This window comes from Equus przewalskii, chromosome 21 (assembly GCF_037783145.1).
Source record: "Equus przewalskii isolate Varuska chromosome 21, EquPr2, whole genome shotgun sequence".
In the NCBI taxonomy this organism is placed as follows: domain Eukaryota; kingdom Metazoa; phylum Chordata; class Mammalia; order Perissodactyla; family Equidae; genus Equus; species Equus przewalskii.
In genome coordinates, this window is record NC_091851.1 from 25,811,752 (window position 1) to 26,341,521 (window position 529,770).

General features: G+C 43.7%; 19 protein-coding genes and 1 long non-coding RNA gene across 75 annotated transcripts; 7 read left to right on the forward strand and 13 right to left on the reverse strand.

The window, feature by feature from the left end:
- Positions 1 to 1,057: 1,057 nt before the first annotated feature.
- Positions 1,058 to 27,706, reverse strand: EDEM2 (ER degradation enhancing alpha-mannosidase like protein 2). Of its 2 annotated transcripts, none has more exons than XM_008525462.2 (11): positions 27,436 to 27,706; positions 27,092 to 27,202; positions 25,163 to 25,202; positions 21,915 to 22,020; positions 18,180 to 18,305; positions 15,600 to 15,811; positions 13,248 to 13,389; positions 11,851 to 11,975; positions 6,773 to 6,917; positions 3,958 to 4,079; positions 1,058 to 1,616 (listed from the first exon to the last, which is right to left on the reverse strand). In XM_008525462.2, the coding sequence occupies exons 1-11, from the start codon at positions 27,540 to 27,542 to the stop codon at positions 1,122 to 1,124; spliced, it is 1,731 nt and encodes a 576-aa protein (XP_008523684.1). In that variant the 5' UTR covers positions 27,543 to 27,706; the 3' UTR covers positions 1,058 to 1,121. The 2 variants fall into 2 exon arrangements, with proteins under 2 accessions (XP_008523684.1, XP_070444281.1); XM_070588180.1 differs by having other exon boundaries at positions 27,298 to 27,661.
- Positions 26,823 to 47,428, forward strand: PROCR (protein C receptor). 7 transcript variants are annotated; one of them, XM_070588182.1, is made up of 7 exons: positions 26,823 to 27,118; positions 28,089 to 28,243; positions 41,191 to 41,289; positions 41,720 to 41,870; positions 44,054 to 44,305; positions 44,735 to 45,013; positions 45,243 to 47,428. In XM_070588182.1, the coding sequence occupies exons 2-7, from the start codon at positions 28,151 to 28,153 to the stop codon at positions 45,356 to 45,358; spliced, it is 990 nt and encodes a 329-aa protein (XP_070444283.1). In that variant the 5' UTR covers positions 26,823 to 27,118; positions 28,089 to 28,150; the 3' UTR covers positions 45,359 to 47,428. The 7 variants fall into 7 exon arrangements, with proteins under 7 accessions (XP_070444283.1, XP_070444284.1, XP_008523687.2 ...); XM_070588181.1 differs by having other exon boundaries at positions 26,924 to 27,118; positions 28,055 to 28,243; XM_070588184.1 differs by having other exon boundaries at positions 26,985 to 27,118; positions 28,055 to 28,243; positions 41,191 to 41,309.
- A 37,900-nt stretch (positions 47,429 to 85,328) lies between these two features.
- MMP24 (matrix metallopeptidase 24) lies at positions 85,329 to 128,691 on the forward strand. Of its 2 annotated transcripts, XM_070588187.1 has the most exons (9): positions 85,329 to 85,681; positions 104,081 to 104,229; positions 108,248 to 108,364; positions 109,904 to 110,208; positions 117,546 to 117,707; positions 119,776 to 119,990; positions 122,088 to 122,226; positions 123,675 to 123,941; positions 125,961 to 128,691. In XM_070588187.1, exons 1-9 carry the CDS (start codon positions 85,451 to 85,453, stop codon positions 126,296 to 126,298), a joined length of 1,923 nt encoding a protein of 640 aa, XP_070444288.1. In that variant the 5' UTR covers positions 85,329 to 85,450; the 3' UTR covers positions 126,299 to 128,691. The 2 variants fall into 2 exon arrangements, with proteins under 2 accessions (XP_070444288.1, XP_070444289.1); XM_070588188.1 differs by lacking the exons at positions 85,329 to 85,681; positions 104,081 to 104,229 and adding an exon at positions 105,066 to 105,448.
- MMP24OS (MMP24 opposite strand) lies at positions 128,047 to 129,906 on the reverse strand. 2 transcript variants are annotated; one of them, XM_070588191.1, is made up of 2 exons: positions 129,698 to 129,906; positions 128,047 to 129,611 (listed from the first exon to the last, which is right to left on the reverse strand). In XM_070588191.1, exon 2 carries the CDS (start codon positions 129,603 to 129,605, stop codon positions 129,432 to 129,434), a length of 174 nt encoding a protein of 57 aa, XP_070444292.1. In that variant the 5' UTR covers positions 129,606 to 129,611; positions 129,698 to 129,906; the 3' UTR covers positions 128,047 to 129,431. The 2 variants fall into 2 exon arrangements, with proteins under 2 accessions (XP_070444292.1, XP_070444291.1); XM_070588190.1 differs by having other exon boundaries at positions 128,047 to 129,608; positions 129,698 to 129,828.
- Positions 129,907 to 130,430: 524 nt separating this feature from the next.
- On the reverse strand, positions 130,431 to 139,219 carry EIF6 (eukaryotic translation initiation factor 6). Of its 2 annotated transcripts, XM_008525467.2 has the most exons (7): positions 138,655 to 139,219; positions 138,329 to 138,447; positions 138,103 to 138,188; positions 133,991 to 134,166; positions 133,288 to 133,464; positions 132,911 to 133,092; positions 130,431 to 130,705 (listed from the first exon to the last, which is right to left on the reverse strand). In XM_008525467.2, the coding sequence occupies exons 1-7, from the start codon at positions 138,919 to 138,921 to the stop codon at positions 130,696 to 130,698; spliced, it is 1,017 nt and encodes a 338-aa protein (XP_008523689.2). In that variant the 5' UTR covers positions 138,922 to 139,219; the 3' UTR covers positions 130,431 to 130,695. The 2 variants fall into 2 exon arrangements, with proteins under 2 accessions (XP_008523689.2, XP_008523690.2); XM_008525468.2 differs by lacking the exon at positions 133,991 to 134,166 and having other exon boundaries at positions 138,103 to 138,447; positions 138,655 to 138,827.
- A 500-nt stretch (positions 139,220 to 139,719) lies between these two features.
- On the reverse strand, positions 139,720 to 147,796 carry FAM83C (family with sequence similarity 83 member C). 2 transcript variants are annotated; one of them, XM_070588186.1, is made up of 5 exons: positions 145,735 to 147,796; positions 143,332 to 143,499; positions 142,989 to 143,113; positions 142,172 to 142,488; positions 139,720 to 141,913 (listed from the first exon to the last, which is right to left on the reverse strand). In XM_070588186.1, the coding sequence occupies exons 1-5, from the start codon at positions 146,203 to 146,205 to the stop codon at positions 141,048 to 141,050; spliced, it is 1,947 nt and encodes a 648-aa protein (XP_070444287.1). In that variant the 5' UTR covers positions 146,206 to 147,796; the 3' UTR covers positions 139,720 to 141,047. The 2 variants fall into 2 exon arrangements, with proteins under 2 accessions (XP_070444287.1, XP_070444286.1); XM_070588185.1 differs by having other exon boundaries at positions 139,720 to 142,488.
- An 8,358-nt stretch (positions 147,797 to 156,154) lies between these two features.
- Positions 156,155 to 250,607, reverse strand: UQCC1 (ubiquinol-cytochrome c reductase complex assembly factor 1). Of its 2 annotated transcripts, XM_008525469.2 has the most exons (10): positions 250,264 to 250,607; positions 237,923 to 238,027; positions 222,631 to 222,726; positions 221,606 to 221,713; positions 214,569 to 214,641; positions 209,099 to 209,156; positions 195,658 to 195,766; positions 166,928 to 167,005; positions 160,584 to 160,697; positions 156,155 to 157,646 (listed from the first exon to the last, which is right to left on the reverse strand). In XM_008525469.2, the coding sequence occupies exons 1-10, from the start codon at positions 250,285 to 250,287 to the stop codon at positions 157,512 to 157,514; spliced, it is 900 nt and encodes a 299-aa protein (XP_008523691.1). In that variant the 5' UTR covers positions 250,288 to 250,607; the 3' UTR covers positions 156,155 to 157,511. The 2 variants fall into 2 exon arrangements, with proteins under 2 accessions (XP_008523691.1, XP_070444290.1); XM_070588189.1 differs by lacking the exon at positions 166,928 to 167,005 and having other exon boundaries at positions 250,264 to 250,524.
- A 17,766-nt stretch (positions 250,608 to 268,373) lies between these two features.
- On the reverse strand, positions 268,374 to 272,937 carry GDF5 (growth differentiation factor 5). Its single transcript, XM_008525470.2, has 2 exons — positions 271,992 to 272,937; positions 268,374 to 269,827 (listed from the first exon to the last, which is right to left on the reverse strand). Exons 1-2 carry the CDS (start codon positions 272,614 to 272,616, stop codon positions 268,953 to 268,955), a joined length of 1,500 nt encoding a protein of 499 aa, XP_008523692.2. The 5' UTR covers positions 272,617 to 272,937; the 3' UTR covers positions 268,374 to 268,952.
- Positions 272,938 to 283,645: 10,708 nt separating this feature from the next.
- Positions 283,646 to 326,800, forward strand: CEP250 (centrosomal protein 250). 15 transcript variants are annotated; one of them, XM_070589152.1, is made up of 33 exons: positions 283,646 to 283,824; positions 291,186 to 291,474; positions 291,928 to 291,984; positions 292,916 to 292,998; positions 293,224 to 293,389; positions 294,178 to 294,284; positions 294,536 to 294,787; positions 296,249 to 296,345; positions 298,028 to 298,129; positions 298,662 to 298,823; positions 299,374 to 299,552; positions 299,885 to 300,067; positions 301,478 to 301,622; positions 302,450 to 302,596; positions 303,294 to 303,524; positions 304,032 to 304,225; positions 304,448 to 304,575; positions 304,767 to 304,936; positions 308,375 to 308,542; positions 308,951 to 309,085; positions 310,752 to 310,895; positions 311,541 to 311,674; positions 313,090 to 313,228; positions 314,131 to 314,473; positions 315,004 to 315,125; positions 316,132 to 316,252; positions 317,305 to 317,426; positions 317,906 to 320,521; positions 323,088 to 323,201; positions 323,383 to 323,538; positions 324,052 to 324,209; positions 324,732 to 324,794; positions 326,158 to 326,800. In XM_070589152.1, exons 2-33 carry the CDS (start codon positions 291,289 to 291,291, stop codon positions 326,243 to 326,245), a joined length of 7,212 nt encoding a protein of 2,403 aa, XP_070445253.1. In that variant the 5' UTR covers positions 283,646 to 283,824; positions 291,186 to 291,288; the 3' UTR covers positions 326,246 to 326,800. The 15 variants fall into 15 exon arrangements, with proteins under 15 accessions (XP_070445253.1, XP_070445249.1, XP_070445252.1 ...); XM_070589148.1 differs by having other exon boundaries at positions 324,052 to 324,153; XM_070589151.1 differs by having other exon boundaries at positions 283,676 to 283,824; positions 298,028 to 298,135.
- A 6,647-nt stretch (positions 326,801 to 333,447) lies between these two features.
- On the reverse strand, positions 333,448 to 335,924 carry LOC103554450 (CMP-N-acetylneuraminate-beta-galactosamide-alpha-2,3-sialyltransferase 1-like). 4 transcript variants are annotated; one of them, XM_070588553.1, is made up of 7 exons: positions 335,769 to 335,924; positions 335,293 to 335,660; positions 334,958 to 335,133; positions 334,674 to 334,871; positions 334,475 to 334,523; positions 334,274 to 334,393; positions 333,448 to 333,762 (listed from the first exon to the last, which is right to left on the reverse strand). In XM_070588553.1, exons 2-7 carry the CDS (start codon positions 335,602 to 335,604, stop codon positions 333,607 to 333,609), a joined length of 1,011 nt encoding a protein of 336 aa, XP_070444654.1. In that variant the 5' UTR covers positions 335,605 to 335,660; positions 335,769 to 335,924; the 3' UTR covers positions 333,448 to 333,606. The 4 variants fall into 4 exon arrangements, with proteins under 4 accessions (XP_070444654.1, XP_008523722.2, XP_070444652.1 ...); XM_008525500.2 differs by having other exon boundaries at positions 335,293 to 335,654; positions 335,769 to 335,884; XM_070588551.1 differs by having other exon boundaries at positions 333,449 to 333,762; positions 334,958 to 335,193; positions 335,769 to 335,884.
- Positions 335,925 to 342,294: 6,370 nt separating this feature from the next.
- Positions 342,295 to 347,257, reverse strand: C21H20orf173 (chromosome 21 C20orf173 homolog). Of its 2 annotated transcripts, XM_008525472.2 has the most exons (6): positions 347,151 to 347,257; positions 346,657 to 347,019; positions 346,255 to 346,430; positions 346,009 to 346,174; positions 345,786 to 345,837; positions 343,859 to 345,114 (listed from the first exon to the last, which is right to left on the reverse strand). In XM_008525472.2, the coding sequence occupies exons 2-5, from the start codon at positions 346,966 to 346,968 to the stop codon at positions 345,811 to 345,813; spliced, it is 681 nt and encodes a 226-aa protein (XP_008523694.1). In that variant the 5' UTR covers positions 346,969 to 347,019; positions 347,151 to 347,257; the 3' UTR covers positions 343,859 to 345,114; positions 345,786 to 345,810. The 2 variants fall into 2 exon arrangements, with proteins under 2 accessions (XP_070444297.1, XP_008523694.1); XM_070588196.1 differs by lacking the exon at positions 345,786 to 345,837 and having other exon boundaries at positions 342,295 to 345,114; positions 347,151 to 347,254.
- Positions 347,258 to 355,605: 8,348 nt separating this feature from the next.
- On the forward strand, positions 355,606 to 369,454 carry ERGIC3 (ERGIC and golgi 3). 4 transcript variants are annotated; one of them, XM_070588194.1, is made up of 14 exons: positions 355,843 to 356,033; positions 356,170 to 356,240; positions 356,345 to 356,432; positions 356,655 to 356,774; positions 361,307 to 361,400; positions 362,288 to 362,453; positions 362,593 to 362,650; positions 366,230 to 366,244; positions 366,943 to 366,974; positions 367,835 to 367,931; positions 368,009 to 368,073; positions 368,765 to 368,901; positions 368,975 to 369,030; positions 369,227 to 369,454. In XM_070588194.1, the coding sequence occupies exons 1-14, from the start codon at positions 355,946 to 355,948 to the stop codon at positions 369,304 to 369,306; spliced, it is 1,167 nt and encodes a 388-aa protein (XP_070444295.1). In that variant the 5' UTR covers positions 355,843 to 355,945; the 3' UTR covers positions 369,307 to 369,454. The 4 variants fall into 4 exon arrangements, with proteins under 4 accessions (XP_070444296.1, XP_070444294.1, XP_070444295.1 ...); XM_070588192.1 differs by having other exon boundaries at positions 355,868 to 356,033; positions 361,277 to 361,400; XM_070588195.1 differs by lacking the exon at positions 366,230 to 366,244 and having other exon boundaries at positions 355,606 to 356,033.
- Positions 369,455 to 371,209: 1,755 nt separating this feature from the next.
- Positions 371,210 to 413,029, reverse strand: LOC103554441 (fer-1-like protein 4). The gene is made up of 44 exons (XM_070589632.1): positions 412,951 to 413,029; positions 412,182 to 412,314; positions 411,984 to 412,083; positions 410,734 to 410,825; positions 410,505 to 410,546; positions 410,056 to 410,220; positions 409,462 to 409,522; positions 409,217 to 409,348; positions 408,899 to 408,961; positions 408,735 to 408,819; positions 408,324 to 408,483; positions 408,025 to 408,208; positions 407,754 to 407,940; positions 406,775 to 407,133; positions 406,290 to 406,398; positions 405,933 to 406,104; positions 405,717 to 405,837; positions 405,192 to 405,292; positions 401,112 to 401,199; positions 400,920 to 401,036; positions 391,822 to 391,974; positions 390,287 to 390,440; positions 390,006 to 390,130; positions 389,439 to 389,573; positions 389,141 to 389,314; positions 388,576 to 388,692; positions 388,323 to 388,484; positions 385,873 to 386,068; positions 385,672 to 385,730; positions 385,452 to 385,583; positions 384,792 to 384,834; positions 384,599 to 384,699; positions 384,385 to 384,522; positions 384,164 to 384,280; positions 376,713 to 376,840; positions 376,344 to 376,514; positions 375,764 to 375,918; positions 375,017 to 375,177; positions 374,376 to 374,461; positions 373,058 to 373,156; positions 372,573 to 372,814; positions 371,818 to 372,098; positions 371,630 to 371,730; positions 371,210 to 371,528 (listed from the first exon to the last, which is right to left on the reverse strand). Exons 1-44 carry the CDS (start codon positions 413,027 to 413,029, stop codon positions 371,264 to 371,266), a joined length of 6,045 nt encoding a protein of 2,014 aa, XP_070445733.1. The 3' UTR covers positions 371,210 to 371,263.
- Positions 413,030 to 416,015: 2,986 nt separating this feature from the next.
- On the forward strand, positions 416,016 to 420,875 carry SPAG4 (sperm associated antigen 4). 4 transcript variants are annotated; one of them, XM_008525477.2, is made up of 12 exons: positions 416,016 to 416,646; positions 417,157 to 417,261; positions 417,585 to 417,651; positions 417,860 to 417,921; positions 418,154 to 418,197; positions 418,487 to 418,512; positions 418,636 to 418,744; positions 419,054 to 419,129; positions 419,297 to 419,412; positions 419,824 to 419,991; positions 420,505 to 420,594; positions 420,709 to 420,875. In XM_008525477.2, exons 1-12 carry the CDS (start codon positions 416,157 to 416,159, stop codon positions 420,856 to 420,858), a joined length of 1,503 nt encoding a protein of 500 aa, XP_008523699.2. In that variant the 5' UTR covers positions 416,016 to 416,156; the 3' UTR covers positions 420,859 to 420,875. The 4 variants fall into 4 exon arrangements, with proteins under 4 accessions (XP_008523699.2, XP_008523700.2, XP_070445266.1 ...); XM_008525478.2 differs by having other exon boundaries at positions 417,178 to 417,261; XM_070589165.1 differs by having other exon boundaries at positions 416,162 to 416,514.
- Positions 420,876 to 423,766: 2,891 nt separating this feature from the next.
- Positions 423,767 to 460,759, reverse strand: CPNE1 (copine 1). Of its 7 annotated transcripts, XM_070589162.1 has the most exons (18): positions 460,579 to 460,713; positions 455,042 to 455,126; positions 451,950 to 452,092; positions 430,673 to 430,801; positions 430,395 to 430,574; positions 430,172 to 430,246; positions 430,012 to 430,083; positions 429,788 to 429,868; positions 429,527 to 429,616; positions 429,316 to 429,402; positions 429,091 to 429,177; positions 428,939 to 428,998; positions 428,726 to 428,859; positions 428,566 to 428,620; positions 428,274 to 428,325; positions 424,698 to 424,831; positions 424,304 to 424,540; positions 423,767 to 424,099 (listed from the first exon to the last, which is right to left on the reverse strand). In XM_070589162.1, the coding sequence occupies exons 4-18, from the start codon at positions 430,799 to 430,801 to the stop codon at positions 423,959 to 423,961; spliced, it is 1,614 nt and encodes a 537-aa protein (XP_070445263.1). In that variant the 5' UTR covers positions 451,950 to 452,092; positions 455,042 to 455,126; positions 460,579 to 460,713; the 3' UTR covers positions 423,767 to 423,958. The 7 variants fall into 7 exon arrangements, with proteins under 7 accessions (XP_070445263.1, XP_070445265.1, XP_008523707.1 ...); XM_070589164.1 differs by lacking the exon at positions 451,950 to 452,092 and having other exon boundaries at positions 455,042 to 455,094; positions 460,697 to 460,757; XM_008525485.2 differs by lacking the exon at positions 451,950 to 452,092 and having other exon boundaries at positions 455,042 to 455,094.
- On the reverse strand, positions 447,013 to 452,070 carry RBM12 (RNA binding motif protein 12). Its single transcript, XM_070589161.1, has one exon. It carries the CDS (start codon positions 452,068 to 452,070, stop codon positions 449,284 to 449,286), a length of 2,787 nt encoding a protein of 928 aa, XP_070445262.1. The 3' UTR covers positions 447,013 to 449,283.
- Positions 460,760 to 462,284: 1,525 nt separating the features above from the next.
- NFS1 (NFS1 cysteine desulfurase) lies at positions 462,285 to 480,822 on the reverse strand. 3 transcript variants are annotated; one of them, XM_008525490.2, is made up of 13 exons: positions 480,660 to 480,822; positions 479,960 to 480,069; positions 479,130 to 479,246; positions 478,457 to 478,540; positions 474,945 to 475,097; positions 471,499 to 471,592; positions 470,685 to 470,819; positions 467,389 to 467,546; positions 466,858 to 466,963; positions 466,696 to 466,777; positions 465,960 to 466,043; positions 465,455 to 465,544; positions 462,285 to 463,030 (listed from the first exon to the last, which is right to left on the reverse strand). In XM_008525490.2, the coding sequence occupies exons 1-13, from the start codon at positions 480,754 to 480,756 to the stop codon at positions 462,967 to 462,969; spliced, it is 1,374 nt and encodes a 457-aa protein (XP_008523712.1). In that variant the 5' UTR covers positions 480,757 to 480,822; the 3' UTR covers positions 462,285 to 462,966. The 3 variants fall into 3 exon arrangements, with proteins under 3 accessions (XP_008523712.1, XP_070444305.1, XP_070444306.1); XM_070588204.1 differs by lacking the exon at positions 478,457 to 478,540 and having other exon boundaries at positions 480,660 to 480,795; XM_070588205.1 differs by lacking the exon at positions 474,945 to 475,097 and having other exon boundaries at positions 480,660 to 480,795.
- On the forward strand, positions 480,777 to 482,460 carry ROMO1 (reactive oxygen species modulator 1). Its single transcript, XM_008525491.2, has 3 exons — positions 480,777 to 480,918; positions 481,094 to 481,224; positions 482,265 to 482,460. Exons 2-3 carry the CDS (start codon positions 481,094 to 481,096, stop codon positions 482,371 to 482,373), a joined length of 240 nt encoding a protein of 79 aa, XP_008523713.1. The 5' UTR covers positions 480,777 to 480,918; the 3' UTR covers positions 482,374 to 482,460.
- Positions 482,461 to 484,175: 1,715 nt separating this feature from the next.
- RBM39 (RNA binding motif protein 39) lies at positions 484,176 to 513,739 on the reverse strand. 10 transcript variants are annotated; one of them, XM_070588201.1, is made up of 18 exons: positions 513,367 to 513,678; positions 512,701 to 512,764; positions 510,894 to 510,943; positions 507,536 to 507,607; positions 506,199 to 506,393; positions 503,611 to 503,676; positions 503,462 to 503,515; positions 501,013 to 501,130; positions 500,511 to 500,663; positions 498,544 to 498,681; positions 496,939 to 497,004; positions 494,351 to 494,555; positions 493,899 to 493,976; positions 490,407 to 490,457; positions 488,185 to 488,266; positions 485,787 to 485,892; positions 485,250 to 485,328; positions 484,176 to 485,159 (listed from the first exon to the last, which is right to left on the reverse strand). In XM_070588201.1, the coding sequence occupies exons 8-18, from the start codon at positions 501,073 to 501,075 to the stop codon at positions 485,059 to 485,061; spliced, it is 1,122 nt and encodes a 373-aa protein (XP_070444302.1). In that variant the 5' UTR covers positions 501,076 to 501,130; positions 503,462 to 503,515; positions 503,611 to 503,676; positions 506,199 to 506,393; positions 507,536 to 507,607; positions 510,894 to 510,943; positions 512,701 to 512,764; positions 513,367 to 513,678; the 3' UTR covers positions 484,176 to 485,058. The 10 variants fall into 10 exon arrangements, with proteins under 10 accessions (XP_070444302.1, XP_070444298.1, XP_008523714.1 ...); XM_070588197.1 differs by lacking the exon at positions 513,367 to 513,678 and adding an exon at positions 512,402 to 512,474 and having other exon boundaries at positions 506,199 to 506,390; positions 507,532 to 507,607; XM_008525492.2 differs by lacking the exon at positions 507,536 to 507,607 and having other exon boundaries at positions 513,367 to 513,739.
- A 136-nt stretch (positions 513,740 to 513,875) lies between these two features.
- Positions 513,876 to 515,585, forward strand: LOC139078066 (uncharacterized). 3 transcript variants are annotated; one of them, XR_011530797.1, is made up of 2 exons: positions 513,876 to 514,555; positions 515,270 to 515,585. It is a non-coding gene; the product is annotated as an uncharacterized lncRNA (long non-coding RNA). The 3 variants fall into 3 exon arrangements; XR_011530799.1 differs by having other exon boundaries at positions 513,876 to 514,331; XR_011530798.1 differs by having other exon boundaries at positions 513,928 to 514,170.
- Positions 515,586 to 529,770: the final 14,185 nt, after the last annotated feature.

Below are 529,770 nucleotides of genomic sequence, written 5' to 3' on the forward strand. Positions count from 1 at the left end.
TATATGTTGATTTTAATGGTGGTTACATGGGTGTCTGAGTTTGCCAAAACTCATGAGAAATGTATACTTAAAGTGGGTGCAGCTTATTGTATGTAAATTATATCTCAACAAAATTGATTTTGAAAAAAATAAGAGAATGTCTATTAGAAGACACTTCAGAGATATATCATCTAATTGCAAATATATGAAACCTTTTTGGATCCTGATTCAAACAAACTATATTTATAAAACAATAAAAAAAAGAACATTAATTGGATACTTGAAGATATTAAGGAATAATTGTTTATAGATGTGTTTTGGAGATGCATTCTGAAATACTTATGGATGAAATATGAGATTTGGGATTTCCTTCTAAATGATCTAACGTGAATATAAACGAAATAAGGTTGGCCGTGAGTTGACACATCTTTGAAGCTGGGTTTGTTGAAGCCGGGTGATGAGTACTATTAGGGATTATTATCCTGTTCTCTCTACTCTTGTTTATTGTAAATTTTCCATAATCAAAAGTTTAAAAACTCACTTCCTCAGAGGCCTTCCCTGACCACCCTATCAGGTGTAAATGACCTCTCCCCATTATTTTCTAGCACAACATCCTGTTTTCTTCATAGCACTTATCACAATGTTATTTTATATATCTACTAGTTTATTTCTCCTTGCTAGAATTTGGTTTCCACGAGAATAAAAACCCTTTGCCTTATTCACCACTGAACTGTAGGGCTGGGGCTGGCACATAAAGGTGTTTAATAAATCTCTGTTGCATGGAAGGATAGAAGAATAAATGGGCAGACCAAAGGGCAGAAGCCCAGGCTAGAGTAAGAACTAACAAATAAATACATTTACAACCACGCCCTCCCCAAAGATACCAGAAAAGGCAACCCTTGAAAGGAAGAGAGATTCAACTATGAACCCCCGGGTCTTTGGCGCCAGCTGGCTTTGGGTTTAGCTGTTTCTCCAACTGTATGAGAAAAATAAACTAGATTCACAATTGCTTTTAGCCATGAATGCTTTCTTTGAATGAAATTTCCTGAAACAACCCAATACACAAAATAGAAAAACATGATAGTCAAAAGCAGATTTATTGTCATAGTTTAGTTTCAAAAACAAACAAACTCATCCAGTGGTTATGAGGAATCTAGGAAAACCTGTCCCAGTAACGCCAGCTTAGCGGTAAAGGGCTGACTAGGGCAGCTGAGAAGAGGCATTTTCTGCTTGGCAGGCTTCTTCTCCCCTGTCCGGTCATGGTTTTCAGGTGAGGAGAATCTTCCTGTTGGGGGTTCCCAGGGCCCCGAGCTCACAGTTTTTCTCTGAAATCTTGACCTATTCCGTTTGAGAGAGTAGAATTCCCTCATCAAGGCTTCCACTTCCCACTGCTCTTCCTTCAGCCTCCGGCAACAGTGCAGGGCAGCAGGGTCGATGGGGTGCGCTTCCGTGTTGAAGATGTAACCCCCGGCCCCCAGGATGCACTCCCCATAGGGGGTTATCACCTCATCGAAGGTGGAGCCGTTGTTGTGAATGAAGTTGGTTGGGTCAAACAGAAGGTAGAGGTATTTCACGGTCTCGGCCAGGAAGAAAGACTCCATGCGGTTGTCAAGCTTGTGGTCTCGCAGATCTTTGATCTGCCACATGGGAGAGGGAAGAGTGTCAGAACAGTGTCACAGTGCAGCTGAAAGGGTCAGGGGACCCTGTCAGGAATTCCTGCTCTGCCACTAAGCAGCTGAGGGCCTTTGGACAAACCACTTAACTTTTCAGAGCTTTGCCCTTTTCCAAGCCCCCACAGACTCTCGCCTGGATTATCATAACTTCCAACTGGGCTTCCTGCTTCCATCCTTACTCTAAAGTATATTTATATCATAAGTCCTACCTGTCACTGCTCCACTGAAAGCCCTCTGATGACATGTCATTTCATGTAGAGTAAAAACCAAAGTCCTTATCATGACCCAACAGGTCCCCTGTGGTCTGGTCACTGCTTCCTCCCTGACCTCATCTCCTATCACTCTCTTTCTTGCTCCTGCAGGTCCAACCATATGGCTTCTCTGTTCTGTGAGCAAGCAAGCACATTGCCACCCCAGGTTCTTGGCATTTGGTGTCTTTTCAGCCTGAAGCACTCTCAGACAGCCCCATAGGTTGCTCCTTCTCTTCCTTCAGGTCTTTGCTCCAACGCTGCCTCATCAGAAGGGTCTTCCCTGACCTCCCTATATGACATGGCAATCTCCTGTCCCCTTTATCCTACCTTTTGGTGACTATAAACAGAGATCTAATCATCCTTTTTAATGACACTGTAAAAATGGAGCATCATTTACTCAGCTAATTCTCCCTTGATGGCCATTAAGGTGATTACCAAGTGCTTGCTATTGTGAACAACTAATTAGGAGGCTTTGAAGAAAAATTCATACTGAGTTTACAGCATAAGCCGAGTAAGTCTCCTGGCTATAAACATTTATTTTAGCTTCTCAGAATTAGCAATATATTTTCTTACACAAAACTAACTCTCAGTGGGTATATATTTCACACAAGAAATATGACTAAAACATGGACTTGATGAACCAAGAATTACTGTTCTCTTGCCTGTTTGTCAAAGGCCAAGGAATCATACGCCTATTCCCATCATTCGTCTTGGAAGATCTCCAAAGGGCTTCATTTTCATGGAAATAAGTCAAGCATTCCTAAGAAGGCCTCAATGGGCTTATCCACTTTGGCTTTCCACAAAATACATCATATTAGAAACTAAAACATATCATTGCTTTATTTTTCCCCTAGACATACAGGTCTTTTCTTTAACATGTTCTACTTGTAGAATATAATCACATTACAAAATTTTGAAAAAGAAGGCTTTCTGTTTGTTTGTTTGTTAATCCCATACCCTAAAAAACCTCTGTAGGCTTTTTGGCAAATTTTTTCTAGACTATTTTCTTAAACATCTGATTTTCACATGACTGTAATGATTGATTATTTACAGCTTGCGTGCTTGGGTCCTCTAAGGATGTGACATGGCTCTCACCCTTGACCCTTTCAATCCATTCTCCACAGGGAAGCCAGGGGGATGTTTCTAAAATACAAATTAGGGGCCGGCCCAGTGGCATAGTGGTTAAGTTCGCGTGCTCCACTTCAGCAGGCCAGGGTTCATGGGTTTAGATCCCAGGTGTGGACCTACACAGTGCTCATCAAGCCATGCTGTGGCAGCGTCCCACATACAAAATAGAGGAAGGCTGGCACAGATGTTAGCACAGGGCCAATCTTCCTCAGCCAAAAAAAAAAAGTAAAATACAAATTAGATCACGTCACTGCTCTGATGGAAATCCTACCAAGGCTTCTCATTTCAAGCAAAACAAAAATCTTAACTCTTCCCCATGGCTTATATAAAGCCCTATGTGACCTAGCCCCTGCCTCCTCTGGGACTTTCCTCCTTCCACTTTCCTCCTTTGCTCACTCCTCTCCAGCCATACTGGCTTTCTTTCTGTCTCCCAGATACATGTTCATTGTTTTTCCTACTAAGATGTCAGCTCCGGAATTTGGTCTTTCTTCATTGCTATAACCCTTGGCCTAGCATAGTGCCTGGCTCATGAAAGACATTCAATAAGGATCTGTGAGACTAGTAGGGCTGTTTCACTAAGGATCCTCACATTTGAATATAAGGCTATGGGACTCTGTATTTCCCCACTAGAATCCATTTTATAGGCCTTTTCACAAAACTCATGCTTGCAAAGTAGTCTATTTAGACAGCTAAAGGGAGAATGCCAAGGGCATGGAGACAAGACCCCTGGAACTAATCCTAGCTCCACCTCTACTAGCTATGTGACCTTTTAGCAAATCTGTTAGCTTCTCTGTTCTTCAGTCTCACCACCTATAAAATAAAGGCACTACATACATCTTAAGGTCCCGTCCAGTGCTAATATTCCAGAGGCTCTTTAGCAGCAGGGGGAGACATTTCCCAATTCTTGGGCCCGTGGAAACACTCACTGTTGCAAATCCGCACTCGACTTTGCTGATTTTTTCAATGGATTCCACAGCATCTCTTCCGAGTTCTAAGAGGGTAGGATCCCCCGTGGCACGGTAGAGGTACATTGCGCTCTCAATGAGTTCTGAAAAGTCCAAAGCAGACCCTGCTCACCCAGTGGCTGGGCAGGGAGGGCTCGGAGTCTGCTCAGGGCGGTGAGAGTCTCCTCCCCTCCATACCTTGCCCACAGGGCCCCAACAAGGAGGAATGTGGGACAACTCACTCAACAGTGAGTTTTCAGAACCAACATACCCAAAGCTTGGAGCTTAGTGGAGACCGGTATTAAAACAAACCATGGACTCTCATCCCAAGGGAGAGACAAGTAGCCAGGCTCTGGAATAGGGGAGGTGGCAGAGGCTGCTGTCTGTCTCCCAAGATCTGTTCCCTCTTCTTCCTTAGTAAGAGAATCCCTCACTTTAGCCAAGCACATGATTGCCTAGACTAACAACTATTCCCAGCAACCAGGTGTGGGACTAAGGTCCCAGACACCATAGAGAGCCAGATAAGGCCAGAACATGAGAGAGAAATAAATGTCTATCTTAATTAAGCTACCACTTTTTTTCTGTCACTCACAGTCTAATCTAATCCTAAAAATTAAGAGTTTTAGCCTGTCACTATAAGGCCCTTTCCGAGATGGGATGGACAAAAAGATGAAGGTTAAGATATTCAAGAGCCAGTCTTCAATCTAACAAAGATGTAGCCATGAGTTCACTGTGCCCAGAACAAGGCAACAGTCCTGCCCTGTTCTGCACCACAAGTGGAATCTGATATTCAGACATGGGCCCCATCTTAAGATTAATATTAGCCAACAGGAGTTGGTCCAGATAAGAATATTTATTCTGGAGAAAAGAAAACCCAGGAAAATGCGTTCATTGCTTTCAAATTTCTGAAGAGCTGTTGTGGAAAAGAAGGGTTTGACTTCGAGGGTGGCCCCAGTGGGCGGAAGCTGCAGCTCAACAGACTTTTCTGCTTCTTCACCTATCTTTTCTCAGAGGGAACTCCTCCTCCTCTCCCTGTGCCTCTCTCTCCTCCTGATCTTCTCCTTCCCTGTTTCCTCTTGGACCTTGATCAGCACTTTGCTCTCTTTTGATTTATTACTGCAAACTCTATTTCTTATTTTTGGAGAAAAGATCTCTGTCTGCCTCTGGACAATTGCTAATCTAATTGCTCATATTCTAAAACACAGATTGGGGCACATTTACTGGTAGGTGAACACACTGTGCGTGTTCAAAGACAGAGAAGTTGGTACTCTCCTGGGAAGTCTCTCCTTCTGCTTCTAGCGGCTGGCTGGATCAGTGCACCCAGAGCCAGCCACCTTGTTTTCTCTTCCTCACACATGGGCCTACACATGCTAATAACTACTTAAATTTCCTATATATCCGGCCAACTCCCTCAAAGAGGATGACAGCCCAAGTTTTAGATTTGGACTTAGGAGGAGGTACAGGCCCCCAGAGGCCTTTAGGCTAGGCTCTGTGCTTCAATACTGATGATCATACACACGTACCAGGGCATAGGGCACTGGCCAATCTAATTATAGAGGAATAGCTTATCTTCCATTTGCTATTGTTTGGGGATAGGAAGGGTGACTGGACTAAGGCAATACTGAATTCCTGGCTGTAGTGCCTTCTTTCCACTGATGCCTTCCTGCCAGCCTATCCTGCAAATGGAAGAGGTTGCCTCTGTAAGTAGTGAGCTCCCTGTCACCGACGGTAACTGAGCAAAGACCAGATTACTACTTGACAGGGCTCCTAGAGGGTGATTTCAATTAGAAGACCTCTCAGTTTCCCTCTAACCCTGAGATTGCACAAGCCTAACTCTAACATTTAGTCCCAAACTCTGATCTTCATCTTATCTATTGATAACACCGGATATGATACCTTCTGAGAGTGTTCTCTTAAAAAAAATGCCATGAGAAATACCAAAAACGGCAGCCTCTAAGGAGTCAAAAGTGACTAATTTGCTCTTTCCAGTTGCTGTTTTACTCCTTCTTCTGTTCCTCTTCCACAACTCCTACACAATCACTTGGGTTAGAGGAGGCAGGAAATGGGGTAGAGGAGGGCGGAACAGGCGGAAGCCCCTAGAAGGCCGGTCCCGAAGCTCAAAGGCATTCAGGTGGGAAGGTGTGAAGAGTCGAAGACAATGGTAAAGTAACCTATTTTGGGGTAGGGGTGACTGTGTGCTGACTAAGCTTCCTTCCTCTGTCCCCCATCCCTTCCCCTCCTCACAGTGTTTAATTTCCCTGCAGTGAATCAGAAGATCACAGCTAGAAAGGAACTTGACATTTATCTAGTGTGTAGTCCTTTCCTTCTTGGCGTCTTGATTTCTGAGCAGCAAATGGGGAGGTGGACGGGACCACATGATTCATTCCTAAATTCCATTCCAAAGTTCCAACATTCCATACTACAGAAGCATAATTTATCTGACCCATTGACTTATGAGGTTTGCCTACACTTCTGAAATCCTGATAGCAGGAACTCAAAAGGAGTCAACTGGCTTTTCCATCTCACTCACTTGCCCAAGTTTGAAGGAGAATTGGGTTCCAGTCCCAGCTCCTATACTTAACAGCCTTGGGCAAGCCATTTCAACCCACTAGGCCTCAGTTTCTTAATCTGAAAACATGGTGATAAATAATTCCTAGCAGGAAAACCACCCAGAGCCACTGGAAGAATCAGATGGAAAAAATGGACCTGCGAGTACTTGTGAGGCACAGACCCTTGTAGAGACATGAGAGTTTGGGGTTTAGAGAACCAGGGCCTGATGGCCAGAGATGCTGCTCACCCGGCCGAAGTGGGTAACCCTCTCGCTTCTCCACTGTGTATCCCTGAGGAATGTTGTAGAATTCTGGGAGCCCCCCAAACTGCTTCCAGACAGTGTAGTAGTTGAGGAAGGTCCTCATGGCGTTGTCAATGTCCCCAATGAGGCTCTGCAGGAGAGAAGTGGTTGTCAGCCAGGCAGCCACCAGGCTAAAACACAACCTCAGGGAAAAGAGAAAGCAAAGGCTTTGGAGCCAAAAAGCCCTGCCATCAAACACTGAGTCAGCCCTTTGCTCACTGTGTTGCCTTCAACCGATACTTAACTTCTCTGAGCCTCATCTGTAAGAGGGACAGAGGTTGTACACAAAGTCCCTGGTCCAGTATGTGCTCAGTCAATGCTGGCTGCTAACAGTTTTTAAATAGGGAAGTTAGCCGTCTGGTTCAAAATTCTAAGAATAGGAAAAAGGTTGATTTACTAAGTCTCATGCCCGCCCTATACCCTAGCAGATAACCATTTTGTACTAGTTTGTAAACATAAGCAAATATGTATGAGTATATATTATTTTCCCCACATTAAATATGGCTTATTAAATATACGGTTCTGCAGTTTCCTTTATTCATTTAACAATATATCTTGACTTTTCCATGTAAGCACATAAAGAGCTCCCTCCTCCTATTTATACAGCTGTATAGTACTCCATTGCTTAAATCATAATTTAATTAGTTTCCTAATAATGGCCAGTTGGCTTGGTTGCAATCTTTTGCTATTTGCTATATCAATGCTGCAATAAATAACCCTGTACCTATGTCACCTCAAACATATGCAAAGTGTACCTGTAAGATAAATTTCCAGAATTAGGATTGTTGGATCAGAGGATATATGCATTTGTAATTTTACTAGCTGTTGATAAGTAGCTATTAATATTATTATAACAACATGGAAACAGCTGACCTTCTTGACATCTCTAGTGGATGTCTCAGCAATAGAACAAACCTGACATTTCCCAAACAAAATTCTTGGTTCTCTCACTTCCCCACAAAGTTGCCTCCCTACTCTCCGCCTCTCTTCCTTCTTAGTAAATGGAACTACTATTCACCAAGTTACTCTGGCCAGAAACCTGGTGACTCATTCTTGACTCCTCCCTTTCCCCCTACCCCATATCTATTCCATCAGCAATTCCTGTCAATTCCATCTCTAAAACATCAAGCTTTTTCTTCCTTTATCTCCAGAGCCACCACCTGGTCTGGTCACCAGCATCTCATATTGAGATGACTTCAAAGGCTTCCTCGTTGGTCCCACCACTTGTCTTCTCCAGTCCACCTTCCCCAAGGCAGCCAGAGGTAACCATCTTACCACAGACACCAGACCTCAGGGCTTCCCACGGGCTCAGCATAAAGTCAAGACAACTCACCATGGCCCTCAAGGCCCTGCACAGTCTGGTCACTGCTAGCCTTCCATTAACTGACCTCTCCTTTCCCTGGACTGTGGCCATACTGCTTTTCTTTGTTTCTGATAAACACCCAACTCTTTCCTGCCTTAGGATCTTCACACATGATGTTTCCTCTGCCTAGAACATCATCTCACACCCCTACTTCTTCAAGTACCAGCTTTAATGTCACCACTTCTAAGAGGCCTTCTTGTCTAAAGTAGGTCCCGATCCAAAATTCTCTGTTTTAGTCTCCTACTTGTTTCCTTCATTGCAACTTAGTATTTTACATATTTGTCTAAGTTTTTCTTTGTGTCTCGTCCTCTATAAACTTCATGAGGACAGGGCTAGAACAGAGCAGGCATTCAAATATTTGTTGAGTAAATGAATGAACAAATTTAACATCTTGAAGTCTCTTTTCTTCATTTATGAAACAACAGTTACACCTCAGTGTGTTGTGGTGATTCTCTATAAAGTGCCTGGCACATAAATCGTTCTTTCTTAAATATTTAACATATCATCTCTATGTGCCAGACAGACTGCCAGGCACTGAAGAGATGCTCAATAAATGTTAGCTATTGGTTTGATCATAACTTCACAGAGAAATAACCCAGGACTCCTTCTCAAACCAGGAAAAGTGCCACACACAAAGCACACAAATCCTATACAAACCGAGGTGGCAAAGCGGTATAAACATACAAAGCAATACTATTCCTCCCTTAAAAAGGAAAGAAATTCTGACACTCTACAACATGCACAAACTTTGAGGACATTATGCTAAGTGAAATAAGCCAGGCACAAAAAGACAAACACTATGTGATTCCACCTATGTGAGGTATTTAGAGTAGTCAGAATCATAAAGACAAAAAGTAGAATGGTGGTTGCCAGGGACTGGGGGCGGGGGGAAAATGGAGAGTTCTGGTTTAATAGGCATAGAGTTTCAGTTTTACAAGATGAGAAGAGTTATGGGGGTGAATGGTGGTGACCGCTGCACGACAATGTGAATGTATTTAATACCACTGAACCGTATACTTAAAAATGGTGGAGATGGTAAACTTTATGTTATGTGTATTTTACCACAATAAAAAATACAATCATTTATTTGTTCCTCCATTATTGGGCATTTAGGTCATTTCTAGCTCTTCTTTGTCATGAACTTTGCTGCTAGGGATATCTCTATACAGGTTGCATCTTTCCCTCTTGAATTCCCTTCGTGGGGAATACACACAGAAATGGAATTATGCAAAGTCAAAAGGTGTGATCAGTTGTAGGACTGGGTTGTACAAGAAGGTTTTTCAAGAGGAATGTAGTCACAAACAATTTCAAGGAAATAGATTTCCAGATCCTCAACTTTCCTAAAATGGAACTGCCTGAAAAGATGCTTCTAACACCAAGGCAGGCTGTCCATTCTCACAGTCTCTTTCACAAACGCCCTTCTGCCATTTCAAAAGCAAGGTGTACCTACCAACAATCTTTAACCTTACTATGGACATTGTTCTGGGGTATAAAAACTTCCTGAGCACCAAACTAGGTCAAATTTTAAACATTAGTGTAGGTGTTGAGAAAAATGAGTGACTCTAACTACTGAGTAACAAATCCTTTTGTATATCAGATAGTTTCCAATTCTCTGCTTTCAAAAACTTGAAAGAGGAACAGGTCTAGTTGTTAGCAGAGAGCTCATTAAAAATAATCTTTACTTACAAATATGATACACAATCATGCACCAGGGCTTTGGGGAGGAAAAAGAAAATTTTTGATGACAGGTCCTTATGTGAATTTTTTTTACCATATACAGGCTGAACCATATAATATTGCCATATTTGTAGGTCAAAAACAGTTGCTAGGGCTGGCCCCATGGCTGAGTGGTTAAGTTCACACACTACACTGCAGGGGCCCGAGGTTTCACCGGTTCGAATCTTTGGCATGGACATGGCACCACTTCTCAGGCCATGCTGAGGAGCATCCCACGTGCCACAACTAGAGGGACCCACAACTAAGAATATACAACTATGTACCGGGGGATTTTGGGGAGAAAAAGGAAAAAATTAAATCTTAAAAAAAACAACAGTTGAATGCTGGCAATTTTATATGGTTCAGTCTATTAACTAAATGATTTCAAAGAACTAAATGATACTGCAATAATCACACTCCTCCTATCTCCATATACTAATTTATGTGTATAAGGCTCCTCAGCACTTACATCTAAAAAATGAAAAGCAGGAATAAAATTGATGCTTCCTGATACCCCATTTTAGCAATATGTATTATTCACACACAAATACACAAACTACTTAAAAATAAGAAAGCCCCAAAAATCTCACTAAGAAAGGCATTTCCAATAAAATTGCTTTTAGGTTTTACAATTATTTTTCAAAAATTGTAAGCTATTAATGTTGTTTTAATCGTTTACATATTAATGAGAAATAAATCCAGACGAAAACGAATACTCAGAGCATATGGTCACAGGAAATTTTAAAATATTTTTAAATTCTTTACAGTTCACAAGTTCTTTACAGTCACAAATGATAGGGTATCAGTAAATTTTTTTAAGCATAAAATATAGTAGGATAAAATTCTGTTGGGGGGAGTAGAATGGAAATATGAGTTTGAGGAGAAAAAGGAATGGTACGCAACTATTTAAACTCATAAGATTAAAAACATGCAGGTGGCTCTACAGTTTTTCAAAATTCTTTTAGGGGACACTCAAGTAATAAAATTTGAAGCTCTTAGAGGAGTTGGACCAATATTTAATATTACCAACAAGTTCTCTCTGAGCCTGTTTCCCATCTGTAAAATAAGAGGGCTGGCCAAAAGTATATAATGGGGAACTAGTTAAGTAAATTGCAATATATCTATTCAGTGGAATATATGCAGCTGTTTAAAAAAAAGTAAAACTGATCTATGTGTATCAATAAAAAATGATCTTTAAGACATAGTGAAAAAGAATATGTATATGTTCCTATCTACATAAAGAAAAAAGGAGGCTATAAATATAAAATATTTATGTACATGGATTTCTGGAAAGATACACAGAAAACTGATAATAGGCACTGGATTGGGGAGAGAGTCTGAGGGTAGGGGGCTTGAGAGTTACTTTTCATTACACTCCCTTGTGTACTTTTTAAATTTACCACCATTTACATGTTATTACCTTTTCTTAAAATGAAAAAAAAAGAGAACAAGTTTATGAACATATTTTGGTACATCTATGGGATAGATAAGATAGACTCTAAGATCCCTTCCAGCTGCAACTCCACCAGACTGTGTAATGGAAAAACATCATAACGGGAGGCAAAGCAGCCCCAGCTGCTTTCGTGCCCTTTCTCAGGCCCGCTGTCAAGAATGAGGAGATTTGACAGAAATGGCCACTGGAGAAATAGTTGTTGCCAACGGCTGTTACTACCCAGACTGGAAAGACACTGTCTATTTTAAGCGGTACAATACTCTGTAGCAAACTGGAAGCTCAGTTCCTGACACTTTAAAGCTCCCCTTGGAAAATTCAGTTTGGTAGAATCTTAAATCTGTCTAATTCACTCTAAGTCTCTCTTCTATCTCCAACCTGGGCCTCCAAAAAACGTACTCAAGCAATGAAAGTACCTTATTTGACTTATACATCAGAATGAGCTGGCTGTGCCAGTTCCATAGAAAAATGACCACTCTCTCTAATCGTTCCTACCTGAAGACCAGGCCAGTAGGCCTCCAAGGACTGGAATACTGGCATGGACACAGTCCCTTTGTACATCTGCACCCACAGGTACCAGTCATCGAAGCGGGTGTAATTCCGAATGGCTTTGTTATACTCTGCAGTGGAGATGGGATAATGAACATGTCAGTGATTAGGGAGACAAAAGGCAGTGTCGGCAACAGAAGCATGGACTTAAACTTTTGAAAGATGATATGATGGCCTGGCCTCAAAGCAGACTAGGCTGCAACGAGGCACAGAGGAAGGAGGGTTCTGGAATCAAATTTCTAGGCTCAAATTCTAGCTCTAGCTTTACCACTTGTTAGCTGTGACCTTGGGCAAGCTTTTCCCTCCTGAGCCTCAGTCTTAGTATCTATAAAGCGGGGTAAGTGATGTTATATACTTCATGGGATTGTTCAGTCACTGACCCACTCAACAATATTCACTGAGGACCTCCTAGGTGCCAGGAAGCTAGGGGGTGGTAAACAAGTCAAAATCCAGCCCTCAGGGAGCTTACATTCTGGTGGAACTTCAGCTTATATCCCCCCCACTCTGAACTGTAAAGCCATGAGGGCCAGGACTTTGTTTTGTTTCTTGCAGAAAGTGCCTAATAAATATGTACAATAAATAGTAGCTGAATGAATGAAGTACCAAATATACATGCAAATGAGACAATCTCAAATAGCGTTGTAAGGATTAAATGAAACAGTCTATGTTCAGTGCTTGGCACATCAATGGTACTCAGTAAATACCTGCTGAATAAATGAATGGTAGATATAGCAATTATTATTATTAGGTAGAAAACAATTCCTCAATATGATTTTTACTAGTGTCTAAGGTCCTGGAGAGTAAAATGTTTTTATTCAACAGGTTAATCTACCACCTACCTACCTCATGCAAAGCATTGTGGGAAATACAAAGCTGAATAAGGCATGGATGCTGCACTCAATGGGTAGAGCTGTAACTGTGGATGACAGCTGACTGCAAGAAAGATGTTGATGGCCCTAAATTCTGAGGAAGGATTAAGTTACTTCCTGGGCAAGGTAATATCTAAGCTGGGCCTTGAAGGGTGAATAGAACTTGGACACATAAAGATAGGTATTCATAAAAAAAGGTATTCTAGGAAGAGGAAACACCACATGCAATGGCCAAGAGATAAGAAATCTAGGGCCGTGTAAAGAATGCAGCATGGTTCAGTTGGCTCTTGCAAGAAGGCATGAAGAGGTGTAGTGGGTATCAAGTGGGTAGTGTAAGTCCATGGTGGCTTTGAATGCAGACTCAGGTATGCAGAACTGGGTCTGTTGGTACTTGGGAGCAACTGGATGTTTATAAATAACCACACGTCAGTAGGAAAAATCATGGGGAAAGCCCCCTTACTCTGCCCTTTTTACCTAGAAACATTGCCATGAGCTTCTTATCCTGAAGCAGGATGGCTCCTTTCACCAGGTACTCAAAGTAGGAGTCCACGCCAGCACCGATGCCTGCGTCCTGGGCCACCCACTTGCCAGTGAGCACATCAATGTGGTTGCCAACCTGGGAGAGAGACACGTAGTTCCAAAGAAGGGCCTAAGACCAAACAAGGATCTTCCCACACTCCAGAATGCCTAGTGAGAGGCAAGGCAGGCACCCCAGTACTTCCTGGGAGACATGCAGGCTATCGAGGTACAGAGTTGAGGGGGCAAGGCTGGATCATGGCCAACTCTCCTGCATATCTGCACAGTGGAGATGCATCTCATGCATATTTATGAGGACTTAATTATACACATTGGGTAAAAAATGAAAAAGAACAATGATTTGGAGTGTTTATGCCCTGCCTAGAGTGACTGTGATCTGGAAGATGAGAACTTGCTATTCCCAAAATCTGTTTCAGACTTCTTGGCACTCTGCATGTGATTCCAGTGTCTAAAGACACAAGACATGCTCGACATATTTCCATAAACCAAGTCAGGAAGGACATCCAGGAAACTGATAGAGTGGCTGCTTGTAAGGAGAGCAACTGGGTGGCTGGGGGACAGGGGTCAGAGGAGACTTCACAGACGTCACTGGGTACTTCTTGTATCCTTTGACTTATGAACCATGTGACCTGGAAAATCATTTAAATATAGATTTTCAAAGATTGAAATGAAGAGATACATTGTTTCTGTGACTCAGACTCTGATGGAAACTGATAGCTTCATCTGGTACTCGATCAAAGGAACAGCTAACTGTTTTGTGTCAGTTTGAGTTCCCCAAGGAGCAGATCCTCAGTAAGGAAGACTGCAAGTAGGTGATTTGGAAGGCAAGTCCTGGAAACACCCACAGAGGAGCGGAAAGTGAGGAGGAGGAAGGGAGGCAGCCCATAAAGGGTGTGCTGTCAGGCAAGTTACAACTGTAGGAACTGGAGCTCAACCCTGCCGGGCAGCTCTGGGAGTCAGTGGAGAGCATAAGCCTCGGCATTGTCCCATCCAAGGGATGGGGAACTGGGGTGATTGTCCACAAACTCCCATCAGTATCAGTCACTGATTGAGAACTGCTCCAGGGGAGCATTAAGTCCTGATACTTCCAGCTGAGGGCAAGCAGAGCAGGATCCAGGCACCAGAAAAGGCCCGCAGGCAAAGAGACACGGGGGATGGGGGTCAGAAGACAGGCCAGTGTGCATGGGAATGGTAGGGGCTGAGAGGATACAGGCTGGGCACCCACAGAGTCCACCATGGTTCCAGCGCTGGAGACTTACAAGGGGGTTACTACAGGTCTCCAGAGTGGAACCTTCTTAAGGGATTTTCAAGGATTCCTCACAAGGGTTTCACTTTTCAAGCTGACTTAGAACCACATTTGCATAAAATGTGCCTTCACCTGCATCACTTTCAGACAACACAGTCTTTCTAAGTGATAATGATTCAGCAAAGGACATATTAATACGTCAACATTACTGCTGAAGTAACTGAGGATCAGAGTTTGGGTGACTTGCCCAGGGTCACATAGTTTCATCATAGCCAGGCCAGGGCTCAAACCCAGGTCTGACTAATTTTAGTGCTATTTCCTGGACAGTTTTGGCTCAGTTATTGTTAGTTTCACTGGATTATCCAGTTTAGGAGCTGAAACCAAACTTAGAGATCATCTGGCCCAAAGTGCATCACATTTCTATGGGTTTATACGTATTGGAGAGGAAAGGGAAGCTCTGTGGTCACATAAGTTTGGGAAATGTTGAGTTAAACAAAGTTAAATAGGCTTATTTATCATAGGACTTCATAACCTTTAACCTGCTCATGTTCATTATGCCTGTCGAACAGAAGGATATTATACATAGTACTCTCCCAATTTAATTGACCAGGAATCATTTTTTCATGGAACAGCTACTCAACAATCTCTCAGAACTGGTCTTCCATAAATCACAGTTTTACAAACAAAAATAGTAAAAATGAGGGCCAGTTGGACTGATGATCTAAGGTCACTGAGTGAGTCAGGGGTATGAAGCATATGACCTACTCCCCAGAAATCAGAGAAGCTCAAGGAGTCAAAGCCTAACACAGCTCCTTTCCCCTGCCAGAGGAGGTGCTTTCATGCTCTCTTCCCTTCTGTGCCAAAACATGAATTGGAGGCTTGTTCTACTTTTGGTGTCATGAGCCTAAGTCCTGGACCCTTCCTGAGGTCACCCTCAGTTTCCTTTGGCTGAACTGCAACTTGTTGCTCAGAGCCCCTAGCCTCGTAAGCAGGCGCCAAGGTGGCTGACTTGACTCAGACAGGAAGGGCATCAGCAGACCTACCAGCCCAATATCTGACCGGCTCTCCCAGAGGCGCATCAAGGCCACTCTGGCCACATCTTCAAACACGGGGTCACCAGTGAGGCTGCTCAGGGTGGCAAATTCGACAATGAAGGTCCCGATCCCTGCTGTACAGGTGACAGGGGTCTCTCCTGGGTTCACGCCATGAAGCAGGTTCACTGTTCCATACGGCATGCCAGTAGGGGTCTGAAAGGCTGAACAATCGCAAAATTATGACCCTAGATAGGAGCACGGAGGTAAGAATGGTTCAATACAGGCCCAAAGCCTTAGGCCTTGGCTAGCACTTCCCTGTTTACCTCCTGGGTGATCCAGGAGAGAGCCAGAGAAGGATAAATGTCACAACTGGAGGGCCCTCAGTGGCCACCTAACCCAGATGCTGTCAGACACTGCTCCACATGAGCCTCCAGCTCTTACCCATGATGAGGAGGAGAGCAGTGGGCTGCGCTCCATGTTGTCACACTCCACATATGCTCGCTTTAGCTAGAGCCAATCTACTTTTATTTATTTTACACCATGCCTTCCGAGGCCAGGCAGGTAACTTAGCGTGAGGCAGGCGGGGTTTAAGCCATAGGGAGTGGCAGGGCATGCGGCACACTGAAGAGCATGCTCCATTAAGAGCCATTCATATATTTTTTAACTTTTTTCTTTCAATTTTATGGAGATATAATTGACATACAGCAATGTATAATTTTAAAGTGTACAGCATAATAACATGAATTAATATATTGTGAAATGATTACCACAATAAGTTTAGTTAACATCTATCATCTCATATAGATACAAAAACAAAAAAAGCTTTTTTTCTTGTGATGAGAACTTTTGGGATCTACTCTCTTAGCAACTTTCCAACATATCATACAGCAGTGTTAACTATAGTTATCACGTTGTACATTACATCTCCAGTACTTATTTATAACTAAAAGTTTGTACCTTTTGACCACCTTCATCCAATTCCCCTCATATACGTGTTTACACACCCCAAACAAATGAAACATATGTGTAGACCCTAAACAGTCCCAGAAGAGCTAGTTGGAGATTCCTGCTTTAAATAAAGAATTTGGGGGCTAAATTTTTTTTTTAAAAAAAAGGACATAAACCACTAATGTGGTCCAAGCTTCAATTTACAGGGAGGAAAAGTTACACTTGTAAAGAAGTGACTCAAAGGTCACACACAGAGGGCAAACAGAGCTGGGATGGGAAGGCCTGCCACGCACCCATTCCCTTTCCCCCCTCCCCACAAGCCCAATGATCTGCCTACCCCATGCCAGTGCCTTCCGATTCAAGGCAAGGAACTAGATAACCAGCTCGAGTCAGAGATTTCCTCTCCAGGCCAAAAGGTCAAACAACCCTGAGCAGCCTGTGCGTCACCAAACTGTGAAAAAAGTTGTCAAAACTTCCAAGAGCCATAAGGTCCAGCAAGTTTGCTGTAGAGGAGAAACTTCCTATGTGGCAGGCACAAGTGACAAGCAAGGAGAATGCAAGTCACAGCCAAGAAGGGCTCAAAGGAATATTTCAGAAAAGTCAGGCAGTGTTAAAAAGAGAGAGTGACAAAATGCTATTACTTGACCTGAATGGTAGATACACTGGTGCTGGATCCAATATGCAATTTTCAATATGTATATTTCTCAATACAAAATTTTTTAAATGACAGAAGCAAAGAAGGGAGAAACCAGGCAGAGTTTCCTCTATGGATGAGTCACACAGGACATGATGTCTGTAAGGAGACGCTCAGGCCATGAGCAATGAGACCTGAATCCAGCTTGCTCACTCTCCTCAGCTCTTCCCCAAGGATGAGAGGCAAGTACGGCGTGAAAGGGAGAAGCGAGATGGCCGAGGGGCTGGTGGAAAGCATAGTGTGACGTGTTTGGGTGTGAACAGCCCTCAGAGCCACCACCACACCCTGAAGAGAACACAGTGTCCAGTCGCTGCTTCCGAGCCCAGCTACTGCCCCACCAGACAAACACACTGAGGCTTGGCCTGTAGCCCTGGACACAGCTCAGCTACAAAATAAGTCCCTCTCATTTCAGTGGTGTTTGAGATTCTCTAAGCACTCTCTCCTCTCTGACCTCATTTTACACCTCCCAAAAACCCAGTGTGGCGGGGAGGCAGGAATTATGATTCTCACTTGATAGATGGGAAAACTGAATCAAGGAGGGGAAGAGTGGCTTGGTCAAGATATTGGCTGGCAGAGCCAAGTCTAGAACGTGGGGCTCCTCATACTCAGACCAAGGCTCTTGTCTGGAACCCTTTTATTCCAGCAGCGAGTGGGCCCCAGAGGGGGAGAAAGGGCTCATTCAAATAAGGGCAAGGGCCTTCTACCATCAGGCTAGCCTTCAGCCCTCCCCTGCAAACAGTCATGAGGTCAGCTCATCTACCATGGGCCAGGGCCCCAGCAAGCCCCCCAAATGCCCATGGCTCTCCTGATTTCCATGGTGGGCACCTGGAGGTAGAAATATTAAGTGCTTGGGAGAGGAAATAATTCAGCATTGCCACTCTTGTCTCCAGCAAGAAAAGTAGGACCTATCAGACTTCATCTCTCCCCCATCTCAGTGTGGGTCTTACCTGGGAGGAGTTTTCGGGCTGCCTCCTCAGCCATCCTCAGGAGAGGTCCAGAGCAGGGCCATCCAGCCTCCACTTCCACCCCAGCCTTCTTTGATAGCAGGTGGGCAGACAGAAGTCCTCCTACCACTACAGACAGTACAAAAAGCAACTGTCAGAGTTCCAAGGACCAGTCTTTCCCTTGGGCAAATTAAACCTAAACACTCTGTCAGGCAGTTCACTGGCAAGGGAATACAGCCATGTAGTGAAAGAAGAGTCCCTTAATCCCACATATTGGTATAGCATTGAGTTTACAAAGATTTTTCTCTTAGTAGGTCACAAAAACAACAGTTATCATATTTTTTTTAGTCCCTACTGCATACCAAACGCTAGGTAATACTGTCCCCTCTTCAGAGGAAGATACTGAAGTTCAGAGAGGTAAAGTAACTTGCCCTGGGTTACCCGTCTAGTAGGTGGTAGGGCCAGGTCTCTCTGACTCTGAAGCCCATGCTCATTCCACTCGGTCACTCTGTCTCCTAATCCCCCTAAGACTTGGGGGCATGGAGCAGGCAGAGTAGTTATTACCTTCATTTTATTAATTTATCTATTTCAATTTATTATGTAATATTTAGGACTTATAAAAAGACACAAAGGCTCTGTATCCGGAAATATGGCTAAATAGATACCCTGAATGGCCCTCTCACTGAAAACAACTGCTGACTTTGAGCTTCAGTCTTCCCTTCCTCCTGGCAGAGGGGAAATAGGAGACAACGGCGGGACCTACCCAAAGTGGGGAGTCTAATGAAAAGATCCCTACATAAAATTGGGATCTGAAAGAATTATATACTCTGTGTAAGGATGAATTAAAAATAAACCCTGCACATCTCCCCTAATGTACAATAAGGAAAACTGCATTACTCAAATCTTGATGTCAAGTAAAGGGAAGAAAAAAACTTCCCTGAGAATTAGTAACTACAAGCTGGTACTCACTAAATTTTACAGCCTGACTTCACACTAACTGGGTAGTCTAGAAAGCCTCAACTCTTTAGCATAAATTGGTTTTTGGTACGTAATGCCTCCAGCCACATGGCAGAAATAAAGACTATATCTGGAAGAACCCAGCTTCAGCCCAGGCCTCCAAGAATCCCATGGGTAAAGTCTAGGGAATGACGGTACATTAAACAATAAATAAATCACAAGACATACAAAGAAACAAAGCATTTTGAATAAAGGCAGATAAAAGAAAGGTCAGAATATATGAGTAAGCAGTAAGAAGTTACAAAAATGACCACATCTACATGGGTATGTTTAATAGCAGATAAGATATATCCGAAGAGAGAATTAGTAGACTTGAAGACAGATCCAAAAAAATTATCCAAAATGCAACATAAAGAGAAAATGATTTTTTTTTTAAATATAGAAGGAAAAAAAAAGTAAAAATACAGACGGGAGTTGGAGGATACAGTAAGAATGTGTAACATACATCTGATTGGAGTGCTAAAAAGAGAAGAGGGAGAAAATGGGGGAGAGGCAATATTTGAAGAGAAAATAGTTACAAACTTTCTAAAACTAACGAATGACAGCAATTTTCAGATCCAGGAATCCTAAGCAAAATAAGAAAAAGAAATCCACATTTACACAAATCCCAGTAAAACTGCAGAACACCAAAGGAAAAAAAAGATTTCAAAAGCAGTCAGAGTCCATGTAATAATGATTGTTAAAGCTGGGTGATAGGTAAATCTACTTCATTATACTATTTTCTCTACTTTTACGTAATTTTGAAAATTTCTATAATAAAAAGTTTTTAAAAGGAGGGGCAGCCAGTGTAAATAAAACAGATTATCTACAAAGAAATAACAATTAGATTGACAGATCACTTCTTAACAGTGACAATGAAATCAGAAGCAATGGGAAAATTTCATCAATGCACTAAGAGAAAATAACTATCAACCTAGAACCATGAGCCCAGAAAATATACTCCCCAAATGACAAACAAAAGCAGTGTGATAAAGACATTTTCATACAAACAAAAGCTGAGAAAGTTTGCCCAGAACACACCTGCACTAAAGATCATTCTAAAAAAAGCTCTTCAGATAGAAGGGAAGGGATCACAGACGTAAGGTCTGAGACACGAAAGAAAAGATGGTCAAAAAAGTGGTAAATATATGAGCCAATCTCACACTTCAACTGTATAGAACAACAATAATGTACGGAGGGCCCAAAGCAAAGAACTAAATACACAGCTGTGGCAGATAGGTCAGCACGTCCTCAGAGCCAGGTTTCATATTATTCATGAGCAGAATAAAGATCTTCATTAATTTTAGACTTTGATAAGTTACATTTGTTAAACGTTCTAGGAAAACTATTTAAAAAGCTAGATACTGTGCATACCTTCTGAATTAGCAAAAGAAAATGGGATGAGGAAAACAAATCAACCTTAAAGAAAACATGAAAAAGGAGAGAGAAAAAGAACATAGAGAAAATGGGACAAATAACACAAAATGATACAATAGAAATGGAGGCTAATATATCAGTAATTATAGAAAATGTAAATGGACCAAATACTTCAGTCAAAAGAAAGATTATCAGCATGAATAAACAAGTGAAATATAATATGTAATTTTAAAAAGATACATTTAATCATAAAAATACAGAAAGATTGAAAGCAAAAGGGTAGAAAAAGATATACTGGGCAAATGCCAAGCAAAAGAAAGCTGGTATAAGTATATTCATATCAGACACAAATGTATAAAGACAGCCTTAATTTAGAGATGACCAAGCAAGCTCAGAAGTTGTGTGACACAGCAATGAGGATGGCCTCAAACTGAGGTCTGATTCCTAAACCAAGATTTTATACCATGCTGTCTGTTTGTTCCTTAATCTTTCTAAAAATTTTACTTATCATATATCTGCAATACAAGTTTCATTGCAAAAAACATTCAAAATAAAGACGAGCAAAATAAGAGAGAAAAAACATAACTCTGCCATCTCGATGTGACAGATGTTAAGCCGCTAGCTGTCTAGAGGTTAGCTGCACATACAGGCTACGCCAGCTCCTTAAGAACCATTGGAAACCTGCTAAAAATGTTGATTCTAGGACCGAACTCAGAGACCCCAATTCATTAGGTTTAGAGTGGAGTCTAGACATTTGAACTTTTTAAAAGGTCCCAAGTGGTTCTGATGGGCAGCCAGGTTTGGAAACTAATAGCCTAGACTTGCACTGTGTAATAGAGTAATCATTAACCACATGTCACTATTCAAACTTATATTCATTAAAATTAAATGAAATTAAAAATGCAATTCCTCAGTTGCAGTAGACACATTTCAAATGTTCAATAGCCACATGTAACTAGTGGCTACTGTATCGGACAACACAGATATACAACACTTCCATCATCGCAGAAAGTTCTATTGGACAGTGCTTCCTAGACAATAAACTCCAAGAAGGCAGGGATTGCATCCTTCTTGTTCATGGCTGGATGCCTAGCACCAAATAGATGTTAAGTCCCTGAGTAATTCTGGCATGTTTCTTTCCAATCTTTTCTCTGTCCTCTGCTCACTTTCATGTCTGAAACTGATGAGGATGCTGAGACTTCCCCACCCCACCCTCCAGGGAAGAAGAACTCTGTCAGTCACTGGTTTAGCCAAGCGTCCTGGCAGGGTTGGCCCTTTAGATCCTATTTACCACCTCCTCGTTGACACAGAGGCAAAAATTCCACACTCTCTTTTCTTCCAAAGCCCCTGGAAGGCAGCCCTCACCTCGGATGTTGGTTTCAAACACAGAGGCATTCACATCAATATCAAAGTCCACGTTGTCCTGCAGCACCTCAACCACTCTTTGGAATTCTGAAACATTCCCCAAAATCTGGAAGGGAAGACAGACATGACAGTGAGGCTCTCACAGGCTTGAAGGTGCTGAAGATGCTGGATTCAAGAGTCTGGGATCCTATGCTGGCGTGGCCCTCACTTAGTCAACTTAAGACCTGCAGTTTCTTTCCTATGACTGATGACAGGAGAAGAAAACCCTGAGAGCTAGAAATCACCTAGAGACCCAATATCAAGAGACTGGTTGAGTAAATTCTTCGGTGCCAATTCAAGAGTCATTATGTACCCATTTAAACGGAAACATACAAAGACTGTAGACTGAGAAATCCTAGTTTGACATTTGCAGTGGATATCTGTCATTTTTAACTTCTCTTGTCACATTCATCCTTGTGGAAAACATTCCAGGCTAGTTGGCCCAACACTGATTTCCAATCTTTACCCTTGTAGCCTCCTACAATAGAGGGTGGAAATCCAGATGCTTGATTTCTCAGCCTTCTTTGCTGATGGAGGTGATTGTGTTACCCAGTTAATTCTGAGCCTTGAGAAGTCTACTGGGAGCACTTTTAGGAAAGCTTCTGTTTTCCTAATAAAAAGGGACAGACACAGATGGCATGGTTTTTACTCTTCCTCTTTCTGCTTTGAAAGCCGACTTGATTTCTGGAGCTATGGCGGCCGTATTAGACCATGAGGTACTAAGCATACAAATGAAAGCCAATACACGAATGATGGTAAAATAGACAGATACAAAGAGCGTGGGTCTCTGATGGCACAATTGAGCAGCTGACCCAACGCCAGAAATTACAGACTTTCTTTCACTTGAGAAAATGAAACCTTCTTTGTTTAAACCATCAACCAAATGCAGGCCTGATATCTTTTATTCTGATAATAATGCCCCAATTTCCTCTTGAGGTGTCACCCTTCTTCCACAGTCACTCCTGTATTTTGGGAGCGGCTGATCCCACTCCCTCAGCTGCAAGAATGGGCACTTGATCCATTCTTGGACCAGCCAGTGTACTGTATCCTTTGGCCAAGCAATGGCTTCAGGGACAGGTGTGTGACCCAAGCCAGATCAATGAGACTCAGTCCCTGGAATGAATGGAAAAGGGCTGATTCTTTCCACAAACAGGTTACTAAATGAGTGGGATGCAAGTGTGGAGCTACTGTTGGCTACCCTGCCAGCTTAAGGAGAGCCTGAGAACACAGTCAGCAAAGAAGGCAGAGATAAGGGATGGAGAGATTCCTGATGACATTGTTAGTATGCCTGGATCCAGCTGGGTCTGAGGCCAGTCTTTATCTGGACTTTTTAGTTATCTGATCAGTAAATTTCCTTCCTGCTTAAATCAGTTTGAACTGGGTCTCTGTCACTTGCAACCAAAACAATCCTGACTATCTCAGTATTCAAGGCCCTCTATGACTTGGAGCCAACCTGCCTTTCTGACCATGTCTCTCACTGTTCATCTAACCTATTCTCATTCACTTCAGTAAACTTTGACCCACTATTCCCCAATTTCCTGCCTTCAGACATGTTCTTCCCTCTGCCAGAAATCATTCCCTCCTGTGTCTCCCCATTTCCAAATCCAACCTATCTTCAATTGTCTAAATGTCGCCTTGTCCAGGAAGCCTTTGATTCCTCCAGCTGAAATTAACCTTTCCCTCCTTTAAAACACTCCAGCAACTTCATCCACACAACTCCTAGGGCACCTATTTCTTTCTACAATAAGAGAATTTTTGCCTGGGCAGGAGCCTCATTCATTCCCGCACTTCCCTAGAGTGCCGAGCACAGCCCATTAAGCAATTACTCAATAAATGTTTGTTGAATGATTACATGAATCTTTTCCACATCGCAGCTAGTGATCTTCTCAAAACAGAAATCTCATCATTTCCTGCCTCTACTTGAGAAATGCCAGTGGCTTTCCATTGCTCTCAAATTAAAGATAAAAATCCTTAACATAGTGAACAAGGGCTTGCATCATCTAGTCCCATTTATCCCTCCAGCTCCACTTCACTTCTTCCTTTTCGTTCTCCACATCCCAGACACACTGGCCTTCCTTTAATTCACTGCACTTGCCATGCTCTCTCCTGCCACAAGGCCTTTGCACAAGCTGTTCCCTCTGCTTAGAACACTCTTTCCTCCCCTACTTCCCTAGTCAACACTTGCATCTCCTTCAGATCCCAACTTAAGTGTCATTTCATTACCTTAGGGAAGTCCTCCTCAGTCTAGGCGGGGTTCCTTTGTTATACCCACTCATAGAACCATGTTCCTTTCCCACAGAGCACTCACCTCAATTTGTAATTATACATTCTTTGGGGTTATCCTTTGTCTCCCTCCCTCACTAAAATCATAAACTCCAGGAAAGCAGGGACTGTCTGTTTAAATCCACCATTATAACTCTAGAGTTTAGCACTGTGCTTGCTGCGCTTGGTGCACGGTTGGCTCTCAACAAACATGTGATGAATGGACAAGTATATATGAATTTACATTAAGCAAAACAAAACCAAAAAAAGCTAAATTATATCTACATAGTGATCACGATCATGTAAATACAATCAATAAATAAAAATGAGAAGGGGTGACAGACAAGTAGAAATAGTGAAATGGGGGAAAGTTGTTATATCCTCCCTTGTGGCCTTTTTCAAGATGATGGTTAAGGCTTGGAGTCATTCAGAGTTGAGTTCAAGTCCCAGTTCTGCCATTTCATGGATGCGTACCCTCGCCAAGTCATTTCACTAAGTATTAGATTTCTCAGCTGTAGGAAGGAGTAAAGGTACTTACCTCATGGAGGTGTGGGAAGGATTAAACAATACATGAAAAGTACACATAACACACTAACTAGTTACTGCTATTATTTTTATCACTGAACATGTCCATTAGAATGTAAGCCTCTGAAAACAAGGAGGGTATCAAAGTCTCTGATCCCCCACAGAGTCATACAGGCCTATCACAGTTCTGTGTTCCTAACAGGTCCTCTATAAACATCTGCTGAACAAATGAACCTGAATAAGTTTGGAGTTTGTTCTCCTCTATCTAGCAGGGCAACCAGAATCTAACGGTTCAGAAACATGAGACGAAAATAAAAGGCCAAGGTGAAGAATTCATTTTTTACCCACAGCCAAGCTGTCAAAAGAGGAAGGATGTTGTTTATGCAATGGTAGAGAGGAAAAGAAACAGATGAGACACTTACCAGCAAGGTATCCAGAGCATCAATTAGAGTCAGAGAAAAACTGTAAAAGGACAGAAATTCCAGCTTCTTAGTAAGAAAATCAAACACCAGATATTAAGGCTGCCCCAGATCAGATATCCCAAAAACTCGTAAGTGAGGCACAGTGATGCCTCCACCCATCCCACCTCCAGACACAACAAAGAAGCTACAGCGAAAATTGCCAGGAACCTCTGACCCATTTAAAGCACCTGGGATACGGGGCTGATGTCGCTCAACTGTAGTTAAACTCGTCACCCATATTCCCTGGCATTCTCCTCTGCCATAGGGAGGCAGTATAGGATTGTAGCTAAGAGCACAGGCTTTTCCACATCTAGGAATTCACCTAACCGTGCACAGAGCTATATGCTTGAGAATGTTCTTGGTGGTATTGTTTAGAACAGCAAAAAGCTAGAAATAACCCAAATGTACACCAGGTGAAGAGTGATTAACTGAACTGTAGTACACGCAAACAATGCCAAACTATGAAATTGTCAAAAAGAGTATCAAGAGTTCTCTGGGCTAATGTTAAGATATTCAAATAATACTGTTAAATGAAAAAGACAAGGAACAGAATAGCCAGTGTAGTATGTTTCTATTTGCATTTCCAAAAAGAGACATATAGACAGAAAGCAGATTAGCACTAGTTTGGGCCAGTGGTGGTGGAGGGATTAACTATTACAGGGCACAAGGGAACTTTTTAGGGTGACAGAAATGTCCTATATCTTGACTGTGATAGTGATTATCATGGACTTAAAATGCATGTATTTTATCATATGCAAGTTATGCCTTTAAAAAGTTAATTTAGGGGCTGGCCCAGTGGTGCAGGGGTTAAGTTCACACATTCTGCTTTAGCAGTCTGGGGTTCACTGGTTTGGATCCCAGGTGCAGACCTAGGCACTGCTTATCAAGCCATGCTGTGGCAGGTGTCCCACATATAAAGTAGAGGAAGATGGGCACAGATGTTAGCTCAGGGCCAGTCTTCCTCAGCAAAAAGAGGAGGATTGGCAGCAGATGTTAGCTCAGGGCTAATCTTCCTCACACACACAAAAAAGTTAATTTAAAAAGATACACATATATATACCTATATGATGGGATAAACAAAAATATTTCTAGAAGGATACACAAAAGAGTTAACAGTGCTTGGAGTTCTAGGGTATGGGAGATATTTATTGTGTATGATTTTGTACTACTTGAATTTGCCATTTGCTTGTATCACTTTTTTTCAATTAAAAAATGAAAACCAGCACAAATTTTTTTGAGTGTACTTAACTTCTCCAGTCCTTAGCATACTCATTTGTAAAATGGAGATAACAACACAACTCCTAGGGGTGTTAAGAGAATTAAATAAGATGACACAAGTAAAATGTTCAGCAGGGTGTTTAATCAATGTCCGCTTCAGCTAAATGCAATGATTCTTCACTAGCTCAGCATGGAACAGACAAAGACTTCCATCTCACAGATTTTCATTCTAGTGGAAGCCAAAAAGACAAACTAGCAGATAAATGGATAAGATAGTATCAGAGAGTGAGAAAGGTTATGGAAAAAAATAGAAGAGTGATTTGTGAGAGTGACCTGAAGGGGTGGGTAGTTAGGGTAGTTGATGCTGAAGTGACATTTTGAGCTGAGATCTCATGAAGGTGGTAAGTTGCTGGTAACTGTTGTGGCTGGAGCCCAGAAGTCCAGTCCACCAGGCTGACCCAGAGCTTTTTCCACTGCGGGATCCAAATTTCCAGGACGCCGGGTGGATCCTGGTGGTGCTGGCCTGAATTGGGGGGAATGCAGCCTCGCCCTGACCAGGAGCTTTTCCGGAACCAGTGAAGACACCATGAAGCCACCAGCCCCAGCAGACCCGCCCGCCTAGGACCGGACTGCCAGACCCCGGCCGCCCCCTTGCTCCTCCGCTCGCACTACCTGCCCCAGGTGTCGTGCCCGTCACAGGTGAGAGGTCGCAGCTCGTCGTAGGGAAAGGCATTCTCCAGATAGCTGTCGTAGGCGTGGTAGAACATGGCCTTGACTCGCTCCCTGGTGCGAGGTACGAGAAATAAGGCAAGGGGCCAGAAAACGAAACCAGGCAGGGGAAAAGACAAAAAAATGGGGCAGAAAATGGGAATCACTACCTGATTTCTGCCAGGAGCCCAGTGGTGGGGTCCAAGCAGGTCAGGGTGGGGGTCCTGGGATGGAGGGAAAGGGAAGGGACCTGGTCTGCGCTTCCCCTTCCCCAACTATGGAAGGGTGGGGAGCCTGACCCCCTTCACCTGTAGTGGGCGGGGTCGGGCGCGGTGCCGTCGGGGCCTGGCGCACCATGGTGCAGGGGCAGGAGCGCGCACAGCAGGCCGAGCGGGACGAGCAGCCGGAAAAGCATAGAGCTCGTGTCCTGTCAGCGCCGCCGCCACAGCAGCAGCCACCGCCACCCGCTCATCCTGGCAGCCTCGGCTGGTTCTTCCGGGAATCGGAGCCACTGCGCCTGCGCGCTGACGAATCAGTCACTCACTTCCGAACTACAAGCTGCAGAATGCAGTGGGCGGCGGAACCCAGTCAAAGAGCATCTTGGGATAAATACTCTTTGAAGCGGAGATGAACGTGTCTTAAAGACAGTGGCTCTTACAGCTACTATTATTAACGTTTAGTAAGGGCATTTTTTGAGCACCTGTGTACTAAGCCTGTATGGAGCACTTTACGTTGTCTTTTTTTTTTCTTAACCACCTTATTAGGCACGAAGGCAGGGACCAACAGGGACTCGATATTTGTTGAGTGGATGTGTATGTAAAGATGGATAAAGAATGTTCACCCTTTTCCATTATTAGGCATATTGAGTTTCCTAAACCAGTTCCCTGCTGATTGTGTAAGGTAAAACTTCCATTTATTTGTCCAAAGCTGCCACTCTCAAGATTTTCAGAAATCCCTTCAGTTCCAGGAAATCATGAATTTTTGATAATCCTCTCCTCCCATTTGGAGTGTGGTCACATCATCATGGTCTCTTCAGTCTCCATCTCAACGCAGAAGCGTACCCCTCTGGATTCCCTGGACTATCCCAGTGGCTTGCAGCCCCTTGTGGAATCCCAGGTGAGAAGAAAGACTCTGGAGCACTTATAGCTCTGAGTAGGTTTGGGTCCCATTTTTCCATTTTCCTTCTTGCAAGTTTCCAGAGTTTGATCAGCACTTTAGACCATAGCAACACCCATGACTTTGGGCAGTGTGACGTGCAGTAGAATCAAACATGGATTTGAAGTGAGACCCGGACTTGAATCTCAACTTTACCACTTAAAGCCTCTATATGAGACCCTGGGCAACCCCTCCCCTTCTCTGGATCTGTAAAATGAGGAGTTTGAACAAATGGATCTCTGAGACTGTTTTAACTTGCGCTTTCAATGATGTAGCATTGGCCATCCTCTTCCCTTTGCTGAAAAAGTCAGGTGGAAGTGGCAACTCAGTTCCTTGAGCTGGAATGAAGGCAAGTTTGGGCTCCTTTGGTCCAGCATCCTTGAAAATATCCCTCAGATAAATGTCCCGAAATGCCATCAGTTGATATGAGAATTAAAACACTAACTTTACCCAGTGAGCTTGAGGTAGCACAGTACAGAGGTCAAAAGTATGGGCTTTAGATGTGAGCAGACCTGAGTTGGAATACAAGTTCCATCACCTATTAGGAGTATGGCCTCACCAGTTTTTCTTCTGAGTCTCGTTATACTCATCTGTAAAGTAAGAATAATATTAGTACCTACCTAATAGGATTATGAGGATTCAGTGAGCTATTGCATGTAAAGTGCTTGTCATAGTGCCTGGCAGAGGAAACTCATAAAATATTACGCTGTTTTTGGAAACTCTTCTTGCATGTTTTGGAAACTCTTCTTGGAAGTGTCAGATGGAAGGGAAAGGAGATGACAGTAAACTGAGACATGGATGACAACCCAGGGATACTGTATTAGCTTCCTGTGACTACTGTAACAAATTACACGCATTTGGTGGCTTAAAGCAACAAAAATTTATTCTCTCACAGGCCTCGAGGCCAGAAGTCTGAAATCAGTTTCAGTGGACTGAAATCAGGATGTTGGCAGGGCCATCCTCCCTCTGGAGGCTCGAGTGGAGAACCAGCTCCTTGCCTCTCCAGCCTCTCCTGAAGAAGGAATGTTGCTAGCATTCCTTGGCCTGTATCCATATCGCTCCAATCTCTGCCTCCATCTTCACATGGCCCATCGCCTCTGTGGGTGTGTGTCACATCTCCCTCTGCCTGTCTCTTATAAGGACACTTGCGTTTGCATTCTGACTCCACCTGGATAACATAGGATAATCTCCCATGTCAAGACCCTTTTCCAAATAGGGTAACATTTACAGATCGCAGGCATTAGGACCTAATTCTCTTTAGGGGCCATTTTTCAGCCTAGCACAGTACTAAGCACTTTTCAGGTCTGGGCCTTTCCTTGCTATGAAGTTCACCCAGACCTAATCATCCTTCTCCGTATAAGTCCTGCAGCTTATCCTTTTGTCTCCCGTTCAAAACTCCAGTGTGGATAAAATGTTTGCAGGGAGAGTGGAGCCAAGTTGCCTGGAATGATATGTCTCTTTTTATGAGCAGGATTGAAATACTCATAATTTTTCTTTGTTTCCTTTTTCTAGCTTGATGACAAGGTGCATTTTCCACACTGTCACAGAACAAATACAACCATGACTTATATTTTCACAATTTATGTGATTGAGTTCATGGTTCTGTCATAGAAAGAAAACCATTTTTCTTTTCACCCTCTGGAAAGCATTAGGACTCTTTCTTCCTAGCCTTACATCTCACTCTATGATCATCATATTGGATTCTAGAAGGTTGTAGTCCACCAGAGAAGTGTCAGGCTTGAACATTTACTTGTAAAGAGACTCAGGGTAATTTGCCTACCATCTCTAAACCTTAATTTCCTGATTTGAAGTGTAGAAATTGACAATGCCATAAAGGAATTCTGGGGATTAAATGGGATAGTGGTGAAAATTCTCAGCGCAGTGACTGGCACATATTAATTTCTTAATAAATATTCTCTCCCTGCCCCCTTTTTTTTCTTTAAAAAAAAGGGAGGGTGTATTTATTAGCTTCATTTATTAAGCATCTTCCCCTAATAATCCAAGATGTTATAGGCAGTAATTCTGGGCCTCAAGAGTTTGAAGCACAGTGCTGGGCATACAATGACGATTCCAAAGTAATCAAGTCATAGTCCTTTCCCTTTAAGTGCTTGCAATTTTGATAGGAAAGAAAGATGTCTTTTGGAGCCTACTTGGAATCATAGAATGTTCTAGTCTTCCTGTGGGTGGATAGAGTTTGGAGGATGCTCAGATCCCATCAATACCCAAGGTCAATATTCTTAGATTCCGTGCTGAGTGGAACAAGCCTTGGATTAGTGGTCGAAGCCCTTGGTTCTATTATTGGTTTAGCCACTGTCTCTGTGTGATCTTAGGCAAGTCACTTTCCCCTTTGGGGATTCAGTTTACATATCTGGAAAATGAGAGAATGAGACTACGTCTCAGCACAAGGAAAATACTAACCGATTCATACAGAGTTATTGCAAGAAATAAGAAAACAGATTCAACATACATCGACTGCAGAAAATTTTCCCCCAGTAATAATCATGAGGCAGAATAAAACAGTAGGATAACATTCCAAATGAAATTTGACTATTTACCAACTGAATAATAATCATAATAATGCTAATAAGAAAATGGCTGAAATGTATGGAGAACAGCAAGCGTTTATGTAGCATCCACTATGTTCCAGGCACTGCTCTTAGTAGTTTACGTGCATCAACACCATTAATTCTTACCACAACCCTCTGAGACAGAATTATTATTATCACTATTTCACAGATTTAAAAAATTGAAGCAAAGATTTTAAAACCTGCAGAAAAGTTTATTAACAACCAATGTCTTACATGGAATGAGTAGTAGAGCCAAGATTTGGACCCAGAGAGTCTATACTCTACTGCACTTATGAAATTAATGACAATTGCATAAATAAAAGGGAAAGGCCAATACAGAATAAAAAAGTGAGAGCTGATTGCCATGTCTTCTAGCTTTAGCTTTATGGGATTCTAAGCTCAACATCCCCTTTCTTTTTGCTAGAAAGTCAGAGTAGACTGTTCAATTCCCTGAAGCCAGAAGCCAAGCCATTTTAGTTCTCCTTCAGCCCAGTACTCTTGACCACTTTTAGCACAGAAGTATCTCGGAATTCCTTTTCTACCATCTGGAGGCCATGTGGTTCAAGTGGATTCTTCCAGTTGCCAGAGCAGAGATTGCGTACTACATACTTTTGGACTGCCAAGAAATAACTTGTTTATTCCTGGGAAATTTCTCACCTGTTGCTTTGTAGAAATGCTTGAATTTCCTCTGTCCCCAGTATGTGTAAACATTTAGAGCAATGCCTCCTTGGTCAGAGCCCCAGAACAAGTTTTGTAACACTCATGTTCCAAGTGAACTCGGACCTGTGGCTAAATCTGCATAGAGAAACCTAGCCATCCTAGTTGTATTTAGGCAAAAAGTACAGAATCAAGAAGTGGCCACAGATGCCCTCCTAGTCTGGTCAGCCGCAGGCTCTGAGCCAGATTACAATCTTTGAGATCTCAAACCCTGAAAATGGTACCCATCCCACATGTGCAATTAAAAAAAAATAATGATCCTATATGATTAAAAAAAATGGAGGCAATAGCCAAAAGGTGGAAGCACGACAAGTTTCCATCACTGGATGAATGGATGAAAAAATGTAATGTAAATACAACAGAATATTATTCAGCCTTAAGAAGGAAGGAATTTCTGATGCGTTGCTACAACACGCATGAACCTTGAGGATATTAGGCTAAGTAAAATAAGAATAAATATTGTATCATACCACTTATATGAGGTACCCAGAGTAGTCAAATTCATAGAGACAGAAAGTAGAATGGTGGTTACCAGGGGCTGAAGGGAGACGAGAATGGAGAGTTATTGTTGAATGGGTACAGAGTTTCCATTTGGGAAGATGAAAAAGTTCTGGAGATGGATGGTGGTGATGGTTGCACAACAATGTGAATGTACTTAACACCACTGAACTTTACACTGAAAGTGGTTAAGATGGTAAATTTTACATAATATGGATTTTACCACAATTTTTAAAAATTAAAAAATGGGAAAAAATTAATGGATAGTGAGCCAACAAATTTCTGATTTTTTCCATGCTGTCTACTTCACTGCCTTTCTGGAAATAGCCAGTTCTTTCAGAGAAAATACGTTCTTATTGAGGGGGTGGGTGCCTGCTTTGCTGATGTCCAAAGTAGATACTTTCTCTCCCTATTTGCTGATACAGAATTAGCCTCATGCCACCCCAGGCTGAGGGAAGGAAGAGCACAGGTGTCCTACAGGGTTCCCCCCTCAGCCTACCAGCCCCGTAGCCCCCAAACTCTGCTGCTGGAGAGAAAGAAAACTCTACTAGAACGGACATCCTCTCAGCAAACATTTATTGAGAGTCTTACACTGTAATAGTGATACTAGTATCTATTAAATTAAACTTACTAGTCTTAAGAAAAGCTATCCAAAACATGTTACTTTTTGTGTGTTAAAGTTAAAGTAAAAAGATGATCGTGTGACCTTTTGATGTCATAATAAAGCATTGACTAGCAGGTCCACTTAAGGATCATCTCCCTCTGAAGAAAAATTGAACATTATTTACACAATTGACTAGGGCCCAGACATTTTACAATTCTGTAAAGTAATAAGGTATGATGATTTTCTTTTCTGTCTGGTAGAGAAGGTAACCCTAAAGGTTTTATTACCCTGTAGGACATCAATCCATTTTATAATAATTTAGCAATCTCATTTCAATATTTTCTTTTCTTTTCTTTTCTTTTGAGGAAGATTAGCCCTGAGCTAACATCTGCTGCCAATCCTCCTCTTTTTGCTGAGGAAGACTGGCCCTGAGCTAACATCCGTGCCCGTCTTTCTCTACTTTCTATATGGGACGCCTGCCACAGCATGGCTTGCCAAGCGGTGCCATGTCTGCACCTGGGATCCAAACCGGTGAACCCCGGGCCACCGAAGCAGAACGTGCACACTTAACCACTGCACCACCAGGCTGGCCCCTCATTTCAATATTTTCTTTTTCATTGACCATAAAAACTCCAGTTCAGGGGATGGCCCAGTGGCATAGTGGTTAAATTCAGAGTGCTCCACTTCTGCAGCCCGGGTTCATGGGTTCAGATCCTGGGTTGCGACCTACACACTGCCCATCAGCCATGTTGTGGTGGTGACCCACATTCAAACTAGAGGAAGACTGGCACAGATGTTAGCTCAGGGCTAATCTTCCTCAAGCAAAAAAAGAGGAAGACTGGCAACAGATGTTAGCTCAGGGCGAACCTTCCTCATCTTCCCAGTTTTTATATTCTGTTTTGGACTGGCTTTGTCATCCTGCTAGTCTCCTTATTAATGAGTTAAATGAAACTTTGACCCATGCTCACTGTCTATTTGTATGAGAATAATGTTTTTAACATACTGAGAATTATCCTTGGCACTAAGTGTCAGACCCTGGGTTAAGTAATTCACAAGCCCACAATGCCCCTTTGAGATAGTTTCTATTTTATCCCTATTTTCCAGATGAGAAAGCTGAGGCACAAAAAATACAAAACAATTTTTTCAGTTCCAATTGCGTGCCAGGCACTTTGCTAGTCACAATTTTCTCTCCTTCCCTGAACATCCTATTTATTTATTCATTCACCCATAAACACGTATTGAGCACTTACTGTGTGCCAGATACTCTGCTAGGCTGGTGATAGAGAAATGTTAAAACACATTCCCTGCCCTCACAGCTTTTGGTGTGGGAGGACAGATGCTTAAACGGACAATTATCATGGGAAGAAGTAAGGGCTATGAAGAGGGGAAGGAGAGGGCTGTAGTAGAAGAGGGAATATCTAACCCAGACTTGTGAGCATGAAGTCAGGGAGGTCTTCCTGGAGTAGGTGACGCCTATTTTAATAGGTGTTAGATGAGTCAAAGAAGGGGGTGAGAATCATCTCAAGATGAAGTCTCAGTTCCCAGCGCAGTATGGCAGACTCTTCATCAGACTCCTGCTTACGCCTTCACATCACTTCTCCCTCCTCACCGTCTGTTCTGTTTTTGCTATACTTAAGTACTACCAATTTCTCAGATATTTTATACTCTTTCTCCTCTCACATTCTTTTGCGCCTTCCTCTCCCTCTGTCTGAAATAACTTATCCCCTCGCCTTCTGCCCTACGCCCATTCCCACCCCTCACTTGTCCTGCAGGACCAGCTTAGGCATCACTACCTCTGAGAAGTCTTCTCTGACCCCAGGTTAAGTTAGAGGACTCTGCTCTCCCCAGGTGGCCCCCATGCTCCCCAACCCCAGTCCTCCACCTCTCTGGCCCTCTATCTTAATGCTTATCATACTGTATTATCACATGTCTCTCCCCTCCTTGATCATCTGCTTCCTAAGAAGGGATCTCATCTGCTTCAGGTCCCAGCAAATAGTAAGTGCTCAATAAATGCCCACTGAATAAAAGAATGAAGCAGCATATGAACAGCTCTAGAGGAAATAAAAACAGGAGAAAAGAGAGCTCTCAGAAACTATTAGAAATAACTTGTGAGCAGTCCACAGTAGCAGAAGCACAGAGTGTAGTGGCAATTGCTATGGACTAAGCTAATGAAAATGGTATGCCCAGAGCTGTACTAAGTGATTGACTTATATTATCTCATTTCATTCTCACAACAACTCCATAAGGCAGGTACTATTGTTCTTCCTGTTTTACTGATGGGCTCAAAGAGGCCACGTGGCACGCCCTAAATCCAATGGCTACCAAGTAGCAGAGCTGAGATGTGAACCCAGGTGGCTTTACCCCAGAGCCCGTGGCCTTGTCCTCTGTGTTACTATCTATATCACCTCCACTCTGGGTCCTAGGTGGAGGAAGTGGGCTAAGAAGAGAGCACAAAGATGCCCCTAGGAGTTTACAGTCCAGGAGAGAAGACAGGGGATAGAACACAGCAATATAACTACAGTGGAAGGCAAAGTTCTGTTGGTTTCGGGAGAAGAGTGTGAGGTCCCTTCTCGCTGGAGGCGTCTAGGAAGGCCTTTCCAAAGGAGGCGGTACCTGATGAAGAGTAGAATGTATGTAAAAAGGACAATGCCTCAGGGAGAAGTTGTTTATCTCAGCAATGCAAGGCTAGATTAACACCAGAAACAATGCATTTGCCACATTAACAAATTAAAGATGAAAAGTCACATGATCATCTCACTAGATAATGACAAAGAATTTGAAAAACTCAAAACATTCGTGATAAAAACTCAGCAAACTAGGAATAAAAAACTAGGAATAAATAATCCAATAAAGGGTATCTATTTTTTTAAAAAATACAGCAAACATCATATTTAATGGTAAAAACATTGAAAGCTTTCCTTTTTAAATCAGGAAAATGACATGAATACTCTCTTATATCTTCTATCATCATTTCTATTTAACATTGATACTAGCGGTCATAGCCAGAACAGTAAGTTGAGAAAAAGAAACTGTATAAAAGTTAGAAAAGAAGAAATAAAACTGTCACTATCTACTAGTGACATGATTATGCATATAGAAAATCCAAAAGAAACTATAAATAATTATTGGAATAAATAAAAGAGTTTATTAAGGTTTCTAGATACAAAATCAACCTGATGAAATGATTCTAAAATTTATGTATAGAAGTTCAGTATACGAAAACAGCCAAGACGCTCTTGAAGAACAAAGTGGGAAGACTTAATTTACAAGATATGAAGATGCATTAGAAAACTATACGGGCCGGCCCGGTGGTGTGGTAGCTTTGTTCGCATGTCCCGCTTCTCAGGGGCCCGGGGTTCGCCGGTTCAGATCCCCGGTGTGGACATGGCACTGCTTGGCAAGCCATGCTGTGGTAGGCGTCCCACATATAAAGTAGAGGAAGATGGGCACGGATGTTAGCTCAGGGCCAGTCTTCCTCAGCAAAAAGAGGAGGACTGGCAGTAGTTAGCTCAGGGCTAATCTTCCTCAAAAAAAAAAAGGAAAACTATACTAATTGAGATAATGTGGCGTTAGTGCAAGGAGGAAAAAAAAAAGCCATTGAGACCAAATGGACACATTTACTGTAAGTCAGAGATGTCACTGCAAATCAGTACTGAAGGGCAGACTTTCCATAAGTGGTGCTGGAACAATCAGATATCTACACAAAAGAAACAAATCTTGACCTCCACTTCCCACCATACACCTGACGGTAAAAGACAAAACTATAAAAATTTTGAAAATAAATAGGAGAGTATCTTCATGATGCCAGGGTAGGGAAGAATTTCTTAAACAAAGTACAAAAAGCATGAACTAATGGAAAAGATTGATAAAGTTGACCTGGAAATTAGAAACTTCTGTTTATCTAAGGACAAGATAAAGAAATTGAAAGGAACATTTGCGTGCTCTGTGTTCAGGAAACCAGGAGGAGCAGATTTGGTTGAGACTGGAATGCATGGAAAGATAGGGCTGGAAAGAGAGGCAGGAGCCAAGACAGGAATACCAGGCTCCCACCACTTACTGGGCAGGCCAGGGCTAGAAGCATCCTGACTTTATGGGACTTCTTGACATGTTCCCAAAATTGGGGTGTGTTAGTGTCTACAGCAGAAAATCTGGTTGACTCATATCTGTTCCTTTGCCTCCCCTTCAGGAAACCATACTTAACATCTACCCTCCATTCTTCCTGCTGCAGGGTCAGTTCTGTTTGCTGCCCCCAAAGCCAAGCTCCTTTTTTTTCCTCTCCCACCCACTGAATACGTACTGTGTTCTGGCACTTTGTCTGAGTCATCTCATTTATCCTCATAGGATGGTCTAATAGTTAAGAATGCATATTTTAGAGTCCAGCTCACCTGGGTTTGAGTCCCAGCTCTGTCTTTTGCTAGTTGCGTGTCTTCGAGCAGGTCCATTCACTGTTCTGTGCCTCTGTGTCCTCATCTGTAAAAAGGGAATAATGGCTGTTTCTTCATACTTTTCATAGGGCACTAATGAGAATAAAACATATGCACTGTGCTGGCTTAATACACTGCCTAGCACACTGTAATCTCTCAATACATGTTATTGTTCTTATTCCACATCCTAATGGGGGGGGGGGTGACCTCTTCAAGGCCCTCACTGCACTGTTAGCTGAATTGGGCCTGATTGGTAAAACCTCCTCTCTTCAGTAGCTCACAGGGGAGGGAGAGGGCTGGTCCTCTGAAGTCTAGCTGGGCACACTGCCAGCCCCTGGCTCAGCCCAGCTCCTGGCGGGGCCTCTCCTCACCCACTGGAGCTACACCAGCACTGGCCCCGCTCAGCTTCCTGTCTCCCTTATCTTCCCCCACCATGTACTCTCTGAGGTGGGAAATGCCACCACTTGCTTCCTTCACTTCCCTTTGCTCAGTGGGAACCTCATTCTTTAGGCCTCAGTCAAATACAGCTGCTGGCCCTGCACCCACTCTGCTCTGCGGTTTTCTGCCTCTCAGCCACCCAGGCCAGATGCAGCATAGGCTCTGGCTCCAACCACAGCATTTCCCTTCTCTTCCCCACCCCCAATTCTGGGTTTAGAAGGGGAAAAGGGGACACATCTGAAGCTGCCCCATTCACCAGCTTCCCTACTCCTCATACTCTTTTTGCGCTCCCTGTACCCAATCCCATATCCCCATCCTCTTTGAATTCAAATGCCTGCTCTTCACTTCCAAGCTGTGTGATCTTGGGCAAATTACTTAGCTCTTCTGGGCTTTAATCATCTCATCTGTACCATGGAGACAATGAGGCTAGTGCTATGGGCCCCAGAGGAAATGATAAATATAAAGCCCTAGCACAGAGTGTTAATTTTTGGCATGTTTTATATATAACGTAAATATTCAAGCATGTTGGAAGTATGTGTTCAAAAATGTATTGACAGAGAGTAATCCCCCAAAATATTTGAGATACTATGTGGTGGTTAAATTCACAAACTTTGGCATCAGAGAGACATGGGTTTAAATTATAGCTTTTGCTGTGTGACCTCAGGTCAGTCACTTACCCTCTCAGAGCCTCAGTCTCTTTATTAGTAAAATGATGTTAACAAAACCCACCTTGTAGGACTCACATACGGATAAAGCAAGATTATTTATTTAAAGAATTTAACACTGTTCCTAGCCACAACCAATGTTACCAATAATAATAATTGTTGTCTCTGCTATTTAAATTTCGGGGCACTGGTGTGTGAAGAGGGTGCTTGGGAAATAGCTGCTGCTGTTGCCACCTCTCCATGACAGATCTTAGCTAGTGGGAAAGACCCCTCTGCAATCAGCTCTGTGGATGGTGGTGGGGACCCACTTTAACCCCAGGGGCCCAGGCCCTACCTACTTTGATTGAAGACTGACAGCACTCAATTCCAAATTGATTCAATTATATACTTTGTTACCCTCCATCCCAAAGCACCCTTCAAACCCTCAAGCGAAAAAAAAAGGCAAAGCGAAAAGATGCACAAACTCACTAGGAATCAGATAAAGCAAAGCAAAACCAAAATGAAGTGCCATTTCACACGCAACCACCTGAGAATGCCAAGGGTTGGCAAGGATGTGGAGTGAGGGATCTCTCACGCGCCGCTGGGAATGTAGATTGGCCCAACCTCTTTGTAAAACAGTTTGGCAATATCTATTCCACTCCCAGGTTGGCACCTCCAAAAACTCTCCCACATATGCACAAGAAAACACGGACAAGAACATTCATATCAGCATTGTTTGTAATAGCGAAAAACTGGGGGAAAAACTTTACTGTCTAACAACAGGAAAATGGATAAATAAATTGCAGTATATTCATAAAATGGCATTTTATAAAGCAGTGGAAATTAACGGACCCACACATAGCAACATGGGTGAATCTTGTTAATATGTTAGGTGGAAAAAGCAAGTTTCAGAGGAATACATGCACTTAAATCCCATTTATATAAAGCTCAAAATGTGCAAAATACTGCTATATATTGCTTACGGATATATACATATGTAGTGTAAGTATATAGAAATGGAAGGAAAGGAAAATAGCAAATTCCAACTAGTGGTTACTTTGGGGGGCCGGGCCGGAGTGAGAGAGACATGGCTGAAGAGGACTGCACTGGGGGCTTCAATTATATTGATATTTTCTTTCTTATGCTGGGTGGCAGGGACATGTATGTTTCTAATAAACTTCTTCAAGCATGAAATAATTCTTTAAATATGAAATATTTCATAATAATCTTTTATAAAAGGCAAGACAATGTAATAGGCAGTGATTTAAGTCCTTCCACTTTTCCTGAGTCCCAGTCCAGGGAAACAAGGCCCCCATTCTTCTTCCAACTAGACCATTTTGGTGAGCTGGAAAAAGATTTTAATGCTATTTCTTAGCTAGTTTGCAACAGCTGAGAGCTGAGCATGGACATTCATCAGAGAATGGGAACCTCGTGGGTGTCCAGGGTTTGGCCCAACGCCATATGATATCAACTCTTCCTTCAAGGAACAGTATATAAAATAAAAACTTAAACCCCCCCCTCAGCCATTTACCTAATCCCATTCCCCAGGAGCAATCTCTATTGACAGTACCTTCCAGGTATTCTTCCTATGTATATACAAATACACAGATAAATAAAGGTTTTTTTAAATATGAGAATGGACTTATATATGGATTACTTGTATAGAAGTAAAATTTTTAAATTAAAAATCGATGGAATTATACTATATGTATTGTTCCACACTGTCTTTTTTCACTTGTCAATGTCTCATGTCAATATATAAGCTCACTCTCTTTTACCATAGTATTACTTAAACTTTTATGTTTAATCCAACCAGAAATATATGATCACACATAGATGTAAAAACTTCAAACAATACAGAGTGATAAAACCCTTCACGAAATAGACTGATAAAGCCTTTCACAAGATTGCCACCCCTAACACACACACACACACACATTTGTATACACTCTTAATCTCAGATCTTTCCCTGGAGATAAACCACTACTATATTTGATGTACATCCTTCCAGATTCATTTACTCCCATAAAGAAATATGTTGTTTAGTTGTTGTGTGTGTGGTTGACATATAAATGGTTCTAAATTATACATAATGTTCTGCAACTTACTCTTGGAGAGGTATGCACATCGTAACTCTCATTCAGTGACCCATTTAGCTGATATTTATTATTTATTTATTACCATATTTACTATGTGTACTATTCTAGACACAGTAGTGAACAAGACGGACAGTGTCTACTCTCACGGAGCTTACGTTGTGGTGGGGCATTCAGACGATAAACGTAAATGAATAGGTAATATAATTTCAGGTAGTAATAGGATGAAAAGAGAGTGGGGGTTGGGCAGTGGAGGGCTATTTTTTTAACTGCATAGTATTCTGCAGCATGGATTATCATAGTTTAGGGGATTCACTTTCAGATTTTTCTACTTGCTTCCTAGAATAAGAGTACCTCTTACACTGCTATCCAAAACCCATCATAGAAACACAAATGCACAAAACCGAAACACACACATATACAACTGAACAAATATTTTATGAAATAATCCTTACCCCTATTAAGGGTGATGAACTAAAAATTTTTGTTCTGCTCTATTTCATTAAAAAAAAAACCCTGCTAATCATGGCCTACTAAATTGTTTTCGCTGTCCACTAATAGATTGTGATCTCAGTTTGAAAAGTATTGCTTCACTGAGATTTAGATTGTTCATAATTCTCCCCTATTACAAACAATGCTGCAGTGAGCTGCTTTATGCTCATTCTGGGACTATTTCTGAGAACAAGATCCCTGATTGTGTAATTAGTATTTACTGAAAATTCTGATAAAAGCATGCTGGAAAACTGAATTCTAATCTCGGATCCGTTACCACCATGATGTATAAACTTTGCGCAAGTCTCTGCACCTCTCCTGGCCTCGGTTTGTTTTTTCGTTTTTTTTTTTTTTTTTTGAAAGATTGGCACCTGCACTAACATCTGTTGCCAATCTTCTTCTTTTTTTTTTCCTTCCTCTCCCCAAAGGCCCCCAGTACATCGTTGTATATTCTAGATGTGAGTGCCTCTGGTTGTGCTCTGTGGAACCCGCCTCAGCGTGGCCTGATGAACCCAGGATCCAAACCGGTGAAACCCCGAAGCAGAGCGTGAGAACTTAGCCACTCGGCCACGGGGCGGGCCCCTGGGCCTCAGTTTTCCCATCAGGAGTCTGCTGATACTACACCCTAGAGCCTGCTCTAAGTTTAAAGCCAATGCCCCACCCCCTGACTCAGCGAGGGCAGGACTTCTCTCCAAGCCCTTCTCCCCCTTTTCCGCTCCCTGTTCCTCGGAAGCGGCCCTGGGAAAAGGGAGAAGGCAGGTCTGGACAGAAGGGCGCGCTGCAGGGCGGGGCAGGAGGGCAGAGGGAGGCCAGCCCCCTAGTAGGAAATGAGACAGGGTAAGAACAACACTTTATAAGCCTGATGTCCTCTTCCTCCTCCGATCCCCTGGCCACCTTCCAGCCTCCTCCTTTTAGCCTCCTCCCCTCCCAGACAGTCCTCAGTTCTTTCTCCCCTAGGCTGCAGCTGGCCGCAGCCTCCAATCGGCCAGAGCCAGGAACCCAGGTGGGATCAAGAATCTCAGACCCAGGATGTTGACAACATTGTTGCCACTGCTGCCTCTACTGCTCCTGCCGGGCTGGGCCCTCTGCAGCCAGGAAGCCTCAGACGGTGAGTGGAGGGCAGCTCTCCTGCCTCGGGGCGGTTCTGGAGACTCTCAGCCTGTCTGCGTACATGGGCAAGACCAGAGGACCTTGTCCCACAGTGTCTGTCTGCGGCCGGCTGGATCTCTCTGTAGGGCAGGCAGGGTCCTGGGGACTGGATGTGTCCCAAAGCCAAGGCGAGGGAGTACAGCTCAGCCCACGGGAACGGGGGAGATGGAGGACGCTGGGGGGAAACAGGACTGGAAAAATAGGAAAGGGATGGGTAGAAAGGGTTAGGGAATTATCCTCGGGAGAGGGGAGAGATGGGGAGAAGTCTGGAAAGGGAGAGCTCTCTCCTTTCCAGGTGGATGGAGGGTGATGGTGGATGAAGGTGAGTCTAGGGAAGATGAGATGAGAGATGGAAGGAATGGGAAGAGACCGGAAGACTTGGGGAAAGACTGAGGCTGAGATATGTGAGGCAGGAAGGTGAAGGAAGGTGAGGTAGAGAAGGTGAAGACAGACTGGGGGCAGCTGGTGAGGTGAAATTCAGGAGAAAGAGAAGATGAGCTCAACGGGAGAACTCAGAGGGGTCAGGCTGCCTGAAGTGGCTCCATTTCAGCAGGGAAGGGGCATTATTGCCTGGCATTGTAATTGCTCAGGGGCCTTCTCTCCCCTCTCCCCTAATCTCTATAGCTTCAGTCAGAGAGGGAGCAAATAATAACGAATATACAGTCAGTACTCACTATGGCTAATACATGTATTGATTCACTTAATCCCACAGAATCTCTCCAAGGTGGATAATATTATCTCCATCTCTCAGAGGAGGAGAGTGGGGCACAGAGCAGTTAAGAACTTTGTCTAGGGTTAACCACATAGACATGCTTATTCACACCTGCAGACAGAGAGCACAACTTCTCCAATGCTAACGTGGACAAGACACACCCCCCCACACATTTACAACCCCAGACTCACTCCTTCCTCAAAGATTCTCTGGGTACCAACTCTGTGCCAGGCTCTTACTGGGTGTAGGAGGCAGAGATAACCAGATATGATTCTATAGCCCAGAGGAGCCCAGTGTAGCCTGTGTGTTTGGAGACAGTTATATAGAATCTGGGATCACTGAAACAGACCCACTGTGTCTGGGAGGGTAAAGAGGAGAGGCATCAGGAAAACTTCTCCAAGGAGAGGGCAGCTAAACTGGGTCTTGAAGCATGAAGAGAAGTTTGCCAGGAGGCAAAGCAACCCACACATGCTATTCACATGTCAGCCAAAAGGAAGCATGAGGAACTCCGAGTAGTTGGATATATTTAAGCACAGAAAAGAGGCTGAAAAAAGCAGGTGGGTCCTGGTCTCTGGCAGCCTTGAATGCCAGGCTAAAGACTTTGGACTTGATTCTGTGGACAGATACCCTATGGTGAGGCAGTACAGCTGAGTAGCTAAAAGTGCTGGACTGGGACTGGCCTGCCTTCAAACCTTGGCTCTCCCATACCATTTGAGCCTGTTTCCCATATGGACTGGTGTTAATAATAGTCGCCGCTGCATTAATCTAATGGGAGGAAGGTACAAATAAGATAAAGTATGTAAAGTACAGTGCCCAGCTCATAATAAGCACTTAATAGCTATTAGCTATTATTATTATTATTATGGATAGGGGAGTGTGTCACTGGAAGATTTTAAACAGGAGAAGGACATAATCTTATTTCTGGGTCAGGTAGAGGTCAGATTAGAAGGTGTGAAACTGAAAAATGAGGGCAGGGGGATGAGGAAGGAAGTTACTACCCCAGTCCAGATGAGAACCTATGAGGCCTGAAATAGGGACACGGCAGAGGAGACAGGGAACAGGAGATGCAATTGGAATTTTACTGTAGGTCAAGATTTGTTAACCAACCGGAAATGTGGGGGAAGGGGGGAGAGAGAGAAAGCAGATTAGGGCGGCTCTTCCACTGACTGTTTGGATTACCATGGAGCAAGTGGCTTCCACTCTTCTGGCCTCAGTTTCCTGATCTGTAAAAGGAAGATAATAATCCCTGTACTGCCATCCTGGCAGGGCTGCTGTGAGCATCAAACGGGAGGAAGCGTGGGAGGACACTTTGTAGTTAGGAAGGGCTGAGAAGGTGGGCAGCCGGCCTCTGGGTAGGGGGTTATTATCTCTGGCTACACGCCGACCCCTCCCACGCCGGCCAGGCCTAACGCACTGACTCCTGCCCCCAGGCCCTCGGAACCTCCACATGCTCCAGATCTCCTACTTTCTCAACCCCGATCAAGTGTGGCACCAGGGGAACGCATCGCTGGGGGGGCTGCAGACGCACATGCTGGAAGGCCCGGGCACCAACGTCACGATCCTCCAGCTGCAGCCCTTGCAGGACCCCGAGAGCTGGGCGCTCACAGAGAAGAGGCTGCAGCTCTACCTGAGCCACTTCTCCGGCTTCGTGCAGCTGGTGCACCGGGAGCGGCACGTGGCCTGTGAGTGGAGCGCACCCCGGGAGCCTGGCCTGGGCGGCGCTGGTCAGGGCAGGTGGCAGGCGTGGCCCGTGGGTGAGATATGACAGGGGCGGGCCTGTGGGGAAATGAGGTCAGGGAGGGGGTCTTGTGGATGGGCCTGGCACCGTGGGCCTGGTCTTGTGTGAGCGGGCTGCGGAGCCCAGCGGCGGCAGGGCGCCTACTTTTGCTGATTGCTGGGTGGGAGGTTGAGGCTGGAGAGGAGTGGGTGTCCTAGTTGACGGGCCCTCTGTCAGGCTCTCTTCCTGCTGGCGTGATCTCGGGGTAGATTGTTTTGGAAGGCCCTGTCCCTGATTCTCCCTGAACCCTGAAAGTTCACTTCCCCCTGGTGGATATCCCCGCACACCTAGCAGCCTCTCCACACACCCCCCTGACTCTGAACCCCATCCACAGTTCCTCTGACCATTCGCTGCTTCCTGGGCTGTGAACTGCCTCCTGAGAGCTCTCAAGCCCATGTCTTCTTCGAAGTGGCTGTGAATGGAAGCTCCTTTGTGAGTTTCCAACCAAAGACAGCCTCATGGGTGGCAGGGTCCCAGGCACCCTCCAAAGTGGTCACCTACACCCTGCAGAAGCTCAACACCTTCAATCAGACGAGCTATGAACTGCTGGAATTCCTGCAGGACACCTGTGTGCAGTATGTGCAGGAACACCTCGCCGTGAAGAACTTGAAAGGTATGACGGGATTGGAGAGGGGCCTGTGTTGGGTGGGTTCCAAGCAAATGGATGGATACCTTGAGCAATAGGAGGCCCAGGACTTGGGGTTTGGGTCAGAGTACACACAGCTGAAGTCAGTTGGTGAATTAGTCTCCTTCCTTTGGGGCTGAAATCCCTTGAGGTTTGACTCAAACCATGGACTTCTTGGGGGTATGTTCTTCAGGCTAACTCTTTGCATATTCTACAGGGAGCCAAACAGGCCGCTCCTACACTTCGCTGGTCCTAGGCGTCCTGGTGGGCAGTTTCATCATCGCTGGTGTGGCTGTAGGCATCTTCCTGTGCACAGGTGGACGGCGGTGTTAATTACTCTCCAGCCGCCTCTGAAAAAGGGCTGGACCGATGGGGGCTGGCAAAGGAAGATCGCAGCTCACTGCAAAACCAGACTCCCCATCTGGGACATTATATACCAGCACATTTGGAGTGGCAACTCCTTTCTTCTCCCAGATCTGTCCACCAAGAGTTTGGGGGAAGGGAGGTGAGGAAGCTAGGTAGACAGAGTACTTGGTTTGCTAAGAACCTAAGAACTTGCACGCTTTGCTGAATTGGTCTGAGAAGTGAATGCTTATCTCTTTGTGGAAAACAGATGATGGAGTTGGGGCAGGGGAATCTATGGCCTTCTGTCCAAAGACAGAATCACCTGAGGCATTCAAAACACATAACCAAATAAAACAAGTCATCCACAACCAAAATAAACAATTCAGTGCTTCCAGGTGTGTCCGACTTGGGAAGGGATACTGGTAAAAGAGAGGTAGAAAGAAATAACCAGAGAAATGATGGAAGTGTAAAATCCAAGTCATATGGGGGCCAGGAGTTATTAATCAATTAACAATAATAATAAATTCCTTACTTATGTATAAGGCATTGTTATTTCCTCTACTTTGTAAAACTTCTGGAAAAGTAGACTATACCCTTTATTTCTCATCTCCTCTTCACTCTTCAACCCACTGCAGTGTGACTTCTCTAGAAACTGCTCTAAGATCATCAATGACTGCTAATTGTGAAACCTTCATCTTCTATGATATCTGCAACATATCACTTTGTGGACTAGAACTCTCTTTTTACTCCAACTTCTGTGATGCTATACTTCTAATTTTTAGAAACTATTCTGGCCCCTCAGTCAATCCCTTTGCCTATGTCATCTTATTAAATTCACCTTGGAAATGTTGACTTCCTTAGAATTCCGTTTTTTGGCTTCTTTTGTTCCCCTTTAAACTGTACCCTTTCTGGGTGACCTACTAACTTCCATGGCTTCAAATGCCGTCTATCTTTGGTGATTTCCAAGGGGAAGCAATAGAATCTTGTTTTTAAAAGCATCAGACAGACTCAAGTTTTACTTCTTTGAGCCAGGCATTTAACTTCTTCAAGTCTCAGTTTCTTCATAAGCAAAAGGTATAATAAAATATATAAAAAGGGTATAATAAAAAGAACACCTACCTCATAGAGGCATTATGAGTATTAAATAAGATAATATATATAATATAATATATGCATACTCAATAAATATAGCACTTGCTGCTGACCTCCAGACTCCCCCATTTGCATTGATTCTTGAAAATCATCTCTATCTTAATGTTTTGCAGACATTTCAGAGTCAAGATGTTCAAAATTACATTCCTTATCTTTCTCCCCAAATCTGTCCTCTCTCTTGTGTTGTTTAGTATCAGTTAAACAGAATTACCATCAAATCATATCAATATAGAGACCTCAGTGTTAATGTTTATTTACTCCCTCTTCATCCCCACCTACAAAGTACGATATCTATAGAATCCATTCCCTCCTATCCACTCCATTGCTTTTGTTCAAGATATCATAATTAATCTATTTTTCTGTGCCACCCAGTTCTATCTTCAAAGAAAGACTTGCTGTTGAGCTACAGGGAGTACAGCCAACAGATAACCTCTAGCTGCTTCAGTTCCTTCAGTGTCCGCCTCACCTGCCAGGAACAGTCCTGAACAAGGTCACGCTCATCCTGGGGCTGTCTTCATCCAGTGACTGAGCAAAGCAGGAGTATAAACATTCACCATGCTGGCCCACTGCAGGGCAATTCTGATGAGCAATATTCACTCCAGAGCTCCTTGCCAGGTTGGCTAGGTCTTTGTCAGATCTACATTGCAGTTTGACTTCTCCCTCTACTCAATCCCTCTTTCCTCCCCCCAGTTAATATCTTGCACCTCAAACTCTGTCTCAGCATCTGCTTCCAGAAAACCCGACCTATGACTGACAATCTGTCTCTCTCTCCAAATTGAGAGCTTTTCTCAGTCTTTTGTCTGGACCATGGCAACGGCCTCCTCCTAATTGTTCTCCTAGCCTCTAATTTCTCTGAGTTCTAATTCATCCTCATCTAATACATGGCAATAAAAAAAATAGATCTGATCATGTCATTGTTCTGTTTTTTAAGTTTCCCATCTTACTGAGCTAAATTCAGAATCCTCAAAATGACAGAATACAACAGTAGTAACACAGAAGTTTACAAAGAGAAAAGTGAAAGACCCCTGCTTTCTCCTCCGCACTAAACCCTTACCCCAAAGGGTTGCCAAGATTCTTAGTTGCAAGCAATAGAAAGCAATTTTGCCAACATAAGGGGGAAATAAATATATGGGAAGGTTATCAAATAATCCTCAGAGGTGATGAGAAGCTCAGCTAATCATGCTCAGAAAATAGATCCGGGGATCACAGCCAAAGTCATAACACAGGAATGGTCTAGTTAAGGATACCACAGCTGGAACCACCATCTCCATCACCACTGCATGCCGCCATCTTAAATGAATTCTACCCTTTCCCGTGTCTTTACACTATTTGTTCAAGATTGAAAGTCCTGGTAGGGGCATCCAAAAGACCAAATCTAGCTCATTTGCCTTTGCCTTAGCTGCAAGGGGGGAGAAAGGAAACCTTTAGGTATCTTTGGCTTCTCTTGTGGGAGGTGGGACCCTGTCTCCCATTAAGATTCACACAGAGAAAGAGGTTTCAGATGTTGAGAAACCAAAACGAAAAACAAAACCCTAAAAATATTCACTATATCTCTTACTATCAATTTATTTACTCATTCAGTAAACATTTATCAGTAACTTCAATGTACAAGGTATTATTCCATGTACATTGGAAGTACAAAATGATTAAAACAGGTCCTTCTCGAGGAGCTCATTATTTACTGGGGAAAGTAAAACATATACAAATGAGAATAATACAAGACAGGATATCCTAAAAAGTGAAAGAAACATATAAATAAAAATGTTGTGTTGTGATTTACTGTCGTAGCTATCATTTACATATTGCTTTATCGTTCTTCGAATGCTTTAATTTGCATTTATCATTTAGTGCTCGCTGAGATCTTCTAACATAGGTGTTCTCCTCATTTCAGATTAGGAAACATGATTAGTGAAGATAGTAAACAAAACAAAGTAAGTGGCAGAGCCAGGATTCAAACCCATGCCTTTGTGTCCTAGAATTTATGCTTTTTCTCCTCTACTAAAACTAAGAGAATCAGAGGAATCTGAGGGGGAAATGGGATTTGTGGATGGGTAAGCTGTAACCATGCCCAGATAGGAAACATAGAAGAGCTTAAGTAATGGCACAGAGGTAGGAAAAAGCAGAGTAAATTTTAGGAAGGATAACTAGCCCCATGTGATTGGACAATAGAGGAATGGTGGGAAATGAGACTGGAAAGTAAGCTGGAGTTTCAGTACATTGGACCTCTAGAGCCCCGTGAAGGAGTGTGTTCTTTACATGGTAAAAAAAAAAAAAAACTAGGAAATTTTTGAAGGTTGGTGGACAGAAAGCTGCTGAACTCTTCTTTCCCCTTTCAGCTGCATTGTAAAAATGTAAAAATGGGGCTTCAAACAGGTTGAGACCTACCCTCTCTCAAGGAGAGGATGGAAAGAAGCCAGTCTGGAGAAGAGTGAAATCTTGGAGTGTGAGCCAGATGTACTCAGGCTCTGAGAATTATGCCCTTTCTTCTTTTTTTTTTTAAAGATTGGCACCTGAGCTAACAACTGTTACCAATCTTCTTTTCTTTTCTGCTTTTTTTTTTCTCCCCAAATCCCCCCCAGCACATAGTTGTGTAGCTTTTTTAGTTGTAGGTCCTTCTAGTTGTGGCACATGGGATGTCGCCTCAACGTGACCTGAGAAGTGGTGCCATGTCTGCGCCCAGGATCTGAACCAGCAAAACCCTGGGCCGCGGGAAGCAGAGCGCACGAAATTAACCACTCAGCCACAGGGCGGTCCCCACGCCCTTTCATCAGTGCTGCCACTGCGATAGTTCAGGCCCTCACCAGCTCTAACCTGACTACTAGAATCAGGTCTTACTCATTTTTAGTTGCCATCAGAATGCTGTTTCTAAAACATGCCAATCTTTTGCTCAGAAGGCATTAGTTCTTCCACTGTCCATAGGACAAAATCCAAACTGCTTACTGTGGAGTTCAAGACCCTCCACAATCCAGCGCCAGACTGTCTTTCCTCTAGCTTCATCTTCAACTCCTCTGTCTTAGTGCGTTCAGGCCGACATGACAAAAATAGCATAGACTGGGTGGCTTAAACAACAAACATTGATTTCTCACAGTTCTGGAGGCTGGGAATTCCAAGTTCAAGGTGCTGGCATATTTAGTGTCTGCTGAGAAGAGTCCTAATCCCATTTATGAGTGTTCTACTCTCATGACCTAATTGCCTCCCACAGGCTGCACCTCCAGATACTGTCACATAGGAGATTCGGCTTCAACATATGAATGGGGGAGGGGACAAACATTCAGTCTATAGTACCTCCTCCTCTCTTTTCTCTTTTTTTTTTTAAAGATTTTATTTTTTCCTTTTTCTCCCCAAAGCCGCCCAGTACATAGTTGTATATTCTTCGTTGTGAGTCCTTCTAGTTGTGGCATGTGGGACGCTGCTTCAGCGTGGTTTGATGAGCAGTGCCATGTCTGCGCCCAGGATTCGAACCAACGAAACACTGGGCCGCCTGCAGCGGAGCGCGTGAACTTAACCACTTGGCCACAGGGCCAGCCCCATCCTTTTTTTTTTTTTTTTTTTTTTTTGAGGATGATTAGCCCTGAGCTAACATCTGCCGCCAATCCTCCTCTTTTTGCTGAGGAAGCCTGGCTCTGAGCTCACATCCTTGCCCATCTTCCTCTACTTTATATGTGGGACGCCTACCATAGCATGGCTTGCCAAGTGGTGCCATGTCTGTACCTGGGATCTGAACTGGCAAACCCCGGGCCGCTGAAGCAAAACGTGCGCACTTAACCACTGCACCACCAGGCCAGCCCTGCCCTCCTCCTCTCTCAATCTACCTTTTAGCCCCTCCAAACCACTGCCGTTTTCTCAAAATACCCTGTCCTTTCTGGTCATGCCATTTCATGTCATATTCTTTTCTCTCCCTAGCAAACTCCTATTCATCTTTTGAAACCTAGCTCAAATGTCCTCTGTGAAGCTATCCATGATTCTCCTATACGTAGTTATTTATTCTCTCCTCTGTACTCCCAAAGCATGTTTTACAATCCTTATTAGAACACTGTCACCTTGTAGTGTAATAATTTCTGTCTTCTATTCTGGAATGTGAGCTCTTCGAAAGGTAAAAATTGTATCACCTAATCCAGGACCAGTACAAAGTAGCCGCTTGATATAATTGGAATGAATTAATATTGTGGGCATTGCCCAGGCATCCTCCTTCCTATGCTAAGTTCAGTAGTAGGTATTCAACAAATATGTTTGACAAAATGAATTAGTATTTGAAGGAATGAATGTGGCCTGAATTGTAGTTTTGACTCTGCTATTGTCTAGCTGTGTGATTTGTACAGTCACTTCACCTCACTGATTCTGTTTTCTCATCTATAAAATGAGAAAAGAAATCTATGGCCTGCTTATTTTATATTGCTGTTATAAGGATAACAAAAGACAATGGATATGAAAGCAATTTAACCACTGCAAAGCACTGTACATGTATAAGAGGTTATTGTTATTATTAAAAAGCAATAGCTAGGGCTGGCCTGGTGACGTAGTGGTTAGGTTTGCATGCTCTGCTTTGGCAGCACAGGGTTTGCGGGTTCAGATCCCAGGTGCAGACCTACACACTGCTCATCAAGCCATAATGTGGCAGCATTCCACGCACAAAACAGAGGAAGACTGGCACAGATGTTAGCTCAGGGACAGTCTTCCTCAAACAAAATGAGGAAGATTGGTATCAGATGTTAACTCAGGGTCAATCTTTCAAAAAAACAAAAAGAAGGGAAAACAATAAGACAGCTGGAGTGGCTAAACAAATATCAGACAAATTCGACTTTAAGACAAAAAGAGTTATGAGATAATGAAGGACATTTTATAATGAGGAAAGGGTCAATCCATCAGGAAACTGTAACAATTATAAACATATATGACCTAACAACGAAGCCTAAAAAATACATAAAGCGAAAGTGACACAATTGAAGAGAGAAATACGCAATTCAGCAATACTAGCTGGAGACTTCAATAGCCCATTTTTGATAATGGCAGAAAATCAATAATGACACAGAAGACTCAAACAACACTATCAACCAACTAGACCTAATACACATCTATGGAACACTCCATCCAACAACAGCAGAATGCATAAGCTTCCTAAGCACACCTGCACCTTTTTCAAGGACAGATCATATGTTAGGCCATGAAACAAGTCTCGGTAACTTAAAAGGAAATCATTTAAGGCATGTTCTCTGACCACAGTAGAATTAAATTAGAAATCAACAACGGAGGAAATTTGGAAAATTCACAAATATGTGTGTAAACAACACATTCCTAAATAAACAATAGGTCAAAGAAAAAAAATCACTAGGTAAATTAGAAAGTCCCTTGAGGTGAATGAAAACAAAAACACAACATATCAAAACTTATAGGATATAGCTAGATTAGTTAGAGATAGGGGAAAATATAGCTGTAACTGCCTATATTAAAAAAGAAGAAATATCTCAAACCAGTAACCTAACTTTCCACCTAAAGAAGCTAGAAAAAGAGGAGCAATCTAAATGCAAATCAAGCAGAAGGGAAGTGATAAGGATTACAGCAGGCAAATGAAATAGAGACTAGAAAAACAATAAAGAAAATCATCAAAACCAAAAGTTGGTTCTTCAAAAAGATCAACAAAATCGACAAAACTTTAGCTAGACTTATCAAGAAAAAAGAGAGAAGGTCAAATTACAAAAATTATTACAGAAATAAAAATGATTATAAGGAATACTATAAACAACTGTATGCCAACAAATTAGATAACTTGGATGAAATGGACAAATTCCTAGAAAGACACAAATCAGAAGAAATAGAAAATCTAAATAGACCTATAACAAGTAAAGAAATTGAATTAGTAATTTTAAAACTTCCCACAGACACATGTAAAAGAATGAAAATAGACCATTCTCTTACACTATTCACAAAAATAAACTCAAAATGGATCAAAGACTTAAAGGTAATACCTGAAACCATAAGACTTCTAGAAGAAAATATACGCAGTACACTCTTTGACATCAGTCTTAAAAGGATCTTTTCGGACACCATGTCTCCTTGGACAAGGGAAACAATAGAAAGAATAAACAAGTGGGATTTCATCAGACTAAAGAGCTTCTACAAGGTAAGAGAAAACAGGATTGAAATGAAAAGACAACCCACCAACTGGGAAAAAATATTTGCAAATCATATATCTGACAAAGGGTTAATCTCCATAATATATAAAGAACTCACACAACTCAACAACAAAAAATCAAACAACTTGATCAAAAAATGGGCAGGGGATATGAACAGACATTTCTCCAAAGAAGACATATGGATGGCCAATAGGCACATGAAAAGATGCTCACCATCACTGATCATCAGGGAAATGCAAATCAAAACTACACTAAGATATCACCTTACACCCGTTAGAATGGCTCTAATAACCAAGACAAAAAATAACAAATGTTGGAAAGGGTATGGAGAAAAAGGGACCCTCATACACTGCTGGTGGAAATGCAAACTGGTGCAGCCACTATGGAACACAGTATGGAGATTTCTCAAAAAATTAAAAATAGAAATACCATATGACCCAGCCATCCCACTACTGAGTATCTATCCAAAGAACTTGAAATCAGCAATTCAAAGAGACTCATGTACCCCTATGTTCACTGTAGCCTTATTCACAATAGCCAACACATGGAAGCAACCTAAGTGCCCATTGACTGATGACTGGATAAAGAAGATATGGTATATACATACAATGGAATACTAACTACTCAGCCATAAAAATGATAAAATCATCCCATTCACAACAACATGGATGGACCTCTAGGGTATTATGTTAAGCAAAATAAGCCAGTTAGAGAAAGACAAACTCTGTATGATTCCACTCATATGTGGAAGATAAACAAACACATGGACAAAGAGAACACATTAGTGGTTACCAGGGGAAGAGGAGTCGGGGATGCGCACAAAGGGTGAAGGGGTACACCTGTAAGAGACTGACAAATAATAAGGTACAACTGAAGTTTCACAATGTTGTAAACTATCATAACCTCAATAAAAAAAATAAATAATTTTTTTTTTTTAATTTTTAAGTGAAAAAAAATGCTTCCCACCAAGAAAAGCCTAGACCCAAATTACTTCACTGGTGAACTCCACTTCATTTAAAGAAGAATTAACATCAATTCTTGATAAACTCTTTCAAAAAAGGGAAGAGGAATGAATGCTTTCCAGGTCATTCTATGAAGTTAGTATTACCAGATAGCAACATCACAAGACAACTACAATGATCTCTTGTGAATATTGTTGGGGATTGGAATTGGCCACCCCAAAATGTGTCTCTCTGGCGTGAGGATTATTTTGGTCTGGTTACTTTTAAAAACTCCAGACATGAGAGAAACTCTGGAATGTAGAATTTGCTTACCCTTTGTAAGTGATATTTACATTTATAAGGGAAATCTCCATCTGTAAGAGTGTCTCCCTCTCTGTACCAGGAAGAAGGGGGGATGACCTTGTGTCTAAAAACTCTTATCAATGTGGAAGGCAAAGATTTAAATCTACATAATAACCTTACTCTTGTTTACTGTGCTTTTCTGGTAATCTCTCATAACTGACTCCCCCCACCCACCCTCAACATCCTCCTTTGCCTTTAGCTGAGGATAGTATTTAAGATAAGAAGCTCCACCATTTTGATGAGTTGCTTGGTTTTCCTGAGTCTCTCCCACGTATACATGTTATAAAGCTTTGTATAATTTTCTCCTGTTATTCTGTCTCATATGAATTTAATTCGTATCCCAGCCAGAAGGACCTAGAGTGGGTAGAGGAAATGTCTTCCTCCCCGACAATATAGACTCAAAATCCTCAACAAAATACTAGCAAATTGAATCCAGCAACATATAAAAAGGATTATACATCATGATCAAGTGAGATTTATCCCAGGGAGGCAAAGTTGGTTCAATATATGAAAATCAATCAATGTAATACAATATATCAATAAAATAAAGGACAAAATCCACATAATCATCTCAATAGATACAGAAAAAGCATTTGATAAAATCCAACACCCTGTCCTGATAAAAACACTCAACAGACTAGGAATAGAAGGAACTTGTTCAGCCTGATAAAGGTTATATACAAAAAAATAAAATCCCAGCTAATAATACACTTAATTATGAAAGACTGAAACTTTCTCCCTAAAATCAGAAACAAAACAAGGATTTCTGACCTTCCTACTTCTATTCAACATTATATTATAGATTCCAGCCTGAGCAATGAGGAAACAAAAAGGAATAAAAGGCATCTGGATTGGAAAGAAGGAAGTAGAAGTAAATCTATTCAGAAATGACATGATCTTATATATAGAAAATCCTAAGGAATCTACCAAAAAAACTGTTAGAGCTAATAAACAAGTTTAGCAAGGTTGCAGGATACAAGATCACTATATAAAAATCAGTTGTATTTCTATGCACTAGCAATAAACAGTCCAATAATGAAATTAAGAAGAGATCTCCATTTACAATAGCATGAAAAAAATAAATTTAACAAAAGAAGTGAAAGATGCTTACACTGAAAACTATAAATCCTTATTGAGAGAAATTAAAGAAGGGCTAAATAAGTGGAAAAAATCCTGTATTCATTGATCCAAGACTTAATACGTTAAGACAGCAAAGCTCCCCAAACTAATCTACAGATTCAATGCAATCCCCATGAACATCCCAGCTGCCCTTTTTGCAGAGATTGATAAGCTGATCCTAAAATTCATATGGAAGCACAAGGGACCCAGAATACCTCCCAAAAAACCTTTGGAAAAAAGTTGAGGGGCTGGCCCTGTGGCCGAGTGGTTAAGTTCCTCATGCTCTGCTTCAGTGGCCCAGGGTTTCACCGGTTTGGATCCTGGGCATGGACATGGCACCGCTCATCAAGCCATGCTGAGGTGGCATCCCACATGTCACAACTAGAGGGACCCATAACTGAAAATATGCAACTATGTACTGGGGGACTTTGGGGAGAAAAAGGAAAAATAAAATCTTAAAAAAAATTTGAGAACTCATACTTTTGGATTTTAAAACTTACTACAAAGCTATAGTGATCAATTCAGTGTTTTACTGACATAAGCACAGACATATAGATCAATGGAATAGGACTGAGACTCCAGAAATAAACTCTTACATTTGTGGTCAGTTTTCTACAGGATGCTAAGACAATTTAATGGGGAAGGAACAATCTTTTCAACAAATGGCGCTGGGACAACTGGATATCAACATACAAAAGCATGAAGGTGGAATCCCAAACTCACACTATACACACAAATTAACTCAAAATGTATCAAAGATCTAAATCTAAGATCTATAGCCATAAAACTCTTAGAAGAAAACATAGGTGTAAATATTGGCCTTAGATTAGGCAATGGTTTCTTAGATATAATACAAAAAAGCACATGCAACAAAAGAAAAAAAATAGATAAATTGGACTTCATTCATCAAAATAAAATACTTTTGTGCTTCACAGGACACTATCAATAAAGAGAAAAGATGCACAATTCTAAAAAATTTTTTAAAACATTGAATTGTGTACTTTAAATGGATGAATTTTATCATCTGTTAATTATATCTCAATAAAAATGTTACAAAATGGCTACAATAAAATAAACTTGAACATGAAAAAAGAAAGCAATAGCCACTTAAATCAGTGGGCAGCAATGAATGTTAACAATTGTTTAAAAAAAAGAGAGAGAGCACCTCTGAGTTAGGTGAGGGGAGGTTAATTCTCTCTTTGTGTTTCTCAATCCACAGTCTGATCAATCTTCCTCTAAATCCACAGGAGAATAAGGCGGTAGAATTATAAAATGTTAGAGCTTAATGCTCTTGTACTGATGATGAAACTGAAGCTGGGAGAGACTAAGCGGCTTGTCCGAGGTTCCACAGTTAGCTGGTATAAGAACCGGAACTAGAACTTGGGACTTCTGACTTCCGATCCTGAGCTATCGCTGCCACACCATGCTGTGAGAGGTGGCAGGAGTCATAGGTTGTAGAGGTCATGGGATTACTTGCAAGGATTTTCTGAAAGTTCATGTCCACATTCAAAAGCAGAAGAGGTAAAAAGTCAGGAAAACAGTGGCATGAGTAACTTTGACCTTCTAGGGAGAAGATATTATTCTCATTTCCAGGAGGTTCTATGCAGAGTGGAGAGTGAATAGAAGGTTCATCTGCCTGTGCTTACGCATGTGAATATTCGTTCATAGCTGTGTGACCTTGGATAAGTCAGTGCCCCTCTCTGAAAGGGAGTTTATAATTTCTAAGATACCTTCCAGCTATGATAACTAGGATTCTAAGTTCCTAAGTCCAGACAGCTGGCATTTGGGCAACTGTCAGAGTCCTGGAAGTCCCATTCTTCATCTCAGCACAATCTCAGAATGTTTGGCTTAGGCCTGTCCCCCGACAGCCAGACTATTGGAGGCCCATTTGGAGTTTACACAAAAAATAAACAAATCTGGAATAAATTTAAACAAGTGAGTCCCCAGCATATTCTGAAAGCCTCCTTCTGGGTGGCTTGGCTTATCGTATTCCCCTGCCTTTTAATTCAGTTCAACATGTATGTCTTGATTTTATGCCTCCTGCCAGGTGGTCTGAGGTTTAGGTTTCTGTACCCCATTCTTCCAATTCAGCCAACTGTTGCTGGGGCCTATTTGATGCAAAGCATTGTGCTAACTGCTCTCAGGGATGCAGAAATAAGTAAAATATGATCCCTGTCCAGGAGCTCATTGTTTAGAGGGAGAGGCACACAAAACAACTCATTTTAACACAGAAGGAATGAAACAGGTCCAAAGTAATTATAAGCTATGTACTCAGGGAAAGGGATCAGAGAAAGCTACACAGAGGCCATAGATATCATCTTTTCGATGTTCAACATCACTAATTATTAGGGAAATAGAAATCAAGACTATAATGAGATATCAACTCTCACCCATCAGAATGGCTGTAATTAACAAGACAAGAAATAACAAGTGTTGGAGAGGGTGTGGAGAAAAGGGAACGCTCATACACTGCTGGTGGGAGTGCAAACTGGTGCAGCCACCATGCAAAACAGTACGGAGATTCCTCAGAAAATTAAGAATAGTACTACCATATGATCCAGTTAATCCACCACTGGGTATTTATCCAAAGAATATGAAAGCATGAATGTGTCAAGACATATGGACCCCTATGTTCATCGCAGCATTATTCACAATAGCCAAGACTTGGAAGAAACCTAGGTACCATCAAGGGACAAACGTATAAAGAAGATGTAGTATATATACACAATGGAATACTACTTGGCCATAAACAAGGATGAAATCTTGCCATTTGTGACAATATGGATGAACCTTGAGGGTATTATGCTAAGCGAAATGAGGCAGAGTGAGAAAGTCAAATACTGTATGATCTCACTCATAAATAGAAGATAAAAACAACAACAACAAACAAACAAACACAGAGATTGGATTGATGGTTACTTGAGGGGAACCGAGGAGGGAGGAGGGCGAAGGGGGTGATTAGGCACATGTGTGTGGTGATGGATTAGGTTTTGGGTGGTGAACATGATGCAATCTACACAGAAATCGAAATATAATGAATGATGTACACCTGAAATTTATATAATGTTATAAACCAATGTTATCTCAGTTAAAAGAAAATAAACCCCTTTGGGACAAAAAAACAGATATCTTTTCATGAAGAAAGAGAATTTCACTAGATGAAGAGGGGAAAGATGTTTTTCCCTTCTCAGGCTAAGATCTTTGAGGGCAGAAATTAAATCTTATTTATCAACATTTTCCTGACACCCAGCATAATACCTAACACAAAGAAAGACCCTAACACATGTTTGTTCAGTGAATGACTAATGAGTAGAGTATGTACTGACATAGCAGCACAAAGGCAAAGAGGGTGAAAGTTCACCTTATGTTTGGGGAATGGCAAATAGTCTGATGTGGCTGGTGCAAACATAGCTTATGTAAGGAAATGTGATGGGAGATAAAATTGAGACATTTGGGTATCAGATTAAGAATGCCATGCTAGGAAGTAATACCTAATTCTATAAGCAGTAGTTAACTATTTCCTCCTCTAGGGAAATAATACCCTTGCTCATCTTTGTATCCTTAGTATCTAGGACAGTGCCAGGGAATTAGAAGACAGACAACAAGTGGCTGCCTGAATGAATGAATTGAAGATTTTTGATAAAGGAAGTTATTTCAGCCAATCTTCAGCTTACTTTATTAATAATAACCCCTCACTTTTATATACAAAACTTTATAGTTACAGAAACACTTTTATTCTATTATCTCATTAAAAATGTTGTTGATCCACCCAACAAATTAATTAGGAAAGAAGGGCAGATATTATTATTCTCATTTCCGGGAAGATGTTATTATTCTCATTTCCAGTGTGCAGAAATCAAAACTCTACTTCCTCCAACATCCCTTCTTATACCCGAAGGACTGGTGCATGAGTCTCTGCATGTGAGAGGCCTCTCCGGAGCAGCCTGAGCCTTGCTCCATGCTCACCATACTCCAGGCTTCTCCATAGCCCCCAGAGAGATCCAACTCTACAATGCAGGGATATTTTCCTGATTACTTAGTGGAGAGCCTGGTAAACAGTTCATCATACCCCTACACAGCAGAAACTTAATCAAATTCTTTACATATTTCTATTCTTTTGCCTAAGACTCCTCTCCCTAGCCATCAACTCATCTCTCTTCTTTCTCTTTCCTCTCACAGCCTCGCAGCCCCTTCCCGCCAAAACAAACAAAAGCAAAATCCTTTATTTTTTCAAGCCTGCAATTTTTCAGCATGTGTATTCCTTTCTGCAAAACAAAATTCCTGTCAGGGTTTTTTGTTTTTTGATTTCCTTAAGCATACCCCGTGGTGTCTCATTTCACCCAGTTACAGGTGGAAAGGGGATGAGATTTGGTCTGGAACTCTCGAGAAAAGATTAGTGAATAAGAAGTCACAGAAAAATAAGTGTTAGTTCAATATAACTGTCTAACAGAGCAATCCAATGATGGAGCTGGCTGCTTCACAAAGTAGTGAACTCCCCATTACTGGAGGTATTCAAGCAGGTCAGGGTCAAGTTCTTACCTCCAAAATCACATGTGATAGCCCTGCCTATTTTTGAAGACAGTGATCCTGTTCCCTCAAATCTTTCCACTAAGTTAAATATCTCAAGTTCCTTATGTAATGTCTTTTCAGCATCCCAGTATTGTTCTTCTGGACTTACCACAATTTGTTAACTTATCACGCATTTATTCAAAAAATATTTATTGAGTGTCTACTATGGTTCAGATACCATTTGGGGAGCTGTAAATATAGCAGTGAAAAACACAATGTCCCTGTACTCAGAGAACTTACTGTCTACTGCAAGAGACAGATAATAATCAAGTAAATTTTTTAAAATGTCAGTGATAATAAGTTCAAGGTAGAAAAATAAAGGAGGTGAGGGATAAAAATAAAGGGATAATGAGTGCAGGGGTTGGTGAGATGCTGTTTTATGCAGCACAGTCAGGGGAGGCCTCTAAATAAGATGACAGTGGAGCAGATTGCTGAAGGAAGTAAAAGGATGAGCTATGAGAGGCTATGGGCAGAACAGTCTAATCTAAGCAGACAGAACAGTGCAAAAGACCTGAGGAGTCAGCTTGGTTTATCTGATGAACAACAAGGAGGCCAGTTTATCTGGAGTGGTGTGGGCAAAGGGGAGAGAAGTAGCAGGAGGAAAGCCATGTAGGGCCTTGCAGGTCAATCATAACTACATTGATTTTTATTCTGAGTGAGAGGGGAAGCCATAGGAGACTTTTGAGAAGAGGAGTGACATGATCTGACTTTTGTTTGAAGAGTATCATTATGACTACAATGAGGGAAATAGAACTGAGGGGGCAAAGACACACTCAGGGAGCACCAAGGACACACACACTCCTGCTAGCAGGCTATTATAATAATGAGTGAAAAATGATGGTGGCATGGACCAGGGTGTTAGCAGGAGAGATGGTGAAAGTACTTTGATGTTGGACACATTATGAAGATAGAGCTGATAGAATTTGCTGACAGGTCAGATGGGGGTATGAGAGAAATAGAGGAATAAAAAATGACTCTGAGACATGCAACTTAAAGCCACGATATGATGCCACTACTTAGCCACCAGAATAGTTAAAAAGAAAATGACAGACTAGGAAAGGAGAGAGGGAAAGACAGTATTGGCGAGGATATAGAACTCTAATACACTACTGTGGGTAATGTGACTAATAGAACCACTTTGGAAAACTGATAATATCTACAAAAGCTGAATATATGCCCCTAGGTATATACCTAATGGAAATGCTTACATATATTCACTGAAAAACATATATATGTTTGGTCATAGCAGTATTATCTATAATAGTCCCAAACTGGAAACTACTCAAACACCCATCAAGAATAGAATGATTGAGGGGCCAGTCTGGTGGCATAGTGGTTAAGTTCACCAGCTCCACTTCGGTGGCCCGGAGTTTGTAGGTTCAGATCTCAGGCGCAGACCTAGCACCACTTGTCAAGCCATGCTGTGGTGGCATCCCACATAAAATAGAGGAAGATTGGCACAGATGTTAGCTCAGTGACAATCTTCCTCACACACACACACACACACACACACACACACACACAAAGAATAGAATGATTGAACAAATTATACTATATTTACATAATAGAATATACAGCAATGAGAATGGACAAACTTAAATTGCATTTTTAATATGAATTAATCTCACAAATTAATTAATGTTGAGCAAAGAAAGCAAGACACAAAAAAGTGTATACTATATGGTTCCGTTTACATAAATTTCAAAGATACACAGAACTAACCTATGGTGTTGTAGGAAGTCAGGATATTGGTTCTCCTTGGGGAGCTAGTGATTAGAAGGGAGACATGAGGGCTTCTGGGGTAATGGTCTGCTTCTTGATCCAAGTGTTGACCATATAAATGTGCTCACTTTGTGAAAATTCATTGAGTCATACACTTATAATTTGTGCACTGTTCTGTACCGGTATCATGTTTCAATAAAGTTTACATTAAAAAGGAATGACTCTGAGCTTTTTGGTCTGGACAACTGGCAGCTAAAGTTGTCAGTTATCGAAAGGGGGAAGCTACAGGGGAAGCAGGTTTGGGTGGGAAATAATATGTACATCAGTTTTGCACATATTAAGTTTGATACTTAAAAAGATACATATTAGTATCTTATTGATACTTATTAGTATTTCCATCCAAGTGGAAATGCTGATAGACAGTTGGTACACAAGTCTGAAGTACAGAGAAGTCTAGGCTGGAGACCTAAATCTGGGAGCTCACTCTATAGATGGTACACAAATCCAGGGAGCTGAATGGGATCACCTATAGTGTAGACAGAGAACACACCTGAGGACTAAACCCTGGGGTATTCCAACATCTACGGATTAGAGATTGAGGAGAAACCAGCAAAGAAAACCAAGAAGTTGCCAGTGAGCTATGAAGAGAACTGAGAGAGTGGCATCTCAGAAGCCAGGTGAAGAAAGTTTCCAAGAGGCAAGTGATCAGCTGCAACAGATGCTCATGGTAGGTGGAGTCAGGGAAGGAGTGAGAACTGATACTTGATGGACGTCACTGGGGACCTTGATAAGAGCAGCTTTGGTGCTGTAGTGGGGACAAAAGCCTAACTGGAGTGGGATTAAGAAAGAATGTGGAGAAACTAATTTGAGACAATGAGTATAAATAACTCTTTTGAGGAGTTTGGCTTGCCTTATAGGGGAGCAGAGAAGTAGGGTATAAAATAGAGTATTAATTAAGATATTAAGGGAAGTGTGAGATTAAATATCTAAAGGGGGTGATGGGGTTAAGAGGTTTTTTTTCTTTTAAGAAGGTAGATAATATGGCATGTTTGTACACTTAAAGGAATAATCAATAGGGAGGGAAAATTTGATGATGCAGGAAAAAAAGAGGACAGTTCCCAAAGTGATGTCCTTGAGGAGGCGAGAGAGGATGGAATCTAAGGCACAAGTGGAGAAGCTGACTTAGCTGGGAGCATGGACAGTCCATTCATAGTAGCTGCAAGGGAGACAGCATATGGGTAGAGATGCAAACAGGTGAGTAGATGTGGAAACTATCTTCTAATGGTTTCTGTTTTCTCAGAGAATTAGGAAGCATGATTTTCAGCTGAGAGGAAGAGGGACATGATGGTGATGGTTTGGAAAGAGAGGTGTGAAATAGTCATCTTGGAGATAGGGAGAGTGAAAGTGAGTCTCAGACCTGGACAATGGTTCTGTAGGTAGCAGTGGATAAGTGCGTCATATTTTCCCAATGAAACTATTACTTTCTGGGTTTTGTGTACAGTATTTTCTTTCCATCAGTACAGCTGAACATGTCATTAACCAAAATATCTGTTTTTTACTTCTGGTGCTGGCAAGATAGAGTAAACCCCAGCCAGCCCTGATGGCCTAGTGGTTAAAGTTCTGTGCACTCTGCTTCAGCGGCCTGAGTTCAATTCTGGGCATGGAACCATGCCACTCGCCTGTCAGTAGCCATGCTGTGGTGGCAGCTCACACAGAAGAATGAGAAGACAACTACACACAACATACACAACTATACACAACTATGTACTGGGGCTGTGGGGTGGGGGAAAAGGAAAAAAGAAGGAGGATGGCAACATCCTTGGTAACAGATGTTAGTTTAAGGCAAAACTTCCAAAAAAAAAAACACATTTAAAAAAAATGAATAGAGTAAACCCATTATAGCCTCTCTCTCTCACTGATTGCAACTAAAATGTCTGACCAAAATACAAAACAAAACAAAAACTACCTAAGACTCTGAAAAGTTAACAACAGCAGGCAGATTGGGAGGCATGTCAAAACTTGAAGAATACCCACTATGGCAGTGGTGAATTTCCTGGTGATGTTTTTTTCTCCTCTATCCCCTGCCTTTCACCCAAGGGTGTGCCAAATCTGGGAACTGTGCAATAGGTGCAGACAACAAACGCTAAGAAAACCCCATCTTTCTGTCCCGAGGATTGGAAAAAGAGGCCCTTGTGAGCTGGAGAGTGTGAGAGAATGCCTATTTTTTTTCTCTCCCTGTCCTGACCCAAGGCCACCCCCAATTGTGGAACTGCATTGCCGTCGGGGGTGGTGTTTCAGCACGGTTACCGAAAACTCTCTCTCTAAATAGAGGAACTGGAAAAGGGGGCCACAAGAGAGAACACTGAGGTCCATCACAGGACGAGAGGGGAAGGGAGGGGAGCCTTTACTGTGGTTTCTGAGGAAAGAGATAGGCCAGACAGTGTAAACAGGATTGACTAGTTTGAATAATTTCAGAGGCTCTGAGATGTGGGGGGCCTGAGGTGATTAGGGCAGTGGAATAGAGACCCAGATGTCATTGGGAGGTAGGGGCTCAGGACTTGTTAATTTGCACATGAAAGGGACAAAGGCAGGAGAGTCATTTCCTATCTCTAGGACTTGGCTGAGCCCGGAGGAGCAGTCCTCCCTGGTCAGCAAGGCCCCAAATGTCAAAGCACCAAATATAGAAACTAGAAAATGTGATTAATATAGTAGAGATTGTGAAGTGAAGCCCCCTTTTTTTCTCCCTTTCTCTTTTCTCTTGCCACTTCACTCCAGAGGTGGGCTAAGTCACATGGAACTGTGTGACAGCATGAAAGGCTAAATCTCTAAGAGAACCCTATCTTTCTAGACAGAGGGATCAGAAAAAGGGGCCTGTGGGAGACAAAGAATACGGGAGAAATCCCAGGGAGAAGAGAGCTGTGTGTAAACCAACAGAGATCCTGGGCCTGTCCCCAAGTTGCAGAACACACCCCTAGAAGTTCAGTACGAGCTTTGGGAACTGAACTATAACAGAAACCACCACCTGAGTCCCAGACTAACCCCTAAGTGGCACATGAGAGGGTCAAATCCAAACAGCAGAGAAAACTCTGAAAATGAACCGATATTGGAACCACGACCCACAGAAGGTGAGACAGAACTTGTAGTCCGAACCTGATTGAGTTGATTGCCTGCTGAGATAAAAATAGTCAACACCCAGAGGAACTTAACAGGACTCAGAGTCTCACAATATAATATTCAAGATGGCCAGGATACAATCCAAAACTACCTAACATACCAAGAACCAGAAAAATCTAATCATCTTCAAGGGAAAGGAAAAAAACCAGATGCTAATCCTAAAATGACCCAGATGCTGGAATTATCTGACAAAGACTTTAAAGCAGATATTATAACCATCTTCCATGAGGTAAAAGTAACCACCATTAAAATGAATGGAGAGGAGGAAGTTCTCAGCAGAGAAACAGAAATTATAAAAAAAGAACCAAATGGAAATTATATGAAGTAAAAACATTGACTGGAGGGGCTGTTAATAAAATGGAGATGACAGAGGAGTGAATCAGTGAACTTGAGAAAGACCAGTAACAATTATTCAGTATGAAGATCACAGAGGAAAAAAAGCTTTTAAAAATAAACAGAGTTTGAGGCAGCCTTGATGGCCCCGTGGTTAAAGTTCAGCGTGCTCTGCTTTGGCAGCCCGAGCCCAGTTTCCAGGCATGGAACCACACCACTCATCTGTCAGTAGCCATGCTGTGATGGCAGCTCACACAGAAGAACCAGAAGGACTTACAACTAAAACGTACAACTGTGTACTGGGGCTTTGGGGAGGAGAAAAAAAAAAAGGAGAGGAAGATTGGCAACAGATGTTAGTTCAGAGAGAATTTTTCCCAGCAAATAACATAAAATAAAATAAATAAACAGAGTTTCAGGACCTGTGGGACAATAGTAAAGAAAATTGAATTTCTAGTTTAAAACCTTCCAATGAAGAAAATTCCAGGCCCAGATGGTTTCACTGGCAAATTCTGCCAAACATTTAAACAGGAAATAATACCAATTCCACATAATCTCTTCCAGAAAATAGAAAAGGAGGGACAATTTGCAACTCATTTTATGAGGTCACCATTATCCTGATACCAAAATGAAGAAAAGACATTACAAGAAAACTACAGACCAATATTCCACATGAAAATAGACCCAAAAATCTTCAATAAACTATTAGCAAGTAGAATCCAGAAACATATGAAAAAGATAATACTTCACTACCAAGTGGGGATTATCCCAGGTAATTCAATGCTGGTGCAACATTTAAAAAAAAATCAATGAATGTAATTCACCATATTGACAGACTAAATAAGAAAAAACAGGCAATCTCAATTGACGAAGAAAATACATTATGGAATTTAACATCTGTTCATAATAAAATCTCTTAGCAAACTAGGAACAGAAGGAAACTTTCCTAACCTAAAAAAACGGCATCTACAAAAAGCACATTATACTTAATGAGGAAACACTAAATGTTTTCTCCCTAAACTGGGAACATAGCAAGGATGTTCACTCTTGCCACTCCTATTCAACATCATCCAGAAATTTCTAACCAATGTAATAAGGCAAGGAAAAAAAACTATATGGATTGGAAAGGAAGAAATGAAACTGCCTCTATTAGTAGCCGACATGATTGTCTATGTAAAAAAATTCTATAAAATCTACAAAAAAATTCCTAGAACTAATTAATGAATTTGGCAAAATCACAGGATACAAAGTCATAACATAAAAAGCAATTGCATTTCTTTTTATTTTTTTTTTCCTTTTTCTCCCCAAAGCCCCCCCCCCGAACATAGTTGTATATTCTTCGTTGTGGGTTCTTCTAGTTGGGGCATGTGGGACGCTGCCTCAGCGTGGTTTGATGAGCAGTGTCATGTCTGCGCCCAGGATTCGAACCAACGAAACACTGGGCTGCCTGCAGCGGAGCGCGTGAACTTAACCACTCGGCCACGGGGCCAGCCCTGCAATTGCATTTCTATATACTGGCAACAAGCTTGGAAAACAAAATTAAATAAACAATATTATTTACAATTGCACCAAAATAATGAAATACTTAGGGATAAATATAACAAAATGTATGATGGATCTTTATGCTGAAAACTATAACACTGGTGAAGGAAATGAAAGATGACCTAAACAAATGGAGCAATGTAACATGATCACTGATTGGAAGGCTCAATTCTGTTAAGATGTCAATTCCCACCAAATTGATGTATAGATTCAGTACAATCCCAATAAAAATCCTAGTGGTATTTTCTGTAGATATCAATATTTATATAGAAAGACAAAGGAACTAGAAAGCTAAAACAGAGCAGTGTTGGAGAACTCACCTTGTCTGATTTCAAGACTTACTATACCACTGCACTAATAAAGACTGTGGTATTGGCAAAAAGAGAGATGTGTGGATCAATAGAACAGAATGAGAGTCCAGAAATAGATTGACACAAATATGGCCAATTGATATTTTTACAAAAGTGCAAAGGCAATTCAATGGAGAAAGACTGTCTTTTCAACAAATGATGCTGGAAAAATTGGACATTCATATGCAAAATTTAAAACTTAATCTATACTTTACACTTTCCATTTAAAAAATTTAATTGAAATGGATCATAGATCTAAATGTATACCTATGAAACTTTTAGAAGAAAGCAAAGGAGAAAAACCTTTGTCACCTTGTCAGACAGAGTTCTTAAATGTAACAGTAAAGCAAAATTTATCAAGGGAAAACTTGATGCATTGGACTTCATCAAAATTAAAATTTTTTTTCTTTGAAAGACATTGTTTTGGGATGAAAACACAAGCAACAACCTAGGAGAAAATATTGGCAAATCATATGTCTAACAAAAGGACTTCAATCCAGAATTTATAAAGAACTCTGAAAACTCAGTAAATAAGGGAGGCCAGCCTGGTGGTGTAGTGGTTAAGTTTTCGAGCTCTGCTTTGGCTGCCCAGGGTTCGCAGGTTTGGATCCTAGGCGTGGACTTAGCACCACTGGTCAAGCCACACTGTGGCAGGATCCCACATAAAACAGAGAAAGATTGGCACAGATGTTAGCATAGCAACAATCTTCCTCAAGCAAAACGAGGAAGATTGGCAACAGATGTTAGCTCAGGGCTAATCTTCCTCACACACACACACACACACAAAAACCCCTCAGTAAATAAGAAAATGAACAATTCAAGAAAAGATGGGCAAAAGATCTGAATGGACACTTCATCAAAGAAGATATATGGCAAATAAGCATGTGAAAAGATACTCAGATAAGAACAACAACAATGACAAAATGGTAATATGTGAGGATAAGGATGTGTTAACTAACCTTATTAAGGTAAACACTTTGCAATATATATGTGTATCAAATCATCACATCATATACCTTAAACTTACACAATGCTATGTCAATTATATCTCAATAAAGCTGAAAAGAAAAGATACTCAACATCATTAGTCATTAGGGAAATGCAAATTAAAACCAAAATGAAATACAAGTATATAAAGTTAAGAAAAAACCTGACAATACCAATTGCTGGTCAGGATGAAGAGCAGCTGGAACTCTGATCCACTGCTGGTGGGAATGCAAAATGATACAGCCACTCTCTCAGTTTCTAATAAAGTTAAACATACACTTACCATATGACCCAACAATCTCTCCCAGAAATTTGCCGAAGTGAAATGAAAATTTATGTTCACACAAAAACTGTATCTGAATGTTTACTCAAATTGTCAAAGCTGGAAACAACCCAAATGATCCTCAACTGGGAAATGGATTAACAAACTGTGGTATATCCAACAATGGAATATTACTCAGTAATAAGAAAAGGAATGAACTGTTGATACACAGAACAATGTGGATGAATCTTAAATCCATTATGCCAAGTGAAAGAAATCAAATTCAAATGCCTACATACTGTATGATTCCATTTATGTGACATTCTGCCTATTCGGGCAAAACTATAAGGATAGAGAACAAAGTGTTGCCAGGGCTTAAGGGGAAAGTTTCGAGTACAAAGGGCTAACACACATGAATTTTTAGGGATTGATGAACCATTCTGTATTTTGATTGTGGTGGTTACCTGACACTGTATTTGTCAAAACACACAGAACTATACACCAAAAAATAAATTTTACTGATGTAAATTACAATTCAATTATATATATGTATATATAGAGAGAGATATATACATCATATGCATGTATATATATATATATATATATGAGTTTCTTAAAGTTTTTCTCCTCATATTACTATCAAGTTACATCTCACAGAGTCTGTATTTGTACAATTATTTTTCTTGAGCCCAAGATTAGGACTGCCTTAATCGCTGTTAACTTCCATTTCCTCTCATTTCACAGAACCCAAACCTTCATCATTTGGACTCATGAAAAATGGCACGAGTGGAGCCACATTAAAATAGAGCCAGAAGGGTAGCCCAGTGGCATAGTGGTTAAGTTCACATGCTCTGCTTTGGTGGCCCAGACTTGTAGGTTTGGATCCTGGTGGGGACATATGCATCACTCATCAAGCCATGCTGTGGCAGCATCCTACATATAAAATAGAGGAAGATGGGCATGGATGTTAGCTCAGGGCCAGTCTTCCTCTGCAAAAAAAAAGAGCCAGAGCAGCCATGTAAGAGGAATTGCCTTGCATGTCTTGTTTTCTTTATCTTCCAAACTGGACCAAACCACCAACATTCCAATAAGTCAGTAAGGACAAGAATATCCTGTCTCTAAGGACTAATGGAACAGGACTTTGCTGCTGACTGCATTGCTAACCAATCAATGAAATACCAGTGTAGCCTTTTGCCTGATGATCTAACCTCAAGCCAATCTGTGAAGTACAGACCTAGCCTTACTTCATCCAGCACCAATGAACTCTTCTTTAATACAACTCACCTTATCCTTGCTTTTCCCCATAAAAACCCTACATCCCTCTTCTGTAGTCAGGAGACTATTTGGGTTTCTACCTGAGTCTGTGCTGAATTGCAATCTACCTGAATTGCAATTCTTTGATCCCAAATAAATGCTTTGCCTCTTTAACTGGTTTCTGTTTTTGTAGGTTGACAGAATGTATACTTTTTGAGTAGGTTATCCTTTTTTCTCAAAAAGGCCCAACTCCTATTATCAGGAGTGGTAAAATAATACCCTCTCTGCCATTTTAGCACTTTAGCAGGGATGCATTTATCAGGTTACCTAGCTGTCGTTGTGGATGGCAGTGAGCAGGTCTCTGAGGGTCCAGGGCACAAACAGATGTGCTTTGACGGGAGGAAAGGGAAAGGCCTGCAGCAGAGCACAGCCATAGGGCACTAGAGGCTAGAGGCAGAGGTGGGAGGGCAGGGATCAGAGAGCAGAGACGAGAGCATGCCAAGGACACACTGCTAACTTCACAGCTTCGCTTCCAGTGGCTCTGGACTTAGGCCAGCCTTGAGCTTTCATTTCCTCTCTTCCGAATCTGTCAAGTCTCTACTCGCATTTGTTCTACAGTGTAACCAAATCTTCTTCCTCTATCCCCACTTATTTAACAAATATTTATCATAACTGGCTCTAGTAACACTCCTCTGTTTGTACAGCACTAAAGCTCTTTTATATCTGCTTATCTCTTTTGATCCAAGGGAAAGAGAATTAGCCCTGATTTCCAGAGAAGGAAATAGTCTCAGAAATGTTAAGTGATTTACCCAAGGTCACCCTTTTAATACTGAGTCCTGGATTCTTTCTATTATCTATACTCTGCTGCCCCCTACTGTGCAAATAGCATTAGATACTAAATTGCAGACAATACATAGTTGCTACAATCTTGAGTGTTTAAGTTTGTTAATTTAATAAATATTTATTGAGATCCTACTCTGTGCTAGGAAAAATACAGGCATGGTCCTTGTTATCATGAAGCTTATGATGTAGAGAGGGAGATAGAATTCACAAATAATTACTTAACTACAATTTGGATAAGTACTATGAAGTACAAGGTGCTACATGAGGGTACAGAATAGGAGTATGTAGTCTAATCTGGAGGCTTAGGGAAATCTTGCATGAAGTGGAATCCACAGGAATAGATTTTTTTTTTTGAGGGAGATTAGCCCTGAGCTAACATCTGCCACCGATCCTCCTCTTTTTGCTGAGGAAGACTGGCCCTGAGCTAACATCCATGCCCATCTTCCTCTACTTTATATGTGGGACGCCTGCCACAGCATGGCTTGACAAGCGGTGCATAGGTCCGCACCCAGGACCCGAACCAGCAAACCCTGGGTCTTCAAAGTAGAACATGGGAACTTAACTGCTGCATCACTGGGCTGGCCCCAGGAATAGATTATTTATTGAATATGGAAGAGGTTAAGGAGCTATCAAGGATGCCTCCCAGGTCTGTGGCAGTAACTGGGCAGATGGAGTATGGTTACTAAGTTGGGGAAGGCTTGAGGAGGACGAGATTTTGAATGGGAAGAACACGAGCCTGGCTTTGATCGTTCCCAGTTGGCGGTTTGGAAACCCTGTGAGGCATTCAGGTATAGATGTGGAATAAACAACTGGATTTAGGAATTCAGGAGCAAGGTCTGGGCTAAAGAGAGAAATTTGGGAGTTGCTCATATGCAGATGGTTGAAATGGCGGTAATGGATGAAATCTCTTCGTAAGAAAAGAACAGAAAGAGAAGAGGGCTTATAACTGCCCTGAGAAACTCCTGAATTTAAAAGGTCAGTTGGAAGAGATGGAACTAGAAAAGGAAAGTTGGAACGAGGGCCAGAGAGGTAGGGAGGAAAATCAGGAGAGGGTGACAGTGCCAAAGCCAAAGGAAGGTGTGTTACAAGAGGGAGACTGGTCAGCTGTGACGGAAGCTGTGAAGAAATCAAGTAAAAGCTGTTTACCTGGCCAGCCTGAGGTTCAGTTTCAGAAGCCTAGAGGTTGAGAGGACCAGGCCAGGACCCACTAGAAAACCCTCCAGAGACTACCAGTGTGTTGTCTTAGACCAATGGTCTTCATGCTTTTTCTCACATACCACCCAAAATAGTTTTGATAAATTATGTCACTCCATAATTAAAGGATATTTCCCTGAAGCTAATTTTTTAAAATTTTTATTGCAGTAATATTGGATTATAACATTATGTAACTTTCAGGTGTGCATCATAATATATTTAAAATTCTGTGTAGATTACATCCTGCTCACCCCCCCCCAAAGACTAATTACAATCCATTACCACACACATGTGTCTAATCACCCCCTTCGCCCTCTCCCCTCCCCCCTTCCCCTTTGGTAATCACTAATCCAATCTCTGTTGCTATGTGTTTGTTGTTGTTTTTATCTTCTACTCATGAGTGAGATCATACGGTATTTGACTTTCTCCCTCTAACTTATTTCACTTAGCATAATGCACTCAAGGCCCATCCAGGTTGTCACAAATGGCTGGATTTCATCATTTCTTATGGCTGAGCAGTATTCCATTGTATATATATACCACATCTTCTTTATCCATTCATCCCTCAATGGGCACCTACATTGCTTCCAAGTCTTAGCTAATGTGATGAACATAGGGATGCATGTATCTTTATGCATTTGTATTTTCAAGTTCTTTGGATAAATGCCCAGCAGTGGAATAGCTGGATCATATAGTAGATCTATTCTTAATTTTCTGAGGAAACTCCATACTGTTTTCCATAGTGGCTGCACCAGCTTGCGGTCCCGCCAGCAGTGTATGGGAGTTCCCTTCTCTCCATATCCTCTCCAACACTTATTATTTCCTGTCTTGTTAATTATAACCATTCTGACCCGAGTGAGGTGCTATCTCATTGTAGTTTTGATTTGAATTTCCCTGACAGTTCATAATGTTGAATATCTTTTCATGTGCCTATTGGCCATCTGTATATTTTCTTTGGAGAAATCTCTGTTCAGATCTTTTGCCCATTTTTTAATTGGGTTGTTGGTTTTTTTGTTGTTGAGACATATGAGTTCTTTGCATATTTTGGATATTAACCCCTTATCTGATATATAAGGTTTGAAAATATCTTCTCCCAATTGTTAGGTTATCTTTTCACTTTGTTGATGGTTTCCTTTGCTGTGCAGAAGCTTTTTAGTTCGATGTAGTCCCATTTGTTTATTTTTTCTATTGTTTCCCTTGCCTGGTTAGACATGGTATTTGAAAAAACACTGTTAAGACCGACGTCAAAGAGTGTACTGCATGTGTTTTCTTCCAGACGTTTTATGGTTTCAGGTCTTACATTCAGGTCTTTAATCCATTTTGAGTTGATTTTGGCGCATGGTGTAAGATGGCCTACTTTCATTCTTTTGTATGTGGCTGTCCAGTTTTCCCAACACCATTTATTGAAGAGACTCTCCTTTCTCCCATTGTATGCTCTTGGCTCCCTTGTCGGAAATTAGCTGTCCTATATATGTGGATTTATTTCTGGGCTCTTAATTCTGTTCCATTGATCTCTGTGTCTGTTTTTGTGTCAGTACCATGCTGTTTTGGTTACTATAGCATTGTAGTATATTTTAAAATCAGGGATTGTGATACCTCCAGCTTTGTTCTTTTTCCTCAGGATTCCTTTGGCTATTCGGGGTCTTTTGTTGTTCCATATAAATTTTAGGCTTCTTTGTCCCATTTCTGTGAAAAATGTTGTTGGAACTTTGATAGGGATTGCATTGAATCTATAGATTGCTCTAGGAAGTATGGACATTTTAACTATGTTAATTCTCCCAATCCAAGAGCACGGAATATCTTTCCATTTCTTTGTATCTTCTTCAATTTCTTTCAACGTTTCATAGTTTTCAGTGTAGAGATCCTACACCTCTTTGGTTAAGTTTATTCCTAGGTATTTCATTCTTTTTGTTGCAATTGTACATGGAACTGTATTCTTAATTTCTCTTTCTGCTACTTTGTTGTTAGTGCGTAGAAGTGCAACTCATTTTTGTATGTTGATTTTGTATCCTGCAACTTGACTGTATTCATTTATTATTTCTAAAAGTTTTTTAGTGGATTCTTTAGGGTTTTCTATGTATAAAATCATGTTGTCTGCAAATAGTGAGTTTCACTTGTTTTCCAATTTGGATCCCTTTTATTTCTTTTTCTTGCCTGATTGCTCTGGCTAGGACTTCCAATACTATGTTAAATAAGAGTGGTGAAAGTGGGCATCCGTGTCTGGTTCCTCTTTTTAGAGGGATAGCTTTCAGTTTTTCTCCATTGAGTATGATATTAGCTGTGGGTTTGTCATATATGGCCTTTATTGTGTTGACGTATTTTCCTTCTATACCCATTTTATTTAGAGTTTTTATCATAAAGTGATGCTGTATCTTGTCAAATGCTTTCTCTGCATCTATTGACATGATCTTGTGATTTTTATTCTTCCTTTTGTTAATGTGGTATATCACATTGATTGATTTGTGTATGTTGACCCATCCCTGTATCCCTAGAATAAATCCCACTTTATCATGGTGTATGATCTTTTTAATATATTGTTGTATTCAATTTGCTAGTATTTTGTTGACGACTTTTGCATCGATGTTCATCAGTGATATTGGTCTGTAATTTTCTTTCTTTGTGTTGCCTTTGTCTGGTTTCGGTATCAAGATAATGTTGGGAATAAAACCCCAGGACCAGATGGCTTCCCTGGGGAATTCTACCAAACTTTCAGAGAGGATTTAATACCTATCCTTTTCAAGCTATTCCAAAAACTTAGGGAGGATGGAACACTTCCTAACACATTCTAGGAGGCCAACATCATGCTGATACCAAAGCCAGACAAGGATGCCACGAAAAAAGAGAACTACAGGCCAATATCACTGATGAACATAGATGCAAAAATTCTAAACAAAATTTTGGCCACCAGAATTCAGCAATTCATCAAAAGGATGATACATCATGATCAAGTGGGATTCATACCAGGGACACAGGGATGGTTCAACATCCGCAAATCAATCAACGTGATACACCACATCAACAAACTGAGGAATAAAAACCACATTATCATCTCAATAGATGTAGAGAAAGCATTTGACAAGATCCAACAGCCATTTATGATAAAAACTCTGAACAAAATGGCCATAGAATGGAACTACCTCAACATAATAAAGGTCATATATGACAAGCCCACAGCCAACATCATACTCAATGGGCAAAAACTGAGTGTCAACCCCCTGAAAACAGGAATGAGACAAGGATGCCCTTTATCACCACTCTTATTTAACATAGTACTGGAGGTCCTGGCCAGAGCAATCAGGCAAGATAAAGGAATAAAAGGAATCCAAATAAGGAGGGAAGAAGTGAAACTCTCGCTGTTTGCAGACGACATGATCTTATATACAGAAAACCCCAAAGATAATGTTGGCTTCATAGAATGAGTTAGGAAGCTTCCCCTCCTCTTCAGTTTTTTGGAAGAGGTTGAGAAGGATAGCTATTAAGTCTTCTTTGAATGTTTGGTAGAATTCACCAGGGAAGTCATCTATCTGGTCCTGGACTTTTATTTTTTGGGAGGTTTTTGATTACTGTTTCGATCTCCTTACTGGTGATTGGTCTATTCAAATTCTCTACTTCTTGATTCAGAAACTGATAGTTTTAGTTGTTCCTTTGTCACCTCCAGGATTTTGCATTTCTCTTGTACCATATTAAGCTTCAGGGTGGGCCGGGGATATACCTTGCTTATGAAGACTAGCAGAACTACAATTATGAAGGAAAAGCCAGCTTGGAGTCTCAACTCCAGAAACTTTCTCAGGCAGAATACATATGAAAGTTGAGGATCTGGAAATAAATTCCCTTAAAAATATCAATGCACGAGTACCTCTTAGGAAGTCTTTGTGTATCATGGGGTATTGCATACCCCTATTTGAAAGACAGTGTTGCAAAGGATTAAACGCAGTCTCAAACTACAGGCAAGTTCCTGGAACCTGGCACTGACTGATGGGGCCAGCTGGCCCTGATGAAGTCAGACCCCTATTTTAAATGTCTGAAGGGTATAAGAAGATTCAGAGGCAGGTGTGGGTGGTTTGGGAGGCTTTCAGGTTTGAGCATCTCCCACCACTCCAGGGGACCATCTGAAACTGTATCATTGGCTCTTAGGAGCAAGAGTCAGCCATCAGGACCTGCAGGCCTCAGTGAAATCAGAGTCCAATCAGATTTAGCAACATGAAGGTGAGGTGTAACTGTGAAGCAAGATGCCTGATTATTTAGCACACTCATAAAATCTTATCCACTCCAACTCATTCATTCTCTCAACTCCCACGTGCTAGGCAACGTGTGAGGTGATAGGGTTACCAAGTAAAGCATAAGCCATCAGCCAAGGCCTTGAGAAGCTCAGGGGGAGAGACTTTTAAACAAATACTCATAGTACATTGTGATAAAGCGTTCATAAAGCTATGTGCAAGAGTGAGGGGCGCACTGAAGAATGAATGACTCGGGTGAGAAGGTTCAAGGAAAACTTCCCAAGGCAGGTCACATTTGAGTTATTTCTTGATAGGCATGTAGTACATCATAAGAAAAAGATATAGTGGTAGAAAGATGTTCCAGGCAGAGGGAGCAGCAGGCCACTTTCACATCCACTCAAGGTTACTCAAGGGACAGAGGTGGCTTTGTGGGGGTGCAACCTCTGCACTTGCACAAGGACTTAGAAGGGTCCCATACTTGCTTCCATGCTCTGCTGTCACCATCTTGGAATTCTTAATATTTTTTTTAAACAAAGGGCCCTGCATTTTCATTTTGCACCAGGCCCTACAGATTATGTAGCGGGTCCTGCAAGGGAGCAAAATGAAAGTAGGCAAACCTGTCGGCAAGCAATTTCTGCAGTCCGAGTAAGAGATAATGAGGGGGCTACATTAAGGTCTTGTCTTTACAGTAATACAGCTCCATGTGGTTCTCTTCAAGACCTACGTAGTGCTCCTCTGCTTAGATGTAGCAGGTTCCCCAACTGGAAAATATTTAGGTTTGTTTTGATCTTTTGTAATTACAAAGAATGCTGCAATGAATAATTTTGTACATTTATCTTTGTACATATGTAAAGATTATCTATCTAGATAAATTCTCAAAATTAATGGGTCAAAGGTATGTTCATTTTCAAGTTTGATAGGCGTTTCTAATTCGTGCTGCAAGAGAGTATACCAATTTATATCCTTCCAATGGTACTTTCATCATGCCCTCTTTAACACTCTGTGATATCTGACTTTTTGATATTTTCAGTCTCATAGGTGAGAAAGCAGTAGCTCATTGTTCTAATTTGCCTTTCTTTAATTACAAATGAGGTTGGTCATTAAAAAAAAGATTATGAGTCCACTCATATTTTTGTTTATGTGAAGTCCATTTTGTCCTTTGCCATTTTGGAGTTGTGTTATAGGTCTTTTTTTATTGGTTTCTAAGAGCTGTCTTACGTTAAGAAAACTAATAATAAATATTTTACCTAGTTTATTTATTTTTTTTAATTCATTTCTGGGTATTTTTGTTTTCGTTTTTGTTTTGCTATGCAGATGAATTTTTGAAACTGCCCCCCTAAGTGCAGGGTTTTGCTTATACTGTGTTACAATAGATGCCCTCTTCAGGGAATGGCCTGTAGAGGCTATTGTACTTACTTTGAAAAAAGTTCAACTTGTATTTATTTAGTTTTTGAATAGAAAACCTATCTACATAGTTAAAACGTCAAAGGACACAAAAAGATGTACAGTGAAAAATCTCCCTGTCACCCTGTCCTCAAGCCACATAGCTCCCCTCCAGGAAGGCAATCACTGTCATCAGTGCCCTGGGTATCCTCCCATATTTTACATGTAAACAACCAAGTGCATACACGCACACACACACACACGTTCTTTTTTCCCATTATTACACAAATAGTAACATCCTGTATCCAGTATTCTGCACCTTGCTTTTTTTCATTTAACATTACATTTTGGAAATAATCTCCTAACAGTTCATAAAGTACTTCCTCATTTTTAAAATATGACCATATAGTGTTCCACTGAGTGCATATCACTTTGAATATGTTCCTAAGGGAAAAATCTAAGAGGAAAATACCCCCAAGTCATTTGAGACTGGATCTTGAGACAGAGGCGGGGGATTGAACCGGGACCTCTCTACATCCTGAACGATGGGACCCTCTCCTTCTTCCATGCCTTTATCCCTTATTTTCTTTCAATTAAATCTTCACACAGTCTTCCAATGCTTATAACTTTTGCACACATGTGTAGTCATGTTCAGCGTATATGCCATATAAAACAACTAGTTTAAAAACCCTTACTTGTGTATATAGGCTCGTCTCAAATGCTACTTTCTTTTTGAAGGCTTCCTTGATCTCCCCGGTTTCCCCCAGCCAGAGTCACCACCCCCACCTGTGAAATCCTAAAGGACGTTGTAATGTATTACTGTTCTTTGTCACATCTGATATGTGCTCAAGTCTTAGCCCTTTCACCTGAAGACTGTCCCACTCGCCATGGAACCTTCCAGAGCAGCTGCCGAGTACTGTTTATAGAATTTTTGAGGTAATTAATGAATGAACAAAGGTACAAGGAGTTAAGGACATAAGCTTTAGTGTCAGACACTTGGGTTTTATTTCTGGTTTTGCTGTTTTCCAGGTGTGTCATTGGGTAAATGACTTCTCTCACCCTCTCCTTAGAATCCACCTCGTGAGATAGTTGTGAGGATTAAGTGATGGAACGTAGATAATTGCCTTGCACATAACAAGCCCTCAGTAAATATTAGCTGCTGCAATGGTAATTCAGAGGAAGGAGAGAAGGCAGGGAAACTTCCTCATCTGGATTGTGCTCTCCAGCTTCCCATCTATATTTCCTTTCAGATCCCAAATAAGAACTTCACTCTTCTCTATTCTTCTATTGCCTTTTTGTCTTTATCTTTTGCATAATCGTGTCTGGCTTCAGGCCTAGGGCCCTCCAGCACCAAGAGCTGCCCAGTGCTGCAGAGTCTTGTGACCACTCAACCGTTTCCTTCCATTATAAGAAGCAAGGATCTCTATCCTGTGGTTGAGCTAGCAAGTTAGTTTCTTCCTACGCAATGTTAAAGAAAAAAAATATTCAATGGCATTTGTTAAAGCCGGTAAAGAAGACTTTATTCACAGGAAGGGGACTATCAAGATAGGTATAGGGACCACTGTGATGGAGTTTTGCAGCGGGGGAGAGAAACGGGGCTCAGCTATGAATACAGCCTAGGCAAATGGGATTTCATGGTGATGGAGCAGCGTGAGGGTCAGTGGGTGGAAAATCACTAAGCAGAAACATCAGGAGTAAAGGGGATTCTGGCTAAATGCACCTAACAGAATTCTTGCTGAAGACAGGCCAGGGTAATCAGACATTACTTGGGTGATGGCAGAGGATGAGGGACCCACTCAGATATTGAGGGTGATCAGGTATTGAGGGTGGGAGGTTCCGGGTAAACTGACTTAGCAGGGTTTTTGCTAAAACTAGATTTTACAAGGAAGTGCACAGATGGGCCTAGGAGAAGGTTAAGGAGCTGACTAAAATTTGGTCAAGAGAAGAATCTTTGTCATCAAATTGAAGGCATTCTGATATCTGCAATGAGAAGCAAATGTGATCTAGGGAAAAAAAATTCCATGGGAGCATAAAGAGCACAGTGTCTTAGAACTTCCGAAGCTTTCGTTCAGTTCTCAACTTTACTTGCCTCATTGCAACAGCCTCATAACCCATCTCCCTCTTACATCAAGGACTGCTGTGAGGAAAGCATCTAGCACAGTGTGGACAAAAAGTAACCAATAGCTGCAAGTTCCCCCTCTAATCTCTTCTCCACAATGGCACCAAATTTGTACTCCTAAAAGTCCTCTTCCTTCCTCTTACCATGGATGGATTATCCAAGCACATAGCCAAGCTCTCCACCTGTACACTTGCGTATTCAAGGACACTGCTCCAGCAATTCTCTCCTGCAGCATCAATTTTTCCCTCTCTACTGGATCATTCTCAGTCAGCATGTAGACTTTATTTTTCCCATCTTGAAAACAAACAAAAACAAATACTGTAACCCTCTTTTGACTCCACTTTCTCCTCCAGCTGCCACATTTTCTCCTCCCCTTTTAGCAAAACTCTTTGAAAAAGGTATATATACTCAACATTTTCAATTCCTCTCCTATCCTCTCTTGAACTCACTCCAATCAGATTTTTGTCCCCTATACGCCACTAAAACGGCTCTTCTTAAGATCACCAGTACCTCCACATTAGTTAATCCAATTACCATTTCTTAGTTTTCGTATGATTTGATCTGTAAGCAGCATTTAACACAGTTGATTACTCTTTCATCCTTAAAATACTTTCTTCATTTGACTTCCAGGATTTCTCACTTTCCTGGTTTTCTTCTTTGTTCCTTTTTCTCAGTGTCTTTTGCTAATTCTTCTTCATTTTCCCAACCCCTAAATATTAGAGTTGCCCCAGGATCGAGTCATCGGAGCTGTTTCCTTTTCTACCTACACTCATTTCCTGAGAAATTTCTTCTTGTCCCTCAGGTTTTAAATACTATCTTTATTCTGAGAGCCTTCAAATTCATATTCCAGTCTAGACGTCTTTCCTGAACTCAGACCCACATATGAAACAGCTTACTTGCCGCATCCACTGGGTGTTTAATAGACATCTCCCAATTAATACATCCAAAACCAAGCTCTTGATAATTCTCTTCAAACCTGCCCCTCCTGCAGCCTTCTTTGTGTCAGTTAATGGCACCTCCATTCTTACAGTTACTCAGGTCAAAAGTCTAGTGTAATTTGACTCTTCTCTTTTTCTCATACCTCATATCCAATCCATTGCCACATTTTGTCAACTCTACTTTCAAAATCTATTGAGAATCCAACTATCTCTCATGATCCCCACTGGGACCCTGGTCCAAACACCATCATCTTGCACCTGGATTATAGCAAGAGCCTCCTATCTGGCCTTTCTATTTATAGCCTTTTGACCTGTTATCAACACAGCAACCAAAGTGATTCTGTTAAAGGTAAGTCAGAAGATATATTTTTGGGCTGGCCCCATGGCTGAGTGGTTGGGTTCACGTGCTCCGCTTCAGTGGCCCAGGGTTTCACAGGTTCCAGTCGTGGGCACAGACATGGCACCACTCATCAGGCCATGGTGGGGCAGCGTCCCACACAGCACAACCAGAAGGACCTACAACCAAACATACAACTATGTACCAGGGGGCTTTGGGGAGAAGAAGAAAGAAAAAAAGAAGATTAGCAACAGATGTTAGCTCAGGTGCCAATCCTGAAGAAGAAGAAGAAAAGAAGAGGAGGAGAAAGAGGAAGAGGAGGAGGAAGAGGAGGAATAAGAAGGAGAAGAGGAAGAGGAAGAGGAAGAGGAAGAAGAAGAAGAAGAAGAAGAAGAAGAAGAAGAAGAAGAAGAAGAGAAGAAGAAGAAGGTGAAGAAGAAATCTTTTCTAGTCTCAAAAACTTCCATCGGCTTTTTGTCTCAGGTAGAGCGCCCTCCCCTTCATAACTCTCATCTCCTAATTCTCTCCCTCTTCTTCCACTCCAACCACACTGGCTTCCATGTTGTTTCTCAAACTTGCCAGGCATGCTCTTGTCTCAAAATTTTTTCACTTGCTGTGTCCTCTGCCTGAATCGATTTCTCCCAGCTATCTGGATGGTCCACTCCCTTGTTCTTTCAGGTCTTTACTGAAAACTCTCCTTCTTACTGAGGCCTTCCCTGGCCACTCTATCCAAAATTTCACAGACACACACATATACACACACACCTTTCAGCTTTCATATCCTAGTTCCCTACTTTTCTCCACAGCTACTACTGTCTAATACACTATATATATTAATTATTTTGTTGCTGTCTATCACACCCAGTATAAGTCCCATGAGAGCAGAGAGTTTGCTTTGATTTGTTCACTGCTGTATCCTAGCACGTAGAATAGTGCCAGGCACATAGTAGGTGTTTTAAAAAATATTTGTTGAAATGTTATCATGTCACTCCTTTATTCAAAACCCTTCAGTGATGTCTTACTGCCTAGAATAGGGTTCTCAAAACTTTTGGTCTCAGGATCCCCTTCACGTTGTTAAAAATTATCGAGGACTCCCAAGAGCTTTCATTTGTGTGGATTATATCCATTGATAGTTATCACACTAGAAACTAAAGCTGAGAAATTTAAAAATATATACATATTGGTTCATTTAAAATAATAATAATAAACCTGTTAACATAAATTACATTTTTATGAAAAATAACTCTATTTTCCAAAACAAACAAACAAAAATTTGGTGAGAAGAGTAGCATTGTTTTACATGTATGAAAATCTGTTTAGGGGCTGGCCCCGTGGCCGAGTGGTTAAGTTCGCGCGCTCCGCTGCAGGCGGCCCAGTGTTTCGTTGGTTCGAATCCTGGGTGCGGACATGGCACTGCTCATCAAACCACGCTGAGGCAGCGTCCCACATGCCACAACTAGAAGGACCCACAACGAAGAATATACAACTATGTACTGGGGGGCTTTGGGGAGAAAAAGGAAAAAAATACAATTTAGTTGTATTCTCATACCTGCTTCTGCAGTCAATCTGTTGTGACATGTCCTGAAGCCTCTGGACAACCACACAGTACACACACGAGAGAATGAGAGTTAAAAAGAAAAATAATGTCTTAGTATTATTATGAAAATCATTTTGATCTCACAAACCCCTTGAAAGCAGACCACATTTTGAGAACCACTGGCCTAGAACATAAAGTCCAAACTCCTTAGCATGGCCTTCATATGTATCTGTGCCTTTGTATACACAGTTCGCTTCCCACTCCACATAGTAAATTCCTGCTGGTCATTCAAGGCCCATCTCACCTCCTGCTATCTCTAGACAGTTGTTCCCTCCTCTCTACTCCAATATTTTTCTTTTCTCTCTTATAGCACATATTGTGTTATCTTCTTGCTATCTATGTGTCTATCTCCCCAATTGACTATCTTTCTACAGGTAGCAACCATAAGTTAATCTTCTTTCTATCCCCAGCCCAGCTAGCATCAAAAAGATATTTAATAAATGTCTATTGGATGAAGAAATAAGAGAAGAGGTAAAGGGAAGAGAAGGCCCTACTTTCTCTGCAGCGAACTCTGGCACTGATATAATTCTTCTTGATAAAATTATCAATATCAAAGTTTTCCTAACGTCTGCTCAGTTAACTATACAGTTTACAAAGTGGATCCCAACCATTCATGTGGTCTTCCTCATGAAGTGGAGAAGGCACTTTATTTCACAAGTGAGGAAACCAAGACTCAAAGAGATGAAACAACTTGCTCAAAGGCGCACTCCAAATTAGCGACAGCCAATATTTGAATCCAGGTATCTGACTCTAAGTCCAGTGCTTTTTCCATGAACAAAAGGAAAAGAGAAGTCAGTGCCCTGGTAATTCCATCTTAGGGTGTTACTCTGAAGCCTTCTAAACCTCCTCTTTGGCTGGCTTACAATGGTCTCTGGACCTTCCCAACTAGGGACTTAACCTTAGGCATACGCTTTATAAGCATCCATTTGCTTATACCAGCATCTTTCTTCTTTATCATTCATCACCTGCTGTCACCCACATCCACCATACTTGGTAGTTGGCTCACAGACCACTTTAGCCCCATATCATCATTAGCAGTTCAATGAGCATTTGGCATTAGGAGTAAGGAGATGAATAAGACAGATCTTGTCCTTAAGAAGCTCAGTCCAGTCTGTTCCCTTTCACTCCTTGAATGTACTATTTCCTCCTTCTGGAATATACCCACTTCCAAATCTTCCAAATTTGGGAAGTTCGTTACTCTTTCCTCAATATTTCCATAACACTTTGTTCCCATCTCTGTCATAATTTATCACGTAACCACAATGACTTGCTTCAGTCTCCATCTCCCTACTAGACCATGGGCAGCTCAATTCAACAGTTTGTATGCAGTCTTCAATCTCTGTGATCTCCCTAACACTGTCAACTCTCGCCCTCTCCTTGAAACACTCCTCCCCTTTCCCATATACCCCACAACTCTGATTCCTCAGTCTTTTTGGCCACTCTTGAAAATGAATATGTATGTCTCAACATGGAGCCCTCAGTCTTTTGCTCTTTTCTTCTCCAGTATTCCAGTCTCAACTATCATACTGACCTGAAAGTTTCTAAAATATCCATTTTCCACCCTCTTCTGAACTTATTCCTATACCCATCTCAGGGATCTTGTGGTTACCTCAATCTCAGCAAGCCAAAAACCAAACTCCTACTCACCTCCCTCAAGCCACTTTCTCCCATGACAACTCCATTTCTATGAAAATACTACCATCCATCTTCCTGGACTTGCCATTACACCAAATTCCTTTCCTTCTTCTTCTTTGCCCAATGTCTCTTAAATCTGTCTCTTTGTCTCCCCATCCTAGAAGAAATGGGTTCTGAGGTCAGACTGCTCCAGGTCTTCCACTTATGAATCATATGAATTTGGCCAACTTATTCAGAGCTTCCACCTGCTTATCCTAAATTGGGTGTAATAATAGCATCTATTTCATAGGGTTTACTTATCAGGATTAAATGAACTATAATGAAATAAAGGGCTTAGCCCAATGCTTGATACATAGTAGACGTCCACTAAGTGTTAATTATTATTGTTATCATTAGTTCCTTGCAGTAGTCTCCCAACTTATCTCTCTGCCTCCTCTGGTCATTATCCTGTACACTGGGAGGGGAACTAATATTGAACATCTATTAAGTGCCAAGCACTTCATCCTCACGGCAACCTTATACAGTAAGACCAGCATCATTTCATAAGAATGGAACAGAGCCAAGACTTGACTTTAAAGCCTGTTCCCTTTCCACACCTCCAAATTACCAGGGAACCATAAAACACCATTTTCCATACACCAACCTGCTCCAAAAAACCTTCAATCACCACCATTTCACCACTTCAATCACCATTCCCATTTCCCTTCAGAACATAACCCAAATTCATTATCCTAGGTTTTAGGGTCCTGTACTATTTCCCTTACTTCCAGCACTTTCCTCTAGGAACCTTGTGCTCCAGAGAAACTGATCTACTGCCCCAACCACATCCTGGACACCCTCATCTTCCTACCTGACATGCCCTTTCCATTTCCCTTCCCTTGTTTAAATCTGGCCCTTCCTTCAAGGCCCAGCCAGAATCCCACCTCCTCCTCTGACCCCTGGAGCACCTGCCCCAATCGTTTTTGACACTTGCTGTTTGCTACTCTGTGTTTCTTTGCACTTATGTTTTCTCACCAAGCTGTAAACCTCTACACTTCAGGGAGTCAGCTTGCCTTTTTTTTTTGTATCCCAAGTTACCCAGAGCCCTACATATATATAGAAAGTGCTTAATAAATATGGGTTGTTTTGGATGAAAGATGATCTTGCCAGCTGAGTGATCTCTCTCCCTCTGGAGGTAAGGGAATGAGCTTCACCTTAATTTCACTTAATGTCTCCCAGGGCTGCCCCCCTGAAACACTCCTCAGGTCTATTCTTCAGTTTCTCACCTTTCCTGCCCTCTCTTCTCCAGTGCCACCCTCTCAGACACACTCCTCCAGGGCTGTTTCTTTAGCCCATCCCCTGCAACCCTGCCAGTAGCCCAGGGCAGCTCCTCAGTCCCCTCCCCCAGGCTGTCTCTCATTCCCACCTCCTCCAGAGCCACCCACTCAGACCCTCTGCCCAAGGCTAGTCCTTTGGCTTCGGACCCCAACCGCGGATATCCTCCCCCACAAGCATAGCTTGGCTCTTTCTTCGGGATTATTTGTTTAGCCTCTTTCCCCTCCCTCAGGGCTGCCCCCCACACTCCCCTCCTCCAGTTCCACCCCTTTGGACCCTGCTTCCAGAGCTGCTATTTTGGCCTCTGCGACCCCCTCCCAGCGCCCTCCTCGGCCAGTGCCCCGCGGCCGGCCAGGAGCCGCCGCCCCCGTGGTCTGGCCCGGGTGCTGCCCCCGCGCCCTGGGCCGCCCCCCGCTGGGGCGGGGCGCGCGGAGGCGGGGGCGCGCTGGCGGCCGAGGCGGCGGCGGCGGCGGCGGAGACAGGCGGGCCGGGCGCGTGTCCGCGGCGCCGTGACTCGGCGGCTCCGCAGCGGCTGCAGCGGGAGGACCCGGCCGGAGCCGCCGCCGCCGCCGCCATCGCAGCCGGGCGGCCGGGCCCCGCCGCGGGGATGCCGAGGAGCCGGGGCGGCCGCGCCGCGCGGGGGCCGCAGCCGCCTGGCCGGGCTCCGCGCTGGAGCCGCTGGCGGGCCCCCGGGCGGCTGCTGCTGCTGCTGCCCGCGCTCTGCTGCCTCCCGGGCCCCGCGCGGGCGGCGGCGGCGGCGGCGGCGGCGGGGGCCGGGGACCGGGCGGCGGTGGCGGCTGCGCGGGCGGCCGAGGCGGAGGCGCCCTTCGTCGGGCAGGTGGGGCTGGCGCGCTGGGCCGGGGCGCGGGCTCGGGGCCTCGGGGCAGGGCGGGGGGCGGCGCCGGGGCCGGGCCTGGACCCGGCCGCGCCTGCCGCTGGGGGCGCGGAGGTGGCGCAGCGGGGGTCCAGGCCAGGGGCCCGGGGGTGGTGCTGGGAAGGGCCAGGGCCGCGGAGGGCCAGGAGCCGCTTCAGCACCGCGGACAGGGGCAGCGGGCGAGGGCGGAGCAGGAGGGTCGGGATTGTTGTGCTGGCGGTGGGGTGTGTGGCCTGCATCACTATGTGTGAGGGAAGCCGTACAACGCCTCGGAGTAAATAGTAAGCGCAGCCAGTCTGTTGTGGGTTGAGAGAAGAAACCGAGGATGTTCAAGCTGGAGAGGAGAGGATGGCGGGGGGGAGGGCGGGGGAAGGACTCGATCACTGTCTTCATATCTGAAGGGCTGTCACGTGGAGGAAGGATGGACTTGCTCTGCGTGGCCCCACAGGGCAGAATTAGGGCCAACGTGGGTAGGAGGGGGGCGTTGCGAGTAGGCAAATTTTGGCTCAATATAGGAAGAAGTTTGTAACAATCAGAGCTGCTCAACCAGCCTAGGAGGCGGTGAGCTGCTCATCAGTGGCATGTGCAAGCAAAAGCTCCAGGAGGGGATTGGATGGATACATGCATAATATCTGCATGGATACATGCATAATAATAACAATAATGCCAGCTAGCATTTACTGAGCACTCGCTATGTGCCAGGCCTGGTGCTATCTTTTATATGAATTATCTCATTTAATCCTCATAACTACTCGATATGAGACAGCTGTAATTATTATCCCCATTTTGTAGATGAGGATACAAACTCAGAGAGCTTAAGTAACTTGCCCAAGGTCACACAGCTAGTGAATGATGGAGTTGGGATTCTAACCTAGGCAGGCTGACTCTAGTCTACACATATTTAACCATGACATTATTCTATATTGTGGGGGGAGGGTGAGTTGGACTAGGTAATTACCAACCTGGAGGTCTGCAATTCTGATAAGTGACGTTTGGATAGTGGTTTTTTGCTGTGGAAAATCAGAGTGATTGCCTCAGTTATCCTAAGAGATGGAGTGTGTTTGTTTGGAAGAATCTGCCGGAACAGGGATTCTTAACTGGACGTGGGACTCAGGGGGTCTGAAATTTTATGCAAAACTGTGTTTGTATGTGCAAATGTGTTTTTCTAGGAGAGAAGCTCTAGGTTTCTTCAGACTCTCAAAGGGATACATGATCCAAAATAATTACGGTGTGTAGAAAGTCTCTTCAGCCCAGTTGGTAGTTGTCTTCCAAACATCTTTTAATTGCTGATTGACTTATAGTGGAAACTTTCCCTAGCCTGTTTGTGCTTTCAGCTTTATTACCTGTCAAAGTAATGTGTTTCATGAGTTTATACCTATAAAGAATAGGATTCCCTCACTCTTTCTGAGTGCACATGGTGAGGTGGAAAGACCCTGGCCTGGGATTTAGGAAAAAGGCCTGGACTCTAAGCTGACCTTGGCCTCTGATGGCTTCTGTGACCTTGGGCCATTTCCTTGCCCTCTCTAGGCTTGAATTTTACCTTTTCTAATATAAAGAGATAGGGCTCGATGATCTCAACTCTGAACCCCTTTTATTCCTATGATATTTCAAGCATTGAGAGGAGGCTGTTCCCTGGAATACGTCGGTGTTTGGAGGAAAGGTTATGTGTACCCTTATCCTTATCCTTATCCACCTTATAAGCTTGGATGATTCCACCTCTCTTAGCCTTTGTCTTTTTCACACTTCAGTTTCCCCCTTATGACAGGCCACCCCTAGAATAGCCATATTCATCCTCTGGGTCACTGTAGTTGCTCTTTTCTAGATATCCTTGGGCCCTAATTTTCAATAGATGTAAACTTGACCATTGTCCCCAGATGTGGGACCCTATAATCTTGCATAAAGGAAGGATGATTTCCTCTTTGGTTTTCAGGTCCCTTCCTGCTTCTGCCTATCCGTTTATCAGCCTTCCTGACCCCAACACATTAGGCCACTGCCTTTAGGAATCAATCTGCAGTAGCACCCCCATTCTTTTCCTGGGTCAAAACTGATAGCCTGGAACACAATACCCTAGACGTGGATTATTTTTATCGGCGTGTTTTACCTTACATTTCCCCACATTGAGGTTTATCTGCCATTTTACATCTCACTCAGTACCTTCCTTCAGCGCTCTCTCTCTCTCCTTTGGCAGAGCATTTCCCTGCCTGAAAGGGCTTAATATGATCTGCAGTCCTGAAATTTTCACTTTGCTCTACTTCTTCTGGATCACTTATAAAAAATTTAAATCAGACAAGTCCCAGCATGGTCTCTTGGGGCCCCCTGCACTCTTAATCTCCTTTCATTTAGAGAAGTGACTGTTTATTTCCATCTATTGTTTCCTATCTCTAAGTGAGTTCTCAGGCCCTGATAAAAACATCACCCTTAATTCCGGGATGACTCCATTTTCAATGTCTAATATATTGTCCAAAACTTTCGAAAGATAGACGAATTATATCCACTGCTTCTCTCGGTAGTTTGCACCTAATTATGTCCTCACTGAACACTCATGGATCACATGATTGAAACCTTTTAGAAATATTGCTGCTTTTCAGCCAGCAGATAATGTTGCTTACTCTTCCTCCTGTCTTTCAAGGCCTCTGGAGTCTGACTCCGCCCTACCTCCTTACTAGAAGGCTGCCTTTCTCGCTGCTCATCGATACACCTTCTTACTCCAGACAAGCTTGTCTCTCCTTTATCCTAAGACAAGCTACCCAGGTTTCTCTGGACATCTACACATGCTGTTTACATCCGCACCTCCACTCATCCATCTGCCTCCTTTCCTTAGAGTTTCAGCCCAAGCCCCGCTTCTCCAGGAAACTTTTCCCTGACTTCTCTAGTCATTTGTTTCTTTCTTCTCAGGGGAGCACTCTGAGGCAGCCCCAGCCAATTTGTCGTTTAATGTTTTTAATACTTCAACAACATTTGGGGAAAAAAGTTGAGGCTCTTCAGCAGGGCTTTCCCCAATCAAAATGCTTTATGTTTTGAGATCTAACACAATTCCCAATTCTCAGTGCTCATTGTTAATTACTCAGTAAGCATTCAGTGATTCTAATCTTTATCCTTTACGCCAAAAAGCTACATGGATCTGAAATAGATGCTCATGGGCTTGTGGGTCTCAAGATCCCTTCTAGAACCCTTCTTAGGGATGGGACACATTGCCCACCTGTCCTGCCTTCAGTGGAAATAGAGTTTATTCCTTTTGGCAGTGGTTCTGCAGTTTCACCCCTGAGTTCGTTCCTAAGCCATTAGGTGAGTTGTCATCTAGTGGTAGTGACATACAATAGAGAGGAACTGAGAGGTTGCCATGACGTTAGAGATCACCAGGTAAGCACATAGCAGTGCTTAATAGATACTTCTTGGATTGCCGTAAGTGAGTTGCCCAAGGACACTGAGTCTGATACTAGGTTCATCAGAAGTGGAACTTTTCCCTGTTCTCCTGACTTCTCAGTTGGAAGTGTTTTCACTGTCTTTTGCTTTTGATTTTGTATCTCTGATCTTTCATTACCTAAAGACAAAACCAGAAAAAATTCATTCAGTCTGTTTTTTCCTTTGCTTTTTTGAGTCTTTCTTTTAGATTTTGCATGGGACCAGGGGGTCCCACTGATTCTCTAAGTGGCTTCCTCTGTTTGCTTTATTTAAAGCATCTTTCTCTTATTGTTAGCTGAGCAGAATGCCTCACAAATAGTTTTTTGGCCCTCCTAATTTCCAACTTGATTCTGGGGAAGGTTAACACAGTCAGAAAGAGACAAGCCAATCAGCACAGGCCACACGAGTGATAGAGTGTGACTCCTGGGCCCAGGGCATAACGGATTCCTGCCCTCTAGACTGGTTTTGAGGGATCTGCTCTAGGCAGATGGAGAATATTCTTTGGTTTGCATCTGTAATGAAGGAAAGTTATAGCCCTGAATGAGTCTAGGGGTGGAATAGGCCTATTAAGAAGCACTAACAGATTCCCAAGCCAAAAATTGCTTTAGTGTGATCATGGCCTCCAGTATATCTTCATTCATGGCTGAAAAAACCAATTATCACTGTTAGGAAGTTCTTCCTTTTATCTAACCTAAATCTAGTCTGCTGTATTTTTAATTCATTTTCTCTTTATTATTACTGTGGTTTTCCTGTTACTTTAATAGCTTCATACCTGTAAAGTGCTTTACAGATGCTTTCTTGTGCGTGGCCCCACTCGATCCTGGCAACAACACCGTGAGGTAGATAGGGAAGATATTGTCCTCATTTTATAGATGAGCAAATGGAGACTCAGAGGGATGATGGGACTTGCCCACACCTTATCCAGGGACCCACATGTAGCTAATAAACAGCAAAGCAAGGACCAGAAGCTGGATTTTCTACCCTAGGTCTGAGTGCTTTCCCCTCTACACTAAACTGTCCTCTTCTGGGTTATTGTAATAGCCTTTTAGCCAATCTTTTCCACTTTCAAGTATATTCCACTCCCGTCCTTGAAAGAGGTAGTTTTAGAGGTAATAAAAGTAAATTATAACTGTACAAAAGAGATTAATCTAAGGAAATGCCCAGCCTTATAATGTGGAATAGTTTGAAATCAAAATAAGATGACCCAGTTCTTAATGGACTGCAGCCAATGTGTCCTTGGTACCCAGCACAGTGCCTGGCACATTCTAGACATTTGATAAATATTTTTAAATTGATTTTATTGTCTGTGTTGGTTGGGGACCAACTTATTTCAGTCGTGCTTGGCACACAAAAGTCAGCCCCTTTTTTGAAGAATAATGAATGCATGCTAGAGGTATAAACCACGTCTGGGGAAGCTCCAAAGCAGGGGGAAATGAGGTTCCCAGTTGAGGTTGGGGAAGTCAGAGAATGTTTTAGGAAGAAGCTTGGTATCGAAGATGAACCTTTGAGGAAGGAGAACCGAGAATGGTGAGGGGGCAGTCCAGACAGAAGGAAAACCGCGAACCAGGGCGCCACAAAAGCGCATGGCATGTTTAGGAAACAGTCGATAATTTGATGTGCCTGCAGCATCGAGTTACTTGCTATTTCCAGTACGAGTGTATGAGAAGAGGCTGGAAAGGGAGGCTGAAAGCAGATTGTGAAAATGGCTCTTGTCCAAAGGCTGAGGGGAGTCATTAAAGGTTTCTGAGCAGAGAAAGGACCTGCTCAGAGCGTGTTGAGGAGGTGGAGGGTCTTGGGCCTGTTCCCGAGTTGTTCTGGGTGCTGGCTCCTGCCCTGGATGCTTTTTAGCTTTCTTAGCACAACTGAGGTCTGTGTACCTGTTTTAGTGTATGGATAAAAGTTGTGAATCTCAGCTCTAGCCCTCCCCTGCCGAAAGATTTTGGAATAAATCATTTGGTTTTTGTGGATCTCAGGATTCCGTTCAAGTCCTTCACTAGTTTTTCTTCATCATTACTCCATGCATTCATTTTAAAAGGCAGCTTTGAATTAGGCTTTAGCAATATATAGGATAACAGGAAAACCATACATATAAAAGTTAATACTTCCTCAAAGATCATACACGTTGTTATAACAAAAGAAGGCAGAGAAAAACAAAACATCATTATTAGCATCTTTTGTTAGCAATAATAATTTTAAAACTCAATTCTATACCACAAACACTCATATGCACAGTGTTCTCTGTGCCCCAAAAGCACTGGGCCAGAAAGATGGGCGTCATCCCTCATCTCTTCCTCTCCTCTCCTGCCTCAGTGGGATCAGTCGCCAAACCCCAGCAATTCCACCTCCTGAATACATCTTCCCTGTGTCCACTTCTCTCCACCTCTACTGCCTCCATCTTAGTCGAAGCTTCCATCCTGTCTCACCTGGACTTCAGAAACTTCCCACCCGACCAGCCTCTCCTGCCCACTGTTAATCCTTCTTCAAACGGCAGCCAGAGTGATCTTTCAAAAATAAATCCACACAAGGGTCAGTTATATCTGAAGCAAATATGGCACAAGCTAAGATTTAACAAAACTGGTTGGTGCTTATCCAAGGTTTTATTGTTTTTATGCCTTTCTGAATGCTTGAAATACTTAATTAAAAAATTTTAGAAATAAAAAATCTGATCATGTCACTCCCACCCTCACCTTGCTTAAAATGTCTTTTAGGATAAAGGCTAAACTATTACTATACGACTTCCACCTCTTCCTTTTAATTCTTATTATGGGAACATTTCAAATATACACAAAAGTAGAACGAATGTTGTGAACACCCTTGTACCCAGCACCCACGGGCTGCTCAGTCTGGCCTGTGAGGCCTGCATGATTAAGTCCTTCCCACTCTCCAGCTTCCTTTTATACCACCTTCTCAGTCCACTCCAGCCACGCTGGCCTTCCTTCTCTTTTTCTAATATGCAGGCTCTTTCACATCTCGGGAATTCAATAAGATATTCTCTTTCCTGGGATGTTCATTCTTCCACCTTCATCTAGCCCTCTTCTACTCTTGTGCAGGGCTCACTGAGGTGTCACATCCTCCCTGACATCACAGCCTGCATCTCCTGTCTCACGGCGCCATCTCCTCTTCCTTCATTCCACTTACCACAATTGTAACGAAACATTTAGTCTTTCCATGTCTCTCTCCCCCACCAGGCTGTAGGCTCTCTGAGGAAGAGTTCAGTTGGAGTGACAGGCATGTAAACCACTATTTATAATGTAATATGAAAGATGCCATAAGTGAGGGGTGCATATGATGCCATTAAGAGCACAGAGGAAGTCCATTTAACCCTGGATAGCCTTCCCAGGTGAAGTGGCATTCAGATAGCATTTTGAAGGACATCTAATAGTGCATCAGGGAAAGGTCTTTGAATACTTGTGGGAAAGGCATTCCAGGGAGAGGAAATGAAAAGAAGGCACAGATGAAGGAACTTTCAGGATATGTTCAGGCAACACAGGTAGGCCAGTAGCTAGAGTAGGACAGACTTGGGGTGGCAACAAAAGGGTAGGACATACAAGAGAGAAGATAAGGCTAGAAAGGTACATTGGCATCAGACTGTGAAGCTTATTGAGTGCCGTACTAAGAAGCCTGGACATCAAGATTGGCAGTGAGGAACCAAACTGTCTCCACACTCAAGACAATTAAGTTAAAATAATAGAACTTTATATAATTACTTAGAGATTATCTAGTTCAGCCACCTGTCTGTTACAGTTGAGAAACTAAGGCCTGACCATGGTCTTTGTCTTCCCTCTGCCCTTTTCTTAACTCATCAGTAAATCAAGTCCCTGTGGACAGAAAACTGTGGCACTGGAAAGGGAAAAGAAGACTAAGGCTCCTCGCTTCTCAGAGAGTGAATGAGGACGTGGCCACACTTCTGGCCTTGGGAGGAGGCCTCCCAAGAATTGGAAAAGTCGGACATCCCAGTGCTGATCCAAAACCCCAAATGCGCCACCTCCTTGGGCATGGTGATTGTGTGGCTTGTGGTGGCCTCCTGGGTGTGGGCCAAGGACATTGTGCAGAGTGCCAGGGAATTCCCACTAGTGCACTTACTACCCACTCAAGAGCTGGTGGCAGCCAAGAGGCAACGCTGCACCATTAAGGTATTTGTCAAGAAGCTAAGACGGGCATTGTGGGCGATCCTGAAGGCCCTTTTTAGACTGGCTGTAAGTGAGGAAAAAAAAAAAAAAGACACAGCATTTTGAGGCAAACCAAAGCCAGTGTAGAGGGTGCACATGACCGAGAGAACCCTCCATAGGAGGCAGGGATGCTAGGCTCCATGTCCAGCTCCTCTACCAACTTGCTCTGTGACTTTGGATAAGTCATTTTTCCCTCTCTGAGTTTTCTTTCTCTCTTCTGCAAAACAAGTGGTTAAATTAGATATAATCTCTGAGTATTGTTGACCAGTGCATTTTCTAGAAACCTGAATGGTTAAGCCTTCAAGTTTGAAGTTTTCAAAAATTAGTTATAACTCTGGACCTGCGCAGTGGCATAGTGGTTAAGTTTGCGCGCTCCGCTTTGGCGGCCTGGGGTTCACAGGTTCGGATCCTGAGTGCCGACCTAGCACCATTCATCAAGCCACGCTGTCGCGGCATCCCGCATAAAATAGAGGAAGACTGGCACAGATGTTACCTCAGTGACAATCTTCCTCAAGCAAAAGAAGGAAGATTGGCAACAGGAGTTAGTTCAGGGCCAATCTTCCTCACACACAAAATAATTAGTTATAACTCAGGTGGGCTCAAGGGCAGGGCTGGGACCTCAGTTGTATGGGTAAGGGAGGAAGCAGGGTTTTCGTGGGACAGGAGTTGGAGGGAACTGACACAGTGATAGGCTAATCTCTGAGGAGTCACCAAAGAGACACAGTGACTTGGTCTGACTGCAATGACCAAAGGTGGTGGTCAATCTACTGCTGGAGAGTGAGGGAGTAAGGGCACAGACAATTACATTGTGAGGATGTTTACCACGTGCCAGAATCTGCTCAATGCTTTTCATGCATGTATTATTTTCCTACTGCTGCTGAAACAAAGTACCACAAACTTAGTGGTTTACAACAACACAAATTTATTATCTTACAGTCCTGGAGGTCAAAAGTCTAAAATGGGATTTATGGGACTAAAATCAAGGTGTCAGCAGGGCTGCATTATTTCTGGAGGCTCTAGGGAGAATTCGTACCTTGCCTATATCAGCTTCTAGAGGCTACCTACCTTCCTTGGCCTGTGGCTCCCTTCCAGTAATGGCATCACCCTTATGTCTCCTTCTCTCATGACATCTCCTTCTCTGACTCTGACCCACTTAGCTCCCTCTCATAAAGACCCTTGTGAATACATTGAGCCCACCTGGATAACCCAGGATACTCTCACCACCTGAAGACCCTTAACTTAGTCATATCCGTAAAGTCCCCTTTGCCAGGTAAGTTGACATAGTCACAGATTTCAGGGATGAGAATGTGGACATCTTTGAAGGGCCATGATTTAACCTACTACAGGGCATCATCTCACTGAATCCTCCTAACAATACTTTTAAAAATCATCCTTTATTTAACAGATGAAGAAAATAGTGCTTAAAGAAGTTAGGTCATTTGCCCAAGGACAGTCAGCTGAAAAGAGCAAAGTTAGGTAATATCTGTCATGTGTTGGCATCTTGGCCCCAAGTGACCTGTCTTTTCAGAACCAGCTCCCAGGTATACAGAGACTAGAGTCTCACTCTCTAGAGGAGACTGAGAATCAGGCAGGGAATATGAGACCTTGAGAAACAGATTAGGGTCATATCAATCTCAGCTTTGGACCTGAGTGCCAGACAGGGAAACTGAGGCAAAAAGCCAGTAGTAAGGACTAAGTTAACATGGCAATGGAAAGGGAAGGACGATCTTAGGCCACTCTTGATGCCAACACCAAATGACACAATGGAATCTCAATGTTGAGGTTGAAGGCACTGATGGGCCGTTTGCTGAAGTTAGGACTGGCCAAGGAGATACACAGCTGAAGGACCCAGAGATGAGAGCAGAGCAGAGGCACGGAGGGCAGGGGCTGGCTATTGAGCCAATTTTAACAGAAGGCTTTTCTAAATGGGTAGCGTAACTCTTGTCTTAGTAAATTAGAGGTGATACTGAACATCACATGCCCATTTCTTCATGGCACAGGGTCATCACTCCCAACTGTCCTTACTGCAGCAGTTCTCACACTTCAGTAGGCAACTGAGTCTCCTTAGGTGCTCATTTTTAAAAGTGCAGAATCCCAGTTCCCAACCTCAGAGAGTCTGATTTAGTGGGTCTAGTTTGGGTTTGAGAATATGCACTTTTAACAAGCTCCTCGGATGATGAGATGCTGACAGCCCGTGATGCACAAGGACAACACACTGAGAAACACAGCCTTAGTGTTGGGACTATAGTGCAGTGAGGTGTTTAGAGTTGTTTGTCACCTATCAGGAAAAAAATAGTCATTATTATTGCTATCTCTTACTGAGTACTTAATACCACATATTATGTTATTTAATCTTGACAACCACTCCATGAGGCATATGCTAATGACATGATGCTGATGAAGGAAGTGAGCCATAGAGAGGTCGAATAATTTGCCTAAGGTCGTGTAACAAGTAAATGGAAGAATTAGGATTTGAACCCAGCATGGTTTGTCTCCAGAGCATACACTCTTAACCAAAACCCTCAACGTCCTCTCCAGCTGCCTCTCTTCTCACCGCTCAGCACACCCCACATGAAGCCCATTCACATCCACTTGCCCAGGTAAGGAAACTGGCCGTCTTTCTGAGCCTCATCCTAGGAGGCTATTGACCGAATGCCTAGTGCTTTCCCTAAAACATAGAATGCAGGGCTGAAAGGACTCTTAAAGAATATTCAAGGCAGCCCTATATGGGAATCCCTTTAGAGTAGTGGTTCTCAATATGGGACAATTTTGCCCACCCTCAGGGAAACTTTCAGTGATGTCTGGAGACATTTCTGGTTGTCACAACTGAGGGAGTGATGCTACTGGCATCTAGTTGTAGAAGCCAGGGACACTGCTAAACATCCTACAATGCACAGGACAGCCTCCCTAGAACAAAGAATTATAGGGCCCAAAATATCAATAGTGTTGAGGTTGAGAAACCCTGTTCCATAGCAAGTTCTGACCAGCAATCACTTGCCTTCTCCCTGAACACTCTAACTCATTTTCATTCCATAAATATGTATCTTTGCCAGGCCCTGTACTAGGTGCTGGAGTACTATGGTGAAGAGGACAGACTATGGGCCCTGCCCTCAGACACTGTAAAGTCAAGAAGGGGAGACAAGTAATTAATTCATCATGGGATTACAACACTGCATGATAAGAACTGTAATAGGGAGAAGAACGGGTGCTGACAAAGGATGTAGGAGGAACTCCTGAGATAAGGGGTCAAGGATCGAGATAGAAGGAGCAATGCATGTAAGGGTCTGGTAGAACTAGAACACACTGAAATGCAGAGCGTAAAAGCTACTGCAGAGGTGGTCAGGGGCCAAGTCACGCAGGCTCTTTGTTTTTTTAAAACCATTTTATTGAGGTATAATTGACATACAAAAAGCTGTAAAAATTTAATGTATATGACTCAATGAGTTTGGAGATAAGTATACACCTGTGAAACCATCACCACAATCTATGCCATAAACAAGTCCATCCCCTCCAAAAGTTTCCTCCTGTTCTCTTTACTTATTATTATTATTACTATTATTTTGCCCTAAAAACACTTATAAGAACTGCCCCCTTAGCACATTTTTTAAGTAGCTAATACAGTATTGTTAACAATAGGCACTATGCTGTACAGCAGAGCTCTAGGACTTATTAATCCTGCGTAACTGAAACTTTGTGCCCTTTGACTATACCTCCCATTTCCCCCTCCCTTGAAAGCTCTTGATAGAAAGCCCTTGAAGCTGCCTCAGGGTTCTGCCTGCACTTTCTGTTCCTCCTTCCTGGAACTTCCCTCTTCCTGGACTCCTTCACCTCCTTCAGGCCTCTTGCTCAAATGTCACTTCCACAGAGAGATCTTCCCTGACCATCCTCTGTAAAATAGTTGTCCCATCACTATCTCTTTAACCCATTTTATTTTTCATAGCATTTATTACCACATGGTTCTTCCACTGAACCGTGACTAGAAAGTAAAACACTAGAGTGTTTTTGTTTGCTGTTATATCCCAGAGCCTAGCACACAGTGCCTGGTGCATAGTGGAAGGCCCTCAATAAATACTTATTGCATGAATGAATAGACAGAAACAGATCTGATGTTTAGGAGGTAGAACCAGTAGTTCTTTGGTAAAAGACTGGATGTAATCCACGAAGGAGAGGGAGGAGACAGGGTCGAGATGAGACTTCTGGCTTGGGTAACTGGGCGGGTGGTGGTGCTCTGCCCTGACACAGAAATCACAATAGAAGGAGAGTGAGCTCACTCTGATCTGAGAAGAGACATAGCTCTTTAGAAGCGTGAGGCATAGGAAGTCCTGGGAGGGGAAAGGGATGTCTGTCCTGTGGTCTGACAGTGTGGAATGCCTGGTTTCAGATAGATCTGGGTTTGAATCCTGCCACTTATTAGCTTTGTGGCCCTGGATGATTACTTAACCTGCCTGAACCTCAGTTTCCTCATCTGCAAATTAGGAAACATAATTCCTACCTTGTGGGGTTGTTGCATTCCAGAGTGCCCAGCACAATGCCAGGTATATAATAGGTATTCTAATAATAGTAGCTATTATCATTGTTACTATAATTAGAACATCTCTGTTAAAAAGTTGTTTCTTATAATGAGTCAAGATATATGTTCTGTAATTTCCTGTGCTTGTCTTACTTTTGCCCTCTGTGCCTACCAGAATAAATGTCCTTCACCCATAACCATTTGAAGGCTGTCATGTCCCCTGCAGCCCTCCCTTCTCCAGCATAAACATCCCTCCTCTTTCTTCACAGGACATGGTTCCTCTGAGGGGTTCCCCCACTCTCCTGGCCACTCTCCCTTAGTCATGCTCTAGTTTGTCACTGTCCCTCTACATGTACAACTTCTGGAAGTGGACTTGGACCTTCCATGCATGTTGAGGTCAATGCCTCGTTCCTGTTACTTTGATCATCACCCTAGATTAAGACCTCGCTGCCCAAACTCTTTGAGCAGGGTCTTTTCTCCTTTCTTCCTCATTCTAGCCCATGCTTCCAAATTTGACATCATCCTGCCTGGTCCTCCTTTGTAGACTTCACCTCCAGCCTTTCTGATAATACCTTCTGGCCCACGGTATTGCTGACCAAACACCTGATCCTAATCATTTTCCCATTCCTTCTCCAAGCCTGTACAGTCCGGCTTGGGCTCACACCCAACCAGGTGTGCTGCTCCTGAATACACCCCAGGAGACACGCTGTTTTAACTGATCCATCTTTCTCTCCTCCCCCATGGCCACTTCTGTTTTCCAAGAGCATCCAGCAGCACCGCCAGTTGATCTGCTTCTTGCCGCCTCCATTGCCACTTCTAATCTCACCACCGCCTCTGCTGTCTGCCGCTCTTTTCCCTCTTCAGGCCACATTTTTTTCTCCTTGTCATTCCTTGCTCTCTCCGTTGCCTGCCACTACTGAACGTCTCAGCTTTGGCTTCTCAGGAACCAAAATCCCGCCTTCTGCCAGCAGACCAATCACACTGTATTGTCTGTGATCTCTGCATCTTTGGTTCAGCCCAGCTATTTTGGTCCCTGCTTGCACTCAACTTTTCTTCACTTTCCTCTGGGTTTACACCTCTTTCAGCACTTAAAGGGTGACAGACATCTTAGAGTTGGTTAACTGAGCTGTAAAAGTTAGACTTGTGATGAGGCTGGTGATTGATTAATGGATCCAGGTGTAAGAAGATGAAAGGTAGGTCATTCTGTTTAAAACTGAATGGGGCTTTTTCCTTTAGTGGATTTTATTGTTTTTCAGCCAGGACAATGGAGCCTTTGCCTCATCAAGCAAAGAAGTCACACTACAATAGATTGCATGTCAGCAAATGTTTTTTTCAACCTCTAGTAGATACCAAGAATTGTGCTTGATGCTTTTATGTGTATTACTCATTAAACTTTCCCAAGATGAAATCCCTTCCTTGGTATCCAAACAGTGCCTCCTAGACCATCATTCATTCATTCGCTCATTCATTCATTCAGTGATTATTTGTTGTGCTATGTACAAAATTAAATATGACAGTCTCTGCTCCTCAGGAACTCAATCTAGAGGAGAAAACAGACATATCAACCAAGAGGTGTGATACACTGTGGTAGTTGCGTTTAGAGTGGTGGAGAGGTAAAGCAGTGCAGCAGTAAAGAGGGGGCCCACTTGCTCTGCCAGGGAGAGTTAAGGAAGGATTGCCAAAGGGAGTGACATTTCAGCAGACTTTGAAGGATGAGTTTTCTAACATGCATAAGGAGAATGGGCTTTATTGGCAGCAAGGACAGGCTGGAAGTGTGGAAGGGCAGGGGATGTTTTAGAATTGGTGTGACTAGAGTGTGGAAGACTTGCTCCAACATCAGGGGCTTCTGCCTAGAGAAGTCAGAGGGTTGCCTGGGTCACAGAGCAAGTGAGTGGCAGAGACAGGGTTAAGCAGCAGAAGTTGGAAGTGTCTGGCCCCTAATCCATAGGCCTTAACCTCTACCCTCTTATACATACACAGGCCCTATCTGAATGCCCTCTTCCCTGGCTTGGAGCTGTCATTTGACCAGCACTTCCCTCTCCCATTTTGCCTCTTAGAGGTCTGCCCCTGAGCTCTGAGGATTGTCCCTAGTGAACCTGGGAGGGAAGCAGAGACCAGAGAGGGCTAATCCATTCCAGTGTTTGGTCCTGACCCAGACATTTGCCTAGGACCTGAATCATTAGATCCTAACTCTTGATGCTGCTGAGATAGACTCTTTGACCTTCATAATGGATCCTAATTGGCTCTGAGATGCTCCTTTCTTGAGTATCTTAGAAAAGGAGCTGGGTAAACCAGGTTGCCAGCCCTTTACTGAGGAGGAGCTACTTTTAATTCCTCAAAGCCTTAGAAGGCTGGAGTGAGTTTATGCTAAAAGTTCCCTATTCCTTCTCTCCTACCATATGTGGTAATGAGGGCAGGAGGGGAGAAGATTCTTAAATTCCATGCTGGCTCAGAGGTGGGTGCTCAAAAACTACTCAGTAGGCTGACAGGTTTGTCACCAGTATCTGTCCAAAGATCCCCAGCCATTTCCCAAATGCCCTAATTCATCTTAGCTGGATTTTTAGAGAACCAACGGAGTCCACAGATAGGGAGGAATTAGATTTATTTTAGATTTGGACCACAACTCTTTTTGGGAAGGCCTGAGGTAGCTCACGGACTGAAGCAATGTTTTTAAGTAAGACTTTTAATGATGAAACATATCTTGGTCATTGGAAAAAAGAAAAAAGTAATAGTTACTTCCAAGCATCACCATGCTCAACCCTTAAGCTATAAATTTGGCTGAAAGATTCCTGGCAGAAAAGCCAAAAGGGAAAACCACTGCGTTACCCAGTGTTCATATTCTGATGCCAGAAAGCATACAGAATCTCCTGTAGGGAAAATATTTTCTTTAAGCTAAAGCTTAATAAAAAGTGATTGGTTCTGGGACCGGCCCATAGAGTAGTGGTTAAGTTTGGCACGCTCCACTTTGGCGGCCCAGATTCACGGGTTCGGATCCGGAGTGTGGACCCACACCAGTCGTCAGCCATGCTGTGGCAGCAGCCACATATAAAATAGAGGAAGACTGGCACAGATGTTAGCTCAGGGCTAATCTTCCTCAAGAAAAAAAGAAAAATTGGCAACAGACGTTAGCTCAGGGCTTATCTTTCTCAGCAAAAAAATGAAAGAAAAAAGAAAGTGATTGGTCCTAAGAAAGTTGAACCACAGGGTGAAGATTACACAATTCAAGTCAGCTCATTTCTCCACATGCAGTGCTCCCAGTGCTGTGTGAGAGATGGTCATGTCCATAGGTCACCTAATAGCAAGTAGAATTGACTGTGACAGACATACTGCCCTCCACAGGACTCACAAGGACTGGCTCTTGGTATAAGCAGAATGTGGGAGGGTGGGATGACTGATTTCAAAAGGCAGAGAAGGAGTCAAAGACCATGTTTTCCACCTTGATTTTACAAAAGATAACAGAAACACCATCTGAAGGTATAACACACCTCTTCAGTGACTACTATGTGTCAGGTGCATTTGTTCATTTCATCTTAACAACAGTCCTGTAGAGGAGGAATTATTATTTACATTTTACAAATAAGGAAACTGAAGCTCAATTTGCCCAGAGTCACACAGCTAGCAAGTGGTGAGGTCAGGATTCAATCTCAGGACTGTGCCTCTTTCACATTATACCACCGGGTTTATTCAATCCAACGATTCCTAATTGAAATTTCCATAAAGAAAGAAAACCTAGTATGACAGTCTGGCTGTGAGGGACTGAGAGAATGTATTTCAGGGACTTAATGGTTTGATGACATAACCTGGGAATAGCAGTTGGAACACCTAGATGAATGGATGGGTGACTTGTCCTATCATGTTCATTTCCAGATATTTTACTTGAGCCTTTTGGCTGATCCTGGGCCACAGTCAAATCACAAGTGATTCTCTGTAATTTGTCCATTTTGTGAACAATTATGTATCATCTCTCTCTACTTCCTTCCTTTCCAGTCCCCTCCACTCATGATCACTCCCTCCCCCAAAGTTCTAGCCATTTTAAATACTGTTCAGATTGTGCCATGCTCCCCCACACCTCCAGGCAATTGCACCTGCTGTGTCCTTTAAGACACAGCCTCCCCTGGAAGCCTCCACTGAGTTCGCCTTTCATGCCCTGCCCCCATGTGGAAGATACTCCTCTTTTGTTCTCCCCTAGAGCCCTGAACACACCTGATTTTTAGTGCTATATTTTCACTGCGGGTTTACTTTTGGTCTGTGAGCTCCTTTGCATGCCAGAGTCTTGCACAGTGCCTCACATGTAGTAAGTGCCCCGTAATGTCTGTTGAACAGACATAATGGACAGCTACTGTGCATCAGGCATTTCTTGGGCACTGGATATAGAGAGATGAGTAAAACATGGACCCTTTCCTGTGGGAGCTCAGAGTCTGATATGTAAGGTAACGATTAGAGCCCAATATTTATGAGCTATATACTATCAATAATAGGGGATTTAGGGAGGACAGAAGAGGGAGAAAATAACTTAAGCTGTGGAATGAGGGAAGTTTTCCAGAGGTAGTAATTTATGGGTTGAACCTTAAAATAATGAAAGATTTTTGCCAAACTAAGAAGTATGCCAGGCAGAGGGAAAACATACAAAGGCATGAAAGAAATTCAATGTTTGGGGAAGTAGAAGAAGTGTTGAAATCCTGTGCTGTAATTTGGAATGAAAAATATGTTTTAGATATCAAATACGAAAGAGGTAAGGTTGTCACTCTGTGGTGGATGTTCTAAGACTTTATTATTCTATTTTGTTTTTAATCAGTCAGATGGATTTTATCACAAGGCAGTAAAGATGTTACAGTCACCTTGGGTGGAATAAATAATAACTTACTTATAGTCTATGGTCTGCCTCCTTCCAAAAATGGTTTGACTTGACTTGTAATAACAGATACCTCCACAATAAGACTGTTCATATAGAAACAAGAAACACAATCTATAGATAGGAAGGGATAATACCACTTCCTAAGTTCTTCTTCCTTCATTAGCTCACTTGGTGTTCGGGATAATCCTCTGAGGATGGGCAGCAGGGTCTCTCTGGCTTAGACACCAGCTTGTGGGCATGCTCCTGTAAATGCTTGTGGATTCATAGATACATGGATGTTGTCCTCATTTTCCAATTGATGCCACAGATATTTCCTGGTGCTCTGGTTTCTTCAGGTCTCCATCCCCTCAGGCTTGTCAGTGGGAATAATCTTTACTTTGCTATCCTTCAGTTTCACTGTTTGAGCTTCTTCACCCAAGCTACTACAGATTCTCTTGCCCTTTTAAAGTTTTTCTACTTTTTTCTTAAATGACTCCACGCATAAAACTTAGAAAACAGAAAAGTGCAGAAAAAGAAGTCCCCCATGATACTATAACAAAGGATATTCATGGTTAATTCTTTTTTTAAAAAAAATTTTTTTGACATCATTTCAGACTTTCAGAAAAGTTTTCAAGAATAGGATGAAGAATTCCTGCATACCCTTCACCCAGATTCCCCAACTCTTAACATTTTACTACATTTGTTTTCTCACTTTCCTCTCTCTCTCTTTTTCTGAATCTATTTAAGAAAAAGTTGCAGACATCATGCACCCTTATGTAAGCCAAAATACTTCAGTGTGTATTTCCCAAAAACAAGGAATTCTCTTACATAACCATACTATTATTTTTATGTGTGTCTTTCTAGGCTTTTTTCTATGTATATGTTTATGTATTTATATTTAAATTAAATAATACAGTTCCATTTTTATTTATATTTATTTATAATGGTTTACTTTTTTAGAGAGGTTAGCAATAAAGATTGTAGATAATCTCATGCCAATAAATATTCTACAACATGATTCTTCAGCAGACTCTGACTTTAGACACAGTAGGTTTCTGGGTGGCACAACATTTTAACAGGCCAACACTTCAGAGAATGAACTATTCTTGTGCTCTTGCAATGGCTAGTCATATGTCAGTGGAAACAACTGAATAAATGAGTAAAGAGGCAGGGCACTGGAAAGCCTTGAATGCAAATTTAATCTTTATTCTGTAGCCAGTAGAGATCCAATGAAAGGTTTATAGCAGGGGAGTAAACCAACAAGATCTGTGTTTTCTGGAGAATAATTTGACAGTGTCTGCAGGAGGGAGTGAAAGAGGAAGAAATCAGAGCAAGACTCCATAAGTCCCTTGGATAAAATGATCTCTAGTTTCAAGGGCAAATCTCTGCCCAGGTAGAACAGAGCCTTCTCCAGCATAATGCATCCTTTTCTTTCACGTGTCTTTCAGAACTGGTTAAAGTCATATGGCTATCTGCTTCCCTATGATTCACGGGCATCTGCGTTGCACTCAGGGAAGGCCTTACAGTCAGCAGTCTCCACTATGCAGCAGTTTTACGGGATCCCAGTCACCGGTGTGTTGGATCAGACAACAATCGAGTAAGATTTGCATAGGACATTGTGCTTTGAACCTTCCAGACTTACATTTGGGTTCACATTTGTCATGCCCTCATGTATATACCATGCCCATCCTACCTTCCTTTCTTTTACTCCTGCAGTGTCATCTGGGAGGGAATACCCCAAGGTACCCTTTCCTATGTGAGCTCTGCCATAAACAAAGCTCTGCTGTGTGACCTTGGACAAGTCTCTTAACCCTTCTGGGACTCAGTTTTCTTATCAGTGTAATGAGGGGTTTGGTTATAGATGATCTTAAATCTCCTCTGACTCTAACAACTAGCAGTTCTATGAGTCACCCCTCTGGCATTCTCCTAGATGTACACATATCCCTTGATACAGAGAACTCTTCAATGATAATGAGTTGGCAACTCTTGTTCCACTTTTCACATTTATCAAACTTTTGCTGAATGCCTACATGTGCCAGGCACTGTGCTTGATCCTATGATCTTTGCCCTCCAGAGGCTCACCATTTAGTGAAGAAAAGCACAATCATCTGGCTACACCAATTAGAACCCAGAAGGAAACACGGAGTTTCAGGGAGATACTTAGGAGACAATAACAAACAAGACAAACCCCAAGGATGGTAGAGATCACTCAGGAGAGTTTAAGAGGAAGAGAATAGTGCTGGGGATGGAACCCACAAAGCAGGCTGAGAAAGAGCAGCCAGAGAGGTGGAGGAAGCCAGAGGCAGTGAAGGGGGGAAAGGTCACCAGGGTCAGCTGCTGCAGAATGGTCAAATAGCAGACTGAGAAGTATCTGCGAGTTTGGTAACAGAGGCCATTGTGACCTCCGCAGAATGGTGGAGACAAAGTCAGACTACAGTGGGCAGAAGGAGAGGTGAGGAGCAGACACGGCAAGTGTAGGGAAAACTTTTAAGAAGCTTAACAGTGAAGGGAAGGAGAAATAGATAGTGGCTAGAGAGGGTTGAATTTTTGTTTGTTTGTTTTATGATGGGAGAGAGTTGAGCATGCTTAAATTTAAGAAATAGCCATGAAAGTTATTAAAGCTGTTTAAGCAAAGCCATTACCGCCATGAAGGCATGGTAAAGAGCTGGAGAGAGTTTCCTAAGGAGGTGGTGAGGGGTGGGATCTAGAGCTCAGGTGGAAGGAGAGAGCAGGGCTGGAAGAGGATGCGGGGAAGTTGGGGTGCAGAGAACCAGAAATCCAGCTGATTGTGGAGCCAGGATCAGTCCACCCCTTGGGTGAGTCACTCCTGGAGAGAATCATCTCTCTGGGCCTCAGCTTCTTCATTTACAAAGGGGAGTGTTGGATTAAACTCTCAAATTCTAGATTCCACTATTCTAAGCTTCTAAGCTTTTAAAATTTGGTGAATCTGGGGTTTTAAGATCCTAAAATTCTGTCTAAACATTTTCTATTCCTAGGATTCTCTGATTGTGAGATTGTGAAATTCTGAGGTAATACACTTGACTGTTCCTATGATGTTGTCCATACAGTGGACTCCATGGCCCTGTGGCCTCACAAGTGAGCTGGTTAAAGAGAGCCTGACTGCCTTTCAAAGCGGAGGTTATTTTGAGGGCTTTGTACAGGACTCGTGGCAGTGCATCCTGGGGCAGGAGCACTGGTGTCTCTGCTGAGGCACCACCTGGCCTTGGGTTTTACTCCCTTCCAGAAAGCCCCAGGCCTGTTGGACAGGGTTCAGAGAGTGGCAGGTGGAAGGCGAGAGGAGGAGGCAGAAGGAAGAGTATGAGGGAGGAGGATGGTATTTCCCACTCACAGTTCTGCCTCCACCTCTGTGTAGGAAGGCATGAGAACGCTGTTTTGGAGGCATGGGAGGGTAGAAGGTGCTCCCACTTAATTCCAGACCTGAGTAGGGAGGGTGTTGGGGGTAGAATTTAGAGACCTTAGTTTCAGCTTCAGCTGTGTGACCTTGGGCACTCAGCTGCCTTTCTCTGGGCCTGTTTCCTCCCTAGGGGCCCTTCTGGGTCTAGCTCAGCCTTGCTGTAGCAGAAGTGGCTCCTGGTTCTCTTCCCAGGGACTGTCAGTGAAACAGAGCTAGATTAGCAATTTAAAGTCCTATTTTTGAGTGCCTACCTTGGGAAATTTCACACATTATTCATTCACTCATTCATTCACTCATTCAACAAACCTAGTAACTCTAGCCCAACCTGTGCTAAGCATGGAAAGACAAAAGAAAAACAAAAGAAAAGAGAAAATCCCCAGGCTTTGTTTGTTAAGTTGCACGAATTATTAGTTCATTTATTTATTCAACTAAATTCCAGTACTGCCGCAATGCTATATTTTGCAAGTTACTTGATTTATCTGTGTATCTTTTCCCTCATCTATAAAATGGGGATAAATAATTTCTGGTTACCTCACAGAGTTGTTTTGAGAATCAGAATTTTTTTTAAGACAGAAAGTGAACACTGTGAAAATTATAAATGTTTATACCAATGCATGGTATTATTATTATGTCTTCTGTTACTGATTTCTGAGTGTGGGACACTCTAGGCAATGTGGAGCACACAAAGATGAATAGGACCTGGGTAAGTCCCTCAAGGGGCTTTGAATATTTGGTTAAAATAGTATCTGTTTCCTTTTCTCTATATTGCCCATGGCAACTGCTTTCAACAACTGTAAATGAGGTCAGATATTTCCCTTCCAGTGATGATCATCGTTTAGTGAGTTGGTTGTTAGGCCATCAGAGGGACATAAAATGCAAGGATGGCCTGGGCCCCTTAAATCTCTACCCTGGCTCCTTTTTTATATCCTCAATGATGTCCCCCAATGTAACAAACAGTTGCCAGGATTTACTTAGTTCCAGGAACTGGGCTCGCTTCTGGGGATACAATGATGAATATGACACAGTCCCTGTCCTCAAAGAATTTATCATTTACTAGAGACAACAGTCTATTAAATTTAAAATCACAATACAGTGTGATAAGTACTGTGGCGAATTATATTCCCAATCCTACAGTTTGAACACCTGTAGTGACAGGGAATTTGCTGCCTTCCAAGCTATGCCATTCTCCTGTTGGATAGTTCTGATTAGTTTATTCGCTCATTCATTCAACAAATCACTATCGAACACCTTCTGTGTCAGGCACTGTGCTGGCACTGGGGATACAGGCAAGGCTCCTCTCCTCAGGGAGCTTAGAATCTGGTGGGAGAGACAAAGAATAAACAAGAAAGCAAACATATAATTTCAGGGAATGATAAATGCTATGAAGAGAACTTCAGTAGGATTAAGAGACAGTGGTGGGATGGGAAGGAGGAGGCTATTTTAGATAAACTGGACAGGGAAGTCCTCTAGAAGGGCTGACACTTGAGCAGAGACCTTAATGAAGTAAGGGAACAAACCATGTGAAGAAGAAGAGCATTGCAAGCAGAGGGCACAGCAAATGCAAAGACGTTGAAGTGGGAATAACCTAGCATGTTCAAGGCACAGCAAGAAGGCCACTGAGGCTGGAGCAGAGCATAGGAAGGGAAGGAGGGGAAGACGTCATTGGACAGGTAGGCAGGGGCTAGATTATGCGGGACCCTGTGGGCCAAGGTGAGGAGTTTGGATTTTATTTTAGGTGTTTGGGGAAGTCATTGGAGGGTTTTAAACCAGGGAGTGATGTGATCTAATTCCATTTACTGAGCATTTTTACATACGCTCCCTCCTTTGAGGCTCACTACAACCTAAGCACAGTGAGAACTATAATTCTCACATTGCAGATGGGGAAACTGAGGTTCACATTGATTCACTCGCTTGCCTGGGCTCCTAAGATTAGTGGTGGAGCTGGAACTATTAAGCCCATGTCTACTGACTCCCAGTCTCTTATGCAGCAGTGTTTCTTCATATTCAATTGTGAGAGAATGAATTAATGGATCAATCAGTTGATCCTGTTCCTGTCGGGAACCCATCAGAGCCAGGGTCCCAGAGTCTAAGTTGAGGATGCACACTGCCATTCAGACTGGGACTGGGGACTCTGCCATGCCTTCCTAGAGTGTTCAGTGACCACAGTACATGTGTGTATGTGTATCTTCTCTTTGCTCAGGTGGATGAAGAAACCCCGATGTGGTGTCCCTGACCACCCCCACCTGAGCCGCAGGCGGAGAAACAAGCGTTATGCCCTGACTGGACAGAAGTGGAGGCAAAAACACATCACCTACAGGTGCTTTGACTCCCTCTCTTCCTCCTTGGCTTTGGCTCCACTCTCACTCAGTTTTTTCCTGGCCTGAGTTTCTGAGGCTGACACTGTAGGTGCGTCTGCGATCAGGGTGAGGACCAGGTATGTGGGCATCAGGGCCAGGCACTGTGAGCCTATGACTGTGTCCCCCTTGTGGCGTCCAGAGAATGCTATGTCTCCAATTTCACGTTTATTTGGTCTTTTAGGGGCTCAATAGTTGTTTTCTGTTTAGAGTCCTATAGTTTCTAGTTACAGAAAGTGGGGTATAGATTGTTCAGTAACTTTCTGCTGTGATAAAGAACCATGGCTGAACTCATTCTCCTATCACTCCTTGCCAAACCCCACTTCCTCTGATTTGGATCCCTTCCTCACTTAACATAATGGACTTCACCTGAGCTTCCCAACTCAGCATTCCAGTTGTTTCTTAAGGTGGGTAAAGAACTAGGAAGTGGATCACAACAGTGTCATTGCTTGACTGATGGGCAGAGCAGGATCAGTCTTCAAGTCAGACCAGCGACCAAGAGCGGGGATAATGGCGCCCATCACAGTAGACTCAGACATCAGAATTTGAAGTGGGGCTGGGGCAAGGGCCAGGCATAGGGCAGGCTCAGGTGGGCTCTGGTTGGCTCTGATTCCATCTCAAGTGGATCACCTGGGTTCTGGGGTAGGATCTAAGACAGACATCCTTGGACCTGAATCAAGGGCTCTCCTGCTGACAAGCTGTTGAGACTAGAACAGGATATTTTCAGAAATCTGACAAGAGAAGGAAACTTAAGAAGAATCTGGGTTAGAAACTGAACAGACTCTTAGGGTCTCCTGAAGAGGTAGAGTGGATCAAGAAAAAGAACTGACTTCTAACCCAACTCTGACCTTAACTTCTATCACCCAACCTCTCTGAGCCTCTTTCCTTATCTATAGAATGGGTGAGTAATCACTGCTCCAGGTGTTCATGGGGCAGAGCACCCAGAAGTAGTGATGTTCTGTTGTGGAGAACCATGCAATATGGATATAGCAACCTTAAATAACTAAATCTATAACCAATTAAATCAGACACCACCCTGTACCAGCTTTTAGGTAGACAAGCAGTAGTAGTTGGTGCCAAAGACTTTTTTTTAAAGGGACATTTCACTTAAACTCTCCACTGTTCAAATATTTTAGTAATTTTTATAAATGTGCGTATTTTATGTATTGGGAGAAAAATGTAAAATTAAGAAAATGCTATATCCACCAACTTAATTTTTTTCTACAAATTGGAGTAGAATCCTGTATTCAACACAAACTTTGTCAGAAATCAAATATAAAACACTGATTAAAGCAGAGCTACTTTGATTGAGGCAGGGGGTCAGGGGAACCCAGAGCCTTGCCTACTCAGCCTCTTCTTCAACCTCTGGGGCACCTCAGCAGAATTCTAGGGTTCCAAATTTGAAGATCACTGGGCCATATGGTCTCTGGTGTCCCTTTTAACTCTGCTAGTCTCTGTCTCTCTGTCTATTCCTCCCTAATGATCCTCCCCTCTGTCACCAGCATTCACAACTACACCCCGAAGGTGGGTGAGCTGGACACACGGAAAGCTATTCGCCAGGCTTTTGATGTGTGGCAGAAGGTGACCCCGCTGACCTTTGAAGAGGTGCCATACCATGAGATTAAAAGTGACCGGAAAGAGGCAGACATCATGATCTTCTTTGCTTCTGGCTTCCATGGAGACAGCTCCCCATTTGATGGGGAAGGGGGATTCCTGGCCCATGCCTACTTCCCTGGCCCAGGGATTGGAGGAGACACTCACTTTGACTCAGACGAGCCGTGGACGCTAGGAAATGCCAACCATGATGGTAAGGCCATGAGGGGCAGGGGGGCAGTCCTGGGTTTCTCAGTGGTCAGGGAAAGAAGCCCTGAGGAAGAGCTTGGAAGATGCCATAGATGAGTTTCCTGGTTTTCTAGAGCTTCTTGTCCAAGAACAAAGAACCTAACAGAGTGGGAACTGAGGTCTCTAATAATATTCAATACTTGACCCCTCAAGGCCAGGGCCAGGGAGATCACTTAATAAAAGGTCTAATTGGGCTGGGTCAGGAGGGAGGGTTAGGTCATGAATAAGAAGATAAAGTAAGGGACCAGAGGCTGGAGAAAAAGGTAAAAAAGTGCTTAAAGCTGAAAGTGGAGTCTGAAAGTGGTAGGCTCTGTCCTGACTGATGAAAGTTTCAAAGGCCATCATATGGGATGACATGACTGACTCACTCCCTATGTCAACCTCACAGGTGAATAACAGGACCCATAATTTCTCTAGCATCCTTGGATAACGTGGCTCTTCACCACTATGATTCAATGAACATATGTGGAACCAGAGTCAGTACTGTGCAATAATAGTAACAATATTCTTCAGGTTGCAAAAGAGTTCCTTATCAGTATTAACTTGCAAGGCACTTGCTTAGTAAGTAGGCAAGTGTACATCATTATGCCCATTTTTAAGATGAAGTGTTTGGGGTTGAAATGGCATAGGTGGTAGGTGGCTGCACCAGGGCTCAAACCATAGGTCAACCAGCACCTGGCTATGTGACAAGGGGTAAATGATTCATCCTATCTTCTCAGGTAAAATGAGGGATTGGATTAGGTGATCTCTAAGGTCACTTCCAACTCTAATGTAACATGATGTACAGCCCAGGGCAGGTCTGAACATTTAAAAAAAGATATGGTCTCGGCCCTCTGAAAGTCCAGAGTTGAGGAGAGACAGATGTGTACATAAGTAACCCTGTTACAAGGCAGACTGTATTGAAGGATGTAGCAGAAATACCAAGAAAATGCAGTGGGAGTCTGGAGAGGAAAGGAACAGAGGATTCTGGCTTTTAGATTATAATGGATAACAATTAGTATGTTAATATTCTAAGGCCCATGTCAAGTGCTTTCCACTTATTATGTAATATGTATATGTTAGCATTATCCCAATTTTACAGATAGGTAAACTGAGGTATATAGAAACATTAAGCAATCTGTGAAGGTCCCATAGTTGATGAATGGTGAAATAAGGCTTCAAACCTGGGCATTATGACAACAGAGCCCATAACTCTTAGCCACCATGCTAGGTTTCCATGGTTCTCAAACTGCAGGGCACATCAGAATCACCCAGAAACCTTTAAGTATGCATATTCTAAGCTCCAGGCCCCTAACCTCTTGCTATTCTGATTCTCTGGTTCTGGGGTCAGGCCTGGGAATCTGCACTTGGTCTAATAAATTCCTCAGGTGCTTCTGTTGCAGGTGTTCCGTCACCTTGAGAAACATTGTCTTAATCCCCAGAGTTTCCCTAACTTGCCTGATCATAAGAATCAACTGGGGTTCTTGTTATAAATGTGGATTCCCAGGGCCTTCCCCTGGAGATTCTGATTCGTAAGCTTCAGCAAGATTGGGAAGCACTGGGCATTCTTTTTCCTTAGCGATGCTTCAGGCTGCGAGCAGACTCTTTTCTTTTTTGAGGAAGATTAGCCCTGAGCTAACATCTGTGCCCATCTTCCTCTATTTTATATGTGGGACGCCTGCCACAGCATGGCTTGATAAGCGGTGCATAGGTCCACAGCTGGATCGGAACCAGCAAACCTGGGCCAAAGGAGCACGCGAACTTAACCACTATGCCACCGGGCTGGCCCCTGAGAGCAGACTCTTACAGACTCATTTCCACAGAGGTTTGGTGTCTGTAGATGGGTACGGCCACCTTTGAGAACATTTCATATCACTGTGTGGATCAGGGATGGAAACTCTTGGCTTATCTGTCAAAGGGTAGTTGAGGAGGGGATTTGGCCAAGGCTCAGCCTAGGCAAAGTTATGAAACAGTTCAATTTCTCTTTGTCCCCTGCTCTCTTCAAATTTTGGTCCCCTTTCCTATCCAGCTCCATTTCCTCTGCCCTGGTATCCCTTCCCTTACGTCCTGGATGTTTTTCCTGGCTTTCTGAACAACTATTCTTTATCTCATTCTTATTCTTGGATCAGTATCAATGAATGGTTGTCTGTGCTAACTGATAAAGTGTGAGGAGAAGAGAACTAACATTTTTGAACCCTGTTATGTGCCAGGCACTGTTAGCTGATAAGATTTTAGTTATAGCCCTGACAGAGGTAAAAGAATTCTTAAAAGAGGAGGCACTGAGAAGACACTCTACTCCTCTGCCCTCCCCTTCCCAGCTCTGAGGGTTTGCATTTCCCACAACCACTCCTTGCTGTTGGAGACCTTGGGCCCAGTCTCAAAATCCCAAGAACTTCTGGTGGTGTGTATGGGAAGGAGCTGGGACCTGTGGATGGGCACCATCCCAGCACCCTCTTGTCTTCTCTGACCCACCCCATCCTGATGAATGACTGCCAATTCTGATAGATATCCCAAGATGGCCAATGTCTTCTTTGGACAAGAGTTCGGACTTTTCTGTGCTCTGGAAAACCAAGCATGAACTGTCCAGATGCAGCTCATAACCACAGGAATAGCCCTGGCTGGCAAACTGGAATGCAGTGGATTGCCTAAGACGGCTTTTGGAAGGAGAGGAAAGGAACCAAGATTGATTGAGCACCATTTTATTATCTTGTTTAATTTCCACATAAACTCAGTGAGGGAGGGAGCAGAACCTCCTGGGAACTTCTTGTTTATTTGGCTTTCTTCTCTATTCTAAACTTCCATTATGGAAAATGTTCAAACTCACAAAAGTAAGGAGAATGATAATATGAACCCCTAGTCACCCATGACCCTGCTTCAGCAATTATCAACACTGTGTCATTCCTACTTCATCCAATCCCCCCTACTTATATTTTCTGGCTGATGTATTTTAAAGAAAATTCCAGGCACAATGTCATTTCACCTGTAAATACTTTAGTATATACCTCTAATAGATTGTTTTTAACACAACCACAAAATCATTATCAAACTCAACAAAATTTACACTTTCTTAAAATCTAATACCCAGTTTGTGTTCATTTTCCTAAATTATCTCAAAAATGTCTTTCACAGTTGTTTGCTTGCATCAAGCTCCAAACAACACCCGCACATCATACATAGTTGACATGTCTCTTAAGGCTCTTTTAATTTAAAAGTTACTTGCTTCCCTTTCCCCCTATTTTCATTGAAGAAACTGGGTCATTTGACCTGAGTACAGTCATTTGCCTTGACTAAATTCAGGTTCAGTTTTAACATGTCTCTCTTGCCCATATTTTGTGAACACTGGTAATCAGATCTACAGGCCTGACTAGATTCAGGTTCACTTTTTTGGCAAGAATACATCTAGGTGGTGCTGGTCCTGCCTGTTGCATCACATTGGGAAGCACAGATGATGCAGGCTGTCCCACTTTTAGTGATGTTAAGGTTGAGCAGTTGGTTCGGGAGTGTCAGCCTAATCCAACCATTACAAAATTCACCTAGGAAACTTGAAAAAATAAAATAAAGTTGCCTAAGCCCTAAACCAAAACTCCTGAATCAGAATCTCCTCCACCTGTGTGTTTAAGAGGCTCTCCTAGAGAACCACTGGCTTGCAAAGGTGATTCTGACTCTCTACCTCACTGGAGTCTGTGTCAGGGGCATTCTGGCCCACCACACCTTTAAGCTGGTTTCCAGGCACTTTCTGTCTACATCTCTTTGCAATGAGTCAAGCAGTAAAGTCAGCAGAATTCACTAAGCCCTGCTGGGGAGGGAGCCCAGCCCCAGGGAATGTGACAGGCCAGGAAGAGTCACTGAGACCAGCCTTCCACAAGCTACAGCCCTGCCGCAGTTATTGCAGTGATTCTTCCCCACCCAATGAGCCAGACCCGGCGGGGATTAGAATCTCCATTTTACAGAGGAGGAAAGTAAAATTCCAAGCGGTTAAGAAATTCACACAGTTGGTAAGAAGTGGCAGAGCCAGGTGTGAACCCAGGATTCTGCATTTTTAACAAGTGCCCCCGGTGGTTCTGTTGTAGGTGGTCCAAGGACCACACCTGGAAAAATACTGAATGTTTGGCACTGTTGGGTCCTGGCTGCTGTCACCTAGCCCTATCAAGCACAAAGCTTGCCCTCAAGGAGCTCACAGTCCTAGGGTGGATGAGTATATGTGCTGGTGGCTATATTGTAGGGTGGAAAGTGGTCAGTGCCCTAAAGATGGTTCACACAAACTGCTGAGAGTAGAGGAAGAAGCACTCACTTTCAGTGGGGGAAATCAAGGAAGGCTTCCTGGAAGATGTGACGTTGAGTTGAACTTTGAAGGAGGAAGACTATTCCAGGTGGAGGGGACAGTATTGGCAAAAGAATAGAGGCAAAGGAAAATGCTATAACCATTTTGGGGGGTTGGAGGAGTCAATAAGATGAGACTCACCAAATATGGTGGTCCTAAGAGAAGGCAGAGACAGGGTACACTTGAGTACCTGAGTAGACTGTTGGGTACTTGCAAGGAGGCCCAAGCACCTAAGCACCCACCCACAGGAACACTCCCTCTTGGAGATACTGGTCCTCACACACAGCTCACCGCGATCCTGCTAATTAACAATGATAGTTCTGTGCCAGGTGGCAGGATGAGCGCTTTACATACCTTGCCTCGTTAATCTTCACCCCTATTCTTATGAGGAAGGTACCATTGCTTCCTTCATTTTTACAGAGGAAGATATTTAAAATGTCACACTGCTAGGACATGACAGAGCTGGGATTCATGACAGTCTGGCTAGCAGGGACTGCAGTGCTGACCACTCTGCTTCCATACCTCTTACCCTCCTGGGGAGTGAAGACCCTAATGCCTGTTAAGCACTGGGGTCTTTTCCATCTCTCTGCTTTTTCCCCTCACAAGCTCCAAGGAGTTCTCCTACCCCTCTCCCCTCTCCTTCCATCTTCCCAGAGTGGCCCCCACTAAACAGGTCTCCTGGGTTCCTGTGCTAGAGAATGCCAGCTCCCCAGCTCTTCTCTGCCTTTTGGTCCCTGGAACAAATCCACAGGCCCCTTTCCTTCAAGGGCTTACTCCTGTTCTCTGCAGAGACCCAGGCACAGGGGCTAATAGAGTAATAGACCCAGGCTGAGGACACAGGTTTAGAGCCTTGCCAGGTGCTCAGAGCCCTGCTCCCTGGTTCCCAGCTGAGATCCTTGTGGATGCCCCCTGAGGAAGAGCCTGGTCAGGAGACCGAGCCCTGAACAGCTTGTCTCAGGTTGAAGAACAAGCTAGGAGCAGAGCCAGTACTGGACCCCAGGAAGCAGAGCTGCCTTCCGCTGGCTCTAGCAGCCGCCTTTGTTTGGGATGGAGCTCAGAGATGAGCTCACCCTTCCCCACTGCCAGAGGGACCAGGCCTGAGGAAGGAACTGGGGGCGGCCTGGCGTCCTCATGCCAACTTGCCTTTCCCCAGCAGAAGGCCTGCCCCAGGCTTTTGGCCAACCTTGCACTGATCTTGGCCATTCCCTTCTCCGCTGAAGACACCGGTGATGTCAGCAGAGTGGCAGGCAGGCATACACGCCTCTGGATCTGCTCCAGGGGGCCCTTCTCTCTTCCTAAGACTTTAGCCAGGAAGGCCAGAGACAATCCCCAATCCCATCTGACCCTCAGGGCCCTTGGCTTGGCCAAGGTAGGGCAACATTGCCAGTGACACTGGAGCCAGAGTGGGCACTAGGACTCCTGACCACCTCCTGGGCTCCTGGCAGCCTCCCCTGCACTTCGAGGTGGCAAGAATGGGCCGCAACATGCCTTAGGGCTGGGCAATAAGAGGCAGGGCTCAAGGGGGATTCAAATGCCAGAGGTCAAGACAAGCAGGGGTCTGTAACTGGACAGACAGGAGTCAGGACTGTTGATACAACAGCTTGGTCAACCCCTGGCCCCTTGCATTTCTTTGCCAAAGCTAGGGTTACTTAATCCCTCCAAAATCAGGCCTTGCCCTGGCCCAGACCTGGCCCAGAAGCTTACTTGGCTTTAAGAGGATCCGGCTGCTAGAACCCCACTGGCCTTGTGCTTCCCTTCTGGTCAATGGGCTTATTCCAGGCACCAAGCTTTTGTCCTGCGTATCATAACAACAGTAGCTACCATGCAGTACTGCTGCCTTTACACGCACTACTATCTTATTCAATCCTCACACAACCCCAGAGGGTAGGTATGATTTCCCCATTTTACAAATAGGAAATTGGGGCTCAAGAGGTAGACCTCAGGCCAAGTTCACAAAGCTGGTGGAGGCAGAGCCGGAAATGACTGGGGTCTGTCCCACTCAGGGGCCCATGCTCAGGACCACTATGCCATGTTGCCACCTCAGCTTTGTACTTGGGATCGCGAGTCCCACTTTCAGCACCTGGACCCTGTTGTTATCACTCATATTTGAATCCCTGCCTTGATCTTGGCCATAGTTCAGTTCTTTTGGGACTGAGGTCTTGCCGGACTGAGCTGCCACACAAGCAGAGCCCTGCCTGCCCCTGGGTCTCATGAAACTGACTGCCAGCCTGCCACCGCCAGGACACCCCTCTGCTTGTCCCACTAACTCCGCCTTGGCTCAGGCCCTTTTCATCTCTCACCTGGACCCTCGTCCCCGCTTCTGAATTGATCCCACTGATCCCTCTGCCTCTGGTCTCACTGCACTCTATCCTTCCTCCAACTGCAGCCAGAGTGATTTCATCATGTCACCACGCCCACTCTACCTACACCCCCCACTGGCTAAGAAGCCAATCCAAATTCCTTTGCATGGCATCACAGAGCCCTGCCTGCCAGCCTGGCTGACCTCATCTCTCTCTGGCCCTCTCCTTGTGTTTTGTTCCACAGCCAAGTGGAATGAAACCGCTTGTCCCTGGATCTTGTTTATAACATTCCCTCTGCCAGGAAGGCCACCCCCACCCCTCTTCCTCTCCTACCCCCTGAATACTTTCTCCTGACTAACTTCTCATCTTTCAAGACTCAACTTAAGCTTCACTTTTATGAAGCTTTCTCTGAACATCTTCAAGTTTAAATGACTCCTCTCTCCTCAGAACCCTCACTTGACCCTTACAAACATCTATTAAAGCACCTGGAACACTAGTTTCACTTATTTTCTCTCTCTCTCTCCATATCCCCCACCATATCCAGAGTTCTGGAAGGCAGGGATTTGTCTGATTTCTCTGTATGTCCAAGTATCCAGCACAGGGCCTGGCACAAAGCTTATGCTCAGTTTCTGCTAAAATAATGGATCGACTGACTGAACCTAAGTGAGTGCCCTGGGCACCTCCCCATCCGCCTCTCCACAGGGAATGACCTCTTCCTGGTGGCTGTGCATGAGCTGGGCCATGCGCTGGGACTGGAGCACTCCAACGACCCCAGCGCTATCATGGCACCCTTCTACCAGTACATGGAGACGCACAACTTCAAGCTGCCTCAGGATGATCTCCAGGGCATCCAGAAGATCTACGGTGTGTGGCAGGGGAGGGAGGGCCACTGCCGTGACTGTCTGCTGGGGGCGTCGGGGCGGGGGGATTGCCATCCTTCAGCATAGCTGCTATGTCTGACTGCTCTCTGACCTTTAGAGACTTCCGAGGTCTTTGCCGGTTAGAGGGGGCTCCCCCTACCACCACATACAGTTGGGAAACCTAGGGGAGGGTCTGAGCTGTGACTGGGAGGGACAGAAGTGAGTAGAGGCCCACCCACTCCCTTTCCTCTATCCCCTCCCTCTCGCCTCCTGTGGTTCATTGCACTCTCAAGGGGTCCCATCTATAGCCAAGAGATTCACACATCTGCCCAAGTAATGGTGATACAATGTGATGAGTATTTTAACCAGAGCTTTTTTCTTAAACAAGAAAAAATGAGAAGCTAGGCTGATATCTTGATAAGATATGAGGGGCCTGCTACCATGCCTCCCTCCTAGTTCTCTGTTCACACTAGTATGTGAAGTTCTTGTTGGTGTCAAGTCAGTTCAGATGGGAAAACCAATTTACTTGGGCAAATGAATGCCCACATAGCACAAGCCCCCACAGCCCCCAAGCTATGGAGCATAGCAGGAGGACTCCCTCTGGAGGCCCTCAGGACATCACAGAGGAGGCAGCCCCACCCAGAGCCCTGGAGCATGGAGAGGATCTCCATAGGTGAAGCAGTAAAGGACTGGACAGGGTCATTGGGGACCGGAAGGTATTTTGAAAGCAGAATGGACAGGATTTGCTGATAGATCAGATACAGTGGTAAGGGCCAAGAATGACATCAAAGTTTCTGGCTTTTGTAAATTGTGGGACAATAGGATTTACCAGCCTGTAGCTCAGAAATCTGGGCTGGGATATTGATTTGGAATCTTTGATGTCCTACTGACATTTAAATTTATATTAACCATAATTAAATAAAATTTCAGTTTATGTGTCATGCTAAGAATTAGTCCCTCATCAAATAAATTCCATACTAGTAACTAGTAGCTATTTATTCAAGTGCTCAATAGCCACATGTGGCTAGAGGCTATTGTATTGAACGGCGCAGATATACAACACTTCTGTTATCACAGAACATCCTACTGGCCAGCTGTAACATAGAGGGTCTTTAAAGCCATAAACCTGGATGAGATCACTTTGGAAAGTGATTCTCAACTTGGCAGTCCATTGGAATCACCTTGAGATTTCAGCAAAAAATACCAATACCAGCCTCACCCCCAGAAATTTGGTTTTAATTGGACTGGAGTGCCTTCTAAGCAGCAGGAGTTTTAAAGGCTCCCCAGGTGATCCTAATATACAGTCCAAATTGAGAAGCACAGACCTAGAGACAAAAAGTGAAAGAGAAAAGAGGACCCAGGGCACTCCAACCTTTAGAGTAGGGTGGATGAGGAAAGGCTGCCAGCAAAGGAGCCTGAGAAAGAACAGCCCATGAGGTAGGAGGAAAACCAAGAAAGTACAGGGTTGTGGAAGAGAGAGAAGAGTGTTTCGAGGAAAGTATTTTTATGATCCTGCTACTCAAAGTATGGGTCTGAGAGCAGTGATGTCTGTATCACCTGAAAGCTTGAAGAAAAGCAGAATGACAGGCCCCACCCGAGTCATAATCTGGATTTTATCAAGATCTCTGGATGATTCATATATACATCAAAATTTGAGTCAAGTAACCATTGGATTTGGCAACGTGGAGGTCATTGGTGATCTTGACAGAGGAGTATCAGTGGGTGACAGGGCAGAGGCCGTGGTGGAGTGAGATGAAGAATGAAGGGAGAGTGAGAAAGTGGGGCCAGCATGTGTGGAGGGGAGCAAAGAGGGTAGGGGACATTGAGCCTAAGAAGGGACATGTTCTCTTTTTATAATAGGGGAAAAGATACCAGATCTTGGCATAGAAAGATGAGAGTTCCCATTTAATGGCTATTTTGATAAAGATTAGAGGAGTAAAAAAATGGGGGAAGGGGATAGGAGGCTGGAGTGTGACAGATTTGTCTCAGAGCTGCCCGGGTGATGACGAGGCAATGGCAGTGGGAGGCAGGGAACAGCTGGCCCCTCTCTAAAATGCAGCCCCTCTCTCCAGGACCCCCAGCTGAGCCCCTGGAGCCCACAAGGCCCCTCCCCACGCTCCCTGTCCGCAGGATCCACTCACCGTCTGAGAGGAAGCATGAGCGCCAGCCCAGGCCCCCTCGGCCACCCCTTGGGGACAGGCCATCCACACCGGGCGCCAAACCCAACATCTGTGATGGCAACTTCAACACAGTGGCCCTCTTCCGGGGCGAGATGTTTGTGTTTAAGGTAGGGCCAGTCTACTGGCACCCCCCAGGTTGTTCCCTCCCAATCCTTCCCCAACCATGAAGCTAGAGAAGGCTGCTGTCTGGGATTAGGCCTGTTATGGGGCCTGGATGGGAGTTGGCCCAGTGGCCAGGACATGGGCTCTCTTCCTGGTGCTGCTGGGTAAGTCAACTTGCTTCCAAGGCGGGGGTGGGGGGAGACTGGTAACCCCGCACCCTCCCAGGAATTAACGCTGGGGAAAAATGCTGGAGACGGGCTTCTGGTCTGTGACTTTAAACAAGTCACCTCCCTCCTCTGGACCTCAGTTTCTCCCTCTGAAAACTAGGAGAATCATTCCTTTAATGAAGGGTATATGAAGAGCAAATGAGCACATGGTTATGAAGATGGCGACTTGGAGTAAGGACTGGTACAGTGGTGGCTGAGTGTCTCCAGTTCCTGCAAGGCTGAAAGGCTGGTACCAAGGGGTACCTGATAGAAACCTGGTCAGGCTACCTCTTGTCTTCTGTCCTGTTCCCGTCATGTTAGCCACGGGCTGTCTGGGTGGCAGCCTGCTTGGTGTGTTGCAGGTTTGGTTCTCAGGGAAGGGACTCTGATACCATGTTTGGAATGCAGGATTTTGATTAGGGAGTACCTTTGGGATCAACATCTGTGGGAAGAAAGCAAGACTAGGCAGAAGGAGAAGATAAGCAGCAACCAGGCCCATTGTGGACGTGGCCACCTGCCCAGGGAGCTCTGGAGCTAGAATGGCCCATCAGTTATCCCACATTGGGGTCCAAATGGCTGGAACTTTATACCCCCGGCCTCGTTCCATCACTGTATGAGGAAGGGTGTGACCTTGGGGGAGCTCTCTGAAGCTGAGGCCATCCCCAGAGAGGCTAATAGCTGAAAGCTGCGTGATGACCACTCTCTCAGCCACCAGGGCAACAAGCTCTCCACTGAAAAGATCTGGGAAACATGTCTCCACCACACTGAGTGGTTGAGGAGGGTTACCTTACCCCCCTCATGGAATTCACCCGAGCAAGCTTGAGCACTGAGCAAGAATCAGGCAACATGAGTCAGCCCCAGTCCTGCCTCTCATTGAGTGGCTCTAGGAAAGTCACTTGGCTTTTCTTAAGACTCTCTACATCTCAGATCTACTTCACAGAGTTGTGAAAGTCAAAATAAGGTTTAGAAAACTGGATGTGAAAGTGCTTTGTAAAACATCTTTTTTTTTTTTTAAAAAAAAAAAAAGCATTTTCTAACTTTTGTACCATCTTTTACAAATCACATTCATTCTTCTGCACTCTGATCCTCCCAACTGGATGGTTTCTAGGCAAGTCTGGGCTTTATCATGCCCATTTACACATAAGAAAACTGAGGTCTTGGGAGGTTACAGGCTTTGCCCAGACTACCTACCAGCCAAGGGCTACAGTGGGACAAGGCACCAGTTTGAAGAGGAAGTTTTTATCAGACTCTTGGCCTATAGAGCTGCCATTTATTCAACATCAACTATGTGCCTTGTACTGTTCTAGGCACTTCACCTATAATCTCTCACTTGATGGCCTGTTATTACCCCCATCTGGTGAGGCTCTTTAAGTACTGTGCCCAAGGTCATGAAACTATAAATGGAAGAATCTGAATTTATACCCAGGTCTTGAGGGAATTCCCATGCTTCTCTCCCATAGTCCTTGCCCAGCTAGATGGAGCCAGCCATGAAGATGGCACTCTGTCTAGGCTCAGTGACGACCTCAAGCTTCCCCCCAGCCTGAGGAGTGACCTGGCTGATGTCAGGGACTCTCCAGAGCCCTCATGTGGCCACTGCAGGCCCCAGCATCATCCCTTCAAGCTCCTCCACACCTCCCCACCACCAAGCCTGTGTGCTGTCTATCTCATGGCCCCTTGGGCAGCAAGAGCCATCAGGAAGCTTACATGAAGAGAGTTAATGAGCATCCTGTCTTCCTCACAAAACTGCTTTGAAAATTAGAAGCTGTAAATGGACAGAATTCATGGAGGGTTGCGAGGCTGGGCCCAGGGGAAGGTGTTGGGTTGTTGTGGCCTGAGTCCCAAGGCCGAGATCACTGGGTTCAGAGGCCATGCTCTTCTTCTCCCCTTAACCCCCAGGATCGCTGGTTCTGGCGTCTGCGCAATAACAGAGTGCAGGAGGGCTACCCTATGCAGATTGAGCAATTCTGGAAGGGCCTGCCTGCCCGCATAGATGCAGCCTATGAAAGGGCTGATGGAAGATTTGTCTTCTTCAAAGGTAATGTGACCTGTGCTGAATGAACTGGGACAGTTCCCTGCCCTTCTCAGGACCCTCTTTTTCCATCTATACACTGGAAGAGGTGGGGTGGGAGGCAGATGCCCTCCAAGGGTTCTTCTAGCCCTAACAGAGACACTGACATCTCACAGGACAGATCCCTGCAGGCAGGCGATGCACAACCTGGAAATCAAGTCAGGAAGTGATTATTGCCAAAACTGGTGGAGTAACAAGCCTCACCCACATGAAGTAGAGGGTGGTACAGGCAATTGAAGACCATCCAGTGCTCCATGGAAGGCCATCCTGTCAGTTCTGTAAGAGCCCAGAGGGAGGAGGTCACACAGGCTGGCGAGGTCAGGGAAGGGGCGAGGGGGAGCTAACATGTATGGCATGCCTAGTCTGTGCCACCCTGTGCTAGCTTGTTTCATTTTGATAGTCTTGACTTGGGCCAGCCCCCAGAGCGTAAGATACATATAGTGAGAAGCAAGGAAAGCATCAAAGGGGAAGGAACAGCAGGAAAGAAGTAGTGTGGGAATGTGCAAGTGCATTCAAAGGGCCTAGGAGACCTGCCAGACAGCCATGGAGCCCCATACTGGAGAGCTGTGAGAAGTGGCCTAGAAAGGTAGTTTGGGGACAAGTCCTGAGGAGCCTTGGTTGCCAGGTCAGAATGTGGTCTTGATCCATTAGGGAAATGCTTGAAGGTCACTGAATGTTTCTGAGCAGCAGAGAGCCACAGGGAAGGTAGCAATCCAATAGGGCAGAGACAGGGAGGCAATTTCTGAGACAGTTGCTGGAGTTAAGAAGAGTAACATCTATAAGGTCCATACTGGGAAGGAGTACTGAGACTAGAGACAGTTAAAAGATTAAAAATCCTCCTGAGAGGCTAAGTACTGAGAGGAGGAAAGAGAGGGTCAAAGGTGATGCCAGGACTTCTTGTTGGGGACCCTGGGAGGCAGAAAAGTGATGAGGGCAGGAGCCCCATGTGGCGAGATGAGGAGCTCCAGGAAGCTGACTTGAAAATGCCCAAAGGCCAGTGGGTGATCAAGGCACCTGAGTCTGGTGCCCAGGTCCAGTGGGAAAGGACCGTAGGCTAAAGCATCACAGGTGGGTGTCATTGGTAGAAGATGGGAGAAGGGGCTGAGCTCATCTGGAGAAGAGAGAGGAGCAAGTCACTTGAAAGGCAAATAGGATGGGGCACAGAGCCTGAGTAGCACAGGGAGAGTTGCCCAGGATCTGTGACTGGCTTCTGGCTTCTTGCCCAAGCTCTGCCTGGGCCAAGAGACCTCAGTCTCTCAGCAAGAGGATCAAGCAGGCCTAGGGCTCGGTTTCCCCCTGACTCCCTGGCTCTATTAATGACTTCAGTCCCAGTAGAAAATGGGAAAGTGGCATTAGCCACAACTTTGGCATTGAGTGACTGGGGAAGACTGATCCTCGGCTCCTCTTTGCCACAGGTGACAAATACTGGGTGTTTAAGGAGGTGACAGTGGAGCCTGGGTACCCCCACAGTCTGGGGGAGCTGGGCAGCTGTCTGCCCCGAGAAGGCATTGACACGGCTCTGCGATGGGAACCAGTGGGCAAGACCTACTTTTTCAAAGGCGAGCGGTACTGGCGCTACAGTGAGGAGCGGCGGGCCACGGACCCTGGCTACCCCAAGCCCATCACCGTGTGGAAGGGCATCCCACAGGCTCCCCAAGGGGCCTTCATCAGCAAGGAAGGATGTATGTAAGGGCCTGGAAGGGTGGGGGGTCTGATTTTATGTAGGTCTCAGCAGGGCCCATGGGCATACTCTCAGGGTATCCAAGTTTGAGAAACACCACCTAGTGGCAAAGACAACTGCCTCATATCCACCCATGTTCACACAGTAAATTAATTCTCTGTTACGAGCTACCAAGTCACACTTTCTCATCTGCAGGAATGATTCACAATTGAGAGATGTTTTCACACACTGACTTCATTCCTTCAGACAGCATTTCTCAAACAGAGGTCCTCAGGGGTCCTCTAGGGGTTCCTCAAGTTATCAAATCTGAAAAGCAAGATGGATATGGGTGGGTCAAAGGTGCTTTTTCACAGGGCTTGAGGGCAGGAAAATGGAAAGAGAAGCCTCTTTTATTTGTGACATTTCCTAAGCTCCTCCTGGAGCCCAGGCTGGCAACCAGCCACCATGGCTGCCATTAGGCACTCACAGCTCTCTCCCCACCAAACTAAGTGCTTCTCTAGAGGAAGGGCCAGGTATTGCCAGGTGCAGAGTGGGTATCCATGAATGTTTGTTAAATACATCTCCCTGATCTGACCAAAAGCACACACTCTGGAGCCAGACTGGCTGGTTTCACATCCCATCTCCACTTACTATGAGTTTAGGCAAATCACTCAAGTTTTCTCAGTTTCCTCAGCTATAAAATGAGAAGAATAATGATACCCACCCCATAGAGCTTTGTGAGGATTAAAGAAGATAAATTATGTAGAGCACTTAGACCAATGCCTAGTACCTGGCCCATGCCATATAAGTTTTAGCTTATGCCATCATGATTATCATCTCATTGGTGTGTTTTAGTTTATGCAGTGACACAAGTCATTCATTGACTCCACGATGATTACTGAGAGCCAGGTTGTGTGGGAGGGCTGGAGATGGAGCAGGGAACAAGACTTGCATTGCATCCCTGGCTCCCAGTCTAGAAGCAGACAACAAATAAAGTGCCAACAAATGCTATGAGGGAAAAAAAATGCTGTGAGAGAGCAACTAGGCAGAGAGGGCCATGTTAGAGAGGGTCACTGGGAAGGGCTCTCAGAGGAGACATCACTGGTAAGAAAGCCAATGGCCACAGGGGCAAAGCTGCTATTTGGTGGCTCTCCTATGTACCTGATGCTTTCCACACATGGTCTCACTTTCTGGGGAGCCTCAGAGACAGGTGACATCAAGGACTTTAGCCAATGAAAGTCCCAGCCAGGGGGAGCCAGCCAATAGGAGTGTCTGAACAAGTTGCTTTGCATCTGTAGACTGGTTGGGCCGCTGAGGCTGTTGCTGGGAGCTTTGGGGTGGCTGCCCAGTGCTGCTGCTGCTTTTCCTTCCAAGTCCTACCCCAACAGTGTCCCAGAGACCCTGCATCTGTGTCACGAAGTGATGTGTGCCAAGCCAAAAAGACCCATAATTGCAACAAGGTGGTGTCTGCTGTCAAGAGGAGGAGAAATCTTGCTCCCTGCCTCCCTTGCTTCAGGCAGGAGCTGGATGGAGGCCCTGGAGCTACAGAGACAGTGTTGTCTAAGCAATAGTTGGGAGCTTGAGCTGACCTATGTGGGGGCAGCTATGAGTACAGCGTGACAGAGCTGAGAAGGGTCCTGTCTGGGAGGCACTAATTGAACTTACCAATTCTACTTAAAGCCCCTCAGTGGCTTCCCAGCACCTTTGAGATGATAAGTGGGCTAGTCCAGGCCCCTTTCTGGAGCTGTGCAGGTCGCACTTCATGACCCAGCCACACTATTTTCAGGGTGTGCCAAGCACTGCACTCCCCCACCTCTAAGCATTCCAACACACTGCACAACCCCCACCTCCAAGCATTCCAACACGCTGCTTCCACCTTATCAGCCCATCCCTCCTTCAGAGCTCCTCTTGGGTTCTCCATGGTGAGCGAAGTGCCCCTCCTCCATGGTGCCACAGCACCCTGTGTGTGCCCTCTCACACTGGCCCAGAGCAGGTGCAGCGAAGTGTCTGGGAATGGTGATGCTAGGCCGTGTTTCTACAGATTACACCTACTTCTACAAGGGCCGGGACTACTGGAAGTTTGACAACCAGAAACTGAGCGTGGAGCCAGGCTACCCACGCAACATTCTGCGTGACTGGATGGGCTGCAACCAGAAGGAGGTGGAGCGGCGCAAGGAGCGGCGGCTGCCCCAGGACGACGTGGACATCATGGTCACTATCAACGATGTGCCAGGCTCTGTGAATGCCGTGGCTGTGGTCATCCCCTGCATTCTGTCCCTCTGCATCCTGGTGCTGGTCTACACCATCTTCCAGTTCAAGAACAAGGCAGGCCCTCAGCCTGTCACCTACTATAAGCGGCCAGTGCAGGAGTGGGTATGAACAGCCCAGAGCCCTCTCTGTTCACTCGGTCTGGCCAGCCAGGACCTTCCTCACCAGGGTCTGAGGGGCAGCTCTGGCCACTGCCCACTGGGGGAAGCAGGGCCCTAGGCCAGAGGTCGTGCAGCTGAAGTGGTAGGTGCATTGGCCTAGGCTGAGCATGGGGCAGGGAGTGATGGTGGCTGCCCCAGGGTGGGTGTCTGGCACCCAGCTGCCAGCCTTCTGTCCTGGGTAAACTGCTCCCTACTCCAGGGAATAGGCTAGGCCCCATGAGGAGGCAGGGACCATGCTAGGAGGAGGCTCTGTGGTCACTGCATCCTGTGGTGTCCATGAGGCACCACAGCTCTGTTCCTGGCTGGACCCAGCTCCTTCTGTGGGAAGCCAGCACTAGCGCTCTCAGCCCCATCTGGGAGATGCCACCAGTCCTGGTTCCCCCTTGCCAACACCTGCTGGTCAGATGTCCCCCCACCCCCACCCCATGGTCCTCCAAGGCTACAGGACCCCTGCTGCCAACACGGTGGGCAACAAGTCTGGGTTTCCCCTGCTGCCATACAGCAGATCCCTCAGGAAACCTGCTCCACACATCAGGGTCTCCTCTGAGACCCAGGATTTAGGGTCACATGCTGCAGGCAGGGCTGTGGCCCAGCTGGGTCTGACAAGGACCCAGTTGTCACATCGTGAATATTTAAATGTCCTGTCACTACTGTTTAAAGTCCCATTCTGCAAAGGCTGCTTGAGGCTTTAGGTGAATTAGAGGTGACTGTCTTGGTGATGAGGCCTGTGTGGCCGGCCCTCCTCCAGGGGATAAGGAAAAAGGTGCTGCTAAGGCCATTCTAGCACCCAGACACCACAGGAGCTGAGCCCTACTCATGAGGCTAAAGGACTGGGGCAGCACTTCCCATTTCTGGAAGCCAATCTGAGTTTGTGACCATCCTCCACTCACTTCCCATTATTCCTGTCCCTCTCCCCATTCCCCCAATCCCCAGCCCTGCTCCAGTCTATTGCTTGTGGCCTGGGTACTCAGCCTGACTAGTTAGGTGAGGTATAAATGGCTCCAGGCCAACATTCTCATAGCCTTGGGGTAAGGGACCCAGGGTAGCCTTCTGAAGTACTGAGAGCCCACACCTCTAGCTCTCCTGAGGCCTACTCAGTCTCTCAGCCTGGAAGCAGTGTTTATACCACGAGCTTGGTCCTTGCTACCCCAGCTCACTGGTCCCACCTTCCTGCATTGCTCTTTGGAAAAGGGCACCCCCAGCTGGTAGTGGCCCAAGCCGAAGGGTCTCTCTTTTTGACCCTTCTTGGGACCACCCTTCACTGTCTCTGGCAGGAATTCCTAGGGCTTAGCTTGCCTCACTCCAACCCAGTGGAGGTAGTCCTGCTGGTTACTGAGAAGCCCTAGGCAAGACCAGTGGGTTCAGTGATGCCCACTGGCTCTCTGCCAAAGCCAAGAGAAGGTATCAGTCTCTAGGGTGCTGGCAGGGCCTCAGATGCCACCCTGGCTCTCTGAGCCTGCATGGGCCTGGCCCCCAATGGCCTCTGGGCTTTGGGTCAGCTTAACTTATAGCAGACAGGGACTCCTGTTGTGAGCTGTCTCAAGCAAAATCTCTCTTGTCCCAGAGGCACCTATGTGGGTCCACTGTGTTCCCTGTCATCATCCTTCTGTTTTTTTCTCATTTTGACCAAGGGCGGGCTCCCTGGGGCGGGTGGGGAACAACTGCAGAGATATTAGTGATTCATAGGTTTGTACAGTGTTTTATACTTCGCAAAGCACTTTATTAGCTCACACCTGTCCACTCACATCAAACTCGTGTAGGCCCTGGGAGGCCGAGGGTAACTCTCACCGTGCTCTCAAATGAACCAGAGAGAGGTTGTTACTTGCCCAGGCCCTCCAGTAGGCTGACTGAGCCTTGGGTCCCCACCTGTGGACCCCTCTAGGGTCCAAGATGAGATCAGAAGTGTCTCTTTTATCCATCTTTTCCTGGCCTCCCTTATCCCCTTCCTGGTCCCTCTCCACTCCTCAGGTTGGTGCTCTCACTTCTTGAAAGCTCTAGGCCGCCCCCAGGCTCCCCATTGGCTCCTGATACTACTGAGGCCAGCTGAGAAAGAGCAGGAGATGGAGGCAGGCAGCCCAGGCTGCAGATGTGAGGGATACAGGGCCAGGCCCAGAGAACGCTCAGCCTGGAGGCTTCCACCCTCAGATTCTCCTGCCTGTGGTCATCTGTTTGTCCGTCACCCCAGGACCAGACAGACAGAGGGGCAAAGCACTGGGGGCCCCAGAGCCCAGCTTCCCCTTGGCCTGGGGAACATCATAGCATTTCAGTGTCAGTCACATTTTAAACTGATCAGCCTTTGTATAATGTTTTTTAAATCATTTCTAAATAAAACAAAAATACAGAGTGTGTCATTTCCCTGGGATGTGGGAACAAGGATTAAGTTCTGAGAGTGGCCTTAAAGAAGCTTCTGGGAGAAGACATTCCAGGGTGCTTTGGGGTGTCTGGGAGCTACCCCACGCATCTCACCTGCCAGCCCAACAATCAGATGTCTCCCCTTTCCAAAAGGCTGGCTGTGGAGGCCCAGTGTTACTGGGGTCCCAGGAATACAGACTGATAATGGCTCACTGGGATCCAGGATAGAGAAGCTACCTCCCCTAACAGTACGGGGAAGGTCACTGTGACAACGTCTTTTCTGAAGTCAAGGCACACGGTGCCATAACCAGGGACAAAAGCAAGAGCCCAGTTCTCAGCAATAAGGGGCAGACAAGGTGAGGTCAGGTCTGTAGCCTTGCGGCCTTACCAGGATCCCTGGCCTGGCTCTGGAAGCCAGTAACAAGGAGGGCTGACCCAGGACCCAGACGGCTGGAGAAGGGGTGGTAGTGAGCACGAAGGTCTGAGCCGGTTTGGGTGCAAACTGGGAAGCGAACAAATTCGGGGTGGTGGGAGTGGCCAGAGGCGAGACGCTGCCCCGTGGCAAGGCTGTGGAGGCGGCCCTGCCAGGACTTCCTTTCAGTCCTCCACGACCTCCTGATTCTCAGCGGGTCTCCGAGGCGCCGGGGTCGGGGGAGAGATGACAAGAGACGGTTCAGGCGAGGCGGACAGAACGACAGGAGACGGCGGGCGGAACTGCGAAGGGCAGCGAGTCAGTACCAGGAGGTGCAGACGATGAGGAAGCGCACGTCGTCCAGCGGCCCCCAAGGGCCAGGCTCGGGCGGGGGCCGCTGAGGGCCCTCGGGCGCTGCAGGCTGGGGCTGGGGCTGGGGCTGGGGCTGCGCTGGTTCCGGGACGCCCTGGCCGCCGCTCACCTGACCGCCCATGGTCTGCTAGGGGAGACGCCCGTCAGGTGTGGGGCCAGCCGCATGCCACACCCGCTCCGGCCCGGCCCCCAGCCCCCGCCCCCAGCCCTCACCTCACGCAGTCGCAACCGGAGCCGCAGGTCTCCAGGATCCCAGCGCCGGTGTCCGCTCCCTGCTCGCAAGCGCAGCGGCGCCGGGAGGAGCTGGCGCCGTGACGTCGACGCGCATCGACCCCGCCCCCTGGCTGTCGGAGCGGAAAGTTCCAGGCCCCGGGAGCGGGGCCCAACCAACCCGACCCCACCCACCAGCAGCCGGCCAATCCCGTCTCAACGTCACGGGACCCCGCCCCGCGCGCGGCCCAAAGACGGGTGGAGCCGGCCCAGCTACCAAGGCGCCTCCCGGCGGCTACCGCGCTCCGTGCTCACTCAAGCTCCTAAGGGAAGGGGTCTACCAACGTTGGTCTGCGGCTGTCCAGGGCACCTGCCAGCCAGGCCAGCACTCTCCATCCGTCTTGGGAGAAAAGGGACAACACCGCCCTGTAGCCAGGTGCCCCGGAGCCCTTATAGGGTCCTCACACCAGCCCAAGGGACAGCTGGAACACACTCTCATCCTTTGAAGCCCGGAAGTATAAAGCTGAAGTTGCCTGGAAAATGTGAGAACTACAGTGGAGTACTTCTTCCTCTTGCCCTGGAATGAAGCCACCCATCCCGATGATGGAGGAGGAGGGGTGGGAGATTGTGGAACCGAGGAGTATGTATGCATCCTACCCCGCCTTCCCCCTGGAACAATGGGGGGTGGGGGCCTGGGTGCAGGCTGAGGTCCCCAAACAACACATTCACAACAGAATGACCAGAAGCAGCTGCCCTTTAATGGGACAGTAGAACTTTCAGCTAGGGGTCACAGGGCCTGACCACCAGCATGATGTGGCAGATTTCTGCAGAAACCAGATTCAAGAGGTGGAAACAGGCAAAGAAGGGCTAGGCCTCCAGCCAACTCAGTCCCAGTAGGCTCTCTGCCACCTCCCTATCAGCATCCGGTACAGACTGGGTGGCGCATGGAGAGGGAGCCAAAGTCCATAGCCAGGAACCCACGGAACAGCATGGAAGGTGACTCAGGCAAGGCTAGAGAGAGAAAGAGAAAGAGAAAGGAGCATCATCAGCAGGTGCTTCACAGAGCACACCTCACCCTTCATTCTCAAGGTGCTTGCCTCCAGCCTTACCCCTAGACCTCAGTTCCAGCTCAGCCCCGAAGAGCAACACTCAGCCCCTTCCAGGTTTCACTGTTCCCAAGATTAACAATCCAGTATAGAAATCTCAATGCTTTAAAAACTAAAAGTAACTCCTTTCCCACTCAGGTGGGTCAACTCAATTAATTTATTCAAACTGTTATTGATCATAAATCAGAACCTCAGCGAGCCCAGACAAAGAAGGGATGTGCCCAGACCATAAATCTCCCAGAGGCAGGGATGGGGCCAGAACATTCTTCCTGGAGGTGATAATCATGTGCATGATCATAATACTGAAGTACATATTTCTAATCACCTACCTGATTCCTTCATCGTGAGGTCTCATGGGCACTTCAAACTCAATGGGTTCAAAAGCAAAGGAGGCTAATGAGTGTTGTCTCTTCGTTTTCAATACCCATTTCTTTCTTATCTAACTGCATAGGCTAGGACCACCAGAATAATGCTGACCAGTGCTGGTGACTGTAGGCAATTCTGCCTGACTTGGCAGTTTCTGAAGTTTCACCTTTAACGGCAACATTTGCTGCAGTTTTTTAGTAGGTACTAATTATCAGGTTACAGAAATTTATTTGTTCTTAGGTTGCTAAGAGGTTTTTTGTTTTTTTCTTTAAATGATTAACTGTGTAAGTACTGTCTTCTTTATGAGATTGTATATTTCAAAAGGGCAGGGAGGGTATATTTTATTAATCACATCATTACTGTCTGGCACATAATAGGTGCTAAAAAAAAAAATCTGTTGAATGGACAAAAGCATGGATACCACTTTCTTGTTCAGATCCTTTTAACTGCTCTCCAGTGCTGACAGCAGTTTGTCAGTGTGACCTCCAAACTGCCCCCATCAGAATCACCCAGGAAAGCTTATTTAAAAAACCACCATGGTTGGGTACCACTCCAGACCTAAGGAATCAGTATCTGAGAAGTGACACCAGGAATCTACATTAACAAGCATCCCAACATACAAAGCTCAAAACCACAGGTCTACAGTCAAAACTGTAGTATTCAGAGTCCTCAACACCCTAGGAATACCACCTTTCCCCTTCACACCCTCCACACTTTCCCATCTCTGTTTGTCTGAAGTGCTTCCCCATTCCATCTCTGCGTATTCAAGTACCTATTCATTCCCTGAAGCCCACACTAAATGATTTGTCCTCCACAAAACCTTCTTGGATCCCAGAAAGTGTCTCACTGGAGCTTTCCAAGCCACTTAAGGCACCTTTGCTTTCTCCTTTGAAGGTAGCTAAGTTATGTGTGGCCACTGCATCTTTTCTGTCCTGCCATACTGTGAGGCCCTAGAGGCAGGACATAGGACTAAGTTGCCTGACTATCCCACATGGAGCCTTGTCCACAGGGCTCAATGATCATCAGGTGAATGAATGAAGGAGGGAGAATGATAGGAAATTTTGCCCCTGGTGAGTAGGGGGTCTGTTACTTGGCACTTGCTCTACACTTTGGGGTTTCCATCCTCATAAAGACTGCTGTGCTAGTTGGGTGTGACATGTTTTGAGAAGGATCCTCAATGGGGGATGAGAGAGGGAGAGGCTGAATATCCAGCACCTGCTGCTCGTCCAAAAAAAAGGCATTATAGAGCCTCATACCCCAGAATCTCCTGAGTTAGGGCCCAAGTACCTTCTTTTTAAAAAAAGCCAGATGATCGTGATTGTGATGCAATCCCCTCCCAACAAGTCCCTTATGCATCTGGGTTCTCCTCAGTTCCTAAGAGCAGTCTCCCCTCCTCCTCTCAGTAAACAGCTCTTTTCTGATCTGGCTCTGGGCTATTGGCTGGGGACAGCGACACATAGGCAGATACAAACTGCAAAACAATGTGGTCAGTGATGAAATAAGATGCACCAGAGGGAAGCTTTGCCCAGAGGTAACATTGAGCTGAGTCTTCAAAGATGGGGATAAGCAGATGCTCATGCAACACCTGCTGGCTGTACCCTATGACTGCTCAGCAGTGCACAGGTGGGCCCTCAGATATAAGGAGAAGCTACCAGTACGAATACAGTGTGGTTCCCATTCTAGGTGGCATCTCCTTCCCCTACCCCCAAAAGGCAGAAGAGAGGAGAGGCCCAGGCCGAGATACCTGTCAATGAGAGAATCCCGCATGCTGGTAGCAATGGTGCTAGGCTGGGCTTCGTTCAGCTTGAAGACACTCTCCACCACTGACAGCTCTGTGCTGGTTGTGTCCAGACCACAGAAGGCACACCAGTCATTCACCACCATCCCAGCAGCGATCACCTCACTGCCTCGGTTCACAGTGCCCGCCTGCCAAAGAATGAGCTCAGTGTAGGTCACTGCACCAACAGCCAAAGTCTCTCCCCTCCCTGATGAGGACTCTACCCAAACTCTTCTCCCTGACCCACAGGCTCAGTCCCAAACTGTGGCAGGTAATAACACAGATTCCTGAACAGTGGGCAAAGAGATCTGCCTCAGCAGGAGAGAGAGGACAGGAATGCTTACCACAAGTGGGACCTGAAGAAGAGAAGACAGCTCATCCTGGTCTTCAATTGAAGTCTTGGGATGTACCAGCCCTCCCTGATTGCTGAAGACACAGTAGCTCCCTACTAGCACCTGGTCAGCCACTGTCTGTCTGAAGACTTCCACCTTGAGCACATCAGCCAGGATTTCCTCTGTCTCCTGTCAGCCAAAGATACCGTATTCAGGGCCCAGAACTTGCAGGCCAAAGAACCCGAGGCCCTCCACGCCCAGAGCCACCTGGGGCTTAGTTCCCTGAGCCCTCATTCCTCCTCTACATATGAAAGCTTCACCCAGAAACAGGAGAGTATATAGCTTAGAGCAGAGTCTAGAGCAGCTCTGGAGTCCCTGATATCTAATGCCCTGAACAGCCAGGGGCTGGTCTCCACGTCACGCTCTTCCCTCTAACCCACACTTAAAAGAGTTCAGTCAATCTCTCCTGGCTCTGGCTGCAGGACCAGATGGGTTAGTCTCCCTGATTCTGAAGGATTAATACCCTCCCCAGCTTCTTTCTGGCACTGACCACACCATGGAAGGCCTCTAATATTACTATTCCAGTGCGTGCCTGAAATGTGAGAGCCAAGTAGAAAAAGAAACCACAAGAGACTCCCCTAAATCCTGACTGATAGGCAAGAAAAGTGGTTAAGCACTGACTAGGCTGGTCCTGGATCAAACTGGGCTGCCTCACCCTGTCTAGGTCTGGGTGGACCAAGGCCACATAGTCGTTGCAGGTGGTGACATTGCCCAGGGCTGAGAGCCGCTCCTCCACTCGCCGAATCTGCACTGAGTCTGGGAGGCAGTTGCGAATGTGTTGTAGCTCCTGGTCAGTGGTGTTGTTGGGCACCAGGAGACCATGCCTGTTCCCTGGAGAGATCCAAATTAGGGGTGTGTTGGGGAGGTGGGGGCAATGGACCATGAATACAAAAGATGCCTGCAAAGCTCTGGGGCCAGAGGATACAATCCAGCCCAATCAGCTTCCCCAGGAAAGCTTTAGGCCCAGACCCCAGTCCTCCAACCCACTGATCCATACAACAAACAGAGGGACCAGGAGTCTCACTGGACAGGCCAGCGATGGCCCAGGAGTCTGTCCCAATATACCCTACCCACTTGCCATCATCAACCGGGGGCACCAGGACTAGCAGGAAAGGCTACTGGCATCAGTTATACATTTTGCTACTTCAAAACTGAGCTAACGCTACACACCTACCAGAATGGCTAAAATTTTTAAAAAGAATATCAATACCAAGTGTTGGCAAAGATATATGGAGCAACTGAAACTCTCATACACTCTAACAGGAATGTAAATCAGTCAACCACTTCAGCTAATTATCTGGCATCACCTAATACACTGAATATTCACATACCCTGTGACCCAGCCATTCCTCGCCTAAGTATTATACAGGCATATCTCATTTTATCATGTTTGCTTTATTGCACTTCACAAATATTGCATTTTTTACAAACTGAAGGTTTATGGCAAACCCACACCAAGCAAGGCTAATGGCACCATTTTTCCAACAGCATTTGCTCACTTCATGTCTCTATATCACATTTTGGCAATTCTCACAATATTTCAAGCTTTTTAATTATTATTATATGTTATGGTGATCTGTGACCAGTAATCTTTGATGTTACTATTGTAAATTGTTTTAGGGCACCACGAACCATGCCCATATAAGATGGCAAACTTAATAAGTGTTGTGTGTGTTCTGACTGTTCCACCAACCAGCTGTTCCCCTCTCTCCTTCCCCTCCAGCTTCCCTATTCCCTGAGACACAATAATATTGAAATTAAGCCAATTAACAACCCTATGATGGCTTAAGTGTTCAAGTGAAAAGAAGGACTCTCACTTTAAATCAAAAGCTGGAAATGATTAAGCTTAGTGAAGAAGGCATGTTGAAACTCAAGACAGGCCAAAAGCTAGGCCTGTTGTGCCAAAGAGTTAGCCAAGCTGTGAATGCAAAGAAGTTCTTGAAGGATATTAAAAGTGCTACTCCAGTGAACACACAAATGATAACAAAACAAAACAGCCTTACTGCTGATATGGAGAAAGTTTTAGCAGTCTGGAGAGATCAAACCAGCCACAAAATTCCCTTAAGCTAAAGCTTAATCTGAGCAAGGCCCTAACTCTCTTCAATTCTATGAGGGCTGAGAGAGTGAAGAAGCTGCAGAATAAAAGTGAGAAGCTAGCAGAGGTCAGTTCATGAGCCTTAAGGAAAGAAGCCATCTCCATAACATAAAAGTGCAAGGAGAAGCAGCAAGTGCTGATGCAGAAGCTGCAACAAATTATCTAGAAGACCTAGCTAAGATAATTAATGAAGATAGCTACACTAAACAACAGATTTTCAATGTAGACAAAATAGCCTGATACTGGAAAAAGATATTACCCAGGACTTTCATAGCTGGAGAGAAGTCAATGCCTGGTTTCAAAGCTTCAAAGGACAGGCTGACTCTTGTTAGGGGCTAATGAAGCTAGTGACTTTAAGTTGAAGCCAATGCTCATTTACCATTCTGAAAATTCTAGGGCCCCTAAGAATTATGATAAATCTACTCTGCTTGTGCCCTATGAATGGGACAACAAAGCCCGGATGACAGCACATCAGTTTACAATATGGTTCACTGAACATTCTAAGCCCACTGTTGAGACCTGCTCAGAAAAAAAAGATTCCTTCCAAAATATTACTGCTCATTGATAATGCACCTGGTCACCCAGGAGCTCTGATGGAGATGTACAATGAAATTAATGTTGTTTTCACACCTGCTAACACAACATCCATTCTGCAGCCTGCAGATCAAGGACTAATTTCGACTTTCAAGTCTTCTTGCTTAAGAAATACATTTCGTAACGCTATAGCTGCCATAGGTAGTGATTCCTCTGATGGATCTGGTCAAAGTAAACAAAAAACCTTCTAGAAAGGATTTACCATTCTAGATGCCATTAAGAACATTCGTGATTCATGGGAAGAGGTCAAAGTACCAACATCAACAGAGTTTGGGAGAAGATGAATCCGTCCCCCTCGCCTCATGGATGACTTTGAGGGGTTCAAGACTTCAGCGGAGAAAGTAATTGCAGATTTGATGGAAACAGCAAAAGAACTAGAATTAGAAGTGGAGCCTGAAGATGTGACTGAATTGCTACATTCTCATGATGAAACTTTAACAGATGAGGATAACTTTAACTTTTAAAGATGAGCAAAGAAAGTGGTTTCCTGAGGGGGAATGTACTTCTGGTGAAGATGCTGTGAAGACTGCTGAAATGACAACAAAGGACTTAGACTATTACATAAACTTAGTTGTTAAAGCAGTGGCAGGGTTTAAGAGGACTGACTCCAATTCTGAAACAAGTTCTACTGTAGGTAAAATGCTATCAAACAGCATCGTGTGCTACAAAGAAGTTGTTTGTGAAAGGAAGAGTCAATTGACACAGCAAACTTCACTGATGTCTTATTTTAAGAAACTGCCATAGCCACCCCGGCCTTCAGCAACCATCACTCTGATCAGTCAGCAGCCATCAACATCGAGGCAAGACCCTCCACCAGCAAAAAGATTACGACTCACTGAAAGCTCAGATGATGGTCAGCATTTTTTAACCAATAAACCACTTTTTAATTAAAGTATGTACATTGTTTTTTAGACATAATGCTATTGCACACTTAACAGACTACAGTATAGTGTAAACCTAACTTTTATATGCACTGGGAAACAAAAGAATGCCTGTGACTCACTTTATTGCAATATTCACTTTATCACAGTAGCCTGGAACCAAAACCACAGTATCTCTGAGGTATGCCTGTACATCCAATAAAAGACTTAGATGTGTTCACTAAAAAACATAGCAGCACTATTCATAATAGACTAAACCGAAAACTACCCAAATGCCCATGTCAATAGAATGGATGAATACACTGTGGTATACTTACACAAAATATAAAGCAAAAAGAATTAACAACTACAATTACACTGTGACAACAATGACTAAACCTCTGCCTACCTCTGCAAGGCCACAACTTTGAACTTCTGAACTCTGAGTTACTCCCATCATAAAAAAGACACCATCGGCCAGGCTAAATTCTCCTGTTATGTAAGAACTTACTTCAAGGCCTAAGGTCATGGTTAGGAAGCAGAGCAGAGTAGAGGGACAAACTCCTATATGACCCAATGAGCAGAACTAGAAATAAGGGGTGGCAGTAAAGGGAGACAGATCCAGCTCAAATAAAGGACCAATGGCCAGAGTAAACAGTGCTGAGAAGTAGTGGGGTAGGGTGGGATGCCACTCATAGACGTGGTAAAGGGAATTTAAGATTTAAAGGAATAACTAAGCAGGATGCCCCAGAATCTTAGCTTGTCATTTTTCAGAAGCAAAAATGGATGCACAGAAACAGGAAGCAACTTGCCCAGATTCGCTAGCAGGGGAGAGACGACATTCCAGTCCTCTCTCACGTTAGGTGTGGAACTGGGTATGTCACTTAGGTTCTCTGAGTCTTAGCTTCCTCCCTCAGTCAAATGAGGCCAGTAATTCCCCCCTCCCAGGATCTTCGTGAAGAAGGAATGAGAACAAGTGTAAGAGTGAAAGTACTCCACGATATTTGCTATTACTATGACCCAGAAGCCTTCGCCAGAGGTTGTCCCTGATCTGCTGACACTTAGACTGGGGCAGGCCCAGCCCTGAGAGATTCTAATCCCTGGAAATAATGGAAGAACACCTGGAAATCCCTGGGTCACTCCGGGTCCGCTCCAAGAGTATAATTAAAGGCGCTGGGAGGCTCCACTCCCTCCCTCGGCGTCTTCCACCTGGCTTACCCACACACATGCGCCCGATGATGCGGCAGCCAGCGATCGACGCGTGCACCACGGGGATGGTATCGGCGAGTTCGCCCTCGAACACACTGTAGGGACATGACATGGACTCGGTTGGCAAAGGACTGAGGGACCGGTGTCCTTACTCTGCCGGAGCCCCTGACTCCCAGCACCCCTGCCCTCCCCACCACCCACACACTGCCCGGCGGTCCCGGGGCTCCCGCCGCACCTGTAGAAGTTCTCGGACCCTCCAATGGCCACCAGGCAGTAGGTGTTGGTGAGTTTCGCAAAGCAGCCGATCTCACAGTTGTTCTCGAACGACGCTCGGACCGCCATGAGACCTGGGGGCTGCGGGACCGAGAGTTCAGGACCTGCGGACCCTCTCCTGACCCCCCGGGTCGGGATCCCCAGGTCCCATCCCCTTAGGTCCCTCAGGCCCCGGCGCGACCCCGCCCCTCTCGGCCCCTCACACCTCGGGTCTCGCCCACTGGGCCCTTCGAGACTCAACAGCCCCGAATCCTCCGCCCCTCACGACCCCGGGCGCCCAGAACTGACCCTTTCAGTCTCCTTCCACACGGACTCCTTCCACAGGGGCTCCTTCCACACGGGCTCACCAAATAACCGCAACCTCCTCACGCGGCAAGACCTCCCTCTCTGCCTGAGGTAGGTTTCCGTTTCCGCCTCCGCCTCCGCCTTGGGAGACTTCCGGAAGAGCATGGCGCACGCCGCCACGCATGCGGTCACTCTAGCTCCAGCCCCTGGGATGACTCTATGGTTGCAAACGGACTCGTCGCAACCCCGCCTGGCCCCGCCCCCCTTCATGCTTGCAGTGCATCATTTATCAGTCATTCATTCACTCGTTCAGGACGTTTTCAGGAGACCTGTGGCTGGCTGGATGTGAGGCATGAGAGAGGAGGAGCCACAGACGTCTCACAGAGGATGAGTCGATGGAGGTATTTACTGAAGCCTGAGGAGGAAGAGGTGTGGGCAAAGTGATCTGCGCGGGACAGACATCAAGGCCGGATCTGGAGCCCAAGGAGAGTGATGGGCATAGGAATAAGATTTGAGGCTGAAGCCTGGGGTGGATGAGGCTCCACCCTCACCCATGGAGAGGGTATCCAGTAGGGAGAAGTGAGAGGACAGAGGCTGGAGAAGGAGGTGTGGCCAGAGAAATAAAGGAAACAAGGCTGAAGAAGGTATTGGAGAGAGGGGAGGATGGATAAAGCAGGGTCTTAGGGAGAGGTTAGAGGGGGAGAGTCCAAAGTGGGCAAGGGTGTGGGAGCTGACTGGTTTTCACTATGTATGTGCCTCTTGCACATGCTTGATCACTCATTCAGCAGCCACTTTCTGTCTCCATGACTGATGGTGGCAGTCAAGGGATATACTCTTGTGGACGAGATGAACTTGGCCCACCTTTTGCAGAATCTACAAAAGCCCCCGGGTCTCTCAGAACATCACAGGGCACAGGGGGTTTGCAGCCCCTGGCCTCCCCCTAGTCCTCCTGAGGCCATCCACTCTCTCCCAGGGAGCCCTCTATAATTAGCATGAATGGTGCCCTTCCCCTGCCCCCAACGTGCAGTTCTATAACTCTGCCACCCTCAGAAAACACCAGGCTGCTGCTGGGTCATAGCATATCTGCCTTTATTGATTTGAATCATGTATATCTCCCAGGCAGGTGGTGAGCTCAGGAAAAGGACCCACAACCTGTCAGAGACTGTGCTTCTAGGGACATTCAGCAAAATGATGTGTGTGTGTCAGAGTGTCTGGGTATCCACATCTTCACTTGTCCTCCCCAGGTCATCTCATCCACTGCCTCAGTCCTCTTGCTGGCCTCTCTTCACCTGGTTCCCTCTACCAGGAATTCCTCTAACTCTCTCCTCCATCTGTCCAAATCCTCCCCATCCTTCAAGGCCTGGCTCAAAAACTGCACCTCTAAGGAACTTTACTCACTACTCCACTGTCACCACGACTCTCTGCCCTTTGTTCTCTACCACCCTCTTTCACTGGTCAGCCTTTAATTAGATACAGCTGTCTTGCTCACCAATGGTTTGTACATTTAATCCTCATCTCCCAGAGACTGAGCCTGATTTATTTGTCAGCCCTATGGCATGCCCAGTATAAGGCTTAGGTTCAAGAAGATACTGGTTGGTGCGTGTGTACCTCCATGTTTGTGTGTGTATGATTATATGCATACTTATGATCTGTGGATCCTGAGGGGTCTACAGTGTACACTGAATGTATATATTTTGTGCCATTCATTTAACCAAATGACATTGAGTACCTATAACTAGAACTCTGAGTGTTTTGGTCTATCACTTCGATCTATGTGTACATACTGTGTGTTTCTATGGGCATACAGTTTGTGGGTGTGAACCCTGTCAGTGTGCTGTGTATATTGTGCAGGCATTTGAGGCATCTCTGTGATGTGTGTATTTTGTGTGCATGGGGACATGTGAACTGTTGATATTGTGTGTCATGTCTGTGCAAAAACATAATCTTAAGAGTCAGAGACATAGGTTTGAGCCCCTATTCTGCCACTTACTTGGACCTGATTCCAAGCAAGTCATCAAACTCTCTGGGCCTCAGCTTCCACATTAACAAAATAAGTAAGATAGTATCTATGATCGTAGAATTGTATACCTACAAGAGATCTATCTTGTAGAACGTTGTGAGGATGAAGGATGAGAAGTAACTGGTGTGAAGTGCCCAGCACAGAGGCAAATGACAGGTGCCCAGTAACTGTGGGTTCCATTTCCCTGTGTGTGTGTGTGTGTGTGTGTGTGTGTATAAGCAAGAATCCTGAGCCCAGGGAGTGTCTCACCTGGGCTTCTAGATATCCTTTCCTCCCCATACAGCCCCTGCCCAAGCTCCCAACACAGTGTCTGGGACCTGAGCAAGTCTAGAGACTCAGTGGATGGAGCAGGGACATGTCTCTGCTGGGAGCAGGACTAGGACTCAAAGCGGCTTCGGAGCAGCTTGCACTTGGACTTGTTGTACTTGGTGATGAGGTCCAGTTTGCTGTGACCCAGGGTCAGTCGTTTCTCATCCTCAAGCAGGCCATTGCTACTGCCATTGCCATGGCCACCTGTGGGGCCCCCGGGAAGGCCAGGGTCAGGTCCCTGCCTGGTGCCCTGCAATTGATGATACTTTGTAATGAGGTCCAGCTTGCTGTGGCCCAGAGTCAGCCGCTTCTCATCCCCGGAGCCCACTCCAGCCTTGCGAGCAGGACTCGGTCCAGGGAGACCACTGGGCCCAGGCCCCTCGCCCCGGAATGGGCCAAACTTTGTGATGAGGTCCAGCTGGCTGTGGCCCAGGGTCTGCCGTCGCTCATCTGGACCCTGCTTGCCAGCCCTGGCTGAGGAGTTGGCTTCAGGAGGCACTCTGGAGCCCCCAGCCTTGGGGTACTGTACCAGGAGGTCCAATTGGCCGTGACCGTGGTTTGGGGATAGCTTCTTGTCCTCTGGAGTCTGATCGCCAGGTCTGGGGGAACCTGATTCAGGGGCACCCCTGCCATCCTGGGCCCGAGGCAGGATATCCATCTGGCTGTATCTCTGGCTTGGGAACAACCTCCTGTCCTCTGTGGCCTGTTCACCAGGCCAAAGGGAACCTGAGTTGGGAGTAACCCCAGAATCAGGGCCTCCTTCTTCTCGGGCTCTGGAGAAGGGGACAAGGAGATCCAGCTGGCCGTGGCTCTGACTGAGAGACACCTTCTTCTCCTCCACCGTCTCCAGGGCTGTGCCAGGTACCCAGCGACCTCGTGTGGGGCTGGGCTCCCGGCTTCCTGGGAGCCCATTCTCCGGTAGCTTGGACAGGGCTGAGACACCCCGAGGGAAGGGGAAGAGAAGGCGCGGGAGAGGGAGCAGAGGTGACCTCACTGTCAGGGTCAAGGGGCTGGCACTATTGTGGTTGAGGGCAGGGGAGGACTGGGACCATGGGAATGCCCCCAGCTTGCCTAGGTTGGCCCTGTAGGGCCCTGGGAGGAAGCCATGATTAGGGTCTGACATCTGGCGTTGCAGAGAGGGCTGGCCACTGGCCTCACCATGGGCAGGGCCCGGGGATGAGGACCCCATACCCATGTCACTGCAGCCACTGCCTCCTGGTAGAGCGAGGTAGGAGGAACGGCCCATGAGAGGTGAGTGCTTGATACTGCTGAGGCTGGTGCTGGAGGGCGATGAGGATGTGGCACTGGGGATGCGGGGCCTGGAGGCCAAGGCCACTGTGGGAGGGCACGGTGCCCGGGGAGACAGGGGATCATCACCACCACAGAAGCCCTCCACAGGCTGTGACTCCGCATACAGACAGCGGAACTCCCGGTCAAAGTCTTCCACAATGCGGCCCCTCAGCTGCAGCACCATGCTAGTGTGGGCCTGGCTGCAAAGCCAGGTGAAGCTAGGGACAGAGGGTTGAGGTCAGGACCCTGGGGCTAGGCAGGAGTCACAACAAGGGGAGCATACCAAGACACTGGGTCAACTCCACCACCACAAGAGCTCAAGTGAGGGGGCAGAGCTCTGACTCTAGAGTCTGCTAGTCCTAGCTCTGCTTAGTGGACTTGGGCACCTGGTTTCCTATCTCAGGGCTTCAACTTTCCCATCAGAAAAATGACCATAGGCAAGGTTCCCAAAAGTCCCTCCATTTTTGAGCTGCAGTAGTTATATTCTATGCCAAGGGCATTAAAGTAATCCTTCCATAGAGTGAGCTCCTCCAGGGCCCAGCCTGGGGCTGCCTTCCTCCCCGCACTATTCCCTGAGCCCTGCACAATGCCTGGCACACAGCAGCTGCTCAGTCCACGTTGGAAGAATGAAGGACATTCAAAGCTGCCAGATCCCAGGTGCCCTCGCCAGCCAGTGGCCCAGCCCCAAGCCCCTCTCCCCTCCCTTCCACTTGCTCACCTGTAGCTGCCTGCCACTACCTGCTCACAGTCGATGATGACGAACTTCTCCAGGGCTTGCCCTGTGAAGCGGCGGCCTGCCTTGCTGCAGTACATGTCCCCACACGTGCTCCGCACACGCATGTTCTGGGCCAAGGAGGGAGGGAGGGAGGTTGGGGGTGACCTTGAGAGAATGGGGCTCAAGCCATGTCTAAATCCCATGGGGCCTCTGACCTTAAGCAGCTAAGGAAACCCGGTCCCTCACTCCCATTGACCCCCACTGTTCACTGACCACCCAACTGACTCTTCTGCCCTCCCTGACGCCCCACCCCATCCCCTGGTTACTGCCCCTGTCCCTCACTGACCGGCAGGTGCCCCCCATTGAGGTCCATCTTGTAGCACATCTCCAGGAAGTGCCTCAGGTGCTCCTGAGCCAGGAGCAGGTAGACAGGGACACCACGCCGGCTCGAGGCCTCCATGAGGTCACACAGAAGCTCCATGTCGGTGAATACGTCCATCACCACAGCCACCACCTGAAGGAGGGAGGGGAAAGATCATTCCTGCCCGGGGCACTGCCCAGCCCAGGGGCAAGGGCTGGGATCCTAGCAAAAGCACATGACTGAAGAACAGGAGGCCAGAGCCCAAGAGAACACCTGAACTGGAAGGGCTTTTAGCGATGACCTAGCTCGGGGTTCTTAACTCAGACACAGGGAGGTGTCACTGTCTTGAACCCCCAGAAGTTGTTTGAAAGTTTTGGTGTGCATTTTTCTGAGGACAGAATGTTAACTATCAAAGATGTCTGTGGATCAACTGCACTGGTCTAAACCTCCACTCCGTATATGGGGAAACTGAGGCCCAGAGTGCGAGTTGTCAGAAGCATAACCTAGACCCCGGTTCCCAGTCTAGGTCCTCACACTCTCCCCACTAGCTCAAGCCCTAGCTCTGGCCCAGGGACTGTCTGTCTGAGGCTCTCTTCTCAAGAATCTTCTGCAAGCCAGTTACTGGGTTCTTCAGTGCCCTTTGCCTTACCTGCCTCAGTTTCCTAGTGAAGCTGCAGAGGTCTGGTGTGACATCTTACACCCACGGACTCCCTCACTTCCACCCATGCCAAGTAGGACCAAGTTTTCTGCTGAGTGGAAGGGCTGGGGCTTGTGGCCTCCCTCATATAATGGGCTGCCTCAGAGAAGCCTTGAAAGACTCCTTAGTACCGCCAAGCCCCCAACTTCCCCTTCCCATTGCATATCTGCTGTGAGAACCTCCTCTCCCAGTTCAGGCCAAGAGCAGGAGGTAAAGAGCAAAGCACTCCAGCTCTGGAGCCAGACAGAACTGGGTTCAAACCTAAACTCAGCTACTTCCGAGTAATATGGCCTTGGGCAAGTTGCTTCACCTCTGGGAGCCTCAACTTCCTCATCTGTTAAATGGAGATGATGGCTACATCTCAGAGTTATGGGGAATTAAATGTGAAAATACTCAACACACAACAGCAGCTCAATAAATGTTCCTTTCCTGCTGCCTCCTTAACAAAGGAGGACATTGGGCTACAGGAAAAGGAAGCACTTCCCAAGGCCACTCTGAGTCAGGGACAGCCCAGAGCGGAAGTCTGGCTTCTACCCAGAGGTGGGGGTCTAAATGGGGGGTGAGGAGGCAAAGCACTGGGGGATGGCTTAGTCCACGGCACAGGCCTGGCCAGGGGTAGGGAGAACAAGGACAGGCAGGAAAGATCAAAAGGCGCAGGGGTGATGACAGCAGCCACCTCAATAATAACCCCATTCCCGGTGCCAATCAGGCCTGGCCCTCCCCTGCCTGGGGGCAGGTGGGCTTGCCAGGGAGGCTCTGGACGTACAGTGGGATCCCAGCATCCTGGTTCCTGATCTCTGCAGCAGGAGCCCTACAGGCTGCTACCCTAGACTAGGGCATTGAGACTAACCTACCTCAAATCCTGCCTGGGGTCATCTGACCCATTCCCCTGCCTCCTGGGTCAGAGGTCAGGGCTCCAGGAGTGAAGCTGTGCTAGTCTGCAGCTGGAGCCTTCTGAGGCATGGACCACCCCAACCTGCTCCCACTTCTCTTTCTCCTGGGCCCCTGCTCCCCATCCCTGAGCCCAGCAGCCTTCACTCCTCTTTCCTTTTGGTGCAGAGCTAAAGGCCCAGCCCTCAAGGTCATGCTAAGGCCCAGGCACCTGTGCCCCCTCCCCTGCTTTAGGCCCAGCTGGAGATACAGTGCATGAGGGGTGAGGTGTGGCTGGGAACATGTGCCAGGAGTCAGGACCCCTTTCCTTCTCCCTGAGCTCTATTTCACCAACTGACTGGACCTCTGTGAGCCAGTCCCAGCCCTTCTCTGGCCTCAGTGTCCTCCTCTGTAAGTCAAGGGGGTAGCTCATAGGTTTTCTATGTTGGGGTTCTTAGTTTGAGGATGATAAACCTTTTTGAGAATCTGATGGAGGCCCTGGACCCTCTCCCAAGAACGATGCAGAAAGCACACCTCCCTGCAATATGCACAACTTTGCATGCATTTTCAGGGCTTTGTGGAGTCCCTGAGGCCCATCCCCTGGTCTACGCTTATCCATAATGTTCTGGAGTGCCAAGGGCTTACCAAGGTGAATAAAACACACGCCCACCCTCCAGGAGCTTGTGATCTGATAGATGCCAGAGGTTCTAGTCCCAACGCTGCCCCTAAGCTGCTGTGTGGCCTTGGGCTGGTCCCTTTCCCTCCCTGGGCCTCAGTTTCCACATCTGTGAAATGAATGTCTGAGGAGATGAGTTCCTTACCGTGCGGGCCTGGCTGAAGAGGAAACGCAGAAGGTCTTTGATGTTCTTAGCCTTGTCCCGCTGGAAGTGGACCACAGCCTGTGTGGGACTGAAGCCCGTGGCCTGTGGAACCTCGGGCCAGCCCAAGTCCAGGTCTGGGGGATCTGTATCGGAGGCCATGGGGAAATAAGTGCCTGAGGTGACTTCGGAGAGCAGGCTGAGGTGGTCGGGCCCTGAGGCCTCCAGTTCCTGGGCCTCACTGAGTTCAGGGCCCCCACACACGTGGCTGGTCATATAGTCCATGTCCAGGGCACTCAGAAAGGGCAGCTCCCGCTCCTCAGAGATGACCTGCAGGTAGGCGGCCTCACCCCGCTCCAGGAGGGCGTCAGCTGCCAGCCGGGCCGCCTCGCTGTGCTGTAGCACCAGTGGTGAGCTTTCCCGCCACCATGGCCGCTTCAGCTCCTCCACCCGGCCCCGAAGGGGTCCTGCCATGCTCTAGGCTTCCAGGCCTCCAGGCCTCCAGGACCTAGGCCTCCCACCTGCCTGCCCACCTGGCTGCCCTCACCCTCCAGCAGGCTCCATGGCCTACACCTCGGGCTGGCTGCAGCAGGAAGAAGATACCAGCACAACCACCTCCTGCCTGCCTGACCTGTGTGGCAGGGCCCCAAACCTGTTGCCAGCCTAAGTCAGAGCCATGCTCCACCCCATTGCCCCTGGCCTCTGGAACCTGTCAGGTCAGCCTCACCTGCCTGCCCGCTGTTGGGACTCGCCCGCCCAGGGAAACTGCAGCGCCAAGTCCTTAGCACACACTCCTGCGCCCTCCCTGCCCCACCCCAGCATCACCTGCCCCATTTCCACCAGGCTCCTAGCAAGTTCCCTCCAAATCCTGACCACAGACCCCCAGTGGAGGTTGGATTATGGTGCAGAGGGGCCTGGGCCTGCTCAGGGACACGCAAGCACACACACGCATGCACAGACACACCAGGGTGGATAAATGACTCAAGACACCAAGATAAAGAAGTGAACACACAAGCAGATGGGCTTACTGACATACTGACAGTTGACACACATAGATTACAGGCTGATATATGCAGACCACACACTTTTTATCAAACTCACGTAAACTGACCCAAACACTAATTCAGAGACTAGCCATAACCCCAAACATACCATGACGGATATCACGAGCCTTGGCACACCTGCACACAGGCCCCAAATAAGAGCTGAACAGTGTCACACAGAACTGCCAAGGACATCAACACCTATCTGTCCCCCTTCTGGGCCTCTCTTTGCTTCTATAATGGCCCTGATACTCTCCACTCCCATAACTGTGGCATTGACAGTACCCTGCTCCACCCCCACCCTGGCTCTGAGCCCATCTTCCAAGGGTCTAGAGCAGTGGCTGTCACCCTGGTCCCCAAGAAGTGTTAAAATGCAGATCTCCAGGCTCTATCCACCTGAGATTCTGATCCAGAAGGTCTAAGTAGGTTTCTCGATCCTGCTTTTTAACAAGTGGCCCTGTGCACCTGGGGCAATGGGCTGAGGCCCACACCCGAGAAATGCTGTTCCAGATGGCTATGTTTCCAACATCCTCAATTTTAGGGAAGCTCTTGGCCTGGTGAGGGGTAGACCTCTGCCTTCTTCCTCTCAGGGTCTGAGTATTAAACAGTTAGTGAGAAAGTTTGTTTCAGAGGATGGGGGACACACTGCAAAGCCAGGAGGCTAACAGGGCAGGCTGGTTTCTATTCTCTGCCCCCAACAGAGGCCATGGTCCTAGAGTCTTCTGTAGCATGGGTGAGAGGCTTTGCTCTGGAGAAGGCGAGTCAGCACATGGCAGCTAGTTAGGGAGGCAGGCCAAGCAGAAGTGGTCACAGTGGTGCAGTGACAGCTCAAGGCACCACCTTTCTATGGAGGTATCGGGTCCAATGAGGAGGGCCGGAAGAGCAGGAGACCTAATGCCATGTCTCACAACCCTAGTTTAGTACTGACTGCACTTGCTTTACTTGGTCTGTGATCACATCCACACCAGATACAGGTTCTTCTATGACCACAGAGCTTCACACATCAGGCCCAACACACACATAGCAGGGGGACAGGAAGATTTAGGGGCTCCCCACATGGAGCTGGGCCCTGGGACCAAAGATGAATGGGGCTGGGGCTTTGTCTTTGAGGACCCTAGAAGTGAGGGACCTAAGGAAGCAGGGGAGAGCCGGACACCAAGATCTTAAGTACTAGGCCATTCCATCCCATCCCAGGGGCAGGGGCAGGGGCAGAAATTGGAGCACCAGGCACTCTAAGGAGGCTCTTCCCTAGGGGTGGGGAGGCTGTGTGAGGGGAAGGGGGTTGAGTAAGCAGAGCCAGACTGTGGGAAGGTAATGAGCTGTGGGGTTAGCTGAGGTGGCAGAGCCTTCATTAGGGCCTTATCTCCAGATTTGTTTAGGGGAAGACCCGGGCCTTTATCTGGGTCAGAGAAGTGCTCCTGGGAGGGGAGGCAGGCATGTTTCTGTGTTGCTGAGTTCCTGTGTTTATGCCTTCAGTGGGCATAAGTCTTTCTAATGGTAGTTTGGGCTCTTTTTAAGAATTATTTTTAATTGTGGTAAAATATACATAACATAAAGTTTACCATCTTAACCATTTTTAAGTTCAGTGGCATTAAGTACATTCATATTGCTGTGCAACCATCACCACCATCCATCTCCCAAAACTTTTTCATCTTCTCCAACTCAAATCTTGTACCCATTAAACACTAACTCTCCATTCCCTTCTCTCTCCCAGCCCCTGCTAACCACAACTCTACTTTCTGACTCTATGAATTTGACTACTCTATGTATCTCAGGAAAGTGGAATCATACAGTATTTGATTTTTTGTGACTGGCATATTTCACTTAGCATAATGTCCTTGAGGTTCATCTATGTTGGAGCACATGTCAGAATTTCCTTCCTTTTAAGGCTGAAAAATCTTCCATTTGTATATATACCACATTATTTATCCATTCACCTATTGATGGACACTCGGGTTCTTTCCACCTTTTGGCTATTGTGAATGATGCCTACACATGGGTGTAAAAATTTGGCTCTGTATTTTTGAGTATTTCCCCTGATGCCCATGTTTGTATTAGATTCCATTTTTCAAAGTAAAAAACCACTGAATATTGGCAATTTCATATGGCTCAACTCAACATATATACATATACCTACGCATAACCGTATCTGTGCATGTATGCACTTGTACGTACTATTTGTGATGTTTGCGTGCCTGCTTGGCTGTTTTTAAGTATCTAGCCATGCATCAGTGTCTATTTACCCATGTGCACATCTGTGTATATGTGCTCACATGTGCATGTCTGGGAGCAGACCTACTTGTGTGTATGAGTGTCTGGGTGGTGGAGGTGGTCTTTGATCCTAACTCTGGACTGTGGTACTGGGTGCATGTACAAGGGAGCTCAACTGAGGGGCAGGGATGGGGAGACTGAGTTTAAGGGAAATGGGCTCTCAGGGATCCCTGACACCCTGATGACAAAAGCGTATAAATCAAATCAAATCTCCCATAGCTGCAGGACTGGCTGACCCTCTGGGCTGAGTGCGTAAAAGGCAATGGGAGGGTAGGCAGGGAGATCTTGGCCTTGGGGCTGGGCCTAGGGGTGGGGTCCCAGGGTGATGGGAGCCATACAGGCAAGTAAGCCCAAACCCTGGCTACAGTGTTGAGCACAGGCCCCTTAATAACTGTTATTAGGAGAAAGAAAAATATTTTCCTGTCCAGGAGGTGTGTCAGGCGCCTGCCTGGCATCATTCTGCCATCCTGGGGGCCATTTAGCCTTGTCTGTTGTCTCTAAAAGCCAAGTGGCGCCTGGGCAGGTGACTGTCATGTGGGGGTGGTGGGAGCAGAGACTGGGCTGCAGCCTGTTCAGCTGCAGGCTGCTCTGGTGCCAACACTGCTACACAACTTTAGTGTGGCATCGCTGGGTCAGGGGAGACAAGGTTCCTGGGGAGGACCAGCCAAGACAAATAGGGGAGCCCAGAATGTGCCCAAATCCCTTGAATCAAGGCAAAGAGACTTAAAAGCTAGAGATTCGGGGACAAGTAGTAAGGATTCCCAGAGGTTGGCTTGAGTAGGGTATTAAAGGATGAAAAAGATTTCAAGATGTGCAGAATGGCAAGCAGGGCATTCCAGGCTGGAGGACTAGAGGGTTAAGAGCATGCCTATTGAAGGAAGGAGGGGTGCCAGTGCAGGGAAAGGTCTGCCAGAAAGGCCACCTGGAGCCGCATTCTGAAGAGGACCTTGCTAAGAGGCTGGCTCTCATCGCAAAGATGACTGCACAGAGGTTTGCAAGATTCCTAGACTGACATTTTAGGAGAAGTTTGGAAGTAGTCCCCCAGGGAGAGAGTGGTCCAAAGCACAAAACTCCCAGAAACAACCCAGATGGACGTGGTTCACTGTCCCTGAGCATCACACAGGCCTTCAGGAGGTCACACTGGCTCTGGCACTTAATGCGCAAGTTAAACAATCACAACAAGTCACAGTGGCTTGATTTGTAAAATGGGACCAACATTACCCCCTTCATCAAGTTGTTCTGAGGAATAAATGGGCTACTCTACATAAAGTGCCTGACTGAGAGCAGTAGTAGCTCATTAAATGCTGAATTCCAGAGCTTTTCCAGCTGTGAAAGGGCAGGGGCTCAGTGAAGGCCTGAAGACAAATGAAGCAGTGACCAAAGGAGCTCCTCCTGGTCAGTCTCTGGACCCTTCTAGACCAAAGGCTGGCCCTGAAGGTGAAAATGGTCCCTGGGCCACATCTGTGGAGTATGGCTCTGAGATTTGGCCTCTTATTCCAGCTCACAGGAGGCAAGGTCCTCTCTCCACTCTGCATACACAGATGGGCATTCCGGCAAGCGGAACCACAAGTCATGAGAATTTTGGCATTCTATTTCAGAAAGGGTCTGAGACACTGTGATAATGGGGGTCTCACCTTTTCTGCCACATCCTTCCTTCCACCCCCTGTATCCATCCATCCACCTCATCCCATTCAATGGTGGGGGACTTGTCCCCACTCCTCATGTTTCTTAAAGAGAGGTAATTCCCACTCCACCTTCCAGGAGCGGGAGGGGAAGTGTGAGAGAACCACTCCCTCTTCTGCCTCCTCACTTGCTCCTTCCTCCCTAGGGGAGGAGGAATGGCTTATCTGATTGGTGGCTTAGGAAGAAGTTGGGCTCAAATAATCCTGGATTTTTCTTTTTTTTCATTCTGCTGTAGGCAAAAGGTAGCATATTTTCCATTGATCTACATGGTAAACTTCCAAAGGAGATTCTGCCCCTGCACAGGGAGAGGTCTGCCCTTTCGGGGGTAAGGGGGGCATGTTTAGTTTGGGGAGGATATTAGCAAGGCCATTTGGCCAGAGCAAAAGCTACCTTCTCCAATCAGCTTTGTCAGAAATACTGGTAAAGGGGCCAGCCCGGTGGCCGAGTGGTTAAGTTCACAAACTCTGCTGGGCGTGGACATGGCACCGCTCATCAGGCCCTGGTGAGGCGGCATCCCACATGCCACAACAAAAAGGACCCACAACTAAAATATACAACTATGACTGGGGGGATTTAGGGAGAAAAAGCAGAAAAAAAAAAGATTGGCAACAGTTGTTAACTCAGGTTCCAATCTTTAAAAAAATAGAAAGACTGGTAAAGCCACCATTTTGATGTCCATCTGTTTGTCTCTTGTATCTTCTCAATTTATTCTGAACTTGGGAGGGGAAGAGATATTACCTATTAACCTCTTAAGCCCACAACATTATTGATCCAGCCACCTCTCCCTCCCCATCCCATCCCATCCCATCCCCTCTCCGTCCATCCAATCCATTCAAACATGTATTTAATGCCTTCTTTAGGCCAGCACTGTAGTCCCAAGGATGAGTAAGACTTGGTCTCTGCCTTGGAGGAACTCACAGTTTAGTGGGGAAGGCAGACTCATAATTATAAGCCACAAATTAAGCTGAGGTATAAACCAGTGTTGGGGTTTAGAGCTCATGACCCATTCTGGAACCTTAGAGGAACCATGCCCCGACCCCACACCCTTACCCCCCAACTAGGAAACAGCCCTGTGGCAGGCTCTTTGCCAGATGGTAATTGGGAGGTGAAGGAGCTGTTTCTGGCCATAGGGAAAGAGAAAAAAAGGGAAGGAGCAAGCCAACAAAGGCCTGCGGGTTCTGGTTCCCAATATGAAACCTTACATGAGCTTCTCAGGGCCTCAGCCTCCCATCTGTAAAGTGAGACAGCTGGGCTGGAGGTCTCCAAGTCCCTTGTAGTGGTCACGTTGCATCCTGTCACTCTTTGGCATTACAGGTCAGTGATTAAACACTGTTTCCCTGGAAATTCTCCAGTTGGGATCTCCAGGACCCTTTCTCCCCTCAACTGAGGGGAGGAGGATCCTTGACTTGGTGAGGGTCTGGTTCTAGGCTCACCAGCATGGCTCAAGGGAAATCCCCTGGAAGCCACAAAAAACTTGTGATGAGTAGTTATTACTGGGGCAAGGGTGAGTGAGTAGAGGATCGCCACCAGAGGCCTGGGGTCTGGCCTACCCCTCCCTAAGGCCAAACTCAGTGGAGAGGGTGGGCAAGCCATGGTGGGAAGCAGTGGGGAGAAGGCTAGAAGTGGGCAGAAGCAGGCAACAAGTATAGGACTGCTCCTAAGGGAAGAGTTCAACCACTTTGGGACTGTCACATTCTCTGCCCACAAACCTGCTGGCTCCTGTTCTTCCCACTTCACTCCAATGGCTGATAAGCTCCAGATTCCCTGGGCATCAAGATCAGCATGAGCTCTCCCTTTCCTCTCAGCCCTCACCTCAACCTCAATCTGAGACCTGTCCTCCAATCTCTGGTCTCAGAAAAGGATTCCTTCCTCCCCTCCAAAGCCTAGCCCTTGTTCTCAAGACCAGGCTTCCACTTCCAAAGGGATCTAATAATAACAATTCCCAACATTTATGGGAAGTTTCCTACTCCACTAAGTGCTTTACATTTAATCAGACTCCTCCCCAACCTCCGAGCACATCTTCGGCTTTCTTCTGTGCTGAAGATGCCTTAGTTTTTAACCTGGTCTCCTAACTCCTGTCCAATTTTTCTCCATTCCTTCTCAGCCAGGCACCTCCCAAGATACCACAGCTGCTGCTATACCTTGCATTCTTAACCCTTTGCAATCTGTATTCTCTCAAAAATCTTGTTCCTGGACTAGTCTAAAGCCCTTAAGCCTCACTACCTTACTCCCTGGCCTCTACTCTCTGCAGCATGCAGCATTAAGAGCTGCCCCCTTCTGGAAGCTCTCTCCTCTTCCCTGGCTTCTACTCCCTATAGCGGTTCCTGCTCTCCCTACCTCTTGCTGTGAATGCTTTCCCCCAAGCCCACCCCAGTCCCTGGTCTATGTTCTACAACTCACCTCAGGGAGCTTGTCCAGTTTCATGATTTCAAGTGGCCCCTCTATACCCAAGACAAGACCAAAGTCCTTAGCCCCTCAGTCCTAATCATCCCCTGAGGTCCAGTCCTGCCCTATACCCTTGCCCTCCCTGGGGATCTCTACCATCTAAAGTCTCCCACCAGACTAGCTACCCATACAGACACAACCAATGTGTACCAAAAGCAATGGAGTAGGGCTCAGAAGACATGAGACTGTTCAGCTTTGCTTAGAGGGTCACCTTGCAACAGCAGGTGGTTTCTTCTCAATGGACCTGTTTCTCTGTTGCATGATGGGGCAATAATCCCTGCTCTATCTCATAGGATAATGTAATTAGCACTTCAAAACAACAACAACACAATACAAAGAGGATTCTTCTTTTCAAGTTTCCCTCTTCTGCCAGACATCACCATCTCCCAGTTCCCAGGAGAGCTCTGGACTTCTCCCTTTCTTCAGGCTCCATGTACAGTGAGGCAAGTCCTGTTGATGTTTTTCTCTGAAATGTCTCTGGGGTTTGAACTTCCCCTTGAATTCCTACAATAACCCCCTAAACCCTCAAGCCTAGATGGCTAGAATCCCTTCCTGAGCCAATCCACCCTGTGCATGGCTGTGCATCTTCACTCCATCAGGTCACAGTCCTTACCAAGAACGCAAGTGGCTCCCTGTTGCCTGTCAGATGCAGCATTACCCAGGCTACTGCCATCCATGGTCCCCCTTGGCTCTGTGCAACCTTTTCTTCCCTTAGCAATCAACTCAGCTGGTCCACTTGAGTCTGAAAAGCTTCCTGTTCTGTGCCTTGCCCTGGCAGCCCCTCGCTTCCTGTTTTTCTTTACACCAACCTAAACTGTGCCCATCCTTTATGTCCCAACTCCCTTCAAGGCTTTTCTGATTTCTAACCCTTTGTTCTGATTTTTCCTGTTTGTATGTGTATGTACTCACACAAGCCCATGTGGCTTTAGGTTTCCTTTTACTTTTTAATTGTAGCACAACTGACCCTTTCCCACCTAACACTCCTTTTCTAGAACTAAAAGCAGTGAACCAGGGAACTTCAGTTTCCCTCAGCTATAACATAAGCTTAATAACACTTGCTTCACAGAATTGTCACTGAAGATTAAATGAGATAAGTGAAAATACCAGTGTCTGGCACAGAACAGAAATGCAAAAAATATTGGCTGAATTGTGGCCTGGGCTTTAGTCTCAGCCTGATGTAAGAAATAGCAATTATTTATTATTTTTAAATTTTTAGGTGAAACAAATCTTACGGGTACTGTTTACTACATTGTTCAGTGTTTCTCATTAAAAATAACCCCATAATACATTCTTCTCTGAAGAGTAAGGAAAACATTTGTTTCTCCTAATGAATAAGTCTACTTCCTTTTCCGTGCCAATGGGAAGGAAACTACCTAACCTTTTGGTTTCTGCCTTTGGCTGCCAGGAAGCTCCGAGGGACGTTTTATACTGTTGCAGATTCCCTCGCTGGCCTGCGGGAGGCAGTGTGGGATGGGGGAGAACAAGCGCCCGGGGAGGGAAGATGTGGCTGAGGCACTCTTGGCCTCTTCTTACCCTGGAAAACTCTCCAGGCCTCTCTGAGCCTTAGTCCCCTCACCTGTGTAAAGGGGATAATAAGAAGGATGAGGATAATACTTATTTTACAGGACTGCTGTGAGAGAATGCACCTAAAATACTTTATAAATGACCCAAAAAGTCACATGAAAGTTGGTTATTAGCAGCCTAGGTTTTCTAACATGATTATTTTCCCTCTCTTCCCTCCCAATAGTTACAACTTATCTTTTAAACGCTGTTTTAATCATTTTGCAGTTTTATTGTAACTGTGTCTCTTAATTTGCCGCGATCTCTTCTGGAAGTATACCAAGTACAGATAAATGACAAAATTATCCCTAGAGAGCAGTCTCCCTGAGGGCAAGAAACCACATCCTTCCTTTGTTTTGTATAACAACAATTTACAATACAAAAGCATTCAGCCATAGAAAGCACATTTGGCTTTGATTCCTAAGGAAGGCCAAAGGAGGTACTTCATACTGAATTGTTAAAATAAGCTGAACTGTAGGCAAAGCTGAGAGACAGGTCCAGACAGGGACTTTTTTGTTGGGCTTGTAGTGATAGTGATTGATGACTTAGTCATTCATTCCTTCTTTCATTTATCAAAGCTTACACTGATGCCTGCCATGAGCCAGGGATTCTGCTGGGCAGTGGAAAAACAAAGGTGACGACCCAAACACAGTGCCCACTCTGAAGGAGCTCCCAGTGCAGGATGGAGGTAGGGATGTAAAACAGTTTCACAGAGGATACCACCTAGGGCGGAAGTATTTGAGGACACACAGGATTTCTTTAGTCAGAAGAAGAATGGAGAGGATAATAGGTAGAGGAAACACACAGGGTAGTCTCTTCAGGTAACCCCAGTGGTTCAGTGTGCTCAGAGAAGAAATGGGTTAGAGACTCACAGAAACAAGCAGGAGTCAAATTAAGAGAGCCTTGCAGCCTCTGAGAAGCCTGGATTTGATCTAGAAGGGAAGGGGGGTTGGGCAGTGAAAGACACAGACGGCCAGGAAGTGAGGGCTTTGGGACATCACAGACATGATACATCCGATTTGGCTTTTTGAAACGTGGCTCCGTATTCTAAGTTTCAGTGTTTTACAATTACTCATCTCATGGAGACAGGACTTGGCTCTGCAGGAAGAGACTATCTGCTGCTGGAGATGTTCATATAGGGCCTGTATGCACATAGGCCAACTGGAATGTTGAGAAACGGAGTCAAGTTCTGGACCAGGGCTGGACTAAATGACCTTTAAAGTTCCTTCCAAATCTTGAGACTTCATGATTCTAAAGCAAGCCCAGTAGCTGAACTGGTGCTGTGGGCTGGGATCTGTGGCTGGGGAGCTGCCCTGGGCAGCAAATGGGTTAAGGCTCAAATAACTTTTATATATGAATTAATGTGTAGAGTTGGGAGCCAAAATCTGTTCCATTAATTTTTCCATCCATTCCAGGAGCAGTTAGGTACACACAGTAAAGTTTATTTTGGTGCATGGTATACTTCACTCCATTAAAAATAAATTAATCAGCAAATTCCTCCCTGGCTCAGCTCTGGTTTATGTAAATAGTGCCCAGCTGTAATGAGTTACAAGGTGTTATTATCTCACACACACAGAGGAGGCTTCACTCTAGAGCTCCGCTCGCAACAAAAGCATCTTAAGTAAACTCAGAGAAGGCGGTTTGATTTGTAATGTTTTCACAGAAGTGGGCTATACCTCACCCATATAGAGTTTCTTTATATGACTCATTTTATAGCAAGTTAAATGAAGGAAGTTTGATGGGGGGAGGGAGGGGCATTTTGGTTCCCCACCTCCTTTCTCCAATTTAAAAGAAAATTCCCCAAGCGATGACCCATACTCATAGAGAGGAAGAGACTGGTCCTCAAGTGCTCAGACCGAGGTGGCTCTGCAGCACATGCTCCAGAAGTTGGGAAGGGGACAGAAAGCTGGGCATGGGACTGGGTCCTGGGATGGTACAACTAAACCAGGAAGAATGTTCTCTTCTTCTCCCCAGTATCTCATATAAGGAGGAGCCAAGAGAGGAAAAAGGGCATATTCCTCACTTGGTTCAATACGGGGTGACAAAGGGACGTTTGTTCTTGAGACCTCTTTCCAAATGACATCAGGAGCCTCCCGGGCCCCAGACGACAGAGCCTAGCAGGCTGTGCCTGTGTCAGATCAGTGACATGTCCATGAATTGGAGGCAAAAGCAGCAGTAGCGACCCTCCTGACACCCTCCTGCCCCCCCATCACTAGCTGAGCCAAGCGGTGCTCCTCAGCTTATGGCATCCACTACCTAAGTTTCTAAAAGACCCTGGAATAAAGAAGAGCCATGGCAGAGATAAACCCTCTGTTTCTTTTAATGGCCAACTCAAGCCCACAGCTCAGAGCCAGAGGACAGAGCATGGTTACTCATCTTGCTGGGGTCAGCAGCATTACTCCTAGGCCACAGTGGACCCTTGGTGGGGGTGCCCCTTTCTAACCTATTCCCATCCTTTCTGCGGCCTTTGGGAAAAGCTGTCAATCACATGGTTGATGGAGGGGACTTGGGGAATGGGTGCTGGGGAGCTCTTTCTCAGGGCTTCTCTTGAGGGAGAGGACACCCTATAAGAGTCAAGGGTTTTCCCAGCACTGTACCCCACCAGATCAAACTCCTGGGTACTAAGAGGAAAATCAACACAAATGGGGCCATATATTTGACAGATGCTGTTCAAAGGTCAGTTCAGGCCACTTTCTGCACAGTCCTGGGCCAAACAGGCACCTCTCTCCTGGCAGTTCCTCAAGTCCAGATGAGCAGCTGTTTGGAGGGACCAGCCCATCAAAGACCTTCGTCATTATAAATTGGGGCATGGGGCTTCAGGATGCTCTGAGGATTCTTCTCCACTAGAGGGCGCCAGCTCACCTCCCCTGTCAGAAGCAGATCCTCACCATTCATGGAGTCCAGGTACTGCATCTGCAAGACAGAGCAGGGAACAGAGGAAAGGGACAAGGGCAGGACTGACGTGAGATGGCATAAGGAACCAGCGTCCCAAAGGAGAGGAAGGGGAGGGGGCAAGGAGGACTTCTGACCATCCCAGCTCCCAGGCCAAGGGGGTCTCTGATCTCTCAGATTATTTCATTTAAGAAGGTTCAGAGAAACAAATCACTGGGAAAGCTCATTGGGAAGGCTTTAGGGAATTCCCCATCACACCTCTGAACGGATAGACACATAAGCCCTGACTTTCTGGACTGAAAGAACTTGCTAAGGAGGATGTAGAAGGGGTAAGGAAACATGTCCTTGAAGTGTGTGTCTGCACGCACACGCACCTGTTTATCTATTCAGGGTAGCAGTGTTACCCAAGGTGAACCAATTCCCTTCTCTGAGATTTAAGTTCCCTTGTCTGACAGAGAGGACAGTAACCTGTACTCCACAGGACTCATGAAAAGATTAAATGATATATGCACACTGCTAGTCATTGAACTTTTTTTTTTTTAATATGTATGCCTCTACTGTCCTTTAGTGAGCCCTGACCCCACAGTTAGTGGGCCCCAGCTTCACCACTCTAGGATGGCTGGGGCAGTTTATGCCCTTGAACAGCGCTATGAAGAGGGTACACCTGTGACAAAAAACAAGCAGCCGCAGGGGAGGTGTGGTCGAGCAATTCTGCAAGAGGCAGGTGAGCTAATGAATGGCTGAGTCTCAGGAGGTAAAGATGGTCTCTGGGAGGATTCCCCAGGCTGCTGCTAGTAAGGAGAGCAACAGAATGAGAAATGCTTTCAAGTGGACAGGCAAAATATAGGGTGAGAGCTGGATCAGAGCAGGAATCAGCATTGGATTCAGAAAGATGAGGCTCTATTTTGGAGTGAGAAGGCATTTGGGGGGAAAAGAAGGGGGCAGGAGTCCAGAGCCCTCATCTTAGGCCTTGGATTGTCTCCCTCTTTCAAGAATTCCTTCCCTCCTGTCTGTTCATCTTCAGGCTGCTGACCCTCAAACTCAATCCTAGTCCTAGTCTCTCACATATACCTCAGGTCTAGATTTCCACATGTCCTGCTATCTTCCAGTGCAAGATCAACCAATATCTTCCCTAAAATCCACCCCTCTTTCCAACTACTCCATTTCTGTCCCTAATGCCATCACTTTGCCCATCTCTTGAGTTGAAAATCACAAAATAACCTCTGACTGGGTCTTGGGCCACCTACCACCCCAATTAGTATCATGGCACAGGACTAGAGTCCGCTCAAGGCCCAGCTTCCTGGTCTTCCCTGGTCTACCCCCTTAGATTTAGTCTCTCCTTTCTTTGACTTTCCACAGCACTTTGTTCCTACCTCTATTATATCACAAACTGACTTCTTCCAGGGTTAGCCTTGTATCTGACTGGTTTCCTCGCCAAACCATAAGCTGATTTTTGGGGGCAGGACTGGGTCTTATTAATCTCTGCTTTCTCCACAGAGTACCTGACACAGTAGGTGTTCAAAAGGTTTGCTGACTGAACTGGGTCCCCATAAAGCTCCCTGCTTCCTTAAGAGCCCCGTCACTGTTTTCCTATTGCCTGCCTCTCACTGGGGCCATACGAGACTTCTTATAGGGGCACTAGGGTGGCTGGCCCCTTCCTTTAGGGCCCCCGGAGCCCCTGGCACAACCCCACCATGGCAGATGGAAAAGTTAAGCTGGTCTCTCAGAAAACATAGCATTTGCTTTGCCAATTGCTACTCCTGTCTGAGGGCGAGTCCAGTCAACAGTGTGAGTCTCAGAATTCTCTGTGGGTGGAGCCCTCTGGCCACAGTGCCTTCTCCCTGGCTCTAGCAGATTTGAAGAAGGGTCAAACAGAAATCCTGGCTTCTGGGGTTCTCTACCCACTGGGTCTGAAGAGCCTCAGTATGTGGCTTTTACATACTGGGCCAGCTCTGGGCCCTGGGTCCTGTTGGCCCTATCTTCTCCTCAAGAGTTGGGGCTTGGCCTTCCCTCTCCTAGCTTTTGGAGGCTTGAAGGCCATGGACACAGGTGAATAAAAGAATAACTGTGGGGTGAGGCCCCTTCGGCTCCAGGGTCCAGGCCCATGAAGCAAAGGTGTGACTCATGGGACAGCCTGAGCTGATGAGTTGTCTGGAGCAGCTGAGGCTTCTAGTGGCTACATGAATCACCCAGCTTGGGGTTCTAGGCCAGCTGTGCAGGCTGACTCATTGTGAGACCCTGGAAAAGCCTCTATGTTCTTCTTCCCTGCCATTCAACTCACTCATCTATAAAGTATGAGATTCCCATCAATACAAGATTGGTGGGCAGAGAGATCAAGGAGTGAATTCTTCATGGGCTCAAGGAAAACTATGTAGCTAAGCAGTCTTCACTCTGGAGCTTTCTCCTAGAAGCTTTGGCATCAGAGCCCTGAGGAGCCAGAGGGTAAGGAACAAACCAGGGGGACCCTGTTTGACTGTGGATAGCACTCAGCAGGAAGAGGCTTGAGAGATGTCTGGAATGCTACCTGGAGCCAAGTCCTGATAGAAATCAGGATGAGGAAACATGAATCCTGGGGCTCAAAGCGGGTACAGAAGGGGGGTTGCAGTGGGTAGCTGCACTGTTCCCCATGCCCATGTCTTATAGGATTGTGTGTGCCCTGGATCTAGCACAAATCAAATGTGTAGTGAATAAATGACTAGAAGTTTTTGAGAGCAGGAGACTACTCGTGCCTTTGCTTGTTCTTCCATTCCTATTCTCCAACCCCTGGCCAAGCTCATGGCTGGATACACAGAAGATGCCCTTCACTGGTGCCTGGTGTGACATGATTGGGTCAGAATTCCCTCAGACTGGCTTCTGGGAACTCAGCCTCTCATGATCCTGTGAAAGTCCAGCACCCACAGACCTCAGGAAGGACCTGCTTTCCATTAGACTCCGGAGAGGAGGGGAAGGGCTGCTCACCTGTTTCCTCACATACTCCACCAACAATTCAAGGTGTCGAGGGTCTTCACATTTCTGGTTGAAGAAGGTTCTCCAGAGGGCAGCAGCCAGCCCATGATCATCTGAAAGGAGCCCCTGGAACAGAAAGTATAACAATTGGTCTTCCAGAGAGTATCTCAGAGCCATGATACAAAAGCTGAGGATATCGTGAACATGCTAGCAACCACAGAATCAGCTCAGAAGGACCTCACAGATACTATGAGAGAGAAATGGGGCAGCGATACAGTAGAGCTGGAAGGGGTAATCAGAAAGCATCTAGCCCAAGCCCTTCATTTTATATAGAAGGATACGGGACTCAGAAAAGTCAACTGACTGGCTAAGGTTAATGCAGAGATGGAGCTCAGGTCTGGTTGAACCTCCCACACCACCACTCCCTGTACTCTACTGCAGTGCACCCAGCCCAGGCAATGCTTAAAAGGCTTAAGAAGAGAAACAGTAGCAGCAGTGGTTCCACTGCTGTCCATAAAGAATGAGCTTGGAGTATGGTAAGTGTATACTTTTTCCCAGGAATAGAGGTGGGAGTGAACTGCACTGCTCTGCTAGTCAAGAATACACATATGCAGGGCAGCTGGCTCCTTGGGGAAGGGAGCTGGGCACCTTGACCTCACTGTCACCCAACTCTGGGCTAGCTCTGGATGGCCCAGCCTCTCCTTTAGTAGAGAAACAGGCTGTTCCTGTGCCATGGGAATGCTGAGAGTCTGTGTGTATGTGTGTGTATGTGTCTAACACTGTCTCTCCTGGCACACAGGAGAGCTCTACTGGAAAGGCCAAACATCACAGACGCTAATCAGCGCTTAGGCCACGAACTAGGGCCATTTTCTAACTTAGACCTCTAAGGGATGGAGGGAGGAGGGTCTTGTTTCCTGGGGCAAGGGTGACTGAAGGCAAAGGCCCTGAGAAGTTGTTCTGTCCAGGTACCAAGGTGCCAAGGTAATGTGCTGACTAGGAGTCAGAAGGTCAGATCAAGTCCTAGCTCTGCCACTGTCAAGCTCTGTGATGGTGGGCAATTCACTAAACCTGAGTCTCAACCTTCTCACCTATTAAACAGAGATGAAAATACTTGCCCTTCTCATAGCATCCTTGAATTAAAAGCAAGGTAATGTAAAGGTGTTAAGTTTAATATGTCAGATACAAAGATTAGGAGCTTGCTTTGGCAGGCAGCCATGAATATAGTTGAAACAACAGTGGGACTTGGGGATCAGACCACCTGAGTTCAAATGGTAGCTCTGTCACTTGACGGCTATGTAGCCTTTGGAAAGCCATTAGACCTCCTGAGCCTCAGTTTCTTATGAGCTACACAAGCATAATACCTATCCCTGAGAGTTGTTGTGACAATTAAGAGATAATGGCCATAAAAGAGTCTGTAAGTGGTGAATCATTACACAAAGACCCAGGATCATTTATTCAACATTATGTTGTGGGCTGGGGTATCATGGTACATGAGGTCTGGCTTCGGGTCTGCTGCCAGGAAGGGCCATGTCCAGTATGGGGTGTTGACAGTTTGGTGGAAATACAGTCCACCTGTTCCAAATGCCCCTGCTAAATACCCCCCTAATTCTACAGCTTAAGTGACTGTCCTGGCACAATGGCTGAGTCAGGAAAACCAGCTTCTTCTGGCAGATGGGGACAGGAGCCAAGGACAAGCTCAGGCACATCACCATTCTTCAAGCTATTTGCTAACACAACAGCCTGCCTGTGTCTGAAGTGCCCCAGGAGCGTGCCAGGGTGCTGCTGGCAGCGACTCACATGTGCTATAAGAGAGGGGAGAGGAGTGCGAGTGGGCGTTATGAGGACTTGGAGAATGAGCACAGAGCACAGGACAGCAAAAGTCTGGGAGCCATGGCCTGCTGCAAATAGGCAGCCTTGGCGGTGGGTAAGATAGGGCTGAGAAGGGGCAAATCCTATAAACAGGAGTTCCTCAGCAGCTGGGGAAAAAAAGGATGATTCAAGACTCAGATTAACGGTGATAATAACCTGGCTGTTCCAGACTGTCAGAGTACCTTCATATACCTGGTTCCTAATGACTATGTATGCCAAGAAGAACAGATATTATTATCCCCATTTGAAAGATAAGTACACTGAGGCTTAGAGGTTATCTAGCTAACTGGTGGTAGAACTAGGACCAGAATGTACTGGTGAGGTCAAGGGATGGTGCCTGACTAGCTCTAGTTAGGATGCAGTACCTGGCATAGACTGAGAGTGCAATAAAAATGTTCAAATAAATCAACGAACCCAGCTTTAGCCTTCTTTCCACCATACTGCTAGTAAGTCAGTGAAAAAAAATGGGAGACTGGTCTGAGAGAGTGTAAATTTCAAACTAAGGAAGCAGGAAAAGAGGTGCCTGGAAGCCAAACATTAGGTTGAATAGCAATCTGTCCACAATCTACTAGGGTGCCTACTTGCAATCCTTCACGATACAAAAAAAGCATCCTTCAGGAAATTAAGACACTTAGGTCTAGCGTAACTGAGAGGAAGCCAAAGGGACTGTCCTGACCCTAGAGGGCTCTGGTCGGGATTTAGGGTGGCAGTTTGTCTCAGTGAAAACTGATTTGACACCACTATGTGCTTAGCATGATGTTGAGAAGATAGAATCACAGCAATATGGTCTCAGCTCACAGGCAGCCTGCAATCTGGTTGAAGGGACAAAGCTAGTGCACATCAAACAGCAGCACAGAATTGAATCCCGGAGAATGAACAAATGCTAATCTGCCCAGGGAGACTCTGAGGCATACTCTGTACATAGCTGGCTCCTCATTCTTCAGTCTTAGCTTCTATGACAACCCCTCAGAGACATTCCCAGTCCACACTAAGTATATTCACCCTGTTATTCTCTATCACTGCACTCTATTTGTAATTACTTATTTATTTACTTGTTTACTGCCTATCTCCCAATTAGAAGGTAAGCTCCCGTGGGAAAGGACCAGACCATGTTTGTTTTATTCCCCAATATATTCCAAGTGCATCGCACATGGCAGGCCCTTAATAAACACCTTTTAAATGGATGGGTGAATGGATGGATGTTGACATTCAGAGTAAAAAAACACAGATCCAGAGGTCAAGGAAAGCTCTGAGAAGGGGACCTTAAAGAATGGAGAATATTTGGAAAGCTATAGGACATTCTAAGCAAAAGAGAATATTATTATTTCACTAAACACTTAGAAAAAAAGGAGCTACAATGTGCCAGGCCCATTAACCAGGCCCTCAGGTCCAAAGCTGACAGATTCAGCTACTGCCCCCTACACCTAGTGTCCAGGAAAGCCTCAATCAGGCACAGCATGTCTGTCTGGCAGTGAAGCAAATGGCTTCACTCAAAGAGAAGGCTACACATTGGAGGGCAATGGGAGATAAGGGTGATAGGACATGTCACAATGGGGACAGTTCACAAAAGGCCTGAAGTTCCATGGAGGACTTTGGACCTAATATAGTAGAAAACAGGATGGTTCCAAAACTGTTCAGGGCGGGGACACAGTCTAAGCAAGATTCTAGGAAAGGGGTGCTGAAGAACAGCACTGTCCAATGAACTTTCTGTGACGATGATGTTTTACAGGTGCACTGTCCAAAACAGCAGCTACTAGCCACATATGGTTAATGAGAACCTGAAACGCAACTAGCCCAACTGAGGAACTGAATTTTCAATTTTATTTAATAAATTTAAACCAAAATAGCCATGTGGCTAGTATCAGACAGCACAGCTCTCGAACCTTGTGACTCCCAGTGTGGACTGCAGAACTGCTATACCCACATCACCTACAACTTGTTAGCAATGTGGAATCTCAGGCCTCACCCCAGACTTGCTGAGTCAGAATTCAGATTTTACCTAGGTCTCTAGGTGATTTACATACACAATAAAATTTAAGAAAAACTGCTCTAGAATTACACATTAAAATTACCTGGAGAACTTTTACCACTACAGATGCTCACTTATACCAGTTAAATCAGAACTTTTGGGGGGATATGGCCCAAGCACTGGTATTTCTAAAAATTTTTCTAGGTAATTAGTATATTTCCCAAACTTTCTCATTCTTAGAGTCACCTGGGTTGCGTGTTGAACTACCAGGCCCCACTCCTATTGAACTGGAATCTTCAGAGAGGCGCTCAGGAATCAGACTTAAAAAGCACCCCAGGTGATCTTGTGATTGGGCATGTTTAAGATGGCTCTGCCACGATGGAATGGGATGGGGGACAGAGAAGAGAGACAATTCAGAACATCTTTATTAACAGTGGTAAGAGGGATCAACTGAGCCACCTGTAATAAAGACCTCAAACAAATGCTAATAAAGGAGAATTATATTTCTTCAATTCTAAGCCTCATTCTTTTACACACTGTAAGGTTTCTGAAATCAGAATGTATCTAATTTAATAATTGATGTGTAGATTTAAGCAGATTTCTCAAATCCCATCCACTCTCACAAAGCTCATGCTAAATTAATGATGTACGGGGTATGCAATCTAAATTGCTTTCTTACAACAGATTGTCTGGTGGACTGGGAATCAGGAAACCTCAATTTTAGCTAGTCCTAGGACCCTAAGCAAGTCATTTAACTTAATTTTTTGTAAGCTTATCTCCTGGCTTTAATTACTATCTTCAGGCTGAGAACATTTCCGCCAACCTGAACTCTAGTTTCTTACTTTCATCCTTTTATGCATTTCTTCCCTTCCTCACTCTTCACCTGCCATGTGCCAACCACCATGCTAGGTAATAGAAATACAAACACAGCAGACACTGCCATTACCTGGAAGAAAATCCCCACCCAGCCAGGGTGACAGTTCACACTAATGCAGCAAGTGCTGTGGAGTTCAGGGAGGGAGTAATGAGCTGAGCCTGGGGAAGTTCTGGGACTGCTTCCCAGAAAGGGTGATGCTTGCATTAAATCACAAAATGAGCATAAAAGCACAAGATTTGTTTAAAAGATGAGGTGTGATGAATCCTGGTGGTGTGCATAGATGTTCATTACACCATTCTTTTAACTTTTCTATGTGTTTGAAATTTCCATAACATCTGGGGGTGAAAAAGATGAGACAGATACTACAACATGGATGAACCTTGAAGATAGCATGGTAAGTGAAATAAGCCTGTCACAAAAGGACAAAAACTGTATGATTCCACTTATATGAAGTACTTAGAGTAGTTAAAATCATAGAGACAGAAAGCAGAATAGTGGTTACCAGGGGCTAGGGGGAGGGGAGAATAGTATTTAATAGGTACAGAGTTTCAGTTTGGGAAGATGGAAAAAGTTCTGGAGATAGATGGTGGTGATTGTTGCCCAACAATGTGAATGTACTTAATGCCACTAAAATGTACACTTAAAAATGGTTAAATTGGTTAAGTGGTTAAAATGTTATGTGTATTTTACAATAAAAAAATGAGATAGATCTAAATGTTCTGATGTGGAAGGATGCCCAAGATACCTTGTTCACTTAAAAAAGCAAGTTGCAAAATAGTATGTATAGTGTAACTCCTATTTGCATAAAGAAAATAAATACATAGGTGCTCGTGTTATGCATAGATAACATCTGGAAGGACACTCAATAGACTATTAACAAAATTTTCTTCTGGGGCAGAGAATTGGGCAGGAAAGGAAAGGGGCCTTCTCTTTTCTACTTCAACAGTTTTATGAATTTTTAAAATAATAATAATAAAATACGTATGTATTAGGGCTGGCCCAGTGGTGCAGCGGTTAAGTTCATGCGCTCTGCTTCAGTGGCCCAGGGTTCGCCAGTTTGGATCCCAGGCACGGACCTAGGTACTTGTTATCAAGCCATGCTGTGGCAGGAGTCCCACATATAAAATAGAGGAAGATGGGCACAGATGTTAGCTCAGGGTCAATCTTCCTCGCAAAAAGAGGAGGATTGGCAGCAGATTAGTTAGCTCAGGGCTAATCCTCCTCAATAAATAAATAAATAAATAAATAAAAGTAAGTATGTATTGCTTTTATAATTAAAGTCAAAAAAGTGTGCGATTTGTCTGGCAGATGGTGCTAATGGTGTGTTATGCCTTCCCCTCTCTGGAGGCACCTGGGGCTGAGACAGTGACTGATTTGCCTTTGTCCCTCCATCCAGCACCCCACAGGACTCAATAAATGCTGACAAGTTGAATGACTTGCCCATATTGCACAGCACTCTCCTAAGCACAGGCAAACTGGGGCGCATTCATTCTAGTTACTGAGTCAATGAAGATGAGGAAATAAATACTAAGCCATAATGGCACGCAGTGATGGCCCCTGAAGCTTTCCTCAGAGACTCTCATCAAAACCCTTTGTTATGGAAGGCCACTGTTCGCCCTAAGGCTTAGCAAATGATCTTACCTCATCATATCCCAAGATTGCTGCATAGAAATTATTTGTCATAAGGATCATGTTCTTCTTCAGGATATAGGAATTAACCTACAGAAACAAAATGGCAAAAACAAAAATATGAAAGAGAGGAAGAAACTAAAATGTATCTTTGGCTTTTAGCTCTTAGCAGAACAGAATCTTAGTAGAAAATTCTTAGTAGAATAAAGACAGAGGGTCCCTACCAGGTCAACTGCCAGTCCATCCCCATTTCCCTGATCTGTCAGTATTCTCCCAGTTTGACCAGCTTCTTTTAGGTTCTGATGCCAAATTACACAAAGCAGTAACTCACTTTAATAAACTGAGCCCCAACTATGTGCCAGGCTTTGTGCTAGATCCCAAGAACACCAAGTGTAAGAAACGATTTCCTGACTGGAGGAGTACACAGTCTAGTATGAGAAAACAGACAGGTAAAAAGTAATTACACTGCAACGTGTTGCCTCAAATTCTACTCCAAAAGTGGTGAGCCATAAATGAATTTTAGTACAAATGATCTCTGCTTGCAGGGGGAGGAAAAGAGTTCTTTAGTTAAGTGGAACTTGGAGGAGGAGGAGTCTGACACAAGAGATGAGAAGGAGGAGAGAGGACATTCTAGACAGAGGGAAAAGGTGTGCAAAGGTAGAGAGGCAGGGAAAGAATGTTTGGGGAGTGCCAGGGAGGGTGAATACATTGACAAGGTATGTTGCGACCAGGTTAGGAAATGTCTTAAGGGCCACAAAAAGGAGCTGCTTGTGGTAAAAGGACAAAAGAACGAAGTTGTCAAAGGTGGGAAGAGGGAGAGAGGCAGGACTGTGAGTGAGATGCTGAGGAGAAAGGAGGGCCTCTGAGGCTGTGGACAGGAGGGGAGAATAAGATGGGCTCAAGGAGTAAGACTGTTAATTTTAAGAGACAGTTTTAGAAATGCAATTCCAGGGAGACTTTGAGACCCTGGTAGAATTCCTCTCAGAGAATCGCCAGGAGGGCCTTCACAGCCTAGAGTGCAGTTCACCGAATGTCATGAACAGGATAAAAGCTTTGACCTCCAGGAATATGCTTGAGCGCAGGGACCATGTTTCATTCCTCTCTGGGATGCCAGCAGAAAGCCTGGTGTAACGTGTAATACGTAGTAAGGACTCACTGAATATTTAAACTGACAGGTTTTAGAAATAACCAAAAGTCACTTGGAACTTTATATGGAAAATGAGATTTGTGCTTAACAACCCTGACCATGACCACGCCCACCGTCATCTCCTCCATTTACTGAGCACTTGTTATGGGCCAGGTGCTTTATGGACATCATCTCCTCTTATTGTCACCAGAACTCAGAGAGGTAGACATGCTCTAGTCACTTTATAGACACAGAAAATTGACACTCAAGACAGGTAAAGTGACTTGCCCTAGGTCCCACAGCAAATTAGTGATAAAGCTGAGGTTAGCATCCAGGTCAGTCTGAATCTAAAGTCCATGAGCCTTATGTTCCATCAGGTTCCTGCCTCCAGGAGGATAATTTTACTTTGGCTCATGAATCAAAGACTGAGTGATTTAATCCTGTGGTTTATAATTGGTCTCTGAAGAAGGGCAGAAAGGAGTAGTGAAAGGATCTGGATTTACTCAGAAAAACTGGGTTCAAGTCATAATTCTGCTATATAATAGGATGTGATCTTGGGCAAGTCAAGTAACCTAAGTCTATTTACTTGTCTTTTAAATGTCCTACACACAGGGCTAGTTTGAAAAGCAAATGAATTAGCATGTATTCATTCATTAATTCAACAATGCATGCTGAAAGCCTTGGTAAGCTGCAAAGTGCTCTGCAAATACAAGGAATTATGAGTAATACCTTCTGGTTTGTTTATGTAAAACTAAAACCAGTTCCAATACTTTATAGTCATGGATAATTTTCAAAAAGGAAGAGAACTGTGAAGCTCAAGACTGGAAAATGTGAGATTGGATGCAGCTGGTAAGTGCAATCCGTGACCTTTCCCATCCCACCTTCAACCCAGGCCAAACTAGCCATCCATCCTTTGTTTTCCCAGAGCTCTCTGACCACACTTCTCCCCCTAGGTGCACAACATGATTTAGAGTTGCTTATGTACCTGTCTCTCCCACTAGTCTGTGAGCTACTCAAAGGTCTTAAGGAACCCTGTGTGACTAATCTCAGCACCTCCAACACCTGGTCCAAACCCTGGCCCAGAGCAGGGTTTAATCCTGGCATGCTGATAATGACTGAATCCTTAAAAGGATCTAAGTGCTACACATAGTGTGTTCTATCCAATGACACTCATTTGTTTGTTTCCTTTTTTTGTTGCTGAGTACTTTTCATGTTTCTGAAATTTCAGAAACATAGACTGCCAAACTTCTACTGCACCATCTTCCAGAATGGGCTAAGGTGTAAAGAAGAGTGAAGAAACAAGCCAGAGCCTGAATTAATTCCTTCTGTAATGTGAGGTTGGGACTACAACCTAGACCTCTTGATACCTGTTAAGGGGCTCTCCCCACTCCCATACTAGCTTTTCTCCTAATTGTACAAGAAGAACCACAGCCATAAATGGACAACATCAGTGATGCCAAACACAAAGGCAGGAGCATCTCTCAGAGGTAAACATTCACCGAACTTACTCAGCAGAGCTAGTTTATGTGTTGCATCAAACCAGTAAGCTTTAGAGCTGGAAGGGCACCTAGCCCAATCCCTCTGAGGAAATGGTGAACCGAAACCCAAAAAGGAGAAGGGACTTCTCCAAGGTCACACATCAAGTTAGTGTCAGAGCCAGGATTAGAACCTGATTTCTGGATGAGTGCTTATTCTACTTTACCATCTGGAGGACGTTTCCAGATATCACCAACACATTAATCTGAAAACCTCAGTTCTTGCTTTCCAGCAAGGTCCATTTACATACAAACACACTTTCTCCTCCTGGGATGCACCTGCATTCTGGCTGGCTACTGCCCAGGAATAATGGAGAGCAGGAGTGGAATTCCTTATTAGCAAGGCGCCTCTACCTCTTGGTCCTATATTCTAACTCCAGTGACCTATAAGCTGCCTCTCCCCCTTAACTCTAGCTAAGAAATGGTAGGCTGCCACAGCTAGGAATGGTTTTTAGATATCATCACCAAGGCTAGATTAGATCATGAAAAGGGCCCTTCCTGGAAGAGGGTGGAAGCTCAATCAGTGCAGACACATGATCCGCAGGCAACAGGTGAGAGTGGCTTCCTGAACTACTGGACTCACCCGGCTGGGCCCTTCTAGCCAGCCCAGCAGCCAATATTCCTCTTGTGTTCCCCCTGGTGAGCCCCTGCTGGGATTTTATTCCCTCATCTAAGCTTTTGTTTGCTGGTGCCCTGCCAATGGATACACAAATGGACAAACCAATGAGAAACTCTTCCCAGATAGCGTTGGGCATTCTCTTATTAAACTCTTATCCTTTCCATAATGCTTTGCTTTTTATAAAAACCCATACATACAGCACCGCCACAAGGAAAAGGTTCCTTTTATATCATTTACTCATATTTTCCCATTTATTTAAGCTATTAAAATTCATGCAGATATTTTATAAGCCATCAGGATTTGGTGACTGGTATTACTGAATGTTTAATAATAAACTAAACAGAAGAAATCAGAGGGTTAAATGATGACTGCAATTCCTGTAATGACTTAATTAAATTTTTATTGAGTACATAAACTATGATGTCATTTCTAGCCAACCATGGGTCTGCTTTCTCAGCATGTCACAAGGTGGGAGCACTCAATAGGAGACTAGGCTAAATGAGCAGCAAGTCTCAGCTGAAATGGGGAGGGGAGCAAGGCTCATGTAACACACTCAATAAATTATCCGTTCATTTTTAAACAAAGTCCATGAGTTATAATATATTTGCCATGCACTTTTTATGACATAATAAAAATGTTACCTTAAGGATTACTTAACACATACTACAAATGTTATAGCAGAGGCAGGCACAAGGGGCAAAGAAAACAAACATGAGCAAGCCAGGGACGGGTCCTGGAGTTTACATCCCAGGGGGAACAGCATAGTATATTAAAAACGGAATGCAAAAAAAGGGGAGGGGCAAGAGTTCAGGGTTACTAATCAGCAGATTAATGAATGAGATAACCAACAGGGAACACAAGTAAAGTAATAATGAATCTTGCAAGGCACATGTTTAATTAATGTAGTATTCTCAAGGAGGAATATTAGCTTTAAAGAGATGCCAGTTCATTTGAGGCCAATTCGCTGCTCTCTTTCCCCTTTTCACCACTGCTGTTCTTAAAGACATTTATGTGACTGCTTAACAGAGGAACCACACTATGTGGTGGAGAGACTGATGGAAGATCAAGTTTAAACTCCTCCATGAGATCTACAAGGTTCTTCGTGATCTGTTCTTGGTCATCTTTCCTGCCTCACCTCACCTCCTCCTGCCTCCCCACTTCTATCTCACCCTTCAGTCAGAGTAAACTATTCCACAAATGTGTCGCGCTCTCTTATAGTTCTTCAATGTATTGCTGCCAGGAATCCTTCTCCCTTCTCTATCCACTGGGATGCTGACTTCTTATCTTCTAAAACTTAGCTTATGAATTATATCTTCTACAAATCCTCCTCTCTCTCCAGGTTACAGGTAAAGTTATTCAAGTCCAGAAACAGGTCCCATAATTCACAGTTTACCATGTGCCAAGAACTATTCTAAGAGTTTTATACAGATGAACTCACTTAATCCTTTCCAATGACTCTATGAGATGGGTACTGTTACGATTGCCACTTTAGAGAAAAGGAAACGGAGGTTTGGGAAGGTTAAAGTTAAACAGCGAGGAAACAGCGGGTCAAGATTAGAATACAGAACAGTCCAACTCGAATGCTCACTTGGAAAAAACTATAAATAATGTGGCTGCCCTGTCATGTGCCCTACACCTCAGGTTATCTGTAGATGCAGGACTAAGAAGTGCTAATGTGGTCTTGGGTAAACATGACTCAGAGATTCTCAATTCCAACAGTAGCTAGAGATGGGCCAGCAGATGGGTCATCAGTGGACAGTTACTAATATATCAGACATGAATGGTATAGCTAAACTCCATTCCTGGGAAAAGTGAAGGGAAAAAAGGGTATAAATATGGTGTAGGAGAGGATAATGGAAGAAGGTTGGTGTGGACAACACAAGAACTGATGAGCGTGAAGGTTAGAATAAGCTTTAAGGCTACTAGCTTGAGGCAAAGTTGCTAACAGAGGCTGATAAGAATTTGTTGGAATAATGAATGATAAAGGGTGGCTAGAGCTGCTGACTGAAGCAACCTTGAAAACGTTATGCTTAGTGAAATAAGTCATACACAGAAGGACAAATATTATATGAGGTATCTAGAATAAGCATTTATATGAGGTACCTAGGATAGGCAAATTCATAGAGACGGAAAGCAGAATAGAGGCTACCAGGGGCTGGGGAGAGTAGAAATTGGGGAGTTATTTAATGAGTACAGAATTTTTCTTGGGGATAACAAAAAAGTTTGGGGGTAAATAGTGGTGATGGTTACATAACATAGTGAATGTATTTAATGCCTTTGAATTGTATCCTTATGAACAGTTAAAATTATAATTATGTTATATGTATTTGACCACAATAAAAGAAAAGGTAATTCCAATTACAAATGATTCTTCTCACACAAGTGTTTCAATCTGTGATTTAACTATATATATATATATATTAAAGCCTCTCTTATGATACTTATCCCATTCTGAGTAGTAGCATGATGAAGCAATTTGTTTCTTGCTAAACCACAAGCTGTCTGGGTAGCAGAATTCTACACTGCCTTGTACATGTTCAATAAGCATACACTGAGTGCCTACCATAATCTAGGCATTGTGGTATGTGCTGGAGGTAAAAGATGAATGAAACACAGTGCCCATCCTCAAGAAGTTTGTAATCTCATGTGAAAGACACACACAAATGATTATAACATTTAGCATACTGTATGTAAAAAATGGCAATGGTGAATTTGGAGGCTGAAAGGCTTCAATGATGAGGAAATGTTTATTATATTGGGTATTAAAGGGTGAACAGGGATTAATACTTTTTAGACAGAATGGCATGTGCAAAGCCACAGGGAGGTGAACAAGTACAGCATTTTCAGAGGAAAATTTGTAACAAAGAGCTCAAGATAGGGGCCAGGCCTGTGGCATAGTGGTGAGGTTCGGTGTGCTCTGCTTCGGTGGCCTGGGTTCACAGGTTCAGATCCTGGGCATGGACCTACACCACTCATCAGCCATGCCGTGGTGGCAACCCACATACAAAATAGAGGAAGAGTGGCACAGATGTTAGCTCAGGGCTAATCTTCCTCAAACAAACAAAAAAAAAACAGAGAGGAAGATTGGCAACAGATGTTAGCTCAGGGTAAAACTTCCTCAGGGGAAAAAAAAAGGTAGTTGGAAGGGCAGTCTGTGTTCGATTGTTAATGGCCCTGAATGCCACATGAAGGAAAGACAAAGAGTTCTAAGTACAGAGAAGTTACATAGACAGATTTATTTTTCGAAAGTGACCATAAAGTTGGGGGAAGGACCAGAGGCAGGAATACCAGAGGAGGCTACTGCAATGGCCCAGATAAGAGTTGATAAGGAACTGAATTAATATGAGTGGCAATAGGAATAAAGAGGAACACTTTCAAGAGAAATGTCTACATCAAGATCAATAGGATTTGATTATCAAGTGGATGTGGAGGAAAAAAGGTGAGGCTATGACCTGCACATAATTAGACTTCACTGCATGCTAGCTAAAGGAAGAATCCAACAGTTATATGCCATCATAAGCTGATGACTTTCTGACCCTGGCAGCACTAAGTCCAGACAACCAGTCTTGTAGGGTTTTAGCAATCACCGTGCCCTCAATGTCTCCTATGTTGTAGTAATGGAAAATCTTACTTGGACAAGATGTAATATGAGCAAGATGTGTATTTAGCTTGAGCCCGTCAGGCGTCTCCAGTGGAGCAAGAGTATAACACACTAAGGCCTAGGAGTCTGAGCCCCTTTCTCAGTAATTTGTTCACTACATGTCAGTGGTTATCACTCCTCTGGGTCCTCTGCATTCTACCTGCAGCCATCAGATCTGATTACTGTCAGCAAGAAGATGCTGACACACCTTAGGTTTCCAGAGACACCTGCAGGCTCCCAATTGCACCCTGGACCTCATGACTACATTTATGAGTCCAGAAAAGCTACAGCCACAACTCTGCCTTTTTAATGATTTTCTATTAAATTTAGGCAGACTGGGGACAGTGGAAAATTACAAGATGTTTGTTCCCCATCAATATCAGTCATAAACAAATGCATAGACATACAAGCTAACCAGCTGAAAATGGATAATTAACAAGTTAGTGAGTTCTTTGTAAATGGAGCCTGGGCACTGTCACTTGTCCTGCGTGCTGAGGATCTAGGTTCTAGAGAACCTAGAGGCAACACTGAGCTCACTGAGCCCAGCCAGAGTCCTTTCCCACTCAGTGATTCCAAGATGGATATCATGTTGCCTGGACAGCAACATTTTCTCAGTGGATCCAAAATCTAGGCCCTCTCTGATCTTCAGACTCCTAGCCCTTACATCAACAACCCTGCTTTCTCTCTCTCTCTCTGCAGTAATCGGGAGCAAAAGAGATGGGCCACCCTAATGAACTGGTGTTATATGTTAACCACACATGTAAACTGGTGACTCGAGCTAGGCAGAAGAAGTCCGACCAAAGTCTACAGCCTCAAACAGTAAAGTGGACAATTTCATTGCGCTCCATGGGTCATAGAATGCTTGCCTTTCACTGCTGGTTCCTTACTGCTTACCCTTCAGAACCACACAATTTCTAAAATACTGACACTGTAGTAATCTGATAAACAGGCTATTCTCTGCTGTCGAGATGAGGAAACAAAGGCTCAGAAAGGTCAGGTGACTTGCCCAATTAATAATTAGCTCATAGATGATGGAGATATTCAGAGAAATGAGTCTTCCGGTTCCTAGTCCAAATTTGTTTTGTTTTAAGGCTGGAACAGAATTCCATTCAGTTGATAGCTTATAGAACCCTGTAGAAGTATTCTGGGAATGGCTGAGCCTGAATTCTGGGTAGGAGCAATAGGATCACTTCTGCTCAAGTAATGAGAAGGCCAAGGGTGAGGTAAGGAATGACATTCAGATAACCCCTGAAAATGGAGCAGATATGTGATCTTATGAAGAGTCGTCCCATCTATATAGGGCAATTCTTTTTGTTCTCTTTTTTAAGTAAAATGTTCTTAAAAGGGTAAGCATTTTATCTAAAGGAAAAATAAAACCTCAGTTAGAATGATATATCTGCTAAAGAAATGTTCTCTCTAGTGATCTGTATTCAAGTCCACTTGGACCTAAGCAACACTCTGAATCTAAGTAAATTCTGGGCCCAAGCAGCTTCATTTCCCCGCCTGGTGACTCTGGAAAGACAAATCTCTGAGTCTCAGTTTTTCCACCAAAACTATACAAAATTGCCTTTCCCTTTTCTTTTTACATTATTATGTGAGTTAAAAATGCTCAACAGTAAGTGATAAAATTAATAGCAGCAAACATCGATGTAGCCCTTAAGCACTATTTAAAGAATCTCAAACGTAATAACTCATTTAACCTCCACAATTCTGTAAGGTGAGGTAGGTACTACAGCTATCTATATTTTACAGAGGGGAAACTGAGGAACAGAGATTAAGGACCTTGTCTAAGGTCACATGGCTGGGGTGGGCTCTGAGCCCAAAGAGTTTGGCTTCAGTGCCCAAGCGCCCTCAACCACTGTGATACTGCCTTGGAAAGGAGGTTACAAACTCAACCCACTCTTCCAGCTGAGACGCGGACCTAACAGTCTCTGTCCCTCCCTTCAGCACCTGAGGGCTGCCTAGTCTTCTGTGCCATCCTGTCATCACTCTCAGTCCTGCTCTGGGCCAGCTTCTCTAGGAAGTCTGCAACAAAAGCAAAACAAAATAAAAAAAAACGAGGTGAAGTCATATCTTACTTGTTCATCTATTTAGTTTGGAACTTAACCTAGGCAAGATTCAACTCCATTTCTCTTCTTGGCATAAACTAGGTTGTAAGCCCTGTAAGATCACTTCTCTCTGGTGTACTCTCTACCAATAGCATTTAGGGATTAGCATGTGTTGAGGGATAAAAATGTTCCTTGAACAAATGAATGAATGATTGAAACAATCATTAATAGAGCCACACTAATTAACAGTGCTGCTGGACTTAGAGGAAAAAAATTCAATAATGCCTTCATCATTCAACAAACATATATTCAGTGCTAATCATGCACCAAGCATTATTCTAGGAGCTGAGAATACAGCAGTAAATAAGAGACATCCTGAACTGCTGGAGCTTATATTCTAGGAAGGAGAGGAGGGGACACAATAAACCAAATAAAATATATAGAATGTTAGATGATAATTCAGTGCTATCGCCCTAATCCTGTCATTCAAGGTCCCTAAGATGAGAGCTGCCCAGGGCTGTGTATGGTGTACACATGTGGGGATAGTTTGGGAACCTGCTGCTGCTAAAAGCTGGCAAATACTGATGTGAAAGTAGGAGAAACTGCTCAGGGACAGAACCAAGGATACTTGAGGGAAGCTTTACTATAAATTCCTGGAGGACAAGGCCATGTTTTGGTCCCATCTGTATCCCCAGCCCAGTGTCCTGCACATGGCAGGCACTGAGTGAACACTTCATGATTGTGCAGAGTATCTGGGGACTGTGAGGAAGATGGGGAGCCCCATGCCTCCATACACATCACTCTGCTCAGCCCTACCGTGCTGGATAAGAAAGGGTCAAGGGGATAGTTGAGGAAAATTAACCAAGAAAATAATATTCAAACTATGCTTTACCCATATACCTAGCACAAATGCCTCAATGCATGTCAGTTTTTGAAAGAACTATCTTTATTTCATTCTACTCTTCCCTTGGTGCCTCTTGCAATGCAAAAACAACTATTTGTTAAATCAAATCAGGAAGTATTTCCTGTGAACTTAAATGTGCCTTGCTCTGTGCTGGGCCCTGAGGAGGTTACTTTAGGATGTCCCATGGTCCTTGCACTTACGAAATTTACAATCATATGGGTAGAAAAAGACACAAATGTAAATCTGGAGTGCTTAGGGAAGATTTCAGGAGAGAATCAGTTTAATGTGGACAGGCAGGGCCTGGAAGAAAAGTTCTGTAGGCAGAAAACATAATAAAATGATAGTGAATCACAGAGACCCTTTAAGACAGGTTAAGGGGTATGGTACACACCAGGGAGCCATTGTGGGTGTCTGTGTAATGAGTACTTGACATTAGTAGTGTTTAGGAAGATGGCCCAGGCTACTGAACGATTTGCAGAATGGATCTGAGATAATGAGAGTCAAGAGGTAGGGGGACCAATGAAGCAGCCGACAGTGAGTATACGTGGAAAGTCAGGACTGGTTCTGTCTATCAGTAAGAGAACTGAAGTCCTTCTAGTGGTTGTTTTAAAGAAGAGCTCCTTGTAGTTCCCCCTGCTCCTTTGAGGACCAGACATGTCGCACTTATGGCAAGTATCACTGCCACTCAGAAAAGATCAGCTAAACAGATGGCAACCGACATGGAGAAAGAAAGTCCCTCCTTTCCAACTATGCCCCTTCAGTTCTAACCAACCCCACAGGGTCACATATCCAGCATTTTAGGGAAATAACAGGGAAGAGGAGTGTTACAGCTACCTACTAATGGATCCAGAAATACTCCCAGTGCATCCAGGGTAGGTGCGATTAATGTGTGGCTCTATTGTATCCTGGGTCTCACCCCTTAGCTTCCAAAACTTTTTCATGTAGCCATCGAGATCTTAGCAGAGACATTACCCTCTGGCAGTGCCCAGTCCAGGGCTAAACCCACAGGAGAAAAGAGCACACAGCTGCCTACTTTGTGGTAGGACACAGAGTGAGGGCACATCAACAATCTTGCGTCATCCCAAGAGCTCCACACAGTGCTATTGCAATCACTCCTTTTCCAGAATACACTATCTACAGAAAGCCCCCGTGAAAATGCAAATGTTATCTGAGACCATTAAATGATTATGCTATTATGCATTAAGAATTTAGCATTAATTAGTTTATCAGGTAAGGTAGCAATAGAGAACTGACTCTGAGAAAATGAGGTTAGGAACACACTGTGAGTTCACTCACTCACTCACTAACATTGGATGAAGGCCTATTATGTACTAAGCATTGTGCTAAACTCTGGAACTGACCTTAAGAGAAAGGGATCAGAAGTGGTCTATAAGATAGGAAGAAAAAATCGATGTGGTAGCTCTAGGGAATGTCAAAAGTGATAGCATGATGTAACTGAAAAAGCAATAGAATGAATCAGCAATGAGTTTTAGTCTCTGCTCTGCTACTAATACGTGACAATAAACAAGCCATTTTTCTTGCCAGGACTAAGTGTCCTCAATTGGAAAGGGCTGAATTAGACTCATCTTTGTGGATGTCAAGTCTCTAGGAGACTGCCAGCCACTGAAGTGGCACAAAATATAAATGCTGACTGCTTTGCCTTTCTGACCAGCTAGGGCCAGCTCTAACGGGGGTTTCCTGCCATCAGTCAGAGCAGTCTGGACTTCCTTTACATAATCTCTGCAGGTTGTCACCAAGTGGGATTCTTCTGACATCCATATCCACCCACTGCTTCAGACCAGACAACTCTAGCATGTTCTAAACCCCACACTTGTCCCCAAACCACTCTAGTCTCTCCTGGGCCTTTGAGTTGAGGATATTAGGGATGGAGCCAGTTCTTCAGGGCTACAGGGCAAGAGAAGCTTGGAGAACAAGTAGGAAGTCTGGCAAACTGTTGTTCACTCTTGTAAATTCTACCCTGGATTGGAAAATTCTTATCTCATACATTTTCTTTCCAGGCAAAAGGGCCCTTAAAAACAACCTGATCCAGGTTCTTCATCTGAGTCTGCTGGTTAATGGTGCGACTAAGTCTAATTCCCTACTCCTGTGGCTCCAAATCCAGTGAGTGGTTTTTATCTCTTCCATTCTTTCTTTCTCTAGAGGGAGGCTCTTCTTTAGCAGGTGACTCAGCTGGGAACCTAAAGCACAGCAGACGATAAACATCCTCTGTCTTTGAAAGAAAAGAGGTATAGCCACAAATATCTGTACCCAAAATAGCAAAGACAATAGAGTTCATTTGATAGCTGAAAAGTCTTAGAAAAAGGGCATGGGACAGGGATGAAAAAGAGTAATGTGTGAGACACTTAGAATGGGAATCATCTCCTATGTCCCTCATAACCAGGTACAAATCACATGCTTGCTGATTCTTAACCCTAGCAGCTGAACTACCCAAGGCCCAGAAAAGGGGCAACACATACAGTTTACACCTTTTATTATTCGGATAGAAATTTCTCTCCTGGGAGCAGAAAGAGGTCAAAAGTCCAAAACCAAAAATATATATCTTTATAAGTCAGAGCAAAGAAGTATTACAGCAGTTATTTAAAAAAAAGAAAAAGAAAAAAAACTTCAGTGAACAGAGCAGAGTAGGAGGTGTTAGAAAACTCACTCCAAGTAATTTATTTGCCGGGAACCACAAAGGGCTTTCCCAAGAACAGCAAAAACACCATTAATTTCCCCAGTACCTTCCTTTCAAAGGGCTCTAAATACTTCACACATATCGTTTTAAATTGTCCTCAAAGGCTCCAAAAATAAGGGGTTACTATTTCCCCAGGTTCAGATGGATAAACTAAAACATTCATGCCCGCCCTGCTCTGCCCAAGTCATCCTAACAGATTCAGCGAATATTGACAGAGTGCCTGCTACGCACACGATTCATGCCAGGCAGAACAGGAGGTACAAAGATGAAAGATATGATCTCCACCTTCCAGAAAGTCAGAATCCAGTGGGCCATGACAGAAGTGTACATAAATACTTTTGAAATAAGGCAGCCTATGCCAGGTGCTAAAGAAAAGGTCCAAATACAGTGCCCATTTTATCAAGTGCCTAAAATGTGCCAAGTAATGGGTCAAGTTTTTACTAGCATCATATTGTTTAAGTCACACACTATGTGTGGCTTATCTTATACAGGAAGGAATGAAAACGAGAGGTAAAGAGACTTGCCCTGGGTCTCAAGGCCACACTGGCAGAGCAGGAATTAGAACCCAGGTCTGTCTAACTCCAAAGCCCAGGTGATGGGAGATAGCTGCTTGGGAAATTGGGTGCTGGCCTTTGGATGTTTTAGCACAAAGTGCCCACAGCTTAGAGGTGGACAGCAGAAAGCAGGAGCCCTCACCAGATTTGGGAGGAATGGCCTGTTTCCCTGGCCCCAAATTGCATGTATATGTACTAATTTGGATTCTCCATCATAGGGACTGCTCCTATGGGTCAAGAAGCCAAAGGTAAGTGTCTTCCAAAAGGGAACAGAGCTCTCTCTGGGCAGAGAAGGGCTGAAAAGTCCTGAGCACTTCTTTTTCTGTTGGTGGGCAGTGAAAGTGGACCAGGGCCAGAGAGCCCTCTGTCTGGCTTTAAAAGAAGGTCATGGTATGGTGGTTGTGGTATACATGCCAGCAGAGCATTCTTTTCTCAGAGCTAGAGTAGAACTCCTAGAGGGGAAGGAGGGCCCTGCTGGAGATCCCTGGAGAAGGGCCTAGTTTGGTGACAGCTCTCCAGAGCTCACCTGGTGGGGGTAATGTCTGCCTCTTTTGCCAAGGCTCCATTTTAGAGGCCAAGGAAGAAAGTGCCAGACTTGGAGGAAGAAGAGCTTATGGGGCAGCAGGCCACTGTCCCCAGACCAGACAGGCCACAGACAGCATGGTCAGCCCTGGGGAATCCCTGGGTCTTAACCAGGGCCAGGTTAATAAACAGCTCTATTTTAAGCCCACAGGACACGAGGCAGAATGGGGAAGGAGAAGGGCCTCCAAACTCTGGGAGCAAAGTTGAGCCTGGAAGTAAGGAAGCCCAATCATCAGTCCAGCATTCTTCCCATTTAACAAATGGCATCTTTCTACAATTGTTTTCAAATCTTAATTTCAACCTAACAAAACAACAACAACAAAATCCTTCGATGGAGCCAGGTACTTCTGTGTATTACTATCTCATTTAACACAAGTGACTTTGCTCCTATCAATGGATAGATTTGTCTCTAGTTTTCTCATTCATTATTATTTATGTTCTATCTACTTCCAAAAAAGGTTCAAAGTGGCTTACAACAAAAGGCATGTGGTATGGCCAAAAGAGTACAAGTTTTAAAATCAGTCAGATCTGGGCTTCTGTCCTACTATGGTGGCCACAGCCAAGTCCTTTAACTTTTTTGCCCCACAGTTCTCCTCAGCTGCAAAAATGGGGACAATCGCACCTCTATCATCGGGCAATTCATAAGGATTAAATGAGATGGTGTCTGTAAAATGCCTAGCACAGAGTCTGGCCCACAGCATGCACCTCAACCAAAAGAAAGTAAAAGAAAAGAGTTAACATTGAGCACTGTGTGTGAGAAAGGAGATAATGAATAATTATATCAAAACATTTAAATAAAAGAAGTTCTATACTTTCTGGCAGCCATGGCAACAAGGAAGCAGCATTGTTATGCCATTCTCATTGTTAAATAAAGGGAAGCATGTAAGTTCATCAAGACAAAGTTCTCAATTCCAAATGCAGAGAGGGTCATACACACATGAGTGAATGTGAATGTGCACACATGCACGCGCTCTCCAACAGGAACGGGGGAAACAGCCGCCCGAACCCTGCTGCCCCTCTGACACCACACTACTGCTGCATGCAGTGAAGTACTTCAACAGTTAAAACACTTTTGTGCCAATATTTTAAGAGTGCAGAAGGTTCCAAATTACATGTAAAATAAACAATGCCAGACTGTGAAAACTCTTGGCTGCAACGTTCTCTGATGTTAACAAGAGTTTCTTTATTACTGTAACCTTTCAGAAGTGAATAAAAATTATTTCTCTGCCCTAGTTTTGCCCTCCAGTAAAAGGGAAGAGAACAGTGACCATGGAAAGAGCTGTACAATGACCTCTCACGGAGGCTGGGAAGGAGGCAGTTTAAAACACAAAGCCTTCCATATATGTTTCCAGTCAAAGATTAGAAATTTAGTTTGTGCTGTGCTGATCATACTGTAAAATTTTACATTCCTAATATTTTTATGTAACTAAAACCCTTAGGGGAACTAGAAGGCATTTGCAAGAGCCCAAACTAAGCTGGTGCTATGGAGAAAACCCATATCTTGACCAAGGCTCCTTAGCCATTCAGCGAACCTCCTTACTCAGAAACTGAGTCTGAAGACCCCTTAAGAAGCAGGAGAGAAGATCTACAGATGGCTAGGACTTAGAAAAAATATGTTACTTGGCAGACCTTTGAGTCGATGAGTCTGCAAATATTGGACACACAAAAGGATCTCAAAATGGAGTTAGTCTGGATAAAGACAGAATGCTTTCAGCATTGCAGGAAAAGAAGGAAAGAAGTCACCAAATGAAGGCAAATGAGCTCTGTCCTCTCACAGCACTCTACGTTTACCCACACTCTTCCTCTGCCCAGAATGCTTTTCTTGTCTAGCAAACACTTATCTGAAAAGATAGAGCCCAAATGTCATCTACCCCAAGCTTTTCTCCTCTGGGCCTTCTCAGCAATTTTTAAATATCATAATCTCTTAATATTGTTGTCACTTGTTTATATGTCTTCTCCTACTAGACTGGGGAGTCAGGGACAGTGTCTCCATCATCTTTGTATCTCCCAGTGCCTAGCAGAGTACCTGGCAGCGAGCAGGCCACAATAAAACCGGTGGATAGATGGGTAAAACCTTGTTTGTGTCTGGGAACAGAAATCAGACAGAGAATGACGAACTGCTGAAAGAACAGAACACAGGCCCTGGGATTTAACACAAGGCTAGCTTTTCAGACTTCCACAGAGCTGCAGCATGTTAAGTCTGGAAGGGAACTTAGAAATCATCTAGCTCTCCTCCCCAGAGAGGTGAGGTGACTTGACCTACTCAGGCTCACCCAGAGAGTGGCCAGGCTGGCCAGAATTCCTTCCATTATACCATACCATCTTTTCTCTTTACTGTTGAAATTGTAGGTGTAAATATTTATTTGACAGCAAGATGAGAAATATGATTAAGACTACATATTGTGAGAATGTTATTTCACTATAAACAAATGAACAATCAACGTCATTCTAGGAATTCAAATAACTTGATATAAGATAGAACATCTGAGTTGCCCAAAAAGCTAAACATAGTGTCACCTTATAACCCAGCAATTCCACTCCTAGATATATACCCAAGAGAATTGAAAACATATGTTCAAACAAGAACTTGTACATGAACGTTCACAGCAGCATTATTCATAAAAGCCAAAAAATGGAAACAACCCAAATGTTCATCAACTGATGAAGGGATAATAAAATGTGGTACTGTACATCCATACAATAGACTATCCATAAAAAGTAATGAAGTACTGACAGTCACTACGACATGGATGAACCTTGAAAACATTATGCTAAGTGAAAGGAGCCAGACATAAAAGGCCACATATTATACGATTCTATTTATATGAAATGCCCAGAATAGGTCAATCCACAGAGAAAGAAAGTAGAGTAGTGGTTGCCAGGGCCTGAGGGAAGGGGGTAAGTGGGAGTGACTGCTAATGGGTAGAGGGTTTCTTTTTGAGGTAACAAAAATGTTCTGGTATTAGATAGTGGTGATGGTTGCATAACATTGTGAATTTACCAAAAAGCACAGTTAAAATACAGAATTTTACGGTATATGAGTTATATCTCCATTTTTTAAAACGGAAAAAAAAAATGACACAATCTCTGTCCTCTAGTAGCTAACAATTTAACTGAGTCAGGACCAACATACAGAGATGCTTAAGGAATCAGGTTCAGTGTGATGTGACAAGCAATGTTAAGCAACTTAGAGGAAGAAGGAAACAACACTTTAGTTAAAAATCTTAATGCTAAGGGGCTGGCCCCATGGCCGAGTGGTTAAGTTCGCGCGCTCCGCTGCAGGCGGCCCGGTGTTTCGTTGGTTCGAATCCTGGGCGCGGACATGGCACTGCTCATCAGACCACGCTGAGGCAGCATCCCACATGCCACAACTAGAAGGACCCACAACGAAGAATACACAACTATGTACCGGGGGGCTTTGGGGAGAAAAAGGAAAAATAAAATCTTTAAAAAAAAAAAAAAATCTTAATGCTAATGCTAGAGCCATGGTTTTTAGTAATGACCCTTTCAGGCAGTACATAGTAGTGATTAAGAGCATGGGCTCTAAAGTCTGGCAGGTTTGGGTCCCAATTCAGGCTCCCATATTTACTGTGTAAGCCTGGTTAAGTTACCTAACTGGTAGGCTAAATAATGGTTTCCCAAAAACATCTACATTCTAATTCCTGGAACCTGTTAATGTTACCTTACATGGCAAAAGAGGACTTTATTGCTGTGACTAGATTAAGGATCTTCAGATGGAGAGATTATCCTGGATTATCCAGGCAGGCCCTAAATGTAATCAGTATCCTTCTAAGAGCGAGGCAGATGGTGTTAGACCCAGACAGAAGAGAAGGAAACGTGACCACAGAGGCAGAGATTGGAGAGACATGACCATAAGTCAAGGAATGCCAGCAGCCACCAGAAGGAGCACAGCTCTGCTAATAACACCTTGATTTGGGCCCAGTGAAACTGACTTCTGACCTCCAGAACTGTGAGAGAATAAATTTCTGTTGTTTTAAGCCACCAAGTTTGTGGTAAGTTGTTACAGCAGTTACAGGGAACTCATACGCTAACCTCTCTGAGCCTTAGTTTCTTCATCTGCAAAATGAGGGCAGAAATACTATCTACCTCACAGGTAAGATTGTTGTCAGACGTAAAACTCAAATGGTGCTTGTAAAGTGCACAGCAAAGAGAACGTGCCCAATAAATGTTAGCTATTACTATTGGTGAACTCTGTTTCTCTATTATGCTCAAATTCTTAACTTTCACATGTCACTAGCCCAGGCCCATACGCTGCTCCTCTTAGTACAGAGCAGTAAGAACTGGCAACCAGGAAACCTGAATTCGGCTCTTCAGTTGGTTTCTAACTCAAACTTATTCAGCTCTCTCAGAGCCAGTTTCTCCATCCAGTTACATGACAGGATCAGACGAGAGCACTGGCTTTCAAACTGGAAGGTTTGTTAAAACATAGATTGCTGGGCCTCATTTCCAGAGTTTCTGATTCAGCAGATTCAAGTGGGGCCCTAAACTTGCATTTTTAACAAGTTCCTACGGGTGTTGAGGCTGCTGGTCCGGGGACCACACGTTGAGAATCTCTGGACTAGATAATTTCAAGGTTCTTTTGCAGTTTTAACAGTCTAAGATTCCCCAGGAATATCCAAAAGATGTACTCAAGTAATAAACACTGCTGTATCAGGCTGAAACAGCCTTAAAACTAAGTTATTTTTCTAAGTAGGGTAGTGGGGGATGAGAGGGTGGCTATGAGGCACATGGTAAAGACTAGTTTTAACTTTTGAACTAAGCAGAATGAAAAATCTTAAGCAATAGTGGGAACAGGAAGAGGCTGTCCCCTTATCCAACATGCTGGCCCCATTTTAATTTATCTTAATCCCACCTTTCTGCCTTTTTGCCAGACCCCTCCCCCTCATGCCCTCCTCTAGAAACACATCTAGGTGTCTCCTGAATTCATTTACTGGCTTTGCCGTGCACAGTATAATACCGCCTTTGTTAGTCTCCCAGCCCAGCCTCTCCAAGCACGGTGTTCAGTCTCGGTGTTCCTCTACTCTTAAAAAAAACACAACCAAGGAGTCTCTGAAAAATAATTGTAAAATCAACTAAGGCAAATTCAGACGATGTGGAGACATTCAGACTCTAAATGCTGGAAAAAGAAACAAATCCAGAACATTGTTAGCATTCTGATCTGTCTTTTTTTCCCCCTTAATCTCTATTAGTCCCATTGAATAGGAAATCTCTGCCGTGTTGGATTAGAAATTCTGAATAAAAGGGGCCTCAGGCTTGAGACTGCTCTGAAGAAATGAAATGCCTCTAGATTCAAGAAAAGATGTCCTCTTGGTCTTTGGAAGTCCTTGGTAATAAGACAGGGGAGAAGGAACCTGTCATGAGTTGATTTGGGGGAGATATATCATGGTATAGTAAAGTGGACACTCGACTAGGAATCAGCATACCCTAGGTTTTTGGTCCTCATTCTGCTGTTTTCTAGCTGCAGGACCTCAAGCAAACCAATTAACTTCTCAGGGACTCGATTTCCTCACTACAGAAATGAGAGGGCAGGAACAGACTCAACTTGAGACGTGTATCAGAAATCTGGGGAGGGCTTTCAAAATATAGACCTGAGCCCCTTCAGATTGAGAACCACTGAATGAGAGAATATCTGAGGTACCCAGTCTAACATTCTAAGATTCATCTAATCCCTAAAGTGGATTAAAAGTATAAATGATGAAAGAGCCAGGAAACCCATAAGGCAGGGAAGGAAGAGAAAAAGGAACTTTTTGGGAGTTGGGGCGTGGTCAGAGAAATTGAATCCAGGTGTGACATAAGATCATTCATTAAGTCAGTATTTCGGAGATAGTGTTGGCCAGACAGTAATAATAGAACCAAGTACCTATGTTCACCCAACAAGTCTGTGAGGGGTGACTATGTCAGGCACTCTGTTTAAGACACCAGGGATCCCAAGATCCTTATCCCATCTAACGGATATGACCTACACAAACCCATAATTACAGTATAGCATGGTAAATCCAATCTCAGAAGTTTGGGCAAAGTGCTGCAGGGATACAGAGAAGGGAGTGGCCAAATATACTACCATTATTAGGGGTGCTTGGAAAAGCTTCTTGGAGGAGGTACTATCCAGCAGTGTCTTATACTAGTGCCATGAGCAGAGCAGACAGGGGTTAAGACCACTTCAGACAGAGAGAAAAGCATAAACAAAAGCGCAGAAGCATAAAAGGGCATGATACACTGTAGCAGCAGAGAAAATCTGGCATGAGTAGAACATGTGTTTGAGTGCATGTGTGCAGGCACTCACGCATGAACATTTGTGTGTGGGTAGTTTGATGGAAATTAGACTAGAAATCAGGCTGGAGCCAGAATGTGAAGATTCTTTTCTCCCCAGTTCATTTTAAGAATTTCAAATTTATATTAAAAAAAAGACGTAAGAGTAATACAAGAAAAATTTGTATGATCTTTAGATTCACAATTACTATTTTGTGACATTTGCTTTATCTGTCTATACATACACGCATGTCCTCTACTCTGTTAAACCATTTGAAGATAGTTGCAGATGTCAAAACATTTCACCCCTAAATTCTTTAGCATGTATCTGTAAGAACAAGCACATTCTCCTACATAACTACTAAGAGTTCTATAAGACATTGCTAAGAAGTTTGAATGTTGTCCTGTATGTGATGAGAGTCCTCAGATTTCCAAAGAAGGGACATGACCAGATGTGGGATTGAAAAAGAAAAGCTCTGGCAGTTATATGGTGGGTAGGTTCACCAGAGTGCAGAAAGTCCAGGAATTAGTTAAGAGGCTATGTGCAGTAAAGGAGAGATGATAAAGTCTGAGATGAAGCAATGGAACAGAGGAAAGAATAAAGTCTGGAGATATTTTGGGAGAAAATTGATAGGCAAAATGGACGCAGGAGCTGAGGAAAACTCTAAGAATTCTAGCTTGGGGGACTGGATTGATGGTGATGACATTGTAAGTGAGACAGGAATTACAGGAAGAACAGGCACATGAAGCTATTTATCCATTCTCCTGAATGAGATTTATTTAGGAGAAGTATTAGGACTTCCTGAAAGAGAGGTATGGAAAATGGCTTTGGCTATGCCTGATGCACACAGCTCTAGGCAGTATAACTATGGTATAAAAGATAATCAAATGGAACAGGGCATCCAGAAAGACTGGAGGCAAAAGAGATGTGATGGGTTGGAGAGGGAAACAGTTCTGAAATGATGAGCTGAATTGGGAGTACTTAAGGAGTACTAAACAGGGGTATTATAGAAAGACAGGACAGTAATCAGTACACTGAGGCTAGTCAGGGCTTTGAAACATGGAATTAAGTCATTGTCTTTCTCCTACAGAAATTCTGTGAGGTAAACTGAAGATAACAAAAGGGGATCAAAGGCACTTACTTATTGACTCATTCAGTGAAGAAACACTGAATGCCTATTATGTACAAAGCTCCATTTTAGGTACCGTAGGAATACAAAGACAAACAAATAGGAATTAGATCTCAGAAAACTCACAATCTATAATTGAAGGTAAAATGGCCATGAGAGAGATAAATGATCAGGTGCATAGACCGAAGTTTCATGCTTTATTTAACTTCAAATACAGAAAGGTTGGTAACTTCTCTTTCAGGAACACTCCCTGAAATAGAGCAAACCAGCATGGCACTCAGGACAGGCAGCCATCAGACTGGCATTCTGGCTGCAGGCACCCAGGCATCAGATCAGCTGGAAAACCGTTAAAGCACATAACGCGTGCACTTTTGCTACCTCTTTTTTTTTTTTTTAAAGATTTTATATTTCCTTTTTCTCCCAAAGCCCCCTGGTACATAGCTGTGTATTTTTAGTTGCAGGTCCTTCTAGTTGTGGCATGTGGGACGCCATCTCAGCATGGCCTGACGAGTGGTGCCATGTCTGTGCCCAGGATTCAAACCAGCAAAACCCTGGGCCGCTGAAGCAGAGCGCACGAACTTAACCACTCGGCCACAGGGCTGGCCCCTCTTGCTACTTCTTAAGGCCTGAGGGTATGAAACTTGCATAGAGAACAGAATGCAACTACTAGATGTACATCTTGAGTTGGACCCTGCTTGAATTCATAAGCCAATCCCAAAAGGGAATTGCTCTGCTTTCTAAGAATTTAGCCTTCTCTCTCCTAATAAACAAGTATCTACTCCAACAGTTTAGGACATTTAAAAAACTTTCAAAGGAATAACTGATATTTGAGAACAAACATGTATTCTTATTTTAAAGGCCTTGAGCCCAATGGATTGCTCTGTATTTCTACTTCACCATTCATACCATGAAAAAACTACACCCTTAAAGTGGTCCTTGCCTTTTAAAACAAACCTTTGGCAGCAACTTTTAATTCTGACCTAGAGATGCGAGCTGTCGACAAAAATAATCCATAACCAATCTATAAATGAAAATTTGGGTGAGTTTATTCTGAGCTGAAATCTGAGGACCATGGCCTGGGGCCTTTCTTCCCAAAGGAAGAAAGGGCATCAAAGAAGTGAGGTGTACAGAGTGGTTATATACCCCCAAGCAGGACGTTTCACATATGATTGAAATGTCCCTCCCACAATAGTCACAAGATTGCCCTGTCAGCACAGCGCTTGACGGACACAGCAGGTAGTGGGTCTGCTATCTCGGAGGGCATAGCAGGAGGCAAGTCTATTGTCTTGAGCTGGGCGGTCACAGGTGAGCGCAGCAATCAGTTTCTAGCCTAAGGAAAGATGCTTAATCCTTAAGGAGATGCCAATGTTGGGAGGGGGAGGGAAGTTGCACCTTTATCTCAAGGGCCTTTGTTCTTGCCATAGGGAATATCTAAAGCAGATATACAATGCATGCTCAACAGCCACGGTCAGGCCCTTTTGGAAAGACAAGGCCAGGCCGAATTAGGTTTATACCAAATGGCTTCCTCATATTCTCCAATATATCCTATTGCTTGCCATTTTTATTTGTCAAAAGTACAGGAAAATTTTTTACTTCATGGTAAAACAGAAGAGTTGGAAGACTTGAGGGGTGAGGGGATGGGAATGGACTCATAGAGGCCTAGAAGGAAATTTTCAGAAAAATAAAGTAGGTGTAATTCTTATTTTTACCACCCTTAATAGATTTAAAGCCTTTGTTAGTTTAGAAACATGAAATATCTTATGTATAAATTGGGATTTTTTTAATGGTTTTGTTTTTTGTTTTGTTTTTTGTAAGGAAGATTGGCCCTGAGCTAACATCTACTGCCAATCTTCCTTTATTTTTTCCCCTCCCCAACCCCCCCCAGTACACAGTGGCATATCCCAGTTGTAGGTTCTTCCAGTTCCTCTATGTGGGAGGCTGCCTCAGCATGGCTTGATGAGCAGTGCTAGGTCTGCGCCCAGATCTGAACCAGTGAACCCCAGGCCCCAAAGCGGAGCACGCAAACTTTACCACTCGGCCATGAGGCCAGCCCCTAAATTGGATTTTTTTTAAATCAAATAATTCTATTAGAAGATGCAAAAGCATGGAAAAAGAAAAAGAAAAATTGAGGGTAGAGGAAATAATTTCTCATTTCTTTTTCTTCCAATATTTAAGACTAACAGAGCAAACAAATATCCTCAGAATAAAAGAGGATACCTCCCACCCCACGTTTTCCAATATTTATAGTGGGCTTCCAGAACTGTCTTCTTTCATTAGATATTTACCAGGCATGCATTCAGCCATGGGGCAATGACAGTCACTTTGGAGAATGCAAACAGGAATGTGCATGATCCCAACCCCACAGAATTCACCTGGAAGGTAGTCAACATATATGAATGACAATAATACAAACAGAAACAGTAAGAGCCAGAGGAAGGGTACATATAAATTATTATGGTACTTCCAGCTAGGGGAAATTGGGATTCACTTCCAGTTTGGGGTGGAAGGATGTGAAGGAATTGGGGCTGGAGTGTTAGGACAATCTAGGTGTAAGTAGTGCATGAGGAAAGACATTAAGCTTGGCTAGATTGAAGGGTATGTGAAGTGTGATGTTCACTGAATGCTTACTATGTGCCAGGCATATGTGCTAGAAGGTTTCACATATTTAATGTTGAATAAGAGCTAGGGGAAATGAGTTTGGAAACGTAGTCTAGAGCATGATCACAAGGACCTTGCAAAGCAAAATGCTGGTTCTGAAAAGCACAAGTAGAATTTTACAAAGGAGCCTGGTTCAGTCCACAGTTCCTCTACCTCTTCGCAGGCCCTCGGCACCACCCCAACAAGCAGCTCTGCTACAGAGAGCAGGAAATAAAGAAGTGACAGGAGGGTCATCCTTATTCTGGAACGGTGTTAGCAAGAAATCATCTGAAGTCCTGCTGAGGCAACTGGCACGCCAGGGACCACTGATAAGGATAAACTTGCAATTTTTTAACTAAAGCCCACCCATGCCCCCCTTCCCACCTAGTCACCACGGCTTGGAAAGCTTAAACCTGCTCACTGTAAGCCACAAGGTGGAGATGTCTGGCAGGGCAGAACTGAGAGGAAGTCGTTTAGCCAACCTAAGGTTACCATTAACACTTTGAGCCACTGCCTTGAGCTAATTTTTATGTTTGTTTTTTAAGTTTGGTTGAAATGTCACAAATGGAAAAATTAAGTAAAGCGCCCCGGTTAGCCACAAGACTGGACACACCTGGCTGCAAACCCAGCAAAAGAAACTTACTTCATTAGTAGGAGAGGCAGAAAGTGAAATTTACATCTGAAATCTGCCTGCACCAGGAGAAAGTGCTGAGGCCAAAGGCGCTGTCTGTTTTTACAGCTGTGTCAAGTCTTAGTTCTCTACTCTTACCAACACTCAGGAGTGAGGCAAGGGCCCAAGGAAAAATGGTCTCCAAACTCTTCAGCTGCAACTCAGCTCACAAAGGTTTTTTAAGAACCCTTAATGAAATAAAATAAGACCAGATGAGGTGATATAATGAACTTTATTTCCACAGCTAATTTATATGTTTAAATCCCAAATAATGTCTTTTTTAAAAGTCAGAACACTCTAAATTATTGATGTGATTTTTGTAACCTCAAATTTAACACTTGCTTTTTATACCAGCTTCGCTTATGATATGTGAGTCTGCCTTATTTTTCACAATAGTTGGGCTCCTAAAAAGCTGGTAAAAGCTAATCTTTGTAAAATGAAAATTTTCCTACCAAATGAGACTGGAATTCTAATTTCAAAGAAGTTCTTGATTCAAATTTCTGATCCGTTATTAATTTGCAAGTGGTACTTAGTTCTCAATCTCCCCCACACCAATCCACTCAAGTAATGGCCTCCAAGAATTCCCTGGCACAAGAAAAATCACCACTACATTGATCAGTCTTATAAATTCTACTTTTTATGAGTTTTCTTAAAGATGTACACCTGGGATGCCAAATAACACAGAGATAGATTTGCAAATTACCACCTTCAAATCATAGGTTTTCAAAGCTGAAAAGAAACTTGAAAATCATGTAGCACCCCCATCACACTTTTTTTTTTTAAATGAAGAAACTAAAGCACAGAGCAGGAAAGACTTACCAGCCAGGATCAGAACCAGATGAGACTGGTTCCCTACTGCCTACTACTTTTCTCCAGCCACAAGTCCCTAACTTTCCCATTTCTCTAGGTAGGACATACACAGAAGACTGGAATCCCCTCTACACACACACAATCACACTCACAACTTAGAAGTGGTTAATATATAATTTTCTTGCCTGTATAAAGGATGTCGGTTTATGCTAAGGTCGGGGGGGGGGGGGTCAAGTCAATTATAGTAGGAAAGCACTAACAGTAATTCCCCAACTTTTCCACATCTTTATTATTTTTAAACTATCATCTTTTATTTATAGTCTTTGTAACTAAACTGAAGCTTGGCATTTCTCTTCATGAAGACAAATTTAAGAGTCTGTACTTGGGGAGCATTATGGATCATCTAAAACCTTGCTATTCAAACTGTGGTTGCTCCTTCCTCACCTTGTCCCACTAGTGTCATTGGCATCACTTCAAGCTTTTTAGAAATATAGACTCTCTGGCCCCACCCCAAACCTACTGAATGAGAATTTATATTTTAACAAGATCCCCAGGTAAACTATAGGCACATTAATGTTTGAGGAACACTGATCTAACACACTTCTCCATAGGGCAGTATCATATCTATAACAATTCAGACAGAAAAAATGGTTGGATAAAACGAGAGAAAAAAAAGGGAGGACTAATTCCTGCAGGACTACACTGATGTACACCTGGACCAGAGACTACTATAAATCAAGTATGATTTATCTGATAAATAAGTTGGATTTAAAACAGAATTTCAGAGGCTGAAGTTTAATTTATTCATCCAGTGTTTACTGTGTAAGCAAAAAACTGCGGATAAGACAGGTTTCCTGCCTTTATAAAGCATGCAATCAAGTAGAAGGGACATTAGAAAGTAACAGAGGAGAAGGGTCAAAGTTTTAAATATTGTGATGGAGATATATATGGAGGTCCAAAAGGAAATTCATTGGGCAGAGGGGCAACTAAAAAGTTCCTGGGGTCTAGAAGTCAGCAACCTATGGCTCACTAAGCTATTCAGGTTGGGGACAGCTGTAGCCCACATGGTTCTATGGTCCAACTTTCAGCAGAGTTTAAGCAACAGTGATACAAAACAGGGTAAATAATAGAAGAGCTACAACGTAACTGTGTGGCAGGGCTTTGGCTGGCCAGGGGGTATCACTTGTCATCACTAATGGGATGACTTGAGACTGCCAGCACCACCCTATGTCCACTGTGTCCACTCTGAGTCCAGAGTTGGGTAGTATTACAGGGCATGTGGAACACTCAGCTGGATAAATACCTTAAAGGGTGCTGATCCCACTCTGCGAGCTAAGACAGCAGAAAGGCATGACAGTGAGAAAAATGAAAAAGGAACCAAAGAGCACAATTACAAAGTCAGTTGAATACCGACTCCAAAACAAATGATGATGATGATAGCAGCTAAAATTTTGATACATGCTATCATCTTCTTAGAATGAACAGAAATGACAACAGTCTGTTGTCTATTATCCCAAAGAAACGTATGTAAATGTCAACAAATATATCTAAAGGCAAATCCATGCCCATTGTGCTTCCTATACATGCAGTTCCTCCAAAGACATGAAAATGTGAAAATATCCTCAATCCAGAATTTCAGTAGGCAACCATCACTTCCATGATCTGATCTCAAAGACTACAATTTTACACATAGAGTAAGCACATGATACCATTAGACAATAACATTGGAGCATGTGAAAATAATTACAATAAACAGAAGTAAAACATGGGTGAAGATTCCCACTTAACTCTAATGCAGCATGGAAAGATTTCCAAGACATATTATTGAGTGAATAAAAGAAAGCTGCACATAAGTACACAGAGGATGACGTCACATATAATAAAACATACACACAAAAAACAAATACTACGTATTTTCTACAGATAACATAGAAAAAAGTCTTAAAATATATATATACCAAAGTGGAAAACAGTGATTACTTCTTGAAAGAAAGTAACTGGCCAGGATTGAAACTGATGATTAAAGGGATTTCAGTCTTAATTAAAACATTTTGAGTTTTAAAAACAATTATAAAGTAAAAATATATCTAATATATATTTAGTAAAAAAAAAAAAAAAAGCCAAGATGCAAAACTGTGCATATAGTATAAGCCCATTTGTGTTATGTTAAAAGAATATATATTTATACACTTGTATTTATATAGAAAACAACTAGAAGGATACACATCAACTCTTAACAATGGTTACTTCTGGAGAGTCAGACTGGAAAAAAAGACACTTGTTATTTACATTAAACACTTTTACTCTCATTTTTTTTAAAGATTGGGACCTGAACTAACATCTGTTGCCAATTTTCTTTCTAATTTTTTTTTTTAAAGACTGGCACCTGAGCTAACATCTGTTGCCAATCGGTTTTTTTCCTTCTTCTTCTTCTCCTGAAAGCCCCCCAGTACATAGTTGTATAGTTGTATATTCTAGTTGTAGGTCCTTCTGGTTGTGCTATGTGGGACTCTGCCTCACCATGGCTTGAGGAGCAGTGCCACGTCCACACCCAGGACATGAACTGGTGAAACCCTGAGCCACAGAAGCAGAGCATGGGAACTTAACCACTTAGCCATCAGGGCCGGCCCCTACTCTTTGATTTTTATTCTATGAACATGTATGACTTTTATAATGCATCTATAAACTTTGTTTACTCCTCAGTCTACAGGGAGAACTTTGCTCTGAAATGAAAGAAATTAAATTAACTCATTTTGTGACCCCATCTGATGGTTCTGCTGCAGATGCTCCCAAGCTAGGAGGCAAAGAAACGGAAAAAAACAGGAACTATAATCTACTAAAACATGGTCTAGACACACAAAATACACAATATACACAAAGGAAGAAATTACTATTTATATAATCAACTGTATTCTAATGTTTTGGTTTCATTTTTATATTTTTATCACATTCTATGTTATATATACTATATATTCTCCTTTCTCAGGTTAATTATTTAATGTACTAATGTACATTTTTCAGTAAATACCTTGCTGAAGTATTCTAGGTTATCAGTGATCAAGGAGCTTGCTTTTCAGTTTCTGGGGACAGTGCAGGCCCATGCCAGGATCTTCCCATCAGAACTAAATTAGAGGAGGACCAGTTTGAACACTGAATCTGTGTCAAAAGCATAACGTCCTTAAACTGGATATTATTTTGTTTCCCCCACTGACCAAATCCATCCTTCCTAACATCATGATTTGGGCTTAATAATCCCATGTCCATACACAGGATGTCCTCACAGTGACAAACCACAATGTTTTGCAAACAGTGACAAACCACAGTGTTTGCAAACACATAAATAAAGTGTCTGTGACATGTCAGTCTCCACAGAGGCAGAAGTGACTCTAGCTGAATTACCATTTGACATTAGGCAGCATTTCACAGAAATCTAAAAGCAAGACTACTCTAGAACAGATAAAAACTTCAACTCACTCCCTCATTGGAGTTTTCCAGGACCAGAATCTGAAAGCACTCACTTACCCCCATCACTCTGCCACGCTGCTCAACATCCTCCCACATAAAATGAACTATGATACGACACATGTATTTCCCACTCCGGCCTTCCTGCTTCATTCGGACTAGACACATCCTGGGTGGGAAGAAGACATAAAGAGTTACCGGCTGTTTGCATTTTTCACATTATACATTTCCACTAAAGGTCAGCTCATCTGAGTGATTTCAGCAATGGGAACAAAATGAAAAAACTGGAAGTGATCTTATTTTTTTAAAAAATAAACTCCATTGATGTATGACATAAATACTGTAAAGTATATAAATCTTGAGTGTACAGCTTGATGATTTTTACATATTATATACACCTAAGTAGGCACCAGCAAGATCAAGATATAGATTACTTAGAGCACCTCAGAAAGCTCCCTCATACATGGAAGGGAACACATTTAGTTGTTAGAAGATAAGCAAGTCTGAATCCTTCATTTTACTGATGAAAACAGGAGTACTAAAGAAGGAATGTAATCTGCCCAACACCACAGAGTAGTCTGTAAAGGTGGGTATAGTACTGTCCCGTCTAATCAGAAGCCACTAGCCACATGTGGCTATTGAGTGTTTTAAATATGGCTTTTCAAACTGAGATGTGGTTTAAGATTAAACTTAAGAAGTTTAAGATTTCAAAAATTTAGTTCAAGAAAAAGATATAAATACCTCAAAGTTTTCATATAGCTTACATGTTGAAATATTACTTCAGCTATACTGAGTTAAATAAAACCTATTATTAAAATTAATTTCATTTTTTCTCTTGTTTAAACGGAGCTACCAGAAACTTTTAAATTAAATACATGGCTACTGTTATATTTCTGCTGGAAAGCACTTGTCCAGAACATGGATCATAGAAAGTATTACGATTTCATCTGTGTAATTACGAAATTGTTTCCCCCATTAGAACATAAGTTCCATTGAAGGCAAAGATCAAGTCTGGGGTTTTTTTTTTACCATTGTATCTCCAGGGCTTAAGTATAGCAGGCACTCAATATATATTTGTGAACAAATAAATGAACAAAACATCTCAGGGCAAAGTTTAGGGCTCTTTCCTGTATCCTCACATCACATTGCCTCTAATCAGCACAGAGGGCTCACTGCCTGAGACCTCATTTAAGAATAGAAAAATTATTTTATTAATTAATAAACATAATATTATACTTAATTATATATAAGAATATAAACAGGGTCATCAACTTTCCAAGCTAGTTCCTAATCTCATTCTCCTGACTATACTTATTTGTATGATCTCTCATTAAATAGTTATTAAGCAGCTACAACAGGACAACTCACCTAAAAGACCATTCCTGCTATAGTTATGGAATATTTGGTATAAATGGACAATTCTATCTCCATTCACAATTAATCCTGTCCATTAAAAACTATTAGCAATAGCATGGTACAGTGGAATGATTGCAGCCTGGCCTGCCTCAACATCTCTGGTAACGACTAAGATGGAGAAAAGAAAACATACTTATCAGATTTGCAGATGACAAGAAGCCGGGCAGGAAGACAAATATGCTGGATGACCTAACCATTGACCAAAAATATTTCAATAAGCTGTTTCAATGGGCTGAATCTAATAGGATGGATTTGAACAGGGATAAATCTAAGGTCCTACACTTGGGTCTAACAGAACAACTAAAGAGCTACAGGATAGGTGAGTCATGCCTACCTATGTGGGAAAAGGCTTAAGTTGACAGTATATGTTCAAGCAGAGTCAAGAGGATAATGAGATTGCCCACCAAAATAATGTGATTTTAGACACAGTAACAAATATAATATTTTCAATGTGCAAAGTGAGATTTTTGTTCTACTCACACAGATCAGACTCTACTTGGAATACTGTCCATAGTTTTGAATATTATATTTTAAGAGACAAGAGGAAGAGATGAAAGATCAGAAGGTATTTAACCTGGAGAAAAACAGGAGAGTTGCCCCAAATATTGTAGAAAAGCAATTAGACAGTCCGTGAGTTAGAATCAGAGCCAATAAGTGGGCGACAGAGGGAGAAAGAATTACTCAACGTTGAATATTGAAAGCAAAAACTTTCTAAGAGGGGAGTTTCTGAAGATTTGAATGATGGAATGGATGACCTCAAATGTAGAGAATTTGCCTGTTTCTGAAGGTTAATAAATGCTTGGTGGGAACTCAGATATCTGACAGAGGGTTGACTACATGATCTCTAACATCCCTTCCAACCTTGGGATTTGCTGATGCTGTAATTCTAAATTTGTAACCTTTGAACCCAGTTAGTGCCTAAGAAATAACACTCCGTGACAATGAAAACAGGTCATGGAAAAAGATTTGTCCACTTTACAGGATACAGGGCACATTCCAAGGCAGAAAAAAACCAGGGAAAGTTCAACAGTCCTTTTTCATGATTTTTCTTAAAGTTAATCAAATCACTCATGTCAGCCTCTCACCTGAAAAGACGCCGTATGTTTTGATGTGTAAGTGTTGTCAGAGGCCAATTCATCAAGAGCAATAGTGAGGTAATGGAATTCTCCATTTATTTGAAAATTCTGTAGTTTGTTAATACACCTGTCCTCTGAGGTTTAAAAGGCACAGATTTTCTCAGACCACAAACTTACTAGCTAGATCAACATGGGGTAAAGTGTTTTTTGTTTCATAGCAGTTTGTTCTGTAGCCCTTACAGATAACAGTCAGCTCAAATGGTTATCTGGGTAGGAAAGATAAAATAAACTGAAGACTGCTGACAGACACTGAATTCACTCAACGAACATAAATTGATTTCCTACTGTGTGAGGATGTATCTATGGTTGGATGCTGTGGGGATTAGAGTGATGGCTAAAAAGAGCCCAGCTTCCAAGGAGCAGTTAGTCTCCTAGGGGAGTTATACAAAAACAGCCCTAAAAGAGAATGTGGTCAATGTCCCAAGAGAAGCACAAAAGTACAATGGAGTTTGAGAGGATTACTTTTGGCTGAATGGGATAAGAGAAAGCCTCATGGAAAATGAAACATTCTACCCGGAGCTTGGAAAGATGAGCTTAAGTTGGACAGGTAGAGACAAAAGGTAAAGAGAATTTCCAGAAGATGGAACGTTATGAGCAAAGGCAGGGCAATGGAAGAGCTCAGCATATGTAAGGGAACAATGAATACCTAGATTTTGTGGGAGGGTAGGTATGGGAAACAGAAAAATATGCCAGAAGGGTCATGAAGGGCTTTGAAAGGAAATGCTAAGAAAGTCTAGACTTCACTTAGTAGACAATGGAGAGCCAGTGAATGTTTTTAGGAAGGGGTATAAGATTAGCACCTTGGCATTAAGAGCAGATGAGTGTCTGAGAAGTTAACCCTTTCTTCACAGCCTCAACCTTGTAATATAAATATTAATGTCACCAGGGCTGGAAAATGACAAATTTGATGAATATTTACTTTAGTAGAACAACGGTATTCAGAATTGTCTGATCCAGAAATACAAACTAAAGTGTGTGCCTGCCTTTTGAGAGAAATGCAACCAGCAAAGTTTGTTATAACATGCACCTAATTTTGTTGATATTAACAGTTGAGAAAATATGGATTCAAGCCTACTAAATGAAAAGAAGGTAAATTCTAATTACTCCTAAAACATTGTACCTAATTAGTTCAATAGACAATTGATGCAAAAACTTTCAGATATAAAACTCTACAGAAAATTTCATCACACATAGCTAAAGTTATCAAAACCAAGAATCAGTCTTCTCATCAACAGGAAGTATACTAAAGATTCCCATGAGTTCTATTGGAAAAATAAGATTCTGATCCACAGAGCTGTCCATTCACCAGCACCATATTCAGCTAACTAAAAGCTCAACTAATTTTTGCACTGAGTTTGTGAATCAAATTCTCCAGGTAATTAAGGACAGAAAAGCAGTCCTGTTGTGAAGAACTTTTGTGTTTGTCCTCTTCAAGAAAAAAGCACAGCAGAAGGCCAGGGCCCACATCTCAGACAGTCAGCTTCCTGGAATGTCCAGACCAAGCAGCTGAAGGTCAATTCTCAGGCCATCTGACCTTGAAGCCTACACATTCAGTCTACTCCTTTCTTTGTTTAATAACTGTTGTGAATAGGCAATACATGCACCCAGTAATAAAAATTAAGTCTCTTTCCTACTCATATCCCCCAGCCACCCAGGTCCTCTCTTTAAGGCAAACACAGTAGTTTCTTAGGAATCTTTCCACATATAATCCACAAACTAATACGGATATACATTCTTTTTACAGAAATGGTAGATTCTTTTTTCCCCCTTTTTCACAATGGTAGCATTCTACACACATTATTCCTAAGTTGAGAAAACACAGGATGTGCTACCAAAGGATGGATGTGAAGAACTCTCAATGCCAACCCTACGTTTCACCCAGACAGTCACCCATAGCTACCCCAGGGAAATCTTTGTTAGATATCAGAGATCGTAGATTTCCACTAATTTATTTAGCAGTTGTTAGGGTAATATGTAATCTAAGCTGAATTCAGCTTATCTGGTAATTTTTCCTATTCTAAAAAGACTAAGAAAGAGGAAAAAAGAAAAATATCCTTAAATAGCAAAAACAGATAAGTGCTATAATTAACAGCTAAAACAACTATGTGCCAGGTACTGTGCTAAGCAATTTAGATGCATTATTTCATTTAATCCTTACAAATCCATGAGGCTGGTATTCTTCCTGCCTCCATTTTACAGTTGAGGAAACTGAGTCTTAGAGAAGTAACTTGCCCAGAGTTATAAACCCAGTGTCAAAGCTGAGATCTAAACCCTGATAATCTGATCCCAGAGTCATACTAAGTTTTTCTGACTCCTTTGAGGACTAGAACAAACCTTCTACAATCCTTTTACTCTGAGTTTCATTTAATTCTCACAAGGGCAGTGACTTAAGCTTCAAAACTAGTATCACATTAGAAATATTATATCAGAAGGGAAAAGACCGGCTAACTTGAGGCAAGCATAACTACAACAACAAAAAGTAACTGCTGGCAGCATAACAGGAAAGGAAGAAACTAAACATTTATTTAAAATAGACACAAAAAATAGCACAGCAATTGAAGTTCAACAGGGAAGGTAAATCTACCCAGTGCAACTCAAAGAAGACAGCCTGGCAAAATACAGATAAGAGTCATCAGGACCTGCTGAATGATCCAGTAGAGGTTAAAGAATGTTGAAAGGTGAAAGGAAAATGAGTAAAACAAATTCAAAATGGTAAACAAAAACAAACAAGATGTGATGATCCTGGTACCCACTGCAAAACAAAGCCAACACTTGTCACAGGCTCAGACCATACAACAATCACGCTTGAGTCATTAATAAGTAAACTATTTTACAACAACTGAAAATACTAGGCTTAAACAAAAGAACAGAACACCTCTACTTCAATTCACATCATGGATGCATTCCTCATAAGAAATGCTTAAATTAAATGTTGACAGGCCAAATTACATTTTGCTACTGATTCAACTTCATAATTTCAGAGCTCTGTTCTTGGAGGAATGGTGAAGAGAGAAGGGGGGACGTCCACACTAAAGCAAAATAAAAGCTGCCCTTAAGAATGCAAAACAGGGGCTGGCCCCGTGGCCGAGTGGTTAGGTTCGCGCACTCTGCTGCAGGTGGCCCAGTGTTTCGTTGGTTCGAATCCTGGGCGCGGACATGGCACTGCTCATCAAACCATGCTGAGGCAGCGTCCCACATGCCACAACTAGAAGGACCCACAATGAAGAATATACAACTATGTACCGGGGGCCTTTGGGGAAAAAAAGGAAAAAAATAAAATCTTTAAAAAAAAAAGAATGCAAAACAAACTTTAAAAAGAGACAATCTTCTGCTCAAACATAAAACTGTTCTAAAAAATAAAGTCTATTTTTAAAACTCTTTTAAAAAAGAGACAATCAAGTAAGAAAAAAATTCTTGTATTAAATAATTTATTTAATCATTCATTTAACAAGTATTTATTAAGCACCCGCTCTGAGTACAGGCTTAATCTGTGCATAAACTACTCTCTGTTAGGAGCAATTCCAGTTGCCCCTCCCAAGCTTGATGATGTTCTTAAACCCACAATTTATTATTGAGGTTTTAAGCTTTACAGTACTATCCTTGTCTCTCAGTGATTCCAGGGGCTCATAAATAATACTGATCTCTTTTACATATAAGGAAAGCAAATAACCCAGCTAGCAAAGTAAAGAAAAAAAGGAGTGTTCAAGCCCTAGTCTGATGGCTTCCTAATATCTCTAAAAGGCAAGCATAGAGACAGGGGAAAAGAGAAGAAAGATTCATAGACTAGAAGCCTTAAAAAATAAAGGGCTAGATAAATTTTCCCTTATGGCAAATAATAATAATGATTACTACCATTTATTAAGTCCTCTAATATGAGACTTGTTACTGTAAGATGTATTTGCATTCATTATCACTTTCAGTCTACATAACCATCTGTCTAGTATAACTGGCCACATTTCATTGAAAACTGACACTCCGAAAAGTTCAAGTAACTTAAGGCTGCTCAGCGGAGAAGAGAAGAGTTAGAATGAAGCCTGAGCTCCCTCCTCCTTCCCCTAAGCCACAGTATCTCCCAGGGCAGTTTCAATACTGGCTGTTTCCTCCATTCTGTGACAGCACAGCTCCAAGAGCCTCTTCCTGCTAGATCAGACAAGGAGGAAGACAGCAACACTGCCTGCAGAGTTCAAAGGAACGAGTTTCCTAGCCACACTTTTCCTCCTCTCTGCCTAAATCTGGAAGAATTCTTGTTATTCTTGATGCTGACCTCCTGCCATGTATTGGCAGCTCTGAGCATCCTGTCTCACTTGCTCTTTGGGCCTTCTGACAATGCCAGTTGTGTTCTGGCCTTGTTTCTCCTTCATGGTAGTTTATAAGCTGCTCAGAATGGATCTGATTTTGAATTCAATGAAGACTAGAGGGCACTTGGGCAGGTCTGTCACTCTGGCTGCTATGAAGGAATCCCAAAGAGGACTCTCACGTAGCTTGTTTCCCTTACTCTGCCACCGGCTGCAGCCAAGAAAGCAAAGCCTACATGGCCACACTCAAGCCTCAGCAGTGTGCTAATGAATGAGTTTATTTATTTGTGAGCTGGCACGCTGACCCTTTCCTGGGGCTGTGTACAGGGCTATCTCCACTTCGTTTCCTAAACTCTCTCCCCACGAAGCCTAACCTTTATGTGGGAGCATGGGGGCCACAGGGTAGCCTGTGGGCAAACAGACAAGTGGGGTGAGGCACTTCCTGAAGCCATCTCACCTGACAGTGAGCTTCCTCCAAAAGCTACACCTGGCCTGTGGCCTGCCTGTCAGATCCACTATAAAGAATAAGCTCCTGGGTAGCAGGTACCAGTGCTCTTAGGTTATGCAATGTTGGTAAAATGATGCTCCAAAGACCTTTCGTTTGGGCAAAAAGCTGTATGTGTGGGTGTTCGAACAGAGCAATTCTGGCTGGGGGAGGGAGAGAGGATGTGCACATGGCCAGGGCTCACCATATATAGCAGGTCTGGAGCTGCTGGAATCCGGCATGAGCTTGAAAGCCCTATAGCAACAGCAAAACTGCTGTGGTGGTTTTAGAGAGCCCCCCTGCACTGGCCATGAGTGTCTGCCAGGACAGTTCTCTGGCCAGACTGAGACTGGAACCAGTCTGTTTTTCAACCCCTTCCCACCTCCATACTTTACTCCCTGTTCCCAAAGGCTTCTTCCCCTAGGCTTAAAAAAGTTCCAGCTTTTCTCCATCTTAAAATAAAAAACAAATATCAAAATGCTTCCCCTTCATCCTGTTTCTCCCTCTAGTGATCATCCTCTCATCTTTCTCTCCCATTTGGAACATCTTAAAAACCAGTTTACAATTACTTCTTCCCTTCCTAATAACTCCTCAAGACCCCATGTCCTCTTGTTCTATCCCTCAGAAACCCAATGCAACTGCTTTCCTTAACCATCCCCAGGCAACCCCCCTTCCCCTGTGCACCCACAAGATCTGTACATCTCCTAAACATAGCACTTACTATCCTGTACTATTTTCAGGTTTACTTGTTGTCTCTCCCAGGACACAGACAATGAGTGCCAAGAATACAGAGTTTCATATAGTTGGTGGTCAGTACTACACTGTTCACATTCAAAGGAAGAAACCTCCGTCCCCATGACCACCAAAAGGGGACACTTAGGCAAGAAGCAAAATGTTGCAGAAGAAGCAGTTTACATAGTTAGCTTTGAATTTGAGTCTCAGATTCTCCATTACTGATAAAGAGGCCTGTGATGAATCCCTTATAATTGCCAAAATCATCTCATTTGTAAAATGAGGGGATTAAACTAGATCTGTGGGTTTTTTTGTTTTTTGGGGCTTTTTGCTGAGGAAGATTAGCCCTGAGCTAACATCTGTTGCCGATCCTCTTTTTTTTTTGCTTGAGGAAGATTAGCCCTGTGCTAATATCTGTACCAATCTTCCTCCACTTTACATGTGGGTCACCACCACAGCATGGCTGACGAGTGGTGTAGGTGCACGCCCAGGATCTGGGCATGCAAACCCGGGCCACTGAAGTGGAGCATGGCGAACTTAACCGTTACGCCATGGGGCCAGCCCCCTAGAGCTGTGGTTTTTAAACTATGTTCTGAGTTTCCATGGAGCTATGCAAGGGTCCCTTACCATTGGGCACATCATAAAGACCTGAAGTGAGCACATCATTCCCACTTCCCCAACCCAAGCAGCAATCCTTTCATCTATTCATATATTGTGGCTGAGCATAAAATTTCACTTTTAAAAAGGGCTCTGCTGGGACCAGTCCAGTGGCATAGTAGTTAAGTTCACATACTCTTTTTCCGCAGCCCAAGCTTCATAGTTTCAAATCCTGGGCGCAGACTTAACACCACTCATCAAGCCATGCTGTGGTGGCATTCTACATAAAAGCAGAGGAAGACTGCACAGATGTTACAGTGACAATCTCTCTCAAGCAAAAAAAGATTGGCAACAGATGTTAGCTCAGGGCCAGTCTTCCTCACAAGAGAAAAAAAAGGGCTCAGCTGATAAAAAGTTTGAAAACCACTAGGTTTCTCTGCCTGAAACGGTTTTTCATCTACCCTTTGCCTTGCTAACTTCTATTCATCATTTAGGTATCAGTTTAAATGTTATCCCTTCGTTGAAGCCCTCCATGACTGAGCTACCCCTCAACTAAATTATGTACCCCTCTCTCCCACAGAGTCCTATCATTTCCTCTCATAGCCCCTATCCCAGCTATATTAATCAATGATTTGTTTGTCTCTCTCCCATACTCTAAGCCCTATGAGGGCAGGGAACAAATCTGCTGCATACAGTAAGTTCTGTTAGAGAATAAATGCTATAAATTTATAAATTTATGTTTAAGAATTAGCAGGTACTTAACTAAGTAATAAATAGTATTAATTAAAATTAAACATTAGTATTAATATTAAATATTACTATTAATAAATAATTATTTAATTAGTTACTTTAGTTGTTTTAATTACCAATGAGAAGACCCACTTAATACTCTGATTAGCCAGATCCAGACTTGAATTTCCTCTCCAACCTGTTACTAACTAGTTCTTTGGGCAAGTTCTCTGACTTCTCTAAACCTCTGATCTCTCATACAGAAAACAGGAATAAAGGAGTTGTAAGAATGTGTAAGACAATACATATAAATAAATAAAACATAATATATGTAAATGACCTAACAGTTATTATATTTATGATATACATGACTTTAAAATAATTTATAAAAATACAAACTGTATTTTACTCCCTCTCCACTCCATCTCCATCATAGGCATATTCTAATTTTATTTGAACCATCCCGTTTTCTAAAATTAATTTCTGCATCTAGAAGGTACTAATGTTTCATGAAAATTTTAGAAAGGAAGTCTCTACAAATCTATTAACACTATAACACCAACATAAATTCCAACTACATACATCTCACCACCCAGAAATCTAAGTAGGAGCAGAGCTTTGCTACTCTTACCTGACCAACAGTTAGTGGCCAGGACCCTTGCCACAGGAGTCAAATCATACCTGAGGCCATCAATTATCTAATGAACATTTACTGACACAAACTAAGAGTAAGACATGGCACTGAAGGGAAAAAATATCTCATTTTCATATCTTTCCAAAAAGATGATAAAAATAATTCTTGCTCTCAATAAATTCATCATCCACAAGGAAGATTGATAAAGATACAAAGTATAAAAACGTTATGTGATGATTGCCATAATAGGGGTGTCCAAAATACTAAGGGAATACAGAAAAGGAACTAACTCTGCCTTCAGAGGGAAAGCAAGGCTTCAAAGAGATGATATCTTTGTTGGATACTGAATAAAAAATAGGAGTTTGTCAGGTGGAGAGGAAGGAGAAGGGTCTTTGAGGCAGAAGAAAACTTGGTGCAGAAGACGTGACACTTCTATTACCTAGTTTTGATTTTTCTTGCAGAGGAGGGGGTTGTGGTGGGAGTGGTGCCTACAATGGCACCAGGTGAGACTAGTAACAGTGGAATATTTGATGGGATATGAATGTTATGCTAAGAAACACACTTTATCCTGAGAACAATGGAGAACACTAAGAAGGAGTATGTATGTGTGCACGTACTGATCCAATTTGCATCAAGAATACCAATGGCACAGGGAGAGGGAAGTGGAGGCCAAAGACCAGTTTTCAGGTACTGTTGCTTGTAACCCAGTGAAATCAATTTAGTGGGTGACATCTTGAATTTCTGTTCAAAATGAATTCAAATGGAATAGAAAATATCAGAGATTATCTGACATTCTAAGGTAAGTTTTACATAACTTTTGTATCAGATACATGTATGTCTTCTGAGTCACAAGGTAAAATGCATTTGTTACTATGGGTCATGGTCAAAAAAGTCTGTTGATGACTGGTGACTAACCAGATGAAGGGAGTGGGGGGAAAGTCAAGGAGGACTCCCAAGTTTCTGGGCACCTGAATGCATCACAATTGACACGGACCAAGACAGGGAAGAGAGGAGGAGGCCTGCTTTTATCAAGCCCACGTGGGGATGCTGAATAGCCCAGACAGCAACTTCTCTCAGCATATTTTCAGTGGCCACAGTCAATACTCCTCTTGTTCAGCAAAGACAAACGATACATAGTCATTGCAGCTGCAACCTCACATGAATACACAACTGATAAGGGCCCTCTAGGAACTGGGGAGATTCCAGTCCTAAATCCTAATATACAGAAAAACATGGGAACTAGAGAAAGCAGACAGGATAAGGGAACCATCAACACCTCCTCCAGGGAACTAACAGGATAGGGGAAATCCTGTTCCTATTCTAAGAGCCAACAGGGAGCCATCACTCTTGGGAAGTCAAGCAAGCTTTCTGGAAAGTCCACTGCCAGGGTATTCTATTATTATTGTATATGATCTTTGTTTTGTTCCTGATAGTCCTTCAACCTAAAATGCCCTCCATTTCTCTGAAAGAAATTCTACCCACCCTTCATGGTGCATTTCAAATGTCACCTCTACCAAGAGCCACTCTTTAGACACTCAACTTCTCCCCCACCAAATTTGGATTTGGTCACACCTCCATGTGCTTCCATAATATCTGCTTGGGCCTTGGGCACTGCACTTCTTTCATTGTTATCCATTACAGGCAATTGTACTTGAGACGTTTGCTTTCCATTGGACTAAGTTCCTTGAAGGTACAGACCATGTCATATCCTTCTCTCCAATGCCCCATAGTCCTTAATACACAGTAGGTCATCAATAAGAGTTTGCTGATTCGAACTGAAAAGCTACTGATTCCACCAAAGCCTGCAGATCATGGGAACTAAAGGAGGCAGGGTGAAGGGGAGACTAAGCACAGATCTGAAGCAGATAGCCTCTCTCCTCCTTCTTAACTGCTGGTGGTACTCCTCACTCCTCTGAGAAATTAAACCAACTTCAGCACAGAAGACTCAGCAGGAAAGTTTGGAAATGATGGCTAACTTGAAAGAACTACACGTAGTTTCAAGGTTCTCTCGGCTGCTATTAGTCAGGTGTTGACCTTGGGATGTGGTCACAGGGATTATATATTTTATTTTGCCATCCACTCCCTCTAACACTCTGATACCTCTAGCTATATGGGCAATAAAGAGTCTTTCATACAGGCTCTGAATATTATCTTTGAGCTCCTCTGGGAACAGCCTAGCCTCCTCTCAACCCTCCCACCTTTCCAGTGAGCAAATCTACAGCGCCACTTTTGCAGTCCTCCCCTCTTGAAAAAGTAGTTTTCCTCTCAGTATATCCAGCTTCCCTCCCTGCACCTTTTCCTAACCTTCCCCATTCAGACAGAAGGTAGTTTGCCTTCTCAGCTGCCTGACTAGAAGACAAGGCACATTTCAAAGAACAGGTAGAACTAGTAAAGGTTTTGATAGTTGCAGCTTCCTCTATGACCCCATAAGTGCTACTTACACTGATTTAGTATAGAACTTAGTCATGCCTACTTATAACTGACCATTTTACACATCTTATCTCCCTCACTAGACTAAGCTTCTTGAGAATTATCACTGGTTCCCAGGACATAGTGTGCACTCAATAAACTATCAGCTTAGGAAAAAATAACATAAAAAAACTGCCACCATAGGCCCCTTAGCCAATCTCAGTGACTATGTGAGTTCAGAAGAAGAAATATTTCAGAGGTGATCAAAACCAAAAAGTCTGTACATAGTAGTCAGTCCTGTGATGCAAAGCTCAGCTGAAGGCAGTCTCAAACAAGGGTCCTTTTGACAGGGCAACCATTCCCCACGTTCCTCAGATACTCACTATGGTCAAAGTAGTAAACTTAGTTCTCCAGAATTTACTTTCCCAAGATCTGGCAGTTCAATAAATACATTCCCCAGCCCCCACTTCAACGTCTTTCCTATATCCTTCTGACCTTTAATACTGTGTAACATTAGATGAAAAATTGATTTTTTTTGGCTACTTATTTTGCAGCTGAAGAAAAAATATACTGTTTAAGGTGTTAAATATTTTTACATGCAACAAACCTGGCATGAATCTAACCTGTATGCACATTTTAGAGGTACAGGCGTAAATGTCAGTGCTATAATTTGTTATAGGTTTCTGATGACCAGCAATGAAAATGACCACGGATTCTCACAATTCAAACCACTTTTACGTAAATGTGAACTTTCCTAAAACAGCCAAAGGAGAGAACTTTCCATCCAAGTTCATAGAGTCTCTTAGAGATACTGATAGCATTGTTCACTGGGTTAGATGTTCTTTGAGAAAATCCTACAAATATTAGTTTCTTTCTGGGACTATGCTTTGACCTTTAATAAAAATGTGCTTCAAGACACCAGTTATTAAAATGAAAGGAACAGTTTTTAATTCCTGAACAACTGCCATTTCATGTAATCAGCCCTGCTGAAGGCTATACCTTACAAATCAGCAGTGTTGGGAAAAAAAAAAAAATACATTTGGTGACTTCACTTAAATTGCTCACTTACCAGACATGAAGTAGAGTTATAAGAAACCATGAATTGAATGTATCAGGCATCTGACACCCTAGAAAATAACAATAAAATATAAACATGTGAAGGTTTAGAGGAGGAGTAGTGACTATATCTTAAATATTGCTAGGAATTTGTTCAATTAAAATATATGGCAGTTACAGTGCTCTCTGATCATGCTACCACAGAGCCAGCGCGCAGAACCACAGGGCAGGACCACGGGTTGAAAGAGCTCCGAATGCAGTCAACCAGCCTTCTAGTTCCAGCCCTGCTGCCATCTTGCTGTAATGGCCTTGGGCAAATCACTTCTTCTCTCTGGGCCTCAGTTTTCTCCCTTTGTACAATGTGGACTAGATGATTTCTATGGTTCCTTCCAACTTCCGTGTGATCCTATGTTATTTTCCCTTCCTGATCTCAAATTCTTCTGAAAAGCTCGGCAGACACCACCTTGCCTACCCCACTTAAGTATAGGCTTTTTTCACTTGAGCCCCACCGAGAAGTTTAAGTCTTTCTAGTCTCCTTTTCCTGTCTTCTTTTAGGTGACCCAATGTGCTACAAACGTGAGTGTGCTGCATGATTCACCCAAAGTAAATGACCAGGAGAAAGAAGTGAGGCTCTAGGGAACTGTAGCTGAATAAGAGAGCAGACCATACCTAATGAAAGGCCGTTTATCTCCCCCCAGGAATGACAAACCTGGGCAGGGCTTCTCCTTGGTTTAAGATACCAAAAATCACGTCAGTGCTTAGCCATCCAAGCCTCTCAATTCTAGGATCTCTAAGAAATGCCTCTGGCTGGATGAGGGACCCCACACTGAAAGTGCCCTCCTTATTACATGACAATGAGAAAAGCTAGAGCAAGAGGATAAAGAAAAAAGAGAAATCAGTGGGAAATTGGGGCCCTTAGGGTAGAATTTGTCCTTTGGAGCAATGACTCAAGAAAGAAGTGGTATCTTCTGCCTTTCATGAATCAATGAAGTAAACAATGTACTAAATGGTAACAAACAAGGGCCACTAGGAGAGAAAACACAGGGTACCCTGTGAGGTACTCTAACAACACTAATAATAATAAAGAGCTATAATTCATCACGGGCTTACTATGTACCAGACATTATAGGTGCTTAACATGCATTAGCTCAATGAATCCTCCCAACAATCCTATGAGGTGGGTACTGATATTTTTCCCATTTGACAGGTGGGAAAACTGACTCTTAGAGAGATCAAGACAATTGCCCAAGGTCACAGAGCTGTGAAATGAGACATATGGGATCAAATTCAGATCTGCTTGATTCCAGACACTGTGGTCTTAATTGCTAACTGCCTCTCTAATACTAATATCAGAAACTAACATTCACTAAGTGCCCATACTCTATGCCAGTCCACTGCTAGTAATGTCAATATATTATCTCATTTAATCCTCACCTTAACCTTGAAGGGAGGCATTTTAGAGATGAGGAAATGGACTCAAAAGACTAAGTAACTTGCGGGCAGCCACAGTATTAACAAGCGAGTGGCTGGGGTAGGGTTTAAGTCCAGGTCTGTCACAAAGTGACACCAAAATACTCTGGTGAGCTTACTGGGAGGTGCCCAGCAGCTGTCAAGTGAACTTCCTCTCGGAGCCCAGCAGGAGGGAGGTGAAGGCTGGCTTGGCCAGCCACACAGCTATTAAGATACATGCCATCTGAGAGTGGGCCAACCACCCTCCACCTAGAACAAGAATAGCCATGAGAAACTCTCAAGCCCGGATCTGAAATTGGGTCTTTTTTGGATGCTAGAACAAAACATTAAAAAGAAAAGTTTTCTTGGAAGTCTGTCTTTCAATCTGGAAAATGAAATTTGGCTGCTTCTAAAGGACAATCTGTTCAATTGCTACCTCTACATCAAAGCTTCTCAGCAGCCTCCAGGAGCCTTTCCAATTTTCTCAGAGAGGGAATCAGTTCTTGAGCTGGAAAGCACAGACAGACAGGCCAGCAGCTGGACTTGGGTCACAATTTTCCCTTCTGGGGGTCGGCTCAGGGCTGAGGATGGGAAAAGAGCCGGCATATGATTGACTCTTTGTATCCATTGGGGTCAGAACAGAAACTCATAGGGTAAAGCCCTAAAAAACAAGACCATTTGACTGTGAGCAACACAAAAATACAGCAGATTCTTTAGCTCAATGAAATGTGTTTAAACACTTCAAACACTTCAAAGTTAAAACCTGCTATGAGTCTTTTTGCCATTATCACTCTTGCTCCAATACACACTCAGTACATTATTTTCTGAGGCTAAGTACTTTCTTCCTCAACACCAAGTTGGATAAAATTAATTCATTACAGTTATGGGGCAGCAGTACTAACATAGTTTTTGTTTAATGCAGGTTCTAGAGTCACAGTGCCTGATTCAAAAGCTTGACTCTACCTCTTACTTGCTGTATGATTCTAGGTAAAGTTACTTAGCCTCTCAGTGCCTCAATTTTCTTCTCTATAAGTATGGGGAGAACAAGAGAACCCGCCTTATAGGATTTTTGTGAGGATTAAATGAGATAAGGCTATAAAATGTTTAGCAAAATGGTTAGCATTTAATAGGTAATTAATAAATATTCATTATTGCTGTTTTTCAGTTAATTATTTAAACACTAGTTAATTATTATAAACTAGGATTTATATTATCTTTGAAAAAACTCACGATTTAAGACTGTATCAATAAAATGATGAGACTTGATCACTGACTCAAAACCTATCCATTAAGGATCCTCCTCTCCAAGATATTAAGTCTCTTAAGGGATAAAGACAAAGCAGTCTGCAGACAACAGCGTGGGATTAAACACAAACTTTACTGATTGGCCACCTCTGCCAAAGTGCTCTTCATAATAGAACTGATCTCCAAAAGACCAGTTAGCAAACCACTGCACTGCATGCTCACAGAGGGTGAGCTTATTTATGCCACAAACAACATCATCAAAACATCCTGGAAACAACAGTGGGCTGCTAAGATATCTCACCAGTTAGAACCCTCAATATCTAGGTCTCTGGATGAGAGCCACCATGCTGGCTCGGAGATGAGAGAGTCTATACCTTTGGTATTTTATGGGGGCCTGTCCAAGAGGCTGATAGGTATATTATTTACTCAGAAGCATGTTGTGAGTAAAGAACTCACTCTTATATAATCTTCATGAAATAGCACTGGCCTCTTTTGTTGAAATGAGGATGACGCTGGCCAGCTACCTGAGGCTCTCAATCCTTTCAAAAATTTTTTGAACTTTCAGGACTCTAGAAGTCAAGCCATAAATCACCACAAGTCCAAGGAAGCAATGGCCACTTTAAAGGTGTAATCTTGGGAAGCAATATATATATTTTCTTCTTTTGCCTCACACCTGTCTAGCCTACTCTTTAGAATCCAAGATACAAGAAAGTCAGTCTCATTAATTTATAGATTTTCTCTATCTGTCTCCAAACGATGCTTTTCAGATTGGCTCCCTTTTTTATTCACTAGCCACAATTTGGAACCACTTTGGTTTGATCCTAACTGTAACCTACCCACAAATGACAAAGATGGAACACAATGAAGCATAATGCAAACGAACTTACTATTGGTCTTAACAGGCAATTCTCAAATTGAGCCTTAGAAAACTTGAAGTAAGAGTGATGTCACTGAAAAATATACTTCCTCCCTGGGTAACCATTTCAAAGGGCAAAGCTAGGACAAAGCTCACTGAGATCTAAGTGCTCTAATATGTATAAACACTGGTTTACAAAACTAACAGAATATTTCATAGAGGTATTTCTCATTTAAATATAATAAAATACAAAATTATTAAGACAGATTATAATTTCTAATTCGCAGTTACATTCATTCACAGGCAATATGTTATAGTGGAACAATTCCTGGATTTTAAGCCAGATGACATAAGATCAAGGCTTAACTACACAACTTTGGACAAGTCAATTAGTCTAAGTTTCAACTGTTTCTGAAAACAAAACAAAAATGAAAATAAGAATACAAGCCCTTTCTTTCACACAAGGTTTTGTAACTCCTAAATAAGACAAATGTAAAAGCAAACCATGTAAATGTGAATTATTAGTATATAATGGTAACAACTTTTATAAACGTTTATTTTTACAAGTAATTTATAACAGACTATAAATTGAAACATGATATATTAACTTAATAATAGTCTCATTATTTGATACTATAACATTAACTCAAGAATCTTCAATAATGAGGACTGGCTAAGATAAAGAAAGCTAGTAAACATCCTTTCAAAATAATTACAATAAATTTCTGAGTTATTCATGGAATCAAATATTAAATAGATGTCTAAGGATAGGATTTTTAAAAGATCTGATGAAAAATACTTCAGCACATGGATTCAAGAAACCACTTAAGAAAAATCCACCTTCTAATAGTAATAGTTTCTTCATCAGGTAGAGAAAGAATATTTTCTCCTTTCACACTAATTTGTCCTAAAGTGAGAAATTTTTAGAGACTCAAAAGCAGCAGGAAAGTTTTCTTTCCTCACTACAAATAAATAAGAAATAGAAGGTGGATACTAAATTAGGATTACAACTCAGTATGGTATTTTAAGTTTCTAAAATAATATCAATCTGCTGAAATAAACAAAAGTAAAACAAAACAACTTGCCTTTGGTTTTAAAAAACCAAAATAGTTATTAAATAATCAGAACTGCATCTAGCTTTCTTCATTGTTGTTAACATAATTACACATAAATGTTTGCTGTCCATGAAAAATATCAAGTATACACAGTTAAGTGTTCACTGCTTTGAGGAGAACGGCTATTACCATAGACGTGCATAGCACACATTTCCTTCCAAAATCTGTAGAACTGGAAACAGCTTGAACTTTCCCAATGACTTTAGTACCTGATTTAACTAACTTTGTTTATAACCACAGCAATTTACAGCATAAAAATGAATACTGTATTGTTACAATCAAGTACTAGTAGTGGTCTAAACCAGCAAAACCCTTTTGGAAAGCAATTTATCAATGGGATATAAATAATAAAATTATACATGTCTTTTGACCCAACAGTCCTTCAACAGAAGGAAACAAAATCATGAGGCATATACGAGGATTAACTAAAACAATTAAAAACTAGAAAGAAAAGAGGAATGACTGGCAAAAAGTTCATGTCAAAATGCTAAATAAACATCCAGAATGTAAAACAGGACAATTATATGACTACTCTTATATAAAAAGATGCACGTGTGGACAAAGGGGATGCTAATGTCAAAGCACTAGACAAATCTTCAATATTTTTTTCAAACTTGTTAAAATGTTTTATGTATAGGGTTCTTTCAGTCTTTGTTTACTCTATTAAAAGAGAAAAACAAGAAGCTTTTATTATACACTTCGTACAGGAAAAATTGTTTCACTAGAGACTAAAAAAAATCTATCCTACTACGACACAATCAGAAAAATGAAAAATAGATACATTTTCCTTTTCAGAACTATCAAAAACAGTAACTTACTTAGAAAGAATTCCTCGAAGTCAGTTTTCTCCACACAGCTAGTATACATGCGCAGGGCCGCAATCTTAATCTTCTAGACAAAGAGAATAAAACCAACTCAAGACATGACCAAGTGGATGTTCTAGTGCCATTAGACGTTGGTCACAGAATCTTGTATTTCTTCAACTAGAAGGAGGGATCCAAACCTGTCTGTAGGCAATTTAATAGCTAAACCAACATAAATATTTCTTTCTTAAAGCTAGCCATTCACAGAGACTTCACACAATTTTCACATTTTAGGATTTTAGCATGAAAATGTCAAAAAAGTTTCTCAATATTTAAATAGAATCTCTCCTTAAATTCAAGCCCATTTTACCACATTTGAGCCTCTAAATCACTGTTCAGCATCATCCACATTAGTTCTTTACAATCTCAAACTGAAACCGGAAGAGTTAGCCATTGATGATTAAGTAGCTAGGAACTAAAGTTTTTTCCCTTTTTGCAACTACTGATTATAGCTTTTAGTGTTTAACCCTCCCATTGTTAATTGTGCTGTTTCGGCAATAAGCTATCTAATTCCCACTAGGCTCCTATAGATAACATCTCCCTGGAGCCTGGGTCATCATGGTAATGGGTGTGTGAGCTGTTTTTCAGGAATTAGAACTCCTTGTCCACTTCAGACTGGTTGAGACGACCAACTCATCAACTGGGCCCGCGCAGAAGTCAGACAGGCGACCTTTTGATGTCAAGAGGCTAAAAACTCCACCTCAGATCATGCTAAGCTGCCATTTTGTGAACACGGGTCCTAGAAGAGGCACGGGGTCTGACTACGCTTGCACAGATCATCAATTACCTGACCTCTCCGCACCTCCAGTCACCTCTCTCCACACTTCAGACCACCTTGCCCCCATCCTATAAATATCCCTGAGTCCCTGTTTTTGGGGAAATGAATTTGAGGCTCATGCTCTCACTTCCTCAAGTGGCTGCCTTGTGAGTAAACCCTCTCTCTGCTGCATTCTCGTGGTCTCAGTGTTTGGTATTCTGGGCGGCAGGCAAAAATGAACCTGGTTCAGTAACAAAACCCTTTATATTAAAAAATTACCCATTCTTTGGCCAAAATCAAACAAACAAAAAAAACCTGCAATCTTTCCATCTTTCCTCAGAGGCACTACTCTCTATTCTGTAAATCATTTTTTTCCCTTGGGGAAGCAGTCATATTTTCCTGCTTTCCCTAGTTTTAGTCTGCTGATTAACAGAAGACTATGTTTATAAATAAGGATTTCCAGTGAATAGAAGATATAGTAGAAAGAACAACCTTTTACTATTCCCTAAAGCACTAAGAATTCTCTTAGAATCTTGATCTGAATGATGGTTTTAATTTATTCACTGAGCTGTATATTTAAGATTTACATCCTTTTCTGTATGTACATTATGCTTTAATAAAAATAAATCTGAAAATAAAAAATAACTTCTTTTTGGGGCTGGCCCCGTAGCGCAGCGGTTAAGTTCGCACGTTCTGCTTCTTGACAGCCCGGGGTTTGCCGGTTCGGATCCCAGGTGCAGACATGGCACCGCTTGGCAAAAGCCATGCTGTGGTAGGCGTCCCACGTATAAAGTAGAGGAAGATGGGCATGGATGTTAGCTCAGGGCCAGTCTTCCTCAGCAAAAAGAAGAGGATTGGCAGTAGTTAGCTCAGGGCTAATCTTCCTCAAAAAAATTAAATTAATTAATTAATTTTAAAAAAATAAGCTCTTTTTAAGAGTTGAACTGTAGGTCTGAAGACCAACTTAGTACCAAGGGAACAGGTATTTCTAAGGACTTTCAAAATAATTCCTTAAGGATACAACTAAATAAATTAGTACATCAAGAAAAGCCTTGTACAATCTTATTTTTACTTAAAATGACAGATTCAAAAATGCACAGACTAAAAAAAAGAAAAAATTCAAAAATTAACAGACAGAGAAGGACATAGCAAATGAATAAAAACCAATACAGAATTTTAGCAGAGCTACGCTTTTTAAGGTTCAAGGTCATCAAGGATATACCATATGCACTACTATATTTCTCTATACTCTCTGAGTCAAAACAACAGTGTCTCTGATGGGCAGCAATACTCATAATAAATTAAGGAAGGATTATGTCTCTGATTGTAACTAAGATTTTTTATTTGCTAATTTGAAGGCTATCATTTTTTTCCAAGGCATTTAGTCTAAAGCTCATAGAACAGAACAGAACATATAACAACTGGAAATCAGATATATCTACATGGGAAGTAAATTAGCATTAGAAGCCCACATTTTAAAAAACCCATGGTAAGACACTAAAAAAGAAGAGTGAATTAAACCTAAAAGCAAGCAGAAAGAATGATATAATAAAGATTAGAGTAGAAATCAATAAAGTTGAAAACAGAAAAATAACATAGAAAATCAAAGCTGGTTCTTTGAAACATCAACAAAATTGATAAACCTTTAGTTAGACTAGTAAAGAAAAAAACAGAGAAGATACAAATTAACAATATCAGGAACCAGAGAGAGGACATCACTACCTATCCTAAAGATATTAATAGAATAATAAAGGAATATAATAACTTTAGCCCAATAAGTTTGATTACTTAGATGAAATGGACAAAACTCTTGAAAGACACAAACTACCAAAGCTCACTAGAACAAATGAATAACCTGAAGAGTCCTGTATTTATTAAAGAAATTGGGGGCCAGTCTCAGTGGCCTAGTGGTTAAGTTTGGTGCGTTCCACTTCAGCAGCCCAGGTTTGTTCCTAGATGTGGACCTACACTGCTCTGTTAGCAGCCATGCTGTGCTGCCAGCCCACACACTAAAAAATAGAGGAAGACTGGCATGGATGTTAGCTCAGGGTGAATCTTCCTCAGCCAAAAAGAAAGAAAGAAAAAAAACTGGATCTGTGGTTAAAAATCTTCCCACCAAGAAAACTCCAGGCTCAATGACATCACTACATAATTCTACCAAACATCTAAGTAAGTGGTACCAAATCTACACAAACTTTGCCAGAAAACAGAGAAAAGAACACTTCCCAGCTCATTCTATGAGGCCAACATCACTCTTATGGCAAAACCAAAGTCATTAGAAGAAAACAAAACTATAGAACCACAGCCTATATGAACATAGATGCAAAAATCCTTAAAATATTAACAAATCAAAGTCCTCAATGTTTAAAAAGGATAATATATCATGATCAAGTGGGATTTATGCCAGAATGCAAAGTTGATTCAACATTCACAAATTAATCAATGTAATAATTCACCAAATCAGCAGGCTAAAAAAGAACCTGCAGTTCTTAGAGGTAATGGACACACAATACATTTTGGAAAGCACTGGTCTGTACCCTCACCAAAATAATGATATCCTAATGATCTCATGATCCTAATGCTTTGACCTTGATAGGCCTACTCCTAACCTTGAGACAGGGAGTTTAGGACATCTGTTAGCTCTTCACTTCATTTGACAAATAATTTACTGAGTACCTAACTCAGTGCCTGGCGTTGATCTGGTTGCTGGGAATACAGCAGTAAACAAAGCAGTCGAAACTCCTGGGGCCGGCCTGGTGGTGCAGCGGTTAAGTGCACATGTTCCGCTTCAGCGGCCTGGAGTTTGCTGGTTCAGATCCTGGGTGTGGGCATGGCACCGCTTGACATGCCATGCTGTGGCAGACGTCCCACATACAAAGTAGAGGAAGATGGGCATGGATGTTAGCTCAGGGCCAGTCTTCCTCAGCAAAAAGAGGAAGACTGGCAGCAGTTAGTGCAGGGCTAATCTTCCTCACAAAACAAAAAACAAACAGAAAACCTCCTGCTTTCATGGAGCTTATGGCCCACTTCGACTACAGACACATTTATAATTTTAAGTAAAATTCCTAATGGCCTATTTCTTGATTTTTTTTTTTAACTCTGCAGTTTCCTTCACAGTCTTATATACAGAGTCCTCTAGGTATACAATTAATGACCCTGAAGAAAGGCAGACTTGCCTCCAAGGCTCAAATCTTTCCTTGAGAAGGAGGTTTCCCCCTACAACATGTTCATGAAGAAAGTATTCATTACAAACAATGAAGACCTCACCAGATTGGCCGGTAGATTTATACAGTGTTCATACTGTGGCAATCAGGAGCATTTTATAGTGTCTCACTTTTCCTGCAGTGAAGCCAAGCCTTTATACTTGGGTGAGCCATTTTCCTGGACAAATCTCTAAAGCAAGTCCCTGTAGACCATCACACAGGGACTGGAAATAGCAACTTGAGGAAAGAACCTCTTCAAGATTCCTGTGTTAATATAAGTTAAGGAGGTAGGTGAACTAAATTCCCACCCAGTCAATACAAATTATTCTGGTCCTCAAATGACTTCATGTTTACCTCATCCTAACTTTGGAAGTTTTCATCAGTCTACTTGACTAAAATACAAGTACCAAAGACAGCTTTAAGAAGTAAAAACTCTCCCATCAGCAAATGCATTTTGCGCCATCCTACAAGACGAAAAACGAATCTAGTAAAAGGCTTGCACTAACAGCTGTCTGAGAGCTGGAAGGGGCTGTGAAGTCATTTGAACCTTCTATTCTGTACTGGAACTCCTTCTACAGCATTCTTGATTCAAGGTCAACCATCTGGGCTCCTGTTCAAAGAAGTCCAATGACCTTGTGAGGCTACCTATGCCATTGGAGGACAATTCTTGTTAGATTTTTGTTTTATTGCACTTAAATCGGCTTCATGTAACATTCATTAAACATCATCTGCCCACTGGAATACCTCAGATTAAGCCTCTTCATTTTTATTACATTTGCCCTTCAAATATCTGAGAAGACCATCATTTCTTCTTCTCCTTTCCAGGGTAAGAATCACTGTTTCCTTCAACCATTCTTCACTCAACATGGTTTCTGAAACCTCCACAAGGCTCACTACCACATTTGAATGCATTCCAGTTTGTCAGTGTCCTTCAGAACAGGAATAATTTTGAGTCCTAAGGCTAATCTGGAAACTGCCTAGTCTATGACATGTGGCTGAATCTAGTAAATGTTGTCCTTGTCTTATCTGATATTGCAACATAAAGATAGTAAAAAAGAACAGTTATTTCAGGATAGTCAAAAAGGTAAGGAAATTCCTAAAGATGAATCTAGAAGAAAAATGGAACTACGCATGAAAACGTTACAGAAAAATATGGAGGAAATATGAGTGATATTGCTGATGTAGACAGACAAGCAGGCATTTTACTCCCTAAACAAAGACATCTGAAAACACAAAACAAAGTATCTTCCCATTGCAATACAAGTGTCTAGCCATAGATTTCTGAGTCAACGTTTGCTGAAAAGGGCTCACCATCTTTCAAAATGGAAAGTTATACCTACATTTTCCTACCTAAATTATACTAGAATGTCATACTTTGATGTTTTGATATCACAAATTAAAAAATGAAAGTTATAAAAAGTAGACACTATCATATGACAAAAGATTTTAAAACACAAATACTAGGGACTCAGTTGAGGTCACAAGGGAACCAAGAAAAATCAGAGACTAACTTAAGCTAAAAAAGTGAAGAAATGTTCTTGATTTAGTAATCCTCCAAAAGGTAGCCAACTTTCCCTCTGGAATCATAAAAAAACAGACGAGACAAAGCATATGGTAGCAACCAAGTGGAACCCAACCACCAAGAAACGAATAAAACAGTAAATTTTCTTCTCTTTTCTTTCTTTCTTTCTGATCTCACTTCTGTTTTCTTTAAATTAATTTCTAATTTTCAAAAAGAACACATACTTTAAGCTTTTAAATCCAAATGCCATAATGACGACCATTTTTTTAATAGGAGAAAAGTTTCTGGTTAATAACATTACCAAATATACCAATGAGTATCAATAGCCAAAGAATTAAGATGTAAAAAAGATAACTTTAATGAACATAACTAATATTTCTTTGATGATTAAGAAAGCACTCCATAACCTTAGGGCTCAGGAACATCATTATTACCTAGTATGTGTATTATCTTCTACACTTTTCAAAGTCCCTTACAAACAAAATGCTTGTGAAATCAGTGTTCACTTTTTAGAATTTATGTAAAAGAGAGATTACATAGAGAAGTCTATATTTGCTGAAGAGAGAACTGTTAGGAATAGAACCAGACATGATAAGAAGAAACTAAAAGTAGAAGTCTATAATAAAACTGAAATTCTAATTTCAATCCAACTTGTTAAAATGATGTAATTGTGGCATTATTTGGTCATCTTGGGCAAAGCTATGATGTTTTCTAAAAAAGTCTTCCCTACTTCTTTGTGTTGGCTTGCTTTGATTAATAAATAACTTACGACTCATTAGGCTCATCCAACACTCTAGTAACTTTGAAAAGCATTAAAAGGCACTTCCGCCATAATGATAGAGAGAAATGGTAGTACTAGATAACTGGGCTGAGAAAAACTGAATAGCTAACATTTTATTACTTTACTTGGTTAGAGGCATTGTCATAAAAACCCAGGGCAGGATGCACATGACCCAGAAAGGACATTCACTCATTTATAGCGCTAGGCCAAGAGTTGACTAGAAATGATAAAGCTAGCAAATATCCCTCCGTAATAAGAATTACAATAAATTGCAGGGTTAATTAGTTAATTTAAAAGATGCTTATTAGCAAAATTTTAAAGAAAGTTAGTACAATGACCTAGTAAAAATCACTTATGAATATGGATTCATCAGAGAGTAACGTTTCCTTGAGAATGTTGCCCATCAGACTAGTCGGCCCATATAATTCCTTAGAACTCATCTATATGGCATATCACATTATAAGGGCCTGGAAAGCCCAGTCTTATTGGCTCCCCTGCTACTGAGATGCTTCTAAGGAATCCAGTTAAGGGAGCAGAGGGAGGATTTTCAGCCCCACACGTTGTACAGATGTGACTTGGAACAGGGGGTGGGGGACAACAACACATTTTAAAGCTCTCAAAATAATGTATGAAATTCACAAAAGCAAAGCAGAAGCTTTAAAAACTCTTTTTATGAGGAACAGAAAGCAATAAGCCCAAAAAGAAAAATGAGAACTTAAAAGACTTTACCCATTTACTGTATTTCAAAGGTCCTGTGAATCCCATGGCTTCTATTATCTTTGTGAAGGCACCAACCTTCTCCTCAACAGGCTGCAGGGAATCCTTGGTAGCAGAAAGCTATTTAACCAAAAAGAAGGGGACCAAAATTAGTTGCAAAAAAATTTTTTTTAAAGAATGCTTTTGTTCCTCATTAGGTCTAAGGGTACTTTTATTACTTACATTTTATTGTTTTCACCTAGAATTCTTAATTCTCATTTTTCTGGGCATCTTATCACTCAGTGCAAATACATCTGGAACTCTAATAGATGTCCTCCAAATTTCAGAGCAAGAAATACCCATCTCACTGACCACATGCCTATGAACCCATGTATAGGAAATGATAGATTCCGTGTATCAGAATAAAAGTTCTAGGGAAAAGAGTACTTTTAAAAGGAAATCTTGACCCCTATTTCCCAAAAAAACAATTCTGAGAAGAGGAATGTTCTGTTTATTGACATAACAGGAAAAGGAAAGAAAAATACTGTCTGAAAGCAGTCAAAAGTCATTCAAAACCATAATCAACCAAAGCAAGCACTGAATAAATAACTCTTGCATTTTTTAGTATAACAAATTTTATTAACAACTACAGAAGATATGAGTCTTGTAGTTCGCAAATAAACTCCAAGGAAAACCTGTTGTAATGCTAAGCCTCCCCAAATGAGGGCAGGCTATATAACCAACAAGAAATTCTGTAAAATTTAATACGACTTTATTTTTAGAATATAAAAAATTCATAAAGACTTTTTTCTCTAAAGCATTTCAAAGCAAGACAGTACAGTGGAAGAAATACAGGACGTAGGATCAGAAGTCTTAGGTTCAAATATTCAGTTGGTCTGTCACTTACCATCCTTATGACAAGTCACTTCACCTCCTGGAGCCTCACCTGTGTTTGATAAAATTCCTTGCCTCATCCAACTAACAATTTTGCTGAGATTCAAACAAGAACACCTGTGTGAAAGCACTCTATAAACATGGAAAACACCAATAATTCTCACCTTATTCGTGGTGTGAGACTTCCTACTCAGCTGTATGTCTATCCCAGGAATCTGTTCTGATCTACCACATGCTAGGAACTGGCTCATCTGGGGCCACTGGGGGATTTAAAAAAAAAAAAGATGTAAGCAACACTAAGCATTGACTTGAGGGTTAATCCGAGCAGAACTGCTCCAAAGTAAAGACTATAAATCTTTCCAACCTTGTTTAACCCAGTTCCTGGTGATCCGATCACAGAGAGGATCCAAGATCGTCACCTAGAATGGTGTCTGGTACATGGTATGTGCTCAATAAATATCTGTTGAATACTTGAATAAATAAAGGATTCAGCCCTGGAAACCTGGAACTAAATAAATCTGAGTCAACTCTAAGAACTAGAATTGCAATAAATGCCTACTTAAACATTGGCAGCAGTGCAGTATACAAAAAAAAGACTTCAACATCAGTCAATTTTAAGTTTAAAACCTGCTTCTGCCACTTACAAACTGGGTGGCCATGGGCAAGTTACTGAACCTCAGCTGTAGTGAGGATTAAATGAGATAAAATATGTACAGTGCCTTTCGCAAAACAGATAATAAATAGTAGAAGCTTCCATCAATATCATCAACATCATCATTGTTCAGAATTGCCTTCCTTTTATGTTCACACGTTGCATTTGAAAGCATTCTGGCAATATAACAATTATTTATAATTATTATGTGCCAGGTATTATGCTAAACGTCTTACATATATTACCTTATTGAATCCTCATCATAACTCTTTTAGATTGGTATTATTATAATTAAGGCCAGTAAACACAGTTTTGAAAATAAATTCCCAAGGCAAAAAACTACATGTAAAAGATCCTCATCACATCATTATTCACAAGAGTGAATATGGGGAAAAAGTCCAATAAGGAAGGAGATTGTTAGTTAAATTAAGGTACAGTCACTCAATGGAAAATCAGGTAACTATTGAGTTTTTTTTTAATAGCTTTATTTTTCAAGCAGTTTTAGGTTCACAGCAAAACTGAACAGAATAAATGCTACTAACATACAACACATTATTTGGATGTACACCTGAAATTTATATAATGTTATAAACCAATGTTACCGCAACAAAAAAATAATAAAAATAATTAAAAAAATAAAAATCTTTTTTTAAAAAACTGAACAGAAAGTACAGAGAGCTCCCATATAGCCACTCCCCCACACATGCACAACATCCCCTACTATCACCATCCCCCAGCAGAGTGGTACATTTGCTACAATTGATGACATACACTGAGACATCATTATCACCCAAAGTCCACAGTTTACATCAGAGATTATTATCTTTAGCAACATGAAAAATCTCTTATAATACGTATAAAATTATAGTTAAAAACACGAATGCATATGGGCAAGTCTAGAAAGGAACACACAGAAATGAAAGAGTTATTTTGTTAAGTTAGCAGAATTATGAATAAGTTTAAGAATCTAGTTTCCAAACTCTCAGTACTGTTATATTACCTATACAACAAAAATGGGTGGGGAGGGAGCAGGAGGACGGTTACTGCTTCAATTCTGGTTTATTCCAAGAAGAGACGGGACACATGAAACGAAAATGATCTTTTATTTAATTCTAATGAAGGAAAAACAGAATTTCTAATTGTGGAGAGTTATTATTTACTTTTCTTTCTACAACAAGGATATTAAAAGATTAGTCAGGATTCTTCTGGTCACTCCCAAGGACACATGCTTTAATTCATAGGTATTAAGCAGGCTTTGTAAAACACAGAACACCTCCCATTACATCACATACATCAATGTAACGGTCCATCTAGAACACAAAGCACTCAAACAGGCTCAAAAAACACAAACGGCAGTTTCAAGGAGCTGTGCTTTGGGGTGAGTTCTCTTCTATGATCGTTCTCTTCCCCCACAGCTCCAGGAGTAACTTTTGTGGCTGTCTCACCACCTACTTCACCTAAGTATTTCTGTCCTACAATTATTCATGAGTTAACATTTAACACTATAGTGAACTATTGAAGTACCTAGCTATCTAGTACCAAGGACAATATCTGGTTTCGCCATACCTATACATATCTATAAACACACACATTTACTTTTTTGTACCCCCATGCCCCCCAAAACAGATTCCCTCGATGTTTAAAGACATCAATTTTTCCTTTGTTTAAACTGAAAAGATAGCAATAAATAACTTTTTGTAAAAGAGAAAAAATACCCTGAAATACTCAAATGTCACTTTTTCCAAGAGGCCTTCTCTGACCATTTTATCCAAAATAGTTTCTTATCACCCCCTTATTCTCTATCATAGCAGTAGCCTGTTCATTTCATTCATAGTACTCACTACAATGTACAATTATATTTTTACGTACTTGCTTATTTTCTATTACCATTACCAAAAAGATTCATGAGGGTAGGAACTAAATATATTAGCAGAATCAAGTCAGTGCATTATACATGGAAAACATTCAAACATTTTATGAATGAACAAACACAACCACCTGTACTGTTATTTCTTATTGTTTACTTCCTGTCCTTATTCACACACATGCTATGCATACATGTTTCATTCATCCAAGCTCTATTAAATGCCCATAATATGTCAGCCATTATGTCAAGTTTTAGGACACAAACAGAATCCCTATCCTCAAGGAGCACTCAATCTTGTGGAGAAGAGAAGACTGACTACAGAAGAAACAGAATTAAATATCACAATTTAAAATGCTTAAAGATCACCTACCACAAAAAAAATTGTTAGCAAGTATGTAGAGCAACTAGAACTCTCATACACTACTGGTGGGAGTGTAAAATGGTACAATCACTTTGGAAAATTATTTGGTAGTATCTACTGAAGCTGAATGTATGTATGCACATCCTATAAGATTCAGCAACTCCATTTCTAAGTACATACCTCAACAGAAATGTATAAATAGGTTCACCAAAAAACACACACAAGAATGTTCATAGTAGCACTATTAATAAAAGTCCAAACTAGAAACAATCCAAATATCCATCAATAGAAGAATGGATTAAAAAAATCATGGTATATCCACATAATAAAATATACACAACAATGAGAATGAATAAACTATTTCTACACAAAACCACATAGGGGAATTTCTAAAAGAAAGCTGAACGAAAGCAGACAAACACAAGAAAGTACATACCATATACGTAAAAGGCAAAGCTACTCTACGGTGTTCAAAGGGAAGACTGTGATTAACCTCGGTTAGGGGCAGTGACTAGAAGGAGATCAAGGAGGCTTCTGGGGTTCTATTTCTTGACCTGGGTGCTGGTTATGTTCACTTTGTAATAATTCATTGATCTGTACATTTATGCTTTATGCCTTTTTCTGTATATTTATTATACTTCAATAAAATGTACAAAATTGCTTAAAGATGTGAAATAGGCAATGCATACAACAGAAATTTGGAGATAGAAAAGAATGACCTAGAGTCATTAGAAAAGACTTCATAAAGAAGCCTTAAGAAGTGGGCAGGATAGAGAAAGTGAGTGAGGAGGCAGAGGTGAGGAAGCATGGGGTGGAGGAAAGAGAAAAACTTGGGCGGAAGCTCTAGCTCTGCGTGTCTCATAAATTTGCTTTGAGAACCAAATAAAATAATGTACGTGAAAGAGATGTGTAAACTACAATGCATAAGATAAATGTAAAGACCTGTTCAAGACAACTCCAATGAGAAACTCTTCTTCAGACGACCCCTCATTAAAAGGAATATAAGACTTTACCCTTATTTTTTGCTTCCAAAAAGGTTCTGAAAGTGAAAAGGAAAGCGAGAAAAAGAAAGATAAGAAAAGAAAAAAAGGGAAGGAGAGAAGGACTCAGGCAATTCTTGAATACCACCATGGCTGAATGTGTCTGGCCCTTTCAGCAAAACTATAAAGCTCCACCAGGGCAGAGCCTACCTACCTTAGACTTCTTTTATTTTCTGCCCCAGTGCTCAACACCATTCTGGGCCTGGAGCTGACACTCAATAAAAACTAGGTGGATTTTTTTTTTTTTTTTTAAATAGAAGGACAATCTGGAGAAGGTCCAGAAAAGAACCACAGGAATGATCAAAGAGATGAATAAAAGGTCCTAGTGGAAAGGTTGAAATGAATTGAGGCTGTTTACCTTGGAGAAAAAGCAACTGAAGAACTAAGGAGTAATTTAGAATAATAAGACTTGAGCTGGAAGAAATCTCAGAGATCTTCTAAGTCCAACCTTTTCATTTCATAGATGAGGAAACTAAGACTCAGAGAGAGGTTGCAACTTGCTTAAGGTAGTTTTAGGACAAAAATTTTTTTAAGTTTCAATTTATACAGTGAGGAGAAAATTTACCCAAGTAGCATGAACATAAATAGTGACAAAAATAGCAGTTACAACTTACTGAAGATCTCTTATATGCCCAGCACCCGTATGCTTGGTGTTGTACTTATGTTCATCTCACAACTTTGTAAAGTAGATACTACTTTTTTCTCATTTTAGAAATAAGGATACTAAGACATGAAGTTCATTAAGGGGTAGAATATATATTCAGAGCTATCTTCTTCCCCCTCTATCAAGCTACTTTCAAAAACCTGAGTAGAGTTCAACACAGGCTCATGAAACCTAAGCACCCAGATCTTGATTTCTAAGCATTCTAAATACTGGGGCCAGCCCCATGGCCAAGTGGTTAAGTTTGTGTGCTCCACTTTGGCGGCCCAAGGTTTCACCAGTTTAGATCCTGGGCGCAGACATGGCACCACTCATCAAGCCATGCTGAGGTGGCGTCCCACATAGTACAACCAGAGGCACTCACAACTAGAACATACAACTATGTAATGGGGGGCTTTGGGGAGAAGAAGAAAAAAAAAAGAAGATTGGCAAGAGATGTTAGCTCAGGTGCCAATCTTTAAAATAAATAAATAAATAAATATTCTAAATACCATTCTCTGATAAAAGGAACCACAGCTCCTCAGAGAAATTGTTGAATCTAGAGCTAGAGCAAAGAAAATACAACATGAACCTGAAATATCTTGTCATGCCAGGAAATAAGGAAGTGTTCAAAAAATGATGAAGGTGGGACCAGCCTGGTGGCACAGTGGTTAAGTTTGCACACTCCACTTTGGCAGCCTGGGGTTCGCTGGTTCGGATCCCAGGTGCAGACCTATGAACCACATATCAAGCCACGCTGTGGCAGGTGTTCCACATATAAAGTAGAGGAAGATGGACACAGATGTTAGCTTAGGGCCAGTCTTCCTCAGCAAAAAGAGGAGGATTGGCAGTGGATGTTCACTCAGGGCTAATCTTGCTGGAAAAAATAAAATGATGAAGGCATGTAGAAAGGAACTTGAACGAGTTCCCAAGAGTCAAACTTGGGACAATTTAATCAATAAAGTAAATAATGAGAATAATGGATTATAATTCACAGAAGAAAATAAATATCCATAAGCTCATTCTGATATAGGTAAATAACTGAATAAACAAATGGGGAAGAAGTGACAGCTCTATCGTACAGTAGAATTCCAATCAATCAATGTTGTAGTAAAGATGGAAACAGAAAATCACCATTAGGCAAACACTACAGTAATGACTATCGCAGTCAAGAAATATCGACAGAATTACCTTGTGATGCAGCAATCCCACTTCTGGGTATACATCCAAAAGAATTCAAAGCAGGATCTTGAAGAGATATATGCACACTGATGTTCACTGCAGCATTATTCACAATAGCCAAGATGTGGAAGCAACACAAATGTCCATTGATAGATGGATGGATAAAGAAAATGTATATATACACAATGGAATATTATGCAGCCTTAAAAAAGGAAATCCTGTAACATGGATGAACCTGGAGGACATTAAGCTAAGTGAAATTAAGTCACAAAAGGACAAATAGTGTATGATTCCACCCATATGTAGTATCTAAAGTAGTCAAAATCGTAGAAATAGAAAGCAGAAAGGTAGTTGCCAAGGGTGGTGGGGTGGATTAGTGTTTAATGGATATAGAGTTTCAGTTTTGCAAGACGAAAAAGTTCTAGATCTGTTGTACAATGTGAATATATTTTTACACTACTGAACTGTATACTTAAAAATGTTTAAGGTGGTAACTTTAATGTTACAGGGTTTTTTACTACAATTTTTAAAATAATTAATTAATATTATACATCGCTAAAAAAAAAGAACCATGGATGGATGCTAAAAGTGTGAGCAAAAAGTATGACAAAAAACAGGATATCAGCATGGTCTCAAAGTATCTTCTTAGAAGATACTTACTAATTATAAAGGGAAAAATAGTAACTTTATAATAGGGGAACCTGACAGACACTAATTTAATAACCAAGGGATCAAAATTGACATCATCAGTAATAAGCCATATTGGCATCATGTATCCCTTGATATGATGCGCTGAAAACAGAACATCACCACTTTGCCAAAAATGCATAACCTCAATCTAATTATAAGAAAATATCAGGCAAACCCAAATTGAGGGACAGAAAGAAGGACATTAGTGAAAAAAACTGGTAAGATTGGAATAAGGTGTGTAGATTCATTGATAGTATTATATCAATGTTAATCTCCTGGTTTCAATAATTACACTATGGTTATATAAGATGTTAACATTAGAGAAAGCTAGATAGAGAGTACATGGGAACTCTACTATTTTTACAACATTTCTGTAAGTTTAAATTATTTCAAAATAACTTTTTTTTAAGTAGACTCATCAAAGCATGACAGAACTTCAAGAGGTTATATAGGAGAGACAGAGGGAAGAGTACAATGTTCCTAGCTTTTTGAAAATAACAGAACTATCGCTTTGGACATTACCTTAGAGATCATCTAATACTACCACTCGGCCAATGAAAGATTCTCTTTTTTTTTTTTTTAAAGATTGGCACCTAGGCTAACAACTGTTGCCAATCTTCCGGGTTTTTTTAAGGATTGGCACCTGGACTAACAACTGTTGCCAATCTTTTTTTTTTCCCAACTCCCGCCCGCCCCGCCCCTGTACATAGTTATATATCTTAGTTGCAGGTCCTTCTAGTTGTGGGATGTGGGACGCCACCTCAACGTGGCCTGACGAGCGGTGCCATGTCCACGCCCAGGATCTGAACCCTGGGCCGCTGCAGCAGAGCGAACTTAACCACTCGGCCACGGAGTCGGCCCCTAAAGGATTCTTTTATGTCATGCCCTTAACATAGTCTTTCAACCACTGCCTGAATAGTTCCACTAGTAAATTTACTATGTCAAAATGCAACCCACACACTCAATTACACTACAGTTCTAATTAACACAAAGTTCTTCCTCATTTTGAGCCAAATTTGCCTCCCTGTCTGACATGTACCTGAGGATGTCATTCTGAGGCAGGGGCTTCCAACCAGGAACCTCAAAGATGGGAAGATGAGCTGGAGAGAGTTCCAGAGACCCAGCTTAGTAGCCTAGGGGGAAACCCTACAGGCTCACAGAAGCCTTAGGGAAAGCCCCTGCACAGCACCAGTAGAAGGCACCCAGCCGCCAGCCACAAGGCTGGAAGACCCCAGGGCAAAAGCAGCATAGCTAGGTGTACTAACCACAGACTGTAGAAGATGCCAATAGCTCTCCTGCGACCCATAGAGGACAAGTGAGATTTGGTGGGTGCCGACAGCAACGGAGCGACAAATATAAGTGATCCCACCCCTGGCCGCTGGAAAAGCCCATAACACCGTTGCAGACCCCAAGGAGAGAGCGCATCTAGGTGGGCAACAACAGTAGGCACCTGCAGCCTGAAGCCCCCCGTGACGGCCCCCACGGCAGAGGAGGGAATCCAAAGGGCCACTGTGGCTACGAAGAGGGGCCCAGGCCCAGTTAGCAACTACGGACAGGGTTCCTGGTTGGTGAAGTATAAACAGCTGCTCCCCCCACCGCAGCAGCTGAAACAAGTGAAAGGAGCAACTAAACTCTATCTCCATGCGGAGGCACAAATCAACATCATCAAGCAATATGAAAAAATACATTAAATCTCCAGAACAGAAAGAAAGTAACAAATACACAGAAAACAATCCCAAAGAAAATGAGATATATAACCTAAATGATGATGACTTCAAAACAGCCATCATTAAAATACTCACTGAGTTAAGAGAGAATTCTGACCGACAACTCAACGAGTTCAGGAGCTATGTCACAAAAGAGTTTGATACGATAAAGAAGAACCAAACAGAAATATTGGAAATGAAGAACACAATAGAGGAGATTAAGAAAAATCTAGATGCTCTGAACAGTAGGGCCGATAATATGGAGGAAAGAATTAGCAATTTGGAAGATGGCAATATAGAATTGTTGCAGGCAGAGGAGGAGAGAGAAGCAAGACTTAAAAGAAATGAAGAAACTCTCCGAGAATTATCAGACACAATTAGGAGATGCAACGTAAGGATTATAGGTATACCAGAGGGAGAAGAGAAGGAGAAAGGGGCAGAAAACCTATTCAAAGAAATAATGGCTGAGAACTTCCCAAATCTGGTGAGGGAGATGGATCTTCAGGTGACAGAAGCCAATAGATCTCCAAACTTTATCAATGCAAGAAGACCAACTCCACGGCATATAGTAGTGAAGCTAGCAAAAGTCAACGACAAGGAGAAAATATTAAGGACAGCCAGGCAAAAGAAACTAACCTACAAAGGAACCCCCATCAGGCTATCAGCAGATTTCTCAGCAGAAACTTTACAGGCTAGAAGAGAGTGGAATGATATATTCAAAAATCTGAAGGACAAAAACCTACAGCCGAGAATTCTCTACCCAGCGAAAATATCCTTCAAATACGATGGAGAAATAAAAACTTTCCCAGATAAACAAAAATTAAGGGAGTTCATTGCCACAAAACCTCCTCTTCAGGAAATCCTCAGGAAAACCCTCATTCCAAAAAAGGAAAGGGGCTACAAAACCAAGAGCAGAGGAGATAAGTAGAAGGACAACAACAGAGAGTAGCAGCTCCACATCAGAACAGATTAAACCATGGGACGAGAAACAAAGGAAACTGAAGAAAACGGGAAAACAAGACACAAAATGGTAGTGGTAGGCTCCCACGTCTCAATAATCACTCTAAATGTAAATGGATTGAACTCCCCAATCAAAAGACACAGAGTGGCAGGATGGATCAAAGAACAAGATCCAACAATATGCTGCCTCCAGGAAACACACCTCAGCCCCAAAGACAAACACAGACTCAGAGTGAAGGGATGGAGAACAATACTCCAAGCTAATAATGAACAAAAGAAAGCAGGTGTCGCTATACTAATATCAGACAAGGTAGATTTCAAAGCAAAACAGATAAAGAAAGACAAAGAGGGACAGTATATAATGATAAAAGGGACTCTCCACCAAGAAGACATAACACTTATAAATATATACGCACCCAACACAGGAGCACCAAAATTTGTAAAGCAACTCTTAATAGAACTAAAAGAAGACATCAACAACAATACAATAATAGTAGGGGACCTCAACACACCATTAACACCAATGGACAGAACATCCAGACAGAAAATCAACAAGGAAATAATAGAATTAAATGAAAAATTAGACCAGATGGACTTAATAGATATATATAGAACACTTCATCCAAAAACAGCAGGTTACACATTCTTCTCAAGTGCACATGGAACATTCTCAAGGATTGACCATATTTTGGGAACCAAAGCAAACATCAATAAATACAAGAGAGTTGAAATAATATCAAGCATCTTTTCTGATCATAACGCTATTAAACTAGAAATCAACTACAAGAAAAAAGCAGAGAAAGGTGCAAAAATGTGGAGACTAAACAACACGCTTCTCAACAAACAATGGATCATTGAAGAAATTAAAGAAGAAATCAAATATTATCTGGAGACAAATGAAAATGAGAACACGACATACCAAATCATTTGGGATGCAGCAAAAGCAGTCCTAAGAGGGAAATTCATCGCAATACAGGCTCACCTCACTAAACAAGAAAAAGCTCACGTAAGCAACCTCAAACGACACCTAACAGAACTAGAAAAAGAAGAACAAACAAGGCCCAGAGTCAGTAGAAGGAGGGAAATAATAAAAATAAGAGCAGAAATAAACGATATTGAAACAAAAAAGACAATAGAAAGGATCAATGAAACAAAGAGTTGGTTCTTCGAAAGAATTAACAAAATTGACAAACCCCTAGCCAGACTCACCAAGAAAAGAAGAGAGAAATCGCAAATTAATAAAATCAGGAATGACAGAGGAGAAATCACAACAGATACCAATGAAATACAAGAGATCATAAGAGAATACTATGAAAAACTATATGCCAACAAATTGAACAACCTGGAAGAAATGGACAAATTCCTAGACTCCTACAACCTCCCCAAACTGAATCAGGAAGAAATGGAGAATCTGAATAGACCAATCACAAGTAAGGAAATAGAAACGGTAATCAAAAACCTCCCCAAAAATAAGAGTCCAGGACCAGACGGCTTCTCTGGAGAATTCTACCAAACATTCAAAGAAGACTTAATACCTATTCTCCTCAAACTGTTCCAGAAAATTGAGAAAGATGGAGAACTCCCTAACACATTCTATGAAGCCAACATCACTCTGATCCCCAAACCTGACAAGGACAATGCAAAGAAGGAGAACTACAGGCCGATATCACTGATGAACATAGATGCAAAAATCCTCAACAAAATTTTGGCTAACCGATTACAGCAATACATCAAAAAGATTATACACCATGATCAAGTGGGATTTATACCAGGGACACAGGGATGGTTCAACATCCGCAAGTCAATCAACGTGATACACTACATCAACAAAATGAAAACCAAAAACCACATGATCATCTCAATAGATGCAGAGAAAGCATTCGACAAGATCCAACACCCATTTATGATAAAAACCCTCAGTAAAATGGGTATAGAAGGAAAGTACCTCAACATAATAAAGGCCATATATGATAGACCCACAGCCAACATCATACTCAATGGACAAAAGCTGAAAGCCATCCCTCTGAGGACAGGAACAAGACAAGGGTGCCCACTTTCACCACTCCTATTCAACATAGTTCTGGAGGTGCTGGCCAGAGCAATTCGGCAGGAAAAAGAAATAAAGGGAATCCAAATAGGTAACGAAGAAGTAAAACTCTCGTTGTTTGCAGACGACATGATCTTATACATAGAAAACCCCAAAGAATCCACAGAAAAACTATTAGAAATAATCAACAACTACAGCAAAGTAGCAGGGTATAAAATTAACGTGCATAAATCAGTAGCATTTCTATACACTAACAATAAACTAACAGAAAAAGAACTCAAGAACTCTATCCCATTCACAATCGCAACGAAAAGAATAAAATACCTTGGGATAAACTTAACCAAGGAAGTGAAGGATCTATACAATGAAAACTACAAGACTTTCTTGAAAGAAATAGGCGATGACATAAAGAGATGGAAAAACATTCCTTGCACATGGATTGGAAGAATAAACATAGTTAAAATGTCCATACTACCTAAAGCAATATACAGATTCAATGCTATCCCAATCAGAATCCCAAGAACATTCTTCACAGAAATTGAACAAACAATCCTAAAATTCATATGGGGCAACAAAAGACCGCGAATTGCTAAAGCAATCCTGAGCAAGAAAAACAAAGCCGGCGGAATCACAATCCCCGATTTCAAAACATACTACAAAGCTACAGTGATCAAAACAGCATGGTACTGGTACAAAAACAGGTCCACAGATCAATGGAACAGAATTGAAAGCCCAGAGATAAAACCACACATCTATGGACAGCTAATCTTCGACAAAGGAGCAGAGGGCCTACAATGGAGAAAAGAAAGTCTCTTCAACAAATGGTGCTGGGAAAACTGGACAGCCACATGCAAAAGATTGAAAATTGACCATTCTTTTTCACCACACACCAAAATAAACTCAAAATGGATCAAAGACCTAAAGATTAGGCCTGAGACAATAAGTCTTTTGGAAGAGAATATAGGCAATACACTCTTTGACATCAGTTTCAAAAGAATCTTTTCGGACACTGTAACTCCTCAGTTGAGGGAAACAATAGAAAGAATAAACAAATGGGACTTCATCAGACTAAAGAGCTTCTTCAAGGCAAGGGAAAACAGGATTGAAACAAAAAAACAGCTCACTAATTGGGAAAAAATATTTACAAGCCACTTATCCGACAAAGGGTTAATCTCCATAATATACAAAGAACTCACACTGCTTAACAACAAAAAAACAAACAACCCGATCAAAAAATGGGCAGAGGACATGAACAGACATTTCTCAAAAGAAGATATGAATATGGCCAATAGACACATGAAAAGATGTTCATCATCGCTAATCATCAGGGAAATGCAAATCAAAACTACACTAAGATATCACCTTACCCCCGTTAGATTGGCAAAAACATCCAAAACCAAGAACGACAAATGTTGGAGACGTTGTGGAGAAAGAGGAACCCTCATACACTGTTGGTGGGAATGCAAACTGGTACAGCCACTATGGAAAACAGTATGGAGATTTCTCAAAAAGTTAAAAATAGAAATACCCTATGACCCAGCCATCCCATTACTGGGTATCTATCCTAAGAACCTGATATCAGATATCTCAAGAATCCATTGCACCCCTATGTTCATCGCAGCATTATTTACAATAGCCAAGACGTGGAACCAGCCTACATGCCCAGAAACTGATGATTGGATAAAGAAGATGTGGTATATATACACAATGGAATACTACTCAGCCATAAAAAAAGACGAAATTGGCCCATTCACAACAATGTGGATGGACCTCGAGGGCATTATGTTAAGGGAAATAAGTCAGTCAGAGAAAGACGAACTCTATATGACTCCACTCATAGGTGGAAATTAGCATATTGAGAAGGAGATCTGATCGGTGGTTACCAGGGAAAAGGGGGGGTGGGGGGAGGGTACGGAGGGGGAAGTGGTGTACCCACAACATGACTAACAAAAATGTACAACTGAAATTTCACAAGGTTGTAATCTATCATAACATTAATAAAAAAAAAAAAAAAAAAAAAGATGGGAAGATGTGCCAATGAGGTACAGTCGGTATGACAAAATGTCCAGTTTACTTACATTGGCTAAAATTACATCTTGTCAGCATGAGATAAACCACTCAATTATTTACATGGATAATGCTGTCCCAGAGCCTAATACAATACCTGGTACATATTTGGTACTCAAGAAATGTTTATTGATTCAAAAGAATAAGGCACAAGTAAGAGATTCATATAATGAGTTCCTCTCCTCCATCATCTATGCACACACAAACAACATATGATTTAGAACTATATGATAAATTCTATTAAAATTTTCCAATGCACAAAAAGTAACAGAACATAGGCCAACTCTGAAAAGAAACAGCTGCATGACTACCCAAAGTAGATGCCTCTTCTGCACAAGCATATTCTTCATTCATTCAACATACTTTTAGTGTCTGCTCTGTGCCAGGCTTAGAGAGAAGCCCAGGAAATAGAGGGATAAACAAGATGTGTCCTCAGATGACAAGACTTACAAATTAGTTTAAGGGAATTATTCTATATTTTAAATATTTTTTATTATATTTATATAAATAAATTATAGTTATATAATTATGCATATCAAAAATTTTAATTCATCAAATATGAAAAAGAAAGTTAACGGCTACAGAAGGAATTCATATAAATTGTTAAGAAAAATAAATTCCCAGTAAATAAATGGAGAAATGACATAACCATAAGATTTTCACAAATCGGAATACAAGTGATAAACAGAAAAAAACGTTTAACCCTGATAGATTAAGAAATGCAAAGCAGGGGCCAGCCCAGTGGCGCAGCGGTTAAGTGCACACATTCTGCTTCGGCGGCCCAGGGGTCGGATCCCAGGTGCAGACATGGCAGCACTTGGCAAGCCATGCTGTGGTAGGCATCCCACATATAAAGCAGAGGAAGATGGGCATGGATGTGAGCTCAGGGCCAGTCTTCCTCAGCAAAAAGAGGAGGATTGGCAGCAGATGTTAGCTCAGGGATAATCTTCCTCAAAAAAAAAAAAAAAAAAAAGAATTGCAAAGTAAAACAAGATAACATTTTCTACCTAACTGGTTTAAATTTTTGAAAAATACTCAATTTAGGGGAGGTAAGGATGAAAAACTAGTTATATATACATTGCTGGTAGCTGTATAAATTAAACTAACTTTTTAGAGAGGTAAACTTTGGAGAGGTATACCTTTGACCCTCATAGGAATTTATCTGTTATAAATAATTAAAAATAACAAAAACTGGGCCGGCCTGGTAGCACAGCGGTTAAGTGCACACACTCCGCTTCGTTGGCCCAGGGTTCACTGGTTCAGATCCCGGATGCGGACATGGCACCGCTTGGCAAGCCATGCTGTGGCTGACATCCCACATATAAAGTAGAGGAAGATGGGCACGGACGTTAGCTCAGGGCCAGCCTTCCTCAGCAAAAAGAGGAGGACTGGCGGCAGATGATAGCTCAGGGCTAATCTTCCTAAAAAAAATAAAATAAAATTTAAAAAACTATATATCAAGAAAATGGTACACTAAGGCCTATAACGGCAAAAAAAAAAGGAAATAATTTTAATATCAAAGCCTAAGTAAATAGAATAGCACATAGCCATCAAAAAATTTAATTATAAAATCTATCTAACATGAATAATGTCTGCTCTAATAAGTAAAAAGGCAACAGAACATTAAATTCTGTGAATATTTGTTAAGGTACCTAAGCAAAAAATTAGTACAGACACACACATACATAAGGAGTGGAAAAGAACCAGCAGATGTTTTCAGGTTTGAGGTCATGGGTGATTTTTTTCCTTTATTACTAAATTATTTGTAACAAAAATCAGGAGGAAAAAACTCTCAAGGAGGGCCCACAGTAGATTACATTATAAAAAAGTGAATCTTATGGCCAGTGGCAAACTAAGGTCTCAAATAATTGTTCCTTGGATTTTATGTTCATAAAAAGAAAAAGAAAGAAACATTTCTCATCCCAAATAAAAGTGGTACAAAGTAGCTACAAAAAGAAAACCGAAGAAAAGTTAACTCTGAGATGAATATCTGGCAACACTCCCAACAGTAAAAATCATCAGACTGTAGCATGGTATCCTAGACTAAATTCTACTGCTAGGGTATTTAGAAGCAACGCCCTGGACACCATAGTGCAGGAATCAGTCCTAAGCTGGCACCACAGAGACCCAAAAGTGGTCTCATGAGGTTTTCCATCACAGTTTGGTTGGCTAACCTATAAATACATGACATTTGCACATAAACACTAAGGTTTTCATACCAAGCAAACGAACAACAAACCTTACCTGAGAAGTGCCAGACAGAGCCCTGCCCCACTGTCCCTGCATAGGAGGCACAGGTACCAATCGGCTGCATACCGGAACCCACTGGGAAATGCTAACCCGGTTTCCCTAGAGAAAGAAAAAAATATTCCATCAAAAATCTATATCAGACTCCATATGTAGAAGGCAAAGAGCATATCTAAGTTTAGAAACCCTTCCAGAACAGGGCACATAAAAGGAGAACATCCAAAATAGAACCAGAACCAAGACTCCTCACGCTCATCTCTCCAAGGATAAGATGGAGGCCCACCTATTCCGGACCCAGCAAGTAAGAGAACTTTAGTAATAAGTGACTCAAGCAGGGGGATATGGGCTCCCTCTCAGAAGAAGAAAATCAGCAGACTTCAGGCATTTTACAATTAGATTATCATTTAAATTAGAGTTTGCAATGCCTTTTCATAAACACTGACTTATCTGATCTTCATAAAATCCCTTTATAGTAAGCAGTGCTGGGATTACCATCATTCCCATGAGGATGAAGAAACTAGGGCTGAAATTTTTAGGGTAGGAAAACATACTTAGACAACTTGATTTCCAGGACAGAAGAGAGACTAAAAGGTTGTTTGACCTATGACTGAAGTTTGATTTTTCCCTCTGGCATTAACTGACCTCAGAAAGATCTCTGGGCCAAAGTAAAAGGCTACACTGTAGAAAAGAGAGCTCTATCTTGCTAATGAGAAGTCTGTTTTTTGAATCTGAAATACATTCCACTGCATAAATGGCATCCATGTACACAGCACTGGAAATCTCTATTCTAGGGACCAACTCTGGGGGATCCACGGGTTGCTTTCACGTGACCTATAGACGTTATAGGGCCATCATGAGAACTAAGTATACACATTGCTTGAAAACAATTTGCCAAGCATAAACTACAATTCTAGGAGTCAAAGATCTGGATTCTAGTTTAAATCAACTACTCTAATATGATCTTTACAGGCAATTTAACCTAAACAATGCTCAGTTTCCTCATAGCAATTATTAGTAATACTTATGAGCACTTACTATGCACCAGGCACTGTTCTAGGTACTTTACAAGATGAGCTCATTTAAACCTCACAATCATCACTCAATGATCTAGGTATATTGTTATTATCCCATTTATACGGACAAAGAAACTGAGGCATGGATAGGATACGTAACTTTCCAAGGACAGATAGTTAACAAACAGCAGGGTTAGGATTTGAACCCAGGCAGCCCAACTCCAGAATCCCTGCTCATTTATGGGATGAAAGGGTAAAGGGAATATCTCCAAAATCCTTTCTAGCTCTAATACTCTATGACCTAGTCTTGAACCAATTAAAACATAACATAGTATCGTGGAGAGAGCCATGTCCTTGGAATCAGGAAGCACTGATTTGACTCTTGGCTCCAGGGTTAGTGAGCTATGAGCCTTTGTTGACTCTTCCATAAAATGAAGAAAAATCCCTACTTCTCAGGATTTTAAGAAAAATCAATGGCTATACCTTGCAGTATATCTAACTTAATATATATTAAGTTGAATCTGAATCTCCACTTCCTTTTGAGTAAGCAGGAAGGGACAGAGAAAGGTGTTCAAATTTTAAACCTAGAGATGCTTTCTGAAGTGTCTCGCAGTTCTAAAACTATGTAACTGTTTCTAATAAGCCACTCAGCACCTTATGTCTCAAATGAAAAGTAAAGCTTAAAAATATTTTATTTCAACTGAAGTTTAATCTGTTGGGACGGTAGACAGTTATTGGGTTTTTGTTTACAAAAGCTGACAGATTTACCAGAATCATTCAATGTCAAATGTCCCCTTCCTAAAAATGTAAATATGGGATAAGATGAAACTTCTGTAGATTCAGGCCAAAAGGAAAAAAAAAAAGTAGGAGGAGACGACAAGCAGGAACAATGCAAACTTTTAGAAGATTTTAAGAACTTCATCATATTTTTTTCCAGTGTCAACAAAATTTTCCTCCAAAATGTTGGCTCTATTTAGTCTTATGCCAATACTTTAAATCAGTTCATATTGGAAGAAAGGAGCAATCAGCTCCATTCTTTCCTTCTCCAATCCTACAACAAGAATTCTTGTCCAAATTCTTAATTGAAACTGCTGAGATGTAGCAGAAAGAGTGTTTGAATTCTAAGTGTGCCATTAAATAGCTGCATGACCCTGAACTAGTTACTCAACTCTCTGGGCCTCCATTTTCCCTTATGTAAAGTGGGAATAAAAGCTACCTCACAGGAGAGTTCCAAGGAACATTTGGAAAGCACTTGGTAACAGTAAAACACACACAGAAAGGCATCATAATTGTTCTTAACAATTGTTAAGTAAGCTCCTCTTTCCCCAGCAAACTGTCATAGCAGCAAGAACTATTTTCTTAAAATATTGTTTCGAACCTGGAATTCCCTTTCTCAAAAGCTTGTAGGGGCTCCAAGTGCCTCCTTAGTCAAACTTAAACACCTGATCTTTACCAACTGGATCCTTTCTAGATTCACCTTATACTTACACATCCTGCCTTGTAATCTCCACTCAGCAATTCCAAAACCTGACTCAGATTCTCTGGTTTGGGAATTACCACTCCTCTTCAGACAAGCTAATCTCCCTTGCAATAAGTTCTTCTGAGACTCTCATCTTCACTCCTACCTAAACCATGAGCTCGTTTGCTTCAAGTCTCTCCAGACTTCAGGTTCTGGTTCTACTGACTGCTGGGTCCTTTTCTTTCCCGCCTCTCCCAATAGTTCATTTATAATATAAATCTGTAGATATACTTCTCTCCCTCTTACAGGTACTAACATATTAGGCCTATAACAATTAGTAAACACCAACTTTTTCCAAATTGAGAAAACATTTATGGCCATTCCCAGTGGTTAAAATTACTCCTTTAACATAGGATAATACATACACTGGTACTAAGTGGGAACTGGTTTTATTGTCTTTTTGCCTCGCCAACACTTCAAAACCAAAATTTTAAAAACAGGTTTCATGTTGGGGCTGGCCCCGTGGCCGAGTGGTTAAGTTCGCGCACTCCGCTGCAGGCAGCCCAGTGTTTCGTCAGTTCGAATCCTGGGCGCGGACATGGCACTGCTCATCAAACCACGCTGAGGCAGCGTCCCACATGCCACAACTAGAAGGACCCACAACTAAGAATATGCAACTATGTACCTGGGGGCTTTGGGGAGAAAAAGGAAAAAAATAAAATCTTTAAAAAAAAAAAAAAGGGGCTGGCCCCGTGGCCGAGTGGTTAAGTTCGCGCGCTCCACTGCAGGCGGCCCAGTGTTTCGTTGGTTCGAATCCTGGGCGCAGACATGGCGCTGCTCATCCGACCACGCTGAGGCAGCGTCCCACATGCCACAACTAGAAGAACCCACAACGAAGAATACACAACTATGTACCGGGGGGCTTTGGGGAGAAAAAGGAAAAAATAAAATCTTTAAAAAAAAAAAAAAAAAAAAATAGGTTTCATGTTTTTATTTTCTGTGCATATCGTAAATTGCAGGTGATTTTACATTCATATTGCAAAATATTCTGACATACCAGTTCTTTTTTTTTTTACTACACTTCAATCAGTCCAATGAGTGGCCTGTTTCTGCGTGTGGTTTTTAAGATACACAGTATTTTCCTTGGCTCACTAATGAGCTGGAAAAGGCTTTACAAGTAGTCGATTCTCCTAGTCTCCATAGTTGTTTTATAAAGTGACTGCAAACACTGAGTTAGCAAATACTGAACCATTGCTCCTAGGCGAAATACAGGGTTAGGTTCCTGCAGGCCTCTGGTCACAACATTTTCATCAACCAATCAACACATAACCTTGTTTAATGTGTGTTTCTGTTTAAAGACACCTTATTTAATACATATTGTTGATTCATTAACGTTGAACTTACAGCCAATAACATTATCACTCACTCCTGAACAAAACTTTTCTAACACACAAATTTTCTCTGTAAGGAACATCATGGCCTTATTGCACTTAGCAATACTTGAGAGCACTTTAGCACTACACCTGAGGGCCATTTTAAACAGGGAAATCGGCAAAAAAAAGCATAAAAATGCAAATACAAAAAACATGGCACTAAATAGGTGTGAAATGGATACTTGTTTACAGTATGCCTGCTGAAACAAGAAGGCAGAGTATTGCCCTGTTCAACCAGCTAGGAACATGCATATTGTGACTCAAATTTTTCACTCCTCTGTACATGTCCACAAATGACCACAAAAGCAGCATGGGTATTATTTTTGGAATTACAAATAAATGTTAGCAAGTAGATGAATTTACAAATACAAAATCTGTGAATAATGAAGATAAACTATAGTCACCAAATCTTCCACTCTGTAATTCTCCAGTGGTGCCTGTACTCTGACCGCCATGCACACTAATTCAATTCCATAGAACAAAGGACAAACACTACTGTAGCAAATTCTCCAGCAAGCTACAATGTGGCATACTACAAAAGGCTACTTATACACAGGAGGAGCAGAGAGTGTTCAACCACTCCTTCAATAATTACTGAACACTCTGTCCCCTCCCACTTTGTTAATGGTATCCAATCTGAGCTTTCAAAAGATTGATTACATACAGGAAGGAATTGAGCAAATCAGTAAATATATTAAGGATGAGAGGTCAGCTTTCTATCAGAGAAAGGAGTAAACAAATATAAAAAGGCAGAAGGGTAGATAGAAGAAACCCTGTTGGTATTGGGTTGGATTTAGAGTAATTGGTAAGTAGTCTTTGGGTGGTGAACATGATGTAATCTACACAGGAATCAAAATATGATGGACACCTGAAATTTACATAATGCTATAAACCAATGTTACCACAATAAATACAAACAGAGTAATTGGTAAAGGTTTTTAACGCAGATAGATAAGTAGATAAAGAAAAAGATGTATGTAAGGTTATGTAAATGTATATTCATACATATATTTCCTACCCCTGTCCCTGATAGGGCCTGGAAGCAATGACACACCAAAAGCAATGACCACACGTAGCATCTAGACTTGGTTTCTAAATAGCAATATTCACTAAAAGGAACTAGTCTTCTCTGGAGAAAAGTTGACTACAGAATGGGGTTGATACTTCTCAAAGCCTTATTCACAAAGAGTTGGCATTATTTGATCTGTCTAGTAGTTCCTTGGAAGACTCCACTTGCAAGGCTGTCTTGGAACTCATCCAGTGTGAAAACTGTTTTCCCCAGGAGCAGTAGCTGACAACAAACAGAGGCAATTGTTTAACTTCATAGCTGCCTCAGGCAATGGATAACAGTTAGGGAAAACAATAGGCTAACCAAAAAGCTTAAAAAGAAAAGCAGGGGAATGAGATGTTCATAGGAGCTTTGAAAAGTTCCAAACATGTTCAAGGGAATTTGAAGGCCTTATACAAGCACAGGGTTGTGCACATGCCCAGAGCTGTGTGCATGAACAGGAAAGATCTGAGAATGCCCTAAGCTCTCACCTCTAGTCAACCTTGAGGCTCTGCACAAGCAGGAAGTGAAAGTTAAGGCAGAATTGTCAAATGACTGACAGATTAAAAACATGTCCCAGCATGCACACAGAGCCCCTCAGCAAAAACTTGGAGACTTCCTGATTGCAGGCATTTAAAGAAACCTCTGTCCAATCATTACCTGACCACTATGTAAACTGAGCAGAGACCACACAACAAAGAATACAAACTTTACAGAATTAACTCAAAAAAGTCACCAAACAGAAAAACAATAAACTCTAGGAAAGGAGGAAGACCTGATTTCCAGAGTTGCTACACTACATGTTTAAACTGTCCAGTATTCAACCAAAAATTATAAAACACGCAAAGAAACATAAACGCATGGTCCATACACAGGGGAAAAAAAGCAATCAAGAAAAAGTATGCCTGAGGAAGCTTAGATGTTAGACACACCAGACAAAGATTTTTGAACCAACTATTCTAAATGTTTAATTAAGATCTAAAGGAAACCATGTCTAAAAAACTATAGCAAATTATGAGAACCATATCTCACTAGAGAACATCAATAAAGAAAAATCACCAAAAAACCCAAACCAAATAGAAATTCTGGAGTTGTAAAGAATAACTAAAATGAACATTTCACTAGAGGCATTCAACAGATTTGAGCAGATGAAAGAATCAGTGACCTTAAAGATAGGTCAATTGAGATTATCCAGCCTAAGGAACAGAAAGAAAAAAGAATGAAAATTTAACAGAGCCTCAGAGACCTATACAACACCATCAAACAAACCAACATATGTGTAATGGAAGTCTCAGCAGGAGAGGAGAGAAATAAAGGGACAGAAAAAAAATATTTGAGGAAATATTGGCAGAAAACATCCCAAATCTGATGAAAAACATTAATCTATAAATCTAAGAAGCTCAACTAATTCCAAACAGGATAAATTCAAAGAGATTCACAGATAGACATATCATAATCAAACTGTTGAAAGACAAAGATAAAATCTTGCAAGCACAAGAGAAGTGACTCATCATGCACAAGAGATCCTCAATAACATTAACAGTTGATTTTTGCCCAGAAACCACGGAGGCCAGAAGGCAGCAAAGTGAAATACTCAAAATGCTGGGAAAAAGAAAAAAAAGACTGTCAAACAAGAGTTCTATATGCAGCAAAACTACTGTTCAAAAGTGAAGGAAAAATTAAGACTTTCTGGATAAACAAAAACTGAGAGATTCTGTCACCAGCGGAACTGCCTTACAACAAATACTAAAGGGAGACCTTCAAGTTGAAATTAGACCTCTGACAATACAGTAACTCAAATCCACATGAAAAAATAAAGTACACTGGTAAAGGTAACTACCAAGATAAATAAAAAATACAGCATAAATGTATTTTTGTTTGTAATTATTTTTATTTTAATTTAAAAGACAACTGCATAAAGCATTAATTATAAATCTATGTTGATGGGCACACAATGTATAAAGATATAATTTGAATGACAATGATACAAAGGAGGGAAGGAATGAAGCTATATAGATCAAAATTTTTATATATCATCAAAATCAAATTGGCATTAATACAAAATAGATTGTTATAAATTAAGATATTAATTGTAATCCCTAGGCAAACACTAAGAAAATAACAAAAAAATACACTAAAACCTTACATCATATACAAAAATTAACTCAAAACGGATCAAAGATCTAAACATAAGACCTAAAACTATGAAACTTGTAGAAGAAAACAAAGAAAAAGCTTCATGACACTGGATTTGGCAATGATTTCTTGGATATGACACAAAAATCAGAGGCAACATAGGAAAAATAAGTTAGATTTCATCAAAACTAAAAACTTCTGTGCATCAAAGAATACTATCAACAAAGTGAAAAAGCAATCCACAGAATGAGAGAAAATATTTGCAAACCATATATCTGATAAAGGATTGATATCTAGAATATATAAAGAATTCCTACAACTCAACAACAAAAAAACAACTCAATTAAAAAAGGGGCAAAAGACTTGAATAGACATTTCTCCAAAGATATACAAATGGCCAGCAAGCACATGAAAATATGTTCAACATCACTAATCATTAGAGAAATGCAAATTAAAATGACAATGAGATATTATATCACACCTATTAAGATGGCCACTATGAAAAAAAAAGGAAAGTAACAAGTGTTGACGAAGATTTGGAAAAACTGGAACCCCTGTGCTTTGCTCATGGGAATGTAAAATGGTGCAGCTGCTGTGGAAAATGGAATGGTGATTCTCAAAAAATTAAACACAGAATTACCATACAATCCAATAATTTCACTTCTGACTATATATCCCAAAGAAGTAAAAAAAAGCTTCAAACAGATAAATGTACACCCATGTTCACGGCAACACTATCTCACAATAGCTAAAAGGCAGAAGCAACTCAAGAGTCCATCAACAGATGAATGGATAAACAAAATGTAGTGTATATATACATAAATACAACGCAATACTGGAGAGCCTTAAAAAGGCAGGAAATTCTGACACATGCTACAGCATGGATGAACTCTGAAGACATTATGCTAAGTGAAATAAGCCAGTCACAAAAGGACAAATACTGTATGATTACACTTATATGAGGTACCTAGAGTAGTCAGTATCATTAAGACAGAAAGTAGAATGGTAGTTGCCTGAGGCTGAGGAGGGGGAGGCATGGGGAGTTACTGTTTAATAAGCACAGAGTTTCAGTTTTGCAAGATGAAAAAAGTTCTGTGGATGATGGAGGTGATAGTAGCACAACAACGTGAATGTACTTAATACCACTAAATTGTACACTTAAAAATGGTTAACATGGTAAATTTTATGTTACATGTAGTTTACCACAATTAAAAAAAAAATCAGAGTGGCTTGCTAAAATTTCTACTACTGTCAAAGAGCAAAAGTGATTATCAATGCCCAAGACAAGTGATAAAACCATAAACATGTCCAGTTGCACTGCTCAAATGTCCAGCTCCTCTGCTGGAGCTACTCAACAGCAGCAGTGTTTGAGTTTCCACCTCCTTCCCATAGCCATCACCGGAGAAGGGAAAAAATCGGCCAAGACAGAAACAGGCAAAAATAAGGGTAGCCTAATAGTTCCAGGAGTACTACCTCTCTGTGGTTCAATTTTCTTATCTGTAAAATGGGGAAAATAATAGTGCCTACCTTTTCAAAGTGCTGGTGTAAGGATTAAGTAAATTCACATATATAAAATATTTAAGAGTGCTTAGCACATGGTAAGTGCCCTATAAATGTTAGCTATCAATATTATTGCCCAGGAAATCTCAACAATATCTTGCTTCAATTACAATCTATATCTCAGCTTGCTCTTTCTCTCCTGAATACCAACTTTCCAGTTGTTAAAAAGAAATCTCCAGCTGAGTATTCTCAAAGGACACTGCTATTAACACAGTCATCCACGGCAGACCTGGGACTCACTGTTGGACTCCATCCTCTCGCTCACTCTCAACATCTAACCACTCACCAAGCCCTGTAGACTCTACTTCCTTAATACCTCTTAAAACCATCCTTTTCCTTTTTTTTTTTTCCAGGGGAAGATTCACCCTAAACTAATATCTGTTGCCAATCTTCCTCCTCCTCCCTGCCCCCCGCCCCCACGGCCCCCTGCAAAGCCCCAGTACATAATTGTGCATAGTTGTAAGTTCTTCCGATTCTTCTGTGTGAGCCACTGCCACAGCATCACTACTGACAGACAAGTGGTGCAGTTCCACGCTGGGGGGAACCAAACCCAGCCCGCTGAAGCAGAGTAGGCCTTAATCTCTAGGCCATCAGGGCTGGCTCCATCCTTTCCTTTTTAACCACACTGCTCCTCCCCACTAGTACAGGCCTTCATCACTTCTTCCAGGACAATTTAAGCAGCTTCTGAATGGCCTTGAGGACTCTCATCTCAGCCCTCTCTGACTGATCCAACTACAACTGCTACAGGGATCTATTAAAACAAAAATCTAGTATGAGTGTGTACCATGTTGACCTTTTTTCACTTTTTTTATACTTTCAAAATAAATTTTTAAAATTTCAATTAAAAGATGAGAGAAGGAACAAGTCTTCCCCTAATCAGTGGTGGTTGGGGGAGAGGAGAGCAACAGAAGAAAAGGACTGCAAAAGGGCACAAAGCAATTTGGGAGAACAATGGATATGTTCATTATTTTTACTGTGGCTTTTTAGGTGTTTACCTGTGTCAAAACTTACCAAACTGTACAATTAAATAAGTGCAATTTATTGTATGTCAATTATTCCTCAATTTTAAAAAATTTAAGTGAGGAAAAAACAGAGTAAATGCATCAAAAACCCTTTAAAAACTAATCATCCCTTGCTTAAAATACTTCAATGGCTCCCTCTGCCTTCAGGATAAACTTCCAACTCCTAACCATGATACATAACGCCCTGCCTCATCTCCTGCCATTTCCCCCTAAGTGCCCGAGTCCAGCCAAACAGATTTACTGACAGTTCCTTGGTTATCTAGCATTATTAGCATAAACTAATCCTCTTCAATGACCTTTCTCCCATTCTCTGCCTAACACTCTCTCATTCAGTTCAGGCACCTCTCTCTGATGGATGCTTGTCCTCAGGTTGGGTTAGGTGTCTCTCTACTCTTCCACAGCACTTGGTACAAACTTCTACCACAGCATTCATGTACATATTAGTAGTTTTCTTTTCTGTCTCTCCTGTTAGATTATAAACTTGAGAGTAAGGTCTATGTTTTTCATCCTCGGTCCCTTGGATAGTTCCTAGACCGCAGTAAACACTCAAAACAGTTGCTGAATGAAAAAGAGAAGAAGAAAGGCATTTAATTTTCACTTTAATCAACTGATTTTCTGATCAACCCTTAGAAAATTACTGAGAAAATCTGAGGCTCAGAGAAGTTAGGGGATTTGCTCAAGGTCACACCTATGATTGGTAATGGAGCCAAGCTTTCAACCAAGGCTCTTCAGAATTCCAGACAGGAGCACTTCCTGTATTTGTGAGTTCCTCACAGCACCTTGCCCAAATGCCTCTTCAGAGTAGGTGATCAATATATGTCTGCTACTTTCATGTTTACTGGCACTTTCAACTAGTCCTAAGGGATTTTCCATTGCTCTGTCACACATTACATTATAACATATGCTAAGAAGACTTCAAGAATCACCGTATAAAGTCAAAGTGACCTTCCTTATCTAAACTTGCTTTTTACATAAAAAGAGTAGAAAAGGATAAATAGAAAAAAATAAAAAAACAAATAACAGAGAACAGTTAGAGAGGTGGTTTCTATGGATGCCACCACTCTAGAAGAAATGAACCTGCAACACTCCACATGCTCAGAGGCAAGAATATTTAAGATAGCTGGGGCAGCGACTAATTTCCAAGACAAATCAAAGTGTTCATTTAAAGTCTACAGCCCAATAAACTTTTCAAAATCTTTTCCGCAAAACATCCATCTTAAAGACTAAATAACTTAAGACATCCAAGTTGCTATTTCCCCAGCAGTCCTCAGATCTGAATCAATTTCTGCCCTGGCATCAACAATTAACTTCACCAAGTGAATCTTTCTGTGGGTTCTAGGATATTTCAATATATTTAAATATACGTGCTTCAAATATTTATTCAGCAGCAATCGAGGATACTGCACTTTGCTACGCTGACACGGAAGGCAAGAAGTAAAACTGCAGTCCTTGTAAGCCGCATATAAAAATATTAGAAACACAAGTGTAGGGGGCCGGCCAGTGGCAGAGTGGTTAAGTTTGCGCGCTCAGCTTCCTCCGCCCAGGGTTTCGCCGGTTGGATCCTGGCGCGGACATGGCACCGGTCATCAAGCCATGTTGAGGCGGTGTCCCACATGCCACAACTAGAAGGACCCACAACTAAAATATACAACTATGTACTGGGGAGATTTGGGGAGAAAAAGCAGGAAAAAAAAAAGATTGGCAACAGTTGTTAGCCCAAGTGCCAATGTTTAAAAAAAAAAAAAAGAAAGAAACACAACTATAAAATAACAACTCAAAAGATAGCCAGAAGCAGGAATACACAACGTTTGGCTATGAAAAACAATGTCCTTGACCTAGTTTTTGAAAGACTTGCTAAAATTATACAGTCTCCCATCCCTCCATGATTAGAAACTAGGCTCTGCATCCTCCTAACCTTTTCCTGCTGCCACTTTCTCCTTTCATTTCTAGAGGTCAGAGGATGCCAGAGGGATCGAATGAATCAAGAAGCGCAGCAGCTTCCCATATGGGCGCTAAGACCTCTAGCAGTCCTTCCTCCTTAATTCATTCATCCTTCAACAAATATGTATTGAACACCTACGATGTGCCACACACTGTTAGGCAAAGTGAGAAAGACAGATATGACCTCGGTTCCCGTGCAGCTTTCAATCTAATAAAATCTATAATAGTACTCCACTTAACTGTACAGTTAAGAGTGACTACTGATCTCTGAAACAAACCCGGAGAACCTCAGAATCCGAAGGGACCGCAGATTAACGTCCTCGTTTTTTCCATGGGGACATTGAGGCCCGCAAGTGAATGCCCAAAGTCACACTGCGCTTTAGTGACAGAAGGGACCAGAACCCAGGTCTCCCGAAACTCCATCAGTGCCCCACGTGCTGCCTCTCCCTGAGGAGAAGCGGTCACAGGTGGTGACTGAGGAAAGCAAACTTCATCAAATTTAGGTCCGATGTCACTCACCCCCTCCTCCAAAGGGGAAGCCACGGCCAAACCGAGGGAAGGGGGAGGTGGGAAGCTGCCTCAGTTTCCCGCAGAGAGGCGGCCGCGCAGCCTCGCTACCGCACAGGCTCCCCTCCTGCGCTTTCCTCCAGTTTCTCCCGCCCCGCCCTGTCCCACGCCAACCCCAGGGCCCGGCGGGCGACCGCAGAAAATTACTCCTTCACTCACAAGGACTCGGACCAGCAACGCCATGTTCCTCAACAACCATTTCCGGGTGAACGGTGAGCTTCCGGAGTCCCCGGAGCCGCCACCCCTTCACTAGGTTGTCCTTTAGCCGGCGTGTGCCCGGCAACGGCGGCGCAGGCGTACAGAGGCCAGTGAGCGCACGAGCGCGCGCTTTCCCCGCTGTGCGCGAGGCTGCCGCGCGGGCGCGCGCGCCTCCCGCTCTCAGTTGGGTCCTCCCACCGCGTCACAGAGGCTCAAGCGCTCTCCGCAACACCAGGCCCCTTTGACCTCTGGCGTCGGGCTTTGCATTGCCCTCTCCTTAACGCCCGCTTCACCCAGCCTCTCTCCTCAGCGCCCCCTTGTGAGAGCCCCTCCTTTCCGGACTCTATTGCCACCAGGATCCCCAAATTTTCACTGGGTGTTGAAATGAACAGCACCTTGAGAGATCCCATCATTTAAGAGTTCCCTAAAAAGAGCCTGAGAAGGAGTAGTGGAGGAACAATTTTTTTTTTTTTTACTTAATTGGCAACATTCTTATGTTTTATTTTGCTGCTTCCTTTTTCTTACTCATCAGTTTTTTAAAGTTCTGTATGTGTTACCTTATATAGATCCAGTTCATTTTGGTTTAACAGCTGTTCTGTGTATGAGTCTATCACAGATAAGGTATAGTTGACACATAGTTCTTTCCATTTTCTAGTGTGTATGTTTTTATGACCCATGTTTCTGTGAATATTTTTGTGCATTTAAGAGCAAAAATTTTAGGGGCCGGCCCCATGGCCGGGTAGTTACGTGTGTGCACTCTGCTTCTGTGGCCCAGGGTTTCGTGGTTTGAATCCTGGGCACGGACATGGCACACCGTTCATCAAGCCATGCTGAGGCGGCATCCCACATGCTAAACCCACAACTAAAAATATACAACTGTGGGGCGGGGGGCCTTTGGGGAGAAAAAGGAAAAATAAAATCTTTAAAAAAAGGCAAAAATTTTAATGGCACTGATCTAATTCTGTGCGATTTTTCTTCAAAATCATTTGCTAGCCCGAGGCTAGCTGCATTTGATAAAGGATTAAGGTTTTTCCAAGTCATGGAATGGATGTCATCAGTGCAAAGAAGAGGATGATATTATGTTGTCAAGAAAAAGGTTCAAGTGATAGGCCAGGAAATCTGTATAGTGAAGGATAAAAAGAGAGAGAAGAGGCTGTTCGGAAAGAAGAAGGGTCAAATGAGTAAAAGAAAATGTAATGAGAATAACTGAGTGAGAGCTTAAAGGATAAGAAATTACAGTCAGACCGTGAGATTTTTTAATTTAAGATTTTGTGGTTGGAGATGTAATGTACAGCTTGGTGGCTATAGTTAATAATACTGTATTGTATATTTTAAAGTTGCTAAGAGAGTAGATCTTAAAAGTTATCAGCACAGGAAAAAAATTTTTTTTAACTATGTATGGTGATGGATGCTAACTAGACTTACCCATGGTGATCATTTTGCAATACGTACAAATATTGAATCATTATGTTATACACCCAAAACTAATATAATGTTATATGTCAATTATATCTCAATAAAAAAAGGTTTTGGGGTTAAAACTGTTGTGTGTAATGACAAAGTGCAGGGGGCGGCTGTAGAAGAGAGTTATTGAAGTGAAGTGGAGGTGAAAATCCCTGGAGTAGAGGCCATCAAAGAATTGAGAGCCCAAGATTTAGGATAGGTCATCTACACAAACATTTAGGTTACCTAGGTTAATGGCTTGATTTGGAATGAAAAGGTATATTCTATGTCTGATGAAGTCTACAATCAACAGAGAGTGTCCATGAGGTTAGCAGTAGCTTGAACGTATAGTATGAACCTTAATGGAGGAGCCAGTAGAAGGGTAATGGCTTGAAAGTGGTATTGAAAAGCAAGCAGACGAAGACTCTAACCACCAGTCTTAACACACACACAGTATAGAATGACAAGAAACGTCCTGGAGAAGGAAGGCTACAGTGGAAGTAATATTCAAAAAACAAGTCAGGTTTCAGTTTAGACAGAAAGCAGAAGGAATTCTAGGAACAGGCTAAGGGTATAGATAAGTTTATCTATCATGGAACCCACGGAGATTGCAGGTTCCATAAAGCCCTTCACAATGCCCTTGTTCCTTGGCCTCATTTCCCCAGTGCTGCTCAGCTCCTCTCCACTTCCAGGGCTGGTCAGCTCCTTGTCCTCTAAACACAGCCTGAAGCCCCAGCAATCTTCATTGTTCTCCCAAAGCTCCCTTTCCCTCTCTAAGTTTCATCTTTCTCTTCACACTGCCTCTAACCTCAGAATTCCCATACTTCCTTAAAGGCCCCACGTTGAAATTCAGTTGTTCATTAAAAAAAAAATTACTAAGCATTTATCATGATCCAGGTTCAGATCTAGATGCTGAAGACACAGTGGAAAATAAAGCAAAGTTCCTGCACTCATGGGGTTTATATTCCAGTGAAGGAAGACAAACATTAAAAAATATGTATAATATAATGTCAGGTAACAGTAAATGCTAAGCAAGATAAGAATAAAAAGTGATAGGGAGAGGTGCTATTTTAGATAGGATGATCAAGCAAGGCCTCACTGAATTTGATCAGAAATGTGAATGAAATGAGTGACCCGTGTAAATATCTCAAAAAAGAGCATGCCAGACAGAACAGCAAGTGCAAAGGCCCCAGTATGGGAGAATACTTGGTGTTTCCAAGGAAGAACAAGGAGGTATGGCTGGAGCCAGATGATTAAGGAAGAATATGGTAGGAGATAAGGTTGACAAGGTGGCCAGAGGCCAGATCATGGGGCACCTTGTTGGCCACGGTAAAGACTTTGGATTCTATTGTAAGGGTATCCTAGTGTACATGTAGAAAATCACTGGAAGGATACGCAAGAAACTGGACATGGTGGTTATGGTTGTTGATTCTGAGGAAGGGGGTTGGGGGACCAGGATGTTAGGTATAGAAGGTAGACATACTTTTCACTATATATCCTTTTGTCTTCTTTGAAGTCTGTGCCATATGTCTATAAATACCTTAAAATTTTTTTTTTAAATCCGTGTCACTGTCAAAATCTTACTCTGCAAAAAAAACTTACTCATTGCTTTTCCAATGAAAATACAAAGTAGAACTTGGTCCTTGCCTTTAAGGATATTACATATGTAGGGGGGTATAATACATAGTTGCATATAAAAAAATAGTGTAAAAGAATGAAGTTAGTCTCCTACCTCACACTATATGGGAAATTAACTCAAAATGGATCATAGACCTAAATGTAAGAGCTAAACTATAAAACTCTTAGGAGAAAACACGAGTAAATCTTCATGACCTTGTGTTAGGCAGAGCCTTCTTAGATACAACACCAAAAGCACAAATGACAAAAGAAAAAATAGATAAATTGTACTACATCCAAATTTAAACTTTTGTGTTGCAAAAGATACCATCAAGGAAGTGAAAAGATACGAATTGGGAGAAAACATTTATAAATCATATATCTGACAAGGGGATTATATGTAGAATATATAAAGAACTCTACAACTCAATAATAAAAAAATAACACTCAGTGGAAAAATGGGCAAAGGATTTGAATAGACATTTCTCCAAAGAAGGTATACAAATGGTCAATAAGCTAATAAAAAGATGATCAAAATCATTGGTCATTAGGGAAATACAAACAAACACATGCACAATGAGTTACCAGTTCACATACCTACTAGATGGCTACAGTCAAGCAAGCACATAATAAAGTGTTTGGCAATGATGTGGAAAAACTAGATCCCTCATACATTGCTGATGGGAATGTAAAATGGTACGGCTGCTTTGGAAAATAGTCTGGCTGTTCCTCAGAATGATAAACATAGAGTCACCACATGACCCAGTAAATCCATTCCTAATTACATATCCAAAAGAAATGAAAACATATATCCACACAAAAATTTGTGTATGAATATTTATCATAGCATTATTCGTAATATCCAAAAAGTGGAAATAACTTAAACATCCATCAACTGATGAATGGATAAATAAAAGGTGGTTCATCTAGAAAATGGATAATTATTCAATAATAAAAAGGAATGAAGTACTGATACTGTGCTGTGACATGAATGATCCTCAAAAACATTATGCCAAGTGAAAGAAGTCAATCCACAAGAGGTTACATAACGTATGATTCCATTTCTATAAAGTGTCCATCTGCCCACTTCCATGGTCAGTTCCTGGATCTCATCACCAGAATTGTTTTAATTCTGGAAATTTTAATTTATGCCATTCTGTGTACTTACCATCCTATTCTTTCAGTTTTCATCCAATACTCCTAGTACACCTGTCATTCTACCCTACCCCATTGAGACCTCCAGGCTTTTTATCTCTTTATAGTCTGTCAACCCGCTCCCCGCTCTGAGCTTATCTAGCTCAGACCATATGGTCTATCACTTTAATTGCTCTCTTGCCAATATTAACTCATTTGCTCAAATATCTTCCTATCCTGCCCACCTAAGAAGACCCCCAACCCTGTAATTGTCCATTTATTCTATTCCTGCAACTAGATTATTGAGTACTATTGGAGGAAATCATACAAGGGCCATATGGATACCACCAAATATGGTTACTAACCTCTATTATGCTCAACTTTGCCTCCCTTCTCCAAAACTAGTGTTTATAACTGTATTAGATTCCTATGGCTGCCATAACAAAAAGCCTGTAAACCAGATGGCTTAAAACAATGGAAATGTGATGAAGAAATAAAAACCTTCCCAGATAAACAAAAGCTAAGGGAGTTCATCGCCACAACCTCCCCTCCCCCACTACAAGACATGCTCAACAAGGCCCTCATACCAGGAAAAAAGGAAAGGGGTTACAAAGCTTTGAGCAAGGAGATAAACAGGTAAACAAAATCAGAAAATTGCAGCTCTTTATCAGAACAGGTTAGCAAACAATTATAACATTAAAGATAAAGGGAAGGAAAACATCAAAAATAAAAATAATCTTGTCATTTTAACCACAAACTCACAACACAAGATGGAATAAGTTGCGACAAAACAGAAGCAGAAAAGGAAGGGGATGGAATTGGCTTAGTCTAAGGAAATAAGAGGCTATCAGAAAATGGACTATCTCATCTATGAGATTTTTTTATACAAACCTCATGGTAACCACTAAATAAACCATCAGAACAGAGACACACATAATAAATAAAGAGAAAACTGAGACAACCGTCATGGAGAGCTACCAAACCGAATTGGTAGTCCAAAACACATGAGACAAGAAATAGGGCAAATGCAGAAGAACAGGAAAACAAGTGACAAAATGGCAGCATTAAGCCCTCATACGTCAATAATCACTCTAAATATAAATGGATTGAATTCTCCATTCAAAATACGCAGAGTGGCGGGATGGATTAAAAAACAAGACCCAACAATATTTTCCCTCCAGGAAACATATCTCAGCTCTAAACAGGTTCAGAGTGAAGGGGTGCAAGACAATACTCCAAGCTAATGGCAGACAAAAGAAAGCAGGTGTTGCCATACTTAGATCAAAGTAGACTTCAAGTTAAAAGAGGTAATGAGAGACAAAGAGGGACAGTATATAATCACAAAAGGGACACTGCACCAAGAAGACATAACACTTGTAAATATGTATGCACCCAGCACAGGAGCACCAAAGTACATAAAGCAACTACTACCAAACGTAAAAGGAGATATTAACGACAACACAATAATAGTAGGGGACCCTAACACCTCACTTACATCAATGAATAGATCATCCAAACAGAAAGTCAAGAAGGAAATAGTGGATTTAAATGAAAAACTAGGCCAGATGGACTTAATAGCTACATATAGAGCACTCCATCCAAAAACAGCAGAATATACATTCTTCTCAAGTACACATGGAGCATTCTCAAGGATAGACTATATGTTGGGAAACAAGGCAAGCCTCAATAAATTTAAGAAGATTGAAATCATATCAAGCATCTTCTCCAACCATAATGCTATGAAACTAGAAATCAACTACAAGAAAAAAGCTGGGAAAGTCACAAATATGTGGAGAATAAACAACATACTCCTGAACAACCAATGGAACATTGAAGAAATTAAAGGCGAAATCAAAAAATATCTGGTGGGACTGGCCCTGTGGCTGAGTGGTTAAGTTCGTGCCCTCCACTTCGGCAGCCCAGGGTTTCCCCGGTTCAGATCCTGGGCGTGGACATGGCACTGCTCATCAGGCATTTTGAGGCAGCATCCCACATGCCACAACTAGAAGGACCCACAACTAAAATATACAACTATGTACCAGGGGGATTTGGGGAGAAAAAGCAAAAAAAAAAACAAACAAGAAGAAGATTGGCAACAGGTGTTAGCTCACGTGCCAATGTTTAAAAAAAAAAAGAGCAAGATTGGCACAGGTGTTAGCTCAGTGACAATCTTCCTCAAGCAAAAAGAGGAAGATTGGCAATAGATGTTAGCTCAGGGCCAATCTTCCTCACAAAAAAATAGTAACAATAATAATAAAAATATCTGGAGACAAATGAAGATGAAAATACACCATACCAGGGTCGGCCCCATGGCCAAGTGGTTAAGTTCGTGTGCTCGGCTGCAGCAGCCCAAGGTTTCGCTGGTTTGGATCCTGGTCGCAGACATGGCACTACTCAGCAAGCCACGCTGAGGCGGCATCCCACATGCCACAACTAGAAGGACCCACAACTAAAAATATGCAACTATGTACCGGGGGGCTTTGGGGAGAAAAAGGAAAAAATAAAATCTTAAAAAAAAGAATACACCATACCAACTCATGTGGGATGCAGCAAAAGTGGTCCTAAGGGGTAAATTCATAACAATACACACCCGCCTTACCAAACAAGAAAAATCTCAAATAAGCAATCTTAAACTACACCTAACAGAATTAGAAAAAGAAGAACAAACAAAGCCCAAAGTCAGCAGAAGGAAGGAAATAATAAAAATAGACAGAAATAAATGAAATTGAAACAAACAAACAAAACCACTAGAAAAGATCAATGAAACAAAGAGCTGGTTCATTGAGAAGATACACAAAATTGACAAATCCTTACCAGACTCACTAAGAAAAAAAGAGAGAAGCCCCAAATCGATAAAATTAGAAATGAAAGAGGAGAAATTACAACTGATACCACAGAAATACAAAGGATTATAAGAGAATACTATGAAAAATGATATGCCAACAAATTGGACAATCTAGAAGAAGCGGATAAATTCTTAGATTTATACAACCTCCCAAAACTGAATCAAGAAGAAACAGAGAATCTGAATTGACCGATCGCAAGAGAAGACATTGAAACGGTAATCAACAACCTCCCAAAAAATAAAAGTCCAGGATCAGATGGCACCTCTGGAAAATTCTGCCAAATATTCAAAGAAGGTTAATATCTATCCTGCTCAAACTATTCCAAAAAGTTGAAATGGAACACTTCCTAACACATTTTATGAGGTCAACGTCACCCTGAACCCAAACCCACACAAGGACAACACAAAAAAGGAAAATTACAGGCCAATATCACTGATGAACATAGATGCAAAAATCCTCAGGTAACGAAAGATCCCGAATAGCCAAGCAACCCTGAGAAACAAGAACAAAGCTGGAGGCATCACAGCCCCTGACTTCAAAATACACTGCAAATCTATGGTAATCAAGACAACATGGTAGTGGTACAAAAACAGCGACACAGATCAATGAAACAGAATTGAAAGGCCAGAAAAAAAACCCACACATCTACAGTCAGCTAATCTTCAACAAAGGAGCAACATACAATGGAGAAAGAAAAAGCCTCTTTAATAAATGGTGCTGGGAAAACTGGACAGCCACATGCAAAAAAATGAAAGTAGACCATTATCTTTCTCCAAAAACAAAAATAGATTCAAAATGGACCAAAGACTTAAAGGTAAGACCTGAAACCATAAAACTCCTAGAAGAAAATATAGACAGCACACTCTTTGACATCATTCTTAAAAGGACCTTTTTAAATACCATGTCTACCCAGACAAGGGAAACAAAGAAAAAACAAACAAGCAGGACTTCATCAGACTAAAGAGCTTCTGGAAGGCAAAGGAAACCAGGATTAAAATGAAAAGACAAACCACCAACTGGGAGAAAATATTTGCAATTTATATATCCAACAAGGGGTTAATCTCTGTTATATATAAAGAATTCACACAACTGAACTACAAAAAAGAAACAAGCCAATCAAAAAGTGGGCAGAGGGTATGAACAGACATTTTTCCAAAGAAGAAATACTGATGGCCAATAAGCACACGAAAAGATGCTCAACATCACTAATCATCAGGGATTTGCAAATCAAAACTACACTTCGATACCATCTTATGCCTGTTAGAATGGCTATAATCACCCACACAAAAAATAACAAATGTTGAAGAAGTTGTGGAGAAAATGGAACTCTGATACACTGCTGGTGGGAATGCAAACTGATGCAGCCACTATGGAAAACAGTATGGAGATTTCTCAAAAAATTAAAAATAGAAATAGCATATGACTCAGCTATCCTACTACTGGGTATTTCTCCAAAGAACTTGAAATCAACAATACGGAGACTTATGCACCCCTATGTTCATTGCAGCATTATTCACAATAGCCAAGATGCAGAAGCAACCCAAGTGCCCAATAACTGATGGTTGGATAAAGAAGATGTGTGTACAAGATGTACACACAACGGAATGTTACTCAGCCATAAAAAAGGCAAAATCGTCCCATTCACAACAACGTGGATCGACCTTGAGGGTATTATGTTAAGCAAAATAAGCCTGACAGAGAAAGACAAACACTGTATTATTTCATTCATATATGGAAGATAAATTAACACACAGACAAAGAGAACAGTTTAGTGGTTACCAGAGGGGAAGGGGGTTGGGGGGTGGGCACAAGGGGTGAAGGGGCACATTTATATGGTGACAGACAAATAATAATGTACAAGTGAAATTTCACAATGTTATAAACTATTATGACCTCAAAAAAAAGGAAATGTATTGTTTCACAGTTCTGGAGCTAGAAGTACAAAATCAAGGTGTTGTCAGGATCATGCTCTATCTGAAGGCTCTAGGAGAGGATCCTTCCTTGCCTTTTTCTAGCTTCTGGCAGTTACTGGCAATTCTTAGCATTACTTGATTTACAGATGCATAACTCCAATCTCTCTGTCTGTTATCACATGGTCTTCTCCCGATGCTCCTGTCTCTATCTCTCTTCTCTTTTTTTAAGGACTCCAGTCATTTTGGATTAGGGCCCACCCTAATGAACTCATCTTAACTTGATTACATCTGCAAAGACCCTGTTTCCAAATAAGGTTGTATTCGCAGGTACAGGGGTTAAGACTTTAACATATGTTTTTGAGGAACATACTTCAACCCATAACAGGATGCTTCTGACCCCTTTCTACTGTCTCTAAACAGATGGCCTCACCTCCTACTTCACAGAGAAAATAGCAATTAGAAGCCACCAGAGGAGCCGCCCCATGACCAGGTGGTTAATTTCATGCCCTCTGCTTCGGCGGCCCAGGGTTTTGCTGGTTCAGATCCTGGGTTCGGATGTGGCACCACTCATCAAGCCATGCTGAGGCAGCGTCCCACATAACACAACCAGAATATACAACTATATACTGGGGGGCTTTGGGGAGAAGAATAAGGGAAAAAAAGGAAGAAGAAGAAGATTGGCAACAGGTGTTAGCTCACGTGCCGATCTTTAAAAAAAAAAAGTGTTAGAAGCCATCAGAAGGAAATTTAATTTCCCAGCACTAAACTAACAAACCTGATTTTATCACGTGCATTTATCCTTTCTTCCTTTTATCATTTCATGGAAGAATTGCTATTTTTCCTACTTAAAGCTAATCTGTTAAGAGTTCTTCAATCTTGACATGTCCAAAACTGAGTTCATCATCTTTCTCTCAAAATCTTTTCCTCCTTTTGTGTTCTCTTTTTTATTGTTGTTAAATGGCACACTGTCCACCCAGTTACCCAAGCAAAAAACCACAGGATTCACTCTTGACTTTGCATTTCCTTTAATTTCTCCATCTCGACATGCCCCAAGTCCTACCAGTTCCATCTGTTAATACGTATAAATTCCATCTGTTCTTCTCCAATCACCACTAATTCCTTCCTAGTTCAGACTACCTTCTTCTCTCATGTGGTCTACTATGACTTGATCAGCAAGTCTGATCTATTCTGTTGATTCTCCTATATGGATATCCAGAGCTAGAGCATTTCAAGCAGAAAGAGCAACACATGCAAAATCCTTGAGGAAAGAACTGGCTTGGTAAGTTTAAGAAAAAAGGAAAGCCAAGAATAGTGTGGCTGGTACGTAGTAAGTAAGTAGGGCAATGTAGAAGATGAGGTTTGAGGCATTGGAGGCCATGGTGAGGAGTTTGCATTTTATTTTATTTTATTTTATTTTATTTTAGACAGGGCAGTGACATGATCTGATCTGCAGTTTTAAAGGGGCTGTCTCAGCTGCTTTTTTGAGAATGGATTATGGGTCACACCACAGTTTATTTCCAGCATGCACCCTAGGTTTGGCAAGATGAGCCATGAATGTGACCCCAGTTTGGGGACTTTCTCTAGCTCACTTTCAGTGTATATAAAATGGGAGAACTATCCAAATTGGTTTAATTTAGGCTCAAATAGAGAAATCTCTATTTATTCCCTCTTAAGTGCCAAGGATCGAGTCTCCCTCCTTGGAAGAGTCAAGGCGAAACATTCTTTCCCTCTAGAAAAAAATATTAAAGGAAGCCAGAAAGAAGACAAATGGGGAGGGGGCAGTGTCCAGTCCTAAAGGATTATGTAATCAAACCTAAGTGACCGATCTCCATTCCGACAGAGTGACTGTGCTTTCCTAAACTAAAAAGCCATTGGCTGAGAAGAGCTTTTACTGATTTATAAATTTATTTATGTGAAAATTTCCACAAAGGTTAATATTTATTAAATCACATTTTTTTTAAAAAAAGAACTTTATACTGAACTATTCTAGAACATTCAGAATATATATTCTCTATGACTATAGGACAATACTTGCAAATGGGATCAAAATTTTGGTTTACTTTCCTCTTTGAAGAACAGTCCATGCACTTTACCTCTGAATCAAGCTAACCTAGCAGAGAACTGGCTATGCGTCATATTGGCCCCCATAGAATTGTTTTCTCTATACCTTACCACAATGCCAGCAACTTTTATGATTTAAGAAACCACTCTATAAAACTTATTGTATTTGCTGTAACAATGTTATCAAAGATACTGTGTTATATTAGTTTTCAAGAATGGCTATACAGTGTGTCTGCTGAACAATTGCTTGATTAAGTCATAGATGCAGTGACTTGTGTAAATAGCCTATTTTCCCTCTTTGTATTGGCTGCTAGACAGCTTAGAGCCCAATGGATAGCCCGCCTGAAGCAGATGTAGGTCATTATAATCTGCATTGTAGCCCTGTTCTTGGCTTCACCGTTGTCCCTTTGTTTTCTTTTCTTCTTGACTCACAGTTGATTTATCTTGTGCATTTTACATATCCTTGTAAGACCCTTAAATCCTTTCTGAAACATAGCAAAGTATGAATGAGTGAACAGTATTGAAGATACTGAAACCAATCAAACATTAAATCCTATCTCAAAAAAAAAAAGACTCTCAAACCCAGCATATCCTCTGCATTCTTTTCTTAAAGAAGAACAAATACCTCTGTTTTAGACAACGTGCTGTTCCCTATTGCCTAGAGGCTAAAATTCAAACTCCTTCATCGTCAGTGGGGAGTAAGAGCCTCATCTCTTGATATACCTGCCACTCTCCACACATACACATATCCTGCTACATTAAACTTCCAGAACATGCCAGAACCTTTCATAACTTGTTGCCTCTGTGTGTGCTGTTTCTTCTACCTGGACCATCCTTCTCACCTTCCTTCTCCATCTGGCAAATTCCTTTCTTTAAAGTCTAGTTTAAAAGACATTTCTACCTTTTTTCCTCTCTAATTTCCCTAGGCAGAGTTAGCTTCTTTCTATTCTATGCTTTCATAGCACTTTAAATGGACATTATTTGTTTGCATGCCTGTTTGTACAACTACATCGTAAGCTCCTTTTGAAAATGGTTATTGTTCATTCATTCAACATATGCAATGGAGCCACATGATATACTCGTTTAACTTACTTCTTAGGAAAAAACATAAAAAGAAAAAGAAGAAAGACAAATACTGTATGATTTCACTTTCGTGAGGAATCTAAAGGGGTCAAACTCATAGAGACAGAAAGTAGAATTACTGTTGCCAGGATCTGGAGGCGGGGAAGAAATAGGGAGTTGTTCAATGTATACTCATTGTTTCAATTTTGCAAGGTGAAAACGTTCTAGAGATCTGTGGCACAACAATGTGAACATAGGGTAACGCTACTGAACAGTACACTTAAAAATGGTTAAGATGGCAGATTTTGTGCTTTGTGTTTCCTATCACAATTTCAAAAAGAAAAAGAAGAATAATCAGCTATCAGATGCCTGAGATGGGACCACGAATCTGCTGTTTCTGCAGCTGGTCTTGGTTTTTTTCCTCTCTTTCCTAGTGTGTGCATCTCACCAGGCTGAATGTGATTCTATTGTTTAAGGATAAGTGTTTTTCTTACAGCGTGACCCTTACATGCAAGCCAATTGCTCATATGGACCTCAGTCAAAGAAACTGTTCTGATATTGGAGGGAAAAAATGGTCACGTTGAAATAGTTAAGAGAAGAAAGAGACTATATTTAAAGAATTTTCAAGGATTATTTTTACTATATGAGTATAACCTGGATAACCAAAATCTATTATGTATATCATGAAGTTCCTGATACCAATTTTTACCACGCTTTGAGCTTGGTTTAGGGGAGGAGAACGCAGTAGTATAGGACAGGGAAGTTGACTAGGTAAACACTAAGGTTCCCTTCAATCCTGTACACTGAACATCCTGGTAAGAGCTCTCCTTCCTCACCAACTCTCCAGTGGTGTGCTCGACTTTTGAGGCCCCGGCTGCTCTGTTTTCTCTGTTTTTCAAATCTGCACCTCACAGAAGGCAAGTGGAAAGCCTCAGTGTGCCCATAAGTAAGTGACTTGGCAGCTCCCAGCTGGAGCTATACCTCACATACTCGGTAGTACCAGTCAATAATGTGGTATGATTTTAGGATTGGGAAGATGTGCTCATCCCTCTTTGTAAACTCACTGTTATTCATTTGCTCATATAGTCCCTCTGACTAAAATGTCTTCCTTCAATCCCCATCCAAATTTCATTCAACCTTCAGGACCCAGCTCAAGTTCCTCATGCTCCGTGAAGCCTTCCTATCACCTTTTTCAATTGCTCCACTCATTTATCACTTGAGCAGTTGATTACCTTCTCTCTCTCTCTCTCTCTCTCTCTCTCTCTCTCTCTCTCTCTTTTTGGTGAGGAAGATTGGCCCTGAACTAACATCCATGCCAATCTTCCTCTATTTTGTATGTGGGACGCTGCCACAGCATGGCTTGATAAGCAGTGTGTAGGTCCGTGCCCAAGATCTGAGCCCACAAACCCCGGGCTACAGAAGCCAAATGTGCAAACTTAACCACTATGCCACTGGGCCAGCCCAAAAGATTATGTGACTTTTTTCTGGGGTGGGGGGGGGAGGTGGGGAGAAAGATTGGCCCTGAACTAACATCTGTTGCCAATCTTCCTCTTTTTGCTTGAGGAAGATCATCACTGAAGTAACATCTGTGCCAATCTTTCTCCATTTTGTATGTGGGACGCCAGCTCAGTATGGTTTAGAGGAACAATGGTAGGTCTGCACCCAGGATCCGAACCCATGAACCCCAGGCCATCAAAGCAGAGCATGCAAACTTAACCACTATGCCACCAGGCCAACCCCTTTTCTTTCTCTTATTTGCCTGAGTTAAACTATCATATACTTCTCATACCATTATTTACTTATTATGTTATTAACATTTTATATCTGTAAGCCTTGGCTTCCCTGTTGTCAATAATTGTAGCTAAAGTTTATTGAGCGCTTACTACAGGCCAAGCAACTCTCTATGCTCTAAGACATGGGGACTATTGTTATCCCCACTTGACAGATGAGGGAACTTGAGACAAGAAAGGTGTGATAACTTTTCCCAAGGTCCACAGGTAGTAAGAGGCATAGCTGGAATTTGAATTCAGGTAGTCTGACCCTAGAGCTCTTACCAGTATGTTCAGTGTGCAGGATTGAAGGGAACCTTAGTGTTTACCTAGTCAACTTCCCTACCCTATACTGCTGTTTTCTCCTCCCCTAAACCAAGCTCAAATCCCTTCTCCAGTTTCCCAAGTGGTTATCCAACCTCTTCTTGACCATAGAGATCTTGATATTTTGCCTATTCCATTTTTAGACTTAAAAAGCCCTCCTTTAAATTCTTCTGAAATCTGCGTGAGGAACAACACAGCATAGATGAGCTACTAGCTCATCTATAAAGTGGGGATTATAGTCGCTGTCTCCCGGGATGGTTACAAGGAATGAATAAGGATGAAAGCACTTAGCATGGTGCCTGGCACCAGGAACCGCACAATGCATGACAGCAATTGATTATACTTTACCTCTCTTTGTGCATAGATCTGTCCTCTGGAGCCACACAAACCAATCACTTCTCTTTTCTCCGTGGTATTCTTTCAGTGTCCGAAGGCTGTGATCATGTCCCCTCTAAGACTTCTTTTTTTCCTCCTATCTATATGTCTCCAGTATTTTCAGCTGAATCTCTGAAGATATTGTTTCTAGGTTCCTCACTATCGTGTCTTTCTCCATCCCTCCCTCTTTGGCTTGGGTGAAGAAATCAGAAAATCACTGAGCAGAGGAGAACTACAACTTCCTTGGGTTTCTACACTGCATGTCTATTAATGAAGCCCACACTATATTCACATTTAGGCAGCCACACTACATTCAGTTGACTCCATTGAGTTCACAGCCACCTACAACACCATCTCTTTTCCATCTGAAATTGTGAAATCACATTTTTTCACATCCTGTACTTGTAGAGTTTGTTGTTCATATGGGTAATTTGACTTTTTTCCCTCTTTTATTTAATCTCATTTGATTCAGCCTATTACCTTATCATCCCAATATCCTTTTAGATCTCTATTTTCTCTTCCATTCATGCGTGGAACTTGAGTACATGATCATGGCAAGATAAGAGAATTCATGTATGGTGCTAAGCACAATAACTGGCACAAAATAAGCCCTTGATAAGTGTAACAATTTTGGCTGTTATTATTATTCCATCCTTCAGCACAGTGTCTGGGCCATAGTACACCTTCAATAAATATTACTAATTAATGGATGGATGAATAGATCAAAGACTGATAGAACGAATTAATATCCTCTCTCCTGAATCACAGGTCCAGTAAATTTGATTTTGTTATTCCTCTTTTATGGATAGGACAACTGACACTCAGAGAGGTTAAATAACTTGCTCAAAGTCACTCAGCAAGAAAGTGGTGGAACCAGGACTGGAACCCAGGTCTGCCTGACCCCCAAGCATATGTGACTAACCCTTCCCTACTCTGCTTCCTTACGTCTGTATTCAGACCTGAAAAATTGGTTGTGGAGTCAGAGTGAAGTCTGAGAGGCTTCCCAAGGTTGTGTGTTCCAAGCCCTAGAAAGGCTGATTCTCCTGCTTGTGTCGCTGGGACACAGGAATGCGGACCGCGCCAAGAAATGGCATCAGAGCCCAGGAAGCCTTACCTCTTTCCTCCCCTATGGGCCTCTCACTTTCTCTGCCCTAATCTATATGCTTAGCTGTTCCTCTCTAGAAACTAACAGCACTGAGTGTCCCCAAGGATATGCTTTTAAGACCAGGGAACCAAGACCCAGTCCTGCTAGCCAGGACTGGGGTCAGTGGAGTCGGGGGGTCGAGAAAAGTAGCAAGAATGGTTCAAAGAATACTAAGACCTGCAGGAGACCCACAATTAGCTCTCTGGGTGTCAGCTTCATCACCTGTAAAAATGGGGATTAATATTCCTCTGTGCCAGCTACTGTGTTGAATGTCTTTCATATCCTCACAGTTAGCCCTGGGAAATATGTATATTGTTTACCCCTCCCCCCTCTTTTTTTCCACAAATGAGGAAACCAAGTTTCATAGAATTAAGTTATTTGTCCAAGGACTCTAAGTGACAGATCTGAAATTTGAAACTGGGCTGCCTTTGAGCCCTTCAGAGCTGTGAGACCACAGCTGGGAGAGTGTTTGTGAACGCTAGAGAAGGATAGAAGCCTTGTACCCTTTTGCACAAGAAGGTCCTGTGCAAGTATGCAGCTCATTGTGATTGGGACTGGGGGTGGCTGCCTGGCGGAGATAATCTTCCAAGGAGTCAGTTGAATAGATCAGATGGTTAGGATGGAAGGGCTGTTCCCCCTCAGGATAATCTGATTGGATCCCCATAGTCTGAGTGGGAAAGGAGGGAGGGTATGCAGTCTGAGTCGCTCTTTTGTGAAAGAGAGTTCTAGGGCAGGTTGAGGTGGGAGAGGAAGTTCCTAGGGTATCAAGCCAGAGCCACAACAGTCAATGAGACGCCCAAGCCTTCAGCAAGGTTGAAGATAACATGAAGCTCTCTGATGGGGCAAAGGCAGGGAGCAGCTCTAGTTCTGTCAGACTTTCCAAGAAATGAGGGACACACAGCACAGAAAATAAGTATGTGTAGGAACCAGGCCCACTAGTGACCCCTTTGCCTCTGGGCCCTTATGTTTCCAGCCACCCAGTTTCTACACTGCTCTCCCTGTGTCCACAGCCTACTGCTTGGCTTCCCTGGCACCTCCCTTCCAGGCTCATTCTCCTCTCACACACACCAGAACTGTGTCTGCTGTGGCAGCTCCTTTGTTTACTTCCAGAACTCTCAGGCCTGCCACCAGCCAAACACAACGAAGCTCGGCCAGGGAGGGCTAGGCTCCAGGCTCAGGCTGTCCCCTCAGGGACAAGTAATGGCCTCCAAGCCAGGGAGGCAGCTCGAAGGTAGGCTGCCTTCTGTACTGGGCTCTTGCTTCCGGTCCTGACAACCCAGTTTTCAGGCCTAGAGGGAAGGGACAGAAGATCTGCCCACAGCTGGGCAGGAGTCCCTACTGTTGAAACAGCTTTGGCTGGGAGCCCTGGGAATCAAAGACCCAGCTGGAGAGAGGTGGGGAAAATTTTGAGGCCCCCTGGGTAGGAAGCAGAGGGCTAGACTCCCTTCTCCTGGTCCTCCCTCTCTTCATCCAGGCAGAACCTGGGCCTGAGCCCTTGAGACAAGGACTCAGGTGCCCAAATTTCCCTACCAGAGGGCTGTGTTCCCCTCCCAAGAGTTCTTGCTTCATGCCTCCCCAAAGATTCTAGCAGAGAAAGGGAAGTGGGCCCCAGGCAGGAAACACTGTTAGGATGTGTCTGGCATTGGTCTGTCTGAAGTTACTTACCTAATGTGTAATTACGTATTTACATAATGTATAATGTGTGGGGGCGGGGGGGCGCTCCAACTCTGTTTCTGGAACTAGGGGTGAGAGGGTAGGAGGTGATGGGTGAGCAGTGAGGAGTAGTGAAGGTGCTGAGCTGTAGGGAAGCAGGGTCATGCCAGGAACAGTGGTCAGTGGTAAAAAGGAGATGCCCCAATAGGGGAGGAAGAAATCCTGAGATTCTTGGCAGTCAGGTTCCCCAGCAAAGAGGTAGAAGGCCCTTTGGATGGTGGCCAGTTGATTCTGTGAGTATGTGGTGGGGAAGAGAGGGCGGAGGGCTGGCAGGGCAGATACTGTGCAGACACTGATGAATAAAGTGGGGTTGATTTTAGAGGAAATAAAATCCCCAATTTCCCTCCCATTTAGAGATCCATTTCAGAGGCAACAAGCTTGACTAAGGATTGTCAAAAAGAAAACCTAACTCTGTTGCCAGGCCCCAACAGAGCAGATGGAGCTCCAGATAAACGGGCCTTTGGAAGGAACAGGAGTGGGATTAGAAGTTAACACTGACCCTGCTCAGCCTGTATTCTCTGTCCCGATCTGCTTCAGTTTCCAGGACTGGGAGTGGGGACCAGGCCTTGGAAACCAGGTTTATACATGAGGCAATCCATCTCCCCTCCTTAGGTCAATCATTCTTTGAGGGGTCACTGGGTCCCCTGGAGTAAAAAGAAATTTGCCACAATTTTAGGCACAGTTTTGCTTTTTATCTCATCAATGTACATTTTAATCTAACATTCTAACAGCCTCATACTCCTAACCCCTGCCCAAGCCCTCTCCCCCTCTTTCCCACCCTTGCCCAATTGGCATTTCATCTGCCCCAGGGGCAGGAAGTCACCAGGCACAAAGGTGATTCAAGGAGGAGGTGACACCAGTGGCTCTCCCAAGAGGAGCCCTCCCTGAAGAGTCCAGAGGTCAAGGAGGCCCAGGTAAGGAGAGGTCGTGGGATGAGCCTCATTGGAAAACACTGTCTCCTAGATCTCAGTCCCATTCAGAGTCTGTCTCCCTGGGCCTGTCCCTGCCAGTGAGCATAGCAGAAGGGCAGAAATCCTCAGACAGGGGGACTTGTGGATAGAAAGGGACCTTTAGTCCAAGTCCGACTCAGAGAGTGAGCAAGGCTGTTGGAATCCCCTTTCATGCAGGCTGTGTAGATGCTCCTGGCTGCATCTTTCTGACTCCTCTGGTATCCCAGGAGTGCAAGGAGGGGCTCTTGTGACCAGCATCCTGGGGATATCCCACTCAGGAAGACAGAAGGCCAGTGCTGCTACCTGCAGCCACAAGACTCCACCACCATGTCCTCATACTGCTTATAGACCACGTTGTTGGCAGAGTCAATGAAGAGGATGCTGATGGGACTCAGTCGAGTGGGCACACAGCAGGTGGGTGGTGTGGACTCAGGGTCCATGGAGTTCATTAGGGTCTGGATGACTGCATGGTTCGTGGGCTCCAGGTGGGAACGCAAGGGGAACTCACATAGCCCCTCACAATGGAAGGCCTCATACTCAAGGGGTGCGATGATCCAGTCATCCCAGCCCATGTCCTTGAAGTTGACATGCAGTGCCTTCCGACTGCAGCGGGCCTTGGGGTTCTTGGTGGGCCGCTTGCCCTGGCGCGTGGCCAGCGGGGCCCGCCGTTTTCGCCGCTGGCTGAACAGGTACTCATACACGGTCTTATCATCCTGGCCGGAGCGGGCCTTAATCTCATTAAAGAACAGGTCCCGTTTCTTGGTACGGCCAAACACCAGGAACAGGGCCTTCTCGTGGACCTGCCGGGCAGTCCGGTCGAAGCCCAGGCCACGGAGGTCCACGGCCCGGCCCCGTTCCCAGGCCTCCAGCTCCAGGCACAGCTGGGCCGAGTTCTTAAAGTTTCGGAAGAGCTTCCAGATGTCGAACACCTCCCAGCCAGATCCGTCCAGGCCTGGCACGGAGCGCACATCCAGCAAGGCTGCCGGCTGCCGGCCGCTGGGGCAGCTGGACAACTTCAGCTGGGCAGCCCGCCTGCTGCTGGGGGCCCCAGGCTTGGCTGTGTCCGAGGACTTCTTCCGTAAGATCCGTAGCTCGGCCCCTAGCAGCCCATCCTTCTCCAGGGCACTAATGTCAAACACGTACCTCTGCTTCCTGACCACAGGACCTCGGTCATCTAGAGAGAACACCCAGAAGTCATTCCCTGCAACCTCACCAAGGGGGCCAGTCACCTCAAGGCCTCAGGGGAAAGCCACAGCTCTCTCCCCTTCAAGAGATCTTTCTCTAACCTCCTCCCCACTCTGACAGATGCCAAGACCCAAACCACTGAGAGTCTTTTTCAAAATAAGGGAGCTTCCTACACAGCCAACCAAGTAGGGTTGTTATCTGTAAATGTGGCTGTGGGTGATTTGAGTGATTCTGGGTATTTGTGTCAATGATGCTCGTATCAGAGATCCATCAGCTTTAGAACTGCTTGCTACCTATCCCTCTCCCATCTGTTATCTAATACTATCTCTCATTGGTGAGATAGGTGGGGTCGGTAATATAATTACCCCTGTTTTTCCAGAGGCTCAGAGAAGTTAGGTGACTTGCTCAAACTCACTCAGCTAGGATAAAGCAGAGTTGGAACTCCAGCCTAGAGCTTTTTATACCCAATCCTGAGCTGCTTCCATTATACCTTATAGAAGACCTTAGTGTTCTTGTTATACAGATGAGGCACAGAGGAGTGATGTGCCTAAGGTCACACAGCGAGTTAATGATAAATCTGATCTAAAATCCAATTCCCTGGCTTCCCAGTCTAATGATATTTTTGTGCATGTGTCTAACTCTGCTGGGTGTGTGTGTGTGAGTGTGTGCATATGCGTACGATTGGGCTCCTATGTGAGTATGAAATGTAATACATGTTTTTTGTGACATGTTATGTGCATGTATGATTGGTCTTGTGTGAATATTTGAAGGATGTGCATGTATACGTGTGTATATATGTTAGAAGAATCCGTACATAGGTAAGAAGGTGTGTGCGCACCACACGTGTATGTATGTGATTCAGCATATATGTATAAATATAAGGTTGTGTGTGTGCATGAGAAGCTCAGTAGTATGTCCAAGTCAGCATGCGCTCCTTCCTAAATACCAATTTGCCATTGGGAAGCATTCATATATTGCTCTAGAAGGTGACTAATTAGGCCTTTAAACTCCCAGTCTCCCCTTCTGCCTCCCCCTCTGCAAGCTCCCTTAGTGCTGGGGGGCACAAGGACTTATTTTATGAGCCCCCAAGGGGTCACAGCGTTCCCCAGCTGGGCAGGCAGCCAGGCCACCTCCCCCACCTCAGCCAGACCTGCTGCCTCTGTGCCTCCCCCACCCTCTGTCATCCCCCACAGGCCAGCTCTAATGAGGAGGCTCTCCCACTCTCTGACCCCTCCCCCACCCTGCCAGCCAAAGTTCTAAGACTCAAAGAACCAGAGCATAGGAGCTGCAAGAAACCCTAGCCATCAGTGATCCACTTCCCTCCTCACACCTATGGAGAAACTGAGGCCAGGAGAGGGGAAGAAACTTGCTAAGATCACATAGCAAGTGGAGAGAAAAACTCAAGACAAGAATGTTAGGTGGGCAGAGGGAGAAGTGAGGGGAGCAGATATTCTCCTGGGTTAATGATAAAAATGATCTGTTTTATGACAGAACATAAAGCTTCCGTATTTGAGGGGCTCTCAGAAATCACCCAGTCGAACCCCCACAGAGTTGTACAGATGAGAAAATTGAGACCCCAGAGGGAGAAGAGACTTTCCCAAGGTCACATTGTGAGTTTGACCCCAGGTCTGCTCCCCTTCTCCGTGTGTCTAAATGTCGTGTTCCATGATTCCAAGATGCCTCAATTACTATCTTCACCTATCCTGCCTCCTCTGCCCCCTCGTCTGAAGGCAAAGTTGTAGAACCATGGGTACACTGGTGAGAAATTCATTTCTCTCTCTGCCATCTGAGAAAAAGTACAAACCCCTGGAGCCTGGAAAGTTTGGCCAACTCTCATAGGAACAGAACCTGGCCTGGTAATCAAGAGTCTGATCCCCAACTCTGCCACCAACTGGCAGGTCTTGTCTCCTCTCCAGGCTTCAGTAAGCCCCTCTGCACGTTGCAGGAATTGGACTTGGCGATTCCCAGGTGCCCTTCAGCTCTGACACGCCAGCAGCCTGGGACCTGGTATGTATGAGATAAGTCCCAGATACCACCCCAGGCCAGATGCACACACATCTCCCACAAGTGCAGTGTCAGGGCTCTGAAAGGCCCCTCCATACATGCAGATGCCCCTCCCTCTGAGCCGTGCCCCTGCCACCCCACCCCCTCACCTTGCCCTTTGTCAATAAAGCTGGTGATGGTGTTGGCCAGGCCAGCCTCCAACTTCACGCTGCTGTTGCCTCCCTTTCTGTCAGCATCGGACAGCGTCTTGTACAGCGAGAGCATGTACTCATGGGGCGTGATGGGGGGCGGGCGGAACGGCTCCTTGGGCTCTCGAGGGGGCCCAGGCTCTCTGGCCTTCTTCAGCAGGAAGGGGCTGGGGACAGATCCTGCCTTTGGGGGTGCCTTACCCCCAGGAAGCTGTCCTTTTGGGGTCACAGTCCTTGTTGCAGCCTGCCTTGTCTGGGGAGGGTGTCCTGGTTTGGGTTCAGAGCCACCCGGTCTGGGGGGCAGCTTTTTGGGTTCATCCTTCTTGGGCTGTGTAGGCCCTCCTGTCTGCCCGGTGCCCCCCTTTGCCCTGGCACTGGTGGCTCCTCCACCATAGCTGTGACCCCCTGGCCTGAAGATGTTCCGGGCCAGAGGGGGCCTCTCCTTGGCTTCTGCTTTGGCCAATCCTGGCCTAGCCCCTTGGGGTCTCTGGCCCAAGTCAGGGGCACCCAACACAGTGCAGATGAATTCCAGGTCCAGCCAAGCCAGGTGCCAAAGCAAGAAAGTGAGGAGTTTGGGGAGTCTCATCCTCTGGCCAGCCGCTGAGTGACACCAAAGAGAACGGCGGCAGCAGCGAAGGTGCCTCTGGTTTGGCAGGAAAAACCATGAAAGGAGTGGACCCTCAAAAGCAGCAGCAGCAGCAGCAGCAGTAGCAGCAGAAGGAAAGGCTTTCTCCTCAGTCTGAGACTCTTTAAGTCTGCCGGGCGTGTGTTTGTATCCAGTCCCATAGTGGAAATGCTCTCGTATCCAGACGTGCACCGTCTCCAGTCAGCAGCTGAAAATAACTCGTTCTTGAAAGGAGAAAGCCGACCGCCCCCTTTCTCCTGCACAACTGACTGAGGGCTTGAAGGAGGCTTGTATAAGGCTGAGGGATTTTTCCAAGAAGGAAGAATGGCGTAATGCTGCCTGTGTGCTCCAGTTTTTTTTTTTTAAGTTTTGAATCCTTTCCAGTGAAAATACTTACACACGCACACACACACACACACACACACACGCCTGCAGGTGCTCAGAAAAATCTTTTACAAACCTGAACTCAGGAATTGAAAACGGAATTCCAACCCAAACCAATTTAATTACTCTCTGATGTCATGCTGTCTAAACTCATTTAAGTGCGATATATTTATGTGAAAAAAATCACCGCTGCCCTTTCGAGGCCGTGGCTCACGGGGGCTCTTGGCACAGAGCCCCGCGGCGGGACTCCAGGCTTAGGGGGCCTCTCAGTCCATGGAGCCGACTCAGGGGTCTTCACCTCCACCTCACGGGACAGCCCACCCCTCCTTCCTGAGGAAAGATGCTGAGGAATGAGCTCAAGGATCTTAAGCCCCCGAAGCATGGGGAGTGTGGGTTTTCAGTTAAGTCCTTGGGGTGTTTTTAAAGCAGTTTCAACCCCTGTGTCTAGTCTGGGGCCTGATTTGTTGTTGGGGGGGCAGCACAGATGGCAGCATTTACCCACAGTTTCTTTTATTTTAATAAACTTGTGGTGACCCAGAGACAGAAAAATATCAGTACCCCCTACTCCCCTCCCCCCAAATGCCATTGACTGGGCTCAGATGATTTCTTCAGGCTTTGGGGGACATTGCTACCCCTGAGCCCACTCCTTGGATGGAGGCAGGTCCAGAGTGTACCTCACTACCACCCCAGCTAAGACAGACTCAGTTTTGTTGGAAAAGGACTGGCTGAGTGCAGAGGTGGCAGCCCGAGCCTGGGGTAGCAGCGGCCCCTGCAGGAAATTGGAAAAATGATTTCCCACATGATGCTTTTCTGGTAGCTCTGGAAGAAGTCTGATTTCCATCTGGACTCAGGGGAGAAAGCTGTTCTCTTCACCTGCAACACCCTCCTTTTACTCCCACTACTGGAGAAGTCCTCCTTATCCAGAGAACTTAAGCTGAAAATTCACCTCCTTCGGGAAGCCTTCCCTGATCCTCAGATAGAGCCAATTACTCCTTCTTGTACATTTTGCTACAACGCTTGTCACACTGTAAGGAGTACAGCCACGGTAGAAGCAGTAGTCAGATAGTCTTCTTTCTTAATCTGAGATTCTCTGAACCTACCTAACAGAGAGCTGTTTGTACTCTAAGTTCACCAGATTGGTTTCCCAGCACAACCTGGCATAGAGCAGAAGCTCAGTAAGTGTTTGATGCATGAAAGAAGATGAAACACAGCTGGGGTGTCCAGGTGCCCAACTAGCCTTTTCTTAGTGATGCTCCCAGAGCCTCGCTGATCTTCAGAGCACAGCTGCATAATTTGCCCATTTCAAGCTTGATCTGGGGCTCCTAGGTCAGAAAACCCAGTAGAGCTCCAGCTCCCCATCTCGAAGGACCAATGCACCACCAGGCACTTCTGTGCAGAGCTTTAAGGAAGAGCTGAATTCATTACTATCCCTCCAGTTGCCCAGATTCACAACACTTGGCTTCCGTTTTGGCCTGTCCCACTTTAACAGTCATCTCTGGCCTTCCTCCCTCCTCTCCATCCCCACTGCCTCACTGTCTCAATTCTCCTCACGGCCTGCCCTTCTACAATTCCATTATAACCGGCTTCTGGGCCTCCAGGATCTCTGTTTCAACCCTCCCTCACTCTAAAACCTCCCCACTGAAAAGTGCCACCTCATGTGCCCCCTCCACCATGGAGCCTCCCTCATCCACCGGAAAACACACACCCCTGACGTGCCGTCATACATTTTCTGAGCCCCTTTCCACTTTGGCAGCTCAAAGACTATTCATTTCTGCCTTTGCCCCGTTCTGCAGCCCTGTTCATTTCTTCCACTCTGTGCACTTTTTTTCATGTTTTCAAAAACCATGACTTAATTCCTTATAACTGTAATAATTTATTTACTTATCTGTCTCCACCATTAGATTATGACTAGACTATACCATATTTGTCTTTCAATTATTCCCAGTGCTGGGCACAGGGCCCAGCATATAGCTGAGTCTCAGTGTGTGTTGTATGGATGAATGAATCTCTAATTGGCCCTTATATACAAAAGCCATCATTTTCTACTCTAAGGTGCAGTTACTTGTGGACATATCAGGCCTTCCCTGCTGGACTCTGAGCTCCTTAGAGGGGGAGATTCTATCTTGCCACTTATTGGGCACTTTGTAAGCTCAGGTGAGTGAATAAATGAAGAGATGGATGAATCAAACAACCAAGATGCCCCTGCACGTGGTTTGATAAAGAGCAAGGGCTCTGGAGACAAACAGAGAAAAATCCTAGTTCTGCTACGTGGTTCAGTGCATCGTGTGATCTTTGGAAGCCTCTAAATCTCTCTGAAACTCTGAACAGGGATCACGACAGTACCCACCTCACAGGGTTTTTATGGGGAGTCAATGAAATGAATCATAAAAAGTGATTAGCCTAGCGCCTGGAAAATATTAATAGCTACACTTTTATTGAACATTTACTCTAGTAAACTAGACTCTGGCCTTTGTATCCCACTGCATTTTTATCTTATTTATCTTCACAATAATCCTATGTTGAAGGTACTCTTAGTGCCCCCATTTTGCAGATGAAGAGATCGAAGTTCGGAAAGGTTAAGTTACTTTTTAAGCCTAATTCCTGCTTTGAGACATTTTATACCAAAGAATCCTAACCTGGCCTCTCGGAACACAAGAAGCGAAAGGGTGGTGGGGGCAAGCACAGTATTCTTGGCTTTCAGTCAAGGTCTCATCGGTGGGCTGGGACTTGGGGACCTGGAGGAGTCTCAGAGCAGGGGCTATTGTTTGAGGACCAGGGAGCTCCAGAAGTGGGGTGGGAGCAGGGAAAGGGGACTTTGAGCTTGCTTAGAAGGCCCTCTCCAGGGAGGAGCCCAGGGGACTAGCCTGGCTCTCACTATAAAGGTGACTAATCACTTCGGTCCCCTCTGGTAATTGCAACCAGATGCTGCTGCTGGCAGTGCTTCAGTCCCAACATGTTTAATTATTGGGATACAGAGTCCCTCGGTCCCCCATGTCCCCCTACCTCCTCCTCTCCTGTCAGCAATATTAACATCAAACTTGATGTCGAAGATGGGAGCCTTGGGAAGCCACTGGCATGGGAATAATCTTTATGGTCCCTTCTACTGTGTAGAGCCTTTAACTCTTATACACGTTTCCCCATCAATTATTTCATTGGCACCCCACAAAACATCCTCATAAAGTTGGCAGGTCAGAGTATTATTATCCCCATTTCACAGATGAGCAAACAGTGAACTGAATAATAATAATAATAATCCTTTGCTTTTTTCAAATACTTAGCGATTTTCAAAGTGGTTTCACATCCATTGTGCTCTATGAACCTCCCGAGATCTCCTGGAGTCAGTCCAGCACAGCACAGTGGCTAACAGCAGAGGCTCCAGGATCAGACAACTTGGTTTGCATCCTGGCTCTGCCACTAACAAGTTGGGTGACCTTAGGTATTCATTCATTTATGAACATAATTATCCAGCAACTGTATATTGGGTCTACGCTGTGATAGGTCCTGGGCCTGAGCACTGGATATCTGGCGTGCACAAAACAACCAAGTCTTGCTCACATTCTGGTGGAAGAGATAGACAAACAAGCAAACAAATGCTTAATTTCAGAGAATTCTAAATGCTGTGAAGAAAAATTAAGCAGGGTCAAAGGGATGTCTATTTTAGACAGGAATGCCTCTTTGAGCGGGTGACGTTTGAGCAGAGAGCCAGATGTAGTGAGGGAATGAGCCATACAAATGTTTGGGGGACGATCATTCCAGGTGGAGGAAACAGGGAATGCAAAGGTCCTGAGGCAGGAATGTGCTTGGCACATCTGAGGAGCCATGAGAAGTTGGTGCGGCTGAAGTATAGTGAGCAAGGTGGGGAGTGATAGAAAATGAGGTCAGATCATGCCACCACCACATGGAGTATGGCTTTGCAAGCCAGAGAAAGGAAGTTGGATTTTACTTTTAGTGCAGTGGGAAACCCAATGGAGGCTTTGAAGCAGGAGAGTTGTCTGCTTTGTAACATAATGATTAAGAGCTGGGCTACCTGCCTTCAAATCCTGGCTCCCCGATTCATCAGCTGTGTAATCTCAGCCTAATTATTTAATCTCTCTGTACCTCAGTTTCCTCATGTATAAAATGAGGATAATAACAATATATCTACCTCATAGAGTTGTTATTAGTTAAGTTGCTGTGAGTAAAGTTCTTAGAATAGTGTCTCACGCATAGTAAGCACTACATAAATGTTTGCTTTTTTTTACATTTAGAAAATATTGGGGCCAGCCCCGTGGCCGAGTGGTTAAGTTCACATGCTCTGCTTTGGTAGCCCAGGGTTTCACCAGTTCGCATCCTGGATGCGGACATGGCACGGCTCGTTAGGCCATGCTGAGGCAGCGTCCCACATGCCACAACTAGAAGGACCCACAGCTAAAATATACAACTATGTACCGGGGATTTGGGGAGAAAAAGCAGGAAAAAAAAAAGATTGGCAACAATTGGTAGCTCAGGTGCCCATCTTAAAAAAAAAAAAAGAAAGAAAATGTCACTTCTCTGAACCTGTTTCTTCATCCATAAAATGAGGATAAAAATATCTGCTTCACAGACTGGTTATCAGAATAAATGTATTTTTAGATATAAAGCAGCTTTCTTTCAGTGACCAGCATATAGAAGGTGCTCCATAAATCATAGTTAAAAAAAACAAAGATTCAGTTGCTAACGTGGTCCCTGTTTCACAACTGAGAAAATTGAATCTCAGAGAAGTGAAGTGACTGGCACAAGATTACATAGCTAGAAATGACAGAGGTAGGACTCAATCTGGACACCTGACTCTGAAATCAGTGCTCTTCCCACAGCGAGGGAGAACTGACCTTTCTCGGTATCACCCTGCAGGTTAGGCGTTAGCCAGGAGACGGGCCCAGAGTCCCTGACCCTCCCTCTGTACTCCTAACCTGTGGGGCCTGGGCCATGCCCATCCAGAGAGCCTGACCAGAGCAGAGCCACCTAACTCTCCCCCAGCGATCGTTCTGTTTTGCGGCGTTTAAACTCCCCAGGAGCAGCTGCTGCTCCAGGCTCTCCTCCAGTGAGCTCTCAAAGGCTCCCCCAGCTGAGCTCCTCGGGAACTGCACCGTGTGTGAGCGTGGATCTAGGTCGATCCATCCTACTGGACTGCAAACACCACAATGTGGAAACTGTGTATGGGTGTAAGTGTGTTTCTGTCTGTTGTGGGTATGGGGCATACACAAAATAATTACATATTTTTAACTTTTATTCTTTTTTTAAGATTTTATTTTTCCTTTTTCTCCCCAAAGTCCCCCAGTACATAGTGGTATATATTTTAGTTGTGGGTCCTTCTAGTTGTGGTACGTGAGATGCCACCTCAGCGTGGCCTGATGAGTGGTGCCACGTCCATGCCCAGGATTTGAACCAGTGAAACCCTGGGCCGCTGATGCAGAGTGCGCAAACTTAACCACTCGGCCAAGGGGCCAGCCCCTTTTACTTTTATTCTTTATTTAAAATACTCTTTCTTGGGGCTGGCCCTGTGGCCGAGTGCTTAAGTTTGGCATGCTACAGTTCGGCGGTCCTGGTTCAGTTCCCGGGCCCAGACCTACACCACTCATTGGTGGCCATGCTGTGGTGGCGACCCACCTACAAAATAGAGGAAGATTGGCACAGATGTTAGCTCAGGGCAAATCTTCCTCAGCAAGAAAAATATATACTTATTTATTTATTTTTAAAATGATATTAAAACTATTTTAAAAAGTAGTACATATTAGAAAGAAAAGTAACACAAATTCATGATGAAAAAAATTCGAACAGTACAAAAGAATACACAGGAAAAGTCTCCCTCCCACCTCAGACCCCAGATTTTCCAGTCCTTTCCAGAAGCAATCACTCTTATCAGTCTCCTGGATGAATTTCTATGCACACAAGCTTTTAAAAAACTTTTTGTGGGAGGATGGTTTCTGTACTTAATACCTTTTTTTTTTTTGAGGAAGCTTAGCCCTGAGCTAACTACTGCCAATCCTCCTCTTTTTGCTGAGGAAGACTGGCCCTGAGCTAACATCCATGCCCATCTTCCTCTACTTTATACGTGGGACGCCTACCACAGGATGGCTTTTGCCAAGCAGTGTCATGTCTACACCCGGGATCTGAACCGGAGACCCCCAGGCTGCCGAAAAGCAGAACATGTGAACTTAACTGCTGCGCCACCAAACCGGCCCTGTGCTTAATATATTTTAACTACAAAATGAAATCATGTTTATTGTAAATAAAATTCAAACAATACCAAAGTTTATAAAATTAAAAGAGAAGTCCCCTTCTTATTGCTCCCTAATCTCTCTCCCTAGAGGTAACCACTGTTAATAGTTAGGGACCTGGAAACCTTACTGTCATTCTTGAGTTCAGAAACCTCAGATTCCTGATGGACTCCTTCCCCTCCTCCCTCCCTTCCTCTGATTTTATCTCCCGCTTTGCATATAAGAACCCTAGTAGATAAGTATTATTATCCCCATTTTGCAGCTGAGGAATTTAAGGCTCAGAGAGGGGAGTGAGTTGCTCAAGGACACAAGGCAGAGCCAGGGGTTCAAACCCAGATGAGTTCAAATCCAGGCCTCCAAGCCCAGAGTTCTTTCTGCCATGTTCCTCTGCCTGGTTCCTGTCCATAATCTTACAATTTAGTTGCTGTGTGAGGCAGCAGATGAATTCTCAGGTTAGAACATAATTAACGGCTCATTTTTTGAGGAAAAAGAGGATCTGGTCCTACGGGAGCTGTCACTGAACAGTCTTTATTGCCCAAGCCCCGAACAGTGGTGAAAAGATGCCACTCACTTCAAGAAATGTCTAGCTTGGGTGAGCTGGTTGGTTGGTCAGTGGGAAGGGGCTAGGAATGGAATGACACCTGCTCACTGAGGCAGGGTCGGGGCTAGGGGAAAAAATCCAGCCGATGGAGGGGATTGTGTTATCACCTAATTATCCAATCCAAGGAGATTCATACAACCCACCCAAGGGGTAGAATCAGCAAGAGGAGTGCCCAGAGGAAATTCCCAGCATTCCCCAAACATCCCAAGCTCTTGCACACCCCTGTGCTTTGCACACACTCTGCTTGGAATGCCCTTCCTGCCTTTGTCTGCTCAGCAGATTTATCCTTCACAGTCAGGTTATAATGTCACTGCCTCTATGAAGCCAGCCACTCCCTCTTTGTAGAATTTGCCTCACTCTATGTGTTTGAAACTTGTTTACTCACCTGCATCCTGCGTGAGTCTGTGAACTGAGGCTCTGCAAGGGGTCCCTGTGTTACTGTTCTTTGGGTCTCTCACAGTGTCTAGCTCAGGATTTGGCACATAGTAGGTGATCAATATTGGTTTAATGATGAAGGAATGAACTCAGATGGACAGCAGCAAGTTGTTCACGATGTACTACAAGAGACTGTATCGTTTGGGTGCCCTCAGCTCTGCTTCAGACTATTAGCTTGCAGTGAGAAAGAGGGGAGTAGGGGCGGTTTTTTCTCAATTTTTCCCCTCTGTGGCCCTCAGCTCAGTTCAGTCACTCAAGGTGTTGACATGGAGAGGAAGATGGTAAAAGGGGGGAAAGTCTTCTTTGAACTAAGTATTGTAGCTGGCTTTGTGTTTTCTGGGTCTGGAAGGTGTTTATAGCCGTTCCTGTCCATTATCAAAGCATCATTGGTGGTCTTATAGGCTCTTCAGGGGTTCTCTGGTGGGCTCCCCTCCTGCACTTCCCTTAGCAAAGACACGTTTATTACCAACGGTTATTTGTCTTCTTACTTTTGGGGTCCCTTTACCCATCTAAGAGGCCCTACTGAAAAGGACGCAGGACAGGCTTGTGCAGGCTCTCTTTCCTACTTAGCCCACATCTGGCCTACAGAAAACATTCCCTGACAACAGCCCTGGAGAGCAGGCCAACCCCAGCATAGCAGCACTCTCCTGGGTCTGCCACCAAAACAGTTAGCAGGCTTGTCTCTTGTAGCTAGATTTCCCAGGCAATCCTCCCTAGGAAGGGTGGGGAATCACAGCCAGAAATAGCTCCTCACAAATTCTCTATCTTCTACCCTCTTGACTCCATAGATAAGGGATTTTAAAACTTTAAAATAGATTTTAGGCTATTAGAAAAAAATATATATATATATTAGCACCTTACTTTGAAATTTCACATATACAATTTAAAAAAGAAAGACAGTCAGTCAGTCCAGACAGCCTCTTGGCATGGAGCAGGAGGGAGAGCTATAAAAAATGAGCAAGACTGGGATGCAGGATCCATACTATAGCCCTGGGAGAGGGTTAGGATGTAAAGCATGTTCCCAGAGGTGGAGTTTAGGACATAAAGGAAGAAGCCCAGTTCATCAGGAGGGGACCAGGGTTGTTTTTCTTTCAGCTGATCCATTATCTCTCCCTCCAATCCAGCCTCCTTTGAGGCCTTCTCCCCACTCTGGTTTATCAGACATGTTTGAACAGGGCCAGATTCTAACTGTGTCTGGAGTAAGTCTTTTCCCATAAGGCTCTTAAGCCCCAAGGAATTCAAGCAATGTGTATGAACACCTGTTTGTTTGTCCCCAGTGTTCCTGGCACTTGTAGGATGATTGAATGCTGATGTACTCTCAGAGCCTAGAGAACCTGTAGGGGGGAACATTACCCACTTTCACACATCAGCTAACTCCACTTTCTGCTCTGGCCGAGACAAAACACCCAGTTGTACTACTTTGTTATGTTTTAATTCAATTTCCAACTTGCTATTAATATACTGTATTATTATTCAATATGTGTACATAATAGATGTTCAATAAACGTTTCCTGAGTGAATAAAAAAAATGAATACGGGAATGAATGAATCCCTCTTTATAAAGATCAAAGATTACTGTTTGGTTTTAATCCCTTTCTACTCCATTTACCGTTTATTGGTATGTCTTGGTAGTCCGAAACTTACGTTTACTTCTCACAGTCTTAAAATGTATTGTGTAGTTTGCTGACAAATTTTATGTCATTCACCTTTGTAACACTGAGGCTGACTTGATTCATTCATTCAGTGGATGCTTATTCAGCACCTACCATGTGTCAGACTCTGTGCTAAATGCTAGGAATAAGTCAGACATAGTCTCCTATCATCATGAAGCTTAAACTTCAGAGGGGGAGAAAGATAATAGGTCAACAAACAAACAGAAAGTGGGAAGTACTATGAAAGAAGCAGAGTACTGTGATAGAAAATGATAGAATATTATTTTAGATAGCAGAGTTAGGGAAGACCTAGCTGGGGAAGTGTCATTTAAGGTGAGACCTGAAGGAAAGGAAAACATCAGCTAAGCCAACAGCTGGGGGCAAATTGGTCTATGTAGAGGGCAAAATATGTGCAAAGGCCCTGAGGCAGAAAAGAGGTTGATGTGTATAACATTCAGGTTGTTTCTCTCCACTCCATATATTGTTGTAGTGAACATTCTCGCACAGTACCCATTGTGAGAGTATTTCCCTGTTCCCACACCACTGATTATTTACATCTTTTTCTCTGTCCAGTGTTTAGGATCTTTCAGAACCAGTGTTCTCCCTTCTCTGGTTTTCCCTTCACTTACTTCCTCTTTTTCTCAAAGTAACTAAGAACTTTCTTTTGTAGTTCTTATAGGAGAAAAGATACAATGTAGCTCTTATTGGAGCGTTCCCTTCCCAGGTTCCCTTTGGCTGTGGATCGCCTATTTCACTCCAGCTATCCATTCATCCATCCATCTATTTACTCAGTACTTACCAAGAACCTATTTTGTACCAGGCCTTGTGCTGGGTGCTAGAGATGGACGATCTTATGCAGCGCTTCTCAAAGTGCGTTTCTGCTGCATCAGAATCACCTAGGGTATTTGCTGAAATGCAGATTCCCTGGCTCCACCGTGGTTTACTGACTTTCTAGGGGCAGAATCCGAGAGTCTGCATTTTAAGAAGTACCCCAGTTTTTGTTTTTATAATCCTAACCAAAAATTTAGAACTACTGAGTGCCTTCTGAGAGGCAGGTAAATACAATTTACAAGTCTAAGAAAGTGCATTGATAATTTATGCACAAAACGCTATGGGAATAATGCCTGGATCATAGACAGAAGAAAGTTCTCCAGCAGAAGTCAGGTTTACGCAGAAAATTAGACAAACTGCTGTTCTCCGGCTAGATATAGGGCATTGAGGCAAAGAGAACACCCTGTGCAAACGCATGTAGGGGAAAATGACATTAAGTAACTATGCTGTGAGTGCTGCGTCGCCTGTGGCTCCTTGGAGCTTCGGGGTCTAAGGGTGAGAAAACTCTGGAACCGTCCGCCCTGCCCATCGCTGCCCAGTCCCCGGTTCCCTCACTCTTCACGCAGCTGTTAATTGTACTCTGTTTTGCAGACCGAGCAGTGCGCAGGCGCACTTAGAACCAGGTGACCAAACACATGCGCAGTGTGTAACCCCGAAGCCAAAAGGGGGATGATTGCGGCGGTTTTCTTTCTATTATCAGAACTTCCGTTGCCCGAATCCAGCGACTGTGGCTGTCCCCATTTCTGGCGAGGGAATTTTACATCTTTTAGTATAATCCCCCTTTCCTTCTGGGCCAGTCAAGTAAACTGGCTGCCAGTACTCAACATGGCGGGAGGTCCCGGAGCGTCGCAGCCCTCCTATAGGCGCGGACCCGGCGGGGCGGGGTCCTCCGAAAGGGCGGGAGTTGGGGGGCGGGCTCTGGGCCCAGCCGGGGGGTGGGCTCCCGCCCCCGGCCGGGCCTTCGCGGCGGCTAGAGCTGCTCTGGCGCTGAGGAGCACGCTGAGAGTCCGCGGGAGGCGAGCGCGGTGAGGTGGGGCCTCGAGGGCAGGCGGGAGGTGCCCGGGTTAACGGTCCGAGGCCCAGAGACAGGCCCGCCGAGGGCGCCTTAGGGAATCCTGTTTGGGCAGCGGCCTCCCGTTCGCCGGGAGGAACCCGAGGCCCAGAGAGGGGCTGGGACCCGTCCTGCCGCCACCGTTCTGGGCTCCAGTCCGCGCAGAAAGGGATCTTCCTGACCCTCGTATCCGACAGCCAACAGCCCCTGGTTGTCAAGACAAGGCGCTGCGCTCTCCTGCCCGTCTCGCTCCCGGCTCCCGGCGTTTACGGCTTCCTCTGCCCTTGGGACATTGCACGTGATCTGTCCGAAAGCCCGGTCCCACCGGCCGCCCCACGCCGGAGCTCTCATTCTTCGGGACCCAACTCAATCACTTGCTCGGAAACCTTTCCCAACCACTTTCTGCGGGCGCAGTTAATCTCGCTGCTCGGTTTTTGCATTCATAGCACCGAGTTACTTTTCCTGCTCCTCTTTTTACACCCGTGCGCTTGTTGGGGCTTTATGCCTTGCCTTTTTCATCTCTTATATCCCAACATCTAGCACATGATGATAATAATAGTAGCTAATATTTACTGAATAGTGATAAAGTGCATTGCATGTAAAGACCCATTTAATCCTCATGGCGATTCCGTGAGGTGGGTTCTAGATCTTCACATTTTATGCATGAAGAAACCAAAGCACTCATAGATCAGTTTTCCTAAGAGCCCACAGTTAATAAGTGAATGGAACTGGAAACGATTTCTAGGCTGTTGGTCCCCAGAGCAGGTGGTAATTTCACTAGATTGCCTTTGGGTTTGGTAAATGTCTGTTGAATTGGGTCTTTAGCTTAGCCCATAATTAGGGAGGCCGCAATTATGATGCACATTTTACTGAGAAGGCTTAGAAAGGAGTATTGATGTTCCCAAATATATAGAGTGAGTTCATGACAGAACAGAGGCTACACCCTGCTGCTAGCCCTCTATTCCTTCATTCACTCTACCTTTCTTTGCTCCTTTTCCATCAGAGAGCTGGAGACCTAGACCTCATCATTTCACACCTTTTAGGAAGTGTCCCTCACAGAGCTGTGATTTCATATTTCATGATTTAGGAGGCAGCTTAATGTAATAGAGAGGGCACAGAGTTTGGAAACAGATTGGGGTTCAATCTTTGCTCTGCCACTGACCAGTTATATCCCTTCCATTTTTTGAGCCTCAGTTTTCTTGTCTCTAAAAGGAGGACAACAGTCTTATCTCAAAGGGTTTTTTATGAAGATTACAAATAATTGTTGTGGCAGAGTAAAGTGCTACACACTACATGATCTATTTTTTACCTTTCAGAAGGTTATAGAACTATCAGCATTTTGCAAGACCATTGGTGATATGGATCATGTTACCTAAAGTTCTTATATTCATTCGGTCGGTCAGTCAGTCAAATACTTAATGACTTCCTGCTATATCCCAAGCACTGTTTTAGGAGCTAGTAATATAGCAGTCAATAAAACAATATTCTTGCACTTGGGAAATTTACATTCTGACTGGTATGTTACACATAATAACCAGATAGAGACAGATAAAGCATGGTAAGGTAAATAGAAATACCAGTGTGTGTGAAAAGGTGGAGGTATTTTATATTGGGTGGCTAGGGAACAACTTACTGAGAAAGTGACATTTGAACAGAGATCTGAAGGAGGTAAAGGAGCAAATCATGAAGTAACTGGAGGAAGAAGGCCTGAGATGAGTGTGTGGCTTGGTGTGTTTCAAGCATTACAGCAAGGAGGGCTGTGTGGCTGGAGGGGTGTGAGCAAAGGGGAGAGGAGTAAGAAAAGGAATTAAAACAGTTGGAGGCTGGGATGGAATAATTAGGACCCTGTAGGCCATTATAATGATTTTGGTTTTTTCTCGGAGAAAAAACATTACATTGGAGAGTTCTGAGTGGCATAGTCTGTCATTGTTTTATTTTTATTTATTTATTTTTTTTGAGGAAGATTAGCCCTGAGCTAACTACTCTTTTTGCTGAGGAAGACTGGCCCTGAGCTAACATCCATGCCCATCTTCCTCTACTTTGTACATGGGACGCCTACCACAGCATGGCTTTTGCCAAGTGGTGCCATGTCCGCACCCGGGATCCAAACTGGCGAAGCCCGGGCTGCTGAGAAGCGGAACATGTGAACTTAACCGCTGCGCCACTGGTCCGGCCCCTGTCATTGTTTTAAAAGGATTATTCTGACTACTTTGTTGAGGAAAAACAGATTTTGGAAGCATCCTGTGGTCTAGGAAGCTTTTGCAGTAATCCAGGTGTATTAGTTATCTATTGCTGTGCAAGAAATTACCTCCAAATTTAGCAGCTTGAAACAACAATTACTTATTGTCTTATACAGTTGTGGGTCAGAAATCCATGAGCCAGTTTGCTGGGTGTTTCTGGTATAGGGTCTCTCAGGAGATTGTAGTCAGTCAAGCTCATGGCTGATCTGTTCCCAAGATATTTCCTTACCACTGGGCCTCTTCACAGGGCTGCCTGATTGTCCTCAGGACACGTCCGAGAAAGGGGGAAAGAGACAGACAGACAGAAGCCATAGTGCCTTTTATGACCTTGTCTTGGAAGTCATTTCTACTTTATTCAGCTTTGTAAACTTTATTCCAGCTCACACTCAGGGGGAAAGAATTAGGCTCCACCTCTTGAAGGGAGGAGTATCAAAGAAAATTTGTGGACACACCTTAAAGCCACCACCCCAGGCAATAGTGAGTGCCTTAGCTCAGGATGGTGGTGGTGAGGGATCAAAAAGAGATAGGATCTGGTAGAGCCGGCAGGGTTTTCTGATGGATTGGTTATAGCATGTGGGAGAGTGGAGTAAGGATAACTATAAGGCTTTTGGCTTGAGCAACCAGGATAGAATTGCTGTTTACTGAAACGGGGAAGATTGGAAGAGCAGGAGTTCACTTTTGGACAAGCTTACTTTGAGATGCCTGTTAGACATCTGTGTGGAGACGTTAAATAGACGTTTGGAATTGGTGTATATAGGAGTGTGAACTTCCAGAGGGAAGTTTGGGCTGGAGATGTAACACTGGGAGTCATGGGCAGATAGGTCTATTTTAAGCCGTAAACTGCATGAGATTACCTAGGAAATGAATGCAGATTAAGAAGTCTGAAGCCTGAGCTCTGGTACCTCTAACCTTTAAATGTTGGAGAGATGAGGAGGAGCCAGCAAAGGAGACTGAAGGGAGAGGCCAGAGAGGTGGAAGGAGAACAGAGAGAGGCTCCACCCATGAGATTTATGTAAGGAGCTGCATGCTAATTTTTAAGAAACAAATTGTCTCTGCAGGCAAATATATATAGTTTCTTTGCTCAGGAAATAAAATATTTGGCCCTCGTGTTTTTCCTTTTTTGCGTTGTGACAAATTCTATTTAATAATACCAATGTACATCTTACTCCTTGCAGCTTTTACAGTTCTACTCGAAGTTTAGATGGTGTTACTTCTATTTTAAACTTTTTTTAAATACTCCTTTTGTAGTGTTTTGGATGAGGGAAGGCTCACTGGATAATTTATATCACTCTTCTGTCACTTTCCACTCTAGGTTCAGAAGTTATTGCGCTTCTTAGTCTGGTTCCTAGCAAAAGTAGGAAGTTGGTCTTGTTCATTTCTGTATTGCTGTGGCTGACTGCCTGATACTGAGCTGGAATTCATGAGTGTTTATGGGATAAATTAATGTATAAAAGAAGCAAATATTTTTCCTTTTCTTGCAATAATGATATAACATCTATTCGGTGGTTTATAATTTACAAAGCACACTGACATCCATTCTCTCATTTGAATGCAATCCAATCTGTTAACACTGGCCAACTACTGACCTTTTCCTTTTCTGAGGGACCTTGAAACCTGCCTTTCTTTTGGAGCTCTGCTAGTTTATTTTCTGGCTGGTCTGACAGTGTGTTAATAAAAGAGTGCTGAACTCTGTCTTTAGGAAGCCCAGAGCTAAATCCGAATTTCATAAAGATTCCTGATGTAATTTTTCTCTATTCCCTCCCTCTTTTTATTCTTGTTTTAGTGAATTTAAGTTTTATGAGGATTTTTGGGGGGTTTTAGTCATAAAACACTTCAAATCATTTTAAAATAAATTTTGTTTTTTAGAACAGTTTCAGATTTATAGAAAAATTTCATAGTACTGCAGAGAGTTCCCATACATCCTGCACCCAGTTCCCCTATTAGTAACATCTTACATTAGTATGGTATATTTGCTACAATTTCAAATCATTTTTCGAGGTAAGTGGAGCATATAAATAAAATATGAACAAGATGAAGTTATTTCATCTATATAGGCCTCGGTTTCCTTATCTGTAAAATGAGAGGGTTGGACTAAATTTCTATAGCTCTAAAAATTTTTAATTATCTGCTATAGTAAAATAATCATATAATTCTAATATAATTCTATTTCTTAACCGAAGTGTTACTAATATTGCCTCCCCAAATAATGTTTATATGTTAACAGCAGCCATATCCTAAAAGAGGATTTAATATGAGAATTCTAGAAACTGTGGCAGGGCTGCTTATAGAGACATTAGGTTGAACTACATGAAATTATCATTTTTATAGGTAAAAAAATGGGCAAATATTGGCAATTTCATATGGTTCAACCTAATATTTTGAGGGTAGGGATTCAAAGGATGGTAAGGGAGCCTTGGGGCTTCAGAGCCTCTCACTGTGTGCAAAAGCCTAGCCCACCCCTCACAGTTTTAGGAGAGAAAAGCCTCCTCAGGTCCCTTGAAGCCACTTCGAGCTATTCTTGTAGGTAGTGTGGGCAGTAAGAACTGTTTCCCAGCAGGTTTGTGCCTCCAACTAGCAGAGAGAGATTGAGCCAGCATCTCATAGAGCCGTGGTGAGTTGGTTGACAGCCTTGGTGGAAAGGAAGGGCAGAAAAGGAGGATGTTTGGAGTGTGACGGAAGACTGTATTAGCCTGGCTCATAGGCTAGGAAGAGGCAGCCTAGGGTGTTGGTGCCATTAGGCCTTCGTTGGTGCCGCTACTCTTCCTACCTGATGCACTTTCCATACTGTCTAGTACAAGCTCTGCAAACTCGGGTATCTTCAGTTGCCGAGGAGATGATGTAAATTGGTAAACTGAGTTTTCCTCTATAACTCTGTTATAAGAAAACAGCACACGTGCAATGATAAATGACAGCTGAAATCTTCTATTGATGTGTGGGAGAGCATAGGCTGGGGTCGGGGGTGGGAGGTGGAGACTGTGGTGAACTGGAGGGCACATGCCCTGTCTAAAGAGGGTAGACACTGTTTAGCTCTTTAACTGCAGCTGGTTGTTGCCCTGTAGGGATGCAGGTCGAGGATCACTAGATATTCTGGTTTTCCAAAGGAGCCAGGAATATGAATTTTTATATGCATTCTCCCAATGGTATACGTTGGCACCTTATTTGAATTCTTAGAAACCATTGTATAGGCCACGCAATGGTTGAAAAGAGCCAGCAGGGGCTGGCCCAGTGGCGCAGCAGTTAAGTGCACACGTTCTGCTTCGGCGGCCCGGGGTTTACCGGTTCGGGTCCTGGGTGCAGACATGGTACTGCTTGGCAAGCCATGCTGTGGCAGGCATCCCACATATAAAGGAGAGGAAGATGGGCACGGATGTTAGCTTAGGGCCAGTCTTCCTCAGCATAAAGGGGAGGATTGGCAGCAGATGTTAGCTCAGGGATAATCTTCCTCAAAAAAGAAAAAGAAAGGAAAGAGCCAGCAGGCCACATTTGTAACCTCTGGCCAAGGGTTTAGATCTGCCAGGAGTGAGGCCCACTTGCATTTCTTTGTTATGCATTATTGACAACCCTGCTAATACCAAAATGAATTAGACAGCCTCTGCCTTTGAGGAACTCACAGGTTAGTAGAGAAGATAGACAAATAATAATGGTAAAAGGTAACATAGACATTACGTATGTGTGCGTGTGTGTGATTAGTTCTTCCTGGCTGTGTCTGGGAGGACATGATAGGAAGTGATATTTGAGCCAGTAGGTAGGAGATCAACAGTTTGGTGCATTAAAGAGATTTGGGATCTCTGAAACCCCCACTGTATGTGCGAATGTTGGATCTGCATTTGCTGTATATACCATTTTCCTCAGATTATGAGACTGACGTACTCCTGGCTGCACCAAGAGGGCAGCTCTAATATACCATTTTCCTGATAGGTAGTTGGAAATAACAGATATTCCTTAACCCTGCTGGTGGGTGTCTCGGGGTTAATAAAATGGGAGAATTCGAACTTCTCCCCACCTCCCCCAGATTATTGTGTGTTTTAGAGGCCTAAGAAATTCAGAGGTCATATAGCTGGGTGCCCTCATTTTTGGATGAGGAGATTGAAAGAGAAGTGGCATGCCCAAGGTCACAGAGCCCATTAGAGGCAGAGTTTGGTCTAGCACCCCAAATTTTTCTTGACCACCTGCCTCTCCCTCTCCTGGGTATCTCTGAAGGTCACTGGTTAGGCTGGCATCCCCTGTCTGCGAGTGGCCAGTTACCCTGTTTTGGCCCAGCTCCTGGTGGGTGAGGAGTGTTTCCGTCCTGCTGAAGCTGGTTCCTTCTTCCCTCTCTCTTTCGGATACCCTGCCTGAAATCTGAAATGCCTGCTACTTCTTTGTGAGAGAGAGCCTGCTTGTATTCAAATTCCTAATCAACCAAATGCCAACTGAATGAACTAGGACAAATTGCTTAACCTTTGTAAGCCTCAGTTTCCTCGTTCATGTATAAAAAGTTATAATAACACTATGGTGTGATGGGAAGGCATTGGAAGCTTTCAGTATTCTTATGATGACAAAATGACATAATGGGTATAAAGCACTTAAAGCAACTGACCCATAGAATCATCTAGCAAGTATTGACTATGAAGATGATTCACACAGTTCACAGCACCCCGGGTTGGGTTAAATGCCCTTCCTTTGTTTCCCCATACTATCCTGGGATGTCTCTGTTATTGCACACACCACATTGTATTGTAATTGTGTCTATCTCTCCTGCTAGACTAAAGTACCTTCAATGATTGATTGCACAGATATGTATTAGGCACTGTGCCAGGCTCCAGGGATACAGTGGTAAACCAGGAGCTCTTGGTCTAATGCAGAGTTCTAGAAGGCTTGCCAGAAAGCGCTAGTCCTGTGAGCTTGTTTCATGGTCTAATACATTTGAGAAATGATGCTCATCATAGCCTCCCCTTAGAGATTAGGGTCCGTCTTAGTACTTTAAAGTTTCTGAGGAGTCCTATAATAAAGGAACCTATTTGCTTTGTCCAGCCCAGCTTTGCCAGACTTAATGAGTGCTGAATAAATTTGAGTCATCTAGACAGCACTTTCAACCCCACTGTGTGCTTTGGTCCCCAGCTCAAGAGGAGGTCCAAGGGGCACAGCAATGATTAGAGACTCTCCTGGGAGTGAATAGCCTCTGGCTGCATAGAGGCCTGTGGGCTTACCGTCTGGTGCACCCATGGAGAAAAGAGGCTCTGGGCTGAACAGTATGAAGCCCCAGCCACTGCAGCTCATGCTGGAGGAGCAAGTGCTGGCGCTACAGCAGCAGATGGCAGAGAACCAGGCAGCCTCCTGGCGGAAGCTAAAGAACTCCCAGGAGGTCCAGCAGAGGCAAGCAACCCTTGTGAGGAAGCTGCAGGCCAAGGTGAGGCAGCTGCCCCTTCAGGGAGGGGAAAAGAGAAGACTACCTCCTAGAGCTGGGTGCTGAGGTGGAATAAGGGTCACAGGAGGCAGAATCGTGTGGTGGGAATGTCCCGACAGCCTCTCCTTTGATGCTCACAACTACTCTATGAGATATATACCATGTGTACTTTCACGAGGGTTAAATTAATTGTCTAAGTTTGCCCCCCTAGTGTAGAGCTAGGACCTGATCCTAGGAGTTCTGGTTCCAAAGCCCATGATCTTGCCTCTCCAATCCACGAGGCATGTAGAAAGTATTGTTTAAATACCCAAATAGAAACTATAAGATGCTGTGGCCTTACCTCACTATAATCACCCAGTCCCCCGTTCACAGCGCGTTTGCCCCAGATCCTTGGGGGCCTGTGGTTTGGTCTGTTTGTACCAGCCCATTGCCCATGTCCTGCTTTGTTTGCTTCAGGTGTTGCAGTATCGGACCTGGTGCCAAGAGCTGGAGAAGCGGCTGGAAGCCACTGGGGTGAGTGAGGCTGAGATCTGTGCTCCCCCTGAGCCTCAGTGAATATATTTGTTAGGTTTCATTTGCTGACTGAGGGAGGTGATGAGGCAGTGTTTGGTAGAAGCCTCTTTCTTCAGCCCCTTAGAACTTTATCACACATACCTTCATTGGACCTAGGTATTCCTGGCCTGTCAGACACCAACTCTTGGCTCTCTAAGGGCAAAACGCAGCTTCAGGAGACTTAATCAGATTGGAAGCAGTGTGGAATCAGAGGGAAGAAATCCATTTTTCCTCCAGAAGGTGTCAGTGTTTATCTGTCTTAGAGAGATGTGTGCCTTTGCCGCCTAAAAGGCATCGCTGCTCCCCTGTTCGATGCAGAGGACTTTGTGCTCTTGGCTGGATAGAACTGGCTTTGAAAAACCCATTTGCCTTTGTTCCAGCTCCCTCTCAGCACCTTCTCACAGCCCCTCAGAAAAGTTCTCTCAGAGGAAGGAAAGAACCAAAACTGATTGAGTACCATTCTATATCGACCAGGAACCATTAGACATTGTCAAATAATTGTCACTTATTCTGCAAAGCGACTTTCTGAGGGGAATGAGATCACCTTCATTTTGCAGCTGAAGGCTGTGGCTCTGGGAAGTTAAGTAACTTCTTAAGGTCCAAAAATGAGTGTAAAAGTCAAGGCCAATAGTGAAGCTATATCTTATGTTTCTTAGGTTGAAAGCTCTTTTCACTACAAATGCCATCTTTCAAGAGAGGTCACTGATTCACTTTTGAAGAGGGATGAAGTGGATTTGCTTTCAGGTTGCGGTGATTGAGGAAAGAGTCATATTGCTAAGAAAGGAGAGAAAGCATAAAAAGAAAGTGGTCTGCTGTAGAAGGGGGCATCAGAAGATTGGCCTGAGTGATGTTCTCTCTGAAGATGAGTAAGGTTTGTCTCTGTTTTGCTAAGGGACCGGTCCCTCCGAGGTGGGAAAATGTGGAGGAGCCAAACCTAGAACAGCTGCTAATCCGCTTGGAGGAAGAGCAACAGAGGTGATGGACCCTGCATTCTCTGGCCTGGGTGATTGGCCAGTGGGTGGAGAAGGCTGATGGGAAACCTGTGTCCTCAGGGCTAACAGGGTTAGAACCATGCACTACAGCCCTGGCCCTCCAGTTCCTGGCAATGGAAAATTCCAGTGGTTGTCATCTTACTCCAAGAAGTCCAAGGCTTGGATCAGACCTTTATTTTGCTCTCGCTCCTACCCCTCCCTAGTGCAGGTGTGAGAGTCTAGCAGAGGTGAACACCCAGCTTCGGCTACACATGGAAAAAGCTGACGTGGTAAATAAAGCCCTTCGGGAAGATGTGGAAAAATTGACAGTAGACTGGAGCCGGGCCCGGGATGAGCTCATGAGGAAGGAGAGCCAGTGGCAGATGGAGCAGGAGGTAGGAGGAACAGGGGGCTGGAACTGTGAGAAGAGGGTTGTGCACTCTGGGCACTGCCTGGTCAGTGCCGGAAGGGGTTAACTTCAGGACTTGAATGGAAACTGGGCTGTTGTTAGCGTCTCTGCCCATCCTTTCCACTCATGCTGGTGGCTTCGCCCTGCTCGAGCCTTCAGCTTAGTTTTGTCCTCACCTGCCTAGTTGAGGTTTTCTGGCAGGTGGCATGACACTCAAAGTAACTCTGTTCCCACATGAGTGACTAGCTTAGGTTTTAGATGGATCTGAACACTTGCTGACTTCCCTGTCTGGAGGTCTGCATGTCTAGATGCTAAGGAGGTAGCTATTGAAATTGAGTGGGGAAGAAAGACTAGATGTGGACCCTGGGGAGTTTTCAGATCCCAGCTAAAAGGAAACTATGTTTCCTGAGCCTTTGCTCTGTGCCAAGTACTATGCTAGGTAATTTACGTATCCTAGGTCATTTAATCCTCATTGTAAGTCTGTGGTAATAATGGTAATAGCTCTCATTTGTTGAGCAACTACTGTTTATCCTTTTCCAATCTAGCTCAGAGGAAGGTCATGTAATTAATACCCCAGGCCCTTTGACCTCTTAAATTCCACTGCTAACTTTATCAAACTCTTCAGCATACCCTGAATATCGACACCTGTTCGTAAGCTAGCTCCTGTAAAACTCTCCTTCCCTTCCCCCAGTAGTCAGGAGGAACCCAAGACTCCTGTGTTAACAAAAGGTAGTCCTCTGCCCTTTGATGTGACCTGGGTTTCTGAACACACAGTTCTTCAAGGGCTACCTAAAAGGGGAGCACGGTCGCCTTCTCAGTTTATGGCGGGAGGTGGTGACCTTCCGACGCCACTTCCTGGAAATGAAGTCAGCCACTGACAGGTTAGTGTGGGGATAAGTAGGGAGGAGGTTTGCCCCAACCGATTCTAGACATGTGACAGTGGGCTGCTGTAGAAGGGGGATCAGGTACAGGGAGAAGGTTGGGGGTGTGTGTGGAAGAGTTGGTGGAGAGGGATGGTATTGTTGGATTCAGATTTTTTCCCAGACCAGCTCCTCAGGCTTCGCTGGGCCTCATCTCCATGCTCCCTTCCCTAGTCCCTGTTGGAGCCTGCTCTTTCCTTGCTTATATTCAGAGATCTGACTGAGCTGAAGGCTGAGCATGTGAGGCTTTCAGGGTCCCTGTTGACCTGTTGTCTGCGTTTGACCGTGGGAGCACAGTCTCGGGAATCTGATGGATCTGGGAGACTAGATGGGGGCGAGCCAGCCCAGCTGCTGCTGCTACTAGCCAAGACCCAGGAGCTGGAGAAGGAAGCCCATGACAGGAGCCAGGAGTTAATACAGCTGAAGAGTCAAGGGGAACTGGAGAAGGCTGAGCTTCAGGATCGGTGAGATGGGCTGGGGTCCTAGGGAGGGTTCACTGAGGGCAAGTTGCCTCCCTTAGGGAGTTAGAGACCGGTGGAGGAGATGTGAAGAGCGTTCCTCCAAGCGTGAGAGGGGAAGGAGATGTGCCAAAGGGAGTCTAGTTTGAAACCCAATGACACAGTTGGGGCGATGTCATTGCCCTCTACCCTCAGACTGTCTTGCAGGTGTTTCTCTCCTGTTGACTTACAGAGCTGGCTATGACTCTGTCCTCTGTCAACACCAAACTACTTGCCATTCCCAGAACAGTCAAGCTCTGTCTTTGTACATGCTGACCTTGGATTGGAATGCCTCCCTCCCTTCTCTCTCTGCCTTATCCTTTAAGCCATAGTTCAAATGTCACCTCTTCGATGAAGCTGCCTCTCACCTCACTAGCCTGTTAAATTACGATGCCCCAGTGTGGTTTTTTGACCTGCTATGTTACAGCATTGATCTCATTGTATCTTGTTGATTATTTAGTTTCCTTTTTTTTTGGTTAGGCTCTTTGTTTTTTGGATTATAATAAAATGGATTTTTTTTTTTTTTTTTAAATGATCATAAGAAAGGTAGGGACATTAGCAAAAAGCCCCATTTAAATCTCAGGGTAAAGTTCCCTTTATACCCCATGGCTAGGGTTGTGTCTCCACCTGTTGGTAGTGTATGTAAATTGCAGCCTGTCTTGGTTTGGGTGGTGGAGGCACTGAGAAGCACAAGGAAGAGACCATGTCTAATCAGTTCTGTGTCTCAGTGCTTTGCACTTCACCTGTCATCTAGTAGACACTCAATAAATGTTTATTGAATGATACAATAATTAAATGAATGACTATACAGGGAGTTAAGGCTCTTAGAGATGGTACAGAATAAAATTATTAAGACTGTGAAATGAAATTGAGTGAATGAAGAAATATTTATTTAGCCCCTCATATAATACCAAGTATTGAACTCCAGAATATAGTGTTAAGTGATGAAGATGTATGGTGATTTCCCTGAACTTTGAGGTTAATATCAGGGAGGTTGACCATAATCTCCTCCAAACTGCCTCTCCTTTTTCCCTGTCAGAGTCAGAACCATGGGCTGGAGGGACCTTGGGACTATCCCATGTGGCAATTCTGATATTCTTATTGGCTTCAGGGTGCTTGACTTCAAGATCAAGCGGGGCCTGGAAGGGCCTGGGCCAGGGCTTTCCTTCAGCTCTCGGGCCCCCAAACACGTGTTCCAGCCTTGAGATGTGGTAAATCCCTGCATGTGTCTGAGTGGCTTTGGCTTCCCCCAAGTTCAAGGCTATAGTGTCATGTGGTATTCAGGGAGTGCAGTGGGGCTGGGGGTGCCCAAGGGACTCTGGGGAGGCTGCAGTGGGGGTGTCCGTGTTGGGGCTGGGGTGTGCTGCATAGTAGCTATGTCCACATCAGTGTGCTGCCCAGGTGACAGTGCTGTGCTCTTCCCTTTAGGGTGACTGAGCTCTCTGCTCTGCTGATCCAGTCTCAGAAGCAAAATGAAGATTATGAAAAGATGGTAAAGGCTCTGAGAGAGACAATGGAGATCCTGGTACATGATCCTTTGTTCTGGAAAGGAGTTGGGAATAGGCCTGTAGGTTCCTTGTCCTTTATGGACAGATAGTACAAGATACAAGATAAATGTTCCTCAGTGAAATCCCCTAAAGCTGAAAAATAAATTTTGGCTGAATCTGAAAATTAACTAACTCATTCAATAAATATTAGTGGTCTACTTTCCCTACCATATTCCTGGGGAAACTACAATGGCATATACATGCAGTGTGTCCTTACCAAAGAGAGTGGGGCACACATTAAGAGGCACACTGGCAGATGAGGAAGGGGATGTGTAGAGAGATTCTACACATACTCATGTGGGAAACAATTGAGGAGTATGGCAGTGGTTAGCCTGGAGAACAGATCTGAAGGAGTGACGTTGGGGAAAAGAGTTGGCTTGTTTAATGTTTTCTAGATGGGCAAAACCAGTGTCAATGACTGACATCACAGGGTGGTAGAGTTTGGCTAGCAGCTAGAGCTGTTCAGTAGTTGAACAGTCTTTCTTGTGAAGGAGTGAGGTTGGTGTCACTGGCTTAACATTTGCTGGGGCTGTTATCACAGGGACTCTCTAAGCTTGAACTTTCGAGTGTCTGACTTGATTCCACATTTGATTCATTTCTAAGAATGTTCAGACCTCTGATTTTAGGTGGATCCTGAACCCCTATCCACATTCATACCCCTAGTCTTCTCATCAAAGCTGGGATAGCTGGGAGCCGGACTTGTTTATGCCTTTTTGTTTCCTTTTGGTCAGGAATTTGCAAATTCAAACGTCTGCAGGACCCAGATAATGTAAATGAGTGAAGTGGTTCGGTTCTAAGAATTCTGGTTTTCTAGTGCTGTCAGTGCTGCGGGGGACAGTCGATGTCACTGTTAATGAGGGTAGGAGGGACTGCAGGACCCTGAAGCATACATGGCTCATCTAGAGGAGGCATCCACTGTTCAACTTCAGTGCATTGTTACCATATTTGAATGCGGGCTGGGTATGGCCCATTTGTTAACTTTTTAAGAGAAGCCAGAAATTCAGGTTTTCATGAAAAGGTCACTTTATAAATGTTGGTTCAAATTTTTTATAGGCCAAATAAAGCAGAGTAGCAGGTCTGTGTCTTCAGGCCTTCACTAACACAACATGATAGGAAGGAAGAGGGGAAATCTTGAGTCTTCGAGTTTATTGCTAGCTTTGGGGCTAGAGGATTCCCTGCTTCAGCCTTAGGTCTCAAGCATCAGTTTGCTCTTCAAAGACAGCAGCCATCCTCCATCCAATGACAGCTCACATTTATTGAGCATATACTTTGTGCCAGACACTACTGTGGAGTAATTTACGTGCATTTTTTTCAGTTAAGCCTCAAAACAAACCTGTGAAGTAGTTGCTGTTAATTCCTATTTTAAAGAGAAAGAAGCTCAAAGAAGCAGTTGCCTAAGGTTACCAAGATAGTAAGTGATAGAGCAAAAACTCCAATCTAGGCAGTCTAATTTGGAGCTCTTAATCATTTTCATTGGAACTCTTAATCACCCTATCGCCTTGTCTTCAGAGTGCTAGAACAATATTAGCATACACATGTGGTCAAGGAAAAAAGTGTGGTTGACAGAATAGACAGAATGAGACTCTGGTTGATTTGGGGGCTGGAGTGATAAATTCTCTTCTGAGTTTGGCTCACAGACTCTATTTTGTTCCCTGTTCAGGAGACAAATCATGCAGAATTAATGGAACATGAGGCATCTCTTAGTAGGAATGCCCAAGAGGAGAAGCTGTCTTTACAGCAGGTGATCAAGGATATAACCCAGGTACTGGTAAGCCTCCTGGTCATGGTAACCAGGGTATGCCTCACTCCTCTCCTGAGGCCTCCGTGTCCTCAGTCATGCCTAGATTTCCACTGTCTGAGGTGTTTGAGCTTAGGGTCTGGTGAGGATGAGTTCTCTGAGTGTATTTCATGGCTGGAACCCTAAGCAGTAGCTAGGCATTCATGTGCTAGCACCGCCTGCTGGGACAGGCCCTCTTTCTTATTGTCAGCTGCAATTCTCAGGCCTGTGGCTGGATTCTGGTGTTTGTTACCTCAATAGCCTATTCTTCCTTCATTTCTTCATTTATTGTTACCTCAGGGGGTGCTCTAGCCTTGTTGCTGGTTCTAAGTTTGCGTGGCCAAAGGTGAAGACTTGCAGGAACTAACCTTTTTTGCTCTTAGATATGCTCTTCCCACCCCCAGGGAGAGTGCCTGAAAAGGAAAACATCAGGTTTGTCCAGGCTGTAGTGTAAGTCCTCTGTATGGACTCTAGGCCTTGGTCAGTAGGGTGGTGACCCTGCTGTGTTGGGTTTCAGGCCATGGTGGAAGAAGGGGACAATATGGCCCAAGGCTCTGGTCATGAGAACTCCTTGGAGCTGGACTCTAGTGGCTTCTCCTCCCAGTTTGACTCCCGGGACCCAGACAAGGCTCTTACTCTGGTGCGTTCAGTGCTGACTCGGAGACGCCAGGCTGTGCAGGTGCGAACCCCAGCATTTCTCCTCAGCCACGAGGGTGGGTATCTAGACTGATTTGTGCCCCAGGTACCCTCCTAGCCTTGACTGCCTCTTTCACTTTGGTGAACTAGTCATGAGGGGTTTTATCAGCACCCCAAAGTGCCCATTAGAATCTGTGCTGCCCAGTTGTACTTGTGGGTAACTGGCACATTCCCTGTGCCAGTGGCACACTTCCCTTTGCATGCAGTCTTTGCATATCACCATGCAAAGACTGGCAACCAGAGCCCTGGGGGAGTATGGGTAAGTGTTCCCCTGTTCTCAGGGTCCCAACCACACTTACCATCCCTCCCAACTGCTGTACATTTGATGATGATGAGCTCTAAGACTCTGGGAGCCGCAGAAGCCCAGTAATCTCTGGTCCTCTGTCTTCTTGACTGGTTACATCTCTATTCTTAGCTTACTGTTTTTGCACCAACCCCTTACCCCTTGCCAAGCCCTACTTTCAGGCTCTTACGTCTCTCCTTTGCCCTGCCCTCTTGTTCACCATCTCACTTCTCTTACCCTCCCTCTGCAGGACCTAAGGCAGCAGCTTTCAGGCTGTCAGGAAGCTGTGAGCTTCTTACAGCAGCAACACAATCAGTGGGAGGAAGAGGGTGAGGCCTTGAGACAGCGGCTACAGAAGCTCACTGGAGAGCGGGACACTCTGGCAGGGCAGACCGTGGACCTCCAGGGAGAGGTGGACTCTCTCAGCAAGTGAGCAGGGGGCTGTTCATGCCCGCCTTCCTCCCTGGGCTCAGTCCTCATCTGCCCATTTACCCACTCGCATCATGTTTCTCATTTCTCATTGGCTGACCCTACTCTCCTTGAGACCCAGGGCTGCTTAGAGCTGCCTTGTTTTGTGTTCTGCTTGTTCCTGCTCACTCTGTTTTGGGTCTTTGTGATGATAAAAAACAGTTTCCTGCTCAAAAGCGAAGATGAGATGTTAAAGGAAACAGACACCTCTCTCCTTTGACTCCGTGATATCTGTTTCAAGGAAGGATTTTAGGTTTAAAGGTTTCTGCTCATCTCTGGTCTCCTCCTTCCAGGGAGCGAGAGCTCCTGCAGAAGACCAGGGAAGAGCTGCAGCAGCAGCTGGAGGTTCTGGAACAGGAGGCATGGCGATTGCGAAGGACCAACGTGGAGCTGCAGCTGCAGGGGGACTCTGCTCAGGGTGAGAAGGAGGAGCAGCAGGAGGAGCTTCACCTGGCTGTCCGTGAGAGGGAGCGCCTGTAAGTGTGACCAGTCCCCTCCTCACTGGGGCTTGATCTTCCCTTCAATTCCACACCCTCCTCCCTGACTACCCTCTCCTAGAAAGTGGAGTAAATTGAAGCCTGGCATGCAGTGTATTCACATTAGCTTACTTCTCTTTCCTCTGCAGAAGGAGGAAGACAGAAAGTTCATCCAGGCTTTGCTGAGCACTCACGAGGGATGAGGCACTGTGGGGGATGCAGAAATAAATAAGACATAGGCCCTAATCTCAAGCAGTTTGCAGACTGATGGGAAAGACAGACAAGTAAACTAACTGTAGCGTGAGGCCAGAAGAGGTATGAGCTAAATAGAGCTTCAAGCCAGGTCCTTTAGGAGCGTGGGAGTTATAGTTAATATTGAAAGCTTCAGGGAGGAGAGGGTAGCCTTTGAGCTGGGCCTTGACGTGTTTTGATGGTACAGAGTGGGAGAAGGGCTAAAGGAACAGATTAGCAAAGAAAAGGAGGCAGGGAGGTTCATGGCACGTTCAGAGTAGTCTGGGCTGGCTAAAGGGTAGGACTTACCCTGGGAAATAATGGGAAGTGAGCTGGCCAAGAAAGAGAATTTCAGAGTAAAAGGACTCAGCTAATCTGTTAATTCCCCTATATGATGTCAGATAAAGCAAGGACTTTAGAGCTGGGCAAAACCTTGGTTTAAATTATGGCTCTGCCACTTGGTCAGATTACTTTATTTGTAAAATGGGGGTCATAATATTTACCTTGAAGGGTGATTGGGAAGATCAGAGCAGTGTTTTACAAAATGCCAGCACACAGCCTGGCATATGGTAGGTCTTCAGTAACTGGAAGCGGGGACTGTGTCTTCAACTTTGGCATATCCCCCTCTCCTGTGCCCTGGCTCCTTGCACCTAGTAGGCACAGATAATGGAATCTTGCTGTAAGGTTCATGACTTGTGCAAGGAATAGTCTCCCCTGTACCAAGGAGAAGAACAGACAATCCACAAAGATAATTATATGTTTTTAAATTTAATTTGTTTGAATCGATAATACATTTACCAATATTTATATGATTTGAAAGTCAAAACTATTTAAAAAGATATACACAAAGTCTTACTCCCCTCTGCTTCATCCATCCCATTTCCCTTCCTTCTGTTCATAACCATTTAAATTAATTTCTTGTTTATCTTTCCAGTGCTGCTTTATGCAAATGTATGCATATATTCTTATTCCCCCCAATTTCTTGCATAAAAGGTCTTACACGGCATATACCGTTCTACACCTTGCTTTTCTCACTTACTATGTCTTGGAGATCTTTCCTGATGAGTTTTTAGAGACCTTCTTCGTTCTTTTGCATAGCAAAGGTAATTATATTCCTGTTACCTTTTGGGTGTGGCCACTCCCTAAGACTTCTCTAGCCCCTTTTCCTTCCCATCTTAGTCAGGAGACGCTGGCGGGCCTGGAAGCCAGACAATCAGAATCACTCAGTGAGCTGATCACTCTTCGGGAAGCCCTGGAGTCCAGTCGCCTGGAAGGGGAGTTGCTGAGGCAAGAGCAAACAGAAGTGACCGCAGCGCTGGCCAGGGTGCGCAGGCCTGCCCCCCACTGGCTGGGTGGGGTGGGTGGCTTAGGAAGTTGTGTTTCCGTAAAAGGGCATGCAGCCTGCCTCATTCTTCACCTTGCAAGCCAACTCCTCATATTTGTTGCCTCAATTACTAGTCTCTGCTTCTGGGTTCTCTCCCTCCCAACATGCCCTCTATATTGGAATTAGAATGGTTTTCTAAAATATAAATCTGATTATGCCAGTCTCTTTCTTAAAACCATTCAGTGGCTTCCCAGCTCCTTGGTGCTGCATTCAAAGCCTTTTGCCATCTGCCCCAAACTGTTTCTAGCCTCCTCTTGACTCCAAATCCCTGTCCTCATGTACGTTTACTCCAGCCGTCCAGCACTAATTGCATCCTCAGTTTTACCACGTCCTTTCATGGCTCTAATTCTTTGCATGTACTTTTCCCTTTGCCTGGACTGCTTCTCTCCTCCTGCTTTAACCGCAAACTGTTTCTTATCTCTCAGTACCCAACTTAATTGTCAACTCTTCTACCAGGTATTTTTGATTCTCCCAAACTGAATTAGTGCTTTCTCTGAGTTCCCAGAGAAAGAAAGCACTTTGTGCTTACATTGTCTATGGTATCATTACAGTTGTATTGTTTACACTCTCTGTTAGCTCCTCTCTTACTTCTCAATGAATGAATGAATGAATGAATGAATGAAGGGAAAACTTGTTTAGAATGCAAGGGAGAGAATGGAGTGTTAACTGATCTCTTTACAAAGAAAGCAGCAGATTTTGGGGATGTGAGCTGTTCATGTTGCAGGAAAACTGGAAATAGGAAACCCTTCAACCCTCTTTGTTTTTAGGCAGAACAGTCCATTGCAGATCTGTCGAGTTCTGAGAACAGCCTGAAGGCTGAGGTAGCTGATCTTCGGGCTGCCACTGTCAAGCTCAGTGCCTTAAATGAGGCTTTGGCCTTAGACAAAGTTGGGCTGAGCCAGCAGCTTCTCCAGGTGAGCAAAGATTGCTCTGATCCACAGGGTAGGGCTGGGCTCTGACCAAGGGCAAGCCAGTGACAGACAAAGCTGACACCCATGACAGAGAAGAGTCCTTAAATGCCCAAGACAGATAAACTCTCAAATGTAGTCCTGAAATGAGCAAAAGGAACATTTATAGTGCAGAGGAGAGCAAAGACTATAAAAACTGGGCATAGCCATTAAAAATAGTCTGCTCTGATACCCACAGCAGAACCACCTTTGGGCTTTAGGGTAAAATCACCAGGGCAAAGAAGGACGCCTGTGTCCTCTGGAAGGAAGATTCAGTTTCCAGTCCTGTTGCATGAGATAACAGCAGTCACCAGAAAAAGATCTCTGAAGAGCCTAGGTGTCAAAGAATCTCCTCTATAGTTTGCAAATTTAACAAGCTTCTTCACTACCCTGTTCTCCTGAGCCCCAGACATGTTCTGTGTTCCCTTATTTTGAATTCTTTGAGAGTAGGATTTTGCCTTTTTTATCTCTATCCCCAGCATCAACCCATCTAGTACCTGGAATATAGCCACTAAACCAAATGAATGCATAGTCCCCTCTCTTATAGGCACTCTTGTGTTCATCTTTGGAGAGTCAGTTCATATCTCACTTGGATTTCTGTCTCAGCATTTGATCTCTAAACTGTAACATTTATCTTTGATGCCCTTCTCTTTTTGGCCAGTAGTTAGAACAAGAGAACCAGTCTGTGTGCAGCAGAATGGAGGCAGCAGAGCAGGCAAGAAGTGCTTTGCAGGTGGGCCTGGCAGAGGCGGAGAGGAGCAGGGAAGCCCTTTGGGACAAGAGCACTCACCTGGAGGCTCAGCTGCAGAAAGCAGAGGAGACCAAGGCTGAGCTGCAGGCAGATCTCAGGAGCATCCAAGAAGAGAAGGAAGAAATTCAAGAGAAACTTAGTGAGGTGAGAAGACAAAACTGATACCATCACATTAAGGTATAATATATGCTCATTGTAAAAAATTAAAACACTATAGAAATGTTTCGGAAAGTGAAAAAGTATTACTTCCTAGGAATGACCTGTGTTACTAATTTGGGGTATATCTCCCTTTTTTTTTTTTTTTTTGAGGAAGACTGGCCCTGAGCTAACATCCGTGCCCATTTTCCTTACTTTATATGTGGGACACCTACCACAGCATGGAGTGCCAAGCAGCGCCATGTCCGCACCCGGGATCTGAACCAGCAAACCCCGGGCCGCTGAGAAGCGGAATGTGCGAACTTAACCACTGCGCCACTGGGCCGGCCCCTATCTCCCAATTTTTTAAAAGACTTCCTATAAGAATCCTTTACTGATTCCCCACTGCTTCACACCCCCTAGTTTGAATTAGATGTGAGCCAGTGGCCCTAACCTGGGATAGCAGCCCTGGGGGGCCCCTGCCTCTGCTCTGTCTCACTAATTTCCTTCCCTCAGGCACGTCACCAGCAGGAGGCAGCCTCAGCTCAGCTGGAGCAGCTGCATCAGGAGGCAAAGCGACAGGAAGAAGTGCTTGCCCGGGCAGTCCAGGAGAAGGAGGCCCTAGTCCGGGAGAGGGCGGCCCTAGAGGTGCGGCTGCAGGCTGTGGAGCGGGACCGGCAGGACCTCTCTGAACAACTGCTGGGGCTCAGGTAAGGCCCAACCCAGTTCAGCCAAGGGCAGAGAGAGCTTTTCAAGGCAAGGCACAGCCAAGCTAAGTTCCCTGCCCTAAGTATATGGGTTCTAAATGAGTTATGAATTTGTAATTGCCCGCCTAACTTCTCCAGGTAGCCAGTACTTAGAACCCAACTCCTCTTAATGAAGGGCAAGGGGCTTGATGGGTAAGAACTCTTCCTGATTCCTGAACCTGACAGCTCAGCCAAGGAGCTACTGGAGAACAGTCTGTTTGAGGCCCAACAACAAAATTCTCTGATAGAGGTCACCAAGGGGCAGCTGGAGGTTCAGCTTCAAACTGTCACTCAAGCCAAGGAAGTAATCCAAGGTGAGAACCCAACTGGGATGGGGCACACTCATTCCATGGGGATGTTGAAAGCAAGGAAGGCAGTGGGAAACTGTTAGAGGTCCTTCTCCAGCCAGGGCCTCTGACATGGGCGTTGCTCATGAAGTCCAGGGAGAGGGGTGAAAGGAGGAGGGCAGAGGCTCAGAGACCAGATCCTGTCCCTGGCATCTTAGGGGAAGTGAGGTGCCTAAAGTTGGAACTGGACACTGAACGGAGCCAGGCAGAGCAGGAGCGGGATACAGCAGCCAGACAGCTGGCCCAAGCTGAGCAAGAGGGACAGACTGCCCTGCAGCGACAGAAGTCAGCCCATGAAGAGGAAGTGAACCAACTCCAGGAGAAATGGGTATGTAGTGATGGATGTGGCTGGGGATGGGAGAGACAGACATGGCCTCCCTTTAGTGAATGCTCCCCCTGCTGACTCCTGGTCCAGGTATTGCTGCTTATAAGAAAGAGTGAAATCTGAACAGGACTAGCCCGGTCACAAGGTGCAAAATCCAGCTTCTATCTAGTAAGTGAATTAATATATGAAAAACACTGAGAACAGTTCCTGGTGTATAGTAAGCTCTATATTTGTGTTAGCTCTTATTATTGTTGTTGTTTCAGTATGTACAGAGAATTAAGAGTGGATCCTGAGATTTAGGATTGTTAAAACTGGCCCCAGGATGTCAAGGGAGCAGAGGAATGCCTTGGACCCATTCTTGCCCAATTCAGAATTGTTTCTTTTGTCTTTTACTTAAATAACTTAGTCCATTTGCTTTTATTGTGATTATAGGTGTATTTGGATTTATTTCCACCATCTTATGCTATTTGTCCCTTTCTATGTCTTTTAGGGAGGGAAGATCACCTTTCTTAACTTCTTTTAGAGAGTTAATTGGATGATTAAGTTGTATTTTTTTTTTTTAAAGATTTTATTTTTTCCTTTTTCTCCCAAAAGCCCCCCAGTACACAGTTGTATATTCTTCATTGTGGGTCCCTCTAGTTGTGGCATGTGGGACGCTGCCTCAGCGTGGTTTAGATGAGCAGTGCCATGTCCGCGCCCAGGATTCAAACCAACGAAACACTGGGCCGCCTGCAGCGGAGCGCGCAAACTTAACCACTCGGCCACGGGGCCAGCCCCTAAGTTGTATTCTTTTCTCACCTCTTTTTTTCTATCACTTTGGATGATATGTACTCTGTTTTTTTTATTTTCAATTATTTCCTTTAACATTTTGAAGTACATACTTAATAAAATCTCAAGTTCATGAGTATATTTACCCTTTTCTTGAATGATGCAAGAACCTCAGAACATTTACCTGCATTCATTCCTCCTGACTTATATACTATTTTATTCAATGTGTTTAGTTATAACTAGTTTCTTAGCAGCATAAATTATGAATTTTGATTATTGTTTTATGCAGTCAATATTTGTTTAGATACACTGACAAATTTACAAATTTTTTTGCTCACTGTTCCATCTCGCATATCAGACTTTCTATTTGGATTTATTTTCCTTCCTTTGAGGGTCTGTTGGTAGTTGTCTGAAAATATTTCTATTTTACTTTTATTCTTGAAAGATAGTTTGACTGGACATAAAATTAAGGTATAAATTTCTAGGGTGACAGGTATTTTCTCTCAGCAAATTGATTATTCTGTGGTTGGTATTGAGAAGACTCTGAATAAGTATATGTCAGACCTTCTTACTCTATGCTCCATGTATCTTAACTCTTATATTTTCCATGTTGACTTTTCTCTTTCTATACTGTGTTCTGGATGATTTTTTTCAGATCTCTCTTCTATTCACGAATTTCCCTTTTTGGCTGTGTTTAATCTGTTATATAGTCTATTCACCAAGTTTTAAATTTCATTTATTAACTTTTTATTTCTAGGCCTTCCAGTCAGTTATTTTTTCAAATCTTCTTGGTTGGTTTTTAATCTCTTTTCCCTAATTTATATTTTCATTCCCCTCTTTTATTCTTTAAACATACAAAACATGCTTTTATGCTGTCTAATAATTTCCAATAACTAAAATCTTTTTTGGCCCGACTTCATTATATGTTGTTTCCATTGGCTCTTACTCATGGCCTTGATCCCTGTGTGTTTTTTGATACTTGACTATGAGCTCATGTTCTTTGGAAACTTTTCTGTGGGAATCCTTTTAGGTCTGAGACGAAGGAGTTTTTCTTCAGAGAATTTGCTTTTGCTTCTGTCAGAAAGCTGAAAGACCAGCATCCCAGGACCACTTTATTTGTTTGTTTTTATTTTTTAAAGATTTTATTTTTCCTTCTTCTCCCAAAAGCCCCCCAGTACACAGTTGTATACTGTTAGTTGTGGGTCCTAGTTGTGGCCTGTGGGACACCACCTCAGCATGGCTTGATGAGCGGTGCCACGTACGTGCCCAGGATCCGAACTGGCGAAACCCTGGGCCACCAAAGCGGAATGCGCGAACTCAACCACTCGGCCACAGGGCCGGCCCTGAGGACGACTTTAAAATAAAATTTGTAAAGTTTTTTTGGGCCGCATTCAGGCCCTGAACTCACATGAAGACCAGCTTATGGTTATGAATTCTCAAGGGAGATTTTTTTTTGCCCGGTGTGAAGGCTGAGACCAATTTCCTTGCTGTTCCCTCCTGTAGAGCTTTTTGTTTTGTTTTCTTTCTCTCCCTTTTTCTTCCCCTTTCCTTCTCCCTCTCTCTCTCAAGTTTGCCCTTAAACTGAGGGCACTCTAGCCCAGGGATAAGCAAGTTCTTTTGTAAAGCGTCACATACTGTGCTTTGTGGACCCTACAGTCTCTGTCCCACAGAGATTGCTGCTGTAGTGCAAAAGTCAACAAATGAGCATGGCTTGTTCCAATACAACATTGTATGTGGACACTGAAATTTGAATTTTGTATAATTTTCACATATCACAAAATCCTACTATTCTTTTGACTTCTTTTCAAGTATTAAAAATGTAAAAACCGTTCGTAGCTCACAGGCCATACAGCAACAGGAGGTGGGCCCAGATTTGGCCCGTGTGCCATAGTTTCTTGACCCTGGTATAGCCCTTTGGAAGTCCAGCTTAAGTTGAGAATGTCTTATCAGACTCCCCACCCTTTGTCTTCTGTGTTCTTTTTCCCACGTAGCCATAAGATGAATTTCAAGGTTATTAGGTATAGCAAGTACCTCCAAGATGTTTAGAAATTGACTGAGGTCACACCAGTAGTGTTGGATTAAAGACTGTAACCCAGGCGCCCTGGCTCCAAAGCCCTTCACTGCTATCCTGAGAACCTAGTAGGGGGCTGCATTAGTCTGGGAGATCAGGGAAGGCTTTGGTCCACCATTGGGAGGACCAGGATGCCCCATCCTAATGCTCTTGTATAATGCAGGAGACTTGCCTGTGTAGTATAGCTAGGCTTGGCCTGACTTTTCAGAAGACTAACTCCACCACCCTCAGCAGAGAAGAGTGGGCAGCAGAGAGTCAGTCTGCTGCCTCGGTTCGTTATTACAACCATTAGCCATGATGTGGTTGCTTTAAAATACCAGATATTCATAGCTTATATTAGAGAAAATTGCACTTGAGAAAGAACTTTTACATGTATTATTTCATTTGAGTTTTTTTTAATAAATCTCATTTGATTCTCATAAAATTTGGCGAGATTGGTAAGGCAAGGATTATTAGCCCTCCTTTACAGATGAGGAAACAGGCTTAGAGACATCCAAGATCACACAGCTGGTGAACAGTAGACTTCTTATTCTAACCCAGCTCTCCTCCTGCCTCTTCTACTCACCCATTCGGTTCTAACTGTGTTTCCTTCATATGACCAGGAGAAAGAGCGCTCTTGGCACCAGCAGGAGCTAGATAAGGCTCTGGAGAGCCTAGAAAGGGAGAAAATGGAGCTGGAAATGAGGCTGAGGGAGCAGCAGGCAGAAACCGAGGCCATCCGGACGCAGAGGGAAGAAGAACGGGCTGAGGCCGAGAGCGCCCTGTGCCAGGTGGGAGGCTGGGAGGACTGGAGCTGCACATCCAACCTGTGATCCCGCTACCTTTGACCACTTCCTTTTCTACTCCCAAGAGTGGTACAGCGGGGGGCTTCCAGAACGGAATCTAGCTGCCTGCTTTGCTACCAGTGAGCAGGGTGATCAGCACCATTAGCTGCAGGGCCGGCAGTATGTCAAACTTCCTGAGGGAGGGCTGCCGTTTACCACATCCTGTCAGCATGCAAACCAGCAGCAATCTTTGTACTTCCTGGTTCTCAATCAGTGGGTCCAGGCTTCGCATTGCCCTCAGCCCCAACCCCATTCACTGGAAGAGCCCTAGAGCAGCTGGAATGTGCTTGTGGCCTAGTGGGTGAGCATGGTAACCCCGATCCAACAAGCCCTTGTCCTCCTGCCCCTCCACAGATGCAGCTCGAAACAGAGAAAGAGAGAATGTCCCTCCTGGAGACACTGCTGCAGACTCAGAAGGAGCTGACAGATGCCAGCCAACAACTGGAACGGCTGAGGCAGGACATGAAGGTTCAGAAGTTAAAGGAGCAGGTATGGATGGTAGTCCTGGGCAGGGAAGAAAAGGGGGCATTGAGTCACTCTTCAACATTGACCAGTTCTTTGGTATTCCTTGCACCAGGCGTTGTGCTAAGTGCTGCCACATGACAACATAAAAGAGTGGCAGGACAGTAAACATGGCAGACATGTTCCCTGCCCTCAAAGAGCTTACGTTCTAGTGGCAGAGCAGACACAAATAAATGAGATGATTACAAGTTGTAATAAGTGCTGTAAAGGAAAGGAATAGGGAGATACAGCTGAGAATGATTCAAAGGAGACCACTTTAGACAAGGTGGTAAAAGAGGGTCTCACTGAGAAAATGACATTTGAGCTGAGATATGAAGGTTGGGACAAAAGGGATGAACCTTGAAAGCATTATGCTAAGTGAAAGAAGCTAGTCACAAGAGGCCATGTAGTGTATAATTCCATTTACAGGAAATGTCCAGAATAGGTAAATCTATAGAGACAGAAAGTAGATGAGTGGTTGGGAGAGGGGTGGGTAGTGGGGAGGGTACAGGGTTTCTTTCTGCAATAATGAAAATGTTCTAAAATTGATCATGGTGATGGTTGCACAACTCTGTGCATATACTAAAAACCATTGAATTGTATACTTTAAAATGGGTGAATTGTATGGTATGTGAACTATATCTCAATAAAGCTATTAAAAAAAAGAAAAGAAGCCAGCTATTTGAAGAACACTTTAGGCAGAGGAAATAGCCATCATAAGGGCCCTGGGACAGAATAGGGCTTGGACAGTTCAAGGACAAAAGGACCAGCAGGGCTCCAGCGTGATAAGCTCAGGGGCAAGTGGAAAGGTGGGCAGGAGCCCTTTGCCAGCCACGGTAGGAGCTTGTATTTTGTTCTAAGGGCAGTGGGAAACTGTTGGATGGTGTTTAAAAAGCAGAGTGGGACATCTGTCTATCTATCTATATATGTATTTAAAAATACTTTAAGGGGCTGGTCCCATGGCCGAGTGGTTAAGTTCACGCACCTCGCTTCACCAGCCCAGGGTTCACCACTTTGGATTCTGGACGCAGACCTGGCCCTGCTCATCAGGCCATGCTGTGCCAGTGTCCCACATAGAAGAACTAGAATGACTTGCAACTAGGATGTACAGCTACGTGCTGGGGCTTTGGGGAGAGAGGGGATAAAAGAAAAGAGGCAGATTGGCAACAGATGTTAACTCAGGGCCAATCTTCCTCACACACAAAAAATCACTGGAGCAGCACACATTCATTTTTTAAAAATCATTTAAAAAATCCTATTCTCTTTAAAACAAAATACTTTAGCTGCTGAGTGGAGAACAGAGCGTGTGTGTGTGTGTGTGTGTGTGTGTGTGTGTTTAGGGGGCGGTAGCATGAAGTAGATGTAAGGATATGCAACAGGAGGCTGTTGCAGTGGCCTTGGTGAGGGACTGCTACCAGCTCAGAGACTCTGACTGAGAAATCCCAGGTGAGCCAGCACACTTTGTGAGGGAGGAATGGGAATAGGAGGCAAAGAGTTGAGGCAGCAGAGCATCATGGAAACACCGTGGATTGTTGAGTCCTGCCTCAGCTTTTGCCAACCCAACTTAAAAACTGGTATTGATATGACGTGGATTTCAAGACCAAGGCCCCAGCGGAAGCTTTCCTCTATTCACTGCTGTCTTCTCCCTTCTCAGGAGACCACTGGGATGCTGCAGACCCAGCTCCGGGAGGCTCAGCGGGAGCTGGAGCAGGCAGCCCAGCAGCACAGAGATGACCTTGCTGCCCTCCAAGAAGAGGGCAGCAGCCTGCTGCAGGAGAAGATAGAGCTGCAGAAGCAGGTCCTTGCTCCTCTCTCCCAGCCCCACAGCCCTTCGCCAGCATAGCCAGCTCTCCCACTCCCTCCCGCAGGACAGTGGGAACCTTAGCCCTGCTGCTTGAGCTTGGGAGGGGAAAGGTAGGCCCCAGTACTGAGTGGAAAGTTGAAGGGTGCTCAGAGCTGAGCACATGCCTCTCAGAGCCCTGAGATAATAATCTCTTTCTGTGGTGACCATGGAACTTAGATTTTCTTGGGCAGCCCCAGTGTCAGCTGTTCTTCCATCCTCCCCATAGAACCAGTATTTTATATATCAGATTGCTTTTCCTTCTCAGAATCCTATATCAGATGTGTTCAGCTTTTTTAAAAAAATAGACTCACTATACACCTGCCCATCACTTTGCCTTTGGGCGTAGTTATATTCAGCCAAGATTTTTATTTGTGCCCACCTCTATATAGCATAAGTGAGGCTGGGGAGACAGATGCCTAGGCTGAATGGTATTAAGGGTGGGGGGTGGTGAAGAACAGCATGGAAGGATTGGTGGAACACCAGAGCATTGGAAATGGGCCGCCAGTGACTGTGGTAAACTTAAAGGACACTAAAGTCATAGGTGAGAAGCATCCAACCACTGGCCCCCTGCCCTTGGTCCTCATGCCCTTAACCTTCCAGGTGGAGGACTTGAAGACTCAGCTTGTTTCCAAGGATGACTCCCAAAGGCTGGTGGAGCAGGAGGTTCAGGAGAAGCTGAGAGAGGCCCAGGAGTGTAGCCAAATTCAGAAGGAGCTGGAGAGAGAGAAAGCCAGGTAGGCTAGACAGGCCATGGGGTTGGTTTTTGCCCTTCTGGCTATAGTGGTCATTGTGAGGTTGACAGTTCTTTGCTCAGGTCACCTAGCCTCCCATGTCTCCAGCTCTCAGCTGTTCAGGTAGCTGTGTGGAGAGGACATGGTCCCTGTCTTCAAAGCGTACACTTCATTCATTTAGTAAACATTTAGAGAATATGCATTATGCACTAAGCACTATGCCAGGGGCTGGGGATGTAGTGATAAACAAGACAGTATGGTCCCTGCCTCAATAGAAGTTATTGGTTTGTGGGGAAGACATTAATCAAATAATCCCCAAAATAAGTTATTGCAGATTATGTTACATGGTGTGGAGGAAAGAAACAGGATGCTGAAATAGAAATGAGGGAGAGAGGGGAAATCTACTTTAGATAAGATGTTAGGGAAGGCCTTTCTCAGGAGATTGCATTTAAACTGATCACTGAAGGATGAAGTGGAGCCACGTGTGCAAAGGGGTGAAGGAGACTTCCCTAGAATAGGAATAGAAATCACATGCAAAGGACCTGAGGCAAAGCAAAGCTTGGGATGTTTGGTGAAACTGAAAGCGCCGTGAATGAAGAGACAGTGACATGAGCTAGACAAATCCATATTATTCAGGATGTTTAGGCCACAGCCAGGAATTTGTAGTTTGTTTTAGGTTTAGTAGGAAACCGTTGTGGATTTTAGGTAGGGAAATCGACGCAATCCAACTTACGATGTATTCGAAGGGATAGTGATGACATGAAACATCAGGAGTGAGACAAGACCACTCAGAATGAAGAGCAGCATGTATTCTCAGTGCCTGTAGGAGCTTGAGGAGGGAGAGATCCTTTTGTTGATGAAACTAGAGGCAGGAAGACAAGTTAGGAGGCTGATACAATCATCCAAATGGGAGATTCTAAAGCTGAACCAAGGTAGGGCAGTGGGGAAGGAGAATAAGGAAGGAGTTTAAGGGACGTTAAGGGAGTTGGAATCAATTGTATGTAGTGATCAATTGGATAGAGGTGGGGTAAAGGGTGATATGGCAAAGGCTTCTGAGTTGGGGCACTGGGTGGACAGAGGTGCCTTCACTGAGCTAGGGAACATAGTAGGGGTGATGGAGGAGAAGTGCAGAGGAGATGAGAAGAATTTGGCATGCTGAATTTGAGATATTGTATAGCTGTTTCTTGAATTTGCCAGAGAAGAATAAACTGTGAAGTTGAAATGAGGTATCATATGCATGAAATACGTAGGAGCACTCAGTAGGTGCTCAAGGAATGGTAGCTTTTATTGCTGCACTAGAATCATTATCATTACTATTTCTATTTAATTATTAATGCTATGTTTATAACAGTCAGATGAGAAGGTAGTTCTTCATTTCCTGAGAGAATGGCCTAATCTTCTGACCACTCTCACTTTAGCCTGACTCTGTCGCTGGTGGAAAAAGAACAGAGACTCCTTGTTTTACAAGAGGCTGACTCTGCTCGACAACAAGAGCTGAGCTCCCTGCGCCAGGACGTGCAGGAGGCCCAGGGAAGGCAGAAAGAGCTCAGCGCCCAGGTACTTCCCACCCTGACTATGAGCCCAGTTCCTTGGTAGAAGCCTGCTCTTGGAGTTGGGGGCTGACTGCTTGGAGTCATGCTGGGACTTCAGCAGCCCTGGCAAGAGGGAAAAGCCAAGACTGGGCAGGCTGGGGGCTTGGGAACCTGACTCAGAGTTGAAAACGGCCCTTCTGGGGAAATTGACAGTCCAGAACGTAGTGCCCATAGGGGCAGAGCTCATGCAAGCCTGGTTCAACGTGCTTGGTCTGCTTGACAAGACACAGCAGGGGGAACAGATCAGGTAGGCAGCAGCTAGAGGGCTTCCAGGAACTCAGTCTGCTCACAGCAGAACCCCAGACCTTGGGTACAGAGGAAAGATGGAACCGGGAGGGGAAGGGTGAGGGAGTAAGAGCTAGACAGTAGACTGCAGCAGATAAGGACCCAGGTCTGCTTGGTAGACAGTTCTGGGTTTGACTCCCAGCTCTACTGCTTCCTGGCTGTGTGAGTATCTGTTTCTTCATCCATAAAACAAGGATGATAATTCTTAACCATTATAGGATTATATAAAGTGTCAGGAACACAGTGAGCATTCAATAAATGGTAGCCATTATTATTGTGACTAGTCATTAGGCTCAGTGTCAGGATTTCAGGCAGAGTTCTAATCATTGCAGGGAGCTAGCATAGTTGCCAGGGAGAACAGGGCCAAAGCCTATTTGCATAGTCTAGGCCCATGTGTCAGGAGTCATCTAGGGTAATGCTCCTTCCAGAATCCTCCCTAACCGCTGGAGGGCTGAATCCTCCCTGAAACCCTCCCAGCCCTGATGAAGGTTTGCACAGGGATTGAGTCGGGTCAGGCCTGGGAACATCTGAGGAGGGGATAGCCACTCCCTGCTCAAAGTGACTACACTTCCTCCCTGGCAGGTGGAATTACTGAAGCAGGAGGTGAGGGAAAAGGAGGCTGACTTTCTAGCCCAGGAAGCACATCTGCTGGAGGAGCTAGAGGCATCTCAAGTAACAGAGCAGCAGCTGCGAGCTTCCTTGTGGGCCCAGGAAGCCAAGGCAGCCCAACTACAGCTGCGACTGCGCAGCACGGAGAACCAGCTGGAGGCACTGGCTGCAGAGCAGCAGCCTGGACACCATGCTCAGGCCCAGCTGGCCAGCCTCTATTCTGTCCTTCAGCAGGCCCTGGGGTCTGTTTGTGAGAGCAGGCCTGAGCTGAGTGGTGGGGGAGACTCTGCTCCCTCCCTCTTGGGTGCTGAGCCAGGTAAGGCAGCCACCCAAGAACTGAATCCTTTGGGCCAAAGCCAGGCCTAGCTCCCAGGGGAGAAGGAAGGGGAATGCAGTTCCTTAGGCAATGTTGCATCAAGGCTAAGGCCAGACTCTGGAATTAATTCCATCAGAGTTTGAACCCCAGCTCTGACATTTGCTAGATGTGTGTCCTTGGGCAAGTCACCTATCCTCTCTGAGCTTGATTTCTCAACTATAAAGTGAGAATGTTAAAAGTACTGACCTCTCAGGATTTTCCTAAGGAGTTAATGAGATTACAGAAGTAAAATAGTTCACACAGTTCCAGCCACTTATTAAATGTCTAAGAAATGAGAGCTGGCATTGCCTAGTACCCATCATAGTGCCTGGCACATAGGTGTGCAGAAAGTACGTGATGAATGAACTGCTAAGAAGAGGTTCTTTGAGGAGAGGAGGGATCAGTGGGAAGGCCAAGGCCATGTCTGGGGAGGTGTGGCTATTTCTTTTCATAGTGCAGCCAGGTCAGGAAGAGTTTCCTCACTTTTTCAGACCAGAATGAAGCTAGGATCCTCTTTAAGAGAGGGCCCCTCCTGACGGCTCTCTCAGCTGAGGCGGTGGCGTCTGCCCTTCACAAGCTTCACCAGGACCTGTGGAAGACTCAACAGGCCCGGGTATGTTTCTCAGCTCTTCTTCCTTGAACTCTTCATCTCCTCTGAAAAAGACTCATGGAGCAGTTTGACCTGTTTTATTCCTGAGATCAAGTTGGGATAAGTTCCACCTCTATCATTTACTCTCTGGAAACCACAAATAAAGCATTTGGTTTCCTGGACCTTTTCACTAGTAAAATAGGGCAAATCATGCCTGCCTCGCAGGGTTGTGAGGATTAAATGAGTGAAGGACTTGAGGGAGCCCTGTAAATTATACAGCCCTGTACAGATGTGCGATATTGTTCTGCATCATTTTCCTCTGGCCATAAATTATTCTTGGTGCCAAGACCTCCAAGAAAAAAATCAACAAATTAGGGACCACTGAGATTTGAGGTTGCCGTTTATAGGAACATTCTGGACCTAAGACTGAACTAAATGTCCCACAAATTCCACCCTACAGTGAACCTATCAGTCAATAAAAACTGAGTGCCACCTACTTACCAGCCATTCTGAGTTGAGAATACAAAGAAGAGAAGACCTCATCTCTGCCCTCAAGAAGGCTCGTGACGTGCCTGAGGAACCAAATGTGTTCTAAGATAATGCAGAACTGATAGAATTAATTGGATCAATAATGGATGCAAATGATGATAATAGGAGGAAGGGACAATTCATTCTGACTTAGGGAGAGTCAGAAGGAAGGAAGAAGTGACCTTTGAGCTAAGCTTTGAAGTAGGAGTTTGAGGAGAGGAGAGGTGACCCCAGGCTAAGACTTTAGCAGGACTTCTGTTTCAAAAGACACAGACGGGTTAGAAGGGGATTCTGGGCTCCAATCAGTTGGAGCAGAGCCTGTCATCACTTTGGGGAGCCAGTGCACACAAATTCACAGATAAATAACCCAGCAATCTGGGAGTAGGTCCGTGATGGCAGACCCCAAAAGAAGCTAAGAGAGAGGAGAGCGCTTGGGCCCTGGAATGGGATAACTTTGTGCAAGATGAGGACCTTGAATTTCACCATGGCCTTTCTTCCCCAGGATGATCTGAGGGATCAGGCCCAGAAGCTGGAACAGCGTCTCACTGATACGGAAGCTGAGAAGAACCAAGTCCACACAGAGCTTCGGCATCTGCAGAGACAGCTCTCCCAGAACCAGGAAGGTGAGAAGCTCAAGGCAAGCATGGGGATTTGGAGGGAGGAGAGGGGCAAGGCAAGAAGCCCAGAAGAGGCAGGAACAGGCCTAGGAACAACTCTTTACTGCTTACCCACAACTTTGAGAAGATACCTAGAGGCATCTCCAAAGGGGTGATGACCCCTAGGAACTATTTTTCTGCTTTTCATGGCCTTTGGGGGCCTTCCTGGAAGAAGGGATTAGGAGGGACAGATTTGGTGAGTGGAGAAAAGTTGCTAGCTAGGCTTCCATTTTGTCTGCAGATTAAAAAACTGGCAACCCAGGACCAAAACTATGAGAAGATTATAAAACTCAGTATCTTTTGTCATTTATCCACATTACTTATTTTTGTCACTTCCAACTATGTCCTCAAAATGATTAGCCTTTGACAGCAGAAGGATGATGGGCTTGTTTGGAAGACAGCAAGAAGGGAGAATCTGGGGACAAAGTACCTGTGCCACAGCCGAGGGCCAGAAAGGGTGTGACTACTAGGAAAGGAAAGGAGAGGGGAGGCCTTGAGGCTCTAGGCTCTCCTGCAGAAGAGAAGGAGACAACTGGGGAGTGGGCTGCTCTTGAAAGTCCTCCAGAGGGCTCCCCGAGAGCCACACTATACACAGAGCTGGGTTCTGGTGCATTTTGCAAAAATAAGGGGCAGCCCGCAGAGCAGCCCTGCTCTCTAGAAACCTCTGCACAATCAGAGAGTTGAGGCCTGGAAAGGACCTCCAACGTCACCTAACTCAGCCCTGTCTGGAACCTAGGGTTGAGGATCCTATGTGGTCAGGATGAGGAAGTGTTGGGATGATTATCAGGCAGCACTGGAGCAGGGCAGACGATACAGGCACAAGTCTGGAAGCAGCAGGGAGCCTAGACAAGCGGGAGCAGCTGGCAGATGGGTGATGTCTCTATGGAACTGGATGTAATTCTCTCCTTCTTGCCTTCTTCCCCTTTGATTCTGTTCCCCATCTTCCATCTGCCTCTGCATCCCTCTTTTCCTCCACCCACAACCATGCCCTTGCTCCGCTACCTCTCCTCTTTCCAAAGAGAAATCCAAGTGGGAAAGAAAACAGAGCTCCCTAGAATCTGAGCTGATGGAACTGCATGAAACTGTGGCATCCTTACAGAGTCGCCTACGGCGAGCAGAGCTGCAGGGAATAGAAGCCCAGGTAAGGTGGTATGGTTTTGGGTGGGGTTGCTTCAGGAGTGGTCCCTCAGGGCCCAGGCTCTAGCTCTCAGGCCCGCCTTAGCCTGTGGTCACACCCATCTATATGTAGTGCCCAGCTTCCTTCAGCAAGTCTCAGTTCCTCTGGCTGTCCCTACGTTCCTGAGGGTCGTTATTAAGGCCCCAGTGAATCCTCCTTCAGGTACTTTTTCTGAATTGACGTTGAGATTTTTGTCCCTTGCCCTGAAGGACAAGAGTCTGGGATGACTTATTTGTACTAGGCTTTCCCCTCTGGGCAGAGCAGAGCCCTGGGATGTGGTAGGGATGTCCTTTTACAGTGTCAGCTCAAGTGGAACACATCAGTTCTTTTTTCCCAAATCCTTGACAATGCTGGTGCCACAGAGTAAGGAAAGGAAGGACCTATGTTGGAGTGACAGTATCAGGGAAGTGTAGTCTAAAGTGGTATTGCATCTTGTTTTCCAGAATGAGCGAGAGTTACTTCAGGCAGCAAAGGAGAACCTGACAGCCCAGGTGGAACATCTGCAAGTATCTGTTGCAGAAGCCAGGGCTCAGGCAAGTGCTGTCGGGGTCCTGGAAGAAGACCTGAGAACTGCTCGCTCAGCCCTGAAACTGAAAAACGAGGAGGTGGAGAACGAGCGTGAGAGAGCCCAGGCTCTGCAAGAGCAGGGCGAGCTGAAGGTGGCTCAGGGGAGGGCTTTGCAGGAGAATTTGGCTATCCTGGCCCACACCCTCTCTGAGAGAGAAGGGGAGGTGGAGACTTTGCAGGGAAAAATCCAGGAACTGGAGACGCAACGGGAAATGCAAAAAGCTGCTTTGGAAGTGCTGTCTCTGGACCTAAAGAAGAGGAACCAAGAGGTGGACCTGCAACAAGAACAGATTCAGGAGCTAGAGAAGTGTAGGTCTGTTTTGGAGCATCTGCCCATGGCCGTCCAAGAGCGAGAGCAGAAGCTGACTGTGCAGAGAGAGCAGATCAAAGAGCTCGAGAAGGATCGAGAGACGCAGAGGAACATCTTGGAGCATCAGCTTCTAGAACTTGAGAAGAAGGCTCAGGTGATTGAGTCCCAGAAAGGACAGATTCAGGATCTGAAGAAGCAGTTGGTTACTCTGGAATGCCTGGCCCTGGAACTAGAGGAAAATCATCACAAAATGGAGTGCCAGCAAAAGGCAATTGAGGAGCTGGAGGGCCAGAGGGAAATGCAGAAAGTGGCTCTGACCCACCTTACACTGGACCTAGAGGAAAGGAGCCAGGAGCTGCAGGTGCAAAGCAGCCAGATCCATGAGCTTGAGAGCCACAGCACCCTTCTGGCAAGAGAGCTCCAGGAGAAGGACCAAGAGGTGAAGTCCCAGCGAGAACAGATTGAGGAACTGCAGAGACAGAAAGAGCATCTGACTCAGGACCTCGAGAGGAGGGGACAGGAGATGCTGCTGCAGAAGGAGAGGATTCAGGTCCTAGAAGATCAGCGGACGCTGCAAACCAAGATCCTAGAGGAGGACCTGGAACAGATCAAGCTGTCCTTGAGAGAGCGAGGCCGGGAGCTGGCCTCTCAGAGACAGCTGATGCAGGAGCGGGCAGAGGAAGGCAAGGGCCAGAGTAAAGCACAGCGCGGGAGCCTAGAGCACCTGAAGCTGATCCTGCGTGATAAGGAGAAGGAGGTGGAATGCCAGCAGGAGCGTATCCAGGAACTTCAGGAGCACCAGGACCAGCTAGAGCAGCAGCTCCAGGGTCTACACAGGAAGGTGGGGGAGACCAGCCTACTCCTGACCCAGCGAGAGCAGGAGATAGTGGTCCTGCAGCAGCACCTGCAGGAAGCCAGGGAACAGGAGGAGCTGGAAAAGCAGTCACTTCAGGGTCAGCTGGAAGAGGCCCAGAGGGCTCTGGCCCAGAGGGACCAGGAGCTTGAGGCCCTGCAGCACCAACAGCGGCAGGCCCAGGGGCAGGAGGAGAATGTGAAGGAAAAGACAAGCACACTACAAAGAGCTCTGGAGCAGGCCCATATGACACTAAAACAGCGCCAGGGAGAGCTTGAGGACTGCAAGGACCATGTGAGAAGGCTCCAGGAAGAGCTGGCAGTGGAGGGACAGCGGGTACAGGCCCTGGAGGAGGTGTTGGGTGACCTAAGGGCTGAGTCTCAGGAGCAGGAGAAGGCTCTGCTGGCCCTCCAGCAGCAGTGTGCTGAGCAGGCACAGAAGCACGAGGAGGAGGCCAGGGCCCTGCAGGACAACTGGCTGCAGGCAGAGGCAATGCTCAAGGAACGGGACCAGGAGCTGGACGCCCTGCGAGCAGATAGCCAGTCCTCCCAGCATCGGGAGGAGGCTGCCCAGGGCCAGGCTGAGGCTCTGCAGGAGGCCCTCAGCAAGGCTCAGGCTGCCCTGCAGGAGAAAGAGCAGCATCTCCTTGGGCAGGCAGAACTGAGCCGCAGCCTGGAGGCCAGCACTGCCACCTTGCAGGCTGCCCTGGACTCCTGCCAGGCACAAGCCCGGCAGCTGGAGGAGGCCCTGAGGAAGCGGGAAGATGAGATCAAGGACCGCGATCTCCGACACCAGGAGGCTCTGCAGCAGCTCCAGCAGGTACTTGCCCAGAGGGATGAAGAGCTGAGACATCAGAAGAAACAAATGCAGCTGCTGGAGAAGTCTTTGGCCCAGAGGGGTGGGGATGATGTGATCCAAGAGAAGCAGAATCCGGGGCAGGAGAGAGAAGAGGAAGAGAGAAGGGGCCTTCATGAGAGCCTAAGGGAGCTACAACTGATTCTAGCCCAAAAGGAAGAGGAGATCCTGGAGCTGAGGGAGGCTCAGCAAGAGAAGAGTCTGAAGGACTCACTCCACAGCCACAAAGCGTCCCCAGTGGAGGAGCCCACTACAAAATTTGGTTCTTTAGGGCCCAGGCTGCAGCAGGAGCTGGATCGACTACAAGTAGTCCTGAGGCAGACGGAGGCCAGGGAGATCGAGTGGAGGGAGAAGGCTCAGGACTTGGCACTGTCCTTGGCCCAGAGCAAGGCCACTGTCAGCAGTCTGCAGGAGGTAGCCATGTTCCTACAAGCCTCTGTCCTGGAGCGGGACTCAGAACAGCAGAGGCTGCAGGTGAGTCCCTTCATGGGTAGTAAGGGCCAGGGGACTTAGCCCTGTCCAGCTGAGCTCAGGGGCTGCCTGACACCCTGGGCTTGTGGCACCTCATGGGGTGAGAAAGCTGAGATCATGAGCACCTCAACATGAGTGGAATCAGGTCACTGTGCTAGTCTAGGGGGTACGAATAAGACAGCCAGAGTCCCTGCCCTCAGAGAGCTCACAGTCTAGTGGATAAGCAGTTAGAATGAGTAACTAATTATAATTAGTGCCTCACTAATTATAGTGGGGAAGTTGAGTGAGGGACACCCAGCCTTTCCTGGAGGGGAGTCCCAAAAGGCTTCCTGGTAAGAGTGGCATTTAAGGTGAGATCTGAAGGGACCAGTAAGGAATTAGCCAAGGACAGGTGGAGGAGGAGCTTTCTGGGGGAGAGGAAAAAGGAGGAGAGAGACCATGGAGTGTCTGTGTGGGGAGTTCAGGCTGCTTGGGACATAGAGGGGTGGTTGTCAAGAGACGAGAGGACAGCAGAGACCTCATCATTCAGGGCTTGTAAGTCATGTTAAGGACCTGGGTGACTGGTGGGAAGTGGATGAAGGGTTTAGGAGAAGGGAGTGACACGATCAGATATACAGTTCAGAAAGATCACTCGGGCTGCTGTGTAGAACAGCAGCAGGTTTGGGGAGACCAAGTAGGAGGCTGTAATACAACTTCAGGGGAGAGATGGTGACCTAGAGAGTAAGTGTGGGTGGAGACACATGGGCAGACCTAGAGGTTCATAGGACTTCTGGCAGTTGATTGGTTAAGAGATGGGGGGAGTAAAAAAAGGACAGAAAGCAATCAAACCCCCAGGTTTCTGCTCACTGAGAAGGAAGGCAGGTTTGGGGAAGAGGAGTGGAATGCTGAGTTCAACTTGGAAATGGAGTGCAGTACCTGTGGGACATTCAAGGGGAGCTCTCCAGTGGACAGGTCTATAAAGTGATCTGGAATTAAAGGATGAGATTGAGGGTAAAGAGAGAGACTGCGGAATTGTCAGCAGTTAGGATAAGTAGGCTCCTTTAGGTAGAATGTTGAGTGAGAAAGGAAGTAGACCTTAGGGTGTAACGTTTAACCTCAAGGTCAGGGGCCTTATCTTAGTCACCTCTATACACCCAGCACTGAGCACAAGGCTCGCACAGAGTAGGCTGTCAGGAAAGCTAGGTTGACTGTTGGACATAGAGAGACATTGTCTTTTTTGCCAAGAGGAACCCAGCCCATTTTTCTAGGAAATTGACTACATCCTGGTGCCTTGACCTGGGCTGAGTGCCGGAGAACCCCATCGGTTGTCTCAGACATGTAGCCCAGCAGGGACTTGCTTCTGGGAGCTCACAATGCTCTGCTCTCTTTAAAGCGTAATATGCAGAGAACAGTTACATTTGTGAACTTTGGAGTCAAGTTCCCAGGTTTGAAATACAGTTCATTAGCTGTGTGACCCTAGGTAAGTGTCCTCCCTTCCATGACCCTTGGTTTTCTCATCAATCAAATAGGGAATGATAGTACCAGCTCCACAGGGCCATTTTGAATATGAAATGAGATAGTAGGTATGAAGTGAATAGGAAGAAAGCATTCAATAAGTGGAACTCCTTTCCTATTTCCCGACCTGTTCTTACAGGCACAGAAAAAGTAAGGTATGTAGCTGGACAGAAGGACACTCCTTGTCCAAACTTACTGAGTTTTGCTGAGCAGTGTTTACTCAATGAGGTGGCTTGGGTCAGCGTCCCCCAACACTCAAGCACACCTTTCGAGGCAGCCCTTCATCACAGTAGTACCTTTTTTTTTAAAGTGTTTTACATGCCAGGCACTGTTACCCTCACTGTCTTCCACCACAACCCTGAAGAGTAGGAACTCTTATCATCTTCATGTTATATTGAGGAACGGTAATTCAGAGAGGTTAACTTGTCCAGGGTCATACGGCCAATAAATGGCAGAAGTAGATTAGATTTAAGCAGTCTGACTTTGGAGCACAGCGTTTTTACAAATAAGCTCTTCCTCTCGCCCAGACGACCTCCACTCACGTGTGCACTCACTTTATCTGTCTCTCTTCTTGACCGTTGTCATTTATGAAACATGAGGTGCCTGGAAAATCTAGCCTAAAGGGATTTAACTCCAAAGGCTTGATCTCTGCTTCAGGGAGCATGTAGTCATTTTACAAATGAGGAAATTGGGGTTTGGAGAGAGCTCATGTCTTGACCAATATCATATAGCCGGTAAGTGGTGACATATTACTGAGCTCTGTGTGACTCCAGTGTCCATGCTCTTTCCATGACACCTCTGTGCTCCAAGTTATGGCATAGCTCTAGGAGATCTAAAATGAGATAGGTTTTAGTCCTAGCCCACCATGTAACCTTGGATAGATCCCTCTCTGCTCCTTTGTTTTGTCCATCTGTAAAATGAAAGTCCTGCACTAGGATAGCTCAGAGGCGCGAGGAAAAATAAGACTATAACCTGATGAGAAAATGGAACTGGTTTTTATGAGGATGGAGGGTGGAGTGGATCTGGATGTGAGGTTGTCATGGTGTGATTTTTGCTTCATACCTTGACACCCCAGGATGAGTTGGAGCTCACCAGACAGGCTCTGGAGAAGGAGCGGCTCCATAGCCCAGGCCCAACCAGCAGAGCCGAACGGGGTCCTCGAGGAGAGGCAGGTGTACAACTGGGAGAGGTGAGCTGGGGCCTGGTAGAAACAGATGGCCAGGAGGGACCTCCTCTCTGGGGGCTTGTCCTTTTCCCTTGGAAATTTGGTCCCTAAAGCCCAGACATGCCAAACTGGTGCTTTTGCCTTTTATCTGTTCCTCCCCTGTCTAAAGGGCTGCCCAGGTGAGCTTGACAGGTCTCCCCCACAGGTCTCAGGAGTGGAGGCTGAGCCTAGTCCTGGGCTGGAGGAGAAGCAGCTATGGGAACAAAGGCTTGAATACCTACAGCAAGCAGTGGCACGGCTGGAGATTGACCGGAGCAGGCTGCAGCGCCACAATGTCCAGCTGCGGACCACCTTGGAACAGGTAAGTAGCTTCTGCTGTCCTTGGCTCCCTCCTCTGGGGTCTGATGGACATGCAACTCCACTTCCCATGCAGCCCCCAGAGCAGGGTTGGTAAACTGCAGCCCAAGGGCCAAATTTGGCCTGCTGCCTCTTTCTGAAAACGGGATTTTATGGGAACACAGACATGCGCATTCATTTATGTATTGTCTGCAGCTGCTTTCATGCCACATTAGTGGAGTTGAATAGTTATGACTGAGATCGAATGGCCCACAAAGCCCAAATACTACAGAAAATGTTTGCTGACCCTTGCTGCAAAGGCCTGCGAGGCTGGCCCTACCTCTCCTGCCCCAGGAGCACTTCTCTGCACTCAGGGCTGCCCTAGCATGTGCTCTCCTCAGCCCAGGAGCTTAGCTTCTCACAGCTGCCATCCCTTACACTCACACCCACACACGCACTGGCCCCCTCTCGAGAAAGGCGGCTCTGCTCCCGGCCCAGGGCCAAGCCAAGCCCTGATTTCTCATTTCCATCTTGGCAGGTGGAGCGAGAGCGGAGGAAGCTGAAGAGGGATTCCATGCGTGCATCTCGGACAGGGGTCCTAGAGATCAGTGAAGCCACAGCATCATCGCCCACACAGCAGGTTTACCTCTCTTCATTGACTGCAGCCTCTGGAGAGCCCAACCCCAGCCCTCTGTGGTGCATATCCCAGGCTACCCTTGCAGGGGGAGATGGCCACTACAGCCAATCCAGAGAGCCCCTCCTGACTGGGTTCTGCCCCACCCAGCACAGCTCTATCTGTCCCTGACCCCGGGAAGGAGACCCAGCATCAGTGGGTAGCGGTGGAGTCAAGGCTAGCAGCCCTGCGTTTTGAGGAACTCATTTGCTCCGTCTCTGCATCCTTAGCTCACAGCCAGGGCTAGCACAAAGCAGAAGTGTGGCGTACTTCTGTCAATGAAAAGGCGCCTCAAAGAAGCCAGTGCGGTCCAAGCCCTGTGGACGTTTGGCGTCAGGTCTCTGTGGGCTTCACTCATCAGGCTGGTTTGGGCCCTCCCGGGCCTCTCCCTGCCCCAGGGCTGTGGTGCCCTATAGAGTTCAGGCACTTCTGGCCCATAGCCCTGACCCTGGCCCCCAGGACTGTGATGAGCTGGCTGAGAATGCCTTCGGAACCCCTAGGGTGGGAAGGTCTGTTCCAAGAGGAATGGCATTTGTCTCCCACAGGATGGAAGAGGAGGACAGATGCGCTCCTCAGACGCCAAGCACATGGTTGAACTGCAGAAAGAGGTATGTTCTGGAAAGATCCATTTTCTAAACCGCTTTTCCCTCCCTTGTACTCAGGCAACAAGGCTTTAGTGTCTGCTGTGTGCTTGGCCTTTGTGCACCTCCAGCAGAGGGAGGGAAAATAGTTCCTGCCTCAGAGAACTTTCATCCACGTGGGAGGGAAGAAGAGCCCAGTTCCAGCTCAGCCTCCCATATGCTTACAGTGGGAGTGGGGAAGAAACCACGCCCCAGCCCCAGCTCTCCAGGTTCCTACTTAGCAAGGGACAGGAAAAGGAAGAGGGCTGAGGAGCAGACAGAAGATTCTAGGACGACAGACTAAAGCAAGCAGAAGCATCCTGGCCTCCTCCACCCTCAAATGCACCCTTGCAGGCAGGACTGTTGCCAGCCCACCAGGCGGAGTAGCCTGGCACCAGGATGAGGATCCAGAGCTCAGGTCAAGCTGCCACGCTCAGGCCTTCTTGCCTCTTAGGCCTCACCTGAAGGTTCACCCTGTCTTCTAAGGCCCAGGAGTAATAAGAACTGTGGAATTTTTATTTCTGAGCCTGTTTCAGAAATCAGTAGTCACTACTGGCAGGGCCTGACTGAACAGCTAGACCTAAGCTAATACTTGGAATTCATACAAGGCAATCCCTGAGACAGGACCCAGACTAGGGCGAGACAGGAGAGGCACCTGGAGTGTAGAATTTAAGGAGATGCGCACTATCAACCTGAAACGCCTCCTTAAATTCTGCACCCTGGGAGTCTCTCTTGCTTTATCCTAGTCCCAGACGTGCCCTCAGCTCCCAGTAACGTCACCTCTTAGTAGTCTCAGTATATCCTTCTGAGAAGTGGGAGGACTAATCCGTGAGTCTCTACCCTGCTGCACATTAGAACCACCTGGGGACCTTTGAAAAAATGCTGATGCCCAGGCCTCACTCCACTCTAATTAAGTCAGAATATTTCTTAAAAGCTTCCAAAAGGGGCCCCATAGAATTTTCTGCAGTGATTAGAATATTCTGTGTCTTGATTGGGATAGTGGTTATACATGGGTATGTACATTATCAAACTCATCAAAATGTATACTTAAAATCTGGACATGTTATTACATGTAAATTATCCCTCAATAAAGTTGATAAATAGCTTTGTTGGTGTTGTTTTTAAGCTCCCTATTTGAGTCTCCTGTGCAGCCAGGGTTGAGAATCACTGGATTCTTTATGATTCCCAAGGCTCCTTCCCCCAAACCCTACAAAGCCTGATCCTGAGATTCGTGGATATAGTAGTTGATTCAAATGCTGGTCTCACAAGAGCCGTGGGAGCAGAGCAGGAAGAGTAGGGGCACCTTCAAGGCCCTCAATTACTCGTCCCTCTTGGTTTTCCCGCCCACCAGGTGGCCCTGCTGCGAGCCCAGCTGGCCTTGGAGAGGAAGCAGAAGCAAGACTACATCGCTCGCTCGGTCCAGACCAGCCGTGAGCTAGCAGGCCTGCACCACAGCCTCTCCCACTCCCTTCTTGCCGTGGCCCAGGCCCCTGAGGCCACTGTCCTGGAGGCCGAGACCCGCAAGCTGGACGAGTCCCTGACTCAAAGTCTGACATCCCCAGGACCAGTCCTGCTATGCCCCAGCCCTGGCCCCAGTGCTACCCAAGCCACCTCCAGGTAGCAGCCTCAAACAGGGCAGGATACAGCCCAGCCTGGGAGCACACAGGCAGACAGCTGGCTTTGGAGTGAGTCGTGGCTCCTCCACACAGCTACAGGTTTGCCAAAAGAAAGGTCTGGCTCTCTTACCCAACCTGGGAGCCCCAGGTCAACCGGCATACCTAGGAAGAGGCAAGGAAACCTACAAGGCTGGAGGAAGGCCCCAACTGACAAGGGAATGAGGCAAATTACACTTGCCTGCTAGCCTACCGAGTCACCCCGCTGAATACCTTGCCCTGGCCAAGGGGCGTCTGCTGCCTCTAGTCTCGAATTTGTTATCCCAGCACTATGCCCTCTCTTTCACCCTCCCCTTCAACAATAAATTCTGGGTCTTTGCATTTGTTCTCTGCTCCTGTCTCCACTTGTGTAGCTGGGCATCTATTAAGGAAGAATTTGCTGAAGATTCCCATCAGGTGGCATGAATTTGTCATCTGCCTGTATTCTGACAGAGAAGAGTTATAGCTGATACAGAAGGCAAAGCCACTGTCCACAGGGAGCTTGAGTCCAATTGACAAGAATAGATGGACACCCATCAGCAAGTCAGAGACAGTTCTGTGTGCTGACTAGAAGTGTTGTAGAAATTCCAGGGACTGAGGAAGAAAGGCATGAACTGGCCCTTGAAGGATGGAGAGGAGTTGGGAGTGGTCACTAAGCATTCTGGTGAGGAGACTGGTCTGCCTGTGGCTGAGTGTGTTGGGGCTGAGGTTGAATGGGTAGGGAGGGAGATTATGGAGGGCCTTGGGATCTAGATTTGAACTCATGCGTAATGAGGAACCATCAAATGTTCTTGACTTAAAACAAGTTCTGGGGCTTCAAAAATGCTGAGTTGACCTTTTGCTAAAATCAGTCTCTAGAGTTTAGAAGCTCCATCTGACCTCATTCCCCTTCTGTTCTGGGTGAATGTCCTTGCGGTGTCCTTTCCTGGGCATATCAGCTGGCACTGACTCTGGTCCCCTGTAGTCCACCCATGTGTAAGGCCAGTAAGGAGGATGGACTATGGCAGAACTTGTCACTTAAGGACTGGCCATGGTGGAGGCAGTCTGGACAAACCCAGTTCACAGACTTGAGACCTATTGTTGGCAACTTCCTCAAAGCCTAAGAGAGAACAGCTTTCTTTCTTTCTTTCTTTTTTAAGATTTTATCTTTCCGGGGCTGGCCTGCGGTTAAGTGCTCACATTCTGCTTCGGCAGCCCGGGGTTCACCAGTTCAGATCCCGGCTGTGGACATGGCACCACTTGGCATGATATGCTGTGGTAGGCATCCCACATACAAAGTAGAGGAAGATGGGCATGGATGTGAGCTCAGGGCCAGCCTTCCTCAGCAAAAAGAGGAGGATTGGCAGCAGATGTTAGCTCAGGGCTAATCGTCCTCAAAAAAAAAAAAAGATTTTATTTTTCCTTTTTCTCCCCAAAGCCCCCCGGTACATAGTTGTATATTTTTAGTTGTGGGTCCTTGCAGTTGTGGCATGTGGAATGTCGCCTCAGCATGGCCTGATGAGCAGTACCATGTCCTCACCCAAGGTCCAAACCGGCGAAACCCTGGGCCCCTGAAGCAGAACACGCGAACTTAACCACTTGGCCACGGGGCCGGCTCCAGAACAGTTTTCTTTAAAGAAGCTGAGCATGACCTTCCTCTAGCCCTCCAACCATAATCTAGAATTCCTCCTCCCTAAACCTGGAGATGGAGCTAAGGCCCAGCTAAGAATGTGGAGGTTTGAGAGCAGCACGCCACTCACCCAGACCTACTTACTAGGCCCCATTATATCCCATCACACCACACAGCGTAGAACTGGGGCTCTTCACAACTTCTGGAGCTTTTTTCCAAAAATCCATGCATGGGACTCAGCAACAGAGGCTTAGTAAAAAGTTACAGTTCAGAACCGCACAGAACTAGACTAGGCCCAGATAGCTATAGTTCATGAACCAAGGCCTCAAGCCCCACATACCTTCTGGGAGTGAGAGAGAAAGCTTCCAGTAGATTCCAGAAAGGCATTTTAGATTTGCCAAGTAAGGTCTTCTTTCAGCAATAAACCGGTCTCTATTTGCTCTTCCCTCCCATCCAAACCTCAAGAGCCCCCCAACCCCGACTCTAGACCTCAGGGTAAGATCTCCCCTCCCCACCAGATATTCAGATCAGGGTTAGCCTTCAGTTCAAGTGTAGATTGTGATCTTACTCTCACACTCTAGCTTGTGGATGATTTTCTGCTCCAACTTTCTAAAGTACACTTTCCTTGACCAATAGTAGGATTGTCTCTATGGAGGGTCCCACCAGAAATTGTGTCAATTGCTCTTCTCATCAGCTCCAAACTCAGAGATACTTGAAGTAGAAAAGGATGAAGGAAAGAGTGTGGGTCTTCCAGTCAGGATCCAATTTTTCCTAAGGGCATCAGGCCCGGGCTTCCTTTCCTTCTTGTCACATGCCACAGGGCATAACTAGAGCAGTGAACCCAGTGGTTGGGAAGTGTCCCTGACCACCTAGTTCTCATGATATACTTGAGGATGGTGTGATTGATTACCAGAACCTGGGGGAAAAGAAGATCAGAGCCAAGCACAGAGGTCTTCTGTCAGGAAACTTTCCCCTCTCTCCAACCTTCTCCTTGTCTGCTTTGATAGAGGCTCGTATAGGCCAAAAAGTCCTGAGAGCAGAATGGGACAAGAGTTGAGTCAGAGTCTGGGCAATGTTCTTGTTCCCAGGGAGTGTGGGGCTGGTGGGTGTGGCACCCAGTTCTCTCAATGAGCCTCCATGCTTTGATGTTGGAGCAACGATCACCACATCGCAACCTCAATACACTTGCCCATTGCTTCCCTACATGGGACCAGCAGCAGCTGGAAGGCGGAAGAGCTGCCTGGCATGAAGTAGAGAAGGAAAAGCCGGTGGTATATGTTGGGGTGAGGGCAACGGGGAGCGTACAATCACAGACTGCAGAGTGAGGGCAAGGTCAACATTTACACCAAAAAGCTGAGGGCTATCTGCTCCAGGCCCAGGGCCTCCACCAGTCATATCATCTGATGAAAGGGCCATTGCAGCCTACACTACATCTGGAGGCTTCGACGACACCAGCAGCATGTGGGTGTTCTTGCCAGGTTGTGGGCATTCTCAGGTGCATTATGTGCATGGAGGTTCCACGGCTCATGTTGTTCTCAGAGCCTGGCAGTGGGGCCTAGTTCATTCTGCAGAGATAGGAAAGGAAATCAGGAAGACATTGGGGCTCACAGCCTGGCACTGCTTTCCATCTTCACCTCCTGCCCCCACCACAGCATAGTGTAGTGCTCATCAATGATTATCCTGTACTCCGAAGACTTCACATTCTCCGAGTTCTCCACTGTATAGCACAGGACTGGCATGTGTGGGTCTCAGAGTCTGGCTGTGGCCTGGGATCAGCTGGAATAGTTCCTCCTTGGCCAGCTGGAATTGAGTTAGATTTTCTAGCATCCGTGCCTATAGAAAAGATCACGGGCCACTTATCACTTCACCGCCAAGTTCTAGCACAGAGAGGAGGTTGGGCCTCCTTGGAGTAGATAAAGAGATCAGGGAGGGGCTGCAGCCTAGGTTCAGGACCTCTGGAGACAGAGTGGTCTCCAACTCCATCAGGAGCTTCAGGGCCCATCTGAAGCGCTGATCAAACCAGGTAGCCACTCTGCTGGTGGAGGCGGGCTATGCAGATGTGGCACGGTAGTGAGCAGCCACAGAGCCTCTGCAGCTCTGGAGTCAGCAGCAGAACTTCCAGAAGTACCCGTGAAGGTGGGGATACCTCACCCAAAGCAACCTCCAGCCTAAGACTTTGCATGCAGGCCTCATCTCAGCCTGTGGGACAGGCCCCTTGTCAAGCAGCTGGTTGGTTTAGTTGTTTGGTCTTAGGACAGATGACACCTTCAGCTGTTCCCTCCCTGCAATACCTCACCTCCTACCTCCTGACCCACTAGCCGCCTACTTGCTCGCAGGGCTGAGGGAGGGAGTAGCTGAGCTCTATGCACACGCTAGGTCCTGAAGAGCAAGGGAATGGTGAGCAGGGGCTGTCAGCCAAGCAATGAGGTTCCTCTACGTGATTCTGGGGCACAGCAGGGAGGGGGTTGCAGGCCCCTGCTCACCACATTTAGATAGTAGGCACTGGCTTAAGAGGAAGGACAAGAATGTGGGCTCTCAAGGCCCTGGGACCCTGGCATTTACTCCCTCTACCCTGCTGAGACGAGGGTTTGCTTAGATCCTGATGGAGGTGAAGATGAGATGTGAGGCTTCAGCTTGTCTGCCCAATCCCAAATAGAGAAACCTTGAGGATGAGATCAGATAGTCTGGTTGCTGCCCCCTGTCCCTAATCCAGCTTTTCATTCATTTGGCACATACTCATTAAACCTGTGTGTCACAAAGCTCCACAATGAGCACCGAAAGGAAGAGCTCATCTTCTCCAGAGGAGACAGAGCCTGGACACAGACAAACACTTGCAGAATGACCCGGATGCCCAGAAGGACTGGCCACTCATGATGAGGCCAGGGAAGGTGTCACAGAACACCTTGGAGGAAGATAGAGCTTGAGAGCCCTTTAAAAGTGTTTGCCAAGCCAATTGGCTACACTGGGTGTGTGGAGTCGAGGGGTGCACCTGCGGGTCCTGGGAGCAATGGCAGGCTCTTGGAGTTGTACCAGCTAGCCCATTCAGGTTAGATCTTCCTGATCAAAGAGCCGAAACATGAGCAACAGGTGATCATCAAGGCAGCCACCAAAACTAAAGCCCACCATTAAGGCTTCATTCCTGTCCCATGGGACAATGCACAAGCCAAGTGGCAGGCTGACTCAGACACCAAGCACCGGGAAAAGTAGGGAGCTATGATCACAGACTCCCCTCGCATCCCACTGCCCTGGGATACTCCATCACTTCTTCAACCCTTCTCACCACACCTCCTTCCAGCACTTCACCTCTCACTTCCACAGACACCTGCTAAGCTCTATAGGTAGCTCTGCTGGAGGCTGAGAGGAGGGATGGGCAACACTTGGTGTACCCTGTGGCCTCTGTGAAGGAGAAGGGGTTGATGCCCAAGGGGGCCCTTCATGGCAGCCCAGTTATATCAGGGACCCCACTAGACAAGTCACATGGTGAGTTCCTGCATATAGGTTTTGTGGACAAGACCACCTTCACCTTGGCATTCGACCCAGGGTCCAGCTGGTGAGGGACGTCTTGGAAATCAAGTGTGATGGGGACAGGAATGAAAAGGGCAAGGGCGCCCCTCTCTGAGAGGAGTGCCATCTATTCCCAGTGCAGGATTGTTAAGCATGAGTCAGAGAGACGCAAGGAAGAGACTTTTGGCCCCTCTCAAGGAAAGAATCTCAGGAAAAGCTTTGTAATGTGGTTAAAAGTAAATTTATATCCAACCCAACTCTTTTTTGGTAGATTTTCTTTTCATTTATTTAAAATGAAACAATTGCAGGCACATGGTCAAAAAATTAAATAGAAAAGAAGGCAGCAGCTCCCCACCCCATTCTTTTCCAACCTCTCTCCAGGGGCAACCAATTTTTAAACTCTATTTTTGTAGAGGGTAACTTTGTTCTTCTAGATAATAATATGTTTAAATGATGCTGTAAGGGGTCCAGTGTCTGGAACAAGATGGCAATGGGTAGCTGCACTGCCCATACCTTTGGGATTCTTGGACTCTGGCTCCAAGCCAGACACCTAGTACATGTCAGTGCCCTTGGGGTGGCAGGTAAATCTGCTCTTGGTTGTAATGAGGGATATTTGCATTTTGTTAGGTCATGTGTGGTTGTGGGCAGCCAAAGGGTAGAATGTAGTAGATACGGGTTTTGGATATCCAGCAACTGAAAACCCCATTGATTGAGGCTATTTGGTTACCTTGAACTACTGTTTCTACCCAAAAAGGTTGGATGAATGCTCCCCCCATTGATGTAATAATCTCCTTCAATGAATTGTTTTTATTTCTTTTTGAGTATCATTATCTACTCAAAGATTTTTATATATTCACTGTGAGTCAACCACGACAATTGCTATTTTTGATGCTCAAATTGTTCCAAATCTGATGTCCAGGTTTTACTTTTACTTTTCTTGTCTGGAACTGGAATCTTTTAGTGAGAAAAAGTATTTAGAAAATGAAATCTGCGTTCCAAGGTTGATTATTGCTACTAGGATGTTACGGCTTTTAAACTGTTCAGATGACAGAGCAGAAAATGTATTTTGAAAATAGTGAATTCAAGGTGGTGATGGTTACACAACAATGTGGATGTTTAATGCCACTGAACATACACTTTAAAATGGTTAAAATGGTAAATTTTATGTATATTTTACCACAATAAAAAATAACTTAAAAAATGAGTTCATGGGGCTGGCCTGGTGGCACAGTGGTTGAGTTCATGCACTCCACCTCGGCAGCCTGGGGTTCACAGGTTCAATCCCAGGTGTGGACCTACACATCTCTCATCAAGCCATGCTGTGGCAGCATCCCACATACAAAAAATAGAAGAAGATTGGCGCAGATGTTAGCTCAGGGACAATCTTCCTCACCAAAAAAGAACAAAAGATTTCATAATGATATTTCCAGTTTGAATTTAATGCCACAGGGTTTTTACTATACCTGCCTGATTTTGTATTTGGTTCTTAATAATACTAATATAATTAGTTATTTACTTTATTTAGGACATTTATTTTATAGTTTTAAGAAATAATACCAATATTATAAACTTCTGAGTGAAGTTTAAAATTTCTTTGTAGTTCTTTCTGTCTACGGAATATATCCTACAAAGGATATGCAGTGTATTGAGTTCTAAAGGAACTTGAAATAATTCTTTCTCTGGTGGTTACGCTATCAGTTTGATATGCAGGTAGGTCCATTTGATTTGTTTTCATTTGATTTCAACTTTAGAGTTTGCTTCTTTCCCTCTTTCATTTAATTTTATTTTTTGGTAAGGTAAGTATATGTAGGAATCACATGGTGATATGTTTGCTGTTGAGACTAGAATAGAATGTAACCCTCTAATGCCACCAAGAATCCAATGAGAGAAATAAGCTAGGGTTTTATTCAGTAGCAGAGGGATCTCCATCCAAAGTCCACTTGAAGCCCCAGCGCCTCTTTGACACTCCAACGTCCCCTTGACTACCTGTCAGCCTCCTGGGGCCTCCAGTGGTCTGGACAGGCCGAGGACTATCTCAGCTGTAGATAACAACCTTCCCCTCACATTGCAGCTTAAGGATGATCTGTTGCTCATCTTCAAAACTGTGCGTTTTGCTCTTGAACCGATATTTATCATCCCAGTAATGGGACCACCTCATGAGCTGGTCTGTCCCAAAACCAAACAAGGATACCTAAGAGATGGGGTAAGACAGGAGAGGGCCATGGGGTAGGAGAGGTTGGATCCTGGCCTGCCTCCATGCCCACCTACCATTCCTTCAACACTCACTTAACATCTAGTGTGACAGGCTTCCTCTTGGAGCTCAGAGGAGAATGCAGCTCACCTTCTCTAGGGAAGAAAGACTCTGAACACACAGAGTAACCCCAGGGCCCAGAAAAAAAAAAGCATCAACTAGCTTCCCCTCATCATATTGGAGGGAGAGAGAGGATTCCACAGGGAGACAAGAAAAGGGCATTCCAGGCAGAGGGAACAGTGTGTGAGAATGTATGAGGCATGAGGTGATTGTGGTATGCCAAAAAGCCCAATGTGTGAGTCTTGGAGAGAGGAGGGGTGGGGAAGGGTCAGATCATGCAAGGTCTTGAAAGCCAGGCAGAAAACTGAAGCCTTAACCTGAAATCCCTGGGAAAACAGACATTTTTAGTGGCAGAGGAATGAAGGTCTATGAGTTGCAGAAAACGTCTTACCTGATCACAGGTGTGCAAGGCATACAACAGAGCCACGAACCCCAAGGATGGAAACTGATCCTGTTTTCTCAGCCAGTGATCCTGGACGTACTGGAGGAAGGTGAGGCTGATCACGAAGACCTAGGAAAAATGGAGGAGGGTGCTGACCTGAGGTCTGTCCCTCATCCTACTTCTTCCCCTTTTCCTTCCTGGGTCCCTCACCTCGTCTTTGCTCTCTGTACTTCCACCAGGGAACTGCACCATCCGATATCTAAATAGGGATTAGGAGTAGAGGAGTTTGAGAGTCATTTGACATGGCAGCCCCCAAACTTAGTTAGCCCTCGGGGTACCCCAATATCCAGCAAGTGTCTCTCTGAGTCCCCACTGTCATCCCCTACACTGGCCCCCCTCACCACCATACCCAGGGTTTTTTGGCTTCCAGATGACATTCTGTTCCTGCAGTACTTTCATGAACCACTTCAGACCAGATGAATTCAAAGGAAGAAGGAGCAGTTGGGTGCCAGGATCCTGCGTGCTGGCTATCTCGGGGTACATAATGCGTATGGTGGTCGTGTTCCCCACGTCCTTCTCAAAGCCTTGGACAGGGGCCTGGTTCATCCTGGAAAGGAGGGCAGAGTAAACATTTGGGGGAGGAGAAGGATTTGGCTTGACCTTCCTGGTCTCCACCTCCTACCCTGCACCTACCTGAGGACGATGTCATGTTGGTTAATTCTGAAGCCAAGGCCAGAGCCCCTCAGGAACCTTGAGTTTCCAACCACTGCACAGGTCCGGCACCTGGGCCCCACACGGCCCACTGGGTGTTTGGGAGACGTTTTAATTGGCTGCTGCTTCTGATTCTCAAACTCCTCTGACTGGATGCCCTGAAGTTCATAGGAGCATATGAGGGAGGAATTTAGGGGCTTATCCCAGACTCCCACTACCTGTGGAAGAAGATTAGAGCCTGGGGCTGTGAAGGAAGAGATGGCTAGGGCCTGGGGTTGGGAGCAGGGAATAAACAGAGACAAAGATTCTGCACTGACCAACCACAGTATCAGAGCATCAGATGACATGGACTCTTCTGACCTCTGCAGAGGCTCCATGGCCTTTTCAAAGCGTTCATCAAACCAGTCAGACTCTCCAGGTGTGTGGAGGCAAGGGACGCATTCATAGATCTCAGATGAACAGGCACACTTTCTAGAAGATTTTCTGCGGCAGTGGCAAGTACTTGAGAGTGTGCTGGCCTTCTTGCGGAGGTCATCCTGGCTGGACTCCTGGCCCAGGAAGGAGGCCACCAGCCACAGTGTAAGCATAAAGGTAGCTACCAGACCCAACTTCAAGCGTCGAACCCTCATCTCTGGCCCCAACGATGGTGCCCCCGCAAACAGTAGATTGTCTCTGACACCTGGTACTGAGAAGGAGGAGGGGCTGGGGCCAACAGACACTCCCAGCATCCCCGTTCTGGTGGCTTCCATTCCTCCCCCAACCCTTCACACAACATCTCCTCCCAACACCTCACCTCTTGCCTCCCCAGCCACCTGATAACCACTGAAAGGAACTCTGCCAAATCCTGGGCTGGAGGCTGAAAGGACAGGAGAGGTGACACTTATTGTGTTCTGAGGTCCCCCAGAGGAGAGTGACGCCCAGTGAGGTCTTTCAGGCCAGCCCAGTGATATCAGGTACCTCATCACAGAGACCATATTGTGACCTCCTCTACGTAGGCTTGTCCGCAAGGCCCTTCTTTCACTTAGGCATTTAGCCTGGAGCCCAGCTGACAGGGGACGCTTGGAAGTCAAGCATCAAGAGGACAGGAGGGCGAGGAGGGAGCAGCTATGTTCTGGGAGTCTGATGTGGATGAGCAGGAGACAGTGAGGGGAAGGGCCACTTGGCACCTACTGGGTCAGAGAGAATTTATCATATTGATGAAAGTGAATATTTGGTATATTCAAACCTTAAAACTTTTCAAGGGTTGAATTTCTTTTCTTTTTGAGAATTGTTACCAAGGTAAATACATGCAAATTGTTTTTTCAAAAAAACCGCATAGTTCAGAAAGGTTTTTAACAGGGAGCAGCAGTCTCCTGCTCTCCCCCACTCCTCCTTACCCTGAGGCCTCTCCTTCTAACTGTTCTTCTGGCATTTGCTTCCGTATCTCTAAATATTATGCTTATACCACTATATCATGATGTTATATGTAGACTACCTGCTATATATGATCATATCATCATGTTCAGTAACAACCACTTGGTCGCTTTGTAACTTTACATAATGTACCCTAACCTCTATTTCTCATTCTGTCACTTCAAGACAAGGTTTCTCGAAACCCTGTTCTCTAAGATGAGAATATTGTGCCTGTACACTTCTGTTTGTCGAGTATTTTCCCCTTATACTTCCCAACATTGGAATTTTGAACTTTTACATAATCAAGGGTAACATTTACATTCTGTTGTGCCATTAGGTTTCACACGCTTCATTTATAGCAGCACTATCCAAAAGAAATACGTGAGTCCCATACCTAATTTTTAGTAGCCAAAGTTAAAAAAAAGTAAAAGGAAACAGAGGAAATTAATTTTAATAATATAGTTAACCCAGGATATCTAAATATTATCATTTCAACATGTATTCAATATAAAAACATTATTGAGATATTTTGCATTCTTCTTTTTTTGAAACTAAGTCTTCTGAATCCAAATTGTATTTTATCCTTACAGTATATATAAATTTGGACACACAGTTTTCATCAGAAATACATGATCTATAGGTTTTATAAAATTTAACACCTAAAAAGTAGATTTACATATCTAAGTTATAACAAGCATACTTAAAAGATTTCCAATAACTGAATTGTGTTCATCTTAAAATTTAGATGAACTAAAATAAATTAAAATTTCAGTCCCTCACTTACACTAGCTACATTTCACATGCTCATCCACCATGTTGGACGGCAGAGGACTGTAGGCTGATTCTGAAAGTCAAAAGTCTATTATCAGCATTTACATTACTGTGAGTAAATAAACATTGTTTCCTGTAGAGTCTGTTAGTGAACTAGGAGTATTTTGCTTTTATCGTTCACTATAATTTCCTAAGAAAGGGTATATAGGAGATTAACTTTCTGAATCCTTGCATATCTGGAAAAGTCATTACTCTGCCAATACTGGGTATAATTGTGTCCCCCCAAAAATATGTTCAAGCCCTGACCCCTGGTACCTGTGAATGTGACCTCGTTTGGAAATAGGGCCTTTGCAGATATAATCAAGTTAAAATGAAGTCATACTGGATTAGGATGGGCCCTAATCCAATGACTAGTGTTCTTATAAGATGAGGAAAATTTGGGAACAGAAGACACAAGGGATAGTGCCGCGTGGAGATGGAGGCAGCGATTGGAACGATGTGTCTACAAGCAAAAAAATGGCAAGACTTGCTATCAACCACCAGAAGCTAAGAGAAAGGCACGGAACAGATTCTCCTTCAGAACTTCCCGAAGAAACCAACCTGAAGTTTGGACTTCTTGCTTCCAGAACTGTGAGAAAGTAAATTTCTGTTGTTTTAAGCTACCTGGTTAGCGGTCATTTGTTATGGCAGTCCTAGGAAGTTAATACACTGCCCTTTGGCTTGATAGTATGGCTGGATATAAAAGATTCTAAGTTGAAAAAGTAGCTCTAGAGCTTGAAGACGTGTTCCATCACCTTCTAGTCTTCATGCTGTTGACAAGAGTATGATTTTTTTTTTTAAAGCTTAGTCTCACTGAGATCTGAGCTTTTTTTTTTTAATAGATTTTATTTTTTTTCTTTTTCTCCCCAAAGCCCCCTGGTACATAGTTGTATATTTTTGGTTGTGGGTCCTTCTGGTTGTGGCATGTGGGATGCCGCCTCAGCATGGCCTGATGAGTGGTACCATGTCCGCACCCAGGATCCAAACCGGAGAAACCCTGGGCCGCTGCTGAGCGCGAGAACTTAACCACTCAGCCACGGGGCCAGCCCAAGAGTATGATTTCTGATCCTTTTTAACCATAGTAATTGAAATTCTTCATCTCAGAAACAGGAACAGACTCTGGCAAACTTAAGCAGAAAAACAACTCATTGGTTAAATATCTAGCAATTTACAGAATAGATGTGAAAGCTAGAGAACCAGGCTGAGGCTATAACCAAAGGAGGCAAGACGTAGCCAAAGACCACCCCAGGAACGGCCAGCCTGGAATGTCACCACTATTGCCACCACAACTGGACCCGTGACACTGCGGGACACTATGATTGTTTAAACAGGGTCACAAATTTTTTTCAGCTCCTTCCATTTGGAAGAAGAGTCTATTTCCCCACTTCTTTTTTTTCTAAAGATTGGCACCTGAGCTAACATCTGTTGCTAATCTTTTTTTCACCATCTTCTTCTCCAAAAAGCCCCCCAGTACATAGTTGTATATTCCAGTTGTGAGTGCCTCTGGTTGTGCCATTTGGGACGCTGCCTCAGCACGGCCTGACGAGTGGTGCCATGTCCGTGCCCAGGATCCAAACCGGCAAAACCCCGGGCCACAGAAGCAGGGCGTGCGAACTTAATCACTCGGCCACGGGGCCTGCCCCTCCCCACTTCTTGAATCTGCGGTCATTTTATGACTTGATCTGAGCAATAGAATGCTGCACAGGTGACACTATGTGACTTCATAGCCTTGACCTTAAGAGGCCTTGCAGCTTCCACTCTCATTCTCTCGTAATGCTTCCACCATCACATGAAGAAGTCTGGATAAAAGATTAGATGGAGAGAGAGGCTTAGCTGCCCAGCAATTCCAGCCATCCCAGCTGAGGACCAGACATGTAAGTGAGGCCGTCTTAAATCAGTCAGCCTCAACTAAGCCACCAGTTACCAGCAGTGGCAGCATAAGTGAATTTGAGTAAGACCAATAGGAAAACTGCCCTGTCAATCCATAGAATTGCAATAAATAATAATTGTTGTTTGAAGTCACTCCATTTTAAGAGAGATCTGTTATGAAGGTAATAATGGATACAGACATCCTGCTCAGTTCAGACTAGCCATAGAGAATAGTCTCTAACTGACTCTGCACCTTTGCATCAGGACATCAAGTTCTAGAGTTCATGAAAGAACCATTGATTGAACTCACATAGGTCACATGTCCATGTTCTAGCTTCCATGGGGTAGGAAGCTGAACTATTGAACCCATTTTGGGGTCCTGTAGGAGGAGGCAGGACCCTGACTCTACCTATCTTGGGTTTGTCCCCAGTGGAAAGAAGCATTTTTCTCTCTCTCATCACAATGTGTACTGGCCTGGCTATCTCTGTCTCTAATTATTTTTTCTCTCATCTTTTTATTGATTGTGAGTATTATGACAACAAGAATCTTTTTCTGCCATATATAGCTAGTTACAAATTGCTAGTACTTTTTCTCGACTAGGAAATTTGTTTCTTGTTCCTGTAAATTCAAAATGGATAGGAACGGGGTAGTGCCTCTATTCTATGAAGTATTCAGGCACATAATAAAATAATGATTGAGTCTCTGTCATCTTCAACACAAGGACCCCAAGATTTTCATGGGTGTCAACAGACAGCAGGTAATTGGGGGAAGAGAAAGAGAATTGCATGTGGGGGTCTATTTAGACTAGGCATGGAAATAGTACACAAAGATCTGTGCACATACACTGAACAGAAGTAAATTACCTCGGATACCTAAGTACTCGACAACCTGGAACGTGTGGTCTCGTTGTGTTTTCTCAGGAATAGCATCCTTAACGTGATAACAGTGCTTCACATCCAGCCTGTCTTGGCTGTATTTACTATCTCTGCTTCCACACTCACCGTACCCTAAATCTATTCGCAACGTCAGTTCTTGTTCAAAACACAAGATCAAACTTACCAGCTGATTCCTGAGTGTTTCTCCAAGATACGTTTGTTTTTAATGTCCAATTGAGTTAGTGTCATCAAATAATAAAGCTTGTTTTTTTTTAAAGATTGGCACCTGAGCTAACAACTGTTGCCAATCTTTTTTTCTTTTCTGCTTTTTCTTCCCAAATCCTCCCAGCATATAGTTGTATATTTCAGTTGTGGGTCCTTCTAGTTGTGGCATGTGGGATGCCGCCCCAGCATGGCCTGATGAGCAGTGCCATGTCCGCGCCCAGGATCTGAACCAGTGAAACCCTGCGCTGCTGAAGCGGAGCGCGTGAACGTAACCACTCGGCCACGGGGCTGACCCCAAATAATAAAGCTTTTAACAGATGAGGATATTGTTACATTTTTCTAAACTAGTAAGCATTCTAATGGGTTGTTTTTTCAGTCTCTTAATATAATTAGTTTCCTACTTTTCCCTCAAAAACATTAGGCTACTTTAAAAAATCTTAACACTTGTCTATAAGATTAAAACCACTTTGTATATGAATATATTCTGCTTTTCTTTTTCTCAGTGACTTTTTTTTCAGTTTTATTGAGATATAATTGTCATACAACATTGTATTGGTTTAATCATTATGTAGAACATAATGATTTGTCTATATTGTGAAATGATTACCACAGTAAGTTTAGTTAACATCCCTCACCTCACATAGCTGTAAATTTCTTTTCTTGTGCTGAGAACTTTTAAGATCTACTCTCTTAGCAACTTTCAAATATATAATACAGTATTGTTAACTAGAATCACCATACTGCCCATTACCTCCCCAGGACATATTTATCTTATAACTGGAAGTTTGACCATCTTCACCCATTTCCCCTACCCTCTACATGCCACCTCTGGCAACCACCAACCTGTTCTCTGTTTCTATGAATTTGGTTTTCTTAGATTCCACCAATAAACGAGATCATGGAGTATTTGTCTTTCTCTGTCTGACTTATTTCACTTAGCATAATGCCCTCAAGTTCCATCCATGTTGTTACAAATGGCATGGCTTCTTTTTTATGGCTGAATAATAATATATGTCACATTTTTTTATACATTCATCCATTATGGACGCTTAGGCTGTTTCCATGTCTTGGCTATTGTAAATAATGCTGCAATGAATGTGGAAGTGCAGATATCTCTTCAAGATAGTGATTTCATTTCCTCAAGATATATCGAGAGAGATATATACCCAGAAGTGGAATTGCTGGATCATATGGCGGATAATATGGTGGTTCTATTTTTAATTCTTTGAGGAACCTCCATACTGTTTTCCATAATGATTGCACATTCCCGCCAACAGTGCACAGGGCTCCCTTCTCTCCACTTCCTTGCCGACAACATCTCATCTCATCTTCTTGATCATAGCCATTCTAACAGGTGTGAGGTGATATCTCAATGTAGTTTAGATTTGCATTATCCTGATGATTAATGATGTTGAGTACCTTTGCATGTACCTGTTGGTCATTTGTGTGTCTTCTTTGGAAAAATGTCTGTTCAGCTCCTCTGCCCACTTCTCAATCAGATTGTTCCTTTCTTATGCTATTGAGTCACATGAGTTCTTTACATATTTGAGATATTAACCCCTTATCAGATATATGATTTGCAAATATATTCTCCCATAGGTTGCCTTTTCATTTTGTTGATTGTTTCCTTTGCTGTGCAGAAGCTTTTTAGTTTGATGTAGTCCCACTTGTTTATATTTGTTTTTGCTGCCTTTGACCAACGGCTAATATGGCTAGAAAACTATTTAGCATGAAACTTTTTTGGTGAGTTCATGCATATCTTAACTCATCAGCAGATCTTCCACATGTGTGAAATTAAATTCTGATTACTATAATTGTTTTATTGTGGTAAAAAATCACATAACATAAAATTTACCATCTTAACCATTTTTAAATGTGCAGTTCATTAGTGTTAAGTATATTCACATTGTTGTGAAACACATCTCCAGAACTTTTTCGTCCAGCAAAACAAACTCTGTACCCATTACACAATAAGTCTCCATGTTCCTCCCTCCCTCAGCCCCTGGAAACCACCATTGATTCCCTGTTCCTATGAATTTGCCTACTCTAAAGAGGAAGCATACAGTATTTGTCTTTTCGTGTCTGGTTTGTTTTACTTAGTGTAATATCCTCAAGGTTAATATATGTTAAGCATGTGACAAGATTTCCTTTCTTATTATTTGTCTTTAAATTTTTATTAAATATTAAATACATATGAAAGATTATAACGAGAAAACAAACACCCATGTACCCACATTAATGAGTAGAACATCATTAATACCATTGAAGACCCTGGGTGCTCCTTCCCTGCCAGATGCTAACACTATTGGGAATTTTGTGTTTAGCATTCCCTCAGCTTTTTCTTTTTACCACATCTATGTATATCTAAATAATATACATTTATTTGTATGCTTATTTTTGTATGTTTTTGAACATAATAGATGTAATCATACCATATGCATTTTTGTGCAACTGCTTTTTTTATTGAGATGAAATTCACATAATATAGAATGAATCATTTCTTTTCTTTGTTTTTTTTTTTCCTCCCCAAAGCCCCAGTACATAGTTGTATATTCTAATTGTTCATCCTTCTAGTTCTTCTATGTGAACCACCACAGCATGGCTACTGACAGATGGGTGGTGTCGTTCCGTGCCCGGGAATCAAACCCAGGCCACCAAAGTGGAGCTTGCTCAACTTTAACTGCTAGGCCATAAAGCCTGGCTCACAATGAACCATTTAATTGTACAATTCAGTGGCATTTAGTGTACTCACAATGTTGTGCAGCCACCAGCTCTCTCTACTTTCAAGACTTTTTCAATACTCCAAAAAATACTCTCTACGCATCAAATAATTATTCACCATTCTCTCCTGTCCCCAGCCCCTAGTAACCACTAATCTGCTTCCTGTTTCTATGGATTTACCTATTCTGGATATATCATGTAAAAAGAATCATACATGTGATGTTTTGCATCCAGTTTCCTTCACTTAGCATAATGTTTTTGAGGTTTTTTCAAGTTGTAACATGTATTAATACTTTGCTGCTTTTAATGGCTGAATAATATTCCATTTTGTGGACATACCACAATTTGTTTATCCATTCGCCCATTGATAGATATTTGGGTTGTTTCCACCTTTTTGCTATGGTGAATAATGCTGCTATAAACATCTGTGTACAAGTTTCTATGTGGATATATGTTTTCATTTCTCTTGGGTATCTAAGAGTGGAATTGCTGGTTCATATCGTAATTCTATGTTTAACTTTCCGAGGAACTGACAAACTGTTTTCCACAGCAAGAAGGCAAAGAGCTGCTGCCCATGGAACTCGCTGGCCCCATCACATGTTCACCCAGCTCACGGAGCTACAGGAAAGCTACAAAGACTTAGTTCTCACTACAATTCTAGCAAAATGATGAATTAAAAGATAACCTGGGTGCCGGCCTGGTGGCATAGTGGTTAAGTTCACATGCTCCTCTTCAGTGGCCTGGGGTTTGACAGTTAGGTTCCCAGGCACAGACCTATGCACCACTTATCAAGCCATGCTGTGGCAGCATCCCACATAAAGTAGAGGAAGATGGGCACAGATGTTAGCTCAAGGCCAATTTTCCTCAACAAAAAGAGGAGGATTGGTGGTGGTTGTTAGCTTAGGGTTAATCTTCCTCAAAAAAAACACAACCAGATAACCTTAACACTCTCCTACTACAAAAATCCAGAACTGCTGATCAAAACACAGTATTAAATTTTTTAAATTGTATTTATTTTTGAGTGTATAATGTAGTATTGGACTGTCCCTGTGGGACATAGTCCAAAAGGTACTAAAAGTAAAAGAAAAGAAAGAATCCATCCCTCACTTGTTCCCCACCTACCCAGTCTCCTCCCCAGAGGCAACTACCTTTCCTAACGTCTTGTTAATGGGAAAATTTCCAAACATATACATATATATTGTTTTAATAAAAATTATTTTAGGGGCCTGCCCCGTGGCAGAGTGGTTAAGTTCTTGCGCTCTACTTCGGCGGTCCAGGGTTTCGCCAGTTCGGATCCTGGGCGCGGACATGGCACTGCTCATCAGGCCATGCTGAGGCAGCATCCCACATGCCACATCTAGAAGGACCCACAAGTAAAATATACAACTATGTACTGGGGGGCTTTGGGGAGAAAAGGGAAAAAATAAAATCTTCAAAAAAAATTATTTTAAGTGCAGAACAGAGGTCAAAAGAAAAACAGGAAGACCCTAGATGCCAGAAATGAAAACTGAAAAACAGCATCGGGAGAGCTTGAGCTGCCTGAGTGGCTGCCCAGGAATTTAGAAATTTAATGCCCGTGTGGGCAGAGGACCTTGAGCCCAGGAGAGACAGAGAACTAAAACAGACGGCCCTACAAACACTGAGAACCTCAACGAGCTGAACCTTCAGTGAAAAAGCTGAGCTAGAAAAAAATCCACCCTCCCGCATAGGGTGAAACAAGGAGGCTTATCTCTTATCTGATGGGGAAAGAGCCCCGCCTTGAGAACTCAGCCTGGGCTTGCACTTTGCAGGGGTTAGGTCTAAATTTACACCTCCTGCATGATCCAGGGGATCAGGAGAGACATTAACATAAATACTGCCCCTGAGATCTGGAAATCAAAAGTGGCCCTTCCTCTCCTGACACTATCCTCGCAGGTAAGGGAATCAGGCCAGGATTTTATTCAGTACCAGACTGATCTCCACACAATTTCCTCTTGCCCTTTACCCCTGAAAGTCCTCATAGTCCTGCTGCAGCTGCCACCATCCCAAGACTCCCCTGCATTCAGGCCCAAAGGACTAGGACTTGTGTGGACCCTACAGGGTGTCACGTGTGGATGGTGAGCTTGCCCACACGCTCTAGCTGACTTCCATTTCTGCTTGTGTGCTATGCATGGACAGAATCTCCTTGCAGTCGTTGGTCTGATTAACATCCTCCCAGTAATGGGACCACTTTCCTTGCTTTTCTGATCAAAATCCAAAGCGGGCATCCTGGTGAATGAGAGAAGGATGTATGTGTCAGCAGGCTGAATCCTGTCCTTATTCCACCTGCCCTCACTCAACATCAATGGTAATAGGCTGCCTCTTGGAGCTGGGAGGAGAACGGAGCTCACCTTCTTGAGGAAAAACAGACTCTGAACACACAGAGTGACCTCAGAGCCCAGAAAAGAGAGCATCAACTAGTTGCTCCTCATGATATTGGAGGAAGAGAGAGGGTTCCCCAGGGAGACAAGAGAAGGGCATTCCATGCAGAGGGAGCAGTGTGTGAGACGGCACGAGGCAGCTGGTGTGTTTGGGGTATGCCGAGAAGCCCAGTGTGTGAGCCTGGGAGAGAGGAGGGGAGGGGAGGGGTCAGATCTTGCAGGGTCTTGAAAGCCAGACAGAAAATTTTGAACTCTATGTTGAAGGCATACAGGAGAGAAGTTTTAAGTGAGGAAGGGACAAGAATCTCTCTTAACTGGGTCACAGGTGTGCAATGCACAGAACAGAGCCACAAGCCCCAGGGATAGATGCTGACCCTGGTTATTCAGCCTGTTACCCTGGTTGTACCTGTGGAAGGTGGGGCTGATCACCAGGACCTGGGGAAGAAGGAAGAGGGGGCCGACCTGGGGCCCTTCTCACGGCAGCCCACAGCCACATCCTACTCTCTCTTGTCTCCCTACCTGGTCTTTGTTATCTTCCATTCCACTAGGGAATTAGACCATCTTCTGAAATCTAAGAAAGAATTAGGAGGTGGGGAAGTTTCAGTAGCCCCTGAGACTTGGGAAGGTCCTGTAAGTCCCCCCAGTAAGCCAGCAGCGGGTCTCCCTGGACCCCCCCTGTCTTCCCTTGCAGTGACCTCCCCTCACTCCCATATTAAGAATGTCTGTGTTCCCAGACCATCACCTCCTCACTCAGAGCATCTGAAGTCCATGCCAAATCAAAAAGCTTCAGGACCAGCAGCACCAGCTGTCTCCAGGAACCCTGGCCTCCAACATTCCTGCGGTAGATGAAGCGCCCCGTGGTTTGGTTCCCCACTGTCTTGAAGCCCTGAACTGGAGCCTGGTACATCCTGGGAAGGAGAGCAGAAACTGATAGAACTCTGGGGACAGGCCTGACCTTCCTGCTCCCTGCCCTCCCCTCAGCACCCACCTGCAGACTGCAGTGTGTTGGTTGACGTTGTTGTGGAGGCTGGAGGCCTGCAGGATCTTCAAGTTCCCCAACACACAAGTCCCACAGTAGAGATCAAAATGACTCGCTGAAGGTCTGGGAATCACCTTGAACAGCTTCTTCCACACTTTGTCCAGCTCACTTGCTGAGTTCGTGCCCTGGAAATAGCAAGAGAGAAGAGACTGGGGGCTGGGAGCCAGGTATCAGCTCCCAGTGGAAGGAAAGCAGACCTAGGTGGGTGAAACCTCCATCTGGAGGTCAGGGATTGAGGCTGTGAAGATGAGAGGTGCATTAAGCCAGGACTGAGGGAAGGGGTTTGGGCAGGAGATAGGCTAGGCCTGGGAAGGACAGGGGATAGGACTGGGCCCCCTGTTGACAACTGACCAACCACTGGAGCACAGCATCAGAAGTCATGGACTCTGTTGCCCCCTTCAGGTACCCCATCATCTTCTCATAGCATGTGTCAAACCAGTTCCATTCTCTGACTGTGGGGTGGTAAAGAGACGAGTTGAGAGTCCCAGATGGGCAGCCACATTTCCTGAATTTGAACCAAGAGCAGTTGCAAGGCCGTGGTACCAAGTACATCAGTTTTTCCCGGGGTGCTGATTCAGGTTTCTGATCCAGGCAGGAGGCCATCAGCCACAAGATGAACACCCAGAAGACCCATAGGACAAAAATCTGCCATAAGTGTTTCATATCCAGGTGATGGCTCTTGTGGCAGATAGCAGACTGGCTTCTCTACCGGGACTGAGAAGAAAGAAGAATGAGGCCACAGACAGTCCCACAACTCTGTCTTGTTGGCCTCCCTGGCTCCCCAACCGTCTACACCAAACCTCCTCCCAGCTCCTCATCTCCTGCCTCCCTATCCATCTGCTCACCTCCAAAGAAGACTCTGGCTGGGCCTGGGATGGAAGGTGCAAGAGCAGAAAGATAGCATACGGTGTGTCCCATCTCCTCCTTGAAGGAGGAAAGCTTAGCTCTCAGTGGGGTCCTCTGTGCTACCCAGTTATATCATAGATCTCCTCACAAAGTACACATTGTGACCTCCCTCCTTTAGCTTGCCTGGACAAAGCCAGCACCCTATCCTGTCTGTAATACACATGCTGCCTCCGCTGAATGTAAGATCCACGAGCACAGAGACCAACCTGTCTTCTTTTTTTTTTCTTTTTTTTTTTTTTAAAGATTTTATTTTCTCCTTTTTCTCCCCAAAGCCCCCGGTACATAGTTGTATATTCTTCGTTGTGGGTTCTTCTAGTTGTGGTATGTGGGACGCTGCCTCAGCGTGGTTTGATGAGCAGTGTCATGTCCGCGCCCAGGATTCGAACCAACAAAACACTGGGCCGCCTGCAGCGGAGCGCGCGAACTTAACCACTCGGCCACGGGGCCAGCCCCCCAACCTGTCTTCTTTACCTCTGCATCCCTAATGATACCGAGCAATGGGCTCACTCTGCTCGCCACGATCTGAGCCAATTAATCACAAGTTAGGGATCAAGAAAGGAAGTTTTAATTCAATTACCTGGCATAATTGGGAAGACAGCAGACTAAGATCTCAAAAAACCTTTCCAAAATTACAGAACTTTGAGGTAGTTATATAGGGAAAATGGGCAGTAAGGAGGAGGTTTCCTTCAGGCATGACGGACTCCAGGGTCTTTTATTGTTCCGCTCTTCTGTTAGCTGTGATGGATACCTTGTAGGTGTGTTTCCTGCCTGTGGTCAGCCTGTTCATGGAAAGAAACTCATAAAACAAAATTTTAATTTATCAGGTTATCGGGGAGTACACATGTAAGCAGAGGCCATAAATCAAGAGAGCATGTGAATTTTTTCGAGTATGTGCAGAGCAGCGAGTAGTCACACAGAGGAGGGATGGGGCCATTTAGCAGAACAAGATGGCCTCACTTTTTGCTCACTTATGCTAAGTCTTAGAATCTTTTAATAAATACTTATGGGATATATGAAAAGAGACGAAAGGGAACTTTACTATTTATATGTGAGGCTCCTTCTCCAATTGTGTAACTTCGGCTCAGACATCCCTTCTATTTTCTAAGACCCCGTATCCAACAGCCTATCAGACTTCGACTTAGATGTCTCAGAGACCTATCACACCGAACAAGCCTGAGACTGACCTCATGATTTTCCCTTTAAACAAATCCCTTCCCAAGACGTCTCTATCTCAATAAATAGTCCCAGTTGCTGAAGCCAGAAACCCATGTGCCATCCTCGATTTCTCCGCCTTCTATGATCTAACTCCATTTTCAAATCCATTTGCTTCTACTCCAAACCACCTTCTTCTCTTCATCTCCACTGCCACCTTCTTAATTCAGTCCTAGCCTGAAAGATACTATGAAACAAAAACGAAAAGCTTTGAATTATTTTTAAGATTTTAGAAAAAAAAAAGGGTCAGAAACCATTTTGTTCTTTTAAAAAACCAGAACATTTATTTTGATGGGATGAGAATGGTAAAATGGTTCATCTTAACTAGTGGAAATCTGCACTGGGTATTTTACAGCTTTTAAAACAATTCACCAAAAAAAATTGAGTAAGGTCTGTAATCCAGTTAATTGTATTGTACCAATGTCAATTTCCTGGATTTGAAGAGCATCTTATTGTGGTTTTAATTTGCATTTCCCTAATAAATAATGACGCTGAGCATCTTTTCATACACTTATTAGCTAGCCATTCATATATCTTCTTTAGTGAAATATCTATTCAAATATTTTTCCCATTTTTAAATTGGGTTGTTCATCTTATTAGCGAGTTTTAAGAATTCCTTATATATTCTAGATATAAGTCCTTAATCATATATGATTTGCAAATCTTTTCTCCTAGTATGTGGCTTGTATTAATGGTGCCTTTTGAAGCACAAAAACTTTAATCTTAATGAAGTCCAATTTATTTTATGGATTATGCTTTCGTATCATATCTAAGAATGATTTACTTAACCCACGATCACAAAAGGTTAGGGGTTCAACGTAGTTTAGTGGTCAGCCAAAGACTGGTCATAGGTTACACTTAATTAAACATCTTGAGTCTATAAGACTTCTCCCCTTTGCCATGGATCTCTGTGTGGTTTGGGGACACACTGAAAATTCAAGCAGTTTGCCACAAGTTCGCTCAGCTTTTACTTTCTGCATGCTTGGGGCCTCGCATTCGGCCAGAGATAACTCCATGTCTAAGACCCTCTCAGATCTCTCCTGAGCTTGCGTACAGGCTTGTGCAAGTGGGCAGCCTTCCAGACCACCAGGGACGTGTGAAAACTTATCAAGGCCCACTATAGCTATCTTGTTGCCAGATCTCTCTGTTAAACTTCTGGCTGGTTTGCCAGCCTTTTGCTTGTCCCAACCAGTATCATGACCTCAGGCTAGCCACAATTTTGATTTTCCTTGATTATTTGCCCATAGATTGCTATTGTTTTCAGCAATGTCCATGGGTGAGAGTTTTACAATCTCTGCTCCAAATTAAAACAAGCCCGTCCAAGGGCACAGCTCCTAATCCTCACAAACTTCCTCCCGCTAGTAGGACTAAAGCACAGACTTGGGGTGGGGAAGATGGGAGCAGCCACTGGCTAAAATGCCATGAAATGTCATTGTCTTGACCGAGGTTTGGTAGTTTTTCTTAAATAAATGCTTCTCAATTTGATGTATGCCTTTGATTAATTTCTAGAGCCCTGAAGTGATTATGACAATTCTGTACAGTTTTATCATTGCTTTTTAAGGAGAGGATTTGCTGAGCTCATTGAGTCATTCTGGAAGCCCCATCCCTTAACCAATATACTCTTGAATGGTGGTTAATTTTTTTCTCTTATTATCATAAAATATTTGAAGGACACTATAGTGAATACTACAATTAACACTGGAGTGAATAATATAATGACATTCACGTAGCTACTTTCCTTTTTTTTTTTTCCAGTCTTAACATTTTCTTTGTTTTTGGTGTTCTGATGTCTAGGTGTGGATGTATGTTTATTTATTCTGTTTGAATAGATTCAGGCTTGCTGAATATGAGAACTCATGACTTTCATCAATTTTGGCTCATTCGCAGCCTTATCTTTCAAATGTTGCCTCTCCCTCATTTTCACTAACGCTCCTACTAGAACTCCTATTAGTCCTATGTTAGATTTCTTCATTCTGAACCTCTCTTTTATATCTATGATCTTATTCTTCTATACCTCATCCTGGGTAATTTTTTCACCTCTTTCTGTTCAGTATTTCTCTCCTTAACTGTGTCTAATGGGCTGTTTAACCCTTCCACTGATTTTTGAACTTAAATTACCATATTTTTCATTTCTAGAAATTCTTTTAAATTTATTTTCAAGTCTTCCTGGTTTGCTATCATCTTTATACTTTTATTGTTTCCTAAATGTCTTTAATCATTCTGAACATATAGTTTTTATCTGAAAATTCCGTTCTCTCAAGGCCATGAGAGTCTAATTATGTTGATGATGGTGTCTTTTGACTCTTGCTCCAGACGGACTTTGTTGTGTTTCTTGCAACATTAGATCAGGCGCTCATCTTCGGCAGGGTTTTATCCTTGAGAATGCTAGGTGGCTTAAACTGAGGTGTGTTCCCTCAGAGAGGTTTCATGTTTGCTTCTGCGGGGCACCCTCAATTTTATGGTAATTTCTCCAATTCAGAGCTTCCAGACCAAGCAGAGAATATAAATCCAAACCCCAAACTTACGTGAGCACAGGCCTGTGATTACAATGTCGCAGCAACGTTTTATTTGTATGCTTTTGTCTTCTCATCAAGGACACAAGTTGAGAGAGTCTCAAGCATTCTCTTTCTCTTCCCTGTACAGGTGGATAATTTTTTTCTCACCTACCCTTTTCATACAGGTCTAGCTCTGTCAAAATCCCATCTTTTTATTGAGGCCTCAAGGTAGCAATTCCTCTCCTATATAGGTATTAATATCCAACATCCCAAGAAGACATCCCCATCTAGTTTGACAGTGATTATAAAGCAAGTACAATGTGGTCACGGAGGAGCGCAGGCTACGCTGATTAAAAAAATACTTTATGACACCATTTTCTTCCCATCTATTTCATTCCAATAAAAAAGTCACTTCTTCCAAAAGCCTTCCTAAATTATGTAGCATCCTACCAAATTGCAGTTCCCAACACATATTACTCTCCGACGTACAAGAACAACGTCCATGAAAGAGCTTTGTAAACCGTAAATGTTTATGTTAATATGAATTATTATGTGCGAAAAAAAGAAAGGAGGCTGTAGATTACTGACACACCAGCCCCATTAGCCACTGCTCCCTGTCCCAACTCAAGAGCCACAAAGTCAGCTCACAAGTTTACTGCTTTTTTCAACTTTTTCACTTTTACCCCCTGAGAATTTCTCTTATTTTTTCATGAGTCAGCTATATGTTCAAAGGGATACTTGCTATTCAGTCTTTCAAGATGGTTTACAGCAGGAAGGTTTCCAGGATTAAGTCTGCATATTGCTGGAGCTAGACTTTTATCATTAATTTTCCCATTGGGCATTGTTTTATGACACGTAATTATTTAAATAATGTTCTACAAATACTAAAAGAAGGTTCTTCCTTACGTGGATTGCATGATAGGGCAAATAAAACGTATTTGCCTGAGAGGGCTAGCCCTGGTGGCCTAGTTGTTAAGTTCAGGACACTCCACTTCAGCGGGCTGGGTTCGGTTCCCTACCTGGGAACCTACTCTGCAGACCTACACCACTTGTCTGTCAGTGGCTGTGCTGTGGAGGTGGCTCACACACAAAAAGAAAAAGAAGAAGATTGGCAAAGGATGTTAGCTCAGGTGAATCTTCCCCAGCTAAAAAAAAAAAAGCATTTGCCTGAGACTGTTTTCTTAGCTCAGTGCTTCTCAAACATGAGTATGCATCAGAATCACCTGGAAAGCTTAATAAACATACAGAATGCTGAGCCTTATTCCCAGAGGTTCTGATTCAGTTTTTCTGGGTGGGGCCTGAGGATGTGCACTTCTAACAAGTTCCCAGGTGATGCCAATGCTGCTGGTCCCAGGACCACACTTTGAGAACCACTGCCTTAGCTTAACAGATCCTGCTAGCAAGCTATTTTACAGAGAAAAATGGATTCCTTTACTAAAATGGAAGCTCATAGTCTAACTCTATTTTGCTTTCTAAAGAGGGGCTTATAATGTTTTCTTTCCACAGCCTGCAATAGCTTCTTAGCTTATATCTCCTGTTCTGTTCCATCCACTCTTCACCCAGCAACTGACATGATCTTAAATTTATTTCCTGCTTGAATCCTTAAAATGGCATCCCATTGCACTCAGAATAAAATCCCAAATCCTGACTCATCTCAAACATTTTCCAGCTATTCTGGATTTTTCCTGTTCCTAGAACTTTCCAAGTTCCACCTCACCCCAGGACCTTTGCACTTGCAGTTCCTCTTCCTGGAACACATTACTTCCTCCCACTCCTACCCTCAGCACTTCGCCTCCCTGGTTCCTTCCCTTTATTCAAGTGTCATTTTAAATGACACTAATTTTGGGGTTCCTTCCCTGACCCCTGTATTACTGAAGTGCCCAAGAAGCTCTCCTAATTGGGCCCTGAGACCCTCCAGACAGAGTTGTGTTGTGATTCTTCCTTCTCAGGGGAAGCAGTGGGATTTCTACACTGTGACTCTTACCAAAAGTTTGGTCTCTGAAAGCGATGCCAATCCAAATAATGAGAACAGAGTCTTGAGTGGAAAGGAAAGGCTTTAGTTTCTTTGCCAGGCAGAGAGAGCAAAGCAATAGCTGGTGCCTTAAAAATTGCTAGCTCCTCATTAGGAAGCAGGTAGGGGTTTTTAAAGGTTGGGAACGTGGCTTGTGGCTTTTTGTAGAGAGGGGAGCATGTATCCTTGTTGGCCAGTGTTTTTGTCAGTCTGCATTTGGCCTTGTGAGGCTACTTGCAGGGAGAGATAAGAGAATCCACAGATGGGTGTCCTTGGCTGTTTGTCTCCGTGGTGGACTCTGGTGCCAGGAAGCCGAGGAGTTGGGCACCGGAAGCTTCAGTTTCTTGACATTCTCTGGACACTAGGTTTCCTATAATAGGCTTCAAGGACTCGTGTTTAGTTACAACTTTCGTGGGAGCCGAGCAGAGGCCATCTGGGCTTTTAACAATTTGTAACTTTTATTTGCTTGTAAAGCTCAGGGAGTCAGAGGTAAAGAAACAAATATCTACATATGAGTGTAACTAAAGAAGCAGGGAACAGGGATGTGTGCTTTTGGTTCTAACCCCGTATATGCTGGGTTCAACATAGGGGAACCGATGTCAGGGCTGGTATTAATCAAGAGCCTATAATATGACTATTGTTTTCAACCCAGATACTTTGGGATCTCTGTATTTATCCCAAGAGAAAGACAGTCCCTCTTCACTGGAGAAGGAGAATATGCAACATCTGCAAATATATTTATTTCTTTAACAATTTAGGAAAAGTTCATTTATCAGTGTGAAAATAAGGTGAAAGAAGGCTGTGATTGGGCAGAATGAACCAATGAAAGGGCCTGAAACCTTCCTCTTGTCTGGGTGGGTTTGTAGGCTACAGCTACAGGCGACCAGCGACCCCCTTCTTCTGGTGGCCCCATGTACAGTGAGCCACCCCTGTGCAGGGCCCACCTGCTTCAAAGGTTGAAGGATCCCACCTTGAAGGAGAGGGCTGAAGCATTAGGGTGAAACCTGATATTGTGAGGAATGAAGTCTCTAACTAGTCAGTGTCTTGGTCTCCTGTGACTTGTGCGTCACAGCCACCTAAAAGAATTCCAAAAAGGGAAGCACTATCTAATTCTGGAATTCCTAAAACAGAAAGCCCCGACCCCTGTTGTCCCTGTTACAATTCCCTGTTTATTCCCTTCACAGTACAAGGTTTACAAGCTTTTTAATTATTATTTACTTTATCACTATTTGGTTTTTTCAATTTTTTTATTGTGGTAAAATTTTACCATCTTAACCTTTTTTTTTTTTGAGGAAGATTAGCCCTGAGCTAACTACTGCCAGTCCTCCTCTTTTTGCTGAGGAAGCCTGGCCCTGAGCTAACATCCATGCCCATCTTCCTCTATTTTATGTGGGATGCCTACCACAGCATGGTGTGCCAGGCGGTGCCATGTCCGTGCCCAGGATCCAGGCCGGCGAGCCCCGGGGCCGCTGAAGCGCAATGTGCAAACTTAACCACTGCACCACCGAGCCGGCCCGATCCTAACCACTTTTAAGTGGTATTTATATATATATATAGTTTGCTTACTTCTCTCTACCTCATACTGAAAGTTCCTTGAGGGTAGACATGAAGATCTGTCTTATTCACGATGGTATTCCCATAACCCAGGGGAGACCTGGGAAACAGGAAGAGCTCCATAAATAAGTCTTGAAGGAGTGAAGGAGTGAGTCATTTAGCCTGGAGCCCCACTGAGGAGGGTGGCTTTGGAAGTCAAACATGGATGGGCACCAAATGGGCACAGGCCGGAGGAGAGGACAGTTTCTGCTAACGTTGTCCCTGGGCATCCACCCGAGAATAGGTACCTCTCACACTTGCTAGTGGTAGCTGATGTGTGACCAGTGGAGCTCGGCTCTGGAGCTAGCAAAACCAGGCCTTCAACCCCAGCTTTGCCCCATTAACCACCCGTCTAACCTTGCGCTAAGTCAATTCACCTCTCAGTGTCCTCGTCTAAAAGATGGGGTTTGAAATAGCACCTACCTCCCAGGGTTGTTCTGACAGTAGAATGGCTTACAGCAGTGGGCATATTGTCGGTTTTCAGTTAATACAAGTTAGTCCTTTCTCTCTTTCCCCAGCAAAATGCAGCCTGAGAGCAGAAGGGGGACTCTGGCATTGCTCAGCTTCTCTTGAGTCAGACTGCCACAAGGCACCGGGCTCCAGTGTCCCTCTTCCTCTTCCCGGATGCGTTCCCTCACCTAGCGTGTCAGTCACTTTTTCCTACAGACTCTCCCAGTCTCCTGTGACACCTCTTATCAAAGTTCTGGTCTTCCCTCATTGAAATGATTTGAGCCCTGCACCTCCAGGAGCCATGCTCACCAGAAGCATTGAGAGGCTGTTTGAGTAAAACCAAGCCCAAAGGCCCTGGCTCCCAGAGTACTTTCAAGTGCAGAATAAATAGGTTTGGAATCAGTCCCTGACTTTAATTGGCTGTGATCCAGGACAAGTTACTTAGAGATAAAAGTCACACCTACTTTCTACAGCGGTGATTCCCAAACTGTTACTGCACGGAATTACTTGGGAGTCACTCCTAGAGTCTCTGATGCAGCAGGTCTGTGGCGGGACCCGATAATTTGCATTTCTAACCAGTGCCCAGGGGACAACGAGGCTGCTGATTGGCGACACTTTGACAACCATTGTTCCAGGAAATTCCGGGAGTCTGATGTGAAACTCTCGGTGCAGTTCCAAGCGCAAGGCAAGCGAAGCCTGTTATTACTGTGTCTACCCCGAGGAGCCCTCCTCCGCTCGCCCTGGTTCACACATGACTCCCTAACCGCAGGAGCTCTTCCCCCCTGGCGGCGTCTACACAGCCGGCAACGCCGCGGGCGGGGCGGCGCGAGCGAGAACTCGGGTGAGGGTGGGGCCAGACGCGCGCGCCGACGCGCATGCGTGCGGGAAGAGATGGGGGCGTGGCTCAAGCTCCAGGCCGGAAGCGGTAGGTTGCAGGGGCCGGCCGGCTGCGTCCCCTTTCCGGCTGGTCCCCATGGAGGCTCTGGGGAAGCTGAAGCAGTTCGATGCCTACCCTAAGACTCTGGAGGACTTCCGGGTCAAGACCTGCGGGGGCGCCACCGGTAGGCCGCGGCGGGGCCCGGGTCATGGGGAGAGGGGGGTCCTAGAACTTGGCCGAGGCGCCTGGACCCTGCCGGCCTGCCGGGGGCTGAGGGAGCGGAACCGAGGCCATTCTGACCCTCGCTCCCTGCCCTGCAGTGACTATTGTCAGTGGCCTTCTTATGCTGCTACTGTTCCTGTCCGAGCTGCAGTATTATCTCACCACTGAGGTAAGGGGCGGGGCCTAGTGCGTGGGCGGGGCTTGGCCTTCTACGGGTGGGAGTGGGATAGGAGAGGCATGGGACCAAATCTTACTGAGGTAATGCTGCCCCAGGTGCACCCTGAGCTCTACGTGGACAAGTCACGGGGAGATAAACTGAAGATCAACATCGATGTATTTTTTCCGCACATGCCTTGTGCCTGTGAGTACTTCACCGTGGGTGGGAATTCTAAGTCTCAGGGTTCTCAGGTGGGCTTCCAGATTCACACCTGCAGTCTTAGGTTCCAGACTGGACCCCAGGACAACCTCCTTCCCCTAATCCACTGCTGCCCCAAGACAGGCCGAGTATCCCCTTAACCCTCCAAACGCACAGATTCCTTTGACCCTAGGATCCCAGTACCTCACCCTGACTTCCTGCTTCCAGATCTGAGCATCGATGCCATGGATGTGGCGGGGGAGCAGCAGCTGGATGTGGAACACAACCTGTTCAAGCAGCGACTGGATAAGGATGGCATCCCCGTGAGCTCAGAGGCTGAGCGTCATGGTAACTGAAGGGAGGGGGCCAGATCTCAGATCCCAGAGCTGAACATGTCCAAGCCCTACCTTCTGGCAAGTGGGCTGTGGCCAGCCCAGTGACAAATGAAGCAGCTAGGACCCAGAGAAGTCAAGTAGCTTGCCTAGGGTCCCCAAACTATTATGAATCAGAATGGGCTGAAATCCAGGCTTCTAGCCTCTATATATTGAGTCGAGTACTCTACCTGGCTATCATTCTCAGAGGTCCCTATCCCTGCCTATTTTGATTTGAGTAACAGAAGTTTGACGATGGGTCCTATGTACGGTTCCCTTGGCAGAACTCCTCTAGATGGACTCAAGCATCTCTGGGTGTTTGTTTCCTCATCCCATTGGCTGAATTCAGCCCTTAATGCTCCTCCCCTTTAGAATGCAGAGTGGCTTAAGGTTAAGAGTTTATGTTCTTGAGTTAGATTGCCTGAATTCAGATGTAGCTTTGTCTCTTGCATCTGTGACCTCAGCTCTAAATGATGATAAACACTAGTACTCACTACATGGAATTGTAGGATCAAGTAAAGTAATATGTGTACAATGCCTGGTACAGAGTATCTGTTCACTTTTAGCTTCCTTTCCTCTCTCCAGGCAGCCTCCCATGTCCTCCATTAACTCAGTTTCTCACTGTAACAAAACCCTTCTCAAACTACGATTTTTCACACCTTAGGGATTGCTCTGTTGGTGAGCTTTATCATTCGTTTGTTCAATAAATGTATGTGGAACACCAGGAAAACCAACAGAATTTGCTGTAGGGTTGGATGTAGGGTGGAAGAGAGCAGAGTCAAGGTTGATTCCAAGGCTTTTGGTCCGAGCACATGAATGACTTGTGATGGAGATGACCAGAGAAGAAGAGGATTTTTGTGTGAGAGAGGTGGGGAAATATTATATATCCACTACTATGTAACAAATTACCCCAGAAGTTAATGGCTTAATACATCAGTTTGCTGTTTCAGTTTCTGTGGGTCAGGAGTTCGAGTGGCTTCGTTGGGTGCTTCTGGCTTAGGATGTCTCATGAGGTTGCAGTCAGGCTGTTGGCTGGGGCTACGGTCGTATGAAGGCTTGCCTGGGGTTGGGAGATCTGCTTCTAAGAGGGCTCACACCGATGGCTGTTGGCAAGATGCCCCAGTGCCTTTGCCACATGGGCCTTTCAGTAGGGCTGCTTGAGTGTCCTCACAGCGTGGCAGCTGGCTTCCCCCTGTGCAAGTGATCCAGGAGAGAGCAAAGTGGAAACCACAACTTCTTTTGTGACCTAGCCTTAGAAATTGCACACCATCATTTCTACAATATACTAGTGGTTATACAGATCAATTTTATTCATTATGGGAGGGGGGTCTACGTAAGGATGTGAATACCAGGAGATGGGGATCATTGGGGACATCTTGGAGACTGGTCCCACAGGGGAGGATCAGGATTTGGGCGCAGATTGCAGATTTGAGACATGTTAAATTTGGGATGCCCATTTTATGCCCTAGTAATGTTAAGGAGGCAGATGTACCAGTCTAGGCTTTGGAGAAGGGCTGGAGAAATAAATGTAGGAGTTATCAGCTTAGTGGTATTTAAAGCCACTGGTCTAAATGAGAAAACCTAGGGAGTGAATATAGATAGAAGAGACGTCTAGGGACTATACCCTGGGCCCCTCCAATATTTAGAAGTCAGGAAATGAGGTTCCAGGAAGGAAGATTGAGAGGGATTAGCCATTAAGGTGGAAGAGAACCAAGAGATGTACCAAAAGCCAAGTGGAGGAAGAGTTTCAAGAAGAGAGAGTGAGCAACTGTGTCAGAAGCTACTGATCGTCCAGTAAAATGAGAACTGAGAGTTGACCATTGCAGTTGGCAACACAGAGGTCATTGGAGACTTTCAAAGGAATAGTTTGGATATTGTTGGGGATGAAAATCTGGCCAAAGAGCAGAAGAGCAAGTGGAGATGTCAAGTATTGATGACCGTTCCAGGAGTTTGGCTGTAAGAGAGAGCAGAGAAGTGGGGTGGGCTGGAGGAGAGTGTGGGAGAAGGGGTGGGTTTGGTGCCAAGATTAAGTGAGATTCTTTTGCTTCTCTTAGTGGAAATTGGAAGCAAGATCATTAGTTAAGAGTGAAGAAAGTGGAAGCCTGAGATGAGAGGAAAAGCTGTAACTTAGTCATCTCAAGGAATGGGAGAATGAACCAGTTAGTGAAATGAAGTAGGATTGCCAGGCAGTCTTTAGGCACAGTCAAGAAGTAGGCACAGAGAGCTGAGTTTAACTAGGGTTTGGGTTTTGCTAGGCTGGTACAATGAAGGGAGAGAGGAACAAGTAAGTTGTGGATATGTGCAAGAGAGTAATTACACCAATGGACCATAGAATTTATTTTCCAGTTTTATTGAGATAGAATTAAAATATAGCATTGTGTGAATTTAAGGTGTACAACGTGATGATTTGATCTACATATGCCTTGTAAGATGATTACCACAGTAAGGTTGGCTAACACGTCCATCACCTCACGTGGTTACCTTTTTTGTGTGTATGGTAAGAACAGTTAAGATCTACTCCCTTAGCAACTTTCAGGTTCCCAATACAGTATTGGTAACTATCGTGACCATGCTATACATTAGAACCCCAGAACTTACTGATCTGATAGCTGAAAGTTTGTGCCCTTGACAAACATCTCTCCATTTCCCCTAACCCCTGGCAGCCACCAAAATACCTGTGTTTCTATGAGTTCAGCTTTTGTTTCCGCGTATAAGTGAGGTCATACAGTATATGTCTTTATCTGTCTGACTTATTTCACTTAGCGTAGTGTTCTCAAAGTTTATACATATTGTTTCAAATGGCAGGATTTCCTTTTTTAATAGCTTGATAATATTCCATTATAGAATTTTATATATATATTCCACATTTTCTTTATCTGTTGATAGGCACTTAGGTTGTTTCCATGTCTTGGCTGTTGTAAATAATACTGCAATGAACATGGGACTACAGATATCTCTTTGAGATACTGATTTTTATTTATTTTTTAATATATATCCAGAAGTGGGATTGCTGGAACATATGGTAGTTCTATTTTTAATTTTTTGAGGCACTTCCATGCTGTTTTCCATAGTGGCTGTACCAATTTACATTCCCACCAACAGTACAGAAGATTTCGCTTTTCTTTATATCCTCACCAATATTTATCTCGTTTTTATTTATTTTTTGGATGATAGCCATTCTGACAGGTGTGAAGTGATATCTCATGGTTTTGATTTGCATTTCCCTGATGATTAGTGATGTTGAGCACCTTTTCATGCACCTGTTGGCCATTTGTATGTTTTCTTTTGAAAAATGTCTATTCAGGTCATTTGCCCATTTTTAATTGGATTATTTGTCCTTTTGCTATTGAGTTATATGAGTTCCTTATGTATTTTAGATATTAATCCCTTATCAGATATATTATTTGCATATATATTTTCTCCCATTTTGTAGGTGCCTTTTCATTTTGTTTCCTTTGCTGCGCAGAAGCTTTTTATTTTGGTGTAGTGTCAGGTGTTTATTTTTGCTTTTATTGCCTGTGCTTTTGGTGTCATATCCAAGAAATTATTGCCAAAACCAATGTCAGGGAGCTCTTTCCCTCTGTTTTCTTCTGTATGGTTTTATGGTATCAGATCTTACATTTAAGTCTTTAATCCATTTTGAGTTAATTTTTGTGAGTGGTGTAAGATAGGGGTCCAGTTTCATTCTTTTGCATGTGAATATCCAGTTTTGCCAACACCATTTATTGAAGAGACTGTCATTCCCTGTTTGGACCATGGAATTCTAATAAGAAGGGAATTAAGGACATGAAGGGGTGATAGTGTCAGTGGTTTTAAATAATTGGTGGATCCTGGGTTCCAGAGATAGTGAACTGGAAAAATAAGGCTACATAGTTGAAGACTGGGATAATTGAAATTGAATTATGGAAAGTTTGCCATAATTGGTAATGATAAGGTCTAGGTATGAGCACATAATGGACAGCTGAGGTGTATGACAAAATTAAAAGATTATTGGAGGACAGGAGGTCAGGGTATTGAATATTGTAATCACCAGTTATGATGGAGTAGTTAGAGAGAGTCAGGGAGCCGAGTGCCGAGACAGAGGTCCGAGAAGCACCCTGGTGAAGTGGTCAAGGGCATAAGCTTTAGGATGAGAGCTGAAATCTGCCGCTTACTGTGTTGCATTGAGCAAAGTTACTTCTCATCTCTGAGCCTCAGCTTCTTCTCAAGTGTGGCAGGGATCATAACCTCCTCCTTCCTAGAGTCACTGTGGGGATGAAGAGACGATAGATGTAAAGTACAGCGACCTGTACTCAGCTAATACTTAGTATTCACTGTTATTGTTTTATTACTATTACTTTTATTAAAAGAAATATATGTGTAGAAGCATTTGTTGCCCGACACATAGTATGCACTACATAAATATTAACTATTGTTATAACTTTTATTATTCCCAAGCCATAGCCAAAGGGCTTGTGCTTTCACTGTGTCTGCCCCCAGCTGATGGCGCTGCCTCTGCCCTCCCCTTAGAGCTCGGGAAAGTCGAGGTGAAGGTGTTTGACCCTGACTCCCTGGACCCTGATCGCTGTGAGAGCTGCTATGGTGCTGAGACAGAAGACATCAAGTGAGCTGGACCCTGGGGGCGGGAGGGAGCACCAGGGCTCATCCTGACCTCTGTGGGACTCTGACGGGGAGGTCAGACCAAGAATTTAGAGGAGATGGAGTGTGTACCTTGATCACTGATCCTGGTGTAAGCATCTGAGGCTCTGTGCCCAGGCCCTGACCTGGGGATAAGGCTAAAGTGCTCCCTGCTCTGGTTCAGAGGTGGTCTCTGGAGTCCAGCTGCCTGGGTTCCAGCCACGTGACTTTGGGCCAAAGCACGTAATCTCTCTTGTGAAGGAGGGTGGTAATAACACCTTTCTGGTAAGAGTCACGTAAGGATTAAATGTATACCGTGTGTGAAGCTCTGAGGTGGAAGGCCCAGCCAGGTTATTAGGCCCTTGATGTGTGGCAACTGCTGCTGTATTTCCCAGGCCCTGACCCCTGAGAGGCTGATTCCGCAGGACTGGGGTGGGGCCTAGGGATATATATTTTTATATATATACATTTTTTAATATATATATCTTTATATATATGTAAATAAATATGTAAATTTTTAAAATATATATATCATAAATTTTTTTATTGTGGTAAAATATATGTGACATAAAATTTACCATTTTAACCATTTTCAAGTGTATAATTCAGTGGCATTAACTATATTCATAGCATTGTGCAGCCATCACCACTATCTGTTCCAGAACTTGTCATCATCCCAAACAGAACGGGAATATGTATTTTTCACAGTCCCACTCCTGCCGAGGAGACACACTTCGAGGACATTTAGTGGTCAGGGATGAGGCTGACGGAGCCTTCATTAGTGGGCACAACTGCTCATGCTTTATTTCTCAAGGTGCCAGCACTGTTTTCATGCCTCTTTGACCCTCTCACACCGCACCGCCTCTCCTACAGGTGCTGTAACACCTGTGAGGACGTGCGGGAGGCATACCGCCGTCGAGGCTGGGCCTTCAAGAATCCAGACACTATTGAGCAGTGCCGGCGAGAGGGCTTCAGCCAGAAGATGCAGGAACAGAAAAATGAAGGCTGCCAGGTGTATGGCTTCTTGGAAGTCAACAAGGTACAGGAGGGACCTAGGCAGGGCAGGGCCAGCTGGGCTGTGGGTTGGCCCTACGCCACTGTGAATCGAGGGTCCAGTCAGGCCCTCAGGAGGCGAAGGGAGGAAACGGCTGGAGAATTAGAGGGAATATCCCCTACAGGTGGCCGGAAACTTCCACTTTGCCCCTGGGAAGAGCTTCCAGCAGTCCCACGTGCACGGTGAGTGATCCTGCATCAGCCGGGGAGGATTAGACCTTGGACACCTTGGCGAGTTTGAGTGTCCCCTCACCTGCCTGATGTTCCTTTGTCTTGGCCCAGAGCAGACCCTCATTGCAGGGCAGCAGTTAGGTACAAGAGTTGAGAGCACAGGCTGAGGAGCCAAAAAGTTTCTTAACCTTTTTGATCTTTAGTTTCCTACTTTATAAAATAGGGATGGTACTTATCTCCTCGGGTGTTTGTGCAGGTTACAGATTATAGCACAGAGCCCGGCTGCTGGTAGGCACTGTTTAAAAGGTAGCGCCCAATATCAGATGACCTGTGTGGGCAGCTTTGGGGGAAGCAGAGCTGGGGTGGAACACAGGTTCTGCCGCTCCTGGGTTATGTCATATTTGGGAAGTAGTGAGCCCTACTCAGTTTCTTCTGGAAAATGGGGCTGAAGATACTAGTACCTCCTTCACAAGGGTGTTCACAGGGATGAATAAATGAGGTTTATTCTCATTCACTTATTAATTCATGTATTCAGTAGATATTTAGTAATTCCCTGCCATGTGCCACTTGCTAGTCTAGGTGCTAAGGATACAGCAGTGAACAAAACAAAGTCCCTGCCCTCAGAACATTCTAGTAAAGAAGCAGACAATACACAAGTATGTAAAATATATGGTATATCAGATGCTATTAACTAATATGAACCCAAAAAAAGCAAGATAAAGATGACAGAGGCAAGGGCCTAGGGTGAGATGAGATGGTATGTGTGTGCTATTTTATATAAGCGGGTCAGGAAAAGACTCTGATGGGGTGACATTTGAGTAAAGACCTGAAGAATGTCTGGGGTCTGGATGTGGGGGCCGGGGGAGTGTTTCAAGCAGAGTAAATAGTAAATGCAGATCCGTACGCTGAGAATGTGCTTGGTGAGTTCAGGGTACAGTAAGAAAGTTAGGGTGGCCGGAGCAGAGTGAGCAGAGCAGTGGTTAGAAATAAGGTGAGAGAGGTAATGGGGCCGTGTCATGTGGGGCTGGAAGAGCACTGTAGGGTATTGGGCTTTCATTCTGCATGACACGGGCAGTCAGTGTGAGGCTCTGAAGAAGTGGTATATGAGCTGACTTAACTTTGAAAAGGTAAGCAGTGCTCTGCTCTGTGGGGAAGACTTAGGGGGAAAGGACAGAACCAGAGGGGCCAGTTAGGAGGCTATTGCAGTGGTCAGTCCAGGCATGGCATGTTGGGTGCTAGGCCAGACTGGTGGTGGAGGTGGTAGGAAGCGATTGTGTATATTTTGACAGTGGGGCTGAGAAGAGTTGCTGATGGATGTGAGGGGTAAAGGAAAGAGGAGTCAGGAATGACTGCAAAGTTTTGTACCTGAGTAGCAAGAAGAATGAAGTTACCCTTTAGTGAAGGGGCAAGACTCAGAGGAATAGGTTTAGACATTTGGAGTTGGGAGGTGTAGAGCAGGTATGCAGCTTTTGACATGTTCAGACCAGTGGGATTTGGGTATCCTTTTGGACACCCCAGATGTCAAGTGAGCAGTTGGCTATTCAAGTCTGGAGTTCAGGGGAGAGGTCTGGCCTGGAAATAGAAATGTTGGAGTCATCAGCATATTTAAAACCATGGGACTGGATGAAATCGCCCTAGAGGGGAGAGTGGATGGAGAAGAGGAGAGCTCGCAGGACTGAGCGCTGGGCCTCCTACATTAGAGCACAAGGGCATCAGGAGGAAGCTACAGAGGAGACTGGTAAGAAATGCAGTGCAAACCAAGAGAGTAGTGTCCTGAAAGCCAAGGGACGGACGTGTTTCCAGAGCCACATCAGAGCTTCTGGATGTGGAGTAAGAATTGCCCACTGGGTGTATAACATGGCAGTGGTCATTTTGACCTTGACAGCAGTTTGGGTGGAGTGCTGGGAGCACCCATAGAGTGGGTTCAGGAGGGAATGGGAGCGGAATTGGAGCCAGTGAGTGTGGACAGCTGATTTGTGGAGTTTGCCCTAAAGGGAGGAGAGAGTGGGCTGTAGCTGGAGGAAAATGTGGAGTCAAGGGAGGGTTTTGTAAGATGTATGATGTAGCAGAATGTTAATATGCTGTTGGAAATTACCTACTAAAGAGAGCAGAAGTGATGGTCCAGAGATGAGAGCAACAATTACTGGAGTGAAGTCCTTGAGAAGGAAAAAGAAGAATCTGGTGCCTTAGAAGTGTAGAAAGCCCCAACTTGGCAACAGGGGGAAAGGCAGACGGTGTGGGTGCAGGTCAGTTGGCAGCCGGGTGATCTGGAAATCACCAGGAATTGTGACCAGGTTGTATAAGAGAGGGTCATGGCCAGTGGTGGCTAGAATCCTTGAGAAACGGCATGGGCAGATGACCTGTGTGTGGATCTCTAAGTGGTTAAAACAAGTAGGGATAGTTGGTAGTACAGTTTGCTGTGAGCTGCAAAGCTTGGAATTTTTAGGGAAGATCGAGGGACAGTGATCTTGAAGTGGCATTACAGAACAAGGAGGAGGACAGGGGTGGGAGAGAAATACCACACCACTTGGGGGGCTGTAAGGAAAATAGTACCTTCAAGGAAGAGCCAGGCTGTGGGTGGGGCAAGAGGTAAGGAGAATGTTTAGAGGTTGAAGATATAGGGGTTTTGCTGATTAGTAACAGGGCCCCCTAGAAGGATCTGGGAGGGACGGGAGTCGAGATCATATTAGGGGTTGTCCCAAGCCACATTGTGACAAGAGTCCAGGAGATGAGAGATGGCCTTGCAGTCCTGAGCTGCCCAGGGACTAAGGTAAGCAAGAGTAACAGGGCCAGTGGAGAGAGTCCTGCTGGTCTTTAAGGCAGTTTGTAGTGGTGAGGCTGAATGTTGGGGAGGGGCAGGGAGGTGAGTCTGGAGCCCCGTCTTTACTCTGGAGGGGGCTGGTGGTCTCACTGGGATTGTGGCAAAGCAGTTAGTGTCAAGCTGTCAGCATAGGATCTGTAGGCACTTAGTAGGAGGTGGTGCCGGGAGGCGGCTGCAGCATCTCTGCTTCTCCGCCTGGGCTGTTGTCAGAGTCAGGAAGTCAGGAAGCCAGGGCAAAGGTGCTCTGTACCCTGGATGGATGTTCAAAACACAAAGCTACAGTTGCTCGAGTCTAGAGATCTGGCGGAGGTGAAGGCCAGGGAGCAAGTTCTTGACACCCTTGTTGATTTGGTGGGGGAGGAGGGAAGCTTGTAAAGTTTACCAAGTACTTTTCTATCTTTCCATCTTAGATCCTACCTGGTCCTCAGGACAGCCCTTTGCAGAGGAAGTCACTGAGGCCCAGAGAGGACAAGTGATTTGCCCAAGGTCACATAGCTAGGAAAGTGGCTCTTTGGACTCTGCGTCTTTTGTTCTTTCTAGGCCACCATACTTCTGCCTCCAAGACCATTTGCACTCTTCCCTGGCCGGGAAAGGGCTCCCTTGGGGACGGACCAGGAGGAAGCTTGTTAGTTGAGTGCCCACCCTGCTGCTGAGGCAGGAATATTCCAGTCTTCCCTTCTGCGTGTATCTTGCTCTGTAGTTCTCATTGTGAAGTTCTGAATCTTTTTTCTCTTCCTTCCCTCTCTCTCCCTCCCTCCCCCATGCTGCAGTACATGCTGTGGAGAGTAAGTGGCCCTGCCCTTAGGGAGGCCAAGCCCCCACTTCTGGGGCAGCCTCCTCTCCCAGGATAGGGGGAGGTTTGGATAGGCCTGGGGTTGGGGCCTTCTCTGGCCTGGCTGCTGGGTGGCTATAAAAAGCACTGGGACGTATCTTTGAGATGCGCTTCCTTGCAGCAGGAGAGATCAGGGTTAGAAGGCTGGAAGAACTTGTTCTGGAACGGATGGTACAGGGCACCCATGGATTTCCTTTGGGGGGCTCTCAGGGTAGGGGCCGAAGAGTCAGGGAAAGCACTTGGACAACATTCTCATGTCCCACCTCACTTTGGGGTTCAGTGGTTGGCCATCACCTCTAGTTAAGGAGAGACCAAAGTCAGTGGGTTTTGTTTCCTGAGATGCAAGCAGGGCCTTGGTGGAAGTGAAGGCCAGAGTGATGCCCTTGAAGGGCTCCCTGTGCACGTCAGGGAAAAAATGGAGTCTGTGTTCTTAAGACCCCTGGGGAGGGCTTGGACTCGCCCACGGGCCCAAGGCAGGCCTTTTCTGGCTGGCCCCCAGCAGGACCAGGCTGGGGTTGGAATGAGGGGTTGAAGAAGAGCCGGGCGGGTCACACTCCAGAGAGAGGAGTGACGAGGCCTGAGCGAGGACTCTGAGGGAGCCAGGAGGCTGGTCCTGCTCCACCTGGTGACACCTTCTCCCTTCTCTCCTAGTCCATGACTTGCAGAGCTTCGGCCTCGACAATGTACGTACCAGGTGGAAACCCTGGAGGGTGGGTGGGGGTGGGAGACTGGTTGCTGCCTTCATTTCTCTGTAGGGACATCCTGGGATCGGGGAGCAGATAAAGAAAAATATACCATATTCTGACAGGGAATCCAGTCTGAGGGCTGAATAACTGGGAGTGACTCTTGGACTGAGATCTGCACAGGCTCGAGACAGGGGGATGGAGTTGGATGAGAGCTTCCCAGGCAGAGGGAGCCTTGGGCAGGGTTAAGAGGGAGGGGGGCACTTCTCAGGGACTACGGGGCTGGTGTAGATGGATGAGGCTGGAGAGATCAGCAAGGACCAGACGACACAGGACCCAGGGGCCGTGCCGAAGAGTCTGGTCTTTCTCTGGAGAACAGTGGGAAACTGTTTGCCTGCTTTAACCAGGGTTGTGACATAATCAGATTGGCATATTTTTAAAGATCCTTCTAGTGGCTGAGTTTGATATAGACTGGAGCAGAACAGGAGCAGGAGCTGGGAGATCTGGGGCTCCTCCAGCCTTTGGCTTCCCTGGCTTGAGACCTCTAGGCAAAGCTAGACCTGCCACACAGGGTCCCTGCCCAGTCTGTGTTTGCCTAATGTATGCATACAGCCAGAACCTCAGACTCCGAAGCCCCAGGAGCCTGCAGACTCTCTGAAGGAGTTCCTAGGTGGGGAGTGCAGGTTCCCGTCTCGGTCAGATTCTCCCAGGCAGGGCCTGTCCCTCCTGCCCGCATCTCCACCCAACCACTTCCCAGACCCCGATGACCCTGTCTGCTACCGTACTCTACAGCTTTGGATGGGGTGGGACCTGTTGGGGCCTTAAATACTCATAGGCCCAGGTGCTGGTGTTGCTTACAGATCAACATGACCCACTACATTCGGCACCTGTCATTCGGGGAGGACTACCCGGGCATTGTGAACCCCCTGGACCGCACCAACGTCACCGCACCCCAAGGTACCAGTCTGGGAGGTAGCCCCCAGCTACCAAAGCGCTGCCCAGCACCCATGCCCAGTGTTCTTTTCTCCCTGCAGCCTCCATGATGTTCCAGTACTTTGTGAAGGTGGTACCCACAGTATACATGAAGGTAGATGGGGAGGTGAGTCTGCAGGAGCTCACATATCAGAGTCCCTTCAACCTGGGAAGTGGAGTGCTGCTCTTATCCCTGTGTGATGGATGATAAGCTGAGGCTCAGAGAGGGTAGGTGACTTGCCCTCACAGCCAGAGTATGGGCCCAGGCTGTTGGATTTCAAAGCACTTGCTTTTTCTACTTGCCCAAACTGCTTCCATCTGTTCTTTTGGTGTCCACTGTCTGTCTGCCTCACTGTGCCCTGTGGTCTGCCCTGGGCTGGGGGCTAGCCAGGCCAACCCTTCCTGGGCCCCCTACTCCCCTCTCTGCTGTGGCCTGTGGAGCAGCATCTCACCAGACTGCTAGAATGCATGGGACTGAGAAGCAGAGGAAGTCAGGCCCAGACTTGCCAGGAGCTCATGGTACAGCCTTGGAGAGTAGCTTCTCATCCCTGGACCCCACTGAGAGTATCCACCAAAAGTAGCCAGGATTGGTGAACTGTAAAGAGCTGGTGACCAGAGCGGAAGCTGGGGTGGTGAGGCTGAGAGTGGACGTCTAGGTGGTCCCCCCCCTTGCAGTGTGCATTACCAGCGTGGGGCCTCATTTTCTCCTCCACACAGTCAAGGCACCACAGACAAGGGGCAGGAGCAGAGGTCAGGCTGAGGAGGGTTGGGACCAGGTCGTAGACCTTGCCCTCCCCCAGACTTCCCTCCCACCCCAGGTGCTGAGGACAAATCAGTTCTCTGTGACCAGACACGAGAAGGTCGCCAATGGGCTGATGGGCGACCAGGGGCTTCCCGGAGTCTTCGTGCTCTATGAACTCTCGCCCATGATGGTGAAGCTGACAGAGAAACACAGGTGAGGGTGGGGAAAGGGGGGCCTGGGCCTGCAGGGAGTGGGGATGCCTGCTGACCCCCCACCCCTCTGCCAGGTCCTTCACGCACTTCCTGACGGGCGTGTGCGCTATCATCGGGGGCATGTTCACAGGTTAGAAGCTCAAGGGTGGCTATCTGGGGTTGGGGGCACGGTGGGGAGTGTAAAGCCTGGGCGCCCCCCGATTGGGGGAAGAGGGGTACCTCCAGGGCCAAGGGGAGATACTGGCCTGGCCAGTTAGGTGACAGGGTTCTGGAGGTCAAGCCAACGGCCTAACTGGGCCAGTGCCAGCCATTGTCTCTCTCACCAGTGGCTGGACTCATCGATTCGCTCATCTACCACTCAGCTCGAGCCATCCAGAAGAAAATTGATCTAGGGAAGACAACGTAGTTGTCCCCTTCCCCGTCTGTTGTTCCCTCTTTCTCCTGTTTCTCTTTAGGCTTGTGGCCATTTTCCCAGCCTCTTTCCCCACCACCCAACCCCTACTCGGAGAGTCAGTCGCAGCCCCAGGTTGATAAATCTATTGATTGTGATAGTACTCACTGGTCTCCGTGTGGTTCTTGGGATGGGCTGGAGCCTGGGAACAAACCCTCATCACAGCTGCTTAGTGAAGGTAATCAGAACTGACAAATCGGGGCAGGTGCCCTCTGGGAGCCCCACATGGATGTCCCCTGGTTAATAGGGCTTTATTCAAACCAGACTGGTGTCTACCCCACAGCCCTGTCCTTAGTCCTTCCTCTGCTTCAGTCTTCGGGCCTTTTGGGTTCAGGGCTGAGATGGACCTTTCCATGTGAACTTCCTGGAGCCACCGTGGCCCCCAGGCTCATGAGTGTCGGATGCCTGTGGTAGTAGGGCCCTGGGTGCAGTCTGGGGCTTGCCACCTCTTCAGTGATGGCTAAAGCTGGGCCCCCCACCACCACCCTGGGCTCAGTCACCTGATCCCCGTCTGTTCACTCACCCTGCTCCATGCCAAGCCCTGCTGGCTGCTAGTGCTGAGAGGGGTCTAGCCAGGTCCTGTGCAGTCTCCAAGGTGGAGACAGAACTGAAGAAAAGGGAGGGAAGGTAGCAGTGGCCATTCTGGAGCAGGGCCAGCATCAGACTCCAGCTCTGGACCTAGTCAGGGCTTCTCATTATAGCCCTTTATACACGTGGAGAACCAGGCCCTGAGACCTCACACTGCACAACCCAGGGAATCAGGGACGTTAACAGCTGGTTAGTTCATCCAGTCATTTCTCAGGGAGTTTCAGTGTAAGACACTAGTAGGGGGAGAAGCAGAGAGAGGACAGGAAGCAAAGTAGGCCAATGATAGCAAAACCTTGGAGGTAGACAGACCTGAGATCCAGCTCTGATGTGATGATCATTTAGCCATGTGACCTTGGACGTGTTATTTAATCCCGCTATGGGCAGCAGTCTCATCTATAATGTGTAGGTGATACTGCCAGCTGTAGTGAGCCTTCTTTTTTTAGTCACTCAGGAACCATTCCCACTTGTTAATGGCATCCTGAATTTCCTCTGGGAACTCCCTGTCCACCCTGTCAGCTCGTGGTTGGGAGGAGGGTAGGTGTCCCACCCTAAGCTCCAGAGAAGGGCCCCATCCAGCATATCCCACTCCGCTGGCCACAGCGACCCAGTCAGGCTCTGTCAGGACTAGGAAAGCTTTCTTTCCTTCTGGATGTGAATATGGGAGGACGTGTGGTTGCTGCAGCCATCCTGCACTTCCAAGAGGAGACTATCTGCGAGTGAGCTAGCCCCCAGAGGACAGCAGAGCTGAGCCCAGAGTTAGTGAATCATTGTGACATCATTTGACCCCTGTGACGAGGTGCACCTGAAGCCAGCTAGCCAAACCCTGGGAATTACAGCAAGGAGAGCCAAAAAATTCCCTTTTTGCTTATGCCAATTTGGGTTGGGATTTCTAGCACTTGCAACTAAGTGTCCTAACTGATTTGCCAACTCTCAGGGTTGGTGAAGAATAAACAAGTTAATGAAGTATGGGAAGTGTTTAGCTGTCATGGAATGGCAGAGGCCATAGATTAGGTGAGAGGGACCCAGCCATTGGCAGGAGCAGGAGCAACAGGTGGGCTGCTCAGAGGGCATGGCACCTCGGTGGCCAGGGGTCCTCAGCCCTAGAACCTCTTGCCAGGTCCTGTTCTTCCCAGTGGCAGGGCCTTGTGGGCAGCCTTCCATCCCTGTGTATTCATTCATCCCGTAAATCCCCAGCACCTGAGGTCACCTAAGAACGTCTCTGTTCTCTGCCCCTGGGGTTATTCTGAGCAGCACATATTTAGGCATCAGAGTGGATGCATGATAAGGTTTACTCAAAGCAAGCAGTGAAGTCGGATAGCTCATATTAGTGGGAAGGACGGCCAGGAGTGGGAGTTGAGGGGTTGGCATTATGGGATGAGTGTCCAAGGTCAGTGTCACGGGGTTGGTGGAGGGGGCGGAAGATGACCTGGCTGATCTGGCCAGGCATGGTGTAGAAGACGAGGAGGAGGAAGATGGTGATCAAGGCCAGCAGCAGCAGCAGCACCAGGATGCGCCAGTACCGGCGTAAGATGAAGAAGACAAAGGTCTTCAGTGGGTTCACAAACCAGTTGAACGAGGTTTTGGGGCGGCTGTGTGGGGAAGGTGGCGTCAGAATGATGAGGAAGCCCCTGGGCCGCCCCCAGCTCCCTTTCCTCAGCCCTGGCCTGGACTCCTGTGCCCCCCAACTCACTTGGGCTTCTCTAAGGGCTCAGGCTCCTTCCGCCCCTTCCCCACTGGCCGTTTCTCTGCCTCCTCCACAGTCAGCAGCTCAAATTCTGCCTCCACTTTCCCCTAGAAAAGGGGGAAACAGAAGCGAAGCTCTTGGGCGGGCTCAGGCCTGGCCCTCCGCTGGCCCGTCCCTGCCCTGGCTGCACCCACCGAGAGGATGTACATGTTGCCGCCAGAGTCTGAAAATTCTAAGTCTTCTGGCCGGCCCTTCCTCCTCTTCCTCCGCCTCTTCTTGCCAGCCTGCGCCTCCCGCTGCTCCCGCTCCTCATCCTCCGGCTCCCGCAGCTTCACTACAGGCCACCAGCCCCGCAAGCGCCGGGTGCGAAACAGATTGCACCTCGGCCCGGTCCCGTCCTGGGCCAGCCGCACAGAGCAGAGCTCGGGGCCCCGGGCCCCACGCACCATATCTGGTAGCTGCAGCTCCAGGGAACCTGCAAGTCCAGAGCTCTCCGGGTTAGGCAGGAGATCAAGGTGTATCTGGGCCAAGGGGGAGGAGGCGGCACAGCAGGACACAGTCAGGGTATCAGACAGCTATGGACCACACACCACAGCCCAAACGTCAGCAGCTGTCAGACCCTGATGAAACAGGGCCAAGGACCGGACCAGATTGCCAAAGCAGGGTCCACGGGCCATGGAGTCAAGAGTCCAGAGTGACCTGGCTCAGGTCAAATCAGAGGATTGAGTCGGGGACTTTGGATGGGAATGGAGGTTATGGTGCTCAGGGCTGAATAAATTCAGTAATTAGGCCAGAACACAAGGGTTAGTGACCTAGGGTCTGAAACCCAGGTTTCAGTGTTGGGTTCGAGAAGAGAACCTCAGGCCAGTGGGGTAGGGCCAGGGGGGCAGGGGCAATGAGGGCAGTAATTGGGGCTAGGGGTTGAGGTAGGAAGAAGGCTAAGCAGTACCAAGGAAGTCGTTGGCGGAGATGCGGTCATAGTCCCAGACCTGCAGGACCAGCACAGCCGGCTGCCGGAACTCAGCCTCCTCCAGGGCGAAGGGTCCGGGCTTGCGCCGGACGCTCACCTCCCGCTCCGTGGGCAGGTAGTCGAAGCGGAATACGAAGCGCCAGTTGAAGTTCCCCTCCCCAGTCAGAGAGTTGAAGTGGACGTCTGTCTCCTGCTTGTCGTGCTCCAGCCCCTTCACCCAGCTGGAGCCAGGGGAAAGGTGCAGGTGGAGGGGGTGGGCAGCAGTGCTGGGACCAAACCCAGAACTCGGCTCCTCACCCAGCTTCCCCTTGGCTCACCCAGCATGCCAGTCCCTTCCCCCAGCTCCAGGCACAAGAGAGGGCCTAGGGGACAGGGCTCTGGCTCAGCGCAAGGGCCTAATAAGCCCCTGTTTGCTATCTCACCTCAGTCTACAGCCATCGGCCCAGCCCCACCTGCAGGCCTACCTTTTCACGTAGATGTCACTTGACATCTCTCCAGTGAGCGGGTTCACATCATCCAGAACCACATCTTCCGTGTTCCAGATAATGACTCTGAGCTCGTAGCTGGGGGATGTATTGGGAGAGGGTTTTTAGACTCATGAGAGGGGTCCTGAGAGGGGCTGCAGGAAGCGGGAAGGACCCCGGCCAGGGCCACTGACATTCACTGAGTACCCGATACCAGCTGGGTGATCAGGACATCTGTGTTCCCTTAAAGGGACAGCCCCAGGTATCACCGACTCCCCTAGCCACAGCGGATGGCACCAGGAATGGTCTGCTGACCCAAGTTGGGCCAACAAGTTTCTCTCCCCCATAAATTTGGAATCAGAACCCTGAAAGGTCGAGTTGTGTATCAACAGAAGCAGAGTTGGAGGCACTGCAAGCCAAAGTGAGGTGCAAGCTGAAGTTTTAGGGTACAAAAGAGAGAAAGCCAGTCTGCAGAGAGAAGTGGGTGAAGGAGCGACAGAGTGGTGATGACAGCACATGCTCCTCAGGGACAGAAGGAGGGGCTGCAACATTCTTGATCCTACCCCAAATAGCCCTGTCCTTGACTGTCATGAGCTTCCTGGATATCTCTGGTTTTCTCTTGCATCAATTTCCCCTCATTTGTTGACAGCACCCTGATTTTCTGTTGGTGACCCCTACCCCCATGCCCACTACTGACAATCTGTGTGATTCTGGTGGGGCAGACCCACCCCTACCTGGCTGCAGAGGTGGGTACATCACCTAGGATATCACCTAGGACTGGCCAATCAGCATATTACAGCCCCCTGACCACAATGTTTGGTTCAGGGATCAGCATTCAACCCAAGCTGGTCCAATGAGAGTCAGCCCTGAGACTTTTGCTCTAACTAGGAAAGAGGTGTTTATTTTTCTACTCAAGTAGTCTAGTTGGTAAGATGTAAGCCCAGCACCATTAAAAGGCACCTTGCCTCCGGACTGCAAAAGCCTGCTTGAGAGTGACACCAAGGAAAGCAGAGCCCAGAGGTAGAAAATGACAGATTGCTGACATCTGAAGTACATACACCCCACATAGAACTCCACTCAGACTAGCTCAGGTAGGAAGGGGGTGTATTGGTATTTGAACCCTTTCAGGTGCAAGTGACAGACACCAAACTCACAATGGCTTATGAAAAAAAGGGAATTTAAGGGCTCTCCTAACTGAAAAGCCTAGTTCAGTAGCCTCTGCCTGCTTTACTGAGGGCTTCGGTTTTCAGAAGGGCCCTCATAGGGCAGTCCAAGATACACCCACCCCATGGGAGGAGAGGGCAGGACTCTCTCTCACCTGACTGGCTGCCGAGGCTTGATGTCAACCGGGGGTGGAGCAGGCACATCCCGAGGGAAGATGTCAATCCACATGTGAAGTGATCCCTGGGGACACAGGAAGAGGCTGAAGGGTCTTGCTGGGGTCCCCACCTCCCACGACAGCCCTGCAGCCAGTGACTATGCCTTGCCCCAGGTAGAGAGAAGAGCTGGGGTCAAGAGTGCACAGTCGGGCAGATCCTAGGAGATGAAGATGAGGGTAGAATCTGAAGTGAGGGTTCCAGGGTTGAGGTTAGGTTAGGGGTTCAGGGATGAGGCCCCAGAAGTGGAAGGTTGAGATCAAAAGTAAGATCTGGTGTTCCCAATGTCCAGATCCTAGGGACCTGGGGTAGAGGTCAGGTTGGGAGCGCTAGGTCTGAGCCTTGGTGGCCCAGAGTGGGTGGGGATCCTGCAGGACCAGAGTTGGGGGTGGGGGGGTGGGGTCCAGGATAGAGGTCCAAGACTGGAGTGGGGATACTGGGGACCAGGATCAGAAGCCAGAATCAGAAGTGGCAGAGTGGTGCCCAGGTGGAGGTCTTGGGGAAAGGGCATCCTGGGGCCCCAGGGTCCAGGACCAAGTGGGAGTCCTGGGGTTCTGGGGTTGATTGCTGAGCCCTCCTTCACCTGCAGCAGCCCCGGGCTGCGGGGATGGTAGAGGGGTCGTGTTTCTACGTGCTCTGGTACCAGCTGGATCCCAAGCTCTGGCATCTCCTGCCAGCGCTGCAGCACCAGCAGAGCCTGGGCCTCCTCAGAGACCTCACTTGCCACCTTGGGGCACCCCCCACCTGCAACAAAAGGTGTGTGAGTGTGGGTTCCACAGAGTCCCCAGGCCTCCTCCCTTCTTCCTCACACCCCTCAACAGAAGCTCTAAGTGGAGGCAGCCGCTGCGTTAGACAAAGCCCGTGGGCAGGATGGCAAGTGCACAATGCACAGAAAGTGGGAGGATGCTGCTGTAACAACTTTTGCCAGCGAAAAGCCAGCAGTGAGGGGGACAGCGGTATTGGAGGGGCTGTGGCCTTTACACAGACCCTGTTTAGAGACAGATCACCAGCCATTTATGAGGCATGAGCTCAATTCTGCAGCCACATCCTGTTGTATGGTATCCCCTATGGGCCAATCTGTGTTCTGGGAATTCAATTAGCTAGGGTTCTGAGGGTCCACTTTGGCTTTTGGGGATTTCACACTCACCAACAAAGACCATTTTCTCCCCACCATCCAAGAAGCTCGTCCTTACTCGGCCAAACTCACTCCCTCTGCTTGCAGAAGGAGGGGGCTCTTTTGGGAGCACACTAGACTGGGCACCAGGGGGCCCCTGTACCTTGTTCTATCACCTTGCTCCCTCTGGACTGTCCAACAGAGAGGGGCTGGTACCTGGCAGCATGGTCTCAGGCGATGTCAGAAAGACTTTGCTGCCCACCTTGACAGCCCCGGCTCGATATTCAGGACTGGGGAGGCCACAGCGTTGGCACAGACCCGCCAGGATCTGCGAAGGCCGGAATGCATCACGCCAGGCATTGTACCCGTCCCTGCGGGCAAAAAAAGGAAGATGCCTCTGCTGGGGCTGGCATATGGACACAACTGGCCACAGGGGTAGGGATGGGGACCCTTGAAGACGTGGGATCCAGATTCATAACTCCAGTGGAAGACAGATTAATCCTTGCTTATGGTACCCATGAAAATCAAAGATGTATGCCAGGTGCTCCTATGAAGGAGATACTGATATTATTACTTTCATTTTGCAGATGAGGAAACTGAGGCTCAGAGGGGTCAAGTGACTTATGAGCTACATAATTCCAACTCCAAAGCCCAGGTCTCGACCACTAAAGCTCTAACGTCTTAGTCACGGGGTCCCCTTCTGTGAAATCAGAGAATCTAGAAACACCAATGGGAATGTGAACTTGAACATCTTTGGTCAGACTCAGAATGGCTCCTGAAGGCCTGTCAGACTCACACGTCATACTGGGAGGCCAGCCCACAGTTTGCCCTGTGGTGGCTGTAGAATCGATTTTCCAGATCAATGTGGGTCTCCCCGATGAGGTCGTCAGAACCCACAAGGTCATGATCAAACACAGCCACTGTCAGCTCCGGTTCAGCAGGGAGAGAGATGCTGAGCTCCAGGACCCTGGCCAGGAGGAAGAATAGCTGAGGCCACCTCTATGCCCTAGGAGGCGGTCTTGTGGGGGTAGGGGTGTCAGGGGTCTCAGCAGCCTCTGACCATTCTCCCACCATCACCACGCCAGCTGCCTGAGTGGCAGCCTGTGGGCCACAGGGTCAGATGATAAAGTCACTCCCCATTCCCAAGCCCGGGGCCCAGCCTCACTCTCCAAAGATGGGGTTCAGCTGCTTAGGGATGTAGCGCTCCTTGGAGTCCTGACGCTCCTGGCCAGCGCTCACCACCACGTAGGGGTCTGCTTTGCCGTTGGGGTCCGCGGGAGCCAGGTTGGTAGCCTAGGGGGACCGTATGGGGTGGAACTGAGAGAAGTGTCATTGTCATGACCCAAGGTTACGCTTGCTGGACCTAATCTCAGATTAAGTGTAAGCAGGAAGTTACCAAGCCAATAAGCATATGGCAAGATGCTCAAAATGCTTAGTCATCAGGGAAATGCAAATTAAAACATGAGCTACAATTTCAAATACACTAGAATGACTAAAATAATAAAGACTGACAATACCAAGTGTTAGTAAACGTGTAGAGCAACTGGAACTCTCATATGTTGCAGGAAGGGGTGTAAAAAACACTAAAAGTATATTGCTGTATATAAATTATACTTCAATAATTTATATATGTTATGTATTTACTAAATTATATAGTTATCAAAACAGAAAAAATGTAATATATACAGTTTAAAAAACATGCAAACTGGTGCTGTCTATTGCTGAGGGATGCATATATATGTAGTAAAAGTACTTTTACCTTTTTTGTGAGTGATAACCACAATGAGTTAACTGAGAGACTGGACAAGATGACTTTTATTTTCTTTTAAATGTATTATGAAATACATAAGAAATGCAAATAGGCATAATGAAAAATATAATGAAACACTGAAAATTTGTGGAAAGATGTATAAGAGCTTTACTATCCAATTCATAACTTTCTGTATAGTTTGACTTTTATTTTTTACAATGAGCATCTGTTACTTTTTTAATCAAGAGTATTTTAACTAAATAAAAGAATCACACAATGTGCATATATGCCCAGCTTGTTAAATAAAACACTACCAACAAATGGAAGCCCTCTGAACCCCTTACCTGATTTAATTCCCTTTCCATCCCTGAAGTAGCCAGAAGCTTTACTTGGGGTTTATCACTCACAAAAAAGGTAAAAGTACTTTTACTACATATATATGCATCCCTCAGCAATAGACAGCACCAGTTTGCATGTTTTTTAAACTGTATATATTACATTTTTTCTGTTTTGATAACTATATAATTTAGTAAATACATAACATATATAAATTATTGAAGTATAATTTATATACAGCAATATACTTTTAGTGTTTTTTACACCCCTTCCTGCAACATATGAGAGTTCCAGTTGCTCTACACGTTTACTAACACTTGGTATTGTCAGTCTTTATTATTTTAGTCATTCTAGTGTATTTGAAATTGTAGCTCATGTTTTAATTTGCATTTCCCTGATGACTAAGCATTTTGAGCATCTTGCCATATGCTTATTGGCTTTATGTATATTTTCTTTTGTAAAGTGACTGTTCAAACCTTTTGCTCCACCATTGAGTTTTTAATTTGAAATATTACACTTTTAATTTCTAAAAATTCCATCTGGTTCTTCAAATTTGCTCTTTACTTTTATTATTTTTTATTTATTTTTTTTTATTTTTTCCGAGGAAGATTAGGCCTGAGCTAACTGCTGCCAATCCTCCTCTTTTTGCTGAGGAAGACTGGCCCTGAGCTAACATCCGTGCCCATCTTCCTCTACTTTATATGTGGGACACCTGCCACAGCATGGCTTAATGAGCGGTGCCTTGTCCGCACCCGGGATCCGAACCAGCGAACCCCGGGCCACCAAGCAGAACGTGGACAATTAACCGCTGTGCCACGGGGCCAGGCCTGCTCTTTACTTTTAATAGTCTCTTGTTTCTTGTGCATTTTAAATGTATTCTTTTATCTCTTCAAACATTTCATATATAGTTATTTTATGTTCTCTAGTCATTCCAATATCAACGACCCTGGGGGTGTGAATCTGCTGTTATTTTTGCTATTCTTATTCACAGCGGCTTGTTTCTTTGTAATTGGGTACTTTTTATCTGGACTCACACTAAGTTAATCTCATCCTGAGGGCCCAGCCTGCAGGTGCTCTCCGCCAGGAAGGGCTTGCTTTTGCTTCTGCCCAGCTTCCTGGGCAAAGTACCAACCTGCAACCACTTTAAATGAAATCCTCCAGTTGAGGTTTGGGGCTCACAGAGATGGTAGGAACTCAGGCCCAGAACTGCACTAGAGCTGGCCTGTGGTCATGGATGCTTAGGGGAAATTTGTCCCCTATAACCAGTGCCAAGTTTCAGACAGGCAAGTTTCCTTGGTGTCCCCTTCTGTCTTACAAGTTCCTGTTCTTGTTCATCCTTATGCCGAGGGTTTAGCCTTGTGGGGCTCCGCTTTACGTGAGGTCTTCCAGTCACACTCCTCCCCTGGGCTTTATCTTCTGTCCCCATTGCCTGTCAGCCATCTATGGGAACGCTGAGGTCTCCAGGGTCAGCAGTAACTGTGAAAGCACTCACTTATCTCCCAAGGTTCCTATGTTAACTCTATCTGCTTATTTTCTTTATTCTGGATACTCTGGTATCCAGATTGGGGCTTTACTGATCCTGGAGAGACTGCCCTTCCCAGGGCTAGCTAATCCTAGAGTTAGTGAACAATGCACCTGTTTTATATACAAACAACCAATCCAGAGCCCATGCTCTGAACCTCCTCTATTTGGCTCTTATTCTCCAGGAAGTAATATTCCTCTGCCCTGATCACCCCAGGGCCAGGTACCAGACAACTAGAGACAGGGAATAGTCCCTGTACGCCAGAACCCACAGGAATTATTCAAACTAACCAATCCTAAGCCTGCTTACCCTGCCTTGTCTTTCCTGCAGGAACCACAATAAGGGCTCTGCCCCTCACAGGCCCCTCGCTCCTTCTGTCTCCTGACTGACCCTGGTGCTTCCCTGTGTGGCTCTGCACGGTGCAGCATCCCCCCTCCTCTTGAGAACTGAAACAAACAACAGACTGTCCTTTCAATGACAATGGTCTCCTGATCTGTTAGCCTCACCATACATGGCCACAAAGAAAATCCTGGGTACACTTTAAAATAGCTCCTGCTTTTACTTCGGGTCCTGCCCAAAATCACTTACTTTCTTGGAAGCTCAGCATTGCATTTAAAAGATTTTTTTCCCCAGTTTTATAACATATCTTTATGAAAGATGTTTTAAAAATTTTCCCCAGCATTTTTAGCTTTTGGTGAGCGGTGCAAGCTTTAACCCTCAGGGTGGGCCCTGCCACCTTGAGACACAGACTGGGTTAACCCTGAGCTCTGCTGAGTGATGTCCTCTCCCCGCTCTCTTGTGCACACTACTTCATCTGCACAGCTCTCAGACACTCTTCCAGCCTTCCTGTGGTTTGCAGTTTAAATGCTCTGATTTCATAATTGGAAGCCGGATTTTTGTTTGTTCTCTTTGTTTTGGGATGATTTTCAAGAAGAGGAAGGCGAAATCCTCTGTTGGAGCCATCTTCCACAAACTGAGAATCATCCAACTTGCTTACTTCATCCAAATTTATGTTGGGAGCTTTATCCTTGTGGATACATCTTGCTGCAGTTTTATCCATTTAACTGTAGTATTTGTTATATGACTGACACCCTCTCTCTCTCCTATTTAGGAACACTAACACTTTAGGTTATTTCTAAATTTTTTATTATTACAAATAATACTGGAAAGAGCAATTCTTATCTGTTTGCTTATACATACATGTAAGAATTTCTCGAAGATTATTTCTAGAAGTATACTTACTGGGTATTGGCTATGAGAATCTTTCATCTTTTTAAATATTGCCAAATTGTTCTCTAAAGTTGTTATAGTAATTTACATTCTGTGGCAGGCAGAATATTGTGCACCCTCTCCCCCTCCACCGCCCCCTGCAAGATGTCCAAGGACTCATCCCCTGAGTTTATGGATATGTTACCTTACACGGCAAAAGGGACTTTGCAGATGCGATTAAATCAAGAGATGGAGATGGAGATGAGATGGAGAGATTGTCCTAGATTATCCAGGTGAGCCCAGTGTAATCACAAACGTCCTTATAAGTGAAAGAGGGAGACAGGAGAGTCAGAGATTTGAAGATGCCGCCATGCTGGCTTTGAAGATGAAGGAAGAGGCCATGAGCCAAGACACACAGGCTGCCTCTAGAAGGTCAAAAAGACAAGGAAACAGTTCTCCCCAAGAGCCTCTAGAAGGAATGCAGCCTGCCAACACCTTGATTTTAGCCCAGTAAGACCTGTTTTGGACTTCTGCCCTTCACAACTCTAAGACAATAGATCTGTGCTGTGGAAGTCACTGAGTTTGCGGTCATTTGTTATAGCGGCCACAGAAAACTCACACACCTTCCCACCAGCACTGCGTGGAACTCCACAGCCTCCCCAGACCCCATCCGGTAGCACTGCTAATCTTGCCAGTTGAAAGGAGGAAATTGCTTTCTCACGATTTCAATTATTTGCATGTCCTGATTACTATTAAAGTTTAGGATTTTTTATATGTTTATTGGCCATTGGAGTTTCTTCTTTGGTCAATTGCCTTTTCATATTTTTTCTCAATTTTTCTTTTCTTTTTTGTCTGCTTCTTATAGGTTTGTAGGAGTTATTACGCATATTGCAGACACTAACCGTAAATTGATTAGGCATAGGGCAAACACCTTACTCCTGTCTGTGTCCAGTCTTGTCACTTATTTTAAAGTTTATGGATGCCCAGAAGTTTAATCTCAGTGTAGTCACATGTATCATTTGTTTCCTAATTTATGGTTTGTACTCTTTTGCATATTAAGAAAACTTCCCCCCACCCAAGATCATAAAGATATTTTAATATTAGCTTACAGTTTTGCTCGTTATAATCAAATATTTTATTTTGCTGGATTTTTATGTGAATGCTGTAAATTAGGAGTTTAATTTTATTTTTTTTCCACATGGGTAAGAAATTTTCATGGGACCACTTCTAGAACAGTCCCATTCCCCACCCCCAACTAATCTGCAGTGCCAACTCTGGTATAAATTTCCATCTAAGTCTGGGTCTGGTTTTTTTCTTTTGAGGAAGATTAACCCTTAGCTAACATCTGCTGCCAATCCTCCTCTTTTTGCTGAGGAAGACTGGCCCTGAGCTAACATCTGTACCCATCTTCCTCTACTTTATGTGTGGGATGCCTACCACAGCATGGCTTGATGAGCGGTGCCATGTCCGCACCTGGGATCTGAACCGGCGAACCTGGGGCAGCCGAAGCAGAACGTGTGCACTTAACCGCTGTGCCACCGGGCTGGCCCCTGGGTCTGTTTTTTTTAAAGATTTTATTTTTCCTTCTTCTCCCCAAAGCCTGCTAGTACATAGTTATATATTCTAGTTGTGGGTCCTTCTAGTTGTGGCATGTGGGACACTGCCTCAGCGTGGCCTGATGAGCAGTGCTCTGTCCGCACCCAGGATCCAAACCAGTGAAACCCTGCACCACTGAAGCAGAGCGTGCAAACTTAACCACTTGGCCATGGGCCGGCGCCTGGGTCTGTTTTGTTAAATTTCTACCCTGTTGCCATCTTTCCCCCCACTGCTCTGCAGTGCCAACTCTGGTAAAAATTTCCATCTATGTCTGGGTCTGTTTTAAGTTCCTACCCTGTCCCATTGGCCTATTTATCTATTCCTATGCCCAAACTACACTGTCTTAATTACTATAGCTTTGTAATAATTCTTGTCTCCCTACATCGTTCTTCCAAATTGTCTTGGCTATTGTTGGCGCTTTGCTCTTCCATAGAAATTTTAGAATTAGCTTGTTAATTCCAGGGTAGCAGCTCTCAGCTTCATGCCTGGCTTATGGGAGACACTATTATGTACTATTTGAATGCTACCTTGATCTCATTCTCCCTGTTTCCACCCCTTTACCATTCCTCTCTTTAGGTAACCAGCTTCTTTAGTTTCTAGTTTATCCTTCCGATATTTCTGGGGCACAAAGGAGCAAACATGTATTTTCTTATATCTTCTTCTTTCTCACATGGAAGTAGCATACACACTATAGATACTCTTTTGCACTTTGCTTTTTTCATTTTATTACTATGTCCTGGAAATCACTCCATATCATTTCATAGAGATCTTCCTCATTCTTTTTGACAGTTGCATAGTACTCTGTTATACTGTTCTGCTATGTATGGGCATTTAATAAGATTTTATTTTAATGGTCTTCCATTTTTAGAAATTGTATGTGATTATTTTCAAAACTGCCCAGTCATTTTTGATAGCCTCTTGTTTTCTACTTGTGAAATATTTTAATAGTTGTTTTACATTTCTAATATTTGAAAATTCTAACATCTGAAGCCCTTAGAAGTCTAATTCTCCTTTGTGTTGTTTTTTCTGACAATTTTTCCTGATCAATTGTTTTCTTATATATTTTGTAATTTGGGGTTATCTAAATCTATGGAATCTGTGAAGCCTGATTTGGGACCACTTTAAGACAATCTCTCAGCTTTGAGTTTTCTAGACTAAGCAGATAATATAAATTCAAGTGTTAAATCAATGTGAGGGCAAAATTCTAATAATATATTCTCAAAGAAGACCTTTTTTTCTATTTTCCCGAATTGGAACAGAGGCTGAGACAGACCACTTACTTTACAGGCTCCTTTCCCAGTGGGTGGGCTTCCTCTTGCCCACTTTTCATGAGAACAGAGCCCTTCCTGGGTGCTGCTTCATGCAAGGGTCTTGGTTGTGTCTCCAACCCTGGATAGGCTATTAGAAGCCAAGGCTAGGGGTCCAGGGATGGACAAATCCTCTCAAGATAATCTGAGCTTCAGGACTTGTTCAGGGATTCCTGCTGCCTCCTCATTTTGGCCCTCTGGTAATTCCCTTTCTTATGAGCTTGGCATTTGTTTAAAAGATTGTTTATCTAGCATTTCTAGATGTAATATATCAGGAAGTTATTTCAGATGATCTAGTCTGCAATATTGCCAGAAGCAGAAGGTCAAGATGACTCCTACTATCTAATTTATGCATGAAGATGCTTAAATTATGGTAGAACAGTGCCTCAGAATGCTTCTTTAAATTATATCTTAGTCAGAATCCCTATATTTAAACCAGATAAAAGTACAGCATCTGTTCTGTTTCTGGGAGTAAAGGGGCAGCAACCCACTCATTCCCCTCATTTCCTGAGATGCCTTTAAGGAAACTTCAGGGCCCTGCTGAGCACCATATGAAAACTGCAGCAATGGAAGGACATGTACCAACACGTTTGATGACAAGCCATTGTGAAGCTTGACGTTCAGAGCTGTGCTCTTCCTGGAATTATACTCCCCCTTCTATGGGACTAGAACTATGAACAAGGGGTCAGGAGACCTATGCTCTAAATTCTGGTTCTGCCATGAGCAAGTTTTGTAAGCCTGGGGAGTCACTTAACTTTGTGCCTAAGATTTCCCACCTGAAAAATGAAGAAGCTGGACTCTGATCCCTGAGGTTCCTTCCAAATCTTTCAGCCTATAGGTTTCGTGTACATTACCTTGGCTGGAGTTGAAGGCATGCAGAAGTGACAGATGCTCACCTTTACAACATAAACTCTGACCAGGAGCTTGATGGGCCGGTTCTGTGGGATCCCCCGGGAGATCTGGGGCTCAGAGAACGACATTGCCTCTGATTCAGGGTAGATGAGGAAGGAGCCCTGGAGGTGAGGATGAAGGAGGGCAGTAAAGGCCCCGGTAAGAGAATCTTCCACCTGCATCCTCACCTGTGCTCCCTGGTTCCCTCCTCCTTCCCCAAACACACCTTGAACTTGCCCACAAGGTGTCCAGACCCTTCCTCCTCTCCATCTCCATCATTGCCCGCTTGCCCTCGGTACAGGGGAAACACGTTCAGCCAATCTTCGAAGTGGTTAAACTCTTCCTCCAAGGACCTGTTGTAAATCTGAAAGGCAAGGCCCTCAGTGACAGCCCGATGTCCAGAATCCAAGCAGAATCCCCCCTCCCCAACACCCAGTCACCTTCAGGGTGGCGATTGATTTTTTCTGGGACATGGAGCCTTTGACTTCACCCTCACCCTGGTCTTGGGCTTCCCCATCCACAGAAACGAGGTTGACCCCATCTGGGAACAGTGGAAATGCCTCAGTTAGGAATACTGGTGTGGGGGAGGGAAGGAGACAGAAGGAGGACGAGCAAGAAAGCCAAATCTCTTACCTGAATCCCCAGGATCATCCATTTCATCCTCATCAAAGTTGGTCTGAAATCAAAGGGCAGATCAGAGATTCTTCCCCACCCGTCACCTCCTTAATCCACCTTTTCCAGGATAGGGAGTTGGGAAACTTTAGTTCAAGTTCCAGCTGGGTAAGCCACTTGCATTTTCAAAGCTTCAGTTTATCATCCAGTCCTACACTGTCCAAGACAGTAACCACCAGCTACATGTCACTATTGAGCACTTGAAATGTGGCTAGTCTAAATTGGCATGTGCTGTAAGTGTAAAACACACACCAGATTTTTTAAGACTTTAGTATTAAATAAGAATGTAAAATATACTATTATTAATTTTTATAATAGTTACTTGTTGAAATGATATTTTGACATATTCTGTTAAATAAAACATATTATTAAAATCAATTTCACCTGTTTCCTTTTACTTTTTTTTTAAATGTGGCTACTAAAAAAGTTAGAATTACATACGTAGCTCACATGATATTTCTGTTGAGCAACACAGCTTAGATAATGGAGCTAGTGATCCCCAGCTTCTAGAATTCTTGTGAAGATGAGAAAAGATGACTGTAATGAAGCGCTCTGGAAAACTGTAGAGCTCCATGTTTGATGAGCTCCTTCTTCTTGCCATTTACCCTGTTCTGCCCCCACCTGCCCCTGGAGCTCCTGCAGCGATGCATAGTACTTGGACCACCAGTCGAGCTCCTCGGGATCTGGGATGTCCTCCTCCAGCTCTGTCCCTTGATTCAGGAGGCCTCCCAGGGGTACCTTCTTCAGAGGAGCCTGAGGGAGAGAGAACTTAGCACCCCTAACCCAGCGCCACCCCAAGTCCTGCCAGCCCCTTCTCCACGCATCCCCCACCCCCCATCACCTTCAGGAGCCTTTTGGGTAAACTTGTTTTAGCCAAGAAGGGATCCAGGGACTTCTGTCCTGGGAGGAGGTAAATGACATGATGAGGAGGTCAAACAAGTAGAAGTCAGACTCATGACCCACTAGAGAGTCCCCTGGAACCATCTCAGCCAGGAACCAGAGGGACCTCTGTCTGGTGGCCCCTAAGGGGAAGGCCCCTTACCTTGAGGTCCCTTAGGCACGAAGTCCCCTGCCTCCTCCTCTCCTTCCTCCTCAGGGGGATCCTCATGACCACGGAGTGTGAACCGCAACATGTGAGGAACAATGTGGGAACCCACAAGCACTGTGCGGCCAAAGGCTCGGCGCTCAATCACCAGGATGCTGAGTGGGGGCTGCAGGTAAGGCTGTTCCGGCAAGTCCTGGGGGTGGGGAGAGAGGATCTGTGTCTCTGAGGACTGGGGAGGAGGGAGGAGCAGCAGCAGAGACAGATGGGAAAACAACACAGCCAAATTGCATTCTAAGCCCACAGCCCCCTTGTATTATCTCTGGTAAATCATTGCCTTTTGAGCCTGTTTCCCAGCTAAAAAGGGACACAATCCTGGATTGGAAAGATTGTTGTAAGTATCAAATGACAAAATAGAGACAAAAGTACTTTGGAGCCTATGAAGTACTATCAGAAACATGAATTGGTGGTGGTTATTATTATTATGTAAAGAACCAATGCTCAGTTTGCTAATATAGATTTAGAAACATAAAAATATGTATGCTTTTGAACCTAGGAATTCTATATCTATCAATGGATTCTAAGGGGAAAAAAACAATAATTATACTACTGTATTGTTGGGTTTATTTTACATATCTACAACAATTATAGCTGAACGGAAGAAGGAAGGAATGGAGCTATAATGGAGAAAAGCTTATCTATTTTACTAGAACTAAATTAAGTATTAATCTGAAGTAAATTGTAAAAAATCAATATGCATGTTGTAAACCCTAGAGCAACTCCTAAGTAAAAATCAACAAAGGAATTAAAGTAGTACACTAATAAACATCTACTTGATAAAAAAGAAGGCAATAAAGAAGGAACAAAAAATATATGAGACATAGAGGGGCTAGCCTGGTGGCGTAGCGGTTGGGTTCATGTGCTCTGCTTCCACTGCCCGGGGTTCACTGGTTCAGATCCCGGACACAGACCTATGCAACACTTATCAAGCCATGCTGTGGCACCCACATATAAAGTGGAGGAAGATGGGCATGGATGTTAGCTCAGGGCCAGTCTTCCTCAGCAAAAAGAGGAGGATTGGCAGCAGATGTTAGCTCAGGGCTAATCTTCCTCAAAAAAAAAAACAAATATATGTGAGACATGTAGAAAACAAATAGCAAAATGGCAGATGTAAATCCAACCATATAAAAAATAACATCAAATGTGACTGTATTAAACTTCAAACAAAGGCAGAGATTGTCAACTGGATAAAATTTAAGCAAAGAAGCAACTACATGCTGTCTAAGAGATACTCTTTAGTAAGACACGTGTAGGTTGAAAGTAAAAGGATGGGGAAAAGATATGTCATGCAAACAGTAACGGCAGAGAACTGGAATAGCTATATGATCAGACAAAATAGACTTTAAGGCAAAAAATTTTACTAGAGATAAAGAGGGTCATTTTATAAGGATAAACAGATCAATTCATAGGAAGCTACAACAATTATAAACATATACGCACCTAACAACAGAACCTCAAAATACAAGAAGTAAAAAGTGACAAAAATAAAGGGAGAAGCAAACAATTTAACAATAGTTGGCGACTTCAGTACCATATTCTCAGTAACGGATAGAACAGCTAGATAGAAAATCACCAGTGAGGCTTTTTTTAGGGAAGTTTGAATAATACAAATAATGTTAGTTTATTTTGTTGTTTGTTGTTGTTTTTGTTATTGTTTGTTGCCCCCTTGCAGTCTGGAACCACTGTGCTTTGTCCCAGTCACCCCCTCACACGGGCACAGCATTCTTCAGCTTACAAAGTCCTTTCACCAAGATTCTTTCTCTCATTGCCTCCTCATAGCACTCCTGCAAGGAGCCATTTGATATATTTCCTTCAACCTTTTTTCTTTGGTACCTGTTACTTCCTTCTACAAACAAAACTAAAGTAAACTAAAGCTCAAATAAGACAAGTGATTTGACGAGCTCCTAAGTGGCATTGTCAGAATCTGACTCCAAAGTCCATGCTGTAATAATTATAATTTATGCAAAGAATGTATTTTTCTTCTCAGTCCCTGGTATCTCAGAGACTAGGTAGATCACTTCAGACTCTACTTCATGATACCTGGCTAATTCACTCATTCAGTAGAGCCAAGAGAGCACCACCAGTTTATGGATCCATCCAGGAATCAGCAAGCTTATAGCCTGCAAACCAAATGCGGCCCACTGCAAATAAAGTTTTATTGGAACACAGCATACTCATACATATACTTCTTGTCTATGGATGTTTACATGCCACAATGGCAAAGTCAAGACCGTATGGCCCACCAAGCCTAAAATATTTACTAACTGGCCCTTTAGAGAAAGTTTGCTGACCCCTGGATTAATCTAAGATAACCGGCGGGAATTTGCCATCCCACTGCCCTCTTTCACTTCTCAGCCCAACATTTCTTGCCCCCTAGCCCATGCCCTCACCACTGTCAGGTGCTTGACGAGCTCGGTGAAATTGGGGCTCTCACGGTAACTGGCCAGGACCTCGGACTCCACACGTCGCCCGGCCACCTCCAGCACAACCTGGGGCTGCTCCACCTCGAAGAGATGCACACGACCAAGGCCCCTGAGACCCCAGAACAGCACCTGGGGTCGGGAAGTAGGAGATTCAGGAGGCTGCACCTGACAGAGGGGCACTGAGGTGGGGGAGACGGGGAATGTGAGTGCCCAGGGCTACCTCAACACGGAAGTCCCTGAGCACCGGGCGCACGTGAGGGGGCAGGGACAGGCGTCCAGAGAGGGGCTCAGCCAGGGGCGTCAGGTTCTGGGGCTCCACATCACTGGGCACTGAGGGCTGCAGGTGACAAGAGAACAGAGGCCAAAAAGGAATCAGGCCAAAGGAAGGAAAGCCTGGTCTCAGGGAAGGGATGTGGAGAGCTGCTGGTAAAATATAAATCCAGAGGAATCAGACAAGGCTAGATTGGTGGCAGAGGGGTGTCTCAGGAAACAGCCATGTACAGGAGGGGAGGGTGAGTGTCTGAGGCATGAGGATCAACCCACAGCCTAGACTCTCTGGGATTGGAGGTAAACCCAGGGCATGTCTACTTCTAGTGTTCCCTGGAGTCAGGAGGTCCGATGAGGTGATCCCAGGACAGATCTACAGCCTGCATTCTCTGGGGGTAATAGACTTAGAGGGGTCTACGTGGGACATGCCCATATTCTACATTCCCTGGGGTTGGATGACCTGATAGAATAACAAGAGGGGTCCACAGCCCGTGCCAGCTAGGCCACGGCACTCTGACCTCAAGCCGGCCACTGTAGTCCAGTTCAATGAGTTCAAATGTGGCGATGAGCTCTCCAGCTGCCTGGGGCCCCTTCCTCAGGGGGAAGAACTGCAGCTCAGGGCGTTGGTAAGGGTCCTCTATCAGCTTTACCCTCGGCGCGGCCAGTGCCCTGCCCAGGAACACATGGGGCCCCTGTGGGGAGCCGGGCAATGAAGACAAAAGTAGAAGAGGTTCAGGAACCAAGGGAGGGGACATCAAGACAAGGAGTGGGGGTGCTCGGGGGTGAGAACCCGGGCGGGGCCCAGGCCACACTCACAAACTTATTGTGGTCAAAGACATTGACAACCACCAATGGAGGCTCCTCCTGCAGGTGCTCCCTCCTCCCGTCCACGATCAACTGATCAAACACCAAGAGCTCATCCCACAGGGGGCTCAGAGTCTGCTCCAGGACCTTGGGGGTCGTGCAGGGGAGGAAGCAATGGCAGGTGTCAGAAGAAGGCTCTCAACACACATCCCAGGGAAGTACCCCTGCCCTAAAGTAATACTTCAAATAACTGTCACAAAAGGAGCAGGAATGTGATGAAGATGAAAGCACCCTTCAGATCAGTGTTGGCACCTGCCCTCCTAGCCTTGGTCTGTCCTCACTGTCATCTGCCACTCTCAAAATTAGTCCTAAAGTCAACCCCAGAAAACAACTCCTCAGCTCTAAGACCTTCCAGTTCTACCTCTCCCCCCTCACCCCCAAATCAGGGCAGTCCGATCCAAATAGCCTGTGTTGAAAATCCAGGGCAGAAAGAGAGAGTTAGGGCCTGGGGAAAAGCTCAGCCCCCACCACATCTTGTCTCCCAGTGCCCCTCCACCCACATCTCAACCCAGCCCTCACCCGGGTGGTCTGGCACTGGGTAGAGATGAGGACTCGAGCAAAGGGATCCGAGAGTCCACTGTCATCTGCTGCCAACACACCTCGGGCCTGGTACAAGTGAGCCCGGAGCTGGAAGTAGCTGAAGTCTGGGGTCGGGGGAAGGAAGGTACCATGTTTGCTCAGGGGACAACTGGAGTCCCTCACCCCAGACCCCCCCAAACCCCGAGCTGAGCATCTAGCCCCACCCGTTGGGCAAATAGCAAACTTGGCCCTGGGCCCACCTCCCCATCCGCCACACTCACCGTCCCGGTACAGACTGTGGGGCAGCCCAGCCGAGGGATCAGGCAGCAGGTCCGGGGGGAGCTCTGAGGTGCAGGCCTTGGCTTGCTTGCCCAGCCCCAGCCACAGGAAGAGCTCCAGCTTGGCAGAGACCTCACCAGGGGCTGCCCCAGGTGCCTGTTGTGGAGAGGAGGCATGTTAGGGCCGCCTCTTATTACCCCATCTAGACCAAGAGCCCTACTCCTCCAAGGCATGCCCCAACTCTCTCTGTCGTTAGACTACACCCCAGCTCCCCAGTCCAGAGAGCACTCCTGGCCCTCACTCTTACACCCCACTTCATGCCCAGTACTCCATTCCCTCTGCCTGCTGTCCCAACACTGTCACTTCCTATACCACAAGCCCCATACCCCAAAACTACACTCTGAGCTCTGCACTGCCATACCCCACACTTACCCCCTCTGTGCCCTCATCCCCCACACAGTTAGATTCCCTGTCCCTATGCCAGTGGCCACAGCTTCTCCCCACTAGAGACCCCTGTTGGTGTCTATTTCAGGGACATCTCATTTAGAAATAGTTTGCCTCCAAATCAGCTGTACTTATAAGGAACTAATTAATCACTCTCCCATTTTCATTACCCTGCCCATCTGTCAGAGCCCAGTCAGCAAAAGGGCCAATGTGGGCCCAGGACTGACAAAATTTGGTGTTTATCTCACATCAAAGCTGATCTGGGTAAAGGCATGATCTCCTTTTGGCTTTTTGGATAATTGAAGAGTTTGGGTACACTTTAAAAAATAATAATTTAAAAATAATAAAAAATTGTAAGATTTTAAAAAATTAAAACACATAAATTTTTTTTTAAAATTGGAAAATTAAAAATAATTTTTATTCAAAATTTTTAAAAATTTTAATTAAAAATTTTTAATTAGGGGCTGGCTTGGTGGCATAGTGGTTAAGTTCACACACTCTGCTTTGGTGACCCAGGGTTCATGGGTTCAGATCCTGGGTGCAGACCTACATACTGCTCATCAAGCCATGCTGTGGAGGCATCCCACATATAAGAGGAAGATGAGCACGGATGTTAGCTCAGGGCCTCTCTTCCTCAAGCAAAAAAAAAAAGAGGAAGATTGGCAAAGGTGTTAGTTCAGGGACAATCTTTCTTACCAAAAAACAAAATAAATTTTTAATTAAAAAAATTTTGAGGGCACTAGCCCAGTGGCATAATGGTCAAGTTCATGCATTCAGCTTCAGCAGCTTGGGGTTTACAGGTTTGGATCCCAGGCACAGACCTATACACTGCTCATTAAGCCATGTGGTGGCGGCATCCAACACACAAAACAGAGGAAGATTGGCATAGATGTTAGCTCAGAGACAATCTCCTTCAAGCAAAAAGAGGAAGATTGGCAATAGATGTTAGCTGAGGGCAACCTCCTCACCAAAAAAAAAAGATTTTGGGGACCCTCTGCTGGGAACTGCAGGCCTCCACCCCAATGCCACCCTATGCCCTATGAACCTCACTCCACTCCAGTCTCCAGCACCCTGACCCCGGGGCCCCCCTCACTGTAAGCAGAAGACTCTGGATCTTCCCACAGTCCCGGCCCCGTTCCTCTTCGACCACAGAGAACAGCACATCCTGGGCAGGGATCCGGGCCCAGGCCACACGGCGCTGCCCACTGAGCATCCAGACCAGCACATCTGGGAGGGGTGACTGGGGCTGCGGGCAGAGAACTGGGTCACAGAGGTGGATCTGCAGCTGAAACCACCTACTCCCACAACTTCCACTGGATAGAAGGATCGAATATCCATCTCTAGCCCTTACCTCCTCCTGAACCCCAGATCCAGGTGGCCACCTGTCTCCTGAACATCTCTCCCCTTGCTTCCCCACAGGCTACCTCAGACTCAAAGTCCAACCTGACTTCTTATTTTTCCTTTTTTTCTGGTTTCTTTTTTTTTTTAATTGTGGTAAAACATACATAACATAAAATTTACCATCTCAAACATTTGTAAGTGTACAGTTCAGTAGTGCACTCACATTGTCATACAACCATCACCATCATCCACCTCCAGAACTTCTTTCATCTTACAAAACTGATACTCCGTATCTATTAAACACTAACTTCCCATTTCCACCTCCTCCCAGCTCCTGACAACCACTATTTCACTTTCTGTCTCTATGAATTTGACTACTCTGAGTACCTCCTATCAGTGAAATCATGCAGTATTTGTTCTTTTGTGACTGGTTTTTTTCACTTAGTATAATGTCTTCGAGGTTCACCATGTTGAAGCACGTGCCAACCAGACTTCTTTACCTTTCCCTCCTCCCCAACTGATCCTTCCCTAGTAATCCCCACCATATGCCCATGCCCATCAGCCAAATACCTACACTGGTGTCAGCCTTCTCTGCCAACATCCAAACACCACATCCTGCCAATGTCCCCCCTTCTCTTCCATTCTCACTGCCCTGGTTCAAGACCGTCCACTCTTGTCCAGATAACTGGTACAGTCTCCTAATCAGTCTTCTTGCCTTCAGTCTTCCCTTCCAACCCATTCTCTACCATGAATGGCTGGCTTCCTCCCATCCTCCGGGTCGCAGTTTAAATGTCATCTCTGCAGAGAAGTCTTGCTTGACCACCTTATGTAAGTAAGTTCTTCCCTGCCCCCTTAACTTCTGTAAATCTTTCTTAGCAATTCCAACAGATCATAATTATTTTTCTTAGTCTGCATAGTCTATCTCCCTCACCAGAACATAAGCCCCGAAGGGCAAGAAACATGGCAGGAATTGGGTCCCCAGGGCCTAATATAGAGCCTGGCACATAGTAGGACTTCAAATATCATTGAGTAAGCAAATAAACAATAGCTAGAATCGATCTCTCCAAAGCACAAATCTGACCCTCTCATTCCCGTGTTCAAAATCATCATGCCTGACTTCAAATTCCAATAACAGCATGAGTTGGGAATTTAGACCTACCTCTCACTAAAAACAACCACAAAGGCTGGGCGAAATATTTTTAAATATTTTACTAAAGGCAGTGGTGAGATAACAAGGATAAAGAATTATCAGACCAAGCTCTAAATGAAGATAGGAATCCAGAGAAGTTAGCGGAGCATTTGAGCCACTTTTGCCACAAGGGCATTTGCCCAACCTGGCCAACCTGAGCTTCTCGTGTCCTAACAGCGTGTAAAAATAAAATAAAGAGCTCAGATTCCGCTCAGGACAGGAGTCTAATAGGACATCTCCCTGCCCCCTGAAATCCAGGATTCCAAAGAATTATGCCTTCAGGATAAGGATAAACCATGGCTGAAGCTGCCCCTCTGTCTCCCACTCAGGCTCTACGAGGACAGTCGCCTGGCTGAGTGGAGCGGTGGGAGCTGGAAAATGTCCCTGAAAAGAATAACCACGAGCTGATTTCTTCACAGTGCCCGAGCGCTGCTAAACATCAAAACTTAGTTTAATGTAATCAAGGGCAGAAAGCAAAGACAAATATTGTCTGGAAGAATGTACCTTGATTTCAAGACTCAAAGAACTCCCATAAATAATTTTTAAAGGAAACTATAATAAATGGCTCACAGTTTAAAGCAACTAAGCACAGAAGGAAATAACCATGAGGGAGTACCACCAGAAAGAGAGGCAAAACCAAACCCCTCCAAATCCACTATTAGAATAATCTGACACTATAAAAACAACTCTGCGTACTGTGTTTAACAAAACAAAAGACAAACCTGACAAATACTTACTGGAAATAAGGAATTGTGAAAAATAACATAATGGATTTGAAAAAAATAGAACTTACAGAAATGAAAATTGCAATGATTGAAATGAAAAATTCAAGAGAAGACTCATACAGTCTTCTGGTTTTCAATTAAAAAGCCAGAAAGCATCAGCAAACATATTACAATATATAAGTGAATCAAAGTAACACTTTGTACACCTTAAACTTACACAGTCTTACATGTCAAATTTATCCAATTTTTTAAAAAAAGTTAAAAAAAAAGCCAAAGCATTTCAATGGGAAAAAAAAAATCTTTTCAACAAATGGTACTGGAATATTTCAATGTCCATATTTTAGAAATAGAACTTTGACTCATATGTCACACCACACACAAAAATTAATCTGAAAGCAATCAAAGACCTAAACGTAAAATCTAAAACCATAAAGCTTTTAGGAGACTAGAGATCTCTTTATTCTCCTATCTTTATTTATAGGAGAATATCTTTGTGACTTGAAGGTGGCTAAGTTTTCTTATACAGATAACAGAGAGCAATAAACAGAAAAGATTAAGATAGATTAAAGATAGATTAAGATAGATTAAAATTAAGGAGAAAAATAAACTAGAGAATAGAAAACAATAGAGAGAATCAATGGAACCAAAAGTTGGTTCTTAAGAAAAGTCAGCAAAATTGACAAACCTTTAGCTAGACCGACAGAGAACACAAGAGAGAAAACAAATAACTAAAATCAGAAAGGAGAGTGAGGATATTACTACCGACCTTACAAAAACAAAAAGGATTATAAGAGAATACAATGAACAATTGTACAAAACAAATTAGATTATCTAGAAAATGGTCAAATTCCTAGAAACACACAAATCATCTAAACTAACTCAAGAAGAAATAGAAAATAGAAAATCTCATCAGACCTATAAAAAGTAAAGAGATTGAATCAGTAATTGAAAAACCTCCCAATAAAGAAAACTTCATGAGCCAGCCCAGTGGCGCAGTGGTTAAGTTCACACATTCTGCTTCGGTGGCCCAGGGTTTGCCAGTTCGGACCCTGGGCTCAGACATGGCACCACTTGGCAAGCCATGCTGTGGCAGGCATCCCACACAGAAAGTAGAGGAAGATGGGCACAGATGTTAGCTCAGGGCCAGTCTTCCTCAGCGAAAAGAGGAGGATTGGCAGCAGATGTTAGCTCAGGGCTAATCTTCCTCAAAAAAAAAAAAGAAAAGAAAAGAAAAGTCCAGGACCAGATGGCTTCACTACTGAATTCTACCAAATATCTAAAGAAGAATTAACACCAATCCTTCTCAAACTCTTCCAAAAAATAGAAAAGGAAGAAATACTTCCTAACTCATTCTATGAGGCCAGCATTACACTAATAACCAAAGACAGACAAAGACATCACAAGGAAAATATCCTCAACAAAATATTAGCAAATCAAATACAACAATATATTAAAAGGATCATACACCATGATCAAGCTGGATTTATACCAGGGACGTAGAGATGGTTTAACATCCACAAATCACTGTGATACACCACATTAACAAAACAAGGAATAAAAATCATATGATCATCTCAGTTGATGCAGAGAAAGCATTCAGCAAGACCCAACATCCATTTATGATAAAAACTCTTGATAAAATGGATATAGAAGGAAAGTAACTCAACATAATAAAGGCCATATATGACAAACCCACAGCCAATATCATACTTAACAGGGAAAAACCGAAAACCATCCCTCTGAGAACAGGAACAAGACTAGGGTGCCCACCCTCGCCACTCTTATTCAACATACTACTGGAGGTTTTGACCAGAGCAATTAGGCAAGAAAAAGAAATGAAACAGATCCAAATTGGAAAGGAAGAAGTAAAACTCTCACTGTTTGCAGATGACATGATTCTATATATAGAAAACCCTAAAGAATCCACCAGGAAACTGCTAGAAATAATTAACAACTACAGCAAAGTTGAAGGGTACAAAATCAACTTACAAAAATCAGTTGCAATTCTACACATTAAAAATGAACTAGCAGAAAGGGAAGTCAAGAATACAATCCCTTGGGGCTGGCCCCATGTCTGAGTGGTTAAGTTCGCACGCTCCACTTAGATGGCCTGGGGTTTTGCTGGTTCGGATCCTGGGCGCAGACATGGCACCGCTCATCGGGCCACGCTGAGGAGGCGTCCCACAAGCCACAACTAGAAGGACCCACAACTAAATACACAACTATGTATTGGGGAGATTTGGGGAGAAAAAGCAAAAAAAAACAAAAAAAAAGAATACAATCCCATTTACAATCGCAACAAAAAGAATAAAATATCTAGGAATAAATTTAACCAAGGAGTTGAAAGACCTATACACTGAAACTATAAGACATTATTGAAAGAAATTAAAGAATACATAAAGAAATGGAAAGATATCCCATGCTCATGGATTGGCAGAACAAACATAGTTAAAATGTCCATACTACCAAAAGCAATCTATAGATTCAATGCAATTCCAATCAGAATCCCAATGACTTTCTTCACAGAAATGGAACAAAGAATCCTAACATTTATATGGAATAACAAAAGACCCTGAATAACCAAAGCAGTCCTGAGGAAAAAGAACAAAGCTGGAGACATCATAATCCCTGACTTCAAAATATACTACAAAGCTAGAGTAATCAAAACAGCATGGTGCTGGCACAAAAACAAACACACAAATCAATGGAATAGAATTGAAAGCCAAGAAATAAAACCACACGTCTATGGACAGCTAAGCTTCAACAAAGGAGCCAAGAACATCAATGGAGAAAGGAAAGTCTCTTCAATAAATGATATTAGGGGATAGCCCCAGTGGCCTAGTGATTAAATTTGATGCACTCCACTCTGGCAGCCCAGGTGTGGTTCCCAGGCACAGACTTACACCACTCATCTGTCAGTGGCCATGCTGTGGTGGTGGCTCACATACAAAAAGAGGAAGTTGGCAGTAGATGTTAGCTCATGGCTAATCTTCCTCAGAAAAAATAAATAAATAATTTTAAAAATTTTAAAAACAATGTTGGGAAAACTGGACAGTCACACGTAAAAGAATGAAAGTAGACCATTATCTTACACCACACGGAAAAATTAGCTCAAAATGGATTAAAGACTTGAATGTAACACCTGAAACCATAATACTCCTAGAAGAAAATATAAGCAGTACTCTCTTTGACATTGGTCTTAGCAATATCTTTTTGAACACCATGTCTACTCAGGTAAGGGAAACAAAAGAGAAAAAAACCAAATGGGACTACATAAGACTAAAAAGCTCCTGCACGGCAAAGGAAACTATGAACAAAATGAAAAGATAACCCACTAGCTGGGAGAAAATATTTGCAAGTCATATACCCAACAAGGGGTTAATTTCCCAAATATATAAAGAACTCATATAACTCAACAACAAAAAAACAAACAACGTGGGGCCAGCCCCGTGGCCGAGTGGTTGAGTTTGTGTGCTCTGCCTCAGCGGCCCAGGGTTTCACTGGTTTGGATCCTGGGCACAGACATGGCACCACTCATCAGGCCATGCTGAAGTGGTGTCCCAAATAGCACAACCAGAGGCATTCACAACTAGAATATACAACTATGTACTGGGGGGCTTTGGGTAGAAGAATAAAAAAAAGAAGATTGGCAAGAAATGTTAGCTCAGATGGCAATCTTTAAAAAAATAAAAAATAAAAAAATGAGCAGAGGATATGAACAGACATTTTTCCAAAGAAGATATGCAGATGGTCATCAGGCACATGAAAAGATGTTCAACGTCACTAATTATTAGGGAAATGCAAATCAAAAAAAAAATACAATGACATATCACCTCACACCCATCAGAATGGCTATAATCGATGAGACAAAAAATAAATGTTGGAGAGGATGTGGAGAAAAGGGAACCCTCATATACTGCTGGCGGGAATGCAAACTGGTGCAGCCACTACAGAAAACAGTATGGAGATTTCTCAAAAACTAAAAATAGAAATACCATACAATCCAGCTATCCCATTACTGGATATTTATCTAAAGAACATGAAATCAACAATACAAAGAGATTCACACACCCCTGTGTTCATTATAGCACTATTCACAATAGCCAAAATGTGGAAGCAACCCAAGTGCCTATTGACTGATGAACTGATAAAAAAAGATGTGGGATATGTATATATATATATATACACAGTGGAATACCACTCAGCCGTAAAAAAAGACAAAATCATCCTATTTGCAAAAACATGGTTGGATCTTGAGGGTATTATGTTAGGTGAAATAAGCCAGATGGAGAAAGACAAACGCCATATGATTTCACTCATGTGTGGAAGATAAACAAACACAGATAATGAGAACAGATTAGTGGTTACCAGAGGGGAAGGGAGTGGGGGGAGGGCAAAAGGGGTAAAGGGGCACATATGTATGGTGATGGATAAAAACTAGACTATTGAGGGTGATCAAGATGCAGTGTATACAGAAACTGATATGTAATAATGTACACCTGAAATTACACAATGTCATAAACCAATATGACCTCAGTAAAATAATTTTTTTTAAAAGACATCACAAGAAAATTACAGAATAATATCCTTTATGAATATAGATATATCCCTTACGAATAAGTCCTGAACAAAATATTAACAAATCGAATCCAACAGCATAGAAAAAGGAATATATAGGGGCCTGTCCCACAGCTGAGTGGTTAAGTTCACGTGCTCCACTTTGGCAGCCCAGGGTCCACCGGTTCAGATTCTAGGCGCAGACCTACACACCGCTCATCAAGCCATGCTGTGGCGGCAGGCCATATAGAAGAACTAGAATGACCTACAACTAAGATATACAACTATGTACTGCGGCTTTGGGGAGAAGAAAAAAAAAAGAGGAAGGTTGGCAACAGATGTTAGCTCAAGGTCAATCTTCCTCACCGAAAAAAAAAGGGTTATATACTGTGACCAAGTGGGATTTATCTCAGGAATGCCAGGGTGCTTCAACCTAAGAAAATCAATCAATGTAATGACACCTCATTAATAGAACAAATGAAAGAAACCAAATGATCATCACAGCTGATGCAGAAAAGGCATCTGACAAAATCTAACATTATTTCATGATAGAAAACACTCAGAAAACGAGGAGCGGAAGAGAACTTCCTCAACCTGATAAAGGGCATTTATGTACACCCACAGCTAATATCATACTTAACAGTGAAAGAATGACACCTTTCCCTCTAAGATCAGGAACAAAACAAGTGAAAATTACAATTTTGGAAAAATTATATCTCTTGTATCAGCCACGGTGAGCCTGATAGCTTCCCAACACTTAAAGGTTTTTCTAATAAAATTGGTGGTGATATTAATGAATGTGATGTCTTAATACTGTATAACAAAATATGTCAACATACGGGAGATCTGCATAAGTCAGTGAACCAAATGTCCAAGTGACCTATGTATGATGATTCAAAATCATGCAAGGAAAATAGAGCCGTTCAAAGTGCAAGATAGACCAATGGACTTAAATATAACAGAGTATAAAAATTTCTTTGCCAGACATTTGCAAAAAACGTAAAGCAATGCCATTTTTCTCACTAAATTTTTTGTTTTGGAGAATATAGTTATTTTTCATAAAAATATTTATGTTATCATGCAATGGGTTTACTATAGTTATTTTAAATTAATAAATACTATATCTGTCAGGTTTTAAAATTTTTTCAGTTTTAGTTTGTATAATGGTAAATATCAATAGATACAATCCACATAAACAAAAGTTTTTTGGGGTCTCCAGTAATTATTAGGGTGTTAAGGAGTCCTGAGACCAAAAAAGTTTGAGAACCACTGCCCTAGAGAACCTCTTGCACTTGTTCCCCAGGACTTGTACAAAAATGGTCTTGGAAACTTTGTTGCTAATCATCATCCCTTGGAATCAACACACATATCCATCAATAGTGGACTGAATAAACAAATTATAGCATAGTCATGCAGTGGAATATTACATAGTAATTTAAATGGAAAAATTACAACTACATGCAATGATACAGATAAATCTCACAAATATAATATTGAGGAAAATAATATAAACAGTATAATATAAACTTTGAAAAATAACAAAACTAAACTATATTATTTCCGGATGCATATTTAAGTCAAAAAGTGTTTTTAAACGTCAGCTAACAAAAGGAGGTTCTCATTCCAAATAAACACAGCAATATTGCACTAAAATTCAATACACTAAGGTCTCTATCCTGTCTCCTTCCAGTCTCTGTCTTCCAGCTGCCCAGGGCTTCCTGATTCTGTGCCTTTGCACATGCTCTTCATTCTTTCACACTTGCCAAACTTCAACTTGTCCTTCAAGATCTAAGACCACTTATCCAACTCCTCACTGTTTGACCTTGAGGACATACTGGCCCCAGTGGTCAAAACTTACCGTGCCTTTGCGAAGGACTGAGCTTCAGATTGAGGCAGAACTGGCTTTGAATTCTAGCTCTGCCACTTAACCAGCTACTACATGGTGGACCAGTCACTTTCCCTCTCTAAGCCCCAGTTTCTGCACCTGTGAAATGGGGTAACATCTTCCCCAGGGTTGTTGGAAGGATCACACAAGGTAACACGTGCTTAGCAGAGGAAGCATTCCAAAAATGTGAATTCCTTTCACCCCTCACCCATGCTGTATTCAGAGCTTCAGACCAGGGAAGTCATGCCAGGGAAACATACTCTCAAACCTCCATCCAAAGAGATCCCGTATGTTCCCTGCATCCCTGCTGGGCCTGGAACGCTTATCTTCACCCTTAGCTGCTCCAAATGGAGCCGATTCTATGCCTAGAGCAACAGATCCCATGGCCTGGCATCAATCCACAGAACAGATGTTAGGTCACCCCTGCCCAGAGGTCTCTGGAAACTTAGGAGAAAGGGTATTCAGGGTGGGGAAACGGGTGGGTGAGGCAGCACCTCCTGGGCCAGGAAGTGGAGTTTTGCCAGGAGCTTCTTGGCCAGTGCCACCTTCTTTTGCACATTGCCCTTTCTCAGGCCCCGTAGAAGCCGCAGTCCTTGCTTCGCCAACAGGTTCTGGAAGGGCAGGAAGAGAACGTGAGTGGAGAGCCCCAGTTAAGTGCCCGTGATTCCCCCTTCCCCAGACCGTACCAGGCTATGCACCAACAGTTTCCCTCGGCATCGATCCAGGGTGTTTGGCCGGGTCATTGTCCTGCGCTCAGCACCGTGGCAAAACTGTCTGCAGTGAACAGGGGTGGGTGTGGCAAGTGGGAGTCAGAGGAGGGAACACTGACGCTTAGGGGGCCACCTTCCTCAGAACAGGCCTCCCATACCCAGACTCCCTCACACGTTCTCAGAGAGGTGCCCTTTCTCAGTCAAGGATGGCTTCTGTATTTGGACCACATCCAAATTCCTTGAGGCCAGCCTCACTTTTGAGCCCTAGAATGCGCTAGTATTTAACCTTCTACTGCCTTGGCTACTCAAATTGTGGCCCAGGACCAACAGCATTGGTATCACATAGTTAAAAATGCAGAATCTCAGCCCCACACCAGACCTGCCGTATCAGTCTGCATGTCTATACCCTGGGGGATTCATATGTACATTAAAGACTCAGATGGGCTTTGTGCTTGACAGTTCCAACACCGACTAAAGAAAGGTCAAACGTTACATGCCCAAACCAAGTGCATGATTTCCAATGAACCCTCTCCCCCCAAAAACAAGCTTTATTCTTCACTGCTCTTTCTTCCTCTCACATTCCACATCATCGATCAGCACATTATTTAGGCTCTACCTACAAAATATATCCAGAATCTGACCACTTTTCTCCTTTTTTCCTTTTCCCAGATCCCCCTACTCCAAGCCACCAACATTTCTTACCTAGGATTATTGCAGTAGCCTCCTCGTTCCAGCCTTACCTAAAAGGCTGTGCATGATCTGGCTCCCTTTATCTCCCTTTCCTCATCAAATTTTATTCTCCCCCTCATTCACAACCCTAGAGTCACACTGGCCTTTTTGGTCCTCCATGAATACACCAAGCCCATCACTCTAAGGCCTTTGTCTTAGCTGCTCCCTAGAATGCTCTGCCCCTAGAGCTTTGCATGGCTGCGCTCATTCTTCATTCAGGTCTTTTCTCAAATGTTACCTCTTCAAAGGCCTTCCCTGATCACCCCATCTAAACAGCCCCTGTCTCTTTCTCCATCCTCATATTCTACTTTATCTTTCTCTCTAAAAAGATAGTAAGCTAGGGCAGGGACTTTATTCTGGTTACCACTATATCCTCAGGGCCTGGCACCTAACAGATGCTCAAAAAATATTTGTTGGGCAAAGTAAAGTGATTTTTGAGATGTGATATTTTAGGCCCTTTTTGACCCCCAAGAATTTCTGAAGTTGCTATTATGGAAAAATTCAAAAATACATGAAATAAAAATGACTCCAAGGATTTTTCACCTAATACTGCCCCCAGAGCATACACTTCTAGCTTACTAATGCTCTTTGCTCCAAGATTCCTTTTGGCAGAAATAGTCAGCATAAAGTAAAACTGACAAGGGTCAAAACTGCACCTATTAATGTTTGCTATTGATGAAAAATTGACGGGAGAATCAAATCTTCTTGACAAGATTTAGATCCACAAAATTGGATTCAGAGAAATTGGATATGGTTAAAATAATAGCCACAAAAGAAAACCACACTGGTCAAAGATATAAATAGTGAAATATAATACGGGCAAATCTTTCATCTAAATTTCCCTGCCAAAGAATAATTTCAGTAATAAAATAATTTCAGTAAAGTGAAAATGGAAATAGTTCAGTTGCACTCTATGGAAAATCAAGCAAGGAATTAAATTGTATTAAAGATGGTCGCTCTTTTGGAGACAGAAAGAATGTAGACATAGAAGAGAGCCTTACAATGAAGTCCTGGGATACACACCCATGAACATTTGGAACATTTAGAGGTCAAGAAAAGAGGGAGTCAGCAAAAAAGATGAGAAGGAATGGCCAAAAGAGATGAGAATGAGAAGAAAGCAGAAGGAAAACCAGGGGCATGGAAGTTAATAGAATTTTTCAAGAAGGAGGGTAGGGTCAACTGTGTCCACCGACACTGACAGGTTGAGTAAAATGAGAACAGAAAAGTGACCACCTGCGACCAGGCCCTTGACAGAGTCCTCTGCTTCCACCCTGCCTCTAAACGCTGGAGCTCTCCAGGTCCTCAGATTTCTCTTTTCTATGCTCCCTAAATAATCTTATCCAGTTCCAGCTATGTATTGACAGCTCCCAATTTTTCATTTCCTGCCTAAAACTCTCCCCAGAACTCAACTCATATAGCTAACTGTCTAGCAGACATGTCCACTTGTAAGTCTAACAGACATCTATCTCAAAGTTCACAGGTCCGAAAATGAACTTGTGATATTCCCTTCACCCCCTTCAGACCTTCTCCTTCTGTTGTTTTCCATAACTCAGTAAACAGCACCATCTACACAGGTGCACCAGCCAAAATCTTGGGAGTCTTTCATGACTCTTCTTAGCACATTTCCTCATCGCCCGTATCTATCCACTAGCAAGTCCTGAGGTGTCACCTCCAAAGTCCAAAATTGCTCTTGAATCCATTCATGTCACTCTATGTCCACTGTAACCACCCCAGATTCAACTCATCATTATCGGTCACCTGGATTATTACAAAAATAGCAATTTCTCTGCTTCCTCTGTTATACCATCCCTCCCCTCCCCCACTGATCCTTCTTTTTTTTTTAACCACTTTTTTTTTTTTTAGGAAGATTAGCCCTGAGCTAACATCTGCCACGAATCCTCTTCTTTTTGCTGAGGAAGACTGGCCCTGAGCTAACACCCATGCCCATCTTCCTCTACTTTATTTGTGGGACACCTGCCACAGCATGGCTTGACAAGCTGCACCTGATATCCGGGCCAGCAAGCCCCGGGCCGCCAAAGCAAAACATGCAAACTTAACTGCTGCGCCACCAGGCCGGCCCCAACCACAACCTTTTTAAAGGATAAGTTAGAGCATATCTCTTCTCTTCTCAAAACCTTCAGTGGCTCCACACCTCACTCAGAGAAGAAGCCAAGGCCATTACAATGGCCTACAGGCTCCCACATGCCTCTCCCCACCATCATCCTCTTTTCCTCCCACACGCTTCAGCCTCACCTACTCTGCTCACTCTGCTACAGCCACATTGTTTCCCTTGCTCTTCCTCAAACACAGGCATGCTTTACCTCAGGGCCTTTGCACAAGCTGTGCCTTCTGCCAGGAATACCCTTATAGACATGGCTTGCTCCTTCATCTTCTTCACGTCAACTTCACAGTGGCCTCCCCTAGCTACCCTTTCTAAAATTGCAACACCTCTCTCTAATAGTTCCTTGCTTTATTTTCTCCCTAACACTTATCCTTATCATACTTCTTATATTTCTACCTTGTTGTTTACATGTTTATTATCTGTGTCTCCATCCAGCCTTCACCCCCACCCCCCCACCCCCACCAGAATAGACCTTTCAGGGATTTTTGTGGGCAAGAATGCTTTTTCACTGCTATTCCTATGTCTAAAACAGTGTCCGGCACAGTAAGTGCCATAAATATTTATTGAATAAATGGATAAACAAGTCTTTTAAGAACAGGATCAGAAGAACACTGAAGTACCCGAAGCAGGTTATGGAATTCAGGTCAGTGAATGCCAAAGATGGAAGTGACTAGAACAAATTTATGTGGTTACACTAATGACCTAGGGACTAGTTGATGAAAGTGGACAATTGCAGAGCTAACTCCTCCAGGAGATGAGAGGAGATGAAGTCAAAATCACAGCTGTGGCTATGGGAGGAGGGACATTTCTTCGCTGTAGCAGGAAGGAAGGAAAGCAGATGGATACAGAAGCTGGCAAGGTGATAGACGGAATGAGGAAGGTGAGGCTTCTATTTTCTTCATGAAGTAAGAGAGGAGGATGCTAGCTGGAACAAGTGTGGAGGAAAGGAGTAGGGAAGATTTGAGGAGAGGGGAAAAGGCATAAGCCTCTAGGAAAGGGAGCTTCTTGGAGGGGAGTGGCCTATCCCCCAATAATTTCCATCCAGCGCCCTGCGATAGGGATAATCATTTCCGTCTCATTCTTCTGTAAAGTGCAGAGCAAACGCAGCTTCCAGTCCCCCTGGGGTCCCAACAGCCGGCACGAGTCTCCCTCACCCCGGAGTTGGCGCGGAGACAGGCGCTGTGAGGTGCCGGCTCTCAGCTCACCTGCTCCCAGCCACCAGCTCTTCCAGCGCCTGCTTGAGCCTGGTGCAGGCGCCCCGCCCCGGCCTCCGCTGCAGAGTCTCAACCTCCTGCAGCCCCTGGTCCTGCGCAACCGCGAGAGAGGGTTAGAGTCATTAGGGTCCCAGACTCCGACATCTTGTAGGTCGCACCCCCACCCCAGGGTGAGCGCACTCACGACCTCACCTCTTGGCCCTTCCCTCCTTTGGCTTCATCCTGTTCGTGGTTCAGTTTTTCTAGCCATCTACTGGCTCCACGCCTGTGGGGCCAGGCCTCCAGTAAGCCCCTTCCTGGGTCCAACAGTTCTGAATCTCCGTCCTCCCACAATTCCTGGCCTCCTCAGTTGGCCCAGAAGCTGTGCTTTTTGGCCTTCTGGCCTTGCACCAACAAGGTGCTGGCCCCCTGATGCTCTACCCATTAGCCCTGCTCCAGAGCTCCCTTCAAAGGCCGCAGTCTCCCCGACGTCCCTATCTCCTGGCCTCTCCCTCTGGGCGCCCGCCTCGCTCTCACCAGCCTCTCAGCCACCTTCCGCACGCAGTTACTTCTCTGCAGGCGCCACGTGTGATCCTCCCAGCGGCTCCACACGCGCACGCACGGCTTGTGGTGACGCAGGGGCAAGCAGAGGTATGGCCTGGACGGGGTAGAGAGGAGCAGAGGCTGCAAGGGGCAGTCCTGGGCTGCTGGGGATCTCCCAATGCCCTCTTTCCAGCCACCAGGAGCACTCACCCGCTGCCATCCACGGGCTCAGGCCGCTGAGCCGGGGTCCGCAGCTCCTCCTCCACCAGCCCGGCTCCCACGTCAGACTCCAGCAGAGGCTGCGCCTCCCCCGCTGCGCCCTCTGCTCCCTCCTCGACCCTGGACCCTGGGCCCAGTTGCTCCTCCTGGCGGCCTGCGTGACCTGCCCAGAGCAGCAAGTGTCAGCGGGTGCCAGGCTGAGGGTCTGACCCCTCCCTCAACCTCCTCTGCCTCAATAGAAATCAGAGCCCATCCCTAACTGAAGGTCAACTGTCCTTCCCAGGGGCCTAAGTCCGGAACAAAAATGACCACCCTCAAACCCACAACCCTCAGGGGATCGGCACACACCAATGGAGATCTCAAAGCTGATGGACTGGGAGGCCAGAGCGGGGTCAATCATGGTGGCCTCGAAGAGCACACCGAAGAGCAGGAAATCTTCACAGGGTGCCAGGGCGTTCTGGGGAAGGTGGGTCAGGCTGGAGTCAGCCCCCACCCTCCCAGGTTGCAGGCCAGACTGTGCTTGGCCACAATGCCCACAGATAAGACTTGCAACCAAGGCCTAGAAGATTCACTGCAGGCCTCCTACCTCCCTCTCTGCCCCTGGCAGCCCCAACCCATCGGATGCCCGGCTTAGTCCTCCGGCCCACCTCTGATTGGTCAGCCCCCTCCCCCCACATGTGAATATACGTAAGAACACGTGTGTACGCACACTGCAGTCTTCAAGCAGGCCCCCAAACTGAGACCACCCCCTTCCTGTGTTTAATGCCTGGGGACCGGTTACACACTCCAGAGCTAGGAGCGGCCCCGCCCCTTTGTTAAACCGCAGCCCCCACCTCTGGCAGCGGCAGCAACTCCTCCACCTCCACCTCCATGGCACTAGGAATCTCAGGCCCATCAGCCCCGGAGCTGGCATCCAGGTGCTGCGGAATCCCAGTTGGGATCTGGCCTCGCCTGGCTTTCTTCTTCTTTCCCATGAGCCGGGACAACCTGGATCCTTGCGGGGCCTGGGGAGGCTCAGGTTCAGCTCTCCCTTCCAGCACCTCCATGGACACAGCCACTAGCAGGCGGCCGCGGAACCAAATGCCTTGGCCAAGGCCTTCATTGAGATTTTGAAAACCATCCCGGAGCCCCCCACTGGGGAGCGAGCCATAGAGAGGCACCCAGGCCGGCCCGAAGGTGGGGTTAAACCCCGCTGTGGGGGACAAGAACAGTATTTCGGAGGGGAGCATGGGGCAGGTGGGTACTAGGTCAGTCTATGCACTCATTTACTGCAAGCTCGGGGGCGGGGGGGCGCGTCGGCCGCTCTGGGAGGGAAGTCTGAGAACAGCTGCGGACGGACAGCTCTGGACCACGACCTGGGAGCACTTGTAATCAGCTCAGCTTCTGAAGGCGCTGCGGACAGACCCCGCAGAGACTCTATAGGGGCAGAGCCAGAACCCTGGAGGCCGAGTCAGGATTGGGGCGAAGCTACCGGTGAAACCGTAAGGGACTGGGGTAAACGGATGCGGACTGGGGTTGTTTCTGTACGTGTAAATCTGTAGGGAGAGCAGGGCAGGAGCGGTTACTGGATTTGCAGCTGTAGTTCGGATTCTGTCAACGGAACCAAACCGAGGGTGGGGTTTGCAGTTTGGGAGCGACAGGCGAGGCTCCGAGACGAAAGGAGGAGCCGGCTTGGAGCACAGGTTGCGCTGCGGGGTGGACCTGACTTTCTAAGCGGAGTGGGGTCGCGAGGATGGGGTTTGCTGTCGGGGACGGGACCCAGGGCTGATAGGGCCCGGGCAGGGGCAGCACGCGTCGGCCAGATGCGCTCACCTGCGCGGCCCGGGTGTGAGATCTGCCTCAGGTCCAGCACGTGTGTGGCGAGGGCCACATCCACCAGGGGCGCGTCGTCCCGCAGCTGCAGACGAAGGCCGCGCGTCAGCGGCGGGAAGAGCTCCACGAAGCTCAGCTGCTCGTTCCACTCGGGCGCCGCCGTCTCTCCGCGTACGGACGTCTCGCCCTGAGCGCGGCGAAGACAGGCGGAAAGGGGTCAGCGCGGAACCAGGGCCTGAGCCTCGGCCGAGTCGGGGCGGGAGGGCCTTACCTGCTGCCCCAGGAAAGACACCCGCACATAAGGGTCCAGGAGCACGCGCTGATCTTGCAGGGCGCGGGCCAGGCTGCCCAGCAGGCCGGGGCGCAGCGCGGGAAGCCCCTCCGCGCGGTACACGCGCACGCGCAGCCGCGCCCACGGCCTCTGGGCCGGCACCCGGCGAGGCAGGAGCAAGTTCCTAGGGCGGGAGGCGCTGAGCGGCTGAGAAGCCGGAGTCTCGGCCCCTCTCCCTCTCCGCGTCCCGGAGGCCACGGCCAGTCCTACCCTCCCCTCCTCACCCCACCCCAGCTCACTTCTCGATGTCCGAACTGTGTCCTGGGCCCGGGGGTGGCAGCGGAGGGGGCAGGTCCCTGCGCGCCCTCACGGACAAAGTGACCTTGACAAAGCCTTTGGTCCCCGCGCGGGTGTCCCGGGGGTCATGCAGCGGAGCCCATTTCTGGTAGAAGTGGCCATCTGGGGGTGGAGGGGCAAGCCAGGGGTCAGCGGAGATCGGCGGGGTGCGCGGGGCGGTCGTGGGGCTGTGATCCGAGTGTTGGACAGTGGCCGGGGTTCCTGTCCAGCCCAGCGGGCAGGAGGGGGAGTGCATGAATGTCAGCCTTCGGAAGAGATTGCCGGCTCACAAGTTAGTACACAAGGATCAGTGCCCAGAGGGTCAATTTCCCTTGTCTGCGCAGATGAGTTTCAATGATAGGAGGGTTCAGTACCTGGCTGGTCGAAGATTATGCCCAGGTCCATCCTGAAGGTGCCTATCCGCGTGGCCATAAAGGGGAGGGTCTGCGAATGGAAAGCCTAGGGGAAGGTGGCGTTAGTCCTGAAGCTTGGACATCCCCGCTTCTCTGACGGAAACCTCTCACCCTACCCCCCTCACCGTGATCTCCAGCAGCAAGTCTTGGAGGCGAAGCCGGGTCTCATGAAATTCGAACAGGAAGTACTGGGTTGAAGCGGGAAAACAAGAGAGGGGAGAGAAGGTTGTATGTGAAGGGCTCATGTCCGCCGGGCCCCGCCTCTCGCAAAGAGAACGTCCTCCTCGCCCCGATGGTGCCTCTTTACACCCTTTCCCTAGACGCCCCTCATCCTCTGCCGGCAGTTGGTTTATTTCCACCTAGGCCATGCCCCCTCTGCGAACAGGTCTTACGCTGGGTCCCACTCATTCTGTCAGGCCCCTCTCTTCTGTGGTCGCACCCACCTCGTTGTAGAAGGGGCAATTGGTCCCGCGCTGCGTGGCGGTCACTCTGCGCTGCTCGCCAACACGCACGGCCACATAGGGGTTAATGTTGACTCCCACTAGCTTCTGGGCCTCGAGCACCGTGACCCCCACCTGAAGGGTGCAGAAGGAGGGAAAAAGGAAGCCAAGGCTGCCAAGGTAGGAGGAGAAACATGTGGAGGGCAGGTAGTATTGCCCAAGGGTTAGGCCCTGGAGGGAGAGCATACCTGGAAGTCCTGCGTTCTGGACACCTGGAAGGGATCCCCACGAGCTGGGCCCCGGGCTCGGCTGTGGAGAGGGTTAAGGTCAGCTCTCACTTTACTTCCTCCCGCCACCTCACACACACTCTTGCTTGGTCCTGGGGATAAGATCTCCTCTCCCTCTAAACTTTTGGATTCTGAGTCCTTCTGGTCTGGTCTTGCCTCCATCTCAACCCCACACCCAGAATTTGGCTCATTCCTGGAGCCCTAAAACCATTCATTCATGCAACAAAGATTTATTGAGCACCTACTGTGTGCCAACACTGTTCTAGGCACTGGGACACTGCAGTGAACAAGAGACAGAAGTCCTTGCCCTCATCAAACTTTCAACACCTACATGGATTCCAGAAGGTATATGTGAGCCAGTGTAACTGTGTGTGGGACTGTGGCATTGTCTATGCCTAGGAGTGAGTGACCCTTGACCCCAGCATGTCTACTCCTCATCCATACCCTGGGACCATGTGTTTATGAGGGTGGATGGGCATGGGCCTGCATGTATGAGCGAGTGAGCTTGACACACTGGTGGGGTGTGGGAGTAAGTGTGCAGTGGATACAAGTTACCTCTTGAGAGGGCTGAACACCACTCCAGAAAGCTCCACATCAGGCTCGTCCTCCAGATCCAGCTCCAGCTCTAGCTCGTTGTCTTCATGGTCCTGCTGACCTAGGCCCTGAGCTAACCTGCGGCCCAGTGCCACTGCCCGCCGCTCCAGTCGGGCCTCCCCAGGCCTGATAAGAAAGACTCTCAAGGGACACGTCTGGGACCTATCACCCATCCCTTAACTTCCCTGACCCTAGGACTGACCCCTGAAGCTTGGACTGACCCCACTGATCCCAGAACTGACCCCTAACCTGGGAACTCTCTAATTTCAGAATTGACCCCTGATTCTAGGACTGACTTCTCACCATGGAATTGATCCAGTACTGATCCCAGACTCAGGGACTGACTCCACATCACTGGCTCCTAATCCCAAGACTAACCTGATGACCTCAGGTCATCCTCACATACTTACTCCAGTTCCTGGAAACCCACATTGGAGATGATCAACTCCGAGCTGGGAGAAGGAGAAGTGAAAGGAGTGTGAGGGCCAGCCCTGATCACAGAGCTGCAACCTGGGCAGCACAAGTCCAACGTGTCTCTACTTCCAGGAGATCCAGAGTAGAATTGGGTACCACTTCTCCCTTTCCAAGGCCTGCCTGGTCTGGGACCACCAGGCCTTGCTTAGGTTGTTGGGAGGTTACCTGTCCTGGATGGGTGCCCCAAAGTCCTCCTCCGCCCAGGCTCCAGTTGCACCCTCTGGGGGCTGGTACCTCAGGTCAAGCTCCACCTGGATCTGAAACCAGATACACAATGTGCCTTAGGGCTCCTCAGAGTGTCCTGAGGCTAAGAAAAGCACAAGGACAATGCCTATTACTCCACCTATAAATAGAGACTGTCCTGGCCTGCACCTGTGGTGACTTGTGGTACCTCTCTAATAATATTAACTACTCGTAACCTGTTAAGAACCTGCCATATGCAAATTATCTCTTGAAAGGGCCATCCGTGACTCCAAAATTCTCTCATTGTTCTTAGAAATCCATCACTGTGGCCTTCACAGCTCCACATGGTCTGGCCCCTGCCAACCTTTCCAGCCCCATCTCATTTGGGGTCGTCTCCTGCCCAGCACCCCAGTTATGCTTTCTCAGGGCATTGGACTTTTGCATATACTGGTTCTTCTGCCTGGAACATTCTCTTCTCCCACTGAGTTAATCCTATCATCCTTCAATCCCAAGCTTAAGCACTATTTCCTTCGGGAAACTTTTCTGATGCCCAAATAGGTCACATCTCTCTGTTATACCCTCTCCCAGCCCGCTATCAGCTCTTTTGTAACACCTGTCAGTGGCAATTTTACACTTATTTGTGTGAATATTTGTTTAATGCTTGCCTCTCTCTTTAGATATGGAGCTCTAAGAGAGTAAATTCTTATCTGGTTTTGCTCACCACTCAATCCTCATTGCTCAGCACAATACTTGGCTTATAATCAAGAACTCAACAAATGACAGACTGAATGAAAAGCACTCATTTTGTATGACTCCACATAATGTAAATGAGGAGACAGCCTAGAGAAACTAAATAACTTGTCCAAGTTCTCAACTAGGAAATGGTAGATCTGAGATTTGAACCCAGGTCCATTTCTACCAGACTATACCGACCCTCCGTGAAGCACCAGGGAAATCCAGCCAGGTTCATCTTTGTCACTGAGGCTAATGCATGGTCAGGGAGTGGCACAGAACTCCTTTTCTTCCCCCATTGCCACACCCCTGGCCCTCAGGGCTCAACCTGGTTCTTGGCATATGTGGGACTTCAGCAGGGGCTGCAATGAAAGGAACCCTAGCTGGGGGGCTTTGTTACCATTCCTGTCTGGGTCTGGGCTTTCCCCTCTGAGAAAAAGAACCCTCTTAGAGGGACTCTCAGGCTTGGGGGTGGTAGGTTGGGGGCTGGTGGGACTCACCCGGGACACTCGCAGATTCTCATCCACTAGGGCCTCCCGCAGCACCAAATGCCCAGCACTCTGTAGCTGCTGCAGGGAGATCACCAGGGTCCCCAGAGACCTGGGAATGTGGCATGGAGCAGAAGAGTGACCCAGGGGAATCACCTCAAGCCCTCCCCAAGCCCTACCTGCATCCTTGGCTCCCCCAGGCCTACTCACCTGGGGCTGAACACACGGCTGCAGTTGACCACTTGCACAGACAGACTCTCCCCTGCCAGTGGAGCCCCGTAGTGTGGCCAACGGAATAGCTGGGGATAGGAGGAACCTTGTGACACCCAGTGCTTGGCCAACCCTGAAAGAGGAGCCAACCCTCCAAACTTGGAGCTAACTCCATGACTGATCTCCCAAACCTGGAACCAACCCCCATAGGGTTGACTCCAAACTAGGGTTGATCTGGGGTTAACTACCAATCAAGAACTAGTCCCCTGTAGTCTTGACTTTGAATTGTCCCAAACTGAGTCTGACCCCTCAAACCTGAGACTGACCCCAACTCCTGAGACTACACCTCCCCAAAACCCAGGAATGAGCTCCCCAACCCCAGGATGGTCCTAGATGAGGCACAGATCAGCTTCTTCCTATCCAGGACCCAACCCCACTGACCTCGCCAATATCTGCTTCTTGATCACAGTGAATTCTCCTTGTTTTCTGGGTAAAGCCTGCTTAGAATTGAAACTAGTCATTTATCAGTCCCTCCCCAGAAAAAAATAATTACCTCCCACCCTTGTCCCAGGGTCCAATCCCCCTGGACTCACCCTTAAAGAAAGGTAGAAAATGGGGAGGGAAAGAGGCAGAGAGTTGGAGATACTGGGCTGGAGGAGAAAGGAGACAGGCTGTAGAGATGCCTAGGGATAGGATTGGGGGCCTACAGAATGGAGGAACTGGAGCCCCCAAGTTCCAAAAATCCTTAGAGCATCCTAGCAAGCCTCACCCCGAAAGCTGAGCCTCACTTGTCGGTCATGGCTTCCCGGCAGCCCTGTCAGTCGCCGCACACACACAGTGAGAGCCATTGTCCCAGGGCCACTGGCTTTCCCTCTGCATGCCTGCCCTCTTGCCCACCTGAATCGCCTCTGACTCACTGGACCTACCCAGCAGGTTCAGCAATCCCTGCCCTTTAGTCAAACACACAGGTGGCAGGCCTGGGGGTCATGGGTGGGGAGGGAGCAGGAGCACTGAGAGATGGGGGTGAGGTTCCTGTGGTCAGCTCAGTTCTCCCTGCCTGCAGCAGCTTCAGGCTCCATCCTGCATCCTTGTTGGGTGGGAGCTGGGACAGGGTGGGGATGGAGGCCAGGGGAGAGGACAGGACCCTAGTCTGCTCCCTGCTAACCTCTGAGCCCTCAAGGGCATGGACCTCATGTTGTTCCTTGTTCACCTCCCAGTCCTCAATTCCCAGTTCAGGGTTTGGTACATGGTAGACCTTCAAAACCTTGGCTGAGGGGCCATCCTAGTGGCTCAGCAGTTAAGTGCACACGTTCCACTTTGGCTGCCCTGGGGTTGGCAGGTTCGGATCCCCGGTGAGGACATGGCACTGCTTGGCATGCCATGCTGTGGTAGGCGTCCCACATATAAAGTAGAGGAAGATTGGCATGGGTGTTAGCTCAAGGCCAGTCTTCCTCAGCAAAAAGAGGAGGATTGGCAGCAGTTAGCTCAGGGCTGATCTTCCTTGGGAAAAAAAACAACAACAAAACCTTGGCTGAATAAATGGGTGGATTAATAAATGAGTCTTCTAGCCCGCAGCATTAGTGCTGTAGGCATTTAACAGATTTGAATTAGTGATTGGATATGTGTCCCTAGCTTGCACATAGCAGGTATTCAAAACAATTCTTAACCAGAAGCCAGAGGTACTTAACTTGGGATCTTACTAGTGGAACTATAGATGGGCTCCAGGGAGTCTGCAAATCCTTGAAATTGTCTGTAGAATATTGAACACTTTTACATTTTTCTGGGCATAGAACTCCTAGCTTAGGTTAATAACCCTTAAATAGATGTGCATTGCTTTTACTGAATGAAGGGATGAACATATTTCACAGTCTGAACCCAGTAACTATGTGTTGAGTGCATTTCATGGCCATCCACTTAATCATTCTATTTAATGACACCTCCTATGTGCAGGAGTTGTCCTATACCACCCTGGGTGGTGGGTAGGTGGGTGTGCAGCTACAGAGGTGAATCAGACATGTTCTCTGTCCTCTAGTAGCTTCATGGACTCCAACACCAAACAAAGCCTAGAAAGACTGCAGTCCCCATCAGAGCAGGAAAGGGTCAGGGCTGGGGAGCTCAGAGGAGGGAAGCCAGAAAGGGCTCCATGAGAAGAGGGTGTTTAAAATGGGCTTTGATGATGGGGGTTGAGCAGAGATGGACATCCAGGCAGTGGGAAGGGAGGCAGGGTGTGTTCCGGGACCTGTGATTTGTTCAGTTTGGCTTGTGTACCAGGAATGTATCAGGTGGCAGTAGCAGATAAGATTAGACTGTTAGAGGAGCTGAGTCTTGTTGTGTGGCCTTGAGCCAGACATGGTCCTTCCTTGTGCTTCAGCTTCTCCATCTCAATACTGGGATTGGAAAGCCCCATTTTACCTATTTCCCAGGTGTTAGATGCTCAAGTGGATTTTGGGGTCTATAAAACACTAGCTAAGAGGCATAGGTTGTTCTAAGCAAGGTCCAGGTTAGCTCTTAAGGCACACAGACGTTGGGGGAGGGCTTCACTTTCCCCTTTGACAGATGGGGACACTGGGACCCAAAGGGGGGGGGGACCAGAATTCTTAGCTTGCAGTGCCTTGGCCTTTCCCTGCTTCTCTCCCTCCATCCCTCCCTTGAGCTCTGTGACATCTAGGCGAGCAAGGAATTGATGCTGCCCCACTGGAACCTAACATGGACGCCTCCCCTCTGGGCTGGAACATAGCCTGGCAGGTTCTCTCAACCCTTCTAAGAACTGCAACTTCCACTTCGTAACATTCCCAAGAAGACGAGATGTGGCAGAAAGAGTACTGGGCTTGAGGGCAGGATTTTGGAATTCTAATCTCTATTACGTGCTACACGGTCTTGAGAAAGTCCTTTCCCCTTTCTGGACCTGTTTGCCTAGCTGTGTAATGTGCACAGGATGCACTGCACTCCTTTTCAAAGTGTGGTCTTTAATCAGGATCACACATGTGGTTGTTAAAAATGAACATTCCTGCCCCCACCACAGAAATACTGAAGTAGAATCTCAAGGTGTGCCTGGGAACCTGCATTTCTATAAACTGCACTGGTATTCTGTTGCACAGCAAGAGTCTGAGAACCGCTGAACTCTTGGCTGTGACTATCTGTGATTCCTCATTCTGTTCTCAGTGACTCAGATGGTTGGTCTGAGTATGGGCATGGTGATTGATGGGTACTGATTTCTCACCCCATAGATCCCTGGTGAATATGAGTCTGGGAGAGGGACCCTCAGATCTGAGGTCAGAATTCTCTGGCTTGATGACTAGGATGAGAGGCTGGGCCTGAAGGGTTTGTAGAGCAAAAGAGACTAAATGTTTACTTAGAAGTGCCCTGGGTGACTCCGTGCCCCTTCCTTTTTTTTTTTTTTCCTGCTTTTTTTCCCCCAACCTCCCAGGTACATAGTTGTATATTTTAGTTGCGGGTCCTTCTAGTTGTGGCATGTGGGACACCGCCTCAGCATGGCTTGATGAGCGGTGCCATGTCCGCGCCCAGGATCCCAACCGAGGAAACCCTGGGCCGCGGAAGCTGAGCGCGCGAGCCTGATCACTCTGCCACAGGGGCGGGCCTCTGCTTCTTAACATTTAGTCACTCACAAATATCTGAGCACCTACTATATGCTAGGCCTATCTAGGTGCTGTAGGGCACGGTAGTGAACAAAAAAATACCTCTGCCTTCATAAAGTTTACGTTCTAGTGGGGGGTGACAGGCAACGAAGAAATAAGTAAAATGTATAGCATGTTAGTGGTAAGTGCTGAGAAGAAAAACAAAGCAGGAAGAGGGATAAAAATTCTTTTAGCCGAGTGCAATTTTAGACAGGGTATTCTGGGAAGCGCTTGATATCATTGCTTGCTTTAACATGGGAAAGGAGAGACTGACTGCCATGGCTCCCAGTGACGTCACGACTAGCTCTGTGACGCCCCGTCAGGGCGTTCTGCGGGGACCATGGTCTCCTCTATGACGTCAGCAGCGGGCCCAGATACCGGAGAGAGGGCTGTGTCGGGCCGCTGGGCCCGCGGGCTGCACTCAGGGTGCCGGCGGCGCGCACCGGCAGAGGGAGGGCCGAGGGCCTTGGCGGCTTCGGCGGCAACTTTGGCGTCCGTGAGGGGGCGGCCCGGGGTCAGGATGCGGCGGAGCCCCCGCCCGGGCTCGGCCGCGTCCCCACACAAGAGCACTCCCAACTGTTACAGCGACAACAGCAACAGCTCAGTGAGCGTCACCTCGGGAGAAAGCAGCGGGCACCGGTCAGCTGGGCTGGGGCCCGGCGAGCCTGAGGGCAGAAGAGCCCGGGGCTCGAGCTGCGGTGAGCCTGCCTTGAGCGCAGGAGTGCCCGGAGGAACCGCACGGGCTGGAAGCTCTCGGCAGAAGCCGGCGCCCCGGAGCCACACCGGGCGGACCGCCTGTGGCGCGGCAACCGTGAGGGGCGGGGCCTCGGGTGCGGGCGGGGTCGACCCCGGGTGAGTTGAGGGAGGGGGCGGGGCCTCGGGCGGGGCTTGGCGCGGAACCGCGATAAAACTGGATCTGGGCACCTCCCAAGGGGTGGGGCCTGTAGGCCAAAGAGGAGAAGCACAAAATAAGATGCCTAGAGGGGCGGGGTCTCGGTGTGATGGACAGTCCTGGGAAGGGGCGGGGAAAATCCTGAGAATAGGCACCAGCGAGGACGCGCGGCCTGGGTGATGGCATGAGTGGCTACCAGGGAACTGAGGCCGCCCCAAGACTTATGGCTGGGGGCGGGACCTCCTCTTGGCGGTAGGACCAATGTCATAACTGAGCATCCCTGAGGGGTGGGGCCTCAGAGTGCTGAGGGAGACCTAAGGGCATGGGACCTGGCCAAAGCCTGTGAGAGGCTTCCCTGCTTCTGGGCTGGGAAGCCTGCAGCCAGGTCCGGGGGAAAGAGTGGGCCTGCGACGCGTAAGGCCCCAGTGGAACCCCTGGGCTCCTGCAGAACTGGCTGGCTCTCCCATAGTCTCTGAGGAGCAGCTCGACCTTCTCTCGACCCTGGATTTGAGGCAGGAGATGCCTCCTCCGCGAGTGTCCAGGAGCTTCCTGAGTACGGGCCAGGACAGCCCGGATCCCTTCTGACCCTCCAGCTCCCCTCTCCGAACTCCAGTTCTCATCTTTGAGCCCCTGGCCCATGTTGGAGTCTCCAGCTCCTTCCCTGAACTTGATCCAAGTCCTCTAAACCTCAACTCATTGTCCTTGCCCCCATCCAATTCTCGTAGCCCACCCCTCTCTTCCTGAGCCCTAGGGCCTTCCCTAAGGCTCCTTCCTGAGCCCCTTGTGAACCTCGACCACCACACCTTCTGAGCCCCTCTTCGTCTCTCCCTCTTTCTAAGCCGTAGTCGTTCTCTGAGATCCCTCTCCTCTCCTCAGACCTACTCTTCCAGGTGCTGAGCGTGTTGTTATCCCTGGTAGGAGACATGCTGGTCAGCGTGTACAGGTCAGAGGGAGGGAATGGGGAGTTCCATGGGCTGCTCTTTGGAGGCGGTGGGGCAGGAGGGGGGGTGGTGCTGGACCCGGCTGAAGCTTGAGTGGATTCAGACCTGCCTGAGTCATGTTCACAGGAGCTGGATCTAGGACCCTCAGGTGGGTGGGGGCTGCAGGGTTCACTAGGGTCTCGGGGCCTCAGCCTCCCTCTGGTTCTTCAGAGAAGTCTGTTCCATCCGCTTCCTGCTCACGGCTGTGTCACTACTGAGCCTCTTTCTGGCAGGTGAGGGGGTGGTGAATTCCCTGGGGTCCCAGCCCTGGAAGCTTTGGAGCCAAACCCAGCACATTTCTCCTAAATCCAACTCAGCCTCTTCAGCTCCTCACAGACCCCTTCAGGGCCCTCTAGTCCCCCCTCAGACTCAATCCTCTCAAGCCTCTTCTCTCTTCACTGTCCCTTTATGCCAGGGAAACCTTCTCCCTTCCTTTCCCCTGAAACCACCCCCGTCTTTCTCCAGCACTCTGGTGGGGACTCCTGTACCTGATCCCTCTTGCGGAGAATGTGAGTCTGGGAGACTGTGTTCCTGGGTGATGGTTGGCAGGTTATGAACCTGTGGGGTGCCCCTGGGCTGCTGGGAGGGTGGTAGTGCTGGAGGCTATAATCCTAAGGAAAGGCGGGATATAAACAGAAGATTTCTGAGGGATTGTGCCCAGAGGTGCTTGAGGGTCTCTGAGTGGTCCTGGAAGGTCAGGGAAGGGGGGACACTCCTCAAAAAGAAGACCCTTTGAGTGTGGCTGCTCTGGGTAGGTGAGAGCTGAGCAGTGCTACATTTTGTCCCTCCCTCCAACAGGAACCTAAGGAGATGCTGACTCTAAGGTGAAAGAGGGCACCTGGGTGGGGAATTGGAGGGCTCAATGGTGCTCACAGGAAGTGTCCAGAGGGACGGGGGAGTGGCAGGGGGCGACGGCCAACTACACCGTGCCGAACTCCCACCTGCAGTGAGTACCACGAGCGCGTGCGCTCCCAGGGGCAGCAGCTGCAGCAGCTCCAGGCTGAGCTGGATAAACTCTACAAGGAGGTGTCTAGCGTTCGAGCAGCCAACAGCGAGGTAAGCCGGCAGCCTCAACCTGCTCTCAGATTTGGGCCCCATGGGGGTTCGGAAGCCAAGCCCCAGGAGCCTGACCCTAGTGGCTCCGCCCACTCCACAGTCCCCGGCCACGGTGGAAACACCTTGAGGAGGCCAGCTCCCTGTGTCCTGAGCCTTAAAGCCCTGCCCTAGAGCCCTGACTTAGGGACTTCTCCTGGGTCCCACAACCTGGGGCCCATCGCAGAGAACCTAGTTCCCAGAGAACTTTGCCTCCCTATAAAATCCTCCCGCAAGCCCTGCCCCTCCAAGCCTCGCCCTCTCTCTTTTCAGAGAGTGGCCAAGCTCGTATTCCAGAGGCTAAATGAGGACTTTGTGCGGAAACCTGACTATGCGCTGAGCTCTGTGGGTAAGACCCAGAGACACCAAGAGAGTGAGATTCAGAGACATGGAAAGAGACGGAGACATTGACACAGACAGACCTATGCACATGCCCAGCGCAAGAAGACTGACCTCCAAGAGACCCTTCTCCAGCTGAGGGTCAGGCCCCTGAGTGTTTTTTTCTCCCTGCTCCAGGAGCCTCCATCGACCTAGAGAAGACATCCCATGACTACGGAGACGCGAACACTGCCTACTTCTGGAATCGCTTCAGCTTCTGGAACTACGCGCGGCCGCCCACGGTTATCCTGGAGGTGGGCCTGGAACCCAGATCCCGGAACGGGACTAGGGGCGGACGCTGGGGGAAAGGACCCAACAGCTCCTTGGAGGTGGGGCCTGGCAGAGCTGAGGGCGTGGCGCTAGGTGGGGCCCTGCTACGCCGAGGACCTGCCGGGCTGGAGGCGGGGCCTGGCTTTGCTGGGGTGGGGCTCCAGGTGAGGCCGAGGACGGTGTTAAACTGAGAGACCTAGCAGTGCTAGGGACTGGGGCCCTGGTGGAATCTGGCTGGGCAGGGACCCGGGCTGGGGGTGGAGGACTGAGTGGGACCGATGACTGGGGTGGAGGTGAGGGCGAGACCTACCTGAACCAATGCCCAGGCTGAGAAAGGGCTGCCGCGGCTTGGTCCACCAGTTCTGATGGTCTCTATCTGCCCTGCTCGCCTGCAGCCAGATGTGTTCCCTGGGAATTGCTGGGCCTTTGAGGGCGACCAGGGCCAAGTGGTGATCCGACTGCCCAGTCGTGTGCAACTGAGTGACATCACCCTGCAGCATCCACCGCCCAGCGTGGCCCACACCAGTGGAGCCAACAGTGCTCCCCGTGACTTCGCAGTCTATGTGAGTGGGGCTGAGGCCCAAGGGGGTAGGGGATTTTGCCTATAAGAAGCAGGTAGTCATGAAAACTGGTGCCACTGAGTCTTCACTTGCTCATCTACAAAATGGAGATGCGACCACTTGCCTCTCAGGGCTGCTATAGGTTATAAATAATTGTTAACTGTATCCAAATATTAGTTATGGCTTACTGAGCTCTTACCTGTGCCAAGTACTTTATATGGATTATCTCCTTGCATCCACACAACCTATGAAGTGCTATTAACTCTCCTTTCAAGATGAGGAAAGTAATGCTCACAAAGGGGACGTTACTTGCCCAAGGTCACACAGCTAACAGCCAGATTAAAATTCTCAACCTGGCTTCTTTGAGCCTACATTTCACACTACAATATCCTAACACCAAAAAATAAATGAAAGCATGCATACAGCTATTGAACACATAGTAGGTCCTCAACAAAGTTGCTTTCTCTCCGCTCCACCTGTGCCTCACTGTTCCTGCACTCACTCTTCACCTACCAGGGCCTCCAGGTTGATGATGAGACTGAAGTGTTCTTGGGGAAATTCACCTTTGATGTGGAGAAATCTGAGATTCAGACTTTTCACCTACAGGTGTGTTTGTCTCTGGGGGTGAGGGTGCTAAGGAAGTGGGACAGTGAGGGAAGATTGGGGAGGAAGACAGCCCTTGGGAGAGCAGGCCCTGGCATGATCCATTTGTCTCCCCAGAATGACCCCCCAGCTGCCTTTCCCAAGGTGAAGATCCAGATTCTAAGCAACTGGGGCCACCCCCGTTTCACCTGCTTGTATCGAGTCCGAGCCCATGGCATGAGAACCTCAGAAGGGGCAGGGGAGAGTGCCACAGGAGGGCCTCATTAAACATGCTGATGGTTGGAGTAGAGTGGAGATCTGTGCTAAAATAAGCTGGAACTGTGCTGGGGGTCTGCTGGGGGGCTCTGGTTGCCTTTGGTGTATAAGTGTGGTGGAAGTCTACCTCCCAATGTGCCCTCTTTTCTTGGAGAAGTCCAGATCAATATAGTAGCAGCAGCTCATGTTAATGGAGAGCTTACCATGTGCAAGAAATGGTGCTCTGGAGATTATACACATTACCTAATCAATCCTCACAACACTCAAATCAGGAAACTTGCTCAACATCACACAGCTAATGAAAGCAGCGGCACAGCAGGACCCAAGCAAACCTTCCTCCAGAGGCCACCCTCTTTAACTGTAGAGTTGCCAGTCAGCCTGAAGCCAGGTTTGTGCACCTCAATTCCCACCCCCAACCTCTGGGAAAATCCCCCAACTTGGGCTAGGAGTCCCTTTTTCTTCAAACACTCAAAAACTAAGGAGATTTGAGGACTTCTAGGAACATGTGAGTCAGAGTTGATGCAGGCCTGGTAGCCCCTACTCAGGTTGTCTTTACTGAAACCTGAGTGGCCGACTCTATCCTAGGCACAGTACAGATGGTCTAGTGTTCACCAGTCCCTGCCTTCAAAGAGCCTGATGGGGAGAGAGGATGCTCCAGGAAACAGGACAATTCATTTACTGATCCAAGAATTCTTCGCTCTAAGGGTCAAAAGTAGAATTGGAGAACTAAAAGATGGAAGAAACAGGCATCAAAGGATTAATGAGTTCCACGTGGGCAGAGAGTAGAACGGGGGACAACAGGAGCAGAGACAACATGCAACATCTTGGCTGTGCCAGTGTGTTCATGTTTTGGAAGAATATACAGACTATTAACAGTGGTTACACCTCCAGGAAGTGGAATGCGCGAATATATGTCGAAGTGGAGCATGTATCCATCTGTTTAAATTTTGGGGGTATTACTTTTATAATTTGAAGACAAAGGAAAAAGAGTCTACTGAGTGCTCTCAAAGCCTAAGGTTAGAAATATGAACTAATACAGCTATTCTGGAGGGCAGTTTTACAGTAGGAACCAAAAGTCTTAAAATTCTTTATACTCTTGGGGCTGGCCCCTTAACTGAGTGATTAAGTTCGCGTGCTCCACTGCAGGCGGCCCAGTGTTTCATTGGTTCGAATCCTGGGCGTGGACATGGCACTGCTCATCAAACCACGCTGAGGCACCATCCCACATGCCACAACTAGAAGGACCCACAACGAAAAATATACAACTATGTACCAGGGAGCTTTGGGGATAAAAAGGAAAAAAAAAAAATTCTTTATACTCTTTAATCAGAGCAATTCCATTTCTAAGAATGGATCCAAAGGGTACATAATCAAAAATGTAATCAAAGATAATATTTTAAGGATATTCATCACACTGTTGTTTATAAAGAAAAACTGGAAATAGTATTTAAGAAGATACATTATGCTACAAAAATAATATGCAGCCAATAGAAATGGTAATCTAATATAAGGGAATGTTTAATGTCATAGAAAGTAATAATATATGGATAATTTCTTAAAAAGCAAGCTAGATTAATATACATAAAAATTTTAAACTTCCATATCAAAACAGTTCTATAGACCAAAAGATAACTATAAATGAATAGACAATAGCCTGGGAAGAAATATTTTCAATGTGTATAAGTGACAAAGCGTTAATAACTGAATAACAGAATAAGGGCTATAACAACAACAAAAACTTATAAATAGGCTATTCAGAGGAAACATAATTCACAAATAAACATATGAAATGATACCTAGCCTTCATAATTAAATTCAAACTAAAAATTGATTTTCTTCCCTTTTTTGCCAGTCATTAACAAAAGGAGTAAGAAACTGTTCTTATGGAGGGCAATTTATAATATCTATTAAAATTTTAAACATTCATACTGTTTGATCTAGCGTTTCCACTTGTAGGAACAAATCCTTCAGAAACATTCTGTAAATGCACAGATAAATGTACAAGGATATTTATTACAGCACTGTAATAGAACAAAACTGGAAGGGACCCAAATCTCGTTAAATAAGGGATTGGCTAAATAAGCTATAGTGCACTCATACACAAAATATAAAAGCATTAAAAAGAATTAGGTCAGCAATAAGTTCCAATGGGTAACCCAAAATACAATAAAAAGAAGGTACAAACATTATGTATAATGTTCTATTTAGAAAAAAAAAAAAAAAAGTCAAACCTAGGAAAGACAGGGGTCCTTACTTGCTCCATAACTATTTTATACCACATTTTATTTGAAATAATTTTGTACTAATTAGCATACATTTTAAAAACACTTTAAAGCATGCTAAAAATATTATGTATGATCATATTTTTGTAAAATAAAAAACTATGTATAGACTATAAATATGCATAAAGGACTAAAAAATATGCACCTAATATTTTATTGGGATGTGGGAGTATAGGCACTATTTATTTTTTCTGAATTTTTTTTCTACAGTTAATATACATATTAATTTTCTAGTATGAAAAAAATTAGCTGTTACAAAATTCAGGCTTGCAGCCTATCTTTAGGACTAGAACCACCACTGTTCGCTCCTCCAGGAAGTCTAGCATAGCCCTTGTTCCATCTTAAAACTCATTCCTCCCCGAGCACTTTCCACCTTCTTTGTTCCCAGCTCAGCTCTGCTCTGAAGCATGGCAGGCTGGCTGGGTGTTTGGCTTACACTTAATCTTTGTATTTTCAAAAATAGAGTCAGTGTTTCTAGATATCTGGCCAAGAATACCCCATTTCTTTGAGTGGGGCTATTGTGTCAGAGGCAACCTTTACTCAACAAACCTTAGGGTCAACAAACTGAGGCCCACAGAAGAGAAGGAAACATGGCTAATGGCAGATTCCCACCCAAAAAGAGAGTAGTGGCAAAGCAGTAGTCTTCATTGATCTTTATTGAATGAGGGGCTCCAGGTGCAAGCAGATGGGATCAAGAGCAGAAATAGCAGGAACAAGTATAAAAGTATAAAATATAAAGTGCTGGCAGTGGGGAGTGTGTGCAGGGGGCCCATAGGGACCACTGGGGATACAGGGCTGAGGACTGGCCACAGCTTACCCTCCAAGGGAATCTAGGCCTGAGGGGACTGTGCAGGGCCCTTGGCTGGGGGTGGAAGTGGCTTGAGGGGGGCCCAACCTTGGGCCTTGAAGTAGGAGACCAGTTGTGCAGGTACTTCTGCGAGCACAGTCTGTGCCAATGCCTCCTGAGGGGCCTGCCAGGAAAAGAGAAGCAAGGTCAGTGGTGGCCCATAAAAGGTTCCCAAGGTCTACATTTCATACCAAAGAAAGGATACAAAACTCAACACCAAACTCTGCCCCAGACTTAGACAAAAGAGTGAGTATCCCCACTCATATCAGGGAGAGGTGGAAGGGTAAACTCCCAGATCTGGTCTGCCCCCAAGCTTGCCCCAACTCACATTCTGGAAGCGGCGGTAGGGCACAAACTGCACTATGTCACGGGCAGATGCCTTCCCAGAGCGTGTACGCAGGGGTCCACCATCAGCGTCCAGCTGCTCCATGGCCTCAAAGTCAGCACCGCCCACACCCACGATGATCACTGACATGGGCAGGTGGGAGGCACGAACCACAGCCTCACATGTGGCCTCGACATCTGTCACAGCACCGTCGGTCAGCAGCAACAGCACGAAGTATTGCTGGGGGCAAGCCCATTCATATACTGAGGCAGATCCTCTAAACATCCCAGCCACACATTCCCACACTGATAAGAAGTTGCTTGTTACATAGCCCTCAAGGGAGCCCTTGACCAAGACCACCCATCCCACCACCACCACTACCTCCCATGACCCTCACCGAGGCAGTCCTCTGATTTGCAGCCTGGGCTGCAAACCTGGCCACATGGTTGATGATGGGTGCAAAGTTGGTGGGGCCATAGAGGCGAACTTGGGGCAGGGCTTGGCGGTAGGCATCCACAATGCCCTGGATGCCTAGAGAAGGAGGGCAAAAACACTAAAATACTGGGCCTCTCAGGGTTGAACCAGTCCTGACATCACCCTGTCCTGGCTGAGGAGATTTGGCAACCTGGGTGCATTTCATTCAATCACCCCTGTAACCCAAGGTACTTAACCTTATCCTACAAATGAGGAAATTACGGCCAAAGAGAAGAGGGGCACTTGCCCTAAATCACAGCTTGCGTTAAAACCCAGATTAGGGGGAAATCCCTGAACAAATTTAGGAGAGTTGAACATCAGATTATAATACACTTAATAAAATAATAAATTATAACCCATTTAATAAAATAAGAATCCAGAGAATTATTAAGTAATGGGAGAGAAGGGAAAGCTCTTCCTTCATAAATGTAGAAGGAGGAATGACAAAATCATTTGACTATCATAGAGATAACTGATTCAGGCAAGGATTATCAATGGATGGTAAAACCAGAAGGTAAAAGTTAATGAATAATTGGATATTTATACAGCTTCAAAATATCTTCCCCAAAAATATTAATTACAAAGAGAAAAACAGTACTTGCATAGTGGAGAAACCTGACAGACTCGACCTTAACCAACTGACCAAAGTTAATATGACTGATAATAGGATAAATCAACATCACGTGCCTCCTGATACAGTGCACTGAGAAGAATACACAGTATCACTTCTGTGGTATTCCTGCCCAACTGCATAATCTGAATCTAATCACGGGGAAATATCAGGTAAACCCAAACTGAGAAACATTCTACAAATTATCTCACCTGTAATCTTAAAAAAGGTCAATATCATACAAGACATAGAGAAAAGAAAGTCTCTTCAACAAATGGTGCTGGGAAAACTGGACAGCCACATGTAAAAGAATGAAAATTGACCATTCTTTTTCACCGTTCATCAAAATAAACTCAAAATGGATCAAAGAGCTAAAGGTAAGACCTGAAACCATAAGGCTTCTAGAAGAAAATACAGGCAGTACACTCTTTGACATCAGTATTAAAAGGATCTTTTCGGACACCATGTCTTCTCAGACAAGGGAAACAATAGAAAGAATAAACAAAAGGAACTTCATCAGACTAAAGAGCTTCTTCAAGGCAAGGGAAAACAGGATTGAAACAAAAAGCAACCCACCAACTGGGAAAAAATATTTGCAAGTCATATATCCAACAAAGGGTTAATCTCCCTACTATATAAAGAACTCACACAACTCAACAACAAAAAATCAAACAATCCAATGAAAAAATGGGCAGGGGACATGAACAGACATTTCTCCAAAGAAGATATACAGATGGCCAACAGGCACATGAAAAAATGTTCATCATCACTGATCATCAGGGAAATGCAAATCAAAACTACTCTAAGATAGCACCTTATACCCATTAGAATGGCAAAAATAATCAAAACAAAAAGTAACAAATGTTGGAGAGGTTGTGGAGAAAAATGAACCCTTATACACTGCTGGTGGGAATGCAAACTGCTGCAGCCACTATGGAAAACAGCATGGAGATTTCTCAAAAAATTAAAAATAGAAATATCATATAACCCAGCCATCCCACTACTGGGTATCTGTCCAAAGAACTTGAAATCAGCAATTCCAAAAGTCCCATGCACCCTTATGTTCACTGCAGCATTATTTACAATAGCCAAGATGTGGAAGCAACCTAAGGGCCCATCAACTGATGACTGGATAAAGAAGATATGGTATATATATACACAGTAGAATACTACTCAGCCATAGAAAAGGATAAAATCGTCCCATTCACAACAACATGGATGGACCTTGAGGGTATTACGTTAAGTGAAATAAGCCAGATGGAGAAAGACAATCTCTGTATGACTCCACTCATATGTGGAAGTTAAACATGTAGACAAAGAGAACAGATTAGTGGCTACCAGGGGAAAGGGGGGGTGGGGGGTAGGCACAAAGGGTGAAGTGGTGCACCTACAACACGACTGACAAACAACGTACAACTGAAATTTCACAAGGCTGTAAACTATCATAATCTCAATTAAAAAAAGATATGAAGAACTCTGGAAGACAGGACAACTGAAAGCAATATGTGATCGGAGAATTTCTTTTGCTGTAAAAGACAACAATGGACAAAATTTGAATAAATTCTATAGATTGGATATAGTATTGTATTGATGTTAATTTCCTGATTTTGAGAAGTGTACTGTGGTTATGTAACAGAATGTCTTTAATTTTAGGAAACACATTGAAGTATTTAGGGATAAAGTGCCATGTGGATGATGATGAGTGCAAAGTTGGTGGGGCCATAGAGGCAAACTTGGGGCAGGGTTTATTCAATATAATTTTCAAACATTTCAGAAAAAAAAAAATGTGTGTGTGTGTGTATGTACGTGTACACACACACACACACACACACACACACACACACACACACACAAAGAGAGGAAGAGGAAGAGGGAGGAAGAGAAACAGAGAACTTGAGAGAGAGAGAATGATAAAGCAAATGTGGTAAAATGTTCATGTTTGGGGGGAATCTAGGTGAAGGTAAAAAACAGCCTCTGTGACCCAGGCCCTAACCCTTGAGCTCCAATGATCTGAACCCCTATAACTACTCTTAAAACTTTTCTCTAAGCCTGAACTCATGTCAAATAAAAACCCAGGGGCTGGCCTGGTGGCGCAGCAGTTAAGTTCACATGTTCTGCTTCTCGGTGGCCCAGGGTTCGCCAGTTCGGATCCCAAGTGTGGACATGGCACTGCTTGGTACGCCACGCTGTGGTAGGCATCCCACGTATAAAGTAGAGGAAGATGGGCATGGATGTTAGCTCAGGGCCAGTCTTCCTCAGCAAAAAGAGGAGGATTGGCAGTAGTTAGCTCAGGGCTAATCTTCCTCAAAAAAAATAAAAATAAAATAAAATAAAATAAAATAAAAATAAAAACCCAGATCAGATCAAATTAGGTCAAGATGTCCACTTCAGCTTCTTGCCCAAGTTCGGGCGCTAGGGAGCCACAAGGTTTGGCCCTCTCTGGACAAAAGAGCTAGGGGCAAAAAGCAGCCCCAAAAGAGCTGCAGGAAGGCACCAAGGCTTCCACTGATACCCAAATAAGTACCTGTGAGCTTCTAGCCAAAGATAATAACGATAACATAACAACTACCATTTTTTAGAGAGAGTTTAGTAAGTGCCAGGCTTACTGCTTCAAACTTTACACAGATCCTCACCTAAAATACTCAATATCCTACAATATGTAGCCTTATTATGAACCCAAAGTACACAGAAGCTAAGCAACTGGCCCCAAGTCACAAAGTTAGCAAGTGGCAAGATGAAGATTTGATTCCAGAGGCCTACCTCTAAAATCCACTCCTTTGGACAACAGAGTGAGGTATCTGCTCCCCCACCCCAACCTTCCTTGACTGCACAGGCTTGGCCCTGTAGGTTAGACAGATCTGCCTTTCATTGGAGGATGAGGGGACTTACCTGCACAGTAGGGATTATTGGGGTTGAAGTTCAAGGCAAATTCATGGGAGACCTGAGGACAAGAATGAAAGTGAGGTTCTTCCATGATCACCTTTGTGCTACAAAAAAGGGCACTATGTACCAACGGTATGGGAGCTATTTAGTCCTTAGCACTTGCTCTATACATGCCTGTAGGGAAGCATCCCTGAATCTCCCCATAAAGCTAGTTGCCAGGCAGCAAGTTTACCACATCCCCCTAAATCAGGACCCTGAAACTGAAAACAAGAGTAGGGGAATAGAAGAGAGCACTCACCTGCCAGTCAGGGGGTACCTGGGCCCCAAATCCAAATGCTGGGAACAGCTTGTCCCTGTGAGAAGACAGTGAGTTGGAAAAGAGGCAGTGAGGGAACTGTGAGCCCAGAGGCTGAAGCATCTGCATGGAGTGGGGATGGGCAAGAGAAGAAGTCACTCACGAGTCATAGTCCTGAACCACGCTGCCCACACTCCACAATGCTGTCAGGTACTCATTGACCCCTGTTGGGCTCAGGTAGTGCAAGGAGTTGGGTGAGGAGGGGTCACCATTGGAGCCTGTGAAGTCCACGCCCACCTGGTAGTAGGGGAAGAGAGGAGCTGACGGCCACCTTGAGCCCCAAATTTGTTCTCTAGCCCATGATAAAGCAACTTACAGTGAAGTTGATTTGACAGCCTCCCATCACATAGTCCAGGAATGAATACTCAGTTTCTACCTGCAAATGAAACCAGGTCATGGCTGGGGTGAAGGGGATGGGGCCATGGAGCTCAGGAGTCAGAGCTTGGTACACATGGGCTATTGTCTCACCTGGCACAGCTTGACACAGATAGTTCCAGAGTTCTTGTAGCTTTTCTTTTTCTGCTGTTTCTCAGGGTGGATGCATTCAAACTCAGCCTGGTGAGGAAAGAAAAATTATGGTAGTAAAACTTCCAGAGCATGAGTCAGGACTGGAGCTGCTCTGCCCTCCCTCTCTCCCTAGGGCCACAGCCCTCTAGGCCCACCTCAACACCTCTGAGCAGGGCCAACACTCACTGGGACTGTTTGCAGCTGGGCCAAGCTGGTTTGGAAGGTACCAATGAGATCATGTGAACCATCACTGTCATAGTCTGAGCATCGCACCTGGTGGGGGAAAGTGTGTGTGTATATACATAAAGACCAGGAGGCAGGTGGCAAGTGAGAATAAATCCCTCCCCAGGCTCTCTGACCCTGCTCAGTCCACTCTCCTAGGAAGCAAGCTCCTCACCTGAATGGGTGTGCTGGGGTCTCCTCCACAGAAACGCTGAAGGGGAACAGAGAAGCGCTTCCATGTAGGGTTCAGGTTGTTCTTGATTACCTGGAGGAGGAGGGCAAAGCCTTGAGTGAGCTCTAAGCTGGCAAGTAGGGAGCTGCCATTCCTTCCTACCCGTATGTAGTCTCTTTCTCTGTGTTATAAACCTTGGTAGTCACAAATCTCAGGAGATTCTCTCCTACCCAACGCCACCCCCCAATCACCAGGGTCCCACACCTCAGATCTGTATGCCAGATGCCATTTCCCATCACCCTGGCGGAAGAACTCCAAGAATGGATCCGATTTCCCCAGGAAGTCCTGTCAATGCCACAAAGACACCAGTTATAAGACTTAGGGAGGGACAACCATTATGCTAGACCTCTGTCCCCATCCCTGCCCTCTAATACACCATCCCTTTCCCCTTAATTCTTGAACCCCCAGGGCCTCCTTCCATGCAGCACCTTCTTATCTAGGTTTCTGGCCTCCACCTCCATGGTCACTACACGGCTATCCTTCAACTCCTGAGCTGAGACCTAGGTAGGAGAGGCAGGAGACTGTATCACCTCATGAACTCCTCATTGATGTAAGTCCCTCCCCAACCCTTGCAGAGTTCTTCCTTACCGTGATGGTCCCCTGCCCAGCAGGTTTTCCAGGCTTCAGCATCAAGGGTAGAGTTAGTATCTGGCTGGACACAATCTAGGGCAGAGCAAGGTGAGGTGTCAAGATCTCAGGCAGCGTTAGGTCCTGCTTGCCTCCCACCTCCAAGTTTCAGGCAGGCCGGCTTGTCTGACAGGGCTCTTACTGAACCTGTTTCTGAAGGACTGTAATCCCTGGCCCTACATACCTGTCCTAGGGAACACTCTGCCCCTCCTAGGAAGTCATCATCCCCCAGCTCAGGTGTCTTGTTGTCTATGTCATAGATGCCAAATCGGAGCTTCTGGACTGTTTCAAAGTGGTATTTAAGCTGCAGAGTCTTGGAGAACTCAGGGCTTGAACAATTCCGTACTTGCTCAGTCCGGCCAAGCTGTAGGCAGAGGCCAATAAGCATCACGGTCACACACCCTCTACCCCAAAACAGTCTTAGCCTCCCTCCACAACCTTAACCCCCATGGTCCTTCTCACCTCAGCCCAGTTGCCCCCTCCAACATCCTGTAAAAGGACACAGAGTGGGTCAGACTTGGAGCTGATATCCTTGTCAATGAGGTGATCACAGGAAATGGACAGCTGAACCAAGGTCACGCAGTGGGCCATCTGGAGAAAAATGACCTGAGTCAAAAACCGAGGGCCCTTCTCCACCGTTCCCTGACTCTAGGTCCTAGCTTTGGAAGGCCAGCAGGCTTCATCCAGGCAGGGCTAAGCCTGAGTCCACCCCCATGACACCCAAGGAAGAAAAGGCCCTATAGCCTTCATACTCTTCCAATCCCCTTGGGTGAGCTCAATGGGACCAGGAGATGGTAGTTACAACCAACCCTGATCCAAGAGTATGATGGGAAGATGCAGAAAAAGTGTACTGGCCTCCATCAACAACTTTGACTTGGTCCTAATGCCAATAATGCTCCCTAGACCCAGACTCCAACACTGATCTTCTCAGAGACCAATAAATCTCATTCTGAACCCCTTACTGGCCCCAGATGACAACCTAATATAAGTTCCAATCCCAACACTGCCCCAAATACAACTATGATCCAGGTACTGCTACCCAAAAAGTCTCTTCCTCCAAGATTTCCCACTAACCCTGGGGCCAAGCATCTTGAGGTAGAGTTATGATCCCCCCACTGGTCTCTAATCAGCTGCTCATGTCCAGCTCCTCACTATTCTCACCGCCACTACCAGTCCAAGCCATCATTTCTCACCAGGCTTATCTCATTAGCCTCTTTAACCAGTCTCCCTTAACCTATGTCATCCCCACCTCCACTCTCCCATCCTCACACCAACAGGCTATTCTCAATACAGCAATGAGGGTGCTCCTGTTAAAACATGAGTCAGGTCATGTCACACCTCTGCCCAAACCCTAATGATTTCTCACAGCTTAGAAAAAATCCAGAACCTACTACGGCCTACAAGGTCTTGAAAGATCAGATCTCTCTAACCTGATCTAACACCTTCTCTCTTGCTCACTCCATCCTGGCCACACAGGTCTGCTAGCTTGCCATTCCTCAAATAAGCCTGTTTCTACTTCAAAGGCTGGAATGTTCTTCTCTCATATTATCCGCATTGCTTGCTGTTTCCTGACTCCCTCCACGTCTTTACTCAAAATCATCATCTCCATTATGAAGGAAAAAGCTCTCCTATTCTAGCCACTCTAAAATTTCAACCCTACTACCACTGACACATCACATACCCCTTTCCTGCTTTGTCTATTTAGCATTTATCACTATCTAATATACTACATATATTTACATAATTGGTCTTCCCCACTAGAATGTAAACTCCATGTGAGAAGGGATATTTGTCTGTTCTGTTCATTGCTCTATCCCAAGCTCCGAAACAATAAAATATTTGCTGAATGAAATGCATAAGGCCATCTCCAGCCTCAGCTCCCAGCCCAGCCATCTCCAAACTGACTGGCAATCAAGCAGCACCAAGCTTCTCCAATTCATCTATTTCCTCTGCTGGAAACACTATCTTCTTGCATGGATCACCATGACTCCCACGTAACCCCTCCTCCTACATTCACCGTAACAATTATCCTCAGACCCCTCACTGTCCCTGTGCACCCTGACCCATACACCTGCAGACCATCTGCACGAGGAGAGCGGACAAAGTCAGATCTCTCATCCAGCTTCACTCAGCATTTCCAGTTTCTCAGCACTATACCACAGGATGCCTCCAGCCTCAGCCTCCCCTAAACTGACCCTCAGTCAATCTTTCTCCCAACCCAGCCCACAGTTAGTGTTGTTCCCATCTTGGTGCCTCATGGTCTCCATCTGGAATGCTGTTAGCAATCAAAGTTGGAATGATTCTTAGAGTTCAAATTGCTTCACATACTGACCCTCCACCCTCCAATGATGGAACAAACCACCACTGTTATAATACGCTCATTAGAAAGTCCTGCTCCATAAAGTCCTAGCCAAACCAACCCAACCAAGTCTGTCAAATTCTCACGTCTACATGTTTGTCTTATTTCTTCCCCTGTTTAAAATTCCACAGGAAACCCTTATTCCATCTTCCTCCAAGAACCCATCTGATACCTGGAAGTAATGAAACTCCCAGCTAAAATCTGGAGAAACAGACCCAGTTTTGAATGTTGCCTCTAGAATGTGGCTTTTAGAATTCTGACCAGTCTGATCACCCCTTTGGAGGTTCCCCAAGGACAGATCCAGAGGAGAACACATACTCCCAAGGGAGCAGGACCACAACTTCCCGCAAGTCACAATCTCTCTCCATGTTCCTCACCTCACATGTTCTTTGAAGTAGTGTTTGCACAGTATAGAGACAAATGAAGAAGAATGCTCATTTCACTATTGCTGAGAACAGTGGAAAATATGAGACAGCTTACAGGTCTATGTAAAGGTAGTGACCAAGTAAGTTGTGGTACATTCAAACAATGGAATGCTGAGTAGCAGGTAAGAAACAATTAAGGCAGAACTATATTATATTGATATTATATAAGAAAATAAAGTTGCAAAAAATGGTAAGACAAGTATGACTACATTTTAAACTTCAACTGTATGTATATATACAATAGACTTGAATAGGTACACAAAATAAATACACATGGAAAAATGGAAGACACACCAAATAAATGCAACTTTTAGTTACATCTCAGGGTGGAATGAAGGTGAGAATTTTACATACTCTATACACTTCTGTATTGTTTCAATATTTTATACTGTTTATTTTATATTTTTTAAAGGGCCTCATTAGCTTTTTTTCCCCCAATCCACAACTCAAGTCTTCTTGATTATTCATTCTAAGCCCAAAGTCTCTACCTCCATCCAGCTCAAGAACCCCTACATAACTTCAGGCCTCACTGTCTCTTGCTTCTTCCCTGGTTTTTCCTCCTCCTTAGCACTGCCTCACCTAGTCATCCTTGATGTCAGCTTCCAGAGAGTCTCTACTCTAACTAGAAGCCCTAAATGGCTGCCCATGACCCCTAGGTTCAGAGCCAAACTCCCTAGCAGGGCCACCTTGTGGTACAACTCCAGAGGGCACACTTACACAGAATTCAGCAGTTGTGTGATATGGTGACCCTGCACCCCTAATTCAACCTTCTAAGGTCTTCTCAGTCTGCTCTACCTCTTGCCATTCCACCACCTACCCAACTAGTCATCCAAAGCTATTTCTGTTTCCTCAAACACACACACACGCTGATATTCTGACTTGCCTGCCTAGCAAATGTCTTGTCAGCCAAGGTTCTGCTATATTATTCCTTTATGAAGCCTTGCCCACCTTCCCCAGATAGAATTTCTCTCTCCTCTGGATGACTGCAATGGTAACCCCATCGGTCTTTCTGTAACCACACACACACACACACACACACACACACACACACACACACGCTCTTCTGTGTTTATTAACCAAACTGACACCAGATCATACCATTTCTCTTCTTAAAACTCTGGAATAGAATAAAAAAACAAAACAAACAAAAACTCTGTAATGGCTCCCCAGAACATTCAAAATAAAATCCAAAGTTCTTACCATGGTCTATAAGGCCCTGCCAGACCTGAACCTTGCCTAGCTAATCATCAGCCATGCAAGAATGTTCTGGCCAAGTTTCATTTCTGATCCACATACACACAACATCAATCTCATTCCCCATCTCAGGGACTCTGCGCTGTCTGCCCCAATATACACTCCAGAAAATAAGCTGTATTAGAGTAGGAACCAAGTCTGGTTTGCCTATTTCTATATCTCCAGTACCTACATCAGTACCCATCCTATAGCAGGTACTCAGTAAATATTTAGTGACTTAACATTGAAACTACTACATCAAATTTTTGACTTTTGCCTATCCTCATAATCTATGGGCTCTTCGGAACCAGGGCTGGGTATTACTTCTGTATCCCTAATACTAATGCTTACTACATAGTTGGTACCTCATAAGCATTTGCTCAACTCAAACCTTCAGGCCTTTACCATTTCAACTAATGCCCAGCAGTAAATCTTCCCTGTCCTAAAATTTAAAATTTAAGCGCAGGACTCCTGAAACTCAGTATTAAATGACAGCCATTAAAAAATGGGCAAAAAATTTGATCAGATACTTCATAAAGAAAAATATATGAATTGGAAATAAGCAAAGGAAGAAGTGATCAACAGCACTGGTCATAAGGGAAATGCAAATTAAAATGACAATGAGATACTATTACATACCCACCACAATGGCTAAAAAAGTAAAAACACCGACAATGCCAAATGTTGGCAAGGATGTGGAACTCTCATACGTTGCTAGTGAAAGCATTAAATGTACCACTGTGGAAATGGTCTGGCAGTTTCTCATACATTGTTAGTGAAACTATTAAATGTACTAATTCAGAAACAGTCCGGCAGCTTTTAAGAAAACTAAACATACACCTAGTTCAAGAGCAATTCCACTCCTAGATTTTTACCCAAAAGAAATGAAAACATTATGTCCACAAGAAGGTTTGTATTAAGAATGTTCACAGCAACTTTATTCATAATAGCCAAAAATTTGAAACAGACTGGGTGTCCATCAATGAGAATAAACAAATCATATGTTTATATATGTAATAGAAACTACTTAGCAACAAAAAGAAACAAACTATTAATAGCTGCAACATGGATGAATCTGAAGCAAAATATATACATAGATTACATTTATAAAACTTTAGGACAGGCAAAACCATATGCCAAAAAAATTCAGAATAGTGGTTGTTCTTCTCCTGTCCCCCAAGGAGGGGCAGGTATTAATTAAGAGGCAGGAGAGAACTCTATGGAGAATGGAAAAGTTCTTTATCTTGAAAGGAATGAGTCACAGGTGCACTTGTCATTTTCATCTAATGGTACACTTGAGGTATATACACCTTACTGTATGTAAACTTCACTCCCCCCTCCAAAACACATAAACAGATATTGAACTCAAATTAAAGAATGTTGAAATGTTTATGGGTGAAGTGTGTTGGTGCTTGCAACTTCTTTGAAATGCACCAAAAAATAAAATGGTTTGTTGAACAGATAGATATGAGGCCAAACAAATACAGATTTTAAATTGTAGAATCTAAATGGTGGATATATGGGTATTCACTGTACAATTTTTTCAACTTTTCTGTATGTTTCAAGTTTTCATAATAAAATGTTGAGGAACAAATTAAATGGAGGACTACAGGTTTATCCCTGATAAAGAATTTGTTGTGAACTACAAAAGCATTAGCAGTAATTATCCATGATGGTGAGATTACAGGCAATAACTGGAGCTGCTGCCTTTTTCCTCACTCCACGACTTCTCAAAGATCCCATAAAGATAAGCTTTTGGTCTGGGCCAGACACATACAATGGGCCAGGAGCTTCTTCCTGTGCTAGGCCCCAATTTCTGGTAGACTAGAGCATTCTTTTCTAGTCTATTACCATTTCCACCACTTTCCCCACGGCTGGTCCTATCCTATCCTTTTTCACTTTCTTCTCTGATCAGACTAAGACCCCAACCAGAAAGCTGTGGGCCCACATGTACCTCAGTAGCATATGGGGCTAGATTCCCTTCTGAGAGGTCAGAGCTTCCTGTGCAACAGGTTTTGTTTTTTTCATAGATCAGCCTCCTTTGCCTAGAACTAGCAACTTTTTATAAGCAAATCTTTATAATGTGTGGTTTTCTATCCTTTGAGTCACATTCTCTTTAACAAATTATCTTATACATGGGATTAGTAATCTCTCCCAAATCCTGTTTATCTCCTTTAAAAATCTATCTCTAAGCTCGCCTGTTTGGAAATCTTCCATAACTAAAACTTCTAGTTCCTGTAACTTTTCTGTCCTATATCTCTTGAACATACTTTAAATCAGACTCATTTACTTTTCATTTAGTGCCATTATTTATTAATCTCATGGGACTTTCAGCCTCCTTTATAGGACTAGAATTTTACAAAACCATATTAAATATCACTTTAAGTGAGTCAATAAAAGAGAAGTCTCAGAAATTTTCTCTATTTATTTATTTGTGTGAGAGGCCTGGCTAATACTTACCAGGTCTTTGCGCACTCACTTCTGAACCAGCATTTCTTCCTTGGATGTCTATAATAATCTCCTATCTGGTCTCCCCATTTCCACTCTCAGTCCCCTCCAATCTGTTCTCTATGTTGAAGTCAGAGACCTTCCCTGACCCCAACCCAAAAAACCCAGCTTCTCATAAACCTAGCAAAATGTGTACCTTATTTACTTGCTTATTATCTATTTCCCTTACTGGACTATAAATTTAATACGAGGAAGGACCAGATCTGTCCCATTCCAATGACTTGCACATAGCAGGTGCCTTATAAATACCTGTTGAATTAATGCTAGGAAAGTAGTGATAATCCAAGGATCCTAACAAACGACCCAGGTCTAGCCCTGGTTTGCTACTGAAGCCAGCAAGGGAGAAGTGAGCTTTCTAGGAACACGCAACACAAGACTAGCTTGTTATCTCTGCGTGCCCCCACTACCTCTACCTTTCCATTTGGTGTTAGTTAGGAATTGCAAACGGACACAAATGAGTATGTAAACCAATCTTTTCTGTCTTTGTTTTCTACCATTTGGAGTGTCATTTCCAGCTACTCCCTCTTGCAGATTGACTTCCTCTGCTTACCCCCATCACCAACCTTAATGCTTTCCAAGCCCCATATCTTTTTTGTTTTTTAGGAAGATTAGTCCTGAGCTAACATTTGCTGCCAATCCTCTTTTTGCTGAGGAAGACTGGCCCTGAGCTAACATCTGTGCTCATCTTCCTCTACTTTATATGTGGGACGCCCACCACAGCATGACATGCCAAGTGGTGCCATGTCCGCACCCGGGATCTGAACCGGTGAACCCTGGGCCACCAAAGCGGAACATGTGCACTTAACCACTGCCCCACCAGGCTGGCCCCCAAGCCCCGTATCTTGACAGGGCACTTTCCTCCACTGTTCCTTAAGGAAGCCATACTCATTCTCATTTCTATAACTTAAAATTCACAAAATGTCAGAAATAAAAAGGAAGTGAGTGATGATCTAATCCAAGTCCCTCAATTCAAGGCAGAGGAAAGATGTGATTTGGCTAAGGCTATATACATGGTTAAGCAAAATGAGGACTAGAACTCAAATATTTTGACTCCCACCTAGTCTACGACTCCATTTGGACTGTAGTTATACCCTTCTTCTCTCCTGGAAGAACCTTCCTTCTTTATTTAGTAGCAATCTGACATAGTGGACAAGAATACAGGTTCTGGGGCCAGCCCGGTGGCACAGCGGTTACTTGCGCATGTTCCGCTTTGGCGGCCCTGGGTTCCCCGGTTCAAATCCCGGGTGCGGACGTGGCACTGCTTGGCAAGCTATGCTGTGGTAGGCGTCCCACATACAAAGTAGAGGAAGATGGGCATGGATGTTAGCTCAGGACCAGTCTTCCTCAGCACAAAGAGGAGGATTGGCAGCAGATGTTAGCTCAGGGGTAATCTTCCTCAAAATAAATAAATAAATAAATAAAAGAAAAAAGAATATGGGTTCTGCAGTGAAGTGACCAGGCTCCAAATACTGGCCTTACTCCTTCTAAGCCACAATGAGATACTACTACACATCCACCAGAATGCTGTCTTACCTATATAACCGGGGCAAAATTCTAAGCCTGTTTCCTCAGGTGTACAGTGGAATATATTATCTGTTCCTGAAGATTTATATAAGTAATGTACACAAGGTGCTTAGTACAGTCTGGTACTCTTATTACCAATAAGTGTTAGCTATTATTATTATCCTTCAAGCCTAGGTCTCATATGCTTCTCTTCTCATGATCTCTCCAGCTCTCAACAGCTTCTCACTCTGAACTACTATACTCAATCCATACCACAACTGTATTCCGTCAACGTTTCTCACTCATTGCCTGTCAGTGAAGTAACAAACTTCTTTAGGACAAACACTGCTTCATCATCTCCTATGTCACACAGCACAGACCTGAGCATACAATGGGAATTGAAACACTTGAAGGAGAGGCCAGCCCAGTGTCATAGTAGTTAAGTTCATGTGCTCTGCTTCCTGTGCTCTGACCCAGGGTTCACAGGCCTGGATCCTGGGCACAGATCTACACACCGCTCAAGCTATGCTGTGCCAGCATCCCACATACAAAATAGAGGAAGATTGGCAACAGAAGTTAGCTCAGGGACACTCTTCCTCAAGCAAAAAGAGGAAGATTGGCAACAGATGTTAGCTCAGGGACAATCTTCCCCAAGCCAAAAGAGGAAGATTGGCAACACACGTTAGCTGAGCGACAACCTTCTTTACCAAAAAATACCCCAGAAACAAAAATACACTTGAGGGGCCAGCCTGGTGGCGGAGTGGTTAAGTTTGTGCACTCTACTTTGGCAGCCCAGGGTTCACGGGTTAGGATCTCAGGTACAGACCTATGCACCGCTCATCAGGCCATGCTGTGGTGGTGTCTCACATACAAAACAGAGGAAGACTGGCACAGATGTTAGCTCAGGGACAACCTTCCTCACCAAAAAATATAAAATAAAAACAACAAACAACACTTGAAGGGGGCTTACAGCCCTGTGCCAAAGCAGGCTTGTATGGTTTGCAAGAGATAATTGTTAAATATTAAGAAATTTTGTAAGTGAATTTGGTAAGTTTTAAACCACAGAAATTGAGCAAATGCTAAAAACCAGAGCTTTCCTTCCCCCACCTAGCCAGTTTACCAACATACCCTTGTTGATAGGGAATCCCACTCTCTGCCAACAGGGAGTAACTTGTGCTTCGTTTTTCATGGTATCCTCTCTCCTGCCCCAAGAGATTCTAATTCTGCTCTTCATAAATCCAAGAACAGATCTTTTCTCCTGGATCCAATGGGATCCAATTCCATGCCAGTTGAGCTGAAACTCATCAGTTGTTCCTGCTCAGGAGTTAGACTGCCCTCTTCCATTCCCAAAACTCTAATAAGGAAAGGCACTAGCCTTCAATCCCAGTTCCAGGCTGTGAGGAGGAAGAATAGAGCACTAATGTGTCTGGGTGGCAGGATCATTCTTTCAACAAACCAAAGCCATGCTTACACTCCTGTTGCCTACCTTGGCATTCTGGAGCAGCTCAGATGCTGGATCAAGCAACAAAAGCCAATCAGGAAATTCTCCATAGGCTCCCAATAAGCAGAACACCACCCATGAAATACTCTTTTCCCGTAAGATTTAAAAGACAAACTACACCGACCACCACCACTCTTCTTCCTTTCCTTCTCTGTCTCCTCAAGGGACATGGAGAAGGCAGACAAGTTTTTTGTTTGTTTTTTACCCCTGCTTCTCTCTCTATAACTCAGGGATTCTCCAAGTTTAAATCAGCAGCCTCACAGCTCACAAACTCAACCAAATATGCAAATCCTTACTATAAAACTACACATTCTTTATTCATACATATAATTACGGACTACTAAAATTGAGTTTATAAAACTAAAATTTTAAGCAATAATTTGTTTTAGATCCATATGATACTCAAAAGTCTGGCTGCCACACGGTACTATAGAGCTTAAAACGTGCGAGTTCACAGAGAAAGTGAAAAGTGGGAACACACGGTAAATGGTCAGATTCCTCATCCTGCTCTATTTTGTGAAGGTCAAAAAAGTTTGGAAGCCACTAATGCAACTCCAATGTCCCCAAAGGACTTATCCAAAGTTGAACAAACCCAACCTGTGTCCAACTCTTCTAAGAGAGCCTAGCTTGAGGATAGAATTGGATATGGGGAAGCAAGCAAACTGAGGAAGAAACATGGCCTTCAAGCAAAATAGGACTGTATCAGAGTGGGAGTTTTTCTCTGCCCTATGACTCTGACTGCTTACACAAAGCCTCCACCTGCCTGCTTCAACATAAACATTGGAGCAAGGCTGAAGCCACTTCCCCAGTAGGCTCAGGATCTATGATAGAAGAGTGCTGCTAGTGGCCCTCCCCCAAAATCAGGAAGAGGCAGGGAACAGTTGGTGGAGGGAAGGGCTCTGACTCTGGAGACATCCAGACAGCCTATGATTGAATAATCTCAATTCACTTCTTACTATCAGTGAGACCTTGGGCAAGTTACTTCGCTTCTCTTTGCCTGGATTTTTGCACCAGTCAAATGGGAATAATAATTGTGCCAACTTTACAGGGTTATTGGGAGGATTAAGGCCAACCATGGAGAGTGCCCCCTGCCTGACACAGAGTAAGTGCCCAATGCGTGTCAACTGCTCCTCTTTTTGTGGCTCATAAATGGACCCTTTTGTGGTATCATTATCTACTTGATGGTTCACGGGACACTCAGGAGGAATGCCTCTGGTCTACCTGCTCCAGAGGACCTAACTGGCAGGAAAAGGGCAGCTCTCAAAAGAGAAAATGAAGACCCTCCCCCTTTCTCCCCTAATTAAGTTCTCAAACTGTAGTGTGGGACTGCTATATCACTCTCAGAAAAACCAGTAGAACTAGTAGCCAAACCAAAGTTTTGAGTTCCACTGGCCTCTTTTTAAGGTTCAAATTCACTAGATTTCCAGAAAGAAACAGAATGGCTGGGTTCATAGAATTACAGACATTTAAAGCTGGATATAATGAGATTATCTAGTTAAATCCCACTTTGTAGAACACTGAGGCCAGAGGAAGAAAATAAGTAGTCCTGGGAAACACAGTAACTGATGAGTCACAACCTGATTCCCTATAGGTCATTTCTATATCCACCCTTGTAATCCAGTCCAATCTGAAGTCCACCTGAACATTAAAAGAGCAGTGAGGCTCATGTGGCCTCTTCCCATGATCCATACTAATTGGCCTTAAACACAGAGGGAAAATAATTCTGCATCCACCACACGTTCTCCCTAATTGTCTGACAGCCAGGGCAGGAATGGAGGAATTGCTGGACTCCACATTTATACGACTTTATCAAAGGAAAAACTTTAAGTAACAAGCACTGCAATACTGCAAATACTGTAAAATTCTGCAAATAAAGTATAATTCACCTCAGGAAAATGATTTATACCAAAATTTTCAAACATCTTATGGGCAGCCAATTCTGCCCCCCCATCTTGCCCTGCTGGAATCTACATTCTTTTAATCTACCTGCTTTTAATGAGACCCCTGCCTCTCTAGTGCCTGGAGAGTATCTAAGACAACAGTACTGGATCACCTTCCTGAGCATCTCCAGGGCAAGGGCATCAACAAGAACTTGTGCATTTCCAGTGCGCAATGTGACCAATCACACAAAAGGAGCTGAGTGAACAAAAGCAACAGACCAGAGCCTCTGGAAAAGAAACTTACCTACTGTTCACAATGAGAGCCCCCCTCAATGGAATAAATTCACTTGGGATACATGGGAGATTGTAAGATGGATTGCTCTTCAGAATTTGTATGCTAGGGAAGTTGAGAAATTTTAAACAGGAGCATTTCAACAAGGAAACTACATTACAGACAGATTTCACTACTTGCCACTGTGGATGGGGTGCAGGGTGGGTGGGGGAGGACTCTAGTTCTGCTGCTGCTTCTGGTGCAGGATTAATAAGTTTACAATATCCAACTGTCCCCTAGTTAACCTCCAGTGTGGCCCATGAAAAGGGAACAGAGGCAAGCTCTCCATAAAGAAAAAGTGTACGGGCCGACCCTGTGGTGTAGTGGTTAAGTTTGGCGTGCTCTGCTTTGGTGACCCAGCTTCATGGGTTTGGATCCCAGGTGTGGACCTACATCACTCATCAGCTGTGCTATAAAGGTGACCCACACAGAAAACAGAGAAAGACTGGCACAGACATTAACTCAGGGCAAATCTTCCTCAACCAAAAAGAAAAAGTGAAAGACTGGCAACAGATGTTAGCTCTGGGCAAATCTTCCTCAGCAAAAACAAAACAAAACAAAAAACTGCAAACACAACAGGAGGAAGAAAAAGGTTAGGAGGAATGCAAAAAAAATTCAAATACTCAAAAGGAAAGAAACAGCCAAAAGAGGCAGCAGAGCTAAAAGAGAAATGACAGGGAATAACTTTCTTTATATTCCAAATCTGTGGTGTCCAAAAGTGTAGCTCCTAGTCACATGTAGCTATTAAGTACTTGAAATATGCTTATTCCAAATCTCAATGTGCTGTAAAATATGTATTGGATTTTGAAAATTTAGTACAAAAAAATAATATATCTCAATGTTATATTGAGTATAGGTTGAAACAGTAACATTTCAGATCTGTAGGGCTAAATAAAACCTATTAAAGTTAACTTCACTTGTTTACTTTTTTAACATGGCTACTAGAAAAATCTAAATGACATCATGTGACTCATTTCTATTGGACAGTGCTGCCTAACATGGAGATCTCCAAAGATCAGACATGGAAGAGCAAAATTTCTGTTGCTGTGTGAATTCAGAGTTGTGCTGTTCAATCCAGTACCCACTAGCCACATGTGGCTATTTAAATGTAACAGTGGCTACAGTGGCTACCAATTATCGTTTTAGTGCAGATAAGAACATTTCCATTGGAGAAAATTCTATCGCACACTGCTGATCTAGAACAAGGACCAAGAGGTGGACATTTTACACAGAAAAGCTAAAACTCTAGCAAATTGATCCCAAACTAGAAAGTAATGAATTTCAGGTAGCCAACTACGCATGTAAGTGGTAAAACTGAGAGGGAAATTCACTTAATTCTGGAGTGTTTATGTCTTATCAGAGCATTGGTTTATAAGTGGTATTTGGCAGCTAGTCAAAAGGTAATTAAAAAGATGAAAGGTTCTATCCTTCTGCTAGGCCAGGACACCCCCAGAACCAGCCTGCCCTCCTGATCGTTCAGCTCAGTCATGCCACTCAGGTTGTGCGAACCTCAGGCTTTGCTGTTATGGGACAACTTTAAGAGCTTCCAGGACAAGCACTATTTTAGATAGTGTCACTGTGCTCCCTCACATTCTTAATCATTTAGTCTTATTAAATGCAGACATTGTGTACCCAAGAACCTTGGTTAGAGATCACGCCTTTCCTCAGCTTACACACAAGGCTTCCATTACACTTGTTTCTGTCTGACCATTTAGCAACTGGCCAGGAAAGCCTTCATCCAGCTCCTGTGAGACATGAGTGTACCTTGTACATGTACAAGTACAACCAAGCACTTACTTGTGTAATTTAAGACTTTAAAGTCTTGAGGAGGAAGCAACTTATTTTACTTCCTTTTCCACCAGAGCATGAAAGAGCTGGGTGCACAACATCGCTCAAAAAATTTAGTTAGCATGGGCTATGGCTATGGCTATGGCTAAGCTGTATATCCATGTGAAATTGTCTTAAAAAGCTTGAAGGCAACAGATATTTTCAATTCCAACCTGTCAATTCAATGGACATAGAAGCAAAGGTAATTGGCAGTGTCTACCTCAGTAATTAAGAGTTGCATTAGTCTTTCCACCACTTTAGCCAGATTATAACGGAGGGATGCTGCTGGTCACATAGGCCCACACCACAGAAGGAAGTTATGTATTAAGGATATGACCCTCTCTGTATTGCAACCAAATGTGTGAGGGAGTGAAGTGGAGGGTGGCATTAACTCACTTCCAAGAGGAACAAAAGAAAAAATGAGGAAATCAGCAACAGCAGCAGTAGGTATGACTTAAGACCCCTTAAGTAGCTGAATTTCTTTACACTTAAGCCTTTCCCACTCTGACTCTGTGAGGACTAACAGGTGACATGTGGTAGCACAATAAGGTTACATTTTATATTTAACACAAATGCGTAAGAGAAAAGCAGTGCCACTTTGTTTGCTCATTGCTAGTTATGTTGGTACAGAAAAGAAGCCATATTTTAGGATGCTTGTGAGATCCTCTGCACAAAGTAACTCAAGGCACCAAGAATAAATCCAGACACAGCACAGTAAAGAATTAACATTTACATGAACAGGCACCAATAAGAGATGAACTTGCTTATGTTGTTGAACAGAAGGGGTTTCCAGTAAAGTCACTACAGCATCAGAGAACTGTGCCACCACTAGAGTATACTTTTTCCAGAACATTTTACAATAAGTCAACGTGATATATCAGATTTTATGCCAAAAAGATGAAACTGAAGTCAAGTAATTTTTTAATGAAAAAGGATAGCAGTAAGTTTGGATTCTACCATATCCCATTATCCCATAAAAGCTCTACTTTTGAGAAGGGTGGCGATGCACATAATTGATAAACTATTTCTTGCTGTAAAACACTGGAAAGCAGACAACAATGAATTATAGAAGTGAATGATCTCTCCTGAGCAAGAAAGGGAGACATATTAACACACAGTCCACTCCTTTAAGATGGTAAAGGCCACTCTGAGTATCTGTAGGCAGCTGATTTCACTCCGATTTTTCAAACACTTAGTCAAACCTTCCTAATTTTAGAAAAGCTCAGCAATCACCTGGAACTAAGTCAGTCTAGTCTAAATCTCTCTAAAACAAGCTGGGTATTCAAACTCAAATACAGGCTAAAATGCTTTCATGATAAAGATAAAAATTATAAACATTTTTCAAGAACTTTGGTTAAAAGGAACAGCCCACTAATTTCTCTGCAACTCCAGACTTTTTTTTCTGTTTTTTTTAAACACTCTGAGTTTTTGGAAACTTTTCATTTGCTAATTTTTTCAGTATAAGCTGAACAAATGTGGTAGGGACAAAACCAGAGCACCAATGTCAGAAAGCAGCAATATTTTTGATTCCTCTCGCCTTTTCCCCATCTCAAACACCTCACATACTAATGCAAAAACAAATAAGTAAACAAAAAAGAAAAACAAAGCTTCAGAGATATGTGCAATTGCAAATGTATTCTGAAGATTTCTTTTCCCATTTCCTAATCAATTTTTTAAAAAGACAATTCACAGCCCCCTTTAAGACTCCTTCTATGAAAAGGAGCCTCTAGTTTCCGGTTCTTTCTGAGGCCACATAAGGATGTGCCTTGCTAGCAACACACACATAATACAAGTCTGAAAAGGTAGATACCATAGATTTGACCTAGAATCAAGTTTCCTCCCTGCCGTTCCAGGTATCCTCTTCTTTCCACACTTCAGCATTAGCAGAAGGATAAGCAACAATTGTTACCTCCAAGATCACCAAATCCACCTCTCCAAAGGCACAAAATATTTTCAGTAGTTAAGAAAAAACACAAAAATAACCTGATGGTATAGCTCCATAGAATACTCTTGTGCAGTTAAAGCATTAAAAGCATCAGCCTGTTTTATTTTGTGACAAGTTTATTGAACAGTATTCAAGACTTCATCTTTATAAACAAAAACCTCTGCTGAATGATGCCAAAGCAGTATTTGCTGGCAATGTTGTGGCCATACCGGCAACCAGTCATTTTATTGTGTTTGGTTTCTAAAGTTTGGACTACTACAGAACTGCCAGTACAACTATTTAAATGTGGTAATTTTTCCAAGAGTGGGAAATAATTTTTAAAAGTGATCACTGGCAGGAATTCTTTCCAGAAGATTTGACTAGAAGCAATTTTACATTTTCTTTACTCATTTTTTTAAGTGTTCATGAAAGTGATGAGTGGATTTATTTTTAAACACTTGATCCACAACTGTACACAATGACAGAATCCAATAAAAGGGACTTTGAGTTTGATTAAGGCTTTCATGCATCCTTATTTTTATCCAAGGTATTTCCCCCCAAAATGTATGTTTGCTTACTTCCATACACAGCCCTAGATTTTCATTCAGTGGGTTAAGACTGACCTAATTACACTTAATATTACTCTGAAATTTTTAATAAAGCTTCCTAATGGAATTTTCACTGTTGAAGCTTTGACAACTTGGAGCACAAAGCTAGGAACTACATTTCACTTAACAGTGTTGCATTAAAAAAAAAAAGCCACTAATAATTGTACATCCAAACTACAGTGTAAACAAAGAACACACCTCCAAATTTTGCTTGTGAACTAAATGTTTCACTAAAGTTCAGCAAAAGTTTACAAATTTGCTTATTTATAAAACACATTTTATAGATTTCTCTAATCCTTTAAACTAAAAAAATAAACAACAACACAACTCATCGAAGGGGAGAAAAAAATTAAACCTAAAGCAAAAGATTCTCTTCGATTAATGTCAGTCACTAAAAACAGACAATAAAATTTACACATAAAATTGAAAATATCACGATAGTGTTTACAAATGCACACAACTTGGAGCAAAGCTTTACAGATCCTTCAGACCATACAAAGCAAATGAGAAAATAATGTTAATTCATTTTCACCCCAAACCTAGTTCTTAAGAGAAAACCTGCAGGAAGAGAGAGATGAATAGTTTCACAGAACATATTTTTGAGAATTTTTTAAAACTCAAACTCCAATGCCCAGAACAGTATGCTTATGAACAGTATGCTTAGCAGTTAGCACTATGTTAATAAGTCTCAGGTACACAAAAATCAAGTTCCAGAGGGCAAAGCATTTAATTACATTTCACAACAAGAGAAGAACTGTTGTGATTCAACCAAATATAAAACAGTTATCTCCAATTTCTACACAAACTACTATATTCTTATTTTATTTAATTTAATGAACAATGAAATCAAGTTTTCCTTTTCAGCATCTAAGATGTAGAAATAACAAAGTAGTTGCAATAAAGTATATGAAATATTTAATAAGAATGTACGAACATATAACCAAAATAAATTGTGAAAAAAGATCAAAGACTTTCATCTTCAAACTCATTTTTCTAAAATGAAAATAGTCAGCTTTCCAATGGGGAAAATAATCTGCAGTTGAAATAAGACTCCCAAGCAGCGCTGAAGTTTTTTTGCACTCTGTCTTTGGAATGAGAAGAGATTACTTAACAGAAAACTTAAATTGAACAGCATTTACAAACATCATATTGCTTTTTTAGTTGAGGAGGCAATATCTAGTGATCTGTCAAAGCAAATTTGTATTCGTGAATTATCAAAAGACCCACAACACAGCCACGTCTTCTTTGAAAGTCTAAACAATCCTTTCCCTAAACAAAAAATCCTGTACTGTCAATCCTCTAAGATTGTAGTGATGAAAAGGCTTTCCAAATCTTATCACACAAATGAAACTGTTGCCACTCTTAACTCTAAATTACACAACTGCTATATTTCAGTGTTCCACTGACTTACAACACCAAAAAGGCACTATTTTTTTTTTAATAGGAAATACTTCTTTTAAAAGGCTGACCGCTTTGTAAGTACATTGATTGGTAGGAAATGTTGGGGATGTTTCAAACCAAGACAGAGGCCAATGTAAAAGACAAAATTTGTTTTTCATGATATCTCACTAATCTCCCATTCCATATGTTTGTAATATAATGTGACACATCTTTAGAGCATTTCAACTAAGAAGGAAAGTAAGTAGAGCCTTCTGTGGCAGTGAGCAGGACATTTTAAGGCAAATGTTTTCATAACAAGGACACTTACCAACCAGAACCCATGTGGTCCTCCTGCCTTAGTGTCCTGAATGCCAAAGAAGAGAGTATGAAAGGGCAAGGAGTCTCAATTCTCTCCCCTCTGGCAGCTGCATTTACACTCTGTATGAAGAATTTTTGTAAACAGGGTCCTGATCAAACAACTAGACCAAAAAGCCTCCAAGTAACAGGATTAAGTGCATACCAATCTACGGACCAGTTTATGGATCTTTTATTCTATAACACTATTGCTAACAAAGCTAACAATTTCAACCTCAGTTTTAAAAACCTAGATAAAATAATGCTTTCTTATGAATGGGCCCTCTTGGTTTAGTTACAGGCCAAAATTTCACATAAATTGGGACAGAAGGAAATTGCCAGAACATTAGTCCATCATAGACAGGACTTCGAATCAAGCATCTTAAACAATGATTATTAAAAGTGATTTCTGGTTTTTGATGCCATCCAAACAATATGAACAATTTTAAAACTGACAACTAAAACTTGGCGGTCAAACCAAAAAGGCTCTGGTAGGTAGAGTACTCCATATTTTATTTTTGTGGCAAAAGTCTTATTGCACACAGTTTTAACCGTGACATTAGAAATCAAAGTTTCAGGTTTAGCACAAACCAAGTGTGGAGTTTTATATTAAAAAAACAACAACAGTTTTGCTCATTTACAAATGAGTCAATTACGCAAACAAAGCAGCAACTTCAGAAGCAGGACTGTCTGTACAGCAAGAACCCTCAAGAAGCAATAAAGGTACATACAGTGAATCTGTATACAGAGATTTTATTCAATTTTAAAAGAAAATAAGGACTTTAGACAAAGCTTTGACCCTATAACAAAGCAAATCCGTCCAGCTTTAAACCAAATTCCAAGAGTAGCCAACTTTCATTTTTCAGCAGCTGGCAAGAGCACCCTGAATGAGCTCTATTAACATTTCTATTTTCTTCATCCCATATGGTATAAAACAAAACCAATCTAGACTCCTTGATAAGCTTTACGTGGTCATTTGAGTTTTACAAATGGTTTCTCTAACGGTATGCCAAAATCATTTTTGTGTTCTCTCCAGACAGCTTTACTGTAACATACAGCAATGTTTATCCCGGTAGTGAGTCTTCTGTAAACAGTCAACCAATGCTCTATGTTATGAAAACCAATCTATATGCAATTGAAACAATCCACAGGTTCTAACCTGGAAATACTAGGAAAACAATCTGGATGCATTAATCACAGCACTATGAAGATCTACCCTATAAAGGATTTATGTGAACAGCTACCCTAATACAAGTTTTACTTTCCTTGAGCCTATAGGTCTGTCATTTAAATCAATGACAGCAGCTGTGGCTTCATCCCGAGATTCAAAGGCCACCATGGCTTCTCCTGTGGGCATACCTTTTTCATTGTATTTTAAACACACTGAGCCTGGGATCACTTGATAGCCATAAAAGAAATCTAAAATCTCATCAATAGACACAGTGAAGGGCATATTCTGCACTTTAATTACTGTTGGCCCTGGTTTTCCAGAACTAGATCCAAAGCCAGGGGGACCACCAATGTGGATTGGGCCAGGCCCAGGCCCAGGCCCAGGCCCAAAGGCTGGCGGCCCACCCAAATGCCCAGGGGCACTTCCAAGACCAGGAGGGCCACTTCCAAAGCCAGGGGGGCCCCCTAAGCCAGCAGGGCCATTTCCAAAATTCTGAGGGCCCCCTCCAAATCCTGGTCCACTTAAATTATTTGGTCCACCTCCAAAACCTGGAACATCCAGTCCTAGACCAGGCAAACCACTATTTCCAACTGAAGGCATACCAGGCCTAGTATCACCAAAGGCTCCTCCTAATCCTGGAGGAGGGAGTGGTGGCCCAAAGGCATTTGACCCACCAAAATTACCAGGAAAGTTAAATGGAGGCCCATTGTTGGCCTCCTTAGATCCTACAGTCAGGAAGGCATGCTCTTCACCTCCTGCACTAGGCATTCCCGCACTGGGCATTCCAGCACTGGGCATTCCCGCACTGGGCATTCCCGCACTGGGCATTCCAGCACTGGGCATTCCCGCACTGGGCATTCCCGCACTGGGCATTCCGGCACTGGGCATTCCCACACTGGGCATTCCTGGAACTGCAGGATTACCTGGCACAGGCATCTTTAACCCCTTTTTTCCTTGGGCAGGGGGATTTTTCTCAATCTCTCTCATATCTTCTACAGTGACTACATGAACAAAAGCTTCTCTCCCATTAAGTTTTTTACGGTGTAAGCGTTCAGACTTACGTGCATCATCTTCACTTTTAAACTGAACCAATGCCTGTCCTAGACCTTGCCCATTGCTATCAACAAGAACATGTACAGCATTCTCATCCACTGGGATTCCTTCCAGGAACTGAAGAACATCCATCTTGGTAATGCTGAATGGAATATTTGTTATGTGGGCACAGACTTTGGCTGAGCTGACATCCCCCTCCGGATTTAACATCATTTCTCTCTGGTCATAGCTGAAGTTCTGCAGTCTCTTTCGAATCATATCTATCTTTTCTAGCATACCTTTCTTAGTAATTGGATGAACTTGAATAAAGCGATTGCCCATGTATTGTTTATGACGACACAGAGCAGCCTTATAGTCAGCCTCATTCCTGAACTCTACGAAGCCTTCACCAGTTGCTTTCCCATTGGGTCCATAAGCGATATAAATACTATCTTCCACAATATCCAACTTCTTAAAAAAATCAATGACATGCTTGTTTTCCGCTTCGAATGGTAACCCTTTCAAGTAAACACAAAAACCAGCCTCATGTGGTGATCTTGACCTTGACCTTTTCTGCCCATTGGGCGATTTTGACCTGGGAAGTGTCTGAGGAGGGGGATGGGTTTGTCCAGAAGGTCCTATACTTTGCTTAAAAGTGATATGGCCTCCAGCAGCTACCCACTGTCTCTCTGTGGCAGGACTCACTTCCACATAGCGTTGAATCATCAGCATTCTGTTTCGTTTCAAAGCTTCAAATGTATCTTGAGGAGAGAGAAACTTAACCAATCCATTCCCATTATTTCGACCTACATGATCTTTCAACAAATGCACTGCATCAACACGGAGCCCATGGAAAAAATCTCTGACATCATTTTCCATTGCAGAAAAGGGCATTCCATGCACACTGACATACAGGTCATCAGGGTTGATAGGAAGTGGTTTCACACTGCTTTGAGAGTTCATCTGGATAGGGTTAACAGGATTCAATGGACCCAGAAACACAGGGTTCAGGTTATTGTTCAGATTCACAGGTGCTCCAGAGCCATTCATTCCAGCAGGTAGAGGAGCCACAGGTGGTGGGTTCAAGGGTGGCATGCCCGACATGGGTGGCAGTGGGGTCATAGGTGGCACAGAAGGGACTGGGGGGATTGGGGGCACAGGAGGCACAGGAGGCAATGTAGGTACTGGAGGAGGAACTGGTATTGGGGGAATGGATGGCATTGGTGGCAAAGATGGCATCGCTGGGATTGGAGGAATTGGTGGTGGTGGGACTGTGTTCATTGGAGAGGCTGTGCTCGGAATGGTTGAGCTAAACGTTGGGCTCCCAAAGGAAGCCCCCATATTTGGAGGAGCCGTTCCTATGCTGGCTGTGGAAAATGTCTGTATATTTTTGTTGCTTTCATGAACAGAAGTGGCAGCAGTAACTACACTAGGTGAAGGATTATTAAAGTTGGGTACTGTTGTAGGCAAATTTACCCTGCCACTCATTCCTGAGCTAGGTGGTGGTCCTGATCTACTAGCATTTGCTGGTGGTATATCTAAGTTGGCAGTTTCAAAACGCCTACGACTCAGTTCAATCATATTCTGCATTTCTGTTTTACTACTCAACAACAGTGTTACTTTTGACCCTTTAATTGTACCACCTGTGCGCATCATACCAAGCCTTGCATCTTCATCAGTGGCAAAAACGATGAAAGCCTCACCCAGTTCACCCCCTACAATATGCACGCCCCCATCAGGGATGGTCAATCCAGAGAAGAAGTGGCGAATGTCCATGGTCCCCGCCACAATTGGGAGACCTTGCAAACGGATGACCACAGCCATGCTGCGCTGAAACCACACACACCTGCAGATGAGAAAAGGCAACGGCCAGGTCAGACTCCTTTTTATCACACCAAGTTTTTAGCTACAAGAATGACCAGCTACCATATTAGGCCCTCAAACTATCACAAGCAATGTTGTTTTTTTAATTTTGGATATTCTAAAAACTGAACATTTTGTGCCATTTACAATGTAAAACCTAGACAATTTCAAGTTCCAAAAGGCATTAATCCTGGAAACAATTAGAAGTTCAGTCCCAAGACTCAAAAGTTTCAGGAAAAAAACAACCATAGGAAAGTAAAATCACCAATTACATCATTCAGACCACTAATTATTCACTAAGATTTAAAAGAAATGCCTAAGTCAAATCAGGAAACAAACTTTAACAATCTATAGGGAAAAAACATGCAAAGGATGCATTACTGTTAATATTTAAAACTGGCTTAGCATCTTCCTTATAAACTTCACAACTTTGTAGAATTATCAATGTCATTTTATATGGCTCAATCTCAAAATTCAACCGAAATAGAAAACTGGAATACTAATATTACAAATAATACTTAACACTAAAGTAGATTCAAGTCTCAAATGAGAATTGATTGCATATTTCACCCCAAATCTCTTCAATCTGCCTTATAGCTTTATCTATTAAACAAAACTACATACGGAATTATTTATTACAAACAAGGTTAATACATCCTAAGAATCCAAAAGAAATACTTAGTAAAACAGCCAAAATCTTAGTTAACCTATATTCATCACTCCGAAAAGTAGAACCTGCTTACAATGCCATTCACCATGGCTGTTTTAATTAAAACTCAGGTTCAATGACTCATTCCCAAGCCCTCTATTAAAAAACAGAGACTTGTTCCATAGGGGAAGGCTGATAATGAAAAAGAGGTAGTTTTTGTTTTAAAGGAAGTAGGGTATAAACTTTATTCAAAAGTAATTTTTATAGTCTCTGACCCAACGTAATTTCTGTGAAACTGCTGGGTGCTCACTGACCTCCTTAGATAAGATCCACACTTTGATCTAATCAAAAAAGAAAAGTTTCTCCCATATTTAAGTAAAATTTCAGTATTTTAGTTCTTATGGCTTCTAAGAATAAATGAAAGGGCAGCTCTCTGTAAAGTGATACAAAACAAATTCTTGGGACAGGAAACATATTAATTTGAAATTTATGTGGTCAACAACACCAGGTGTTTCCCAAGCCATCTTAAAAATCAACTTTTGAATATAAACCTATTAAACTGGCTCTGTGACTTCAGGAAAATTATAAATTATTTGAACTTTGGTTTTATCACTTCTCAAACGAGAACATTAGAAAAACAAAGTTTCCTGCTGCAAGCTCTAAGAATTCTGTAATTCCATGAAAGCAGTTTTTCGAAGTCAAATATTAAACGAATACTAATTCGATGCAACAAAATCTGTAGTTATATCTCAATATTATGATTGCTGTACACAAAACAGAAATATATTGTTTGCCTTTGACAGTTTCCTCACACACACATACACCAAAATAAAAGCCACCTTCAAATTTAATCCTGAAAGATGAACTGGCAAACAGAAAATGCTCTTTGTGAGACCATTATAAAACACTAGAAATTTGGGGGCCAGCCCAGTGGCACAGGGGTTAAGTTCACACATTCTGCTTTGGCGGCCCAGGGTTTGCCGGTTTGGATCCCAGGTACGGAAATACACAGTGCTTGTCAAGCCATGCTGTGGCAGGCGACCACATATAAAGTAGAGGAAGATGGGCACGGATGTTGGTTCAGGGCCAGTCTTCCTCAGCAAAAAGAAGAGGATTAGCACCAGATGTTAGCTCAGGGCTAATTTTCCTCAAAAAAAAAAAAAAAAGGAAAAAATAAAACACTAGAAATTTTGGGAAAGTAGGAAGCTTTTCATTATTGGTCATTATTAGTCAACAAGAAAAATTAATACTAAAAAAGTCACACCAACAGACTCTTTTCTCCTTATTTACTATTTAGCAGTCTATGAGGGAGTTCATCAAGAAGATTCCACGTCATTAAATCAAATTCTCATTGCTTACTGACTCTAGAATATTGACTATATGCAAAATTGAGAGAGCATTCCTGATCAACTTCGAAAAATGCTTAATCACTTGATCACTATACAGGGGACACATCATGGATAATCTAGGTACCCACAACAACTCAAGAGAGAAAGAGAGAGAGATGTTAGTTTGCACTGGGACAATAAAACGGGAACTTGATATGGTCCTAAGAACACAAAAATTAAACACAGGGCTAAAGTGACATACACAGTAAGTCTTCAAACCATTTGCTGCTAAGAGAAGGGATTTGGTGAAAGTCTGTACAAGGTACACATGAAAACACAATATTGAAAATCTGCTCAGATTACCAGCTACAAAGGCTGAGGATTAAACCAAAGTAGAGCATAAGATTTATTCATAAAGCCATCTAAAGAGGAAAACAGTTTTTAGGTTCTGAAAAATATGAAACACAATCTGCCACTCTGCTACTAAGTACCTGTTTGACAGATAACTAATTTCAACCTATCTTGAGCCTACCTTAGCTATTAACAAAAGAGTTAGATTCCAATTACTAAGGTTCCATCTAAATTCAAAATTTGGACTCTAAAACATATGACCCATTATCTATAACTATTATCCCTAAGGAATATTAAAAAACCATACCAATAACAAGCACCTGTATTTGCAATTAGTCTAGAATGCTACTGAGGAAAAGAAAACAGCTACTTACGGCCTAATAATAAGGAACAACAGAAGAAATGCATCCATATAAAATAAAACTAACCCCCAAAGGAAGCAACAACTGTACAAGGTACCCAGTCCACCCCACCCCCATCCCTCAGATAAGCTTGTTTAAAAAAACAACACCACAATTTAGTTCCTACACATATTTTCATGTTACTTAATAAGCTATCTCATTTATTTTGTATAAAAACAAACCCTCTATTCAAAATCTCTTACCTGATAAAACAAGAGATGTATTTTCTTAACAAGAAGTAGAGGCCAAGTCAATCCTGTGGGCAACCAATTAAAACCAACTTTTAGACTGCAATAGAGAATAAACGGAGGCAAAAATCAATGCAGGAAACACAAAACAACACGCACAGGCCACACTGAACTGTACATTACGAAGGCGAGTCTGAAACCACCAGAATACTTCATTAGAATGCATATCAAAAAAAAAAGGGCATGTACCAAAATCCCACACATGCTTATTACTTGATACTGCTTTCAAATTTGTTTCTCTCAAAACATTATATATTTACATACATCAAAAATGTGTCATAAATTAGCCCAAGAACAAATCAACTGAAAACTAAAACAGCCATAAAGCTCAGCTTCGCAGTTGGTAACTGCTTTTATCACTTGATGATTACACCAGTCCAGAAAATTCCATACCACAAGTCCAACTACAACCTATTTCTTCTGGTTCTCACCAAATTTTTTATGAAAAAGCACAAGTTCACACAATAACAGTTCCTGGACAAATCAAGTCATCAATTCAGGGGTATTCATGGAAATTACTGCAATTACTCTTTCAACATATATTCCTTTGCACCAAAATAGCATCAAACATCAAAAACCATAAATGAAGCAAAAGTTCTGGCCATAAGCACTAATTCCTAGTTAAAACCACTGGGATTCAAATATTAAGGAAAAGTGCTTCTTCTTCTAACACAGTTTCAAGAAACTTGTAAAAAAAAAAAAAAAAAAATCCCTAAAAATGTCTGGCATATTAAGAGTACTTCTCAAAGTAAAATCAGGTCACTCATGTTTCACTGGAATTTCTCCCAAACCGGTTAAGTTATGAACAATTCACAAGCAATATATATGACCAAACGATTAAACAACTTTATTCAAAAGGTCGTTTTTTAATTCAGAGAAACGGTAGAAAAAATGTCACTGTCAGGTATTAAGATTACAAGTAGACAACTACTTAGAATGATGCTCATTTTTAACTACTACTTTCAAAATCAAGGTACCACCAGTGAGCTTACTATTCATCACCAAAAAGTAAAACATACTCAAAAATTTTAGTTACTCCACACTTTTCTAAAGGACAAGCTAAAGATCTTCTAGACAACTCCTCAAATTACTAAAGAACAGTGAAGTTGTTTTTCCACAAAAAGCAATGCAAATATGTCATAAACAACACTTTCCAAAGCCCAGAACATCGTATTAATCTTTTACATGTTGTACACGTTGATCCTAATTAAGTCTAAAGAGTTTTAAAACTCTTCATTTAAAAGCCACATCTAGTAGTTTATCTTATGGGTCACAAGGGGAAACAGAAAAAAGTTTGCTTTTATGTAAAGGCTCAATGAGGAAGAGCATAAATTTTTCCAATATTTATTTCTAAATGTACAGATATGACTCTAGGAGCCACAGAACCAGGGTAATTTTCTAGTTAAGCACTTGTGATAAATAGATAATCCCCTACTGGAGATTCCAATTTAAACGGTCTGGTGTGGGGCCAGGACACGTGCCCTGAAGGTAAGGGAAACAGGTTCCTCAGCTGCTTCCCTTTCAGACCCAAGAAGGCACCATATGTCTATCTGGAAAGGAACAAGTTCAGAGTCAGCCAGTTAAGCCCAAAGGAAACACACTAGGTCTACTCTCAAAAATTTCTACAGGGTTGCCAGAAATTATTATAACAAGAAGGAAACGTTTCATTGCACATGGAAAAGTTGAAAGGCCTACTCGAATTTGGCAAATGCCTAGTTCAAGTTTTACGTAATAAATTTAAAGTACAAACTCAATCTATACACAAATTTATGAATCTTCAACAGAGGGGAAGCCCCATCTCACTCCATTCCAAAAAAAAGTATGCAGAAAGTTTAGGCTAGAGCCAGAACTTCACAACTCTTGGTGTTACACCTCTTCCTTCAAATGGGCAAAGTAAATAGAAACTGAAAACTGAAGTACTTTTATTTATTTTCAACACTTCACTTTGTAAAGAGCGTAATAATTTAACAGAGGCATCACTGTTTTCCAGGAATCTACTCACTCCTGTGTTCTACACGTCGCTAACAACTGAATGCAGGATACTAAAATGAAAAATCCGTGCCAAGTATCTTAAGCTTTGGTAAATTTTAGAAGGATAAGACTGAAACAATTCTATAAAATGAAACATCTAAAATACATGTTTTACCTATACATAGAGTCTAAGGGTACAGAAGGAGAAAGTGGGCCTGATTTGCCATTAAATCAACACCGATATATTTCAGATCTAAAACAAGAAGCTTGCCTTAGCATATTTTTCCACTTCATGTTAGGAATTAGTCCTAACATAGTGGCTCTGGTTGAGCTTTATAAATACCAAGGACATGCACAAATTACAAATATCTGCTACAATAAGTTAGCATATTATTATGACAAGGTAGATTTTCTTATATACTAGCCATTCCAATCACTTAGAATTTCAGAATAAAATATCTGACAACAATCTTCTTTATCAGGAAGCCAAGACACAAACCAAAACTTGACCATTTCTACTCTTCATCTGGTAATAAACGTCCAAAAGTGAATTTTAACTTTGTTCAGTAATCAGTCTTTAATCAGCAAAAACCAGGGTACGCACAGGTAAGTTCTTCAGATTCAAAAGAAACAAAAACAAGCACTCTTCAAATGTTCACCTCAGAGATGAGCAACAGAGAACCAATCATAATGGGCACAATGCTATAAGCAGCATGATTACATTATAGTAGGCATTACGGAAAAAACACAGCTTCATCCACTAGATTTTGTCCCCAGCCCCAAACGGATCACATTTTAGATTCTGGGATCATTCTTAACGAGACAATTATTCTGACACTGAGGGCGATGTATCCCTTTGATAGCACATTACTCAATTTTCCCATTAACCTCTAGTCAGTAGTCAAAGGCAGCAAATCAAAAGACATTTTTAAATAAGATTTTTATTCCACTTGTCAAAGACTATAATATTATTTTTCAATCCCCCCAAATGCCAACAAAAATGTTTATCTTACTTGAGTTAAACTTCAAAACAACAATATTACTTCTAACCAAGCCAAACACATTCACCCTCACTATTGGTCTTAAGACTTAAAAGCTGGCTTTAAACTTAATGAACTAAACTCTATGCAAACCAAAAGGTATATGGGTGGTGGCAGTAAAAATATAAAACCATAAATTAGCTGAAGTTATTTTTCTGCTTAATTGACCTAAAACATTTAACAATACTCATTTATTCCACAAACATTTATTAAGCGCTTACGGGCTAGGCAGGACAGAGAGAAACGGACGACAGTCCCTGTATTTTAGGGAGGGATATCCAAAAGCGTCTAAAAGAGGAATATCTTTTGTGCAACCAATTACTGACACTTAGTTCTTCCAAAAACAACAACAGAAGAAAATATTCATCTAAACTGAATGATAGAGTGGCTCTCTACAAAACGGAATAAAACCGGTACGAACATTGTCATTGGATTCCAGCACCTGGAACACACAGGCCCACAAACTCAAGTTTCACATCTAAAAATTGCACCAACAACCCCCAAACTCTTAATACGCAACCGTCAAAACATCTGGCATGTCGAACAAAGTGAAAGAAGCCTGAAGTATACTAGTATTAGCAAATAACGTGTTCCAAGTAACTACCATAATGTTTCTAAAGCTTCGCATTTTTCATCTAAGAGATATGAACATAAGAAAAGGTAAAATTATGCATTACAATCCATTAGCAAAATATTTAATCGAGCATATAAAGGTGATATATAAATGAACTCGTTTCGTTAAAAAAAAATTTTGAGTAATACTAAGCACGACCTCAACTTATATATAAACACATCAAACATTTCATTTTCTTCAAAAATTAATTACAATAAATTATTTTAACCACCTGTAACACTTCTTCCCAACTTTTAATATTCTTGGAAAATGCCTGAACACAATTACTTCCCCTAAATCCAGAAATCCTCCATTCTATTAAAATTACCAAATTTCAAAAACAAGTACAACCAGTCTTTATCTCTATAATTAAAAAACAAAACAAGATTGGCCTATATTATCAGACTTGTAGGATTTTTTCAACTGCAAATACTCTGAAATGCATTAACAATATAAACTAGATAGCAAGGTCCAAGGCAATTCATGTTCCTAATACTGCATTTTACAAAAATTACACCATTTTAAACCATTCAAGCAAAAAGCTCTAAGAGAAATATTCCAGTCACAAGTCTCGACTTCAACAACCTTCAGTTGCAATCAATTTTTCTCCAGGTTATACTGACTCGCACCACCCTAATCTTGAATAACACAGAATGGTTCCTGCCAACTACCCCAATTTACTTTAGGTCATCTCTGGGAATCCAGAAGCCAAGGGGGGTTTTAGGGTCCGGAAATCTCCCCTACCGAGGCTGCAACTCACAGTATACAACTCCAGCGTCTGTTTAGTGCTGAGTAACCCAGAGTAACCTTCACCAGAGCCCCTCAGTTTTTTCACTATAAAGCACACAATGGAGGCACACATGTCCTATATTTACAATCTGGCAGCTAAGCCTCCTGCACTAGTGTCCATCTCGGTCACTAACCTTTAGATCCTCAAAGCCCCTCCCACGCATTTCACGTGGCTGCAAACTAGCACCTCCAGCCTTCACTAGAGAAACTCAATTTACTCTCCATCAGGAGCACCCACCCTTAACATCCTATTGGACCTCCTCCTGCTTCAGTGCTGGAGGCTCTCTCCCAAGGGATCCGTCAAGGTGGTGCTCGTAGCACTCCCTTCCCTACTTGGGGACCAAGGGCCTGGCATCCTACAACTCTCAGAGGCTCAGAGGGGTACTCACCCCCACTTTCTGGCTACAGAGGCCAGCTTCTCAAATCGCCGACACCCTTGAGGGTAAGCCCCGCCCCAACGCTGGGCCTTGGAAGCTTTTCACTGCAACCCCCTCCACCTTCAGGCCACGAAGGCGGCCAAATCTGAGACTTCCTTCCTAGACTCGCAGGAGCGTAGCGACTACAGCTTCCTCCCCACAGGTGTGTGCTGACTGCAGTCCCCACTTTCTGGTAGGCCACAAGGGCCTCCTTTCCACTTCGGGTGGAGGGAGCGTCCTAACTACGATTATCTCCTCACTTCGGGCCATGGAGATGTAGTTATAATCTCTGCCCCACTTGAGGGCACAGAAATGTTGCTCATTCGGAATGTAGGTGTGTTTTCACTACAGTCCCCGTTAGTTCGCAGGCCGCTGGGCCACCCAGCTCTGGCCTCCTCCCTCTCAAGACCACCGGGGCGTCCTCGCTACGCCCTCGTCCCCACTTCGGTATGCAGGCTCATCCTCTCTTGCGTCCGTCTTGCACTTCTCAGGCCTCAGAGGCACAAGTGGCGCCCCAGGCCCCCCGCAGCCATGCCCCGACCCTTTTGTGTGGGGCGCTCGCTGCAGCGGGCACGGAGGCCTCCGAAGGCCCCGCCCCAGGCCACCAAGGGGCGGCTCGAGCCCCGCACAGCCCCGCCCGTTCCGGGGCTGCGGGAGTCTTACCCGGGAGAGTTGCGCGGCACCCGAACCCAGACCCGAGTTACCCCCCGCGCGAGTGCCTCCGCCCCGCGGCCGACAGCCCCAGCCCGAATGGCTTCCCGGAGCCCACAGCAGTCACCACCTCCTTCGCCGCTTCACAAAATGGCCGCCGGCCCGCTCAGCGGTTCCCCGTTCCAGAAGGGGCGGGACGGAGTGGTTGGCGTCACGGGGCGGGGCGGCGCAAGCGCGCTGACGTTCTCGGGCAATCTCCCGGAAGTAGCCCGTCTTTGGGGCAAGAGGAGCTAAGAGTGCCGGCCTGCGATGTTTTCTCAGTAGCCCCGGCTTTGGGGGAGGGAGGCTGCGCGGTGGGATGGGCACCAGTATCTGGCTCGGCCCCTCACAGCGGGACTTTGTGCCAATTGTTTCACTTTTTCGAGCCTCTGCGAAAGGAGGGAGGTAGTGCCTATCTCGCAGAATTGTTTTGAGGATTAAATGGACCACAGAGTGACGCCTAGTTCTATTGATGATGCCCTGACAGAAGAATCAAAACCTACCTGATCTTTTTTCCCATTAAAAAATTTCGGTCCAGGGAGCCTTACCTACCAGACCTCATTAACTCCCCAGACAGCTGCACTTTAGTATTATTTTGATACGGAAATATTATGTACTCTTTGTAGGTATAATATAGTGTATTAAAAACAAAACCTACTAAATGCAACGTGGTATCCAGGATTGGATCCTGGAACAGAATAAGGGAACTAATAAGATATTAGTGGGAAAACTGGTGAAATCTGAACAAAATCTGAAGTTTATACTAACATACAGATGTTAATCTCAGTTTTGACATATGTACTATAGTTTTATGTTATAGTTAGAGGAAACTGGGTGATGAATATATAACTCTGTACTATCTTTGCAACCTTTCTCTAAATCTAAAATTATTCAAAATAAAAAATTTTATTTTAAAAAAACTTAGATAATCTCATCTCCTCCTTCCCCGTCCATCTGCATTCATCATACTTTAACTTAGTGGTCTTCAAATTTTTTTGACCATCACCCACATAAGATATGTTTATAACCTGGTATACACATTCAAATATATAATCAAAATAAAATACTTAAAATACATGATGGACTCAAATTTATTTTTTCTCTTGTTTTTTTTAGTGCTGGCAACTGTCCACCTATGGTTTCAGATCCACAAATTGAAAAATACTACTCTAGCTCTGTTGGCCTTCTATTGGTTTCTCAAACACAGCATGCTTTTTCATACCTCAGGCCCTTTGCTCTTGCTGCTCCTTCTCATCCCTTACTGGTCCCTAGCTCTTTCCATAGCTGGAAATCACATTTTTGCTTAAGTAACATCTCAAAAAAGCTTGCCTAGTACACCCAACATAGTAGGTTCTCCCCATCATCTCCTCCTACCATTCTATTTCTCCCATAGTACTCATCACAAGCTAAAATAGCCTTATTTGTTTCCTTTTTATTTTCTGTTTCTCTACTAGAATGAAAGCTCAATAAGGGCAGGGCCCTTTTTGGTCCTGTTCACCACTGTATCCCCAAAACCCATAACACTATCAGGCTCCTGACAGACACTCAAATAATTGTTGAATGAAGAGATGTGCCAGCAGACTGAGTCATCTATGGAAATCAAGTCGAGTGACAGTCTGCCCCACAGTTCCCAAGTGCAGCTTGGAATTGTCCCCTGAGCCTCTCATAAAGTCATAGAGTAAATGGAGGAAGGTGATTTTATTTTTCGAATCTGCACATTGACAAATTTTTTAAAAGAAATATAAATTATTAGAATAATGGGTGGATTCACATAGGTATTTCTAGCTCTATTAGGTCAAAGAAAGGAAGGAGGACAAGAACAGAAAGGAGACAAGCCTTCTAGGAAACTTGCTATTTGGTCTATACTCAAGATGAAGAGGTGGCCTTTGGAGCCACAAAAAAGTTTAAGTCATAGTTGATTATGCTTGTTCCTGAAGAAGTCAGTCTTGCTGAGCAGCAGTAAGCAACAACTCAAATGTCCACGTACAGCATCGGGATTCCTGAACAAAGAGCCTTCTTCCAGTTCTTCTGGCTCTCCCCACCAAGGACAGAGACATGTCCAGCAGCAATAGCATAGCAAATGTCCCTCCTGTTTCAGGATGGGACTATGCACTCACTATAAGACCAGAGAAGGACTACTGGAGACAAATGGGAAGTGTTTCCCAACAAAGGAGCTGAGGGTGGGGAAAGATAGTTTTCTTCTGTTTCTCTCTTGGAGGGGAGCTGATGCTGAAGTCAACTGGGCTATCCCAACTCTGCTTCGAACATGGAGCATCCACTGAATGTAACAAGGTGCCCAGCTGTGCATGGGTTGGTGAGGCAGCAGGAGCTGGGCCAGTACAAAGACAGAGGCCCACTCTTCTAGTGCTGGGTCCACTTGATGCTCTTGAGGTCAATGCCATCCTGCACCATCTCCCAGAGAGGGCTGCCAAAGAGAAGAGGTATTGGATGAGTGAGGGCTTAGACAGGAAGCAGACAACATTGGCTCCTAGGCCCTGAGCCCTGACTTGCCTCCATCTGTTCTTGTCTCTCCTCCACTCCCTTGCTCTGATAGACCCCAACACAAGTGGCTAGCAAGTCTTTCCCAGCTATCTGTAAGTCCTTATTTGCTCTAGGTTCTCCCCAGCTGTCAACAAACAGTAATAACTAGGTACCCAGGCTCAGCTCCAATTGGGCCAAGCCAATGGCATCAGGTGTGGTCATATTCAGGAAGCTCTCATCCCATTCATGAGAGGCTGTGGTCAGTCTTCCTGGAGGAACCAAGACCCTTGGGATCTGTGTGAGCAGCAAGTTTCAGCCTCTCTACTAACCCCCACCACAAATGGACCACTTTTCAGCACTTCTTTCTGGGTTTTGCTCTAGTTCTCAGTTAGGGCTAGAACTTCGCCCTAAATGACCTGGGTATGTAGCACCCTTACCCAATTCCTGCCAGCTTCATCTCCCCAGAGTTGGACTATGCTTCCAACATCCCTGGCTCCAATTCAAAAGGACCTCTTGTATCTTAGACCTGGTCATCCCATCTCACACAAGAACTGCTGCTGAGAAATCTCTGCTAAGCTCTGACCCCCTGCAGCTTGGACGTCTTGGATAATGTTCCTAGACAAGAAATTACTTCAGTGTGTTATGACCATGGGATTTGTGGTTTGGATTTCTCCAGTTAATTTTCTTCTTCCCAATTTCATTCTACTCTTGGCTTATCCCTCCCCTTTACACTATGCATTCCCAGCATGCCTTTCTATTTATGAAATTTTCCTTGGCTCCTTAAAGTTAGCCATCTCGTTCCTGCCCCTCCTCTTTAGGGAAGGTCACTTATTATCATGACTCACAAAATAAAGCTCTGGCTGAGGGCTAATGGCACCAGGCTGAATTCAGTTTGTAAAGAGTCAGAAGGAATAGGGTGAAGATGCTGAAACCATACAGATAGAAAGAATAAAGCTTTGTTGGCAGCATGGTCAGTAGAAATGCCCTTTGAGTGTTGCCAGAGAATACCAAAAAGCCAAGCAAAGGAGGAATCTTGAGCCCAAGAAAGCTAAGCAAGCTGTAGATATTTAAGCACTACAACTAGCACCTGGGAAGAAAAATCCAGAGCCCAGAAAAGCCTGGGAGAGCTCACAAAGGGAAGCAGGGTATATACTTGAACTTCCTCACTCTATAGACCAAGAGAATATTAGAAGTCAAACTGAACCAAAACAGAGCCAGACTCTGAAAAAATCTAGAAGCCTCAATGTTCCCAGGAGGAAGTGGAGCTCTATGACTACTAGGAGAATCCCTGGTGGCAGCTGGCTGGTAAAGGATCTCTGACCTTTGTAAGCACCTTTACGAAGAAAACACTGAGTAGTGGTTCTTAACTTTTTGAGAATCTGACAAAAACTATGGACTTTCTTCCAAAGAAAATGCACAACTGCACAATATTTAGGATATAATTTGAGGGCTATCTTGTAACTCCTGAAGTCCAGCCACAGAACCCAAATTAAGAATCCCTATCTCGGGGTTGGCCCCATGGCTGAGTGGTTAAGTTTGCAAGCTCTGCTTCAGCGGCCCAGGGTTTTGCTGGTTAAGATCCTGGGCGTGGACATGGCACTGCTCATCAGGCCATGCCGAGGCAGCGTCCCACATAGCACAATCAGAGGCACTCACAACTAGAATATACAACTATGTACTGGGGGCTTTGGAGGGAAGAAGAAGAAGAAAAAAAGAAGAAGATTGACAATAGTTGTTTGCTCAGGTGCCAATCTTTAAAAAAAAATAAACAGTCCCTATCTTAAAGGGAATTTTCCTATTCTTAGTCTACAAATCACGAATTTTTTATTTATATTGCTGCAATGACAACTATCAATACTATCAATAACAATAATGAAAAACATCTGAATTTATGTAATTCTTTGATTTTTGGTTTTTGCTTTTTGTTTTTGAGGAAGATTAGCCTTGAGCTAACTACTGCCAGTCCTCCTCTTTTTGCTGAGGAAGACTGGCCCTGAGCTAACATCCGTGCCCATCTTCCTCTACTTTCTATGTGGGACACCTACCACGGCATGGCTTGCCAAGCGGTGCCATGTCCGCACCCGGGATCCAAACCAGCAAACCCTGGGCCACCGAGAAGCAGAACATGCACACTTAACCGCTGTGCCACCAGGCCGGCCCCAATTCTTTGGTTTTTAAAAACACATTTTCATATTCTAAATACAAGTAACCAAGGAGATCCACTTTCTTGCTTTGTGAAACTTCTAAATCCTAAAAGCTAGGTATTCTCAAACTTTGGTTTTTGGCAGTGTGAGCACATAGTCTGAGGACAAGAGAGCAGCCAACACTGCACTTTCTTCCAAAGGGTCTCTGGTACAACAGCACATACCTCATTTCTCGAAGACGCTTCACATGGTGAATGCACTTTTCCACTGTGTAGTCCACTTCCTCCTCTGTAGTGAAACGGCCAATGCCAAACCTGAAAAAGAAACAGGAGCAGAGCTCTGCATCAGAGCTCTGGCACTGGGGTATATTCATTCAGCAAATACTCACTGAGGATCTACTCCACAAAAGACAAGGAGAGAACATGGTCCTTCCCCTCTAGGTCAGTTTCTCAGAGCATGGTCTGTGGACCACCCACATTAGAATCACCTGAGGAGAAGTTTCCTTCTTCTCCAGACCTAATGAATCAGAATCTCTGAGTGTGGGACTCAGAAATCATCTTTCACAAACTTCCCCGGTGATATTCAATGAAGTCTGAGAATCACTGCTCTAGAAACTTCCATGAAGAAATAAGAATGGATAAGGAAAACCAGACTGAGGAAGACTACAACAGGAGATGAAAAACACAAAAGAGGATGCCTTTCATAAATGTTGCAGCTCAACTGACTGACCTGATAGAAGAGTGAGCTAAATCCTCATCAGTGCCAATTGCTCGAAGGACGTAAGAGGGCTCCAGGGATGCAGAAGTACAGGCACTGAGGAGAAAGACACAGAACCATGCTCAGTTCACCATCATCTGTTTTTAGCCACAAACCCCCAGCCTTGCTTCCACTCCCCAGGCCCCTGGAGTCATACCATTGAGACAAAAGAGACATTCTAATCTGGCAGAGCTAAAGGGCCCAATGCTGCCTGCAGTTTCTGGGATGTGAACTTAGCTCCTCAGGCCCGTATGAAGGATACCCTCATTGAGCAAGGACACTGCCAAAATATGACCACGTGAGCTGGTCTGACAACAAGAGGAAGCAGAGGACCATGTGCCACTCCCCTATGACCAAATACACCATTTGCATCAGACTTGACAGCAGCTAAACCTTTGCTGGCCTTTGAAGCATACTTCACTTCTGGAGGCCTGCAACACAACTGCTAGTATAAAGCTAGAACAGATATATGCATCTCCTGGGACCACAAAAGGCACAAAATTCTATCCCAGGAAGCCCTCCTAGAGTGGCAAACTACAGCCTGTGTCCAGCCAGCTAAAAAATAGGTGCTTACAAAATGACCTTTACTCTTAACCAAGAGCTGTTGTGCCTCTCATCTCCACACTGGGAAGCTTAATAATCCGTTATAACACTCAGAAGCCAGGCTAATCAGTGCTTCCACAGTCCCTGTCTATCCAATTCAACTCACCTCCCTGAGGATAAGGCGACATCCTTGAGTGCCATCAGCAGACTCTCCCCTTCCACATACGCAAAGGAGAGGTTGATACAGCCTAGAAGAAAGCACCACTATGAGAGGAGTCTCAGAGACTCAGGCTCTTCCAGAATCGGAATAGAAAGGGCATGTCCATACCTGGGTAATGGTGCTCAGGGTCCCCATTCATCACCACATCTGGAAGGCCCTTCATTATCTTCTGTGTCAGCCGCTCTGCTAACTTTGAAATCCGCTTGTGGTCGTACTGAAGAGCAAGCAAGGGAGAACTAAGCATAGTGACCATCAACAGCTCAGAAACACACATGATGAGGAGCCCTTTGCCTGTGCCCAGAAGTGACTGTGCATCAGACCCATCTACTGTCCTGTGTTACTCATGGAGACCACTGTAGCCCCAACACTGAGCATAGCGCCTGTCATGCAAAGGTACTCAGTAACTGGACACATGGTTTCAATAACCCAGAAATAAATGAACTGATAACTACTGAAAGGGCCTGGGTTTTGGAACCCATAACACTTCCCTAAGAACAAGAGGTCTACAGCACCGGGACAAGGATGGTTTTCTTAAACCTCCTCTTCCGGCAGAGATCTGACTCAGTCATGCCAAGAAGCCTCTAACAGGAGACCTAGCAGAGGGGAAGAAGTTGTAGGAGGGGACTGCTCTCTTCATACCTCCATCTCTTGCTGTGCCACCTCACACGCAGCCCCCAGCCCCACCACCAAGGGTGTGGGCACTGTCCCAGACCGCATACCCCGCTCCTGCCCCCCTCCGCTCTGCAGGGCCTCCACACGCACACGGGGCCGGCGGCGAACGTAGATGGCACCAACCCCTGCGAAACAAAGTTTGTTACAAAAAAGAGAAAAAGAAAAATGGAGTTCAAACAAAATTTCACTTTGCAAAGGGATCAAAATAGTTTTTCATCTTTTCTGTAAGGCTGAAATTCTTCAAAATAAAAAAAGTTGGAGGAAAAGAAGAAATAACACTAAAAGCCTAATATTTATCCAAATGATTTCATATCAGGAAGGTAACTACCAGAAGGATTCATGACCAAAATGGTTTAAAGTAGCTCCCTATGCATGTATGAAATGGTATCATGCGATGCAACATTATTCATAATAGCAAAAAGACTGGAAACAACTTAGATGTCCACCATCAGGGGAATGGGCAAATAAATTTGGTACACTCATACAATGAAATACAAGGCAGTTGTATAAAAAAATGAGGGGTTGTATAAAAAGATGGCAGTTCCTTCTGTACTGCCACTGTAAAATCTCTAAGATACATTGTTAGAAAACTGGTGATGGGGGCTAGCCCGGTGGCACAGCGTTAGTGCACACGTTCCACTTCGGCGGCCCAGATCCCGGGTGTGGACATGGGACTGCTTGGCACGCCATGCTGTGGTAGGCGTCCCACATGTAAAGTAGAGGAAGATGGGCATGGATGTTATCTCAGGGCCAGCCTTCCTCAGCAAGGAGAGGAGGATTGGCAGCAGTTAGCTCAGGGCTAATCTTCCTCAAAAAAAAAAAAAACTGGTGAAATCTGAATAAAGTCTGTACTTGAGTTTAAAAAAGAAAAAGATGCATTGATAGGTGAAAAAAGCAAGATACATAAACAATAAGTACAGTATGCTATCTTTTGAGTAAAAAACAGAAGGAGAAGAAGGTAAGAATATATGTGCTTCCAAGTGCACAGAATAATTCTGGAAAAATACTCAAGAAACTTCCTCCCCAGAGGGGAACTACATGGCTGGGAGACAGATGTGAGAGACTTTCCACCATGTACTTTTTGAATTTGGAACCATGTGAATATAGTACCTTGTCTAAATAGGATAAAAAATTTTTTAAAAAAACAAAAACTTTGGGGAAAAAACAGGGAGAGATCAGAATGGAAGTAAAAATTAGTACAATCTCCCAGAGTCTATCAAAACTTAAAAATGTGTATAACTAGGGGGCTGGCCCCGTGGCCGAGTGGTTAAGTTCGCGTGCTCTGCTGCAGGCGGCCCAGTGTTTCGTTGGTTCGAATCCTGGGCGCGGACATGGCACTGCTCATCAAACCACGCTGAGGCAGCGTCCCACATGCCACAACTAGATGGACCCACAACGAAGAATATACAACTATGTACTGGGGGCTTTGGGGAGAAAAAGGAAAAAAATAAAATCTTTAAAAAAAAAATGTGTATAACTTGTGACTCAGCACACCCACTTACAGGAATTTCTTTTTTTCTTTTTCTCTCCCCAAAGTCCGCCTAGCCTTCAAGGTCCTTCTAGCCCTTCCACATGGGACACTGCCGCAGCATGGCTTGATGAGCGGTGCTAGATCCACACCCAGGATCTGAACTGGTGAACCCTGGGCCACCAAAGTAGAGTACATGAACTTAACCACTCGGCTACGAGGCCAGCTCCAGGAATTTCATACTAAAATATGAACATGAATATGCAAAGATATTCACTAAGTAGTCAAGAGTTTTTTAATAGATTGAGCACTTGATGAAGTTCATCTTCTTCCACACAGAACAACCATTTAGGTGGAGCTTGCAGGTACTATAAAAACTAAAGGAGTAGTTCCCAAATTTATAATAAAGGACGCTAGTTTTAAAATAATTTATGTGCCAAACTGCATTTATTCAGAAAGACTTCATTTCCCCTTTAAAAATAAAATCAAATTCAAGTATCCTACACTATTTGAATCTCTGCAGTTCCCAAGTTCGGAGAACAAGTGCTCAGATCCCATGTCTGGATAGTGAAGGATATTATGTAATCTAAATCTACTTAGATCCTGAGCTCGGAAAGCAGGAGTTTGGTACTGAGAGATAACTGTACACATTTAAGTGCTGATCACAGCTTCTGCTCAATATGAGTTCATTGGTTTTATCCGAAATAGATAGATCTACAATAAAAGCCAATAAAGGCCATATTCTAGTTAAAGAAAGAATGCCTATTGGGCTTTTTAAAATAATAGCTTACGAAAATACTCTTTACCACCTCTTGGAACCCTTAGAAGCAGCCATCTTACAAACTTCCAGAAGCTACCACACCTTTTTCCACAGGGTATACACCCAGATGACACACCCTGCAGACAGAGAAAGTGTACCAGCACTACCAACCACCACAGGTCCTCACCCTAGAGACAGAGGAGGTGTTGTTTGTTTTTTATGGCTACTTCCATAAAACAGAGGACAGCAGTGTCTTCCCGAAGGTTGGGGTGAAGAGGGAGAATTCTAACTAGAAAACGTTCCTAGGCCAAAAGGACCATAGGGAACAGACAAGCATCCTTGAGAGACTAACAGGAGCACAGAAAACTAAGTCTAGGAACAAATACCAAGAGATACAAAAGCCCATATAGGGCCGGCCCCGTGGCTGAGTCGTTAAGTTCGCGCGCTCCGCTGCAGGCGGCCCAGTGTTTCGTTGGTTCGAATCCTGGGCGTGGACATGGCACCGCTCATCGTGCCATGCTGAGGCGGCATCCCACATGCCACATCCAGAAGGACCCACAACTAAGAATATACAACTATGTACCAGGGGTCTTTGGGGAGAAAAATGAAAAAAATAAAATCTTAAAAAAAAAAAAAGCCCATATAATCTTCCTCTAGTCTAAAGCAAGACATGGGGAATGAAGGACTCAGAGAATTTTGCTCTATATATCATAGTGGGGCAGACAAGATAGCTGGACTTATCTAGCTAAATTCAACTGACAAAACCCTTTGTTTCTCAACCAAATTAACATCTACATGCTTTCAAAGGATTTTCTTAAAGAGTCCAGGGAAAAACGGTCTGCTATATAGTAATTGTGAGACTCTACAAATAGGCAAGTGTTCTTGGCTATTGCTAAATGACACTTGCATTCTGCAAGGCACTCTGAATGTAAAACTTCCTCTAAGGGCAATGGTAGTCCCAAATGAGTACAAGGAACATGTGTCAAAGGGTTTGCTGGGAGTACAGAGAGGAGGAATTCTAGGAGGGGCTAGTACCTTTGGGACCATAGATTTTGTGACCACTGATGCTCATGAGATCAATTTTCATGTCATCGACATCAAGTGGGATTTTTCCAACAGCCTGGGCCGCATCGGTATGAAAATATACCTTTCTTGAACTGCAGATCCTCCCTAAGGAAAGAACAGAGGGGAAGAACCATAGTGCAATGTTGGCGAGTCACCTGGCAGTGGTCCTACAATGTACCATGAGTTCTAAGACAAAATTGCATCTGGCTTTAGTCCCTAGCCATATAATAAATTAATCTCTCTCTTTTTTCTTCCTCTCTCTCATACAGCTTCCTTGACCAGAATAAATAAGAGGAGGTGCAAAGCACCAAATCAAAACACCCAATATTCTGATGCATAAGACTCTTCCTACCTCATTAACACTGGCCTTTCAATGTATCAGATTAACTTTTAGATCCTTTTTGATTTAGAAGAAGCAAAGATTAATAGATCTATTTGCGAATGTGCCTAAGAGGTTACAAGGTGAGCCTCTGGCTCTAAGTAAGCATAATAAAGAGATGTTCTAAAGTGAAAAAGATGAAAGAGGAAGAAAAAAAAGGTTGGAGGTTTTTTTGTTTTGTTTTCTGCACCAACTGCAGTAAAATGAAAAGAACATAAAGGGTACGAGACCTGGATTCAACTGCTGGCTATGCCACTTATAATACATCCCTGAACAAGAAACTGAAGCTCTCTTTCCCTTGATTTCCTTACTGCACTTATAAAGTGTTATGGTTCCCAGTCCACTCCAGCTCCTCAGATAGATCCCAGTGGTGGGAAAGCATCAGGGTCCACTCACAATACTCACCTATTTCCGCAATAGGCTGCTTCACTCCAATCTCATTGTTCACAGCCATGACTGAGACCAGGCTGGTATCTGGCTGGATGGCAGCCTCTAGTTCCTAAAAATATCAGGAGTAAGGAGATTATATAGTACCAACAAAGTCCTCCGTAACTCAGAATGTAGGCAAGCTTAGTCTTGAAAAGGGGCCTTTCACTAAACACCTATCAGAATGGTTAAAATAAAAACAATGACAACACAAAATGCTGGCAAGGATGCAAAGAAACTGGATCATTCACACACTGCTGGTGGGAACATAAAATGGTACAGCCACGCTGGAAAGCAGTTTGGCTGTTTTTGTTTCTTTAAAACTAAACATGAAATTACCATAAGACCCAGTAATTGCACTCTTAGGCATTTATCTCAGGGAAATAAAAAGTTAACTTCACACAATAAAACCTATACATATATGTCCACAGTATCTTTATTCATAATAGAAAGAGTCCAGTGTCCTTCAACAGGTGAATGGAAGTCCAGTGTCTTTCAACAGGTGAATGGTTAAACAAACTGTGGTACTTCCATAACATGGAATACTATACTGTAATAAAAGAACAAACTGCTGAGACGTGCAACAACTTAAATGACTCACCAAAGACATACTAAGTGAAAAGGCCAATCCCAAAAGGTTATATACTATATGATTCCATTTATATAACAATATCAAAATGACAAAATTAAAGAAATGGAGATCAAATTAATGGTTTTAAAAGAACAATATGAAGCATCAGTGTGGTGATGAAATTGTATTTTGACTGTGGTGGTAGTTACACAAACCTACGCATGATGAAATTGCATAGAACTAAACACTAAATATACACACACAAGTGAGTACAAGGAAAACTTGGGGAAATCAGAACAAGATTGTTAGATTGTATCCACGTCAATGTGCTGGTTGTGATATTGTACTGTACTTTTTTTTTAAGGATTATTCTTTTTTTTTTTTTTTGAGGAAGATTAACCCTGAGCTAACTGCTGCCAATCCTCCTCTTTTCGCTGAGGAAGACTGGCCCTGAGCTAACATCCATGCCCATCTTCCTCTACTTTATATGTGGGATGCCTACCACAGCATGGTGTGCCAAGCGGGGCCATGTCCACACCTGGGATCTGAACCGGCGAACCCCGGGCCAAGGAAGCAGAATGTGTGCACTTAACTGCTGCGCCACCGGGCCGGCCCCTGTACTGTATTTTTATAAGATGTTATCATTGAGGGAAACTGGGTAAAGGATACACGAGATCTCTCTATATTATTTCTTACAACTGCATGTGAATCTATAATTATTTACAAATTAAAAGTTTACTAAAAAAGAGAGGGAAGCCTTTCCTATGTAACGTTGTCAGAGTAAGCTGCAAAGAACAAAGTGGCAAAAATCAAGGTTACTATTAACAACACTGAGATAGGGACCACATCTGACTGAAATGTTTATCTTAAAGGCATTATTAACCAACCCCCAACATCTATTACGCTTTCCCTGACTCCAGTATAATGTAGGTTCTCAATGTTATGTTTCTCTCAGCTTCTTGTTCGCTTCCTTCATAGCATTTATCCCAATTTGTAATTATTTCATTTATCTGTTTGTTTACATGTTAACTGTCCCCTTCACTAAAATGTAAGCTTCCTGAAGGCAGGGACTAGGCTTGTCTTCTTCATCCCTCTATCCCCAGTGTGTGGCACTACGGCACAATAAATACTATGAAGTGAAAGAAAGGCACTATGTTAAGCATTATGAGAAATAAAAACACAGAAAATACGCACTCCTAGAATTCAAGAAATTTAGCCTAGTGGAGAGATAGACATACGCATACAACAGAGCACAGAAGTAAAAAGCCAGTAACTAATTGAGGGAATTTAGAGAAGAAAGAGATTAAAAGGGGTTGGAGCATCAAAGAGATTTCATGAGACAGCTGGGACTTCAGCTAAGTTTTTAGGAGAGAGAGAAGATCAAGGTAAGTGCAAAGAAAAGGAGAGTAGATCAAAGGTGAGGGGATATGTGAAGACAGGCCCAAAGGAGGACTGGCCAGGGCACATTAGGGAGATATGAAGGCAGTGTAGCTAAAATGAAGGGTTTTATGAAGGGGCATAGTGGTCTGCCACACTGAAAGAGTAGGTTACAATGAACACTTCTATCCTGAGACCATTATTACCCAGATATCAAAACTAGACAAAGATATCACAAGAAAATGAAACTACAGATCAATATCTCTAACAAATATAGATGCAAAAATCCTTTAACAAAGTCTAGCAACATATACAAAGGATCACACACCATGACCAAATGGGATTTAATCCAGGAATACAAATTCAACATACCAAAAAAACCAATCAATGCATACACCATTTTATAGAATAGAGAACAAAACCACATGATCACCTCAATAGACACAATAAAAGCAACTGATAAAATCCAACACCCTTTCATAAAAAAAAAAAAAAAATTCAACAAACTAGGAAGAGAACTTCCCTAACCTGATAAAGGACATCCATGAAAAAATAGCTACAAAAAAATCCACAGCTAACATCATACTTAATGGTGAAAGCTTTGATCTAAAATCAGGAACAAAACAAGAGTGTCTGCTCTCACCACTTCTATTCAACTTTGTACTAGAAGTTCTTGACAGGGCAATTAGGCAAGAAAAAGAAATAAAAGGCCTCCAGGTCGGAAAGGAAGAAGTAAAACTACTGCTGTTTGCACATGACAGTGCTCTGTCTACAAACTACATCTTAGGATTTGTCTAGGAGTGCTAGTATCCAAAATCTAGTAGACAAGATGCTTGGACTCATTATCCAAAATGGACATATAAGGACATAGGCCAAAAAGGGAAATATTCCTCAAAAAAACTACACTTCCAGGGCTGGCCCCGTGGCCGAGTGGTTAAGTTCACGCCCTCCGCTGCAGGCGGCCCAGTTTTGTTGGTTCGAATCCTGGGCACGGACATGGCACTGCTCATCAAACCACGCTGAGGCAGCGTCCCACATGCCACAACTAGAAAGACCCACAACGAAGAATATACAACTATGTACCGGGGGGCTTTGGGGAGAAAAAGGAAAAAATAAATAAATAAAATCTTAAAAAAAGCAAAACTACACCTCCTTTTGAGGGGGAATGAGAGACATCAGTGCAGGGGAGGAGGCCATAGCTCTGCTATGGTGAGTGTGAGTCCCTGCCACCCTGCCAGTGGCTCTCATACAAACCAGGAAGCAGTGACAAAGCTGAGAAACACATCCTCCAGAGACAAGGACAATGGTATACACTCAAGGGGAACAAACTCAGTTTCTCTGCAAAGCCTATTTCTCTAAACTCTACCCTCACCATTAGCTCTAGTCCTTTAAGCTCAAGCTGAGGCTGAAGAGACAGATTTACAGGTGGAAGCCAAGTTCCTCCTATTTTGCCCCTCCTTCCAAGACTCATTCCTACCTTCAAGTCGATGATCCCACTCTTCTTCACTGGGAGGTAGGTGACCTGAAAGCCCTCAGATTCCAGTGAACGGCAGGAGTCCAAGACACATTTGTGTTCTGTCTGAGTGGTGACCAAGTGCTTTTTCCTCGACCTGTAGAACCTGGCCACCCCCTAGAAATTGGTGGTGGTGGAAGGAAGGAGAATATACTCAGAGAGACAGCAATGACTTCAATCTCATTTGTAAAGCGAAAGTGGGCAAAGGCGGTATGCTCCAACATTCTCTGATGTTGGAGCACTAACCAAATCATTGGCTGCACAACTGAACTCAATCTCCAGTCCCCCTCTCCTCCCTACAGGAGAGTAGGGCTGAAAGTTCCAACCCTCTAATCACATGCTTGGTCTTTTTGGAGTGACCAGTCTGTCCCTTGAAACTATCTAAGGGCCCACCATGAGTCATTTCATTACCATAAACTCAGGTATGGTCCAAAGAGGTTTGTTATGAATAACAAATTACATTTCTATTATTCAGGAAACTCCAAGGGTTTTTTAAGCTCTGTGCCAGGAACAGAGGACAAAAACTAAAGTTATTTTTTATTACACCATAGGTGGAAAATAGGGAACATGTCTATCCTTGCATCCCAGGGAAAAGCCTCTCTCTTTTATTTCTATTTAAATAGCAAAATATGCTAATATGGTGATACTGATACCCATAGCTGGCAGTGTAGAAGTGAAACTCATATACTCATTCCTTGCTGATGGCAGTATTTACGCTATAATCTCTGTATGCTGGAATCATATAAGAAAGATGTCTTAAAAGCTGTCTTCAGGGGCCGGACTCATGGCCGAGTGGTTAAGTTTGCACGCTCTGCTCAAGCTATGTTGAGGCAGCATCCCACGTGGCAGAGCCGGAAGGACCTGCAGCTAGAATATACAACTATGTACTGGGAGGCTTTGGGGAGAAGAAGGAAAAAAAAAGAGCTGTATTTACACTCTTTAACTGTGATTCCTCTTTTGGGAATTTACCTTGGGGAAATATTTCAAAGACAGAAGAAGCTATAGAGATAAAATATGCTTTAGTTATATTTACAATCCTTAAAAAAGTGGAAAGATTAAACACAACCAACAATACAGAAATGAATAGTAAATTGTGATAACATAACTCTGTGAAAAAGAATATATTAAAAATTAGGGATTTTGAAATGGAAGAACATAGGATATGTTATTAATGGTTACAGAAGAATAAGTGTGACATGCTGCAATTTGCGGAAATATTAAAAGCAAACTTACATGTATGTATAATTTTTTTTCTGGGACAATATTAAACAGAATTAGTTTAGATTAACAGAATAATTTTGCAGAGCAGGACTTAGGGTCAGAATAGGAGAGGAAAACTTACACTTTATTTTAAACCTTTCTGTAGGGTTAAAAAATCTTACCACATATGCATAAATTACCTTTAAAAATTAAAAAAAAATTAAAATATGCAACCCTGTCCCCCTAGAGCTTATTATGGAGTACTTCTTTAAAAGCAAAATATAAAACTAATTAGGCCAAAAATATAAGCACTTAAAAACTGTATGTTCTCGAGGACAAGGAACACAAAAAACAAAACATTTAAAGTCCCCCCGCCTTCCTATCTCAGTTACCCACAGCGTAGAATCCTCTAATGGAAGACAGATATTTACTCTACCCATCTAAGAGACTAATGGGAAAACTGTCACAACTATTCTTAGCAATCCTTGACCTCCAGGTTTGGGATCTGTGGAGATTTTCAAAGCAAACATTTTTAAAGTTTTGAAAATGCTCCTTATGTCACCAGTGCATTCCCTAAGCAGCCTTGAAAGAAGTTTAAAGGTGCTTAACACTCCCTCAAGGTTGTTTTCAGAGCCATGTTGGGAAGAAATACCAGCGTCAACCGGCCTGAACCAGATAGACCCCCATTGCAAGGGCAGCACCTGTGCAGATGACTTGAAGATGACCAGAAAGTGCCCTTTTCCTCATCTTAATACTATAATCTTCACCCTAGATGGAGCTTAGGCCTTATTAGCATAACATGTGATATATGTGAGAGCATGTTTTCAGACTGCACCTGTGCCAGCTAAGACCCATGTCTACACATGATGACAAAACTTCCCTTTTAAATATTCACTCCCTACTGGAAATAAAAGACACCTGCTTCCCTTTTTGGGGAGCACCACAACTTTGGAATATGACTTTGGAAATGATTCCACGTGGTCTCCTATTTGCTGTGAATATATTTTACTTTATGTGACAACTCTTTCCGGTGGAGAGTCTGATTTTAACCAAACTCATTTTGGTTCAGTAGTACCTATTCCAGAAACCATCCTCATCTTTCATGGGACCTCCACCCTGGGTCTGTGGTCTCTGCAGCCCAAAAGAAGGGTGGCTTCCTGCTAATGGCATTGGGCAGTATGCTGACTGCCTCTGGAGCCTGTCCTAGGCCTCCTACACTCAGCCCAAGGTCAGAATAACCAATACTGGCAGCACAGTTGACAGACATGGTGAGAGGGGTTAGAGCCACATTTGAACTACAGCAACCCACAATTTATCAGAGCCTTGGTATTTACACAAGTGATCCTGACAACCAGGCCCAGTCAAACATGATTATGTTCTATGAAACACCAACATGACTACTGAGAGTGGAATTTTACTTTCGTTAGCACTAAAGATCTACATGTCCCAAGGACAGAGTGACTGATCTCAGAATGTTGACCAAGTGAATGCCTGCAGAGGACACCACAGCAACCAACACTTGAAATTGGGACATCTAAAGAAACAGGAGGAACTTATTGCAAACAGATTTCATCAGAAAAAAAAGAGAAGGCTGAGAGGAGGGAAGCCCCGAAATCACATATATAGGGTGAAGCTGGTAACAAGAAGCAGAGAAACATGCCCAATTCCAAGTGTATTCTGGACTTCATTGTGACTAGATCAAAAGGATGGGGCAAAAGGTTGAGTCCCATTATCCACTCTCTGAAGTAGCTGCCGTCCAAAAAACCAAGTGGTTAAGAGTCCAAGAGCCAGCCCCTTTCTTTTTTTTTTTTAAAGATTTTATTTTTGTCCTTTTTCTCCCCAAGGCCCCCTGGTACATAGTTGTATATTCTTTGTTGTGGGTCCTTTTAGTTGTGGCATGTGGGACGCTGCCTCAGCGTGGTTTGATGAGCAGTGCCATGTCCGCGCCCAGGATTCAAACCAACGAAACACTGGGCCGCCTGCAGAGGAGCGCGCGAACTTAACCACTCGGCCACGGGGCCAGCCCCGCCACTCCCTCTCTTATCCAACTACCTCACTGAACTCAGTTCAGTAGGAACAAAGACTTAAGACAGAGTAGTTTGCAAAGGGTTGAAGGAAGCAACAAATCAGAAAGAATCTGTCTTTATCTGTGTCTTTTCTTCACAATAGGGTGGAAATGGGTGGCTTGGAAATATATATATGAACCCAAATGGTGGAGGGATACCATCTCCCAAGTCAGGCAAGCCCAGAGATGCCCTCTGGTTCCCTTCTCTTACCTTAATTGCTATGTTGTTGGATTCAGTAGCACCACTAGTGAAAATGATCTCACGAGGATCAGCCCCAATGAGAGATGCTACTTGCTGCAAGCCAAAAAACAGAGACCAGTAACATGAGTTCCCCAGGCAGGAATGTAGCTGCAGACACACCTGGGACAGAGCTCTGGAGCAAGAAGAGCTCCACCGCATTCTATCAATTGCTCAAGAAGAAGTTCTGCACCCACTAGGGTCAGACAAAGGATAGATTCACTTACATTCCAGATCCCAGGCTCTTTTCCAGCCCAATATAAAATAATAATAATAATGCTGTTTTTCAAAAAGCATTTATTCAGCTCTTAGTATGTATAGGCATTGTGTCAATAAACACATCACCAGAATTATCTCATTCAATCCACCCAATAGCCCTAGGCAAGAGAAATAATTATAATCTCCATTTTCAATGCAAGCAAATTGTAGCTTAAAGAAATTAGTTAACTTGCCAAAGGTCATTTAGCTAGGAAATGTGGGAATGAATCAAATGCCTTCAGAAGGACTCCAAGGCCTACTCTCTGAATCTCTTCCAGCAAGAGCCCCAAACCATTTCCACCTCCACCCATACCTACCAAGAAGGAAACGCCTACTACAGGCCACTGAACCTCTGACATCAGAACCTCCCAGAATCCTCTGTACTAACCTGGCGAGCACGTTCCATGGCTGCCTCACTCTCCCAGCCATAAGCATGTGTCCGGGAGTGTGGGTTCCCATAGTAGTTGATGAGGTAAGGGAGCATGGCATCAAGCACCCGAGGGTCCTGAGCACAACAGAATAGATGTCTTCTTGAGCCCATAGTTAACTCAGGCCCCACTCCATCCCCCCAGACCTGCCCAACCTGCCTCAACACACTCCCAACCCTCAGACACTGCCTAGATTAGGCCTCAAACATTCTTCCATCCCCTCAGATACTAACCAAATATCAGCCGAATACACTTCCATTCCCAATCCATCTTAAATCAGACTATCCTACCATCTTCCCAGGTAATCTACAAACATTGCCTTGTCCTCACAGCTGTGTCTGCAGGTGTCTCTCTTCCTGCCATACAACGTGATCTACAAGGGGTGAGGACATAGAGTCCACGCATCGGAAAAAACTTGCATTAATATTTAAGTGATTATCATGTGCCAAGCTATTCTAAAGCCTGCTTTATGTCTTTTAACCCATTAGTTACTTGCCCCAATTCACACAGTTACTAAGTAGCAGTCCAGCTAATTCCAGAGCCCAAGCTTTTTCTACTACTATAGTGCCTGCACTGAAGTAATTTGACCAAGGTCAACAGCTAGTAAGTAGTTGAGCCATTACTAGTGGACTACAACTTAAGCCTCCTCAGTCCTGGCTCGTTGCTTTTCCCAGTACACACTTCTCAATGGCTCTCTCTTCTACGAGGATCCAGCCATTTCTGGGCATTGTCACTTCTACAATATAATTCCTGTAAACAGCCTTGGAGAAAGCTGCCCCTCCCTCCTTACCAGAGGAGTTGTAGCTTGCACATCCATATACAGAGGTCGCAGTACTGTCTCGGCCTCTGCAGCAGTGGCTGTATCTGAGGGAACGGCAGACTGGGGAGCACGGTCTACAACTGACAAGAAAATGGAATGGAGCGGCCAAGTGAGAGAGGATGCAACTGCAGACACAGGGCCTCCAAGGTAAAAGCTGGATGGAGGTGAATTAAGTTTAAGGCATGCTGGAGTCGAATCTCAGTGTAAAAGGGAACAAAACAGAAAACTTGAGGAAACTATAAAAGGCGGTAAGGGAGAGAGGGTTCTTAAAGGGGGATGTGGCGACAAAATTCAAATTGCGTCATTGGGAGTAGGGAGGGTTCTGAAAAGACAGAGCCATTTAGAAGCAATGTGGAGACAAGAGTAGGTAAGATCTCCAAAGGTTACTGGCTGGAGGACTAACATCTCTGAAAGTTGGCCAGGAGAGGTCTGAAGGCCGAGCCTCAAAGGCTCTGAGGGCCTGCGGGGCAGGATCTGAGGGAGGGGGCGCTGCGAAGTCAACCGTTCCAATGGCCGGTCTGAGAAAGTTTGAGGGGTGTAGCCAAGAGGAAAGGTCAAAGGGTCTGGTAACCGGCAGAAGAGGGACGCTCCGGACTATTCAGGTGAATGCCCGGCCGAGAGAGGTCCGCGCCTGCAGGGAAGGTGGCAGCGAGCGGGACCCGGAGCGTACCGCGCAGGCGCAGCCCCCGAGTGGGCGCCTCGGGCCTCGGCCCCTGAGCAGCAGGCAAGGCTGCGGCCGCCCGCCTCCAAGCGGTTCGCAGCAGCATGGTCCCGGTAGCAGAGGCCTTTTGCAGAAGCGTCTTCAGTCCTCCGCTACGGGATCCCGGAAGTACTGCTCCGCGCCCCGGAAGCGATTCTTCGGGCGGTGAGCACGCTCGGCCTTGCGTTCTGTGTGAGACGTAAGCTGAGCGACCGAGGCCGCGAGCGAGGTGAGGTGGGGGCACCGCGGCGCGGGGATCCGAACGCTAAGAGGGTGATGGAGTCGGGCTACGAGCTTAGTTTCCTTCCCCGACTTCCCCGAACCCTTGGGCCCGGTCCCCACTCCCCGCCTGACTCTCGGGCTGGCGGCTAGGCCCGCACTTCCCTAACCCTCGAACCCTGCAGATGCCGGTGGCCGTGGGTCCCTACGGACAGTCCCAGCCAAGCTGCTTCGACCGTGTGAAGATGGGCTTTGTGATGGGTTGCGCCGTGGGCATGGCGGCTGGGGCGCTCTTCGGCACCTTTTCCTGTCTCAGGTGAGGGGAGCGGGCGGTGATCTCTGGGCGGGACTACCGGACCTTCCCGCCCCACTCCACTCGGCCTGCAGCCTAAACAAAGCCTCCTTCGTTCCAATTCCCTCGCTGTCCTGTAAAGAGCGAGACTGATTTTCTAACTACCTTCAGTCTGGAAGGACAGGGCGGCAACCTCATTGCTTGAGAATACGAATTCTGACTCAGACTGCTCTCTGGCCCCTACCCGTAGGCAAGTTGGAGTTTGACTTTGAAGTGTAGAATGAGGTCAGTAACATCTACCTCATAGCGTTGTAAGGATCAAATCAGACCACACTTAGCACAGAATCTGGCACGTTTTAAGTGCTCAGTAAATGGTTATTACTACTATCGTTGCTGTTACTTTTATTTCCAATTGTGCATAGTGAAACAAACTTGTTGAGCAGTTTTACTGTACTAGGAACAGGATGTAGAAATGAAGCAGATAAATTCTACAGCCTGACATGTCATTTTCACAGGTAGTAGACTATTATTCCCATTTTTCCAGATTGTTAATTACCACTTATTGAGCACTTACTGTCAGTCACTGTGCTGAATGCTGTACGTGTGTTGTCACAACAATCGTGTGAATGATATGATCTCCGTTTTACACTTGACACAGCCTGTAAATTGCAGAGCTGGGCCTTGAACCCACGTCTGACTCCACAATCATTGTTTTAGCACTAGGAAACTATCTAAAAGAGGAATGTCTTTATTGGATCTTATATAACCTGGAGATAAAACAGGCACAGAAAACTGGTTTCCCTGTCCATGTACTTTACATTGCATCTGCTTCCTCCCACAAACTGAGGGCAGTTAATATGACATTCATCAGAAGAATCCCCCTAGAGACCCTGATGGATCCTTTTCCTTGTCAATATCCACTTTAGGTGGGAAGAGATAATGTCCCGCCGGGCTTCAAGAGTGCTTGATTCATCATTAGAAACACAAATTGGAAAAGGGCAGTTAACGCCTCTGCCTGTATTTTTGTTCCCAGTTGGCCCCATCTTGGTTTCTTCCTCTCTCAGGATCGGAATGCGGGGTCGGGAGCTGATGGGCGGCATCGGGAAAACCATGATGCAGAGTGGCGGCACCTTTGGCACATTCATGGCCATCGGGATGGGCATCCGATGCTAATCAGGGCAATGGTTGCCCACTACATCCCCCTCCCATCAGTCTCAGCCCATGTACTATAATAAAACAAAAGTCTTTGAGTAGTCTGGATGTCTGTTACAGAGGGATTTTTTTTCTTCTCAGCGGATTACTCAGCTTGCTTAGAGATCTGATGTGGCCTAATTAGATTTGGTGTATGTTTCACAGGGCCTGTCCATTTCTGCCTGCCTGCAACTTTCCATAAATTCTAGCAAACCCTAATTATTCAACTCTTTAAGGTTGATGCTATTATCACTGTTCTAAAGGTGAAAAACTGAGGCTAAGACTAGATTACCTCAGTCACACTGCAAAAGGGGTTTTTAATTCACAAATCTTATTTCCAATACTATACTATTCATCCAAAAATTGTCCTTCAGACATAGCTGGCTTGATCAGAACAACAAATCATCCACAAACTCAATCAGACACTTGTAGCTTAACTGCCTAAATTCCAGATGATTTTCTAGCCAGCCACAGGGGATGTAAATTACATCAAGTGACCACCCACAAAATTCTATTAATTGGCTTGGTAAGAAAGGTCTTAGTAATGAGCCAAGTGCCTATCCCTCACCTGCTTAGGGCATACACAGCCCTTAATAGATTTTGCTCTTAACTGCATTGCCCCTCAAGTATTCCTAATCAGAAACTAGGAAAATGTTAAAATAGATAAAACTACACTGGAGTATTTTGGGGGCATAAGGACTCTACCAAGATAGCTGTAGCAGCTACAGATTTCCCAACCAAAGAGTGGGATACCTGTCTCAGGAACTGATTACCCATTTGAACTGTGGTCTATGCATCATACTATTCAAATTATTAAATTCTTAGGTTTGCTTTGACTGTCATTTACAACCCAAATTACATTCTGTGGTGGTGGGCAGATGAGATTAAACAAATATCTAAGGCAACGTTTGCCAGCCCAGTTCCCTGGAAAGCAATGACAAAATAAACCTGATACGACTTGATTCAAGAATAAACAACTAATTATGAAGATAACAGATGATTTGGAAAGAAAAAAAATTCCCTAAGTCTGCCCCAAAGGGACACTGCTGGCCAGTGTTGCAAAATAAACTTGAATCTTGAAAACTTTCTTCAACTTAAATAAAGCAATTAAGGGAAGAAATTATAAATATCTGTCAAAAGGGTTGGTAGAAAATTACATCTCCAAATTCAAACTGATTAAATATCTTGCTATCTGAATAAACCTATGAAACTTGTGCCTCAACGCTAACAAATCAAGTAGAAACATACAATCAAGTAGAAGCAGGTGAGGAAATCAGTACTGGAATGTAATCATTCCATTAGGAGCAATGTTACCTACTCAAGAGTTCAACCTAGACAGAAAAACCTGCAGTAGAGTTGAGCATAAATGAAGACTCACTGCCCATGTAAAAGATAAAGCTCAAAAATCCCTTAATAAAGTAACAAATGCAGTTAAATCAACTTGGGAAACCAGTTTGAGGTTACAACATCTTGTTCTGTATTTACTTTTGAATAATTAGACATTTTTTCACAAAGATGCCCAGACAATACAAGAGACTGGAAGAATGCCCATTTAAGGGCTGGGCAAATTTGTTTGCTTTTGTTTTTGGTAAATCCCTCAGTTTTGATATAGTACCCTAAATAAGAAGTACAGTGATAAGATACAGTGACATAGAGGAGTGTACAGGGACAACTCGAGGGCAAGAAATTTTCCCAAAGCGATAGGTACTGAACTACTAAAAGTCAAAGAAACTAATATTCTATTTTCAAGTTTCTATGACTTTAAAACATTTCAAAAATGAAGATTTCTTGTGGCCTTTTTAAGAGAATTTTATTTGAGTGGTTCTTACAAAGATTGTTGCAATATGAAAGTCATTTGTTTGATAGAAATATCAAGCTGTCTTGTCAAACACACTGAAGTAACCCAAAAATATATTTCAGAGCTCACAGAGCTTAAAAAGAGCAAAGATTATATGCAACCAGACAAAACCTATATCTGCATTTCCTATTTCTTGCTTAGACTGCTTTGCTTATCAGACTGTCACTAAACATCTTGAGGAAATGCAAGGATCATTTTGTTTGGAATCTTAAGACACACCAGAACACATAATATTTACAAAGAAACTTTTACAGATACATTAATTGAAAAAGATACCATCCAGAAATGTAATTTTGAAATCTCCTCTTCTTGCCAACTGATCAGAATGCAAGATGAGATGTTAATCAAACAGCCCTTTAGCTGTCTTGAATTTCCATACACTAAATGTGTATTCCAGAAACCTCTGCTGAAGCATTAGCCAAGTATCAACATTAGTGAAACGTGAACTGTAACTGCTGTGTAAAAAGTTAGGCTTCTGAAACATTAAAAACATTACATCCCTGTCTGCCTTTTTACATTAAGCACATTTGTTCCCCTAGAGCTATTCCTATAGATCCTTAATGTAATTTTCTACATGTACATTTAAAAGGCAGAACAAGAGAACAGCTTTGTATACAGTGGGATTTGCTAGTTAGGGAGAATGAGCACACTGCATTCCTGTTAACATTTTTATTTTTTCAAGGTAACAGGAATAGTATACAAATGACAGTAGACCCTTGCCTCTTTATTTTTATCTAAATAAAAGATAACTCAAGATGAATTCTCAAGAAAGAAAAAAAGCTATATACATAAGGGACTATTATCTTCCTTCATCGTCTACTTGGAACCAGTAGTTGTGTTGCTGTCATAGAATCAGGAAAGAGGTTGTGATAAGTTGGAAGAGGTACATATGCTGCTGTTATCATTTTACCTGTTGAAAGAAACAGATATGGTGGGTTAGCATCTTCACTTAGTTTTAGACCCTTAATAATAATCATTCAGAAAAAAAGATCAGACTCACCAGCAAACCACCTGCCATGCAAGGCATTGACAGCAGCAATAGCTGCAGCAATTGATGGGCACTTCACATACACATTGCCCTAAGATACAAGCAAAAAAAGGTTAGGGCGTTGCAATATACAACATGGATTCAAATAGGTTTATTCACGTTCCCTATAAAAAAAAGTGCTCTACAACTACGCAACTGTTTCACTAGCTAATATGTACACCTACAATTTTACTGAAAACCGTTTATTCCCCCAAAGACTGCCCCATACTATCTTTTCTCTATGACTGAAAACTGCTAAAGAATGAACCAAGATGCCAAGATATCATGGCAAGCTTTGAATACACATCACCAACACTGCTACACAATGGCCTGGTCTACTCTTCAATTATTTTGAAAGTGTCTTTCTTTTGGAGGGTGTATATTTATTGAGGAAAAACCCAAAACTCTAAGACATAATATGATCATAATATGCTCCAAGTATGTGTGAAGATTAAGACACAAAAGAGAGTAACAACGTCCAATCTTTGTTTATTAAAAAGATCAAAATACCTGAGCTGAATTTTTGTCAACATAAATATGAATAACTCCTCCATGTTTATTACATTCTTCAATCACATCATCCTTAATCTCTGTATCCCATCCAACTTCTTCTTCTCTGTAAGAAAGTATGAAACTCTATTAGACACTATTCAAACTTATAAAATGTTACATATATTCTCTATATTTTAAATTGCATTCTTTTAATCTAAAAAAGTCACTGATATTAGCAGGTATGGGGCACTGGAGGAAATCAAAAGATAATATAAAACATTATTTCCAACCAAGCTTATAAATTTTTTTAACTCTAAATTACTGTTTAAATGGTTTATTGACATCTTTCAAATGATACTTATACCAATTTATCACCATTTCATAGCTAAAGCTAAAATAAAGAATTTGGTATTAACAGAAGAATACAAGAATTCCAGGCTCTTTCTTTGGTAAACAATGAACTAATACATAAACAATGCAAACAGCATGTTACAAATTATTACACTTACTATATGAAGCAGTATTTCATCAAATATATTGGCTGATATCAAATCAACCAAACAGAAAACCTACATTTACAGTGGAATATGGTGAGGTGTCACATTAACGTTTAAGTCAAGGACGGACTGAATACACAACGGTGGTCTCATAAAATTATAACAGCTGAAAAATTCCTATTGCCTAGTGCATCTGGAAGAAGACAGTCAAGAGGATCACCCATGACTTAAAAGCATTTTTGCTAGGGATGAGGAGGTCACAAAAATCAACAAGGCTGTGGTAAAGATGGCAAATGACTTTAACCTGGGTGAAGATGAGAATGAACACTGAGGAGCTCCCTAGAGGTGGTTCCTGAGGAATTGACTAATGGAGTTGTTGGTACTGGAACAGAAACACATAGCTGAGAAGCAGCAAGAGAAATTCACGGTGAAAGGTTTAACAGAAGCTTTTGCAGACCTCAACAAGCTCCTTAAGTTTAAAAACATGGATCCAAACACCAAAAGGTTTTCATTAATAGAGACGAATGCTCATGGTGCATTGTCTGCTTATAAGCAAATTTATGATGAAAGAAACCAACCAAGCAAACCACCAAGGACATATTTCTGAAAACAGTGACAACTCCTCAGCAGCCTCAGATATGTCCCTCATGAGATTTTCCAGAAAAAGGCATTGTTACCATAGGAGATGACAGCTCAATATACATGTTACTGCCCCTGAAGACCTTTCAATGGGACAAGATGCGGAGGTGGAAGACAATGATACTGATGATCCTGATGCCAATCCTTGGCTACTATGTCTTATTTTTTAACCAAAATAGTTTAAAAAGTTAAAAAAAAAATAATAGAAACAAGCTTACAGAATAAAGATATAAAGAAAATATTTATGTATAGCTATACAATCTTCGTGTTTTAAGCTAAGTGTTATTACAAAAGAGTTTAAAAATTTACATGTTTATAAACAAATACAGTTGTTTAGTTTATTATTGAAGAAAAATGATTTTAAAAAATTTTATTGTAATGTGAAGTGTATAGTGTTTATAATGTCTACAGTAGTATACAGTAATGTCCTAAGCCTTCACATTTACTCACTACTCACTCACTGGTTCATCCAGAGAAACTTCTAGTCCTGCCAACTCCCTTCATGGTTAAGTGCCCTACAGGTGTACCCTTTTTTTAATCTTTTATACCGTATTTTTAGTGTAGCTTTTCTAGGTTTAGATACACAAATACTTACCATTGTGTTACAATTGCCTACAGTATTCAGTAAAGTAACATGCTGTGCAGGTTTGTACCTTAGGAGCAATAGGCTATACCATACAGCCTAGATGTATAGTAGGCTCTACCAATTAGGTGTGTTTAAGTACACTCAACGACGTTCACACGATGATGACAATGCCTAACAATGCACATCTCGGAACACATCCCAGTCGATAAGCGACACATAACTATGTATTATAAACACGATCTATAAAACCAGTGAGAAGAGTTTGAACTGATTAATAAACGGCATTCCAATCACTGGTTAGGCACCGGGAAAGAAATATTCCTAATTCACAGCATGCAATAATGAATAGAAGAAAAATTTAGAAGATACTGTTCTGCTATTACACTGAAATAAAATTTCAAAGCTAAGAACTGGTAAAAAAGTAAACTGCTGACAAAAATAAATACCACTCAAACTTCATAAAAAATATTTATATATAAATGGAAAACATAAAATTTGCATAACTTTCAATGCAATTCCAATCTTACATCCAAAGGAAATAATTAGCAATGTGCATAACAATACTACAAGAATCAAAACTGTTGCACTGTCAATTATCAAATATACTGAAACAGCCTAAATATTAACTTAGAAAACTTAATATTACACCTTTCACAGTATACCCTTTTGAACTGGACCAAAGTATATTACTTACGTTTGAGGGTTAAACATGTTAGAGAGTTGGAAACACTGTGTTGCAAGAGGTTGAACAGAGGCAGCTGCAGCTAAAGCTGAAGCTAAAAAAAAAAAAAAAAAAAAAGAGAGAGAGAAATTAGTTTCATAGAAAATGCATCAGAATATCCCTGATGAATAAGACAAACCCCAAACCACTAAATCCCAAGTATAAAACTAAGGGAGTCAGGCACTTCATTAATTTACCTTATTTAATAATGCTATCAAAGTATTTAATAGTACTCTATTTTAGTTGCCAGAAAACTGAGGCAACCTAATATTTGAAATGGCCAATCTTGAGTAAGTTGGGAGTTTTATTTTTAGAAGGAAAACTAAACTCTACATGTAAACAAAATTCATTCCATTAAACAAATATCAATACAATCAATCCAGAAAGGCAAAGGATCAAATGGAAGATTAATTTTGAAGAGCTGCTGGAGTTTATACCCTGAGAAGCAGGGGATGATGAAAATGATCTTTAAGACACCAAATAAATCTATATACCCTTATATTTGTTAGGTTTCTGCCCATAAATTTAGTTACATATTTTCTTTTAAATGTATGAGCATAAAAAGATTAAGTTTTAAAAATAAGATGCATAAAATCATCCAAGCATTTAAGATTTAATATCCTAGAAATATAAATCCTATTAAAAAATCAAATTGCTATTTTTAAAATGTATTTTAGCACAAAATAAGAATAATAGCATTTATTATAGATTATAGAATATTCACTGGTAAAAATAAGAAACTACTGGACACTAATATTTAGAAGCAACATTTAAAGCCCATATTGGTTTTAATCTTGAAGTGAGAGCATTTTCCAGGACAGCTGCTCCACTGCTTTCATGTCATTTACAAAACATTACCAGTAGCTGTTACAGAACTCACCGTAATCATAATATTTGACCAAATTTCATCCCAATACATAACAACAACAAACAAAGCTAAGGATAAAACAGTGCATTAGAAATTATAGTAATTAAAATGAACGATCACCTGAGGAAGTATCAGAAATATTCCAGTAAGCAAAAATTAGGGCTGTGCATGAAATACATCGTAAAAAAACGACTGTTTCTAATAGAATTACAAGTGCTTTTTGCTTCTTTATATTTTACTTCAATAAACAAGTATTTTTCCTTAATAAGGCTTTGTATTAAAATAAAAAGGCTAAACTAACATCTCAAATTCTACTGGGGAAAGTTAAAGATGAAAGCATGCTCATATTACAATTAATAAAAATGAAGCCCACTGTGTACCTTATATCATAAACAAATGGAAGTATGCTTGGAAAATACACTGGAAGGTCATTACAAAACAACTGAGCATGACTTTTTCCAATTTCTCAAATTAACTATGATAATATAAATTACCACGCATACCGAAAAATATTTAGAAAATGTATGATATAAACATTCTGGTTCAAACCTAGGTAAATGCAGAACACAATGAACTCAGCATAGAAATACAGCTAATAGGAGAATCTACTAGCTCTACTTTTTAAAATCTGTTAGGAAAAAAAGAATTGAGTAAAATTGTCCCAACTGTTGGAAAAGTTAAAATGTTTAATTCCCGACTATCAAGGAACATGGTAGACCTTTCTCACACAGAATCATTTCCCTAAATGACCAAGTATATCCTATAAAAGATGAATACCAAATTTGACAATAGTAAAATGATCTAGCAAATGGCAGAGATTTACTTGAAAATTAAGAACAGCCTACTTTATAAATCATTTCAATCTCTGAAATCTGAGTGCAATTTATTTCTGGATAATCTTCTCAAGGCTTGGTACTGGTTTATACAAATCAGTGGAGGTACAGTCAGTTTTCCTAACTTTCCTATTAAATTCAGACTCCATGTTCTAAAGGATTTGTCTACTAAACTAACAAATTTCATTTTCTGACTTCTATATAAAACTTATGAACAATCAGAAGACAAAGATAAGCATACAAGGCTGAAAATAATTTTGAGCAAGCTAAAGCAAAAAAGCACGAACATTTTTGTTTTCTTTATCCATGTAATTGTAATGATTTCGATTAGGCCTCTGAAACATACATTACCACATAGCTTACTGTGTATACACCATGTCATTCTGTGAAAATTGGGTTCAAAATACAAACTATAATATGATACACTAAATGTAAACAACTATGTTTTACTACATTTACATCTATTTCAAAGACAAATAAAAAGCTCAACTCACCTTCAGTCTGTTGGGAAAGTCTTGTTTGCAAATCTATAACAAAAGAGAATTCTACAGCTCAGTGCAGGAACAATGAAGAGCCTCAACTAACAGGGTAAATGTCAGGAAAGCATTAATAAAAGAGGACTACAGTAGCAGGGTTTATCAAAATGAACTTCTAGTAAAACCTGGCAGCCAAACCTCCTTCCCCATTCCTCATTGACAAGGCTTTGGGGCCTTTTTCTTTCCTCCTATTCTAGGAAACTTACTCATGCCTCTATGCCTCTCTCTTCCTATTCCTAGTACTCTTCCATATCTCAAATTCATTCCACTATACTACTCTTGACATGGGAATAATGGGAAATGGGGAAAGGGAAGCACACCGGTCAGAAAATGCATGAAAACCCTGATCTTGAGAATTCAATTCCAAGTACTTGGGATATTCAACTATTTACTGTTCTATCAGTAGCAGTAAGCATTTTAAACTTTAAAAGTTTATAGTAAAATGTAAACACTGCAACACTACATGTCAAACAGCTGTAAACACTTTAAATAATCTGCCAATTAAGTAGTAGGACTATCACCAGTGGGAAAGACACCATTCTAGCTATTAAAAGTATACATTATTTAAGTGCTTTTAAGATTTAAATCATCAGGTCCAGCCCAGAAGGTTGAGTTTTATGAGGGTCTGGTTTCCTGGCCTAGTCTGGAAATTTAATGAGGCAGGAATGAAATTTAATCAGGTTTAATATAATCTATGAAGTACAAGAAAAATTTAAGCATCTAGTCAATGTTAAAAATAAACAGAATGGGGATTCAGAATTAAAAAATAAACAGAATGGGGATTTTCACCAATCTGTTTTCTGATACTATCATCATTAACATTTCTACATTGGAAGACAAGAGAAAGCTGCTAGCAAGTGAAAACAGCAGCAAGTCTGAATGGTAAAGAAAACGCCATAGTGTTGTAAAGCTATCTTGAAATTACAGAAACATACTACATGGAAATTATTTAGATTTAGTAACGTCATTTTCAGTAACGTGTGATTCAAATGCAAGACTTCATTATCATTTGGGTTTCCTGCTGAATACAGAATATGATCATAAAACATGGGCAAAAATGAAAAGGGATCTGCAGGCCAACTTATATCGGGATCTAAGAATACCTGGGTCCTATGTGATGAAAATTGGCATCTCAGGGAGTTGAAGAAATTTAACTGGTGTGTACTCAGGGAACTTGAAGATATGACCATAGGAATACTATCAATAAACTTTAAATTATAACACAATTGTCTTTATCCCCCTTAAAATGGTAAAAAATGTACAGACACCAGAAAGTCATACTATTTTAAGTATATATAAATCCCTATCCAACTTTCAAAAATTACTTTTCAGTCGTTTGTGACAAGTTAGGAAACAAAAGCATGGGTTTCATAAAGATAAGAACTCTAACCTATCTTAGGAACTGTTAAACTTCCAGAATAAGACATGAAGATATAATGATGACCCACCCCTGCTTTCAAAAAACAACTTTAAAGGACTTAGAGGATAAGAGCCTCAAACACATTAACGCTCAGCAATTTATTTAATTTCAAAAAGGATGTGTAAAGTTTTAACGATGTCCCAGTTACATAAATAATTATCTAAAAATTTAGTGTTGATTATTGTAAACTCAGAAGCAATCGCAATTTATGGGAAGTGTAGGAAAACAGAATCAAACTTTAAAATGAGGTCTATAAACACTAAAAAGGGCAAATATAATCCACAGATAACTAAATGGCTATTTTCAGCAATCCATACAGACATTTAGAAATAGCTGATCACAATCAGTAAGCCTGTACACAGTGGCTGTCCAGGGATGTGTAATCATAATCATGCAAAATAGAAAAAATAATGGCTGAGGATAGTAGGGATGCCTAACATGGAAAAACCTTCAATTAGTTGAAGACAGTATTTATGAAGATCAAATCAACATTATTTGATATAGCATCCAGAATATAACATAAGATTGTTTAGAAATGACTCAAATGTCACTGCATCAAATCCCTGAAAGGAGGGAACAAATCTTGTTCGCTAGCATCTAATGCAAAACCTAGAATATGGTAAACAATCAAGCATTTTCAAAATTATGGAAATGATCTGAACAATAGGAAGTAATTCAAAGATACTGATTTCACATTAAACAATAACTTTCAAACCACTGACTAGCATGTATTTCTGGAAGTGATGGGTGTTTCCTTTAATATCTTCAATTACAGCAAGTGGCATTCTATGACTACTTGTTCACTGTAAAGAAATTAAATGTCTAATACTTGTTTAAAAAGTCAAAATAAAAAAAACAGTAATTCAGGGATACTTGGGGAGTCATCAAATGACCCAAATACAGAAATGCATTAAGGGTTATGAGTTTTCTTCTTATAAGGAAATACTGGCATAATTTTGTCAGAAATTCTGCAGAATAACTACCTATCAGATTTCAAAATAAATCATACGATTTGGCAGGAAGGACAAGAATCTAAAGGCAGGTTTTCTAAAGGTACTCACAAACTTTTGGATATCCACTAAAAACGAAACAATGAAAATCCTCTCTCTCTAAAAATAAAGAATAATGTAAAAGTAGAAAGGGTCCTCTCCTCTCCTTTAATTAGATAATGAGCTTTCGATTTAAAAGGTAAGCATGAAGTAACCAATGGACCTTTCTATATATTCAGATGCAGTACCGTGATTTACATATTTTACATATTCTCAGAGTCTCATTTTATAGATAAGATCAAAGGACCAATTCATGATAGAAACTGCCATATTTTTCTTGGGGTAAGTATTTCTTGTCATCCGAAGTCCAAAATACAAATGGTTCTTCTTAGATGTTCTAAAAGCAAGTCTTCAACATTTCAAGGTTAAATACTATCCTAGCTCATAGATTAGGGTTAATATCAAGGTTTATAAAAGCAAATTTCAGATAACTAAATTAAGCCATAAGAGTGGAGAACAACGTGTTTCATAAAGTGAATCCTTTGGTACATAATTATAATAAACATTTCTCTCCTCTTTTCCTGCTCTCTCAAGAAACTTCATTCTCTAACTCAACAACTCAAAAAAGTATGCATTACTTAGCAGTTTTCTCTTCACTCTTGATATTGCAATTATTTTATTAAAGGTTGATTTAAAGGCCTTGTTTTCCGAACTCGAACATTAAAAAGAAACATTTTTTTCTTTAAAGCAATATAAGCTTTTTGGTCTTTAATGACAGTGATGTATTTAAAAAGGTCTAACTTACAAATTTCAACTAAACCTTGGTGTGCAGGGTTCAAAAATACCCTGACAGCTTACTATGATTACTGGATAATTCTGTCCTATATCTCCACTTCCTTATATGAAGTCTTGAAATGTATAGGCTAAAAGTACTTGATGAATTGAATTCTCAGTAAGTCCTTTTAAATGCAAAAATTTGGCAAATTTTCGAATTAGGTGGAAAAAACAACGATTTCAAATTAGAAAAGATTCAATTCCTACCTGCCACAGCACCAAATGCCAAAGAGCCACTCATCTGTAGAGCTTGCTGTGCTGCTGGTGGGATCTGCAAACCTGTACCTGTAAAAGAGTAAGTCTTAAAGTCCTTATTGTATTAAGAGCACAAAAACCTAGTTTTCTGTATGCATACTACCAAAGTCACTTCACTAAAACAAATTACAAGGAGGCCACAGAATAAGAGCTGCAACTGAATTTATTCTCGGGTAAGGAATCCTGTAACTTAAGCTGTGGTACTCAAAATGCACCACCATAAAGTAGATTCTATTAGAACTTTAAGGCAAGGAAGTTCATCTATAATTTTAAATTGCATGTGCTGCTCAAGGATAACATCAAATCCAACAAAGAAATAATCATTTCCAATTATTAGTCCGCACAGTTACCTTTCTCATTACCATACCCACAATAAATCATTCACAACACTAGTAAAAACTTACCCTCTGCAAGTCTTGCCATTAACTGGAGACGACCAGTTGTTCCCAAGTCAATTCCAGTCCTTTCCAGTTCATCACTGTCTAGAAATGAGCTAGCACTGGAAGCATCAGTACGTTCAGTAACATGACCAACTTTCATTGGCCTTCCTGCTAACTCGAATCCATTAAGTTGTTCCAAAGCCTTCTTGGCACATTCTGAATCAGAAAACTATATAATTGAGAGACAGGGTAAAAAGTCCCAAATATTAGTTAACATGTATAACCAAGGTAAGGAAATGCTTACTTATTAAGTCTAGTTTATGCAACAGCTACAGCTAGGCGGATGGTAAGTTATAAATTTCAAGCTGCAAGTAATATAATCTACATGATTAGATCACAAGCTCATGCAAATAACAGTTGTTGAAGTGGTAGTTTAAATAACAAGATATTTATCAAGTAAGGACACCTATTTTGGGGAATGGAATCTTAGTTACAAAAGGTGAAAAGTAATTTTTCAATCAAACCCTTTTGAATGCTCTGGGATAAACTAAAAGGATGCTTTTTTCCCCTCATAAAAGTGAACTACTCAGAAACACAAGGAGTTCACCCAGATGCTTTTTCTTTTTTTGAGGAAGATTAGCCCTGATGGGCTGCCAATCCTCTTCTTTTTGCTGAGGAAGGTTGGTCCTGAGCTAACATCTCTGCCCATCTTCCTCTATTTTATATGTGGGATGCTTGACACAGCACGGGTTGATAAGCGGTGCGAAGGTCCACACCCGGGATCCTAACTGGCTTAATCCCCGGGTGGCCGAAGCGGAATGCGCAAATTTAATTGCTGCACCACCATGCCAGCCTGAGATGTTATTTTTAACACACAACTTCAGGTCATGTTTTATTGCCAATAAAATCAGTAAAATTCTTAATTCTAGGATGCAGACACAATAAATCTCTAACTCACACACTCTGGTTTTAAGTTTAATGGAAGAAAGGAACATATTGCCATCAACTCCATAGCTAATCTTTCATCAGTACGTTTAAATGTTCAAAAATAAACCTTTTTCTGTTATTGAGATGGGAAAAATTACAAATAGTTATAAAATAGAAAACATTCAGACACACACACGGCACCATATAAACTTACATAATCTAACTTTGCATACAGATCACTAAATCAAAGAAAACATTTCATATTTAATTGATATTAAAAAATTTAAAAATGCTTTGCAAAACATGTCTTGTTTACATATATTTAGTAGTATTCTCATGAAAACGTGCCCACTGACCAAATACTCAAGCAGTAAACCCTATAATATAGAACACTAAATTCTTTAGGTACTAAGTAGGATGAAATACTCAAATTAACATTACATGTAAAATCCCCTGACCACATCACTTTTCTAGGGGGAAAAAGGGGGAATGACCCACACTAATGTTCTTAGAAACAAAATAAAATGTTGGTGAGTTAACAGTTTTAGAAATGACTTTTCTCCTTTCACAAGTACATACTAAAGTAGATAAAATCCCAATAACCAATGAAACAGATTCTCTACCACTACAGAAGAGTTTTAAATTTTACTGAAATTTGGATAGAAGACACACAGATTCCTGATGAAAATTGGGACCTATCTGTATTTTAAACTAAAAATATCCGTTTCCAGCAACTTCCAAGGTCATAATATCATACTTTTGAAAAACTGCTATCATGTAGTTGGATTCCATCATGAAATAACACATTAAAGAATTTACTTTTAAAAGGGCACCTCCATTCACAATTACCCAGCCCTGTGGTCTAGTAGTTAAGATTCGACAATCTCACCACCGTGGCCCAGGTTGGTTTCCTGGTCATGGAACCATACCACCTGCCTGTTAGTCGTGACTGCCTGATGCTGTGATGCTGAAGCTAGGCTGCCAGTATTTCAAATACGGGCAGAGTCACCCATGGTGGACAGGTTTCAGCAGAACTTCCAGACTAGGAAGAAGGACGGGGCCATGCACTTCTGGAAAGATTGGCCAAGAAAACTTTATGAATAGCAGCAGAGCATTCTCTGATATACCACCAAAAGGTGAGAGGATGGTGCAAAAAGACCAAGCAGGTTTCCACTCTGCTGTACTCAGGATCACTATGAATCACAATTGACTCAAGGGCACTAAAAACTACCATTCACAATTATTCCAGCTGCAATCTCATTCCCTAATCAGGGACTAGGCTTAGACGGTTAGCCAAACACTTTAATAAGGTAATCCTGGTGGTAGTTGTGAGGTATGTACATATAAAAAGGATTTTAAGTAAAAAAGAACTCCAAGAGACCTTCCTTCAACTGACAAAAGTGTGTCATAAAAGAGTCAGAGACTGAAAAAGTCATAAAGGAATCACAGACTTCAATTATATGAAGAGTTGGCTACACAAACTGACCACATACAGGGAATTAGTAAACTCATTAAATAAACTTTCACAATTAAAGGACCCTTACTGCTAGTAAGAAATGATTACTAATCGGCAAACTAATTTAAACCATTTGAAAATATTAACCATGACTCCTTCCCCACACTATCAGTAACTAATGAAGTTTTACTAAGCTACTTAGATCACGTCAATCATGGAAACAGCTCACCGTAATAAATCCATATCCCTTGGATCGACCAGTTTCACTATCCATCATGAGCTGGATACTTTCAATCTGAAAACAAAAAGCACAATTATTATGTAAATGAAAAGAAGGGAGGAAAAATATTTTTATTCCTTGAAACAGGACTGAAAAATCACCTCTCCCCCTAAAAAAAAAATCACTGAAAATATATCACAAGCCCCTCATGCCCAAAAACATGTTCTAAAGGCATGGAAAGTCCCAAATAAGAACTTACACACTGGGGGACAGGAAAAAGAAAAGGAAAAATCTTAAATCTTTTGCCTCAAAAACAAACCACTAAGAATCAAAGTCCATTTCTTTGTGAAATACAATCAAGTTAGAAACAAAATCAACACCTTTTTGTTTCCTTTCCATTATCCTAAAAACACGAGACTAATTCTCAATAATACAACACATGATAGATGGCCCAAAACGTTGGAATAACTAAAAATATCAGACGTATGGGGCCGGCCGTGTGGCCAAGTGGTTAAGTTCGTTCGCTCCACTGCGGCGGCCCAGGGTTTTGCTAGTTCAGATGTTGGGCGCGGACATGGCACCGCTCGTCAGGCCACGTTGAGGCGGCATCCCACATCCCACGACTAGAAGGACCCGCAATTAAAATATATACAACTATGTACTAGGGGTCTTTGGGGAGGAAAAGGAAAAATAAAATCTTTAAAAATATATATATACTAGATGTGGTTACAGTTGCACAACTCTGTGAATATACTAAAAAGCAATGAATTGTTCACTTTAAATGGATGAATTGTATGCTTTGTGAATTAAAACACTATATTCTAAATAAATCTGTCCATACGTAGAAAGCATGAAAAAGCACCCATATATTCTATTTCTTCATGTTCTGGTAGTTTCAGGAATGTATTCTTTTTTGTAATGACTGACTAACCCATACAATTATGATTTGTGCACCACTAGTATATTTTCAATAAATAATCTCAACAGCCTAACTTTTACCATTGTTGACACTTAAAACAGTTTACCAAACAGGCTGAATGGGCTAATCAAAGAAAATCAAAGGTATATCCAAGGGCAATGAAGTAGTAGTGAGAAAGATACAGCAGGACCCAAGATTTTTATTCACGGCCATACAATGAATCTTTTAAACCAGAGCCCAGCCTACTATTAATATTTATTTTAAAATGTCTAATCTGAAATGAGGACAAACTGGACAGAAACATGAACAATCTAATTCCTTAATTTAGTAAGGAAGCTTCTCTACCTACCCCTAAATTTTCAGTAAGAAAACGATCACACAAGAAAAAAATATATCTCTTGCTTGGAATGCACAGTACACTTTTATAATTCATGTTGATTTCTTTAAATGATTGATTCTAATAATTACTATGCATTTCACTCTAGCATGATAAACGTTAATAAATTCTATCTTCAAATGATACCTTGTCTCAGGGGAACTATCTTTAAGTTATCACAAATACCTTATAGAACCACCCTCTCCCATCTTAATACTAATCTCACAGAAACATGACAAGCGAGATAGACAGAAATTATTATACAATTATATTTGGTTCAATAATCTATTAAGGATCCACTGAAGAAACTGAGACTTACCCTTCCAAAGGGCTCAAAGATCCCCCGAAGCATATCTTCAGTTATGTTAAAGTGTAATGAGCCCACATAAAGCCTCATAGGTCCAGCACTTCCCTTTTGCAAATTGTTTGCCATTGCTGCAGCTCTGTTTTTTTCCGCCTACAAATTAGAGAAGACAAAATGCACATCACACAGCAGAAACCCAAATCATTTTAAACAGAGCAGTAAATCCCACTCACAGCACAGGCTTGCTTAGTGATAACTTATGTAAAGATTAGTGATGAAACTATGCTAAGTGTAACAAATCATATAAGAGGACAAATACTCTGATTCCACTCAATGTGACCGTGATTAATGGCACTGAATCATACACTTAAAATGGTTAAAGTGTCAAGTTTTTAGATAAAAATATTTTATTTAATATGATATATATTTTCACCATAATAAAAAAAGTTAAAAGGTTTTAACAGCACGTGCAAAAGTTATATATAAAGCAATCATACCCTGCATTTATCCATAAAATGAATCAATCATAAAACTATTTTATGCCATCAGAAGAGGCATCCTGATATCAGACGTGCTAAATGTAGAAAATAAGATTGTTTCTAGGACTATTAAATAAATTAATTACTCATTAAAATTAAAGTACTTTTTTTTTTTTTGAGGAAGATTAGCCCTGAGCTAACTACTGCCAATCCTCTTCTTTTTGCTGAGGAAGCGTGGCCCTGAGCTAACATCCATGCACATCTTCCTCTACTTTATATGTGGGACGCCTACCACAGCATGGCTTGCCAAGTGGTGCCATGTCCACACCCGGGATCCAAACCGGCGAACCCCCGTCCACAAAAGTGGAACGTGTGAACTTAACCGCTGCACCACCAGGCCGGCCCCTGAAGTACTCTTTTAATTTGATACTTCTCAGCCCTTTGTCACGCCAATCCACACACTACTAGGTTGGTCCTCCTCCATCATACAAAGTGAATTAAACCATGATTCCTCACTTTTCCTAACAACTATTTTCCTCTTATTTACATAGAATCAAGTGATAAACATCTAATATTAAGTATCCCCAAACATCAAATAGGACCTATTACTGCCTTTTAGAGATGACAGAAGCTGGTAAGTAATTTGACCACGGTTACATACAGCTTGTTAGCAATGAAACTGGAATTTCAAGTCAGATCTGATTACAAACCTTGGGCACACCTTTATAAAATTATGTAAGTTTGATCAAGTAACCAGATTATTTAGCAGTTATGGACTACTTGTTTTAGTGGTTTGAAAAGCATGAAATACATGACCATTGTATTTGTACTGCTCAAAAATATTCTTTAAATCTTATAGTCTCCATTTAAAAAAACCAAGTTATCAAGTAGTAATAGAAATCACTAACTTGTTTCTTAGTACAAATAAGTACTGATGAGGAATCCTAATACTTTCATATTATGTACTGAAAAGGAGGACACATCCCAGTTTTTACACATCGAAGTACTAGCAAAGAGGAACTAAATCATTATTTGGATTATCTTACAAGATATTCTCAAAATTAGTTTGAAAGATCTCCTTTTCAAGAAATACTAGAACTGATAGCTGTTCAAATTATTCTTAACACTATATAAAATCTTATACAAGTGTTTTTATAAAACAGTGAAAATATTAAATATATTAAAATGTCATAACCCCTCCATCTGAAAGACACCAAGGGAAAAACATGTTCTTAGATGCTGCCATCCCCAATTAATAAATCACAAATCAATAAAATTCTAGACCAAGTTCTCAAGTCTTTTTCATGTAATAGCTATTTACAACTTATATTAAGAGAGAACAGGATGCCACTGAGGATACACTATTATCAAAGTAATGAAGGCAAAGTTAAAAAAACAAAGCTATCCTGAGAACATGTGTCTCAAGGTATAAGTGGTGATTATGTACGGCACAAGATTTCCAGCACTACCAATTATCAAATTTGCAACCAAGAAAAAAATTACCTGTGATGCCTGTACTATAATTGGCACTCCTAAAACACGTTGGCCAGTTAATCCTATTGCTAGAGGCACTGAGCTAACATCAACAAACTCCACGTATGCAATTCCTTTGGAACGTCTTGAATTTCTATCAGAAATCATCCTCACATCTCGAACCTAAAAGGAAAACACACATTTAACACAAGGTTGGTTGTGCAACCATCCACTGTAAGCCACTGTAGATGTAATGAGAAAAGAGGCACATCAGTGATGCAGCAAAGCCATTAAAAAATTTGTAGGCCCACTTCTATCATCTTTTGATGGAGGCATAGCAACATCTATCAATTCCAACACTACTAACTTCCAAATGAGGCAAAACATAAAGGTTACCAAAAATAAATCTCGAAACTGAATTCTACTAAAAGTAAAGATGTGGTGCTTAGCTGCTTTCTCATTTTATCATAATGACAATTAAGCTTGTTTATAATTTTTACTTAGTTGAGCTCTATAAATAGGCTAAGATTACCTTTCCTACTGTAGAGAAAAACTCTTCCAAATCCCTTGGCCGAATTCTTGCAGCCAGCTGCATGCAGAAAACCGTCCTTGCATCTCTTTCCTCAGGAGTTAGATTATCAATAGGTTCCCTAACAAGAGTAAAGAACATAAATTTAATTTTATAACTTATTCTTTTACAACAACTTTTTAAAGTACACTTTCAGTAAACAATTAACCAAAACTGATTTGTCACTATTTCTAGGCACATTTTCACTAAGATTTATACAAATTGTCCATAAATAACTCAATGTGACTTAATTCCTTCAAGAGGATGATAGTTTCCTAATGCTTCTTCTGATAATATCTTACACAGTATCAGAACAAAAGTTCACTGGCCTCGCAAACCTACAAATGGTAATTTCTCCAGAACAACAAAAGGCTAATCAGAACCCTGAGAGTTAAACGATAGGCAAAGGAAATAAGCACTGACTAGTTACCAATGTTGGACTGGTCCAAAATTAGTAGAAAGAATTATTTCTCAGAATAAAACCATCAAGCGAAATTAAATTTGATGACCACAGATGATAAACTTGAAAGTAAAATCCAAAATGATGAAAACTGTTTGATTCTAAGAATTTTATTTTATAAACTAAGATAAATATATTCAACAGTGAGCTGGTTGTTTATTAGAATTAGATCAGTCTTAGCAAGGCTCTACAAACTTAATATCCAAAGAAATGTTTGTGGTTTTTTTAAAAATTGGCACCGAGCTAAGGACTGTTGCCAATCTTTTCTTTTTTTTCCTGCTTTTTCTCCCCAAATACCCACAGTACACAGGTATATATTTCAGTTGTGGGACCTTCTAGTTGTGGCATGTGGGATGCCACCTCAACATGACCTAATGAGCGGTGCCATGTCCCTGGCCAGGATCCAAACTGGTAACACCATGAGCTACCGAAGCAGAGCGCATGAACTTAACCAACTTGGCCACAGGGGCGGCCCCCAAAGAAATGTTTCTTGATGGTTAAAGAATACTGAGACAATAACTACAAGCAAATCAAAAATGGAAAGCAGGAAGTAATCTAGACAAATATCAATAGTGGGATTCAATCTATTCATTTTTACAAATGGCCTTAAAGAGGGAGTATACTTCTAAATTTACAGAGGAAACTAAAGTGAGGAAATAAGGGCGAAAAGTAAAAGAGCACAATACATGAAATTTAATTTCACAGAAAAATAAAAGTGTTATCATTATCTACTACAAAACATCATTAAGGTTAAGGTTCTAAGTGAATCTTTTTTTTCTTTTTTTGAGGAAGATTAGCCCTGAGCTAACTGCTGCCAATCCTCCTCTTTTTGCTGAAAAAGACTGGCCCTGAGCTGACATCCGTGCCCATCTTCCTCCACCTTATATGTGGGACGCCTGCCACAGCATGGCTTGCCAAGCAGTGCCATGTCCACACCTGGGATCCGAACCGGTGAACCCCGGGCTACCAAAGCGGAACGTGTGCACTTAACCACTGAGCCACCAGGCCGGCCCCTTAGTGAATCCTTAAAGATGTAAGCATAAACATGCTCTTATCCACATTCTGGACACTTTTAGGAAGTACTTTTCAAATACTCCACCCACAAAATTCTGGCACATCCCCTTGGGAAATTAATACGTAATTTTAAACATGCTACTGTAAAACACAAGTACAAAGCTGGACTAGATCCAGAGAATGAGAACTAAAAGAGAATTTTCTTATGAAAGAAAACTAAATATTAAAGAGCAAAAACCTCAATATCTGCTGCAAATAGAGCTTTTAAAATAATTAAGGTTTTCACCAAATCCTAGAATAATTAGAATATACCAAATAACAAGACAGACTCAAACTTAAAAGGCACCCTTTTAAGGGAAGCTAGAATATCAGTAAAGGACAGTGCTACCATACAACAAAACATTCCTTGAACCAAAATGGTAGATTGGATGGATAAGTCTTATATTTACTTAAGAGGAAAATAACTCATAGAAACATTCAAGAATGTAGGATTACTACTTAAACATAAGTCAATTTGGTTTAGACTTTGAAAATTAAAAACGTTCTCAGTAAAGAGAGAGAAATGACTGTTACAACTACTTTCCCACATGAGGCTATTTCAGTAACTCTAATTTATTAATTCCAAAGGTGAGTCAAGTGTATTTAAAGTTTCCTATAGCTATCACTAAAAATTTTCCTTAATGTAAAAGGTAAGATCACATGTATTATCTACACACTAAAATGGTAATTACTGCTCCATTCTTAAAAGCTGTACGAAATTAAAATGAAAGTTACTGAAAACTTAGAAATTCACACTGATTTAACAGTACTAGTACTGCAAAAGAAAGATTTAATATGCTTGAAATTACTAAATGTCATTAAATTTAGCAGTAAGCATAAACTGCAGCAGCTTTATAAAAGTTAGCAGCTCTAAAGAAAAGAAATAGGCACAACAGCTACCTCACAGGGCTCTTGTCTTTTCTGAATGGACTTTTGCTTCGGGATCGTCGTCTGCTGCAAAGTTAAAAAGTTTCATAAGTTACCCACCAAGTACACCACATTAGTTCCTTGAAAAACAATTTAAACAATTCAGAAGTATGTTTAAAAACCTTAATTTGATGCTATGAGGCAACCCAATCTTTCCTCGGATGGCACTGTTAAATTTTGGTCCGGAGCTAAAAAGGAAACACAAAATTACACTAGTTACAGGTTTAGGGTCTTGCTAAGATCGCGTTCATGCGCTCTCCAGCAAGTTTAACATTGTTTAGGCTGCTTCTTTTCCACCTCAATTATGAAGAGGAAATAAAGAGGCTTTTTCTCTTAACTCTATCCCAGGCAAACTGTTCTTATAGTTATCCATCCTGGACCACTGTGAGGTGCCAAGACCAAAGGTTACAGCCTCAAAATATATAAGATTCTGAAAACGCTCCCTTTCATTTTCAGTCTATAGTTTTCTTTTTTTAATTACACATTTATAAATACATTCCTGAGGTTTAAAAAAAAAGTGAAAATAAATCATCCTTAACTCTCCTCATACCAAGAGTTAACTACAGTTAACCATTTGGTGTGCGTCTTTGCAGATCCTCTCTCAGGAAAATATGTTTTTATACATCCGTACATGTACAATGGTCATACATACGTTTCCTTGTTTGAAGGACTTTTTTTAAAAAATAAGAGGACTAATTCTTTAAATAATCCTGAAACTCCCAACTTTCCCATTTAACACTAAGTCACAGAGACTGCATAAAAGCACACATAGCTCGTTGTACTTCAGCTCCTTGTGGCAAAATATTCCACAACAAAGGTGTGAAGGAAGTTCACCAACTCTTCAGAAAAAATTTCTTTTAAGGACTTGACATATTAAAAGAGTGTTTTCAAAAAAATCACAAAGGTAATTGTTCAAAAATATAGTTTTACTCTGTAATAGAAAAACTCCTAAAATGGCCCAGTAGTTTGGGGGCCTTTTATTTTGAAAGACCAAACTAACTTACAGGAACAGGTCAGATGTCCCTTAGTGCTCATCCTGCTATCCCTTTCCAGATGGGTAGCAAAATAAAATTTACATCTAATAAGTCTGTGATTCACATTTAGAATCGTTTTCATGGACTTTACATGTACCTACGGCATCCAAGCTGTCCCAAACAAAATTATCTTATATTAAATGGGTCCTTTGAAATGACTAATAGTGATAAAGTTATACATTTGCTGGATAAATTAAAGTTCAAGTAAGAATCCATAAGCTATTTTCTTTGCCCTTTAATTAGAAGTCTCAGTTCTTGCCTCCATAGTTAAAAATCACCTGAAACCAAATGTAAGAACTAAGTCATTTTTAAGTCAGACAAGGATCACAGGCTGACTTCAAGTATTTGTCACTCAACAGAGCTAATAATATTCAGAATTTATTAAGGTAACCTTTCCCATGCTATTTAGTTCATTCTAGTAAAAAGAACGCAGTAAATTTTGATAAACTGGACAAAAAGCAAAATACTTTGTAATAGAGCATTCAGAATTAAAATAACATTGTGGTCCCTTTTAAGCCCTTTTTAGTTTATGAAATAAGCAGTTACGAGGAACTTAGAAAACAAGGAGTTCAATCCTTTTTAACTTTAAAGAGCCAGAATCAGAACTCAAAGTGTTACTAACTTTAATGGCTGCAAATAAGACCAAAACATTTCACGAACAGCAGTTAAGTACTGTGGGTACATTATTCACATTCTCTTCTCATTCAATGCTCATTAATAGCTTATCTGTCAGTTGTTAACCTCCTTTAAAAGATCAGAAAACTAAAGCTTAGAGTGTTAACTTGCCCAAGCAAAAGAGCCAAGGCTCCAATTCAGGTCTGTCTTATGTTTGAATTCCACCTTCAACCATTCAACTTTTAAAGTTAGAATTGTTAATTTCAATATATCGCACAGTTTACAACACTATGTCTATTAAGAGGGAAGAACGTCATAAAGTACTAAGGATTGCTAGATTCAATCCTTGCTTTAGGGGCTGTACGGAGGCTCTTTCCAAAGTTATTAAGATAGCTAAGTGTTTTTAGTGATTATAATCAAACTTGTTTTCAACTTGTTTAAATAACCACATCCAAATTTCCACAGTGACTTAACCATTAAAGCACTTTTAGTGCTTTTTTACTATTATTAAAGAACCTTAATACAAACGATGTGTGATGAGCCCCCAAAATGCTCGTTAAGGAGCATACACCAAATTCACAAAGGGTCTGTCACTTCAGCTGAAAACAGCCACACAGACGAGATTATTTAACTAATTACATATTTGACTAATTGTGTAACTTGCATCCATCCGAGCTTTAAAATTTTAAATTTATGTTCAGAAAAGAATATTGTAATAGCTCACACACCTTTCAGCTTTCAAGTATTTGGCAGTACAACATCAAGTCTTTTTTTTTTTAAAGCACTCTAGCGCTTTAGTCAAGTTTGGATTGGCATACAGTTAAAATATCTTCAGATGGATTAAGAGAAAATTATCTGTATGCCTAGTAAAACACGTTACGTATTTGTCCACACACTGTATTTCCACTTTACTAGTCTCTTCAATGCCAATATCCTTATATAATACTTTTTAAGTATACTGAAAAATAAAATTTCACAATTCAAATCACTCAGGCTAAAAAACTATCTGGACACCCAGAGAATGACTCTCAAACCAAATCATCATAATTGTAGTTACATACTAAGGACTTCTGTAGCGGCCTCTGAATCTGCGATCTCGACTCCTTGAGCGGCTCCGTCTCCTTTCTTTGCTTCTACTTCGCTTCCTTTCACGACTTTTGCTCTTTTTCCTTTCTCTATCCCTACTTCGCTTCCGTTCCTTACTTTTGCTTCTTTTTCGTTCATGACTACGACTTCTGCTCTTGCTTTTTTTCCTCCTGAGAAGAAAAAAGAACACCATTATTTTGGGTTTAAGGTGCTGCCAAAATATACTTCCTTTTATGGTCAGAAATTCTTTTTTCTAAATTTATTTTGCTATATTTACTATCATATAATGCTATATAACAATACTTATGGGAAAATAACTCCTAGGTAAGGTAAACAACACCCCACCTTTGCCTTCTACTACTGAAAATCAGCAGTCAATGACAAAGAATCATTCAAGAGAGTAGGACTACAATCTGAATCAGCTACAGCTTTAACAAGCAAAGGACTTTTTGGTAGGTAGAGATCAAAACCTGAACTTTTAAATACAACCATCATATAACTTGCCAACAAGCATTACTGTAATGGACAAGATACAGTAATAAAACCAAAGTCACAACAAAATACGTTAACATTTAAGTATTACTACTGGATCACACATAAAAATTTTCATTAAATACACTAATTTCCCTTAAGTAAACCAATTTTGACCCAATTTACACATGTGAATATTTTATACTTTCAAAGGGCCATATGAACAATACTTTGGTTTTCATGGGCAAAATTATAAGTAATGACAAAGGATGATAAAACTAATGCAGTAAAATGCATTCTGACACTCCTAGACTTTAATGTGACCATTTCAGATACTTTCTTGCTAAAGCTATAATGAGTACACCAGAAAAATGGAGTATGCCATTTTTATGCCAGTTTATACAAGCCTGTGGAGTGCAATCAAAACCAAGAACGAACACCTTTATAAATCTTTATAAAATCTCAAACTCTGAAAGGTAAAAAAGCCAGTCAGTCATATCTTTGTTCATTTCTGGATTCTCTGCAGTACACTACCCACTCATTTCATAATTAAATCTTACAATCTGTACCTCTATGTCACCACCCAAATTTCAGAGGTGCCTTCAGATATTTCAATATAAATTGAAAGACATTTCAAAGTAAACTTATTCCACTAAAATGTCAATTTGTAGTGGCTAAAAGATTATCAAACATTTGACAACTCTACGTCATTTGGAAATTTAATTAACTATTTAGTCCTTATCAAAGCAAAGTTAGCACAAGAGCAATTGAAGTCTGCCTCAGAGAACCTGTAAGCAGGTCATCTTAGAGTGCATTGAAAATAGAAAATGAAGACACCCACCTTCTGGAATCTTGAAACCCACACTCCAATCACAAGGAGATGTAGAGCTTTCCAAGGAGGCAGAAACTTTGTCTAAAATTTCAAGATAATCCACCTGACTGTCAGAAATGTATATGCTAGGTAGCACATGACAGAAAGTTAGGCTACACTCATTATTTATATAGAAATCATCAAAGTAATGCCCAGAAGGGCAACAGGTAACAGTCCAACTTTGTTGCCTGAAAAACCTGACACTATGGCTTAGACGGAAGAATTCTGAGAGATAGCTAGAATCAAGTTTTAAATATCATCAATTAGGGGACAAAGGAAAAAGTAACTCCATCCCCCACAAAAAAAAGACAAAGTTTTGCTCTGCTCATAGATGGCCCATAGCAGAGAGGCAGCCAACCTCCCTATTTACCTCTCTTTAGGCCCCAAACTTATTCTGCCAAAGGAAAAGACTCATAACTTGGAGAGCTAATTTCAACTTAAGGTCTTCCTAGAACTTTTTATAAATGAGTCCCCACCCACATCTGAAGGCAACCCCAGACAGGTAAAAAGACAGCAACATACTAAGACATTCAGAAAATACGATCCTCTAGATAAAAGCCTAGACAAAAATTTAAGGTTGCAAGAAAGCAATATACTTCTCTCTAATAAACTGCAGCTTCAAAGAATATTTATTAAGTTAACTAAAGAAGGGTTATCAAAATCCACACTAATAGTCAAATCCTGTTACAACTTAAAGGGACTTTCCAAAGTCTTTAGTGGCAGTGGAATTTTGTACTGAACATCATTGAAGTAAATGGTCCACTGGGCTGGGCCTTTAGACTTTTTGGTTATATGGCCTCTGCTGTAAAGGTGTTTTGCTATAACTGGATTTGACCTCTTCCATGTAAGAAGATCTAAATTTTAAATGCAAAGTACTCTGGAAAATAAGAAAAAAAATAGAAAAGTCATTTATTCCAAAATTTATAGATAATCCACACCACAGTAGCCAATATATTTCAACTGTGTCATTTTATTATCTTTTTTTGAGTAACTCCTAAAGAGCTTAACTGAATGGATGCCAGTTTAGACTTTGCAAAACTAGTTACGCTAACAAATAACATTCCCATGCAGGCAAGCTCAGGTACTTCAAAGGAATACTTTGAGGTCTTGCCAAACTCTAGGGTACAGCTCTTCAGAAAGCAGGCTAACTGATAACCAATTTACGTTAAATTAAATTTAGTTCTTTTTACTACCGGAATACAACTGAATGTATGTATTGAGAATCAGAATTACTATTTTTTAAAAGAAAACATTTATTAGTCAGTCAACCCTCAATTTCTCAGAATGTACATTTTCTCACTACCTTAAAACTCCATCCCAACATTCAATGGCTTTTAAGACAAAGTAGTTTTAGGATGAAAAATGCAACATGGCACCTTCCTTTGGTTAAGAGACTTAATTTATATCAAAGACTAAAGCACACACCACATTTTACTTGTTATCTATCCCTAAATAGAAAAATGTTCTTCTAGAGAACTTTCAAATAAATCAGAAAGGTTATTTCCCTTCAGGAAAATCGGTGAAAAGTTCCTGATTGAACAAGGGAGCCATTTATTTAATCAGCCACAATTAACGACGAAAAGTCTGACAAATAATTTGCATATTTAAAAATATATTAAATGGTAGTGTGACTTTTGAAAGGATCTTCCCTTAAATAACCCACCCTATGGCCAACTGAAGAAAATTGTCCATTCTTCTATTTAGTTCCATAAGACCCTTTACATTAGACTACAGAGGCCACTTAGCATCAGCCACTGGAGAGCGTGATGCTAGATTTCCTCATAAAAGCTTAGTAGCCTTAACGCGCTTAAACGCAGGATGCAAACAAGTATAAACTGGAGATGGTGTTAGTAGGAAGGCGTGACATCTGAGAATGGTACAACAAAAGAAGGTCTGCACCCAAAAGCTTACACCCTCGTGCTTTTGGCACTTAGAATGAGATCTTCAGCCACCCACTAGGCCTGCTACCTAGACTGCAAAATTTCAGTCAATTTATATGGATGTCCTTTCCTAGGTTTTCTTTTCACTACAGAATTGCAAACTAGAACCATTAATTAGGAAACTATTACTTTAATAAAAGGTCTAAAATGAGATGACACTGAACCACGCAACAACTGGATGATTGCTTCTAACAATTGAAGATTAAACCCAACCTAATACCCATAACGTACTGTGATTAGTGAGGAACTATACCAGACTCTCACCCAAGCTTATGCCAGAAAAAACGTAGGACATTTTCCACACGTTGTAATCCATTACTACATTATTTTAGGGGACTTATAAGAATAAAAAAATATTGGTATAGCAAAGCCTGAATAATCCAATCTGACAATTTTCTCACCTGCTTTATGAAATTAAATCAACCTACCTAGCAAAGTTGCTATGAGGATGTTGAGGTAGTATATCATGAAGCACTTTTAGCTCTTAGGAGGAAGAGCCAAAAAGAACCAGGTGAGTGGCTATTTTACCATCATTTTTCATTACGTATCATGAGGTCATGAACCTGACAAAATGTTTTAATGACACCAAAAACTTAAGCTAATATAACAATACTCATAATATGACTTGTGATGTTAAGAATCTTGGAGCTGAAAGCAAACTCCACTAGGATCCAACCTCAGAATAGTAGATCTGGTTTATACTGTTATTTAGACTTTTGTATGCTGTATTCTGTACTAGTCTGTAGCACTGAGTCCCTATTTTTGGGTTACTCATTTAACCCAAATACCTTTCATAAATATTCACAATTTTTAAAAACTCCATTCTAATAGGTCTGTTAGAGTTTAAACAGCCTAAGACAATGAAAGCCATGTAAGATGAACATAAGTACTTAACTATGCTATAGCATTATTACTACAAAAAGGGCCTTTAAGCAGCAAGGAGCATAAATAATTCACAGCTCTGACTCCTTCAGTAATTTAGGGCAAACAATAAATTTCACGGCCCAGTTATTACCTTTTCTTCTTCCTAATCCATCTTCAGAGGATATGACAGTTTTATCGATAAAATAACTAAATATTAAGCCAAAGTTAATAAATTTAAGATAAAAAACAAGCTCTATTATTCTTATCCAGATCGTTATGCATGGACTTGGAGGGGAAGGTGTCCAAAAAGGTCCCTGTAACCATATCCTGAAATCAAGGGAAAAAATACATAGTTTGATATCCTCAAAGTCTCCTGTCCCAAAAGGTAAAGAATCACTTTTCTAAAAGAGGAAAAGAAAAGCTTCAGAAGAGAATCTTAGTTTGATGCTTTAGCCACAGGAACAAAACCTAAAATCTCATCACATAAAGCTCCCCCCCACCCCGGGTCCCTTTTTAAAACTTACTTTTTGCTACGTTCTTCATGGCCGTTAGCACTGCTCAACTTGTTCTCATCCTAAGCAGGGTTGATAGAAGAACATCATGAGGACGAAGTGGTAACATTTCAAGTTGTCAAAGGGTAAAGGGAACAGGAATAAGAAAATACAAAACAATTTTAAAACTAATTACTTATTTATAGTTTAACATGGAAGGCTATAAAAAAATTTAGATGGGTATGTGTTTAACCACTTTGTTGCTTACAATTAAGTCATCAAGATACAAAAATAAAAATGCATATTAACATGTTAAATTTTACTTTCTTATATAGTTAGATATTAAGTTATCCAGATTTACAGTGTTGAAGTGGTTAAAGAGAATGTCTATAAAACATGAATGAAGTCCTTTTTTGAGTTTTATTCCATGTGCTATGGTCCCTTTGGTCAGTACCACGGCTCTATTTCTGCCTAAGCCCCAAGTGGCCGTGCTAGCAGCCAGCCACTATCGATTTCCTGTGACCGATGCCATTCCTGAGATCTTCGCCCATTTCCGTTGGAGGGTTGGGACTGTAAGAGCTTGATGCCACCTCTGTCACACATCTCGCCCTGAAGCAAACAGGGATTCACACTGCTTTAGTAATGTTGACTCCCAAGAACCCAAGAAAGTCAATTAATAATCCACCAGTCCAGCCTAAACATTTCCTACTTCCATACCTGTTTACATGGAATTACATCCATGTTAAACTAAGACACAAGAATCTTAACATTAAAATAGAAAGTAGCTCTTCCAGAGTCTAAGCATTAAAAAACTACATACACTATTTAAAGCTATAAAGAATTCATCCAAATTGGTACCACATGGTCGTGCTATACACTCCAAAACAAATGTATTATTCTTAAAAGGTTTAGCGCAATGTTTATTTTAAAGTTTGAACACATCAGTTATAGGAGTCTAAGTGCTAACTTACAAAGCTTACAGTTTGTGACACCAGTGATAATGCATGCATACTGCTATTTTCACCACCAACTGGTGAAAGAATGAAAAGACACTTTTACTGTGACACTGAAATGGGTCAAAGACTATATTATTAGCAAAATAATTCCTTTGTAGGTTTTAGTGTGAAATATTATGGTAGGGACTAACTAAAAATACAACAATATGGAGAACAGTAAAACAGTCATCAAGTGACTCTAAGTTGTGATACTGCCTCTTTTGTTTTAAAATTTGTTTCATTCAGGGATCCAAGAATTTTAGTAATTTTTAACTGAGCAGATCATCGCCTGCCTGTTTTAATATTTACTATCACCAGTCTTTTATACATACAGAAAAAATTTAAATCTCACCCATTTCTTCTTGTAAGACTTATCTTAAGATTTGCTTGCCACAGACTGGTTATGCTTTGTTATTCTTGGACCCCTGCTTTTTTCCCAAACCACTACATTCACCTTTTTGCTATACCAAACTGGAGCTGGTAATTCTTAGTTGAGTCATTTTACCTAGGGGACCACGGTACAGCGATAAGTCACTCAATTACTACCTTATGATTGACAGTTCACACTGGAATCAAAGGTGAATTCATGGGAGTAGAGGTGAGATATCGTTAGGCAAGTCTACAAAGAGAGATAGATGGGCATTTATTCATCACGCTGAAGTGAAACTACTGCACAATATTATTACATCAATAGCATATATTTACTTTTGAAAGTTACACGTAATGCATCTCTGATAAGATAAATCAAGAGGGCTCCGGGGAGGTTAGTTTACATTTCAGCAGTAGTTTCGTGAATAATGCTAAATTAAGAAATATATAAACCTCACCGACATGTTTTTTCTCACCTTCTTGTAAGGGGCCTCAAGCATTGCTTCAATATCAATATCGTCTGCCATTTTCTCTAAACGCCTAGAAAAAGAATACGGTAATTCTGTGAGCAAAGATTTTTCTATTTTGCTCAATGTTTCTTACCCGACACACTCCAAAACTTCAGAAAAACCTTCAAAAGCCCTAAAATGACTAAACTTTACCAGGTTTGGCAAGTAAATCTAAAATGCCTCTAAAACCGCACACGTGAATATAGATTAAATGTTCGATTAAAAAAAGCCTGCAATGAACTCCCAAAAACAGAAACCAGGAGCCTCGAGCGAGGGCGCCTCTTTCCGCGAAAAACCCGCGCTGCCATTTTAGGGGCAAAGGGAAACTCCCTCGTTGGGAGGGGTTGTGTGCCATGGCAGCGGTCGGCTGGCGCCATATTGGGAGGTCTCGGTCGGCCCAGGTCTCTAAGGGACAGGTCGCCATCTGCCCCAGGCCTCCCTGAGGTCCTTGCCACCCAAGAACCCTGAAATCGACCCGACCGGAAGATAAGGGTGGGGTCGCCGAAGTGGGGCCGATTTCTCGAGAACGTGCCCCCCCAAACTAAAGACCACCTAAACAGTACCCCTTAACTCAGAAAATAACCAAACCCCAAAACACCTCTGACAATACGCGGGTCCGCAAGGCCTCCTTACCTGTGCGGGGTTTCGGGCCGCTGTGGTGCTTGTATTCGAAAAGACGGGGGCTGCTGCTGCCGCCGCTGTTGCTGTTAAGCCGCTAGGCCCAGGCCGCGGTACCGCCCAGCCCGAATTTCGGGCTCCAAGGGCGGATAGGCCCGAGCGAATCTAAAAGAAACAATGGGATTAGAAGAGCCCGCGGGGAAGTGCAGGACGCGGCTTCGGCAGCTCAGGATCCACCCCGGCGACAGCGTCGGCAAGCTCTCTGAAATGGCGGCCGCTGCTTCCCCGTACTCACATTCACCAACACACATACACACACACAAACACACGGGGCCTCACCGAGCCCTCAGCACGGGCTCTCGCGAGAAGCTGCCCCTTGTTCCAGACTGGAGTAGCCGAAATATCGCGAGATCTAAGTATGGCCCCAGCGACCATGGCCCAATCTCGCGCAATGATTGCGCCACAGATATTCCCATCCCCCACACAGAGAGGCGCCTTTGACTCCCCCCACCAGATAGGCGTCCATATCTCGCGAGATCGCGCAAGTTGCTAGAGCAAAGACAGTTGGTACAGTTCCTGTCAATCTTTTAGGAAACTCAACGCTGAGTGGAGGTCGGTGGTCACCACCTCCTCGTGGCGCCTTCTCATAGCTATCTGAAGGTTTCCCCCTCACAACGGACCACCCATCCACCCACTGGGCCTCCTACCCAGTTGTCTGTCAAGGTCGCCATAAGACAATCTAATCCATATGGCGAAAGAATAAAAGGAAAACGGTCATGTGCAGATCATCCGGGAAGGATGAAGACGAAGTGAAAGCATGTAAGAGAGAAGGCGAGAATGAGACCGTACAGGGGTAGGAGGCTAGGACTGTAGAATAAAAATTAGATTTCCTGTCGTTTTGGAGCCAGTGGGACTAGGCACTGCTTCGACTGTCGGGCTTCAAAATACCCTTGGAAGTAGTGGAGAAAGGCAAAAAGAAGGTGAAAAAACAAACTACCACCCTTGACAGTGGATCAGCTTTGTGCCCCCCGCATTTATAGGCTGGCCTTGTGTCGGAGTTGCTATTGTTTCTTCAAAAATGTCCCCCATTCCCCTGGGACTTGACTCGCCGCCCCTGAAGTCTTTCAGATGCCTGGCAATTAGAGTATAAATTTCACCATTGGTTCTTTGGTCAATACTGTGAAAAAGAAGGGGGAACAGAGAGGTAATTGACTATAAGGCTTTTTCTTCCAAGATAAAAATGTTTGAAAAAAAATTAGAAAGATGACTTACAAGCAAAAAATCTTAACAGAAGTCTTTAATAGCTTAATGATTGAGAGCAAATATTTGAAATGAGATATCTTGGTTCCTGTAGCTGCTTCAACACTGTGTGACCTTGGACAAGTAAATCAACCTCTCACTGCCTATCCTGCATTTCCTCCTATGAAGAAGAGGGTAATATAATTACTAAGCTAAGTAAGCTTCTTGAGACTGAGCAGGACTGGTAACGCTCCCTAGTGAATTCTCAGCGCTTAGTGGGATGCCCAGCCAGGTGGACACTCAATAAATGAATGAATGAATGAATGAAGGCCTAGTAGGAGTATATAGTGAGGATTAAATGAGATAATGTCCATGATTAAATGAGATAATGCTTGGCAAATATTTAGTCCTCAAGTTAACTTCTGTTACTGCTAAACAAAATTATTTAGAAGAAATGTAGGTGTAAGTGGCTTTGCGTTTCAAGTTAACTTTCCACACAGGTATTTCTCTTAGAGGGTCATTAGATTTTGCATACTTAGTAATATTCCCTTACTCCTTTTCCTGAAAATTCAGATCCTCTTTTCATTTTTTGTGTTGAAAATCATCATAGAATATTGAAGCGTAATATATCAGGAAAGACAAGCTAACCTTTGCCTTCTCTTTTCCCCTTTGATTCCAGTATACTGACTTGTTAATTTTGCAAATATCACAGCATCAAGGTGGCCCCTTCTTAATTTTTTGTTTCTGTGGTAACGTAGTGCTGAAGTTGATCTTAACCTCTGGACTTATTTGGGAAGAAGAAGTTTCTAAGCTCCAAGTCACTTGAAGATTGAATATTCCTTAAATTGTTTTCTGTTCAAGGACCATCAGAGTGAACCTAGCAATTTAGCGCACAATCAAGAAACACCACCTGGAAAACTCATTATGTAAAGCAAAAGTATTTTTTATGTTTAAAAGAAAATATTAAAAATATGCTTTTCATTCACTTTGCAAAACCTTTCTCAGTCTGTCTGGCTCTTGGACTTTCCGTGTAAATTAATTCCCCTTTCATCATTTCATTCTGAAGTCTCGTTTGCAGCAAAAAGTCATTGGATTGAATCATCACCAGCAATTGTTCTAACTTATAACATAGGAGGCCATAATATAACCAAGGGCCTGCGATAGAGGAGGTAATACTTGTTATGCTTATTCACCTGAAAATTAAATATATTTTGCCAACGTGAATTTTTTTATGTCCATGCATGACTTTTATGGAGAGAAAAACACTATTTTTGATACGTTTAGAAAATATTCAACTTATAAAGTGAGTTTTTAATCTAATTTTCCTTAAGACTTTAAGACTGACAAATTTTTTATTTATGAATCTAACTAAAATTTTAAAATCACTTTCAATCTTTTTCCATTAATATTGAGTTAAATTCAAGTTAAACAGACTAAACTCTCTTCAAAAAAATCAGTCCCATTTATATTAGGCAAATTTCCTCAAATTTAGTATGCTTTTTATCAATCTAACATGTATTATTTTCGAGTACTGTAAAACTTTCCCAGGTGTGTAAACGATTCTTCTAAATCCAAGAAATTAAAATCACAAATATAGTGAGTCATAATTTCTTAATATATTCTAATATAGTCTCATACTTTTCCAATTAAAATCACAAATCTCAAGCCAATTAATCACGCTTTTTTTGAGATGTAATTGACATATGACATTGTATTAGTTTCAAGCGTACAACATAATGACTCAATGTTTGTATGTATTGCAAAATGATCACCACAATAAGTCTAATTAACATCCGTCAGTGCCACCTGCATGGCAGAGTGGTTAAGTTCCCACAATCCACTTCAGCGACCCAGGGTTTCACCAGTTCGAGTCCTGGGCGCGGACATGGCACCGCTCATTAAGCCATGTTGAGGTGGCAACCCACATGGCACAACCAGAAGGACCAACAACTAGAATATACAACTATGTACTGGGAGGCTTTGGGAAGAAGAAGAAAAAAACAGATTGGCAACAAATGTTGGCTCAGGTGCCAATCCTAGAAGTCCGTCACTACACACAGTTACAGAATTTTTTTCTTGTGATGGGAACTTTTAAGATTTACTCTCTTCACAACTTTCAAATATGCAATACAATATTATTAGCTACAGTCACCATGCTGTGCATTATAGCCCCATGACTTATTTGTTTTATAATTGGCAGTTTGTACCTTTTGACTTCCTTTACCCATTTCACCCACCCCCTACTCCCTGCATCTATCAACCACAACTCTCTTCTCTGTATCTATGAGATTGGTTTTGTTTTTTGGTTTTTTGAGGAAGATTAGCCCTGAGCTAACATCTGCTGGGCCACCAAAGCAGAGCACACAAACTTAACCACTCAGCCATGGGGCTGGCCACAAATTAGAATTTCTAACTTGCTAAATTCTCTTAAACATTAAAATTTTAATACAAGTATATACAAAGTATTCCTAAACTTAAAGTGAAACTTTTAAGACTTCATCTCCATATGTATTTCAATTTAAACCTCCTCTGGACAAAAAGACACCCATAAGAAAAAGGTTTTATTGGGGCCGGCCCGGTGGGGGCAGCAGTTAAGTGCACATGTTCTGCTTTGGCGGCCCAGGGTTCACTGGTTTGGATCTCGGGTACGGACATGGCACCACTTGGCAAGCCACGCTGTGGTAGTTGTCCCACATATAAAGTAGAGGAAGATGAGCACAGATGTGAGCTCAGGGCCAGTCTTCCTCAGCAAAAAGAGGAGGATTGGCAGCAGATGTTAGCTCAGGGCTTGTCTTCCTCAAAAAAAAAAAAAGAAAAAGAAAACGGTTTTATTATCTAAAAAAACTTAAGATTAACATCCCAAGAGAATTCAGATACTGTCTCAGAGGACCAAGGTTCTTTATTGGCCAGAGTTTTTGACCTGAACCAAATATTATGGTTGCGTAGTCTGCCTGATAGATTCTAGCAAATCTTCTCAAGCCACTGATAGGGATGATGAGTCTTTTTTTTTTTTTTAAGTCACTATGACAATGAGAAACTCAAGCCGTTTCATACAGATGGAATTAATTTTGCCACTTTTATGCCTTTTGCCTGATTTGAGTGGATTAAATTGTCATTCCCCACCTTAGTACTTGATTGTCTAATCAATCTACTTACTGATTGAATTTGGCATTTGTTTCAAATACTTGGGTGATTACTGGCCACCATGTCAAGGGCATTGCAGTGACACATCTCAAAGGAATTTGCATAAATTTGTGAATGGTTAGTCCTTAAAAGAAGAGGAGATGTTTCAGGGATGCATCACTAGCCACTTATTTGAGGTTGATTCCATGGGATGCAACTCTCAAAATAACTTTTCTTGAGATCACTATCAAAGAATCCTGTTCCTCAAACTCAAGATGCGGTTTCTTAAGAGCCTATGTGAACCAGATAAGGAAGCAGTATTGATGTTTTTGCCAGAATCTAATCTGTAGTCAAAAAAGTAGAATGTTTTGAACTCCCCATAGTTAAGACAATCAAGAAAATTAAGGGGCACTCATGAAAAACAGTGATAATGTAGCCCACCTCTCCATCCGATAGGCAAAAGTATTGCCTAAAACACTATTCTATTTTTTCGTTTGTTTTGTTTCTTCTTTTTTTTTTTTCAATTCTTCTCCCCAAAGCCCCCCAGTACATAGTTGTAGATTCTAGTTGTGAGTGCCTCTGGTTGTGCTATGTGGGATGCCCCCTCAGCACGGCCTGATGAGTGGTGCCATGTCCACGCCCAGGATCTGAACCAGGGAAACCCTGGGCCACCAAAGTGGAGTGCACGAACGCAACACTCGGCCACAGGGCTGGCACAAAGAAACAAATTTTTAACAGAGATGTTCTAATCATAGTAACAATGATAATAGCTACTATCATTAGAATACCTATTATATACCTGGCATTGTGCTGGGCACTCTGGAATGCAAAGACCCCACAAGGTAGGAATTATGTTTCCCCATTTGCAGATGAGGAAACTGAGGTTCAGAGAGGCTAAGTAATCATCCAGGGCCACAAAGCTAATAAATGGCAGGATTCAAACCCAGATCTATCTGAAACCAGGCATTCCACACTGTCAGACCACAGGACAGACATCCCTTTCCCCTCCCAGGACTTCCTATACCTCACGCTTCTAAAGAGTAATGTCTCATCTCAGATCAGAGTGAGCTCAGTATCCTTCTGCTGTGATTTACATGTCAGGGTAAGGTACCACCACCTGCCCAGCTATCCAAACCAGAAGTCTCATATTGACCCACCCTTCAGAATTTTTAACACTCTGCAGGACAATTTGTGAGTACAGAGTAAATAAAAAACACAGTCTCTTTCCTTCAAGAGTTTCCAGGTTAGTGAGAGAACACCTGAAGGAACAAAAACCACGTTCAAGATAATATTTTGTATTGTGTTAAGATTTTGCATTACAACTAGAAGGATCTGCAACTAAGATATACAACTATGTATGGGGGCGGTTTGGGGAGATAAAGCAGAAAAAAAAAGATTTTGCATGAGCTCGATGCTTTGAACTTCATAGTATTAATAACAGCATATTTATATAGCATTTCACAGTTTGTAAACGACTTTCTGTACATTATCCTATCTATTCCTCTAAATCTATGTTCATTTACTTGAATTAAATAAATTGATGTGATCAGACTATAATGGAAGTGATCACAGAATCTTCAGGAAGTAGATAATTGGTGTAGACTGGAGCAGTTAAAGAGCATTTTTTTCAACATTTTATTATGAAAGTTATCAAACAGAGAGTTCAGAGAATAGCATATATGCCCACCACCTATTTTACATTTAACATTTTGCAATATTGGCTTTACCACATATCTATCTACCCACCCATCCAGCTTAATTTTTTAATGCTTTTCAAAGTAAGTTATAAACTTCAGTATATTTTATCCCTAAACACTTCAGCATTGCATATTCTTAACTATTAATGGTTGTTCACAAGTTTTTATTATTATTATTTATTTCGTTTGTGTGTGACGAAGAGCGGCCTTGAGCTAACATCTGTTGCGAATCTTTCTCTTTTTGCTTGAGGAAGATCATTGCTGAGCTAACATCTGTGCCAGTTTTCCTCCACTTTATGTGGGATGCCACCACAGTGTGGCTTGACTAGCGCTGCTAGGTCCACACCTGGGATCCCAACCCGCAAACCCCAGGCCACAGAACTGGAGCCTGTGAACTTAACCACTATGCCACCAGGCCGGCTCCCACAATTATTTTTTTTAATGAGTTAAATTTTACATACAATGAAATTCACAAGTCTTAATTGTACCAATAGATGAATTTTGACAAATGCATACAAATTGGGTAATATCAATTTTATTTAAAGTGAGGAAATGGGGGCTGGCCCCGTGGCTGAGTGGTTAAGTTGGCAAGCTCTGCTTTGGTGGCCCAGGTTTTCACCAGTTCGAATCCTGGGCGAGGACATGGCACCACTCATCAAGCCATGCTGAGGAGGCATCCCACATGCCACAACTAGAAGGACCCACAACTAAAAATGTGCAACTATGTACCGGGGGGCTTTTGGAAAAATAGGAAAAAAATTTTTCAAAAATCTTTAAAAAAAATAAAGTGAGGAAATGGCAGAAGCAGGCATAGAGGGCCAGAGAAATCAATATATTTTAATCCCAAAATATCCTGGTTTGACAACCAGAGACATGGATGAAACAGCACAAATTAGGAGGCAGAGTATTGTTCAAAAACATCTGCTAATGAAAGCAAAAAGAAATGCAATCAAACACAACGTTGCAAAAGATTTGTGATTTAAGCAAATCTAGCAATGGAGAAGAATATTCTGCTGACAAGGCACACAAGATAGAGATATACCTGGAAAATGATGGACGGAAAACAAAAGAAGCATCAACTCACAGTGATTTTTAAATAAAAGCATCTGATTCCATGATATGGGTGAATGACTCTGCACAGTGAATAGCCCAGAAGGACAGTCTCTGAAAGGATGTAGCTAATAGACTCATTTTTTTTTGAAAACTGGAAAAAAAAGGTACTTGACAATAATTTTCTGATGGAGGCCCAGAGAGATATGACTTGTCCAAACATCTCTAAATAACCAGGTCCTACCTCAATACAGAAACGAATCATCAGAGTTGGAATATGTGCAGCATGAACATGACTTGTATGCAGTGGTTGTAAAAGAAGAGATGCTGGCGAAAATGTGGAGAAAGTGGAACCCTCAGACCTCGCTAGTGTGAATGTAAAATGGTGTAACTACTGTGGAAAACGGTTTGGTGGTTCCTCAAAAAGTTAAATACAAAATTACCATATGATCTAGCAATTCCACTTCTAGGCATGGACACAAAAAGAATTGAAAACACATTTCAAACAAATACTTGTACACAAATGTTCATAGCAGCACTATTCATAATAGCCAAAAAAAATGGACACAACCTAAATGTCCATCAACTGATGAAGGCATAAACTAAATGTGGTATATCCATACAATGGAATATTACTCAGGCATAAAAAGAAGTGAAATACTGATACATGCTACAAAGTAGGTAAACCTCTAAAACATTATGCTAAGTGAGAGAAATCAGACACAAAAGGTTACATATTGTATAATTCCATTTACATGAAACATTCAGAATAGCTAAATCCATAGAGACAGAAAGCAGACTAGCTGTTGCCAGGGGGTGGGGGAAGGGAGGAACAGGTGACTGCTTGATGGATATCAGATTTCCTTTTTGGGTGATGAAAATGATCTGGATCTAGGTAGTGGTGATCATTGCACAACATTGTGAATGTAATAAATGCCAAAAATTGTACACTTTGTCATGGCTAATTTTGTTTTATATTATGTAATTTTACCTCAATTAAAAAAAGAAAGAAATGCGGCGGGCCCCGTGGCCGAGTGGTTAAGTTCATGTGCTCCACTTTGGTGGCCCAAGGTTTTGACAGTTTGGATCCTGGGCTCAGACCTAGCACCACTCATCAGGCCATGCTGAGGTGGCGTCCCACATGCCACAACTAGAAGGACCCACAACTAAAATATATAACTATGTACTGGGGGTCTTTAAGGAGAAGAAAAAATGAAAAATAAATTAGGGGCCGGCCCAGTGGTGCAGCGGTTAAGTTTGCACTTTCTGCTTTGGCGGCCCAGAGTTCACCTGTTCGGATCCCGGGTTCAGACATGGCACTGCTTGGCAAAAGCCATGCTATGGTAGGCATCCCACATATAAAACAGAGGAAGATGGGCACGGATGTTAGCTCAGGGCCAGTCTTCCTCAGCAAAAAGAGGAGGATTGGCAGCAGTTAGCTCAGGGCTAATCTTCCTCAAAAAAAAAAAAAAAAAGACCATGTCAATAAGTGAAGATGTACAACTGTGACAAGTACTAGAAGAGAGGTTTACAGTGTTATGAAAGTATATAAAACGGAGATTTGGTGTGAGTAAGAGTATTTAACAGGTTAAAACATTCTAGTCAAAGAATAGAATATGCAAAAGGCCCTATAGCAGGAAGAAACATAGTGTCTTTAAGGATCTGCCAGAAGGCCATGTGGCTCTTGCAAAGAAGCTTATGAAGAGGTAGACCATGCAAAGCTTTCTGAGCCAGGTAAAGAGAGTCAGTTATTAGGTATTGTCTCAGCTCCAAATCCACCCTTCTGCTTTATGATTTTGGGGCTGGGAGTCTGCAAAGAATATTTCTCCTTTGTATACTGGCTTTCTGTCAAGCTCTCCCAACAGAGACTACTAGAGGGATATTGCAAGGCAGGAGGAGGAAAGATGGAAGCCTCCTTTTTGTTTGCTTCCTGTTCCTATCAGTGGCCTCCCAGCAAAGCATCTTAATTCTGTCAGTGGCAGTTCCTTCCTGTTACAGCAGCTGAACCAGTTTGCAGTTTTTCCAACACTTACAGAACCAGTCTCATTACCCCTTCTTCAGAGACACCAGCTCCAACTCCCCAGTGCCCCCTACTCACAGGTCCGGGTCCCAACCCCTGGGGCCTTTCTTCTGAGTTCAGAGACACAAGGACCTGCCAAGCAGCACCTCCTCTTTAGAGGTCTGGGTTTCAGCTCTGTTTGGCCCCTCGTTTAAGTTTCTGTGTTTTAATAATTCCAACCTCTTCCCTTTGTTCTCTCAACCCTAGGGGTGGTAGCTGTTTCTACAATTACTACCTCCATGATACCTTAGGTTTCTCCTTTTCATTATTATAGACCAAATCACAACCATATGCCTACTAACACTCCTCGGTTGCCCTATAGTTACACTGAAACTCTTTCACTCACACTGAGTGTGGATCCAACAAACTCACCTGACAATTCTTTTTATTTTGGAGTAACGTCTGCTGCCAGTCCTCCTCTTCTTGCTGAGGAAGGCTGTCCCTGAGCTCACATCCATGCCCATCTTCCTTCACTTTATGCTTCATATGCAGGACGCCTACCACAGCATGACTTGCCAAGTGGTGCCATGTCCGCACCTGGGATCCGAACCAGCGAACCGCGGTCCACTGAAGCAAAACTTGCACACTTAACCGCTGCACCACCGGGCTGGCCCCTCACCTGACAATTCTAATAGAGAAGGGTAGGTATAGAGCAGGCAGGAACAGACACGAGTTCTCATCCATTCTCCTATGTATTGTAATTCTGTACAATTTACTTAAACTCTCAGTTCAGTTTCAGTTTCCCCTGCCTCACAGATTGCTCTGAAGATTAAGTAAAACAATATGGAGAAGAATAAGTAAGATGTGCATGAAGCACTTAGCACAGTGTCTGACTCACAATAAGCATTCGATAAACGTGAGCTATTATTTTATTGCTGGTTACAATTTATCCAGCTATGCGTACCAAGACCTCGTTTTTTTTTTCAATTGGTACCTGAGCTAACATCTGTTGCCAATCTTTTTTCTTCTTCTTCTCCCCAAAGCCCCAGTACATACTTGTATAGTTGTAGGTCCTTCTGGTTCTGCTATGTGGGACACCACCTCAGCATGGCCTGACGAGCAGTGCCATATCTGCGCCCAGGATCCGAACAGGTGAAACTCTGGGCCACTGAACCAGAGCGTGTGAACTTAACCACTCAGCCATGGGGCTGGCCCCAAGACCTCATTTTTTAAAAAATAAAATAATGCCTAGGTGTACTCATCATACTGTCCCTTGCAGATTCCCTTTTACTCTGTCTGTTCTAGTCAACTGACCTCCTTGTTTTTCCTCAAATGCCCAAGTTACGTTTCTTTTTTTCGCTTCTTGGAGCCTTGGTATTTGCTGAAGCTTTGCCTAGGAAACTCTTCTCCAAGATGGATGCAGGTCTTGCTCCTCCCTATTTCCTTAAGGTCACTAATCAGAAGTGACCTTCTCAGTGAGGCCTTCCCTGACCATTTTATTTAACACGGAAGCTCTCCCTAACTACTTATTTCCCTTTCCTACTTTGTTTTTCTCCATAGCTCTTGTCATCATCTGACATGCCATGTATTTTACTTATTTGTTCATTGTTCATCTCCCACCATTAGACTATAAACTCCATGAATGCAGAGATTTATTGTTTGTTTTGATCTTATTATACCCCCAAAGTCTGGAACAATACCTAAGATTACCAGTGGTATGCTGATAATCTTGCTCTCCAAAAAAAAAAAGGCCTGATATATAGTATTTTCCAATATCCACAGTGTAAATACTCCCACTATGACCTATTTTAAGCCACCAACTAAGTATTTAATAATCAACTCTTGCAAACCAGTACAAGCTGGCTCTAGCACTTCATTGTATATCTGTGACATTGAGTAAGCTATTTAACTTTTCCTAAGTCTCAGTTTTTTCATCTGTGAAATATCTCTGGGATAATAATAGAACTACTTTATAAAATTGTGACAAAAGTTAAATGAGTTAATACAAGTAAAGCACATAAATCAGTGGCTAACACATTGTGTTAATTTTATTATTTTTATTCTATTTCTTTATCATGTGACCTTTTCTCCACAGCCTACCAACATTGCTTCATCATTTCCAATGATTTTTGCTACATTTTCCAGTGTTTATGCTGACTGAAACAGGTCTGTCAAGTTCTGTGGCATTCTTCGATCTATCAACAGAATACCTAGTTTGTGGGCCATGACTTGCTGATAACCTACAGGTATAAAATTTTGGCAAAATTTCTCAAAATGTTGACTAATTGTTGTGTTTCTCCCTGTGTTTGTGATCTATTCATTGCTTTGACTACTTGCCCATCAGAGAGTCTGCTATAATGGAGTGTAATAGAGTTTCCCACTGAGGATTTGGGGAGCGCAGAGGAGTCCAGGAAGTCTTACTCCACTTTCTTAATCTGTTCCAGAAGTCTCAAATTGCCTGTATCTCCTTGCCTAGGAAATGTCTGTCTTTAAAGATATTTGTGTTTTACTTCCTCCGGGAAATCGGCCTTGATCCTGCCCTCATTATTGCAGTTGTTAGACTGTAATTCAACTTTGTTTCTTCCGCACTTGCCCTCACTACAAGTCTGTGAGCTACTCTGAGAACATGGACTGCTTCTCCTTTATCTCCATCCCTCCAGCTCCTACCTTTCTCCCCTGGAATGTGCTGGTTGTTTAATAAATGTTTGTTGAATTGATGGGATTGCTTTGGAGATGCGTCAGTACGGAGCCAGACTGAGGAGGGATGAAAGAATTTCTCAGAAATACAGCCCATTACCCGGTGACAATTAAGTATGGACAAGCAGGGCACGTTCTCACAGACAGGAATTCTGTATCATTTGAAAGTGGTCTGTGGCGGTGAGTTGAAGAGTCAGAGGAGATTCCATTGGAAAGAGAGATAAGGGCTAATTTGTGAAAGATCTATTCTCTGCTAAGAACAGCAATAGTGGTGTGCTGGAGTGGGCTCATACCAGCTCGTGAAGCAATTACTAAAGGTCTAGGAATTTTGTGAGCCAGTTGATCTCACATTGGTAGTTTGAAATCAGCCAGTGTGAGCATTTACACCACAGATATCTGCAAATGCTACAAATTAACATTTTCTTTTATCTCAGAGAGCCGGTTGTTCATAGGCCACTGAAAAGTTCTGGACATCACATTCAAAGTGTTGCTACATCTCATAATGTTGTTATAAAGATTAAATGAGAGAATACACATGTAAACTACTTAGAGTGGATGGTGTAAAGGAAGCACTCCAAAAATACTGTTTGATATTCTCATTCATGCAAAATATTAAGTACCTATTTCACGTTATATATCATTCCATGCACTGGGAATACAGCAGTAAACTAAACAAAGTCCCTGCCATTAAAATTTTTAAATTCTAAGGATATGAAACAGATTATTAAAAGAAAAATAAATATATAATAATATACCATATGGTGATAGCTGCTCTGAAGAAAAATAAATGAGGATAAGGGAGACAGAGAAGAACAGGACACTGCTTTATTTAGAGTGGCAGAGAAAGCCTCTATGAAAAAAGGACACTTGGACAGAGACCAGAAGGAAATGAAATGAAGTGGTTAGTTTTGTGAGTATCTGGGGGCAGATCTTTCCAGGCAAAGAGAACAGCAAGTACAAAACCCCGGGTAGAAGCGTGCTTAGTGTGTTTAAGGAAAAGCACAGAGGACAGTGTGGCTGGAGTGAGCAAGGCAAAGAGAAAAGAATCGGAGGTCAGAGAGCTGGGGAACACAAGGGGCAGATCAAGAAGGGCTCGTAGGTAAAGATTTTGGATTTATTTTCAGCTAAATAGGGGACAATACTCCTTTGTGCAGAGGAGTAGATGATCTGACATGTTTTTAGAAGGATCACTTTGCTTACGGTTTCTATTATGTTAGAACGGTATCTTGACTATGTTAGTCAACTACTTTGAAGAATAGGTCAGATTGAACAGAGTTTGAGGGCAAAAGAACTACAGGAGGCTCTACTGAGAATTTGGCTAATTTAGGATTAGTAAAATCTATAAGATTAATGAAATCTGGAATAAAACTGTTTGTGCTTAAATTATTATTAACAATGTGACCTCAGACAAGCAACTTAACTTCTCTGGGCCTTCATTTCTTCAACTGCAAAATTATTATTATTACTATTTTTTAAGATTTTATTTTTCTTTTTTCTCCCCAAAGCCCCCCGGTACATAGCTGTATATTTTTAGTTGTGGGTCCTTCTAGTTGCGCGTCAGCATCGTTTGATGAGTGGTGCCATGTCTGCACCCAGGATCCGAACCAGTGCAACCCGGGGCCGCTGAAGCAGAGCACGTGAACTTAACCGCTCGGTCATGGGGCTGGCCCCTGCAAAATTATTATAATAAATAGGACCTCTCTTCAAGCATTTTTGTGAATATTAAATGAAATAATTCATGTAAAGTGCTTTGCACAGTGCCTGAAAAACAGCGACTGTTCAATAAATCTGATCATTATTACTTTTTTTCCAAAGGGATAAAGATTTGAAGTAGAATGGGAAAGGGAGACAGGCAAAGGTGAGTGTGTAGGGGTAAAAGGAAAATATGGAAAATCTACAGGGAATATAAATATAACTTTTATTTCCCCCTCTGGCCTCTGAAAAATCAGAGGTCTTACCCCTAGGCACGCGGTGGGAGGACAGAGGTCCTCTGGGGCAGAGTTCAAAGCGGCCAGGATCCAGCTCTCCCATTTATTTCTAAGGTTGCATCATTTGGGTTTTTATGACATCTTTAATTTCTACTTTAACCAGGTATATAGAAGTTTCTGCATCTATTTTACCTCCTGCAATAAAAAGGCTCTGGTGAAAATAAGAGGAGGTGAGTAGTAGGAGGGGTGATGATTTAGTAACTAGGATAAATAAGCCTTCGAAAAGCATTAAGGCCTGAAAAGTGCTTATGAAGTAGCAAGAAAGAAAAAAAAAAGACAATAATATAGGTAAGGAAAGCAGGGAAAGTGGAATAAGATGTGAGAGTACTTGTGACTACCTGTTTCTCCATAATTGCCATCCAATGGTTTTCTTTGGTGGTGCTATTTTGAGCTGGGAATGTGGAATCTAGATTGGACTTCAGATCCTGTTTTAGGCCCAAGGGAACTGTGGGCTGAGCTAGGAAGGGTGAAATTAAGGAGGTGAGATTTCAAACCCACGTGTGTAGGGCCGCAGAAAAGGGAGAGACAAGTTTTGGGTCTTAGGGAGTCAGGAAGTAGGCAAGAAGGAATCCAGAGGGGTTTGGGCTGCAGAGCATCAATTAGCAATGTTTTTCACCACCCCCACTGCCACTTTTTTTTTTTAACCTTAAACACATAATTACACTGACACATTCAATCATACAATTGTTTCTTGGTACATAATTTCCATTAAACCAGGCACAGGCCCACTTTTTCTCTTTTTCCGTTTCTGAATGTACAAAGCTGTTTACTGAAGCATTGTTTATAACAATTAGAAAAGTTATAAATGACCATCACTAAGGGAATTATTTATTGCAACATTGTTTATAAACATTAGAAACAAAGTGAATGGTACCTCGCTGAGTTACCCTTCCTTAGCTTCCAGTCTCTGTCTCATTTCCCTATACCCCCTACTCTACAGAGACCATTCACATATATGTGTACATCTGTGGATAGAATATAATTTTTTTATGTTGAATTTACAATATTTTCCTTAATGGCTTGTCTTTTTCATGTCTTAAGCATATTTCCCGGTACATCAAGATCAAGATAATTTCCAATATATCTCTTTTAAAAATACATGGTGATGACCTAGACATGTGTGACATACATGATTGTAGAAGTGGGTTATACAATTCCTAGCTGGACAACGGGAACATCACTCATTTCTCTCCCTATCAGGAATGTGAGTGAGAATAACATTATGGGAATAATCTTGAAATCATTTATACTACTTAAACTATAAATAAATTGCAGGATTTTAATTATTACAAGTAACAGATGACTTGTGACACATTTTGCAACTGTGGAGTTATATCTTTGGGGAATCTATAGAGGGCAACTTGGACTCTCTATCAAAATTATAAATGCATATACCCCTGTGGCTCAGATCTCCCATTTCTGAGAATTTATACTACAGTTCTGCTGCACACATGTGCTGTACTATTTGTAAATGTAACATTGTTTTTAAACTGTAAAAGATTGGAAACAATCCAAATGTCCTTCAATAGGGGACTGATTAAATTATAGTGCAGTCACACAAGGAATACTATGTACCAGTAAAATAAAACAAGATAATTGTATAAAATGTATTGTAGTGTGTCCAAAATGTGTTGTTTAGTGAAAAAAGTAAAATGGAGAACCATATGTGTAAATGCTTCCTTTTGTGTAAAAGGGTCAAAATATATTTGAACTTATATTCAAATTTGTTTATATGCCTTACGATATCCTGAATGGATTCATAAGAAAGTAAGGGTGGTGGTTACCAATGGAAACAGGACCAATGAGAGACAGGAATTTGAGAGAGACTTTTTTTTTTTTTTGAGGAAGATTAGCCCTGAGCTAACTACTGCCAATCCTCCTCTTTTTGCTGAGGAAGACGGGCCCTGAGTTAACATCCATGCCCATCTTCCTCTACTTTATACGCGGGATGCCTACCACAGCATGGCTTTTGCCAAGTGGTGCCACGTCCGCACTTGGGATCCAAACCGGCAAACCTTGGGCTGCCGAGAAGGAGAATGTGCGAACTTAACCACTGCACCACCGGGCCAGCCCCAGAGAGACTTTTTATTGTGTCCCTTTTAAATAGTTTCTGGCGTTTGAACCATGTGACAGCATTAACTACTTAAAATTAAATTATAAGAAGTCTGGGGAGTGGAGTACCAGCAGATTCAGAGACTGTTTCATTGACTTCTTTATAACTGCCCCCTTTCTCTTTATCTCTAGGCTGGCATGAGTTTCAAACCACAAGAAACATGTATTAGGAATTCTTAAATTACAGTGGCTAGATATGGGGCTCCCAAGGGACAAAGTAGAACAGGACAAGTCCCTGCCCTTGAAGTGGTCCAGGTGGATTTTATCACTCTTTTTAGCGGCTAGGACAAGAATACAAAATGTTCTCTTCTCTCCTCCCCTTCTCCCTCCCTACTTATAATCTTGCAAAATGCTGGAAATGTATTGAAATTCCTACTTAATTCTCCTCCCCCTCAGTTGGAAAGCAGCTAATGCTTGGGAGCTCAGGAACTTTCCATCAGGCCCAGACTAGAGAGATCTCAGACCAGGGCCAAGATTCAACCCACTTCCCTTGGGCCCCTGGCGCCTTGTGGAG

Excerpts from the sequence above, each read along its gene's own strand:
- CEP250 (XM_070589145.1), top strand. The coding sequence starts at position 291,289 with ATGGAGAAAAGAGGCTCTGGGCTGAACAGTATGAAGCCCCAGCCACTG. Across the intron at positions 292,999-293,223 it reads TTGGAGGAAGAGCAACAGAG|GTGTGAGAGTCTAGCAGAGG; the intron begins GTGATGGACCCT and ends TCCCTAGTGCAG. Across the intron at positions 293,390-294,177 it reads AGTGGCAGATGGAGCAGGAG|TTCTTCAAGGGCTACCTAAA; the intron begins GTAGGAGGAACA and ends CTGAACACACAG.
- UQCC1 (XM_008525469.2), bottom strand. The coding sequence starts at position 250,287 with ATGGCGTTGCTGGTCCGAGTCCTT. Across the intron at positions 238,028-250,263 it reads CGTTGCTGGTCCGAGTCCTT|GGAAACCGGGTTAGCATTTC; the intron begins GTGAGTGAAGGA and ends TTCTTTCTCTAG. Across the intron at positions 195,767-209,098 it reads ATAACTCTACTTCATGTCTG|GATGTGTCTAGTCCGAATGA; the intron begins GTAAGTGAGCAA and ends CTTCCCACCCAG.
- ERGIC3 (XM_070588192.1), top strand. The coding sequence starts at position 355,946 with ATGGAGGCTCTGGGGAAGCTGAAGCAGTTCGATGCCTACCCTAAGACT. Across the intron at positions 356,775-361,276 it reads CTCAGAGGCTGAGCGTCATG|CTGATGGCGCTGCCTCTGCC; the intron begins GTAACTGAAGGG and ends GTCTGCCCCCAG. Across the intron at positions 362,454-362,592 it reads GCTTCTTGGAAGTCAACAAG|GTGGCCGGAAACTTCCACTT; the intron begins GTACAGGAGGGA and ends TATCCCCTACAG.
- MMP24OS (XM_070588191.1), bottom strand. The coding sequence starts at position 129,605 with ATGGGCGGTCAGGTGAGCGGCGGCCAGGGCGTCCCGGAACCAGCGCAG.
- RBM39 (XM_008525492.2), bottom strand. The coding sequence starts at position 512,751 with ATGGCAGACGATATTGATATTGAAGCAATGCTTGAGGCCCCTTACAAG. Across the intron at positions 488,267-490,406 it reads ACTTTCCCAACAGACTGAAG|CTTCAGCTTTAGCTGCAGCT; the intron begins GTGAGTTGAGCT and ends TTTTTTTTTTAG. Across the intron at positions 485,893-488,184 it reads AACATGTTTAACCCTCAAAC|AGAAGAAGAAGTTGGATGGG; the intron begins GTAAGTAATATA and ends ACTTTCTTACAG.
- SPAG4 (XM_008525477.2), top strand. The coding sequence starts at position 416,157 with ATGGTCTCCTCTATGACGTCAGCAGCGGGCCCAGATACCGGAGAGAGG. Across the intron at positions 418,513-418,635 it reads AAGGAGATGCTGACTCTAAG|TGAGTACCACGAGCGCGTGC; the intron begins GTGAAAGAGGGC and ends TCCCACCTGCAG. Across the intron at positions 419,130-419,296 it reads CTATGCGCTGAGCTCTGTGG|GAGCCTCCATCGACCTAGAG; the intron begins GTAAGACCCAGA and ends TCCCTGCTCCAG.
- EDEM2 (XM_008525462.2), bottom strand. The coding sequence starts at position 27,542 with ATGCTTTTCCGGCTGCTCGTCCCGCTCGGCCTGCTGTGCGCGCTCCTG. Across the intron at positions 22,021-25,162 it reads ATGCTCTGGATACCTTGCTG|ATTTTGGGGAATGTTTCAGA; the intron begins GTAAGTGTCTCA and ends CTTCCCTTCCAG. Across the intron at positions 1,617-3,957 it reads TCGAGTGCGGATTTGCAACA|ATCAAAGATCTGCGAGACCA; the intron begins GTGAGTGTTTCC and ends CCCATGTGGCAG.
- CPNE1 (XM_008525487.2), bottom strand. The coding sequence starts at position 430,801 with ATGGCCCACTGCGTGACCTTGGTTCAGCTGTCCATTTCCTGTGATCAC. Across the intron at positions 428,860-428,938 it reads GCTGTCAAATCAACTTCACT|GTGGGCGTGGACTTCACAGG; the intron begins GTAAGTTGCTTT and ends CCCTACTACCAG. Across the intron at positions 428,326-428,565 it reads AGGTACCCCCTGACTGGCAG|GTCTCCCATGAATTTGCCTT; the intron begins GTGAGTGCTCTC and ends TCTTGTCCTCAG.
- EIF6 (XM_008525467.2), bottom strand. The coding sequence starts at position 138,921 with ATGAAGGGGGGCGGGGCCAGGCGGGGTTGCGACGAGTCCGTTTGCAAC. Across the intron at positions 134,167-138,102 it reads CATCGGGCGCATGTGTGTGG|GGAACAGGCATGGTCTCCTG; the intron begins GTAAGCCAGGTG and ends GGATCTCTCCAG. Across the intron at positions 133,093-133,287 it reads TTCTTCAGGTCCCACTTGTG|GCGGGCACTGTGAACCGAGG; the intron begins GTAAGCATTCCT and ends ATTCTTTGGCAG.
- LOC103554450 (XM_070588551.1), bottom strand. The coding sequence starts at position 335,604 with ATGAGGGTTCGACGCTTGAAGTTGGGTCTGGTAGCTACCTTTATGCTT. Across the intron at positions 335,194-335,292 it reads ATGCTCTGATACTGTGGTTG|GTAGTGGGAGTCTGGGATAA; the intron begins GTCAGTGCAGAA and ends CTTCTTCCACAG. Across the intron at positions 334,394-334,474 it reads GTACAGAGAGCAAAGACGAG|GTCTTCGTGATCAGCCTCAC; the intron begins GTGAGGGACCCA and ends CATTTTTCCTAG.
- GDF5 (XM_008525470.2), bottom strand. The coding sequence starts at position 272,616 with ATGAGACTCCCCAAACTCCTCACTTTCTTGCTTTGGCACCTGGCTTGG. Across the intron at positions 269,828-271,991 it reads CTTTATTGACAAAGGGCAAG|ATGACCGAGGTCCTGTGGTC; the intron begins GTGAGGGGGTGG and ends TGTTCTCTCTAG.
- FAM83C (XM_070588185.1), bottom strand. The coding sequence starts at position 146,205 with ATGGCAGGACCCCTTCGGGGCCGGGTGGAGGAGCTGAAGCGGCCATGG. Across the intron at positions 143,500-145,734 it reads TCTTCAGCCAGGCCCGCACG|GTGGTGGCTGTGGTGATGGA; the intron begins GTAAGGAACTCA and ends TCCCTCCTTCAG. Across the intron at positions 142,489-142,988 it reads GTAGTGGCAGGCAGCTACAG|CTTCACCTGGCTTTGCAGCC; the intron begins GTGAGCAAGTGG and ends CTCTGTCCCTAG.
- ROMO1 (XM_008525491.2), top strand. The coding sequence starts at position 481,094 with ATGCCGGTGGCCGTGGGTCCCTACGGACAGTCCCAGCCAAGCTGCTTC. Across the intron at positions 481,225-482,264 it reads GGCACCTTTTCCTGTCTCAG|GATCGGAATGCGGGGTCGGG; the intron begins GTGAGGGGAGCG and ends TTCCTCTCTCAG.
- MMP24 (XM_070588187.1), top strand. The coding sequence starts at position 85,451 with ATGCCGAGGAGCCGGGGCGGCCGCGCCGCGCGGGGGCCGCAGCCGCCT. Across the intron at positions 108,365-109,903 it reads CAAAAACACATCACCTACAG|CATTCACAACTACACCCCGA; the intron begins GTGCTTTGACTC and ends CTCTGTCACCAG. Across the intron at positions 119,991-122,087 it reads GCGAGATGTTTGTGTTTAAG|GATCGCTGGTTCTGGCGTCT; the intron begins GTAGGGCCAGTC and ends CTTAACCCCCAG.
- PROCR (XM_070588182.1), top strand. The coding sequence starts at position 28,151 with ATGGTCTCTTCAGTCTCCATCTCAACGCAGAAGCGTACCCCTCTGGAT. Across the intron at positions 41,871-44,053 it reads CAGCCAGGAAGCCTCAGACG|GCCCTCGGAACCTCCACATG; the intron begins GTGAGTGGAGGG and ends TCCTGCCCCCAG. Across the intron at positions 45,014-45,242 it reads CGCCGTGAAGAACTTGAAAG|GGAGCCAAACAGGCCGCTCC; the intron begins GTATGACGGGAT and ends CATATTCTACAG.
- LOC103554441 (XM_070589632.1), bottom strand. The coding sequence starts at position 413,029 with ATGGCTCTCACTGTGTGTGTGCGGCGACTGACAGGGCTGCCGGGAAGC. Across the intron at positions 412,315-412,950 it reads AGTGAGGCTCAGCTTTCGGG|GGTTGGCCAAGCACTGGGTG; the intron begins GTGAGGCTTGCT and ends CTCCTCTTTCAG. Across the intron at positions 373,157-374,375 it reads AAGCCTCGGCAGCCAGTCAG|CTACGAGCTCAGAGTCATTA; the intron begins GTGAGAGAGAGT and ends TACATCCCCCAG.
- NFS1 (XM_008525490.2), bottom strand. The coding sequence starts at position 480,756 with ATGCTGCTGCGAACCGCTTGGAGGCGGGCGGCCGCAGCCTTGCCTGCT. Across the intron at positions 465,545-465,959 it reads TTAGCTCACTCTTCTATCAG|GTTTGGCATTGGCCGTTTCA; the intron begins GTCAGTCAGTTG and ends TTTCTTTTTCAG. Across the intron at positions 463,031-465,454 it reads AAGCGTCTTCGAGAAATGAG|CCCTCTCTGGGAGATGGTGC; the intron begins GTATGTGCTGTT and ends TCTCTTTGGCAG.
- C21H20orf173 (XM_008525472.2), bottom strand. The coding sequence starts at position 346,968 with ATGAAACACTTATGGCAGATTTTTGTCCTATGGGTCTTCTGGGTGTTC. Across the intron at positions 346,431-346,656 it reads ATGCTGTGCTCCAGTGGTTG|GGCACGAACTCAGCAAGTGA; the intron begins GTCAGTTGTCAA and ends TGCTATTTCCAG. Across the intron at positions 346,175-346,254 it reads CAACACACTGCAGTCTGCAG|GATGTACCAGGCTCCAGTTC; the intron begins GTGGGTGCTGAG and ends TCTCCTTCCCAG.
- RBM12 (XM_070589161.1), bottom strand. The coding sequence starts at position 452,070 with ATGGCTGTGGTCATCCGTTTGCAAGGTCTCCCAATTGTGGCGGGGACC.